The 576,716-nt window shown below is 36.5% G+C and overlaps 1 protein-coding gene, 1 non-coding gene and 2 pseudogenes across 2 annotated transcripts; 3 read left to right on the top strand and 1 right to left on the bottom strand.

Moving 5' to 3' along the window:
• Positions 1-242,685: 242,685 nt before the first annotated feature.
• NAV3 (neuron navigator 3) lies at positions 242,686-553,781 on the top strand. Its single transcript, XM_006179097.2, is given in 40 exon segments — positions 242,686-242,928; positions 327,194-327,311; positions 327,961-328,013; positions 345,092-345,164; positions 347,628-347,808; positions 369,548-369,616; positions 372,803-372,942; positions 383,861-384,884; positions 398,436-398,551; positions 412,687-412,795; positions 413,496-413,879; positions 421,602-421,721; positions 468,597-468,729; positions 469,364-469,634; positions 470,635-471,343; positions 473,587-473,860; positions 473,862-474,076; positions 477,823-477,864; positions 479,261-479,421; positions 484,713-484,901; positions 487,504-487,556; positions 493,240-493,263; positions 495,611-495,688; positions 504,797-504,880; positions 513,626-513,737; positions 519,382-519,503; positions 520,803-520,823; positions 521,512-521,684; positions 523,491-523,644; positions 524,849-525,023; positions 529,757-529,854; positions 532,602-532,697; positions 532,974-533,142; positions 534,296-534,531; positions 540,672-540,826; positions 541,893-541,964; positions 542,534-542,730; positions 543,652-543,770; positions 547,351-547,554; positions 551,100-553,781. Coding segments are annotated over 40 exon segments (7,086 nt in total). The 3' UTR covers positions 551,220-553,781.
• Positions 460,125-461,054, top strand: LOC106728950 (annotated as a pseudogene).
• Positions 465,311-465,891, top strand: LOC102512180 (annotated as a pseudogene).
• Positions 530,051-530,122, bottom strand: TRNAI-AAU. The gene has a single exon. It is a non-coding gene; the product is annotated as a tRNA-Ile (tRNA).
• Positions 553,782-576,716: the final 22,935 nt, after the last annotated feature.

Below are 576,716 nucleotides of genomic sequence, written 5' to 3'. Positions count from 1 at the left end.
ATTCTTCACTTTGTTAATGTGGTATCACATTGATTGATTTGGGAATTTTGTAAAACCTTTATATCAGTGGGCTAAATCCCACTTTAATTATGGCATACAAGTCTTTTAATGCATTGCTGGATTTGGTTTGCTAATATTTTGTTGAGGATTTTTCCATCTATGGTTCATCAGTGGTATTGCCGTATAATTTTCTTTTTTTGTGATACCTTTGGCCTATTTTGGTATCACAGTGATGCTGGGCTCATAGAATGAATTCAGAAGCATTACTCCTTCTGCAAGTTTTTGGTATAGTTTCAGAATGATAGGCATTAACTCTGGATTTAGTCTTGAAAAACATATTTGATGTAGTATTTAGTATAAGCCACAAAATGTTTCTAGTCCAACTAGCTATTTTCTGCAAAATTTATTTTCAGTGACATCCAATATAAAAATAAAAGAGGCTGGTATAGTCTTGTCTTTGTATTTGCTTTATCTAGAAATTAGATTATTGATAGATCACAATGTGCCGTCCTTTTCCTATTTCACTACATGATATAAAGAGAAATGTTGCTATTCCATGATTCAGTACATAACTGTTCCAAAAATTTGTATATTTTCAGCTAAAAAATGGATCTTGTAAAATTTCTGATTACTTAAATACATTACTAATTGGCATTTATACACTCAAGATTTATTGAATATCCAAAGGAATTGAAAACAGGATCTCAAAGAGATATTTGCACATCCATGTTCATTGCAGCATTATTTAAGGTAACCAAAAGGTGGAAGGAATCTAAATGTCCATCTGTGGATGAACTGATAAATAAAATGTGGTATTTGCATGTAATGGAATATTATTCAGCCTTAAAAAGGGAGGAAGTTCTTTCATATGCTAAACCATGAATGAATCTGGAGGACTAAATTAAATAAGTCAGTCACAGAAGGACAAATAATGTATGATTCTACCTAGACAAGATATCCAAAGCAGTCAAACTCATAGAAATACAAAGTAGGTGGTTACCAGACACTTAGGGAAAGGGAGAAATGGGAGGTTGTTCAATGGGTGTAGAGTTTCAGCTTTGCAAGATGAAAAAGTTCTAGATATCTGTTGCACAATAATATGTTAACAATCCTGTACTATACACTTAAAAAAGATTAAGATGATAAATATGTTATTTTTTATCACAATAAAAGAAGTTCTCAAAATAATACATATGGGGCACACTGAAATGGTGTGACATGATATTTAGACTTTGTCTTTTTTCTAAAAGGGGTATGTTAAAGGGGGGTGGGTATAGGTCAAGTGGTAGAGTGCATGTTTGGCATGTGTGAGGTCCTAGGTTCAATTCCTTGTACCTCCCCCTTAAATAAATAAATAAACCTAATTACCTCCCCCCAAATAAATAAACTTAAAAAAATAGAAGGGGTATGCTAGGGAAATTTTCTCTATAAACTGGGATAGAATTAGATATTTTACAGGTAAACAGTAAAAATGATACCTGAATCAAATCTTTGTTATGAAAATTTTAGGAGTGCAAATTTTGAGCTGGAAAAATTTTACATCATAGAATAGTGTCCAAAAAGTAAAAGTAGCTATGCAGTTTATTTCTCTAGGAATATTTTCTGTTACCAATATCTGATCAGTAAAGAGTGTCCTTATTTTTAAAATAATAGATATGGATAGACATGAAAAAGTCCGCACGGATTCTGTTTTGGATAACACACCACCTAGCTTGGGAGACAGATGCCTAAATAAATAATGGTGATTACAGTCAGTGCACAGAGAACTTAGGTAGAGATGTGGGGCTGGAGCCCAGAGGATGGAGCCACTGAATGCCAAATGCAGACAAAGGAAGAACTGGGTAAACAATGAGCAGTCACTTCCGTGGTGGGGAAAGAGAAATGCCTGTAGGCCGGAGAAAGAGCAGCAGTAAAGCCCTGGAGCTGTGAAAAAAGAGCATGCCTTGAGGGTGATGAGTTGCTGAAATGAGAACATTTGGAGCAGGATTATAATGCTCTCCAATGGGAATTTTTATGTGGTTCATACAATGTGTTGAGGAGCTGTGTTAACAGTGATTGTAATAGCCATTATTTACTGAGGGCTAATCGTGGACAATGAATTGTTTGTTATTTGCATGTATATTTTTATTCCTCTTTGGTAGACAAGGAAACTTAAGAGGTTAAATAACTTAACCAAAGTCATATAGCACATGACCTGCACAGCTGGATTTGGAACTACACAGACTCAGATTCCAAAGCTTCTGCTCATAATGTAGTATTTCACTGCCTTCTGTGACAGTTTTTAAAGATGGGAGATGCAGATCGATGTGAGATGTGTTTAAGGATGATATTCCAGAAACAGTGTGAAGGAAGCCTCTCACGAGGTAGGTTGCCACAATAGGGCAGGTGGAAAATCACGAGTCTAAATGCAAAGCATTGGTAGGAATTTGTTGAATCTGATATTGAAGGATCTTCCTCTTTGCCTGTAATTTCTCTCCCTGTTCCTGGAACCCATCCCCACTCCCCACGGAGTCAAAATGTCTATCATCAAAAAGAACACAAATAACAAATTCTGGCAAGGAAGTGGAGAAAAGGGAATCTTCATGCAATGTTGGTGGGAATGTGAACTGGGGAGCCACTGTGGAAAACAATGTGGAGGTTCCTCAAAAAACTAAAAATGGAACCCAGCAATTCCACTCCAGGGTATATATCTGCAAAAAGAAAAAAGAAAGCACTAATTTGGAAAGATACATGCACACCAGTGTTCATAGCAGCATTATTTATAATTGTCAAGATATGAAAGTAACCTGTTTCCATCAACAGATGGATGGATAAAGAACATGTGGTGTGTGTATATAACACACACACACACACACACACACACACACACACACACACAATGGAATACTACTCAGCCATAAAAAGGGATGAAATTTTGACATTTGCAACAACATGGATGGACTTGGAGGATATTATTTCCCAAGTCAGAGAAAGACAGTGTATGATACCACTTAAATGTGGAATCTAAAAAAGAAAACAAACTAGTGGATATAACAAAAAAGAAGCAGATTCATGGATATAGGGAACAAACTAGTGGTTACCTGTGGGGAGAGGGAAGGGGGGAGGGGCAACATAGGGGTAGGGGATTAAGAGGTACAAACTATTATGTATAAAATAAACTACCAGGATGTATTGTACAAATGGGGAATACAGCCAGTATTTTATAATAACTATAAATGGAATATGAATTTTAAAAATTGTAAATCACTATATTGTACACCTGTTACTTATATAATATTGTACAGCAACTATTCTTCAATTTAAAAAGTACAAGAAGCTTGCTTTTTTTTTAAGCAGAAAGCTCACCTGCCATTGTAATGTGCGTGTATAAACACTAAAAAGCATGAGACCTCTGGATCAGAGAACAGACTATTTACTCACTAAGCATCTTTGCAGCACGAATTCCCCATGCTCCACTTCCCCATGGGACAGTGCAGTATGGACTAAACACATCTGTGCATGCAGGGACTGCACCAAAGGAGAAAAAGCCCCAGATTATGAAACTCAGAGCTTCTATAAGGCAGCAAGCATGTTTTCCCCTCTTCCATCATGGAGACATAAATCCTGTCTGGGGAGGGGAAGAAAGGGTTCCGAGATTTTTATTACCCTAAAAATGTAAGCAAATGCTTCTGAGGGAGATAAGCTCTTAAATCTCTCTGGAAAAATTTACCCTTTCTAACTTCCAAAGTATGGTTACCATTCAATCATCTTTTAACTCAGGTTGCCAGTAATTTTTTACTCAGAACGTCCTGACCATGCAGAAATGTGAAAATACTCATGAAACATATTCTCCCAATAGTGGTATGAATAAACTATTGAAATTGGATGGACTTTCTACAGCTTTTATAAGATACTAGAATCAGTCCATCACAAGCTCAGAGTGTCTACTACACCAATTGGAGTGGACAGTTGTTGAGGTCAAGTTACATATAAAATTCAATTTGAAAGGTGTTTCTTAAACAAATGTCTGAATTACTCAAGTGATAGTCCTGTTACTGTATATTCTTACTTTAAGTGCCAATAAATTATGTTTGAAGAGAATCCTGTTTCTTCTGTGCTTTGAAAGTTTCTGAAGAAAAACTGAATAATGGTCAACAGAAGGACCAAGGAACCTGCTTTAATTCAGAAACCCAGGCACTATCACAGTTTTATGAATACAGAGACATTCTCATGAATAAATTCCATAGAGTAAAAAATTGCATGGGGTGTGAAATTTAAAAATAGTTTATTTTGGCTAATAATGCATATCATAGGCTTTTCTCTAGAACATACCATGGAACTCAATTTTGTTTTTCTCAAAAAAATATGTAGGTGAATTCTCTTCTTGTGTCTCATAGGGATTGTCTAAGCGGGTACCAAAAAGAAGTTCAGTAGAGTTCAATCGTAGTGTTAAATCAAAAAGCACATTGAATCTGCTGAGTCTGACATTTTGAGAGTATTAAAAAAAAGTGGTTATGACTTTCTAGTATAAATACAGTGAGCGTTTGTTTCCAACTCTTTTCTTCTGTTTTGTTTGCTTGTTTGTTTTTTGTATGTTGGTCAAGGGATAGCTAGGAGGGAGAATGGGAAATAAGGATGGAACTTCCAAGGATCTTCAAATGCTGGGTTTGACAGCAAGTAACTTTTCCCACATGTTACATACAAAATGAAACTGTTAGGGTTTTTGGTTTTCTTTTCATGCTTCTCTGTCCTTCTCTCATTGCCAGAGATGACATTAGCCTTGATTATATTACGTAACCTGCTGAAAAGGAGGCGAGTATGAATACCGCAAATCAGGAACCGCAGCTTAGTTGAAGACCAGTCCTCAGTGTGTAGGTCTTGCTTTTTAATTGTATGAAAGAAATGATGATAGCCGTAAAAAAAGTCGTGTTAAAATAAAAAGTTCCACTGATATGCCACTCTCAATTTGCTTTTCTGTGTCACCTTATACTTCAGACACACAGCAGAATTTCAGTACATATTAAGGACTTATTGCATCTTTTCTATAAGCATGATATTATGTTTGTTTATTTAAGAAGACGTGAAAAGCACAAAACAGAGTTAGGTATGGTGAGTCTTCCTATTTTGCGTTTAGTGCCAGAGTAACCCTAGTCTGATGTCCATCCTGATAGTGACAAGGAAAAATAGTGACAAGGGTAAAGTGCTCTCTTGTCATAGCTGTTAGGCAAAATGAGAGTGCCAGTTTCACATTTTCAAGTTGATAACCTCGTAACCGTAATTTCACAAGGCGCTTTTGTAAGCTTGATTGTTGCTTCATCAGAATTACTCTGTTTATCATTTCTTTAAAATGTCAATTGCTTTTGCATGTGTGTTCATACATCCTTAGTAATCTTTTTAAGAGACATGATTTTGCTGCAGAAGTCAAAAGCTCCTAGGACTGTTAAAAGTGCTTAGACATCTCAGTATGGATCCGGTCAAATCTCAAATTTTCTTGTATACCTGGGGATGCTGTTTTAAAATGGAGGTTCTTACCCATCTCTGAAGAGTCTGGTTTAGTAAGTCTGACAGGAGGCCTACTAAGTTTGTGTTTTTAAAGTGTGTCCCAGGTAATTCTGATACATGCAGTTTATTGGACCACACTGAGAAAATAGCAACTTAGAGTTCGTCCAGTTCAAAGATTTGTTTAACAGGTGAGGACACTGTGGACCAGGGAGACTAAGTGACTATCAGAAAGGCTACAGGTAAAACAACAACAACAACAACAACAAACAACTACACACAGTGTTAATAAGCAATTTTACTGCCTCCTCTAGGAGGAAATCCAGTGGTGAAGTGGGTTTCAGGTCAGTTCAATTAGGACTCAGTTCTGACTGTTCTTGGTTCCTGAGCTCACTTCTCCTGAGACATGTCACTGTGCTCACTTCTCACGCGAAAACTCGATGCTCACAGTGGCCTTTGGAACTGCATGTTCCTCGTCCATATTCAGCAGTCACTTCCTATGACTCTCTTAACCTGCCCTGAAGCTTCCCAGCTCAGCTGGCCAGAATTGGGTCACAGGTCCATCTCTAAAATAATCACTGACAGAGGAAATAGAATCGCCGTGATTGACGTGGACTAATTCTTTCTTATCCTTGGAGCTGAAGTCAAGTTTATGATCTGCCTTGACTATCACTCAATGGGCAAAGGTGGAATAAATGTGGTGGAAATTGAAATCCTATGATGCCTTGATGAAGAAAATGAGGAATTATCTTGAATTTAAGTTTTGATTGAAATTATGCAAATAGTTACCACTCTTCTATAAACCCTTTCTGTTACCATTTTTCTTATTTATTCCAAACATTATGCTTAGTAATCTTATTTTAGGATAACACTGGGTGAACTCCAAACTTTAAAGTGTTTTTAATATGTAAGAAAGCACCAGAGAGCAAGTTTTTATATTATTAACGAAAGTTCTATTAGGAAATTTAACTAATGTGTCACATTTATGTCACATCAGCTTGCTATTTCCAATAAGTCTTATTATTAACTATATACTGCTGTGTTAGAGACCATGTCAGTGCTAAGAGTATAGTACTGAGCCTGGACAGGTAAGTCTCTGTGTCCATGGAGTGTAATTTCACCTATGGATTCAGACATGTATGCAGGTGAGTACCATATTGTCTTGGTTCAAGGTGCCGTAATAAATATTATAGACAAGGTAGCTTAAATAGCTGATTGTTCTGGAGGCTGGAAGTCTGTAATCAGGTTGCCAGCATGATCAGGTTCTTGGTGAAAATCCTCTTCCTCGCTATGTCCTCACATGCACTGCCTTTCCTTGGTGCATGGAGATGGTGGGGAGAGAAAGGCAGGTAGAAATCTCTAGGCTTTTCATCTGTTTATAAGGGCATTAATTCCATAGTGGGGACTCTACCTTCATGACCTCATCTAAACCTCATATCTGCCAAAGGCCCCACCTCCTAATACCAACCACATTGGAAGTCAGGGCTTCAAAATAAGAATTTGGGGGCTGGGGACACAAACATTCAGTCCATACCAAGTGTAGTGGGGTAAGCGCTGTGGCAGGAAGAGGCACCAGGTACCACAGGGGCTGGATTAGGAGGGACCTCTAACCAGGGTTGAGAGGGTTGCATCAGGCACCTGGAGGAAGTCATATTTAAACTTGATCTTTGAGAAGAAATTAGGTTAAACAGGTAGGAAAGAAAGATTCCAGAAAAGGCAAGGAATGGCATGGTTTGGTTGCGGGAACCTGGCATTTATCACTTCAGTGTTTGGAGCAGAGGGGGCTAGGGCTAGGTGGGGTGCAGAGTAGCCAGTGATGTGGGTGGAGAGATACCTGGTGCCAGGTTCTTAAGGGCCTCTGTAAGTTACACTACAGAGCAGGAATCTCATCTTGGAGCAAATAGGGAGCCAGTGAATGCCATTTACAAAAGGAACTGCAGTTATGGAATCTGTTATTTCAAGGGGTGTCTTCTCTGTGGGAGTAGTGGATTTCAGAAGGGTAAGGTAAACAGTTTGGGAAGTTCTTAGTGATCCAAGTGAGAAATGGAGACTGAAGGTCAGGTTGAGGCAGCAGAGGAAGTTAAGAGGTTGACTCAGTGGGGTCTTGTGTTTAAGTGAATGCAGTCATTTAAGAAGAAGGGGACTTGAAGGATTACTACGTCGGTGTCTGACCTTGAAAACTGTCCAGCTGGTGGTGCCAGTTACTGTGATGGCCATAAACTGAGTGATGCTTATACACCCTTTGCAACCCAACAGTCTCTCTAGGACATGAAACTAAACATGCTTGAGCCTAGCAAAATGCTATATACGATGTGATCAACTCTTTTGTTCTTAAGTTTCACATTTTAAGTTTTATGTCAATACTACTAATATACTTAACTATAAACATACATTTGTGCACATCTTTTCAACTTTTCCTTGAAGCCCTCTTGATTTTTGCCATTAAAATTTTTTAAACTTTTTAATTTGTCACTTATACATATATTAACCATAGAGCTACATGAGTTTTGAATTATGTAAAGGCTTTACTTATATTTTCATGTCTCTTTGTTTTTGACTCATCCTCATTATCTTTATTATTAAGTGCTTGGAAGTTCCTTAGCTTCTATTCCTTCTGTATCTTATTAAGGTATCTTTTTTTGACCAATTAAAATGTCTGTAACATAAAATGTAAATATGGATGCTGGAAAGGATAAACATTATGTAAAGCTCAAATGCATACTCCAGACCAGAAGGTTAGATGTGGGGGAAATTATTCTTATTCTCATCATTAATATGTAAAGAATCTACCACGAAATTACTACATTTGTAATTTTTGTTATGTGTCAGCTGTACGCAGAGCCCCAATAAGTGAGATTATTTGTTAATAAGAGTTTTTGCACAGTATTTATTTTCTCATTACTGCAACAGGTAGAGCTTTCTGAAATATAGTCAAGTCTGTATCAATAAATCCAAACCAGTCAGACTCGTCCCATCCAAGTGTTTCTTACTTACTGATGGTGATCTTAAAATTCCTAGGCAGCTGCAAGAAGATGTTATTGTAGCATCAAGAAAACAATATGAAGAAAATGAAATGTGTGATAATTTCTTCAGTTCTCTTAGTTGAGCTTGAATGTTGACAGAACTGACAGTCTTACATACAACAAGCTGTTACATGCAAACCATGCCTGATTTAGTCAAACACTCAGAATCTTTTTATATTCTCTTAAGTTTTGCAATCTTTTTTCCTTAAACGATTTCTTTTTTGTTCATGTTATTATAAAGTACCTGGGATTGCACTGTAGTTTATGGTCTTTAAAGATTTTGACAAAATAGGTAAGAGGAAAAAAATTAAAATCTTGCTTTCCTACAACTCGTATGAATATTTTCATTTTTAGGCAAACTTGTGTTATAGATACAGGTTGACTCAGTGTTTAAAATTTTGAGTTCCAAGGTCATACTTGGTATCCTTTTTATTTATTTCTTATCTTTTGTAATGTATTATTTCAGAGCAGGTGACTGTGGCCTGATTTTTCTCTCTCTTTCTTTCCATATATCTTTATTGGAATGATTCTTTAGTCCACCTCAGCCCTATTATTCTATTTTTATTAATTTTGGCTTGTATGTGCTGAGTCTTTTCAACTGATCATGCAGGTCATTATTTAGCTCTAATGTTTCAGTATTATGTTGCATTATTTTATTTGTTCTATTTGTCTCAGTCTCTTCATCCAGCAAATACCTGCCATTCATGTGCTGAAAATCAGTTTCTTTTTTTATTATTAACTCTGTTGTAGTCAACTTTTGTATTTTTTTCTTTACATTTTTTGGAAAGGACTGTCAAATTTCACCAATAATTTGTGATTTGATTTTTACATTGTTCATTACTTAATGTTCTTTTGAATTCTACCATGGCCTTATAAATGACCTATCATTCTTTGTACAACCCCTAGAATATTGTTTTATTAAGTTAGCATTTGTACTAAGCAGGATGGAACAGTCTATGCTACAGGAATAAGTAACCAACCCTGAAATCTCTAGCTCAGTGAAAGAGGTGTGTTTCTCCTCATGCTGCGTATTCAAATTAAGGTGATGGTCTGCTCTGATCCACACGGTCACTCAACCTGCTGGAGCCTCACAGTTATTTCCCAGCACCATCTGGGATATGCCACATTTTCAGTCTCAGCACTGTGATTTAATTTTTCTGTCTTCTTGGCCAGAAGCAGTCACTTAGCTCATCAAACTATATGTACCTGGGAGAAGAGGAGACCCAGATATGAGTGAGCACTAGAAATCTCTACCAAACAGTTGATGAAACCAGTGGTTATTTTTTAAAAAATGTTTTGAGGATATAAAGCTGATACTATCTAATCTTTACCTGTGTTTTTGGTGGTAAAACTTTTTTCAGGTGTGTGATTTTTCTTTTCCTTTGGTTTGGCAGAATCTAGAATTCACAGCACCAGAATATCATGTCTTTAGTTGTAGTTAATGTGTTTTAATATATTAAAACAAAATGTTTATTATATTAAACATTCACATGTATCTTAAATTGTCTTCCCAGGTTGAATTCTAGCCTGCTGCCACTGTATACCACTTATAGGGTATTTCGTCTATGTGCTCATTTGAATTGAATCTTTGTATATTAAATTCTCGTGTCTTTGAAGCAGCTGGTAGGGAAAAAGCATTACTTTTCTCCTGAAATTACTATTCATATGTATTTAACCTTCAAGTGCATTTTAGAGTCATTTTATCACTCTAAATTAAGATTTTTGAAAAAAGTATGTAAAGTGGTTTCACCTCAGCAATATTATGCCTGATAGGTAGAAAGTCTCCAAATCGTTTTTTTGTGTAGTCAGATTCTTGGGTTCTTATCTCCACTGTGCCGCTTAATAGCTATGTGACCTTGGAAAAATACTAGGCTCTGTGTCTCAATGTCCTCATCTGCTAAACTGGGAATAATAATATCATCTACCTTTTAGGGTTGTTATGAAGATGATCTGAGTTAGTATTTGTAAAAATATTTGTTAAGTTTTGTATTTGTGGTTTTTAAAAATATAAGTGAAGTAAATTAAAAACATAGTGCTGGAATATAATAGAAATGTGTGAGGTTTTTAAGAATGCTATCTAAAGGAAATGTAGTTGTTTACATAGGAGGAAAAAGCATGTGTGAGTGAAGGGAGCTCATTCTTTTGGGCGTTAGTTTTTGGAAATGAACTGTTGATGTACCTGATGTAATGTATAAGGTCATCTGAGATTAAAACATTTTTTAAAAAATGTATTTTATTTTTTGGGGGGAGGAAGTAATTAGGCTTTTTTTTTTCATTCATTTACAGATGTACTGGGGATTGAACCCAGGACCTCGTGCATGCTAAGCACACACTCTACCACTGACCTATATACCCTCCCCCTTGAAAACATTTGATATTCCTTAAAAAAAAAAAAAAAAAAAAAACAGTAAAATTCCTGTCAAGGGGCCCATACATTTTTGGGTAAAGACCCTCAAAGTATTGTCTTCATAGTAAAGTTCATCTCTAAAAGTCTGCATCTTTAGCAAAAATAAACTTCGAGGTTGTGATTTTTTTTTAACCAAAGATGGTAGATTATTTTAAAAATATTAATGTATGCAGGCACTCAGATATTTTATATTAGAAATGGTCATGATCTTTCGATATAGGTTTTTTTTAAATTGGATTTTATATTTGAAGAATTATGACATTTGCAAAGGAATGGCATGATTGACTAATGTCCACTACAAATTAATATTAAAATATGGAGCTGTATGAACTGAAATATGAGTAAATATTTACATGGCCAACTGGAACATTGTATGAATCATCTTATTTAAAAGTGCCATGAATCCCTTGCCTTCCCCCCAAATAGCAGGAAGCATAGGAGATGAGCTATTGCAGTACTAGCACAGAGCAATATACCTGTTTTATTACAGAATTAGGGAACAATCCTCTGAGATTCTTATTTGAGGTAGAAAGGAGTGAATTTTTATTGATTTGTTATTTCATTTAAGACATCATTTTGCCCTCTTTCTCCCTTGTAGTATGTATGTTCAGTAAGTAATACATTCTCTCTTCTCCACGTTGCCACCTAAGAATTTGTTTGGCTCACAATAAGCCAGGTGTTTCTATACCGTTCTGTCCTGGCTTTGCTGTTTTGCGTAACAGCTGTAAGGACTGGTCTTCCTAATTGTTTTACGTGAGTGATGTGGATATCGAAGGTGGTCTGGGGTCACTAGCTCAATGCCCCCTTATCTAATTGCCATTTTGTGAACGGGCTTCTCATTTTGTCCCTGGTTGATTGTGATGTTCGCAGCTGACCCCTGACTGTCATTATGTGCCCGGTAACTGATCAGTCGAATCCACCTCATGATCAGCAGCTGGGCCTGTGAGGTTGACAACAACCAGATGTAAAACCAACATTGCAAGTAAGATGCTCATTTCATGGTCTGATTCAGCAGGGAGCTTGGCTGGGACACAGGCTGTGTTTTCATAATTAGGAAAACAAATGACATGACAGGTCTTTCCACAGAGGGTTGTTTGTATGTTTTATCAATAGTTTTTGGTTTTAATTAGAAATACTAGAGATGTATCACTTTTAGATTGTTTTAGCAGGCCTAAAAAAGAAGGCAAAGGGTACAATTTAAAAATGATAGGATTTCTGTGAGTATTTAATTGAGCTCAGGATTAAACTAGAAAACATCTTTGGTTATTTCCTGAAGTTCATTCTTCTGTGAAACTGCTGTGCTGTTCAGTAGATCTGTCTAGAGAGGAATGAATTTCAATGGGAAGTGTCACACCTTCCCCCCGTCAGGTCTTAGAGTCCCCCCACTTCAAGCCTTTCTTCAGATAAGGAGCGTGGATTACGGAGAAGGGTATGTGGTTTGCATTACTTTGACTGCATCAAGCTAGAAGTTCAATTTTTGCCATCAGCTAACAACATTTTGGAGAGAGTATGTTAATTTTCATTCTTCATATCCAACTTGGTCCTCCCCTGTCACTCTTAAAAGAAGAACTCTGTGTACTATATTCTGTACTTGACCCCAACATATCTTGGCCCAGGCTGGAAGAATTGGACTGAGTACAGTGAGTGCATGTCTCTTCAAAGATGCATTTGTAATGAAGGCTCTCTCTGGGAGCCTTGCTTAATACAAATCACCTTTTATTTTCCAACAGATAGTCCATGTTGGGTTCAGGTAGTAGATTTCGATGAAAGTTCATTTTACATCTAATTTCAGATCTCACACTTATATTGTATCCTTCCTATATTGTGATAATAATAAAATTTGATGTAGCACGTGTGGAGCCATTCTGGGCGCTGAGCTCTGGTGGCAAGACACAGAGAAAAGATGCAAGCCAACTGTCTGCAAAAGCATCAGTGAGTCGTGTTGTAGATTTTGGAGCAAACAGAGGTGTATATTTTTAAGAAAGTCAGTAACCAAAGTTTGTTCACAGTTTAGGACAGGAACATAAAATATTTTAAGTACTAGCAAAATATTTTAAAGTTCAACCTGGGTTTAAAAAAACTCTGTATTTTAAAGTTTAGATTTATTATGAATTACACTCTCAAGTAAGTTGCGGGCTTGGTTTTGTGGATAGAACTATTAAATGATATCCCTGCACAAAAATAATTTGTGATTCATGATTTTTTCATTAACTCTATTTTAAAAGCTTGTGCTTGGTTGACAATAACTAAGGCTTAAGTGATTCTTAGTTTTAGTATTTTTATAGTCTATCATATTTTATATTGACTTTTGCTATAATTCCATGTTTTTCCAGTGTCAGAAGATGTCTCAGCATTTGGTAAAAATTTTAAAATTTCCTCCAAATATCATTTAATAGTGTGTGTTTTGTCTACTTGTATTTTAATTTTCCAACTTAAACCCTGTAAGAAATTAGTAAAACTATTATATGCTTTGACTTTTCAGTTGATATATAGTAAGTTTCTGTTGAAAATTTCCACTGATTCCTAGACCCATGTAAAAGTAGCAATAATTTTTTTGAAAAATCTTGTCAAACCAAAGTAAGGCAGTCTTTTAGCTAGCTCTTAGGAGGTCAACAGACCTAGGACTACTCTCAACATTAAGTTGGTAACTTGCTTAAAGTAAATATTTGATTGAATTACTCTTTGGAGATAAAGAATTCCTGTTATTTCAAAGGGATTGATTTAAAAAATTTTTTTAATAACTGAAGTAAAGTAGCTGTACAGTATTATATGTTACAGGTATGCAATATAGTGATTCACATTTTTAAGTTTATATTCCATTTATAGTTTTATAAAATATTGGCTATATTCCCTGTATTGTACAATATATCCTTGTAGTTTGTAGCTCTTAATATCCTCCCCCTATTTTGCCCCTTTCTCCTTCCCTCCTCCCCATGAGTAACCACTAGTTTGTTCTCCATATCTGTGAGTCTGCTTCTTTTTTGTTACATTCACTAGTATGTTACATTTTATAGATTCCACATATAAGTGGTATCATACCATTTTTGTCTTTCTCTGACTACTTCACTTAGCATAATACCCTCCAAGTCCATGAATGTTGCTGCAAGTGGCAACTTTTTGTTCTTTTTTATGGCTGAATAGTATCCCATTTTGTGTGTGTGTGTACCACATCTTTATTCATTCATCTGTTGATGGACACTTAGGTGTCTTCCGTATCTTGGCTATTGTAATTAATGCTACTATGAACACTGGGGTGTGTGTATCTTTTCAAATTAGTGTTTTCATTTTTCTCAGATATATACCCAGGAGTGGAATTGCTGGATCATTATGGTAGTTCTATTTTTAATTTTTTGAGGAATTGCCATACTGTTTTTCACAGGGGCTGTACCTATTTACATTCCCACCAACAGTGTAGGTGGGTTTCAGAGGAATAGTAAAATTCTAAATCATCTTTTTAGGATTCTGTTTTTGATTTCCATGAGTTTGATTTCTCAGACCCAGTTTCCTTTTATTATTCTTCCTTTCTGAATTTGATTTTTCTTTAACAAGGGGAAAAACATTCCTTTCTAGATTTAAGGTTAATCGGCTAACCAGAACGATAAAGGTCTAAACTGCTCTATTCCCCCCATGTGGCAGGAGAACTCTCGTTTTCCAATATTTGGATCAATAAAGCATTTCTTTTATAGAAATAGATAGAGAAAACTTTCGCTTTCAGAGAAAATTGGGCGCTCTCAGTTACTGAGGAATTAGCTTGGAGTCACTTCTTTTTAATTTTCTCAGACCAGGTACTGGGAGAAGGTCTTTTCTGAAATGTGGAAGGTATACCACATGTTTCTTAAAATTGCTTTGGGTTTCTTTGGAAAGGTAGGGATTTGTGGAACATTTGAGTTAATTCCCTCTTCTGGCTATGACTGCAGAAGTGCAGGTTTATTTAGTTGTTAACCTGTCACCTTAACACATCTTCTGTTTCTCTTTAAATTTATTTTTCTAGACCTCAAAGTTACAAAGAGCCCTGAAGTGAGAGCTGTCATCCCACCCCTTCTCTGTCCTCTCTTCTGTCTCATCACCCCTCCTTCCCTCCTTGGTCTATTTTCCCTACTTCCTTTTCTTTTCCTTCCCATCTTCTTTCTCCTCCCTCCATCCCCCCTGCCTTTACCCACCCCCTCTCTACCTCCTCCCACCTCCCTTGCCTCTTTTTATCCCCTCTGTCTTAGAATGCATGATTCCAAAACAACAGTGACTAAGTCAACATGGAAATTATAGATCTTTAAACGTCAAGGCCCCTTAAGTTGCTGGGAAGAGTTGAAAATCGAATGATGAAACTATAAATATTGAACATGAGACTGCCAAGAGTCTATCTCACTTGTTTGAATGTAGCAATTCTCTTCTGGGGTCATAATTTGAATGTGTGTTCTCAGGAAAGAGCTTCAGTGGAAGGATAACTGGGGCAAATATGTGGCAACTTAAGAACCTAGAAAATGAGACAAACTGCTTCCCTTGATGAGGGATGTCAGAGCTTCACAGCCATATTTAGGCTCGATCATTTGCTGAGTGCTTCCAGGACACAGCCAGCCAGTATGGTCCAAGGATGATCTAGCTAGTGAGACAGAGTATCAGGAATCTAAGCTAAGTCATGGCAACAGATTTGTCTAAGCAACACAGGGAGTGGGGGTAGAGTAGACTCAAATCCTGAATAGGCCAGTCACAGGGATGCTCTTAGAGAGATGTCCCATGGAGTAAGGCTGGGTGTTAGTTACAGTCCAAAGTTGTTGTGACAAGTAATTCTCCCCACTCCTCATAATGTAGCTTAAATAAGAAAAGTTTTTGGTGTGTGTGTGTGTGTATTCACATGGGTGTTTTATTCTTATATGGCACGCCAAGGGTAGACCAGGGCTAGAGTGTCACTTCTCACACAGCCAGCCAGGAACTTAGGCTCATTCAGTCTTATTGTTGTGTTCTCAATACACAACTTTCGAGTCATGGTCCGAGATGGCTGCTGTAGCTCTCGCCATTATGTTTATACTTCGGGTAATGGGAAGAAGAAGGATCAGATGAGCATATATCTGTTTTTTCTAAGAGCAGTTGCATACATCGGTTCTGTCTAGCTTCCACTGGCCACAAATTTGTCATGTGGTCACACCTAGATGCAAGGGAAGCTGGGAAGTATCTCTAGCTAGGCAGTTGTTTACTTATTTAATTTGAAAACACATTCATGAAAAACCAGTGGTCTTTTCCAGAGGTGTTATGTACCCTCATCACCCACTGCCTTGTATGAGCCCAGGCTTCTGGTTGTGATACTCACTGGGCCAGAGGAATTGTTTATCACCTGCTGTAATTGGCAGAGGGGAAGGACCATATTCCTGAGAGTGACTGGTTATCATCTTAAAAAGTTGACATGGGGCTATATGAGGAATAACAGCAAGAACAGTCACCCCACTAGGTTGTGAGTTTCTTAAGAGTAGATGCTGAGTAGTATTCATCTTTATATTCCCAAAGTTTAACATGACTCTTAGCCTATGTTTTATCACTAATAGATAAATACTAAATGAACAGGTGAATACGTATTCATTAAGAGGATAAGAAGGAAGGGATACCATGTGAGGAAAAGGTGATAAGGGGTTAAACTATTTAAATCCTTGTGTTTTTTTAAAAACATTATTTTATGTTTTCATTTTCTGATTTTTTAGGAGACATTCTCTTAATATTTGAAATTGGCGTTCCAAGACACATACTTTCTCTCTGAAAGCTGTGTGAGACTAAAATATATACCGAGTTACGGAAAGTACACCATTTTCTATCCAAATATAAATGTAACCTAACTGTACATCTCAACATAGCCTACATTTCAGTCCTGACATTAATAACTTTGAAATCATTCCTCCGATAACAGAGGTATTCTGCTGTTTTATTTTAATACCAAATGTAAAGTTGACTATTGGACATTCAAAGTAAATTTTAGAATTTGCCAAGCTTTCACCATGCAGATAAAATTCTTAAATTATATTACATTAATTCATTTTTGTTTAGTCATATCTCCTAGTAGTAATTCAGTAAATAGTATTATGTTAAAAAATTTGTGTAGTATAGATAACTAATTGCCCTTTGTGATATCCAGGCATCTTTCCATCCTCAAATATATGTTAAAACATGTTGAAATAAATAAATATATGTATATTATATATATGTACCATATTGTAATTCTGTATTACAATATACATTAATTATATATTATATATACTATAAAATTATTTTATATATACATATAATTCAAATTCCATGTGTGCATGTGTGTGTATTTACATAAATGTAGACACTGTGATTGAGATGTTATACTAGATGAAATGTTTCCAGTTAGGGAAATACAAACTAAATTGCTTTACTGAGAAATATATCTTTTGCACCTTTAAATGTAAAGGATTTATTTAGTTTATTCTGTTTGGTATGCAAATAAATATTCTGATACGCAAATATTCTGGTGTTATGTGCTAAAAAGCACATAAATGGGGAAGGTAATTAGTAGAGAAAGTTTAAACATACTCAATTTGCTATAATTACAGAGCAGGAAAATATTCCGTACTGAATTTGGTACAAATTCTGTGCATTTTTGCAGATAAGGTATTTATGGCATACCTTTCATAGTGTCTTTTTTTCCCTAACCTGAGTAGCAATTGTCTGTAGCTGACTCATTTAAATAATATATTTGGAGCTTTTTGAGTATACCGGACACTACCTGAGGTGTGCATTATACTGCTTTCCTATACATTACCTACTGTTTAATCCTCTGGATATGAAGGGTGATGCTAGTCCCTCTTTTTACTGATGAGCACACTGAGTCTAATGTCAGAAGAGAGTGGGATGCAAACCTAGTTCTCATCAGAGTCTCTTGCTTATTGCCGTTCTTTCTCCGTCCTTTTATTCTGACACTTACCAATTTTTACCTTGTATTTATCTATATTTTAACTTATTTACTCAGTTGTGAGCTCCTTGTACGCATGAACTGAGTTATAGAAAACAAAAAATTTGTTTCTCACATGTCACCTATTAAAGCAAGTAGCATTTTTATACCCAGAACAGTAAAAGATGCTCATTTTGACTTGGAAAATCTATCAAGGTTTAGATTATTTTTTAATTTTGTTTGGATTTGGATCCTAGGTTGCATAGGTTGCATAGTGTGTGTGAGGGATCTGGGGAAACCTCCTTGAAATTTTTGCTATACTTTCATCTTAAATATTCCTGCAAGTCTTAAATTGTTTAATGATGACTTCCAAACAAAATAGAAAATACAGAATGAAACTATTAAAGATCAAGCAGTAGGTAAAATGGATACTTTTTCATTTTCCTTTTAACATAAACAGACTGTTTTAAGTTATCACTTCAATAATTTGGTCAGTAGAAACACATTTATGTAAAAAATGTGTTACCATAGTCACACTGAAAGAAAACATGGATGGTTTCCTCTTTCACCTTCATGTGAGGAAAGGCTTATCTACTTATGATTCAAAATCTAAAGGCAATAAAAGACAAAAAAAGTCGATAATTTTTATCATGAATGCACACGCACACAGAGTTCGTGGGATAAAACACCATAAGCAAAGCAAAGACAACTGATAAACTGGCAGTAAATATTTGAAACATATGCCACAAACAGAGGGCTTAGTATATCCTTAACATATAAAGAATTCTGAAAGGCTGAGAAACAAAAGACCAGAACTCCGAAAGAAAAATGGAAAAATGATGTGGACTAACAAATTCAGACTTGCAAGAAAAGATGAAAAATGGTACTTGAGCATCAGAAAAAAAAAACCCTCACATTCACTCATAATTAGATACATGCCAATAAAAATAATACTGAGATGCTACTTTTCAACTATCAGGTTAGTGAATGTTAAGTATAATGACACATCTCATTGATGAGACTATGAAGAAATGAATGCTCTCAAACATTTGTAGCAGGAATGGAAGCTGGGACAATCCTTCTGAATGGGAATTTGACAATACTTAGCGGTATTATGTATGCTGCTACCTTTTGACCAGCATCTGAACTTTTAGGATTTTCCCCTGTAACTACACCTTCAACACTATGAAAACACCTCTAGAAGGTTATTCACTGTAACTCCAATTAGAATTGCAGATTACTGGAAACAATACAAATGCCCTCATGGACAAGAATGCTCGAATTAGCTATGGTATATTCATTGAGTGGAATCCTATGCGATAGTTAAAAAAAAAGTTTTAAAAAAGCAAAGTATAACAGACTATCCGTATTATGCTTCCCTTTATGTCGGAAATAGGAAATAAAAGAAAATATGATGTCTGCTGCTCATTTGTCCAAAAGAAATATAGGAAAGATAAGCCAGAAACTATTGAGCTTGTTATCAACAGGGGGTGAACAAGAAAAGCATTGAAATGAGAGTGATAGTTTTCTTAATAAAGATTTTATATATCTTTGAATCTTATAAATACGGTAATCTCTCACATGTATCCCCAGTAAACAATTTAAATCAACCAGAATATGGGGAGAACCCAAAGTGGAATTTAGAGAGTAAGGTATAAACATAACTCTGTTATAGTGAATGACAATCACACTAAAAAGATTTAACTAAATTTGGAAAACAGTATTTGACTCTGTACTGTAAGGTTAGAGACAAAAAAGAACATTCTACAAATATTATACTATAGTTAATAAATACATTTCTCAGGGGTCTGGGTTAGCATTTCTAAACTCCTTTTTGTGTGTGTTAGAACTGAACAAGTAAGTAAATATGTTATGGATAATGAAAGCCAGATTTCTCACTGTCAGAGAAAGAAGTTATAAATAGAAATGGGATAAGAGAAGGCTAGAATGTATGAACTAACAGTTTTGGTTAGAATCAGAGCTATTACCAATTGTATGCTAACAAATTGGATAACCTAGATAAAGTGGACAAATATGTAGAAACTCACCAAGACTAACTCACAAAGAAATGGCAAATCTGAGTAGACCTCTAACTAGAAAAGGGATTTGCTAAGTGATCAAAAACTCTAAAATTCCTAGAGGAAAACATAGGCAGAACAGTCTTTGACATAAATTGTAGCAGTATATATTTTTAATCTGTCTCCTAGAGTAAAGGAAATGAAAGCAAAAACAATCAAATGTGAGCTAATTAAACTTACAAGTTTTTGCACAGCAAAGGAAACCATAAACAAAATGAATAGGCAGCCTGTGGAATGGGAGGAAATATTTACAAATGAAGAGACTGACAATGGATTAATTTCCAAAATATACAAACAGCTCATATGGTTTAATATCAAAAAATGACCCAATCAAAAATGGCAGAAGACCTAAATAGTCATTTCTCCAAAGAAGATATATCAGTGGCCAATAAGCACATCAGAAGAAGCTCAACATCACTAATCATTAGGGAAATGGAGATAAAATCACAACGAGATACCACTTCACACCCATTATGGTGGCTACTATTAAAAAAAAAAACAGAAAACAGCAAAAGTCAGCAAGAATGTGGAAAAATTGGAACTTTGTGCACTTTTGGTGGGAATATAAAATGGTACAGCTGCTGTGGAAAACATTATGATGTTCCTAAAAAAATTTTAAATGGAATTACCATATGATCCTGCAGTTTTGCTTTTGGCTATATAACCAAAATATTTGAAAGTAAGGTCTCAATGAGGTATCTGTACACTCATGTTCATAGCAGCATTATTCACCATTGCTAAACCATGGAAGCAGCCCAAGTGTCCATTGACAGATGAATGGATAAACAAAATGTGGCATGTATATACAATGGAATATTATTCAGCCTTTAAAAGGAAGGAAATTCTGTGATATGCTACGACATGAATGAACCTTGAGGACATGCTGTGTGAAGTAAACCAGTCATGAAAAGGCAAATGCCATACAATTCCACTTATATAAGGTACTTACAGTAATCAAAGTCATAAAGACAGAAGGTATAATGGTGGTTGTCAGGGTTGGGGGCAGGGAATATGGGGAAGTTATTGTTTAACAGGGATAGTTTCAGTTTTATAAGATGAAAATAGTTATGAAGATGGATGGTTATGGTGGTTGCCCACAGCAAGGTCAATGTATTCATTTCACTGAACGGTACACTTAAAAGTAGTTTGGATGGTAAATTTTATGTTATTTATATTTTAATCATGATAAAAGTGTTTGGAGGGCATTGAAAGGGTTTAAGTGCCCACCTGAAGGAGCTCCTAGTGGTCAAATCAAGAAAAAAACTGAACAAGAAAATAAATAATGAGAGTAATGAATTATAACTCATAGAATAAAACAAACATCCACACTGATATAAACAACTGAACACATAAATTGTGGAGAAGAGACAGCTTTTCCTTATGAAATAATTCCGCTAATCCTTTTCTTAAGCCCTCCAAGACCATTTTTAGAGAGATCCATGTACTTTTAGTGACATTTTGAAATATTTGTATAAAAGAGAGGGTCAACTTGTTCCATGGGAGTTATATCTTCTGCGTTATCTGATTAATCTACCATTAAAGAAACGAAATATCCAAGGAATGTTGGCATGGAAACGTAAATGTTTAAGAGTAGGAGGTGAGTCTTTGGGAACATAAGATGGGGGAAGAAAGAATAAAGAACAAAAGAGCATTAGCTGGAGTGAAACAGCTCAGAACTTTACAGGAAGCAAGAGTCTTGAGGGAGATGTGTGGCTGAGAGATTGACATAGGAACATTTGGATTTGCAGTTACAGACATGCCCTCTCCTTGGGTAGCCACAAACAAACCATTTCGAGTTCGAGAATCGTGGAGTTTTAGACGTCCTTTAGATTTCTTATTTTACAGAGGAAGAACCTGAAGGTCAGATGGAACCAACAGACTTAAATCATAACTGTTTGCTGCTGTGATGTTGTTCATTATTGTATAGTGATTTGTTATTTAAAATGGGTTTCCTAGTGAGATAAGGGATGGGAAGATGCTTTGAAAATTACACTATGCAAAAGTGATTGATTCATTTCAAAAATCAATTATTCTACTCTATTTATGAGGTAGATATTATTACTACTTCCTTTCACTTATCCAGCAAATACTCCCTGAAGACCCACTGTGCCAGGAAGGAGAGTAAAATGGTGAAAGGCACACTTTTAACTCCGAATCAAGCTGCCTGTTGCCACTGTTTACTCCCTATGTGATTTTTGGTAGGTTGCTTCACCTTTGTACGCCTCACTTTCCTCGTCTGTAAAGTGGAGAGAATGAAAGCCCCCAATTCACAGATGTTTGGTGAGGAGGTAGAGATGGTCCTCAGTGCCTAGCATGGCTTATGGACGATGCTGTATGTATAAGCTATTATATCTGTAGTCCCTTTGAAAGAAGAGCAGCAGGCTGAATAACACACCAGCCATTTCAACAATACAGACTCTTCTACAGGATTATCATTAAAGCAGAATTTACGTCAGATAGAATTCATGTCCCTTTATTTGGGCTCACTGTATGTTTTTAGGTCCTAGAAGAACACTGACTAGTCCTTATAAGCATACAAGGAATTATCTTCATTGAGATACTAAAAAGTTTTCCTGTACTATTGATGAACAAGTTGAATAAGAAATTGCCTCTATGAAAGGACAGCAAAAGAAAATATATGTAGTACCTTAAACTAAATTGGCTTTTTTTTTGTTAAACTAAACTGTAGTCTACCTTGTGAACTAATGTCGCTGAATTCATTTTTGTAAATAGAATGCATATTCATATTTTAAACAGAAGTAGACAGATATTTCTATAGTGTATTCTGGTTGCAATGTAAGCCAATGAGATATGCTGTCCACTGGAACCAGTATCTTCCTCTAGAGACTAGCGCCAAGGTCACCTGCTTTCGGTTGTTCCCTGTTTTCTTTGTTTGGATTTTTAAAATTGTATATAAAAGTATATACAATATACTACTGACAGTTCTCTGAAGGGCCTCTCCTCTCCCCGTACGTTTACAGATCTTATTACACAAAGGAATGACCTCCACTGAGTGCTAGTCTGTCTTTGTTATCTCTTCAAAATATATCGCTAATCCCTCTAGTAGAAAGTTCCACAGTTTTATGTGCTGGTCAGACTTTTCTCTACTTCACGTAGAGTTTATGATATTTAAGAGAGAGAATTTGCTGCTTTATTTATGTTATACTAGTGTCCAAAGGTTGGATAAATAGAAAGTACAGTGTAGACCATTGGGCTATATAGTGGTAACAAATCATGACTTAGGATGATCTGAAATGAAAGAGGGCTGAGAATGTCTCTTAACAAGGGGAATGTTCTTCTACTCAAAATACCTGTAGGTTGCAATCCACTGATCAAAATAGTGAAGGGCCTTGGCTAAGAAAGTGGCAGAAATTAGAAGGCAGTGTACAAAATCTTCGAGTATTAAAGTTGTAGCGATTCTTAGAGATTGTGTATTTCACCCTTCTATTTTGAAGATCAGGAAGTTGAGTTGAAACCATGATCAGTTGCACATAAAAGTTTCTAAAACTTCTAATTCCAAACTCATGAAGTCCAAATTGTTTCCTTTAATATAGCATGCCACCTTCTTTCTTTTTGGTACTGTGTATTTATTCAGTAATGTTGCCTACCCCATTTCTCCCCAAATTCAGTATCTTAGAAGAGCAAGTATTTTTCTTGTTAATAGGTCAGCTGTGCCTCATGTGGGCTTGACTGAGTTGTGGGTTGGACTTAGGTTTTCTCTATGTATTTCCTCTTTCTTCCTGGGCGAGTAGCACCTGAGGCATACTCTTTTCATGGAGGACCATAGGAAGGCACCAGGACAAACCGATTTAAAACCTCTGCTTGCATTAATCCACTCTCATTTTATTAAACAAAACAAATCACATGGACAAATCCCAAGTCACTGGGGCAGGAGAGATGAGAGAATATTTACTGGAAATAATCCAGCCGATTGTGTTCTCTATCAGATGGCCAAGGTTTCTGTGTCATTTAGGCTAAAGGCTCAGTTGCTGTGACAAAAAGATGCTGTGTTTCAAACCAAATTGAAGTTTATTTTTCACTCTCATCACAGTTTAGAGGGAGGTCAGTGTTCCAGGGTGGATGAGGGGTTCTGCCCCAAGGACCCACGTTCCTTCAATCTCATGGCTCTGACATTCCATAGGGTGGTGTCCTTGTCACTTGGTTGAAGCTATCTGACCAGCACAACATTACATTCCAGCCCATGGGAATTGGGGGAAGAGAGAGAGAACTGCCACACAAGCAGTGTGAAATTTTTTGAAAGTGGCGTGTGTCATTTCTGCTTGCATTTCGTTGGCCATAGCATCGTGAAAAGGCAAGACCTTGACATCAGGTAAACTGGTTGATGTGCACTCTCATTTTAAGGTTCTGTATATGGCTAAAACCTGAGGATAAACAGAGTAGATAATGGGTGACAATTAGCAGTCTCTGCTCGCAGGGCAGTTTGAACTAATTATATATATTATGGGGCAATGAGCATGGATAGAAAAGATGAAAAATGTTCCCTTCCCTTTGGGAGGAGCTATGGAGATGATAATCTTTCCACAGCATGGAAACAAGAATGATTTTTAAAACTTTTCTTAGCTCACCAATTTTCAGTATAATATAACTTTTGTGATTACCTCGGTAAAGTAATTTTCCATTTGCTATTGTAACAAGAAACAGCCGTGTGTTTCCAGTCTCCCTTATGGGAGCCCATATTTTCTAAATAACCAAATCCATGTACAGACTAGATGTAAGAAGCTGATCAAGTAAAAAGTTTGATTAAAATGACCGAGTAAGGCCTTGCATGTTTGTAAGCACATGTCCTAATTTTATCCACATAATGTGTGCTACAGCATCTGGGTTGTGACCTGAATTATTGGAAATAGTGTATGTGTATGTTTTATCCCTCTCTTCAGAGCTTAGAAACTCCATTTCAGAACTATTACTGAAGATCGAATTGATGTCAGCCAGGAAACTGTAATTTCCTGTCACTTGGTCTTGAATTACTGCTTTGAGTTTTCAGGCAATAAACAAATTTAACTAAGGGATGCAAGCTTTTTTACTTATCATTAGTACCTAAGAATATGAATGTTTTATAATGTTCCATCTCCATTATAGATATGGTTATTGGCTCAGAATCATATTCAACCCTCCTTGCAGCATTTTATCTTGAACTAATCAAGTCCAAACTTCCTGCTGAAAACCCATGTATGTTCATTTAAATGTGGGCTGCAGAGCCAATTTATCTGATAAAGCAAATAACGTACCGTTTCCAGCCTACGAAAGGAAGCAGAGCAGCCACGTTGCAAGCGTCATGTTCTCCCTGCTGTTCTTCTCTTGCGTATCACCAGTGGGAAAGATGGAATTTTACAAGAATGTAGTTTGTGAAGCATGATGCAAGGCAGTGTTTTTTCTTTTTTAAAGTATTTTTCCTTTATATGTGGTATATACAAGAGAAACATTTGTTTTATCTTACAAAATTGGGTTGTAGTTTTCCAAAAACCTGCAAAATTTGTGTTACGTTCTTGTTGACTTTCTGGTTGCCAGGTTCTCTATGACACCATGGAAAAGGATAAATTTACGTGTCGGGGTATTTATAGGGCAGCCAGTAGCACCAAGGCTCTGTTTGATTATGCTCCACCTTGTCTGGCTGTACACAAAGATTTCCTAGGGTTAACTTGGTGGAGCCCAACTCCTTGGCTGAGTCGATGAGCTGGGAGTTCAGCTTGTGGTGGGGGTGGGGGTTGCAGGGCAAAGCCTCAAGCATCTTTTCTCTTCCTGGTCCTAGAACAATCGCTAATCCTTAGGAGGCTCTGAGGGGTGGGGAGTAATTAAAGAAAGAATTAAAGAAGTAATTAAAGGCCCCAAGGAAAAGACCATCTTCTCCTGGTGAGGGTCTTGAATTCACCCTCTAGTTAAGTCAGGCATGTTCCAGGGCTGCTTGGTATAGTGACTGTGTCTGTCAATGAGTGACATAGGGACAATTTTTCCTTGTGCTGGATTGTATCCACTGTATTGCAAGACATTTATCATGTCCCCTCCCTCCTAGTGAATTTCAGCAGTACTCTTCAGTTAATGGGACCATCAAAAAAGAGCCCTCTTCTCTTGGCACATTGTCAAGAGCCACTCATGGAGAGATTCTAGCCCTTGTTAAAGCCCCGGAGTTAGTTTGTATGGTTGACTTATCTATTATAAGTACTTTTACATTGTTACTTCTCACTTTTGCTGTTTTTTTTTTAACATTTCTTATTCTTATTGTGAACTATTTGAAGTGTTATGAAAAACACAGTGCATACGCATACAGAGTACACAGAATAACACCTCGATGTACTCAACATCTACCTCTGCCACGTTTTAACATTTTGCTTTAGGAATTTTTTTAAATACATGGAATACAGCATCATTATTAAAGCTTCCTTTGCAATCCTCCCCAATCTCATTTCTGTGTCCTCACCCCAGAAAAAAACACTACTATCTTGATTTCAGATTTATCATTTCTTACATTTTTTTTTTTTGCTTTTACCATGTCTCTGTGTATTTCTAAATGGTATTTGGCATTTCTTTACATGTTTTTAAACTTCTTATAAATGATGTTACACTCAATTCTTACGCAGCTTCCTTACTTGAAGCATGGTTATGTCATCAAGGTTTGTCTGTGTGGATATGTGGGGCTTTAGATCATTCATTTTAAATGCTATAAACCGTGTAATGCAAATATATGTTCCACTTTACTTACCTAAATTTCTGATACTTGGATATTTGGAATATTTCTAATTTTTTTTTCTGTCAGTGCCAAGGATGCCATAATAAACATTCTCATGCATGTCTTTTAGTGTATGCATTTCTCTGTAAAAATTCAAATGATGTACCTGAGGATCTGCTGACTTTTAACTAGACTAGGTTTTGTCAAATTACTCACTATGGCACTTGCACTATTCAAGCACTGTAGTTACATACTTGCCGGCCATTCATGAAAGTTTCAATATTATCACATCTTTTCCAACAGTTGCTAACATTAAACATTTCTTTTGAAAAATTTCATTATTTCATATGTTGATTGGGCCATTCGTGGTTCCTCTTGTGGACATTGCCTATTTATGTAATTTGCTCCTTTTTTTCTACTGGGTCTTTTGTCTCCTTTGTGGCTTTTGGGTAAGAATTCTGATTTTAGTACACACACACACGTATACTGTAAATAGATATTCCCAGTCTCTAGCTTTTCTATGTCATGTGCTCGCTTTTTGTTGTACAAATGGTGGTAGACAGTTTTACTAATCTCTTTTATTAGAGTTAGCTTTTTTTTATGTATTGTGTAAAATATCTTTTTCTATTAGTCTTATTTTTTCCATATGGATAACCAGTTGTCCCAGAATCAGTTTTTAAAATTGTCATTTCTTTCCTCATTGGATTGCATATTAATATTCTTTATGTGGGTGTTTCTGTTTTTATTTCTGAGGTATATATTTCTCTTCCAAAATTTATTTGCCTTTCCCTTTGTCCAATACCTCTGTGTCTTAAATATCCTTGTTTTATGAAAATCTTGATGTTTATGAAAGCATGCATTTTTCAAAATTGTCTTGGCTAGACTTATTCCTTTCTTCTTACATATGAATTTAATAATCATCCTTTTAATTTATATAAAAGTTATAAGTTGAAATTTTGTTTGGAACTGAATTGAACTTACAGAATACCTAGAATACAACTACATCTTTGTGATATTGAATCCTCCTACCCATGGACATATCTCTCCATTTATGTATATAATTTAATGTCTTTCAATGTAAAATAAGATGTTCCAACATGAAGGTCTGAATATTTTTTTTTTCTAGTTTTACTTCTAGGGACATTATATTCTATGTATCTCTTACTAATGGAATTGGTTTTAAAATTATATTTTCTTTCACTGTTTTTATTGTTGCTGATATAAAGATGTGTATTTTGCTGGTGTCTTATAAATGATAGCTATGTCTGTTTCTTCTAAATAATTTTAAATGCATTTTCTCAACTCTATATAATCAATAATATTATATGCAAATAATTTTTCTACCTTTTCTATCCATATTATTTTTTTTTGTCTTACCATGGTGATGTGTCTATGGTATAAGGGTTTATTGAATTGGTAGTGGACATCTTTATCTTATTCCTATTAAAAGACTTACTATTTCATACATGATTTTAGACCTTATATTTTTCTTTATAAATAATGCTTAGTAATGATTTACATGTTTTTAAACTTTATATAAATGGTATCATATTCTCTGTGTTCTGTTCGCCATTTGTATGATATTCTCTGGTGTAAGCTATTTGGCTTCTTTCTATTCCTATTTCTATTACTTAAATTTTTCTTCTTGTATTTAAACAGTAAATGAATATTGATGTTTATCAAAAAATTCTTGAAACATTTTCCCAACAGTCACATTATTCCAGTAGTTTTCTAATATTTACTGATTTAGATGCATAGAGATTATAGGTGAACCTTGAACAACATGGGTTTGAACTGCATGCCTCCACTTACATGTGGATTTTTTACACTATTTTGCACACTACAGTACTATACCATCAAAGGTCGATTACATCTGTGGATGCAGAACCAGAGATATGGAGGGCTGACTATGAAGTTACACTTGGACATAGAAGGGTTGGCACCCTCTGTTAACCTCTGCTTTGTTCAAAGATCAACTGTATTTAACAATTCATTATCAGAAATCAAAGCATGAACAATGGCCATATCGCCTCTGAATAATGGTTAAAATTCCAATAGAAATTTCCAGTCATTTTTTTTTTAATGGTTTCTGGGTCTGGTTTTATTATTCAGTCAATAGTACGGACACAGGAACTGTTGATTCTTTTGCATTCTCTTTGACTTGAATAGAGGTCATAGATCCTGGGAAAAATATGTGAAATAAAGTGAACTTATTTATTTTCTTCATTTGTGAACACAAAGGGTGTAGAAAGCCTGAATTAGGATATGGAGTTCCAGATGATTAAAAATCCCAGTATTGAATTGGGCTTTATTTTGGTCAAGTACATAAACTGGGATACATAAGCATAGACACCCTCATTCCTTCACAAAGAGCAAAAAAAAAAAAAAAGGAATGAACTACTACTACTTACTTACAACTAGATGAATCCTCCAGATTTAATGTTGGGGGAAAAAAAAGCAAATTGGGTACACACTGTATGATTCCACTTAAAATGAGGTTTTAAAAACAGAAAACAAATCTATGGTGATGAAACAATAGTGGTTATCTTTAGGATTGTTAAGAAGGAGGGAGAATTAGAGAGTTATGGAGTTTTGGAAGTGTTTTCTATCTTGATGTGGGTGGAGTTAACTGAGTGAATCATAGGCTATATACTTCAGATTTTTGTCTTTTGTTGTATAGGTACGATGCCTTAATTGAGAATGGCTAAAATAATGGCTATAAATATGTTTTTGATAGAGACAATTTTGGTACAACCTTTTTAGGTTTATAGGAAATTACAGTTGACCCTTGAACAGCAAAGGTTTGAGCTGTGCAGGTCCATATATACGTGGATTGTTTCTGACTGCTAGGTACAGCAGCATTACATGATCGTGGTTAGTTGAATCTATGGCTGCAGAGGACTGACTGCAAAGTGGATTTTCAATTGTAAGGGGGGAGTACTCCTAAAACCCCAATTGTTCAGGGTCAGCTGTGTTGGTTGGAGCACATATACACTAATATATGTACATATTCATACATATGTTTCCTTCAGAATCATAAGAATCAATGAATGGCTACTAGCCTCCAGGATTCTGTCATACCTTGGGGGTTCTGAGAAAGTATATAAGGGCTGACAATCCGGTGGGGGACGAGTAACTAGGTATGTATGATAGTGTGGGGGAAGTATATAAATGCTAGTAGAACACTGGGGAAAAGGGGGCGAACTTGTCTGGAGTAGGGTTTTGGGTATAAAGAAAGTGAAGCCTTGTGAGAGGAAATGGATTCGAGAAGACATTTTAAGGATACGTAGAAGTTTGCCAAGCGGATGTGTGACACTTCTGAATATGTTAACGCTGAAATTGTAGAATGACACATTGTACTAAGGAACTCTGCTTTTTTGATATAACTATAAAAGAATAAACTTGAAAGTGGTAATATATGAACTTGGAAAGTTAAAAAGGGATCATGACAGGGTAGAGTGTTGAATGACATGCTAAGGAATTTTGATTTTGATTTTCTTTTTTGGCTTTAGGGGTTAGGGAACCATTGAAGAATTTTAATTATCATGATCACTTTTGTATTTTTCGAGATAATTTTGGTAGTAGGACCTAAAACATTTGGGTTCTTCCCTGGCATGTTGCTTTTGGTGCTTTTCTCAATTTAGGTAACTTATGTGAATGATCTCCTCTTTAGACTGATGATTCCTTAATCTGTATCTCTATTCCAAACTTCTCTCCTTTTCCTTCAAACTTCTGAGTAGAATTGTTTCTCTGTCTCTGGATGGAAATGAGTTATTTCACATTTTTGTTCACTTTTAGATATGAGTTGTATGGTCACCTTAGATCACAAAACACATTTCAATTTAAAATTTAGAATATTTTTTCAGTGTATTTATAAATGCCTTATTATTCAAAAATTCTTCCTTTTCACCCAAACCAAGACTGGGTACCAGTGCACCTCCTTACCACACTTCAGCCGGTTGGGAAGGACCTTCTTTTTTTCACCTCTTCCCAACTCACTAGGGTCTTTGTGGGGGAGGCAGGGAAGAGAGGAGAGGTATGGAGGTAGGGTATTTCTGATTGGCTGATACTGGCTTCATGGCTTCATTCTCTGGAGGCCTCGGGGATGTCAAAGCTAACTCTACCATGGTTATTTGCCTGAGACGTTTGAAGATTTCACCTCCCTGATCTGTAATGTCCTCTCCTTAAGCTGGACATTTCAGATCTCTCCCCATCTTCTCTTCCCAGCAGTATCTACAGCTTCCTCCTGAAGGCATCCCCTTATGCTGGCAAATTACTCTTTTGAGCAGGGTCCCTTTTTAAAATGAATTCAGGCAAACATTCCTACCGCAAATTCCTACCTTATTCTAGGATGTGTACATCTTTGATCTCCAGAGAAGCCTGCAATTTAGTTCTCAGATGCATTACTCTCCTCTGCTGCCACGAGCCACTTTACCTCACCCAGGGCTGGTTTCTGTGTTCTCTCAATTGCAGGGAACATACAAATGTAGAGAAGCTCTCAGAGTGGTTCCCTTAAGATCCCTGTGAGAACGCTAGATTAGGAAGTAGCACATACCCCAATCACTGAAAACTCCTTTCAAAATCTCACTTTCTTGATCACTTTTATCCTGCATCTAAGAGGGACTTCTAGATGAGTTTGAACAATATGGAAACCTTCTTTTAAGCTATAGAAAAATGAAATTACTTATACTTATGTATAAAGTGAATGAATTTCACTCCCAAACCCAACCCTGATTTATATTAAGTAACAGTGGCAGGGGATTAAGGACATACTGGCAGTTTCTTCCATGTGAGAGAACAGCCTGTAAGAATCATTTCAATATACATAAATCTATTCTGCTTTTGGCCAGCAGTTTAGCTTTATTATAAATGGCTTTTATTCCACAAAAGTAAGCATAAGTTATGGTAAACTCTTTATGCATTTACAATCAAGTCATATGCAAATTAATTTTGTATGCATACTGTTCAATTAATTCTGTCCATATGAAACTGCCTTTATCAATGGTGTAAACTCATTGGCATTTTTAAGGTTTTGTTGTTGGGCAAAGTTGAAAAGAATATGCTGATGCTTCTTGATTTTCATTGGATATGACTCCCCACTGGACTGTAAACTCTGTAAAGACAAGAGCTAGATTTGAAATTTGACTGTTTTGGGCCTGCACCACCTTGAATACCTGTTAGGTGCTCAGAGCTATGTGTTTTTTAAATGTCTTTTAGCACTGTATTGGAAGGTAATAAGTAAGGTGGATGAATCTGAATAATTGAGAGAAGTAATGATACTTTGGAAATACTGTTTTATACTGATGTAAGTACATGTATAAGCATTATGGTTGATAGATTACAATAACACATTCTCTAGAAAGTGGGAGATGTTTGAAGTTAGGAGATGGACACATTTTCTGACATTCATTAGACCATGTCTTGGTAAGCTTGACATTGTTCTCAGGCAAAACTCTATCCCCTAATCCAGTAGTTGGTCCATAATCTTAAAAAAAAAAAAGAAGAATGCCTACGAATAACAAGTTTCATCAGTCTTACTTGGATGTATTTTTTTGTTGTTTGTTGGAGAAACCATTCATGGGAATGCTAAAGACGTAGATGTATCTGTATTTTTTTCTTAGCTAAATTTTTTTTATTATAAAGCATATTAGACATCAAGAAAACTGTACAGCATGTAAATTTATAGTTCAATGAATTGTTAAAAAGTCAAAAAGTGGAATAATGATACAGCATTCCAAACTCCAGACGAAACCCCTTCCTTCCCCTCACCAAAGGTAACTACTATCCTGACTTCTAATAACCAGAGTTGAGTTTTACAAGATTTTAAACTTTATGTAAACAAAATCATATGGTATATATTCTTTTGGTTTGAACTTTTAAAAATTCTTAATATTTTTTAGGTTCATCCATGTTGACATGTGTATCTATAGTTCACTTTAATGGATAGTTATCTCTCATATAAGTATACCACAGGTTATTTCTCTATACAAATGTGTTGTTTCCAGTTTTTTTTGGGGGGGGGCATTCTGAAGGAACTTTCTTGTACCTGTTTCTTCATGTCCATATGCATATTTTTTTTAAGAGTACATGTCTAAGAGTATTATTTCTGGGTCATATAGTATGTGTCTCTTCAAATGTAGTAGGAAATAACCAATTTTTCTTTGCAAAATACTTGTACCCATATATACTTTGGCCAGCAGTTCTTGCTCTTCCATGTCTTTGCCAACAGTTAGTATTGTCAGTTTTTGTTTTTGACCCACTTAGGTAGATGAAAGGTTATCTCATCTTGGTTTACATTAGCATTTTTCTGATTACTAATGAGGTTGTTCACTTTTTATGTAATTGGCCATTGGTACATCCTCTTTTTTTTCTCAGTTTTTTGTTTGTTTTTTCATATATAAACTTTTTTTAAATTGAGTTATAGTCATTTTACAATGTTGTGTCAAATTCCATTATAGAGCACAAATTTTCAGTTATACAGTGAACATACATACATTCATTGTCACATTCTCTTTCGCTGTGAGCCACCCCAAGATCCTGTATATATTTCCCTGTGCTACACAGTACAATCTCGTTTATCTAGTCTACATTTTGAAATTCCAGTCCCTTCCCACCCACCGTCCCCCTCGTCCCCCTGGCAACCACAAGTTTGTATTCTATGTCTACGAGTCTCTTTCTGTTTTGTATTTTTGTTTTTTGTTATTTTTTTAGATTCCGCATATGAGCGATCTCACACGGTATTTTTCTTTCTCTTTCTGGCTTACTTCACTTAGAATGACATTCTCCAGTAACATCCATGTTGCTGCAAATGGCATTACGTTGTCGGTTTTTATGGCTGAATAGTATTCCATTGTATAAATATACCATCTCTTCTTTATCCAGTCATCTGTTGATGGACATTTAGGCTGTTTCCATGTCTTGGCTATTGTAAATAGTGCTGCCATGAACATTGGGGTGCAGGTGTCATTTTGAAGTAGGGTCCCTTCTGGATATATGCCCAGGAGCGGGGTTCCTGGGTCATATGGTAAGTCTATTCCTAGTCTTTTGAGGAATCTCCATACTGTTTTCCACAGCGGCTGCACCAAACTGCATTCCCATCAGCAGTGTAGGAGGGTTCCCTTTTCTCCACAGCCTCTCCAGCATTTGTCATTTGTGGACTTTTGAATCATGGCCATTCTGACTGGTGTGAGGTGATACCTTATCATAGCTTTGCTTTGCATTTCTCTGATAATTAGTGATATTGAGCATTTTTTCATGTGCCTATTGATCATTTGTATGTCTTCCTTGGAGAATTGCTTGGTTAGGTCTTCTGCCCATTTTTGGATTGGGTTGTTTTTTTTTTTTCTTATTAAATCGTGTGAGCTGCTTATATATTCTGGAGATCAAGCCTTTGTCAGTTTCATTTGCAAAAATTTTTTCCCATTCCATAGGTTGTCTTCTTGTTTTACTTCTGGTTTCCTTTGCTGTGCAGAAGCTTGTAAGTTTCATTAGGTCCCATTTGTTTATTCTTGCTTTTATTTCTATTGCTCGAGTAGACTGTTCTAGGAGAAAATTTTTGAGATGTATGTCAGATAATGTTTTGCCTATATTTTCCTCTAGGAGGTTTACTGTATCTTGTCTTATGTTTAAGTCTTTGATCCATTTTGAGTTGATTTTTGTGTATGGTGTAAGGGAGTGTTCAAGCTTCACTGATTAACAGTGCTGCTGTCCAGTTTTCCCAACACCATTTGCTGAAGAGACTGTCTTTATTCCATTGTATATTCTTGCCTCCTTGGTCGAAGATTAGTTGACCAAAAGTTTGTGGGTTCATTTCTGAGCTCTCTATTCTGTTCCATTGGTCCATATGTCTGTTTTTGTACCAATACCATGCTGTCTTGATTACTGTAGCTCTATAGTATTGTCTGAAGTCTGGGAGAGTTATTCCTCCAGCCTCTTTCTTTTTCTTCAGTAATGCTTTGGTAATTCTAGGTCTTTTGTGGTTACATATAAATTTTACTATGATTTTTTTCTAGTTCTGTGAAATATGTCCTGGGTTATTTGATAGGGATTGCATTAAATCTGTAGATTGCCTTGGGCAGTATGACCATTTTAACAATATTGATTCTTCCAATCCAGGAGCATGGGATATCTTTCCATTTTTTTAAGTCTTCTTTAATTTCCTTCATCAGTGTTTTATAGTTTTCTGTGTATAAGTCTTTCACTTCCTTGGTTAGATTTACTCCTAGGTATTTTATTACTTTGGGTGCTATTTTAAAGGGGATTGTTTCTTTACTTTCTTTTTCTGTTGATTCATCATTAATGTAAAGAAATGCAACTGATTTTTGAACGTTAATCTTGTAAACTGCTACCTTGCTGAATTCTTCAATTATTTCTAGTAGTTTTTTTGTGGACCTTTTAGGGTTTTCTGTATATAGTATCATGTCATCTGCATATAGTGACACTTTTACCTCTTCTTTTCCAATTTGGATCCCTTTGATTTCTCCCTCTTGCCTGATCACTGTGGCTAGGACTTCCAAGACTATGTTGAATAGGAGTGGTGATAGTGGGCATCCTTGTCTTGTCCCAGATTTTAGTGGGAAGCTTTTGAGTTTTTCACTGTTGAGTGCTATGCTGGCTGTAGGTTTCTCATATATAGCTTTTATTATGTTGAGATATGTTCCCTCTATACCACTTTGGTGAGAGTTTTTATCATAAATGGGTGTTGAATTTTATCAAAAGCTTTTTCTGCGTCTATTGAGATGATCATGTGTTTTTTGTCCTTTCTCTTATTGATTGCTTCCCTCTCCCACTCTTAATGATTTAGATGTCTTCTTTTACAATTTCGTGTTAATTTTATTTGTAAGTCATGAGTTATCACCTTTCCAGTTATGAGTTTCTCATTTCTGTAGCATCCTGCTGCTTTTCTATTTAGAGTAGACCTTTCAGTATTTCTTTTAGCATGGGTTTAGTGTTGCTAAACTCTTGTAGTTTTTTCTTGTCTGTGAAATTTTTATGTCTCCTTCTATCCTAAAGGATATCCTTCCTGGATAAAGTATCCTAGGCTGCATATTTTTTTCATTCAGGACTTTGAATATATCTTGCCACTCCCTTCTGGCCTGTAGTGTTTGTGTAGAGAAATCAGCTGAGAGCCTTATGGGGGTTCCCTTGTAACTTACTCTTTGCTTTTCTCTTGCTGCTGTTGGGATCATTTCTTTATCCTTGACTCTGGCCTTCTTGATTGTGATATGTCTTGGTTTGGGTTCTTCCTGTTTGGGACCCTCTGAACTTCCTGTACTTGGATATCTGATTCCTTCTTTAAGTTTGGGAAGTTTTCAGTCATGATTTCTTCCAATACCTTTTCAATCCCCTTTGATCTTTCTTCCCCTTCTGGGACCCCTATTATGTGAAGATCGTCATACTTTATATTATCCCATAGGTCCCTTGTTGCTTTCACTTGTTTTTATTTGTTTATCTTGCAGTTGTTCTGATTGGGTGCTTTCTGTTGTCCTGTCTTCTAGGTCACTAATTCGTTCCTCTGCATTATCTAGTCTGCTTTGCACAGCCTTTAGACCCGTTCTTATCTCAGCCATTGAGTTTACCAGTTCTACTTGGCTCTTCTTTATAGCTTCGATTTCATTTTTGACATATTTTATATCCCTAACACTATCTCTTTAAGTTCCTTCAATACTTTGATCACTCCTTTTTTGAAATCTTGATTTAGTAGGCTATCGATGTCTATTTCATTGATCGTGCTTTCAGGGGATTTCTCTTGATCTTTTAATTGGGAAGTGGTTCCTCTGTGTCTTCATATTGCTCATATCTCTCTGGCACTGTGGCTTAAGGAGTATCAGTTATCTATTGTGGTCCTTAAGGAGTTTATTTATCTATCTAAAGCCTATGTAGGAATAAAACTTAAAAAAAAAAAAGAGAGAAAATTTTAAAAGAAAGGAGTAAAAAGGTTTGAAAACAGTGTATAATCCATAATAGAAGAGCAAGTTGAAGCAGAATAGCAATTGAATTGAGACGTCTTTTAAAAAACCTTAAAAAAAGGAGAAAAGATCAGAAAACAGTATTTGAGACCTGTGTATAATCAATAACAGGAGATCAAAACCAAGAGAAATAAAAATGAAATGAGATGGATTTTTAAAAATAGTAAAAATAAAAATATTTTAAAAGAAAAATTTTAAAGGGATTAAAACTGGAGATATATACAACTGTTTAAAAAGTAAATTTTTAAAAGGTAATAGAAAGTAGAACAGATTTTAACAAAAGATGAATTTTAAAAGAAGGGAGAAAAAAGGTTTGAAAACAGTGTATAATCAATAATAGAAGAGCAAGTTGAAGCAGAGTAGCAATCGCCTTGAGACATCTTATAAAAACCTTAATAAAAAGGAGGAAAAATCAAAAAACAATATTTGAAACCTGTGAATAATCAATAATAGATCAAAACCAAAATAATTAAAAATGAAAGGTGGATTTTTAAAAATAATAATAAGACTTTAAAAGAAACATTTAAAAGGGATTAAAACTGTAAACATATACAACTGTTTAAAAAGTAAAGATTAAAAAGATAATAGAAAATAAAACATATAGAAAAAGATGTGTTCTCTTGGAGACTGTGCGCTCTTAATGGTTTTATTGAGAGGGCGTTCTGTCTTTGCCCTGTTCCGCAAACTCAGCTTGCTGTTTCCAGAGGCCCTCTGTTGGTGCCCTCATCTGTGCTGCTCTCAGTGCCTGTCAGCAAGAAGGTCGCACTTCCTCCCAACACTGGGTCAGGTGCTGCTCTCCTTCGTGGTGGGCAAGCAGGTCACGCCCCCTGCCGAAGCTGCAGTGAGATGCTGTGCTGGGGGGAGGCAGGCGGGTGGATCGTGCCCCCTCCCAGCACTGTGGTCAGGTGCTGCATTTCTGTCAGGAAGTGGGGTGGCTGCCCTCCCTCTCCCGGCGCCGGTCGCTCCACTGTTCTGTGCGGCTGCCCGCTCTGCCTCAGGTTGGCGCTCCGTAGGCGGGCTTGGGGAAGACCGCGGAACTGCTCCATCCCTACTCCGTTCCAAAACTCAGCTCCTTGTTTGTCTTGGTGGCGCGAGTTCTCTGAGGTGCCAGGGCAGAAAGATCCTGCCTGGGGCTGTTAACAAGTCTCAGTCCTGCCTAGGAGTTTGCGGAGCCCCCTGCTGCGGATTCACGTCTCGGCTCCGCCCCCGCCCAGGCGTTGCGCACAGAAGGAGACCGAGGCTGTGGCTGTACCCTGCCTCTCTTCTCGCGAGAAGTGCCAGTAATGGCGCCGCGGGTCTGAGGAGACAAAGGCTATGGTGCCCCTCCCCCCAGGGCACACCGGCCGTGTTGCCTTGCTTTTTTCGCAATTTATGGGGAACCGAGGTTGTTCTGCTTCGTATCCCCTCCCAGCCACAGCACGCAGCACCCTGCAGTCCCCTGGGGCTGCCTCAGTGCAGCGGGCCCCGGTCCTCCACGCAGCTCAGGCGGCCTGTCCCGGCCCCAGCTGCCGGCTCACGTCACGAGCTGGGTGTCACGGGGACCTTTTGTGCCCATTTTAACTTAGTTCTGTCGGTCAAGGGGTGCTCCAGGCAGATCTGAGCCTCAGAGTCTCCCCCTCCGTCCTGCTGGCCTCTCCGTTGGAGAGGGGAAAGTTCAGCAAAAAAGCGCCAGTCCTCCTTTGCCACTCCCTCCTCACGGACCAGTCCCACACTGTTTTGCATTTTCTTCTTCTTTTTTTTTTTTTTTCCTTTTCTCCTACCAGACTTTTGGCGTCTTTGTCTTTCGAAGAGGGCGATGTTCTGTCGGAGTTCCTCAGGTGCTCTGGTTTGCTGAGTGGGTCCATAGATGTGAGTTCTGGTGTATTTGTGGGAAAGGGTGAGCTATGAGCGTCCTTCTACTCCGCCATCTTGCTTCTCCCCTCTCAGTTTTATTTTAAAATAATTTTAGATTCACAGGAAGCGGCGTAAAAAAGTATAGGGAGGTCCTGCCTACCTTGATCTGGTTTCCTCCAGTGGGAACGTCTTGCCTAACTGTAGTACAATGTCAAAACCTGGAAGTTGGCATCGGTACAATCCACAGAGTTTTATTCATGTTTTACTAGTTTTGTATACACTCATTTGTGTGCGTGTGTGTATTGTTCTGTGCAGTTTTATCACACGTATGGGTTCGTAAAACCACTTCTGCAATCTAGATTCAACATTGTTCTCTTACTGAAAGACTTCCTTGTACTTTGCCTTTTAGGCACCCTTGCCTTCTCTCCAGATCCCTAACCTGTAGCAGCCACGAATCTGCTCTCCATTTCTATTATTATTTTTGGAGCACCTATTCAAATATTTTTTACTTTTCTTGATTTTTGGATGTTTTTACGTGTGATTTTATGTATAGCAAGTACATCTTCCTACTCTATGTATTGTATTTATATTTTCTGATTGGTATAATCTGATGAATAAAAGTTTTTGATTTTAATGTAATCTTAGTTAATCAGTTTTTATTTATGTGTAGTGATTTTAGTCTCTTATTTAAGAAATCTTTCCCTTCCCCTAGACCATGACAGTATTCTCCAAGAAGCCTTATTGTTTTGTCTAAAAATCCATCTGGAATTGATTATTGGTGTGAAGTCTAGATCGTGTTATTTTTTTTCCATATGAATATCCAATTGACCCAGAACTCTTTATTGAGAAGATTGTTTCCCCATGGCTTTGCAGTCCCACCCTTGTAACCAATTAAGTGACCATATGTGTTGAGTCCTTCTCTGGGCTTTTGTGTTCCATTGGTTGACTTGTTTTCTCTTGTGTCATTTACATACCATTTCATTTACTTTTGGTTGATAATATGCCTTAACATCTGGTAAACCAAATACTCGCAACTTGTTCTTCAGGAGTGTCTTGACTTTTCTTGGTCTTTGCATTTTCATATATATTTTGGGAGCATCTTCTCAAGTTATAAAAAAAGAAAACTTGGGGATCTTGATTAGTAATGCACTGAATCTGTTAGGCTTGGATTGGCATTTCTACAGGACTGCATCTTAGTTTATTAATATGGCAATAGCCCACTATTCGTTTAGATCTTTATTTTTTGATATTTTTATTGCTTTGTCATAAAGTTTTTACCATCTGAGATTCATTCCAAGATATTTGATATTTTTAGTGACGCTGTAAAACGTATCTATTTAAAGTTCCATTCTTTGAGTATTTGTTGCTGTTATAAAAAACTTAAAGGAATGTTATATTTGACATGTTTTCTTGTCTCACTGCATGGGTAGGACTTTAAATACAATATTGAATAGAAGTCATGTTTGCAGGTATTTATGTACTGTTCCTGAACAAGTGGAAAGTCTTTAACTTTTCACTCATCAGTATGATGTTTGCTGTAGATATTTTGTGAATACATTTTTATCAGATAAAGGAAGATTGTGAAAGTCCCTTTTTAGTCTTCATTTGCCAAGAGTTTGTGTGTGTGTGTGTGTGCGCTTATAAATCAGTGTTCAGTTTGCCAAATTATATTTCTGCACCAATAGAGAGTCAATCATTTTTCTTTCTGATTTGTTAATGTGTTGTAGTATACTGATTGATTTTCAAATCTTAAACCAGTCTTTTATTCCTAGGATAATACCAACCTGGAATTGATGTTTCTTTTTATACACTCTGAGTTCAGTTTGCTAAAGTTCCTTTAAGATTTTCACTTCTACATCCATCAGTGAGATTGGCTGGTGATTTTCTTGATTTTTAGGAAGTGTCCTGGGTTTACTTTATAAACTCTTGTATCTTCCTCATGTCTAGTGCTTCTCTTGTGGAATTTGCTTTCTTAGGTAATGGTGTCATCATCCATATGCTCATGCACCCTTAAACCACACATCCACACTCATGTGCAATCAATTACCAATTCCATCAGCTCCACCTTTTAAATACCATATCACCCAGGTTCATCACGTTTTCCAACCTGGCAGCTCCTACGCTAGTTCAGAATGAATGCAGTTGTCTCTTTGATTGCTCTTGGGATCCCTGTGAGATTTCACTGCCGCAAGTTCGGTTCTCTTCCATTTTCCATATTACAATTAAGATGCACTTTTAAAATCACAAATTCTTTAATGTTACATTCCTTCTTAAAAAAATTAGTAACTTCTCACTGAATTGCTTTGAACTTTGATTGGCTATGTTTGTTTTCATGTCCAAGCCTTTGCCCATACAGTTTCCTTTGCTGGTAACATTCACATAATACTCAAACTATGTACAGAGTCTACAGTAAAAATATGTATGGGGCAGAGCAGTGGGGCTGTGGAAGGAGCAGGGGTTGGCAAAAGAATGACTAGGCGGGAAAAGGTTCAGGAGCTGATTTTTCAAACCTTATCTGTCTACTTCATCATTTAGTTTATGCTCAGCCTGGCATGTGTTGTGGGACCTGGAGGTGAATTCCTAAAGGGAGCGTGCCAGGCTTAGCCCTTGTGTTCCTTTCTGGATAGTTTATGGGTTATGTCAGAAGTAAAACCAGGGTGATGAGGAATTGTTGAAGGCACAAGGGGTGGTTAACCTTGCTAGGGTGATACTTGAAGAACTGTCACATAAAACGGGAAATTAAAAAGGATTTTGTGTACATTGATGCCTACGAGGATATAAATAATTACAGATGTACAGAAACATTCAGGAATGAAGACTTCATCTCCAAATTAGGAAGAGCTATCTAAAGACTGGAACTGCCTCAATATGGAAAGAGCTGCCTCCTGAGACACGGTTTCCTCTTGTTTGATGTATTATGTATTTACAATTATGTAAAGGGAATTTATATATTAGAGCAGAGGTTCCAAGACTCAGGCCACATCCCAGGCTAATTAAGCCATGGTCTCTGGGGATAAGAGACAAGAATTAGTAGTTTTTGAAGCTTCCCTGGTGATTCCAAAATGCAGACAAGTCTGGGAAGCGTCTTGCATCAGAGGGAGGTTTCAACTCTTTAGTACTTTATCTGCATCAGGAGTAGTTAGAAAAGATGGAAAAACAACAACAAAAACCAAAACAAATTTCGAAGCACTACCCTGTGGCTTCCGAATTAGCAGGGTTGGGTGGACCCCAGGAATCTATATGATTAAGATTATTCCCAGGTGATTCAATTTTCCAGCTGGGTTTAGAAACCACTGGATTATAAGGAGAGTGCCTTGTGTATTCATACTCCACAAGGCACTTGATAAACTCATTTATGGTGTCCTTGTGGACAGAGTATGGGATATGAATTGAAACAACTATTTCTGGGACAAAGAATGGGTTTTGGACTCAAAGGTATCTGAATTCAAATTCTAGTCATGTTATGTTTATTTACTAGACTTACAGAAATTTACTTACTCTCTCAATCTCTTCATGTTAAATTGGAGTAATAATAACCATCTTGTAGATTCATCTTGAAGTTTAAATAAAATTATGTATGCAAAGTGTCACTCTAGCCTAGTATTGAGTTATCTTGGGGTCTTTTCCAAATTCTGTAGCTCTCTGAGTGCTGAGATTAATTTGTGGAACCATGGAGCAGAAAGACATTTGGTGAGTGGGTGTGTATTTTAGCTTCAACGTGTTGTGAATCCCTGGTTTTAATATTCTTTTTGGGTTCAGGTATTATAATTGGTATTTTAAGGCAATAGGGATAAAGAATAATGCTTTTCACTTGCTATTACTTTTATGTGAATTGTAATCCATGCCTACAATTTTTTTCCTAATTGGACATTTCAGATAAGAATTTTTCATTATTTGTACTATACATAGTGGGAGAGAATTAATTGTGTGCTTATTTTTTTTAATCACAGGTTTACAGGAACTGTGTCATTATTTATTAAAATGGAAAAGTGTGAAGAAGAAAAAAGATAGCAGTTGGAGTTAACATTCCTGGATGAATACTTTGCTGTGGTGAAGTCAGCCTTGAAAAACGATATGCTGATTTGGAAAGTCCTGGGAGTAAATTACAGAATTAATTTTTTCCATTCAATCAATGGATTTTTTAATCATTCCTTGGAGTTGATGAAGTTTAGAGATGGTGTGTGATGGGGAATGTGGCATGCCAGTGTTTTCCTAGTGATTGCATCTTGGATTAGTTTGCTGCCTTTTTGAAGAGATTCCGTTTTGAAGGGGAAGAGCCTCATGTGATGGATTTATCTTCAGAGATGAACAGACATGGGAAAAGTCCAGTGAGCCACAAGCTAGAAGATCAGAAGAAGGTAAGACACATACATTTCCTTTTGCTTGGTTATTTTTGTTTATGCTTACATATTATTTTGTAAGTTGAAAATGAATGTGCTTTGAGAGATAAAATAGCACGCTATGCCACGGGAAGTAAGTCCTGCCCCATAGCCAAGTGTTGCTATGTATGGGCCTGGATTCATGATCAACTGGTTTTGTTTCTAAAGTCGTCTGGATTCATCCATCTGGTGAGTTGGTAAAGGTTTACACTTTGTTCTCTCACTGTTGACTTGAGTCTAATGATATGCTGATTTGACCTCATGTGAGCAGCTTTCTGAGTTTCAGGGTGAGGTGTGAGTCCTGGGGCACCTCTGGAGTAATGGAGCACGTTAGAGCTCTCCTAAAAGAGAACCCTTGCCTTGCTGCCATTAGACGGCATAGATGGCGTTTGAAATTCTCTGATTTCATGTCCTTGGGGCACTTTAGCATCTTGTGTTTTCTAGCTAGCCTGCAAAGTGAGTTGTGAGGCTGCTGTGAGCTGTGGTGTGATCCTTCATGTGTGATGTTGAAAGAACTAATAGCAAATATCAAGAAAGGACTGTGCTAATATTTTTTTTTTTAAATGGGTTTAGAGAGCTTCTGAGTAGGAGGCTGGGAATTGAATAGTGAGGGTTGCATTCATTTTACTACTTTTTTAGAAACCCTTACCTGCTAAACTGTTGCACCGTTGTGAGAAGCATCTGGAGAGCACTTATCAGAAGGGTCAGGGATAGGCCCGGGAGAGAACACCTACTCAGTGAAATATATTATCTTTTGTGGGGCTTTCACTGAATCCATTAGTACAGGAGAGGTGTGTGGGGACCGAGGGCAAAGGCACAAAAGCAAGGAATAATGAGATAATACAAAGAAGATTTTTAGTTAGACCTGGATCTAAGGGACATAATTAACGTTTGTTTATACATCTGTCTCAGAAATTTGTTTGATCATCACTTTGTACCCCCAGAAGACAACTAGCTCTTTCACAGTTTGGGAAGTAAGACATTTAGAAGAGGCCATAAAGAGTCAATAGCTTATTAATTTGTTCTGACATTATGACCAGTGCCACTGGAAGAGAGGGCTCCAGTGAGCCCTTTGCATCAATCCGGGCAGAAATGGATGGATCCTTTACGCCCAAGTTTGGCTCATTCATTAAGTTCACCTGCAGTATAAGTAAATCTCAGCCCACATGAAGTACTAAAAAATCCAAGATGTCTGTATTCATTGTGGATATAAATGTCTGCAACAAGTAAGTGTGTTACCAAGAATGCTGTTGGTGTTTCAGATAGCCAGCATTTTTTTTCCCTTCCTGCTGGCACTAAGGATGTTAATCGAAAAGAGAGGGCAAAATAAGTTTCCAACGCAAGCATGCTCTTCAATTTCTTAACTGCTGAGAAGCCATTTAATCCTTTTTCTCTGTCCACATTTTAAAAATGTCCTTCACACTGATGCTGATTTACCTAGTGTGTTGGGTTAGTGAGAGCAGAAGTGGGTAAGGTAAGCAATTAATACTCCAGAGTTCTCATTTTTAATAGAAATCCTGTTTATCTGGTGGGAAGAAAAAGCCTCTTTGCAGGTGTTATCCTTTCATTTCCTGACTAAGAGAGATTTTCTGCAAACACAGAAGGGATTACACGCTGAGGAATGGAATGAATTTTACGAGTCATTTTGAAAATGTCTTGAATGGGACTTGAAACCATGGTCTATCACGATGCTCTGTTGCCCAGGCCACTTCACAGAGGACTGTTTGGCCCATAAAGAATAGTAATAGAGTTTAGACAAACTATGGAGATTCACGATTCTCTGGAAAAAATAAAGAAAATCAGCTTGGTGTGGAACAAGAGAATCCCCATTTTTATTGTAGCCTTACCTTCTAGTTGGTAGGGAGATGAGGGAGGGAGGAACATTTTCAATGAGTTGTATCAAGGTGGAAAATTGGGTTCTAATGATTTCCTGGCCACCCAATTGGAGTAGGCGTTTGCAACAAAGAAGCCAGACGTTGATGGATTGGTTGAGGTTGATCAATACTTAAGCTTGAGATTTGCCAAGTGTCAGTTGGAACACCTAATCTCAGTGACAGTTTTGTGAGTTGGTATCAAGGAGAAAAATGAAATGTAGCATCATAAATCTTTGTAGACTGAGCTCTGGGCATAAGCCTGCCGCCTTGGAGTTGCCAATGGAGATTATAAGATTATTCATAGAATTACTTAAAGTGTTTGTAGCCCTTCATGATGAATTAATTTAACAGGCTGAGTGTTTTGCATCAGTAAAATAAAATGCATGAATTCTAACTCATGACTTAGTCCAGAGGTCTTTTTTTTTTTTTTTTTTTTTTGGTGTTGCTGAAAAATAAGTTCTTCTCACAGTGTTTGACATGTGGTAGACTTTCAAAGCAAAATGCATTGAACTGGTTTGAGTATAGGCTATTTTCAACACTGCATAACTGATTTCTTTTTCATTCTATAAGTAGCTCACCAACTTTTGTTCTTGATTTAAAATACATGGATTTATATTTATGCTCTGCTTCTAAGTAAAAATCTTTAGGACATTGAACATGTGGGTTTGTGAATATATATTATATTGCAAGGAGAAGGTAAAAGTCAGAGAAGAGATCACATATGGAGTGTTTACACCAGGCACAGGCTTGGTCCTTCCTGATTTATTAAGAAAATATCTTCTTACAAAGATAAAAACTGTTTTTTTACCTCCTTAAGATATTTGGCCCCATAAAAATATGGATCAGTCCCTCAAGAATCTATGTACTAAAAATACATACACTATTATTCAAAATTAAAGAGTTCAAAAGTGTGTGTGAATTCTTGGGCTTCTTTTAAATAATGCCTCATCACCTTACTAAACCTACACAGAAGAAAGAAAACATGCTTGAAAGTTAAAAATGTATCATCTTCACAAGTCCTATGTTGAAGCACTCTTCGTTATGGGTAAACCAGAAATGTGGATCTTATAGGAGTTGAGAATATTTCTAAGGATTTCAAGTCACCTTGGTTTAGTGTAGGGCTAGGTGGAATTCAGTTGCCTTTTTTGATTCCTGAGATTTCTATCAGTGGAACTTTCAGTTTGTATTGGCCCATAATCCTGTTCTTGGCATTGAGCTACTGGAATGTTCCAGATGAGAAAATTATGATGGCTTCTCAAAGCTCCTGAACGTCCATAATGAGGTGTTTATTTTTGAAAACTTGACCTTTTGACCCTTGTTTGCTCACTGATGCCAGTGAAGTTGGTTTATTGCTTTCCATGTGTTGAACTGCTGTGTGGGATTATTTCTGCAAAACCGCCTGGAACTGTGAAAGCCCTATCGGTACAACTGTCACTTCTGTATAATTAATTGTGACCTTGAACTGAAAAGCACAGCTTGGTGGATTTTACTGTCAGTCTAATTGTTGCAGTCTGCCATTCAGACAGCCCTGGGACACTGCTTTATTGCTCCATGCATATTTTGTGTATTAATCCAAAACATCAGTCTTAGTCAGCAGTTTACTAGGTACTAATGAAAAGGGTAGCAGGATACACGTTTTGAAATTATGGCAGTGAAGTGCAATAAACATACAGTGACCTGTTGGAATTATTTTGTTTCTCTATTCTCTAAAGCAGAAAGGTATGTGTGTGGAAATATTTACTTTTATAGAAATGTCCAAGATTGATGCCACCCTAGTTTTTTTACTTCCTCAAATCATGTCTTTTACATGTGAGCATTATCTTCACACTGCCCTGCAAAAAACTCGTGATGAATTCTAACACACCATGTCTTTCTGAGAGATGACGATTATTTCAGAAGTTATGTACCCTGAGTGTAGTGAATGTGACTGTTTGAGATGTGGATAATCATGGGAAATGAGAAAAATGATTGTACTTATTAATAGAAAAGGGAATGCTGATGGAGCAAGCATATTATTTTAAGGGCAGCCCCTGTGATATTGTGGACTTACAGTCAAGTTTAATTGGGGAGTTAGAGAAAGCATTATCTGCAAGTGACAGTGAGTGCTTCATCACTATCTGTCCACATGGACTAGTTGTGCTCTTTTTTTTTTTTTCTTCTTTTTTTCAGTTGACATCAAACAGAAGTGTGATGTAGGTGAATATCTGCATGTGACTGTGTTAGGCAACTCTAATAATTTTACTGATAATCTTACCCACTTATGGTTGCCACTGCTTTATAGAGTAAAAATACTTTATCAATTTAAAGTTAGCCTAATTTTAACTTGTTTTTAGTGCGCTGATTCTTTTAATTTAGAGTGCATTTGTTGCATTTTTCTTGTAGTGATGGTAAAATAGCGTCGTCTAAGAGTCAGGATGTGTATTGGGGTTATTCTCGCAGGGGTTGAGGACTACTTGAAATTGGTTATGTTGGAAGCTGATTAAAGATCTGTCTTCTTAAGATAACATATGAAGATAAGTCACTAAAGAAGAGAGGCTTAGGATAGATCCAGCCCTTTCATTCTTTGATAGTCTTGAAGGTTGGACTCATTACATGGTGCTTTTATGTTTATAAATCTGCCTGACTTCTTTTGTTGTTGTTGTTAGCGTGTACAATATCTGTAAAAGGGACCATGAAGGAGGATGAGGTTTCTGAAGCAAAACCACATCATTTATTAGTCACACAATTCCGAAAATTGACTGTTCATATGAATGGAGTGAGGGCTTCTACAAAACTGACTAGTCATCCTGTTACTACTAATTATCCAGACTTCTAGTTTTTGAGATGGAGTTGACCCTTAAATAATGTGGATTTGAACTGTGTGGGTCTGCTTATATTTAGATTTTTTTCAGTGAGTACTCACTACAGTACTACATGATCCACTTTTCTATACATCTATAATTAGATTTTTATGCATATATTTATATCTTGTGTATCTAAATACATAACTTTTTAAAACAAACATTATAATATTTTGTGACCTGTTCTGAATGGCCAATCATAGTATTCTTAGTTTCTCTTTAAGGTTATGTTTATAAAGGGGCTGGGACTTTTCTCCATTTGACCACATGAACATCTGAATACAGCCTCACCATTGTCAAACAATAGTTCCACCGTGTCCCACTGGTTGTGTTGAGGTTCCAGATGAGTATAAACATGAGGACTGAGCTTCCAGAAAGCTTGCCTGGAGGTAGCCAAGTGGGTAATAATCTGTGAATGTGTGAAAACATACCATTAAAGAGAGCTGAGTATCAAAATCAGGCAAATAGGCTTATTTCTCATTTCCAAAGGCCACAGATTTGAGACTGATCTCAAAATCGGAATACAAGTTGGCACTAGACTGGAATGGGGGGGCAACAACAAATGTGTAAGCAGAGAAGAGTCAGGGGAGTTGGGAGTGGGCTGAGATGCTCGTTTGTTTCCATGGACAGCAAGCTACCAGCTTGTGAGCAGAGGCATCTGATTTAGTAGTGCTACGACGGGGTGGACAGAAATTCTTGTGTTTTCCTTCCATAGAAACTGACCTAATGTTTCCAAGATTGATGATATTCAGTGGAGATGCAATGCCTAGACTAAGAGTTATATGAAACAAAGCAGAGTTAATGATACACTATGAAAGCAGTGGACATAAGAAATTCTGTCCATTTTCTATGCAAATTGAGAACATTTGAGAAACAAGCAGGAAATCATCAACATTTTTGCTCTTCAAAGTATGTTCTGAGGAACAGCAGCAGCGTTCTCTGTTGTGCACATATAAGGAATGCAGAGTCTCAGACCCCAGGCAAAAACTCCCGAATATGCATCTTTAACAAGACCCCCTGGCGATGCTAATGCTTAGCCTATTTGAGAAGCAGTGCCCAAGGGACCGTGCCTGGGAGGTCCTCAGTGGGATTAAGCTCTCAGTTACCTACTCCTGTGATAAGACGCCCTTCATTTTCTATCTTCTGGCTCTTATCTCCCTTCCTGACTTCTTTCCTAGTATTTCCTGGACTCAACAGCCAAATTGACTACTTGCTTTTGAATCATTATTTCTGGTCTGCTCTGGGGAAACCTAAACTAAAGACATTCGGTATCGAGAGTGCTGGGTTGGTGTTTGACTCTATGTTAGTACAGCTGCTTGGAATTTAAAACTTTCAAGAATTCTTCTATGCTTTTTATTCATTCCTATTTTATTCTCGGATATCCAAAGTGCATACCCTAGAAAGAGGATAACATCAACGTTTGTACCATATGGTTGATCCTGACTTATAAACACTCAGTTAACAGGTGAGCCATTCCCAGGACACTGCTGCCAGCTCCCACCATCACACCATTGTCGATGGCCTCTGCAGCTGAAATTGTCCCAAGCAGTTGCTGAAGTAGTTGCCAGCCCCTTTTTCCAGCTCCTGCCTTTTCCCTCATTCACTAAAAAGCAAACAAAAGACAATTATGGGTCATTCATTGAATCTGGTGTTTGGGATTTGGGGTGAGTTTTTATGTGAAATCCTCCCATTCACTCCTCTTTACCTCTGAGTTTCCCTGCTGAGGAAGAGAAATATATCCAAAACAATGGATAAATGAGAACAAGGGAGTAGCATTATAAAAGAGTGTGTGTGTGTGTATACATATCTATGTATATCTCATATATATGATTCTGAACTACCCTAAAGTAGATCTTCTCTGAGAAGCTGTGGTTCCTTAGGTCCAGAAGCCAAACCTGGGTTTTCTAGTTTCTCAAACCTGAGATCATTTCTCCACTGAGCAGACCTGAAAATATTAACCAAGTTAGTTGTGTGGATGATGATGGATGGAGAAAACTTTCCCAAAGAGGAGGAGCCGTTTACGTGAGCTCACCACAAATGAGCAATACAATGGGAAAAAGTGGTGAGATTCATAACCCTACCTTGTGCAGAAGAAACACTGCCCAGTAATTAAACATGGCCTGCTCTTTCACTCAGGACTTGCCCAGAGAGCTAGCAGTGTCTTTGGGAAGATCTGTAGGGAGTGTAGGGAATGGGAGCAAAGGATCTAGAGTGACTACCTGAGTTTGAGTCTTGGCTTTGGCACATTGTCAAATTACCCAACTTCTGTCTTTGCCTCATTTTCCCATTTGTGTTATTTCATCAAACGGGAGTAGTGAAAATAATCATGTACAAAGAGTTTGGAACAGAACCTCACTTGTAGGAAATACTCAGTTGGTGGCTCTTGGGGGTGAATAAGAAGTTGGACATGGTCTCTCCTCTGTGGGCAGAGGCTGGAAGGTAAGCTGAAGGGCAAAAGTGTTACTCCCTTCTCAACATTTGATTTCCTATGAGAACCTGGAAATACTGATGCTGAATGACTTCTGCGTTAGCTCCAATCACAGCAGCCCATTTGAGACTTCTGTCTCCCATCTGCATTTAGGCGCGCACACGCGCGCGCGCACACACACACACACACACACACACACACACACACACACACACACACGACTTGGTGTTAGCAGTTCCTCTGAGGCCACTGCTCAGTTTGCCAGTTTTCTGGAGGGAGTGAGAGGCTAATTGGTGCTCAGAATATTCATCTTAAAATATGGGTACAAGGTCAGCCACATGTGACTAGAGCTTAACCCTGGAGCTGGTTAGAAGAAGTCTGTGAGTTCAAGCTTTTTTTTCCATAAGATGACAAATTTGATAAACCAAAACACTTGCCGGCCTTGGCATGTTGACAAGTACAAGTTATCCTTAATTCATGGTAATTATAAATAAAAATTTACCTTCTAAATTCTAAACATTAGTGTGGGTTTGTTTCTGTTTTCAAAGGGAGAGACATAAGACAAATCCTTAATACATCAACTGATGCTTTATCATCTCCAAAGTGAGATAGAGAATGTAAAATTATGTATTGCAAACATATGTGATAAAGCAAACCAGAAGTATGTTAATTGTAGAGTCTAGTGGTAGGTATATAGATGTTCACTGTAAAATTATTTCAACTTTTGTGAATGTTTGAAAATATGTGTAAAACAGCATGGAGGGAGATACGTTAATGAGATGCGGTGCTTGCTTCTAGCATATTTACAGTCTAGTAGTATATTTATAATTTTTCTGCCTTATTTCCCCAAGCTTGATCCTCCTGCTCAGTGTAACTTGGGGATCAAGAGAGCTTAGAGGATTTTACAGGAGTTAAGGGAGACTGCTGTTACTCGATTTTTGAGCTGCACTAGGTAGTTTTTTCAATTGGCCTGGGATCCTAAGCGGCTTCTGTTACATGATATATATGGGCAGTACACTCACAATTTTCACCAACTGACTTGAAAATCAATTTTAGGACTCTGTCCCATATGTATTGGTTTTTCCTTGACTTAAAAATAAATTTTGTATAGTCGATCATTTGTATGTTTCATAGAACAGCACAATTATTGTGCTCCAATTTGAATCTGGAGATGTCAATGCCAAGCAATAATGCAATAAAAATATATACCTTTTAATCACTTTTGGAATCATTCTCTGTAATCACTTTTTCATATTTTGTAGAATAAACTCCTTTATAAATGCTTCTCAACACATATTACACTGGGCATTGTAATTGGTTAGGATATATTAAAATGTGCAATATTATATTGCTGGTTTAGGAGCTATTTCTTGCGAGCATTTTTGCATCGTGGTAAAATAGTTCATCGTGCCCAACAGATGCACTTTTGGCTAAGAATTTTCTACAGTCTACTCAGAAGGCCCTACACCTTGCTTGCTGTCTTCCAGTTGACTAACCAGGTTTAGAAAAGTCATCAAGTTCAGAGACAGAGATGGAGGTTAGTATTCAGGTTAGCAATGCTACTCTTAGTTGTTATATATTGTATCTTAGTGTAATCTTTTGTTTGAAGGTAGAAATTACCAATTTACAAATTGTACACAAATTTAAATGATACAGTATTTTGGCCGAATTCAATGTGTATTTGTGTATTTATGGAGTGCCTACTAGTGCTTGTGGGTAGGTAACAGTAAGTGTTACTACACTTACATTAGTAACTGTGTTACTAATGAGTTTATCCGTGTACATTCATCACCACCTCTTTGTATTAATAAAGTAGGTTAGGCTCCTAACTGAATATTTTCTGAATATAATTGAATTAAATATTCCTAATATTTAAGTAGCAAACTGTAGTTTATAAAGCACATTTCCTTGCATTTCTGTCTACTCTTGCAACTCTGTGGAGCTGTAGGTCACATACTCTTCATGTCTGTTCTCAGGAAAGACTGGCCCAAAGTCAAAGAACTTACCAGGTTGCATTTTTTTATTTTACTTAGTGGTCTATGATTTAATTTTAAATTTTCATCTACCTATATTTAGCATCTTTTCTATGTGCATGGAAATTATATCTCAAGTAATTTCACTTCTTTCTTAAGAACATCCAATTTATTAATGTTTTGTTAAAAGTCTGCTGGAAGGATATAAATCTTCAGAGGCCTTTCTAGTTTTCTATTCAACTTTTATGCTCCATGAGTCCAGGTATGGTATACTTTCTTTGAGCAAAAAGACTTCAAAAAGGTATGAAAAATGAGAGTCCAGATTTGGAAAACTGCAGTTTTTTTGTTGGCATTCAACCTGGTTTGGTCACATTAGCCTTGTCACATTTGGGGACTTAGATTCAAGGTTTTTTGTCTGATGAAAGGTGACGGATTTCATTAAATCACATCAGGAAGCTTCGTTTAATTGTTGGAAAATATGTTGTAAAGAACACAGGTCACGTTTAAATTTGATGGGCTACACAGAGAAAAATCACCAGTCCACACAGGTAGGGCCACACTCCATCTCAGCTTCCCAATCTTGCCAGCCTCATCCACTACCAAATAACCAGAAAAGCTTGGCTCCCGGGTCTCCTGGCTGTGCCAGCGACACATGTGAGTACATGCAGGTATGTGAGCTGCCTTGCTCTCCTGGAGTGAGGCAGGATGTTCTGTTGGACCACATTCACATTCAGAATTTGTTCATCCTGGCAGAAATGAATGAGAAGTAGGGCCCATCCCAGAGGTAAGACTGCTAGCCATTTCAAGGCATCTCCATATCATTTTTGAGGGAATATTAAAAAAAAAAATTAACTGTATCTGTGCCCATCTTTGGACTACCTTACTGTATGTTTGATTTGTGAGATGCAGAATGAAGATGAGAATAGTATTCTGTTTAAATGACCCTTCTGATTTTCTACTTTGATAATAGTTTTCAATAGTGCTGTGGTGACAAGCATTACATTTTCCTAATGTCCGTGTTTTCGCGCATGCTCATAGCTGTAGGGTACTTGTCAAAATGTGCATGTGCAGTTCTCAGGCAAGGCTGCCTCTTCTTAGGAGGGTGACCGAAACCACATTAGTTTTCTTGCTTGCTTTTCATGTTTTGCTGCTGGTAGTTAATTTTCTACTTTATATTTTTCATTAAAATTGCATGTTCTCCTCTGAATTCTTACCAGCTGTTTGATTAAGCAACATTGTTGGGTATAGTGTAGAAGTCTGACCTTATTCTGTCTCAGTTAAGAAGGGCTTCTCTCTTGTAACAGTTGCTGGTATGGGCAGATCGTAATGTTTGCAGATAACAGATGAACAACACCTTGTATATACATGTATTTTCTCATTAACACTGGGGAAAGATTTAGGGTTAAACTTTAAAAACAACATGAATTTTGTAATTAATGTCTTAGTCTGCTTTGCTATGTAAAATATTTTTATATAATTATGAACTGATGCAGTGATTTCCACATTGCTTTCAGAGAAAAGTACACAGTAATGTTAAAAAAAGAAAAATAAAGTGCCTTAACTTTTCCGGAGCACTTGCCATTTATGAAATGTCTTCCATAGTCATTATCAGATACTAAATCAGTGGTCTAGCCTATGTGACACTAAGAGTATTCATGAGCGTAACAGTGATTTTTTTAATGCACAGTGCTTCCAGTCTTGTCTTCCTAAAACCCTTCAGTGACTTTTCAGTGCATTCAGAGTACAATGTGAACTCTCCTTAACATGGCCCATGGGGCCCTGTTTGATCTTAATCCCCATTCCTCCTCCAATCTTGTCTCCAAGCCGCAGAGTTCAGTGTTCCTCCTTTTCAAGTCACGTACATATACTTACTTCCCAAGTATCAGCTGACACCGGGGATGCTGCATCAGACTTGTTCCCAGGGTCTCTCCTCTTTGGGCATTTACCCTTAGATACCAGACACCATCTTTTCCCCCTACTGTCCAACACAATGTGCTTGATTATACTCTCTTGACCTGGATAGTGTGCTTCTAGTAAAATTTCCTTGGACACTAGACAGAGTCCATTTCAGTGACTTGAAGATAATTTCCCACAACTCTCTTGCTGGGGAAGAGAGAACACAAACATGAAAAAAAAAAAATCTCAGATGAGCCATACTACTATATAAAATACATGATGTCAGTAGGTTTGTTGATGACCTTACCGCTGAAATATTATGCATGTCTATTCTCCAAAACTTGCTGTGATGTTATTTTGTAATTTACACTGACCACCAGATCCTTATACATGAATTCTATTCTTTAAAGTCTTATAATTTTGATTGGCCAAAAGTATTAAGATTCTTTCCTGAAGAAAGACTTTATTGTTGGTGCTTAGGAGAGCACTTTCCCAAGTAAGAAAATGTAATCAGCCCTTTATATGCTTGTTTTATGTGGCTAGATTCTTTCCAATATTCAGAAAGACTAGGGGTCCATTAGCACACACTGCTGTTTTATTTTTTTCTCAGAGATAATGGGCCTTTCATACTCTTGTTTACAAACATAATTAAAAATAGGCTTTTGTAGAGGGGAACTTAATTTTAATAGAATGCTATTAACTGAAGTGTTATTTAGTTTCTTCTGAAAGTCTTAGAGAGCACCTAATAAAAAATTTAGGATTATTTCCAAGAGAAAATAAAACTAGAACAACTATTGCAAAATAGAAACCAACCCGAGCTTACAAAAGATTTGAATGCTCTATATGTGCTTACTGATACAATATCTACCAGCCACTGTAGCTATTACCGCTTAAATTAATTAAAATTAAATAAAGAATTCCATTCCTCAGTTGCACTGGCCGTACTTCAAGTGCTCAGTCATCACATGTGGCTGGTGGCTGCCATATTGGACAGCACGCATACACAGCATTTTCATTGAGGCAGGAAGTTCTGTTGACCTTTGCTGCTGAAATGTCCTGGTTAAAATGCACTAGAGAATGGGATGTTAGGGTAATCAGAGTCATAGTTAGAGCAATGAAAGTCAGAGGGAAAAAAGCAATTATAGAAGATATTTTGTCATCTTTCTAGTGCACAAAATTGCAATGGGAGGCCATCATTGTTCCATGATGAAGAAGACAATAACTTCTTCTCCTGCCATAAATTTAATGAATTAAGTGTTTGAAAAGGTCTTAAAGGTCAGTTCGACCAATTACCAAATTAATATTTGAACTATTTATATTGCATATTTTTGCATATATGGAAAAACCCAAAACTCCCTACCTTCAGAAGCAATATACATTGAGCAATGAGTGAGATCATCAGTTTCGCATTACATATAAAGAAAACATTGAATTATCATAAATTATTATCCATAATAAATTTGATAATAAATTTTCACTATCACACCAACAGGAAGACTTTACAAAAATGCTTTCCATGATCTCACAGGGAGTTGAACACTGTTTCGAATCTCAGAACATTATAAGGTCAGACAACAATTAGTATCAGGGCAAAAGTACTAAGGTCAAAAAGAACTTTAAAATAGTTACTAAAATACATGCATATTTTCCCATCAAGTTAGCAAATGATTTGAAGTCATAATTATATCCATTTATATTGTAGTTCAACTCATCTGTTACTGATGGTCTTCTTGCCAAATGATAAGATCCACAGAGCCGCATGTTTCCTGAGCTCCTCTTAGACAAAAATTTTACTAAAGCTAGAACAAGTAAAATGTTTGCCAATCAGTAAAGGCATCACTATTTAAATCTCTGTTCCAGGCAGTATTGGTCTAAAATATGTATTATGGAAACCCATTTTCAGTCAGGTAGCATCAGACCACTCGAGGTACAAAGTGTAAAACCAAAAGGGTACCAGAAAAGCATGGTGAAGCCATTATGTTCTCTGAAAATGAAAGAGTAGCGTGGAGTTTAAATAATAATACAAGGTACATGAATACTTAATATGCCAGGAATGTTAAGTCTTAGTAGATGAAGAATGTGTTCCACGTAATAGTTACAGAGTTTTAAAGCCAAAAAAGAAAAAGAAATCTTAGAGATTGCATAGTTCAGGTTGAATATGAGAAATCTGAGGCCCAGAATGACTGTGTAACTTTCTCAAGGTTATAGTGTCAGAGCTCTGATCAAAGACATATATACACACACACACACTAATAGTTTCAATACCTTCAGGTAGATTTTTTTTAAATTACACTTGCTCAATATATTTAACAGCTTATAATTTGCACATCTTTTTTAAACCTGCATTTAGATAAACCAGTCATTCCAGATGTAATACATGCAGAGAAACTTTCTTAATGTTTTGAGCCAGTATATGTTTACTGTTACATGTGACCAGTGATAGGATTGGAACCACCCACTAGAGTAGTTGAATTGAGCTTCCTTTGGTGTCTCCTTGGCAATTTCAGACGTTGATATTCACATTCCAACTTATCTTGTAGTGGGAGCGTATAGCTCAGTGGTAGAGCACATGCCTAGCATGCAAGAGGTCCTGGGTTCAATCCCCAGTACCTCCATTAAAAAATTAATAAATAAATAAATAAACCTAATTGCGTCCCTGCTCAAACCCACCCCCCCAAACAAACAAACAAAAAATACCCAACTTGTCTTGTAGCTCTTCACAGTGACCTTTGCTTATAACTACAAGGGCTCAGCACTTGAAGTCCTGGGTCTCCCTGTATGCCCAGTGCCTAACATCAGGCTTAGTACAGACTCCCTGTGCTGTTTGTTGAGTAAATGAATTAGTGATCCTAACCTGCTGTCCAATAAAGATCTTATTTTGGTTAAGTATTACAAAGAAAGCTATTCACATGAAAAATATAAGGCTGAATTATGACAATAAGTTTTTTTCCTCTTTTTCCTGAAAGCAAAATTACGATTTTAACACAATATTGTTTTTTGTTTGATGAGAAAAACAAAATTAGGTAATTTGATTTTCTGTTTTGAATTGTAAATCCCTTTTGAAATGGAGTTTTAGCTAGCTATGTGAGTCCTGAGCAGCAGAAGATGAAAGCAGTGGGTTGTAAGTTAGGACTGGGCACAGGAAACTAAAACCTTGGGAATGACTGGTAGGAACAAACTGAAGAGATTCTCGGATGGGTGATACATTAAAGCTTTAAGTAAAGGCAGCTTCACATTCCAGAACCTAAGCTTCTGTAGGTGATATAGGAGCATCAAAGCTCATCAAAGCCAAACCAGCCTGGATTAACTGAAGCTGGAAATAAAGGATCAGAATCCTAAGACAAAGATGGTTTTAGGAAAGAAACCTTTTCTCATTTTTCCCCTATAGGAAGATCTTGGTAGTGTTAAACAGTAGGAAAACACAGGCCATGGGAAGAGGCAGACAATTTAAGAGACAGTTCAAATTCTGGCTCCCTTACTTAATAGCTCTGTAAATTGGTTCAGTAACTTAACCACACTGAGCTGCAACTTTCCTCATGTGTACAATGGGTTTGTAATGTTAGTTCCCTAACATAAGGAAAATGTGGATGCTTTTTTAAAATTGCATTTATCATCTCTATTTGGTAGATGACAATAGTAAAATGAAGGGTTCCAACAGATATATTGGACATTAGTAAAAAGGAAATTGCAAAAGTACACTTAAAAAAGGCCAAATTTATAAATATTTGTTCATGCTTAGATCTACGGACTATGTGTGTACACATATACATGGTATGTATCCAAATGTGAATATGTGAAAATCACAGCTACATTTATATTCAGATATCCTCATATATATTATATATACAGTAAAAATCAGCCTACTGATTTAAGATGTGAAAGTATTAGCTTGTATTTGGGCCATAGTTGGAAAGAAAATTAAGCCATTATTTTATAATAACTTTAAATGGTGTGTAATCTATAAAACTGTTGAGTCACTATGTTGTACACCTGGAACTAATATAATATTGTAAATCAACTAGACTTCAATAAAAATAAACTGGAAAAAAAAGAAAATTAAAATTACACTGTTCTTGGAAATTGTTTCCCGATGTTCTCATGGAGAGAATTTCTTCGCGTTTCTGGACTCTTGTGATACTTAGTGGAGTGGCGTGTAGGGTGGTGAGGGATTGCTGCTACTAAAGTCCTGTGTTTATGGAAGAGGATAATTGTCCAAGGGGCCCTGAGAAGGACCACAATACCCTTGTTCCTGACAATGATGTCAGTGGACTCTGGAAAGTATAGTTTTAATCCATATTTGATCTCTTTGAGTTTTACCATCGAAAGTATAGAGTCTCTTGCTGAAGCCTTATTTTTCACATAGAAACTATATGAATAGCCACGACATGGAACATCTTAAATTAACTTTGAATTTAGTTGTCTACCACATATATTCTACAAACTTTGGATGTTAAGAGCATGAACTCTGGAGTTGGACAGGTTGGTTGTGAACACCAGTTCTCCTCTATCCTAGCTGAATCACCTTGATCATCAAATAGCTTAATCTTTGTGTTTGAGTTTCTGTATCTGTAAAATGGGGTGGATAATAGTCTTTCCTCACAGGGTTGTTGAGAAGGAAGACAACTCATGTAAACTTGGAACAGAGTAAGCAGGTGGCGTGGGTTAGGTTTAGTGGTTACTGTAATTCCTGAGTGATACAAGACCAAGAGTCTGCAGGGAAGGAAAAGCTGTCTAGGTCTAGAGTCATCATTCCATAGGGTAAATAACAACTCCGAGAAGAGGTGGGATACCTGTATCTGCATTTGGCATGTTAGGTCAGACGATGGCACCTGGAGGATGGGAAGGTCTATGCTTCATCAGTGATGGGTTCAGCTTCTAACCTGCCTCTTCTTCAGGGCCTCCCTCCATGAATAAGTTAAGAAGATTCAGTAGCTGATGCCCCAGCAGGAGGAATGAAGTTAAGACCAGACACTTGCAGTTTTAATTATTCATAGCAATGTGCTCATTCCTGGAGATTGGTCATCAAGACTTTACCTATAGAAACTTCTGTGGAATTTGTGAATAGACATAGAATTTTATAGTGATGAGCAGAGAAGTTTGCAGAGTCCTCCAGATCTGGGTGTGAGTGCCAGAATGACGCTCTCTTTAATGTGGTCAAAGCCCTCTTAGCTTCAGTTTGTCTGAAAGATGGGAGGCACAGCAGTGCCCACCTCATTAGGTGGAGTGATAATAAGGACGATAAGCTATAGTGCATAGAGCTCACTGTGAAGGAACGGCTCATGGAAAAGAGGAAGAGGAGGAACTAATACAAACGGGCAGTGGGAACCTACCCAACTGGTTCTTCTGAATGCTTCTCATGTTCACTTAACTGGAAAATTGGGGGAGAAAGCAGAAAGTATCTGATATAAATACTGTTCTCCTCATGTATAGTAGTTATTTTTTTCTTAAATTCACTGCTTATTAAAGTCACAGTTTTCTTAAACTCCCAATTGTTTTAAATATCCCTCTTAAATACATTCAAAGATATTTGTCTGTTTAATTTGCTTTTGTGGACAATAGGATACAAATCGGGAGCCAAATTTTTTTTGTAGGGTTTTAGAGTTATACAGCATGGGGGGAGTGCATGTGATGTTCCTTATGTAGTTACTTTGTACAAATTTTGAAGTTGGAGGTATTTCTGGAAAATTTATAAAATATGCAGTCAATAAAGTCAACTCTACACAGATGGGAGAAACTGAGGAAACTGATGCTACTAATTTCTTGAATCAGCCAGTGGTGATAAATTGAGTGGTTGGGAAACCTTATGCATAACAGTTTGATCAGCCATATTCAGATGTGTTATTTGATTTCAAAAGCACTTAAACATAAAGCAGATTATTTGAGATGTGCATATCTAAAAATGAGTGCAATCCTATATATATCCTACCTATGTATTTATATAAATTTGGATTTAGGTATGTGTATTATATGTGTATGTGTACATGTTTATATATATCCAAATGCATCAAAGTGTCAAAGCACAATATCATATTTACTTTATTATTGATTGATAAGGAAGTCTACCCAATTTTTAGGAAAATATAAAGAATATTATGGATTTCTGAGATGGTTTGTGAATTGTAAAATACGCTTTTCTGTTGAAGCTCGGCTTCTGAAATGGGATTCATTGGTAGGTTGCTGCATCTTTGTTAGAAACTGGAAATTCTAGGCTTCTTAATGAGCAGACACTGCAGGTGGTTTGCACAATGTCTGGCTCCAAAACTAGATTTGGATCCTGCCTAGCTCATGGGCTTTCCTCCCAGGTTTCCTGATCAGAAAATTGAAGGCCAGCTGCTGCCTGTCATTAGGAGGCTTATTGAAAGTCAACATGGGGTTAGAAGCTGGCTGGGGCTGATGGGGCACTGTCCACACTCTGCCTCAAGGGTCACCTAGAGAGGGCCTAGGTGAATTTTGCTAAGGCTGCTTAGGACTTGCTGCATAATGGGCCCCTGGGAGGTCATAGATCAGTTTCAGGATGCTCTGTTGTTGTAGATGTGTGTCACGTGTCGTAGGTCATTCTTTGGTCTCCTGTGAACATTGTTATGGTTGAATAAAGAGATATCCTTTGTGTTAATCTGAACCATTAGTTGCCGAAACTCCCTGCCCTTTCCCTTTGGGACAGAAGTCCCGTCATGCCCACCCGATCCTTTTTGTAAGGCAGTAGAGCCTCAAGGGGGGATTTATTTTCTGACCTTCCTTAATGAAGATAATCAGATTATGCCTTGCAGCCTAACAGTTGTTCCTGGTCTTTGGTCTCATATCTTGGTTGGTGCTGCAGCATATGTTGTACTTGTTCACATTGGCTAACTTGCAAAATTCTTCTAAATTCTCCTAAATATCTGGGCTGAATGATCGCCTAGGGCAGCCAATTACCCAGGTTGCCCATATCCTGAGTATTCTGAACTTCTCCAGCCAGTATCAAACCATTTCCCACAGTGTCAGATTTGTGTTTAGCGAAGCCTATTGAATGAAAAGAAAATGCGGATATTTGAATGGAAAGGCCGGAGGCCTTAGGAAATACCAGAAAAATTCTACAAATATCCTTTCTCAGTGGCCTGGACAATTGGGATCTAATTCTTCTTGAGCAGCAGATGGAGGTGGGAGAAACTGAGCTTCTAAATGGCACAAGTCTCGGAGTTACAGGCTTGGTGCTGCGGCACGCTCACAGCCCTGCCTTCCTGTCGCCTGCAGCGAGGACGGAAGCCAGCTTTCAGAGAAAAGGCAAACCCAGATCACCCTTGGATGCCTAGAAATGATAACAGTTTACAAAGTAATGGATCTGTTGAGAAGGAATGCCAGTGTCACACCAACACTATTAACACTCACTCTACGGAGCGTGTTTGTGGTGCGCATGTGCGTGCGCATGTATATTTTTACCCCTTAGGTTTTAAACGATGTAAAGCTTATTATATCTTATGCTAACATATTTGACTTCTCTATTGTTCTCAATCTCTCGCCCCACTTCTCTTCCTCTTTTTCTTTCTTTCTTCCCCTCTCTCTCTCCCTGTTTCTTTCCTAGACAGCCGAAATATTATCGATTTTGTGTGTGTGTGTGTGTGTGATTTCTTGGGGGAAGGGGACATTTGGGGTAGAAGGAAGAGAAATTAGATGTTTATAGCTTGTTAAGTTGTCAAATATGTTAGGCACTTTTCTCAATAGTTCACCTTGTCCCTAATGTCACGTGATTCTTCTGCCTTTGCAATCTGGAGTGTATGAAACTACATATACACTGGCACAGCTTCTGTCACAAAAGATTTGGTCACTAATTGTTGAACCAATTTCACATGATTTATTTCTCTTCTCGTTTTCAGCCAGCAGATCTACTTAATGCTGGTGACTAACACAGTCCTCAAAGGAAAGCCTTACTAAGACCCTATGCTGTTGGAACAACAAAAAAGATGCTAATAAATTTTATGTCTTTTAGCAGCAAATTTACGGGTGTTATCTCACGCATTTACAATTACAGATACTTTATTTAATCATTCCTGTTGCCCACGGGGAAGGAGGGGGATGAGGAAGTAGCTGGTCTGTTGTACTGAAAATATTGTCATGCAGAAGAGAGTCTGTGAACGTCTTCTATAATCGTCTATCTGTGCTAAGAAAAAAGAAGAAAGAGCTTAGCCCTTCTTCCAGTGTTTAAAATAAATGTACCCAATTATTTTAACCAGTTTCCACTGACTTGTCAAAAATCCTTGTGTATCGTAATGGTCTGCTGGTGGCAAGACTGGCCAGAAATACTGTACAGTAATTGATTTTGTTAGTTGAACATCTGGCAGAACAGCCTGGATATTTACTTGGAAAGAATGTTCCCCAGTCAGAGGAAGTTTGCTGCTGGGTTTTAGGGCACTAAAGTGCCAGACCAGGCTGCTCTGGTCATAAAACACGTAGATGGCAACAGGCAAGTGAGTCAATAAAAGAAAAGGAAGAAGAAATGGGACACTTTTCACACATGGACTGAAGGTTAGAAGGCTTGTTTCCAGGACCTCCTTACTGAAGTTCAAAATGAAAACCAAGCGATAAGCAATAGGATAATTGTTTTGACTTCATATCATTTGTAATCATCTATTCTTTTTCTTAAATGCAGTTTTTCTTTAATAAGTGCCAAGTAAGGAAAACCCAATTTATGAGAATAGAAAGAATTCATTAACAATCTAATGCTTGCAAAATCCATCTGTGGTATAAGATCCTACTGATTGGAACGCAGTCCTGATTAGGGTAAATACAGTCATTTGGCTCGTTTCTTACCTAACGTGTCTGGCATGTGTATTATATGTTTGGGTGGTTTAACTGTCTTTCTCATAAATGTGCAATTTAAACAACAGTGAAAAGTTCTCAGGGTGGTCTCTCAGCCTGATTTCTCTAAGTGGACTGTTAAAGACTGTGCTTGAGAGTGTAAAATGTTGCTATGAATATTTTTGTGGTTTATCTAATTCTAAGAATCTTGTGGTAGCGTATTATTTTCTTGTGGGACGTTAACAAAAAAGTTTTCCAAGGAAATGATCAATTGTACTAAGCATGAATTGTAGGATATGTTGGCATGACTTCCTTATTTGTACTCCTCAAATTGCGGCAGTTCATTTATTGTACCTGCTCAGACGGACTTCGCAATAGACTGAGATTGCCTTGTGGGTAAGACTATGTCCTCCCAATTTTATTTTCTATTCTGTTACAGACATCTAGTAGCTATTAAGTGAAGACTTATTGAACAGATCCCTCCATAATTTATATTTATTTTCAGCACATTCTTATCATGTCAAAAAAAAAAGATGTTTCTGAAAGAAATAAACCAACCTATACAAATGCGAAGGAACTTTGCTGTGCTATGTATATGGTAACTTGAATATTTGTCGTATTCACATAGTTCTAATTGGCTTTCTGACGTCTACATTTGTCTGGCAGATGAATAATGAGGAAAATAATGCACTGAATTTTAAAGTTGTCTCTAGTAGGAGGAAACCTACCTTAAGAACACTGGAGATTTACTGCGTTTATAATTTTATTTAACTGTCTGGTTCATTCTGGCCATCTCTGAGCAACATGTCATTTTAGTCACGTAACTGGTGACTAAAAGCCTGGGCTCTGGAGCCAGGGAAATCTGAGTCCCAATCCCAGCTCTACCCCTTTCCTGCACATTTGACCCTGGACAAGAGTCTTGATCTCTCTCTAAATCTCTTTGTGTTCATGGAGGGTAATATAGAATTCATAGGATTGGAAAGTTTTTACAAGTGTACATATAAAGCATGACCAGAACGCAAAAATTGTAGTTTTTGATTACTTTAGTATATCAAATCAACAAGTTTTATTTGTATAGACCCTGGATTTGATCAGAGTTCAGCCTTTTATCAGATCCATATTAATGTTTATTGATTGATCCATTGGAGCATAAATATTTTACTCTTTAAATACCAGTAAAATTAAAAAAAAAATAAATGTAATACTACCAGGGCATATGATTTACAGTTGAGATTTCCTAGCTGTCAAGTGAAATTCCACAAATTTTTTTTTCTCAGGTTTGTGTCTAATAATCACATGTTCAGCCTGTTCCATAGATTATAGATAGCGTAAGTCAGAATGTTTTAGCATATCTTTGTACTTTTCAATTAAAGATTTTTTTCATCTCTTTCTTGAAACCGTCATTTCCAGATACTGCATTAGGTGCTGAGAATAGAGGATATAAATGACACTTTCTTGGCTTTCAAGACACTCAGAGACTAAGAGAGGAAAACATTTTAGTAGATTAGTTAGTGAAACAAGAGAAGCTTGTATAATGTACAGAGGTTAACACAGAGGAAGTAGTGATTCACTATTGAAGGGGTTGACTTAGGTAGCTTTTTGGGGGGTTGTGTTTGAAGGTGCGGAGGCCTGCACTAAGCTGGTTTGTTTGAGCATCCATGTGCAGTTTGACTTTGCCAGAGAGGGGAGTTGATAGGTGGGATGGAGAGAGGTGAAATGAAGTGGTTGATAAAAGTGATACCCTGAAGGGTCTTAGAGTCAAGGCATGGCTACCTCTCTGTGCATCCACTGATTCCATTCTCTGCCAATACAGGAGCATGGAATCATGACCATTTTCTTCATTTCAAAGAACAATATGCTGATAGAGATCTGTGTACATCATTATTCTAAAATTGGTCAACATTGGCCAGCTCAAGACACATGATGACATCTACCATGTAGTGTGGAACCCTGAGGAATTCTTACAAAGGTGACAGTTGTTAGAGTTAAATGATATTTAGGGTCCAAAATGACAACTTCTTTCTTCAGCCTGCTCTCTTTTTGCTGAAATAAGTTTGACACCACTGGTAAGATAGGTCATTACTCACTTCTCTCTATTACCATGTCACATTGTACTGGTCTCTATTCGGTACTGGTCATATGATATGAAATGACTTGTTTCTATGCCTGTCTCATTCCCTAAGCCATGAAGTCTTAATATCCCCAGTGTACAGAGCAGGTACTCAAATTGTCAAACTCTTTATCTTCTTGGCTTAGTAATTTTCAGGGACATTAAGAAAATATCACTTTTTTTTATCAGTTGAATAAGATTTTGACTAGCATAGTGATAATTATGTAATTAAATTTTAGAGGATCTTGAGTTACTTAATTGTATTTTCAAAGAGGGATTTTAATAGACTTTTACGTGAAATTCATGGAACAAATATTGGATGTTGGGCATTGTCCTCGTTGCTGGGGATAGAAACATGAAAATACATGCTTTTTTGTCTCAAATAGCTTTCAGTTTCTGCCCTCTCATACATGTAAACAGTTGAAGTACAATAAGAAAACGGAGGTTTGTACAAATACAATAAGACAAAGCGGCACCCAAGTCAACTTGAGATGATAAGAAAACTTTGATGGTGTTATGGAACATTTGACCTGGTAGCAAGATAGTAGTTGTCAGGTGAGTATGCAGGAGATGAATTAGGAGGTTTATGGTGGAATTAGTCTTGGAAAGGAGAGTGGAAACCTTCTTACATCTCTGACAGGGTAAAAGAAGGAAAAAGGGAAAAGATGGGAACAAGACAGGTACAAATGGAATAAGTTTATGAAAGTCTCTGAGCACTGAAGAAATGCATGCCTGGTAACTACTTGCATTTCAACTATATACAAATCTATGCCACCTTCCTATAAATAGCTTAAATTAAAAAAAATTATATAACTGTATAGAGTCATTGTAGAAAGTTAGACCATTCTTTTCAGAATGGTATCTTTGAATATATGTATCTATACATTTTCAGCATATTTATGATTTTATTACACCTGCTATTTTGTCATTGGAAATTTTCATCTCATAATAAGTGGCCACTTAAAAAACACATAAGAATTATTCTACAACATCATTTTAAATGGTTTTTTTTTTAATGAATGTATCCCAATCAAGTAACCATTTCATTATTATTGGGAGTTTGTTTCCATTTGTATTTGCGAGGCATCACACCATTGAAATTCTTAACTAAAAATTAGCTAAATATTTCAACATATCTTTTATTTTTAGAATAAATTTGTAGAAGTAGAATTGTCAGATAACAGTTATGCATATATCAGAAAATTTTGCAATAGTGCCTAATTGTCCTACAGAAATCTTAGAAGAATTTTAAGAATGACTTTATTTATTTATTTATTTACTTATGAACAGCTTGATTGAGGTACCTGATATATTTAAAACTGCACATATTTAATATATACAATTTCATGAGTTTGGATGTATGCATACTCCCATGAAACTATCACCACAGTCAAGGTAATAAACATACCTCCACATATTCCTTAAACACTTTTTTTTTTCTATACGTGTATTAAGGACATTTCATACAGGATCTGCCCTTTTAACAGATTTTTTAATTGCACAATCCAGTGTTATTATCTGTAGGCACTATCTTGTAAGCAGATCTCTAGAACTCATTCATCTTGTACAACTGAAATTTTGTACCCATTGAACAATAAATCCCTCCCCTGGTCCCCTGGCAATCATTATTCTACTTTCTGCTTCTATGACTTTAATTATTTTAGATGCCTCATCTAAGTGAAATTAAGTAGTATTTGTTCTTCTGTGAATGGCTAGTTTCATTTAGCATTGTGTCCTCAGGTTTCATCTATGTCGTTGCAGATGGGAGGATTTCTTTTTTTTTTTTAGAGCTGAACACTGTCCTAGACCATATTTTCTTTATCCACTCATCATCCACCAATGGGCTGTTTTCGTATCTTGGCTCTTGTGAATGATGCTATGGTGAACGTGGAGTAGAGATATCTCTTCCAGATCCTGCTTTCTTTTTTTTTTTTTTTTTTTTTTTTTTGACTATACACCCAGAAGAACTCTATATCCTAGAGTGGAACATTTGTAATGTAATTTATCTGGTGTTCTTACCAGGAATGTGACTTATAAGGGTGATGCTAAGTCTGTTTATTAAAGTATGATTTGCATACCATAAATTTCTCACTAGTCAAAGATAAAATAAAATTCTGTAGAAAGCCATTTCAAGATAGAATATTTAATATTTTTGGTAGTAGTGATAAATATTTATTCAAGTATTTTTAAACACTTTTTTTTATCATCCTTTATCATCATCCTCTTGACAATTATAATTTGCATAGTCCCAGAATTTTCCTGAGATTTTCTTACTTCTTTAAACATATTCGTGTTATTAAAAGAAGACTCAAAAATCAGATTTCCTTCCGAATAAAATGCTGTGATTTACATTTGAGAGATTGTGAATTTTTAGTCTGGTTAGTTTCCAGTTTATAAGACGCTGAGTACAAACAAACCCAAGAAATATAGAGCAGGAAGGCACATTAACAGTTATCCGGTTTTTAGTCCCATCCTCTCACACTATGAAGAGGAAGTCAATTTGCAGAAATATTTTGCCATTAGGCCAGTATAGCAGCTTTTTAATTATTAAAGAGGACTGTCAGATCTTTGAAAAACTACACAACATCACAGATTTTCTTCTCCTTTGTAGCCGCACTTGGTGTCAGAATATATTTAGAAACATTGATGCTTAAGCAAATGTGTAATAGTTGTGGTCAAAGTAATGCAGCATTAAGTGTAAGTTCACCCTAGGGAATGCAAAACTAGTATTTTGATGTGTGTGCTTAAATATTTAGTATCTAGGCTGGCTCTAGGCAGAATTGGTAAAGCATACCTTTGCCGGTCACATCTTCTTTCAGCTTTTTTTCTGTATAGGATTACTGATATACTGGGTCTACAGATCTAGCACTGACCACTGAGCACATCTTAACTCTTTCTCTTACTAAAATTTCCAACACAGGTCCTGCCCTCCTGACTATCAGTTCTCTCCAACCCTCATTTCACCTTCAAGTCTTTCCCAAGCTTCATCTCCAACCTCTGATGTAGGAATTGGATAGGACATGGGGTGTGGATGGTTGGGACTACAGGGGAAAGCCACAGTGTAGGAATGGTCTACATATCTGAGCTCAGACCAGAGGCGAGAACTTAGCAGAAACACAGCTGGCAAGTGCATTATTTCAGAAGGAGATGAATACACATCGTAAATCAGGGAATGAGTACGTGAATTGGGCACTAAAGGAGAAGCATCCACTGGCTGGTAGAGCTGGAGAGAAAAGTACAGAAATTTGGTCAGAGAGGCAAGTCAGGTTCATCCCAGGACAAGTGACAATGGATGATCATTAGATAGGAAAAGAGGTCTAGTTCAGGACCAATCCAGCAGACACTGGGCTCTGGCTTCCAGTATCTTTAGAGGTATCTTTTTAAGCTGAGCTTTAAAGTGTCAGGCTTCTGCCAGACATCCTGTAAGCTTTGAAACTTAATTATTTATGTAACAGCTACTTTTAGAATGGCATTCCTTCCAAATAATAATGAGAAGAGATAACAAATAATTAATCATCCTTACTGTTCACTCACACCTCCCAGGGCCCTCCTTAGCCTTCCTTGTAACATTTTCTTTTTGAAATTTTAAGAACAGCTAGCTGTCATCTAGTGATTAGTGTGGGAGTTCCTGTTTTAAGTGCTGTATATGTAAACTCATTACCTATTCAGTTCATTTACATTTTATTACATATTTACAACTCGTTACATATCCAAACTTACGTGATCCTCACAAATACCATGTGGTACAGGAAGATAAGGAAACTGAAGCACAGAGGGTAAGTGACATGCCCAGGGTCATAGGACTGGTGAGTGGCAGGGTTAGGATTTGAAACCAGGCATTGGGGCTTCAAAGCTCACATACTTTACAATTCCTTAGCTACTGTCTCAACTAATGCTTTATTTTCCTTTTGTAACCAAAAAAAGAGATTTGATGGAGAGAGTCCACGCTGAATATAAGGGAGGGCTATCACCATTGCATATTTTCATACTGGTAGGATGCTTCCTTACATTCATTAAATCAGCCTTTGTAGATGTGCTTAAACTTTTGAAGGATTTATGCAGTTATTCTACAGACATTTACTAGTGTTCAATACCTGCCAGGGTGATAGAGATACAAAGATCAATAAACTGATTTCTAGCCTTCAGAAATCTAGAGTGAGTCAGACATGCAAACAGGTAAATTAAAATATGATTTATGACTGCTGTTACAGAAGTATGAGCAGCCTCATATAATAAAGAGAACACAGGTAACAGCAATAATCGCTAAGGGAAGACTTCTGAGCGTCCTCATGGATGATACAACATTTATCCTGGGACTTAAGAGTTAAGCAGGTGGTTTCACGACCAGGAAGAGGAAAGGGGTTATGTCAATCAAAGAGACTTCGTGAGCACAGGCGTAGTGTCATAAGAAGGCTGAGATAGTTTTGGAAATAATGGGGACTTCTGTGTGACAGGAGCATGTGTTGCACAGGGAGGGATGGTAGGAAGTGAGAAGGAGAAAGGTTTAAAAAAAAATCTGTGTATACCAAGCTAAGAAATTTGGATTGTATTTGGTAGATACTGGGAAACCTTTAGAAGATCTGATGCTGAAGACTGATACCAAATGACTTATCTGATAAGAAGATTATGCTTTAGGCAGTTGGAGAACAGACCATAGTGTGAGAAGCATCAAATATGAGATTTAGAGAATTCTAAGCCAAAGGCTTTGGCAGCTCGGGCTCAAGCAGTGTCTGTGCACTTGGAGAAGAGGGATTGAAATTGAGGGTTTTTAAAAACTTTTTTTAAGATTCATTTTTTAATTAAAGTATGAGTGATGTACAACATTATATGTTACAGGCATACCATGTAGTGATTCACAATTTTTAAAGTTTATCCTCCATTTGTAATTATTATCAGATATTGGCTGTATTCCCTGTGTTGTACAATATATCCTGGTAGTTTATTTTATGCATGATGTTAATAAAATAGAGGGGGAGATGGACAGAGAGATGGGGAAGAATGACATTAGAATTCTCTTTCAAGGTTGTAGACCCCATTTCACTGCTCCTGTAGCAGCAGTCTACAGCACCCTTGCATAGATTACCATGCCCTTCAAAGAGGCTCCACTCTGCAGCCTCTTATCTATCAGAAAAATACTTCCAAATTCCCTGAGTCCAGTCACAGTGACCTTCAAATATGTCCTCAGCCAACTGCTCATTTTATTTGTGTGAAGCAAAGACCAGTGCAACAGGGGACCCTTAAGAAATTTTGAAGGACTTAGCCTTCAGTTCAGAGAACTGAATAATGCAATACCTCTCAATTCCTTACAATGATTCAGCATTTATGTCTTTTCTTATTATCATTAAGGAGATGTGGGAAATAATGCTGTGGGCATCCTGGACCTTCTGATGCTGAACATGTTGGCTTTTAAGGCTGATTGACTTTAGAATTGACTTACAGGTGATGGCCCTTAGGTTCATCTGTAAGCACACCAATCCATGCTCATCAGTATGTGGAAACCAAGAAAGAAGTGAGTATTTAGAAGTAGCAAGTGCTGAAGAGCAGTCAGATAAGGGGAGAGCTAAAACTGGGCAAGGGGCATGACATTAATGAACTCCAGTGATTTCAGTAAAAGGCGTTTTACTACACTGCTATTTAGTAGAAGTTGGAGGATCAGAAGTTGCAGAGTAATGCACATTGAGCTGTGGATCAACAAAAATTGAGCAAATGAAGACAGAAAATGTAGACTGCTTGGAAAGACTTTTTGCTGATGAGCAGAAGCTGGATGGATGATTATGATGAAGGATAGAACCTTGAGCACAAATCTCTAAAGAGTTACATTCTTCCTTCCTCCCTCCTTCCTCCTTATTTCCTCCTTTCCTTTCTCTCTTCAATGTGGACGTTTTAAATGTGTTTATAGGCTGAAAGGAAGAAGCCAGAGCAAAGGGAGTTGCTTAAAATACAGGCGAGAGATGTCTGGTGTATGGAGGAAGTCTTTCATAAGAAAGGTAGGGGCAAAAGGCATAAGAAAATAGTCTATATTGGGTAAGTTTAGAGATGCCATTTGAGGAGACAAGTTGGGTAAGTTCCTGTTTGATATTTTCTCTATGAATCAGGAAGCTGGTTTATCAACTGAGGATGATGGGTGTGGTTGGAGTGCAGGACCTAGGAAGAGTGAAAGGCTGCAAAGGAAACATGAAAAGGAACTGATTATGGACAAATGTGATGAGGGCAGAGCAGTGCCAAGGGCCCAGATGGAGTCAGAAACTATCAATCATGTATCAGTTAGCACAGACAATTTTCAGCAACACTTCTAATTGTAGGCATTCCGGGCAGAGTGGATACCTCTTTATCTTGGGCGGAAGGGTGGGAGGAGCAGACGGACAAGAGAGAAAATGAATCAAGAATGCTGGAGAATTTGAAGGTTCCAGATGGGTTAGGAAAGTTAAGTGCAGTTTGGAATGAAAATGTAAAAGTAATGAGGAAAGGATTAGCTTTCTCAGAAAGATGAACACTTAAAACCATACACAATGATATCTTAGTAAAACTATGAACAGAGGTGTTGATCAAAAAATTCCGGAAGAGTGCCTGGCACAGAGTAGCCATAAATAAATACTCTTTAAAAGATAATTTAGAACCATGCCTTTATTTATAAGTAGCTTCCAGAGGTGGGGGAGAGTTTTGGGGAAAAACAGCTCTCTCACATGAAATTGGGATGCAAATTCAGCATTGGATTGTGTTCCTTTTTTCTCTGATGATGTTTCTGTTTGAGGGTCTGCTAGGCTTTTTAACTTGTGCTGGTATAGTTCTTAGTTCATTTCTGTTTCTTTTGCACTTATTTAGATAGGTTTAAACTCTGTTTATAAGTACAAACTTTGTATATAGCTGGTAAAATTCCAGCTATCTTGGGGATGTTTAGGTAGCTTATCAAGAGGGTTTATTCACTTTTTCTCACAAAACTGTATATAGTTGGTAAAATTCAAGCTATCTTGGGGATGTTCAGGTAGCTTATTAAGAGGGTTTATTCACTTTTTCTAACAAAACTGGCCTCTTGTGTAAACACTGCACTATGTACAGAAATAAACTGTATTCCTTTAAACTCTAAGTCTTAACTCTTTCAGATAGCACACTTAAAAAAAACAAAACAAATGAATTACTGTGAAATGGCTGTTTGCTTTAGGAGTTGACCTCATGTTGCCATTCTTTATTCAATATCTGCTGAGAGCCTAGGATTTAAATTAAACTATAGGTTAAATTATGAAAGATGGACTGAGGACTCTAGTTAGGGGACAAGAGAGAAGGGGCTTTATCATCACTAACAATGAATAAATTTCAAAGGTAGTTCAGTTTTCTATCCTGTAGAAATGTCTCTTAACTACAGCAATTCTCAATAATACGATTATGAGATAAATTAGAATCATGCCTAGCAAAATGCCTGACAGTCATTGATTCGGTGGTCAAGTCATTTAAGCTCTCGTAGTCTCCATTTCCTCATCTCTAAAATGGGAATAATCATTCCAAACAAGGTAATTATGAAAATAAAATTGATAGCACTTACCCAATGATAATTACCTTGAAATTTTAGTTCTCTTGTCCACTTTTTCTGTTAGGCTAGAAGATTCAGTTAATCAGTTATTGACTCTCTTTTTGTTCCTTTCTCAGTGACAAAAAGCCAGAGAAACAAAGCTCCAAACCACCATCTGGTTTTATTTGTACAAACCCAAGTAAGAAGAGTAGGGGATCAGTTCTTTATTTCAGCACAATAATTGTTTGGGGCCTTCTCTAACATGCTTATTTTGTCCTCTAAGAGTGAAGATATAATTTTTTTCTAGAGACAGGTGTGTGAAATAACCATAATTCCTGCATCTGTGATTATAGGAACAGGGTACACCCTAGAAGAATGGCAGGAGCCAGCATTTGTCTTGACTACTTCATACTCTTCAACTTGCTTTCATTTCTTGATTTCCAAGTGATTCCCCAGGGAGCATTTCGCTCCTACAGGAATATATTTCAACATCCAACTACAATTTTACCACCACCGCTGTTTTAAATTGCAGTTAGTCTTTGCCTCACTGAATTTGTTGACTTTGAGGTCCCCAGAGATTTCTTCTGAAAAACCCCTCAGGTAAGACAAGTTACCAGGTAGTGGCCTAAGAGTTAATTTTTTGCCTTTTATTCACTGGAATCAATGGAATGTCTTTATCATGCTACATATAAACGACAATTTGTTTCCGGAATGAGTTGGTGATTTCAGAGGGTTCAGTGCTGGGTGAGAGAGTTAGTATTTGGCATTTAAACCTCAGGCATTTCATATTGAACACAAAAGAACTAGTCACGCTGTTAACTACTGGGTGGTTGATTATATATAAAATAATAATGTGGTTCAGTCTTTTTACTGTGAACTTTTTAAACTTGTTTTTATTAAACCGGTGCTGGATTAGGTCCCCTCTCCTGATATCCCATTATCCTTTGTTTACCTTTCTGAATTTATTATCACACTATATTGATTTAGTCTTTTTTTTTTTTAATTTTCTGCTAGAATGTGAGAAAATTCAGGGAAGAATTTATGTCTCGTTCATTGCTGCAGTCCTAGACCCTAGCACATAGCATGTGCTCAGTATATATTTACTGAATTCATGAGTCATGTGTATTTAGTTGCAGGTTAAGAGAAAACCTGCTAAAAATGCGTTGAACAATTAAGGTATTAAACTTAATAATTTTGGCCTAATTTGATCAAGATTCACACCACCACTTCTCTGCAGTTTGTTTAGCTCTTTACATCCCAAGGTCAAAACTTGACCCTTATGCCTGCTTCCCTCAGACTGCAACAGGTACCCTCACAGATTTAGGGCAGGAGACAGGGTCTGTGACCCAGACTACTGGAAACAGTCCTGAAATTCCCTCCAGTTGAATTCTTTTAGGTTGCATGTCATCCTTAAACCCATACCTGTGGTCAAGCATAGAACAGATGGATTGGCTTTGCTGGGATTGTATGTTTTGCCTCTAAAAAATGATTGGAATCAGGAGACAAATGAATGCAATGTAATTATTAAAAATGTGCACTACAGCTAATGAATGGAATTCCAGATCTCTTGTGCATTTTAATAAAGTGTAGTGAAATGAGACAGCATTAAAATTTTTAAAAGATCTGAAATCTTTGTCTTTAATGGTTCAAAAGCAGTTGCACTTGTTTACACAAGTAGCTTAAAAATCTGTTCATAATGATTCTAGCTGCACACAATTAACTAAAACCCAAGGCTTAGCCTAGCAAAAGTTATACTGTACAATGATTTTCATGATGCAATTTAGGAAAAATCTACCAGCTCCAGTCCCCACCAACTTATCCTCTTAAATATATGAGGAATTTTAGCCTTCAACAAAGGATGCATTTTTCTTTTGATAATAGGAAAATGATTGAATAACTGGGTGAGGGAAAACAAACAAGGAAAGCTGAAAATGGAGGGAAACAAATTTAACAGACACAATTTCGCCTAGAGATATCCCAGATATTTATGACTTCTTAAAAACTTGATTTCGTGTGAGCATTTACATTTTGCAAGAAGGTATATAAATGAATGACGTGTCTGAGGTTGGGGGAGGGACAGTAGCCAGGAAGCCAAATCCAGTATTGTGGGAGTGGTGCTGTGTATAAAACTTAAATCGTCTTCTTGTAGAATGTTTATCAAGTGTTCAGCTCCATGGCAGTACCCCTTTCTTCTGTGTCAGTCCTGTGCAAATCCTATTGTCTGGTTCATTCTTCACTTGCTCCCATACTGCCTTGCAATATCTTGCAATGTAACTTTTCATTTGCATGCATTGTCTTCCTAAATGGAATGTAAACATTCTGAGAGCAAGAGCTTTGTCTTGTCCTCCTCTGAAATTAAACCCTGTATTTTGTAGAGTGGTATAGTAAATAATTAGTGCTGACTACATGCCTGTGGGAATTGAATCAAATGTTCTCTTTTATGGTGATTTGTGTTGAGGTGATTAGACCACAATGATGTGCAAAGTGTTTGCCTAACATTTTTTTTTTCCACTGAGAAACTTAGATTAAAACTTAAATATTGACATGCAAAGAAAAAGATCCAATAAGAAAGACTGTGGAAAGAGTTTCAAAGGGAATGGAACCATTTGAAATTATTTTCATTGCTTTTCTAATGCCAGGTTTCTAATGACTCTCAAACAGATAGATAATAAAGGAAGAAATGTTATGGGTGTGTCACTGCATTTATATTACTTCCATAAAATTAATAAAAATGTCAAGATATGGACATAATGTTATTCAGACATTCTTCTGAAATAGATGCAGGGAAATGAGGAGAGATGGTACAATACCATTATTGTTTCCATATTTGTTGTTGTAAATAGTGGAGTCCTTGTCTTTGGTGAACTGTCAGCCTAAAATGTTCTGCCAAACCTTCTAAAGCAAGTCTTTATTAGAATTAATCACAAGTGTCAGCTGAGCCAGCATTATCCTTTCCATGTAATTTAAACAGACTGTTATATCCTATGTGCAAAACATTTGCTTTGTTTTAGATGTGGAGTTGGACCATAACACAGTGCTAGTAAGAGAAAAAGAATCTTTTGTCCTTGCTGAGGCTCACGATGCTAAGAAGCTGAGGTCATACCCTTTTGTATGTAGTAAAGATATTTGCTAGGTCTCTGCCTCGATTTGTCCAGGCTGGTAGCAGCATTTCCCCAGTCACATTCCAGAGTGAACTGGGAATTCTTGAATTCATTTTCCTCCTCTCATCATTTGTCGAGTCCCAGCAATCCTGTCTTTGAAAATTCTGGCTATAGCCTTTTCTAGCCTGTTGCATGATATAAGAGCAATGCCCACGGACTGGGAGACAGAAAGTCTGGCTTTAGTTTTTGTCTTCCTCCTGCCATGTATATGACCTTCTTCAAGTCACCTAACATTTCTTGGTCTCAATTCTTCTACCCTTAAGTTCCTCCCAGCTCACATTCTGTGGTTCCTCATTGAACATCTGCCTGTCCTTTTGTCACATCTGGAAGGTAGTAATAACCTTTCATGTGGTGCCTCTGCCTGAATCTCTGTTTCCTAAATCAGGGCTCCTGACCCCTGGCATTCCATTTTTCTGAAACATTGCTTTATTGGTTTACAAAACCTGCGATAGTAGTATTTATTTTGTGATAATTTATTGAGTTGTACACGTAATGATGGTGAACATTTCTATAAATGGGTGTTATATTTCAACAAAGAAGATTAAAAAAACCCAACACTTAATGGCTCTCCTACCCCAGGTCTGGCTTATCAAACTTGAATTTGGCCCCCAACAACCTGACCTCAAGTTGGTTCCACTAACCTTGCTACAGAGCAATATAATCTGGAGAATTTTCTCTGGAGATCGAGAAACTTCAATGTGGAGCTGAAATTTTTTTTTTTCATTCCAAATGATTCTCATGCTGCTAATCCATCGTTAAACATTTGGAAAACATTATATTTGACTCACTATGCCTTTATTTATGACAGGGGTTCTCAAGTTTCAGTCCATATCAGAATCACCTGGAGTGATGATTAAAATTTAGGTCCAACACCAGGGTTTCTGATTCAGTCAGTTAAGGGTGGGGCCTGAGAACTTGCATTTTTAACCACTTCCCACCTGGTGCTGATGCTGCCGGTGGGGGACCACACTTTGGGAAGCTCTGGTTTATGCTCCGACCTTGCTCCGACTTTGCTCTGGCACGCCACTTCCCTACACCATCTTCACCTGCCAGCATGTTAACCATCATTCTGCTGCTGCTTTCCTGGAGCAATCCTCGAGGTCCCCGTTGGAAGGGATCTTTTCCCTCCGTATTCTGTCCAGCACTTCTCTTCTGCTTCTGTTATCCCTATTACCTACTTCAGTTGGAATGAGATCGTAAGTTCCTTGAAACTTTATATCATTGTTGTACAGCATCCTGTCCTCACACCTGTGGTTCAGTGATTTGTACAACAGAGCGAAATTCAGTGTACATTTTTCGATGAAAGGCAACCCCTTGAAAATTTCTTCTCCCAGTTATTTTTTCCTACTTTTTGCTCATGATTTTACATTTCCCCCTCTAATGTGTGTGTGTGTGTGTGTGTGTGTGTGTGTGTGTGTGTGTGTGTGTGTTTAACCTCACAAGGCATTCTTCAAGATTTCTCTTTGAAATGTAAAAAGACTCCACTGAAAACTATTTTCAGGTAGATAAACTTTGCCATTGACTTACTGGTTTCTAAGGTATGCCAGTTCTTGCCTATATATATGTTTTTTAAAGTTCTTCCCTTAGTCACTGTCATTTAACCTCAAGTACCATCGCTCAGAATACATTTTGTCTGAGATTATGTTTCTGCTATGATCCTGTTAAACTATACTTTTTATTTGATCTCCACATCCTCCTTTGTCAGATGTCTTGGTAGATATTTCTATTTGGTATTGTATGGAATTTTGTTCAGTTTTTTTTTTTCTAATGGACAAATAAATAGAAAGTAGCCATCACTGACATATTTAACCCAGAGCCAGAATTTTAGTGTTGGAAATATGCCAGTTTGTGGACTCCATTACATTTCGTATTTATAGAGAAATAGACTGAAGCCAGGTACTATCAAAGAGTTGTGCTGGTCACAGATGGACCTGGTGATGGATTTCTGTATCTCAGTAGTTGAGATCTCATCCTAAAACTCTGTCTGGAATCAGCTGGACTCCATTTACCGAGACTCAGAAGACAATTTCAAAGAACATCTTACATGTGCTTAGAACTGCAGGGCTTCCTGCCTCGACAGCACTTAAAGAGTCAGGTTCTCCTGAAAAGCCTGAGAATGGGAACCAAGTCTCTTTGGACTCAGAAGTAAGGCCCCTCTTTTTGCCTTTTTATTTGGAAAGCCGGGTATTTTAAGAGACTAACTATATTTGACCAAAGAAGTGTGTGATCTGTGTACTTTTAGAAATGAAATGGATAAGAAACTAGAGTAAGAGAAGTAAAAACTCAACCTTAGAGAATGCAGGAAGTTTACTTTTCAGGTAATTTTGAAAAGTCCTATTTAAAAAAAATTCCTGAACTCTGCTTAATAGTAGTAGTACTGATGTTTACTAATTTTGAGTACTTTAATAATACTGTTTCATTTTAAATGCTAGTGTGAGAAGAGTTTAGTCTTGTACCTAATAACTCACATCAGTGGCTGAAAATACAAGTGTTAACCAGGACACCCTGCAGGGCAACGCTTCCCAATGAAATCTCCCTCCTGATAAAGCAATTTTGTTTTCTAATTTTCCATTTATTTTAATGTTCCATTTTGTTTATCTTTTCCTCCCGTCAAAAAGCTTTTTCCTTGAGTTGGAGAAAATTAGTTGCAGTGCGTAGATTTTTATGCCTCTACTTTTTGAGAAAAAAAGAATTATAATTTCAATTGAGTTTGATGAGACCAGGCAAGAGAATAAAATGCTAAATACAAATACTAGCTATTTAATATTCTCCTATAAAATATGATTTTCTTACTTTGAAACTGAATTTTGCTTTAATTTTATTTATTTTTGGGGAGAGGAGGTAATTAGATTTCAGGACCTCCTGCATGCTAAGCATGCAGTCCAACACTTGAGCTATACCCTCCCCCTTATTTTGAAAGAAATATGTGCCCATAGTAGAAAATTCAAAAGCATAAAATACATATAAAATGGAAATTCTTTAGGAAATTTTCTGTCAGTCACCAGTTCTAGTCCCCAGAGGCAATCATCATTAACAGGTTTCTGTGTATCCTTTCTATTTATATAACACACACACACAACAGAAAGTGAATCGTGCTCTGTGTATTTTACAAAGCCTTATTTTTTTTCCTGAAGTATTTTTAAAAAGCATACTTAAGAATGATGAGCAGAACAGATATAGGAAGAAGAGAAGAAATGAATAATTGAGGATAGCTTATCAAGTATACTTTTTAAAAAAAAAAGTAAAACAGATTAACAATCCTCTATTCCTCAGGAGAAAAGGAAGCCAAGGAGGCGACGAGCTTCTCTTTTGTTTAAATTGTTGATTCAGGAAGCTGGTATTCATTTACTCAAAGATGTTTGCTGCCACTCACTGCTCTTTTAATTCTGTACCTGCTGTTAATGAACCAAGGAGATAAATGGTTCCAGAAACATCCTATCAGATGCTTATTGCTGTGACTGTATAGTCATTGTACATTTCTAGTTTTGATGCTTAAATGAACTGTTAGCAAAAATAATTTTCAGATTATTTGCCGGAAACGTCTAGACCCCATGTGCTCATAGTGCCATAGTAAATAGTCTGAACAGACTTTTAGAAGTGTAATTGCTGGAGAAATTACTTCATATTATAATATGACTTTAAATATGTGAATTTGGTGAAAATACAGCCATTATTTGACCTTGGTGGTGGAAGAATCACTCCTCAGTCATTGATGTGAAAGGTGCCTCCAAGTGATGATCTGCACTTGTGGAAAAGATGCAACTCTTGAGTTTCTGTAGAGTGAAGCTTAGAGTATGTATCTGATCCACTGTTGGATAAATCAGTAATTTCTGTAATCATGTCTTTCTGGCAGAGGTAGTCATGTGAAGGCAAATGGTGTGTTTTCACACATGGGACCTTGTCAACTTGCCCTTGGTCTTTGTGGTCTCCTGTCTTCAGAATTAACATTTCCTTACCCACCCTGCAGGTGGGAGGCAGCAGGAGAGACCCCATGCCCCTTGGTGGCACCAGTGTTGCTTTTACAGTGTAATTTGGCTTGATGAGGGCATTCATTTATCTAAACCTATCACGACTTCTTGTAGATTCACAAGGCACTCCAATGGATTTTAGAGCAAGGAGATACATTTCCTCTAATGTTGCTTTATTATTTTATAGAATAACAGTTTTCCAGAAATGTTTTTGATGATCTATAATCTATCTTTTCATTTTTAAAATGCCCCCCCCAACCCTGGTCATTTGAAAGAGGCCTCTTTTAGTGGCAATTATCTATCTCTCATTGAGTTCTGGATTCATCTTGCCTTGGAAGCAGAATAAACTAGATTTTATTTATTGGTTTATTGGCCCGTTATTTGCACACCTTGCACAGAATTCTAAATAGTGCAGTGAATGGATTTTATGCACATATGAGTCCTCTACTATTTTAATTTGTTCTTTGTTTAAAAAAGAACCCAACAACTTTCCTTATCTTTACCAGTGCCTAAGGAAGCTGACCATATCGGTGCATAGTTTGGGAGCCTCTGGGAACACTGCAGTAAAGAGAGAAGCCTGGAGAGTAACGTTAGCAACCTTGAGCCTCAGGGAGGGGTACACAGCCTTTTTACAGGAAAAGTGTGCCTCCCAGACTCAGGCATCCTCTCTCCTGGAAGAGTGCTGGCTCAGCTCTCACTGTATTCTCTTTTGCCTGTATTTGGTGTTCACTGTGTAGAGAGAAGCAGAGGGAAGTTCTTAGTATTCAAGACAGCCTGTGTCCTTCCAGGACTTGTGCCCGTGACTTAGAAAAGGGCCTTGTTCTCAGTGTTTGTGGGGAGGCCGGAGATAGTATGTGGACAGTAAATGGCCTTTTCACAACATAAACCCCCACACACTGTCATTTATTTCCGTGTTTCATAGGAGAGTGTACTGAAGTTTGGTCACTTCTCTGTGGGGTTGTGTTTTTGTCCATTGGGAAATGCAGGGTCCTTTGTAGTGGATTTGATACAAATGAAGGTGAACCAGGGAGGGGGCCTGGTCTTCGTCCTGCTAGGCTTCCGCCATATAACACCAAGTGTGTGATCATGACAAGGGTGGGCTTTGGCCTTGGATCAGGCACCGGTGGGTCTGGGCTTTGCTACTTCATTGGACCTGTGACCCCAGCAAAGCTCCTTGGCCTTTCTAAAACTCGATTCCTTCTTCTGTGAAACATGGTAGGGTGTTGAGATGCTTCAGATTCCTAGCCCATGGCTTGAACCAAGTAGGTGTATTCAGCAAATAGCGCTCCTTCCAACCAACCTTTGCTTTTGATGTTCTAGTGATCTCTGAGGACAGTGTTAATCTTTCCAGAAGTCTTTATTTTCCAAATCATTGTTATCTCTTGCCCTTTGAAAATATGTTTATTTTTATTGCTACTTAGGATATAAAACATTATGGAATTTGGAGGCTGGTGGAGATTCCCTAAATATTAACCAGTGCATTACAGTTTAGGAGGGAAGATATATTCAAGGCTAGCATGGTCTACAGCACTAGGCATATTTTAGGTTGGGCAAGTCTTTGTTGTGGCTCTAACCACCTGGTGGATTACTTTGCAGCATCCTTTGTGGCTTCTGTCTACTAGATGTCAGTATCACTACCCTCTTGCCCAGTTGTGATGACCAAAAGTGTATCCAGCCATTGCCAAGTGTTCCTTGAGGGACAAAATGACCCCTTAGTTGATAACCACCAATCTCTAGGGAAAGGAAGTCTGTGCATGGATGCCTCTTACACACAAAGCCTTTATAAGGCAAGTGTCATCCTTTATTGTGGCCTTGGGAATCCTGTATCTTCCAGAAACCTTTTGTCCTCAGTCTGACTCTATTAGTGAGAAGAAACTTTTAATTAATATTTAAAGTATCTATCACTGTTACACCTCAAATCATTTATTTTTTTAATGGAATTGAGAATCTATGTGGACCAGGCACTGTCCTATGTTATAGAGTAATTTAAAATACATAAGATGAGGCAGTATTTACTTATAAGTTAAGAGTGTGAATTCTAGAGTCAGAGTGCCTGAGTTCAAAGACCAACTGGTTCCAGCATTTCTGGCCATGCGATCTTCAAAAGTTGAGTATGTCAATTTCTTCTTATGTAAAATGGTAGTAATGGTACTGTTGCTTTCACACATTTTTTGATAACAGTAAACCAAATCATAAACATAGAGCAGTTAACACAGTGCTTGGTGCATAATATGTGTCAAACGAATGTTAGTTGTGGTAGATGTTATCACCGTCTGCATCAGGAGCATTACCTTTAAGGGTGCTATGCTTATTCAGGAGAGCAGCCTCTAATCTTGAATGGAGGGGTGGCAGCAACATCGAAAAGCTTTGTTAAAAAAAAATAAAATAAAAAAGAGCCCTGAGCTGAGCCCTGTAGGACTAATTCACCCAAAAGATAGTGAGGGGAAGAAGCAGGGGGAAGGGCATCTCAGCACAAGTATTACCTTCCCTTTTATGTATAATCTGTGTTATGGAAACAAAATAGTATTGTTTAAATACTTTAAAATGTAATATTTATTTTTCAACCTGTATTTCTCAGGCCCACAACTCATTATACTTAATAAAAGTTCATTTTGCTATTAGAAAAGTTTCATGAATTAGTCTTTATACCATTTTCATGAAATACTGATTTTAATGGAAACCTTATTTTTCCTTGAAAGCTACATGATGAGAACTATAGGACAGTGTTGTCTAATTTTAGAATTCCTTCTGATCACAGGCTAAGGAAAGCCTGGCTATTTCCAACTTCCTTTTGCTTGTTTACAAATAATGTCAAAACATAAGTTATTTAGTGGAGTTTTTTCTGTCTTCCACTTCCATGTTAGCTACCTTATTTATGTAAGAATCGGGATCTATTTATCCTTGGGCAATTCTTGGTGAATGCTCAGCTGCCTTGGTGATTCGAGTATAATATTGAAAACAAACCAATCCCCTTCTTAGTGTATGTATACATGTAAGATAGTGATATCTCCAACATACAGGTAGGTTTCTGTGACCCATAGAATAACTAGTGGGGGAGATAGGACAATTTTACAGGTGAGAAAAATGGTCTCAAAAGTATTGTTGCTTGTACTATATACACAATTATGTATTAAAGTGAACACTATGTAGTCATATACCTTTTCAGAGACCTCTTATTAGCTGTGAAGGTAGAATGATGTTTTGCAGAAAAGCTTTGTGTCTCTTCTTCATTTCTTTTATATTTCATAATCCTTGGTTAGTGCCGGTGGACTTAAATGACTGATTATTTTAACTTGCCACTAGTTTTGTAAATATTTTTATTATTCAGTGTGAATATAGTAGAATGCATTTTAGCATTTACATGATTCTGAATAATTACTTATTGGGCCCATTCTTCTGAGCTTTCTGAGGACATCTTCTGTGACTTTATCTTGACACAAGTTCCTCTTACTGAATTCACACCTATTGGAAGCTCTTTGGACAGCTGACTACTGAATTTACTGGGGTAGATCAGACTGTTAAATTTTGACCATCTTACAAGATACATGATTGTGGTAGCCAGCTTTCACATGTTCCCCAATGATCCCCACTCCCTTGGTTTCATGCCCTTGAGTTCCATCCCACATGGAGTAGGGCTGACTTGTGCATCCGGTAGGATATTTCTGTCAAGACGAGACTGACATCCAAGCCTAGGTCCTAAAGCTCATTGCGACTTCTGTCTTGCTCTTTTGAATCATGTGTCCTGGGGGTAAGCCAACTGTCCTCTTTTGAAGATGCCGTTTTACAGGGCAGCTCTATGGAGAGGAACACGTGGTAGGGAACTGAGGACTGTCTAGACCATGTGAGTAAGCCATCTAGGAAGTAAATCTTCCACCACAGTCGAGCCTTCAGATAACTGCAGCCCCTGGCCAGCATCTTGACTGCAGCATTATGAGAGATGTGGACTGGAACCAGCCAACTAAACTACTACCAGAGTCATGGCCCACAGAGACTACAGAATAATAAATGTTTATTGTTTTAAGCCACAATGTTTGGGGATATTTTATACTGAGCAATAGTTAACTAAAATATTATGTATTTGAAATGATTTTGAACTTCATAGTCAGGTAGTGTTAAAACAGAAATGCAATATTAAGTGCTCTATGTATTGTTTTGTCTATTCAAAATGGAATATGCCTTTATTTGCTCGGTATTATAATTAAACAATGATTCTTTTAATTGATTTGACTAGTTGTTAATTAGTATTTTAATTTAAAATAAAGGAAATAAATGGAAAACATAAAACTGAAGTGTTAGGCAGTTATAAACTATTGAATTAAATTCATTTCTAAATTGTTACAATGTGTTTTTAACATATTTATATGATATCTCACAATGTTAACAGAATAGCTTGAAGAGATTCCCCCTTAATAAAAAGATGGTTGTAATCCTTGAATATTACTTTTATCTTAGTATTTTACAAAATTTATTCATTGATTTTGTAATGCCTCAGAGAAATAAAGACAGAAGGAAGGAGAAAAGAGGAAAGATAAGGCAGTTAAATATTATTAGCCCTCATCTACAAATCAAGAGTTGAAAGCCGCATAAAGTCTAAATTGATTGTCGGTATCCTGCCAGAGGATTCCTTCTAGTATTGAAGGAGCTTGTGTTCCCTGTGGTTGCATTGTCAGGATAAGCTCTGTATTGTGTATCCAAAAAGTGTAGCTTTGACATCTGAGGGCATAAAGGTTGATTCAGGAGATTTGCTCACAAAAAGAGAATCTTGTTGTAATAATCATTGAAAATATGTTTTAGTGAGCCAGGTTAGTAGTGTATTGAATGCTTTTAGCACAATGCGCTGACTTCATAAAATAATTTTATTTTACTCCACTGTCTTTTGAAAAAGCGGTTTATTATGTTGGCATAACATAATGATCACTGCCAACCATGATTCTTCATGCTTCCTCAGAAAATAAAGCTGTCTCCTTATCCCTAGTTAAGTTTATGAATACTGTCAAAAGCCACAAAGCTTCCTGAAATATTTAAAAAAGAATGTGTATTCATCAATAATACTTTTTAGATTCCATAAGCTTTTGCTGATTAAGACCATAAACCACATTAGACAGATTCAGGAATTAGACTCTAAGTCTTTTCTTCTGGTTCTTTGTTCTGACCAGAGCAATTACCTTTCATTATTTCCTCTTACTCTGACAGTTTTCTGTATTGGTAAAGTAAATACAAGGTTTGTATTAAAAAATGTAGCTGTGAATCAGCATACTTTCTTGTCTTGAGCTTTGATGGCAGGTGTGCTTGGCCATCTAAGCAGGCATTTTATGGTCGCTGCAGATGGTGTGTCCTGTCAGCTGGACTCACACATGATGTATGATATTAATTGTTCCTGGACCCTTGAAGGAATGAATGCTTTTGCTATCATGGGGAACATGTGGGAAAGAAAAATGAGTAAGTAGAATTAGCCTCATCTTTCTCATCTTTATGTTGGGCCTTTTCGGAGATTCTAGGTGTTGAAAACTTCTTATCACATGCTACTTCATATAAAGTAGTTGCTCAATAAATGTCATTTTTGCTTCTCGTGATGATGTTGGCAGGTATTGCTGAGTCAAAAATGCAGATACCCCAGTGGAATCCAACATGGAATGCAAAGATTTACTTGTGCATGTGCTCAATTTTTCATATACTACTTCTGACTTTGAACATCCATTTGTGAAAAAGAGACCAAAATAGCTGGCTGCTGAAAAGAGTCCAAAAGGAAAATATTTTGACATTTATGTGAAAGGACTGAATGAACTGTTACAAATTTAGAACTTAGGGAAACCAAGAGTCATAACATATCTGAATCAATAAAAGAATTGAGTAACGTAGGTGACATGGTAAAAGTTTGAAACAGGCATCGATGTGGCAGCAGAGTGATCGAGAAGCTGGGGAAACTGAAGGTGTGAGACAAGTGGCTCAGATTTTTCTTGCTTCTGATAAACTGTTCTTGAAGAAGGATTGGGCTTTTGATGTGTTCGAGTTCATTCTGAAACTCAGTCTTTCTGGGAGATGTATCGGAAGTGATGAGCAAACAATCATGTTTATCATTTACAAGCTTATCATTTATAAAATCATTTCCTCTAAATTTTCTGGATCAGTCACTCTGAAATCCCAGGGGATGGTTAGTTAAGAAGCCTTCCTACAACCGTGGGGCCCTGTTTTGTTGCCGGGACTACAGACCCTGATGTGCGTGAGCAATGCCTTCCCCAGCAAAGCACCCAACAACCCATCAGATATGAGAAATGAACCACTGTAGCCTCTGGATAAAGTCATTGGTTTATTTAAAATCTAAGGTAATACAGCCGTCACTGAAGTCTCCCTTTCAACCACAAAGCTCCACTGCATACTAATTTTGAGCTCAGGAACTCTCATCAAATAAGATTCCCCCCCTCCCCTAAATGACAACCATGTAATTTGCATTTCACTGCCTATCATTATATCATTTTGTATCTTAGAACCTGAGAAATAGTATTTGGGCAGATCCAGTAGATAGGCTTCTATGATGGTGGGGAATGGTGGACACATTCAAATGTAAGGTTCTTGTTCTTTGGCAAGAACGTCTTGGCACTCTCATCTTTCTAGCATAGCACTTGCCCTGGTCATTATTATTACTTAATTATACAAATAAGGAAAATGCGTAGAGGAGCCAGGAGACTGAGTGTCGAGTTTCACGTATTCAGTGTTTTTCCACCACCAGTGATCATGGTCCATTGTGCTCTGCGTGATGCTTATCCTGATTAATTTTTCATTGAAGTTGGAGGAGAAATGATTAGGCAAGCACCAAGAGAACATGATGCATGGGCTAGTTGTACTTGTTCCAGAATACTTAGTAAGGCAATAAAGCCCTCGTGTTTTAGTTCCTGGCTTCAACACATTGTGTTACATCAATCACGTTAATTTTGTTCCATTTACTGAATGAATTTTGATGTGAAGAATTGATGGAACATAAAGTTGGATGAAATATGTATGTGTGTGTATATATGCATGTGTATCTATAATTTATATAGTTTAAAATTTTTATTTGGAGTCTGAAACAGTGCTGAGATTGAGATGCAGACATAGCAGTTCTTTTGTTACCTAGGTAGTTGTGAAAGTGCATATCCGTATGTGCCTGGAGAATGTGATGTACACACAGTGATTTTCCGTCAGTAATATCTCTAGTACAGTTTTATGCTAGACTATGTCATAATAGAAAGTAATGGATACCAAACTATATTGACAGAAGTGTGTCTTGGCAAATATCAGGGCAGGAAAAGGAATGATTCTTCCAAGTGTCTGCTTTAGATGTCTTGGTACAGGAAGGCTTTGAGGCCAGAACACATTTAGCATGAATACATCTTTTTTCAAATTAAAATATTGTATTTTTCTATTACTGAAAATGGATTGCTTCTTTTATTAAAACAATAAATTAAAATGAAATTAAAGATAACCAAGGCCTGTTTTCACCCAGTGTCTCTTAGGCACCAGAAAGCCATGCGGGCATCTTGATAAGAGACATGCTTCAGGAGGTTAATCTGAGGATAATATTCTAACAATCTGACAGATTCTAAGCAGAGAATTAAGTCAGACTGGGAGGACAATATTACAGGAGAGCTAGTGTGAACCTCAAGGGCATATAGACTATCACAAGTTCTTAACTGAGGATGTGGAAATGTTTGGAGACATTTTTAGTTGTTACACTTTCTGGGGAATGCTCCGATGTTGAGTGGGTGGGAATCTGGAAAGTGAAACATCCTGTGTCATGAGAGATCTGCACAACAGAGAGTTTCTCATCCTGCCTGCAGACACAGCCCTTGAGTGAATGGGGTAGTGCAGTCAAGTGGGAGTTTGGGGGGACATTAACTAAGAGACACTATAATTAGGGATAAGAAACTTCCAGGGAGTCTGTTCTGCAGAGCATAATTAAGGTCCAGCATGTTCTTTCAGATAGAGGCATCTTTACATACTTGTTCTTGTCTTAAGAGTACTCAAATGCCAGGATTTTCCTTGAGTTTTCTCTTGAAAGAGTATCAGGAAGATAATTCTTACCAATAAAGACAAACATTACAACCTTTAAATTATTGGAAACATTCTACAGGGGAAAATTATAAATAAAAATATCTGTTAAAAACTCAGGGCATGAGCTTATGAATTAATCTCCTTAAAGAAAATAAGATGAAGAACTAGATTTGTTTGCTACTGTGCTACTGAAATGATTATAAGAAGAATGTTTGTATCTACATTCATCCAGTCTTTCAGCTAGCGTTTTTTTTTTTTTACCCCCAGCATTTTTTGTGTGCCAGGCACTGCTCTATAAATTGAGCATACAGCAATGTCTTGAGGGAACTTATATGATAACAGGGAAGATAGACGAGATAATGCCAGGTAGTGCAGGAAGCTCAAGGAAGATGGGGTGAGTGCGCAGACAATGACAAAGGGTTATTTTTAATGGGCTTCCCCAAAAAAAGACTGTCAGGAAGAGGTGACCTCTTGAGTAGAAACTGAATAAAGGGCAGATGTCAGCATGTGAATATGTGCAGGAAAGAAATTGAGCAGAGAGATCATCAAAAGCTCTGAGAATAATTGCTTATGTGGAGGACCAGTGGGGAGATCAGAGAGCAAGAGGTACACTGTAGAAATGAGGATGGAGGGGCAGCCCAGTGCCCAGACGGTGGGAACTGTTAGCCCATCCAACACCTATTATATGGAGTCACCCCGACCACCACTGTTAGATTCTGAGTGTGAAAGAGGCAGAGTGTAGGCTGGGAGAGAAAGAGATGAATCAAGGATGGCTCCGAGGTCTACAAATTACTCCGAATTTATGGGATATTCATTTGTGGAACTAACATGTAACTGAAAAGTTAAAGTCAACATTGTCTGTCAGATTTAACCGCTTGAAGCCCTTTCAGATATTGCCGTTTAATTGAACGTTGTCATCCCTAATTTTCAGGGATATTTTAGCGGCTTGTTCTAGACTGGAGATTTTCCCAACCTTTGACTTTGGTTTTCCATAGTTTTGTAAATTGTCACTGTATAGAATGAGGCTTTAAAAATACATGGTTGAGAAACACTTTGTGGAGGAATGAAGTATAAATAGAGAAGTTGTTAGGAGTGTGAATTTTAAAAGTACACTGCCTGGGTTTAAATGGTGACATCACCACTAAGGAGCTTTGCAGCCTTAAGGAAATTAGTTACTCTCTTTTTCTGCATCTGTAAATTAGAAGTAATAATATTGCCTACTTTAGAGGATTGTTGTGACAATTTAGTGATTTACTACATATAAAATGCTCTGAGCAATGCTTGGCACATAGTAAGTTCTTAGTAAGTGTTAATGATTTTTATCACCTATTAGTACCGTTGCTAACATGAACAGATATGTAATGATTTGAATTTAAAAAGAAACAGTTTCAGAAACAAAAGGCCTGGATAATCCATAAACTGAACAAGCCAAAATGAATAATTGAAAACGAGTTCTGTATAAAATTAATGAAAGAAACAAAATTCAATAGATAAATTCACATCTAAAATGGTTAAAATTATATCAGATTATTCTTGTCTTAAATTTGTAACCCAAGAGAAGAAACACAAATATCAACAAGAAACACATTTTTTCCAATTGTTATTTATATCATTATTAGGTGTGTATTACTGTGTTATAAATTTGCTGCGGTTTTTTCTATTTGCAAAATGAGGAATCCAAAATCTAAGTATATTTTCTGCATTTTCCAGAATTTTAAATTTCTTAATTGTATCTTCAGGTACATATAGGGTACTAAATTGAATGTATACAGTAAGTCAGTCTTATTTGCTCATATATTGAAAGTAATTTTATCATATGGAAAAAGTTCTTAAGAATGCCTAAAGCAGAGTTTTATAAGATATTAATATCTATACTACTTAATAACAATTTTAGTATAAAAATAATAAAGTTGTAAAATCTAAGGGCTGACTTATTTCCAAGCCCATAAATACTGTCTTTCTTTAGAGGCTACTGATAGGATTCCAAATGGCTTGGGCATAAGTATTCAGTAAGTATTCGCAGCTTGATTAATGTGTAATTATGAAATTTATTGGCTACATAAAGTGAAACAGAAATTCTGAGACTGCTCTATGAATTACACAAGCAGAGCAGAAAATAATGTGGTTTTTTAAAGTGTAATTGTGATAAGTGGCCTTTAGTTTGACATTTTGAAGCTGACCTGACAACATCAGGGTCATCTATAAATGTTATCCGTTACCCGTTGCTTAATGTGCACTGTCATTGGAGCTTGGGCGTGTCACTTGCAAAGCTGCAGGTAAGTGTGGTTCCTTTCTGTTTCCCTTTATCTTCTGCTTGGACTGTTGCAGTATCATTCACTCTAATTTTTCCCTGAAATAAAGTCCAAAACATTCAATGTTCTCTGCAGTGTAGTACCAACCCACCTTTCCAAGTGTGATGGTATTTATGTATTAATCTCCTGTTAGACTATTTTGATATACTTTATTGCTTAAATATATGACATATTAACTTCTGTACATTAAGAACTCTCCTCTCTGTTTAAAATGACATTCTGCTTGTTACTCTGCTTTTTGGGCATAATGGGATTGCCTAGCATGCTGAAAGTAGGAACAAAGCAGGCCTGGAAGAAGATGGGACACCTATACAGGGAATGACTCCTTGCCAGGTTGTCGTGTCTCACAATTTCCGTTATCGCATAACCGAGGCCTTTTTTAAGGGAGGCTGCATTGGGGCCGACTCATGGCAACGATGGTTACAGAAGTCGTTGTTGGAGGAGGTCCCATAGGTTTAGCACCAGGGGTGATGGAAGCTGAGTGAGAGAAATACAACAGTCAGAGTTGAACACTGGACTCCAGGACTCAACTGACCAGGGTCAGAGTGGAGAGGGAAGCGCCTCCAGGTGCTCTTACAAATGCTCTGAGAAGTAGGGGTATGAAGGGCAGGCCCTCCCATTGCAGATTCCTCCCCCTCATAGTGAAGGAGGTTCCTCATTCGTTCAGCACCGTCTTACTTGTGGAGTTCAAGGGCTGGGCTGTGCCTGCCCAGGGTTGAGCGAGTTATTCCTTCAGGCAGCTGCGATCATCTCAGTGGCCCAGGATTTTCACCATCCTTCAGGGTACCCACTGAAAATGGTTTCCTTCAGTTCCCTAGGCTAAATTTCGTCTGCTTATCTTCTGTGTTCCAAATTGCATGGTTTTTTTTTTTTTTTTTTTTTTGGAAGTCTTTTCTGGAACCTAATAGAGTTGGCTTTGTAACAGAATAAAATTGTGTACCTGTAGACGAGGCCTTCACTGCTTCCTAGTACCTGGCCCATAGTAAGCATCCAGAAAGTGCCTGTCTGAGTGTTTTGAGTGTGTGAGTATTTTAATGAAGTGAAGGAAGAACCGGATTTTCTTTTTCTTGGCAGCATTTTCCTATTGTCTTAACTTCTTATCTTTAAGGTCTTAGGCTTCAATAAGCCCCCCATTCTTGTTAAGATACATAGGAGAAAGGTAAGTCTTTTATTGCTTTATTTCAATAAAATTGGCAGATTCACACCTGAGGACTTAATCATCTATGTTTAGGCCTCGCGCACCCTCTGCACGCTGGGTGAACAACTTGCTGCTCATTAAACAGATTGTACATTAAAAGCTATAGCGTACGAAAGCAGAGATATCATACATTTGGTGATAATTAGTCGTGTTCATTTGCTCACTAAGTACTAGGGCATACCACACTGTTTCCATAGCAACTTCTGTTCTGTTCAATTGACTGCTAATGTGAATATATGAATAAGTTTTCTGTGTTTAAGAGAAAAGCCCCCAAACAATGAGGTGATTTGAGTTTACAGTTTTGGATGTCAGCATGTTGGTTTTACCTTATTTACTACTTTACTTTTGGAAGCACGTTTTTGTTGTTTTTAGGTACTGGCCACAACAACAACAAGAATACAGAGTGAATGAATTTTAATGAATTTCTAAATGGCCTACTGAACTAGATTCTCCCTGTCCCCAGCTACTCCCTGGTTGTAAGTTATGCAAATGTACAAGCTGCCTTAACTCTTTCAGGACGCTAGGGTGCTATTTGGCAAGTAGCTACTCCAGGGAACTAATCCATCATGGGGGGAAAAAGGAAGAAACAAAGGCCGTTTCATAGCAATTAAATCAGTGGTGCTTTAATTTATAAAATGTCCCTGGAAAGCAGGATTGGCATGACGTCAATTTTTCTGAAGAGAAAAGCTTTAATATTTTTAGCTGAGTCTCAGACACTGCGGCCAACAGCATGCTATCGAGGAGACGGCAATGACATTGGAGTTAGAGATCCAAGTTTGAATTCTGGAGCCACCATATGCTAAGGCTGAGACTAGAAATCTCAGCTTCCCCCCATTGTGAGGATGACAATAATAACGTTGTCACTGAGTTGGTTCTTACTCTTCATCACCCTCTCACCCGATCATGTCAGGGCACAACAATTATGAGTTAAGACTGATCAGTTTCCCTCTTTTATTACTGGAACCTTATTAAATTGTTAGCGTTGACCATTTTTGACCATAAAGGAAGTAATTTCCATGTGGTTCAGCATAATACAAGAGAGAGAGACACTTAGGCCCAGAGAGCTCAAGTAAAGTGTGTAATGTCGCATGGCCAGTCATGGTACACCAGGGCCTAGTCCCTTCTCCTGAAGGACTAACATGTGCTGCTTGGCTAGATAACCTGTGTAGCCTGACACATTGAAGGCACCCAGAAATCATCCAAACCGTCTCCACTTCCAAACTGTGGGCTGGGTAGCGGGCGGACTATAGACGGGAGCAGAATTATGATCTGCCTGGTCTTGCCTGCATGATTTGGAGCTCGTTGGAAGGACTGAGATTGGGTGGGGAGTCAAGAAAATTGTTTTATATCCTGCTCACGCCACTAAGAGACACACCTGGGGAGCTTACTCATATTTTTCCTCTATTACTCTAACTAAAATGAGAAGGGTGGTATTTATGCCTTTTTTTCAAAGAGGCTGTGATCTTTTAATGTTCTTTGTAAAAAAGCTAATACATATACTCTCCATACATTTATATGTACTATCCAATGCTTATGATTACCTCTATTTTCTTTACTTGCTATTTCAAAGAAGAAAATTCTAAAGTCCATCCCTTATACTACCGGGAATGAAGAGCCTTTTAAAAGCAATATGCCAGGTTGGGGATTTTCTTTTTTTTTTTCTTTTATATAAATATCTGTATTCTGTATATACACATATAGATTTTAAAAGGCACATTATATATTGATTTTTGAATAAATTACGTATAAATGTTTTTGGATAATTGTATATTGAGTATATCTTATGAAATATACACAACATATCCTATAATTTTAAATCCGTACTAATGTTTAGCATTGCACCCAGTAAGCACTCAGAAATGTTAGCTGTCATTGTAGCTGGTCTCCTCTTACCTTTCATATAATGACACTAATGTGAATGAAGTTACTTTTGTAGATATTTCCAGTTTTCCCTTAGAGGTTCATATTTGGAAAGAAGTTAAAAGATGCTTCTATCAGAGTAAACTTAGTTATTAAGTGAATTTTATTAATTTTTAAAGATAACGTGCTAGGCAGCATATTAAACGTTTTACATTTATTATTTCATTGTATTCTCACTGTAACCCTAGGAGTTAGGTCCCACTGTTACATTCTTTTAGTATCTTAAGTGTATATCGTACTTGTAACACTCATATATCTGTAACTATTTCGTTATATAACATAAGCAGAATGAAGGGTTCTAAAGATTAGTCATGATTGCAGCCATTAGGCACTGAAAAACTTTTTTTCTTAATACTTATTGTTAAAGTCAGTGTATACCTAATACAAATAACATTTCTTTTGCTAAAGCTGATCTACAGTTGTTGCATATCATGTGTTGTTCATGATGAAGAGATTAAAATGATAATTAAATAGGTGTTTTTTATTCAAAACTTCATAATTCTGATGAGTTCATAAAAATGTTTATCAAAGAAAACTAGGTACTGTTCTTGACACCGTGCCAGAAAAAAGTCTGAAATATTCAAAGCAGTTTCTAAATATTAAATAATTCACTTAAAATTTTTAAAGGAGAAACTAAACCAATTTACATCCCCAAATAACATTTTATGTTAGTATTGAGGTTGGAAATAGTAAATAATTGTTAGCATTGAACTATTATTTTTAAAGTGCTAGATCATTCTTGTAAATATGAAGTTTAAAGTTAAATCTTTTACTTATACATCATTATTTTAATGAAGGAGTTTGCAAGATAATTATTTGCACTGACATTTATTTTTTGGGTAAGGATATGCTTAGGCAAGGTAAAATATGCTCCTGTTATTCTATTTGGAAAACAATATTATTAGAATACTAATTGGAATTTCATCAAATACATTTATTTATTTTGGAAGCTTTAACATTTTCATGATAAATTTTCCCATCCCAGAATATAAAATGAGTTTTTAATTGTTCAGATATTATTTTATGTCCTTTAAAAATGTTTTTCTATTTTTTTTCACTTAATCCTAGGTCTTTTGTTAAATTCATTTCTAGATATTTAATAGATTTTTTGTTAATTTAAATGGAATACTTCCTGCTTCTATTTCTATCTTCTTTATGTGTACTTTAATTTTGTTTCCGGCCATCTTGGCAAATCTTCTTGTTAATTCAGGTTGTTTTACAAGAATCCCTTGAGGTTTTGAGAGAATTAAAATGAGATATGCTATTATAAAGCTTAAATGATGCCTGATAGAGAGCAAGTCCTCAGTAAACAGTGGCTGTTTTCATACCTGAGGTTCCACTTTCAGGCTGCATGGTCTTTATCTATAGAACATCCTTTTCAGCATTGGACAGCATGCACTGCTATTTTGATGGCTTGATATAGATTCACTTTACTTTTGAATAACATTTATTGGGTTTCTGCCATTGCATGCTACTTGCTTTTACATAGGTGATTTTTATAATTTTGTGAAGCAGATGAGCAATAATTTCTTTGTTCTAAAGGCGGTCACACCATAAATGTACTACAAGGGATCAACTTGCAAGGTCATCTTGACTTGGGACTGCAACTAATGTAATTAACATGGTGATGAAGCATGCAGAAAAGAGATGCTCTTTTCCTTGCAACATCTTCAGCTTTAATAGATGGCAGTTTTTGAATCCTTAGGTACAAAAATATATATGTTTTAACACGTAAACTATGAAACTCATAGTGTGAAACTCTGAAGTAGGTGTCACTTTTATTTTCCATTTTGGAATTGCCTTACATTATTCTGTTTATATTACTGATGAGAATTGCATTATCCATTTTTATGCATTTTTAGATGTTAGCAGTAATTTAAAAAATCCATTACCTGTATGACTGATAACATCTACTAAGACAATACACATCTCAAAGGAAAACAAGGAGAAAGTAAATCATTCACGTCTGAAGATTTATAAATGATGATCATCGTGTCATAACCCTACCAAAGATTATTTTAAGGACAGTTTTGCCTTCTAAATGAGAGGATGAGAAATGTAATTTCAGTTGGGAAAATAGATGTAGATCAAATTTTCTTCTGAAATGTTTATATGACAGTTTTGTGTCAATAGCAATAGTTGATTAAGAAATGAAATAAGGGGGCTGTTTTTAAATGCCCTGAGCCTTCGTAACGTGACTTTACTTGTGACCTCCTGGTAAGTTGGGACTGATTAATTTCTCTAACTTACTGAAAAGGCACGTAAAAACTAACTAAAGAACATTTGGCTACAAAAACTAATAGTACCAGTTAACATTTAGTGAACACTTACCCTGTTTGGGGTTCAGAGATTAAGCCCTATCCTTGAATTACCTCATTTAATCTTCTCAACAAAAATACCCTGAAGTAGGAGCAATTATTATTCCTGTTTTGAAGATGAGGACATCAAAGCTCTGAAAATTAAATGAACTTCCCAAGGTTACAGAATTAATAAAAGGCTGATACAATACTCAAATCTTAGTTTAATTTTAAAGTCATCTTCTTATTCTCTATATCTGTTCTACTTTATTATATCAGAAAGTGACATATTTTTTCTTTAAAAATATTTACCTAGCTTATAAACATCAAGTGATGCATGCATAATGGATTTAATATGTAAAATAAATCAATGCCATAAATATTTGACTTTAGGTGATTACTAATGCTCGTGACAAAAAAAATTGACCATAGAATTTATAGTATTTAAAACACCACCGAGATGTAAAATTTATTTATGTCACTTGGAATTGTAAGGATTAAGTATTCATTAGAATTGTAGGGGGGAAATATCTTCATGATCAGGAAAATAGCAGCATTTTTCCAGTTTTTTATCTTCAAAGCTAGAGTTGAAGCCATTTCTGATGTTGACAAAAACATTGTTTTTCAAAGATGTACATATTTTAAAAGTAATTTTATCCTACAGATGCATAGTAACTGCTATGTTCTAGAGGTTATCCTAAGCATTTTACAAATATGAGCTTATTTAATCCTCATATTGACATGAGCGAGGCCAGTAAGATGGGCACTGTTATTATTTTCATCTTACAGAAAAGAAAAAGAGGCATAAAAACTTGCTCATGTTTGCACAGCTAGTCAATAGGGCCATCGGATTTAAATCTAGGCTGTCTCATTCCAGAATCTATGCCCTATGCTACCTTGCTACCAAACGACTTCAGTAGTTAGATCAGCGTTTTAAATGTATTGCATACATTTAGAAATTTTACAATGTCCTGTGTTCTATTAAGTAGCTGATCTATGCCAGATATAATTGCAAAGAATATAATTAATTTTTTAAATTGTGCTGTGATAGGGCAGAGTCATGCTTTTAAGTAGTATTACCTTATTTCCTTATTGACTACTGTCATAGACATTTTTAAAAATTAATTGACATTTTATTTAACAAGTCAAAGGTTCTCAACAGACACTATTTCATGCATCATACAGTCACCTTTGTGTTGTATTCTACTGGCATTTGTCATCTGCTTTGTGTGCTGGAGCATAGAACATAATGTTCCTTGTCTACAGGGATTTCTTGAGCAATTGATCATTCACTGAAAAACATAGCATAGCTAAGTCTTAGGAGAGATATTAATGTCTGGCCCCAATTAAATATATTAATTAAAAAAACAGGATCTTTGAATGATGTTTATGAACTGCCAAACTTCACTTTATAAGGCAGTCTCATCCTGAGTACAATGAGGAATTGTTTCTGCTGCTTTGTTTGAAAACAAAGGATAAAATCTTGGAATTTCCCTTAATGCATCTTACCAGCCCCAAGAAAAGATGACTGTTTGCTCCTCTACGTTAGGATTACTCTCTTTAAAGACCAGGAATCCACTTAGTGTACTTCTCGTCAGCTTGCTACGACCTCACATTGCTTCTGTACTCCGTACCTTTTCTTGGCTGCCACACCCAGTGTAGGCATCTGCTTTCTCTGAGAAGTCACGGCCCCATGTGTGTAGTGGGTGTGCACGGTCCTTCACAGGAATCTACAGGCCATTCGACATGAGCTGCAAGTCTCTTGTTTGCTAAGGACCTTCTCGATATTCTAAAAATACTGATTGGAGAGTAGAGCAACTTAAGAGAGAATTCTTACACTATTTTTTGAATCTGTGACATTTTTTATACACTAATAGTTTGGCCATCATACTTGAATAGATTAAACCTCTCCAAACAACAATAAAACCAGTACTATTTCTAGTGTCATCACTGGACTGAGATCCCCAGTGTTTAGGTCATAGGTATCCTCTGAACTTGTTTATTCTTAACCTTGTTACTCTATCAGAGTAGAACCGTTTATTTTCTTGAATCTGCTCTCTAATGTAATCATGTGACAGTGTTGAAATATAACTTTAGGAAGGATGAATATTTATTTGGACCCGTGCTTTTTTAAGCTCAAATATATTCCACATCATTTGTTCAATGTTCTATGTAGACATTGGGGTAACAGTATCTCTATTCAGCAAAAGTATTTCACACTGAAGAATAAGTGATGATGGGCACATGACTTACTAGTTTAGAACCACTGAGGTAGATGCAGGGAAAATACCCACTGAGATAAAGTTTAGGGTTGCTAGACCCTCTCCACTTGGATCTGGATTTACAAACAAGTTTTTATGTATGCTCATCTGATATGTCGAAAGGACTATCTGAGAGGCCTTCATTCATTAATTTAGTCAGTCAGCAATCTAGTCTAGATGCCAGGCACTTGTCTAGGTATAAATGACTCAGGAATGAACAAGACAGACCCGATCTATACTCTCGGATGATTTATAATCTATAGAGGAACACCGAAGCACAAACGAGGAGTCAATTATTCCTGTATTCAACACACTTTATTTTTATCTGTAGCACTCTTTATGATCCAGCACATTACAGATTTACCACTTTGTTGTCTGCTTCCACCAACTGGGATGTAAATCCACAAGGGCAAGGATTTGTCTACTTTGTTCTTTCCTGCAACTCTATTGCTACAACAGTGGTTGGTTGGCTCAGGGTATGACATCAGTGTTGAAGCCGAAAAGTTAAGTGTCACATATTTCCCATTCATCTGTGACGTATGAGGGTGCTGAGTGCCTGGTGCGGAAAGACAAATGGGAACCACAGGGGCCAGGAATGCCTACGTGTGAACAGGTAGCCCACTGAGAGGTGGCTCCATGCCACAGTGGACAGAGAAATCAGTTACCAGGAGAAGCACAGAGTAGGAGTAACAAATTCAGACTTCAGAGATGAGGCACAGCTTCCTAAAGGAAGTGATGTCTGAGTGCTCCAAGCAGTCGTCAACCTTAAAACTCAAGACTCTAGAATCTTAGGGTTAATTACCCCCATACCTGCACCCCCCCCCCACATATAGACTGAGTTGTCCATGCAGAAATGTAGCATGTTCACTGTTGCTCAGAGGCATAGAGGAGGCAGAGATGAAAGTCTGACTGGAGGCCTAAAAATGACTTGACAAGGAGGAACATTTGACCTGAGCTTTCCAAAGGGGCACACTGGTTGTGGAAAAGAGTTGAAGAATAACCCCCTTGGCTGAAGGAATGGCCCAGGCAAAGGCCCTGGTAGAGAATCTTCCTGACCATCATTTCACTTCTTAGATCCAGATCTTAAGAGATTAAGGCTCATTGATGATTCTTGTCTCATGCACCCTCCACCTTGTTGAAATATGCTGCTGTTTGTTTCCTCTGACTAAGTTTTATGCTGTTAAAATGTACCAGGGAAGTAGAAGATTGTAATTGCCAAGTGCCCTGTACAAAAAAAATGATGAATTTGGAAAGCTAATCACAGATACACAGAGCAGAGAGAAAGACACTCGTTTGGCAACACACAGGAAGAAGCGATTCCTCAGTGGGGGATGAGTAATCATGTTGCAGAAAAGACTGGAAAAGAGCAAAACTTTCTGTAAAATACTCCTGATAAAGAAAATATGAATTGCAAAACTATTTTGGAGAACAATTTGGTAAAACCTAGTAATCCTCAAGTGACCCAGTAATTCCACTCCTATTAAGTTGAACCATTTGAAATTGCTGATACTTAGTTGGTTTTGACCTACAAAAATGGCAGTTTCAGATAGTCTTTTTATATATATATACATATATATATATATGTATATGTATATATATTTATATTATATTTATATATATATGTTTATCAATCTTAGAGAAATTTGTCCATGTGTGCAAGAAATGCAAATGAAGTTAGCAACAATTGGAAATAATCTGATGCCATCAAAAAGAGAATGAATAAATTATTGCACATTCATACAGTGAAGAGTTAAAAAGCTAAGCATTTAACCTCTTTACAATTAAAAAAAATAACTAGGAGGTGACATTTCTTGGTAAAGAGAGAACAGCTCCCCTGTGCATTAGAAAGGCTCTGCATGTCTTAGCTGGTACACTAAATTACATTTTACTCTGTTTCAGCAGCAGCTGAAATCACAGTAAGTTCAAGTCATTCGTCTTCCGAAACAGCTCTGGGCTGCAACCAAACTATAGACTTGCAACACGGCTTTCTTTGCAGAAACTGAAAAAGCATTTATGTTTTCAACTCAGAAATTTGAAAAAGTTTGGGACTTGAGAGGTTTTCCCTCCATTTTACCTTCCTTGCCTCTTTCTAGAAACGCGTGAAGAGGCACGTGATCAGAATCAAGTCACTGCTTGTTTAGTGCAGCTTCTTTTTGACATCAAGTCAAGTGATTTATTAACATTTCACAGCCAGGACAGTTGTTATACCGTGCCAAGCCTCTCTAAGGGATGCAATGAAGTCATATAGATGCATCACTTTTTCTAGTGATATTACTACTGTATTGTGTTTTACTACTGCAGAAAAATAAAGCCTTCCAGTCAGGAAATTGCTTGATTTAAAAGCACAGCTCTACCATTTCTATACCATATAGAAGAAAAATGTGGTTTTCTGTACCTTAATTTACAGTGTGCATCTCAACTTCTCCTAAAACAGATGGGGAAATGCAATAATATTACATTTGGGGCCCTCAAGACCAGGGAGAAACTGGGCAGTGGTTCAAAAATAATGACATAACAAAGAGAAGAAAACAGATCCTGATTTTTCCCTGATGTTGGACCCTCTGTCATTGCCCAAATAGAGGTTTTGGCCTATTTGAAAGATCATGCCTATTTGGAAAGGCATACAAAGCATAATTGAGTATTACAGCTTTGTCCGGTAAAAGTAAGTCCTGGTTTCAAAGGAATTTCTTTGGAGGAGTATAAAAGCCAAGAAGCTGCTGGAATTTATTATCAAATGAGGTCTGATCCTGAATTACACTGTAATTCAGCCGTAGTTGGAAACCTGAGCTTTATTATCTGTTCAGTAACACATACACATGCACACGCACACACCCAGACACCCTTAATTTTACTTAATTAATTGGGCTCTTGGTTGGAGACTTTGTCATGTAGGGTGTTTTAAGTCAAAAACATCAAAGGTGGCGAACAGAGCAGACAAGCAATTTAATAGCAGTATTTATATCTCACAAATTACAGAGTCTTAGAATATATTACTGGCTTGTTATAAAATGGTGATAGTTGGATCAGGGCCAAACTGATTATTCAAGTATTTCTGCTGCTTGATGATGGGCTTGGCACGCAGTGGAAGAGCTGTCCTCTGAATGCTGTTGTTCGTCCAGCTGTGGAGAAATTATGAAGAAATCTACAACCAGCAAGTCCCCTAATACATGTCACAAACACTTTGGTGACTGTCTGCTCTCATAATTATCTCCGTTTTGCCTCATGCGTGAGGGGCAGACCTGACAAAGCCTGCTAAAGTTTCGTTCAGTACTACTTTCCACAAACGTTACTGAACTTTCTACTTTTGCTAGCAAAATTTATGGGTTAGGGTCCCAGGGCCTTAGGTCCAGATCCATCAGGCTCAGATTATCCCTACTATCTGAGCTTCCTCAGTGCTTTTCTTCCTCAGTGTCTTAAGTAAGTTTCGGAATATATATTGAATTAGACCTCATCCAAGCCAGTAGCTCTGCAGAGGGCCTCTGCCACATAGATGAACCTAGACTGGAAATGAGAAATTCATTCATTCATTCAACATTTATTGCGCACCTCTTACATGGGGGGCATTCTACTAGGCACTGAGGATAATTTAGTGAATAAAACATATGTTGTCATTGACCTTAAATTGTTCAAAGTATGATGGTATTTGTGTATTTCAAGTTCTGTATTTAGTATAAGTGACAAGAGACAGAGATCATTTTAATGTAACCCTGGATAGTAATACACTATATGCTGTATTATTTTTTGTTCTGTTGGTACTTACTTCAAGTTTTAATTTATCTTCTTTAATTTAAAGGCATAAATTAGCACATCATGTTTGCACAAATTATGCAACTGAGTGCTTGGAATATCTTTGATTCGCAAAGTACAATTCAACATATAAACTAGGAAGACTAAGTCAGAGATAATAAGAAATTTTCTATTTGAATTTTAAAATAAGAGTGAAATTTATATGCACTGTAACTATACATCATTGTGACCTTTATATTGTAATCTTATTTAAAAATGACTGTGTTGTAATAGATGAAAGTTCAGCAGTCTTCTGTAATGTGACTAATGCAGAATCATTTTGCCAGTATCACTAGCTCTCTGCTATATTTTGTATGACTGAAGATTTTTACATCTGCCTTTCAAAATGAATGATGTAATAGTTCTTTTCAAAGTGACAGTCTACACTTTTGTTTCCTCTTGCAGTCGTTTTATTTTCTCTTCCAAGATCAGTTTGATTTCCTCTTTCATTTCAGTTTGGGTTCCTTCATGAATCCTTTAGCCAGAATGTGCTGAAACAAAGATCTTTCTGTTCAAATACAGTGAGATATGTTGTTTAATTTCAGGGTTACAGCCCTGGTGTCCCTCCACTGTCTCTCGTTGTGTTAGAAATTTGTCTTCTCCAGGTTTGGCCCCTGTCAAACCTCCTGTCTCTTCTTCCCTGCTTATTTTTATTTTGTAAGTGCCTCCTGAGTGCCAGGCTCTGTGCTGACTTCAAGGGATGCGATGATGAAGCGGTTAATCACATCCCCCTTCAAGCTGAGAATTAAAAATGTTCCTTAAACAAGTAATCACATACAGTAATTTAATTTCTTGTATTTAATCTCTTGAAAGGAGGAGTCTGAGGTATTTTGAGAGGTGTAATTGGGGAACTTGGCTTACCCTAGGCTGTGGAGGAGGGGGTGCGTCAAGAAAATCTTCCCTGAAGATCACCGATTAAGCTGAACCTTGCGCGTTTCCTAGTTGGAGAGAACAACAAAGAACTTGATAAGAAGCTCTAGTTGCCACTTCTCTGCTGTCATGGGGTGTTTCACTCGACGCTGAGTTTGAAGGAGGTACATCTGGAAGCCTTGTTACTAGGTACTCTGAATTAATCTTATGCGTAATTTGAAGAGAGAAGATTTAAGTGCAAAAATCTGATGGAGAGAAGAGCATTTTACCATTAATTATGAACCATTATAATATCTCTGTATGTTCCTGATTTGAATTATTTAGTGTGGCTTAGTACCTTAATTTAAAAATTATATAAATTATAATTAACTTTTAGAAGGATGTTTTGTTTCATGTGGTTCATAAGTCTGAAAATTTTCTTGGAGCCTGATGTCAGTTGTAGGTGACCATTAGTTAAAGTTAATGACTTAAATGTCCCACTTATGGTATCATTTAAAAGCAGACTAATAAAGAAATTGTATGTGCCTTGTAATACCTATCATTAAGTCAGTGAGAAGATCAAGAATCAAAATAAAAGTACTGCTAATGATAGAAACAGTTTCCCGATTTTCCACCTGGTTTTCGAGTGAGTTGATCCAACTGAGTGAGTACTGAGGATCAAAAATCCTATTTCTCATCAATTGTTAGCAGCTATTTCAAATCTAGAGGAAATTCATCCAGATACCTCCGATTGTTATTAAAACTAACTACTGGGCCTTTAGAACTCAACAAAGTACAAATATGTTGCACATTGCTGAAACAGTTTAATGAAGAATGCCAGAGATGACACACTCCCTTTGAGTCCAATTAATTGTAAAACTTTTCCACTTTTCAACCCAGCTGCTTGCCTTACCTATTGCAAAACAGAACTTCATCAAGTCCTTAGAAAATTTCGGTCATTAATACTGAAGGATATTCCCCACCATGTTTATATGGACTTAAAAAATATATATTGAAGTAAAATTTCCACTGCTTTTTCTCTGTGAGCCCTTAATTTTTTCAGACTTAGACTGACTGATGGGTTTTCTCCACTTTGCTGGTGACTTGGTTTGTTACTACCAAAATCTTTCCCATGATGTTTTTTCTTTTTAAGTAGTTCTTGCTGCTTGTAGGAATGATGATTGAAATAGATTATTTAACAGCAACAGGGATTTTAAAATACTTCGCAAAAAACAACTCTGAAATTGGTTCCATCATTAGGGCAGACTCTTCCTTTGCCCTTAATGTCCTGAATCCCCATCTACACGTGGTGCATAAGGACATATGATGAGGTGACAACTGCATCAGATGGCCAGTGGTCCTTTCATATTTTAAGGCTCCAGGGGCTAGAATCAGAATTTTAGCTGAGCTAGTGTTTCTTGTTCTTTAGACTACTTCAGTTACATACAAGAGAGTAAAATGTGGCCGTTTCCACAAACACTGGAATTTACTAAAAGTATGTGTGGCAGCTCATGTAGAAAAAGGAACAACTGAAGATCCAGACTTTGAAAAAGAAAGGGTCAGAGGTGCTTTGGGCTGTGTGTAGCAGCAACTCGTGTCCTAGGTTTGGGAATCTAATTTGACGGGGGCACTGGTTAGCTTGAACTTGGCCCGTTCTTCATCTGTAGCTAGCGACAGGCAGGTACAGGTGCAGACAGAGTAGCTTTCAAAGGAGTAGTCGTGGGGGTGCGATGACCAGAAGACAGTGGAATGATAAAGGGAAACAAAAACGGTAGCTTTCTGTTCTGCTTTTGGGATTTAAGTTCTCTCTAGTGTCCTTGTCTGTAAAATGAGGTTACTACTGCTACCTCTCTCTTAGGTTGGGACAGTAGTGAAGCTAGAAGCACTTAGAACAGTGTTTGGCAGATAGTAAGTACTAGCTGAATACAAAATCGAACTATTTGTATGTATCCATATATGAATATATGTTATACATAAATGCATTAAAGCTCTGTGTGTGTGTGTGTGTGTGTGTGTTTATTTTTATTTTCATGTTTGCAAACACACGTATGTATCTATGTGGGAAGGGTACTGGGAAAAATTCTGGATTTCTGAGTCAAGAGAAAGTATACAAATACCTCTGAAGTGATAAATAACAGACAGTCATCTTATTTTATGGTAATTATATGTATAAAATTAATGCATCAGAAATTACTTTTAGTGGGTGGAGCAAAGTCTAATTGGAGCTGTTTCATTTAGCTACCACTGTGGGTTTAAAGATATGGTTTGTTAAACAGGATAGAAAAATTTTAGCAAGTAGGTGTCAGCCCCATTTTTCCATTTGAATGGAATTTGTTCTATCTCAGAATTTGAGTCAAGTATTGTGGTGTCATAAATTAAATTATTGGAGCTGGAAATTTGGGGGAAGTCAGAAAGATTCACTTCTGTGAATCAATTCTGTGCGTTTTCCTGTGTGTGTGTTTATACTATAGATTTTCTACATGAATTACCCAAAGACATTCCTTTTTTTTCTAACTGAAGTATAGTCAGTTTACAATGTTATGTCAATTTCTAGTGTAGAGCATAATAGTTCAACCATACATATACATACATATATTCATTTTCATATTCTTTTTTATTATAGGTTACTATAAGATATATTCCATTTATTTTTCACAGTTGATTTATAATTTATACACTGTAAAGTTCACCATTGTAAGTTTACAGTTCGATACATTCAAGGAAATATGTACAATTATGTAACCACTGCCTCAGTCCAGTTTTAGAGCCTGTCTGTCTTCACCAAAAGTTCCTCTATGACCCCTTGCAGTCAGTCTTCCTCTCCATTCCTGACCAACTGTTATCCAACATGGGGTTACCATTTTACCTTACCACCCGCAATTATTGAGAGTTCTAGTTTTCCGTTTCTTTAACAAACTTGGATTTTTTTTCAGACTTTTTGGTTTTAGCCATTCTAGTGTAAGGAGTGGCCTATTGTGATTTTAATTTGCATTTCATATGATTAATGATGTTGAGAATGCATTTATGTACCTACTACCTGTCTAATTCAGATCTTTTTTCACTTTTGATTCAGTTGTTTATTGCCTATTTAGAGTTATTTATATGTTGTAGGTATAATACCTGTATTAGATATGTGAGTTGCAAATATTTTCTCTTGGTCTGTAGCTTATCTTTTCACTTAATGGTGTTTTTCGAAAAGAAAGGTTTTTAATTTTGCTGAAGTTAAATTTAACAGTTTGCTTCTTTGATGAATCATGCCTTTGGAATAACATATAAGAAATTTTTGCCTAACCCCAAAGTCAGAGGTTTTCTCCCCTTTTCCCTATTTTCTTCTTCTATTTCTTCTAGATGGTTTTTAGTTTTAATTTGTACATTCAGGTATATTTTTCATTTTGAATTTATTCTTGTAAATGGTGTGAGGCTAGATCTTTCGTTTTTCATATAACTATCCAGTCATTCCATTGTCATTTACTGAAAAGGCTTTCCTTTTCCTCTCAAGTTTCATTGACACATTTGTGGAAAATCAGTTGATATAACTGGAGAGTATGTTTCTGGACTTTCTATTCTGTTTCATTTGTATTTATGTCAGTCTATATGGAAACAGCATACTGTCTTGATTACTGTAGCATTATATTAAGTTTTAAAGTTGAGGAGTGTACATCCTTCAACTCTGACTTTCTTTTTTAAAATTGTTTTAACTGTTTTAGGTTTTTTGCCTTTCTATATATAAAATTTAGGATTAGCTTGTTAGTTTCTGCAATAATGATGGTTGGTATTTTGATTAAGGTACTCTTAAATTTGTAGCTCAGCTTGGAGAATTGCCTTCTTAATTGTATTGAGTCTTCTAATTCATGAACATGGCATATCTCACCTTTTTTAAGGCCTTTTATAATTTTTCTCAGCAATGTTTATAATTTTTTGTTTATAAGTATTGTGCTTATGTTAAATTTATTCCTAAATATTTTATTCTTTTGATGCTACTATGAAAAACTTATTTTCTTAATTACATTTCAGGTATTTTGTTCTTATCATGTCAAACACTATCTTGTATCCTATAATCTTGCTACATTTATTTGTTTTAGTAGTTTTTCATAGATTCCTTAGGACTTCTAAAAGACATCTCACTCTGAATGTCTCTCAGAAATAGTCTACATGCTACTTGAGAGTAGATGCCCATACATAGCACATACTGAATACTTAATACATGTTTATTGAATGATGAAATGGAGTTTTGCATATATTTCTCCAAAGTATTATGCTTTTTCTAACTATAATTAATAGGTACTTTAAATTTATAAAAATTAAACTTCACACATAGGTTTGATGATTATATATTTACATTTCATTATGATTACATTGCAAGTGTTTCATTCTTTAGTCTCCATTCCTGGGCTATACAGACAACATGAAAACAAAATACAAGTTGGCAATAAAATAGATTTGTTTTATCCAAAGGGATTTTGGTGAAAAGATTCACCTTTTTGTTCTTTTCTAAAAGGATGAGCATTTTAATTGAATATGTCAATACTACATTTGTTAAGAATGCCTTCCTTACAATCAGGTTTTTATTTCATGAAAGAAAATTGCTTATGCCTTATGTTTATTGCATAATTTTCAATTTACAGCAACAATGCATTTATTTAATTTGTACTTAACGGTTATAAATTATACTCTTTAAGAAAACATTGTATACAAATCTTTTTTTTGTCAGTTAAGTTTTATTTTTTTCAACAATCTGAGTCATTTTAAACATCTCGCATTTTACTAGGAAAAGCTTTTTCCCTTAAATAATTTTTGAGTTAAAATTTTTAATTGCATAAAACACAAACACCTGTTTTCCCCACAGTATTAATTGATTTAATACTAAACATACATCATCATGACTACTGTGTGAGTTGTATCAACTCATACCTCACTTTTCAAGCCAAAACAGGTTGATGGAGTTTTCAGTTTGTCAGTTCTGAAACTGCATCAGTTTGGAAATTAAGGACGCAAGGAAAAAAAGTAAACAAACACAAACAAAATGTTGCTACATACAAAGTTAACTTTTTCAAATACGAGTAAGGATTTGAAACAACATTTCTTTCAAGTGTGTGGGGGTGAGCCTACACCAGGTGTGCATGGGTGTACATCTGTAACTGCGCTCCATTGCGTGTATGTTTCAATGTTACACCTAAAGTATAATCAGCATTACACAAGAGCTTTGGTCAAACTGGTATCCCTTCATTTAACCACCACTTCCCAAACTCCTCCTCTCTCCTCATCACCTGTCTTACATCTTTGTGACCATTACCCCCAGAGGCAGAGTAAGCAAGGGGTAAGAGCCAGGACTCGACTATATTAACTAGGTTCACATTTCTGGCTCAGTCACTTACTAGCTGTGCAATCATGGGCAATTGATTTATGTTCTCTGAAGCCGTGTTTCCAATCTGCAATATGGAGACAACAGTAGTATCTACCTTCTTGGGTGTTATGAAAATAGATATGAATTTATCCCTTTAACCCTATGAATATGTGTGTGGAGGTATGTGTGTGTGTGTGTGTTGAAGGTGCTATATCTGTTATCTATCTATCTATATATGCATGCATAAACATAGACACAAATATTTGTGCCCTACGTGTCTGTGTGTGTGTGTGTATATATATATATATATATGTAGATACATATTGTTTTGAATAACAGTGACTGGTATGTAATAAGTGATCAGTATGTTTTAGCTATCATTATTAAATTTGGTTAAAATGCCTTGGTGCGATACTTGTCAAAGCTGATATTATATAAACCATTTTTTGGTATTAACCTTTCAGCTTGGTACAAAGTTTGATGAGCATCATGGGAAACAAAATCAACCAAATTGACAAACTGCAAAATGATTCAGGTTTTGGCGTGTACCAGTGGTAAAGTACGTAAATTCAATAGCTAATAACGTGGTGAATATTTAGATTTTGGATCCAAATTATTTTAGCAATATGAGAACTGCACGATCTTTTAAATACTCATGGTCATCCTCCTTAACATATATCAGAATGATTTTCTGTCCTTCACTAAATAATTTTGATATTCAATGAAGAATTAATTTCTATTTAACACACTCGGTTTTTTTTTCCTGGAAGGGTTAGCTAAATATTCAATAGATCTTTATCCTGTGCTTCCTCCCAATGCTTGAGAATATTTTAAAATACTTTTTCTTTTTGACACTTTTAATGTACACTTGTAATTATATTAAAAGTAATAGGTAATTTGACAGTCTCATTATTAATGACAAATATGATCTAATGAAAATATTTTAATAGCACTGCTAAATTCATAGATGATAATGTTCTCACTTGCAGTACTATTATAATTCCTAAGCCATAAATTTTGTTGAACTTCGAAAGTAAAGTACTTATTACTCAATAAATCTTTATTCCAACTTCTTTATCGGTTAAGAGGTCATATCTGAACTGCCTCTCCATTTATTTATGTTTATTTAGGTTTAAAAAAAGAAGAAAACCAAAAGCACACTAGAATCTTATTAATCTGTGTAGATTCTTCTCTGATAACATGTTATCTTTGTACACTAAAAATAAATATTGAGTGACAGTTACTGTAAACAGGTTTGCTGTGCTCTACAGTGCATAAGAGTTGTGATTTATGTCGTCACTTTTGGAACAGGGGTACTTGACCTTTTGTGGTTGGTTTATGGACCCTTTTGAGAATCTATAAAGGAATCTGTGAAACTCTGGACATTTTAGTCTGAAAAAAGCATGTAGGCACTTAGGCAAATAGAATTTTGTTTATGATTCCTTTAGGTCATTTGACCTGTTTAAGATAAATCAAGGACATATCCGTAGTATAGTTCTTACTACTTTAGGAAACCCGGCTCTGATATTTCTGTGTAAATCAAAGACACTTACCAGCAATCCACAATTTCTTGTATAATATCACAGAAATGTTATTGCCTTTTCTACATTTTTAGTTCTAGGGACCAAATCATTCTAGGCCTTGTGGCATTATTTCATATTATAGTTTCTCTGTAAGAATTAAAAACAATTTTTACAGTTACTCTGAGAAAAAATAAAAGGGCAGTCTCTCTTAATCATGTTATTTCTTATCATGACTATATTCTTTCCTGTCGGGAAGTTTTGAGGAAGTCTCCATTATTAGTCAAATATCCTAGTATCTTGGGAAGATAAAAACTGTGTAGATCTCATGTATCTTTAAAATATTTTTTATTCTGAATTTCAGTTATAAAAATAAATATTGACTATTACACTTGCTGCATGCCAGGCTTTTTATATTTGGCACATTATTGACATCATTCCATTCATCCTCATAAAAACCCTGTAAGGTGTCGTTGTTCAGGCTGCTGTAACAAAAACATCATAGACTAGGTGGCTTAAACAATGACAATTTATTTCTCAAAGTTCTGGAGGCTGGGCAGTCCAAGATCAAGGTGCTGGCAGATTCTGTATTTGGTGAAGACAGCCTTCCTGGTTCATTAGCAATCATCTTGCTGTGTCCTGACTCGGAAGAAAGTACAGGAGAGCCCCCTGAGCTCTCTTTGATTAGGGCACTAATCTTTCATGAGGGCTCCACCCTCATGACCTAACCACCTTTCAAAAGTTTTACCTCCTAATACCATCCCATTGGGGGTTAGATTTCAACATAGGCAGGGGGTTGGGGTGGAGGGACACAAACATTAAATTTATAACAGATATATGTGATTATTCCTATTTTACAGTTGAAGTAACTGAGGCTAAGAGAGTTGAAGTAATTTTCCCAGGATTACTCAATCAGTAATGATTCAGTTACTTAGAGGACAGATGGGAATGCCTGCTAGTTTGACTTTTCAGCCTTTAATTGTAACCAGTCCACTACAAGCTAAAATAGTTTGCCTGGAATTAACAAAGAAATATTACTTGGAAAGTTTCTCAAATTAGAAATCCTTTTCTATTTCTATATACATCATATGACATCTCAAAATCTTTACACGTTTCATTTTAATTGATTTATTCAATAGTTACCTAGTGCATACCATTAACTATCCTTACTTGACAGATGAGAAAATTTGAGGAGCCTGTGCAATTATGATTTTAATTAGTTTATTGTGCATTAATCGTAACTTACTTGTACAATTTTTTCCCCTAATCTCTGATTTTGTTTTTTGTTTTTTTTTTTTTTTTTACAAAATTCCATATTAAACTCTTTCAGGTATAGTCATGTATATACTCAGACCCCAGTGGTTCCAATTAATTACTAATCAGAGCCTTCTCTGTTGAGTCTTTCAAACTGTTCATAAACAATTTCAAAGTGCTAGAAGAACAGTGGTCCTTGGTTTCTGATATCAGTAACTATTCCTGTTAAACCAAATGCCTTGTACATAGCAGACAAGGAACAAATGCTTGTAGAATGAATGAGCAAATGAGTGGACTTACAATGACCAGACTGAAAAAAAATGTTAGATTACTTAAACTACTGTGTCCTTTCATTTAATTTAATCTGATGTGTGTTAAAGAAGAAACCAAACTCCTGAATATTGTCTAGAAGGGAAAAAAAATACTCCATAAGAAAATGATACTTTTAATTTAATGTGTTCTGAGAATGAATTCAAAGATTGTAGGGCAGTTGGCTTGTGCTAATTATGTCTAAATGTTCTACTAAAGGTATTAAATTGAATTATGAATTAAATCCTCTTATTTAAAGATATGTATTGTGCTTCTTTGAAGTTTATTCTACCTGGATTAAGTATTTTTATTTGATTTAGAATTTTACTTTGATATATCAGATAGGATGATAAACTTGGTCTGAAAGAAATTCTTGTAAGTTTGATTTGATTTTTTATACTTCTATTGAACGTTTTCCATATGTTATTTATCATGATGGGTAATAGTGGGTTTCTTTTGGAAGTAGATTTGTTTTCTGGGTGTTTCATATTTAACGAAGCCAAATATTTTAAATAAAAGTATCCTCTAAATGAAGAGTTTATTAAGCACAAATTATATGAACTAAAATGAGGTTTATGAATATTGGGTACTGAATTACTGAAAAATAATAACTTAAAATTAATTTTCAGAGTGCAAAATGGGTTGTTGTTGTTTTTTGTTTAGATTTATCAGTGCCATGTCCAAATCCTAAAAATAAATTCCCAATCATGGAGAGTATGAAGGGGGAATGCAAGGAATTTTATGTGAAAGGAGCTACTAGTTTTGGTTATTTGTGGAAATGGGTTTAAAAATTTTCCGACTATCTTGAATGGTAATAAGAAAAAAAGACAAAAGCTAAAGGCTTCCAAATAAAATGGGCTTGCCCTTTATTCTTCTATTCTTTTACTTTTGGAAAAATTGCTATATATTTGAACATCAGTGATTTTTTTCTAGAAATTAGTAGTTACTATTTGTGTTTGCTCATATTTGGTAGTAATCCAGTATAGTTTGACATATAAATTCACTTTTTTTCAATTTTCTCATCTAATCATTAAATCAGATATTTTAAGTTATGAGGATGTCAATTTTTAAATACATTTTTTGTTGAATGGTATTTCTTTCATTTTTATTAAACTCCATTGACAGTGAATTTTGGTTCAACGTTTATACATATTTGAATTTAAAATTTAGTTTTTTATAATCAAATTGCATTGTAAATCCTTCATAGTGTGCTGTATGAATGATTAAACAGAGCTTAATTGCTATAGTAGTAATTTCTTATGGTTCATTGAAAGGGGTGTAATTAGTACATACTAGCCGTAACTCTTCAGAAGGTTTTCCTTTAATATTAGACCCAAAGCATAACTTATGTTTTTAAGTTCCTATGTCTGCTTTCAAGCACGAAATCGTCCGTGAGCCAGTGAAGGTATCTTAGTGAATATGAAAGGTGCACTAATTTGTTGAACACCCATCCAAGTAACCTGATTCATGTGTCATCAAATTTATTTGAAAGTAAACATCCCTGCATTTTTGTATGGTGCGTGATTTCAGGCTTTCCTAAGGTTTATCTACTTAAAAGGGAAATTACTGAGGAGGTAGTTGAAGATCCTTTTCTCACAGGAAGAATTTTCAACAGGAAAGATTTCATTTCTTAAGCTGTGGAATACAGAGATTTATAAGGAGGTTCTTTTCCATACATATTTTGCCTAATAATATATTATGATCAGTGCCTAATGTTTAGGTTGTATCAAAAGAACAGGATTTTGGTTTGCCTTTAGAGTGTGAATACAGGTTTTTATTAAAAATACTTACAACTCCCTATATTCTCATTACTTAATTCTAACTTCCAAATTAATATCCCAAGTCATGAGATGAATCATTATTTCCAAAGAGACCTTAAAATACTATTAAGAATTTCATAAAATGTGGTGTCATTTAGTTGTCTCAAAGAACCATAAATTCTCTGTTTCTGCATAAATGTAAAATTGGCAAACCAATTTATGAGCTCTTCCTCATGCAGCACTGGCTTTGAGCCATTTTTAGCTCTTGTGATTTGGGTCACGTTAACTAAAAATGAGTTCATGATTGTTATGGCCTGAATATATCCCCCCAAATTCATATGTTGAAACTTGACCCCTAAGGTGATAGTATTGAGCATGGGGCCTTTGGGAGGTGATTAGGTCATGAGGGTCAAGTCCTCATGAATGGGATTAGTAATCTTGTAAAAGAAGACCCTGGAAAAATAGTTTGCCCCTTCCATCAAGTGAGGATACAAGGAGAAGTCTGCAACCTGAAAGAGAGTCCTTGCCTGGCCATCGGGTGCACTGAGCTCAGACTTCAGCTTGCGAGAACTATGAGAAATACATTTCTGTTGTTTATAAACCACCCAGTCAGTGGTATTTTGTTATTGCAGCCCAGACTGAGTAACACAGTGATGTTCAGTGGGCCACTTGCACAGGCATAGCTCATAACACCGACATTTCTTACCCCTAAATTCCACATTCTGAATCCTACACAAGTGTTCTTTGAAAGATATAGCTAAGGGTAAACTACCAAATGCAGATATTCTCACAGTATACTCAAATTTGGAATGCAGGGTGTTTTTAAAATTCTGCATCCATTGATACCCATGCATTCATTCAGCTAATACTGAGCATCCACTATATGTCCCTGGCAGTGTGCTTGTTAGTGAGGATATATTGGTGAACAAGTCAAACCCGGCCTCTGTCTTCATAGAGTTTAAACTTTAGAGGGGAAGACAAATGAATATCAAGTAATTAAACATTCATTTCAATTTTAATAAAGTGCTTCATGAGAAGAACAGGTGTCATGAGCATATTTAACAGCAGGACCCGAATTTGATGGGCAGTCAAAGAAAGCATTCCTGAGAGAAATAGATCTTTAGATTGGGACCAGACGGGCAGAGAATAGGATAAATGCATTTCAGGCAAAGAGGTATGCAAGTCTTATTTACGCATATTAAATTACTCCTGCTACAAGCCAGATGTGAAGAAAAAATGTAATATTTACATATTTCAGCATTATTTTGGCTTTCTTTGTTGTTATTTGATTGTGATCAGTCCGAATTCAGCCAGAGTAACAGAAATAATAGGAGATATGTATTAAGAGAGGCGGGGAGGGTATAGCTCAGTGGTAGAGCACATGCTTAGCATGCATGAGGTCCTGAGTTCAATTCCCAGTCCCTCTTCTAAAAATAAATAAATAAATAAATAGACCTAATTATCTCCTGCCATCCAAGGGAAAAAAATTTATTGTTAGTGTAACTGGCTAACACAGTTGTGGGGACAAGCTAGGCGAGTCCATAGACACATCCACAGAGCAGGCTGGAACTCTTGGGAGGAGCTGAAGCTGCTGTCCAAGGGCTGAATTTCCTTCTTCTCTGCTTTCAAGACCTATCAACTGAAAGGCCCACCCAGAATATCTAGGAAAGTCCCCCTGACTTAAAGTTTGTTGATTATGGATTTTAATCATATCCAAAAATACCTTCACAGCAACACCTAGGTTAGTGTTTGAATAATTGGGAACTCTAGCCTAGCCAAGTTGACACATAAAACTGACCGTCATATCGGTACCATTAAAATGTGTCCCATTTGCACATTTAAACAGTGTCTGTTGTTAAACCTCAGCCTCTCATTTAGATAAAAAGGTGCTCCTCAAAGCACCTCCCTCTTAACCTGCTTCCCTTTCTACGATGGCATCCAGCTGTCTGAGGGTGAGCGTTCTGGAAAGGTTGTGCCTATTAAGACCTGAGATCACAGGAGGGGTGGAGAGGCCCCTCTCACACTGGTCCTTGTGTGTATCTGTATACTAGCTGATTTTCACTCCCAAAGCCTCCAGGTTTCTGTCCTTGGATCTCCCTGGTTGAAGAATACTCTGCTGTTCTGTACTTTGGTCCTCAACAATCTGAGTGGCTAGTCATGTAGACCTCTAGACTCTCTTTTGTCCTCCATTTAGCTCCTAGCCTAGGAGTTTCCGCAGCTCCTCACTCACCAAGACGGTTCAGTGGTAAACCCACTGGTTCTAACACATCATCAACTTGACGTGGGAAGCAACTTCCGACTGCTAGCTTTAAGGTTATCCTCTGCCTGACAGGACTCTGCCACCTTGTTATCTTGGCTCCCTTACTCAATAAAGGGGAGTCTACAAGGTGGCATTCGCCCATGACCTCTTTCAGGCAGAGGATGCGCTGTCTTCGGTGTTCCCCCTACAGAGCCAACAAGCATGTCTTGCGTTGTTTTTTTTTTTTTTTTCTTCCCATAATCCCCCAGGATTAGAAAGGAATGGTCTTTCTTTCCTTTTGTCAGACCTCCTCTGGTGGGCTTGCAAACCTGACCCTTTAATGTCTTTTGAGTATACATATCGATCACGTTGTCCTTCACGATACACACGAGGCAGGAGAAAGGATTATTTTCCCTTCTGCTGGTAAACTGTTTATTAGGGAAAGTTAGGGGCTTGAGGGTGGGATGAGGGTGGTGTGTATTGGGGGTGGGGAAGTAAGGAGTGCATTCTTTAAACTTCACTTAAAGCCCCAGAATTTAAATGTCAACTCTGGATAGAAATGATAATTAGATTTTAAAATAGCTTCTTTACAGTCATAAAAACTCCCAAACCAGCACAAATGGAACATGAAATGTTTCTCCCAGTGGTGCGGATGGATTCCTAATGAGCCATTTATCTTTTCTTAACCCATCCCCGTGTTTAACCAGAGGCATTTTTAGCGCGAGTTATTGAAGAGAGGGGTTCAGTTTGAGGCCAAGAAGTCAGTTTATTTATTCAACAAATCTTTATTGAGTGTATCTAGGCACAGCCTGTAAGACGAATTCTGAGTCTTAGTTTATAAACGGCTAATTAGCTGTTACAAAGGCTTATTCTTTAAAGAATATAATTTAAATTGGTTTTTAAAAAAAATAGAATTTCACACTTTTTGTGATCTGATGGAGCAGAGGCAGGACTGACTCTTGGGATGCTTAGAAGAGCCCACACTTGGTTTAATGCTCTACTGTGGCCATCTTAAAATTTTTAATAATTTTTTAACAAGGGTCCCATGTTTTCATTTTGGGCTGGGCTCAGGAAATTGCGTAGCCAGATAGGGGCTGGGGGATTTGCCTCCTAATCCTGATTCCACTCATTAGCTCTCTCTCAAGTCCCTTAATTACTCTAAACCTCACTGCCTCATCTGTAAAATGGGAATATTTCAGTGCCTACATAGGATTGCTGATGAGATAAATGAGATGTGTGAATGGAGTAATTAGTGCATCACTCAGCAATCAGCAAGCGTGCCAGGAAGTTTGGCAGTTGCTGCTACTGTTACTAGTACATAAATGGATGTGTTTTGGAGCCAAACTGTTTCTTAGGGCTGAACAACCTGCCTAACGTAGCAAGTACATTTCACTGTTCTACAATAAAAATGATACAAAATAATGTTTTAAAATTTTAAGGTATTACCCTAACACTGCCAACACTTATTTTCTAGTCACTGGTTAGTTTTCTTACAGTAAGTAGATAGATAGTTGTTGTTTGTTGCTTCTCACAAATTTAAATTAAATGTGGGATATTTTGTTTCTTCTAACTTTAAGATTGCTAAATAGTATGATTTTCTAAAGGGGGAAGTAGCAGGCTCTGATATTATGCCTTATTGGCATCGATTTACTGCTAAGAATCTGACAATTTAGCTTCTGTTTTAAGGAACTGACATTTGAGATAGATTTATAAATAAATTAAGCACATACAAACTCCAATAAATAGAAAAGGATGGAGCTGGTAGACACATGGAAGTGGGAGATTAGAAGGAAGCCGATAGATGTCATACAGTAATGTATTCTAAAAATGTATAATTAGCCTTATTTGGGAAAGGATTGGAATCAAAATGCCTCAAGCCATTCAGCATACCAGAGGAATGGATAAATGAACTTTCCTCATAACTGAAGTTTAAACACAAACTTACCATGTGTGCTTTAACGTGTCTTCATAGAAATCATTGTTTCTATGGAAATCTTTAGTATTGCAGGCATCTGATTCAGAAAATAGAATGTACTAAGTAAGCATTGTGTTTCTTTCTTTAATAACTCAAGGTCATGACTATGAGTATCATGCCTTTACTGTTTTCTCTTTGGGGACATAGGAATCCCTCCCTTCTTTCGAGTGCTAGCTGGTATTCACTTGTTTCATTGGTTGGCACAGCTTCTGTTTTCTTACAACCCTTTCATTGATGTGGGTGGGTCTGTTTTTGTGGCTCCCCCTCTTAGGATTTTTTAAATAATTTGATTCTAGTCAGTCTCTTTATATGGTTAGAATTAAGAGATTTGTGAAAATGCAGGAGCAGTACCCCAGCCATCTTAGGCCAGATGGTACCCTAGGAAGTAGGGAAAGCTAGTCCCAGAGAGATCAGAAGTAAACAGAAGGACAGAGAGGAAGGGGAGAGGAGATGAGGAGAGTGTGCCCAGATTCCTGAAGGCTTTCTGGCTTCTGTTTCTAGAATTTCTTGAGGTCCTGCTTCCTTTGAGATTCCTTAAGTATCTCATTATCTTTTAAGTAATTCCAAAACTTATTAAAAAAAATGGTTTGGATTTGCATTCTTTTACTTGTGAACAAAGGCATATTAAATATGATTGTGTCTATATTAGACTTCTGAGCAGTTACTATTCAATGTTAACTCATTTGAATTTGTAGTTCCCTAGCTCTGGCTCTTTTTTTTTGTTTTTAACCCCCTTTCAGGACTTTGTATTTAGCTCTTTTAAATTGCAGTATTACTGAGATGGTTGGTGCATTTGAACATGACAGTAGTCTAAGTAAGAGATGGTGAAGGCCTCTGCTTGTGTGAGGGCACCCCTGGAGAGTCTGGGGAAACGATGAAGGATAGGATGGTATTAGGAGGAGGCTTGATAGCTATTGGTGTTGAATGGATATGATGAGATGAATGAGAGGTTGAGTCTTTGGGAGAACTTACCAATGAATGGGTAGAAATTGATGCCATTCTCTAAGACAGAACACATACAAGGTGAATAGGACGTTGAGTTCCTTTTGGGTCCTGTTGAGTTTGTTTCACTTGTAGGAGGGAAGTGTATGAGTCTGGGGCTCAGGAGAGAGACCCAAAGGACAGTTTAAAAAAAAATCTAAGAGTTATCCATTTTAAATGATTGTTCACTCCAGGATGGTGAAGGAGACTACTCAGCAAAAGGGTACAGTGTGAGAAGAGAAAGCTAGAGATTGAACCCTGAGGAAAGCCAACCAGTGGAGGAAGTGGAGGAACTGTTGGGAAAATAAGAGAAGCAGCAGCCTGAGAGGTGTGGAGGAAGCAGGAAAAGACAGGGTCAGAAAAGACAAGGAAGAGATGTCTTTTAGAAGGAAAGAATGGTCAATGGTGTCAAATGACATTGGAAAGTCCAGTAGGATAAGGAGTGGTGTATACACCTATAAGCTTCAATAACCAGAGGCAGTTGCTGACTTGAGGTACCATAGTGTCTGTGGATTGATGGGAAGAAGGTCAGAGTCAAGTGGATGGAGAAGAAACAGGCAGTGTAGAGGCGGTGCGAGCATCAGGTATCTGCCTGCACATGAGTGCCATTTGCAGTAAAGAAGAGGTAAGAAATAACAGTGTAACATGTTAAGTGACTAACTTCTTTTCCTCAGTAGGTTTCTGATACAAGGTGTTCTGTTCAGTTGGGTATTTTCTCCTTTTCTTGGTGGTATAGTTTCAAACAGTAAGATTCACAGATCTTACATGTAGTTTAATGAGTTTTGATAAATGTATGTACCCATGTAACCAAAACCCCCATCAGGATACATAGCATTGCTATCTTTCCAGTTTATCTCATTCTCTCCCAAGGCAGTACTTCCTCTGATTTCTTGCTTCATAGAACGATTTTGTTCGTTCTGGAACATTGCAACAATGGGTTATATAGTAGGTATGTTTTTATGTCTGAGTTCTCCTAAGCATAAAGTTTTTGAGATTCGTCCATTTACCCTGCATCAGAAGTTTATTCCTTATTGTCGCTGAATAGTGTCCCATTGTATGACTCTGTTATGTTACAGTTGTCTGATCCTTCTCCTGTTGATGGATATCTGAATTGTTTACAGTTTTAAGAATAAGATCACCATGAATATTTGTGAATAATATTTGCGGAGACATGTTTGTATTTATTTTGGGTAAATACATAGGACTGGAGTGAATGGATCATAAGGTAGTTATGTGTATAATTTTATAAGAACCTGCCTCATGATTTTCCACAGATGTTGAGGAACTTTCTACTTTGACCAGTAATATTGCTCTCTCCCACATTAAATGCTATTGCTTTTTAACTTTAGCCCTTCTAATGAATGTGAAGTGATATCTTGTGATTTTTATTTGCGCTTCTCTGAGGCACATGTTTTCATGTGTTTGCTGGTATTCCAATATATTCTTTTCTGAAGTGTCAAGTCCTTTGCCCTTTTTTAACTGACTTGTTAGATCATCATCACCATTATTTATTTGTAGGTAATATTTAGATAATCTGGGCACAAGTGTCTGATTTATGCACCGTGAATATTTTCTCATTTTGTGGTTTGCCTTCTCATTTTCTTAATGGTGTCTTTCGAGGTGCAGAAGTTTTAAGTTTGAAATCATATTTATTATAATTTATTTTATGGTTATTCTTTTTTGTTGTTCTGTTTAAAAAAATCTTTCTAATTGATCACAAAGATAATTTCCTATGTTTTTTTCAGTGAACTGTATAGTATGGCTTTTACATTTAGGTTTGTAATCCAGACCCAATTAACTAAATTAATTTTCACATGTGGCTAGAAGTATGAATCAAGGTTCAGTTTTTTTTTATACAGATAAATATTTAATCTAGCAAATTATGTTGGAAAGACTTTTTTTTTCCCTACCGAATTCCATTAAAACCTTTATCAAAAGTCATTTCGGTCATTTATGGATTCTCTACTCTGTTCCATTGATCTTTTTGTCTCTATGCCAGTACCAGACTGTTATTATTTTAGCATTAGAGTTAAGTCTTAGAATCAGACGATGTTAATCCTCTAATTTCATTATTCCTTTTCAAGATTCTGAAGCTGGAATTCTTAATTAGAATTACTTTGTACTTATGTAGAGCCTACTATTCTTCCTCTGCTCTAAGTGAAAAATGATTATGAATGGGTTATTGAAGAATTCCAGTATGTAAACGTGCGTACATCTTTTCGCTGTGCTTCCTAGAAGCAATGTGTGTTGTGACACGCCATGAAATTCGTAGTCTGAGCAATTCTTTAGTGCAGTGAAACAGGTTTCCTGACAAGTGTGCCATCTGCTGGTAGATTTGTCTAACTGCATTGTCAGATGTTGAACTCTTAACTTCCTGTCTTTGTTCATTCAGTATCTTCAGTGACAGATTCTCTAGCCTAGTTGTTAATATACACCCCCTACTCCGCCACCACACACACACACACACACACACACACACACACACACACACACACACACCCGTTGTTTCTATATCCATTTGTACATTGCCATCCTATCCACTTTTATCCTTCCTATCCAACTGCCACGTGTAACATCTTTTCACTTCCCAAGAGCCTTTTGGGATGGCTCTGAAGAGTCAGCTCTCCACTCTGAGGAAGTCTCAAAGGACTCTTAAAAATGGCTTTTGTCAGGTCATTGCCAGTCTGTTTCAAACCTCATTAAAGATAATCAGTTTCAGTGTTTTTTAAACTGCTTGCTATAGTCTTTCAGCCTACTAGCGAGCAGGACCCATGAACACACTTTAAAAGTTGTTTGTACATAATGTATACATATTATACATAACAGTTTATAAATAGAAGAATTCAGACATGTTGAATATATTTTGCTTCCCTGCACTCTTGTCATTTAGAATGCTTAAGAAACTTGAGAAGACTTTGACAGTGTTTACTGTAGGCATAGAGCCATTGCTTGCTCGTAGTGTCTTTTTAGCATTGCCAACTAAACATAATGTCTAGTTTTTAAAGTCAATAAATAATCGGAGAGAGATTAATTTATCTAAGTGTGGAATTCCTCTTCCTCCTCTTTGAGTCCTGATACATGAGTATCTGAAATCTACCATAGTGATTAGGCTTAGCCATAGTGATTGCCAAGGTTTTTGTTTGTTGGTTTTGGTTTTGGTTTTTTTGCATTAAAATCAGGGACTTTGTTCTAAAGTTGGTTGTGTAGTTTGGCTCTTTTTTAAAAAGTGTGTTTTATACCTTTTATATATGTGTAATATTTGAATTACCAGACTTTAATTTGTAAGGCTATTTTAAGCCTCAAAAATCAGTGAGGAGTCCACACATAACATCCACGAGTGCAGAGTACTTTCCATGTAGTATTTCATTGTATTATTATCCCCGCTTATAGATGATAACAGTGTGCTTAGATGGCTGAAAAACTTATGGCAGATCATAAGCATGTGGTAGAGGGAAGCCAGTATTTGAACCAGATCCATCTGACTTCATAACAAGCTCTTAATCCACATTACTGCCTATTTCTCTATTTCTGATGTTTACTCCCTTAGAACAGCTGTCCATAAATGCTCTAAAGGAGTTTTCAAATCTCAGTTCTTTTCTAATTAAGATTTATCTTGTAATATACAAACATAGGGTTGTAAGAGAGTTTTAAAAAAGAAGATACAAATTTAATAGTGTGTGCATGTCTAAAACACAATATTGCCTCTTAGTGGGGTCTTTTTTCCATAACAGCCCGTGCATCTTCATTATCCCATCAGCCATGGTGCCTCTTGTATTGACTGAATCCATAATTTCCTGCAAGTATTAACATATGCACACTTCAGTCTGTTTACAAAATGTTCTTTTTACTTTTGTCCAGTTTTATTGAGATGTAGTTGACACGTAACATTGCATAAGTTTCACGTATACAATATAATGATTTGATCTATAGGTGTACAAAATTTGATTTTTCTTATTGACATTTTTTTGGGTCTTATCTCTGGTTAGCCCAGTTCTCTAATTTTATACCTCCAGGCTGGAAGGACATGAGCAGTTGATGAGCAGTATTCTGTCTCTCTGTCTCTCCCTTTCTCTCTCTCTCTCTTTTTTTTCCTATGACAGATAATCAGTTACAAAAACAGAAAGAAGTGGCCTGGTGCATTTTATTATCTTAGGTTCTGCTATTTGATTTTTATGAGGGATGTTCTTCATTATTTGGATACACTAGGTGTTCACATATGAGAATGGATGTGTGTTTGTGTGTGTGTGGACTTAGAAAAGAAAGCTCTGTAGAGCCCACAGTTTATCCACAAGTCCTTAAGGGAACATTTTATCCTTCCACTTCTGGGTCCATCCCAAACTCATTTCCGAGAACTTAAAATCTAAAAACACCTCACATGTCTGAATCTGTCGACAAGCCAGAGTTGGGAAATAGACCCAGGAAATGCCTAGAGATAATGAAAGAGATTTAATTAATCAAGCTTATGTCTGCCAGAGTTTTAAGTGGACTATTTAGTTGCCCAGAATAGCCAAGTATGAGCAAATAAAAACACAGCATATGGAAGCATCCTAGCATAGTGAAAAGGAATAATCACAAGAAAAAAATGGGTTCTTAGACTCTCCCACTGAACAGTAGTATGAAATTAGGTAGGTTAGTAAGTTCTCGTATTAAAGACATAATAGTGTCTTGATTATAAGCTACCTAAGGGTCAGGACAGAGTCTTGTATATCACCTCATTGCATAATAACAACTTTAAAAAAATCAGTATGTCATATAGGGTTTTCAACCTTTTGACTGAGTATCCCCTCAAAGTGATTTTTATAAAAATGTACTTTAATCCACATCTTACTTTTTCATTGTATCTACATAAGGATAAGATTTTTGGCAAATCATAAATATTGATTTAACATAATACTGTCATATAACACTTCAAACTGTATGCACTGAAATATAAATATTATAGAAAGTTGAAACCCACTGATGTCCATTTAAACAGTCTATGTACAAGCTCAATTTTAACAGGTGGAAAATTTAAGTGGTTACATTTTCTTCTCAAAATTTTCTTTCCAGTTCGCTCTCCCACATAATTACTACTGGTCCACAAAGTTGAAAGCTATATTAATATGTTTAAAATTACCATTGCTAAAAATTTATATGAAGCACATGTCAGGTTAAGAGATGGTATGAATGGTGTTTGAGTTAGAAGGATTCAGGCTCTTCCTCTTGAAGACCACTCCTGACCCCTTGGATTAGGTTAGACCCGCTCACTGTATGTGCTCAGTGTATCTGGTGCTACTTCTTTCTTAATACTGTGATTACTTTTTCATTGTCTGCTTTCCTCAGTAGACTGTGGGTACCATGAGGATAAGGACCTTGTTACCTTGTTCACTGTTTCACTGTTAAGGACTAAGTCTAATGACAGGAAAATAGTAGATACACAATGACTGTTTGTTCAGTTGAATTTTACTGAGGAATCAGTAAGTGAAGGAGACAGAGGAAGAGCAGACAGGAACATGAGTGAAGTATTATTAAAAACCAGCAGTCACATTATGCACAGTTATTACAAGAACTGGTTTATTGTAATTGCATGATTTTAGAGAATGAAGTTTCAGTAGAAGGACATTAATGGAAGTTAGACTGTAGAGAATATTAAAGACTGATGGGTCACGAAGAAGGAGAGGCAGTAAAAGAAAAGAAAAATTCAGTGAAATTGGGATGTGTGGGCATGGGGCAAGGAAGGTTATGGCTGACTTCTGCGATCACTGTGCTACATAATCAATAAGGAGTCAACGAGAGGATTTCTATGAAGTTGGAAGATGCTAACTGAAATTGGAAAATCTGAATTATCTGTGGGCCAAATTTACATAGCTCCATGCCTTTCTCTGAAAGTGCTCAGCTGAAATCAGAATAACAGGAGGTGTATCATGGGAGTGATTTGAGGCAGGAATAACAGAAGGGTTAAGGAGGTGGTGGAGTTGAGAACATCATTACAGACCTTACCACTAGGAATATGGAAGATCTCAACACACTGAGCAGACTATTTCCAAGTATTAACGAGTCTAAAAAAGATAACATTTCCTGCTGAAACTGCTGCTTCTTTTCCAAGTAAAATATGTTCTTCTCATGTCTTGAACATCTGCTGCCAGGAAAAAAAAAATCTCAGCTCAACATTAGATACCAGTGTTCAGGCTAAAGCAACGCTAACATCGCTGAATGAATCAGGATGAGCTCATCCAAGATTTCATTTTGGAACATATCTAGTCTTCTACCAACGGCTGGAGTGTGATGAAAATTTTAAACTAAAAATATCAACCTCTTTTGATGCCATACACTGTCTGGTCTGAGATGTGTAACCAATTCATGAGAGCGCACATTTCTCTAGGCAGTGGCTTTTACGTTGGATGTTTCAGAAAGGTGGGTTAAGATGCCTGTGAACTCAAAACTTTTCAGGGACTAACTAGCAGATGGTGGTTACCTTAGCAACTGTAGCAATGTACTATACTTAGATGTTTTTCTCTGAGAGCTGATTGTAGAAATACTTTCCTGGTGTTTAGATGTAGTAATAAGCAAAAATGAATAGGAACTTAAATGGAGGTAAGGATTTATCATAAAGGTAACATTTCTGAATGACCATTGCTAAAGGAGACCTTCAATTTTAGCTGTTTTTATTTAAGGTAGTAATTAAAACGGGGGGGGGGGAGTCAACATTTTAAGTAATGCATCTGTTTTGTATTACTGGACTTTTATGATGCATTTGAGTATTTTGATATTTTTCAGAAATCACAGTAGGACTAATTAGCACCAAGTCAGCTATTAGATTTTGGAGGGCTAAATATTTGTTGTAGTCTCCATCTCCAGGAGTGATGATCATGTAAAAAATTAATGTGATCATAGTTTTTTTTTTTTTTCCCCATTTGCCATTCTGAAATGAAACTGAATAATCGCCAACCCTGAGCTGTTTTTTCCCTCTCAGATAAGCAGTCATCAGACTTCAAGGTATGTTAACATTCAGCCTTTCAAGCTCTTCAGGGGCTATCTGTATCAGAATAATTTATGGTGCTTGATAAAATATAGATTTTCAGATCCCTTTCTCAAGCATTCAGAATCAATAGAGCTGAATATTTTTTTACTTTCACAAGTTATTCTGATGCAGATGGTTCCCAGACAACACTTGAGAAACAAACTGTCTCAGCTTGATGCCCTGGGGAAGCCTTGGGTCACTTTGACAAATGAGAGACTCTGAAGGAGGCAGATAAATTTAGTGCTGATTGTATGAGGCTTGGAACATAAAAGCCCTGCTAAAAATCCGTTCTTTAGAAAGGATAATGTTCAGTTGCCGTTTCTAACAAGGTAATTAAAATCCAATAAATCCTTTAAAATGTTTTCTACTTTGTAAACATCATTCTAATATAAATACATTTTAAATTCCTAAAACTTACACTTTTTATTTCTTCCTATAGTCAGACGCATTTTAGTCTCATCTCTGCTGTATGTGGGGCAATATGGTAGAATAGAAAGAGTTTGGGTTATGCAGCCAGGCAGCTATGAACTCTGTTCTCAACCCTGTCGTGTAGCAGAAGGATATTAAGCAAGTTATTTACCTTTATAGGGCCTCAGTTTTCTCCTTTGTTAAAGTGGTGGCTATCTTAATTACATCCCTGGATGGTTGTGAATAATAAATAATAAAATGTATGTGTGGTGTCTAGAATAATAGTCACTCAAAAATTGCCCCCTTTTCCTCCCTCATATGAAAAGAAGCACTCATTCAGTGTTAACAACTTTATGAATTTGTTTCAGTAGTTCCGATTGCTAAAATTAAAACCAAAGTCTTAAACTGAGACAGGAGGGAAGGGGGCGGGGCACAACCATTAAAAGAGTGACACAGCATTTGAGGACAGGACACACTGGTTAGAACCAAGATGGCAGAAGATTCGACTTCCAGTAGACCTTGAGCCTCATGGCACGCCCACAGGCACCATGACAGTTCCTAGGCTGACCATACAAGACCAAAAAAGTGGGCAGGGGCCCAATTACTGGAAATCCCTGCCCCTTCCCCAAGATAGTTGAAATAATCCTCATATTCATTAGCACATGAAATTACCAAGCCCATAAACTAACATCCTTGCACCTGATGGTCACTCTCTCTTGCCTTCTGAGAAGTCTGCACTCTGTCTATGAAGTGTGTGTCTCTCTAAATAAACTTACCTTCACTTTACTATATTTTGCTCTTCAATTCTTACCTGTGGGAGACAAGAACCTATTCTCCAGTAGCAAAACCACACCTACATATTAGCAATAATGTTGTCTTCTAAATGTGGTTTCTTTCATACTTTTTCCAATTATATCCATTATTTTCCTTATGTTAATCTTTCATTTCTGAGCCAAGCTAAGTAACATTTTATATTAGTAATGGGATTATTAAAAAATAAAGATTCTAGTTGAAATAACATCAGAAAAATAGTATTGAATCACAATTGTATTACAGACAGGAAATGAACACAATTTCAGGAAGGCTAAGGTAGAATAAATACATTACTCTTTGTTTTCCTAGCACCTGCCGCAGTACTTGGTACATGGTTGGAGTGAGTAGTCAGTCAAGCCTTGGTAAATGCAAAATGAAATCAGATTAAATGGAAACCTCAATTTAACAGAATAGAAACTTGGCTATTGTCATGCACGTGCTAAAAGGAAGCAAGTAGTATTATCCTGATAAGATTTATGCGAGTGAACATCTTTTCTATCATGTCTTTTTAAAAATCAGGAACATTTAGAGTAACACAAATACAAAATTATAAATTTTGAAGTGAAAATAAAACAGTAGCAGAGAAGGCTAAGAGATTAGAAATCATGAGACGAGGCAGCAGGTGGCAAGTTGTTCAGAAGGGATTTGACCATTCTAGAGCAAGTTCTTTTAGAGCCATTAACAACTCAATTATTGTCATGAATTATGGCTTTAGAATTCAATTAGTGTGTGACATTCCCTGGTAAATGCCATCCTTTATATCTGCTCGGCTTCTTTGAACCTGAACCTTTAATAGTGGCAACTCAGGTGGTAGGATGTGGCGTCACCTCTGTAGAAAGTTGTATAGCGTGATTTCCTGCGAGAAGGTACCCACAGAACATGTAAGATGGAATATTTAGGGCACAATTATGAAACTAAAAGTGATTTTCAAAAAAAAAGTTCATCTCATTTTTTAAATTAAAAATCTTGTGATGTCTATGTTTTGTTTACTTTAATTTGTTTTTAATTTGTTAATACAGCTCTATGTGAATGACCAAGTATTAATGATAATGACTTTTTATGACAAATGTAATTTTTCCTTCTTTGCATTTCTTTTTTTTTCTTTTTTTAAATTGAAGTGTAGTTGATTTACAATGTTGTGTTAGTTTCTGGTGTACAGCATAGTGATTCAGTTATGCATATATATATTATATATATAATATATATTATATATATAGTGTGTTCATATTCTTTTTCATTATAGGTGATTACAAGCTATTTAGTTCCCTGTGCTATACAGTGGGACCTTTTTGCTTATCTATTCTGTATATAGTAGTTTGTATCTTCTAATCCCAAAATTCTAATTTATACCCCTCTCTTTACCCTTTGGTGACCATAAATTTGTTTTCTATGTCTGTGGGTCTGTATCCGTTTTGTAAATAAGTTCATTTGTTTCATTTTTTAGATTTCACATGTAAGGAATAACATATGGTATTTGTCTTTGTCTGACTTACTTCACTCAGTATGATAATCTCTGGGTCCATCCACGTTGCTGCAAATGACATTATTTCATTCTTTTTTATGCTGAGTAGCAGTATTCCATTGTATGTATATATCACAACTTTATCCAGTCAGTGGTCAGTGGACATTTAGGATTTTCACATAATATACCTTTTTTAAGGTGTATCTTACTACTGCTGTTTTCATTTTTGAGTGATTGCTTTATACTAGATACAGTGCTGTGAGGTTTGTTATTATATAACCATTTATGTATGAAATCATTGAGGCTTAGAAAGTAACTTCCCCCATGTCTTACAGCTAGTAAATGGAGGATCTGGGATTCGAACTCAGATCTGTCAGAATTCAAATCATGTAAGGTCTTACCCACATCACTTTCCTATGTCAAATTTTAATACACACACACACACACACACACACACACATATATTTAATATACTCATAAAGCTTGTTAAACTCTAAGCCCATTTAAATATAGGGACTGTACCTTTACACTGTGGTATCACCTTTAGCAGTGATGACAAGTGCTTATTCATGGATGCCAAATGTCCCTCTGTATTTGTCTAAAGCTCCCTCCAGTGATTCTAGTACACAGCTTAGTTGAGAAGTTCTATGACTAAGACTGGGTCTCAAATAAACACCAGAATATATTAATGAAAGACAAGCATAGGAGTGTTGGGAGTTCTAAGTATGAAATATATCTGTTTATGCAAAATGAGTATTATTTTATATAGGGTACAATGGTTATATTTTATAGTTACATGAGAAATCCATAAAGAAATACTTTACATTTTTGGCTTTACAAGTGTAAAAACTCATTTTATAAATATTGTTATTTTGAATGAGAAATAGACTAAGACTGAAACAACCTGGGTCAAAGGCACTGCTCTACCATTGAGACAGCTCCAAGGCATTAAGTAAAGCATTGCCTCTCTAAGCCTTACTGTGCCAAATTTGTAATAAGGATGGTATTACCAAGCCTTGTGAGATTGTGGTCAGGATCACATGAACTTGTCAAAGCACTTTATTGAGCACAGTGTACTGTATACTTTGAATCTGGCACCATGAACTACTCATGGTGGGGCCAAAAGCTCCTTCCCATCCCCATCCAGCACTGTCATTAGTGACAGTTCTGAGCCACAGTCAGTGCTTAGAACAAAGAAGCATATTTAGCTATTTATATAAAGGTCTAGTGATTATCTTTCATTAGTCATTCAACCATTCATTTTTTAGTGCCATTGTGTACAAGAGAGATAATGTACAAAAACATGTAATTCTTTAAAAGACAAGTGCCCTTACAGAGTGTATAGTCTATCGAGAGAGACAGATGCTAATCAAAGAATCACAGAAATTATAGCTATGATAAGGCTGCAAAGGAAAAGCACAGAATTTTAAGAATGTCATAAAAAAGGACAACTGACCTACTCTGGGAGGTCAGTGAAAGCATCTCTGAGCAAGTTATGTCTGAGTTAAAATCTGAAGGATGGAAGTTAACCAAGCAGATATGGTAGGGGGACATGGTGACTTTCTGGTTAGGGGGGCAGCATGTACGAAGGCCCTCCAAATGACAAAGAAAACCACAGGGTCCAGATTGCAGAGAAGAATGGAGAGAGTAAGGAGAGGTTGTTAGGAGCGAAGCCATGCAGAATCCTGGGGTGTGACTTCTGATCCCTAACGCCCACGAGCAAGTACCACTACAAAATTGTCTCAACCTTGGAGCCCAGATAATAGGCTATGAGAAAAGCTTGTCATTCTTTCCATCAACAAACCTCTGTACCTTGTAGTTCAGTCTGTAATGTAGAAATCATTTGGACCCACATCATTATCTGGCACCAGTTGAATGACTGCTTTGTGCAGATGCCATTCCTGCTAACCATGGAACCACTCATAGCTGGAGGTTCCTTTGTTGACACCTTGTTATTTATTACGGCTTCTAGTTACTTACTGGAGATGCTGGGAACTCTTATTAGAGTTAGCCCTTCATACTGTTTTGGTGTAATTATGGAGTTGAACAAATTATTTCACCCATTCGTCTGCCTTGGGGCAACACGTGTTACCATCTTTCATAACTGATTAGCCTTGAAAACATCGGGTTCATAGAATTCTTCTCCTGGTAGCTGTGCTCACAAAAATTATCCACTTTATGTCTTGCTCTGGACTTTCATTCTTCTCCCAAAAAGGCATCGTGCCCTATGACTTTCTGGACCACAGAAGCTAGTTTGTTTTATTTCTCTGGGGGTCCTTTTTAATGTCCTTCAAATGAAAGAGCATCTGTCTCTGCTTACAATCTTTAATCCCAGCTGACACAGTGATCTAATAGGATATATGAGAAATACGTAGGCTACTGTGTCTCTTATCAGCAGAATAATTGGGACACCACGCAGGTCCCTGGGGTTTTGCTACAGCATTGCAACCCCCCACTCTATCCTTATTATCAAGCTTTATAGTGCCTCTGATCTCTATTTTTATACAGCCCAGTTTTCTCTTACATCATCCTAGTATCTGCAGTAGAATTTTGTGATTGAATGTCGTCAGTGCCACTATTTTCTACCCCAGGGATGGTTTAAAAAAAGGGTCGCTCCTTCCTTTGAAGCTATAATCTGTCATGCACCCAAACCTTCACAACCCGTTTCAGTGTCTAGACCAAGTGCTTACAGATGAGTCAACTACCAGACTACCTTTAACATGAATGGTCTCTCCTTGAGCTATCCCTGGTTTGCATAGCCCTCTTAGATATATAACATTTTTAGAAGAAAACACTGGTTGGATGCTTGTTAAAATGATGAGGAAGACTTTATTCAGGAGTATTGTGATAGGTGTCAGGATTGCCACAATAAGGGGGAGAGATAGGGCTCAACTCTGAGTACAGAAAGGATAAGGGGGGAGTTACAGCCAGAGTACAGGAGGAGGGGGTCCGTGGATAGGGAAGACCAAGAGCAGGTATCAAGGGTAGGGGCAGGGATTCTTGCTAAAGTCAGGCCAGGGTGTCGGATATCAAGGGTCGGGGGTCTCACTGAACTGACTTAGTAGGATTCTTGCTACGACTGAACTAGGCAGACTGAAGACAGAGCCCAAGGACAAGTCTGAGCCAGAAAGAGGGCTCAGATGAGCCTGTCTAAAGTTTCATCAGAGAGTCTTTGTCAGTGTCTAATACTTTGATCCTTTTCCTGTTCCTGATCCTCCATTTCCCAGATGATGGCTCTCTGAACTACATGTGCTATATAGTTAAAGTTAGGGACTTTGGAATTAAGAAAGACCAAGGATCAAAATACATACCCACCACTTATTATGCCCTCGCAGACTGGTTACTCTAAACCAGATACAGCATTAAACTCAATTAAAAAATGTTAAAAAAAATATGTAGCGAAATTAAGTTATATAGTGTATTCAGTGAAAGAGCCATTTAAAGGTAAAATGCAGTAAAACACTTAGCCCATTGACTGGCACCCAGTAAGCACATAATAAATATAATCTTTTATTAACCTTCTAGATCATCATAGAGGTTCTCCCTCTGCTTCAATGTAAGCTTTTTAAAGACAGTTTTGTCCACCTTGATGCCAATGTATCTCCTAAATTTAAAACAATAAATAGCTGTTAAATGAATGATTATAAAACTCACATTTCATCCATATATAAATTAAAGCAAAGAAAACCTACGGACACTACTTTCTAAAAAGATTTGCTACCACATCATCTGGGCCTGTAGCCTAAAAAAGACATCTTTTGCTCATATTCCACCATTACTGGTATTGCTTTGAATTAAAGTGATCCTTGTTGGGTTTTAGGAAATAAGCTGCAATGGTAGAGAGAGTCATTTGGTGAGGAACTAAAGGAAGCCTCTGGTCTATAGCCAGCAAGAAACGAGGCCCTCAGTCTAACAACCTGCAAGGTACAAAACTTTTCCAACAACCATGTGAGTTTGGAAGCAGATTTCTCTCTGGTTGAGCCTTCAGATAAGACCTCAGCCCTGGCCAGCACCTTCACTGCAGCCTTGGATAGACTCTAAAGCAGAGGCCCCCGTTAATTAATTATGCCTGGTCTCCTGACACACAGGGATTGTGAAATAATAAGCAGGTGTTATTTTGAGCCACTAAGCTTGTGGTAGCTTGTCAAACAGCAATAGATGGTTAATACATCAGGCACACCCTTGGCAAAATTGGAAGATTAAATAAGTAGGACAAAGTTGTCTGTACTAACATGCTCTCCCACGTCTTCCCCTTGGACTGCCTCTCCCTCAGGCACCACTGTCCATGGCTGGTGTACTCCCTGTAGTATGCCTGATCCCTGCAGTGAAATCTGTTCTGGGTGGCTAGCCTTTCATAGCTGTGTCCTGGGTTTGGGACTGGAGGTGGAAAGTAGGGGGGTGTTCATGGACCTGAGAATGAGAACCACTGAGGGGAGTTTTCACATGATTCCATGTCTACTCTTGGGCATAAGACATGATAGCATCTAGCAAGAAGTTCAATATTTAATGGAGTCAGTGAGGGCTTGAGAGCCATCTGTGCTTTCTGAATTTTCTGTAGAATTGTGGCCAACACAGAAAGACCCTTCACTGGGTGCTTTCTGATTTTGGAAACTTTCTCTGGCTTCCTAACAAGTGACACTGGCTCTTTCCTAAGGAGGAACTTCTGGCAAGTCACAGCCTTTTCCCTGAAGATATTTTTTAAGTTGCTAAATGTACCTAAAGTAGCTTTTCTCTGTTATGGCTGAGTAAGAATCTTCTGGTTCTCTAGGCTCTACATTGATATGATGCTCTCATCATTCTTTTCTGTGACATGTAGCAAGGCTTTGAGTTCCTTGAGTGCAGGGACCATTCCTCTATTTTCCTGTTATCCCTGGTGACTGTTCTTGTGCCTGAGACATGATTGGTGCAAATACATTTGCTGAATGAGTAAATAACTACATGGAGCGATGTATGCATGGGCTTCCTACACTCATCTGTTCACCTGTTTATAATCTAATACTGCTTGAACACAAACATACTGGAAGCGACTGTGCTTTATCACTAACCCATGTACAGTCGGTAATTATTTCCAACTACTACCAGTTCAAAAGCAGCATAGATTTAGCTCATTAGTTTCATCTTTGGTGATGGGATGGGAAACCTCTCGCTGGTATTCCCCCTCTGGCAGCTGAGCTCTTCATCTTATTAAAGAGCTGCATTTCTCTGCTTCTGACCCAGTTTCCCTCACCCAGAGGAGTTAGCACATCTTGGTATCCTGTGTGACTCTCCAGGTCTGGAGGAGCCTGGATTGTGTGATTAACTCCCACAACCCTTTTACCTTCCAGTCATCTCTCTCCAGGCTTCCTTGAGCCCATTACTCTCCCAGCCCTCTCTGTGTGTCTAGATGCACCATTACTGTATCATCATCCACCTTTCCTTCCTTCTCCCTTCATCTGCCCTCAGGCTTGTCTTGGGGCATCTCCCAACAGTGATGAGCAGGCTGAAGTGGCTTCAACTAGCTGACCAAGTATAGTAGCTAAGTTCAAGGACATTGAAGTCAGACTGTCCTAGATATAAATCCCGATTCCTTATGAGTTATCACCCTGACCAGTATATAAATCCTGATTCCTCATGAGTCATGCTTAATCTCTCTTGCTCAATCTTTTCGTCTGTAAAATGGAGATGCTAATTCATTTTTTTGTTTGTTGTTTGGCGACAAGTTCCATTTTTCACATGAAGCTGGCAGACATCCTTTCAATTTCATATTCTCATTTTTTCAGAATTGTGTACACCGTGGATTTGCATTTCACTCTGACTCATTCCCTCAGTCACTCACACATTAAGTACAATTTAATGTTTCCCACATAGGACAGCTCCTATGACAAACACCATGGATAAAAGGAGCAATAGGATGTTAATTCTGCTCTCAGAGTACTTACAGACTAGAAAGAAAGGAATAAAATTATTTACAGTGCCATAGTTAAAAACAAAATATGTGCCAAGAATTTGAGAAGAAAGAAATGAGTACAATTAACTAGGAATTAAGGGCTTTCCAAAAGAGGTGAGAGTTGAAATGAACCTGGAAAGATGAGCAAGAATTTACAAGTTAAATAGCAGTGGTGATGAGAGTCCAGTTAGAACAGAATTTGCTCTAAGTTGCTAATTTTTCTAGCTTCTTGAGTTAGAAGCTTAAGTGAGAAAACGTTTTTTATAAGCATTTGAACATATAAATTTCCTTCTATTGTTATTTGAGCTACATGTCACAAATTTTTCTGTTACATATTTATTTTAATTTTTAATTGAAGTATAATTGCTATGCAATATTATGTTACAAATTTACAATATAGTGATTCATAATTTCTAAAGGTTATACTCTATTTATAACTATTAAATATTTATTTTAAATTATATAGTTATTATAAAATATTTGCTATATTCTCCATGTTGTACAATATATCCTTGCAACTTATTTTATACATAGTAGTTAGTATTAATCCCCTACCTCTATACTGTCCCTCTCCCTCCCCTCTCCCCACTGGTAACCTCTAGTTTGTTCTCTGTATCTGTGAGTCTGCTCTTTTTTTTTTGTTTTGTTATATTCACTGATTTGTTGTACTTTTTTAGATTCCACATGTAAGTGATTTATCGTATTTGTCTTTGTGTGACTTATTTTACTTAGCATAATATCCTCCAAGTCCATCCATGTTGCTGCAAATGGCAAAATTCTGCTCTTTTTTATGGCTGAGTAGTATTCCATTGTATACCTATCTATCTACCATATTTTCTTTTATCCATTTTCTGTTGATGGGCACTTAGGTTGCTTCCATATCTTGGCAATTGTCAATAAGCTACTATGAACATTGGGGTGCATGTATCTTTTTGAATTAGTGTTTTTGATTTTTTGGGATATATACCCAAGAGTGGAACTGCTGGGTCATATAATATTAGCTTTTTGAGAAACCTCCATACTGTTTTCCACAGTGGCTGCACCAATTTACATTCCCACCAACAGTGTACGAGGGTTCCCTTTTCACCACATCCTCATCAACCATTGCTATTTGTGGTCTTTTAGAGGACAGCCATTCTGAGAGGTGTGAGGTGATATCTCATCGTGGTTTTGATTTACATTTCCCTGATGATTAGTGATATTAAGCATCTTTTTATGTGCCTATTGGCCATCTGCATTTCCTCTTTGTTTATTCTTACATTTTGATTTTTCTAGTTCTATCAGTTACTAAAAGATGGGTATCAACGTCTGACTCCTATTGTGAATCTATTAATCTCTCTTTATTTTTCAGTTATTGCTTTAGGAATTTTGAAGTTTTGTCATTAGGTGCATACACATTTAGGATTTTTCTGTCTCTTCAATGAATTGACCCATTAGTACAAAATATCTTTCTTTAACTCCAGTGATACTTCCTGTCTCAATGATTACTTAGTCTAACATCAGACAGTTATATCTGCTTTCTGTTTGCATAGTATATGCATACTATTTGCATAGTATAGTTTTTTCCTTTGTTTTTGTTTGTTTGTTTGTTTGTTTTTTACATTCTACTTCTGTGTTTTTACGTTTAAAATGTATCTTTTGTAGAGGATATATAGTTATTCTTGCCTTTTCATTTTGGTTGAAAATGTCTGCCTTTTAATGAAGTATTTAGTATATTTAAACTTACTGTATTTTTTCTGATGCCTAGAAATAAGTTTACTATCTGTATTAGTTTTCTATTTGTCACATGTATTTCCCCCCTCTGTTCTTTGCATGTTTTCATTCAGGTTAATGAAATTTTGTGTTTATTTACTGTTGTAATTTGTTTACTGGCTTATAGCTTTTTGATTTTTTTTTCTAGTAGTTGCTCTAGGGATTGCAACATTCATCCTTAACTGTCTCAGTCTACTTATAGTTAATACTATATCACTTCACATAAATGTAAGAACCATATAAAAGTATACTTTACTAATTCCTTTGTACTATTGTTGTCATATATTTTAGTTCTATAAACATTAAAAATTCTAACATAAATATTATTACTTTTGCTTTAACATAAACAAATGCCTTTTAAAGAAATTAACAGGTGGAAAATAAATAGTATTTTTTAGTTACCTACATATCAGAAATTCCTATTTATCTTTATTCCTATTGATATCACTTCCCTTCAGCCTGAAGAGCTTTCTTTAAAAATTTTTGTAATGGGATGTTCTACTAATGACCAGTTGTCTCCAGTTTTATTTATCTGAAAAATGTTTCTATTTTTCCCTTTCTAAAATAATAAAAAACAATTTTGTTTTACAGATTTATTAATACATACATCAGAGTCATTCTTTAGACTGTAGTTTGATAAGTTTTGATCAATGTATGAGATCCTATATCCACCACAGCAGTCTACATACTCCTTGTAACCCAGAACCTTCCTCATCCCTACAGAGTTTTCTCGTACATCTTTGATCCCTTTCGCTCTTTCTAGCCGCTGGCAGCAGCTGAATTTTTCTTATTCCACAGTTATATAAATGGAATCATATAGTATATAAGATTGTGTCTCCCTTCACTCAACATATTTTTGCAATCCATCCATGTATTGCATATATCAGTAGTTTATTTACTCTTATTGTGGATGAATATTCCACTTTATGGATTTACCACAATTCATTTACCCATTCAACAGTTATAGGTAGGTGAGTCATTTCTGGTTCTTAACTCTTCTGAATAAAGCTACCATGAATATTTGCATAAAAATTGCTTTGTAGGCATACGTTTATTTTTATCTTGGTAAAGATCTAGGAGTCATATGGCATGGTATGATTAACTTCATAAGAAGCCACCAAATTTTTTGCAAAATATCTGTAACATTTTCCGTGTACACAAACAAATTATGAGGGTTCAAGTTCCTGAGCAAACGAGTCTGTCTTGCTTGATTTCAGCCATATGTGTCCACCTTGGTCCAGGGAGAGTAGAATTTCTTTTTTGACAATTCAACAGAGTTATAATCAGTGAGAAGGCAGTAATTTTCCAAATGAAATGAGATCCTGATGATAGAAGAATAATTGCTGATCAGGTGAAAGCAGTTTTATTTCCTGCAGTGTGAATCACTTAAAAATGTTGCAGAGGTAGAAAGACAGTTGGACCACAGGGTTTGATTTTGATTCTACTGCTGGCCTTGCAAGTACTCATCTGCATGACCTTCTACACCACATTTGACTTCTTTATGTGACATGTCTCTCATTTGTAATACTTGAGGAATGGAATGGATGATCTTAGTGAGATCCCTGACATTTTTAGCTTTATCTGAGCTGTGGAAGATCAATTAAACATCTATTGAATGAACACATTTAAAAGAGCATTCATCTGAGGCCCTTTTCTATTCTATTTTCATTCATCTTGTTCACTGTCACTTTTAAATTGGGTAAAGAACATTCTTCTCTGTTAGTGTTAATAATATTTAAAGCTATTAAAAAGCTTTAGGATTAGAAACAGACTTTTCTGTGTGTGTGTGTGTGTGTGTGTGTGTGTGTGTGTGTGTCTGTATGTGTAGCACTTAAAAATAATTGGCAAGCGATTCATATGGATTGGATTAGTAGCAGTAGTGCCAAATCTGGAGTTGATGAGATATTGTTAACACAGTTCACACTTTGAAGCACAAACAAAAGCTACCATGTCCCAAATACTTACTATTCAGTCAGGCAGCCCTGATTCCTCTTTGCTTGGTTTCCAAGATAGTATTGGGTATACAAATTCTGGAAATTCCATAATAATCCAGCAATTGTTGCCCTCAAATCCTTTGACAATTTTATGCAATTTCATAAAAACTGCCTTTTAGTAAAACATACCAGCTTTTTTTTCCTGGGGAAATATTCCTGCTAATAAGTGTGTGGATTTTCCAATAATGGTTAATTGCTGAGGGTAATAATAGTAAAGAGCCAATTCTCTGTATTTGCTGAAGTGGCATGAACTGGGCTCCACGTTAACCATCTGGACATTAGTAAACTAGCCTGGCTAAAAGCTGTATTACAAAAAAAAATCTAAGTGAACTAAAGAAATTGTATAAGAAATTTTTATTTTCCACATTTCAAAGATTCATTCATCTGTCTGTTCTCTATGACCGGTCCTAGCAGATCAAAGACCCTCAGTATTTCTAGTAACTTCCCATTCATATATGAGTTTCTGGAATAGTGTTACTGCTTTCTAGGATATTTGAATTTTAAATCTGCTTTATATTTGTGAAATGAAAGATTTTACGATACGATTTTAGAAACTTAACAGCACATAGTAAGTCATTTTCAAGGTGCAAGAGACAGTGAAAAGCAGAGTGAAGGAAACTTATTGTTGCCCTGATGTTACACTAACCCTATTTCTGTGTTAGCTTAAAGGAGATTGTACCTTTGTCATATTTGCATGTGTATTAATCAGGACCCTTTCTCTCATGATAGTGAAATAAATGACAGAAACTAGCTCATACCTGGTTTGAAATTAAAAGGGAATTTATTGGCTAACGAAACTTGGAAACCTTAAAATCATGAAATGGCTTTAGACCCAGTCCCCCAAAATATATTTTAAAATATCATGTCTATTTCTTAGCATTGCTTTCCTCTGTATGTTACCATTCTTGGACACAGTTTATTGAGGGAGAAAAAAGGAGATGCATATGATTATTGGCAACTCCAACCAAATGGGATACATTAGTTAGCATCAGCCTAAACTTGTCACCCCTAAATTGAGGGACGGATTTGGCCCCTCTGAAATTATAGGTACTGTTTTGAATGCTGATAACAAACAGTCCCAAGTTCATGCCATCAAGGAGCTTGGTGTCCTGGCCCTTGATTGAAGGTGTAAAGCAATCAGTTATTAATAGTGGAACATTTTTTATAGCTGGATTACAGTTGATATTTTTTTCAGAATCTTATATGAGCTTTCAGATATTTTACAATTTCCATCTTATTTCTGATTTTAAGTTGTATATTTTCACAATCATTTTATTTTCTTCAATTGGAATAAGTCTTTGATGTGTTTGTCCATTTTGATTGTGTTTTCCCCATCAAAGCTATTAGAGTAGAGGGTGTTCCTACAGTCCCTGATTATCTATAATTGAGAAAATATAATTCTTTTATAAAGACGGAAAGTTATTATTGAACAACCTCTAGCTTTTATGATTCATACTTCAAAGCAAAGAAGATTACCCTTTTGTGTAACTAAGAGATACGATTTAATAAAAAGTTAATGAAATTTCAGGTAGACTTATCACTGTGCAAACTACTCCAGAAAGCCCAGTTAATCATTTTGGGGAACTAAAATAACATTCGCGAATCTCCATTATGAATGGTGAAAAAATAGTATTATAACTTTAATGAGTAAATTAAACTTCTTAGAAGTGCATACTGTATTTCTCAACAGTTGTTGAAAGACTTTGAGATTGTTTTCTCATTTTCATATAAAAAGACTTTCTTCAAATTAGGGACCAACTCAACCTGTTCATCTGTAACCTCCATCCATTACTGAGACTTCTCTGAAACTCTGCTTTTAATGTGCTACTTGAATACCTGCCAAGGGGTGAGTTACCATGATTACCTTCACTGGCCCTGATCACTCTTCCCACACTGGAAGTCAAAAGATAAAACAGACTTAGGATGAGAACTTCTGGGGTAAAAAAAGTGTGCTTTTCTGCATTCTCATAGTATGCAAGTCTGTGCGTGTTCTGTCTGCTTTCTACTATTTACTAAATCCCTACTTGCTTTTCAAGGGACCAGCTTGAATTCTACCTTTTTTCTTTTACTACCGACTAGTTTTAACTTTCTCTTTTTCTATGTTTCAAAACATTTTTATTTATAATGACTGGGTGCCCTACCATGTGTCTGCTCTGGAAGGTATTATGTTTTATAAACATCCAGTGCCTTTAAGAGACAGGCAGTGGAATGGAAAGGGAACAGTTTGAGTATAAATAAAGTATCTTAGGGGCTACAAAGATACTTGCTAGGTAGAGCAAGGGATCATATCCAACATGGTGTCTTCAAGTATAAAAAGCCCTTTATCTATGAAACTTCTGCTTAATCACAATAAATGGTGAGTTAGATAAATCCCCACTTGATAATTTAAAAACTGAGGTATTGAGAAGTTCAGGAACATGTCCATTGTCATAGTCTGGCAAAGGGCCTTTGAATATAGGCAAGTACTTCCCACTGCATTTGTTTCCTTCTTGTTAAATTGCAACCTTTTCATTATTGATTTTGTATTTTCAGCAATTAGCATTGTGCCTGGCATGCAGTAAACACTCAATAAATGTTTGTTTAGTTAAAAGGCATATGTTTTCCTTCCGTATATATTTTCAAGCAATCTTTTAATTTGTTTCTGTTCAATTTGCTAATGTTAAAGACTGAACCAATCCCCAAAGACCTAGTTATATGACCTGAACCTGGAAGAGCATGGAATCTTGAGCTCTTCTAATATGGTTCTAATACGAGCATCAGCAGAGACAAATCTCAACTACAATTTTTAAGAGGAATTACTTTTCATAGTAGTATACATCTTAGCTTCATTTTGAAAGTCAGTAGTTATTTAATGGATCCTAACAAAAAAAATCAGTCGATGATTATTCTTATTAGGATGTACACTTTTTTCTTATAAATATCCTAATATATTTCATATATGTCAAGTCATTAAAAGATTTAGCTCTCTCCAGAACACTTAAAATCACTTCAGAAACAAAATGCTTTTGCACAGACTCTCTCAATTATGAAGCAAAAATAATAAATCTGAACATCGATTTATTTTGTGAATCTAAAACTTGGGAGTTTTCCTGGACTTGATTCTGCGCAACTGTTTCCTGTTTGGAGCTCTTGTCAAGTAATTGACATTTTGGATGCCCTGTAGCTTCCCAAGACTCATGGATGAAAAGCAGAAGTGGAAAAAACTGAGTTCAGCTTTGAATCTGCTGATGTTCTTTGTGGTGTTGAAACTTACTTGTCCTCTTTGTACTGGTTTTTACATCTGGGAAATGGACATTAATGTGATATATCTTGCTTTTCCCCATAGGTACCAGTAGAAATTAACTTACAAGTGCTTAGAAGTATATTACATAACCATAGTGTAATTAGTAAATTAATGGAGATGGTATTCTGTAACTTTTCAGGAACAATGTCCTGGAAGAGTATCTCTAACATGCACATAGACAAGAAACTGCATTCTTTGTTCCTACTCTCCTGAATCTTAATAGAATTCCACTAGCATATTAGAAAGATAGCACTTCACATTACTTGTATTTCTAGAAACAGTTTGAGTGTTTTCGTTGTTCTAGCTCTTGGCAGTGGGTTAAGTGAACTAATCTAATATGCTTGGCAAAATTTCTTTGCGTCAGATTTTCTTTTCTTTTTCTTTCTTTCTTTTTTCTTTTTTTTTTTTTTTGGCAGCTACCTTTAACCATAGTTTTTACAAAATTATTTCTAAGAATGTTTAAGTTAGTTAGTCAATTTTTGTTGGTCAGAACTTTTGTATCATGATATTTCTTAATTCCATGTCAAACTAATGACCTTATAAAGCATCAAACTGAATAAAAACCCTCTTCAAATACCATGTCACTTTGCACTTCTCAGAGAAGTGACTAGACATGGTACATTTTGGAATTAATTGCTGACTGAACTGACTTGGTACACAACAAAATTTTTTGAATGCTTTGCATGTTGTGACACATCAAACCCACTTAGAACCTCTCAGTCATCTACAGATCTTCTGTGACTTTTCATTAAAATTACTAGCGGAAGCTTCAGAGTCTCATGTGTCTTCACTCTTGTTAACGTGGTCTAACCCCATGCTTCTGGATTGAAGTAGAAGGAGATACATCTATATATCTATATAGATATAGATAGATAGAGATATAAATGTAGATTTTTTTTCCCAATGGCCTCTGCCCTGCCTTTTGCTGCCTGTGAATCATTAGTTTCATGGGAAATTCCCAGTCTTTCTTTGTTACCAGTGTTGTGATTTTCTTTTCTGTTCTATAGAGGGATCAGTGAAAGCTAGAAGAATATTGTGCTAATTTTGTTTCCTCATCTCTTTTCTTTTAAAATCTGAGAGAAGGGGCAAGAACTTGGAACTGATCTTCAAATTATAGCTTACAAACCGGAGGAAATTACCAATAGGACCTGATCTTTTTCTGGCTGTGGCATGGAGTGTCATGTTAAGTGTAGCTGAAGGGCAGGCATTCCTGGTGTCTTCTCCATCTTATTTCTTCAGCTGCCAGAAGGAGGTTAGCCAGGGTGTCGGTGGGACAGGGGATCTCTGAGGAAGGGAGGTGTCCACAGACTGGAAGCTTGTAGCAGGAATCCTCATTGCTGTGAATAGAATGATAATTTTTTATCATCATCCCCTGGGAGCCAAAACACAGCTTCCTTCCAAAACGCTGTCCTTCCAAGCCCGAGATGCCTGTCTGTTGCTTCTGTTCTTCCCTCCCAGGGGTCCAGTGCTGTCCTTTAAGTCCCCGAACATGTCTTCTCACAAAAGGAGGAAATTGCAGAGTAAAAGCTGTATTTGCTTGCAGTAAATCAGATGTAGTTACTTGGCTACACTCAGAGGCAGGAATGCAACGTTTAACAGCCTGCTTGGGGATGCTACTGTCATTCCCTTTTTATTAGTTCTAGGCTCTCATCTTGAACAGTAGTCCTGAACTAAGCTCTTTTTCCAGCTCTAGGTTTTGGGCAGACATGCCTTCATTTCCAGTCTCAGGTATCCTCTTGGGGCTTGCGATAAAAGCTGCTATCCCAGTAGCCACTAAGTGGCCACTAAATCAGCTCTCAGGAAATTTTCTGATTAGTTTACTGCTACTCAGCCCTTACGCCAACAAATAGAGCCGAGGTTCTCTCCCCTTCAGCTTGATCTTCCTGTTTTTTTATTCATTGCCTCCTGTATTTGGCTTTATCCTTCTCATGGTGGGCTCTTTTTAGAGCTATTTCCAATGAACTCATTCTGCCTTCTCTCTCTGTGTCTTTTTTTTTATTTTTCAAAACCCACAACTCCATTAAAACGCTTTTAGTTCTTTTGAACTAAAGCTGTCTGCATCTATCCTTCAACCCCCGGGTCCTTTAAATCACCTGTAACTTGAGCATGTTAAAAGAAAACATTGGTTTTAGCTGTCTTGTATCATTTTCTATTATTGCATTTTTTCACGTCTAACTTCGGTACACCCCTTAAGCCACAGTCTCCTTTTCAGGGAGATTAGAGATACATTTTTTTGTGTGCAAATAAGCAACAGAGACTAAGGTGAATTCAAGAGAAAAATAATACTGGACCAATGAAAGATACCGCAGTTTAAGTAGAAGGATATCAGTCTATGTTTATGATACAATGTTTTCCCCTTGTGAATTTATTCTGCTTGTAAGAATGCTCATTGTTTCCAGAAAGCCCAGTTTAAATGTACACAAGCTCCCCCTAAAATGAAATTTATTGAAAACTCTATCTTTACATCAAAGCTTTGGAAACAGGAAGGTGACAGTTTGATAATTTCAAGGCCAACAAATGGTGGGGTCCAAAAAAGGGTTCCCAATGAAAGGCCACTTCTAATAAGAATTGAGATTTTAATAAGATAAATATTAATCTGACATCCCAGCCATAATATGTTTACAGTGACCCAAAGGTGCTTTACAACTTTAGTTTTGCCTATTGGATTCTTAACTGATGGTTGTAGTAAGTCTCCAACTACAGACATTTCGAATGGGGCTTATTTTAACACATATAAAATGCTGAACATTCACATCTGTCCAGGATAGTATCCATTGCCTCAGAATTCTGTGGATTAGAGTTTGCATAGAAATAAAACAAACTCATACTGCAAATAGTCGTATTGATAAACAGGCAAGCAAGGTGATAGAAATCACTTAACACAATTACATATGGTTAAATTTCATAAATCATGTTCCAGAGGTAATAGCTCGTTTTGTTTGTTTGTTTTTGTTTTTATATTTTTTTAACAAAGTGTGCATATGACCCAGTCCTGTGTGACTGTTTCTGTGATGGTTTTTCCAGAGCTCATGGCCACTTGTGGCTGTGGCCCCGGGTTCCTTTAGTTTCAGATGTCTGTCCTACCACCCTCTGGTGTCAGGTCACCATGGGAGCTAGGTGAGGACCAGTGCTCCTCCACTGAGGCAGCACTAAGACCAAGAAACGGCCTTTTCAGTTAATTACAGTTGACTTAAGCACCATCCTGTGTTCTGTATGCTCCCACATGCGTTTAGCTGAAAGAAAACAACAAGCAACTGTGTTAAAGAGCAAGGCTGATGTGTGTATGCATTGGTTTCTGATTTTTTAAGCATTTGTTTTTCTATCCAATTATAAAAATAATGTATCTTCCCTGACAACAAGATGATGTGTTCAGAAATGATCTGTGCTGTATACCTGTATCTATCTATTCCTTTAGGGATACACTTTTAAACTTTGGTTTACAATGTGTATTCAGTTTTAGATACTGTTTTAATTTAACAGAGTGAACGGTTTTTGCATTGTGAAATATTTCCCAAAGTGTGGTATTAATAATATATCCATTCTTAAGTATACATTTAGTATACATTAAGTCAGTGAACCCAGGAGTAGAAATGGTGTTGAATAACATATGTAGAATATATGAAGATCATGAAATGCTGAGTGGAAACGCCCCTGCTTACTCTGTTTTATACTCTTTATCATGTTTTAAAGTTTCCTTTTATGATCTTCCTTAGATCTTTTCTGCATGACCTTTTGATGACTTTATTTCCCCCATTGCATCCTTACTTTTTATCTCTCTCCAATCTAAGATTAATCATGGAAATGTCTAAGCCAGAAATGGAAATAAAACAAATGTATATAATATCTTGTGGTGGCTAAGGGCATAGGCTTTACAGTCAGAAGATCTGGATCTGAATTGTAGCTCTAATATTTACCAGTTCAGTGGATGTTGTGGGCTAAGAAATTAATCATTTGGATTCATTTTCATCATTTCTATAATGGGGATGATAATATTTCCCAGCAAAATTAAATGCCCAATAAACAGTACTTGCTATTATTATTACTATTATTATTATGTATTTTTATAATGTAACATTTTTTACACTGAGGAAATACTTCATCTTTTTCTGCATGGTTAAAAAAAATCCTACAATTTTATGGAGATAAGAAAGATATATTTTCTCAGTTTTCTTTTGGGAATATAGTTTATTATATGTATCATGCATGGCTTGTGACTGGCTTTTGGAGAAATTCCAAAGAAATTGATGTTCCAGACTGCTTCTCAAAATCTTGCTGAGAGATTGAGGATATAAGGCACAGAGATGTTAAATCTCTATAACTCAGAAGTTTGAGAAATGAAGCAATGAAGAAGTATCAAAAATAATACCGCATGAATGAGTAGAAAAGAAAATCCAATGCAACTCAACCCTCTACTCAGATTTACCCTAGGAAATTCAGCAGTTGAGGCTATTATTTTGCTTTTGGTTTCTTTGTTTGTTTGTTTTCCAATTTGGTAGCTACTTGCTTAACTGTAATGAGCCTTGTGCACAATCTCTGATGAATAGACCTAGTTCCTGATCTTCTTTACCTTATTCAGCTTTGTGTCATACAGCCTGTCAGATCTTTTTAGAATTGAAGGCCTTGCCCCACCTGTCAGGAGATTCCATTCTTATTTTATTTCTCCTTCTTATTCACATCTGTATTTCAATGAGACCGCCACCTTAGAACATCGGTTTCTTTAGGGACTTCTGTAATAGGACCTAGTAAAAGATGTCGGCCCATTAGGCATTAAAAATTTTAAATATATTAGATTCAATAGCATTTATCTATAGTTTTGTTTATAATAAATCTTTTAAACATCTATGAATTCAATTTTTTATTTTGGATTTAAAAATTTTGCTTTAAAATCTCATTATGTGCCATCTGGAAGGAAATTTGCAAAGACATTCTTTTTTTTTTTTTAAACATTTTTTATTGATTTATAATCATTTTACAATGTTGTGTCAAATTCCAGTGTTTAGCACAATTTTTCAGTTATTCATGGACATATACACACTCATTGTCACATTTTTTTCTCTGTGAGTTATCATAACATTTTGTGTATATTTCCCTGTGCTATACAGTGTAGTCTATTCTACAATTTTGAAATCCCGGTCTATCCCTTCCCACCCTCCACCCCCCTGGTAACCACAAGTCTGTATTCTCTGTCTGTGAGTCTATTTCTGTCCTTTATTTACGCTTTGTTTTTGTTTGTTTGTTTGTTTGTTTGTTTTGTTTTTTAGATTCCACATATGAGCGACCTCATATAGTATTTTTCTTTCTCTTTCTGGCTTACTTCACTTAGAATGACATTCTCCAGGAGCATCCATGTTGCTTCAAATGGCATTATGTTGTCGGTTTTTATGGCTGAGTAGTATTCCATTGTATAAATATACCACATCTTCTTTATCCAGTCACCTGTTGATGGACATTTAGGCTGTTTCCATGTTTTGGCTATGGGAAATAGTGCTGCTATGAACATTGGGGTGCAGGTGTCATCCTGAAGTAGATTTCCTTCTGGATACAAGCCCAGGAGTGGGATTCCTGGGTCATATGGTAAGTCTATTCCTAGTCTTTTGAGGAATCTCCACACTGTTTTCCATAGTGGCTGCACCAAACTGCATTCCCACCAGCAGTGTAGGAGGGTTCCCCTTTCTCCACAGCCTCTCCAGCATTTGTCATTTGTGCATTTTTGAATGACGGCCATTCTGACTGGTGTGAGGTGATAACCTCATTGTAGTTTTGATTTGCATTTCTCTGATAATTAGTGATATTGAGCATTTTTTCATGTGCTTTTTGATCATTTGTATGTCTTCCTTGGAGAATTGCTTGTTTAGGTCTTCTGCCCATTTTTGGATTGGGTTGTTTATTTTTTTCTTATTGAGTCGTATGAGCTGCTTATATATTCTGGAGATCAAGCCTTTGTCGGTTTCACTTGCAAAAATTTTCTCCCATTCCGTAGGTTTTCTTCTGTTTTATTTCTGGTTTCCTTTGCTGTGCAGAAGCTTGTAAGTTTCATTAGGTCCCATTTGTTTATTCTTGCTTTTATTTCTTCTAGGAGAAAATTTTTTAAACGTATCTCAGATAATGTTTTGCCTATGTTTTCCTCTAGGAGGTTTATTGTATCTTGTCTTATGTTTAAGTCTTTAATCCATTTTGAGTTGATTTTTGTATATGGTGTAAAGGAGTGTTCTAGCTTCACTGTTTTACATGCTGCTGTCCAGTTTTCCCAACACCATTTGCTGAAGAGACTGTCTTTATTCCAATGTATATTCTTGCCTCCTTTGTCAAAGATGAGTTGACCAAAAGTTTGTGGGTTCATTTCTGGGCTCTCTATTCTGTTCCATTGGTCTATATGTCTGTTTTGGTACCAATACCATGTTGTCTTGATGACTGTAGCTCTATAGTATTGTCTGAAGTCTGGGAGAGTTATTCCTCCAGCCTCTTTCTTTCTCTTCAGTAACGCTTTGGCAATTCTAGGTCTTTGATGGTTCCATATGAATTTTATTATGATTTTTTTCTAGTTCTGTGAAATATGTCCTGGGTAATTGGATAGGGATTGCATTAAATCTGTAGATTGCCTTGGGCAGTGTGACCATTTTAACAATATTGATTCTTCCAATCCAAGAGCATGGAATATCTTTCCATTTTTTAAAGTCTTCTTTAATTTCCTTCATCAATGGTTTATAGTTTTCTGTGTATAATTCTTTCACCTCCTTGGTTAGATTTATTCCCAGATATTTTATTACTTTGGGTGCTATTTTAAAGGGGATTGTTTCTTTACTTTCTTCTTCTGTTGATTTATCATTAGTGTAAAGAAATGCAACTGATTTTTGAACGTTAATTTTGTAACCTGCTACCTTGCTGAATTCTTCACTCAGCTCTAGTAGCTTTTGTGTGGACCTTTTAGGGTTTTCTATATATAGTAACATGTCATCTGCATATAGTGACACTTTTACCTCTTCTTTTCCAATTTGGATCCCTTTTATTTCTTTCTCTTGCCTGACTGCTGTGGCTAGGACTTCCAGGACTATGTTGAATAGGAGTGGTGATAGTGGGCATCCTTGTCTTGTCCCAGATTTTAGTGGGAAGCTTTTGAGTTTTTCACCGTCGAGTACTATGCTGGCTGTAGGTTTGTCATATATAGCTTTTATTATGTTGAGATATGTTCCCTCTATACCCACTTTGGTGAGAGTTTTTATCATAAATGGGTGTTGAATTTTATCAAATGCTTTTTCTGCATCGATTGAGGTGATCATGTGGTTTTTGTCCTTTCTCTTGTTGATGTGATGTATTACACTGATTTATTTGCGTATGTTGAACCAGCCTTGTGTCCCTGGGATGAACCCCACTTGGTCATGATGTATAATCTTTTTCATGTGTTGTTGGATTCTATTTGCTAAAATTTTGGTGAGGATTTTGGCGTCTATGTTCATCAGTGATATTGGCCTATAATTCTCTTTTTTTGTAGTGTCTTTGCCTGGTTTTGGTATCAGGGTGATGGTGGCTTCATAGAATGAGTTTGGGAGTATTCCCTCCTTTTCAATCGTCTGGAAGAGTTTGAGAAGGACTGGTATGAGTTCTTCTTTGTATGTTTGGTAGAATTCCCCGGTGAAGCCTTCCGGTCCTGGACTTTTATTTGTAGGGAGGTTTTTAATTGCTATTTCTATTTCCTTTCTAGTGATCGGATTGTTCAAGCGTTCAGATTCTTCTTGATTCAGTTTTGGTGGACAGTATGTTTCCAGAAATTTGTCCATCTCCTCTAGGTTATCCAGTTTGGTTCCGTATTGTTTTTCATAATATTCTCGTATGATATTCTGTATTTCTATTTTGTTTGTTGTAATTTCTCCATTTTCCTTTCTTATTTTGCTAATTTGTGCTCTCTCTTTTTTCTTCTTTGTGAGTTTGGCCAGAGGTTTGTCGATTTTATTTACTTTTTCAAAAAACCAGCTTTTGGTTTGGTTGATTTTTTCTATGGTCTTGTTAATCTCTATTGTATTTAATTCCTCTCTGATCTTTATTATTCCCTTCCTTCTGCTGCTTTTTGGGGCTTTTTTGTTCTTCTTTTTCTAATTCATTCAGGTGGTGGGTTAAATTGTTTCTTTGAGATTGTTCTTCTTTTTTGAGGAAGGCCTGTATCGCTATAAACTTCCCTCTTAGCACTGCCTTTGCTGTGTCCCATAGGTTTTGAGTGGTTGTGCTTTCATTATCATTTGTCTCAAGGTATTTTTTAATTTCAGCTTTGATTTCCTCATTGATCCATTGTGTTTTCAATAACATACTGTTTAATCTCCATGCTTTCCTTTTTTTCTCCTTTGTTTCTCTGTTGTTGATTTCCAGTTTCAAGGCATTGTGGTCAGTAAAGATGCTTGAGATAATTTCTATCTTCTTAAAATTGTTGAGGTTTCTTTTGTGCCCAAGTACATGATCGATCCTGGAAAATGTTCCATGTGCACTTGAAAAGAATGTATATCCTATTTTTGGGGGGTGTAATGCTCTGAAAATATCCACCAAATCTAGTTTTTCTATTGTAGTATTTAATTTCTCTGTTGCCTTGTTTATTTTCTGTCTGGAAGATCTGTCTAGTGATGTTAATGCAGTGTTAAAATCTCCAACTATGATTGTATTCCCATCAATATCCCCCTTTATCTCTGTTAGTAATTCTTGTATGTACTTAGGTGCTCCTATATTGGGTGCATATATATTAACGAGTGTAATATCCTCATCTTGTATCACTCCTTTAATCATTATAAAATGTCCTTCTTTATCTTTCTTTATGGCCTTTGTTTTAAAGTCTATTTTGTCTGAAATCAGTACTGCAACACCTGCTTTTTTGGCTTTTCCATTTGCATGGAATATCCTTTTCCATCCTTTCACTCTCAATCTATATGTGTCCTTCTCCCTAAAGTGGGTCTCTTGTATGCAGCATATTGAAGGCTCTTGCTTTATTATCCAGTCTGCCACTCTGTGTCTTTTGACTGGAGCATTTAGTCCTTTAACATTTACAGTAATTAATGATAGATGTGTGTTTATTGCCATTTTGAACTTATCTTTGCAGTTAAATTGGTATATCCTCTTTGTTCCTTTCTTCTTCCTTTTGTGGTTTGGTAATTTTCCTTTGTATTATCATGGATTTTATTTAATTTTTGTGACTCCTTTGTAAATTTCTGGCTTGTGGTTACCCTTTTTTGTAAATCTATCAACCCATTACTATAACTGTTTTTATTAAACTGATAGTAACATGATCTCAAACCCATCCTACTGTTAAAAAAATTTAAAAAAGAAAGAAAAAAATATTCTATATTTCCCTGCCTCCCTCTCCCACTCTCAGTGATTTGTATGTCTTCTTTTATAATTTCATGTTTACTTTATTTGTAATTCATGAGTTATCACCTTTCCAGTTGTGTGTTTCTCATTTCTGTAGCATCCTGCTGCTTTTCTATTTAGAATAGCCCTTTCAATATTTCTTTTAGCATGGGTTTAGTGTTGCTAAACTCCTGCAGCTTTTTTTTGTCTGTGAAACTCTTTATTTCTCCTTCTATCCTCAAGGATAGCCTTGCTGGATAAAGGATCCTAGGCTGCATCTTTTTTTCATTCAGGGCTTTGAATATATCTTGCCACTCCCTTCTGGCCTGTAGTGTTTGTGTAGAGAAATCAGCTGAGAGCCTTATGGGGGGGTTCCCTTGTAACTTACTCTTTGCTTTTCTCTTGCTGCCTTTAGAATCATTTCTTTATCCTTGACTCTGGCCATCTTGATTATGATATGTCTTGGTGTGGGTCTATTTGGGTTCTTCCTGTTTGGGACCCTCTGAGCTTCCTGTACTTGGATATCTGATTCCTTCTTTAAGTTTGGGAAGTTTTCAGTCATGATTTCTTCAAAAGCCTTTTCAATCCCCTTTGATCTTTCTTCTCCTTCTGGGACCCCTATTATGCGAAGATTGGGACGCTTTATATGATCCCATAGGTCCCTTATGCTATTTTCATTATTTTTTATTTGCTTCTCTTGTAGTTCTTCTGAATGGGTGCTTTCTATTGCCTTGTCTTCTAGATCACTAATTCGTTCCTCTGCATTATCTAGTCGGCTTTGCACAGCTATTAGATCATTCCTCATGTCTGTCAATGAGTTTACCCATTCTACTTGGCTCTTCTTTATAGCTTCAATTTCATTTTTGACATATTTTATATCTCTAAACACTATCTCTTTTAATTCCTTCAGCAATTCGATCACTCCTTTTTTGAAATCTTGATCTAGTAGGCTATCGATGTCTATTTCGTTGATCTTTCTTTCAGGGGATTTCTCTTGTTCTTTTAATTGGGAAAGGTTTTTCTGCTTCTTCATCTTGCTCATACCTCTTTGGCACTGTGGTTTATGGAGTATCAGTTGTTTATTTTGGTCCTTAAGGATTTTATCTATCTGATGGCTATTTAGGAATAGAACTTAGGAAAAAAAGAAAAAAAAATAAGAGAAAGAATTTTAAAAGAACGGAGAAAGAGGGTTTGAAAACAGTGTATAATGAATAATAGAAGAGTGAGTTGAAGCAGAGTATTAATCGGGTTGAGACGTCCTTTTAAAACCTTTACAAAAAAATGGGGGAGGGGAGATGAATAGATGTATTTGAAACCTGTGTCTAATCAATAGCAGGACATCAAAACCCAAGAGAAATAGAAATGAATTAAGAAGTAAAGATTAAGAGAGTAATAGAAAATAGAACAGGTAAAAACAGATTTAAAAAAAGGGGGGGGGGTTGTCGGTGTTCTCCTGGAGTCTGTGTGCTTTTAATGTGAAGTCTTTCTGTCTTCGTCCTGTTTTGGAAGCTCAGCTTGCTGTTTTCAGAGGCCCTCCGTTGGCGCCCTCTTCTGTGCTGCTCCCAGCACCTGTCGGCAAGCAGATCGCGCCTCCTCCTAACACTGGGTCAGGTGCAGCTCTCTGCTGTGGGCGGGCGGGTCGCTGCCCCTCCGGATGCCGCAGTCGGATGTTGCAGACTGGCCAGGTAGGAGGAGGGCGGGTCGTGCTCCCTCCCAGCACCTCGATCAGGGGCTGTGTTCCTGCCCGAAAGGCGGGGTGGGGGGGGGGGCGCTCTCCCTCTACCTGCACCGCCGGTAGTTCCGCTCTCTGTGCGGCTGCGCGCTCCGCCCTGGTCGGTGCTCCGCAGGTGGGCTCGGGGAAGACTGAGGGACAGCCCTGTCCCTGCTCCCAGCCAAAACCCAGCTCCTTGTTTGTCTTTGTGGAGCAAGTCTCTGAGGGACCAGGATGGAAGGATCCTATCTGCCCCGGGCTGCAGGCCAGTCTCAGTCTGGCCTTTGAGGCTGCTAAGTCCTTCGGTGCGGATGCAGGTTTCGCCCCCGCCCCCGCCTGAGTGCTCAGCGAGGAGGATATGGCGGCTGTGCCTGAGCCCCGCCTCTCTTCCCCCGAAAACTTTCCGCGGGTTTTCAGAGATGGGGGTGTGCACCCTTCCCCCGAGAGCACATCAACCTTGCTGTTTTATGGAGGGCCCAGGTTGTTCTGCCCTGTGCACCCACAGCCACGGCGCGCAGCCCCTTGCGTTCCCCCGGGGCTGCCTCCGTGCAGCCACTTCCATCCTCCGCCCGGCTTGTGCAGCCTGGCCCTGCCCGCCGCTGCCTGCCCGCGGTCTCAGGCTGGGTGTCCGGGGGACGCTCTGTGCCGGTTTAACTTAGTTCTGTTAGTCAAGGGCTGCTCTGTATAGATCCGAGCCTCGGAGGCTCCCCCTCCGTCCCGCTGGCCTCTCAGTTGGAGAGGGGAGACCCAGCCAGCGAGCGCCCGTCCTCCTTTGCCACTCCCTCCCCGCCGGACCTGTCCCGTGCTGCTTTGCCTTTTGTTCTTTCTTTTTTCCTTTTCTCCTACCAGATTTTTGGCATCTTTATCATTTGAGGAGGGCGATGTTCTGTCGGAGTTCCACAGGTGCTCTGGTTGGCTGAGTGGGTCTGTAGATGTGGGTCTTGGTGTATTTGTGGGAGAGGGTGACCTGCAAGCGTCCTTCTACTCCGCCATCTTCTCCCGAAGCTCGCAAAGACATTCTTTTGTAAATATCCCTTACAATTTGGGAATCTTTACCATTTTAAATAGACTGCAGAAAGTAAGTTTCTATAAATGTTATTAAATGTTCTACTTGCCATGAAGAGTTAAATATATATACTTATATTTATGTATATGTAATATACAGGTTTTTCAGAAATTTGCAAGTTATCATTACTTAAAAATATGATTTTTTCATAATTTGTTTAATCCACAAGAATTTAATTTAGATTAATATTAGAATATTAGGTGCCATTTAAGTATAGATAAATGGCAGGTCACACTTGATAGTGATTTGGCTTTCCCCTTGAAATTATAGCAGCAAGAACTATAAGACATTAGTTGTAATCCTGTCTGTCAATAGAATTCTTTTGGTAATCTAGCAATTGTGATATTAAATTCATAGGACAAAGGGGGATATTTCATAAGTATGATTTGACAATTAAGTTTGTATAAATTATAACTTTTTGAGGTATGATTGACATATAACATTGTATTAATTTCAGATGTACAACTTAATGGTTCAATATGTGTATATATTGTGAACTGGTCACCACAGTAAATCTAGTTGAATTTTTTGTGATGAGAACTTTTAAGATTTACTCTTAGCAGCTTTCAAATGTGCAATACCGTACTATTAACTAATCCCCATGCTGAAAATGTTTCTTCTTTATCATACCACTGAAAATGACCTTTTCAGTGAGCTAACATGCATTAAAATATAGTTGGTATATAGTGGAATCAAATCTTAAGTAAAAAAAAGTACATATTTCCATATTAAAGTAAACTTTGAAACTTTGGTTATATGTCCATTTTGTATTATATTTACGTCTATTTTTATTGCTTTTCGAATATGAAAGCCCAATGTTTTTAAAAATGTCCAAAACAACAAATATTTTTGGATATATAAATACACAGTTGTGTGTATATGTGTGTATATAGATTATTAAAATATCGTTTTCAAACTTGTGGCTGATAAAAAATAATTTTTACCCCAAAGAATTAGGGTTATTAAATTACTATGATAGAGATGTTATCAGTGAAATGAACTCTGCCATTACTGAGGACACTAGTGTTAGATATATTAAACCACTGGTAAGTTTCGAAGTAGTCTTCTTTTCCATGTGTTTTGTTACTATATACGGAGTGTCTCATTAACTAAGTAGGCACATATGGGCTGAGTAGTAAACCTTTGCTGACTCAGCCATTTTTTACTTCTTGTATATTTTTTTCTACATAGTGTGCCATTTTGCTGAATGATGAAAAACTTAGAGTAGTCTTCAATCACTGTTGTAGTATGCCATTTATTTACTTCATGAGAGCATGAGATCTTTATAAAATTGTACCTTAGGTACGTTTATAGGTACTACTTCATAGCTACAGTGCAAATTTCAGAGCTGAGTCAAGATTTAGAGGCAAAAAGAAAATCATCATACTTTACAAGAATAATATATTTACAAGTTATACAGTACAATGTACAAAACCTATAACTATAGCTTTGAACCTTTTAGAATTTGTCAAGTTCTTAAAATTTAGTCTCATTTTTCAAGTTTCTTTCTAATCTGTATAAAGTTTGAGGTCATCAATATTTTCTAAAATAAGAATTTAAGTTAAATATTATAATACTTGTTTTTATAAAATTTTTGCAATTCAAGGAATCTAACTGCATTTCTCAAAAGGAAATAATGAGAGTGGGCATTCTTGCCTTTTTCTTGATCTTAGAGGAAAATCTCTCAGCTCTTCACCATTGAGTATATTAGCTGTGGGCTTTCTTTTCTTTACACATTTGTGAAGTTGCATTTGTCCAATTTAGCATGCACTCATTGGTTTACAGGAATAGCGGAAATTATGACCTTTAGTTTTCCTCCACATTTTTCAGTCATGGCAGAAATTTATAAGCACCTTATCTAAGCAGCTGAAATCATTTCTCATATATAAGTTCAAGGTCATATAATAACAAATCAAGTTACCAATGAATAATTTGAAATTCTCAGTTTTTCTCTTGGACTACAATCGTGGCTAGAATCCTAGACTAGAGTTGTACGTATCTAATTTCAATCTAAACTATACTTTTTATTCCCTCTACTTAACATTTCTATGCCTCAATTTTCTTATCTTGAAAAAAGGGATATACAATTTTCACCACACCAGCTTTTGATGAATATTAAATGAGATATGCACAAAGCAAACTCCATCTGGGAAGCAAATTAGACATCTTACACTGACAGCAGCAATCCTGCAGAATAAAGCTTTTAGGAAGCTGCCTGCGATGTTTATTATAAGAGAACACTGTAGTAGAAAGAATAAAGCAACTATGTTTTGCAGCTTGCTGAAAGTGAAACATATGTACATGAGCGTGTTCATATGTGTGCATGTAGGGAATTATTGGACATCTCCGGTTTTCATGCTTTTTTTTTTTTAATGTAGTTAAAACACGACACCAAATCTACTCTCTTAAATTTTTAAGTGTGCAGTACAGTATTAACTATATGCATATTGTTGTACAGTAGACCTCTGGAACTTGCTCATCTTGAATGAAACTCCACACCCATTGAACAGCAACTCCCTATTTCCCTCCCCACTGCCTTTGTCTATCACCATCCTATTTTCTGCTTCTATGAATTTGGCTACATTAGATACCTCGTGTAAGGGGAGTCACACATTTGTCCTTCTGTGACTGGTTTATTTCATTTTTTTGCATATTATTCTCAAGGTTCATACATGGTGTGGCATATGACAAGATCTTCTTCCTTTTTAAAGCTGAGTAATACTCCATTATTTGTATACATAACGTTGTCTTTATCATTTCATCCATCAATGAACATTTAGATTGTTTCTACCTTTTGCTTTTGTGAATAATACTGTAATGAACATGGGATTGCAAATATGTCTTTGAGAGCTGTTTTCAGTTTTCTTTAAAAATAAATACACAGAAGTGGGATTTCTGGGTCATATGGTAGTTCTATTTTTAATTGTTTAAAAAACTCCATGTTGATTTCCACACTGGTTGTACCATTTTGTATTACCACAAACAGTGTACAAAGATTCCCATTCTCCATATCCTCATGAACATTAGTTATTTTCTGTCCCTCCGTCCACCTCAATGGCCATCCTAACATATAAAGTGATACCACATTGTGATTTAGATTTGTATTTTCCTGATGAGTAGTGATGTTGAACATTTTTTCATACACATGTTGGCCATTTGTATGTCTTCTTTGGAACAATAGCTCCTCAAGTTCTTTGCCCATTTTTTAATGGTTTTTTTGTTTTTTGTTTTTTGCTATTGAGTTGTAGGTATTCCTTACATATTTTGGATATTAAAGCCCCTAGCAGATATATGATTTATAAATATTTTCTCTCACCCAATATATTTTTTAATATACTATGTTAATTGTTTGCTGTGCAGAAGCTTTTCAGTTTAACATAGCCCCACTTGTCTATTTTTGTTTTAGTTGCGTGTGCTTTTTGTATCTAGCCAATACACCATTGTAATGTTACATTCAGACTAATTTATAAAGCTTTTCTTTTATATTTTCTTCTATGAGTTTTATAGCCTTACACTTAAGTCATGAATTTATTTTGAGTTGATTTTTGAATATGGTATAAAAATAAGGGTCCACTTTGATTCTCTTGCATATGAATATCTGGTTTTCCCATCACCATTTGTTGAAGAGACTCCTTTCCTCACAAGGGTGTATTCTTGGCTCCCTAGTCAAAGGTCATTTGACCAAATATACATGGGTATATTTCTGGGCTTTCTATTCTGTTACATTGGTTTATATGCCAGTATTACACTCTATTGATTACTGTAGCTTTGTAGTAAGTTTTAATGTCAGAAAGTGTGTTGCCTCCAGTTTTGTTCTTCTGTTTCAAGAATATTTTAACTACTCAGGGTCCTGGGTGCTTCCATATTAATTTCAGATTTTTTTCATATTTCTGCAAAAAAAAATGCCATTGGGATTTTGATAGGGATTGCTTTGACTCTGTAGATCACTTTGAGTATATGGAATTTTTAAGAATAGCAAGTCTTCTAATACATGAACTTGAAATGTCTTTCCATTTATTTGTGCCATCATTAATTTCTTTCATCAGTGTTTTGTATTTCAAAGTGTATATTATTTTGCCTCCCTGGTTAAGTTTATTTACAAGTATTTTATTCTTCTCTGTAACCTTTTCCTAAGCATTTTATTATTTTTGGTGCTACTGAAATGAGATGTTTTAAAAAATTTTATTCTCAGAATATTTGTTGTCAGGACACAAATGTGCAACTGATTACTGTATGTTGACTGTCATACATCTTACTGAATTTGTTTTTTAACTATAAAAGTTTATGTGTGTATGTGGAATCTTTATGGTTTTTGACATTTAAGATTATGTCATTTGCAAACAGGTAATTTGACTTCTTTGTTTCCAATTTGGATGCCGTTTACTTCTTTTTCTTGTCTAATTGCTCTGCCTGGGACTTCCAGTACTGTGTTGAATAGAAGTGGTGAGAGTGGGCATTCTTGCCTTTTCTTGATCTTAGAGGAAAATCTCTCAGCTCTTCACCATTGAGTATATTAGCTGTGGGCTTTCATATATGGCCTTTATAATGTTGAAGCAATTTCTTTTTAGTCCTAGTTTGTTGAGTGTTTTTATCATGAAAAGGTGTAGAATTTTGTCAAGCAGTTTCTCCTGCATCTATTGAGATGATCATGCAATTTTTATCATTTGTCTGTTAATATAGTATATTGCATAGATTGATTTTCATACATTGACCTATCTTTGCCTCCCAGGGATAACTCCCACTTCATCATGGTTTTAATGTGCTGTTGAATTTGGTTTGCTAGTATTTTTTTTTGAGGATTTTTGCATGTATATTTATCAAGAATATTGGCCTGTAGTAGTTGTTGTTTATCTTGTAGTGTCTTTGTTTTGCTTTGATATCAGTGTGATTCTGTCCTCATAAAATTAACTTGGAAGTGTTCCTTGCTCTTTAATTTTTTTGGAAGAGTTTGAGAAGAATAGATATTAATTATTTTTTAAATGTTTGGTAAAATTGACCAGTGAAGCCCTTTGGTCCTGGTTTTTTCTTTGATAAGAGGTTTTTAATTACTGACTTAATCTTCTTACTAGTTATAGGTCTGTTCAGTTTCCATTTATTTTAGATTATTCAATTTTTTTTGCAGATAATTGTTCATAGTATTTTTATAATATTTTTATATTTTTTTGGCATTGGTTATAATATCTCCTTGGTCATTTATGATTTTATTTAATTGTGTACTCCCTTTTTGTCCAGTTAGTCAAAGTAAAGATTTGTTAATTTTATTGAACTTTTCAGAAAATCAACTTCTAGTTTTGTTGGTTTTCTATTCTATGGTTTGTTTATTTTATTTTCTAATATTATTTTCTTTCTTCTGCTAACTTTGGGCTAAGCATATTCTTCTTTTTCTAGGTCCTTTAGGTATAAAATTAGGTTTTTTCTTGAGATCTCTCTTCTTAAATATAGGCATTTATCACTCTATACTATCCAATTTGTGAGGTTTTTTTGCTGCATCCCTTATGTTTTGATATTTGTGTTTTCATTTTGTTTTCCTATATTTCAAGATATTTTCTAACTTTTGATTTCTTTTTTGATCCATTTGCTTTTCAAGAATGCACTGTTTAATTTCTACAAATCTGTTAATTTTCCAGTTTTCCTTTTGTAATTGATTTCTCATTTCATTCCATTGTAATAAGAAAAGATTTAATCTTAAATCTGTAAGACTTATTTTGTGACCTAGCATGTGATCTATCCTGAAGAATGTTTCATATGTGCTTGAGAAAAATTCATATTCTGCTGCTGTTGGATGGAATATTCTATATATGCCTGTGAGATTCATTTGTTTGTATAGTGTTGTTCAGGTTCTCCATTTCCTTCTTGATCTTCTGTTGGATGTTCTATTAATTATTCAAAGTGGGGTATTGTAATATTCTATTATTATTGTGTGCCTGTCTATTTCTCCCTTCAGTCTCTCTCTGTTTACTTCATATATATGGGTGCTTTGATGTTGGGTTCATATGCATTTGTTATTGTTAAATCTTCCTTATGAATTGACTCCTGTTATTTTATAATGTTCTTCTTTGTTTTGTGACATTTTTTACAATTTAAAGTCTATTATGCCTTACAGAAGTTGGATACCCCTGCTCTCTTTTGGTTACCATTTGCATAGATTATGTTTTTTCAATCCTTTCACTTTTAGCCTATGTGTGTCTAAATCTAAGGTGGGTCTCTTGTAGACAGCAAATAATTGGATTTTTAAAATCCATTTAGTCATTCTATCTCTTTTGGTTGGGAAGTTACATTTAAAGTAATTAATGATAGGTATGGCTTTCCTATTGACGTGATATACTTTGATTCTATTCTCTTTTTCTCTGTGTATTTCCTAGAAATGTTTTCTCTGTGGTTTCCATGGGGCTTACATAAAACATCTTGTAGTCACAGCAATCTTTTTTTAAACTTATGACAATTTAACTTCAATCACATACAAAAGACTCTGTTCTTTTACTTCTCATTCCACCTATACTGTATGTTATTGATGTCACAAATTATGTCTTTATATATTGTATATCCATTAACATTATTTTACTATTATCGTTATTTCTCATATTTTTGTCTTTTAACTTCTATATCACAATTTAAAGTGATTTATGCACCGCTGTTACAGTATTGCAGTATTCTGTATTTGTGTTTGCTCAGCAGTGTGGTCTGAGTTTGATTTAGAGATAAATTTGTGGTTTGTTTGTTTGTTTTTGTTTTAGGTAATAGGACCATTTGGTAACTATGGTCCACGTGCAGATCCAATGGATCCTCTGTAAGCTGGGGAAAAAGGAGACAAGTCATTTAACATCTCAAAAACTCTAATCTCCCATTTTCAGAATTAGGATAATAGTCAAATATTCATCATTATCTTTGTGAGTGCATTGTAAGGGTGTTAAACATGAAGCTGATCTTATTTATTGTGTGTAATGACTATAGGATATATTCTGAATATGTGGATTTTTTTTCTCAGCCTAATTCATATAGTTGGCTCACTTTGATGGTGTCTACTTTGCCCTGTGTTAGCATAGTGAAGAAATTTGAGTCAACTGCAAATTCTGAGGAACTAAATTTTTGTTGTAATTCCTTTTTATATTTACCTTAATTCCCTCATATATCTGAATGTAACCACATGCATTTCAGATATGTTAACTCTTATAATTCAATAACTTAGGTAGACATTTTACACTTAAATTAGTGCTAATTGTATGTAAGAAACATGGGTATAAAAACACGAAACATTGAATGGAATGTAAAGAGAGTGGCTTTAGTTATTTATCTTTTTCAAATCAGTAATTCTTATTATCATATATATTGAAATTAAGATATTACATTAAAGATCTGAAATACTGAAACTCATATCACCCTATGAGCAGCCATTTCACGAAAGTGTGCTATAGAAATGTAGCAATTTACACAGCACATTTTCTCAAGGAATGCAAATCAGTTCGTAATTATTATCTGATTTGTGGGAGGTAAAATCGCAAAATCTATTAATTAAAGGAAAAGAAGCTATTCTATTCTGACTCAGGATAGCCAACCCTAATCAGGTCTGGAAACCACTGCACTGCTCAGGTTTTCTATGGGCAAGAAATTCAAGAATAGCACACTTAGAAGAATTGATTTTATACAGTGCCAACAATTGCCATAAACCATGTGTTCTGTGTATTTGAATGGAACTGAAACCCAACTCAATTTTCTGCTGGACAAATGTTTGCATTGCAAAAAGCAATGCTGGAGCCCACAAACAACCCTTTCAACATGATGCACATTTTTGTTTATTCTCTTGTTTCATTGTAAGAGTGGAATTTCTGTATAAAATGAAAGACCTGAAAATGATTTCAGTCGTGTTTGGTAGTATTTTTCTACACTGTGTACTGGGCTGTGACTGACATACTTCATTTGATAGGAATTATAAACACCCTTTGTTCAAGAAAAAAGGGGATTGAAGACTTCCTGTAACTAATATACTTGTGCTCTTTGAAGCAAAGTACATGCTGTGTATTTATATGTTAGAGCACCAGGTAGTATTAAAAAATGTTGATATGGTATGTGAGAGCTTTCAGCTTTTCAATGTGTAAACCTTTGCTTCTACAAAGCATTATGCTGGTAATGCTGTTTAGCAATAACTTTTGATTACTAGAGGGCCATGCGACTTTTTTTTGATGGACAGTATTCATATTACACATAAATTGCAGTAATGGAAAAAAATGTAAAATATTCTGCTATAGTCTGGGAGAAATTTTGTTAAATAATGTTATTACATGGGTCGTTGAGTTCTTTAGAGTCTTTTGAGGAGTGTCCAAGCTGTTTCCATGCTTTGTTTATATGGGGAAATGGTTTAAATAAAATAATGATCTGAACTATTCTTGAATTAAGCCAAATATTTATCTTATGGTATTATTGATATAAATTTTGTCATGTTCCTTGGAAATCATGCAGTGTTTACGGTGATAGCAATTTTCCAGCCAAAGCCTTACTCATGAAGTTCAGCTCTCTGACTTCACAAATGATTGCTTTTTCCCCTTCTTTGCCGTATGTTCTTGGCACAAGCACCAGTGAGGCTTGGTCCAGATGAAAGTGTACGGAGTTTCTTTTTCTTTATGATTCTACATAGGGATATGGCTGTAGCTTTTGTGTGACAAGCTTCAGTGATTTTAAATAATTTTTCTGCCTTCCAGAATCTTAATATTTTTCTAGTTTGTGATAAACTCTGTAAAATACATAAACCATTTCATAGTTATTGCTTCTCATTCTTCAACAAGTATTTGATTGCATGTCTACAGTGTGTCACACACTGAGTAGGCGACTAGGATGCAGAAGAGACAATGGTGCAGTCTCTGCCATCGTGGGAGATTGTGTGATACACCAAAACATCTCTCAATCCCCTTTCCTTTATCAAACCTGCCTCTTATAGAAGTGCTTATCAATAAAGTAAACTGAGGAGTAGATCACTGTATGCATTCACCTTTCACTTTTGCAGAATCGCACCACTTAATCGTTACACTTCATGCTATTTAAAAGCATTGAAAATGTTTGGCTGCAGAGGATAGTGTTGTGATTATGGGCTTATGATGAGATGTTCCTTAAGGAGGCAGGCAGCCTGCGTAGGCCACGTGGAGTCATTGAGCAGGTATTTCGCAAGTCACACCATGTGTCCAGCACTCTGCTGGCTGGCTGTTGGGAGGTCAATGATATACAAAATAGAGATCATCTCTGTCCACTTAATGTAAGTAAATTCCAAAATTAAATTATGACAGATGCTGTGAAGGGTTTGAATCTTCTGGCTCACACATCTTCTCCCTGCAGGAAATCCAGGTGCAGAGCCATATTATAATTCCTTGGATGCTTAATGGTCATAGAAATAGAGAATTAATGGGAGGGTTCTGATCCCTAGCCAGCTGATGCCCTTTCTGTGTCTTCATACAAATGTAAAGGCTTGTCTTCTTCGTGATCCTGACATTTGGTACATTTGTGTCTATTACGACAGTTTTCATGATATTCTAATTGTCTTATTTCTTGTTTCTGCAGCTCAGACAGTGAATGTTTTCGATATAGTGGTGAACCTTTTTCATGTTAAATTCCAATGTTTGGTTCTTGATAAATACATGATTTTAAGTAATGAATATATTTATCCATTCACTTATTCTTTGAATGTGAAAGTACTTTTAATCTTTGTCTCTTAAGTGTTTCTATTCATTATTTTAAAGTATGCCAAATAAATTATTACTTTTTCATATCCATTAAATGTGGATAATAACACACACACATATGTATCATTAGCTTTTTGTATCACCAAATATGATTACACATATAACATATTTTAGCGTTATTTCAGCTATTCATGTAAGATCTCAAGAAATGTTAGATATTACTGACACGAAATAATACCACATTGTGAATCTAATAAGAAAATATAAGGCATGTTTCTGTTAAAGTTGCTTCTTTTGTGTATAATGCAGACTGAGATCACATACGTGGGTACTTGTGTATTTATCTACAGTCCTGTTTTTGATTCTACCTTATCCAATTTTGTTTTTGAGAACAGAAATTCAAAATGCCTTGAAATTAACTCAAAGTTCTAGAAGGAAACTTAAAAATTTTTTTTCTGATACGGTCATATTATGTATGTATACCCTTAACTATAGAAAAAATTACAAATACTTTTAAACTGCTTTGGTGAGGACAGGAATCAAAATATTAAGCCATACCCCAAGCATTAAATGATGTTTGCAGTAAATTCTTCTGTCTATGCTGTAGGATTCAGCCATACACAATATTTGCCACCAGGAGGTGCTAGAGTGAAATGAACCAACTCTATGGCTGCTTTGAACTAGTTTTTGTCCATTTGCTCTTAGTGGTCTTTTCTCTGTGAATAATTTCCTCTGTTCAGTGACAGGTTTTCATATGGTTTCAATATTCTATCTACAAAGTTTCAGGGATTTGGCCATGTGGCAAAACAAAAGCAGATTTTTAATCTGTTTATACACCAAGAAATATCTAGAAAGGGCTTTAGGAAAAAAATGCATGATTTGAGAACATAACATTCATGTGATTGAAGATAAATATTCTATGCTTCTGCTTTAAAAAAATCATCTCTTAAATCAATTTGATAAAGAAATCTTATGTTACATTATAATTTAAATTTCAGATCTTTCAAAGGTCAATTTACGCTCTCTTCAAAGTGTGATAGAACTGAGAATAATACTGTTGAATGCATAATTCTGGAGTACATTTTCTAGCCTTATAAGTAAATTTGTTAACCTTAAAGGCTTTACTGTCCTCCAAGTTTCCTAAATATGAAATAGTATCAGGTGTCCATATGCATTTTATTCAGATGCTCTGTTTCAGCATAAGAAGATCACCTAAGAGATGCTGACAGTAACAAAAAATTCCATTGAGGAGTTCCCTTTTCTTCCCCATTCAGGAACTACAGCATGCTTCTCAGAGTCCAAAATCCAGTGTTTGTTTTTATTACTACTATAAAAGCATAGAAAGAGAATAAAATAGTAAAAGGATAATAATATTATCCTGGGAACTATTTCTGTCTTTCAGTGCTAAAAGTCATCAAGCTATATAGATATTTTCTTAAGTCCTTTCATAATATTAAATATTAGTGTAACTAATGAAAATTTATTCATCATTTTAGCAAGCAAAATTATGAAATTTCTCTGGATATTTGCTGCCTACGTGTTTCACTTAACGTGTTTAGAAAACGATAATTACATTTGTGAGCAAGATAGTTTCTCTAGATTTTTTTGTTTTATAAATTTCATGTGTTCAGTAGAACTATGGCAGTCTTAAGCACAGTGCTGCAAACTATGCTGGTGAAATAGAACTAAAAGCAGAGACAGGAGAAGTTGCAGAGAGCTTGCCTACAAAAACATACAGAATTTGAAAAGAAAACAGAAACATGTACACTTGTTTATCTTCATATATCCTGTTGTATTAGTTTCCTATTGCTGCTTTAACAGACTATCACAAACTGATGGCTTAAAATCCCCAAATATTTTATTTTACAGTTCTGGAGGTAAGAAGTCCAAAATGGGTCTCACTGGGATAAAATTAAGAATGGGGGGCTGCATTCCTTCTGGGGGCTCTAGAGAACATTTTCCTTGCCTTTTTTAGCTTCTAGAGATTGTCCACATTCCTTGGCTTATGTTTTCCTTCTGTCTTCAAACCCAGCAATGGCTGATTGAGTCTCTCCCATCCTCCTGGCTCTGATTCTGATTCTTCTGCTTCATCTTCTATATTTAAAGGACCCTTATGATTACATTTGGTTTAAGCAAATAATCCAGAATAATCTCATTTTAATAATCATTATTTTAATGTCAACTGATTAGCAATCTTAATTACTCCTTCCCATGCAATATAACATATTCAAAGGTTCCAAAGTGTGGACATCTTGGGGGGGGGGGCCTTTTTTTCTTTCTCTCTCTTTTTTTTTTTTTTTTTTTGCCTACCACATCTGCCTTCTGTGCATTTTTATGAAATTGAAATACTATGTGACTAATTTGTTTTTAGCATTTGTTCACATCAGCAGTTTTTAGTATATATCTTTTCACAGCCACACAATACTACATTGATTGAATTTATTGTCCTTACCTAATGTTCCCATCTCACTTATTCAAAAAGTATTTATATCATTCCAATTATGTTAGAGATACTCTGCAAAGAAATTGGGGTTTTAGTCATAAATAAGGCAAACGCTCTGCCTTTGGGGAACTTACGGGCAAATGGAAAAGAAAGTAAAGAAGTAATAGAAGAATTAATTAATTAGTTAAAATTCTGACCCAGGCATGAAAATCAAGGATAGAGTGCCATGAAAAATGGAAAGAACGGTTCCTCTGATAAAGTGACATTTAAGCTGAGATTAAAAGGATGCATGGATTTGTACACTTTAGGAACTGGGGAGGAGTGTGGGTGGAAAAAGAGAAGCATGAGTCAAGACTACAAGTCAGGAGCTGTTGGCATGTTGGAGGAATCTGAAGAAGTCAGAGAAATCTCCTCCTTGGTGAGCAGGCGAATGGCTTAAGATAAAGCTGGAGAAGTGAGCAGTCTAGATCCTGCAGGATGTCATCTGCCAGGGTAAGAATATTGGACTTCGTGATAAAGATGAAGAAAAGCTATTGAAAACTTTTAATTGAAGGAGAAATACAATAAGGTTGCATTCAAAACGATCCCTCTGGCTGTAGTGCTCATCATGAAGGAAAGGAACAGAAGTGGGACTGGGGAAGGGCAGCTGTGTCGAGAATCATCCACCAGCTGTTGATAAAGTGAATAATGAGGGTGGCAGGAACCACTGGAAGGTTGATTTCACTTACAGGAACAAGTATTGGCCAAAAATAGCCGTTGTAGTAGAAAGATTGAGTTCAGCCTTGGATATATTGACGTTTGAGAGGCTTTGAGTCATAAATGTGGAGGTTCAAGTGAGAAGCTGAATAATATGTTCAGGGTCTGAGGGTTCAGTCTGGGCTGGAGCTACATCTGTGCGAGTCTTTAGTCTGTATAGGAGCAATAGTAGGCATGGGACTGAAGTCAAGAGGGGGATAAAAGGAGACCATTTTCTATTTCAGTTCTTAAGAGGAGCATGGCATAAATCTTGGACAATTTTTTGTATCATTTAGAAGTAACATGACTAAGGTGAGGTATAAACATTTTAATATTAAAATGAAACTTTTATGACAGATAGGCAGACAAAACTAGGGAAGCACATTCCAGGAAGAGAGAATAGCATGAGCAAGAACCAGGAGGCATGGAGATACTGATCAGCACAGTTTGGAAGCGTTGGTATGAGGAACAGGCTAAGAATAGTGTTGAGATATTAATCAGGGACCAGGTTGTAATAGGCTCTCTTTGTCACGGTAAGAAAATTTGATTTGCTTATACATGTATAACAGTTAGTACTTAACTGTAGAGCTAAATCTATTCTAAGAATTTTACCCATATTAAATCAACAAGTCTATGGAGTTATTACTCATTTTATATTTTAGATGACTAAGGCACTGAGAAGGCAGTTAGACAGCTAGGGGGCTGTTGCGCCGGAACTCAAGTCCAGACAGTCTGTATTACATAGTGGACAATGCTATTGCCCAGTGTTCTTCTAATTATTTTAATCATTTCTGGGAACCTACTCCCCATTCATTCCGTCACCCATCTCCATTCCCACTGGCTATCAGAGTAGGCAAGAAACCCAAGCTGGCCTCACCCATATCTTTCTTTAGGATTAAACATTGGAAATAAGAGTGCCAGTCCCTGCTCCTCTGGTAGCCAAGCCGGTAGAATGTGTGCCCCAGATTGCAGGGGCTGTGATTCCAGCCTTATGGGCACAGTCAGTGTGGTTCGTAAACCTAACACACTGAGAAAAACAGAGAAGCAACCTAACGAGTCTTTTGGAGGTGTTCTAATACAGGATTCATTTTAGTCCTCTGGGAGCTAGCATACCTTTCCAGCAGTTTGGTCATATGAACCAAAAAATGCCTAAGGGTGTTTGAGTTGGTTACTATGGCTTATGATCAAAAGTGTTTTCTTGCTTTTCAACAGGCAAGGGCAGGGTGGATTTGTGTTTAGGAAAGCTCTCACTTGTAACAGTATAGAAAGTACAAAACGAGATAGAAAGAGTATAGTTGGACTCTTTCTGTAACAAAGATAAACATTAGTTTAAAAAAAAGTGGACTAAAGCATTAACACTGATGATAGAGGGGAGATATTTATATAAAATATATTAATTTAGTCAGATCTATTGAATTTTTTATTAGATGGGGAAGGATGAGGGAGAGGAGAAAATATCCAAGTCTCCAGCTTGATAGTTGGATAGTGGTATCGTTTAAGGCAGTAATAGCTTGAGGGTAGAGGAAACAGTGAGTCCAGCTTTGTAACTGATGCCCAGAGAACACTTCTGTATGCTGCTGTGAAGAGAGACCTTGGCTTCATATACAGAGGTTTGGCAGTCATGAGTGTGTTGGTCTTGGAATGTAGAATATCATTATTGATCCTTCGCTAAAACAGTTTTGGGGGCCAGAAAGGGACAGAAACCTGACTTCATAATTGGATAGGGAAGGGAAGTCCTCTTCTTAAGCATGGAAGATTGAGTTCATGTGTTTATTTTTTCTTCCTCTCAAATCTCACCAAAAAGTTAGCAAAGAATAAAAACCTACCAGGAAAGGAGATAGGGGAGGACATGAGTAAGCTCAATGGTGTGTCGTAGAGCAAAGTGCAAAGGAAACACTGTCACCAGAGTACAGAATGCTGAAGAGGGAAGAGGCCATGAGAGATGGAGTTTTCCCTTTGGACCCTGGAGTGGCTCAGGCATCGGAGGTGACAAGAATCACTGAAGAGGGGAATGGATGATAGCTGAAATTCTGAATGAGCTATTTTAATTTCCTAGATTGCCTCCACACCCAAGTGACAATTCCTACTCAATCCTGAGATAAGGCCTGAGGTTCACTCCCTCTGGAATAGAACCAGATACAGTAGTGTGTCTGATACGATAGTTTCTGACACAATGGAGGGCCTGGAAACAAGATCATTAATTGGCGATGTGGATACTAAGGAGAGAAACCATGAAATCCTTCCTGTTACAGGATGCCACATCCAAACTTTAACTCCCTAGGGAGGAGAGTGCTAGATTTCTTCTTCAAGAAAGGGGAGTGGGGAGTAGAAGGGATTTCTAGATAGTGACACGTGAAGCTTTGCTGAAACATACAAACGCTACCTACTCACTCTACTATGAGACCCATGAACTGATAAACTCTAACCATTCACACAAGCCTTCTAATCTACTTTATATGCCTCACTTTAACGTATAGACTGCCAAGGATTCCAGGACATTTGATAAGTTCCTTTAATGCAAGACAAAAAACATGGGAAAAAAGCTCAGGAAAATAGCTCAAAAGAAATGAAAACATTTACAGCATACGTAGCAAAAGAAAACATAAAGAGCAATAATTGATAAGCTCAGAGGAAGTAGAAGATGCATGAAAGAACAATAGGAGTGGTTTTTTTTTTAAGATTTAGTGAACAAAGAAGATTTTTAGAAATGAAAAAGTATGATTCCTAGAAATTAAAAAAAAATAATAAATGAGGAAGATACTCAGTATCTGCAAAAAAAAAAAAAAAAAGACATAGGGGAAGCATAATAAGGAAAGAAAAGATAAGGAAAGTGAGCCAAGAAGTCTAGAGTCCTAATGAATATGTTCAGTCAGTTTTTATTGAGTGCTGTTATGTGTCGTCTGTTGTTCTAGATGCTGGGGGTATTGCAGTGAATAAAATAAAATCCTATGATGGTGAATTCCAATAAGACACAATTGAGAAAATACAAATGAAAAAAATTAGGAATGAAAGAGTACAAAACTAATCTGACTTGAATTATTGAGGTTCCAGATTGAAAATGCCCATTGAATTAGATGGTATAGTGATTTTTTTTTTTTAAAGAAAAGAAAGGCGCATCATGAGGACATTTTGAACAGTCAGGAGAAAGAGAAAATTTTTAAGCTTTTTAGAAGGAAGGTAATCTTCAACAGTGAAGATTATTCTGGAAAGGAGTGCTAGAAGCTAGGGAAAAAATGGAGCAATTCCTGCAGTACTTGGAAGGGAAATGATTACCAACCTAGAATTTGATATTCAGCTAATGTCAGAATAATATGAGGATTACAAATAAAAGAAAAATATTTGAGAAAATATATGGCATTGAAATTTTACCACTCACATCACTTATGATCCTTGAAATCAAGGGAATAAATCAAGAATGAATGAAGGTAACATGAGGTTCAGGAATGTGGGGATCTAACCCAGAAGAATGGTGAAGGTAATTACCAGAAAAATGAAATTGAAGGCAGGGGTAACACCTATATGCCAGACCTGCAGTGCAACCAGTGCTGACTGGTAGAGTATAAGGGAGGGTTCCAGGGGAAGGTCTCTCAGAGGAAAGAAAAAGTTAAGATGATGGATGGATTAACCTACATGCTCTTCCATAGAGATTTATAGAAGAATTTTGTGGCAGGAACATAGAAAACTCTGTAGATTTTTAAAAAATGCAGTTAATTCGAAGAAAAACAAAAAGTTGTATAAAGTAAATGATTTTATGATGTGAAACATAGCCAGCAATACACAAATTTACTTAGTTATTGTGATATAAACACTGAATATTGATTTCTATACAAATTGTGATTAGAGAAGGCTCATTAAGGACTAAGCTCATAGGACAGAGAATATTCTTTGTCTTGTATGTAGGAATTCAGTAAATTGTTAAACTTTGAAATAATAGGCAACAGCACAGATATTTTGTGTACATCTGAGATACATTCAAGAAGAATTAAATAAAAGTTAAAATAATTGCCTTTCAAAGAATTGAACTCCATATTGATCTAGAGGACTGCTGCTCTTATTAAAATCTTTCCAGTATTATTTAACTTTTTAAAAAAGTTTGCATGTAACATTTTGAATATAAAGTTATATTTGTATTATATTAATTAAAAATTAAAGGGGGAATGTTTGAGGAAGAGACTGCAAACATAGCACAACTGTAGCTAGAATTAAGCTAAGAGGGGCAGAAGAAAGAGAAGTGAGGAGCTATTGCTGCATTTAGCATTGAGGCAAAGGATGGTTGTAGCATGGGAGAGGTTTGAGTCGGTTTATAGACTACAGAGAATGAAATAGAGAGGAAGGTTTGAAAATAAGGTTAAAAAAAAAAAAAAGAACTTATGAATTAAATCATCCAAAATAGTAAAGTTTGTATTGGGACCACTAAGAAGGATTGGGGTCACTGCAAGTTTATATTCTTCTCTCCCACCAGGGATTTCTAGTGCCTTCTTATCCCCTCCCCTAATTTAATAACCTATTTTGCAGCCCACGTGCAGGGGACATGAAGTAGAGCTGTATTCGTTGGATGAGAATTTCCAGAAAAAATTACGGCGTTGAAATGGAATGAAGAACAGTTGAGGAGGGATTTAGGAAGGGAGTTGGGTATTAACTGAACTGGAGAATTTGCCTGAGAGAGAGAACTTTGTCTACAGAGAGGGATTTGATGAGAGGCTCTTCTCATTGTTTCTGAAGGTGCCTCCACAGTGAGTGGTCCCATGCTACAGAACCTCAACATCGCGTCTAAGTCACTTGATTATTTTTGTGAAGTACTCCTCAAACTAGATAGAATTCAGTCCTTCCTGTAGATACTCACTACACGTATATTTGGTGATTACTGGTGACACACTGAGAGATTATTGCTGCCCTATTTTTATTGCTTCCTATGGATTGTCTCACCTAATCTTCACCACAACTCAACAAGGTAAAGTTGTTTTCACCTCATTTTTACAAAAAAAGAAATAGGAGGAACACAGAGTTTAATTGACAAATGGTCACCAAGCTAGCGACTGGGGGAGCTGATACTTAAATCTAAGGAGCCTGACTCCTGGTCCAGGTGGTTCATCATTATCCTATGTCAGCTATAACTGCCTTGTAGACAGAGGGATAGCAAGTGCACAGGGTGTTGAGGTTGAAAGAACAGAGTGCATTTGGGGAATTGGGAGTAATTTAGCAGAGCTGGAGCATATGACGTGTAATGAACATATAAAGGGGGCATGTGAGGAACTGGTGGAGAGAGTCCATAGACATCAGCAAAACTAGTTCAGGAAGTCTTGTCATATTGAAGACCTTTGGGCTTTAGCCTGATAGCTAAAAAAGGAACCACTGAAATATTTTAAGTAAGACAATAATGTGATTGGATTTGTCTTAGAGAGAGCCCTCTGACATTACAGAAGAAGATTGTTGGCAATGTCTGCAGAGGGCATGGAGCCATGAGAACATTTAAGAGACTGACATTGATTGAGGCAAAAAGTGCCAGTAGGCACAGAGAAGAGGGGACAGATAGGAAAGGCATTAAGGAAGTACATTAAATCAGACTTAGTGAAAGATTGGAAGAGGTGATGAAGGGTATGATTCCTTCCTTTTTGCCTTGGGTGATGAGGTAGATGAAGTACCATACATCTGTAGAAGAAAGCCGGAAAGAAGAGCATTGGGGAGATAAGGAATATATGTGTTCAGTTTGAGATACAGCAACTCTGGGTTACCTGGGAAGCTTCCAGATGGAAATATGCAGTGGTTGGTTGCTTTAAAGTGTATGTGTGTGAGTGATGCAGGGGAAGGGAGGTAGGGAAGGGAAAAAGAATATGAATGAATGAATGAATGAATATGTGTGGCTTGTATATTTCAGTCTGTGTTTCACCTGTATAAATCACCTGCACATATTGGACATGGTTGTAACCATCCCAGGGACATATAGCAAAGTTCCAAATCTTCAGCTGGGATCATTTGACAAATATAAACCAAATGGTAAAGAAGAATATGGTTATAATTTTGGGGGAAAAGTCACATTTAAATGGTAGCTAGAAACCAAGACCACAGAGGAGATTGAAGAGGAGCCAAGTTTTGAGGGAAACCAACAAATAATGGTTTCATGAAAGTTGGAGAGTAGTGAGTAGAATTTCAGGGAGTGATCAAATTTTACTAAAAGGCCACTGAACCTTTTGGCACTTAGCAGACCATTGTTGACTTGGTTTAGACTAAATTCTGTGAAGCAGTTGGGTTAAGAGCTTGTTTTCAGTTTATAAAGAAAAGAGAGGTGAGGAAGTACATCCCATTTGTGCAGACTAGGATTTTCTAAATCTAGGAGTTAAGGTGAGGGAAAAATAGCATCAAGAGAGTTTTTTGGTTTTGTTTTGTTTTGTTTTAAGGTAAGAGAGACTCAAGGGAAAGAATCATAAAAGGGAGATGAATTTGAAAATTCTGAGCAAAGAAGGAATTGTGGAGGAACATTTTAATGGGAAGAGATCGCATCCAGAGTACAGAAGGGGGCCATTTGACTTGGATAATGGTCCAGATATCTTTGTTCACTAATGCTGTAAAGATGAAAGATAGAACTTGGTGGAGAAAATTGAGCAGCCTGTCAATTTGATAGACTCTACTTTTTTACATTCTATCCTATCTTCCACAAAGCAGTCATTTTTCCTTTGTCTGAATTCCTATTGTTACTTGTCTTTTTCATTTGCATGCTTAAATTGCTTCTGAGACTCAATTCCAATGTGTGTGTAGGGATTCCCTTTAACTCTAACAAACAATTCTCAGACATCAGCAGGGTGTCCATGAATTCAGTTCAATTCTGACACTATTTACCCAGAGATAACCTCAGATTCCACAGATTTAAGGATTCAGTCCTACAAGACTACACCCTCTCTTCAGACACCACCTGCCAGCCCAGTTTGTTATCTGTACTTCTGAGCAACTGGCTAGAAATCAGAGGTTTCCACAACCTCCTTCTTGGGTTTAATTCACTTGCTAGAGCAGCTCATAGAGCTCAGAGAAACATTTCATTTAGTGGATCACCACTTCAGTACAAAAGGATGTAACTCAGGAGCAGCCAGATGAAAGAGAGGCAAAGGGTGAGGTATGGGAAAAGGGCAAAGCACTTCCGTGCCTTCTCTAAGTGTTCCACTCTCACCCATCTCTGCAGTGTTCACCAACCCAGGAGCTCTCTGAGCTTCATCCTTCTGGCTTTTATGGAGGCTTCATTATACAGGCATGGTTGATTAAATCATTGGCCATTGGTGACTAACCCAACCTCCAGCTTCTCTCCTCTCTCCAGAGGTCAGGAGGTGGGACTGAAAGCTCCAACAGTCTAAGCACATGGTTGGCTCCATTGGCAGCCAGCCTCATCCTTAGGTGATTTCCAAAAGTCACCGCATCAGCATATCACTCTTCACACCTGGATGATTGCAAGGGTTTTGGGAGCTGTAAGCCAGGAACTGCGGGCAAAGACCAAAGAAACCAAATGACCAAATATATATTTCTTATAAATCACAATATCACAATTCATTTTTATCTTGGACTCACGGACCATGTCCATTTTTCCTCCTCCTTCCTCAGATTCCATGTGTCTGCTAGCCACATGATAGTCTTTAAGGAAAATCTTGCTGATAGCTTGGTATATAAATGAGAAATAACCTGGTATAAAATGAAACTGGGCTTTGAATCATTGGCTGATGACCTTTATAGAAGTCAGAGTCACAGCAACTAAATTTGAGGTTTTTGATTTGCGTATTTGGATATCATTTTGCAGTCTGAGCAGATTGATCTACAACCTGGCCTCAAAGATCTGCATGCAGTAAATTGTAAGATGTGCCTCTTTTTTTTTTTTTTTTTTTTTTTTTAACCTCCCAAAGTGGAAGGGATGAGTCAGCCTATCTGGGATTTTAAACAGTCAGTTCCAGGGACACTGCACAACCCAAAGCCATGTCTCCAGCAAATTACTATTAAAAATATTCTCTACTAGGCAGTACCGCCTAATGTGTCAACCTTGACTGGTTCCTTTAAGTAAAAGAAAACATTAGGAGGCAAAAACAACAGAACTACTACTGAAGGCCTTCTTAAGGTTACTTCCTTCATTTACCTTTGAAAATCTAGTGTCCCCCACCCCTCCCGTAGCCTTGATGTTTTACAAGAACTAGTCAGATATAACTCATTTTACCAAGGACAAGACAAAGTTGAATCAATTTTCTCTCTGAAAAAGCTAATAATATGTAAATTGATATACAAATGTCAGTGAGTACACTGTGTATGTGCCCTTGAATGATATTATAAACTGTCTTCTGCACAGATACCAAGGACATGATATTATTCACACCATTTCAAAGATTTAGGCACCACAGGTCAATGAAGATATTTTAAAGACCAAAAATGAGAAATTACACAGATGTTGACAGAGTCTTTTAGTGTCTTAGAAGATACATATTGAAAATGAGTATACTGAACACTGTTTATAATAGTTTAATAAGAGAGTGCTAGAAGATGATATTTACCTTTGAATATAAACACTTAATTTAATTATTCTTAAATAGGATTTGCATTTCAATACAAGTGAATATGTGCAGAAATATTAACAGTAAGTGAATGAACATGAAGGAAAGTGCAAGTAGCTGTTCACAGTAGGAGCTTGTAAGCGGTTAGCTGAATTTGAATGATGTTAAAGATAAGAGGGAAAACTTGTTAAGCCCCTCCTGTAAACAGAAGATGCACCCTGGCAGGAGCCCATTCTTTTTCTTAGCTTGATTAAGGACTTTCTTACTATTTATGGTGATTATTTTTCTTCTTTAAATTTCCCAATATTCCTTTAATTTTTTGTACTGTTAGACATTCTTAGACATCATTTTATCTTTATACTCAGAAGAAACATATATTTTAATTTTGAAAAGACACATTATTTACTTTTATGAGATTTTACTTTAAAATGTGATGAGATACCTGTCACTTGAATCTACTGTTATAACTCCCCACACAGCCTTTCATAAAATGAAGTGCCAGGTGCAATAAATGAGCGTCTATACCACTACATAAGCTTAAAAATAAAACAAAACCTTTAAAAAGAGATATCAAAATCACAGTAGAACATGTTTTAGCACCATCATTCATAGGTTTAATTGGTATGCCTGCATTCTTCTGATGTCTTCACTTCCCATCTGCTATCCCAAAACAGATTCACTGGGAGAGATGACAAGAAAGGCATGAATACTGGAATCTGTGGTTCATTGGGGGCCACCAGTGTCACACTGTTGTAAAGAAACTGAATTTAAGATATATTCTTCTGGCTTTCAGGGGGCTTTGTCGGTCACTACAAGAATTTTGGGTTTTGCCCAAGAGGATGAGTGAACCCATTTCATAGATTTAGATAAATGAGTAAAACTTTCAGGTAGGCCACATGGGCATCACTGTGGAGGACAGATTTAGGAAGAACAAGACTAGTATTAATGAGGCCAGTTCAAAAGTAGTGCAGTAGTATTGAGATAAGAAGTGATTTGAACATAAAATAATGCTACTTTTATTTATTTATTTTTCCTAAAGTTTCCTTTGGCCTCCTTTTAACCCTGGCAGAGGGTGAAGAAATAAAGATATGGGGGGAAGGAGAAATTGAGTATGATTCTGTGTGTCACCATTCACTCCAGTGAGAGAGGTAGAAGAAACTTCTTTCTAAATGATCTGTTGACCTTGATGTTTCTTTGGATATACAGGTAGAAATATGTACTGGTCACATGGTATGTGGATTTAGAACAGAGATCTAGACTGGAGAAGAAATTTAGGAGTTAGGAGCCTACAGATGGTTTTTGAAGCCTTAGGAGAGATTGAGCTCCCCCAAGGAATGCATGGAACAGTCTTTCTTAAAGAGGGAAATACATGAGAATCCACCAGGGGTCGTTTGCAAATTCTTTATTCTAATACTCTGCCCTGCCTCCCAACAACACCGGGGTAGAGAAGGAAGCATGTGTACTTTGACAAAACTCCCAGGTACTTCTTTTATATGCTGTCCTCTCCCAGGGTATGTGGGCATTGATACTGCTTTAAAAGCTCTCCAGGAGATTCTGATGTACACCCAGGAATAAGAACCACTAAAGGAAAGTGGAAAGGTAAGAGGGGTACGCATTCCATCCAGGGGAAACAAAAGCCAGATGAACAAAACCAGACCTGACAATGTGACACCTATGGGTAATACCTGTAAGGTCAGCTACAGGTGACAGAGACAACAGTAGCATTTTAGCTACTGTCACAAATTTAATGATAACTTTATGTAGATGGTCTCTGTGACGGCTCATAGCTATTAATAGGATTCTTCACCTGCTAGTATACCCTTTGTCATTATAAGAATTCAGCAGCCACTGTTTTTTTAGAGGTACAAGTGTTTCTAGTTTTTCACATCGATTTGGTCACTGAATCTGATCATATTCTAGAGACTTTCAAACATGCTTTCCTGTGTTTTTCTGGTTCCCTTTATGGTAACAGTAAATTTCACTAGCTTTTTTCTTGCTAGCTCCTCTCTTTTCTTCCCTGGACATCCCACCCCATGCTTCTTACTTTGAGCATCCTTTAAGAATGTTTCCTGGTTCCAACTCACTCTTCTTCCTCAGGTTCTTGGATGTTAACTTTAGCCTCTTTCTGTTTGTTCCTTAAAGAGTATCTTAAGATATGCAGTCTGGTCCATCTCTAATTGGATTCTGATGGCAAATCAGATTTAAATGTGAAATACGGAATGTTTTCTCCGTCTTTTAAAATCTCTCCTAACATCCGTCTACTTTGTCATCTCTCTTTACTGCTTTACCTTTTCAGTTGATGAGTTAGTAGAGAGAAAATGCCATGTATTACTGCTTCTCCTTCAACCCGTCTGCACTTCAGTTCCTGATCTGTAAAATGGGGACAAGTGCCGTCTTCCTCATGGGGCAGTTAGGAGGCTTAGAGAAGGTATTAGAAGTAAAACATCGAGTGTAGTGGTGGCCACGTAGCGAGTACTCAGTAATTATTTGTTATCATTACTTCCTAATGACACCTCCCTTTTCCCTAAAACTTTATAAACTTTGCTAAATAAATTAAGCAAAGTATAATGAATGGAAGCTTGGCCCAGAAGTAAGCAAGTGCACACACACACAAGCACACGTACTTATATCTTGATTTGGGTGGTGACTACACAGGCTTCTACATTTGCTGAAGTTTACCGCGCTCTGTACTTTAGATTTATGCATTTCCTAGGTGTAAGTCATACCTCAATAAATAGCTTGGGGGAGAAAGGTGTTATTAGAAGCAGAGTAGCAGAGCAGTTAAGATTGTGGGTTCTGGAACTGTATTTAGGTTTAAATCCTCACTCCAGCACTAACCAACTGTGTGATGATAGGCAAGTGGTTGGCCTCTGTATTTCCGTTTCCTCATTAGTTAGATCTGGATAAAAGTACCTATCTCATAGGGTTGTTATGACTAGGACTAAAGGAAGTCATCTAAATAAGTGTGTGGCACATCTTAAATAGCGTATAAATGTTAGCTATTGCTTTTAAATTTATTTTCTTAAAATAATGGCATTACATATTTCTTTTATTTGTACATCCCATATCTTTACTTAGTATCTTTTTTTCATGCAGAGAATAAAGTTTTATACTATTCTGTTACCTCTGTATATGTCTAGCATTTAGCATGATGTTACATGTAACATTTAGGGAAAAATCAACATTCATTGTCTGACTGAACATTGACCAAGGAGGTCATACCAGACCAAAATAAAATAGTTCTTATTAGAAAAACTGATTAAATTGGGTGTTCCTAACTAGTAGTGAAAATTGTATCTGACTGATTTAAACCAAATCCACCCAAAGCATAATTGTTCCTTTAGCAGCAAGTTTTAAAATGATATGAAAATAAGCTTATGAGAAGTAAACAGATTTTATTTTAACCTCAACTATTCTACTCAACCTTTCAGATCCCAGAAAATTATAGTAATAATAAACTGGAATAATGTCAGATGTTGGAAAATTCAAATCCACATGAGTAATTGTCTCTTATAAGTAGAGAGTGGCTATGGTTCTGGAGCTTTAAACATTTAAATCTAATAGACAAATGTCCTAGTGTTTTATAATGATTCACACATTGACCTTTTCCATTATGCATTTGAATTGTTTAAATCAAATTTTAATATGAAGTGCAAAATCTGTTTAACAGTCATTTGTAAGAATTAGAAGAATGTCATCAATGCCTTAAAAGAAAATTACAAAGTTTAAATTTTTTCAATTAATTTTATGCTAACTATTATTAATTATTTCACATTGTCTATTCTTTTAGTTATACAGTGAAGACAAAAAAAAGATGCCACTTGATTCTCAGTTCTTGGATTGGGAACTGATAATTACCATTTATTACATACCAATTATTTTTCAATTCCTAAACTTGGTAGATTTTACAGGTTTTATTAAAACTGTTGCAATGTAATTACTATTCCTATGTAGACATAAGAAAACTAACAATATAGTGCTCAATTTAAAGCTTAAACAAGCTTCATTGAATGTGTGGACATTTTCCTCTTTAAGGAAATATTTAAGGTGATACTTCTAATATGTAGAAAACTGGTACACAGAATGCTTAAAAAACTGTGAAAATAAACATCTAGAAAGTGATAGGATGATATGTAACAGAGAAAAGGTCATTACAGAAGTTAAAAAACATAGATTATTGGTTAGAGGAAACCTGATTTTGCACACACACACACAAATCCTTGGGAAAATTTGTGATGTATATGGGGGGAGGAGGGAGTTATTCTTTTACAAATTAATTTTGAAATAGTATGTTCAGTAGTTCAGTTTGGGGAAAAAAAACAGAATCAGACTGAGAATAGACTTATCATAAATTAATCAAGGTGTATTTCCAGTTAAAGAGAGTATTTCACCATGGTACTGTATTGTTAAATCCCATTCTGTGGTTAAGATCACATCTGGAGTACTGAATCCATCTCTTGGGGGCCATTTTTTAAAAGGATAAGTGGAAGGGTAAGAGGTCTTTCATGGTTTCCAATGTGGATGAGCTGCTGTGATTACCCTGGAAAGGAGAAGGCTTGTTGGTAGGCTCCAAGAAGGCAGAAGAAGAAGAAATGGGTGAATAATACTAATCCTGGGAGATGAATTATGGCTCCTGGAAGAGAAGCATCATTTCCTATCAAGACCATGCACTTGTGGTCTGAAGTGGTATGCAAAGAAGTGAATTCCCAAATACTGCGACTACTTCAGCAGAACCTGAGTGATCCCATGCCAGGGATGTGATGTTTGAGGATTCCTACTTGGGAGAAAAGTAGGCGGACTCCTGAGCAACCTTCTGGCCATTAGCCTTTCAGATCAGAAGTTTGCCAGGTAGATTTGTCTGTTATCAGATTAAGAGAGTCCAATATAAAAAATAATAATAATTTACTGGGAAAGTATTTCTTGAAATGTCATTTCCCACTGGGTATAAATAGTGGAACTAATATTTGTTGATTTTAGAAATAAGAGCACAATTTAATTGGCAAAGGTGGTAAGAGAGAAAAAAAACTATGAGAATTAAAAGGAGAAATAGAAAAAAAACCAAAATCCTTATGAAGTATGATACACTTAGCACTTTTTAAAAAAATTTGTCCACATGAATTAGCCATTACTTTTCATTATTTTATATAAACATGATAATCTGAGGTTTGGGACTTACGTTGTTGCTACAAGCTATTTTTACATTATATATGTGCATTCTATAAATATGGACTTTTAATTTTTGTGTTGCTTTTGGGATCTTCTTTTTACCATATGTACTATAATTAGACAACTTTATTTGACTCTTTTTTTCTCCCTGCTAGTACTCTATGCCCCGACTTCCTTATTCAGGATCTCTTAAAATTTATTACTCAGTCATTTAGAGTATGTGTTCAAATAGTTTGTAACCTTCATATGCAGCTTCACCAAGTTTTCTTTCATAATTACCATTCATTCTTCAATAAATATTGAGACTCTTTTTGCTTATTTTTGTGGTTTCCTCACTCAGTATACCTAAAAATCTTTTATTAGGGATATGTTCTGCTAGCTCTATAAAAATTTTCTTCTGCCATATTTTAGCTCTTTGCTTTTTTTTTCTTTCTACGTACAAGTTTTTCAAGTTTGACCTCGATGTTATTATATAAGCTATGTTGTAGTTTTAACTGTTGAATCAGTTGTGCCCTTAATTCAGCTGGTACAATTTTCATGTATATGAAGCCCATTCTAATTGAATGAATTTATCTTAGCATACTGCTTTTGCTGGTGGCAATGTATATGCTATGCCATAGTTATAAAATGAAGCATATACCTCTCACATGATGCAGCAATTACAGAAACTTGGGACTGAGTTTTGAGTTGATACAAGGGGCTGTAGGATTAAGGGCGAAATTTCATGTATCATGGAAGAGCTTCTCTGTTTAGTAAGTGGGGCAATATATGGGACACTGCTTGTTTGTCCTCAGTCTAATTTCAGGAAGATTGTAGAATGTGGAACTTCCTAAGATTCCAGATAGCCTCTTTGCCATACTTTACATTCTAGTGTGATTTTTTTTCAGTGTTTTTAATGGTGTATTAATAAAAAAAAAAATTGGGAGAAGGTGTGTGAGGAAACCAACATAGTAATATTTTAAAATTTTAAATATTTTACATAAAATGAAAAATCATACTGGGCTTTTTGAGGAGGATATGAACTTAAAAGAGTGCAGTGGTTTTAAAATAGGTCTTGGAAATATTTTTTTATACTACATAGCTTCATCTTTCTGTATAAGATTTGCATTTCAAGAGATGGAACTAATTATATCTCTGTGTCTCATTTTGGACTGTGAGGTGTTAAATAAGTGTGGTAAGGAATTCTCTATTTTATTTCTTTTAATTAACAATCTAGGACTAAGGTGTTGTCTTTTGTTTAAAAATCAGTGTTGCAGTAATTTTTGCTGATTTAAATGTCATTAGACTTTGTCAAATGAGTTAATGACTAAAACTAAAGTTTGTTGGTGGTATTCCATCATTCACTCTGCATGAAACTGAGGCTATCCCTTGTCTTCTTATTATCCCAGTAGGAGTTTGGACCATTTAGTCAGGCAGCAATCATTGGTTCTTCTGAAAGGTGGAAGTGTTTGACTCAGTTAGATGAGTCAGAGGAAAAAAGACAATGATAAAGGGGCAAAAAGCAATTGACAGAACAAATTGCCTGTGAGAAGACTGGAGATAAGTCCAGGGGCCTTGGAAAGTGAAGCTGAGTGAACAGATGCAGGTAGAAGCCAGCCAGCCACATCATCAGGTGGGAAGGAAGGAGAAATCAAGATGTCATCTCCAGGGTCTATAATCTTCTCTGTAAATTTAGAAGCAGGGTCATCTGCTAAGTAAATACTCCTTGAATGAGTTGAGAGGATTAAGAGGAGAAAAAAAAACTGAGAAGTTTGGATAAGAGTGGTAAAGTCTGGGGTCAAGTGTGGAGGAGAATGCAATCATGAGTCCTTTAGGATGGAATCAAAGGCTTGCTGGGCCACAGTGAGGTCTTGGTGTGGCTCCATGTGTATTCTGAGTCAATCAGGATGGCTTTGTAACCTTTCTGCTGGTCACTGACAGCAGAGGACAAAGGAAAGTAAAATTCCAAAGTAAAGGGGACAGCAGTGAACTCTCAAGTGGATGGGAGACCACGGAATTATATGGGAAGATGGAACGGGGGCAAGAAGGCCTGATTCTGAAAATTTAGACTAGAAATCCATGCAGACCCACAAGATTAGCTAAATACTTAAGGTCAGACTATAGGAACATATTCTTGGAACCATGAGTAAAGAGTGGTAAGCTGTTGCCCAATTGGCAGGCTGATAATAACAGTAGCAAAATAGCAGTCGAAAGAAAATTGGTCACGCTCGTACAGCTTCCACCACTGTTCTGTTAGTGGAGGGCTACTTTCTGTTGTATATTTTGCCTGTAAATAGGGGCTTGAAAACATTTCCTTACAGGGCTGGATAGTATATATTTTGGCTTTGAGGACCATATTCTCTATCACAACTCCTCAAGTCTACCATAATAGCAAGAAAGCAGTCTCAGACCATCTGAAAATGCACTTACGTGAAAACTACGAGTGGTTGTCCAGAAACACTAGTGTGAAATTACCATTGAAAGTCAACAAACAGAAGAATCAGTAAAAATAATGTTGCATTTCTTGTAGAAATAAACTTCCTCGCCTACTGTATGTCAAAGAGCTTTTTTCAGTCTGCCTACATCTATTTATGTCTGCGTGTGTGCATGTGTGTGTATTACACATACATATATGTGTGTAGGTCTGTAAGTTATATACCTAATACTGTTTTGGTCCCTGCGGGAAATATATAGAAATTAAATAATCTATTTTCTAAAAAATGCCAGTCTACTTGGAGGAGAGAATGGGGAAATGGAAACTGGGGGAATGGGAATAATGATAAAATACCCTTTAGTTGGACAATGAATTACTGCAAAAAAGGTGACTGAATGGCTTTGAGTGCAGAATGCCTGTACACCAAGCAGAAAGATTTCTCTGCCTTTGGACTTGAGATTCAAAACAGTAGCCAGCTGGGAACTCTTCTCTCACATATAGCATTTCGGCTACTCTAGTGCTTTGGAAAGATGAAATAATGACTCATTTTTCCAGGATTATTATTTCTGCTGCTTAGTTCTGCTAAATGTCATATCGTCTGAATAGTTATTCGAAGTCGGAAAAATATAAAAATTAAATGGACACTCCAGACTTAATCATATTTTGACTGATACGATAATGGTCCCCAAAATATTTGATACCTTAATGATTTGCTGTGTATGATATAGACTCCTTTATCTTCTTTTAAAATATTTTTTGAATTGTAAAATAAATTCATGTGGTGATAGATCCTTAAGTCTTTTGATTCTATTTTGGGAAGTTGTACCTAAGAAAAAGAAAGACCAGAGGATAAATTCTATGTAGTGTTTGCCAGATTAAAATGATCTCTTTAAATTTTTAAATCGTATTTTCAAAGTAATTGAAAAGTGGCATGTAAAAAAAAAGACAGTATTATAAATTTTTTCCCATTTTGATATCATAGAACAGTATGTTGAAAGGCCCCAGCGCTATTACTTCCTAGTGGTGATTTTACAATAAAACACAGTCGGTGATTCTAGATGGAAAATGACAGCATGAGGTGTTCATTATCATGGTGGTGTCTCTGTAAAGCGGCCTGAGCAGTTTGGTTGCCACAGTCCCTGCACTCCTTCTATTTGTGATTGGCTTTGCTCATTGTCAGATTCAAGATTTTTGTTGTTCTGGTTGACCCCCACATTTCGTATATCACGCTTTCAAGATGGTGGGTAAGAGTCAAGTTGGCCTTTAAAGTTGAGATGAATGTGATATTAAACCTGTGCTAGAAATCTTCCCACACTGTTGGCAATAAACTCTTGATAACACAAAGTGAAGTGGGATTCTCCCAGCATAGTCTTACCCAGAACTTCTGAAAAAGAGATGCTTTCATTTAATGATGACAGATGAAGGAAAGCTTGGTATGAACTACAATTCTGAAGAGAGCTATTCTAACCAGACTGTGCTGATGGGCATCAGATGAACAGAGAAGGAAATATAATTGTAAACAGGAAAGGGACTTTTCATTTTAACAATTCTGTTACGTTGAGGGATACCTGAGGATCTGACTCTGAAGGGTTCATCCCTGAGACTGGTTTTAACATTTAAAACCATTTTTAAATATTAAAACTGAGATGAAGTCATAAAAGATATGTAATCAACCTTTGCAGATGATAGAAATATGGGAGGGAACATTAATATGGTAGATGAGAACAGCATACAAAGTTAATAGCTTCAGTTGATGGACTGCATCAAATTATAGCATTAAATTTGAATATAAATATTTATTTTAAGACTCAATTTGAACAGTTTTAAAATAGTGGATACACAGCTTGAGAGCAAATAATGCTTTTTAAAAAGGTTAAGCTGGGTATTTTTATATGACTCAAAGGTTAACATGAGCCAGGAGTATGAGGCAGCTGCTAAAAATAAAGACCTTAGGCATGACAGAAATGTAGTAAAGATCAAAAGAAGTCCTAGATACATTGCACACTGCGATGTGTAGGCTGTATCCTGCATCCAGAGCACTGTGCTGAGCTCTCTGAGCCATGTTTTAAGAGAGTACTTGATACATCAGTGTGTCCAAATGAGGCTGGAGGTTGACCAGTTTTCTTCACATGTTAGAATTGCCAGTGGAACAGATGCTAGAATTATTTTCTTTCAAGTAACAGCTTCAAGAAGCGGACTTGATTCTCCTGGGAAGTTGTGGGCAGCTGCTGCCAGAAAGATATAATAAAGGGGATTCTTTGGCTTGGTAGAGATTAAGTGGAATAACTTCTGTTTTCCTTTTAAAAGTCAAAGATGCCATGATTATTTTAATATAAATGATAAATTTGGGAAAGCGAAAAGAAAGACAGCCTTGGGTAAGAACCGAGATGGGATGTAACTGGGCTCTCACTCCTGATTAGCTTCTGGACCTATTAAAGCATGTTGTTTGGACCTCGGGTCTCCATTTAAGACTGAAGTGGACTTAAATGATTGTGTTACAGTGACTCGGGATAGAAAAGCATATCACAAGGTATACTGTTAGTATTAGAAAGGGAAGGTCAGAAATAGTTTCATGTGGATTTTATCCCGAATCAGGCAATGCAATAAAGTACAATAAAAAGGCAGAACACAAAACTCACAAGAAAGGATAGTCTCTCCCCTTTGAAGGTTTTCATGAACTAACAGGATTACAGTTTTTTACACTATAGTTCACTCAGAATTGAAAATAAAATTGCCTTTGGCTACATGACTGCCCTTATAATTGGCTTAGTGATTCCTACACTCTCATGACTAATAGTAAGAATTTTCTTTTTCTCCTTTTCCTTTATTTTAGGGGAGTTCTGTTCTTCAAGTTTCACAAAGATGTGGTAGATCGTAGTTTGAACAAATTGATCCTCTCATTTCTTCAGCATCTGTTAAGCATATGAGTTTAGTTTGGTGTGGGTCAGGGCAAAGGAAATATAAGGATTTCGGATAACAAAAGAGACAAAAAAGGATGACTAATGTGTTAGACCCTTAAAAGCCTCTCTGCTTCAAAAGCCTTCTCTAGTCTTGTATAGAGCTATCATTGAAATAACTTCTTTTTCTCCCTCAAATTCAGTATCTACCCCTACCCACACACACACAAATATATACATACTTTTATAATCTAGAAGTGTTATAGGAATCTGAGAATAAATTTTGTATTATTAAATGACACATTGTTCAATTCAAGGTTTTTTCCTTTCACAACCGAGTTTATAGTCAGTTGTTCTATGACATTAACACATTGCAGTTATTCTTAGTTTGTTATTAAAGAAAATATTGGGATATTAGACATCTTCAGGAAATTAAAAAAAAAAAACATATTACCAGATGGGTTGAACATTTATCCTTTCCAAGAATATAAAATTGGTGACTCATTTTTATCTTTGGTTTTCCACTGTAAAGAATGGGTGTCAGCTTCCTATGTAATTTCGATTTGTTTATCCAGCAGTTTTGTTTGTCCATGCAGTTTTCTGTGTGCCAATTGTGGTCAATTTTTGGTTTCCATAAAAGGTATGAGTTTTCTTTGAGGCTATCTTTCTTGCCAGTGCCAAACCCACAACTGATGCACCATTACTTCGACTTTTGTTCTTAATTTAAACTTGGCACAAATCCTGTCTTTGGTGTAAAACATGAAACAAACTCCATTTTGACCTGGAATCTAGGGAGGAAGCTATTTGCTTGACATTCTCTAAAGGGAAATATAGACAGGATGTTTGTGTTGTTCTTAAGGGGACAGAACTGCTACCTGAATGTGCCAGTACCCACAAGTTCAGGGTTGGCCCTGCTATTAAGGAAAATATCTAGCCAAGTCCATTTTTCTCAATTTATAGGTAGAAGCAGATAGAGACCCATCAAAATGCCTCAGTTTCATGGAATGCAAAGCAATCTATTAAAAAAGCCCAATGGCTTTCACTGCTGCAGTCCTCCAGGACAGACTCAGTATTGTACAGGATTTGGACCCAGACTGTCTGAGTTTGAATCCTGACTCTACCACTTATATGCCCAGGCAAGTTATTTAACCTCCCTGCATCTTTGTTTTTCTCAACTGTAAAATGAGATATCAAAAGTTTCAACCTCATAGAGCTCTTAGAAAGATTACGGAAAGTGACTTTGAACAGTGATTGACACAGAAAATCCTCCTCCTCCTCCTCCTTATCTCTCAAAATTGAATACGCAAGTTACATTCCTTCTTAGCAAGACTGTGGAATTTAGGGTTTTTAAAGAGTTAGTGTTGGGCTTTCTGGCCTCATTATCACCCGGCTCTCACTCACTTAGTCAGTGACATAGTCTTATACATCTTACATAGCAAACCTAGTGGTAACCCCGTCACCTGAAGGTGCTAATACACCTCTAAAATGTGCACCATTCAATCATACTTCATGAATAATTTAGGTCTTGTCAGCTCAGTTCATCCAAATTTTGAAATTTTTTCAAACTATCTTCTGTAAGAGCTATCTGAGGCTAGAAATGGAAACCACATAGAAATAGTTGGAAAAAAAAATTTCGACCAACCTTTACCTGTCAGATCAACCCATTTATTCATATTTATTGAGTGTCTAGAACCTACCCGGTGGAGAAAACCATCATTTCTCATGAACTCCCTGCCTTGTACATTGTAGGCACCTCATAAAATTTTTTTCAGTTGAAGTTTATTACCAAGCTTTTCACAGTCAAGATTTCGTTTCAAATAGTCTCTAAATCTCTTCTTTTCAAAGTAGATACCCAGTCAGAAGTAGAGAAGTAGCAAGAGCTGAGCTTCGCAGTAGCCAAAAGCCAACTTCATCCTGAGTCTAATGACAGCTTCTTGGATGCTGCTCATGTATGTTTCTCTTCTCTCTCTTTTTAAAGACAATCTCTAGGTTTGGATCCACTGCTGAGTTTTCAGTTTTTACTGATTAGGTCATATTGAGAATGATGCTAGCATTAAAAATGAAGTGTTGTACTCTTTTATCCTTTGCCACAGATTAATAGGAAAGCGGGGGGCGGGTATCCATTACTATTGTCCTACAACACCAAGCTTGTTGCTTTTTAAGAAATGGCATGTACGTTATATAAAAAATTCTTGTCTAAAGAGAGATTATTTTACAGATGAAGATAATTAGTGCTTATTGAGGTAATAATGTCTCCAACTATATTCAAAGAAGAATTGAATGACAGATGTTTTGTCATTCTGTGCGTAGTTCACTAAGAGATCCAAGTTTTTTCGCACTAGTCGGACTGCCACTTTTCGTGCTACTAAATTTCACACAATGAATTGTGATTTTGAGTCCTGACACATGGGGAAAAATTAGGCTACTCCACTTGAGTTTGCTTCAGGAACAGTCATTTTAGGTTTATCTCTGAAATTACACATATTTCTGAATGAGCGTCTCCAAAGGCATCTCATCATTTGCTGTCACCCTCCCTTTCTGTCCATTTTATCCATTCAGAGCTCCTATTCTGACCATTTGCTCTCAGGTCCTTCACTCCCCTCAGGCTGATCTTGACATAGGATTGGGGATACCAAAGCTTCCTGTCACATAGAACCAGTGTCAGAGGGACTAAGAGAATTGTCTGTTGGCTTAATTCCCCATTTATGCTCACATGGGAAAGGGCAGAAGGGGTAACAATATGTGTGGGAGTTCTTTAACAGCTATGCTTCAGGGTAAGCTATGGCTATTACCATTTCCCTGTATTTGATCATCCTGGTGACCTTCTCCTTTGCCTGGTCTTTCTCTTCCGTGATTTCAATTCATGGCGTGCACTTATAGCTGTTTCTGTCCAGCTCAAGACTTTGAGCTTAATTGAGTATCTAATTCTTACTGACTAAAACTTGGACAGCTGCAGAAAGCAAGCTTCTTAATCATAATTTTGTGTTTCTTCCTGCTCCTAAAACAGGCAGGAAGTCAGGCCTGTTAACTAGTATTAGTGAGACTTTGTGAAAATCCCAGGAAAACCTTAATGTTCCTTTTGGCTGTGCTTCCAGTGAATTAGCTGTTTGTGTGAAACTTTGCCTGAATTGCTCATGAGACCAATGATACTATGAGGTTTTTTTTCCCTCTGCCTTGGAAAAAAGTGTTGCCAGAGTCACGTTTCTTATAATAACTGTTATTTTGCTCCTGATTTTGCACTAACCCCAAAGACATAATCACAGTAGTGACTGGTGAAACAAGAAAACAAACTTCTAATTGTTGGCGTGAGTAGAAAATATTTTATCAAAAGATTTAAATATGATATCCTAAATGGGTTTTTCTTGTTGCTGTTCACCAATAGCCAAGAAAATTTCCTTCCTGAATTAAAAAACAAAAACCTAATAGTTTAATTTTCTCTCATTTTTCAGTTAGCTGTGACAGTAAGTCTGCAGGTAAACCTTTTCATACAGATGTGTACCTTACCATCTTGATATTTCTAAATCTCTTTGTTTTTCCCCTGAAATCTGTTTTACTTAGAGTCTTTTTTTCCAAAGAGCCTATTTCTGAAATTGTTGCTGATCTCTTATATCAATTAATAATTTTCGATTTATGTTTTCCCTGTAAGGTTCTTCTAAGATAAAAAGAAACACGTGACTTTAATTTAATAGAGGCAACATATATTTTGACCTCTTTGCCCAGCCATATCTCCCAGGTACCAACTATGTGCCAGGCATGGGAGGATGCAAAGCCCTCTGCTTATACCTGGTGGGAGTTACAGTTCTCCTTTTTGAGAAACTATTGGATCATAACATTAATAGGTTAGAACCATATGTCACATTAGAAATCATTTTAAGAAATATTTAAAGATAAAAATTACTTTACAGAGCTTAGTACACTATAGGAAAGCACAGGAAAAAGCCTTAAGTAGTAACTTAGAATGGGCTTGTAAAGAGAAATATCAACTTTGGAAAACCAGCACTGTTACTTAACAGGCACAAATTACACTTAACCTTCTTGCAGTCTCATTTTGTTTTCTCTAAAAAAACAGAGGTAATAAAAGTATCATCTTCACAGAGGTGTGTGAGGACTGTGTGATACAATATGCATAACGACTGCCACCAACTAGGTTCTTAATGCACTGAGCCTTTTATTTTTATTACCAATGTTATTAAAAACAAGAGCTTACGGAAATTAAATAGCGTTATAAAAATTTGAAAATTATAGGATGGAATACTCTTTCAGAATGTTGGCTCCAATGGCTTTTGAAGTTTATGCATGTCAGGCTTATTTAACTGTCAGCTTTATTTTTAAAATTTCAATTCCCTCTCTCATCTCCAGGAAACATGTATTTTTATTTTTCCATACAGTATGTTGTCCTACTTATTATTCTGGACATGGGAATAAAGGAGTGCTTGGAAATGTCTCGATTATCTTGGCCATTCTCTTGTTACATTCCGTGATGTCATTAAAACCAGCTCCTTCAGGAGCCGTGTAGTTTATGTCTAGAGTGTCATATAAAAAAGAAACATCCGTAACTCTCTGTTTTATAGCTAGAGATTATATAAAGATTCCTGGTTGAGTTTCTTTGGAGACTGACTATTTCAGTAAGGCTTTAAAATTGATATTCTGAATTCTTCTTCCTATTATTTTTGCATTACTCTTACTTTCTTAGTTAAAAGTAAGAAGGTCCTAATAAGCAAAATGTAGAGTATACTTTGGAAGTCTTTGAGATATACAGTGTCCACAGATTTGACCCATCTACATTTAGTGGGTAGATGTTAGCTACACTGTTTATTTAACTGTTCCCTGCCTTTTAAGAAAAAAATTATATTTAATAGATTCATCTCATTCCTGAAAAGATTCTTCTTATTCATTCAACTTGCTAGAAATCCCTAACTTCACTCTTAACTTAAGATTTTAGTTGCTATTTCCGTAAGATGAAAACCTCCTTATTTTCAACTTCCTCAACACACCCTTTACATCTTTTAGGTGGCTTCTGCTGGTTTATACTGCATTAGCAAAATCCTCCATGAAGTTAAAGCTTTGTTCTTTGCTCATGTTAAATACTGTCTGAGAATCCCCTTTCATGCCCTTGTCACTGTGGTAGTCAGGCTGACGAGCATCCCACGCCAAGGTGGTGGCAGAGAGGAAAACAGAGATTGTGAGATTACATGCTGGCTCTCGCAGCTTCCGCTCACAGGAGGCCCACATCCTATGTTTTGGTTGCCATGGACATAGAGAATGCACTGGCTCTGTACTAGACCTAGTAGGAAGAGACCTGGCCTATCGATAGATCACCCTAAGGTAGCTCCTAAAAACAATACAAATAAGAAAAACAACTTACCATTAAAAAAAAAAAAAGCTGATCAGAAAGTGTATCATTATAGTGCCTAAATTCACTTGTTCAACTTTCCTTTCTTTCACTATGCTGGTCTCTGCTAGATTGTTACATGTTAAGAGAATGATATATATTGGCACTCTTAATAATTCCATTTGGATTCAAATTCACTTCAAAATGAAATATACAGTTTTTTTAAAATGAAGAAATGAAGTGCTTGAGAATATCTTAGGCCTCTGATGATGATGATGATGATGATGATGATGATGTTTTGTGCAGAATACATACACTTTCACCTGCAAAATGGTGGAATTATATGAAGGTAGGGATGGAACTGGATGATTCAGAGGAGAGAAGAGTGAAGGAAATAGACTACAGAAACGGCACTGCATGGTTTCCCGTGTTACTGTAGTAGAAGCACTCAGTCATTGCACAAAGCCACGTGGCTTAGTCAGCTTAAAAGAATAATAGAAGATTTTAGGTTTTAAAAATTTGGTCTCAGTGGGATTTTTTTCCAGATTGACAGCTGATGTGTATATGAATATTTTTAACTCATAAATCTCTATCAGCTTCATAGTTTTATTTTGAGAAACCCTAAACGATGCCTTGTGGAAACCTGGAGTTACATGGAAAACTACTTTGAAACCACTTTGGGAATTCCACTGTCTTTCACCAAACAAGAGATCTAAGACCATTATAATTCAGCAACACATTAAAATCATCTGTTTCAATCTGTTACACGGCCCAACTATCAGCTCCCAACATTCCTGACATATAATCAGCGTTGCTTGAACTCTCATCATGGAAAATGTTGAAAAGGTGACCCCTCCATGTATGAACCGGGATAATTGCTACCAAGTTCTTTTTGGTCAACGGAACTCTCCCTGCTTAAAATTCCACCAATCTCTTCATATTCTTTATTGTTAAATGCACAATTTTTGGCTAATTGGTTATTTCCCACTGTGAGCGCAACTGTTACTACTTTCGGTGCCACAAATCTTCAGAACCTATTTGTATTGGAACAATATGCATCCTGTCTCTGCAGTTCCATGACTCCACTTATTTCACATTGGTTAGATTATTCGTGACTCTGCATCACCCATGGTTCTTCCCATGAATACTGGCCTCTGGTGGCTCCCTCAGAGGTTGTGCACAGTAATAACCATGAATGGACATCTTAGAATATGGACGGAAATGTGAATTGTAATTTGTTTTCTGGTTATATTAAATTTACTATTCAGAATTTAGAATGTGAACAGAGAATAACACACCCATCTTCCAACTGCATCTTTTCATGAACTCCTTAGGCCAAAATCACTGCATTTCTAGAATGTGATCATTTTGAATGTGCCCCTGCCTTCTATACAAGGCCCCCCATAAGGAGGGGGTGAGGGACCCTTGGAGAGACAGAGAAAAGTTGCCTCTTCATATAAAGAATATCTGTTCCTTGGAAACACAGCTTAGGATGGGCCTGGGAAACACATCAATAGGAAGTAAGAGAGGATATTGATCAGAAGGCCCTGTTAGCATTAGGGAAAAATCTTGAAAGGCTTTTCTTTGGAAAGATAGGTATGGCCTCTACCAAAGGACTCCCTGACAGTTAGCCTGGAACCTGCAAATGGGGAGAGGTGACAGCCCTGGGTGCAGTGGGCAATGAGCCCACAGGATAAAGAAAGGATAAAGCTGCTCCCCCTGCTCCCCTAAGTGCTGTAAACCAGTAGCATCACCATGGTTGGAACATAGGCAGACTGAGGCCTGAGCCCATGAAGCTCAAGCCCTAAGGCTAGTGGTAGACCATTGGCGGCCCAGACCCAGTTTTAGTTATGCAAGAGGAGTAAGTTCTAGAAATCTGCTGTGTAACATAGCGCCTATAGTTGATAATAATGTATTGCACACTTAAAAATTGATCAAGTAGATGGATTTTATATTAAATGTTCTTACCACACACATACATCCATACACACAGAGAAGGGAAGGAAACTTTTGGAAGTGAAAGATACATCTGTTAGCTTGTGGTAATGGTTCCCTGTCTAAGCACATGTCTAAACTCATCAGACTGTGTACATTAGGTATGTGCAGTTTCTTGTATACCAGTAATACCTCAATAAAGCTATTTTAAAAAGAAAAAAAAATTCAAGGAAGGCACTTTAAGTGTGGGAGTCCCTGAGGACTGGGGCCCAGGACAGGGGCCTCACTTGCCTGGTTGTTAAAAGTGGCATTACCCATAATAGCTGTTACATTATGTAAAAAGTTTTCTTCTCATTTCTGTCATCTTTTCTTGTCCTTCTCAATTTCTTCAACTATTCCCACAGTGGATGAATGCTTTCTGAAGTATAACAACATTTTATATGCTGTTCTTTTCTGAGTGGGACCATCTGTGCTGGGCAGTGTCTTTCCTAATTAAGTTGTACACACTGTCATCTGCATTGTTTATATGTTTGTTTGGCATTTATATAGTAAGTAATAGAATCTGTTCAAAATCAATAAAATCAGCCCAGTTGTCACTCATCAAATGCAAATATTACCACATAGGCAATCATAGTTATTTTGGTACACATTTTGGTACAGAGGACCCTGGCCATTTTGTAACTGAGACCAGTCATTGGTTATTTTGAAAAGAAGATAAAAATGAACTGCTTTATATATTTGGGGATTTCAAGACAAATTTAATCTTAAAGTGTTTTAAGATCACTTTAATCGAGTTCCAAAATAGAATGTAACCTCATTTAAGTTGATATTTTGTTGATTTGGACCTGAAATACATTTTTCATCATTACTTCATGGGATTTTAAAAATATAGACTTGTATTAAATTGGTGTTTTACATTGTTTTAATTTTATTTTTCATACTGTTTTTAAATCCAGTCAAATATTTCATTCTTGTTGACTGTCAAGAAGGAAGAAATTTTCTTCTACCCTTCCTAGGTTCTTCTGGCTGGTCCGAGAATTAAATTGACCTGAGACATATGGGTAGGAGAACATCAGACAAAAGTTTAATAACTTGTATACATTGGAGAGACTCAGGAAAATTAACTCGCCAAAACAGCCAAAGCTGTCACCTTAAATGGCATCTTCAGCTAAAGCCAAAGGAGAATGTTGGAGGTTGTGGTTTGGGACCTTAAAGGAGAATAAGGCAATTCACGTGGAGACCAATGAGCAAACGCTTGGTAAACAAATGTTAGCTGGTCCGTGTAGAGATAATGGAACACAGAGAAATTTTAACAAACAGACTTTGCTAGACGCCTCCCTGTCTACCATACCTATTTCATGCTATGATTATCTGTGGTGACAGTTTCTTTCCTGGAATACTTCCTCTATCTACATTCTTTTAGGCAGCCAGGGGGAAGGTCAGAAGTTCCTTCCTGATTTTTTTGGGCCTTGATTGTTATAAAGCTGGAAATAATCCACATGCCAAAGGACATGTTTTGGGGTGGTAAATCTTGCTTTCCCACACGGCAGTATTGCATTTTATTCTGCTTTAACTATTTCACCCTCTTACAGGAGGTCTCTACCTCTGAATTAGCTAACCGAATTCTCATTTATAAATGGAGTGAATAGGTACATACATTTCCGCCTATTTATGTCAGTGTATCAGTGACACTTATGAAAGCAAGACTGGGTCATTGTTTTGGAAGCTATCCCAGTTCATGTAACATATACCTTATCTAGAAAGTATCTGTGTACCCATTAGCAAGCCGGTCCTCCCCATGCCCTCTTGTAAAATCTCTTAATGGTGTGTCGTCAATTATGCTAGGTTAGGAAAACTGCTTTAAAGTTTTCTTGAACATAAAACATTATGAAGGCTATTAAATTTTAAAAAATGGTATTTGGAAAGTGGAAATCCCCAGAAATCCTAATCTTTTAAACTTGCTTCTTTATGCACATCTTGTTGGAAGAGCACAGCATTTTCATACCCTGAGCTGAAAGAAGACTTCTGACAACAGTCTTGCTGCCAGACCTGAATTCCTCAGACTCCAAGGTTCTCTGACCTTTCTGAGACCCTCAGCCACAAATCCCTTTTCCAGCCACCTCGGCCTCCTCGCTGGGTTCTAGTGCCTCTCTAAATGTCAATGTCACCTGCTGAACCCATGACTCCAAATTTGCTCTCTGATCAGACTATCAAAAACTAATTGTGGAAAAGTCTGCTGAATTCTCGGTATCATGCCAGTTATTTAGGCTATGAAGATAAATGAGCTGTTTCAAGGAGCTGCCTTTGAAGAGTACATTCTGCTGGAGTAGAAGTGCAATTACAGAAGAAGGTAATAGATGCTGCAGAGGAATATGAAAATACAGAAGCAACAGCAGCTGACTGTGTTTTTGGCATTCAGTTAAGATGATTTTTAAGCTAAGTTACCAGTAAGCCAAAGAAGAAAAGGGCCGTGAGAAGTAAAAGAAGTAGCATGAACAAAGGCATTTGGTTCTGAAAGAACATAGGATATTGGAAAAACGGTATGGCTGGAGCCTAGCGTTCACATGGGAGATGGTAGGAGCTGAGGCTGGAAAGGTAGAGAGGGTGCAGTGGAAGAAAAGGAAATTCAAGATAGGCATACAGACTGAGAGTTGAAAAAAGGCCAACAATGAAACCTGAGGAAACTGGCTAGATAGGGAGAGGATACCAAGACTGAAGCATGAGAGAAGGGGAAGAACCAAGAGAAAATCGTAACAGAAATAAGAAGAGAAAAATGTAATGAAGGAGGAAAGAATCAGCAGTGAACTTTGAAGGAGGGACATGAAGCCAGATGAGAATGTGAAATGATTACTGAATGTTGAGCAAGATCTATGTCAGCTGATGGGTTGGGAAAGAAAAACTGTCACAGACTGAGAAATTTAACGGATGTGAGAAAGAAGAGATGTTGAATGGTCAAATTTCTTGAAGGAGTAAAGTACAAGGAAATGGCAACTGAGGTCTTATCCAGACAGGCCATTTTTTCCCCTCCCAGATAGAAAAACTTAGATCACAGTTATCGCACAAGGAAGAAGATCTAGAAGGAAAGGAAGACGGTGAAGATACAGGAAGTAAAAGAGATTATAATTACTTTTAAAGGAGGTGTGGAAAATCTGTCAGTTCCTTTAGACATCAACACCACCTTTTTCTCTTTCTTCATTTCCTTTCCAGATGAAACTTAACTCCCCCTTTGGCACAACTGTAATCCACCAGCAAAGCTATTCTTTTTATCTCAGTCTCAGAACCTGGCTCAACACTTTACTTAGTGGCCGGCCCTTTCATTCCCCAGTCATCATGGCCTCATACATATTCATCAAATTGCTGTCTAATATGGATAATGGCCAAGAGAATGTTTTTAACATTCAAAGAGGATGGTTTTAGTATGTTAAAAAAAAAAAACACTGATAGCTGAAGAAAGAAAGAAATAGGATAGCCACATGACCTCAGGACAAGTCATTTAAACTCTCTAAGCTTCATTCTCCTCCTCCTTTTTAAAAAATACATTTTTAGAGCAGTTTCAGATTTACAATAAAATTGAGAGAGGTATAGAGATTGCCCATATACCCTCTGTCCCCACACATTCATAATCTCACTCGTTTTATCAACATCACTCACCAGAATGGTACATTTTTTACCAAGGATGAACCTATGTTGACAATCACTCAAAGTCCATAGTTTACCTAAGGGTTGACTCTTGTTGTACCTTCAGTGGATTTAGAAAAATGTATAATAACATAGCCATCATTGTATTATACAGAGTATTTTCATCTCCCCTCCCTTCAACCCTCTGAAACCACTGATCTTTTATTGTCTTTCTAGTTCTACTCCTTATAGAATGTCATATAGTTGGAATTATATAATATATAGGCTTCTCAGGTGGGCTTCTTTCACTTATTAATATGTGGTTAAGTTTCCTTTATGTCTTGACAGATCATTTTTTTTTAAATGCTGAATAATAGCCCATTGTCTGGATGTACCAGAATTTATTTATCCATTCATCTACTGAAGTACATCTTGATTGCTTCCAACTTTTGGCAGTTATGAATAAAGCTGATGCAAAAATTTCACATGCAGGTTTTTGTGCAGACATCAGTTTTCAACTCCTTTGGGTAAATATCAAGGAGAGTTATTGGTGATTGGATGGGGGTGTATGTTTCATTTTGTAAAATACTACCAAACTGCCTTCCATAGTGACTGTACTATTTTGTATTTCCATCAGTTTTGCATGACAGTTTCTGCGGCTCCATATCATCCCCAACATTTGGTGGTGTTAGCGCTTCAGATTTTGGCCATTCTAATAGGTATATAGTAGTATCTAGTTGTTTTCATTTGCATTTTCCTGATGACATATGATGTGGAGCATCTTTTCATATGCTTATTTGCTATCCATGTATTTTCTTTGGTGAGGTACTGTTAAGGCCCTTGGCCCATTCTTTTTCTTATGGCCTTTGTTTTAAAATCTGTTTTATCTTATATGAGCATTGCTACCCCTGCTTTCTTGTTACTTCCATTTGCATTAAATATCTTTTCCATCCTCTCACTTTCAGTTGGTATGTGCCTTTACCCTGAAGTGAGCTTCTTGTAGGCAGTATATTGTAGGTTCTTGTTTTTTAATCCTATCTGCCATTCTGTGTCTTTTGATTTCTTTTTTTTTTTTTTTTAACTGGGTAGTTTGCTTTCTTGTTGTTGAGTTTTAAGAGTTCTTTGTATGTTTTGGATAGAAGTCCTTTATCAGATACATCTTTTACAATATTTTCCCTTAGTCTGTGGCTTATCTTCTTCCCAGAGCAGTTTTTAATTTTAAAGAAGTCCATCTTATCAATGATTTTTTTTTATATCTGTGTATTTGTTGTATCTAAAAATGTATCACCATACTGAAGATCATCTACATTTTTTCCTATATTATCTTCCAAGAGTTTTATAGTTTTGTATTTCACATTTATGACGGTGATTCATTTTGAGTTTATTTTTGTGAAGGGTGTAGTCTCTCTTCTCCTATGTTTAAAGATGACAATTTTATAGATTATATTCAAGATGTAGTCCAGCTAAAAATTCAAGGATACTGAAATTAAGCAAGTAAAAATTTTATTAAAAGGGGTGAAATGACTAGTAGGAAATGTGGTAGAAAGTCAGAGGATCAGAGGAGTAGTTTCCAATCTTGGCTTCTTGTATGGTAGTTTTGTATCTTTACCTAAGTTACTTGAACTAAGTCTTAATTTTGACCTCTTCATTGTGGGTAGGTGCAATTTCTACAAGTCTGTTGTGAGAACCACTTGAGATGATCTGGTTAAAGTAGCCAGCACAAATGTGGCAGATGACAGATGCCTAATGAATATTGGTGATTCTCTTCTTCCTGAAGTTAATTTTGCTTATTGGTAATACCTTTACCTAATACTAATAGGAAAATTTACTATGAAAATTTACTATAAACAAGAAAGTGTTTTAAGTCTTCTATATGAGTTAATGTATCTAATTCTCTTTAAAAATACCTTTGAGGTCAGTATTATTTCATTGCCATCTTACAGTTGAGGAAACAGGAATAGAGAGGTTAAATAATCTGCATGGGGTCACTGATATAGTAAAGAACTTAGGCTAAGTTGAAATCCAGCAGGTCAGCTTCAGAACCTCTGTTTTAAGCTACTGCATATAGTTGCTGCGTATTTATGAAATAATTCTTAGTCAAATATGTGTTTGATATAAATCACATTTGATATAAAGTACCACTATATATAGCTTCCAAGGTTTCAAATATAATTTCTAGTATAACTTCAGACGTATGTAAAATGCCCAGTTTGTCAGTAATAACTAACAGAAGAGCACTGATCCCAGAGCAGCCATGCCATCTGTCAGAAGCATTTTCTGACAGTGCAGCAGTTAGTGTATTTGAAAAGAGAAATGTTGATCTGTTTTGTATGGTTAGCCGGATAACTACTTTGACATCTGAAACTTTTTCTGTACATTTCCTTGCCCTGAAAGAGTAAATAGTACATCCATCAAAGAAAAGTCACAGGAATGTTTGAAGAGACAATTCTGATCATGGGTTAATTAAACAAAAATTATTGTAGTTTTATAAATTAGTCAAGTAAAACTTGAATCATTATAATAATTTAGTAATAATCTCAACTAAAATGGTTTACTTTTATTATTAAATTAATGCTTTTGATGCCAATATTTTGTCATCACAGAAAGTCAGATGTCTCAACAAGAAAGTGATTTTCAAAATGACTTTACAATCATTACTATTAGACCTTAACTGAGCATACCCTGTATTGATTTTTTTTCCAATTAACCTGGCAGTGAAAATTATTAATTAGTTCCTATTTTGAGATAGTACCTTATCATTACTATGTGTAATGAAATGAATGCTTGATCAGTAACTAGGATATTTGGGTTAATTTTTTTTTAAATAGAGTTAAGGAAATAAATAAGAAGGAGCAATTATCTTTTTAAAGAAGATAATGGGTTTGAATTTGGATATGTTGCATTGAGAGGCCATCAAGCACATGAAAACAAGAAACAAGAGAGTTGTTCATGGTAGAGTTCTCAATTTTATTTTATCTTTTTTTTTTTTTTTTTTTTTTTTGACATTGGAGGTATTAAGAGCCTGGAGGTGTGGGGCTTCTTCTAGTTTATGAGAAAGAATAATGGCACTGAGGAAAATATAAATAGGACTGAAGAAATCAGAAATGAGAATGCTAAAATGACTGTAGGAGGAGAGCAGATTGTCAATTTGCAATCTCAGAGATGGAGCACTTCTAAATAAAGAGAAGTCAGAGTTAGAGACCTCCCAGAGGTCCCTGCTGAAGTGGCCCTGGACTTGGATGTCACTGGGATTGAGCATGTCAAGGAAATGGGCCAATCAACAAGTTGATCTCCCAAGTAACCAGGAAAGTGTCATTTTGTCATTTTGGCTGAATGACTTTAGAGCTCTTGAGAGATCTGGCAAGTTGAATTTGACCTGGAGGCGGCTTATCTCAACAGTTGCCAAGAGCTTCAGGTCTGAGTGGTTCATGATAGCCTGACAGTCACACCTACACCATGGCTTCTGGAGCCTGCCCACTCTTCCTTGATTTTACATGATGTCTAAGACTTTACCATTTGGACTTAGATTAGCCTTGCATGTGATCAAGTATGAAAAGTTAATACCATGTATTCAAAATTGGTACCTACTAATAATACCCAATATTTATCATTCTTTTGTGATGTACCACTGTGCTAAAGGTTTTGCATGATAATCTCCTTTAAAACCTTACATCAAGCCTGAATTTGATAACATTATTAGTTCTATATATAGATAAGAATGTGGGGGCTTAGAAAGGTTGTGTAACTTGCTCTAGGTGACAGTGGTAACAGGGTCCAAACCAGTATTTAAACTCAAGTCTGCCTGATCTCTAAGGTATACTGATTCTGTGAAGGCTTTTCAAAATCTTTGTATGTTTTGTACTTTAAGCAACAGATGACAAAACACAAAGATGATTTCAAAAGAAAAGTAAGGAGAGATTACTTTAATTTTGAAATCTTTTGCTAATTAGGAAAAGGCAATGAGTTATCACCAAACTAAGTATTTTTATTCATAAATCTTTGACTTTGACTTTACTTGTCATTCCTTTTATGAATGTATGCCCTTCCATAAAGGAACTCTCAGAATCGAATCCTTGCTAAGGCTAATGATAAATAATGTTAAAACTGACCTTGACATCACTGAGCAAAATTAGTAAGGAGATGCTAGTCATTTTCATATCGAAAGCTGAACTGAGTTTTTGGTTTGCTCTCCTTTAATCTTAAGTTTCAATTCTTCTTGGTTGGAGAGGTTCTATTTCAATGGGTAAACTCACAGTCACATGAGAAGCTGTTTTAAAAGGAAAATCCTTGATGGTTCAAGCAGTTGGAATCTGTGTTGAATTCTTACTGAGGTTTAGGATGACTGCTGATGGCCAAAATGTGCTTGTGGGACACACATGTTACATGATAGCAACCAGACCTGACTTAATGAACTAAACAGATTGCTGGTCTTTCCTACCAGCTGTTCCAGTCTTCTTTAATTGTTTGCATTATGACTCTTCATGGACAACAGATAAATCTGGACATTTCAATAGCATATATATTATGGGAAGAAATTGTAATGATGCAAAAATAGGCTGTTTTCTAAGATTTAATCATCCTAGATGGCAGAAACAGATGAGTTCTATTGACGACAAAGCCATCCAATGACATGGCTGTGACCTCATTAAGAGATAGGTATCTGGTTAGCATGCACTTCAGTAATAAATAAGCAGAGATTGTTTTCCCCCAAAGTGTTGACCATTTACTATATCATCTTATCAGAACCCCCTTTGCCAGAACCATCATGTTTTTGTTGTTTCCCCTAGTGATGATCCTCAGAGATAAGAATGTATTGAAATTATTGTAGAGAGAAGCATAAAGGCTGTAATTGTTACCACCAAGATTTCAAAAGAGAAGCAATATAAACAATAACATCTTCCACTGGAAAATTCTATTTGATGTCTCTATTAGTTGATTTTAGTTTTTGCAAAGTCTTTTATATGTTTTAAAGAAAACAGACTACAAATCATTCTGTTTAATAATTCATAGATATGTATTGAATACTTACTAAGTGCTAGGAACATTTACACTTGTTGGAGATATATAGACCCTGTCTTGATGAAGTGGAAAGATAATTATTGTCCTAATGGAGTTTAAATCTACTGTGGGAGCCAGAGAATAAGATGCATAAGTAAGATACTTCATACAAAATACATAATGTTAGATGATGGTAAGAGCTGTGGAGAAATATAAGGCAGGAAAGGCAAATAGAGAATGCTGTTGGGGAGTATATGGGGAGGTGCAATTTTAATAGAATAATTATCAAATACTAACTCAAGTATGTATTTTGACAACTTTATATTCTGTTTTTGCCAGCGTACATAATATATAACTTTGACATTCATCTTTTTAATTATGTAATTACACTACGTGCTATTTTCAAATTTATATCAACCAACCCCTGCTGTTATGTTAATGAACAAAAAAGCAGTAGGAGTTGGCAAATTCACAAGCAGCTTTTCTATCTCAAGAGCTGGTAAGCATTAGATATGATTATTCTACAATCAAGCGCTATTATACCTTTTCTTATGTTGCCGAAAACTTAAGTTTTTGTTGTACTTACCTTGCCAGTTAAGCTCACGATCAGAAATTGGTCATGGGTTAAAAATGCTTGAGTTCACACATTTTTGCATCAATGTTACTGAATTAATGTGAATGGAATAATTTTCCTGGGAATTATATAGCAATTTCTAGTTATTATTTTCTTCCTCGGGTCTGCTTAGTTGCCTACACAGTTATAGAGACTAGAAGGAGTAAACATGCCATCTTCCACTCTGATGCTCAGATGGTTCTAATCTCACAAATTGGGAAAGGTCTAACAGGAAGTGCCTACAGTTATCCAGTCATTGCCCATGAAGAGGTGGGGTGGGCTTCATTAGCCTTCCTAAGTTGATGCTGGTCATACTGTTTTCCTGTATTATCACTGCTCATTCAGCAACCTATATTAGCTGTATTCAAGGCACTTCTCAGAGCATATTATTTTGATGTCACTGCTCCAGATGCTTATCCAAAGCTGGAATGAGAGTGTTTATGGAGGATTCCTTGAAGGAGGTGCAGAGCATTCACCCCTCTAGACTGGTGATTACAAACTTAAAGGACTAGGGAAGTCAAGGAAGTAACAAAATTGAAAAAAAGACAAATATGTGACCTGTGGCATCCTGGAGGTTACATTCCAATCTAAGAGACAGTTATTCCTCAGTCTGCAAAACACTTCTGCAGGTTGGTGTCTGCAAGCAGATGACCGCTTTGAAACCATACATTGAAATTGACTCAAATCTTCCTCTGATTACAATAGGCTGGTAACTGATACCTCAAACCACATTGTTCTCATCTCTGTTAAAGTACAATTTTCTGAATATTAATGTATTGTGAATCCAACAGTCTACATTGAGGAAGTTAAAAATTAAAGACCTATGAAACATGTAGTTCTGTTCACTGTATTTATATATCACAGAGTATTCCTCGGAAAGACACTTGGGGGGAAATTTCTGTCTGGTCTTAGTACCAGGATTAGTTGTGCTTCCACTGTGAACAAATGACTGATTTTATCTTATGAATAAAATAAGTAAATTTGCACCACACTACACCAGGAGCTGGTGGCTTTAAACATGGATATTATGCTTAAAAAATCTCTCTCTCTGTTTGTCAATTTAAACTGTCTCTTGCAAAAGTTAATTTAAATTTATAACCAAGCTCTAGTGGATCTCAACCTGCAAGATATACCTGTCTATCAACTTCACTTCTGACTTTATCTTATCTAATTCTCATTTCCCTCTGATCTATTTCTTCATCAATTTATTAAAAATTTATTTCTTGTTTCATTTCATGTATAACTATATAGAACACCTTAGAACTTTGGCAACAGGTAAGATTAAAAATAAATGAATAAGCAACTTCCAAAATCTATGCTAGTTGACATTTTTCTTATCACAGTAGCACTGCATCCTAGTATATTACGAGGTCAGTCATAGATGCGAATATTTTTGTTACCAAACATAAGTAATAATAGCAAAATATTTACATTTTTGCATGTTTTGATTATTACTTGATGGTCCTTATAAAGAGATCTTAAATAAGACCATTGTTCACTTTCTTAAGTTTGATAAAAGAGGTAAATTTACATCTAATGCTGGGTAGCATGTCAACGGAAGTTTGTCCTTGTGTGTATACATGACTGCTGCCAACCCATGTGGTACCTTTTCATGGTGTAAAAAAGGACATTCTGTCCCCTTAGAGGATACAACCCAATATTTTTGTCCTCAGAGTGTGGCAAGGATTGTAGTTCCCATCTCTCTCAGGCCAGAAATTACTGCGGAAGGCATAATCTACTCGACCATTCACAGACACCTTACTAGTGTGTTAACATGTGAATTTCATCTGCCATGTGTGTCTGACCAAGGAAAACTAGATTGAGAGCAGATGGGGCAAATTCCAGGCTGGTGACATTTTATAAACATGTAAACAAAAACAAGCAGTTTTAATCTCACAGAAAAGGAAAATATGATAATAGGATAGACATGTCATATAACAAATTATTAATTTTTTTTTTTGCTATGTGTTGAACTCTTCCTGCATTTAATAGCTAAATACTTTTTGGTAAGTTATGGACTTCTTGACAATTTGATGAAACCTATGGTCCCTCTCTAGAAAAATACACAAAGGCATAAACATATACATTTTTTATTGAATTTCTGCAGGTTATCAGATGGTAGGAAGCAAACTCCAGTTATTGATTGTGGGGGGCTCGTTCCATCAGTCAGTCATTTGTTCAGTAGAAGGGTGGTGATAACCTCCATAAGAGGGTCCTCTACCTGTATGACCCTGTCAGAATCATCGATCTCTCAGCCCATTAAAGCCATGCTCTGGGATTGAACCACTGATAAATACGGCTTCTGAGTGAATCTAAACAGGAGCAGAAAGTTTACACTATTGAAACAGGAATCCATCCAGTTCAGCAGTTCAAATTCTAGTTAGCATTCTGGTGGTTAAGCATATGTTTAATAAGAAGGCAAGAATTACAACAATGTAAATTGACTATACTTCAATTTTAAAAAGGGAAAAAAGAAAGCAAGGATTAAGTTAATCATTAGTGAAATATTACAGTCATTTAAAAGAATGTTTGAAAACAGGTAATAATCACCTAGGAAAAAATTCTTAATTATACTAAGTTAATAAAGTAGATTACCTAAGAGTTTAATCAGTATGATTGTAACATTTATTTCTTTAAAAAAAACTATGTGCTTAAAAATAAAAACTAGAAGAAACTATACCAAGAATATTAGTGATCCTCTTTGATAAAATTATAAATCATTGTTTTTTGTTATACAGTTTTATTTTCCATGTTATTATAATGAACATGTATTATTTTATAGTAAAAATACAGTATCTTTTAAGAGGTAAAAACAGTTTATCTTTAAATTATAAAAAGTAGTTTGCTGGAGAAAGGAAATTGTATATACTAGTAAAACATAAAATTGTTGTCTTTAGGCAAAAAGAGTTCTCAATCCTCACTAATAAATGTGTATGTAATTATATAATATCAATTATTCTCTTTGAAACAAAGAGACAGAATCAATTTGTTTCGTGATTGTTGAGACTGGATTTCTCAAATGACTAAATTAAGTTGTGATATATAATGTATGTATTGGAATTTATAACTTTTCAAATTATTAATAAACACACGTAATTAATAGGCTCTGAAAAATATAAATTAAAAAGAAAGTCTCTTAGGTAGAAGCCTTTGCCACTTTGTATATGTGAGAATAAATTATTGGAGTCCATACTTAAATTTTGTTTTGTAATGACACTTCAATGGCAGTTGGTCACATTACTTATTTCCACTATAAGTGTTAGTTTTAGATAAATCTTATGAAACCACTGAGATTTGTGGTTTCCGGTTGAAATTTTGCCACAACACTGAAAAATCTCACCCAGAGAGTATGAATTAAATTTTGGCTTCTACCCATGAGTTGGGTGAAACCAACAGTAAAATAATATCTCACGGGGTATAAAACCAACCATTCCAGTAAGATCGGCATACAGGCATGCCTTGTGCTTTGCTTTAGTGCTCTTCACAGATACTGTCTTTTGTTTTGGGTTTTTTTGTTGTTGTTTTCATTTTTTTTTTTTTTTACAGATTGTAGGTTTCTGGCAACCCTGTGTTGAGCAAATCTACTGGTTCCATTTTTCCAACACCATTTGCTCATCTCATATCTCTATGTCACATTTTGGTCAGTCTCACAATATTTCAAACTTTCATTATTATTGTGTTTGTTATGTTGCTCTGTGATCAGTGATCTTTGATGTTACTATTGCAAAAAGACTATGATTGACTGAAGGCTCCAGTGATGGTTAGCATTTTTAGCAATAAAATCATTTTGATTAAGATATATACATTTTATTTTAGACATAATGCTATTGCACACCGAAGAGACCACAGTATAGTATGAACATGACTTTCATATACACTGGGAAACCAAAAAAAAATTTACGTGATTCTCTTTATTGCGATATTTGCTTCATCTTTATTGGAGTGGTCTGGAACTGAACCCGCAATACTCCAAGGCACCTGTATCTTGAAGTTGAGTTCTATATAACTTGAATATACTTAGATCATCCAGGACTGCTGAAGAAGAGGATTTTCAACTATCTTAAACTACTCTTTGGTAAAAACTAGTATGTACAGTAGGACCACCGTGTTGTACAACTCCATGAAGTTCATTGGGAATAAATTATGAATGATACCTCCTGGAACAGCGCAAACACTGGGTGGAGTTAAACAGACAAGGAAGACGTTACTATTCATGGCTATTGCAATAGGGGTTAAGACTGTTGGAATAAATTTCAAGATTATACAGTAGAAGAAAGTGTTTTAATTCTGCTGAACCAAAAGGCAGTAGAATTTCTTTTTAAGTGCTAAGATGAGCTGGTGGAAAAGTCTGGAAGACATTTATGGGAATTTGGTCAATGTGTTTGCGATGTGGCAGGTTATCTAATTTAGACTCCTACCCTCCCTGAGAGACTGGAGATTTGAGGCTCAGTCTTTTTTAATTATTAAATTTCAAAGGTATGGTTCCTGCGTCCTTGAGAAGGATTTCCTATGTAGTAGAATGAGCCAGAGGCTGGGGAAAGATTTATATCTCAAAGGGGCAGAGAACGAATTTACAATTACAATTTTTAAAAGTAAATTCTCTAAGAAAAGAGAAGACACAGGGCAAAAGTCAGGAAGGAACTGGCCTAAAGTTTAGTGACACTGGGGGCATCTTCAAGGCCATCTTGGTTACATTCATTTTCTTGGGGGCCGCAAGGAGGTAGAAAATTCTAACCATAAGAAGTAGGTTTTATCTGCAAATCCCGAACTCCTAATTTATCCCTCCCTCACCTTTCCCCATTGGCAACCATGAGTTTGTTTTCTATGTTTGTGAGTTTGTTTCTGTTTTGTAAATAAGTTATTTCTGTCATTTTTTAAAGATTCCACAAATAAGTGATATCATATGATATGTGTCTTTCTCTGTGTTACTTCACTTAGCACCATCATCTCTAGGTCTATCCATGTTGCTGCAAATGGCATTATTTCATTCTTTTTTATAGCCGAGAAGTGTTCCATTGTGTGTGTATATACATATGTAATATACATGTATATCTATATACATATTACATATATATATATCACAACTTCTTTATCCAGTCATCTGTCGATGGACATTTAGGTTGTTTCCATGTCTTGGCTATTGTAAATAGTGCTGCTATGAATATTATAAATTGACTATACATCAGTTAAAAAAAATGGGTTTTATCTTTGGCTCTGGATTAGATATATTTTATGGATGTCATTTCTTTGAGTTTTCAATACTGTGTAACAATTACCATACACTTAGTGCCTTAAAACAACACACAGTTATTTATCTCAGTTTATATGGGTCAGAGGTCTGCTTCAGCTCTGTTCCAATCAGTGTGTTGACCACGACTGTGTTTTCTTCTAGAAGCTTAACTATGGAAGCATCTGCATCCTCCACTTGCATGATTCTTGGCAATATTCAATTGTCTGTGGCTACAAGATTCATGGCATTTTGCTTCTTCAAAGTGAAGAAGGGGAGAGAGAGACGGGCAGGTTGGCTAGCAAGGAAAGTTTTGCATGATATAATGTAATCCTCGGAGTGACATCTCATTACCTTTGCTGTAGAAGCAAGTCACATTTTCCATGCACACTTAATAGAAGGCTTTTACATAAAGATGTAAATGCTAGGAGGCTTCCCTAATCATTTTGTGCCACATCTTTCATTTGCAAAATGAAAGCAATTCACTAATAGTAGTTTCTTTAGATCCATAGGAGTCTAAAGGTTGCTTCTAGAGAAGTTTGGTGATGAAGATGGTGTCATGTTATAGAGCTCTGGTTGTCTATGCCTTCCTTTAACCTAAGCAACATGTTGAGATTCCTCATGAAATTTGTGCTTTTTGTTTCTTCTCTTATTTCTTTCCTTTTTTTTTTTTTTTGATGAAATTCTTCTGTTTCCTTAAAAATACAGTTTAAAAAAATGCACTGCACCAGATAATAATTAAGATCAGTTTAGCTGGAAAAGCTGATTCAAATAAATTTTAAAATGGAAACTTGCTTCATGAATTAAAGCTTACCAAGTTACATGTTGCTATCATTCTAGAATATTTATTACTTAGTTGAGCTCTCTGCATGTGACAGCATATTTTAATTTTTCCTAGTTTTTATTTGTAAAGTTATCTTTTCCATCTTAGTGTGAAAATGGAGCAGATGCTGATGCAATGTCCCAGGCAGTGTTCACGGGCTCTCTGGAGGTGAGATGGAGGTGGGAGGAGCATGGGAAGAAGCACTTCCTTAGCAATTGTTTTTCTCATTATGTTGTTAAGCAGCCCATCACAAGTTGGAACATACTTTTTATATTCATTTATACCATTGATTCTATCTATGATTGTTTTTCAATTTATAATATTAAGGGTGCCATTTTAAAAGATGGTGTATTAACTCCAGTTTTGTTGTTAGATTCCAGCTGCTGCTTAATGTTTTACTTATTAGGACTGTTGGAACCAGCCATCTCCTTTGTACTTGTAAAGTGTAAGCACATGACCTTCCCAGGCCTGGTAGGAGAACCTCCTCAGATGGAGATTGCAATTGTGAAAGAAAAGGAGAAAGTGCACATTTGGTGGCCTCTGACTGCCAGCATCTGGCAACCACATTCCCTCCCCTCCAGAGGTGCTGGGAATATGATCGGGCAGAATCACACTTAGGTATATCTAACAGTTAAACCTACCACAGAAGAGTGTGGTGTACAGAGGGTGTGTAGAGAAGAGAAGACCGCAGTGTGAGCCTCCAAGGAACTCAACATCTAGTTGGACTGTAGAGAGTATATAAAGTAGAGAGTAAATAAAGAGTTACAAGAATTAAAGTAAGGGGCTACTTCTTAAAGTGAGGGAGTTGGGTAGGCTTCATGGAAAAGGGTGCATTTGATCTGAGTTGTAGGAAATCAATAGGATTGAAAATGGAGTTTATAAGGGTAAGAATGTTTTACATTAGAGGAAACTGCGTTAATTAAAGGATGGCTATCTATGGCAAAGACATATGGCTTATTTGTGGGTGCATGCATTTTAGTTTGTCTGGAGTTCAGATTCCATGTGGCTGAGAAGAAAGCATAAGGGCAGAGGGAGAGAGGACTCCTCTGGAAAGGCAAACTGGAGGCAAATCATGGAGGGCTCAATTGCCAGATTAAGGGTTGTTGCTTTTTTTCATGAGCCTATGTGTTGGGGGCAGATTGGAGTTACAGTATAGTGATTCAAACCATGGACTGTGGGATCAGAGTGACTTGGGTTTCCATCCTGACTCTGCCATGAACAAGCTACATGAACTTGTATAGTACATAATGCCTTTAACCTTCAGTTTTCTCATCAGTAAATGAAGAACAGTAATGCCAATTTATTTGAGTCATTCTGAGGATCAAAAAGAATTATGTACCTAAAGTGTTTAAGCTAGTACCTGCCACTCAGTAACAGCACTCTGAGCAGTAGCTATGATCGTGCTAAAGAGACAGATGGCAGTACCATTAACTTCGTCACAAGTACTCTCTTCCATTGAGGATGGAGATACAACATTTCCTCCCTCCCAGAGAAGTAGAAACTGTCCTTGATGGATCTAGCTTATTGACAAATGAATTAAAACACTGGCCTGAGCAGGGAGTCCAGTGATCTCATGGAGAGAAACATAAACCAAAGCCATTTAGAAGAATGTGCAACAGAATTCTCAATGTAGAGAGAAAGAATCTAGAGAAAAGGCAACCGAAAGCAAAGAAGAAACTAAAGGAAATGGAAAGCCTGTAGAAGTGAGCCCAGAATGAATTTGTTGAGGTGACAAGGCTAGGAGAGATTTTTTTAGGAGTCTACAGCTATGAGTTCTCCAGAGAATCTATCAGAGGACTTCAGCAGTCTGGACAGAAGGGAATGATGGCTCTTTATCCCTTCTTTTAACCTTTGCAAGTTAGACAAATACATAAAGAAGTAGGAAGCAGGGGAAGGGAACTAATGAGGGTAAAGAGTCAAAGAAGATAAGCTTCTGGAAGACAAATCCCAGTACTGATAACACATTGATGTTTTGGACGTAGGTTCAAGGGAAAGGTAGAAACTGAGCTGATCCTTGATGGGTTAATGGAGAAACAAGCAAGAAGACAATCCAGGTAACAGGATGAGAATGTTTATGAATAGAAGCACAAAGCCTGTGACAATTCCCCTTGTTTGTAAGCATGGTGATATTCCGGGAGTGGGAGTGCTGGGTACGTATGGGCTGCTTCCTCCATCACCTCACTGATGAAAGGAACGTAGAAAGGGAAGACTTTTCCTTCCTTTCTCTCTAGTTCTTTGGCAGGTCTAATAATTAAATTGACTCAAGACAGATTAATAGGAGAAAAAAACCCCGCAAATTTAAATTTGAATGTACAGGAGCTCATAGAAATATGAGACTCAAAGAAGTGACCACAATGGTAACTTGTTTATCTTTTAGACAAAGAAACGATAAATTTGTGAAGAATTGACAAAACAAAGAAGTTTGGGCTTAGGGTAGTAAATTGGTGTAGAAGTAACACGGTTTGTTGATACAGCCTTCTTGGCTTTAAATTCTCTATCTCTGATGATAAGGTTGCCTCTCTCTACCTTCTGGTACAGAAAGGGTATCTTTCACATGGGAGATTCATTTCCTGCTTTCAGGGAGACAGAGGAGGATCAGAGTGTTCTTTTGTACTGGCTGTTTCTTAAGTAACTTGAATTCAAAATCATCAATATGCCAAGGTGACATTTTGGGGGCAGCCTACCATGACCCCCATCAGGAATAATGGTGGGTTTCTATAGTAGCTTCAAGATGCCTTTTATCAGGGAGCAATTTGCTAAGTACATACTTTGGAAACCCAAGAGACCTGTGGTCATCCCTCCTTCCAAATCCCTTAGTAACAGAGTTTGTGTATACTGAGATGAGGAGATGTTTGTCATGTTAAACCTTAAACATGTTAAGGCTTAGCAGGAGCTGAATGATCTTTTTTGATGAGTGTAGATTTATAAGAATTTTGGCTTGGGGCTTGGGATCAAATTCTCTCACCTAAACTGTGGGAGCCCATGAAATCTTTCCAATAAAAATCATTGCAAGTTGAGATTTTTGCCAAATAGTGCCTCTTAAAAGAATCCCTACTTTAGTCATTTCTCAAAAATAATTGAAAATGTCTATTTTGCTATGCTCCTAACTGCTGTGTGGTACTACTCACTTCTTTTTAAGAAGTATGATAGAGAATAAGATCCTCCTGATTATAGTGAAATAAGAGAACACTGGTTATTATTTTATTTGGTCTTTTTTCCTGAGTTGAAGCTTTATATTTTTGGATTGTTCATCATATACCTCTTTGCCTGTTATCATTTCCAAATGGTGACTATTATACATGTATTTTAATATTCTTCATATGTCATTTTAATGTTGTTCATATGTTAAAACCCAAATGACTTTTTTTTTTTGTCTTTGTAACACTGGGCTAATTTAAAGAGAATGTTTTTGAAACATCATTCTATTTTTTTGTACAGTGGGCCAAATAAAATATTTTTGTTCATTTGGGCAGTATGTCAACAGTTCAAATAATAAGTATAATTTCTTGTAACATTTTGAAACAGTTCAGATGGAGCCAGCATAGAAGGTGGAACCCTGGAAAAAGGTCCTATTAAAGCTGATGTTGAGAGTCAGGGTTCCAGATGGAAGGACCACGTAGAAGAAATCCCTGAGTCTTTAACTCTTCCCTTTTTCCTAACCCCACATCAGCAGCTTTATCACTTCTGACTGCTCAGGGTCTCTCTTCCCCAATCCTACCATCAGTGGAATTGAGGTCACAGAATGTCACATTGTTCTTCTGAAGGATGTCTTGGTCTTCCATCTCTCAGTGCGCATTGCCCTCACTTCCGCCATGCCATTTCTCTGCTTGAATTCCTTCTATTGTTCCCCATTGTTTAGAAATATCCCAGATGAAGAGCTTTGATGTTTAAGAGCTACTTATTATCTGAAGTTGCTTGAAGAGCACTCCCTGTGTCCTCTCATCTGCTTGGACAGTGGCATCCTGAGGTTGAAGGGCCAATGGACGCCAGTGACAATGTAGAGAAACAGTTCTTGTTTGGGTGTCTCACATGTCCCACCTGTTCTTTAAGACCAGCAGCAATTGCTCAGATGCCCAGAGGGGAGCTTAGGTCCAAACACTGATGGACTAACATATTTATGTATTTAAGGTGTTGTTTCCTTTATGATGTGTTTGTTGTCTAATGGATATGAATTCATAAGTCTTCACCTAGTAGTGATTCCTTGAACTTTAGCTAAGCAGTTTTTAAAAATAATCTTCTTTGTTATTTAGCAAGTTTTTGGTAACTGTTAATTTTGTGTAAATGTGACTTACTAAGATTGTTTGGTAGATCATCATAAAGTTAATATGGAATGTGCAGTTTGATAGTTCTACAGATATATACATTTTTAAATTATTCACGGATTTATCTTGTTAATGATTAGATCTAGATTTAAATGGCAACATGTTTGAAAATATTTTCAGTATTATTAAAGTGTTTTATTAGCCCTGTTATTTTGAGACCAAAAAAAAAAAAAAAAAAGAAAGAAAGAAAGAAAGGCAATTGAGCCAGAGAAAGAGAGAGAGAGAGAGAGAGAATTGAGACACATTATATTATAGCGTTCAAGATTCTGGAGCTAGATTACTCATGTCCCAGTACTGAATTCACAAATAACTAGCTCTGTGACCATGGGTAAGACATTTAACATCACCATGCCTTTGTGTTTTCACCTATAAAAATATGGATAACCCTCACGGGATTGTAGTATCATTAGACCTGTATAATGTCTTTATTGTGGACTTTATGGGAGTGTTATCACATGTATATATGCAACTTTCCTACTGTTATTAGAGTTATCCAGAATGATGTTGAGATGTTGCTAGTAAAATTAGAAATCCTGGATGTTAGAAAGAAATGCAACAGGTAAAAATGTGCTCTGTTCAACTGTCAGTCTGTGGTAGTTTTTACCTTAAAGTCAGTGCTGATTGTGGTGAGCAGGGGCCACAACATAGCACACTGGGAAGAACGATCCTGTGATGGGTGCTGTGTGTGATCTTGGCCAGGTTTCTTAACCCCTCTATACCTCTGCTGCCTCATCTATAAAAATGCTACCTTGAGTTGCATGATCTCTAACATGGCTTTCAGCTCTAAAAGTCAACAAATCTTTTGATATACTTTGACTTAATGAGTTTTACACATGGAATATTCTTGAAAGCAGTTAGTTAGAGTTTGTTTTTTTTAAACAAAGAGTTTTTCAGGTGTTTCCTCTTCCTCCTCCTCCTTCCCACCCCCCTTTTCCTTCTCCTTCCTTCTATTATGTAGAATTTGTAGAGATTCCAGGCCTGACTATTGCATTCAGGATGGTTAAATAATAGGATTTCCATTTCTAAGACACAGTAATTGAGATTCCATGAGATTAAATTCTTGCAGTAGATTCAAACCATAACAAAATGAAGACAAAACAAAACTTGATTTTGCCTCCTAACCGAACTCATTATCTTGTCTATTTCCTAGCTCCCCAGACTCAATCCTGCCCTTTCTTTCCCTCACCTTCCACCCCTTTCTAGTCCACCTTCCCAACCAGAGTACTGGAAGCCATGGTAGAAGTGTCCCTCTTACCTCCTTCCCCATCCCCAGTAATCCAGGAGCAGAGTCGTGACTATTCTACTTACTTAACACACATATAGTTCATCCTCTCCTTTCCGTTTCCTTTGTCACTGCCTCACTTCAGGCTCTACCCATCTCTTGCTTGGACTATTCCAGCTAACCTATTTTCCTCACTCTGATCTCAAATCCTTCCAATAAATTTTCCACTTCTCTGCCAGAGTGGGATTTCATGGAATAAACATCTGATTATCATATCGCTCCCCAATGAAGTTTTCCAATTTCTCACCAGCTCTTCTTCAGCTGCCTCATGCCTGCATCATCACTTGGTTTATTAGTCATTAGTCCCTCTTTTCCCTGACCTTGTACCCTTTAGCTATTTTTGAACTACTTTATTTTCCTTAGTACTTTTTTTTTCTGGTACCCACTGCCTAGCTTTCTCCTCCTGTTCTCACTGTCTAGAATACCTTTCTTTTCATCTGCCCTGTGTCTTCCAAGTGACCCATTAACCTTTCAAGTTTCAGCAGGTCTGTTTTGCAGATTCTCCCTCTCAGAAACTTCTGTTACTTACTTACTACCACATAAGCTCACTCCACCAGTTACAAGCCTCTCTCTGGGCCCCTGCTGTCATTTGTAATATGAATCACCATAAAGGAAATGATAGCAGATTTTCTCACACTCCAGCTGAGATGCACAGGAGACACATGCTTTCTTAAACAGAGCTGGTGCCTTTCATAAAGGTCCACGTCTTCTGACTCACCAGAAAAAATAGATGACATATATAAAATGGTTCTTTAGGTGATGCTTTGCATCTCCAGGAGAACACATTCAGTCTTGGGTTCAGGCATCTGCCCCATTTTATGCTTCTGTCCTAGACTGGTCTGGATATAAAGTGTTGAGGTATAAATGACTTGCATAATCTGTGGGTAAAGAGATGAGGTTCTTGGCTTCTGAAGCTTCTGTTTGCTCTGGCCCCTGGCTTGATTACCCTTGTGCACCTGGTTGCTGGTCTTTGCAGCTGGGAACAGCTCCTAGTGTAATTTGCAGTCTGACTTTGGGGAGGGCCCACCTTTGTCCTCCAGTTGATAAGGTTTTGCTGGTTTTAGGGGCTTGCTGGCCTTTGAGGCTTTGCAACATCCTATGCAGAGTTTGAGATCCTGCTCATTTATCTCAGCACATGGGATTCACCACTGAGTGACCGAGTGACTCAGGTCAGTATCTAAAGATGTAAGAATATTCAGGAGTGAAAACTCAAGCCTTTATGCCTGACCGCTCCACTCAGGCAACCTCTGCTAACTGAAGTTTGCCTTACCTTTCTGCTGTCCTCCACTGAGCTCATGGTAAAGGCATTCCTCTCTGCCACTCCCTTCTCCCCATATACCTGTTCAGTTACTTCCTCTAAAGGAGGAGGAAAAGGAAAGGAGAGAAAAAGTCAAGAACCTTGACCTCAATTTGGTGTTTTCTTAGTTCCTATAGGATAATAAGAAGGCTTTCCTTTCATTTTGTCATTCCTTCCTTCTGACTCATCCTTATGGCTTGACCCTAATGATCAAATAGGGTATTTTCCTTGCATTATGGAACAGCTTCTCTGATGAAATTAAACAGGTTAGCTCTTAGAAACTTACTATGAGTGCTTTAAACATACTGTCTCATTTAGTCCTCATAACTCCTGTACAACATAGGTGCTGTTATTATTCCTGTGTTCATCAGAGGAGCTGAGGCTGACAAAGGGTAATGGGTATCCGTGGCTTCCCACACCATGTGGCAGAGACTCACATCTCTATGTGCTGCTCTCCAAGCCACCTAAGCACGAAGCATTTTATATTTTTTCATCAACGTCATCTAACATTAGTATCATTCTCACTTTGTATGCTACTGCCAGACTTATTTTCTTCCAATTCCTCCAAATTGTCTTTTTTTTTTTTTTTTTTTTTTTTTTTTTAATCTCTGAACCATCTGCTTTTCCCTCTGTTTGGAATTCTTTATCCTTCTACGTGCAGCAGATATAAAGCTCAGCTCACAAATGCAGGTAACAAGCAATGAAACCGTCTCTGTTTCATAATTCATTTTAATTGTTACGTTAACCAACCTCCTGTCAGGCTGGCAAAACACTAATCTTCAGCCTTTTTTAGGGCCCCTCTCATACACCCACCAACCATGGTACTTAAATATCATGTAGGATGAGGCATAGGATATGGGTCGTGGTGGCCATGAGAATACATCTATCAGACCACAAGCTAGAGGGAGCATCACTGAACCAAAGCCTCTGCTGCCCTACCCTGAGCCCATCACCACATTGACACAAACTTCCCTGGGGGGCTGCTCCCAGCCAGTTACTAAGCACAGCAGGGATATTAAGGCAGGCCTGTTCTTGGAAGACCTGGGATTCCTTTGATGGGCAGCTTTGGTTCAAGGTCTTACAACCTTGCTTAACTGTCTCTTGATTGCCTAGCGGCCTAAGGCACTTTCACTCCTAGTGGTCCTTCCCTCTCCTTTATTGGGATCAGCCTGGTGTTACAGTCTGAAGGTTATCACAACCTTTTAAGCTTCACTCCATATTTTCTTTCATCATTGTTTCCCTTAGTAAAATCTTAGCACATTTATTCCTGTCTTGGCATCTATTTCTAAAAACGCCGGACTGGTATAAAAGGGAGTTTAGACATCAAATTATCACTCCCCACCAGTTACTAGAAAGAGGCATGTCTCTCAGTGGACATAATTACTGTGGCCCTTCAAATCTGCTGGCTCTTGGCTAGTTCTTTCCCTAATTCCAGTGCAAGAGTCTTTGGAAAGGCTACCTATGGTCCCATATGTTTAGTTACCCTTGGAAGATAAAACCTTTCTTGGGCCTTGCTAATGCCAAGCTGCCCCCACCCACACACCAGATAAGGCTGCCCTCCATGAACTTATATTATACTGAGAAAACCCAGACAGTAACGGAATGAAATGAATGAATAAGTAAAATAATTAAAGCTAATAGTTAATCTTATGAAGGAAAAACCAACAATAGAGGAATTCTAAAAAGAATTAGGTAATTTTATATTGAAATCAGGAAGTTTTCATTGAGAAGGTAGTATTTTGTCTAAAATTTAAAAGAGAAATGATAACACCTTAAACACAAGATACAAGAAATAGTTAAGGTAGCTAAGTTGTAGAATTGTGGCTTTCAACTTATTATAGAAGAAAAACACTGAACTTAAGGTCAGGAGTCTGATCATAATCAAGTCTTCTTTTCAAACTATCAGTAATATCTTGGGCAATTAAGTGAACTCCTTAGGGACTCCATTTTCTTATTGTTATTTAAACTAGGTGGTTTTTAAGATCACTTCACCTCCAATAGTCCCCAAGCTGAAATCAGTTTACCACTGAGCCATTGGTCAAGAAGACTGATCTTGCCAGCATCTAAAACCATGTCATTTTAACGTGAACCTTTATACTTTCCAGTGCACAATGCAGCAAGCTCAGATATATTTGGATTTGAGTACTGGCTTACTTTCATCTAAGACGTGTGACCTTGGAACGCATTTTCAATTTCTTTTACTATAAAATGAAAATAATAGTCATTTTTCATACTGTGTGTAGAATGGAGATGATGCATGTACAGCACTCAGCACAAATGGACTAGATGTGAAATAAACAGTATCTCTTAGTTGGTTTTTATTTCATTTACAAAATATTTATGGAATATATACGTTATTGTCCTCATTTTACAAGTAAGAAGAATGAAGCCCAGAGAGCTCAGCTTGCCTGGGTAGCAAGTATCAGACTAGTAAAAGTACTAATCAAAGTGTTAGGATTTTGATTTGTTTTTTTCTATAATCTATTGTTTATGTGTGGTCTTCAATAAAAGCACGTTTGTGGGTTCTCAATATATAGATGTATGTGCATGTGAAACTGATTTAAAAATTATGATCTGACTATATTTCATTATATACTTGGGGTATGTTTTTAATTCTCTTTATTGTTACAATCTACTACAAATACAACTTTTGAGCCTCATTTGCTTTATTGAATTATTAATTTATGCTAAATGCTTTGATTAGCTTTCCTGTTCATGAAGTAAACTGGGTAAACCATTGAACACGATTTTAAAGACCTTAGTCAATAGGATCCTTTATTAAGAATTATTGTCTAATTGTAACTTTTATGTCAGAATGTGACTGAACCAAGGTTTATTTGCTATGGCTGGTGATAAATACTAAGAAGATTTATTGCTCCCCTGGTGGTGATGATGCTCCTGATGGTGACAGCATCTAACATTAAATGAGCTCTTAATGTACATCACACACAGTGTTAAATTCTTTACATTCACTCTCCTATTTTATTCTTATCTTAGACTATTATTTTTTTTATTTTTTTAAGTCAAACAAGAAAGTAAAATACTAAAAGGCTAATAAACTTCCCATGGTTATATACTAGCAAGTGCTAGAGATAATAGTTTACATCTGTTGGTCTCGTGTCAGAACACAGACTTCTCGTTATTATACTCAGTGTCACAAAGTTTATTTGTGTATACCTGTTTCTGTATATATAATGTATGTTTTAGAATATTAAATGAATATAGATAATTATGTTTTTCATTACCTGTACTTAGTATTTTCATGCAATTGTATTACATGATTCTTCCAGAATCTCAACAGTAGTCTCAGTGAATGCTCAGAATCAAAAATGAATGACATGAGAAGATTAATGTGCTAACAGGCATCATTCTGACTATCACATCCACTTGCTTTCTGAGAGATATTAACAGTTAAAACATGTCAAACTATGGGTGAATAATAGTTTAATAATAGCGGACTTGTACTTTCATGAAACCTTAATAGTATTGTCACAAAATGGCTTTTGAGGCTTTGAACTTGGCAGCCACTGTGAGGATTCAATTTGGCCAGTTACGCAGAGGTACAGGCCAGAAGGGAAGAGGGTAAGCAGGAAGGGACTGCCTGTATTTATGGGTGGGCTTTAGAAATGAAACTGTTCCCAAAGCAGAAATGGAACATGGAACTCAACTCCCATAGCTAATAAACTGAGGTATTCAAAGCTGCAAATCACACCAACTTCGGTCTGGCTGTTGTTGTAGGAAAGTGCTTGATACCATGGCATAAAGTAAATGGGTCCTAGTGAGTATACAATGGTCTGATGTTCTTGGGGCTCATATTTTTGTTGAGGGAATATAAAACTTTGATGGTTACCAAATATTGATAAAATAACTAGAGCATTTGGCCCCCAAAAGTTATTGGTCTGAGATTAGCCTTAGTTTTCTAATATTTATTAACAAAGAAAATAGGCATTTTTCTTACTGTTTTTAAGTACAATATTGGCTACTATAGACTATAAAGAATTTATAATTTTATTTTAAAGTGATTAGGTAACTTTACTTTTTAAATGAGAAGTAATAGCATTTGTCTGGCATTTGTTGAAGTGGCCTACATATCTGAGTTTATACCAGAATGAGTGGTGAAGAATTAATTGGGGAACGATTTATAAGATCTGCTTTTTAGTGGACACAGATTTGTGAGATAAAACACATAATAGAAAACTCCTCATTTATTTCTGTGCTTTTTAGGGAAGGTAGAAACTAGCATTCATTAACCTTTTCTTTCTTTTTAAATTTTTCTTGTTCATCCAGAAAACTTCTCACACTTTTTAGAACATTACCATTATCTGCAGTAGATTCTGTGATTTTATTAATGAGGCAGTTAGGGGAAAACATGACCATAATCTTTTCTCACCAGAAATTGTATGTTTCTTCAATCGCCTACCTAAGCATTAGAATCTGAAAAAATATATATATTGTTGAATTCAGATTCTAATCCATCCATTCTGATCCTGGTACAATATATTTTTTTAAAATATATTTTTGTTGAAGTATAGTTAGTTTACAGTTTAAAATGTTGTGTCAATTTCTGGTGTACAGCGTAATACTTCAGTCATATAGGAACATACATATATTCATTTTCATATTCTTTTTAACCATAAGTTACTTCAAGATATTGAATATAGTTCCCTGTGCTATACAGTATGAACTGATTTATCTATTTTATATATATTAGTATCTGCAAATCTTGAACTCCCAATTTATCCTTTCCCACCCCCTTCCCTCTGGTAACCATAAGTTTGTTTTCTATGTCTGTGAGTCTGTTTGTTTTGTAAATAAGTTTGTCTCTTTTTTTAGATTCCACATATAAGTGGTATCACACGGTATTTTTCTTTCTCTTTCTGGCCTACTTCACTTAGGATGACAATCTCTAGGTCCATCCATGTTGCTGGCAAATAGCATTTTATTATTTTTATGGCTGAGTAGTATTCCATTGTATAAATATACCACAACTTCTTTATCCAGTCATCTGTCGTTGGACATTTAGGTTGTTTCCATGTCTTGGCTATTGTGAATAGTGCTGCTATGAACATTGGGGTGCATATATCTTTTTAAATTAAGGTTCTCTATGGTATATGCCTAGGAGTGGGATTGCTGGATCATATTTTCAGTTTTTTGAGGACTCTCCATACTCTTTTCCATAATGGACCCTGGTAGAATATTTAACCTTACAGAGTCTTAGTTCCCACAACCAAAAACTGATATGATACCCTAACTCAAAGTTTGGTGCTCAGGACTCAATGAACTTAATATATGACAGCAACTTGGCCGAGTTTCTGTCACATAGACATTACTCAGTAATTGTTCGTTCCTTCCCCCACTTTCATAATTACATAGCGTGCTGTGTGAGAGTGTGTGTGTGTGTGTGTGTGTGTGTACGTAATACTGTATATGTAATTTATATCATTACATAACATACATTAAACATACTGTCTTTGTGAACAAAAACTGAACTTTAACTGGAAGTGGTTTTAGACATTTAATAGATTTTAAAATTAATTATCTATGAATTTTAATTTCCTATCCTATTTAAAAACTTCACATCCTCCTGATTTATTTGTATCTCTCTCATACAAACATACATCCAAACGGAGAGGGGGATATTTGTTTTTCCCATGATTTCAAAATTTTTATTTTGACACTGTATACATGCAGTACTGATTCTCAGAGCATTAGAATGCATTAATATGTTTTTTTTTCATTTTCTTTCTTTGATGAATAAAAATAGAACTTGAGATACTTTATTTCACTAAGACTGTAAAAAAAAAAATAGTGTGCTCCATCCAATTTGGACAACTCTATATAAAACTTAAATTTTTCTCTCTTGAGTTTCAATGTTACTAATACAACAACCTGACAGGCCTAGTGTGACTTGCTCCTGAAGACTTCAGTTCATTGCCTAGAAGAACTAAGAGCTTCCCCTGATGTCCTAACTTGTTCATTCCTTGGCCCCTGGGGGGTAAAACTCCCTGAGCACATCAGAGATGTTCATCTTCACTTTTTCATGATTTCTAAGTGAAAAGGTTCTTATCTTAGCTTCCCTTTCAGTTAGTAAACAACTGAGACACACCGTGTCTTGCATCACTCTACCCTTTATAGCACTTTTGCTCACAGTTGCTGCTGACTAAATATTTGATACATGCATGAATGGTCATTTAGTCTCTCAGGGGCCCCTTGTTGAACATCCTTGAACGGTATATATAAATATAAAAGTGAACTAAATCACTGTTTAAAAGAATCCATCTCTTAAAAGATGGCTTTAGCCTTAAAGTGTTTGCATAAATATAAGAATATGAGAGATGACTTTTGCCCAGATGATTCTTGCTTTGGTATATATTTTGATGCTTGGTGTATATTTTATGAATAGCACCTTTTTCTGCTATATCCTTCCCCAAGTTAGCCTTGATGTTCAGGGGTTAGTGGACAGAAACCAGCTAAAAATACACTAACAACTTTCTATAGAAAATACAATGAGTCTCCCCTAATAATGGACTGTAGAAAACCAAACCTAAGAGATTTGAGAAGTTAGGTGTGTCATGAGTTTCACCTTAGATACAGCTGTGTGGTTTACATTTACAGCTCAATCAAGCTTATCTCTGATTTTAGGAAGGAAAGATGGAGAAAGGGAAAACGGATTTGCTATTATCGCCAGGTATTCAAAAGGAAAACAGAACTTTTTCTGACAGATTCAAATAATTGTTTTCTATAAATGGAAACTAGAGTAATGTGAATGAGTTTCATGTAAACTACATTAATGAAGCCCAAAACAACATTAAACATTAAAAATTACATCCTTTTTGTGTACCTAGTACTTTGAATACTCCTTCAGATAATTTTAAAGGGAACATTTATTATATGGCATCTTATGTTTGGTGATATTTTAATAACAATGCCACATCATCTAGCTTTCTTCCTTGCTGTATTATTTACATTTTAGCCAGTGAACTGAGGAATAAGTTACTCTCTTTTGCGTTTTTTTAGTTATGCAAAAAAAATTTGGAATAAAAAATACTTTGCTGATGTGAGTTGTTTATTCTTTATATTTGAACTCTGTCCTTGAAATTGGTTTAAATTGCTAATTTCCATTTCATAGCAAAACCACGGTTGTATGGCTTTTTCCACGGTGAATTACAAATCATTTTGGCTTTAATGTTTGGCAGATATGTACTTGGTGTGTGTATCAGATCTGCCTTTGGTTGAGTTCCTGGTTGCTCCAGTACAGCAAAAATTGGATTGCCAAATATTTTTATTGGCTTGTCACCTTTACTGTTGTAAAAATACTAAATCAAGTATCTATTAAAACCAGATTCTCAAATGCCTGGGTATTTGAACTTTCTGCTCAGGATTGATCCAGGTTTTGCCTTCTTTTTCAATTTTATTTCAAATTCTGTTGGGCAGTTTTCTGAACTTTTTGGTCATTTTACACATTTTTTGTATAAGATCCAACGTATGTTTTTATATCAATCAGTAACCTTTTATTACTTAATGAATAATTGATTGGTTTAAAGAGATACTGCGTGATTCCATTTATAAACTGATAACTGTTTTAGAATCAGAAAATACTTTAAAATTTAGGGTAATCTTACAGTCTGGTAAGGCTAAACAGGGTTTTCTTTCCAGGATTAAGTACTTTGGGGGTAATTAATTAAAATAGAAGCAAGGCATTTCAGGTATTATGTCAGCAAATACATTTTTGCAAAATGTTTTAATTCTTTTTGCTCATTAACAAATATTTCTGCCAAGCCATTATGAATAAAGGTCAGCCAGTACTCAAATAAGTTTTTTAAATTGCCACTCACAAAGTTTTATGTTAAATCAACTTTATTAAGTTTTCTTATTTAAATTAAAAGTACTTGCTTATTTTCAAACATGTAATGATAAAAATAAAACAGCTTTATGTCAGATTTCCCTGGTAGGACTACCAATAATAAATATCCAAGGCAGTTAGATCTATTAAAGGGAAAAATTTAACCTTTTTAATTAAAAAGCTTTCTATCAAAAATGGCATGTAAACATTCTTAAATTTTTAAAACATAAGAATAAAAGTGTTAACTAGTCTTGCAGTTATTAGTTATTAGGTAGTAGTGCAAACTTTTCTCCACCCAACTCTTCACCATCATTCAGCCATTCTTCCATTCTTTCAGTATCACTTAAGAGCAGGTTAATTTGCATGGTATCTGGCCTTCTTTTCTAGTGTTTAAAAACTCATGGCTCCATTACTTTATAATATAATCGGAAAAACTAATTATAATCATTAATAATTAAGAGGGTGTATGATAAAACATGTATTAAGAGAATGCTATCCTGATGGCCATCCTCCCCAGGTCTCAGTCAAATTATTTCCTTGTATGTTCTCAAGGAATGTTTCTTTTTATCAAAGCACTTTTATTGATTTGATGCAAGGCCTTCTTTGATTGAATTATATAATTGTATGATTCTTGCCATTTGTTTTGATAAGGAGCTTCTCTAGCCTGTAACACAGTGCCCTACACATAGTGGGTGCTTAGTAAATAATTGTTGACCGAATGACTAAATATAAAATACAGCATAAACACTCAAAGAATGTGAAAGTTAACTTGGGATTGGAATTAACAAGGAACGTCTTACAAAGTAAATGACATTTGAATTGACTCTAAAAGAAGAGCAGGACATGGACTGGTGGGATGAAGGAAGAGAGGCATTCACTGGGAGTGCTATAAAATTAACGGTATTGTAGGAAACAATTCAGTGGCGTTTAGTACATTCACAATATTGTGCAACCACCAACTCAGTCTAGTTCCCCAAAACTTTCATCACCTCCAAAGGAAACCCTCTGCTTGTTAAGCAGCTGCTCCTCATTTCATCCCTTAGCCCCTGGCAACACTAGTTTGCATTCTGTCTCTATGCATTTACCTATTCTGGATAGTTCATAGAAATTGGAGTTATGTGATCTATAATCTTTGTATCTGGCTTCTTTCACTTAGCACCTAGTTTTCAAGGTTCATTCACATTGTAGCATGTATCTGTACTGCATTCCTGTTTAAGGCTGCTGTATCTTTCGTTGTGTGTATAAAGCACAATTTGTTTATCCATTCATCCACTGATGGGCCTTTGGTCTGTTTCCACCCTTTGCCCATTGTGAATAGTGCTGCTGTGAACATGAATGCACATCTAATTTTTTAGTATTTGGTTGTTTTTTTTAATGCTTTGAATATTATTTCGTTTTATTTGTTTTATATTTATTGAAGTATAATTGACTTTTAATTTCAGGAGGACAACATAGTGCTTCAGTATTTTCATTCATTACAAAATGATCACCCTAAGTTTTCTTACCATCTGTCACCATACAAAATTTCTATAATGTTATTGACTATATTCCCTTTGCTGTACATTACATCTCCTGGAGATTTATACCTCTTAATCTCCCTCAACTATTATTCTCTTCCTCCCCGCCGTCTCCCTGCTGGCAACTACACGTTTCTTCTCTGAATCTATGACTCTGTTTCTGTTTTGTTATCTTTGCTCATTAGTTTTGTTTACTAGATTCCACATATGAATGAAATCATACAGTATTTGTCTTTCTCTGCCTGACTTATTTCACTTAGAACAATACACTCCAGGTCCATCCATGTTGTTACGAATAGCCATATTTCATTCTTTTTCATGTCTTAATAATATTTCATTGTACACTACATCTTCTTTATCCATTCACCTGTTGATGGACACTTAGGTGCTTCCATATCTTGGCTTTTGTACATAGTGCTGCAATGAAAATAGGAGTGCATATATCTTTTCTAATTAGTGTTCCTGTTTTCTTCAGATAAATACCCAGAAGAGGAATTGCTGGGTCATATAGTGGTTCTGTTTTTTTGGTTTTTTGGTTTTTTTAGGAATATCCATACTGTTTTCCACAGTGGTTGTACCAATTTATATTCCCACCAACAGTGCACAAGAATGCCCTTCTTTCCACATCCTCACCAACACTTGTTATACATAGAATTTTTGATAATCACCATTCTGACAGGTGTGAGATGTTATCTCACTGTAGGTTTGATTTGAATTTCCTTGATGATTAGTGATGTTTTGCATCTTTTCATGTGCCTGTTAGCCATTTGTATGTCTTCTTTGGAAAATGTCTATTTAGGTCCTTTACCCATTTTGAATTGGATTATTTTTCTGATATTGAGTTCTTTGTATATTTTGGATATTAATCCTTTATCAGACATATCATCTCTTATTCTTATATTGCAAATATCTTCTCTTTTTCAGCAGGTTGCTGTTTCATTTTATTGATGGTTTCCTTTCCTGTTGCAAATGCTTTTCAGTTTGATGTCTTCCCATTTGTTAATTTTTTCTTTTCATGTCCTTGCCTGAGGAGACAGATCCAAAAAATGCTGCTAAAATGGATGTCAAAGAGCCTACTGCTTATATTTTCTTCTAGGAGTCTTATGGTTTCAGATCTTACATTTGTCTTTATGCCATTTTGAGTTAATTTTTTCATATGGTGTAAGGTCTAGCTAAATTCTGTTGCATGTAGTTGTCCGGTTTTCCCAACACCATTTATTGAAGAGACTGTCTTTCTTCCTCATTGTATATTCTTACCTCTTTTGTCATAGATTAATTGCCTGTGGGCATGTGGGTTTATTTCTAGTCTCTCTATACTGTTCTATTGACCTATGTGCCTGTTTATGTTCCAGTACCATGCTGTTTAGATTACTATTACTTTGTAGTCTAATTTGAAATTGAGCATGATACCTCCAGTTTTATCCTTCTTTCTCAAGATTGCTTTGGCTATTTGGAGTCTTTTGTGTTTCTGTACAAATTTTAGAATTATTTGTTTTTAAATCTTTAGGGAGTAAAATTTCTGGAACATGTTTTTGTGACATTTTGCTGATTTGGGGGCAAATTATGACCAGGTATTTATTTGATATCCCCAAAGAGATCATTTTTTAATATTATGACTGTATTCAATTCATTAATTTTTGCATTAATGGAAAACTTCCATTGTTTTCCAAAACTTTTTATGATTGTTTTATTCACAAACATATCATATTAAAATTATTTTCCACTGTATTAATTTGAAATAGAAGTTTACTTCTTGCTTTGTTTCAACCCTTAAGCCTTTTATCTTCTTATTACTCAAATTAATAACCTTTTAAGGTGATTCTTGACTTTGGAGATGCTGATTAATTCTGAGCCCTGATTCAATCATCACATTTTCTTTACCCTCAACCTTGACATTTCTTCATAATATTCTGCAAATTGGTAAACATAAGCATAGAAAAGTTTATTCCACTCTCCTAGGATTTCTTTATTCAACACATACAGTGAGACATGTATTTTCCTTTGTTTTCTTGTACTGCCCTAGCCTGAAGTAACAGCCCCATATCCTGTTGCTAAACTCCATACCATTCAGATGGCTTAATTGTAACAAACACTTTAGTTCTATTCCTTTAACTTATGTTGTACTCTTCTTGGACTGGAGAGAACCTGGATATCCTACTCTGATGGAAATTCAACCAATCAGTTAAACAAAGATAAGTAACTTAAATAATGAAATGCTGCTTAATAAATGATTTTTTTTAATCCCACCCAGACTTCCATGATCATTTCAGAGATCAGAGATTTAGTCCCAATGAAATATTGAGGAATCTTTTTTTTTAGCATTTTTTATTGAGTTATAGTTTTTTTTTTTTTAATGAAATAAAAATCACATTTGATCATTGAACAAAGCTCAGGGATTGACATAGACATTCTTCCTAAGTAAAAAGTCACTGAACTCTTATGAGCACTGGGATTCTGTCAGCTATTAGTGCCTGGGCAGAGTTTAAATCCAAGCAACAACCCAGTCTGCAGTGGACTCCTTTTGTTCATATACCCGACATTCATTAGTCATTCTTTTCCTGACAGCACACTCGTTTTACTTTGGGGAACCAGCCATTGCAATTGGATACTGTCTTCATCAGACAATATATCAAGGTACTCTACTTTTCTTGGCCAAGTGGTAGGGATGTGACTCAAGTTTCGTAAATCAATCCCCGCCCACCCCAGGAATATGATCCTTGAGCAAAGTAATGAGTCTGGAATTGATCTTAGGAGGCCCTGAAGAAAGTGCCCATCAGTTCCTGCCACTCAGATTACCAGACCTGATTAATGTAGTTTTTTGGTTTTTTTTTTTTTTTTCTATTTGCATCTCCTTTGCATTCACCTTCCAATGCTTATATTCATACATGGAGAGGCTATCCAAAATTCTAAAGCGATCCTACAGAAAATAGCCTGGGAGAAAGACAAACCCATCAAAATGAAAAGGGCTTCGGGAAAATAAATGTGTATCTAAGAGATGGTTCATAAGGAATTATGAAGAATAGGACTGTTCAGCAACCACAGGGCTGGTACCAGATTGGTTCACATGACTAATAGCAAGCACTCAAAAAATTAGAGCCTGGCATTAATCCAGAATATTTCAGTGAAGAGTGGAAAATTCTAAAACTTCAATGTCTTCGTTTCTCCAGCCTTTTTTTTTTCTTTTTCCTAGCATCTAGTGTAAATACATTCAAGTTATTCTCAAAAGTAAATCCTCTTTCTTGCTCTTCTGTTTATTGCATGCTGCAAGACAGTGGTCCACAGACCAAGATGTCCAGATCAGCAGCATTTAGGAACGCATTGGAAAAGCAAATCCTCAGGCCCCACCCCAGATTTATCATTTCAGTGTCTCTGGGGGTAGGGCCCAGCCATCTGGGTTTAGCAAGCCCTCCAGGTGGTTCAGTAGCCCACTCCCATTAAACGACCGCTGACCTAATATCATGCCAGAGGTTGGTGGACACTCACAAGTCCAATATCCTGGAGGAAGTAATGTATCAATGCCCAAGGAGACTCATCACTCTTCATAGGTCGAGGGAAAGCTGACTTTGGGAGAACACCCCAACATCTCCTAATGTTTCCTGCCCTCTGATAAACTTCTCAGAAATCATCTGGGAAGATATGGTCTCCAAATCAGACATTCTGCTTTCTCTGCCATGGCCTGGCACTGAACTCTACTTCCACCAAACTCTATACCATGCAAATTGTAAGAGAAATAAATAAAGCAACACCAAAGCAGTGGAGATCTTTATTTGAAATGTTACACCAGGAAAACAACAACAGGGAGAGAAGGTTGAATTCAAAGGGAAGGAGTAGATGAGAGCCAATGAAAACAACTGATGTGTGGTAAGCAGAGGCAGTTGGAGAAAGAGGGAAAACACTGGATCTGGGGAAAGGATTAAAGAATTAGAGAGAAGCCATTTGTGAACTGAGGGCGTGAGTCCTCAACAGCACAGGCCTGCTTTCCTCCTTAATTAGACTGGAACTGCCCATTAATGGAACTTGCCTACAATTAAAAACCAACATCAACACAGTAAACTACTAGGTGTGGAAGATTTAACACAAGTTAAGGCTGTTTTTAAGCTTGTTCATGGTCTGAAAACGTTGGTTAGAGTGCTGCTGCTGCTGGTGCTGTTACTCAGTGAAGTTGGAAACTTCAAGATCTTCTTAAGTGTGAATCCCCATTTTGGAGAAGGGAAGAGTTTTATATTTTTTATTTTTTAATTTTTCCAAAGAGTTGAGACGTGTGCAGCAAGATGTACTGACTTTGCTATCATTTAAGTTGGCACTATTGATGGAGGTGATCCTTGAAACCTGTCAGGGGTGGGAACTGACATGAACATCAGAGTATGGCAGTGGAATTGACAAGATGGTGAGTGCAGATGGTGGAAGTGGGGACACACATTTCTTGAATTTTAGTTCTGGCCCTCTTCACTACCGGTCAGATGTTCTTTGTTATTTCAAAGTAAAATTTTAGGCTGAATAAATAAATAATGGAAAAAGCAATTTACAGACAGTCATCTTAGTCATAAGTTACTGTTTAGTTCAGTGCAGTTTTTTATTTAGGGCATAACAGTTACTTATATTGTATATATTGAGGCAAATGAGGATCTGCCTTGATCGGGAGGATACTAGAGTGGGCAGGGATGCAATTACTTTAAAAATCCAAGCGGTGAAACTTGAATATCTTGTTCTGTGAAGATGCTGCTATGTTATTATGCTACTATTTTCTCATTACTAGAATTACAGCATGTGTATTTTCAGGAGTACATAGTAAATATTGACCTTTCATTTTAAATATTTGGGTAGGCTAAGGGTCTCTACTATGAGAAGACAGGTTAAATATAATGCATTAAAAAAATCCTGATATACACCCCCATGGATGGCTTCTTAAATTATTATGTATATCATCTCCAGTAAGTCGCAGCTTTCAAAATTACATCATAGTCTCATATAATTATCACTTTATATTAGAACATCTTAGTTCTAATATAAAGTGTGGTTATGGCTTCCTGAGATGTCATAATTTATCAAATCTTTTTTCCCCTATATCTCATCTCCACATCCTTCCTCGACTGTACACTGTAATTTTTGGATTGCCAAGTATGATCTATCAAAACTAGAACTTGGGTGTGGGACTTAGCAATTTTTAGATATTCCAATAAAATAATAATGTGATGTCTAAGGAAAACTGGATAATTTTCTATTGATATTTTATGGTCTTTTAGAACATCTTAATATATAGTATCCACCAGGGAAGGTGAGGAATTGAAATATATTATGTGTGAAGTTAGCCTTATAATATCGAATGATTTTAGAGGACAGGGAATAAGAGCAGTAATATTGAGGAAATATAAGGTAGAATTTCAAAGGCAGGAAACAACTTATTGAGAGAATAAATAAGAATGAATTTATAGAGATTTGTGGATAATTACAAGTTGTGTTAAGGGGGAAATGATCATGGTATTCATTGGAAGGGGTTAAGAATGAAGGCTATTAAAAATACGAGAATCAAAAAGTCTGGAAAACTAGAATGTTACTTTATGATGTTTTGTACTGTAACTTCCATATATCATCTAATTTATTCATCTGTATTTTCAGACTTGTTGACCACCCTCTAATATGATCAATATGCAAATAGGTGTTTTAGCTCAGAGAAAAGGGTGCATTTTACAAAGAGAAGGAACTTGTCAGTCTTCTGAAATGAATACGATGGAAAACCACTGTTTTTGCTCTCTGGGTAGAACTGGTACTGGGTCAGTATTTTCAGATTGGCTCCAAGATAATGGTATTTCTTTTCCTTTGCTCCCTTTCCTATGAGTTTATCATTCAGTACTATCTAGAAGTTCTTTATCCAATGCAAGCACAAATGGCTAGACAGATGGAAGGTGAAGCCACCAGGTAGACTCTGGAAGCACCATTACCTGCTCGCCTCTAGAATGGTGTCCCACTGTGGACCCACTATCCCTTTGTGCACAGTAGGCTTTGAATTTTACTCACAAACACAATATCTTGTTCCATTCAGGTTTATGTTGACTTAATTTTATTATTTGCCATTTCTCTCTTCCTTCCCTATGGCAGAATTGGAGAAAAAAATTTTATATCAGTAGGCAACCATGTTAAAAGTTATTTGAGATAAATAATGTGGATTTAGGTCTTTATGTTTCGGTTCAATTCTAAACATCTTTCACTGTTTTTCTTTGAACATATAAAGCTATAATTACAGAGAGAATAGTAAAGTACCGTCTATACGTTAACAGGTGTATAAATTCTTGCTGATTGACAAACTGAATTTTGCGACTTTGCACAGCTGGTGTTTACATGCTGCTATCAAACTGGTTGCTCCTGTTGATTTCTGACAAAGTAGAAAGTCTCTTTTCCAACTTCTTATACTTTTTCCATCTTCTTAGTGGCTATTTATTGACCCTTAGTCCCAATTTACTACATACACTTTGGTGATGAGTTTTTGGAAGGATGCTTGTAGGGGCTTAGATGCTGAGGAAGAAAATATCCCAATAAAATGTAAATGGGAGAGAGAAAGTGTGCAACCAAACTACAGTTTATCTAAGTGGGGCTCACTATTTTAAGATTGCCTGGAATTTCTGTACCCTCTTTAAAATTCACTAGTAATTTTACAATTTTACTGAATATTCTGTAAAGGAATAATAAATCCTGCTTTTCTGCCAGTGATGCTTTGTTTCAGTCAAATCCTCTGGAGAAAAGCTCAAGAGGAAAAGCTGCTCTGTTAGTTTAAATTTTAAAAAAAATCTTTTCTGTTTTCTTTTTTCTTTTTCTTTTTTTCTTCCTTTAGCATCGTTTCCTTCATGGCATTGCTTGTTGATTAAAGTGCTTTGCAAATTCTTCCAGTGATTCTTTAAGACCACACTCTACTTTTTTTTGGTGCAGAGGCAAATGTTAACCTCTTCTGAGCATTCCCTCCTTTTCCGCTCTTCCCATTGCCAGATGTGCAATTAGATGGCCATTTCACCTTTATTATAGTTTTTGTGGCATGTTATGGTCATTATTTTTCTTGTTTAGGTACACTGGTGAGGTTATGGTCTCCATATGCTTGTTTTGTGAGATAGATCTTAAAACAGCTGAGGGATGCAAGCTGGTGAGGGGGTTGAAATCCCCACTGGTCTCTCATTTATATCCTTTTAACTCTCAAAGGTAAATTCAGCTGGGTAAGTGTGTTTCTAAGCATCTTTCAGCAATCAGGCAGTATTTTTATATAGTTTTTCAACACCATGAAGGAAGAAGCCTACATTTCTAGAACCTGATCTTTTCACTTAATAGCTTTGGGCTACTGAGATAGCACTTGCTTAGATAAGATACAATATGCAGATAAATTAGAGGGTCAGGTGTGGTGAAATAAATATGCCTAGAAACTAGGTTTCTTGTGTTTAGGGAAGGGGAGATGTAAGGATTTCTTACTGATGAATATAAACAAAAACTACTTCAAAGAACATGGGAGTTACATCTAAATTAGCATAAGCCATACAATTGAATTCAATTGATTTTTCCTAATGCTATTCTTAGAGAAATTCCAAATATCTTGTTTCATGAGAATCTGGGATATGTACAGTATAAAATGCAAATAGGCCATTATTGCTGAAAAAATTACAGAAATAAAACCTCTAGAATGCACATGCTTTCAGACATGGCTTTCAAAACTGTCCTATTCTAATGAATAATTTTAGTGTTTAATAGAAACAGGAAAATTGGCTTTATGAAAGAAAAATCTATCCCATCCAATTAGAATTATGAAACTTTCCACTTACATTTGTTTAAAGTGTTTTGTCTTGTTTTGTTTTGTTTGCCTGTTTTTTGTCAGAAAGTGTGGAAAGTTGGCCGTGTTGTCCCCAAGACTGAGAGTATGTGAACACTAACACACTTTGTTTTCAATGACCTCATCTAGAAGTTACTGCTTATGTTAGTAAAGTCTGTAGTAAATCAGTAGATTTGCAAAAATTAGCATCTGATGGTCTCCATCCGAAAGTGCTTAGAGGAGAAGAGACAACATACTACCTTTCATCTTTAACGCTTCCTATTTCATCCTGCCTGCATTTGCGAGGAGAAAGTTTTTTTCTTTTAATTCCAGAAATATATGTGAGAGATTTTGTTTTACTTATGATAAAGAATATGAAAATGAATGTATTTATTATAAGCCAACTTTAAGTAATGAAAAGTAGGCTTATTTTAAAAGTTAGCAAATTATTCATTTCCCTAGGTCTGTATTCCAAGTTCACATGTAGAATGCATCATGCCAGTTGTTGAGTTTAGTTAGCCCATCTGATTTTCAGCAAATAATAGTGCTTTATTCTGTTTTATTTTGGCTGTGCAAATTTTCTCCATATTCTTAAAAATCCATTGAAGGTATTTGCAGTAACTCAGGAGATACCTGTCAGTGATAGTGGAACTGATTGATTTCAAAGTTTCTTGGTGCTGTTATAGAACTTGGCAAAGAGAAGACTTATGGCACCAAGAGATGTTTCTGTGAACTTTTATGAGACCAGTGGGAACCTTACAAATATTTTTGGTGGTTCCCTCTCACCTCACCCTCATTTTCCTTTTCGTCTGAACTGAATATTAACATAGCTATGGTATAAAAATACTACTCATCCTGAAAGTACAAGAATTGACTAATTATAAGGATTTTAAGCTGAGGTTACTAAGAGTCAAACTTCCTCCTCTAGTAAGTGAAAATCTAGTTGAAAATAACCAGCTACTTAATAGCATGTTTTCAGTAATTTTTATTCTCATTTCTTCTAAATTTATATAATATTGGTAATTATTAAAAATACAGCTATTGAATACTAAAAAATAGGCTGAAGTTTTAGATACCAAACTTGGTTACCTTTTTTTTTTTCCTATGTTCATCCTTGCCTGCCTCCTAAAGCTTATAAAGCATTGTGTTGGGGGAAATAAAAACAAAATGTTTTTGTGAAAGTATTTAGCAAGAGGACTTGGGTATAGGGAATAAAATAAAGAAAATGAAACAAAACATCTTATCCTCAGCCTAAATTTTCAACTTTGTTAAAGATTAGAAGCTCCTCGTATATATCTTATGTTGATAATGATAAAAAAATTTTCTTAAATTAAATAATTTTTAATTAAAAGTCATCTTTACAGAATCTGTTGTAATTTGTCAACATTATGCTTTTCTATTCAGCCATTTTCATAACCCAAGTGATTAAAACAGGAAAGAGGAAGATATTTTAGGGTAACGTGTGTCATTCATAAAACCAATAACCAAAGAATTTGTAAGAAAGAGTTAGGCAACAGTTTCTATTGTCAGAAATCAGTCTTCCATTGTGAAATTTCAAGAAAAGGAACTCTTTAGACTCAGATAATATGGAAGCAGAGGGAATGTATATTTGGATATCTCACTTTAGTAAGAAAACTGATTGGCAAAGAAAACGAATGTTGAGGTCAGGATGAATATCAGTAAAAGGAAATACATCAAGAAAACTATTCTCGTGAAAGGCTGATAAAAAGAAAAAAGAAACTTTGAAGTGTTCCCTTAGACTTTTTTTAAAGAATGTATTTGAAGCTTACATCTTTTATGGTGTATTTTCTATGTTTCTGAATCCAGTGGATTAGATGTCCCTGATACAGAAACATGGTTTTCCAGTTATTGGTCTTACTTTATTTCTGGGCTGTTGTGGACAGGGTCATTGCATACAGCTGGGAAGACCATGCACAGTGACGATCCAGATGCGAAAGGCATTGCAGCTACAGGTGGTGGCCCTGCATCATTACTTTTGTTCAGTGGAATAAACAGATGCTCCTAATGTATTTGTAATTTTATGTTGCTGACCAAGCAGTTGGGAAAAAAAGTACTCAGGATAGTAGGAGAATAATCCTTAGACCTCATGTTTTCATCTTCACACTTCCTAATTCCACATTTCTTATTTTCATGTCTTCAGGTAGTATGAATAATAGGCAATCTTGTTGAATCCCCCAGTACTCCTCCTTCTGTCTCTCTGTCCCCCTCCCTCTCTTTCTCTCATCTCCTTCTCCCTCTCTTTGTCTCTATTTCTCTCTCTCTCAACCTCTCTCTCACCCTCTCTCTCTCTCTGTCTCTCTCTCTCTCTCTCACACACACACACACACACACACACACACACACAGCTGTTTATGAAATATCCCCAGAGTTTCTAGTAAAATGTTGCATGGTCTGATAAGGACCACCTTTGGGAAGCTATTGATTTGGATGGGTTTTCTAGGTGGTCTCCTAGAATGGTTATGAAAGTTAGTTATATCTGAAATTCCCTTTGCTAAAGCTAAGAGACATTTCTGATCACAGGCAGCAATTAACTTACGTTTCAGGTTAAAATATAAAAGTAAAGTTAGAAAGAGAACTTTAAAGAGATTTCTTCTGAATTCCTGAAAGAATCCTGGTGCACCCTCAATATATCTGAAATAAAGCAGGGGATAGTTAACATTTTTATTCTGAAAGAGTAAAAGTAGTGGTTATATTTCAAGCCCTAGGATGCTTGGGATATGAGAATGTATAATATCCCAAGTGGCATTCCTGCAAATTATTGACAACTAGAAAGTACAACCTTTGCAAAGAACATTTTTATTGATACCTTTTAAACAGGTTTTGCTGTGACATCTCTCCTTATTTTACCGAATTCTCATTTATATATAGTATTCAAAAATAGCTGAAAATAATGAAAGTGGCGAGAAGATGATAGTTTTTTAAAAAGATACCTTTAAAAAATAGTGTTTTTATATATTGTTATGCTTAAAATTACTTGACTGCATTTCCCAGGACCTAACTGTCAGGACTTGGTTAAGGGCCCTTTCTTTACCTTCATAACACAGTATATTTGTGTACTTACATGCTGACAGGAATAGTCCTTTCAAATGTAACTATTTTGAAAGTTATTTATGTCCTTTTTGAGTATTTCTTTAATTTGTAAGGTCTACTGTCTTGTTGGAGCACTCAAATTTATGTGACAAGACTATCAAAGTGATTTTGTCTTAATAAAATAGCTGTCCTTTCTCCAGATGTGTCTATTTTTGACTTTGGAGGGTGATTCTGAAAGGAAGAGTATCAACATGCAATGCCATTTCAAAGCCTACTACATTTGATTTTCATTTTACTTTATGGTTAAAAGGCCTTCTGAACTTGGTGAATTTTATTTGCTCGATCAACTATATCAGTAGTATATTGTCAGGAAGCCTGTAAGATGCTAAATGTATGCCATAGAGCTGGTATAAAGAGTTTTCACGTCTCCTGAGTTGTTCTTCATTTGTAATGGATATCGTTTGCATTTCCAAATGTCCATTAGCTTTTTTTATTATTGACTCTTTTGTACTCATCACCTGCTTTTATATTTCAGCCAGCTGGCTTCCTTTCTTTTTCCCTGCTTAGTACCACAATAAAGGCATACCTTGGCTTATTGCCCCCTCAAATATACTATATGGCTAATAGTTCTCTCTGCATCGGATTTTTCCCAGATACCTGAAAAAAAAAAAAAAGATGCCATTGGGGATTCTGAAAAAAGACATTCTAAAACAGACCTCAGTGTTTTAAGTATTTCAAACCAAGTTTGGAGAATAGTTTTAACTCCATGCTCTTTGTATGCTATATTTTTATTATTTATTTATTTATTTATTTTATTATTATTTATTTATTATTATTTCCTCATTAGATCTGGAAGACAGTCTAACCCATCAGTCAGGAAAAAATTTTGCAAGATGTCAGTACACATTATTTCTTCTCTAAGGTTTAAGGGAAGTTCTCTCACTAAATGAAGGTGACTAATACACCAATGACATTCTTGAGGTCTGTTGTGAAAAACTAATACCCAACCCAGTTTTCAGGACGGAATGGAGAAAAAAATATAAGAATCTGTCTATTTATTTATGCTTCTAACCATTAGCAAGGATCTGCTTTATTCTCTTGTATTAAACAGTTAGAAACTGGACAAAAGTATATAAAACAACATTATTTAGCCATTGGACAAAAGACAGCACAGGTCTGTGATACCTGAAAAAAGATCATTAAAAACCAGTCCTATTATTGTGCTAGCTTATTTCTTAGAGGCAGTATCCAGATCCCAGAGTAGGGATGGAGAACCCAAGTAGAGTCCAGCAGTTGTTCTGAGTTGTAGAGACTGAAATCAAACTTCAGAAAAACCTATAGGTCTAAAATTTTTCAGAGTACCAGCAAGGAAGGGGCCATAGAAAGAGACAAAGACAAATTAATGAGAGAGAATGAGAGAGTGAGAATGAACACTGGAAACTTACAGAGATGTTTTCTCCAGTGTTTGGTAGAGGACTACACTGTATGTGTATGAGAGGAAACAAACAAAGACCAAGGAAAGAAGCACCCAGAAAGGAGAATGATAAACAATTCCTAGAACTCACCGAAGTCTGGAGACACTTAGTATTTCCCCCAGCTAGAGTGGAGATGCCACTTGATGCATGACGCATTTGTTAGAGTTCAAAAAAGTGTACTTTTTTTAGGAGTGGTGTTAAATTTGCCCTAGACAGCAAGAGGCTCTGTACCTTTTTAATAATAGTTTGTAAGAAACTCTCAGAAATAACTTAATCACATGCCATTACAAAGTCATGCAATACATGAAATCCATCAGACAACAATGTATAATTCAGCATGTCTCCTACCCAGTAAAAAATTACCAGGCATGTAAAAAGCAGTGTAACATTATTCATATCCAGGAGAAAAAAATATCCATTAATAAAAACATACCCCCAAATGACAGAGATGATGAAATTAGTGTGTTTTACACTAGTTAAATTGTTTAATAAAAGTATTGAACAACCATTATAAATATCCATAAACTCAAGAAGGTAGGAGCAAACATAAATACGATGAGAAGAGAAATGGTAGATACAAAAGACAATGAAACTTCTGGAGATGAAAAGTACATTATCTGAAATAAAATCTGAGAGATTAACAACAGATTATGTATTGTAGAAGTAAAGATTGGTGAAGCTTGAAAGCATAGCAGTAAAAGTTAGTTGATTGCAAAATGAAGAACAGAGAGTTAAACAGACCTGAAAAAGAAACTGAACATTAGTAACCTGTGGTACAAAAGCAAATGGTCCAACACATGTGTAGTTGGAGTCCCGGAAGGAAAGGAGGAGGCCACAAATATTTTTAGAAATAATTGTCCAAAATTTTCCTAATTTGACAAAACTATAAAGAAGGCCATTGAACGCAAAACAGAAAAAAACACAACAAAAGTCAATTGCTACAAATGAGTAAAATGAGAAAACTGTGACAAAAGCTGGGTAAAACAGCCACAGTATGCAAAGAGAAACAAAGGTTAGAATTACAACAGACTTATCCTTAGAAATTATGCACGTGAAAAACAATAGAGTGATATCTTTACTGAAGAAGAAAAATTGTTAACTCAGAATTCTCTACTCAGAAAAAAATTTCTTTTAAAAATTGAGGTGAAGTAAACTTTTCTTCAGCCAAACAAAAGCTGAGACAGTTCATCACCAGCCAATCTGCAATAAAATAAATGTTACAAGAGGTTATTCAGGGAGAAAGAAAATGATTCCAGATGGAAATTTGCATCTATACAAATGAATGAAGACCACCAGAAATAGAAATTATGTGGATAAATATAAAATGCATTTTTATTCATTTTTGTTTTTCTTTAAAAGATAACTGACAGTTTAGAACAAAATAATAATATGCTATTTTAATATGTTGAAGAAAATATATGAAAATAATGGCACAAAAATATGAGAACATGAAAATAAAATATTGTGAGACCTGTGTATTATATATAAAGTGGTTTAATATTATTTGAAGCTATTCTGTAATAAGTTAGTGGTTTAAGTAGTAAAATATCTATTAAAAGTGTTAAAGCATAGAACTATATGTAATTAAATCAATAGCAGAAATAAAAGGGAATCATTAAAAAATGGAACTGATCCAAACAAGGCAGGAAAAGGGAAAAAGGATAAAGAACAAATGGAAAACTAATGGTAAGATGGTAGACTTAACCAATCACATCAATAATTACTTTCATATGAAATGGCATAAATATTCCAATTAAAAGGCACAGATTGTCAGAGAGAATAAAAACAAAATTAAATATGCATCACCCACTGAAAATCCACTTTAGCTGTAAAGACACAAAGAATGGAAAAGTTATACCAAACACTAATTAAAAGAAACGCCAATTTCTTTATATTTGTTATATTGTTAAAGTAGACTTTAGAATAAGAAATATTAACAAATATAAAGAAAGCATTTTTATTATGGATGTTAGAGAAGCCGACTTATCAAGAAGAAATAATAATACTAAATGTGTTTGAAGCCGCTGATAAAGCTTTAAATATATAAAGCAGAAACTGGCAATACCGTTAAAAGACAATGGTAAGATAAGTGAATGGTGTCAAGGACTGTGAGGGGTCTGAGGTTTTACTCTGTTTGCAAGCTAGTAAGTTGACCTGGCATATAATCGTAATATATGGGTGCTGGCAGAAGACATTTGATTCCTCTGTTAAAGACCAGATTCAGTTTATTACTTACAGCAACAGCAGTAGCCAGAATATCATATGTTCTTGTGCAAGTTTCTCTAGCCTCAATTTCTACAGGACAATGTGGCAAGGACCAGGTGATGTCTGCATATGCAGTGGATTGTGTTACCAGAGAGGAATTTTGAGCCTGAGGAACACAAATCTCTTATAACTAGTTGCAAGCAAACTTGCATCACTTTTTTTCCTCAAGGGAGACTGATCTTTATTAAAATGTACAGTAGATAAACCTACTCTTTGCTTCAGAAGGGAACACTGTTTCTATCTTCCAAGGCTATTTAGTTCCATCATCTAAGGCTTATTACTATTCAGACTCCCAGAAAAGATAGTCAGGCATAAAATATGCCCATAAAATAGCAGAAATGTGAGAAATATAGGGAGAATTTTCTCCCAACAAAAGGCAGTCTGCACGCTAGGTGAGAATGTTTTCAAAAATATATCTGAGAAAGAACTTGTATCCAAAATATAAAGAGCTATTAAAACTCAATAATAAACAAATAAAAATATTGGCAAACATTATGAACAGACCTGTCAACAATGATATATGGATGACATGGCATGTAAACACATGAAAAGAAACACCACATCAGTAAGTTATTAGAAAAATTCAAATTAAAACTGCAGTGATAGACCACTGCACCTCACTAAAATGGATAAAGTTAAGGCCTGACAGTGTGAAGTATTGAAGAGTATGTGGAGCAACTGAAACTCTCATACGTTGCTGATGGTATGTTTTGGAAATGGTATGTTTAGGAAAAAATTTTGAAGTTTCTTATACAACTGAACATATCCTTTTCAAATGACCCACTAATCCCCTCCTAGGTATTTATCCATGAGAAAATAAAATAATATCAACGCAGACCATATGCACATTTTTATAGAGCTTTATTCATATATCCTGAAACTGGAAACAGTTCAAATGTCCTTCAACTGGTGAATGCATAAACAGATTGTATCATATCCATACAATGAACTATATCTCAGCCATACAAAAGAAAGAACTATTGATACACATAACATGGATAAATTTCAGACGTATCATGTGATGTGAAAACAAGTCAGACCAATATACTGCGTGATTTCACTTAAATATGTACTAGAAAAGACGAAACTAGTGTCAGAAAGCACTTCATGGGTGGCCTGAGTTGGGAGTAGGACACTGACTGCACAGGGGCATGAGAGGAGCTTTTAGGGTGAAGGAAAGGGTCTGCATTTTGATTATGATGCTGGTGACATTAAACTATTTCATTAGAATTGTTGACTTTTATGCTGTGTAAATTTTGCTTCAATTTAGCCATTAAATATAAGATCTTAGCAAACTTCAGAGCTGACTACCAACTGTATTTTGTCCTTTTGCAAGCATATTTATAGTGCTGATAGCTGGTTATCTTTTCCACTCTCTTACAAATAAATGATAGTTAGCAGATTGTCATTTCTTGAGGTTTTATTATTTATTTTTAAAATCACTGTTACTAAAATCTAGCCTGATTGGAATTCTCTTACTGCCCTTCAACTTAAATTTAGCTTTAGAAGGCAGTGTGTTTTAGGAGCCATTGCTGCTTTTCCTGTTAGATTTGATGGGGGAAAAAAAGACTATTAATTTATTTTTAGGGTTTTCCCAAGTTCAGTTCTGTTAACTCTTATGATCTGGCCAAACTCTTCAATTATGCCTCTTGACCTTACTTCAGTAATTCTCAAGGTCACTATATTTCTTATACCATTAATAGCTAACATTTATTGAGCACTTATACGGCAGACTCAGTTTTAATGATTTCATACGTTTATTTTGTTTAGTTTTCACAGCTACTTCTTTGAAAGAAAGTACAATTTTTTGTCCAGCTTCATAAAAGATGAAACCGAGGCACAGCAAGTGCCAAATTCATACAGCTAGTAAGTAGGGTAGCAAAGATTCGACCACAGGTAGTCGAGCTTTTTAGAGTCCATTCCAATTGTCAAGCTACAAATCAAGTAAAACATAGATCTTAAATTGTAGTGTATAGGAGAATCAATCCATTTATTTAAATTTAGTTATCAAACTTCTCCCTCTGCCTCACGGCTCTTATTTTGTAGGCTGGGGGTGAATTCAGGAATCTATAGTTTTGTTAGCACTCCAGGTGGTTATTTGTTGAACCCAGTTTGAGAAACCTCATTTTCTATGACTTTATGCTAATTACTTCTCAGGGCCTTTATCTCCTATTCAAGATGCTGTACTTTTGGGATGAAATGGATGACGGTAAATCCTCTGCAATAAGTTAACTTGTTTTTATTGCTCTTGGTGATAGGTGTTATTTCATAGACTATCAACAGTGACAGTTACGTTCAATCCTGTGTTCAGCCCTAATGAAGTGATATTGTCTAATAAGCAAAAAGCATTTCAAAGTGAAAAGGTGCCTTATTCCATGTGAACACTTTTTTCATTTTGGTTGTATCAGGAATTACAGTGTGCTCTTGTCCATCATATATTTTTGAAATACCAATTAGCTTATTTACAATTGGTAAATAGAATTATATTGCTATAATGTAGCAGTTATGTAGCTTTATGTGATATAAGTGAGGCCAAGGGAGACAGAATAATCAGAGTAGAAATATAACCTTGGGTAAGAAAAGAAACCCTCAACTTTGATACCATATAATCAACAGGTGCCCTTTTGGCTCAGTTTTAAGAAAATTTAAAAAATAAATCTCTCTATCCAGGGCTTCCTTACCAAAGGAGCATAGCCTTTGTCTTATGTGACTTTTTCCCTCTTTTGTTTTTTTTTTCACTGAAGTATAGTTTATTTACAATGCTATGTTAATTTCAGGTATATGGCAAAGTGATTCAGAGATATATATATAGATAGATATATAGATAGATATATAGTATATTCTTTTTGAATGCATTTCCATTATAAGATTATAGGTTATTACAGGAAATTGAATATAGTTCCCTATGCTATACAGTTGTTTCTTGTTGGTCATCTATTTTATTTATAGTAGTGTATATAAGTTAATCCCCTATATGACTTAAATATTTGCAGATTGCACTGCCCCCTGTGCCCATTTCAGTGGCAAACCATTTGGCTCAGACTTTGCCTTCCAACTAGATTTTTTCCACTAATTCTAATTAAAGTATTGCCAGCACTTCTATTCAATTTTTTTGTTTTGTTTTTTGTTTTTGTTTTTAACTCTGAGCTGAGCTGCTTGCTTGGGTGGTCCAAATTATCCTCCAAAGTACCACTATTATTTTTGCTAGTGATCTGCTCCCAAAGTTGCATATGTTTTGAATGGTCTTCCCAGAACCTAGTTTCCCCACAAGTCCTATTATTTTAGGTATGCTATTTTGTTTGCAGTGTGAGGCTTACAAGATGTGTGTATCTTCTCAAATTATAATTCAAATTATAATTGGAACTCTATTTTAGTTCCTTGAACATCTCCTGCTTTGCAATATCTTATAGTCTCTGGAAGAGAAAGTGTGATAAATGATTTGTAAACTATAAAGTAACATACTTCTCAGAGTGATCATTTCATTTCTTTATCCCCACTAGTGTTTTATTTGTGGCTTATTGTCCCATTCTGTAAAGCCCACTTGGGTTACTTTTTTTAAAAAGTTTGTAAGGTTTCTAACTTGTATTTGAATTTCTTCTATACTTCTATCAAAAGAGCAAATACATTTGACTTCAATTATTGTCTCTTTTATCTGTAAATTACCCCTTCTTACCTAAAAGTACATAATAATTTTAGAGCTGGAAATGACAGACAAAAAATAATTCCTTTACTATAGAGAGAGATTTTCTACAATAATAATTATGATTCTTATAATTACCACCATTTCTTGAATGCATATTAAATGTCCATTCATTTTTCTAGGAACTTTACTTGCAATATTACTGATTCTTAAAATATTTTATAAATATAATGTATATAATTTATTTTTTAAAAAGAAGAGTAAATCTATTGGTGTCTTACAGAATTCTTCCACATAAAGGATATAAAATCAAAAACATTCCTGTTATTAGGTAGATATTTGCTTTTGAAATCTCAACTATGATATTTACTTAATGGTGGAAAAATTTCTCTGTTATCAAAGTACAACTGCTTTAAAGAGAATAATGCTGTCCCATGTTTTCCTAAAAACTTACCCCTTGCTTTTGTTATACATCCTGACTTGCTTTTACCAGAAATGAGACATGATCTGATTATCATAAAATAATTGTACAAATAGAAGCATTGTTGTTCATGGTCATTGAGTATACCATTGAACGCTTTTCAGAAGCTTAGGATTTTAAGTTGGATTTAATGAGCTTGAATAATAATGTTATTTTCAATTGCTTCTAAGATAATTTTTTAAATTACTCTTTAAATGATGCAGGACTTTCCACTTTCTAACTGTATGACTTTGGTCAAACCACTCAGATGAATCTGAGTTATCCTTTCTTTAAAGTGGAAAAAAGAATTATGCCTATTTTTGAGCCATTCCATTGATTAAGTGTGACAACGCATAAAGCGCTTGCCCCATAACTGCCGTCTAGTACACGTCACGTATGTATTAGGTATAAATACTTTTATTATCACCATTATTAAATTTAAAAACAATTACTATGTATCTGGTGCCCTGCTTTCTGTATTTACGATATTTTTGTAACCTAGGCAGGCGTAATCTGCTGAATCATTTAGCAGCTTTAGCTGCTACTGCATGAATTTAACCTGATTTCATGGGATGAAACAGAATGCACACCATGGTTTATGGCTGTCAGTAGTGAAAAATAGCTGGAAATCAGACAAACAGCTTCATTGCTGAGATTGTTTCCGGGCTAAAAGTTCTTCCAGCAGCTGTTTGTTTTGGCCATTAAACGTGTCCTTTTTTTTTTTTTTTTTTTTCTTTTTCTTTTCTTTTTTAAAGCTGGGAGAAATACAATTTTCTTTAAAAAGAGAATGTAGGCTGGTTATTTCTGAAGTCAGGAAGAACGCCTGTCCTTCCTCTATTGTGGGCTTTTTGGCTGCTTTGACACTTGAACTGAAGGTCTTTGCTTTTGTTCTCCTCTTTTTCACTCGCAATGCTGAGACTCAGATTGCTGTAGTGAGGGGTAAAAAAAAAAGTAAAACTAGGAGCTCTTTAATCCTAGAAAAAGAGCTTTGTAGCAGTTACCTTCAAGAAAAGCTTACTTCCCAGAGGAGTATTTAATATTACATGGTCACTGACTGACTGAAGAGAGAGAGAGAGAGAATGGATATATAAGAGAATGAGAATATGAAAATTCAAGCCAGCAAGAAAGAAAGATACTTAGCTAAAGATGAAGGGGAATTTTGCCTCTTCTTGAAAGTTATATTATTAGCCTTTTTTTTTTTTTTAAATCATGATGACTGCTAGTTTTGTTTAAAGTATTTGTTCTGGAAATACTAAAGTTGGAGTCTACCAGACTGAGGTTAGAAGCATTTTCTTTGGCAGCAAGAAGACACTTTTATAGAAGCCATGCCTGTACTTGGGGTTGCCTCAAAACTGAGGCAGCCAGCTGTTGGGTCAAAGCCTGTTCATACTGCTCTTCCGATACCAAATCTTGGCACTACTGGGTCACAGCACTGTTCTTCAGGACCTTTGGAACTTACTGAAACAGAGAGCTCAATGCTTTCTTGTCAGCTCACATTACACTCAACCTGTGAATTTGAAGAGAAGAAACTCCTCCAAGGAAAAACGAAGGAGACAGAAGACAGCAAGGTTAGTGGCTATGGGTTACCTATAGACTTACAAAGCTAAAATGCAAATTGCACTTCAGGTGAACTATAAAGCATGTTGTGAAATGGGGAGCAGTAGGGGAATACTGGTGTAAGACAGTAAGTAGTTTATATAGCTGAAAAGCTGAATATTTAGCCTATCTAGAATTGTATTTATAGTTTATAGTTGTTGTAAAAGTTGTGAACCAAATTCTTTGAATATGCATATGGTATCAGTACTGCTTACTGATAAAGTGCCTCGTTAAATCCTAGATCTCTCTCGTAATCATAATCATAACCAATCACAAATGTGAGAAAAGGGGGGCTATTTGCATATATATTATAATGTAAAAAAAGATTTATTTGTAAAGACTTCTGCAGACATCATCACTTTTCTCTAAATGCCATTTGCATTTTAAACACTTTCTGATTGAATGTGTGAATCCTAGACGGCTTAATTCATTGCATTATGAAGGAAAATGAAATGTTATTTTCCTTGATACTGCACATTTGTCTGGGTTTTCACTTGTAAATTGAAACCCTACTGTTTAACTTATTACTGACATCTTTTTCAGTCACTTAATTTATGACATTCGTGAGCAGTAGCTCATAGATCTTGGTTTTTAAGCCATACTACACTCGTTTTCTCCAGATGCTGTAGGGTAGCATGGCCCTTCCATTGGGGAGCTTCTTGGAGATTCATTTGTACCTTGATAAATATCACTTTTTAATGCAGTGTTAACAGTGATGTCAAGCATTACAGAGTCACCATTCTCTCGCCTCTGGCTTCTTAAGGAATGGTTTGATTTTACTTTCTCATTCCAATGTAATTTAAATTAATATAAGAAAAAAACCTTCACATGGAAATTAACTCTACAAGTTAAAGAGAAAGTCACCCTTTTTTGTCTGAAATGTCCACTCCATCTGTCCTCACCTGTTCAAATCCTCTCAGGTGCTGCCCAAGGCAGCTTTCTCCAGAAAGCCTTTGCTCGTTACCCTTTGCTCTTTCCCTTCTTTTCTCTCCTGTGGTTCTTCACCTGTGCTAATACTTATGGCACCTTAATTTCTACTGTATGTTAATCACCTGAATAATTTCTTTCTTCCCCACTAAATTGAAAATATATACAAGCTAGGGCCTTATTCTGTGCTCCAACACCCAGTGCTTTATGCATAATAATTAAATAGTAATTAAATGGATTAATGTATGAATGAATGAATCAGTGAATGAACAAAAAATTATACTGAGAAAGATTTAGTTAAGTTCAAGAGTCTCTTTGGATCATTCAATCTGCAAAACGTCAGGTCTGGAATGAATGAATTCTAAATGACTTATAGTTCTAAAATTATATTATTCCTTTTGTGTTTTAGGAAAGCATTGTCTATGCAAGAAATGTCAGTTAAAAGAAAATAAGTAATTTTAGGCTTAGAGTTCTCAGCATAATTCAGCATAAAAGTAAGGAATTATAAATTATCAACAAAAGACTAAAGTTATTTAACTTTATGCAATTAACTACAAGCGAATGTCACAGCACTCTGTTCTAATATTCTGTGTACCCACAATGACTTGTCTGGATTCGATGGAAGAAGAGAAACCATTTTTCTCTCCTGACCATGGCTAGCATCTCTGCAGGTTTAGTCAAACCTCCACTTTGATAAATGGCCTTGGCCTAAGACTTGACCACTGTAAGGACTGTTTTCAATAGAATTTTGGTTGATCTCTTTGGTTAGCCAACATATCAATCATACATCTGATATTCCACTAAGACTCTGTGGTAAGCAATGTTGTATTTATAAGGATGTTTTTACCATGCCACTTATCAGATTAAAAGCTTTTTCAAACAAATGTAAAGAGTGTCTGGTCAGCATTTCAGAATATTCTTAAATGTTAGGAAAGGATATTTAATGATTTTTATAAACTTTTGAAAAAACAGAACTCAAGAAAATAGCAAAAATGATCAGGGTAGTTGTGTAAGAGATAATGAGATTTGGCTGCAAATGGTAAAAAAAAAAAAAAAAAAGTCAACGTAACAATAGTATAAGATAGGAGTTTATTTCTTTTTCATGTAAAGGATATCTGGAAGTAATCCATCCATGACTGGTAGGGTGACTTCATGAAATTGTCAGGGAATGAGGCTCTCTTTTTTGCCTACCATCATCAGTTTGGTATCCAGCTCTAGGCCTTGAGTGGATAATTGAGTTCCACTTAATTAAAAGGGCACATCCTGTTTCATTAAAGATTTTTCCTCATCCAGTTGTCCTGTTTATAGTTCCAAGGCTTTATCTAGTTGCAGTAGAGACTGGAAAATGTAGTTTCTTCTAGGCAGCCATGTGCCCAACTAAAAATTATGGGTTCTATTTCTAAGGAAAAGAGACCATGGAGAGTACCCACAATAGACGACTGTCATTAAGAAACATTTATGTGGAGTACTGTGCTGGTCCTTGCACCAAACAGCCTCCCAGTCTGGTTAGAGAGAACAAACCTGTATATGACAGTGTCAGGAATGTATCTTCCGCCAGGCACTCCCTTCTCGTACGCTTGTTTTTGATTAGTGCACATGGCATCATTCCAGACATCTCATCTTGAATTCCTAGTCTCATTTCTGGTGACATAGCTTGCTATCTCACATTCCATAGTTTGCTGGAAATTGGAGATTTTTGCTTCTGTATTACTGCTTGGATTTCTCCCCTTATGCACATCCTCATGCTTTGGCCCTTGTTAAGTTTTCTGTCAATTATTGTAATAAATCCAAATCGGTCTCTTCTCCTCTGGTTCTCCACCACATTCACTCAGCATGTTCACCATCCTGCTTATGGGGATAAAAAAAAAAAAAGTTAGTTACTTCTCAAGTCTTAACAGTTTTTTCATTCAGGCATTTCAGTCTCCTAGTTGTTGTCACCTCTTCCATGATAGGCCTATCCAGCTACTGTGTGTCTCCTTCTTGGGTGTCCCAACTTTTTCAGACTATTTCATCTCACTGCTCTTTTTTTTTTATAGACATATAGTTGCTATACAATATTATATAAGTTACAGATGTACAGTATAGTGAGTCACAATTTTAAAGGTTATACTTCATTTATAGTTATGATAAAATATTGTCTCCATTCCTCATGCTGTACAATAGATCCTTGTAGCCCATTTTATACCTAATGCTTTGTACCTCGTACACCCCCACTCCTATGTTGCCCCTCCTATTTCCCCCTCCCCTTTTCTTACTGGTAAACACCAATTTGTTCTCTGTAACTGTGAGTCTGCTTTTTTGTTATATACACTAGCTTGTTGTATATTTTTAGATTCTACGTATAAGTGTTGTCATATAGTATTTGTCTTTCTCCGTCTGGCTTATTTCACTTAGCATAATCCCCTCCAACTCCATCCCTGTTGCCGCAAATAGCAACATTTTGTTCTTTTTAATGGCTTAGTAGTATTCCTGTGTGTGTGTGTGTGTGTGTGTGTGTGTGTGTGTGTACACATATATATACCACGCCTTCTTTATCATTTGTATGTTTATAAACACTTAGGTCACTTTCATATCTTGGCTATTGTAAATAATACTGCTGTGAACATTGAGGTGCATGAATCTCTTTGAATTAGTGTTTTTGGCTTTTTGGGGGTATATACCCAGGAGTGGAATTGCTGGGTCATATGGTAGTTCTATTTTTAGTTTATTGAGAAACCTTCATACTGTTCTCCACAAGGGCTGCACCATTTTACATCCCCAGCAACGGTGTGCGAGGGTTCCCTTTTCTCCGTATCCTCACTGTTTGGTTTTTTTTGTTCTTTTTGATGATGGCCTTTCTGACAGGTATGAGGTGATATCTCATTGTGGTCTTAACAGATAAATAACTTGAGTTACAGATGCCACGTCAGATACATTTTTAAATTCCGCCATGACATCTCAAGGACTTACATTTTCTCTAGCTATCTTTCATTCTGATTTCTTACTTTCCTTGAATTTTCTAGCGTCTCTCTTCATACAGATTTATTTTTCCATTTTTCCTGGGTTTTCACCCAAGTGAGAAAAAGAGTCACTTTGCTCTGGAAACTTTACTTAAGAATCTGCAGATTAAGATTTAGAGTATTTTACCTTGTCACAGTTCAGCAAGTAACATACGGTTGAGCATTAGACATCCCAGTTCATGAAAGTTCCTTGGCCATACCTACCACTGACAACTGGCTTTCACTTTTTAATCCCCAGCCTCCTTTCAACTTAATCTGCCATCTAGCTTTTACCTCTGTTCTCATTTCTAACTTCTTTCCAGACTTGAGCTTGCTCAACTCTTTCTTCTTAGATTATCTGTGCAAACCCAAGATCCTTTTTATATTGCTATAGAAAACAGTTAATTTTTTGAGCATCTATCTTATCCTTTATAAGAAATTTCTCATGTTATTCTTACAATGTGTCAAAGAAGGCATTGTTATCCACATTAATAGAGAAGTAAACTGAGGCTTGGATAAAGTGGGAGACACTTATAAGATCAGACGGTTAACTAATAGTAAAGAAATCCAGAACTTGAAACTAGGTTTGTCTCTACAAAGCCTATTTTGGTCTTTTACATACTCTCTTCATGATATACTTGCAGCATTTTTTCTAGTTACACCCTTTCCTCCAAATTTTACCTACTTTTATAGACTTACTTTGAAAGTCAAAGAAAGGAATAACTAAATTGTTAAAAGGAAGGAAAGTTTACATCCAGTTGGGGAAATATAAAGAAAATTCTTGAAAGAATAGTGGCATTTGTGTACATGGTAGAATGGATGTCTGTTTGATGTTCTTACCCTACTAGTTGTAAGGACAATCAAGATAGAGCTTATTTCTTACTATTTTGTTCATAAGTGTTAACACTAATGCTTTGAAAACAGAAGAACTCAAAAGCATTAAATGAAATTTTTAAAAAAAACAAAACAAGTTGTGATATAGACAAGCAAATATGTTGTGGGTAATATTGCTAATGAGGACAATTATTTTGTAGGATTTTAGGTTTGAGAAAAATCCTATCTGGTTGAAACATTCAAAAAAAAAAAACTTTATCAAGTAGTTGGAATTTAATGGGCAGATAGGACTCAGATATAGAGAGGAAAAAGCATTCTTTTGAGTGGAAAGCTTCATAGAAGAATACCCAGTGAGAAACCATCAAAGTTTGAACAGACTATTCATGAAAATGAACAGTTTGGGGTCAGATTATAGGTGTAGGCAGACTTCGTGAGGAAGGCTGTAATGTAAAAATGAGACAAAATTACACTGTCAATGACATTTAAGAGAAATCCTAGCAGAAAGGGACTAGTATTAACTAATGTTTATGGAGGCTTGCTATATGCCATGTGCTGGATCAAGCCCTTCATAGAGTATCCCATTCAGTCCTCACAATAGCCTTATGATCTAGACATTGTTATTATCCCCATTTTACAGATGAAGAAACTGAGGCTGAGGGTAAATTACTTGCCAGTAGCTTAGTGTGGTAGAATATGGATTTAAACTAAGACTGTGTGACATTACCCTTAGCCAATACACAACACTGCATCAGTGAAGAGTTCTGCTGCTGCCAGGGGGAGAGATGAAGGGCTATTGGTTGACTTGACTTCTATACATATATTGGTAAGGTTTGTTTTAAGTATTTAATAGTATTGCTAGTGAGTTGCAAATAAATGATAAGTGCACCCAAATGCCTAGCATGATCAGGGGAAGACAATTAAGTTGATCCATGCTCTCTACCGAACTGTTTGAATAACAGAAATAAAGAAAAGAAACCCTATGACAGAAATATATAGCAGCAGATGTCAGTGAAGTAGATGGCTGGCGCTGGCCTCCAGCTGTTTCCTTCATGGAGAAGATGCCTGATTGCTGAGGACTGTTGACACTCCTGTGGGCTTGCTCGCATGGTAGCACTTCCAGAGCTGGCCAGGCCCACAGCTGCAGAGGTCAGCCCTCAGGTCTCTGGATGATTCTGCCTGCTCTCCCTGTTTCTGCTGTGCTTGCACATTTACTTATTTGCATTTAAAGAAACATGATTTCTTTTTCTCATCCATGCTCCCAAGTGTCATAGTTAAGCTGTTAGTGGCTGTTTTAATTGTTTTTGCCTTCGTGGTGGCACTGGTGTGAAGAATGTTGTAATAATCCTTGAATTTTAATGGTTTCTCTGTTGGCGGAAGACTCAGGTTGTCAGTATCATACATTTATTTTCCTTAAGTAACGATTTGTAGAAATGTGCAATCTGGTACTATCATCTATTATTTTAGTGTGTGCTTTACAGAGTCTTCAAAGAGTTATATTTAATGCTTTCAACTGTGAAATTACCAAAGATTCGGGTAGAAATTCTATTTGATTAAATGTTGACAATCTCATACAACTTTTAAACTGTTCTTCTGCTAGTGTCAGTATTAAGTGTGTATTTGATGCCAATTGGCTAAACATATTCTTCTTAGTTTCTTCCTTTCCAGTATTATAGAAAATTTTTCTTCCCTATAATAAAAAGGAAGGCACCAAATATATATTTTTATGGAAATATAAAATCAATAGGTACATCATTAATTTTTGAACAATTAATTGTTTCATGGTTGGTATTTATGTTATCACATCTCTAACAATTACTCTGTCAATCTTGAACCTAAAATATTAGGTGGTATAATTAAAAGAACATTCAATTGGGAGCTCGAAGAGCTAAACTTCTGCTAGATTTTGAAAAGATCAGTCAGTTAAACTCTCTGAACTTCAATCTCTATATCTGTTTTTAAAAAAAAATGAAAGAGGAATGAAAACAGTCACTCTTGATAAAATTTTTCTAAGGCTGATCTTTTCATTATTTATTCCCTTTCTTTTTCCTGATTTTGTCCTATCTGTTACCACCTTTCTCATATTTTTTTCAATCTCTTCCTCTCCGTTGGATCCTTTGGACCAAGACTTTTCAACCTTGTCACATTTTGGACCTGATAATGCTGTGTTGTGGAGGAGCAGTCTTACTATTGCAGAATATTCAGCGTCATCCCTGCCATTATCTACTACATGCCGGTAGCATTCTCCAGTTGTGACGACCAAAAATGTCTCCACATGTTGTGAAGTGTATCTATGAGGAAGGCAAAATCACACTCAGTTGAGAAACACTGCTTTAGGATCAGCTTCCAAAAATGCTCAGATCTTTACTGTTTTTAATAATAATAATTTCCTTCCACTTGCTTCAGATGATCACACCATCTTTCTAACTTTGCAGATACCATTTCTCTAGAGAGTGGCTTGTGTCCATTGCCACTATTGCAAGCTTTACACTTGCTTTGCTTTTCTTGATTTCTGACTTCTGTTTTCCTGGAGGTTTACCAGTGACTTTTAAAAAGATCTCTCTTCTCGGTTAACACTTACCTCCTGTTTCCATCCTGTTTGCAGGATTTGACATTTGCTGACCCCAGTTCTCATTTTGGAATGCTCCAATATTTACTAACAAAGTGACCCTGGAAGTCATTTAATACTTAAGCCTCAGCCTCCTTATCTATAAAATGAAGAGAGTAATATAAACTAACCATATAAAATTGTTGTGAAGAATAAATGAGATATTGCCTATAAACTCTTTGTCAACAGTGTGCCTAGTACACAGTGGGTGGTCAACTTATTACCTGTTATAACACTATAAAAATATCTAATAGTTTAATTCAAAAATCAGTAATACTAAGAATTGGTAGTGGATCAAAGGAGACACTGATTAATTTTCCATATATGGGTAAAGTAACATTTCAACCATGTTTTCAAGGATGAATTTGTTTAGTCAGGTAAATATGGAAGAAAGAACATCTTAGATAGAATAGCATTTACCAAAATAGGAAACGCTGTGCTGTGTTTGGAAAACTACAAATTAATTCACCAATCCTAGAAAGTAGGATGAAAAATAAGAGAGGTGAATTTGAGGTGAGGCAACAGGAAGATGGCATTAAATGCCCAGTAAGGAGTTTGGACTTATTCTGTAGAGGATGGGGGAAGGATGCAAAAGTGACTTGAGTAAGTCTATTTCTTTTAAAGCTGGGGATGGAATGAAATATGGAAAGATCCAGTAAAAGGAGAGTTCAAAAATACAGGTGAAAATGAGAATGTAATGAAGCAAACTTTTGTCTAAGACACCAAGCTCAAGAGCAATGAAAGAGGGACAAATCTAGTCAAGAAGCTGTAGATGTTTGGATTAACTTATTAATTATCAGCAAATCACTAAATTCTACGTCTTGAGGGATAAGCACATTTTTTCTTTAAACAAACACTTGCAGTTTATTTGGAAAAGATAATCTGTGAACTTGGTACTAAGTGGCAATGAAAACTAATGATAGTCACTAATGCTTTTTGAGTACCTACCGCATGTTGGATGCTATGCCCAATTTATTGTTATTCCCATTAAAGATATGTAGAAATGAGCTCAGAGAGGTGCTAGGGTAGGGTGGGAATTCCACCCTTGGTCTCTTTGACTCTGAAGTCCTGTCCTTTCTTCTCAGTCTCCCTCTCTGTCTCTCTCTCACACAACAATTTACAAACCACAGTCAAAATCATTGCTACTCTTTCCTCTTTTTGTGGGTTCTGAGTCACATAGTGAGAAAACAAAACTGAATTCTTGCAGGAGTGCTGAATGAATCTCTGACAAATTTCCTTTGAAATCTCCTTTCTCTCCAGCCTTTATTTACCGTTGCTCCATTTTTTGCTATAAGAAGTGCTTTTCTTTGGATTCCTAGTCACCAGAGCCAGTAGAGAAATTCAATATCTGTGGGAGAGATCATTAATTGGACACATGGTACAATTTCTTTACTGTTCCCAGAAAATGGAATGATTTGTTAAAAAGTGTTGCAATTCTGCCTGGAGATAAAGTCACCAGATCAGAGGGCAGTGGCAAAAATTTACCTAATTTCCCCAATAAAGTAATGATAAAATCTCCATCAAAGAGAAAACGCAAAGAAACAAAACAACAGGCCATCTCTTGTTGCTGTATTTTGATGTTGTAAAGGACTCTTTTGTAAAACTGAAAACCTGAGGTGGCGGGTTCACTATCTCCCATTGCGACATGTGTTAGAGTAAATTTTGTAAATGATCAAAATGGCATTGTGTTAGTTTTGGTAATGCTGACTTCTCTAACAGCTAACCTTAAGTCTCAGCAGCTTAACACAAGAGTTTGTTTTTTGTAATTTTGTCTATTCCAGATAATCAGGGGTTGACAAACTATGGTCCATAGGTCAAATCTGGGTTGGCACCCAATTTTATTAAGTAAAATTTTACTGGAACATAGCCGTGATGTAATGTTGGGTTTTTGTTGTTGTTGTCTGTGGCTGTTTTTGTGCTATAACAGCAGAGTAGAGTAATTATAACAGACTGTGTGGCCTGAAATATTTACTGTCTGGTCCTTTATAGAAAGTTTTCTGACACTGGGTTATGGTGATTCAGGAAATCAGATTTATTTTTAGCTTGTGGTTTCATCACCCACCTCTAGCTAACCATCAGTGAAGGAGAAAATGGAGGATTGCATGAGAGACTTGTACCATTTCCACTCAGTTCTCTTGGTCAGAACTCAGTCGTATGGTGATACCTAATCTCTTGAAAGGCTAGGAAGTATAATCCAGCTGTGTGCCCAGAAATGGTTTGGTGAACTATTAGCCAGAATTTAGTTTGCCAGTGACTACTTACTTAGTCAGATGTTCAACATTTAGCAAAAAATTATCATATTGAAAATATTCTAAGGTGCCCAGAAGTGTCTTTCAGATTGTCAAAAAGTTGTCTTAAATTCTAAGGACTTGTCTTTAAGAGCAAAACGTTGAATGAGTGGAGGATCATAATCATATTCAAATTACTAAATGAACAGAAAGAAAATATCTTGTAGTTAAGTCTGCTTTTAAAAAACAGACCAGGCCCACCTACACATACGTATCATTAAAAAAAGCTCGCTGTGGTCTCAGGACGCCTCGGGATACTTCCCACTTTATGATTTTGCTAACCACCTTCAATTTCTCCTGTTCCAACCTGCCGATCCAAACTTACATCCTAAAAGCACCACTCTCCTGGGCCTGTGCCCTTGTTTCTATTTGCTTCAGTGCTCAGCTAGTAATGTTCTTCTCTTGCTGGACCTGGAAACTTTCCATCAAGCTGGGAGCCAGAAAGGCCAAGAGAGTGTCAGATCTGAATTCTCCAAGTGAAGTTTAAACTATCGGGCTGGAGTTGGGCGTCACAGCAGGAAGGAGGCATTTGCTGGCTTCTCAATGTCACGTGGGTGGCAGCATGGTTATGTGAAGGAGCATCTGCTCCCTTGGCCTGGAGACACCACGTAGCTTCTGTCGGCACGTTGCAAATTGGTTCCAAAGGGAACCTAGTGAGAAGGTATGAATGGGTCATTGGCAAACCCACCACTCGTATTGAGGGAAGCAACTCATAGTACAGTCCTTTCAGACCTCGGTAAGCAAATACAAAGAATGGTGCAAAAAACAACCTCTTTTTGAATGCTTGGTAAATTTCTAGTGACTTAATTGGTCTTTAGATTTTGTTGTGCAACTGGGATTGTCATCAAGTTTCTACTTCTCTTTGACGGTGTTTACTGTTTAGCTTTAACATGGATCAATTTCGACTGCTCACGTTTTAGACTCTAAAAAATACGCAAATAATACACATTTCTCTTTATTGCCCCCGAATGCTTACATTTTTAATCTTGCCATGCCTTTTTTTTTTTTTTTTTGACTTTTTGCTGAATTTCTATGGAGCGATATTTTTGCCAGAACCTTTTATGTTATTATTTTGACCCATATATTTCTTGGATTCTGTTTTACATTTCCTTTCCCCTCAAACCATCTGCTTTTTATAGCTGTTTCTTCCTTCCTTTGGCTGGCTTTTTGATATCCACACTTGTGTGTTGCCTTCTTCCACTGAGCACAAACTTTATCATCTCCAACAATGTGTTCTCTCTGCTCTTTTCCTCTGACTCAGGCCAGATCTAATGTATTCTAAAAGGTTGCCATGTCACAAGTGTAAATCCCTTCAGTTTCCACTTCTGTGTCTACATCATGGATCATAGGTGACTTTTCTTATCTTTATCAATCAGTCTGCCATCAATTATTTATTGTATACTTACCATCTACAAGGCGATGTGTGTGTATGTGTGTGTGTGTGCACGCACATGTATGTGTATGAAAGCTCACTTTAACATGATAGGCTTTATGGGAAATACACTTGCAACACCTGGGACTATTTTTAGGAATTTATTGTTTTTGGCAACATTAAGTTCCTGTTTAATATACCTAGAAATATCAGAAACAATTATAATTCAGATTTTTAAATATCATAACTTTTATTATGCATTTGGGATATGTTTTATTTCAAACAAGTTTTTTTCTTTTGTATCTTTTGTTCTTTTTTTAATTAATGTTTTGGAGGGAGGTAATTAGGTTTATTTATTCATTCATTTGTTTTTAATGGCGGTACTGGGTATTAAACCCAGAACCTCTTGCATGCTAAGCATGTACTCTGTCACTGAGCTATACCCTCCCCCTTCAAACAGGTTTATTCTTTCCAGTTGTGACCATTGAAAATGTCCCCAGACATTGCCTGTCCCCTGATGGAGGAGAAATTGCCCTCAGTTTAGAACCACTGATTTAAATTATTTTTCATTTGAAAAAAGGATTTAGTAGAACTTAAAAAAATGTGCAACATATAAGATTTCAAAGCACGTGCAAATAAAATAGGATTATAAGAAGAAAAGAACAATAGAATAAGATAAAGCTAGAAGAAAGGCTGCTGTATGAAGTTTGTGCTGTGATGTCTTGCATAGTTGCTAGAAGTCATCTAGACATTGGGATCTGAACTTTGGAGCTGCGAATACATAAGGGTTAAGCGAGTGATGTTGTACTTAGTGCCCAAAGCATGAGCTGTTATTTCCTTATGAAGTTTACATCTTTATCTGCTTCTAGATGTGCAAGAAATATTTCCTGGGGGCATACAGAAACATTGCTATGTAATTTAAATAACAATTTTGTTGATAACATTCTTATTACAGATTTTACTTACTGTTTTCTCCCCTTACCCCTACCTTCTATAAGGAAACATTAAAATTTTTAAAGAAATTATGAAGTCTGCATAGGGTAACCAGCTGTAGTGATTTTCCCAAAACTGTCCTCACTCTAGCACTGAAATTCTTATTTTGGGAATCTCTCAGTCCAGGGGCACCCTGGGGTACTGGGTCACCCTAATTCTGAACCAGATTTTCTTATTTTTCTCTTTAATTTTATTTCACTTTTGTCAAATTATTCTTATCTTATAGTAGTTGAAAATATATTTTAAACTTATCCATTTTAAAGTACAACCTCATTTCATTAAGGATTCGTTGTCAGATATGGGTAGCTCTCTAGTTCGATTTAACAGAACATGTCCTTTCTTGAATGACACTTATCCTAATTAGAAGTAGTTTTTCTGTGGAAGTGCTAGTTATTCAAAGAAGAATGATTCCTTTTTTCAAGGTTCAAATATTTACATCTGCTCCTTCCTTAGCCATACCATTGTAACTAGCGTTGGCAATAATGAATGTCCTGTTCTTTCCTTTTGTGCAAAAGACTCATAGGTGTCAATAAAACAAGCATACTTAGTTCCCTGAGTTCATCAGGTAGTTTCCAACATCAGTCCTACAGATCCTGAGTTGAATTTAGAGATATCTTGAGATTGGTTTGTTTTCTCTACACCGTCAAAAACTACACACAAAAACAAGACTTTCCTTTTGCTTCAGCAGCTTGCTTCTCCATAAGACAGACAGGATGTGGTCTGGGAGAAAGTCCACACTTTAACAATAGACCATTGACAAAATGTTTGGGAAGTACAAAGAGGGAGAGAGCATCTGTCTTCACCCCGAATTATCAGAGGCATTTGTGTGTGTGTGTGAGAATCTTAGGTTTCAGAAAAATGTTTTTTAAGGTCACGCATTCTCCCTCTCTGTTTTTATTGGATAAGGAAAGTTGCCTTCAAGATAACAGCACATTTTCAATTCAGGCGAGGATTTGCATCACCCTTTGTCTGGTTATCCCAGGCAGAAAATGAATTCCCTCGGGCACTAAACACATTTTGTTTAGCTATTCGGTATGGTCTGTGTGAAGCAAGCTGAGAGAATTAAAAGAATGAGAAGATAAAAATCCAGCTGAAAGATAACACTGCAGAGGTTTCAACAGGAAAGAAGTCCTTGTAGGCAGAGAGTGGCCCAGATGCTGACATTATCTGCAACTCATTCTGCATGAAATATGAGAAAAGATGCTACTGGAATTATGGGTATGACCACACTGGTATATCCCTTTCTCTTCCGCAGCCTTCATCGAATAAATAGTAATTACATTTTAATTACATTTAATATTTTAAGGAGTTGCAAGAACGTCTTTGACATCTCATCCCTGTGTTCATTCAGCTGCATTTGTAGCTCATTTCAGCTTCCAGAGGAAAGTTCTTCAATATACTACCCAATCACAATGTTGGCTTGGATGAACGTATCCAGTTGGTGCAGCTGCCATTAAATTGAAAGGAGAGATAGAGTGAGTTCCAACGTCTGCCTTGTCTTTTGCTTTCTTCCTTTCAAATGCAGTTGTGTAAAACTTTTGTTCAAATGTCTAACCACCTGGATCCTCTCATGGACGTGTCGCTGACTCTCTAGAGGACTTGGCAGTGGGCACTTCCTGTTGTGCAGCAGGCTTTCATTTACAGGACATCTGTAATACCACCACATGAATAGTCATAAGAGCAAAAAGAGCCTTCTAATAAACGTGGTAAAACTTCAGAGCACATTCTAGAGACAGGGGAAAGTGCCCCAAAGCAGATGTGATTTAAGATGAGTAAGACATAAGTCAAGGTGCCGGTCTTTTACTCTCTACCAGAAAACAACACTTGGATTTCCTGGCAATGCAATTATGTAATGACTGTGGTTTCTTTCTGTAAACTGTGTCTCAGACAAGGAGGAAGAAGGCACCAAGTGGATTGTGTAACTTTATAAATAGAAACAGCCATGTTAAAATAACAGGACAGCTCTGAGTTAAGCCAGTGGATTTTGCTACTAGCTGCAAAGCTAGGTTACTGAATGAATATAAGATCCATTCTGTGGAATAATTTCTCAGGTTTGCCTAAACATGCTTAATGGGAAAAAAATCAGTGAGAAGTTCTTACCCTCCTTCCATTGTACTCCAAGTGTTTTAGTCAAAGTAAATCAAAACCTTTCTCTGCTGCAAATAGTCAAGTTGGAAACATACAGGAACTTTGTCCTCTACTACAAAAAAATAAATCATGAGCTCAGACCATTTTCAATACCACCATAATTTACTAAACACTTGGAACAGTTTATCCTGGGAGTGGCATAAAGCATCAAGAGATGCCTACCTTTTTATCTGTCGAGCAAAATGTAGGCTGTGTTTGCCATGTGTTCTGGGGCACTCAAGGATTTAAATTTCACTGCCGTCCTTTATTTTAGAGGGCAGAACCCAGGTAAACGGAGATAAATTTCCTTAAGAAAGACTGAAACCATCAGTCTTCTCAGCGTGATTCCATTCAATTCGATACATATTCCAAAAAAGAGGTTGTGCTGGGTTTGCCAGTTCACTGAGGTTTATAGATCATAAGTTTTGAATCTCTCAGGAATGATTGTATAATAGCAGTGTTTTCTTTGATTTTTGTGGCTATAAAAGTGATACTAGTCCTTCCTAGACACTGTTGACAAATTAATCTTCCCTAACACAGCTGGGAATCTTGGCATTCGTTCAAAGTTCTCCTTAATCTGATTGAAATGAAGCTTTTCATTTAAACTCTTACTTTAAGGAGGGACATATTTGATTCATGTTTGTATCCCCTGAGATCCTTCACACAATGTCTTGTGTGCAATAAGAATTTAAACATATTTGTTGAATTTTAAAAATTAATAATGATTTTTGTAAATTTTTTTGACCCATGATTTGCCTCATGGTGCCTTTGTTTCAAAAAGAGCTATCCTAGAACTTATTCATGATTGCTTGAGTATCAATATTGGTTCCACTACTTTGGTATATTTCTGCCATTTCAGTGATTCAAGGTCAAAATCTCCATAATTTTTACTTGAATATAGTGTACTAGTCCATCTTGAATGAATGGTTTCATATGTCTCTAAATCTGTCTCATCAAATGTAGAGTATGAATAGTGGAAGGGATAGTGGAGGGTCTTCTAATACAAGTACCTCTTTTTTGGACATTAGTAAAATTAAGACCCAGCAAATGGAAATGGACCATCTTAAGGCCAGATCATCTTAAAAAATGAATATACAAGTCATGACCTGAGTGTTCCATTTTTTGTTAACTATTATTTAGGTTACTCTAAGAAACTTGCTTGGGAAATGAATATGACTTTATCATCAAATCCAATACTCATTGTTTCATAGAAAGCCAGCCATAGCTTTGTGCTGGAGAATCAGTAAGGAGATGGAATATCCTCCAGGCATGGTTTAACTCCTAAAATAACCTTGGCATTCTTTGATTTCCTCATCAGCTAGAACATAATTGGTGAGGTCACTCTATTCAGTAACCATGGCCATGCTCTATCACCAGGGTAGGTTTATGGGTGTTAATACAGTTTTCCTTGTCTAGGGTGATATATGATCTGGACCATCCTGTAAGTAATCACAGGTCCATTGTAGTGTAGTAAATTCAACCAAGTGCATTGTAATATATACGTTTGACGTAAAGGGCTTTAAGATACACGACTTGTCTGGTGGATAAGATAATATAATTCAGTATTTTCTGTAACATACCTCTTCTTGCTCTCAAATCTCCATTTCTGCTGATGTTGGTAGAAAAGGAGATTGGTAAGGATGGGAGAAACCTAAATTAGACTCCTCCTTATTTGTTCATTTAGGAAAGCCTCCATTAGAATAAATATTTAGTAATTTGAGGGTCAGACTTTTTGTCAGTGCTGTTTTCCTTCCTCCATGAGGTTTCTCTCCTCTTTTCTCATTTACAGAATGCCATCATTTGCTAGATGGACACAGTGTGTTTAGGGAAGTTTGGTGTGTATTCAAGGTACCAGCAGATGGAGTGAGAATGACTCTCTTGGTTGCTTGCAACCATTGGAATCCTTGCTGTTCTGTGCGGCAATAGCCCCATACAGCTTGGTCCCTGGGCATGCAATGCCACTTTCTGCTAAGATTTGGGCATTAGGTCCTATGTGGACACCAGCCGCTGGTAACCATTGCCTCACTTCTGCATCTGCCTCAACCTAATACCAGCTCTCTTTGGGCACACTAGTCCTCTCTGCCCTTTTGCATACCCCCAGTGGGATAGACAGAAACTCTGGATTCACATACATCAGGAATGCTATCTCTAGCCCTATCTGCCTAACCCTGTCCAGCTGCCATTTCCCCTCTACTGGGGCTGTCAATATTGGCAAGGGGCACTCTGCATTTTAGCCCTCCCAGCCACCACATGGGAAGTGGATCACAAGTCCTCTAGCTGTCACCATGATCTTCAGCCTGTCTGGGAATTTTTCTTATCCAACTGTCCATCCTAGGACTACCCCCCAAGCTACGAGATTCTATCTCGAATCCTAATCCTAGTGGTGTCTTTCTTTAGACATACCCCTTCTGAATCTCCTTGCTTCTTTCCTGCTGTTTGAACTTTTTAAAATTCTCACCATCACGTTTAGCCTCTCTGAAAATATCTCCCGTATCCTGTGCATTATGTTTTATACCACAACTCTGTGTTCTGGTTCTCAAGGGCTTTCATTTTGGTAGGTGAAAGGAGGTTTTTGCAATCTGGATAATACTTCCTCATTCAATGAATCCTAACTTTCGAGGCTGTTTTGTCATTTACAGTGTTAGTTTCAGGTGTACAGCAAAGCGATTCAGTTAACATATACATACATATAGATACTTTTTTCTTTTCAGATTCTTTTTCATAAAAGTATGCTATTTTAATATCTCAAAAATATACCCCCTCCTACATAAATACAATGAATATATATTATGATTTGGTGAAATTCACACCATACCATTTTTTTTTCTAGAATGTTGAAAACATATTCTAATTCTGGACTCAATGTCTATTATATACTTCATAAAAGACTACTAATAGTAGTTATTAATGAAAAACACTATTTGAGATATAAAATCAAATATATGTAATATATCAGCTACTCTTCAATATACACACATACACGTATATATTCATTTGCTAAAACATGCAGAATTACTCACTGTATAAAATAGAGATAATCTTATTTCTATTTTAAAAAATTAATGTCAACTTTATTTTACATGAAGTAAGACAGTGAAATTCTCACTTTAATGTCAGGCTCCTTCTACGTTAGCATGTTTGTTAGTTTGACAGGATCCTTCTAATGACCAGGCGTTAGGGTCTCACAAGATCTACCTGTTTTCTTATACTAAGGTAAAAGGGCCTCTCTGGAACTTCTGTTTCCTGATTCTAGTTCATTAATGTATCCTTTTATTCACTTATTTATTCAGCAGGCATCATATGAGTCCTGTCACATCCCAGACTTGATTAGGTTTCAGGGACACGGAGATGAATAAAAGCCCTGAGGATCTCAGAGCTGGCTTTGGGAAGCCAGCATACTAAAAGGCATGAGAGCTCATAGTCTTGTGAGGTGGAAGAAAAATTAAAATATTTCACCTTCTCGTCCTCCCTTCTGAGCAGAGGCCTTCAACTATTCCACATGTCATATGGGTTCTGGACTCTTTAACGCCCTGGCTCTTTTTCTTTAGATATGGCCTAATTAGTTACTGACATCTTTACATTGAAAAATTAACAGAAAGCAGTAGTTCATGATGTATTACCAGCAAACAGACTGGGTTTCATTAGTTCCTACAACTGGAAGGCAGCCCGTTTCTGCTGTTTCAGCCTAAACCAGCTTTATCGTCCTTTCGGCAGTGCTCATATTATTTGCAAATACTAAACGACTAGTCTTGAATTTGAATAAATCTGAATAAATCCCATAGATCTTATTCTTGTGATTATTTTTGACTCAAGTGTCCTCTGACATTTTCAGTTAATTTATGGATACACAACAAAATTGCTTGTCATTATAAACTGTTTTCCAAGAATATATCATCATGTAGGGCCATATTTGTTTTATATAAAGGTAAGTGAAAAGATTAAGATATAAAGTTTTTATGATGGTTGTAACCCAATTATGTGTCTGTGTGTCTCTATATGTGTGTTTGGATAATAACATGTAGTTTTAAACCCAGCTGTGCTAATTTCCAATTTTCTCACCAGTCATGTTAGTTATTCCTGCTATCTTTTCTTAATCTTTAAATTGAAAGGAATGCCACCAGAATCTTTTAAGTCTAGGAATCTATTACTTACAAATACTGATAAGTACATCCTTTGGGGTGTTCTCTAAAAATATTCAGTAGGTAATAGTATGTTAATCATCATTCTTTAATTGTATTTATCTAAATTTTTGTGAAATTATCCAACTGTTCTATTGTATAGCCTGAATTTCAGGGGTTTTTTTTTTGTTTGTTTGTTTGTTTTTTGCTAGAAGTAGTAAAATCATTATCAAAAATCTGCTAAAATTAAAATATCTACGTCTTTGTTATTCCCTTGATTTCCAACTTAGTAACTCTGTCACAAAATGAAAGAAGGTTATTTGATAGAATCTATTCTTAGTGAATCTATGCTATCCCTAAGGGGCATTACATTGTTTTTCACATTTCTCATAAGGTCTATGCCTAATGACTTCCTGATATACTATAAAAATTCTACATGGCGTTTAGCTCCTCTCATTACAAAGTGGGGTGTGGGACTCTGTTTACCCCCGTTTCGAATCTGGGCTGGCCTTGAAATTTACTTCTAGCAGTAGGATGTAGTTAAAGAGACACTGTAAGAAAGCTGAGTCTAGTAGTTTTCCCACTTGCTGCTCTTGATAACCCTAGGTGAGTAAGCCTGGGCTAGCCCAGTGGATACTGAATAGCACATGACCCAGGTCCCCAGCCAACAGCTCACTAATGCCAAACGCATGAATGAGTCATCAAGTACCAGCTCACTGCAGATACTGCATCAAGTACCGAAGGAACTGCTCAGCTGGGTTCAGCCCAAATTGTCAGCCTACAGTATCACGAGTTAAAAAATGGTTGTTGAGTCAATTCACTAAATTTTGGGCAATGTATTTTATAGCACATGTGAAGTGATACTGATGTGCACTGGATCATCATCATAATATCATAAAGTTTATTTCCATGTAAGTTTTATTATTAACATTTCTTTTTCCTATACTTTTTGGAATATTAATATTTTCACATTAATGTAATTTTCCAGAAATTTATTTTATCCTGCACATATGACATGGATTACAAAGGGATGCTTTGTAATTCTTTTTAGCAGTGGATATACATTAGGATGTTTTAGGTCCCTCCTGTTCTCTGTTAGGGAAAAATAGGGCTTGCAGATCTTGCAGTTCTATTCACTAGAGCATTATTTGTTCTTGTTACTGGTAGCTTTTAAGTCTGAGTATAAATACTAGTTTATGAAATGATAATGACAGGGTGAGATTAAGAGAAAATATTGATAAATTGCTCAGAAGTTATGAAAGCTGGCTGTTGGCATTTTCTGAGCCCTAAGGGCAATGTTGTCACACAGAAGGCCCACCCAAAATTTGTTTTATTCTCAAGTATAAAGATACACATTGGAAATCTAGATTTATTTCAATTAAGACTGAATTGGTTTAACTCAATCTCTTAATTAAGGTTTTTAGGTCCAAAATAATTGAAAAATATTCTCTTGGAAAATTTTATAGTGGAAAGAATATCACAGAGTTTTGAATTGATATAATAAAAAAAACATAAAATCTTTACTATTATTTTATAATTTGGAGGAATATATAACAGTAAAATATTAAGTTGAAAAGAAGAAAAATAGAGTTAATTATCTGCTCTCTTTTCTAAATAACATTAAATATTTGAACATCAGGGAGTGGCTTTGTAAAAAATCTTCCCCAGACATTATGGAATTATGCACTTTAAAATTTGAATAGTTTGAGTTGAAAATAAGAAATGATAGTTCCTGAAAATAAGATTGTACAGATCTTAAAGTGGATTTACATTTTTATACTTACTTTGGACAATGAAGGATAAGAATGATTGAATTCTGATTCTTTAGAGTTCAATTAGCATTATCAGATATTTAAAACTATTTTCTGGCTTTGCACTGAATACATCTTTAACTTTTATTTTAAACAAATGCATCCATTTTCATAATCTGAAAAATGAGATACTAATTAAGGGAAATTCAAACCTACATGTTTCTGATAAATTTGGGGAGGAATTCAAGCATGGAGGTTGGAACCAGACAGTTTTACATACAAATTCCAGCTCTGCCACTTACAAAGAGAGTATCCTTGAATATATCATTTAACCTCTCTGTGTTCCATATTTTTCATTTTTTGTTTTTTTTTTTCTAAAATGGAGATTGGAATATGACCTTCCTGGAATTTTTGTAAGGGTTAGATATCTTTTTACAGTGCCTGGAATAAATTAAGCCTTTAATAAATAAGAACTATTATTATATACTCTAAGATTTTGTTTCAGTTTTCTTTGACCATATGATAATTGTGCAAATTTATTTTTCAGTAGTGATGGTTGCATGGAATAGGAAATTTGCAACAAAAATTTTTCAAAAATATATTATAAGTCTCATTAATTCAGCAACTAAAATCAAAATATAATCAATTCTATTATCTTCAAATATTCAGCAATTCTTGTAATGATGGATTTTAAATGAAATAATTTTGATTTCTAATGGTTCCTTTTGTCTGAATTTTAAACCATTATCTTTAATTTTATATGACATTTCTTGGATTTTTTGAAGGATAAGAAAAAACAAAACAAAACAAGGTTTTGGAAAAAGTCTGTCTTGAATAATCTTTTCCTTAAAGTAGCTAATCATATTTAAGTGTTCTTGCAAAGAATGTAATTAAATACTTAGGTATAAAACCATGTCTTAAAACTGGGGATAATACAAATGTGTATTATGAAGATGTACTATTTAGATGGAAAATGATCCCAACCATGAAGTCTTATATTTACAATGCCATGGAGTTGGTTATGTTTTTATGACACAAAGTAGATGTTTTGTTATTGCTGTTTTGTTTGCTTATTTTTTAATTTTTATTTTTTAGTATCTTTGTAATGACAGAGACTACATGGGTGAACAAATTCACATTAGGTACCAAATGTTATCTATGCATTTTGCCAAGAAGAAAAATACATTTTGCATTTGAGACAAAATACAATCCATATTTATTTCATGGGTTTAGGAATTTCAAGGGGTCACTTCTATAGGAGAGTTCCAAGGGAGTTAGGAATCTGGCCTGTGAGTTTTACTTTTGGCAGTGGCTTCTGAAATAAAACACAATAGGTTATAATTTTTCAAAAAGTTATCCATCATTCACATTGTAAAGCACATGGCAATGTTTTAAGCTCTGGAGTATGGCTTGAAAAATTCACTATTCATGGGAGGTGGAAAACATGAAAAGAAAATGAAAATGGGAGGCAGGGGGTTTAGGGGGGATTGGGTTCCATGTGGAAGAATTTGACTCAAAATACATATGTTCCAGGAAATGTTTTGGGAGGACTGTGTTGTTAATTAAGATTTCCATAGGTTCAGCCATACCTCAGGTTCTCAGAAACATCATGTGCACGGCCACCATGTGCAAGTTAATATCTGAGACGCCAGCTGTTTACATACACAATTGATTTACCAGGAGAATTGGTGAGAAAGCAGCTCTGTTGAAGACAGATTGGGAACTCACAGCCATATTTTATTACCACTATCTCATTGTGGTTTTTCACACTGTGGGAATTCTGCTTCCAGAACTGGGGGAGCCTCTTTACTTTCATTTCAGTCTGACCACTTTTCTTCAGGGAAAGCAAAAGCTCACAAATCAAAAGTTTGCTCACGTTGAACCCCAGGAAAATATTTAAGAGGAAAACCCTGCTACATAAGCCTGCTTATCCATGTAACAATAGCCGCTCTACCCAAACCCAAACCAATCCAAACGAAATCTTACAAAATCTCATTAAGTGTACAACTGCATGTGCTGTGCTTAGCAGAGGAGTTGGCCTGGATAATTCTGTTATGGTTTCCTGCTGAGAGAGATGCAGACTTCTTTACCCCAATCTAGGATCATCAACCTTTGTGTTGATTGAGCAGCGTTACAAGTTGGCGGGTATTTCTTCTAGTGTTTTTTCGTAACAACTATAGAAAGTGTAGCTCTTTACTCTAGTTTTAGATGAGTAAGTGTGCACCTTTCACAATACAATGGTTTCAGTCACCCCATCCAAGAATGAGAAGTAGAAATCTTCACAACTGGTTGAGAACTCTCTTAAGTCTTTTAGAGAGGAGGATCAAATTTCAGTTTAGCTGATTTTTTTTTTAATTCATAACACTCTTACCATATCTTATTATACACATAACCTTTCCTTGGAATACAGTTATGTTCCCAAGTTGCAACACTAGAAATTACATTGTTAAGACCCTGGAAACTGTTATTGCAAATATGTCTCAGAAACAATTTACTACATAACTCCAGTCTTCAAATCATTCAGTTTTGTCTAAGAGAAATATGTAGTTCCTTGAGATATGTCTTTTGGCCCCCAGGGCAAAGGTTTATGACAGAGTTAGTAATTTTTCAGACTTAAGGAAAATCAGATGGGGCTCTCTTAGAAGAACATTTTTGGGTAATCACAAAGACGAAATTGATAACCTCTTTTGCTGTATCTCTCTGATATTCAAGAAAATATATTAAATGGTAACTTCGCCCTGAATTTGAACTCTGACATGCCTCATCATTCTTGTATTTCCCTTTTCCTTCTCTTGCTCACACTGTTGCCTTTTTCTTTATTTTTATACTTAATTCTATTTCATCATAAGTCGAATCAACTTCTACTAACAAGTGAAGCACATTGAAAATATTTCCCTGTTTATTAAAAAGAATGTGGTTGATCTACATGTACTGATAATGAATTAGACTCAAGATACGTTAAGTGGAAAAGGTAGAGTGCAGAACATGGTGAGTAGGATGCTTCCATTTTTGTAATCAAATATACAAAATACATGTATATATTCATGTGTATTTTTATGAGCATATCAGCTCTGGAAGAATACATAAGAAAATAGTAATAATGATTGCCTCCAGGGAGGGAAGGGAAACTGAGAAGCTTGGAGCTCAAGGGTAGTAATGATCTTACTTTAGTTATGTATAACAATATAATATACACATAATTCTACACATATATACATACAATACATATGTACAAGTAAGTATATATGCACTTATGTATATAAAATTATACATATAAACATACAGACGCACATAGATATACACTTTGTATTTAAACTTCTATTATGCACATTATTTAAAATCAAAGAATATTAAAATGTTGCTGAGATATAAAAAAATAATTGCTAAATCCTTTTCATCCCTGAATTAGAAATAGCCATTTCCAAAATAGTACTACATGACAGCAGACAATCATGAGTATTCAAAACAAAACAGCAACCAAAAAAACACTTATGTTTATTTTTCAGGTTGCTAGACAATATTTCTCTTTTGGTAATATTTTCTGGGTATTGGGCATGCATTGTGATTATTCGATAAAGCATTGTTACTTTGGGTTTGGAATAATTGGCATCATTTTATCTGAATAAAATACAGCACTCCCAAGTCTGTATTTGACATTTAAATGGAATGAAGTTAGTTTTTACTGTCAAAATATGAGGTGCAGATGTGAGTGCCTAAAGTCATGTTTAAAATTGTAAATAGAGCTCCATAGGGGTTTCAAATTGAATGGGAGGGGATGCTGGCAGTGTCTCATACAATATGAATGGCAATGAACTTAGCATTTCAGTAATTCTGTCATGTTGCTTTAATTGGCCTGTAAAAGGGAAATAAAGGGCTTGGGGATCAAAACTTTTCTTTAAAGAATGGATAGATGTGATCATTTTGGTCTGAGTGATTTGGCTATATGGTACAATATTTATTTGATGTATGTTTGTGAAGAAATGACGAAGTCGCATTTGAAAGCAGAGCATTGGTCAATCCCACTCATTCTTTTCCTGATCACAGAGACATTTGTTTCTAGGCATTGATGTGCTATAACCATGGTTGTCTCTTATGTAGTAGAAATAAAATTAGCAAGTGATTGCAAAATCATATAGCCCTGTGGTATTTACAGGGTCATGATTGATTAAAATATTTCTTGGCTTAAAAAATAGAAACTCAAATTTTATTTCTTTTTTTTTTCTGTCATTTTGTGTGGATGATTATATGCATTCATCTGCATGAAACTTTTTTACTTAACTAAGACTAACAATAAGTTTTGTGACTTTTTGTCCAGTTTTGTTATCATATAGTATTGGTCATGATTAGAGGGGACAATATTTAATGGGTTCAAGTCATAGCATTTACATTCTGGTCAAATGCTAAGAAATCTGGAGTGATGGTCTAATGAAACCAGCTTGTATGTCCTCTTAAGAGCTCATTAAGAAATGCTTCAACATTGCAAGTGGACTTCATATTGTATCCTGATAAAAAGCAGATAGTTAAATAACAAATGAAATATGATCCCCTGAACCCCCCGGATATTTACAACCTGCTACATAAGCAATAGGATGCTGTCGACTGAAATAAATGCACAACCTAAAAGTTGAGAGTTATGTTTTATTTGGTAGACATTTTTGAGGACTCGAACCCCTTCGAGCCCGGGGTTACAGCCTCTCAGATCGCTCTGAGGGACTGCTCCGAAGAGGTAGCGGAGGAGCTAGGATACATAGGAGCTTTACAACAAAGACCAGGTAGTTGGAACAGTAAAGATTATTTGTTAACTAAAGAAAACCAGGCATCTCAAGTTAAACAATTTAATGCTTTTCTATGTATGGGAGGAAGCAAACATTTGGGCTCACTGAATTCATTCCTTTGACAAGCACCTAGCTATCTAGGGCCAGTATCCTGTCCTTTCTTATTCTGAGTCCCCTCAGAGTGCACCACTGTGAGTGGCTGCAGAGGCTGGGCTGCAGGCTTGTCTTCACTGGGGGGGTGGGGGGCAGCCGCTGATGACTTGATGGCTTCAGCATTCTTTGTTCACTGATATGGTTTGCAGTATTTTTGTTCACAATGCCTAAGATGGATTTTCTAGTACCTCTGGCCAGATATCATGGAAGACAGTTTGGCTTTAAACTGTTGAGATTGGGGAGGGGTTAAATTATGGGGGAAAAAAAATTCAGAAATCTTAGAAGAGACAATAAAACTTCTGAAATCTTAAATAATTTTCCTTAAGTATGTTTGTTGGTCTATATTCTATGACATATTATGTTTAAATTCCATTATTCTACAAATGAAGTTTATTATTTTGAGCCATTAGAAAAATAGTCACTCCTTTCCAAGGCTAATATCAATGTGAATAAACATTATGTAGGATTTCAGTCATTTTTTATTAATTGATACAAATTGTTGGTCAAAGAGTAATTTAAAATATACAGTCAAAGGTCAAGAAGGAATTCCATACACAAAAAAGGTACATTTCTGCTGTCTCATTTCTGAAATGTTTTCCAATTTTTCCAGTGGATAATGTTCTGATGATTGTTGTTTTAAATAATAGGCAAATACAGCTCTTCTGAGGTTTCTCCAGATGTGGGATACACATTAAAATGAATTGTTTCTATTCATGGGTCTATGGAGGAGGACTGAATAAAGTAACAGTCTATTAATTTTCTTTTTTGTATCATTAAAATAATGTTTTTTAAATGCTTTCAAGTTAAGTGTATAGAAAAGAGCAGTTCATCAGTTGTCCCCAAAGAGCCTTCTGAACAAAGGAAAATTTGATGTGACATTTTAATTACCTAAAGTTTAATGATAAAGATAATGAGGTTTCTTGCCTTCCTTGAATCAGTTCTGCTTGTCAGCAAGATGAATTTGTTTCCAGTTTTGTAATGCCAAAGGGTTTTGGGGGGAGGTGAACAGAAAGTTGGCGAATCAACGGAAAGTGATGCTGAATTCGCTCTGGCCAGCCTGGGGAATCTGTTGAATAATTTGAGTGTTTACTTTGGCTTGATTTTCTGTTTTGAGATGGAACCAAACAAGAAAATGTATTAAATTCATAATCTTTCCTGTAATCCTTCCTAGCAAGGTCCAATGAGGGTACCAAGCAAATGATAACAAAAAAAAATTATTTTAAAAAGACAGCATCATTATTCTCCTTTTGTTTGAATCCATCAAATAAATGAAAGCCCACAGGGAAAGTATGGTTTCATTGGTGGCGATATGTGACCTTTTTAAAAAACATTATTTTGAGTAAATGATGCCTTATCTAATGTTTCCATATGAATCAGGCAGGACTTTCTTGGATGAAGCAGCTATTTATTTTAGGAATTGAATGGGGACAGGATGAAGGAGGATACTGTCACACTCAATTTCGAAGGTCATGAAACCTTCACCTTCCTTTTTCTCTCATCTTAAAAAGAGAAAGAAAGAAAAAAAAACAGGGCTAAAGTATTCCATTTCTTTATTTCTATCATATTAAACACTGCATGTTACCATTCTGAGCTCCCTTTCTTCTTGGTTAATGAAAACTCTGTGCCAGTGACTTGATGAACTGTATGCATATTCTTAAGGAACTGACATCTTGAAAATCTTTGTTAAATCATTTGCAGCTGCTCATACCAAATAGGACAGGTTTCTATTTAAAATGGAAGGGCTGGAGTGCCAACTGTCCAAATACTGGGGGAAAGAAGTGCAGAGTGTAAACAAATAACAATTCTGCTAAAGAAGGTAGATCAGAATACACACTTGTTTGACAAAGTTAACTTTCAGTTTATTTATCTAAGGATTGTTAAACTGAATCATCTATATTTAAAGTCATGAAGCTCAGTTCTCTTTAGCAGATGTCAGGAGAGATGTTGGGAAGACAGTATGACTTCCGGTTAAATTTTTACAAACCACCTAGCTATTTTTTTTTTCATCACTTCATATTCCCTTATTTATAGTCACTATTTGGTAGACAACTTTTTGAAGTCTTTATAATTAAGTATTTTAACTATTTTTTTCTCAAATAAGTAATAGCATAAGTTACTCTACTGATTGTTTTAGCAAGATACTTTAAAAATCTATTGGTTTGGATCATGACATGTCTAAGTCTTCAGTTTTCTTTTTGCCATGTTTGCATTCCCCACTGTCACAAGTGTGTAAGGGATTTATTTAGTTAGCAATGTTCCTATAGTCTTAAATTATCTTTTTTGGATGAAAAAGTTAGAATGGACTACATAGGGAAATTTCTCTAACCGGAGAGTCATGTTTTAAGGCTACAATGAGTATATGACAGATCTTTGAAAGTAGGGAAATTTAGAGCTAAGACTAAAATGATTACTTAAAGTTTTCTCACAATTCAATGTGTTTCTGTTCGTTTGTTTATAGTAATTGGGCTATTAAATCAGAGGACACGGACAGGAAACAAAAATCATAAGGGAGTCATTCAGGGCAATCAAGTGACTAGTAAAAGATCCCCAAATTCTCAAACATATATATTTCAGTGTATCTGTAACTGTAAAAATATGCCTCTTATGGCAGATATTGTAATATAAATGGGGGTAGGACTGATGCACATTTTTGGTACATCTTAGAAAATACCTAAATACATAGATTCATTTAAATGCTGTGATTAGAGCTTGTCTCACTTGATTTTCACTTTCATCCTGCTGTAGCTTGTTCATGCACCCCTTGTTTATATCTTCTTTTTCTTTCTTTTTTCAGTCTTTTACTGGGTTCCACCAAATTATGCTTTCCCTGTCCTTATCTGTCCCTCACCTTCTCAGAAGTAGGGCTCAATGGTTTGCAGATGTATTGTAAGTGTAATAGTGAAATTTGTTTAAGCATACCTCGTTACAACATGGCTTTTTTTTCATAGCGAGTAATTCTTATTTTAACTACCTTTAAAAGTATCACATGTACACTGATACATGTTCACTGCAAGAATTTTCCTGGTGCAACAGAGGGGAGGAACTTGCTCACAAATGTCAGTCTACATAGTGAGCATTTATAAAGCTTTGATGCAGAACTGTATTCCAGTGGAGTCTCTGCTCACCTGTTAAGCACCCCTTTCCTATCTAAAATTCCCTCTGTCCATCCACCATGTGTCATGTTACCATTTTTTTATTTCTTTCTTGGTATGTACTTCAATCTGTAATTCTTTTATTCATTGTTTTTTGTTTTGTTTTGTTTCATTTTGTTATGTTTTAGAATTATGGACCATGAGGGAAGAGGCCTTACCTGCCTTATTCTTTTTCACCCTGGGCCCCTCTGTGTCTTGAGTAGTGTCTTACACAAAGTTGGTGCTCAGTACGTATCCATTCAAATGATAAGTGAAAGAATGAATGAGTGAGCTAACCCCAGGAAGAACCCTACAGAGGTTCAGTGTTTACTGTTCTCCAGGACCAGCCTGCTGGCATCAGACACATTTTATGATTTATTCTGATTTATTGTGGGCATTACGTGCATCATTATAAAATCTATGAGAAAGGCACTTATATTATCCTAATGAGGTGACTTTAGATGAAATGTGAATAGTTGGTAAGGAAACGTGAGATGTGTTTATTTACATTAGCTTCTTTTTTAAAACTAGATGTTTGAACTAAAACATATTTACAGTTAAAAACTCTTTTGTATTTCATTTAGATGACTCTGTAGGTTTTCATCCTATTTTTATTTAATATTGATTCAGTTTGAAATGGGAGGAAAAACTGGTCTGTGAATTGTTTCTACTGAACAAGAAAGAATAGATTCTCCCCTCTAGTCTCATAATGTCCATAAGGACACTGAATATTTCTTTTTTTTTTTCCAACAAACATAATAGAACTTGTTTTTGTTTTCTAATTTTCTTATTATTACAAGCACATTTTCCAAGGGAGATTTTGAGGCTCTTTGGAACTATGATTATCTTTGCAATATAAGAAAAAATATTCATTAGTGTTTGACCCTTTATAATGTATTTAGTAACTGCTGTTGATAGTAGTAATTAAAAAAATTAGTTCTGTTTAAATGTTCTATGTATTATAATTTAAGGAAATGATGTTAAGAGTAGTATTGAGGGATTTTTATAAGTTTTAAGATAATGTATTTAATAACAAACAAACAATGAATGAACAAAGCTTTTACTGTATATCTTTCTCCAATGTGAAACAGATAATTGCTTCTCTTATCCTATATGCATATTTTTATCATTCTAATCTGTTTGCTTAGTAACTACTGTGAAACAAACTTTGTCACTTCTTCCTTTTCCCTAAGCTTTGAGATCCCTTAGTTTGAGCCTGGTAGGTAATCAGTATATACTTTTTTTTTAATGCATGAAAAAATATTTTTTTTTCATGCATGAAAATAATGCTATTAATGTTGTTCCCATTGACCTCAGATAATGGGGGTTTGTCTGACTGCCACCAAAACAATGTGATAGCATTTTTCCATTATTTGTTTACTAAATACATTTTAAGAAGAGTAATTCATAAAGTTCTAAGCATATGGTTTGAAACCAGATTTTAACTTTAAAAAAGTAAAAATCCAAATGCAGGAGAAAAAAATGACTCTTGAGCACAGTTATATTCATGCTGAATGGTCAACTTGGATAAATATGAATAGTCTAGAGGAATTATGTGGATGTTAGAATATAATTTTCCTATATGCTGTTGGAGAATTGAGGTTGTATACATAAGGTTTAAGTTTAATTAGAATGGTTTTGAGGGTTTATACAGTGTTACTGGATGCAAGAAGGGAGGGCTTTTTTTCCTATTTTTCCTTTTTTGCTGAAGTATATATGACATGCCATGTTATACTTCACATGAACAACGTAGGATTTTGACATTTGTATACATTGTGAAATGATCACCACAATAAGTTTGGTTACCATTTGTCACCATACAAAGTTAATACAATATTACTGACGGTATTCCCCGTCCTTTACATTACATCCTCACGAGTTACTTATTTTAGAAGTGAAAGTTTGTAGAAATAGGACTTTGTAAAAATAATTTGGTGCACTAGGAACAAGTCAGCTCAAGTGACTGCTTGCTCATGCAGATTCCCAGGCTCCCTGGGCTGTGCCGCCCTAGAGGTACTTCGCTTTGGTTCAGAGAAGCCAGAGAGTCCAGCAGCCACAGGAGGCCGAACCAGACATTTTCTTCAGTCCCACATCAAGACCAATAACTCAGATTTTGTGCAGTTTAATTATAATCATAGGAGAATTTTGAGAAGGGACTTCAGACAGATTTACTCTGTTGGTTAGTTATTAGAAGTGTACCATTTGATTAAGATTTAAAATCTCAGAAGTTTGAGGCACAGGAGGTATACATCTGCTCTGAAGTCTCCTTGAAAAACTCAGTAAGCAATTTGAATAGCTCATTTAGTAGTTTTAAGAGGAAAGAAATCCAGGTTGGGAGGGTATAGCTCAAGTGGTAGAGCACATGTTCAGCATGCACAAGGTCCTGGGTTCAATCCCCAGTTACTCCTCTAAAACTAAATAAATAAATTAACCTAATTAACCCCCCCATCAAATAAATAAATAAATAAAAGAAGAAGGTTTAAAAAAAATTAAAAGAAAGAAAATAAAAAGAAAGAAATCCTGATAATATCCAGTCAGAGCATTGGTCTACAGCTAAATTCTCCCATCAAATAACAAGAAACATACATCTCCAAAGAAGATAAATTCTTAGAAATCTCTCATCTAAACTTAGCCTCCTCTTCAGTGTAACCAAATAAAATTATGAAAGATATATTGTTCTTTAGAAAATGCAAATAACTTGGTGAGGATTAAACTAGTAACATGACAGTCAAGCAATAAATTTAGCAGTTTAAAAGGAAGCATGTATTTAGACATGATAAATGCAAATATTCAAGGTGGAGGTGATAAAGCCCAAGATACATAATTACTATTACTCTTTTTTCTTCTTGACCAGTATATACCTTATGATGTTGATTTTCTGTAATCTTTCTCTCTATAAGAATATTTGGCATTTCTGAGCTGAAATGCATATACAGGGCTTAAGTACATTTAAAACATATATAAGAATTGTTATTAAAATATAGGCTAGCATATCAAATTCTAAGAGTTATTGTTTAAAGTAAGTGAAATTAAAATTTAGCTCAGCCTAATAGTTACAGGAAGATGAGTGTTGAATGACCCTTAAAAAATAAAGAATAGATGGGTATGAAGAAAGGACTGGAATGCATGATGTGCTTTCAAACAGAATCAGAGATATAGAATGTTCTAGACAGTGGGGATAAAATGTGAACGTTTTCAAGTATGGCAGGCAGGCTGTCCCTAGAGCTGTGACCCTGAACCCTTGAGCAGACCCAACGGTGTAATAAAAACTAGACGGCTTAAATAATTTGTTCAAGTAATCCTAGTATAGTAAAAAAAATATCCTTTCCAGGTAATAAAGCCAAAGGTGCTGTGTGACCCCACCCCTCAGGCCCCAAACAGTATGCAAAGAGTTCTGGACCACCCGGACCTGGTCGATTGCAGGGTGCCGAGGCCACCCAAGTATGGATGTGTCATGTCTAGGTAAGGCACTGAGGGAGACTAGACAGTGGAGTCTGCTCACCCCAGATGCTGCCCCTTATCTCAGGCTCTGCATTGGGGATTTTCTTGTTCTATTGTAAACCAGTATTTGTCATTTTCTTCCAGTCTTCAAACTTGGTAGTTGGCTCTAACTCATAGTTATTAGGAAGAATGTGGAAGAATAGATAGCACATTGGGATCACTGGATTACTGTGTGGAGAAAAACAGAGCCAAGGGAGATGGTCTGTGACTAAAAATAGGTACTCCTAAATAATCTCAGCTCTTGCATGCAGTCTGGTGAATTTACATAATTGTATGGGAGCCTTAAACATCACTGTCTGAAAGCTACCCTTACAGAGCTGTACACTGCATTTAAAATGATTATTTAAGAAGAGTAAGATTGCCCTGCTCGACAGCCGGGAATGCAAGTTTTCATTAATCTGGTGGAAATGAGGTCAAGTGGAAAGAGTCTGGATTTTGGGCAGGGCTGATTCAGTTCTAAGGTTTGCCCCTTATCAGCCTTGTGACCTTGGACAAATTGCCTAACCATTCTAAGCCTCAATTTCCCAGGTGTAATAGGATTCCATTAAATAATGATAGAAAGTTCTTGACAGATAGTAAGTAAATCCCCTATTTGGGGAAATAAATGTCAAATAAAAACAACTTTGTGTTGAAAAATATGGTAGTGATCATGTTTTTTTGTGAAACTGATTATCAAATGCAGTGACATATTGTACCCATGATCATTTATTGAGTAAATGAAAATGTGTCTTAATTGATGTGGTCCTGATCATGTCAGCCATTTTGGACATGGCGTGCCCCTGCCTCCTCAGGAATTCTGGAAGTGCTGGTTCTGTTTGGAGCTTTCTTCTCTTGCTGGTAACCTGGTTAATTCTTACTCAATGTTCAGATTTAAGCTCAAACTTTACTTCCTCAGGGCCAATTTCCTTGACCACCTGCCTCCAGCATCCAACTGAGATTAGTTTCCTTTGCTTTCTGCTCTCTTTTGATATTATTCCTTTCATTCAAAGCCCTTATCTCAAATTTTAATAATACATTTGTTAGTTTATTTGTTAAATATATATTTTCCCACTAGGCCACAAGCTTTATGGGGACCAAACCTGTGATTTTTTTTTTTTTTTTTTTTTGCCATCAGTATATTTCTGGGCATATACTATTTGATGGATGAATGAATGAATGAATGTGTGATGTGCATTCAATTCTGTTTTGCATATATTTGTATTGACTAGGATATAAGTGAATACCTGTATTGTCTTTTGTTGTTACTTTAATCAAGTTTTATGTCTATGACAATTTACCAAGAAACTATCAAAATTTGTTATTGCAAAATCATATATAGAAATATAATGTATAAACTTTTTTAATAATCATCACATCTCTAAATTCAGACAAGAATATCGAGGGACCAGATGACTATATCTTAGGTGATCAGTAAGTCAGAATAAAGACTAGAAAATTGGAACATTTTCTTTTTATTAGTGAGACATTTAAGAATGAAAATCAGGGAGAAATATTGGATCTGAAAATGAAATTGTGTCAAGTCGATGAGTCAGTCATGGTGCTTCTGTTACAAATGCTGGAGAACATGTGGATGGGGAACCTGGCATATACTGGGAAAGGACAGGAAGTAAGCAGAGTAAGGAAAAATAACCAGTGTTTCAGAAGAAGTGGGTAGAGGAAGGGAGACCGTGGATGCCTGGCAAGAAGAATTTCATCCACGAGGATCTTAAAAATCAAACTGAGAACCGGAGAGGGTGTAAACTGAATTCTGAAAAGCACCAGTTATTTTTCATGAAATTCAAGGGTATTTATCACCCTCAGCTTAAAAGCAAGGTGAAAGGCCACGTGAATGAACATTGCTTCCTTTTTGCCATTTTCACCATTGCTTCACCGAGGATGCTGCTCTACCCGTAGGGTTTCCTATAAGCAGGGGTTAAGAAATATGCATATGGGCATGTACTTGCACACACAGCCACACACACGTGAGAAGGATGAACTAATCCAGCACAGGAAAGTAACTGGCCCGTGACAGAGTGTATTTATGTTAGTTTTTGCTCTTGAATCTAATTATTTACAAAGATATTGAAAATTGTATATGCTCAATTTACTCGTTAGTAGCTTATAGTCAATTTAAACACGTGAAACACATTTTAATACAGATCTAAGTGGATAGAATCTTAGACAAGAGATAACTTCTATAAATCAGCATATAAGTAGAGAATAAACTTTATTGAAAATTGCCTTTGAGATTTTCCTGAATTCAAGAATAGCACACCTGATACTTTTGTGTACTATGCTAGATTGCAATTCATTGGTTAAGTCTTTTTTTTTCCTTGAGCATGGGTGTAAATGGCCATTTCTTTAATTGAACATAATATAAGGTAAACTTATGTTTAAGACCAGCTAATATGAAAAATTAAAAGTAAATGACATACATGATGCTAAGTAAAGTGGTCTCTGTGTTAACTTTACGTATACTGTCATTTCATTCTAAGTGCTAAATTTCTGAAAAATAGCAGCATTCTAAGAATGAGGGTAACAGTTAGTGGAGATGCGTACATTAGAGCTGAGGGTGCACCCTGAAATGTTGGTCTTTGAGGAAAGGCCACAGTCTTGGGAAAGAGACCTCAGACTCAGGAAAGCTCTGGTTGGAGATTCTAGGACCCGAGTCCTAGGACAGGACCACTCGTTAATGTCAATCCTGGGGAACCAAGAAAGTGTACAGTAGAGGCACAACTACTGATGAAAGTCGATTGAAGCATTTCGTTTGTTTCAGGCTGAGGTCTTGGCCACTGCATCTTAAATCATGCTTGCCAAATATTACTCTTTTCATAATCTTTTTACCTCTAAATATGTGATTATGGCTCTGACTTTTACCAGTGTGGAGCTGTTTATTATACCATTTTTCTTTTTCTTTTGTGTTGAGTAAATATATGCTCATTTCAGAGAATTTGAAAAATATAGATAAAATTTTTAAAAACCTCTAACCCCATTTCTCAGATATTACTTTTTAAATATAGTAATTACCTTTAGTTTTAATATATATGAAAATATGCATGTTGTACATAACTTATCCTTTTGAACTAATGTGTCTTATATATTTCCCCATAGTCATACAAAGGAATTTGATTTTTAATGACTGAAAGTAACCCTTCCACAGGTCTGTTAAAATTTATCCCAATACATACTTAGTATTTAATGTTTTTGTTGTGTAATTTTTGTTTGCAGATTTTTATAATGTCATAGCAAAGAACCATGACTTTTTTCTCAGTTTAGAGTAAATATTCAGAAGAGCAAATGGTGTTAACATTTTAAAATATATATATTATATTGTATCTTAGCATGTCATATTCTATTATGTGAAATTTCTAAATATTTTATCAATTTGTTCTTTCAATAGCAGTGTTTTTATATTTCTCTATAAATTAGCTGATAGCATTATTTTTAATCTTTGCAAGTGGGTTGGGTAGATTTTAAAAACACCGATGTTTATTTGCAGTGTATTAATTACTAGTGAAAGCTTGCACATGTGTACGTTATAAAGTTTGCAATCTCTCAGAATGGGCTTATATACTATAATTACCATTTAGGAGTTCCATTGGCATGAGTTACAAAAGCCCGTGATTCTTTAGATTTTTGATCTCTAAAAATGAGGTTCATAATACCTACTTCACTATGTAATAATAGTGAATAAATGCATTAAGCATCCAGGGGCACCTGTCTTTTTTTTTTTAATATTTTTTATTGATTTATAATCATTTTACAATGTTGTGTCAAATTCCAGTGTTCAGCACAATTTTTCAGTCATTCATGGACATATACACACTCATTGTCACATTTTTTTCTCTCTGAGTTATCATAACATTTTGTGTATATTTCCCTGTGCTATACCTGTCTTGATAAACAATTACTTCATTCTCCTTACTCTCTATAAATCTGGTTACTCTGTTTGACATTAACAGCTTCCATGATAAATGTACAAAAATACACATTAGAAGAAATTAACCAGAGTTGCACAAGAAATGTATATTTCATTATAGGAAGAATATATTTATTTAAACTTTATAAATAACTAGCTATTTGGCAAGAAAACTTAAGACTTTACGTTGTCAAAGTCTTTAGCCGCCACCAATAGAGGTGAAAGGGAGGTCTTGGTCATTTGTTTGTTGGTTTTTATAGAGAAGAAACATTTTAAAAGTGTATTTTCTCCAGAAATATGTTTTGGGAAAAGTCCCTTTTTCCTCAAACTGCCAACAGACTATAAACATTTAAACTGCTATTTTTTGAACACTCCATACACGATTGCTCAAAACGTTTGTGGTCACTGTTACTTTTAGCTATTTACATGGCTCATGTCTGTATTTCATATAACCTTCTGCTCAAATGACACTTCTTCGAAAGATCTTCTCTGACTATACTTCTCAAGAAAACACCTTGTCACTCCTTATCTTGCTATCCTTCTTGTTCTGCTTGATAAGTGACAGCACTTATTAATACATAATAATGATCAATTAAGTTTCCAACTGGAATGTTAGTTCTGTGAGCTAACACTCTTGTGTTCTCAGTTTCTAAAACATCCTCTAGTACCTAGGCACAATAAATTTTAATTCAGTGAATTTATCAATGAATGAATAAATTGAATCTAGTAATAATGAGAAAAAGAGTTCTCGTTTGTGGGATTTGATTAAATCGACAGTATTTTGACTATATCCTCGCTCATATGAATGATGTATTTATTGACTACAAGTATTTAGGCTGTGTGTAAATTACATGGTAGGTGATACATTGCAAACACATTATTAATGAGCAGTCTGTAAGATTCTTTGTCTCCATTTGTGTGTTCCTCTATCAGTAGGCCATAGTCGTTTCCTCCTTGCCTTTGTATCTTTTGAGAAAAATATCACATATTGGAGAAGCACTTAGCATTTCAGGTTCTTTATCTTTTTCCAAGGCATAGGGTAGAGTGAGAAATGATAACTGTGAGTGTTATTATTGATATTTCCATCAAAATTCTAAAATAAATCATGTAGATATGGAAATAAATGTGGAAATGCAATTGGTCTGTTTCCATCACTATTTTCTGGCCACAGTCTAAGAAACTGACATAGCCAGGAGTAGCCCAAGCAGACATTCTGACTAAAAGTATTATGGTATCCTGAATGAGATCCTGGAATAGGGGGTAAAAAGGCACTAATTAAAAACTAAGGGAATAAGAATGAAATATGGATTTTAGTTAATAATAATGTATTGACACTAATTCATTGAATGTGACAAATACACCATAGTGATGTAAGATGTTAATGATAGAGGAAATTCGGTGCTGGCTATATGGGAAGTCTCTGTACTATCTTCTCAGTTTTCTATGCCTAAAACTGTTCTAAAAAACTGTCTATTAAAAAGAAAACGGTAATGTGGTCTGATTAAGAGGTCTCTGGTGGGTGGAGCTTAGATATTCTGGTTATATTTGTTTTACTTGAATTGTATAGTGGTTTTTAGAGAATAACTAGATGCTTTTAGCACGGTGCCCTGAAGCAGCTCCAAGTCTTGAGAAAGAGTAGCTCTGAGTATTTCTGCAATCTCAGAATCGCCATCAATTTAGTAAAACTTTAGAAGGAGGAAATAAATGTTTATAGTGCCAAATTATTATGGGATGTACCCCATTTTCAAAAAATTAAGTTATGAAAAAGCAAGTCTTACCATAAGTATGATAAGAAGGATGATGATGCTGGATGGATGGAGTATTTCTGGAATCTCATCTTTTTTGTTGGAAAAGTCTGTATTTGTGGATATAACATCTACCATGGCGAGTATATCATGTCAAATGTGTCATTTGCGATAAGGAAAAGGAGTCTAACCAATTAATTATCTCATCATTGTTCCTGAAAATATGAGCTTATCCTTATTATATAGGGTAGGGGAAAATAATTAAAATATTAAACTTTTTCTAAGAGTTAGTGTTTTATTATAGTGATGTGTCATTAGGTTCCTCAATTTATGTCAGAGTCACGGAGTTTGAAAGGCCCTTATATTTCAGCGGCCTCATTATACAAATGATCAGTCTGAAGTCTGCAAAGACGACATAGTTTGCCAAAGCTTTCACCACTATTTATGTTTTTTTGGTAGCTATATATATGTATGTGCCTCTTTATTTCAGAAAAAAGCAGTGCACAGCAATACCTTGTGCAGAGCAAGTGCTCAATAAACGCATGCATGTTTGTTGTATGATAAACATCTGCATAGAAATCAAAGTACTGGTGGTCATAAAAGAAAGTGCCTTTTCTTCTTCCAGGTTGTATCTGCCCCAGAGGAGTATTTCTGTGAATCAAAATTTTTAAGAGTATGCTTGGATCTTCAGTTGAAAGTGATTTCTAATATTCATTCTAAATTTCTCTCTCTATGCTCATCTCTTTCCCTTAGTTTCTCACTTGAGTAGTTAATAATCTATTAACAAGCACTTAAATAAGTTGGAGTGGTCACATTCCTAAAAGAACATCACTGAATTAATTAACTTGCTTGCAATTTGAGTCATTCTCTAACTGTCCTGTTGCTTAAGGCTGATTTTAATCCACAGGGAGACATAGCTTGAGCTCCATGATCTTTCTTACCTTCTTGACAGTGGGAGCAACTAAACCTTTCCATTGAAGATTATTTCTTTTTAAACAGATAATACAATTCTTTCTGGCAATTCCTCCTCCTGGTTGAAAGTGACATCATGTATCTATTTACCTGAGCCAGATATCTATTCTTAATTTCTGGTATCAAATCAGTCACCAGATCCTGCTTATTTCATGTCTTAAATATTTCTTTAATCCCTCCCTCCCCCATCTATCTCTTTTATCACTGTCCTGGTATCAATCATTGTGATCGCTCATCTGCAATCTGTAAAGTCACCTTGTCTGATGGTCCCAGTCCAGTTTTACTGCCTCCCAAACAATCTTTCAACTGATGCCTGAGAAATGTCAGTTTGATCATACTGTTTCCATGTGAATGCTCCCTATTGCCACGGGGCGCAGTTCCATCTGCCCAGCACGGTGTACATAAAAGCCATAATCCAGTCCCTGCTTTCATTTACAGCCTCATTTCTCTGCTCTAGTAACACTGAATGGCTTTTGCTTACACAACCTGCTGTTCAGTGGTTCAGGGTTTTTGTGTGTGTTTGTTTGTTTGTTTGTTTGTTTTAATTCCCTGGTTCCTTTGAACATCTGTATCCTCCCCACTATCATTTTAATGCATGTGCCTCCTAGACTTAGTGTATTATATTGATTTATATTCTGCTTCTTTTAGTCGAACACAGACCAAAAGTCCCTCAAGTATAGTACTATGCTTTATTCATATTTTTAATGTATATAATTTGTTTCCATTTGACAATATCGCAAATTGGCCTTGGATGCCATTTAAGCATTTTGTCACCCCTGGACAACTGGTTGCTGAAGTCTTCATGCTCAAAGACATGGTTATATCCCACACTTTTTCTGATGTTCTTGTTATTAACTATTGTAGCTTGCTGAATAAAAGTTGCTTAATTTGATACATTCTTAATGTCATTTCCTTCATCATTCTAAAATTAGAGGTACTTTAATTCTTTTTTTCTTCTTAAATAAATACCTAAAACAGTGTCTACCACATAGCCAACTCTCCATAAGTAATTACTAGGCTGGAATGAGCTATATAATTGTGGTCCTAGTCTAGTGTTGCCTTTTGACATGATTTATAACTCTACCGCTTGACTTCAGTCACCATAGTCAATTTAAAATGTCTTTGTATGAAATTTTTCAATTGTTTTCATTTAGTATGGTGTGGATTACAAGCTTTTTGAGAAAGGAGGATTCTTTTCTAGTCTGAGTTTTGACAACAGTTTTCCATGCTAATTAGATAAACAATTATTTTAGGTTCCAGTTACAATGTTAGATGCTAAGAATACAATTTTGACCTTGCCTTAAAGATAGTCTCATTCTCAAGAAACAGATGCATCCCTCACAGTGATGTCCCATCATAAGTGCATTTAATTTAGAAAATTTTATTCATAGGAGCTGGTAAGAGAGGGAGAAAATGGGAGTAGATATTGAGAGAAAATAATTTGAATGCTATGGAAAATTCAGCCCATCATTCCATTTAGTTCTACCCTTGGGTGCTCATGAGATAGAAGAGTTGAATTTCTTCTTGGTTTCAATTTCCATACAACGGTATAGACTTGTATGCTTAAAACTATACATCTTCTACTTGAGGGGAAACTGAAGTATTTTTCAAGGGAAAATTTGAGTGTGAGTAATGTGTGACTTACAGGTAACTTTAGAACCAGTATCCAGGGAAAGACTGTACCTTGTTTAGGGATATAGTCAAGTTTTATCAAAATTTGTATTGATTTGTGTGATTATGAAATGCTGGTTTTCTCCACTAGATTATAAGTCTGATGATAACAGAGATCATATCTACTTTGCTCACTCATATATCATTTGCATTTAGCAAAATGCCCAAAACTTAATAGCAGCTTAATGAATATTTATTGGAAGGACTAGAGGAGTTACTACATATTAATGTGATTTTCTCCTTTGATAGAATTATTTAGATATTTGCAATGCCTTTGAGATCTTTAATTCTGAATTCATTTTTCTGTAAATGTAAATTATCCTTTTTTGGAGTATTATATTAATCAATATGTATTATTTAATTTAATTTTAAAATGAACAATAAACTTTAAGAGAAATAAAACAGCTCATTTCATCTTAGAAAAATGATGAAGTTTAAAAGGAACATCCTTTTGGGTCGTATGATGGTTAATTTTATGTGTCACCTTGATTATGTCACAGGTGCCCAGACATTTGGTCAAACATGACTCTGAGTGTGACTGTGAGGGTGTTTATGGGTGAGATGGCATCTGGACTGGTAGACGGAGTAAAGATACCCTCCTAATGTAGATGTGCCTCATCCACTCAATTGAAGACCTGAAAAGAACAAGAAGGCTGAGTCCTTGAGCTGGGACATCAGTATTTTCCTGCCCTTGGTCTGGAACTTACCTCTTTGGTCCTCCTGGTTCTCAGGCCTTTGGATTCCAACTGGAATTATACAACCCATTCTCCTGGATCTCCAGCTTGCCAAATGCACACCTTGGGACTTCCCAGTCCCAGGTATACATCGTGCGTGTGTGTGTGTGTGTTCTGTCTCCCTGAGGAACCCTGACTAATACAGGTGGATTTATCTAGGATTAAATTTTAAATGCTGGACAATTCATGGTAAACACAACTATTTTAACTAACCGTAATTATTTCAACGATAACACAGCAAATATTCTTTTGCTCTGTGACAATGTTATACTGAACTCAGAAAATCATGTTATATTGAACTTAAAGAGCCTTTTCATTAATTTTAATTACCCTTAGTTACAGTTCAGGATTAATGACTGTCGAATTGTTGAAACACCGTGGTAATTAGAGATGTACGTGAACCCAGAACTTTGGGTTCTTCTTAATCTCATTTCTAAGTACGATTTGTATCTTTAGGGTGGAAGAAAATTCTAGTCCTCACATGAGCATAAGAAAATATGTCCAATAGTTACAGCATTCATCTGCATTTGGTAACTTCGGGATATACAAAGAACTTCTATTATAAATTTGGACTCTGTGAGTCTATGCAGTAGTTACCACTCTTGTCCTGTGTCTGTCTGAAGCTTGGTTAGTTACTCAAAACTAAAACCAAACCCATACGAATACGAGAAAAACCTAAGAATTAGAACATAATCTTTGAATTTTATCTTACGTTAGTCTCATAAGTCTTCACTTTACAGATTCTAATTCTAAACAAATTATAATTCATATTTAATCAAATTTGAGCTCTTGGTTAAATTTTTTTGATGAATGACTTTGCTGAGAACTTTGCTATTTGCAGCCTATTTTTTTTCAGCTTTTGCCTGGATTTTATTTATTTTTTTTAACTTTTTTTATTGATTTATAATCATTTTACAATGTTGTGTCAAATTCCAGTGTAGAGCACAATTTTTCAGTTATACATGAAAATGTGTATATTCATTGTTACATTTTTTTTCTCTGTGAGCTACCATAAGATCTTGTATATATTTCCCTGTGCTATACAGTATAATCTTGTTTATCTATTCTATAATTTTGAAATCCCAGACTCACAGACATAGAATATAAACTTGTGGTTTGCAGCCTATTTTGATTTCTTTAACTTTAAAGAAATTAGGAAGTAAAGAAATACAATAATTTTTATCCCCTAGCTCATATCTACTTCATATTTGGTCATCCATGGTTGAAATTAGCAAAGCATGTCTATATTTTACCTTTACTTTTTAATTTTGAGAACATCTTTTATGCTTTGATATTTATACAAAACCTCAGAGGGTAAATAGCGTGCTCTATGTTGACTTAGAGAAATATCCTTAAATCTCAATATAACAACTGTAAGATTATATATAGTATAAAGTATGCAGATGACTTTTTGCACCAAGTAGGTATTCCACAATGTGACTGTGTCCCTAAGTGTCTTAAACAGCTATCTGTAAACTCTGTAGGAAAGCTTCAAGTTCTTCTGAAAGTGACTTCAAGTCACATCAACATCTGAAATGCCTATAATGTTTCAGACTCTAGTTCAAAGGGAGGGAGTCGTGCCCAATATTCTAATATAATAAATGATTTAATAATTTAGACCCAAGATAGTTCTCCGAAGCAGCCTGTGGTTAGTGAAATATTTTCCGTTCTTTCTTCTCTTAAGCAAGATTATCCTATTTTATAAGTAAGTCTGCCTGTTAATTTAATGCTCATGATGAAATGTTAGAACTTTTCCTTGGTATTTCTGCTACAAAAATTGGGAAGTGAAACAAACTGAAATAACAAAATAACTGAAATCAAATATATTTTCCTAGTAATTTAGGTATGGTATTCTTTATCTATGCTGTGATTCAGTATAAATGTATTACCAAAGATTATATTGATACCAACTTAGTAAATGTTGTGTGGTGAGAATTTTTTTTCATATTATGTTGAACTTAAAATATTCTGTAAAGTGCTTTTGTTTCTCATCTCCGTTGATGTTCTTAAGAGACAGATATATATATGTCATCTGTTTGGGGTAATGGCAGTCGTGTTTCTCTTACTCTCAAGTCTAGATACAGGCATACTTTGGAGACACCGAAGGTTTGGGTTCAGAACACTGAAATAAAGCAAATATTGCAACGATGCAAGTCATAACGTTTTTGGTTTCCTAGTACGTATGAAAGTTATGTTTACACTATACTGTAGTCTGTTAAGTGTGCAGTAGCATTATGTCTAAAAAAAAAAACTACCTGCTTCAATTAAAAATATTTTATTGCAAAAAAATGCTAGCCATTATCTAAGACTTCAGTGAGTCATAATCTTTTTGCAGTAGGAACATCAGAGATCATTGATCAGCGATCACCGATTACAGATACAGTAATAATGAAAAAGTTTGAAATATTGTGAGAATTACCAAAATGTGACACAGAGACGTGAAGTGAGCAAACACTATTGTGAAAATATCACTGATAGACTTGCTTAACACAGGTTTGCCACAAACTTTCTTATCATCAAAAACTTAGTATCTGCAAAGCACAATAAAGCAAAACAGAATAAAATTTTTTTTCCCAAAACTCTTTAACAAATTTCCAGTCCTATTATTTGTGGCTTATTACATTTCTGAAACTGGTAACAACCTAAGTTCAGTGACTTACTATGATGTGCTGTGTCATGTAAATCACAGCTAGCAACTTAACAAATGCTTGTTAATTGAAACAATTTGAGTTGCAAGACTTATGCACAACTCCAAAAGCCAGCAGCCATAGAAATGGCACTGGACCCCTGCTTTTCGGTCTAATATGCTTCTGTTAACACTGTGCTGCCTTCCAGAGACAAGCCATTCATCCTAAGTGCACTGGTCCTGTGTCCATTTATTTTCCTTCACGGGAATGGTGTCATTGATTCCATCAGTTTCTCCCCTTTGCTGCTCTGTGACTAACAGCCTTGCAGGTATAATTCCTCATCTACTAGTCTAGCAGAAGCCTTTGTGGAGGCTAGTCATCCACTCTGTCACTTTTATGAGTTTAAAGGAATTGACCTACACAAAAATTTCTCAAATGCATCTGACCATGGAACACTTTTATAATTATAATTTTTGTTATATTGTGATATTAACAAGATACTCAATAATAGGGAGGAATAATTCAAACTAACATTAGAGTAGAAGGCAAAAATACTCTTATAAATTAGTTACTTAATAAATTATGAAAACATGACATATTTAATGTGCAGTCAAGATAATAAAGTTGTAAGCCCATGTCATAGCGTATAATCACTGAGGAGAAGCGTTTAATACAAAGGTGTGTTGAAGAATTCTACCTATATCTTCTTGCTGATGGAAAATTATTTCTTTATGATGCTCATCAAAGCTTCCCCTTGAAGTTCATAGAGGAGGCAAGCTGTAGAATCCAACTCTCTGGATTTACTTTCAACTTCACCATTTATTACCTGCATGATTTTGAGAAAATTATTGAAATCTGATAAGTCCCATTTTCTTTATCAGAAAATGAGAATAATAGTGAGAAAATAGTGAAACAGAAAATAGAAAAATAGTGAGGTATGAAGTGCTTAATACAGTACCTGGTAAAAAGTAATGAATATGCGTTAGCTCTTAATAAAGGAAAAGGAGAGACAGGTAATGATTATTTGGTAGGTAACTAACTTTGATATTAGTTAAGTAAGGGGAAAGTATAAGTGATGAGGAGTTTCTTGATAATCATCCAGCGCCATTGATAGACAACTATTAATATCTCAATGGATGTTAGTTTCCTGAAGAACAGGGCTTAGCATGCACTCTGCCACTGAGCTATACCCACCCACCACCCTCAGAAAAGGTCTATAAATATAAAATCAGAATCAGAGGCTAACATAAAGGAACTAAGGAAGGAAATTTGATATGTTTAAGAACCTCAGGAATGAGCTAAATAACTAACTACCCCTTGCCTCATGCTATACATCTTCTGGTGTCAACGTTTATGGAGGTTCCCTTCTACCAGATTAAACATTTCCTTAGGAGTTTACTGTTCCATCAGACTTTCTCTGCTGCTAAATATGACGCTTTTCCTCAAGCATTAAATTCAACAGTAATTGTTTTTAAAAAAGAAAAAAAAAGAAACGATGCAGTTGAAGTCCATAATGCAGTATATTTATATTAGAGTTGAACTGCTCTGAGTACTTCTATGGACATAGTCGTATAAGTATGTTTATTAAAAGTGAATTGATAAAATTAATCTGTTAATGTAAGAAACATCAGATTAGCAATCTGAGAAAAAATGGAGGCGAGGGGATTGAAAACTTGGAATTGTGTAGGCATGTTTAATCTAACTTTCAGAGGTTAAGATTTGGTCCAAGACAAAATTAGAGGTTCAGGGTCATAGAGTTAGTTGGCAAGAATGATACCTTGTTCCAATAAAGCTTTGCAATCAAACCTTTCAATCAGAATTTTCCAGTGGTATTTAAAGCAGAGTGAGTTTGTCAAAGCTGGAGAAGTATCTTCAGGATGCTCTAAGAACTTCCTTTACATTGTTGATAGTGAAATGAAAACTCTGTGATTATAATATCGCTCTCCTAGTTGCTGTCTTGTTACACTAATGTGTTCTAAAAAGTACACAGACAGCTGCCTATTTTCTGCAGAAACTCCAGGGATGTCATAGGACAGCTTGTTTTTGCCCATCTGTGCAGCTGGCTTTCTCTAACTCCCTGACACTTACCTGTTTCCTCTTTCAAATGTGTGATTTGCTCTCCTAGATCTCAGAACTTGAGCTCCCCTCCCCACTCCCGACTTCCAGAAACTATAGCAGCTTGACTTTGGTTTGTTGACTTTGGAACTTTGCCCAGCACTTTCCTAGATGTTTTTTCCAGTTGACTAACTCCACAGTGCTGTCACCGCCCTCCCAGCATGACAATTATGAACATAACCTAGAAAGGTTTCTATCTCTAAAATAAGATTCAAAACAGTTTATAAGCCAAGATAAAAGTTAGGGGAAATATACCTCTGTTATAGATCTCTGAATCTTGCTCTAAGTGATACTTCATGTTAATATAAAAAAAAAACCTCAGTAATTTGGGTTTGAAAAACAATAAGCTACTGATAGTGAAGCAGGCTTGCTTATGAGGAAAAAAAAATAACCAATTCTTGGGATTTCATTATTTTAACCAACCCCACCAGGTGCAGCTAGCAGACCCAGAGAGGACTAGCTAGTATCCAGCATAGGAATTATACGATGAAAGAAATGCGTTTGGGGACCAGACAAGAAGGGTAAATGTGTGAAAAGGGCTGATTATATGAACAACAGGTAATGGTGAGGAGAATGGGTTAACTGAAAAGTACAGCTTCCATATGAAAGAGACAGCTCTCCCTCACTATCGAAATGCATGAATTGGGGCCTCGTGCAGCCAGATCGTCCCATTTCTCAAAAGAAGCCAGAAATCTGAAACAGTCTGAGTTTTAAAAACTAGCTAAAATCTTTTTTAAAACACTGTGCTTGTCTAACAAAGCATCTTTGGAGGGCCTGATCCAGTCGACTACCTCTGCTCTCAAGATATTTCTCAAGTATTTCAATTTTTTTTTGACACAAAATGCCTTACCTTACAGGAGTCACTTATTAAAATATTAGCAAATTAGGGCACATTTGAAAGAGATATGAGATGATGGGGTCTGACAGAAGAGAGATAAGGAAAGGACAGCATTGTTTCTTGAAAGATATGTATTTTCTCAGCTTCCTCCAATGGTGGCCTTGCGGGGCTAGGACCCTGGTGATGGGGTACAATGAAGGGACCAGGGATGTCAAATGAGAACAGAGTAATAGGACGAAAAAGTGGAAAGTCAACAGAGACTTGCTAGTTTGTCTGGGACTGACCTGATTTTAAGAACATATTTTAAAAAGAAGGTGTGTGTGTGTGTGTGTGTGTGGTGTGTGTGTGTGTACATGTATTTTGTGGGAAGGAGGAAAGAAAAGAATAGTAGACTGTGGATGATACAATGTTCAAAACTTGCCGGTCAATTATTTCATGATAAACAGTAAAGGGAACACTTTATGAATCTTGGACAGGCTAGTGAATAAAAAACTTAGGTTTTACTCTCCAAATACAAGGTAAGTATTTTGATTAGAACCTGCCTATCTATTATTTGGCTCTGACTCTTATGTTGTTAATGTTCTCAGTAGTTCTATTCTCCGTACAGAATTTGGCTCCTGAGCTTTGTATAAAATATAGAAGTTTAATATTTTCTTAAATATATAAAAGTGTCTCCTTTAAGTAGGCATCATGATTCTGTTTCAAATCTGCCTTCCTTTCATGTTACTCCACCCTATACCAATATATATATATATATACACACACACATTTTAAAAAGTTCTGTCTGGAAACATTTACACAAATGTTCCTTTTTAAACAAAATACACAGATCTGATAGGAGGAGTCATGTTTCCCACTCCTTTGCAAAGAGCTCATATAAAAGTATAAATTATGATTTATAACCACTGTGAGTGGGATTTGATTTGATTCTGAACTTTCGTGGCCATTTGGTTTGTCTTTTGATCTCTATTTCCAGTTGAAAAAAAATTTCTTTAATGCTATTTTTAGGACGATGGAAATCTGTCATAAAACTGAGCAAGTGGTGCTAATGTTAGAAAATTAATGAAGGAAGTGACATATAGTCTTAAGGTTGCACTTTTAATTTTAATTTTATCATCATTTCTGATATCAGTAACCGAGATCTTTTTCAGAATTACTACAGCCCCATCCATTCTCTAATTTGCCAGGCCACAAAATTCATCTAAAAGATTGACTGTGAACCTCTGGATTCACTGTAGGTAGATATAAGTGTAGTTCATGGATCTGCTGCACTTTAAACATTAATGTAACAAAACAGTACTGCTAAAGGATTCCAAAAGAACGCTCTTGACTCCGAGTCTCTGTTTTCTATTAGAAATTCATTTCATTGTACTGTTTGCCAGGCTCTCTCAGATACTGGAAATAGATAGATGAATACGACCCACCTATTACAAAGTCAAAAATGTAAAGAGGATTGGCAGATAATACACATGACTGATATGGGAAAAGTACACAGTGTAATACAACTTGGTTTAAATTTGTTTTCTCAGTTTTGACAAACAGAGGTATGGAAACTCATTTCTCTATCAGCAAAATCAACATAACAATTGCATGATGAATAGGAAGGAGTCTCTGCCTCTGTTGGGGATTTACTTGGTGGTGAAGAGGACTGCTGGGGATTGGAAAGGACATGCCTCCTCTAAAGGGGTAACTTTCCCTCCGCTCCAGTGTTAATTGATATTTGACAGGTATAAGATGCCAACTGTCTTAGAATTTTAACAGGAACAGAAAACCCAATCTTTATGTGAAATCTTCTACTTTTTAATTGTAGATTTTAAATTGTGTGGTCCAAAATAAAGCAAAGCTTTATGTAGATCATGGCCTGCTGGAGGCCAGTGAACAGCCACAGGAGACCCATGTCAAACAGGTTCTCAAGTTGCTTCCACACCAGTACCTCACTGGTTAAAGTGTGGACCAGTGGTAAAAGGATCACCTGTGTCTCTTGTGAGTTTGTTAAAAATGTCAACTCTTGGGCTCTGCCCTAGATCTCCTGAAATATAATCTGCATCTCAACAAGTCCCACGTGATTAATAGGCTCATAACTATTTGACAAGCTCTGGTCTAGGAAGATATCCAAAAGAAAAAATTGATTTTTCTCTAGAAGTCGTGATTTTGAATTCTTGTCCCTTCCCTTTGTCTTCTTCTTGTGCTTCTCCTATACCCACTGGCCACTTTTATTGATTCTTGGTCTCCACTATCTGTGAATATGAGTCTTCTGAAACATTACAGGGTATTTCAGTAAACGACTAATGCATACTATCACCGCACCTCATCCTTTAACTTAATAGGAGGTTTAAGTATTTACTGGTGTTTTCCATGTCATCCAGGAGCTCTGACCTCATTCTTTATCACCCTTTCTTGCCATTTTGCCTCATCTCTACTCTCTCAAATTTATTTTACTCAAAATCTAAGTGGTCTTTCCTTAGCTAGACCTTAGTTACATCTCTGTTGACTTCAAGTTCCCATTACTTTGTTGCAGCAATTGAATTGCAAGCTTGTAGGCTGTCCTGGGCTTAGTACTGATCTGCCTGCTGTGGTTCCTTCTTCTGCTTTCTTTCAGCATGAGCTGTACCAATAGTCTCCATCAGCCAATTCTAAGCTCCTATTTTGTCCTGTTCTTCTTTTATATTGTCATTCGGGGGTGTACTGGGGCTGGTTGACAGGTGTGTGCAGGTGTATGTATGTATAATATGTCTCTGTTCTTTGGTATTTATGTTGTTCAAAGCATTGTGGGAATTGTGCAGTTCTAATGAGGTCTCAAGAGAGAACACCCATGTACATATTTTCTTATGGATTCTACACTCATTGAGCTCAACTTCCAGTCTCACAAACCTTTGTTTTTTTATAGCTGTGTCTCCAAGTCATCCACGTCTCAGCTGACCTAATACTGAAACAGCTCATCAATAATTTGTATTATAAGTACCTATTTTTTATTTGGCATTCCATTGCTTTTGAAATTTATGTTGCATTTATTTCTTATAACTACCATTACAGATTAGGTATCTTTGTATTTCCATTTCACAGAAGAGAATATGATGATTATGGAAATTAGCTAAGCAGACTAAGACCATACACACTTGAACAAACACTGCATTTCTGGCCGTTGGTGCTTTTTTGGAATCATGTCATATCACATATTCTCTGGCAAGCATGATAAAGGAATGTCCTTATAATCCATTTGCATTTCATTTCATCTCTCACAAACTAGTCAGACTGAATGAATATGTTTCCGTCCTGTTAAATACATAGCTAAATATAACAAAGTGTAAAGTCATCAGAACTTGCTGACAAATCATATATAGACTATAAATGGATGAGGGAAGTCAAAGACACCGCTGAGAGTTTAGAACGACCAGTTGGAAGGATAAAATTGCTGGGAAATGAGATGGGGAAGAATGCAGGAGGAGCCAGTTTGGGTGAGATAGGTATCAAAACAGTCAATTTTTGAAATGTTAAGTTTGAGATGTATACTAGGATTCTTCAGAGAAATAGAATATTATATATATGTATATATTTTACATATAATATAAGTAGAGATTTATTATTTATTCTAAGGTATTTGCTGACAATATTCTGGAGGCTGAAAAACTCCACTATCTGCTATCTAAAGCTGGAGATCCAGGAAATCTAGTAGTGTAGTCAAGGGCCTGAGAATCAGAGAGCTGACAGTGTAGATTCCAGTCCAGGTCTGAAGGCCTGAGAACCAGGAGTGCTAAGGGCAGGAGAAGATCGAGCAATCAGGCAGGGAACCAGTTCAACCTTCCTCTGCCTTTTCATTCCATTCAGGCCCTCCATGGCTTGGATGTTGACCACTCACATTGGGGAGGGCCAGTAGTTGACTCCGTTCATCAATTCAAATGCTAATCTCTTTGAAACACCTTCACACTCACACTCAGAAATAATGTTTTACTAGAAATCTGGGGATCTTGTGGCCATGTTAGGTTGACACAAAATTAACCATTACAAGATGCTGTTTGGATATCCAAGGAGAGATAGTGGGTTGGAAGTTGAATTTATGTTTCTGGAATAGGGGAAGAGATGATAACTGTAGTTAATAACTTTGGAGTTAATAATATACAGGTAGTATCTAAAGTCATGAATCTTGATGAAATCTCCAAAGAAAAGAGTGTAAATTGAGAAGAGAAGAGGTTTGACTACTGACACTGGTGGAACATCAATGTTTTAGGGTCAGGGACACGCAGAAAAAAAAAATGTGGAGATCAAGCAGGAGCAGTCAGGGAGGCAGGAGGAAAACCTAGAGGATGTGGTGTCCTGGAAGCCACATGATGAAGGGGTTCAGGGAGGAGAGAATGATCAACTCCATCAAATGCCACTGGTATGTCATGTGTATAAGAACAACAACAACAAAAAAAATGGCCTGTGAGTTTAACATCCAGAAGTCATTATTGAACTTGACAAAGACAGTGTACAGGGAGGTTGGAAGATGGGGTCATAAAATGCAATGGACAGAGTTTTATAAGGATGAGATTCTTGGGGAGCAGCATAATCTGTCCAGGGCCTCTTGAGGAGACATACAAACTGATTATTCCTGAAGACATCATGTGAGTTTTGGAGCAGTGAAGAGTATAGTCTAAAATTTAAATGATATCTGGATCATACAATGAAGCATATTTTACATGTTTGAATTTTTAAAGTTTGTCTTTTTTTCCAAATAAACTGTTGATTCACTAGCTACAAAATACTCGTAAGTCAACTTCTGTTTCTTATGTCTCTTTTCCTTCTGTCTGTTCTAACATTTCCTCTGCTATGTACAAATTGCCCTCCGTTTCTTTGGCTGTCTTCTTGAAATCTTAACACTTTTCTTTCCTTCACCTCCAAACCTGTTAAATAGACTTCTCAAGAGAAGGAATGGATTTATTGTTCTAGAATTTCTTGTACATTGGAATCACATTTAATTCTTCCCGGAAGGTTGGTCCTGGTGTATGCCTCTTCGCTTCTTTATGGAGGGAGAACTTCGCCATTTTATTGCTTTATTTATTTGATCTTGTTTAATATGCTGTCCTTAACTCTTACGGCATAGTCATCTTGAGGGCAAGAGAAGGCACAGATTCTGAACATGAAGGAAATTTTTCACAGGTTATGTCAGCAATTATAAAGTCCACCTCCGTTGAATGTGGAAAATGAAGCTCACCTAGAAATTGCTCACTCTGCATCACCCCCCAGATCTGGATTATTTTTGCCGTAGTTCTTCTTTCTCTGGTTCTCTGAATTAACCATCAGTTATTGTTTCAGATATAGCCCTCTTCTCTGCTTCATCTTCAGACTGAGTTGTTGCCATCTTTTCTACCAGTCTCAGCTGAGCTACCCTAGCTCCTTAGAGAGGAAGCCTCTCTTCTTTCATTTCTGTTTGGGGTCTCTGGGCTTGTTTGAAGATGTGGCTCTGAAATTATCCAGTAATGTCTTTCTGAGTGGGACATAGAAGTGCCCTCTGGGTTTAGCGATCATTGTCCACTGTATGAGTATACATAGCATGCTTATGGAAGAAGAGATGTAGTAAATGATTTCCTCATAATTGTCTTTACTTGTATTTCTCTCTCTGAAACAAGTTGACTTCTATTCTTATTTTTTTTTATTTCTGGAGTTACATTTTAGTTTTTATATGTTGTTTTTAAAAACTATCTCCAGACACTTTAGATATATTATTGATGGTGGAATTTCTTTGAATTATCTCCCCTATTTAATCATCTCTAATTAAGATGCTGCTATACCTGAAATTGGTTTCTAGATTGATCTCACTCACTGTGTGAATTGGTCAGTCCCACTAAACCAGAAGTGTGACTGGCTGACCAACTATTTGATTGAACGAATCACTGTGTTGTTTTTATGTGTGTAGACAGCCCCTATGGAACTGGGCCTATGAAAAATGAGCTAAAGATCATCCCAAAAGGTAGGTGGTCATGAAAAACCAAGCCAACAGGGAATAGAAAGGCAGTTATTAAATTTACTTTAGAACTACTGCCAGATTCTCTGAATTCTGTCCTTATTTTGGGCTTAGGACCAAAAGTTGTTTTCATGACTATTTCCTTATACTTCTGTCTACTCTAATTTTCCTTCTGCACTTTATCTGCACAAGTGTTGGTGTTTGTTTTCCTGCTGTGCTGGTCATGCCATATGGTTGCGTTAATTTGAGCAGGTACTTTATTTTTAAAAAGATACTAGAAAGATCTGAAATGTGTATGTATAAAAGGTGCTAATGCATAAATCAAGGAATAAGTTATTCTCACACTTACTGCTCAGTGATAGCAAAGTCAATATGCTATCCCCCGATCTCTAAGTGCTTTTGAGTATAGTTGAAATTATTTCATTAAAACCTCACCTTTTGGCATAATGAAATATTTTCTATCTCTTCAGGGATTTGGTGATTTTTTTAAACACCACCTGGAAACTCAATATTCAGATTCAGAATGGCTTGATATATTATAAGCTGTAAAAATTACTTTGGGGGAAAAAAACCCAAATGTATCTACTTGTATTTTTTACTGGTTTTATGCAAATGGGAAACATGGTTTTCTTTGCCTTGGATTTCTTTACATCTTCAGTGAATCATTTTGTCTGAAAGGAATTCTCTTCAGATTTTAGATTATTACCTTAAATACTGTACTTGTATGAAGGAAAGTATCATGTAGCTTCTAAAGTAGCAAGACCTTCAAAATGCATAAATCAAATGATGGGATGGCAAAAACCAAGAGAACCTTGAGTGATTTGTCCAAGGAGATGGAAGTTTGGTGCCATAACTGCTTTCATTTTTTCCCCTTATTCACATTTACTTTCAAATACATTAAATTTATATTTTCAGTTTACATTTATCTTTTCAGTTTTCAATTATATATTTACATTCCACTGGACTTTGTCTCCGAATTTAATGTATTTCTTATTTGTGGAAAGTTTTTGAATTAACCATTATGTAACTCAGAATCTAGAAGTAATATATTGGTCTCTTACAACAATAGTAATTATTTTTTGTTTAATAAAAGCTATATTAACTGTGGCTGACCAGATGCATAAAAATACTAGCACAAAACTTATCATAGTGATTAAATTCTGTCTGTTGATCATGATGGAAACTTTTGGTGTTGAACATTGGAGTAATCGGCTCATAGGTACCTAGAGCTTCCTTCACTTCTCTGAGTACTCTTCCCACCGTCTCCTGAGTAGGCACCGTACTTTGGGACCTTACCCCTTCTAGTCCCTTCTGATTAGATAAAGGGTAGATTTTTCATCTAAGCAATGCCAGTTCTGTTTCTTCTCCCTGGAAATAGTGAACCATGAGTGTAGTCAGTTTTAGACACTGGATTTATTAGTTTAAAAACATCAGACCTGCTTTTGCCATGGACCTGCAGAGTAGAGAAAGCCAGTTTACCCTCCTGAGAGAAGAATGAAGGAGCAAAAAAGCAGGCATGTAAGACACAAAGAGGGGAGGAGGAGTGGGGAGGGGAGGGGAATCCTCCAAATTAGGCATTCTGTTTTAGGATCCCTTTTATAGTTTGTCTCTACACATGACAATCAACTGTCGTGTCCGTGCTAGAGTCTCATGATGTAAGAGAAGAGGGTGGCTGAAAATCAAATTGCAAAGGATCCAGAAAGCTGGACTTCAGATTGGAATTCAGATTTTAGATTTTGGGGTGGATGGGTCACAGTCACGATAACTGATTAGAGAGCAGAGGAGGGGGAGGAGTGGAGAAGCTGGGCTCAGTAGACATGAAAATCCTCCCTGAGAAGATGGGATTTGAAACATGTACCGTGAAGGGAAAAAGGACCTTCAAGTCAGAAGGAACAGAATGCATAAAAGCCTGAGTTCAAGACATGAGAATTCATATAAGGAACATGTCATTATTCCCAGTCTGAGTCTCTGAGAATGGCAGTCATTTACGTAGAAACCCTTTCCTCCTTGTCCTTCTACAGGGTGAGCTTTGGTTGGTGTGGTTTCTAGTGGCCACCAGGTGAGAGCTGTTGGGAGCCCTTTCAGGTGTCAAGATCTAAGTCAATCCCATCTCTTCTATGAAACTTTTCCCATGCACGGCAGACCTCTCCTGGTTTTTCTTTTGTGGTATATAGTGATACAAATCACTTCTTAGGTCTACTGTATACTTTAATGTGATACTCAGTTCTTTTTTATTCATTTGTTATATAAGCCCTCTCAAGAATTCTATATAATTCGTGAATTTTTCAGTTAAGAAATCTCAGACTCAAGCACCATCTCCTAAGACTGTAAGCACCTAAGAGATAGCTAATAATATCCAATATATTGGACATGCACATGATACTAGGCAAGTGAATAATCCCAATAAACATTAACTGACTGCAATATTTCTTATCTCAATAACATTACATGCATGTCACAAACTTGTAAGTAGGTGTGGATGTATGTAAACTCTTCTTTCACCATGTGAGTTGCTAAATGAAGTTAGTGGCCTGTGTATTAAACACAATGATTGCTACATATTTTCTTCCATCTTATTCTGGAAAGCTAAAAATAAAGCACTCCACATAGAAATTATAGAATGATGGTTAGCAGTGGTTTTTAGCTTGTTTTCTTATGTTCTGTTCTTTTTTAAAACATAATGAAGTCTTGTACGTAAGTAACAATCACAAATTGTATATTTATTTGTCAGCAGGATAGTCTAAATAACTTGTACTCAGAATTGCTTATTTCCACATACACTACTAATTACATATTGAAAAATATACATAAATATTAAAATCTCCATATTGTAAATATAATATAAAACCAACAACATATGCTTCTAGAAAGTATTGGAGCTGACATACTGTTTATGACTTCATATGGGCTAAGTATATTATGCTTCACTGAAAAGTTTGGAAGTCTTTTATTTATTTGTTTATTTTAGAACTGTAAAACTGTTTCCAAATGGGCATCACTTACCAAAATGTGCATAAATGTGCTTGTTAAAAGAAAAAGAAACAATGATGCAAATATTTTTGAAAGGGAGAAAATGCAATTTAAAAAGAATATATCCTTGTTAATCTCTAGCTTCTGGTGTGTAAACTGTTTTTGATGATCATATCAATTTCATTTTATAGTAATGTTTGGATTTTTCACTATTTTTTCTGAAAATAATATTCATCATAAAAATGCATGCTTTGCTTTGATAAGTGGCTTACATACAGTTAAAAGACCTTGATTAATAGATGGATTTTTCCACTGCTTTACTATTTACAATATTTCAGAGAAGCATTCAGTGTACCGTTCTCAGAGATTTTTTTCTTCTTTGCATAATTTATAGATCAGATTCCTCCTTCTGTATAATAACAGCACTTTATTCGTGCCTATGAAAATAGATTGAATCGTTTGTATTTAAAGAATTTGTAAGTCAAAACAAACCATACATAGTTAAGGGAGAAGAACATAGAGGTGGAAATGAGCAGACTGGATCCAAATCATGACCCTTCCATTTAATGTTTGACGCTGCTCAGGCTACTTAATTTCTCTCAGCCTCAGTCTTCTTATCAGTGAAATGGGGCTAATAATATCTGCCTTATAGTTTTGTTGTGAGGATTAAACTAGATATTCGATATAAAGCCCTTAATATGGGTCCTAGCATGTAGCCAGTGCTCAAAAATGTGGCTGCCTTTATTCTCAGAATTATATTTGTAGGTATAGAATTTATATATGTGTGTGTGTGTGTGTGTGTGTATATATGTATGTATATATTTAATTTTAGGGTTTTTTTTTTTTTTTGCAGGGGGAGAGGGAATTGGGTTTATTTATTTATTTTGATGAAAGTACTGGGGATTGAATCCAGAACCCTGAGCATGCTAAGCATGCACGCTACCACTGCACTATACCCTCCGCCCTGCCATATATATATATATAAATACATATATATATATGTAATTTTTAAATTTATTTTATTTTTTGTAGGTACAGGGTTTTACAACTCTCTGATCATTAAAAATGGCATAAACTTTAAAACAGGAAATAAAAATCAGTAAATGCATCTGAACATACATAATTGAGATTTTTTTTTTAGGGACATTTTTCTTTCTTGATCTTGCTAAAACGTTGGTGCAACTTAGAGAGGCCTGTTTCCAGCCAGATAATGCCTCCATTCCACCCTGAACAAGGCTGAGTCACAGAGAAGAGCCAGGAACACAAGAGATTCCAACTCAAAATTCTGTAAAAAGAGAAGAAAATGCTTTGAAGAGCTTGTGGCACTATGGGATAGTGCTTGTTGTCACGGAAGGAAAGGCAGACCAGCTTGTTCGTCCTTGTTTAAGTAGAACCAGTTCTTTATTGGAAGATAAACAAGTAGAAAGTATGTTTGCCTTTTAAAATTAGCTACTGGCCTGAAGTTCAGTCACCTTTTGACTGGATTGCCCATCATCTAATATGACTCAGTCGAAATAGAGAATTTATTTTATGGTTTTCTTATATAAATAATTTTTCATGAATGCTCTGTGTATTGTGGAACAATCTCTTGAATCTTTATAGCTATCAGACTCTATTGAAAGGATTGAATTAGCATCAGTCTCCAGTTACAAGGTACATTTTTTTAAAAAAATGTTTCACCATTGGCTTTAAACACAAAATTGAATGTCTAAAAATGTGTTTAGTTTACATTTGCCCTGATGGCATGGATACATTTAGAAACTATGATACATCACTATATTTAAGCTATCATTTAAATGCTTTCAGTATTGTCATTTTTGAGACATATTTACTATGTTCCTACTATTTTTTTTTCCAGAATAGCACTATTTGACTATTAAAGCACTTAAACTATACCCCATAGGGAGTTCGATTAAAGACAGTATCTTATGTTTAAGAGAATTGGAGTATTCATAAATTTAATATATTGCTAATAAGGTATCATAATCTAAAATATCTCTCTTGCCTTTATCTTTAAGTATTTTGCTGTGAACTTCAGCAGCTTTCTAGGATCTGGTTACAACAAGCATGAAGTCCTTGTATCTGAGAAACTATAGTTCCATCAAGTCACTCTGCACCTGAAATTGATGACAAAGAAAACCCGGGGCACCCCAAACAGGTGACATCAGGGGAAGAATAGAGCTAAAAGCCTCCAACAGGCTGTGCCCTCCTACCTGTATTTAGGAGGTGCCCCCTAGAGCTCATCAGTAGGCTGTGAGATGCCCCCCAAAAAAAGCCATTTTTCTTGAAAGCTGAGATTTAAAAATGTGGGAACAGTAGGGTAAACCATGAAGGGCCAGGGAGAGAGGAGAGGGAGAGCACGAGCTGGCTAGATACTGAGGTAGTACGGATGCTAATCAGTGGAGATAACAAAAGAGCAGAGGAAAAACTCCCAGAACTCCCATATCTGGGATAGAATTGAATAGCCACCTTTTATACTTCTATCAGCCTAGAGCACAGTGCCTAGCAGATAGTACCAGCATCATAAGGAGATTCCGAAAGTATGGAAGAATGAATAAATGCATGCATGAATGAGGACCCCTAGGGCAGCACTGTGTCATTTCAACCCAACACCAGCTGTGGAGTAATTAAGTACCAGTGTGTGGGGAGAGAGCAAAGAGCATCCTGATGAGAAAACTGATCAAGTGCCTCAAGAATTCATGGTGAAAGAAAACTAGAAACAGGGGGTTTATACTAACCTTTGGAAGTTCTAGAATCTCCTTAAGGAATCTGACATTTTCATAAAATGTATCCAACTTGTTACTAGTGAGAGACTGAAACTTTGCCACCGAAAAATATATGTCTGTTGATTCATCATGCCAGAATTGTTTTAAGATTTTCATTCAATCTTATTTCTTTGTTTCTGTTAAAATATTAACTAATAAGAACAGAGTAAATGATATTTTGGTTTATTACCAATTTAGATTCAAAGAATCAAATCCCATCCAGGACTTTTTCTGAAACATCCTAGCAAATGATGATCTATCCTCTCTCTATATATAAAACCTCTCAATCTGGCAATGCTTCTCTAATTAAATTTAACTCAAAAAATATCTACAGATTGATGAAGTGAATATATACTTATAAGAGCTGGCCAAAAATCAGTTCTCCAGAACTGAGAAATATATTTGAAGCTAAGATTATTTATAACACCCTATGTGACTTTAACATTCCATTAAAAATGTATTGATTTTAAAGTAAAATGAATGTTTTTAGTCACTTATCGTTAGATAAAGTTGATTTCCATGGATGATGGACCATGTTAATCAGAAAGATTCTTACACCACCAGTCACACATTTTGTATCTGCAGGATGTTCATACCCCAGTTTTAGAGACACGGGCAGTTCCATGTTTAAAATGAGACTCTACCTCTTACGTGCTGTGTTTGTCCAAAAAAGTAAATTAACCTGAGCAAGCTTGCTTTTCATCAGTTAGAAGGGAATAATGCCTAGTTGACTGAGTTTATGGCAGCTAGTGTAAATTGCCTGGAATGAAGTACTACTGGGATTTGACTTGTGTCTCCCAAAAATGTCTGTTGAAGTCCTAGCCTACTATACCTGCCAAAGTGACCGTATTTGGAAATGGGGGGTCTTTGCTGATATAATCAAGTTAAGATGAGATCATACTGATTTAAGATGGGCCCTAATCCAGTGTCTGGTGTCCTTATGAGAAGAGGGAAATTTGGACAGACAAAAGGGAAAATGCCACATGATCATAGAGACAGAGAACAGAGTGATGGGTCTGTAAGCCAAGGAAAGTCTAGTAACCCTATTACAATGATATGGTGTTAATTTGAATTGATTTGTTCCTAGTAAACAATCTGATTGCTAGAAATATCTTTTAGTGTGTAAATGCTTATAAATCATCTGTTCACTAATTCACATTAGAATTTTTCTGTAAATCAGCACTAAGCTAGTGAGCCACCAATGCATATTTTCCCCAATTTTGAAAATTGGATCAATCTCTATTTCTTAAACATGCATTTTCAAGAACTTTGGGAAATAGCAACGTGTACTTGAAAACTTTAGTGTATTTAAAGTGGCTAGATAATTTTTTTTTTTTTTACTGTATTTTCTTCTGTCTTCAGTTATTTTGGTGACTTTCGGTATTTTCCATTTCTAGGTTACCAGTTACATTTGAATTACTCTTTTGCTTAATGTTATTTCAAAATCCATTTATAATATGTAAAAAAAAATGTGCCTAGTGAAAGAAAACCTTAAAATAGCATAATTGGCCCCAGTATATGGTGTACATGGTTAGATGTCATATGCACACATATATTTTTTACTTTATATATTATGTACACAGCAATTCTTATACTCAGAGGAGAGTCAGCAACACTAAAGGAAGAAATAGAAGGAAAGTCCAAATGCATATCCACTCAAGTCACTAGTGGTGATTGGGGTACAGGTAGAAAACTCTAAACAATTCCTGTAACATGTGCTCCATTCAATAAACCACTAGAAAATGTGTTTTAATAATAAAAGGAAGATTATGATGATGATCATAGGTAACACTTATCTAGTATTTAACCATGTTCTAGGTGTTATTCTAAGAGTTTTATATGTACAGTATTAACTTTAATTAATTTTTTTTGTTAGTTATATTTTTCTAGTTAGGATACAACTTAGGTTGTAGTATATTGGAATATTAGACTCTGAATTCTGGGAATATGTCTGTGAATGAGGCTTTAAGAGAAGAAAAACAAAATAGGATTTGAGTGTTTTTAATCCTCTCTCACTTGGGTTCTATCTTTAAATATGAGCAATTAAAATGTTTACACAATTATTTTATTGGGCTTCAGACATTTTTATAGATGATTTTTAAAGGGTGTGTTCTTAGTTACATGCCTCTTCTTTCTGTCAATTGTACATATTCTTTTTCAGTCTGATGTGGATCTTGAATTTCTCCCCTGGCTTCTTTTAGCACCGTGCCTAGAATAGAATACAGATTGATTGAATGCTGACTTTTTTTGCTTTGTGAGTCTTAATCATCTGCATTGCAGAAGCCCCTCTTCACCTCTGAGCCATGACATTTTAAGGAAGCCAAGTCGAGGTTTTACGATGTTCTGCTTTTAATTGAATGAAAATTTCAGCAGATGTTTAGTCAGTTAATGCGTCCCATAATTTTTACATTTTGTATCTATGCCAACTTTTTAAACTGTTTCAGGAGAGAATCCTCTAACAATCTCTTCTGCAGATGAGTACTTACTGGTCTTACTGGCATGTGAAGAAAGCATGCCTTTGATTTACTATTAGAAGCCTCAATCGTTTATTCACTCATCGAGCAGATGATCGATTAATCAGGTGAGAAGGTGTGAGATGTTTTTGGAGGTGCTGGAAGATTTCTGCTGCTTGTACTTCAGCTGGCCTCTGAGTTGAGCAGTTACTGTGATAGCTTAGTGAGGGGTGCTCTCTAGTGTTTTGCTGCAGATGTTTCCATGTCATGAAACTGCAAGATAAATGATTTTGCTTTTATCTAAAAATCATGCTTGAAGGCTAACTTCTGCTTGGGGGATTCCATTAAAATAAATTATGATCACAGGCATGGATTAAATTCCCTCAAAGGGTTAGCTGGTGCCCTGTGGGATAACTGTGTATCTTGCTTTTATTTCCCTTGCAGGAATATGGAGTGACATGGTCTTGGGTCTTGCCTAGTCTGTTGTGGACTGAGATGAATGTTGAATAGTTTGTAAAAAGCAATTTTCAGATATCTGGTCTCATTCAGAAAACAGATGCTTAAAACTCAAAACAATAAACTTAAACCTGTTACCAGGTTAAGAAACGAGTAGATGCTTTGTCTTTGTTTCAGGATCTGATGTTTTCCATTTTATGCCAAATGCATATGTTGCGGCATTCATGTTATTTTACAGTATAAGTCATTTAAATGGCTTTTAAAAATCCAAGCCAAATGCAGCTCATTAATTTCTGAAGATCATTTAGTTGAGTTATGCAGTGTATGTTTAAGAGATACGTTGCATCTTTTTGATTCCAGCTGTCAGATTCTCAAAAACACCATAACAAAATCTAAATGTCTTTCCTCATGCCTTACAATCCTCCTCTCTTCCTGAGCGCTGAAAAAATTTCTCCACCCTGGATTTACTTCCCGACCAGCTGCAAATTTTCTTTGACTTTGCCTCCTCCCAGAGTCACATGGCTTAATTTCAATGTGTAGTTTTTTTTTTTTAATTTTAAATACAATAGTGGACGCTACACAGAATTTCACATTTCATGCTTTATGCAGAAGAATGCATCAGTAGGTGGTCAATTGTGTGTATACTAAATTAAACCTAACATTTATATAATGGTTAGAAATTCTTCCTGGCATTGCATAGAGCTGTGGAGTTTGTTTAGGGCTTCTCTGAAATTTCCACTTGTATGGCCCTCTGGAGATTTGTCAAATAAATAACAGATGTAGAGATTATCAGTTACTGCTGAATGTTTGACAAAAACAGACATGCAAGCCAGGGATTTCCCACTGGGTCTCTTCATGTTAAAAGAAAGTAAAGATCTTCCAGCCAGAATCAAGTAACTCAACTAGATAGTGTTTTTTTTTACATCTGTTTAGGTAATATTTGCCATTTTACATCTGCAAAATTTTATCAAGACCAAAAGTGTTGAATTTCCTATGCTCTTTGAAGGTAATCACTTTATCTCTGAGAAATAGTTAACTTGGTTCCAATATTATCTTCTCCAGTAAATTGGTAAAATATTTGCTCTGTGTATTCTGTAGCCTCATGCATTCCTCATTCATTCATTTTATCCCATCAATATTTATTGAGTACTTTCTATGGGCTAGACCGGATCCAAGCCACTGGAGATATAACAATGAACAAGACAGTGCTGAATGACGTGAAACTTATGTTCTAATGAGGGCATGGAGGTAACTGGGAGACAAACATATAGGGTATCAAGTGATGCTAAGTTCTTAAAGAAAATTAAGCAATATATGGAGTTAAGCAGTGACAGAATTGCAATGTGGGGAGAGTCTTTTATCAATGAATTTAAGGAAGGTCTCTCTGAGATGGTGATTTGAGCAGAGACATGAATGAAATGTTTAAGTGAACAAACATCATCATGTGAATGATTTGTTGATAGAAGAGCATTATGAGCAAAAGGATCAGTGAATACGATGCCCCCAAGCTGGACTGGACTTACATGATACGTAAATTGCACCAGTTATTTGTTTGAATGCTGAAACTAAGGGGCTATTTATTATTTGAAAATCTTTGGAAAATATGTATGACTGGTCCAATATCTCATTCATTGAAGAGGAAAGAAAAAATCCAGAAAACTGTTTTGAAGGGAAAGACTAAGGCTCCTTTCTGGTTGCACCTTGTGGGAGTCCATTTCCTTCAACTAAAAGGTACCAGAGCAAAGAAAAAGGAGTGATGAATCCTACCAGGAGAGGGACAGAAGGTATTAAGATTGTATTGGAAACAGAGTAAATGCTCTTAGGCATCAGTTTGAAATAGGAGGAAGGCAGGTTATCCATAGATTTTAGTGAACATTTCAACAAAAGTCTAAAGTACAAAATTTACCCAGTATCTTTTTTCTGTTGTACGAAATATATTTTAATCTGTGAACACTTTTCGAAGGTAGGTTGGCATTTTATGCAGTGAGTGTCTCCTGTTCTGTGCTCTCATTTCTTGTCGCTTGTAGCTCCCATCACTTCAGTCTAGCTTCTAGAATTTGGCAGTACCACACGCTTTTTCCCTCTTGCTATAGAGGTGATCGTGGCTTCCTGTTCTTGTTAAAATCTGGATTAAACATTCTCTATTTGTCTTCATGGCTGCCTTATCATTTCAGTCGATGGCCACAAATGAAATTCTTCTTATGTAAATTACCTAGAGTGAGTTCTGTTTTTCTGACTGGACCCTCACTCATCCAATGACTTTTTGTATCCAAAGGCTGTGACTAAATGGATCCCTTTAATCGATGGTGTCTACTCTTAAAGATGGAAAACATAGAATGGAATTTAGAAACACTTTCATTCACCTGCACTTGGTCAGCAGCACTGTTTTCTAGCAGGAAGATCAACAAACTATATATAAAGTTTAGATTGACTTAATCAAAATCCAGCATTAGCACTTGAACATACACGTAAAGAATAATATTCTGACCTTTGATGTGGAATGGTCAGTTGTGATATTTTCCTCTTCTTTCTGGATCCTAGAGATTCCCCCTTGCTGCAATTATTAGAGCTCTTCTGAAATGAGATATGTCAAACACCACTTTGTGACCCTTCCTTGGACAAGTTTTCGTACAAAGCTGTTTTCTTTGGGGGACTCTATTATCTCACCCTTGACATCTGCATTCTGTTAGCCTGTGAGCCATAAATAGAAATTATTTGACTGAGTTTGGTTACAGTCTGTCTATATTGTGGGGATCTTTTATGTCAGCTAGTCTAGAGCTGTTAGCTATTGATTCTGTTAGCACATTCACACCTATTTTGAATTATTGGAAAATGTATCAGGTAGCTTTTGCTTTAAAACCAACCCCAAACTCCAGGTCTTAAGACAACAAGCATTTATTTAGTTCACAACTTTGTGGATCAACAGTGTGGCTTGGGCTCATCAAGACAGTTTAACTGTGTTCCATGGGTCACTCATGTTTGTGGTCAGCTAAGTGACTGTTCCTGAGGGTTGGATGGCTCTTGTCAAGCTGGCCCATGATGGCCTTATCTGATACAACTGGGATGACTGGGACTTCTCTCCATATAGTCTTTCCTCATCCAGCAGAATGGTCTAGGCTTGCTCACATGGCAGCTCAGAGTTCCAAGAGCAGCAAGCAGGCAAGGTCCATTGTATAAGTGCTTTTCCAGGCTCTAATTGTGTCATGTTTGCTAGAGTAATGTTGGGCAAAACCAGTCAAATGCCCAGCTCCAATTCAAAGTGAGAGAGTCTCAAGAGAGAGAGAGAGATTATATCATTATGGGAAGAGAGGATAACTTTATTACACTCTACCACAAAAAATATATACAACTGACCAGGTGATTCATTCAAGGAAGGGGAAAGAATGAACCCAAGAGCTGGTCTGGTGGGATCATGAGGGAAACAGTATTTTCAAAGACAAGACAGAGGAAGAATTGGTATCCTTAGTGAATGAGTTCAGGAGAGAAACTTAGGTTTGGAATGGGTTTGCATATGCCAGAAAGAGAATAAACAGAACAGATATTTGTTGTCTGTGGGCAAAAAGAAATGGATGCATGAAGAGCAGGCCCTTAATCATGGATTAAGGTGAGCTGAGGGTTAAAGTGCAGTCAAAGATGCCTTTGCTCTGCTAAATCTTGGCCAGGTGTCCACATGAATTGAAACATGGGTCACACCAAATGAAGTAAATAGATGTGAATCAGGGTATTTAAAACTTCCTCATCAGAGACCTATATGAATGTTGTTAATTTAGACTTCAAATATTGACGCAGAGGTGGAGGGGGAGACTTCAAATATGGGAGTATTGACTTGAGCTGTTGGGGTCCAGCTTATCTTCTGAATATACTCAGGCAGCACTATTGCAACTTTGCATAATTTGAACTGGGAAGAGCACGGAATACATCATGTCTCAGTAAGCCATTGCCTTGTGCCTTACTTTTTAACCCTGTTTTGCCAAAATACATAATTTATAAAAATTTCTGAATCTGTAATTTAGCTTACTTCTTAAAGTGAAAGATGTTACCTAGCGACCACTGAAGGGCATCTTTATATCTTTCAAGGTAGAATTCATATTAATTTGTCAAACATCTATTTTTTTTTGAGGATAGATGTGTTTTCATTGAGGCAATCTTCATGCACACTGTTCTCAGAGACAATTATACACACTTTGCTTTATAGTCGATCAGATCAGCAGAATTCTGTTTCTCAAAGGGCCACTGTTTATTCAACTTATGACAATGTAATGGAGCCTTGTCACCTGGTGACCTTTTGCATTGTCAGGGCTGTGTGATTGGAGATTGAAGGGACTGATGATTTCCACAGAGGACAGCACAATCATTTATATTTCAGTTTTGGAAATGGCACTATAAATAGGGCAAGTTTCAAACTTACCACTATTTTAAGCATTATTTATCGAAAGCATTTAAAATACAGCATAGTGTTAAAGTTTCAGCCTTTATTAGGCTTCTGAAGAGCCCAGTCTAAGCCACTTACTTCCTGTGTGAATTTCGGCAAATTGCTTAATACCTCTAAACCTTAGTTTCCTCATCTGTAAATAACAGTAATAACACTTCGTTTAATGTGTTGTTTTGAAAATTGTGTTAACTGTACCTTTGTAGAGCATAGTTTGGCACCTAGCACATGGTAAGACCTACATGTATTTTATTATTATCATTACTATTACTCAGCATATGTAAATAGCACCCTGAAACTCATAATTCAGATTTGAATAAAGAATACTATGTTCCATATTGTACTCAATTTTCTCAGTTCCTTTATCCAATTCAAGCTATTTTCTTTTGCTTAAAAAAAAATGGAGTTTGTTTTGAGAATGGTCTCATATTGGACATGAAGAAAATGGAAAAGATAAGTTTAAAAAAACACGATAAAAATCCAAAAAAGTGTCAAATGAATTAAGTCCCAAGTGACCTTTTTACTTAGAAATTTCATAGAACGAAGAAATACTTCATAGCATCTTTCTCGAAACACAGTTAATTTGGTAATGTGGAAAGTCAAAATAAAGTTTTAGAGAAATATATATTGTGAAAATTAGCACTATCTGGGAGACAGGTACAAATATTTGGACTTCCTTTTATGTACCAATACTCAAACACCTTCTCACTGAGGTAGTCAAATATTTGCCATTTCTTTCTCCTTGATTTGCAAACATAAGTCCAGATATTAACAGCAATGTTTGTCATAAAAAGTTGTATTAAAGTATTACACATGAGATGCTCCTTGTGTTGAGAAAAAGAAGATTATCAAAGAATAAGGTGACGTTGATGATTGATTTACCTGGTGAATGTGGAAAGTGTTCGACCTTCAAAGGTCATCGTTCACATTCGGTTGGGTTATCTACTCAAATCCTTGTCCAAAAAGGAATGAAGTCCGTAGGTTTTTCTGAGTAGAGAATTCTGTTAGAAAAGAGAGCTTCTTATTATCCCATCAAGAGAACATGAAAGGGATACCCATTCCCAAAGCTCAACTCCTAATAGAGAAGCTGAAAATTAAGGGTAGATATACGTGAAATACTCAACAGACTTTTTGACAAAGGCTTAACCTAATAGTTAGACAAGTTTGAGAAAAGATGTGAATTATTATTTTTTTTAATGTAAATCTAGGAACTAAGGACATGTATCCTTTTACAATATGGACCTGGACCTGTAATGAAAGAGAATATGAAAAAGAATATGTATATATTTATATCTGTAACTACATCACTCTGCTGTATGCCAGAAACTAATACAACATTGTAAATCAACTACACTTCAATAAAAATAATGGGGAAAAATATGGAATTCTATAATTGTTCTTTTTTATTGAAATTTTAATTTGAAATTTTTGAAATGTAAATGTTCTACTAAGTCCATGCCAACTGAAAACAGATGAAGTTCCAGAGATGAAAATCAAATTTCACTTTTATTATTGATAGAACTGTTGAAGAACTGTAGTTATGTGGCAATAATATACTTTATAATCCTGCACTCCAGAATTAGCCATATGTGCTAAGTCATAGACACTCACAGTCTGGAATAATCAACAAATTGTGATCATTATTAATTCAAATATATTAGAGCCAAAAAAAAAAAAAGAAAGAAAGAAAGAAAACAATCCTGTTAATAGCTGCAGCTTGGGACTGACTTGGGCAAGAGTGTTTAACAGTAAGTTCTTTCTCATAGCTAAATCCTTTTACTGTTTAGTTAACATGAGCCTTCTAATGTGAAAAGATGAAAATTTACTGGGAAACATAGGGTTTAAGTGGCATTGTTAAGGAAAGCAGCTATTTTATGGGTATATAAAGACAGTACCAGGACAAACATCTCAAAAAAATTTTAATGGTACTTTTTTCGTTTGTTTCTACCAACAGAAAGATGGTATGGTGTCAGTGAAAATGTATGGGTATAGGAGAGAGAGAGGAGCAATTTCAGAGCTGGCTTGTTATTTGCTATTTATTGACTTTGGGCAAGTTGGGAAACTGGTCTGATCCTGTAAAATAAATACCGTGGTCCCTCGATATCTGCAAGCAATTGGTTCCAGGACCCTCTGCAAACACTGAGTCCCTTATTTAAAGGGTGTTGCATAGTTGACCCTCCACAGCCCTGGGTTCTGCATCCACAAATCCCGAGGGTAAATTGTATAAGGATGCTTGTTTCATAGGATCCTTTGGAAGGTAAATGAAATAATGTCTGTAAAGTACCCAGCACGTGGGAGTCAATGCTGTATTGGTACAAATGTCCTTCCTGACTTAGTGGGAACTGTGGCAATTAGACCAAAGCTCACTCTGAATCTTTGTGTCAGTGAGCTTTGAGTACAAGAGCTTCCAAATTTGCTTTAAGAATGATGCTGCCTCTGTCAGCCCTGAAAATAGTCCTTAATTTAGCCATCAGTTCCAATTACCTCCTCTCCCTGAAGATGCCCGAACAGATACCCTGGGATAGTTTCCTGCCTCTGTTTTAAAAATCTCTGAGCTGTGAATCAGAGTGGTTTCTGTTGTTGTAGCTGTTGTTTTAAAGTTTTCTGCCCTTTTGGAGGCTAGTGCTTTGCATTTGATCTCCTAATTGCTTTTCTGGTCACCGGGCTCTTGGAAACATCCTGGCTCTTGTCTGATCCTTTGATTTTCAGTTCTTCTCTTGCCTCGACTCCTCTCCTTCTGTGAAAATCCCTCACCAGTTTCTTACTTTCTGGACCTGGATGGGCCATCCTCAAGCACTTTGCCCTTTCAGACCACGTGCCAACTGTGGCCCCAACCTTTGTCTAGAATTGGCTTCACTCTTGCCCTGTTGACATGTGTCTCTCAAACTATCTGTGGTCCCAAATTCCTCTTGTTACCTGTGATTCTCTCTGCGTCAGTGATAAGTAATAATGAGATTTCATATTACTGCTTTGAATTTAAAGTCTCACTGTGTCTTCTTTTTTCTAGAAAATAAAAACAAATGCTCTTAAAGTGTTCTTACTATTTCTTTCTATACTACCTGTGAGGTAATGCTTTGAAATCAATTTTAATGATATAAGAAATATAATATTACAGAATTTTGTTAAATATAGAGAAATGCAGATTTGCTTCTAGTATTTTTTATATTCACATTTATATTCTTATATTCTGCATTTTTGCATTGTACTGTTTAATTTTGATATAAAGCATCATAATTTCTTTTCCTCATGGCTACTTAATTTTTCATAGGGTAAAATTTTGTGATAATAATTTGCCTATTAGGCATTTATTTTAATTCTTATTTTTAAATACTATAATTAATATTATAAATGATATTTTCTTGACATATAAATGCCCATTAAAAAGAGAATAAAGAAATGTCATAGGGGTGTACGGCAAGCCTAAAGCCAATCTGAGAAATATAAAAAAAAAATGTATATCACTCCAGAATTTCACCAACTAAATTATGATAGCGAAGAATTCTGAATTTTAAAAACCAATGCTTGTGCTTTTACATAACTTATAAGCCATCAAATTTAATTTCACATGTACACACAAATGTTGGAACTAAAATATAAGAGAGGCAGTGATGGGTTTAGAAGTTGATTGTCTTCCAAAATCTTTAAAATATATTTTACTGAAATCTGGAATCACCATTGCCATAGAAACACTGTTATAAATGATGGTTAGTTTTCCTGAACAGTGCACCTAAACTCATATTACCCATCCTGTAGATCTATAAAGTAGTGCTATAATTTTAACACCTACTCTACTCAACTCAAAAGAGTATTGTGGGGAATAAATGAGATGACCCATTTGTAAAATGTAAAGCAAATTTAGGATATTGCATATATTCAGTAGTTAGTCCTGTTTTTATCTTTTTTTTTTTAACCCAAAATATTATATTTCAAGCCCAAGTTCTCAGGATCACAACTGTGGAAATTTAACCAACCTATGCCCATCCTCCCACCCGAAAACCAGTAGCAACAAGTTAAATGGAACTGCTGGGAATCCACATTCAGAGCTTCAGAAGGAAGGTAGAGGCATACATAGTGATAAAGAGCCCTTAATAAGTGTTTAGAAGCTAAACATTAAATGAATGAATGAAAAGATTACCAGGTATGAGGACAAAGTCCTTGGGATGGACTGTGGCTACAGGGCGATGGTCTCTGGAAGTGAAGTTAGGAGTATCTCCTCTTCCCCTCTGTTGGAGTCATCATCAAATTCTTGGACACAGGGGAGTCGTTCTGTGAAGAGTCTTCGGCTGCAAGGAGAATGCCTCTGTAATTTAAATGAACACCAGGCTGTAACAAACACCTGGATTTCAGTGGCTTAGCACAGTAGCTGTTGATTTCTCACTCCCACAATCCAAGAGGTTCCCTGCTTGTTGAATGTGGAGTTGTGATGCTCTGTTTTGGTCACTCAAGAACTTGTACTAATGAAACCTCTGCCATTTTCATTCTGGGGCTTCTGTGTTCCTAGATATGTTCTGCTCTGAGGGTAAAAAGGATGGAGAATGGCGTACGGGATATTTTTATGGGCCAGGCTTGGAAGAGATGACTATCACCTTAGTTGACATTTTGTTCATGAGAACTAGTCCCCATTTCCCTACCTAAATGCAAGGAGAGGAGAGATGGAAATGAAGTCCCTTGTGAGAAGCTGCTTGCTAGATGGTATTCTATGCTATGGGAGGTGGAACACCGATTTCGGTGAAGAGTAGCTAAAATGTAACATGTTCTTTGACAAGGGGTGGGATTGGGGACACTTCTAGTCATTGAAGCAGCCAGAACGGCATCCTTGGTCGGGTCAGCTCTTCATAAAAATGATCCATTGTCTGTAGGGTGGGTATAGCTCAGTGGTGGAACGCATGCTTAGCACAAGATCCTGGGTTCAATCCCCAATACCTCCATTAAAAAAATTATCCATTGTCAAAATATAGCTGATATATGACCTTCCTAGGAATAGACTAAGTCATACATCAGATACAAACAGAGAAGAAATTCAAGATAAGGGCATTTTGTGGAAATAAATTAGTTTCTGGGTCTCATTAACGCAATTAAAAAATAAAAATGTAGTTGATCTTAATATGCATGTGTAATACGTCTTTGAAATTACTGTATTTTAGGAGGGAATATGTTTTTAAATGTAATTCATGAGTAACATGTTTCATTGATTATGCTAATGATGCCTTATTTTGTATATTTTGCTTTTGCAAATGTTTTCTGTTACAGTTAATCCTCACAGTAATCCTCTGAGATAGGCAGGGTAGATAAAGATATGATCCCTGCATTAAAAAGGAGGAAACTCGAGATCCAGTAGTAAGTGGTGGGACTGGGAAAGGAGCCCAGAATTTCTGACTCCAGGCGCCACTTCTGAAACTCTTCAAAAATATGACTTTTCTTTTCTCAGAGGCGTAGGAGAACAGCATCAACTGAGATCAACCTCCCTGCCTAGTGAGAAACTATTCCTGAGTGTTCCACATTGGGTGAATGTTTTAGACCGTGTTTCACGTACGTCTTGAGGAACAATTTAAATCCCTGAAATAAGCTTAAAAGGAAAAAAGACTGTCAAATTCGATTTAGAGGCTTGAACGGGAAATATTGGCCAAATTAGAAACTTTGATTTTGTATTTGCTACCTTACATTTGTGTATAAATACAGTATGAAAACATACAGTGAGCAGTCTGCCTTTTCGGTTTCTTTTTTTTCCTACTTTTATTTTTATTTTCCATTTTACTTAATTTAGTGTGATCACTTGTAAGGAATATATATCGAATCCTTAGCAATCTGGCTGTTGGGGTACAATTAAAAACTGAAAGGATTTGGGGGTGAAATTGGGAGATTTTCAAGGTGACGGTTAATGTGATGACTTCAAAAATCTTGATGCTTTCTCAGGGGTCAGGAGACCACTGATGTGGTTGTCCCATTGTGTGAGCAGGCTTACTCTGCAGGGTGACAAAGCAGCACTTCAGCTGCTGATGGCTGACAGTCTTGGAGTGGTGTGGCTCTAGCCCCTACCCGTGGCAACGTGGAGCTATAGCACATCACTGGTGAGAAACTACCTGCAGGAAGCCGATATAACTGTGTCTGATTGGAATGTAAATTGAATACATCAAAGTGTCCTTAACAAACAGCAGACTAGATGACAGATCTCACCATATGTCATGTATATACACATATATATGTGTTTTATTATAATTTATGATGGTTTCAAAAATTTCAAATATATATGGAAGTAGGCTATGCCCCAATGGAAATCAACAAAATCGTCCAAATAATGTGTTTGCTTAGAATCTGTGTAACAACAATAACCGAAAACAGATGGCAAGAAAACAAATATTTTGTAAAGTCTCTTTTTGTCCCCAGACATATCATTCCTGCAGCCTAGCGGACGGCTGGATGGGTGTATCAGTATCCCAGGGGTGATGCATTTTTATTTCCATTACTTTCCACTGCAGTTTTTTAGCCCAGCAGGAAATGTGCTCTCTTAGCTTCCAAGTTCAATGTTTTTAGTCTAAGTAAATGTAAACCACTTCTTGTTTACCTCTTTCTAAATAATGATTTTTTTTATTTTGAAAAAACTTGGAAATAGATGCCTACATTTATCACTAAAAATTTAAAGCATTTAGCATAGGAATGAATGGTTTGCCAAGAGTACTTACAGTCAGTATTTCTGGGCTCATTGTGAGGTTTTTTTTGTTTGTTTTTGTTTTTGGTAGCAAGAGAAGTTTAGGAGGACAGGGAAAATACTATATAAGCAATGGGCTTTTTATAACTTTTCACTTACATTGAAATGGGATTCTCTTTATATTTAAACACAGTTTAAAGTATTAGAAATAGAACTATTTTTATGTGTGAACAGTGGTCTCAAATATTAGCATACATCAAAGTCACCTGGAGGGTTTGTTAAAACTCAGATTACTGGCCCCACCTTCAGAATATCTAGTCAGTGAATCTAGGGTGAGGACCGATATTTTGCATTTCTAGCAAGTTCCTAGATGACCTTGGTGATGTTGGTCCAGGGACCATACTTTGAGAGCTACTGGTTGATGCTAAATGTTCCTGTCAGTCAATTCTGCTAATTTTTGGCATGTGAGTGGAAATACCTAGGTCAGAAGCCTAGAAACACTGAACTGCTAAGACTAATAGAAGTTTATTCTTTCCTAACTTTGTGTTTCATTGCTGTTATTTTCTTACGCATATTTTTCTGCAATATTATTTAGCCTTTGAAGGATAGTTGCTAATATTTACCTTGAATTCAACTTGCAGTGTTTACATCAATTATCAGACTGAGATAAAAAGAAGGTAAAAGAATTTCAAGTATCGTGCTTCCCACCCCCCCCCCGAAAAGTATGAAAACCAAAAGCTCTCTTAACGGTTTTTCTAAAATACTCTTTGGTAACGGTTTAATATGCAGAGTTTAGCTCATGCTGTCACCTGGGTTTGAGAATTTCGCAAGCTGTTAGGATGGATTCCCCATAGAGCATTCTATGCACGCCAGATGTTGTAGCAGTCGAATAAAGGAGCTTTTCCCCCATATTTTGAGATGTGTGTCAGATGCAGTGGAAATAACTGTAGGAGGCTGGAATTAAGGGAGCTCGTGAATGAAATATTTCCTTTTGTGTGGGCTAAAAGGACAGATTCTGAGCCAGAATATCTGGGTGCTTTGGCACCCTTACTTTTGAGACCCAGGGAAAATACTTCACCTTTCTGTTTCAAGATCCTCGTGTCTAAAATGGAATAATAGTACTTTCCTCTTAGGGAGCTTTGAGGGTTGACTGAGTTAAACCATTTAACACTGAAAACAGTGCCTTACTCTCAACAATATTATTCATAGATATTACATCTTGGAGAAAGAATACTATGTAGCCTTTTTTTTTGTGCTTCTGTAGGTGGCGGTGGACATGCAACTGAAGTGAAAAAATGTAAATTAGTACCAGAATTGCACTGTATAATTGTAATATCCAACTCCTTTTTCCAAAAATTTACAAAATGTAGTATTCTCTGTAGAATTCATTCTGAAATATTCACTGCTGGGTCCATATTGGCTGATTTAATTTGATCATGCATGCCTCTGTGGTATTAGAACTTCATTGTTTTCTCTATAAAAAAAAACTCAAGTGAAAAAAAAAAATCAGGACATACTATAGCCATCACAGTAAACTCTATCTCTTCTTGTCACCTTACATTTAGGTCTATTTCTGTCCCTCTTAAAATGTCCTATTTCCAGTATGAAAATACAGGCTTACCTCATTTTATTTTGCTTTATTGGCGCTTCCCAGATACTATGATTTGCTTGTTTGTTTTTGTTTGTGGGGTTTTGTTTGTTTGTTTATTTTTACAAATTGAAGGTTTATGGCAACCCTGCATCAAACTTTCCCAATAGCACTTGCTTACTTGGTATCTCTGTATCACATTTTGGTAATTCTTACAGTATTTAAGCCTTTTTCAGGATTATTACATTTGCTATGGTGATCTATGATCAGCGATTTTTGATGTTCCTATTGCAAAAAGATTACAACTCACTGAAGGCTCAGATGATGGTTAGCATTTTTTAGCAATAAAGTATTTTTTAATATATTTTTATTGAAGTATAGTCAGTTTACAATGTGTCAATTTCTGGTATGCTTCAGTCATATAGGAACATACATGTATTCGTTTTCATATTCTTTTTCACCATAAATTACTACAAGATATTGAATATAATTCCTTGTGCTAAACCGTATATATCAAGATTTGCAGATACTAACATACATAAAATAGATAAACAACAACTTTATCCTGTATAGCACAAGTATTTTTTGATTCAGGTATGTACATTGTTTATTCAGACATAATGCTATCACACACTTAATGGACTACAGCATAGTGTAGCTTTTACGTGCACTGCAAAACTAAAAAAATGCACAGTGACTTGCTTTATTGAGATACTTGCTTTATTGAGGTGGTCTGGAACTGAACCCACAGTATCTCTGAGGTATGGCTGTAGAGAGATATCATTACATTCCAAGTTAACAATTTGCAGATAAAAGTATAAACAGATAAATGCAGTTGTAAATGAAAATATCAGTAGAATTTCAGTTTCAGTAAACTTTGAAACTTAAGTTAAGGGATGCATTCGACAGCTATATACCAAAAGTGTCAGTGGGGTGGGTAGGATTGTGTACAATGTCGATTATTTGTTTTATGTGTCGAAATAAGTACAGCAGCCAGCCTAGGTGTATTCTTTTTTCAGATTGTAAATAACTCTCAAAGAACTTGAAAAATTAAATGCAGTAATAATGGAGAAAGACATATTTGCATGTATATGAAGTTTAATCATGTTTACTTAAGACTGTGAATCCCTTCACATGGAATATATTATTAGTAATATATGTGCCCTGGACCAGAATTTTAATATAATAATAATCATTAAGGAGTTTTCTTCTTTGTATCCAAAAATTAAATCTTCTCAAAATTAAGAAATATTTATATTTCCTTAAATCCTAAAAATGACATTTTTAGAGTTCTTTTGTATGAACTTCTCAAGGCTACCACATCGCACAAGTCTGGTTTGTATCATGTACGTGGATTGTGCATAGATGGCCCAAAGTCCATAAGCCAGGAAATTTTGGATGTCTACTAAGTAGGAGATGCCCATATTATAACTTCCTTGAAGTTTCATTTTGTTCCTGCCTTTGACTCTGTTTGATTCTGATTTTTTATCTGCCTGTCTGGTGTCTGTATTCTATTTTAGCGGATTTCATCAGATGTACGTTGACCTTCATCTCTGTATGTATCCAGTGGGAGACACTGAAAAGCAATGTTCACACATACACACATTTCTTAGTGTCCTCTGGGCGTCATTATAGGTCGTCCACTGACCAGCTGGTTGATTCACTGGGTACGCTGAATGTGGATGTCTGTTGGTCTTAGGGGATCATTGTTGTCACAGGAGGACTTTCCAGTTCTGGCTGATATAAGGAAGGGGGGAGATTGAATCTTGCATTTCTGAAGGAGGAAGAGCCTAAAAGGGGAAGACAGTTGCTGGAGTCTCAACATCAGAATGTAGGATTTCATTTCATCCCTTGCTGTTATCAGCCCTATGCCTCCACCCTCCTGTCTGACTGGTAATTCTAAGTCTGGACTTTCCCTGGCCTCTATTTCCTGGCTCTTGATGGTTTGAGGGGGAGGCAAGTAGTCGCATAGTTCTTATGTCTGGTTCACCCCACCTTCCATTCTGTCTGTTGCCCACACTTCCTGAGCTGTTCTGGGGTTCTGTGGGACCATCTGTTTGCATCGCTCTGATGCCTCCCTCTGCAGGCTCCTGTGGGCTTGATGGTTTTTAACTCCTCTTGGCTAACTCATGTATCACTTTTTCATCTACTTTCAATATTCGTATATTGTGGTCATGGGAGATACAACTTGAGTTTTGGTTTTACTTTCGTGCTGTTTTGAAGGCGAATTTCTAGAAAATACAGGGTGAAAAATTATTTTACCACCAGAAAATGGAAGTCTTACATCTTAAGTGTTAGCCTCTCAAGTAGTCTCCCTTTACTCAGTTTTACTTTGTTTGAAACTATTCTTCATACTGCGTCAGAGCTAGAGTTTAGAAATATAGCCGTAGCTGTCATTTTTATGTCCCCTACATAAAAATAAGCTAACTTTCACCTAAAAATATTGATACAGCCCTATTAATTTTCTATAGGACCCCTACTTTATTGCTACCCTCTTCTCTCTAGTTTTTTCATGTGCATCTCCTACCGTGTTCTAACCGAACGGAATTATTCAATATTCAGTGAATTCAAAATTCAGAATATGAAATATACACCTGCCCCTTTGTAAATTTCATTATCCCTGTACCTTATACATGGAATATGCTTTCCCCTGAGTTAGTTGGCTTCATAAGGAAACTTTTATTATAAAGTCAAGTAGGAGTTACTATGTGATTTTTAGTTTGGAAGATAAATTGGTTGATCAGATTTGCATTTTAAAGCAATCTCTATCTATAGTGTATAGAATAGTTTAATGTTTAACCTGCCTAACTTAAAGACGGTTTCTAGGACTTTTAAAGCAATTTGGATGAGAGATGATGAAAGGCGGAACCAGAATGACTACAGTGTAATGGAGAAGAAGGATCAGGAGGTGTTAAGGAGACTGGGTCAGATTGGGTATAAGAAATGAAGCAAAAGCAGAAGGAAATTATCAGAGTTTATTTCATTTTGCTTTAGAATTTGCCCTCCTCTATAGACCACCTAGTGATTTTTATGGGGTTGTTGACTCATTAATATTGACTTTTAATCAACCTTCAACTTGAAATTCTTTTTTAGCTTCATAAATAGTATTTTCCTTGAAGTAAAAACTGGGAAATAAACTAGCTGAGTTGAATCATTTCCTTGGTGAATCTATTACATATTTTGTGGTGGTATTGATATTACCAAGAGCTTTTAATGGGTTCATTTTATAATAGTACCTTGTAGCCCTCAGTATTGAGATTTCTGGAAAAGTGTGCAGGAGTCATGAGATTGAACTCCATGATCTTTTGGTCACATCAGTTCTATGATAGCAACAGAAGACCCAGCCTGTGATCAAATTTCAAGCTGACTAAAATTAGCATGATTCTTATCTTAATTCCACACTGTAATTTTTCTAATCTCCTTTGTCCAACATTGCCTACCATTCTTGGATTTTTGAGTCATAAAGTGGGATGTACAAAATTACAGCTTTTTTGAATGGCCATCATTAAAAAGTCCATAAACAATAAATGCTGCAGAGGGTGTGGAGAAAGGGGACCCCTCCTACACTGCTGGTGGGAATGTAGTTTGGTGCACCTGTTATGGATAACAGTATGGAGGTTCCTCAAAAAACTAAAAACAGACTTACCATATGATCCAGCAATCCCACTCCTGGGCATATATCCAGAGAGAACTTTAATTTGAAAAGATATATGCACCCCAACTTCGTAGCAGCACTATTTCCAGTAGCCAAGACATGGATGCAACCTAAATGTCCATCAACAGATGACTGGATAATGAAGTTGTGGTATATTTATACAATGGAATACTACTTAGCCATAAAAACAATAAAATAATGCCATTTGCAGCAATGTGGATGGACCTGGATAATGTCATTCTAAGTGAAGTAAGCCAGAAAGAGAAAGAAAAATACCATATGATATTACTATATGTGGAATCTAAAAAAAAAAAGACAAATTTATTTATAAAACAGAAACAGACTCATAGGCATAGAAAACAAACTTATTGTTACCAGGGAAGGAAGGTGGTAGGAAAGGATCACTTGGGAGTTTGAAATTTGCATATACTATAACTACTATATATAAAATAGATAAACAGCAAGTTTATACTATATAGCACAGGGAACTGTATTCAATATCTTGTAGTAACCTATAATGAAAAAAAAAGAATATGAAAGCAAATGAAGTACAATTGATTTACAAAAAAAATAAAACATATATGTGCCATGAAAAAATAATATAATATATATGTATATAAAATTTATTTCTCCCTATTCAGAGTATTCAGTCACTTATGGTTTAAAGCTCAGTCTTTGAGGAAAAGGCTCAGTCAATTCCAGATTCTTCTCCTTCCCTTGTGCATCTTTTCTCTCAGAATTGATAGTCTGGGGAGCAGTTGGCAAGCATAGTTACTGTTACCAATGGCACCATGACGCCACATCTTATTCATGGCTGTCATTGCCCACCAACACTGCTGTCTGAAGAGCGGTGAAATTGATGATGCCTGCCAGACTGGAGTTATTATAACCTGTCCTCACATCTTCCTTGCTTTTTGTACTTTCCCATATGTGGTCTGTACATTCTTCCTGTCCTGATTTCAAGTACTATCTTGGATCAAAGGCTTTTTCTTAGATAATTCCATATGGTTTTCAGGAATTGGAAAAAACAAAACAAAACAAGGATGCTATTCCTTTTGATAGGCCCTTGCTGATTTTTAAAATGTAGAAGCTCCGTTATTTCCATTGAAACTCTTAGTTTTCAAAACGGTTTCTGTCTGGTATGGATTAGAAAAGCCTATTTGACTCCTCAAAGACAATAATGTGAATAGACCAGGGAGCATAACACCTTCAAGTTTCATTCATATCATTGCAAATAGTAGGATTTCCTCATTTTCTACGACTGAATAATAGTCTATTATGTGTATGTATATCTTAATAGTATGTTTATATATGTACCACAACTTCTTTTTTCTTTCATCCATCAATGGACACTTAGAGTGGGGAGGGTATAGCTTAGTAGTGGAGCGTGTGCTTAGTACGCATGAGGTCCTGGGTTCAATCCCCAGTACCTCCATTAAAACAAACAAACAAACAAACAAATAAATAAACCTAAGTACCTCCCACCAAAAAAAAGCCAACCAACAAACAAAAATGGATCTTAGGTTTTCTCAATGTCTTAATTAGTTTAAATAATGCTGGTATGAACACAAAGGTGCAAATATCTTTTTGAGTTAGTATTTCCATTTCCTTTGGATATATTTCCAGAAGTGGAACTGCTGGATCATATGGTAGTTCTAATTTTACCTTTTGAGGGTCATCCATACTGTTTTTGCTCATGGTCGTACCAATTTATAACCCCACTAATAGTGCACGAGGGTTCTCTTTTCTTCATATGCATGCCATTGTTTATTATCTCTTGTCTTTTTGATGATAGCCATTCTAATGGGTGTGAGATGATATCACATTGTGGTTTCAATTTGCACTTCCCTGATTAGTAATGTTGAGCATCATTTTATATACAGGTTGGCTTTTTGTATATCTTCTTTGGAGAAATGTCTATTCAGGACCCTTGCCTATTTTTTTCAATTGGGTTATTTGTATTTTTGCTGTTGAATTGCATGATATCTTTATATATTTTGGATATTAATCCCTTATTAGATATATGACTTGCAAATATTTTTCCCATTCCATTGTTTGTGTTTTTACTTTGTTGATGGTTTGTTTTTCTGTACAGAAGCTTTTTCATTTGATGTAGTCCCATTTATTTATTTTTTATTTTGTTTCTTGTGGTTTAGGTGTCATACCCCAAATTCATTACCAAGACCCATGCCAAGGAACTTCATTCCTATGTTTATTTCTAGGAGCTTCATGGTTGTAGATCTTAATCCATTCTGAGTTAATTTTTTTATGTGGCAAATATATCCAGTGTGGTCCAGTTTCATTCTTCTACATGTGAATATCCAGTTATCTCAGCACCAGTTATCGAGGAGACTCTCTTCTTCATTGAGTGCTCTTAGCTCCCTTGTGAAATATTTGTTGTCCATGTCTGCATGGATTTGTTTCTGAGCCTTCAATTCTGTTCCATTGGTCTTTTTGTCTGTTTTTATGCCAGTGCCATATTGTTTTAATGACCAGAGCTTTACAGTATAGCTTGAAATCAGGAATTTTGCCTTCCATGTGACCCTATTATTTTATAATTAAAATTAGCACTGTAAAAGACATAGTGGAGGAACAGATGACTAAGTTAAGAGATCATTATAAATCCCAGCAGTTTTCCTCAGTTAGATTGACTACATTTGGCTAGATAGCTAATATTTAAGGATTTGACAATGATACTGTTGTAAAACGTTAAGAAACTTACTCTAATGTAAATATATTTCATATTAAAACAGTGAGCTAGTAATACTATTTAACATTTAACAAATATTTAGTAAGTGAAAGGCCATGTTCCAAAAGTATAAATCCATTCAATCCTCACAATAATCCCATTAGTCAATAATACTATTATTGCCATTATCTCATTTTACAGATGAGAAAAATCTGACACTGAGAGGAAATAAATGTTCAGTCAGTATTCACATGGATAGTAAGTGGCAGAACAGAAATTCCAACCATATAGAATGTTCCTCGAAGAATTCCTGCTATTGCATAATAGGCCCCAAGATCCATGCTAATAAATGTGAAATATAAAATATGCCATGGTGCCTTCAATTTCTATTATTTTAATTGCTGTAAATGAACTATTATGCATACAAGTGTGCTAGGATTTCTAAGTAGCACTTTGGTAAATGTAATCTCATTAATTCTTCTGAATTAAGTGAAATATAATTATTATCTGAGATGACATTTATGTTCACAATATTGCAGTTAAAACAGTTAAAGAAAACTGGCTCCAGATGTTTGAAGGTAATTGATTATTTAAAGCTTTGGTCAGAACCTTGATGACTCAAATACTCAATGACCCTGGTATAGAAGATACCAAATACTGATTTATGATTAATATGATATCATTCCCAATTATATCAATGTCTTCATTAAAAAACCCTATAATTAATTCATACCATAATCCTACAAAATGCATTACCATATATTTTTTAGCTCATTCAGCTGAGGCTAAGAGGTTGAATTCTGTGATTATTTTTTGTAGAAATGAATCAAGGGCAACTTTGGAGTTCAGATCCAAAATTTAGACATGACTTTACCATTCTGTTGTGTTGATTTGAACAACAGACTCTAATGACAATTGACAAGATTGTATCTTCCCTCATCAGATTATTACACTAAATTCATTGATGTTTTAAATATATTTATATACCATGTGTCCTCTGCTTGAAGACTGTTTCATTAAAATGCTCTTCATATTTCCACTTTTTAATTTATTTTTTAATTTCTTAAAAGAAAAATAAAGCTTATATATAATATTAAAATATGTAGAAGTTGCTCTGTAATTATTTTATACATCCTCATCTGGATTATAACCTCCTTTGGAAGGCACTGATTTACTTGAATTGGGTATCTTTTACACATGTCTCTTCAAAAGAATGAGTAAAATAAAGTACATAGACTTAATTTTTAAATTCACTCATTTAGTCTGAATAGATTTTACTGATTGCAGCTGGGTCGCAGCCATTGTCTGAGCAAAGTTCCACATGTTAGAGACACTGGACAAGTCAAAGCACATAGGCGTGGGATTCCTCTAGAAGAAATCCTGGACCAAGTAGGAAACTGTTTCATGAGCTCAGTCAGAGGCTTTCCCAACAAGGTCTTGCAGCCAACCAGCTGGCTTCCCATCTGTTTTCTCACCTAAGTCCCAGGAGGGATTTGGATAGAGGCGAAGGCATGGTTGACATGCATTTGGAGAATGAAAATATTATTGTTTTTATTTTTAATACATTCCATTCTGTGTATATTTAAATAAGTAATTTTTTTCTATAATTGAACACCTTCATAAAAAGAAAAAAAATGGAGTTTGGTGGAGGTGGTGTCACGATGGAGGCAGTGCAGGCCTGGATGAGAACATCGCAGCCTTGAAATTGGATACATTCCTCTGAGTTTGAACATATCTGTGGCCCCAGTGATTTAGAAGGCAGGAGGAGTCAGAGATGTGAGTAGTGTTAGAAGTAAGAAGTAGAGTTTCTTGGGTCCTCTCCTGCCAGTTCTCTCAAATTTTTTAACCGTTGTAAAATGGTAATATCAACAAATATTTGCTGGAAGCCATCTTAGCAAATAACACTAGATGCCATAACAGTGATAATAATAGCAGGCAGTTCTTCAGAGCCAGTTCTGAGACAAGCACTTTGCAAGTGTCATCTTCTCTGGTCCTGACAAGTCCTATAATGTGTAAGTATTATTATTATCCATATTTTGCAGATGAGAATCTGAGGTTTATAAAGGATAAGTTACTTGCTCAAGGTCCCAGTGTTGGTAAGTGGTTTGCTGGGCCTCCAGGCCAGGGCTACTTGACTCCAGAACACATGTTCTTCATCTTTGTGGATCGTTTAATGTCGATTACCTGGTCATGCTAACTCTCTGCCTAGCGGTAGGCACCAATCAAGCCTGGCTCACCCTGAAGTTTCTACCAGAAAGCCAAAAATTAATGCTGTCATTTGATTGATGTATAGATGAAGGGAAAGTGCTCATTTGTTAAGATTCTAGATAGTATAAATCTGTATAAAATAAATGTTTACAATAATACAAGCAGAAAAAAATATTAATTGAGGAAAGTGATCACCAAATAAAAGAATGTCTGTCTAGAAATCACGTGTTTGTATTCTAATTCAGGAGACGGTTGTGCGGGTGGTTCTTCTCACATTTTAATATCTTTAGCATCAAGATCATAAACATGGAGAAAAAAGATGTTTTGTTGCCATCATATATGTTTTCCTTATGCAACAGAATGTTTCCATTTATGTCTTTCAGGACGCTTAATCCCACTACATATGTATTAAGATGCCACTTGTATTTTCTATGGTAAAGGAACACTCTCTTTTTCTTCTTTGTTGTATTTTGCAATGTATCTAGGATTCATTAAAAACACACACACACACACACACACACACACACAACTTAGCAGCCCCATTTAGGTTCTGGTCCTGTAAAAAATACTAGAATATGAATGTGCAAAGATAAGCATATAAGATGCCTCTTATAACTTTGGATGCAATAGAAACATATTTAAACAAATTAAATATCCTTCAACAGGGAGATTGGTATTAGGTACAACATAACATCAAAAATAGTGAGATAAGTGTATGTGAAACAGTTTTAGAAGTGTTATTAAAACATTGCCACATAAAAAGTTGAAAAATTCAGAGTGATATATAAAATTTGACTAGATTTGGTTAAACATTCTATCGTGTGTGTGTGTGTGTGTGTGTGTAATATGGTGTCATGTGGTGAAGTGTGTAGGCATAGAAAAAAAAATCTAGAACTATATACCAAAATATTCAAAAGTGGATCGGGTTGCAAGTTACCGGGAAACTTTCACTTCTCAGTTTCGACACTTCTGTTTTGTTTTATTTTTACAAAAGCATGTGTATTGGTTTCGTTAGAATTTTTTAAAAAGAATCTTCTTTTCTTTTTTCTTTTCTTTCTTCCTTCCTTCCTTCTTTTCTTTTTTCTTCTCTTTTCTTTTCTTTTCTTTCTTTTCTTTTTTCTTTTCTTTTTTACAATTTTCTCAGCACTCAGTGCTCATGACTATAAGGCACACCTTACCTTTGCAGTAACTTGTCCTAATTTCAGGCATCCTGCCTTAGTTATGTAATGAACAACTGTGCCCCTGATTCCTTTGCTCTTCTGCCTTTTTGTATCTTACGCCCTCTGTGGTGTCTTCAGATTCTTTATGTTGCCAGTTCTAATTCCAGGGTTTCTATAACAAATTTTTGTGTGTATATGTCTCAGTTAATTTTCTTCCTCTATTCTCATTTCCAATTTTGCATTCTTCTATCACATCACGTATTATAGTCTGCCTTGTAATCAACGTACTAATATGTCCTATTCATGATGTTGAAGTCTTAACTTGTTTATTTCCTTACAGTTAGATTACACTGGTAAGGGCTGATAACATTTGGAAAACTAGTAACATTTTACTTTTGTGAAATTTTTTAACAGCTCTAGTTTTTTCTTGTATCATAATCTGTTGTTGAAGAGATACTTCTACTCTGTGTCACATTGCCAACCTTGTGGCTCATAACCCACTCTTCATTTCTGTATTATAATTTCTGTGTAACAACTGCATTTGCTTCCTCTATTCTCTTATATAAACACATTTCAGGAGGCTGAAATGAGATGACAGTCCAAATAAAGCATCTTAGGCATTTGCAATGATTTCATAAAATGATGCCAAAATATTATCACATACATTATCTCACATGACAAATTTAATAAAGTCTTCTCTGAGAATCATGAATTTGTATAGTAAACATTCCTGTGTAAATCAGTCCAGGTGGCTTCCTTTTACAAGGACAGGCAGTATTATGTACAGTATGATAGAACCAAGGGAAAGAGAGTAAAAAGGCAACCTGATTTGCAAACAGGAGCTTCCTCAGTAGTCATCCAGGAAGGGAGTTTTGCTGTGTCACAAGTGACTAGTCCCTGGTTTTAAAAGAGGGTGAGTCATCCCCCTTTGAAACAAGAGATAAGTGGAGGGGAAAGAGCTGTTTAAAAATTATTTTACAACTATTTCCTTTGGAGCTATGACTTCTTAAACTGGAATGTGATCCAGAATAACATCCCTTTGAATCCAACATTTGTCTTAAGCATTTTGATTGTTTCTTGCTTCCCTCGTCCCATCTCACTTCTTCCCTTCCTCTTTTCAACAGATTTACACGGACTGGGCTAACCACTACCTAGCAAAATCAGGCCACAAGCGGCTGATCAAGGATTTGCAACAAGACATTGCAGATGGAGTACTGCTAGCCGAAATCATCCAGATCATTGGTAAGACCTGCACTCTGAGAGAAATTGTGGAAGTCTCTGCCCCCACTCCCCCCACCCCTGACTTTGGTAAAAATACATTGTAAGCTGAATGCCTATGAACTCACTCCACGTGTCTCTGAGACGTGTGCAGCTCTTTCTGTGATTTAATTAAAATGTTTATGTGAGGACGTTGGAAAAAGGCAGTTTGGCCATACTTTTAAATGGCTAGAACTGTATCTTTACATACAGTGAAATGTCAGAAATGAACGCTTCATTAAACCATATGTCTCCCATGTGTTCATTTCGTTAGCTGGAGCAACTTAGGCACTCTGAGATTCCTTGAAACTGTATCCTGATCCAGCGGGGACAATTGTGAAAGGTTTCATGTCAGCAGTCATTTGGCACAGGCTAAAGAATTAGCAGCAACTTCCTTCTCACTCACTTTTTTTTTCCCCTTTTGCCTGATTTGTGCATATGGAATTGGCGGCTGCTAACAAGTGTGTCCTCTTGTACACGGCTTGTGAGACAGAGTGAATGTAGCAGCAGCAGCATTTTGCTTGGTGGTTTTTTTTTTTTTTTTCTTAGTCTCCTTTTGTGTGTGTGTGTTTCACTTCATTGCTTAAGCATGTTGTTCTTTTTTTCTCTCTTCTGTTTTATTTCTTGGCTTTAGCAAATGAAAAAGTTGAAGATATCAATGGATGTCCTAGGAGTCAATCTCAGATGGTAAGAATCATGTTTATTCTAAATATAATGCTTATCTTTACTTCCAGATTTAACTGCATTTATAAATGAACTAGAAATTTATTTTGCATATCCTCTTGCTTGTTTGAGAAACCATTTGATCATATTCTATCATATATATTTCTTTGGGTGAAATTTATGAAGAAGTGGTAGAAACAATAGAGTTAAATATGTGTAGCATTGAAATAACCTATCTCGGGGTGTTTTTGACATTTTTTTTCCTGATATCTGAATAGTTTCACTTCACACTGTTTTTGATGGCAGTGAATCCAAAATTGGCAATAATTTCAATTTTAAGTGGAGCCTTTTTGTCTGAACAACTAGTTTGAGGAACAGAACTTGCCATGTGCATTTAAAAAAATACATAAATAGTGTTTTCTTTGTTCATAACAAAGTCCAGTGTAAACACACAGACTCTTCAACACTTTTGGAAGTAGCTGCACAGGCAGGCTGCTGAAAGTTTGCTGAGCAGGGACTGATTAGGGGATGTGATTCATAGCCTTTTCCAGAAACTCATCTATCCAGAGGCCTGTCTCACCCCCAGCCCTCTCTTATCTTAACCAACTGGTAAACCTTAAAGTTTTATAAGAAAATAATAGATTGATAGATTGCTGAGATAAAAAAAACTCACCCCTTCTTAATTAAATAGCCACAACTTAATTTTATAGGACAACCTGAAACCAAAATGCCTTAACTGAAGTTATGTCAGCAGATATAATCAGGAATGATAGCCAAAATCCACAAGATGGGGTTTCCTCCTAAGCTCTTTTTAGTACAGAATAGGCATTTTAAATAAAAATAATGAGTTCTTAATTGTCAGACACTGGAAGAATGAAAAAAAAAATGTACTTTTTTGACCTGCTGGCCTGCTTTATTTAGTGTCAGAAAACTGAAATCCAAAATAGTAAAAGGAATTTATTTTTAAAGAATGATTAACTAGCATGTCTGGGGAATGTGTGTGTGTGTGTGTGTGTGTGTGTGTGTGTGTGTGTGTGTTAAGCACTCTAAGGACCTATTACAATGTCATGAACTCTGTGCCACTGTTGTGAGAAAATCACCATAAAGAAAGATTCTCTGTAAAACACTTCAGTTTTAAGGAAACTTCCTGATCTAATTACTCTGGGCACAAAGATGACTCTATAAAAATTATTTATAGTTGTTCCCTGAAGTTTTACTGAAAGCAATTATGATACCTTCAGACTCTGCTACAATAAAAGCTGCATGATGTAGGGGAAGACTTGTAACTTCTCTTGAGCCTCAACTTTCTCATCTGTAAAATGAACCCTAATTAATGTATGATAATGTCATATAATTAAGGACATTCTTTACTTTCTAAACTGATATGGAAATGCAGAATAGTATTGCTTACAAACTTTTAAAAGAGCACATTCATGAATTAATACCTATTAAAGGATTTTTAGGGCTTCATATTTAAAAAGCTCTATAATCCCTGAATAGTACAGAGTATGTTTCTCAAACCCAACACTATCAGTTTTGCTTTCATTATTTCAACCATAAAGAGAGGTTGGATGCTAAAACTCTAACCTTCTCTGCTGTCATCCCAGTTTGAGTCTGCTTATAGGGAATCCAGTAAATAGCCCAGCTAATACTTTATGACAGAAAATAAATAAATAAACCTCCAAAGCTCATAACTCTGGATAGAGATGAAGTCCTTACATATTTATCTGAAACATCTGTACCAGAGATTCTGAAAATATTCTTAGGAGTATCAGACTGTTTATTTTTAATTACTCCCTACCTATCAGCCTCCAAATGTCTTGTAACATCTAGTATACATGTTATGTTGATATTTCTGCTTCTGATTAAAAAAAAAAAAACAAACAGAAAAACCAAAACCTGAGAAATGCAAATGTTATGGAAACAGTGGTTTTTCTAGCTAAAATGTATTCATCAGAATTACATTGAATTTTGAGTAAGAATGACTTGGAGCCTCATTTTTTTGATGTGGTTGAATTCTTAACCTGAAATTGGCATGCCTTCAGCATGTTGCTTCAGAAGAATACATATGACACAAATGTAACTTTTTTTGGTTGAATTATTTTTGCCTCTGTTCTTAAGAATTGTCAGTGGCACTATGTTATTAATGAATAAAAATTGCAGATTTTAACTGAGACAAGAAAGTAAAGAGAATTATGATACTATGACTAGGCTTATAAATTTCATGTATCTGTTCCAAACAGGATGTTGCCTGTTTCTTTCTTGTGTAACAACCAAGCAGTGCTGCATTAGTAATAATGAGAACTATCTTTACTCATAGAACTACTTGGCCAATTCTTTTTTATATTTGATCTTTCATGGCCTTTGGTTGCTGTTTGTGTTTAATTACAAAAGGGAAGGTAAAACTAGGTCTGTTACTGTTTCTGGTTACAAATTGTCTTTTTTTTAATTATTTCAAACTTGATAACTTTTATTGGGTTGTTTTAAGCCTTTAAGAATAGAAATTTTCTTGTGTTATGAATCTACAGTACATTGATGAGTAATGGTAGTTCGTATCTAGGCAGTATTAACTGAGCACATCAGATACCAGGCATGGGGACACTTGAGGATCAGAGGAACAAATATTTAAAATAAGTCATAGCAACAGTGTTACATACGTAAGAACAAAAGTACTGTGAAGAAAGTGAGCTTGGTGTGTTGCAGAAACAGAAGACCACTGTGGTTTGAGCACAGTGAGAGGTGATGGAAGGGGACGATGGAAGCCTGATCACGTTGGACCAAAGAAAGGAGTCTGTATGCTACTCTACTCTAAGTTGATTAAGGAGTCTTTGGAAGACTTTTAGAACTGGGCTGTGTTATGATCTGATGTCAAGGTTAAAAAAGACCACTCTAGGTGCTTTCTGGGGATTGTAGAACACTTAAGTGTTGGTCTTCAGTTGGATGTGGGAGATGAAAAATATAGGGAGCAAGAAATGGCCCCCAACTTTCTGGCCTCAATGAGTAAAGAGTTACCACTAAACAAGGTGATTATTATAGAGGGAGAAAACAGCTTAAAAGGTGAAGGGGGAAGATGATAAATTCATATTTTGACAAGTAGAGTTTGATGTATCCATTGGATGGACCATCAGGTAGGAGGTGGTTGGAGGCAGTGAGGCATGTGTTTCTGAAGGTCAGAGTGTACCTAGTACATGGAAAATGATCGGAACCACAGACAAGGATGGGATGTCCCTGGAGGTCTGTGTAGAGTCAGAAAGGAAGAAAGCTGTGGTTCTCGCATGTACATGATGAGCAGACATGTAGGAATCAGAAGAGGGAAGGAGTGGTGAGAGAATGAGCCCATCGCTGGGAAGGTCGATTGGCAGATGTGGATTGTTAATCCTTGGAGTAGTTATGGTAGCATAAGCTGTAGCATTTACTTGGACTAACCCAGTGGGACTGGGCAACGTAAGACAAACAGATTGTGGCAGATGCTTTCAGATACCCAGAGTCAGAGTATCGGAAAGAAAAAAAGTTAGTTCTAGTAATTAGACGGGCACGGGTGGCCTTTATGTAAACATCTTCTGTAGAGTGATCGTGTGTGCAAGAGTAACTGAGAGGTGCAGGTATCCATGGAGTCTTGAGTAATCTTCTGAGGACTTTCCTGTTGAAGGAAGAATAAAAAATATATAGTTTGAAAGGAAGGCTGGGTGAGGGAAGTTCTTGCGGGGAGGGGGAGGGAAGTAGGCAGAGAAGGAGGAAGCAGTGGGGAGAGGGGAGGATGCAGACATGTGACAATGCCAAATCCTCAAAGAAGTGGCAGAGGAGGAAATTTGAAGTCTGTGTGGAAGATTTAATGTTGGAAAAGAATACTTTCTCCTTTGTCACATATCATCAAGGGATACGATTGCGTGAAGAGGTGGCTATATGAAAGTGGATTGCATAGAAATTGAAGGGATTCAAATCAATACGATAATGACTTCAGAATATTAGATAATACCAATGTGCTCTTTTCCATGTCATTCTCTATTAGTTACCTTATATTATAAAGAAAAAATTTGATTTTACAGCAGATAAAGAAAATTCAACAAAAATTCTTTCAAATAACATTGACTTAATTATATATATATAAGAAAAATTAGGAGCTTGTCTTTTCAGCAATTTATTAGCATGATTATTGAGAGATTTTGAGACATACTTATTCTCAGTGTCAATTGCTATCTATTGCTATCTTTCCTTAATAAGCTTGAGACTAAACTCATCCCAAAAGGCCAGAACTAAGTTTGTAGGAGCTTATTCAGCACTATATTTAACCTCATCCAAAGATGAAGTTACTAATATGGATGGCACCTGTTAAGTCATTTCTAGGTGGGTGGTATCAGGATTCAAAATATATGCTGCATGCCACAACTTTGGTGAGATTATATGAGGAAATAAATTAGTAAACTATAAATACCAAGAATGCCCAGAATGCCCAGCAGATTAAAAATAGCAGGAAAAAAAATGCTCAACATGTATTTGAAATGCAGAGGCACAAGTGCAAGGTTCTTAGACAAAAATGTAAGACATGTAACAGAAAAGTTGTTTTGAAAAGAAATCTTTATTTTAAAATAGACCGTTAGAGCACTTGGCTGGTTAGCTCTGTTGGTTGGAGTGTGATGTTAGTAAAATAGACCATTATACTTAATAATCTTCACAAATGCATTGAGAGATTAGGAAATTTGATTATGTGAAAGAGTTGCAAACCAAGAATTAGATGACGGAGCATAGCTGAGGATCTGGCAGATGGGATCCACAGCCTGTCCTTCTGCTTTGCTGGCTCCTCCCTTTAACTCATTCTAGTGGCTTCATTGTTTTTCAGCCACGACCTTCTACCTTATTTTCCAACACATCATACTGGTTAAATTTTGCTGATATGAGAATTTTTGGAACAATTGTGTCTCTTACCGTTTTTTATTCCTAGAAGATGAAAAATTAGGTGTTAATCTCCCCTTAATTCTCTGATTCTATGTCCTAAAAGTTTGTGGCTTCCAGAATCATTACTGTTGTGGAATTCCCAGGCATCTTTATTCCTTTTCTATAGTTTACAGTTATCTGGACAGTGAAACTATCCTTGATAGAAAAAGTATCTCGTGCTTTTATCAGCATGCTGCCCTTTAAAGTTTTAATTCTTTCAGCCACTGCTTATTATTGCTGCTCTTTTAAGGGATCTATTTAGGTAAGATAAGAAGATGAGGTTTCTAACCAAATAGGGAAGAGATCAAATATTGGAATGCTGTAAAGGTTTAATAGAATCTTATAAATGGCACACTGCAGGATTCTAGCCCCATGACTCAGAGGAGGGGAACATTGCTAAGTTAGTCCATTCACATGATCCCCTGCCATTTTGAAGCTGTTCATCTTCTGGAATGTCTAGAAAAAGATAGCTTAATGAAGACAAATGCTTTCCTACAAATATAGCTCTGATCTCTAAAGAAATACAAGAAATACTAACTGAAAAATCTCCACTTTGTAAATTCCTTAATGATTTCATTATTTGTATGTAGGCTCAATCTTTGGAGGAATGAGCATAAATTACAAGTATTAGGGAATTTATTAGAGTATCACCCTGATGATCTTTAAAACTGAGTTTGTCTCTAGGAGTTGCTCTGTATATACTAGTAATTTAAAGTTCAAATGAAGTCATTGAAATAACACGGGGGCTCTGTGAGCAAGTGTGTCATGTTGAAAAGACAGTGGTCACTGAAATTCTAACTAGATGACCCAGGAGAAAGAATTCATTAAACACCCAGTCTTCACTCGTTTCTGCAGTGAGGAAATTAGACTGATGAACTCTGAAGTCCGTTGGAACTCTGACTTCCTAGAATGGTTTAACAAAGCTTCAAAGACCATGGTTTCTGTTCAATATTTCATCTTACAGATATACTTGGGTTTTCAATATGTATAGCTTTTAAAAACTACATCCATAGTAAGGTGAGAAAGATCATCCCTAAATACACTGCCTAATTTACAAAGAAAAGCAACAGCAGCAAGGATGTTAAATTTTTTTGGAAATTATCTGCCCTGCCATTCAGAAATTAAGTAAATGCCAAAATACAAGAGTGCTTTTCTGCATTAACATTATATTATGGAATAAATAGTGTAAATGTTCTTCTTGTGAGTATCAGTATTTAAACTGGCTTGTGCCATTAGGAGGACACATAGAAATTGAGATAAAGTAACTAATTTTGGATTGGATTCCAGGTTCCATATACATTTTTTTTTAGCAGACAGGAAATAAGATATTTTTGTTTTTGTGAGTAATTAGTAAGCTTTATATATATGTATACATATATATAGAGAGAGAGAGAGACAGAGGCCATTGAAAATGTATGCACTGTATCTACTATATATTTAAATGTCAACCATTTTCTGAAACATTTAGTATGTTCTTTATTCTTGTGTTTTTGACTTAAAATGCTATAAATTGTTTCTCACTGATATCATGCCTAGTAAACACAAAGTACAATCATATCTAGTGTTAGAAAACATATTTTATAGCAGTCTCTTAATAATTTTAGTGTTTGTTACCTTCAGTAGTCAATTTTTATTGAAGTATAGTAAGTTTACAATGTCGTGTCAATTTCTGGTGTACAGCACAATTTTCTTGTCATACACGAATACACGTATATTCGTTTTCATATTCTTTTTCACCGTGAGCTACTACAAGATCTTGAATGTATTTCCCTGTGCTATACAATATAAATTTGTTTATCTATTCTTCTTAAAAACATCTTTAATCCTCACATAATAGATTACTTGGGAACTGCTTTCCTTCCCATTTCACAGATAAGGAAACGGAGGCTTCAAAAGAGTAAAATTTTTCTTGGTTTATTTCTCACAGTGTGTAAATTGCATAACTAGGATGCAGACTCAGATTTATTTGACTGCAAAACTTGTAATTAGTATACTATAGTGCTGCATTAATGAACTGACTCCTTGTACTTCACCCCAGACCAACTAAACACAAAAACAAACTGAAGAGCTAAGCATCATTACTATCCCTTACCTCTTCTTATTCCACAATACTGGCTAACTTGCGATAGGAAAGGAGAACACAGGATACAGCATGCAGGGACATGAGGTACCTAGTTAAACTGCATCTTTCACCTCCCCTCCCCACAGACCTAACAAATCAAAGCTCAGATGGCACGGCCTGAAAATCTTCATGCTGCGGATCTCAGCTCACGCTTAGACTTGCTAACGTTTTGCTATCTACTGCTCTGCTAAGTCAATAATTGTATCAGTTTCCTGTGGCTGCTGTAACAAATCATCACAAATGTGGTGGCTTAACACAGTAGAACTTTAATCTCTCACTGTCTCGGATGCCAGAAATCTGAAATCAGTATCACTGGGCCAAAATCAAGGTTCCAGCAGTCCTGCGCGCCCTCTAGAGGTTTTGGGGGAATCCATTCCTTGCCTGTATCAATCTGTATGTTCATCTTCCCAGATATAAAGGTGCATTGAATATTTGTGAGGTAATTTGGAACTGTTTGCATCTTGTGAACTTAGACTATGTATGGAGCAAACAGATTTCGCAGACTCTCTTTGGCCTTCCCTTCACTGTTCACTAAAAAATTTCATTCTTACATTTACCCAAATATATATGGAGCATCGATCCTGTGCCAGGCCTGTGCCCCAGCCACCTGTCAATCATGTAGAGAAAGAGCTTGAGTCAGAAGCTGGAAGTGGCTCAGTCGTGAGAATGTCTAAGTTATAGTGCTGGGAAACATAGTATGGCAGAAAGAGCAAGTTCTTTGGAGACTGACAGGACTGAATTTGAATTCTGGCTCTGCTATTTATTAATTGTGTAAGCTTACAAAAAGGATATTATGCCTAAGCCTCTATTTCATGGTCATAATAATATCTAATTTATCAGAGTTTATGGCAAAGATGAAAAGGATTTTGCATTTGGAGTAAATAACTTAAATGCTCCAAACTCTGTGTCAGCTCCCTTCCTGTGCTGGTTTGTTAAGTGGTGGAGGAAGAAGTAGCTTCCAAACCGTTTTCCCCGCTTCTGTTCTTGACATGGAGTATAGGGTTTCTGAGAGTTCAGCTTGTTTACCTAGTATGTTATGAAGTGAATATTTTGCAAATAACGTCTTAAGGTTAAATACACTAAAACAGACGTCTTGCCAATGAGAGTATGTTGCAGATTAGTGTGGGTAGAAATTGTTGTGTGAAACTTTTGTTACTTTCTACCAATAAACCTATGTGTATACTATGTGGTCATATAAAATATATGTCTTCAATGTAATATTGATAATTTCTTTTGCTTAAAACACGCCATTTGCTCCCCGAGCTTTAAGATCAAGCCCAGGCCCTTAGCGAGGGGGTGAGGATGTTCCTCATCTCTGTTTATCTCTGTGGACTGGGCTTCTGCTGCTAGATTCTCCAGAGCACAAGATTCTTGTTCCTGGAATCCCTTCTGCCTAACTTCTATCCCTACATAGTTTCTTGAAATCTACTGAAGGCCACCAGTCTTTAGAGTGGCCCATTTTCATAAAGAAGTTGTAGAGAAAGTTCTAAGTGAGGTTCAGCTCTTAATATTCCCAGCTATTCTGAATTCCTTGCGGGTCCTTCAACCTAAGATGTTTCTCAACTATGACCAGTTCACATATTGCTCCTTCCTTGGGTTCTCTTCACCCCATGTCCTGTTAGGTGGTTAACCCTTTCTAACCTTTCTGGGACTAGCTTCCCTTGAAGCAGGGAAATGTGGGAGTTGATGATGTGGGCTCTGGTTTGGACGTACTTTCTCTGTATAACCTTGAGCATCTCAATTTAATTCTCTGATCCACACTTTTATCATTGTAAAAATGCTATAGTTATGGCAACTCCAGGAGACGATGTCTTTGTAACCAGGTTAGGTACAAGTCTTAGGTACTAATAACTTTCTCCTTTTCTGGCCTCTTCGTGAATAGATTATTCTACATGCTGCTCTAGGAGTCTGTGTTTCTGATTGTAACATTCATTGCATTACATTGGAATCCTCTCTCCTTTGAAAGTATATGTTTTTTAAGGGCTTGGACATGTCTCATTGAATAAATAATTATTATATGAATGAACAAAAGCAAACATCTTAAGAATTTTAACCAGTGCAAAAGGACTATTGCATTTTACTTTAATTCTCCAAATTTATATTAAAAAGATTTACATTAAAATATTTGGCTAAAATCTATATGATAATTTGAATTTTATGATAGGATGGGAGTTTGCTCAAACTGAGCCATCTTATCTATTTTGGGGGGTTCAAATCACATTTAATTAATTTATATAATTCACTAGCAGTACATGTAAGTTTATCATGAAAAAATAGAAAGAATAATTAATTTAAAATAGCACAAGTCCCCAAAGAATTTATCATCTAGCAATAATGAAAGTTACATTTGGTTTTTATTCATCTATGTATTCTCTGTGTGTGATTCATAAGAGTGGTACCTTCAGACATGCCCTCACCGGGAGGCATTGTGTCTATAGAGAGAGGCTCATCTTTGAAGTATTATGCCTGCTCCCTGGTTTACAGTTATTGAACTTTTTACACTGCAGTGGTTTTAGAATCCAAGGGGGCTTTTCAGTTCCAGGCCAAATCCAGCTCTGCAGACATCACTGCAGAAAGAAAAGGTGGGCATGGTCTACTCTCAAGCATCCTTAGGAGCAGTTTTACTCTTGGTTGCTCTGATGGGCATGCCTGCTATTCCTCCTGAAGCTTGTCTAACCTTCTCAAAACCAGACTCATCCTTTGAGGCCAAATGACACTTCTGTGAAACTTTCCCTGGTTCGGTAGTAAAGATCGATAAATCCATTCTCTTCACGGCCACACAGTGTTCTTTATAGAATATTTTTGGAACAAAAATTTTTTTTTTTTTTGTCTCTTCAGCTATTTTACAGGCTCACAAAGCTCACAAAGGCGAAGACCTTATAATTCATGCTTCTGTCCTTTAACCGTCCCACAGAGCTCTTTGCCCACAGTAAACAGTCAATAGTTGATTGAATGTATTTATCACTTGTTGTTAAATGTTGGTACCCTGGTTAAAATTTAATCTCAGACTATAAGATTGATATTAATCATACCCAGAATGTAATTTCCATTAAAGATCCATAAGTGACAGTGAAAGAAACCTATGAATAGGCAAGGTATAATTTTGTTAATATTGAGAAATATGCCTCCAGTTACATTTTCCAAAACAGATTACATCAGTTTTGTAGTTAAAAAAAAAAATACTAAAAGGCTGCATGAAACACGCAGCTTAAAGTTTATGAGTTCAGTAAAGAACCGTGCTAATTAAAAACACTACTTTTTTGGAATAGTTTATTCAACACTGGAATGAATAAGTTCATGTATTTCTAATACACACTCTATGCTGTATAACACATATTGACCCTCAGGTTTAAAAAAAATTGAAGACACACATGCACTGATACTGTCGCGAGTTTTTGTAAGTGAAGATAATGAAAACGCTTCTTTTCCTCATTTGAAACCCAGTTTGTGACTTAGCAATTACCCATGCTCATATTTAGCAAGTTCATAAAGGTTAAGATAGGAATTAAATACAGTGTAATGTATGTACAATTATGAAATTAAACAAAGAAATTTATGTCTCGAAAAATGGCTCCCATTTTTCATGGGAGTAGTGGAAAATATTAGAAGTAAATCAGTGCTCTCTAGGAAATATGAGAATAGTGGCTGTATCTTGAAATTTTCTATCTGTAACGCTGAGCACAAGAGGCATAAAGTAAGTTTAATAAATGAATGAATTCATGTGGTTTGATTTATAGAACCTAAAAAAACTACATGGTAGGGCTTCAAGTTACTAATATTAATTATATAAATAGAAACTACTCATGTCTAAAACTATGAATCAACTTCTGTTAAATTTATTCAGTGTCTTCATTAAAGAAAACACACAGGTTTTATGCAATGCGAATAATTCTCAGAAAAGTTGTTGTAATACCAAAAGCAAAAGAGGCAATGATGCCATTTTACTAATGTTACAGACTGTGACAGTAATCAAAGTTCCTCTTTTGTTTCTTGAGTTTATTAGAGTTTACTCCTATGTGCAGTTCATTGTACTGTGTACATGCTCTGTTTCACCGGGTCCTCTATGTAATGACATTTATTGTGTGCTTCTCATTATTTATTTTGAAAGGGTCAGACAAGATGATCTCTTCGGGCCCCACAGATCTGGAAATTCTTTTAAATTCTTTCTATCAATCCTAAAATACAGTAGCAACGCATCATTTCCCTCTGCACGTAAATTTCAGTGTTTATGTCTGCATGTTTACTTAGCAGTTCAGCATTGGACTAACTGACATTTTTTGTTTCCCACAGGTTTGCCTTTTATCAGCCTATTTTAATTTTCCATTCTCATCCTCATCTTCTCTCTCTCTCTCTTGCTCTCTCTCTCGCTCTCTTTCTCTCTCTCTCTCAGTATGAAATATTTTCTTCCTTGTCCTCATAAAAGCAAAAGACCAGAAACTGAATTTGGGGCCAAACGCTGATAGAGCTTGCACCTGTTGATCTGTGTCATTTTATTAATTCTTCAGCCTAGTCAACAAGAATGCATTAAGGATCTTCTTTGTGCCAGACACTGTATAAAGTGCTGGGAATGGGAGGATACATGGGAGCCGTGGGATGCCAGGTCCTCCGGGTGGAGACGAGTGTGATGAGCTTTAGAGAGACACTTAGGATGCTGTCAATTCTAAATTGCCTTGCCAGAGACACTGGATTTGAGTATTTATAGTATTATGAATTATTGTTTGGTCATTTCTTCTGTTTTATTTGAATGACTGAGGCATAAAAGCTTGATATTTATCCTTGTGTAGTCAATTCACTTCCTCAGCTATTGTTTATAGCGTATGTCTCTTCTAGACACCAGAGAGAGAGAGCATTGGACAAAGTAGAAAAGAATCCTCAGGGAGCTTACTTTTTGCTAGTCAGATATATGCATGTCTGTGGATTGCCTTACATACGTATGTTGTATATGTATATTTCTTTATAAATATGAGTAAGCATATATATGTATATATGTATGTGTGTGTGTATATATATAGAGAGAGAGTATGCACCCACGTGCCAGCAAACATGAGAATGAGGGAGTAGGATCAAGCCTTTTAAGAACTGATGTACTTAATCCTAAATCTGAGCCACTTCTTAGTTCTAGTCTTGCTTTCCAGCTGCTTTTGCTAGAGCTCGCCTCCCCCTTGGCATTAATACACTTTCTTCAGGTTGTTGCCTGTGCTCCACACGCTCCTGATTTTCCTTAAACGTCACTGGTTGCTTTTCCTTGGTTTCCTCTGTTGGTTTTGACTCATCTTTCCAATGGTCGTCTCCTTGGGATCCATGTTTGTCCCTCTTTTATAGCTACACACCCTTGGTGATTTAATTTAGCCCCATGGCTTTAATTCTATCTGTATGAGGATGACCCTCAAATTTGATCTCTGTCCCCAGAACTCTCAATTGAACTTCAGGATTGTGTGTCCGAATGCCTGGTCATCCTTTTGGATGTCTAACAGACCAGACAGTATGTCCAAAAATTAACTCCCTGCATCAGTCTGTTACTTTTTCATCTTAAGGCATGGAGATTGCGTCCACCTAGTTGCTGAGGCCAAAGACCTTGGCTTCATCCTTCATCCCTCTCTTTCTCTTATATGCCGCATCTTCCCATGAGATTCCTTCCACATAGATCAAGAATCTGATGACTTCTCATCACCTTACTCCCACCGTCACTGTCTGAAACATCATCATCTTTCAGTTTAATTACTAGCAACAACCACCTAACAGGTTTCCATACTTCTATCCTTGTGTGGCTGGAGTCTCTTCTCAACAAAACAAGGGGCCAATCCTTTAATTTTTATTTTCAACTTAAGCAAAACTTACATAGAAAGGTATAAATATTCTAATAGAGATTGAGGCAAAACACACATAGAAAGTGTGTCAAGTCCTCCAGTCTGAAGTATATAGCTGATTGATTTTAAATGTGTATATACCTGTGTACATACTACTCAGATCAAAATAAAGGACGCTTCCAGAATGTCTGTTCCCGCTCCAACCCACCAAAGTTTATCATTGTTCTAACTTCTGTTTTCATTGTTTAGTATTGATGATCTTGAATTTAATATAAACTGAGCATCATGTAGTATATACTCTCTTGCTGGCTTCTTTTGCTCATCTTCACGTGAGAATTTCTCTGAGGTCAGTTGCTTAATCTGTAAAGATGAGGATAGATTGAGATTAGGGGCTGAAATTTGAAAACACACTGATGTCTAACCCCTACTCACAGAATTTCTGATTCTTATTATCTGGGGTCAGGTTCAGGGAAGTAGTGTATTTTAAAAGACCCCAAAGAGATCTACCATGTAGCCTCTGGATCAGTTGATTCTCTCTTTCTCCCTCTCTCTCTTTTTTAATGCCTGTACTAATTTCTTCCAACAATACAAGGACCAGTTGGCCACCAGTCCTTCATTCCTCCAAGTATTCCATCCTTCCTCAAGTATACACTGAACATCTGTCAGATATCAGACATCATCCTATGTTGCTGGAATTACATGGGTCAGCAAAGTTCCTGTCTCCCAGAGGCTTCACATGTCACTAAATCCATATCTTCATCAAATTTTTAAATATAGTTGAATAAATAAATAAATAAATAAATAAATAATAAATAAATAAATAAATAAATAAAAACTATGAAAGCTCAACAGACTTCTCTACATCCCTATATACCTGTAAACCAAATAGAAGGAGTGAGGAGAGAAAGATCAAGAAAGGATTGACTTTGTCAAATAACCTAGTAATTTTGAGATAGTGGTTTAATTTTGGTAAATAACTGGTTGCTTATAAAGGATTGACTCAAGTTTCAACTCATTTGCTTTTCTGTTCAAAATGATTTTATATCTAGGCAAATTAAAGGAGACAAAAGAGTTAAAATTCTTTTTCAGATCTTAGACACAGGCATACAGTTTATCAACATATCGTTAGGATTATCTGCAGTGATTATATAGCCAGAATATTGAATATTGCTCTTTTTTTATGCCAGTTAACTGATTTAGCTAAATCCTTGCAGAGACCTTGCTTGTGAAGATGATTTTCCACTTTTTTATTTGTCATTGAATATAATGCTCCCCTTACCCCAAAAAAGACAACAATAGACATGTCAATGTTCTGGTCTTCTTTAGGGCAGTGGTTTCCAAATTATGGATTTGTATCCATTAATGAATCCGGAAATTCACCTAGTGGATTTTAACCAATACTTAAATAGTGTAAATAATATTAATTAATTAATTAAAATAGAAGACAGTATTCTTAGAAATATATAGAAGGCATCACAGTGATTTCAGTTTAGTAAGTGTTGATCTGTGAAACTTTTGTTTCCGTTATATTTATGCGAGTGCACATTGAGTTGTTTATAAAATAGTTTATTAAGGAACATGAAATTATTCTAAATAAAAGTTGACCCAAAATATTAGGTGTTAAAGTACAATTTGAATTTTGACAGCTTATTTAGTATCTGATTCAAATAATATTGAGAAAAAATAAAACTCACTTCAACTAATTGGATCAATTTGATAGCAAAATCACTTTTATCTGTTTGTAATTACCAAAAATGTTTAGAAATTTTTAGTTCAAAGAACAATTGTGGTTTAACATGACAAAAATAGTAACTAAAACAGTATTTATAGGACTATTTATCTGGGAAATGTTTGGGGCCAATCTATTGTTTAAATCAGAAATTATGAGAAACATGTCTCAAATTTATTAAAATAATCATTGATCAAAATATATTATTTTATAGTTAGAAAGTCTCCCGAAATTATTTTAGAGTATGCCTCTGATGAGGAAGCTAATCATATAACTGGCATTTAACATTTCTCAATGCCATTTTTTTTTTATTTTAACTTTTCACTGTGTAAAAAGTATAAATAGTACCAGCAAGCATGATTGAGTTTACAGGTGACCAGAGTTAAGTAGAGGAAGGATATTATTTTCTTAAGTTATGTTTATTATGCTGTTACACTGTTGGAAAATTAGTTTTGACCAATAAACAAATACTGACAAGTAAATACATCTTAATGGATTATCCTTAAATTGTCATATTAAATTTTGTGTTCAAATACTTATCCTGGTTCTGCTACTTAACTGCCATAGTATAATGAGAAACTGAATTAACTATCTCAAATTGTTGGTGTAAGGGAATATTACAAAACATAATAAATATAAAAGGAATGTAAGCTATATTTTGAAGATTTTTTTAATTCTTTCCTCTACTTGGACCCTCAATTTCCCTTTCTAATTTATGGCGCCTGTTGAGAGAGAGTTGATTGTCTCTAATACCCAATCTAGGCAGCAGTTTATTTTTTGCTGGTTTAAATGGTAGCTAAAAAAGCTATCTTACAAACATAATTACAGATCCTTTTCAGTAACACCTTCTTGGTCTTCCAATGACCTCATCTGTTTATATATAATAAAAATAACTAAAATTTAGGTGAGAAAAGCCTGTTAACATTTTGCAGTAAATTTTATATGTTTGGGCCAGAAATCTTACTTTCTATAAAAGGGATATAATTGATGCAAAATTAGTAACTTCAGGATAATTATGGCAAACGTTTACAAATATTCAGTTCAATTTGTCTTAATATTAGGTCACAATAATTACTTGGCATCTTTTAATTATTTTTAATCAACCTGAAAAAGTTTTTTTAAAGAACCAGTTGGATGGACACAGTGGTATATCCTATTGGTTACATTTCTTCTTTTCTTTCACTTTCCTTCCATATATAATCTTATTTCCTAGTATCAAAGTGAAATGTAAAGAAAGGACAGAAGGTGAAGTAGATTTCAGCACCATAGGTCTTCTTGGGTATTTAGATGTTGCTGGGCAGGATGAGAAGACCCACGTGGTCATATTGTCTTCAGAGTCATCAACTGTATCATGTTTTCGGATGAAAAATTTCAGTAAAACTTATTTTGAAATGAACCAGTATAATTTTTTTTTTCTCAAAGCAAATGTGTATACCATGGCTGCAATCATTTTTTAAGCAAAGAACATCTTATTGGACATTATTTAATTTTGCACAGAATTACATTTACAAAGGAACATAAATAGTTGTCCATTTTGTAAGGACAGATCCTGGAATCTATTTTTTTCTGTTTATTTTCTTTAAGAGACATTTCGACCTTACTGTGAAGCTCAGCTAGAGAGGACATTGGCAGAACTTTGTCTGTCCTGTGCGTAGCTTTTGATGAGAATTTAATAAGACAGAAAACAGTACCTTGCCAAGTATTAACTTTAAATCTGTTATTTACTTTAGAATTTCAAGATTTATGGAATACCAAAAAACCCAGGGAGATGACTCACAAAGAGCTGGAACTTTCTAGTTTCCTACAGTCTTTTAAAAAGTCTTAGATGTTTGACTTTGCTATATAATACCATGACTAATAGTGAGATCAACCCATGAATTAACATAAATTAGCCATTTGTTTTTTTTTTGCTTCTCACCCTAAATGACAGTGGCATCACCCTTTTAAATTACAAAGGCGATACCTATATTTAATAAGAAGATTCTTCAATTGTTGAAATGAAAATACAGTTTTTAAAATAAAGAATTTCTATGATTTAGGATGAAGAAAGTGCTTCATTTCTTTCATGTGTATCAACTCTTTGTCCATCTTGCTTATCTTCTGGCATACTTACCAAATATTACTAGCTGAATCTCAATTACCTACATCCTTACATTCTATGACTCACACAAGCTAGAATCTCCTCCTGTGTCGTTGCTTTAGTTGAGAGTTATTTGTGAAGCACAAAATCTAGTTTTATGTTAAGTAGGTGGGTTGCTAACTGTAAGAATGCCGTTCTTGATCAGGCCTTTATGAATTGTTTGTAAGAACCAAACTGGACAATGCAGTCTTTATATTCATTCTGCAATTAGCCAAAATAATTCTAGTTAAACTCTGGTTAAAGATCTCTAGTATGAAATGAATGTAAAGTATTCATTCTTTCTTTATCTTTCTCCCTGGCTTCATTCTAGCTCATTTATTTATTTAAAGATAATCTTCTAAGTTACTTTTTTCACTGCTTTTCATGTTGCAGATTGAAAATGTTGATGTCTGCCTTAGCTTTCTAGCAGCCAGAGGAGTAAATGTTCAAGGTCTATCTGCTGAAGGTAAGAAAAAGCGTTAATTGTCACAAATGGCACTTGTAAAAGACTTTTTATTAATGCCAGAAATGTAAAGTTGGAGTACATGGCTCTAAGATATAATAAAGGATATCAGTAAAGCTTTCAGAATAATAGAATCATAGATGTAGTGGTTATTATTGTATGCTTTAATTATGTAGATATGGTCCATATTTTGCCAAAATTTTTCTTTACATTACTGAATATATGTCAGTGGGGCAGATTAAAAAAAATATGTTATTAACAGTAGGAAGTATTTTTAGAGTCTTGAGTAGATGGATGGGGAGATGATGCTGGATAATACAGGAACATAAATACAGGAAAAATAGTGTAATTAATGCTCAAATATTATTTTATCAATAACAATTCTATGATACAGTCAAGTTGGTAGTCCTAGTCTAAGTATTTGGTCATTTTAAGTAAGTCATTATGAGTTCTTAAGTAATTAGCACTAACTTTATTAATAGCATTTTATGCAATGGCCTTAAAATCCTTAAAGGTTTAAATGATCATCACTAACGTTGAAATATAGCAAAGTGGAAAAGACAACCATATCTGTCATTCTTTTTTCTGAATCTCTTTTCCTTGCACATATATTTTTAGGAAAACTTTGGAAAATTTTCACGTAGTAGTATTCACAAAAAGAATTGCTAAAGTTATGAAATAACAAGTCCTTTGAGACCTGTATTAACAATAACTACTTTAATTAGAATATTAATTACATATATATATAAAATTCTATGAGATATTGTTAAACACTTCTGATGATTATGTTGGTTAATGTTTCTACTAAAATCAGTTTGTTCTGAAAAGCCTTTTTACCCACAGATAATAGAAATAGTAGACAATTCTAAGTCTTTAAACTTTTGCTGCCGTTGGAAAAAGAAGAATTAGGTGGCTTCCGAAATATTATGGACATACGCAAGAATTATGTACTTTTCTTAATTTTTTTCTACTAAAATTTCCTGTTATTTTAAATGTATTTTATCCTTTATATGTATATGCCATGATGCTTAATGTTAAATTACATATTTAAAGGCCAAAAAGCTTAATTCAAACCTAACTGATAGTTCTGTTACTTGGAATAAAATATAATAAAATCCTCCAGGATAATACTCTGCTTTCTAAGTGGCTAAAAGTAGGTGAGAAATGTTACTCTTTGTTTGTTTTATGTCTCTTTTTCTCTTATGATGTATTTTATTAACATAAACCTATTTTTATTTGTCTAGTAAAATATACAGTTGCTCAAAATGATTTTCTAAATTAATTAGACATACATAGTAATAAAACAATAAATTTAAAAAATTTAATAAGATCATTCAAGTATATAGGAGAAAATTAATGCTTTCTGACTGTAGCTTCATATTACTCAAGCCAACTCTTACATGTTATGGCAGCTGTGAGGAAGTTATAATAACTCAGCCTCATTTTATATGAATAATTCCAGTGTATAGTGTGTGTGACATTATAAACCATAAGAGGGCAGGACGTCTGAACAGTTTATTAATGTTTCTAAATTCCAAAAGGGAGACATAAAACCTTAACCTCACAGGAGGACGTATTTTATCGCCAACAGCAAGTTTTGTTTAAAATATGATGACAGTTTGTGTAGCCTTATTTCAAGCTGTACTTCCATCTCTTTTTCTGATGTAAAAATTATAACTTCAGGAAAAAAAGCTAGGCTCATGTTGTAGCCTACTTTGTGCACTGGACATTTTATTCAATATTAGAAAAACTTACAAGGGAGTTTATGTGTGAGAGCTAGGAATTCCACTGACATTTATTCAATTACGTTATCTACAGTTATAAGTAAGCTCATCTTTATTATTTGTTAATATGTAACATGAATTAAAAATAAAAGAGCTGGAGTATTCAAAATGGGTATCTATGATGTTGCCTGCTTTTGGGGTGATATATACATATATTTTTTCAAAATACATTGGTGTTTTAGAAGTCATTCTAACAGTTATAAATTCAGCTGCTATTTTGAGGTGCACCCATAGCTCCATCAGTATTTATAATGCACAGCAACCGGGATTGAAGTGGTTTCTTTCTCCAGCTCCCAGGCACCACTATGTTGGTGACAGCTGTGTGTATTTGTCAGGGAAGCAGAGTGCTAAATCAAACAATTAGCACAAGACAGAGAGCCCATCCATTTCCAGGAAGAAGCTAACTCTGGAAAAATTGTAGTTCAAGGTCAGCAAAGAGCATCACTTGAGTAAGCTTTGTTCTCTACCCCCTCCAGGCCTTCATACTCTCTCTGAAATTTCCAAGCTACTTAGAAATGTTAGCACAATTCAGAAAATCAGGCTTGCTTGAATCTGTGACCAAGAAAATCAAGTTGTATTTCTGTTTTTATAGATTTAGCCTAAGAGAATTGCTTCTAGAATTTTATTTGTTAAAAAAAATCATCTTATATGATACTGTTTTTATATTTTCCACTTGATACAGAAATAAGAAATGGAAACTTAAAAGCCATTCTAGGGCTGTTTTTCAGTTTGTCTCGCTACAAGCAGCAACAACACCATCAACAGCAGTATTACCAGTCCTTGGTGGAACTTCAGCAGGGCATCTCTCACGCCTCCCCTCAGGCAGAAGCCAGTCAGGCCAAAACCCAAGATATGCAGTCCAGGTAAGGAAGGGAAGCAGGGGAGGTGTTCAAAATTAATTTATTGAGATACAACCTGTTTTGAATAAATTGCTGTGAGTTTGGGAAACCTAATGATGTGGTTGTATCAGTGTGATGGGATTAGTCGATTGATGTTATAGACATTAAACCACTTTTCTTTTGCTTGAATGACCAACATTTATCACTTTTTGGGTGAAATATTTGTGTTTGTTTTCTGAAGGTGATTGTGGTTTGTATCAAAGTGTGCGGAATGTCTTTCCTGTAAGTAGTGTGGGACAGTCACCAATTATTCTTTAAAATGTGCCTGTTGAGTCCCAGTCTCCAGTTGTGTAGTTTTATTTTGTTGATGCATTTGATCAGTTAAATCATTAAATCTGTCAAAAATTTCAGATCTGTTAAACATAAGGGTTTGAGTGTTTGGGAACATACTGTTTTTGATGTGAGTGCATGTGTGTGTGTGTACGCATGTGTGTATGTGTGTGGGTACGTATATACACACGTTATGTCTGTCTGACTTGAGTCTATGGGTACACATAGACACAACGGGGTAGGGTGCTAACAAACCATAACAACTTCCTTTACTCTTCCATGACTGCTTTTTCCCAATTTGGAATTGTATCAGTCATGAATCAACCAGAGAAGCAGAACCAGTCTGAAATACTGTTAACAGATTTTTTGTAAAGAATTGGTTCACATGATCATGGAAACTGACTAGGCAAATCTGAAATCGTAAGGGCAGTCCAGCAGAAAGGACAAGCTGAGACTGTCAGCATGAGCTGAAACTGCTATAAACAGGTGGAATTTCTTCTCTCAAGGAGGCCACCGTCCTGCTCTTAAGACCATTCAAGAAGTGAATCAGGCCTACCATCCTAGTGATAAGCTAGGATCATGTCCCTTACTTAAAGTCAACTGCATGGACTTTAACCACATCCACCAAATACTTTGACAGGCACACCCACATTGGTGTTTGATGGAATGAGTGGAATTTAGTAAGCCCAGCCAAGCTGACACATCGAGAAATGATCACAGAATGAAATGAGTGGGTTTCATGCAAATTGCCCCTCTGTTTCTCATCAATGATTGGGATGTCAGATCAGCTCTATTGCATAAATAGCTAGGATTGTTTTTCTTCAGGAGGTAGAATGCCCAATAGGAAAACACTCTTTGTCATCTTCTAAAATATACACACCTATCAAACATTTGTAAATATTTAACTTTTTCCATCTCAGAAGCCAAGCCTAAAATCTAGTAATGCCGTTTACCTTGAGTTTGTTTTTGGTGATTAGTATTGACTCAAAAAGTTAAAACAGAATTCCAAAATACATTCATAAACCACTTCCCACTTCTTGTCAAATATTCAACAATTCAGAAATCCCCATCTCTTTCATCCGTCAGCCTCACATCATATTAAGCAACATTTCTGTCTCTGTACAGCCATGTAGACACTATTTCCTTTGGCAAATTTTACTCATTAGTGAATTATTAAATCAACAAGGAAAAATTATAGTTTTGCCAAAAAATATGGAATGTCTACAAATGCCATGGAGTGATAAGGGATATTTCTTATTACTCAGTAAAGCAGATGTGCTTCTGTGCTTTAAGCTTGTCTGACTTCTTGTGATGCCAAGTGAAATTGTGCAGGAATCTAAGTGAAAGACAGCATTCTCTATGGTGTAAGTTCTTTGGATTTCTGTGAGAATAGAGAAGCAGATAAAAAGGAAAGATCTTTTAAATTTTTTATTATTAATTTTGAGGGGGGGGATGGTTAGTAGAAAAAGATCTAGATTTTGAGAACTGCCAAAAATTATATTTCCTAGAGTTTGGTTTAAGCCATTTGAATGAGCAAGAAGCAGGAATAGTAGCTGGAAAAATACTGGAAATAAAGTGGTATTGTACAAAGGATGTTGACTCTGGAATTGAAATGAGATCTCATTTGTCATTGCTTTACTTCACTCTGTTTCTGTATCTACCATGTTGAATTTCTTGCCCATAATTTCTCAGTGGTTATGACCCTTTCGGGGAGATATTTTTCTATTCTTGTTGGATATGCATGGACATTATGAAATGGTATTATATTTTAAAATATTGAGCTATATTTAATAGGCATGGTCATTTTACACCATCTTGGGGAGAGCTATCTAATTTTTCTCAGTGAAGGGTTATGAAAAGCATTATTTTTACCAGTGTCCTTTAATTCTGAGACAGATTCTTTAAATATTTGTTTTGATAAATTGGATTTAATTATTTTTTGGATTGATAATTTAATAAGTGCAGAATACTTACTGTACTAAATGTAGTGCTTAGGACCCTGTTAAGTAGGAGCTCAAAGTCTTCATTTTTACAGAATTTATTATATGTTTTGGAGAATATTGTATTTCAGACAGTGATAGTTATTTCCGTGTGTATAGATTTGATATAGTTAAATAGTCTATGAATTATAATTTATGTGAACATAAATATAACAATATATCTAAACATTTTTCAAAAGCCCATATTGATAGTATAGATGGAAAAGGAATACATGTCTATACAATAGAACCAAGATAATTAAGATAGAAAAAAATCCCGATGACACATTTATCTTCATTTGCTTGAGGTGTGAGTCATAAATCATGATTTATGAAGTCTTTCTATTGATTACAAAGCTTTTCCCAAGTAAATAGCGTAAATGACCGGTTGCTCTATTATATTAGGTATTTAACCAGAAGATGTCCTTGTATTTCTCTCTGTAGACCTAAAAAAAAAAAAAAATCATAGTATGCATTGTTTCATGACAGGGCTTTGGTTTGTTCTCTTTGTTTATTTAAAATAAGTTCGCATACCTGCCTATATTTCCACAATATTTATTTTAGTCATTAAGAATTGCTATTTTGGTTTTCCTTTTTTGAGAATAACCCCAAATGTTTTCAATCAGTTTGAACACCTTTCATTCAGGCAGACATTTTGATCTAAAGGTTGACAAGTAAAATACACAGGAGAAAAAATTAAATGTGGAGCAAGAGAAATAGAGTATGGGTAACAAATTCTCCTGGCCTCCCAGCTCTTTCTCCAGTCTTGAGTGTGTGGTGTGTGTTTGTGGGTGTGTGGATGTGCGCACGTATATGTGAGCATGCCAGCCCCTGTGTGTCCTGTGTGCATGTGTGTGCATGTCTTGTGTGAATATTGAAGATCTAGTTGTTAAGAGCACACCTCTAGAATCAGACTAGCTGCCCTTAGATTCCATTTTCACCACTTCTTACCTGTGTGGTCTCAGGCAACTTACCTAACCTCTCTGTGCTTCGGGTTCTCATTTGCTAAAAGGGGATTAAAAACGGCACGGATCTCATATGATTGCTTTGAGGATTCAATGGATCAGTACGTACAGAACACTTTGAACATACTTGCACAGGTCATTCTTTTGCACAAAGACCTGCAATGGTGTCAAATAGTCTGGGCTTGCTCCCCATCTAAGGAAATGTGCTGTAGCTGATTCCTTTGCGTGGAGTGCTCTTGCTCTGACAACCCCTTGGCTAAACTTTCACCTCCTTCAAGTCAGCTGCTCCAGTGTAGCCTTCACACTGATGCTTTCCTTGACTACTCTTTCAACACTGCAGGCTGTCCGTCTCCACTCCCCACTATTGTTACTGAACTTTTCCTTCTTTTCTGTAGCTCCAATCAGTCTCTAACGTGCAATTTACTTATTTACTACATTCACTGTTTATTATTGTCACCCGCTCCAAATGGAAGCGCAGTGAGGACAGCAGTTTTGTTTTTGTTGTTTTTTTTTAACATTTTAATCCCTTTTTGAATTTCAAGGGATTAGCACAGAACCTTAAGGCATAGTAGGTTCTCAGTAATTATTTCTGAAATGAGTTAAGGTCAGAATGAGTGAATCTGCATTATAGCTTCTTCTCATTTTAAGTAGAAAGACTTTCTAACATTTGCAGTTCAATTGTAAGTCATTTAAAACGAAAATTGTATATATTTACAAAACTAGAATAGTAAAGATAAATATGTTCTTGATGTTTGGGTGGTCATGATATTGAACTAGAGTTAGTTTCAGAATGGTATGTCGTGGGACCATCAGACATTATCCAGGTGCATGGAACTATTATTAACTTCCATCCTAATGGATCCCTAACTAAAGCCCTGTTCAGTCTTTAATCTGTTTGTTAGAAATATTATGTTCCCTTTATTTTCTGGCTGTCATTCATTCATTCACTGCTATCAGTGTTACTACCGCTACACAGTACCACTCCTTCCCTAGCATGCAACTTCTGTACTGTGAGATAAGAAAACTAATTACCAAGGTCATTAGTATTTTGGCTCCACAGAAAGTAAGTAGGTAACGTGAGTGAAGTGCTTGGGCTATGAAATATCACTGATAGCTTAAAGTAATATATTTTTATAACTGCTTTCTTCTCTGTCATGTTTGTTTAGACAACCAAGTAAGTTATCTGATCTGGTATGAAGAAATGATGCCTCTAATTTGCAGCTAGTACAAAGTTTAAAAAATGTAATTACAGGCTGGTAAAAAATATGACCATGACTAATCTGACACAAACGTATTGTCTTTAAACTGTCCGAATCACTAATTTGTTTTGTTAATAAATAATATTAATATAATCATACTTATCAGTGTAAACTGATGTTAAAATACTGTTGAAAGACACGTGTTCTGAATTTATCCTGGGATGACGTGGTTGGTATAAGTTTAGTTGATGATATGTGAGGGCAGCCTTCTTCCTTGACTGCTGATCTCTTTTCTCATTTGACTTGAATAATCCACCTGTAGTCCTATGATTTTCAAACTCGGGAAACTTACTTCCACCAGTTAGTATGTCATAGGAGTTCAGGATATTTCTGCTGACCATACTCTTTCATATGTTGTGCTTTGACAGAGTTCTAGTTGACATGAAAGGTAACAGAAAGTTCCGTTTCACCAAAACCATACTCAGTGCCTGGCACATGAGTCCAGCGAACAATGAGCAGAGTTCATCTTATGAATGTCTAATTTCCCCGAGACAATCTAGAAAAACATTATAGTGAAAGAAAATTATAAAGGGAAAATTTATTTTTCTTATGTTCTGGTCTGATTATACATTAGGTGTTAGGTTAATAATACACATAAAAGATACTGTTTTTTATTTGCTAAAAGCTTAAAAAAGGGAGGTGATTTTCCCTAAAATATGGGCCTCTTAGCTTAATTGTTGTCTACATTATTAAATGATTTCTCTTCCTGTTATTAAATAGTTGGTGAATTGTACCAACCCCGAAAGAGTGATTATTTCACCACATGTACCAATATTTTATTTTTATATTATAGAGAATTAAATCAGGAAAAAAAAGAAAAATATGACTGTGAAAGAGTAGGTAACAAATTACATAGGTAGGTGAGTGTTGAAGACAGTGCTAATAAGTCTTTTTAACTAAAATAAGAGCTATTTTGGGAACTTGGGAAATTATGATCTCCGCAGAGGATCATTTACCCTCTGCTTTTCATTTTGTAGGAGAAAGTCAAGAATGTGTCTACTTGCTGTTTAGATGAACTTGCTCCTTCCTATAGGACTCATAAGTCAGACTGCAGAATCTCTGGGCACGTGTTCTTTGAGTGACTTGCCTATTCCCTTTGCAGCCCCTTCCCAAGGTTCCCGTGACCCCTGCCACACACATTGCTCTTGGAACCCCCTTCCCACAGAGGACACTTGCCTTCCTCTTTTCCAGGAAACATCATTTCCTTCTGGGAGATTTGTTCTGAAACTGGGACAGTTTACAGCTTTTCAGCCTGGAGTTATAAATCTTGAAAAGTATATAAGGAAGTTTAATTTAAGATGACAGGAAGACTCTGGTGATTTAAGCCCACATGAACCTGGCTTCAATTAGTTGCTTAACTCAGCTCTGTGTTGTGGCCTATAGTGTGGTCTTCAAAAAAGACAGTGAATCGATTAAACTTTAAAGGAAATGAAACAAAGGACATTTATGAATCTTCTTTTTCATAGCAGGATTTGTTTATTCCTAGAGAGAAATAATTGAAGGGAAAAAAATTATTCTTTACATGACTGATTTAGGAAACCAAGAGAGGGTGTAATATTGTATGTACACACACACACACACACACACACACACACACACTCACTCACTCACTCTCACACACTTTGCTTATGTTCTATGCTTTTATTCCACTCTTTTAAACATCCACTCATAGTTATGTTGTTAGAGATGAAGCAGCATCTATACAGTTTTGGTTATTTTAGTCAGGCAGACATGGGTTTCATTTCTGGGTACCAATGCCCAGTAGTGTGGCATTAGGCAAGTGATTTTGACCTGCTCAGGTACCAGTGTTCTTACCTCTAATATTGGAATATTGGAATGGTGGTAACTTTCTCAAAAGGGTGTTGAGAAGATCCCATGAAATAATTTATGTTTCAAATGCCTCCTTAGCACAATACTTAGCATAAAATAAACACTCAAACCAGCCACTTACATCTTCCTTCCTCCCACTTTAAGGTCATACCACATGTACAATAAAATGTATTGACCTACATCAGAAACCTCAAGTCACCTGCATCACTATTTCTTCCATGCTCAAGTCTCTCCATTGTGCTTCTAACTCTTATTAAATACATAAAAGTAATTCAAAGCAGTATCTTCATTATTTAAAAAGAACAGCCCAATGCTCAGACCTTCCCAAGCCTGGTCTAACTACACAGAAGTAACCCCATTAATGATTTTAGGTATTTTCTTTAATAGTTATTCCCATATAGCTTAATGAATTGCTACTACCACTAACTTTTTTTTTAATTCCTTTTTTTGAGGGGGAGGTATTAAGGTTTGTTTATTTATTTATTCATTTATATTTAGAGGAAGTACTGGGGATTGACCCCAGGACCTTGTGCATACTAAGCATGCACTCTACCACTTGACCTATACCCTCTCCACCACCACTAACTTTTATTCATTAATTTGGTCATTACCTTTTGGTTTATGCCCTCCCCCAGCCCCCATTAATATACTACACAGGTGTAATTAAGCACTTAGTTTGTCCCACGCACTCTTCTGAACATTGGAGATATAGCAGAGGGCAAAAGCGATGAAAGAATCCTTGGCCTTTTCAAGCTTACATTCTAGTGATAGACAAAACAGTTAAAAAATTAAATATAGACCAGTAGTTGGGCCAGCTGTTGGTAAAGAAGCATAAATCAGAAAATGGGAAATAAGATGTGTAGGAGCTATAGTTCTACAAACTTCAACAGGCCTTTGAGGAAGTTCTCACTGAGATGATTTTGTGCAAAGAGGTGATAGACCTAGCCGTGTGGTTATCCTGTAGTAGTTTCAGGTTACAGAATGACAGTGGTGAAGACCTTAAGTTAGGAGTCTGGTTTATTTCAAGGGAGGGAATTTCAAGGGTGAGATCAGAGGGAAGGAGGTAGAAAAAGAGTAGAAAATATTTCAGAGAAAGAGCAGGTGGACGCTAGTATGACTCTGTTACCATTGTAAGGGCTTTGGATTTTATTCCAGGAAAGACTGGAAACTACAAAATACCATAGGAGAAAAATAAACAGGTATAAAAATCAAAAGGTCTCTCTACCTTCTCTGTTGAGAATAGATGGTGGTGAGAAAAAGGTACAAGCAAGGAGTCATGTAGAAAAGCTTGGGCCACCATAGTGAAAGTGGAGAGAGGAGAATCAATTTCAAATATATTTTGAAGGCAGTGTCAGTAGAATTAGCTGACAGATTTGCAGTGGGATTGGAAAACAGACAGAAGACTTTTTTGGGAAGATGGTGTTTCCATCTACTGAAATGGAAACAAATGTGGGAAAGCAGGTTTGGTATGGAGAAGATCAGATACTCACTTATGACATTTCAATTTTGAAATGTCTACTAAGTGTATCTAAGTGGAGAAATTAAGGAGGCAAGTGGAAATGCAAGACTGCAGTTTAAGGGACAGGCGTAGACTATAGACAAAGATTCTGGTGATATAAGCATATAGAAATTATAAAAACTGTAAGACTATATATGATAGTATCATCAAAATCTGTGTATAGATGAAGAGAAGAGGGCTGAGTACTGGGGTCATGAGTCCACCAATATTTAGAGATCCAGGTGATATTAAGACCTGGTAGAGAAGATTAAAAAGAGACAGCCTGTGAAGTAGGAAGGAAACCAGAACCTGTTTTCTTAGAAGGCAAGTGAAGGAAGTGTTGCAATGAGTAGGGAGGGATCAGTAGTAATAATTCACGTGGAGTCCCGACTGTGTTTTTTATTCACATATTCATTCTTTCAACCCACACAACCACCCTGGGACCTATGTACTATTACTAACCCTACTTTTCAGGTAGAGAAACTGAAAATGGAAAGGCCAGTTAAATTGCATAAACTTTTATGGTGACTAATCTATAAGTTGAATTTAGGTGATCTGGCTACAGGGTTTGTGTTTCTAACCATTACCTACCTACCTGTAGGGCCTCAGCTGCATCAAATGTTGTGCATAAGCAGAATGAGTCCCGAGATACAGCCCATGGGTTCTGCCCTGGAGACTTCGATGAGAGCTTTTCCAGTAGAGTAGTTGCTGTGATACCTTGATTGGAATCTGTTCAATGGAAAACAGGAGGAAGGAATCAGAGATAGTAGACACAGATCAATAGTGAATACAGGTCTTTATAGGAGTGATACTAACATAGTTAAATCCCACTCATTTTAGTTCTTTCATTGGTTATCTTTGTAACTTTAAATAAATAATGAAATAACATCTCTAGTTCTTTTTCCATCAACTGTGGAATATCTTTCGGCATTCTCTTTTGTAAAACATGAACATTAGCCCTTCTGTTCAGTTCTCCCCCACCCACTAACAATTCCCAACCTCTGTCATTTGCACTTTGATTTTTTTTAAAGTAAAATTCATACAATTTACATTCTATTGTGTACACATGATTCTTCCATGTGTCTTAGTATAGATCGAGTCCAAAAGTTTTAAAAACCAGTGCAGTACTTATATAATGGCTATTATAAACATGGATCAAGACATGCTCTGATTCTTTCTTATATAAACCCTTCCTTGAATGCCTATTGAAAGTTGGTATTTGTTTGCATGTAAGCATAAGTGATAGATAACAGGCCAGACTATCATCTAAAAGACCACAAATAACAAATGTAAGTGAGGAAGTAGAGAAAGGGAGCCCTTGTATTGTCCACTGTTGGTGGGAATGTAAATTAGTGCCACCACTATGGAAAACATTGTGGAGGTTTCCCAAAAACTAAAAATAGCACTACTGTATGACCCAGCAATTCCACTCTTGGGTATATATCTGAAAAAAACAAGAATACTAATTCAAAATGATACATGCACCCCAGTGTTCATAGAAGCATTTTTAAAATAATTGCCACAATATGGAAACAACCTAAGTGTCCATCAACAGATGAGTGGATAAAGAAGATAAAATACTACTTACCCATAAAAAAGAATGAAATTTTGCCATTTGTAGCAACATGGATGGACTTGGAGGGCATTATGCTAAGTGAAATAAGTCAGGCAGAGAAAGGCAAATACTGTGTAATACCATTTATACATGGAATCTAAAAAATAAAACAAACTAGTGAATATAACAACAGCAACAAAAAAAGAAACAGACTCACAGATGTAGTGGACAAACTAGTGGTTACCAGTGGAGAGAGGAGAGAAGGAAGCAGAAAGATAAGGGTAGGGGAGTAAGAGGTCTGAGCTACCATGTATAAAATAAATAAGCTACAAGGATATGTTGTACAACACAGGGAGTGTAGTCAATATTTTATAATAACTATAAATGGAAAATAACCTTTAAAGATATGAATCACTATGTTGTACACCTGAAACTTATATAATATTCTATATAAACTACACTTCAATTGAAAAAAAAAAAAAGAGCCTGAGCTCATTTAATGCTGCTTTAGAGGAATATCAGTCCAGGTAAACTGAGGGACCCCTCTGCCAGAATCATTTCTCTGCAATTATTCAGTTATTATTGTTAAAATTGCTTCTTGTCTGTTTGGATGGCTAATTAATTGATTTGTTTATGACTGGCCATAGAGTGGTCATCAGTAGTAATTGACATGGAGATTTGATTAATTTCCCTCTTTTTGTATCCCCTTCATTTTATCTGCAGTTTCCTAATTCCCTTAGTCTTGTAGGTGGGATCCCCTCTTCCTGTGTATAGCAGTATGAGGCTTCCCTTGCTATGTGCAGAGCAATAGCTCCATATACTTCCAGTTTTCCAAAATCTGTTGAAGTTGCCTGTTCATTGATGGTCGCTTTTCTCTATCAGATTATCCTTTGATGTTGTGAATTTAAGCCTTAGTTATTCCTTTATCAACATGCTAATGGCATCACATTCATTGCAGAATCATTCTTCATTCTGATAACTTTATTTTTTCTTTAACAAAATAAGAATCAATTAACTGAGCTTAATTTCTCCAGACAGAAACTGACAACATTGTAATTATACTCTATCTTTGGAAGGGAGTTGTGAGAATATAATATTTATTTTGAAGTATTAGACTGATTCTTAGTTGACAGAATGTGAGACTCGTGCTCTCTGACATAAATGTCTAGGTAAAAGCAATGGTGAGCCAATGTTTCATAATTTGGTCTTTTAAGTACCAAATACGTGACTCATGTATCAGAGAGCAGTGACTCAGAGTAACTGATTCGTGATTTATTGCTGTAACATTTTACTTGAGGACATTTTGATACCTTGTTTATATATTTTATGAACATTGTCTCCGAAGCACTAGAAATTATTTGGTTCTATATTATTTTTAGTATTTATGGGGCACTCTCTTGTCAAACAGAGCGCTGATAATGTAAGCTTGATTATATCTGCAATTTGATACCATATGAAATTATTATATATTACTGTTTTCCACTAAAAACTCTTTCACAAAGATTCAAGTTGTTGACTTACAATAGAAAATGCAACTGTTATGAAAACCCTAATTATCATGTCAATATGACTTGAATATTTTCCTGTTGTCAGATCTGCATGGAAAACCAAATCAGCAGGAAATGACAGGGTGAGCATAGAACTGGATTTGGGGGACTTGCACGTTTTTGCAGCTGAGTTAGTCTTGATGGTTACATTTGCTTTGCAGTAAATTGAGAGTAACCCAATTATAAGGAACTGTCTAAAATAGACTTTCTCATTGATCTTCTAGACATTCATTTATATGATGATTGTGTAAGTATAGTAATGAAAGGTCATTTTCATGAACATGTGTATGAAGAAATAGCTTGTTAACATAGTCTGTGTTTTCTACAATACTTTTTACATCTTCAGAAGTATTAAATGACCCAGATTCTTCACTAATCAGGGTAGTCTTGTCCAAAGTGTGTTGAAATTTTCAGTTTAGAAAATAGTTTTGTCTACCAGTATTCTGGGTCCAATTTTTTTTAAGGTGGTTTCATTAAAACAAACTTCTGGAATGAAGCACTGGATGCATTGCAGTGTAATTTGAACCCAAAATGAAAGTCATAAATGGAAAAGCTCCACCACACAGCATAGTGTTTGACCTACATGTAAGTAAAAGCAGGGTGGAAGATCTAATTTACGGTAACACTGGGGGAGAAATACAAGCCTGGTTTCCTGAGTTCTCCTTTATCTTGAAGTCCTGCATTCCTAAGAGACTTTGATGCAGTAATATCTTACCCAGGCATCTCCCTCCTCAGTTACTGTTTTGAGAGCCCACAAAAGCAGACCATGGAGGTGGCCTCATTAACTGTCAGTTGAAATTTAAGATAAGACTGAGGTTACAATATATTTACATACCACATTTCACTAATGGGATAAGTTATCACAGTAACCTGTCTCACATGTAATCAGGGTGATATTTCAGCCACCCAGCTACTAAGAAGAAACACATGTGGGTGAAGACTGAGTTTCTGACTCATTTATGGATTTGGCAATAACTGTTTTTAGTGAAGTCTCTGCAAAATTGAAGGATAGGGACAAAATATTTTTCTCACATACCCTGATATAAGTATAGTTGTTACAAAATGTCTTAAATATTTTTGAAGGAATGTATATGATTTTGAAGTACACAAGATATTTTGCAGAAGTGGCTGGACACTCTTCTTTTTTAGAGCTAGTAGCTTGGCAGTTATCATTTTATAACATTGCCTAAGGATCCTACAGAAGGGAAACGATGTATACTAAAGGAAGAATTTGGTTTAGGGAATTTTTTTCTTTAAATCTTAGTTGTGAAGATATAATTTTATTTCTATCCTTAGCTATCATAGAATATATAAATAAATATATTTCCGTCTATCTCAGTCTTAAGAATGTTAGTCAATGTGCTTTACTGTCTTCAATGTTTGTTATTTAGTGCGAAAATCCTTAGTTAAGACTTCCTTCCAATGTATTTAATTATAATACATCTTGGGCAATTTATTCCTAGTTTTCTCTCAAGCCACTTTACTTTGAAAGGAGATAAGTCCTGCCTTCTTAACATGATACCATCTTATAAAAGTAAAATTGGGAGGTAAAAATTTTCCACTAAAACTTATGCCCGAGAAATTTCTTATCTCATATTCTGTAATTTGTTTCTTTGTATCCCTCCTTGGTTCCTTGGAAATAGTGTTTATGGAACAAATGTGATGTTATGATTAAGCATTTTTTTCTCTTTCTTTGGGAATTGGGAGAACTAAATGTCTGGCTGTTGAAGGATTATTTGTAGGGATCTCCACTCATATTTGTGTGATTCCAAGACTGGAGGGAGGAAACATGGTTGATTCTAAAACAATTTCTGCAAAATAATTGTAATATAGATGAGGAGCTATAAAACCTACGTAATATGAAAAATTGCTCTGAAAAACAGTTCATTCAATTATATCTATATTAAGTACAATCATTTAAAAAGTTACTGTTTCGTGCCTTATTTTTATGTTTTAATGAACCAGTCACTCTTCAGCTGGGCATAGTTGATGAACACCATACAACTTAATGAAAACCAGTATTGTTCTAATGATCTTTCATATATTACCTTGGAGCACAGTGTTCCTTTTCATTGATGATTTGAAAGATCAGATGTGACCTTTCAACAAAGAAAGATTCAGCCTCCACTATGTACGAAGAGTTATACTAGACGTGCAGCATAATATGATGATGCTTTAACCTTTCAAATTGTTCGTCACCTAATAGAAGACCTAGACATTTAAACAGGTGATTCAATAAAGGATGCTGACTCAGCTAGCAGAGTGCAAGAACCCATTCAAGTGAAACATGAAACGTGAAAATGCCATTTCACGTTCAGGAAGCTGCCACGATTTGGTCAAGGAGAAAGTGAAAGTAGAAGTGTGTTAGATTTCAGTTTAATAATTCACAGAAAATAAATAATGGAATGAAGTGCACTTTTTGCACACTTGCCTAATATTTTTGTGTTACTCCTTCCAAGCTTGAAGTCAGTTCAGTTTCCATTAAATATCTAATTATACTTCTCAGGAAGGGTTTTGTATTAGCAGACGTGGTTTTAAGGGTTATACTTCTCACAGTGAAATGGTCATCCCTTCATGTTTAAACCTAATTTGCCCAAATTAAATCTTTCTAGCACAATGCCAAAACATGTTGGTGGCCAATAGAAGCCTTTGTAATGGGTTTTTAATTGGTTGACTACATCAAGGGAATATATGCTTATTAGAATAACTGGAACCCAAAACTAAATCAAATTTCTCAATATCTATGTCTCTTTGCCACTTTAAAATCCTTAGGAGTGTGACGTCAATGTCTTATTTATTCATTTATTCAACATCCAAAAGTACTGTACATTTTAGAAGAGAACTGTTATAATAAGATCATTAAGTGATCTTTATCTCTACTGTGAAGGGGGATTACTCACCTGTGAGTAACCATCGTCCTAGTGTTTCCTGTTACTTCATTCACCTTGTGACTAGTGACATCACTTATAAGTAGAGTGTTGATTTTTTTTCTCCTTGTAAACTGTACCAGGGCTGTTACATCTCTTTTTTCTGCATCTCTACTCTTATGTAACCATCCTGTACAGCTCAAGCCAGAGGTCCAGGAGCCATCTTGGATTTTTCCCTTTAATTCCAATGTCCATAATTATAACTTCTCTCATTAATCATGTACTCTTATTTCCTGTGCCTCTGCCTCCATTCAGGCCCTCATCAGATCTTTCCTGAATTAGAGCAGTGAGTTCCTACATGGTCTCCTGGTTCCAGGCTTGCTAAATATCCCAACTTCCTTCATCCTCTAATTCCTCGTTTACATGTCTCAGGAAAAGGGTGTCATTAACCTGAGAATTTCCCATTTATTTTGCAATTTAAACCTCTTGATATTTTCCGCTGCCATCGGAACAAAGGTTCAGTCTCTTAGCAAGTCGCTGTGGCTTTCCAGGTTCTTACCTGGGCCAATAGTAGACGTTGAAAGAATATTTTCATTATCATAGGAATTAAACACCAGTTAAGACAATTGAAATATTAACTGTCTCGACTGAGATTTTTGCCTGATAGTAGCCAATGGAGATAAAGAATGATAGAAGTGTGAGGCTTGGATACTAAGTTTTGGTGATTTTTAACGATACACATGTCCTTTATATCCGGGTCCAACGTGATGTTTCAAGATGAAAGCTAAGGGACAAGATTATGCAATTTTTACTTCTGCATGGAGGTTCACTGCTAGGATAACTGCAGAAGAAGCAGAACCTTCTATAAGAATCCGACCCTGAACCACTTAAAATCTTCTTAACAATGCATTGAATGAGAGCATAAGGAAGAGATGCAAGCAAGTTTTTATTTTCATTCTAAGTCTTTTGATTAATAAGCGTTGCTGGAATCCTGGCCGAGGTTCTGAGGCTGCCACAGGGCTCAGCAGAAAAGTGTGTTTGCTTGATTAGTCAGTCATGTGTGCAATGAGCAGAGTGGCAACTTATAAATAATGTGCCGTCTTTGCCAGCTCTTCCTAAAATGTGGCTTAAACATTTAAAAGGTAATGTTTACTTTGAAGATTTTTGAGGAGAGCTGCTTGGTTACTAAAAGTATCTTACTATTTAAAATTTGTTTCACTGCCTATTTCAGATTTCTCCATAAAGTGACCTATTGAATGAAATTATTTCATATTCTCTGAGTGCTGAAGAGTATCTGTTCAAAGTAAACTTATTTGAGACTAGAAGAGACGATACTCTGAAGGCAATAAAAAGTTATTATAATGTTATTATAATATATAATTATAATGTATATTCACAAATCCAAAAGATAATGAATTAATCACAAAAGAAGCATTAGAATACTGCAAGTTGTAATTTGCAAGAAAATGATATGGTTTACAAGAACCCAGTACAGCTTATAGAATCCAACAGATGAAAGTTCAAGTTTCGGTACTGTTATTTATAAGATGTGTAACTTGTACAAATGATTGAATGTTTAAAGCCTTCAATTTCATATTTTTCAGTCAGCAATAGAGTATTACCTCTGCAGGCCCATTGTGAGGAATAAATGAGAAAATAAACATAAACTGTCTGTCACTTAATAAGGACACAATGAAGATGTGTCATTTTGTTCCCTCCTTTAGTATACTTCTGATGATTCCATTCTTCAAACAACTTCCCTTGGTTAAAAGATGGTAATTAACATACCCTTGTTATGTAAGTAATAGTACCCAGTAAATAGCAGACAGTTATTTTGTGTTGAACCCCGTGACAGGACCTGAGAATGCAAAAACCAATGTACTGTAATTCCTGTCCTGGCAAACAATGCGGTCTGTTGAGGAGAAAGGCATTTACCCTGATAAATTCCCATATGAACCTAATGCTTAGACAGGAATAAAGACCTGGGACAAAACTCACTCTGGAAGGCTTGGGGAATGCCTCAACAAGGAGGTGACATTTAAGCAGGATTTTGAAATAGAAGTAAGATTTCACAGTGCAGGGGGAAGAGAAGCAATGGTGTTTCAGATGAAGGAAACCATTAGAAAAGCTGTGGACCTATGGGAATAAAGGTCCCAGGCAACGGGCAGAGGTGTGGTGGCAGTGCAGAACATGGGGTGGAGGACGTGTGTAGGAAATGAAGCTGTAGAGAGTCTGAGACGACACCCAGAAGCCCTCTGTGTGCCAGATCACAGAGCTTGGACTTTATCCTGCAGACAATGGCGAGTCAACAGCCATTTCAAAGAAAGAGATTGATATCCATTCTTTCTGGGGAAAGTTCATTCTGTTGACCGGGAGAAGAGTGATGAGATTTGACTGAAAGTAAAAATGGACTGATAACAAAGAGACTAGTGGAGAGGCATTGTTAGAGTCCTTCAGAGAAATGACACAGAAGTAAAAGAGGAGTGGGTCATCCTCAAGACAACTTTTTGTTTAAAGGGAAGAAAATGTTGGTGACACGATGTTTAAATAGCAAAGTCAAAGAGAGGGGATGATTTTTTTTAAACATTTTTTATTGTTATAGTCATTTTACAATGTTGTGTCAAGTTCCAGTGTAGAGCACAATTTTTCAGTTATACGTGCACATACATATTTTCATTGTCACACTTTTTTCACTGTGAGCTACCACAAGATCTTGTATATATTTCCCTGTGCTTTACAGTATAATCTTGTTTACCTATTCTACATATGTCTGTCAGTATGTACAAATTTTGAACTCCCAGTCTATCCCTTCCCACCCCTCTCCCCCTTGGCAACCACAAGTTTGTATTCTATGTCTGAGTCTGTTTCTGTTTTGTATTTATGTTGTGGTTTTTTCTTTGTTTTGTTTTGTTTTGTTAATTTCACATATGAGCAATCTCATATGGCATTTTTCTTTCTCTTTCTGGCTGCACTTGAAATGAGATTCTCCAGGGACATCCATGTTGCTGCAAATGGCATTATGTTGTCATTTTTATGGCTGAATAGTATTCCATTGTATAAATATACCACATCTTCTTTATCCAGTCATCTGTTGATGGACATTTAGGCTGTTTCCATGTCTTGGCTATTGTAAATAGTGCTGATATGAGCATTGGGGTGCAGGTGTCATTTTAAAGTGGGGTCCCTTCTGGATATATGCCCCGGAGCAGAATTCCTGAGTCTTATGGTAAATCTGTACCTAGTCTTTCGAGGAATCACCATACTGTTTTCCACAGTGGCTGCACCAAACTGCATTCCCACCAGCAGTGTTGGAGTGTTCCCTTTTCTCCACAGCCTCTCCAGCATTTACCATTTGTGGACTTTTGAATGATGGCCATTCTGACTGGTGTAGTTTTGATTTGCATTTCTCTGGTAATTAGTGATGCTGAGCATTTTTTCATGTGCCTATTGATAATTTGTATGTCTTCCTTGGAGAATTGCTTATTTAGGTCTTCTGCCCATTTTTGGATTGGGTTGTTTGTTTTTTTCTTATTAAGTCATATGAGCTGCTTATATATTCTGGAGATCAAGCCTTTGTCGGTTTCATCTTTTGCAAAAATTTTCTCCCATTCTGTAGGTTGTCATTTTGTTTTATTTATGGTTTCCTTTACTGTGCAGAAGCTTGTAAGTTTAATTAGGTCCCATTTCTTTATTCTTGCTTTTATTTCTATTGCTTGGATAGACTGCCCTAGGAGAACATTTTTGAGATGTACGTGAGATAATGTTTTGCCTTTATTTTCTTCTAGGAGGTTTATTGTATCTTGTGTTATGTTTAAGTCTTTGATCCATTTTGAGTTGATTTTTGTGTATGGTGTAAGGGAGTGTTCTAGCTTCATTGATTTACATTCTGTTGTCCAGCTTTCCCAACACCATTTGCTGAAGAGACTGTCTTTATTCCATTGTATATTCTTGCCTCCTTTGTCGAAGATTAGTTGACCAAAAGTTTGTGGGTTCATTTCTGGGCTCTCTATTCTGTTTCATCAGTCCATATGTCTGTTTTTGTACCAATACCATGCTGTCTTGATTACTTGTAGCTATATAGTATTGTCTGAAGTCTGGGAGAGTTATTGAGAGAGGGGATGATTGAAAGAAGAAGAATGAGTTAAGGCTTGAACATTTTGGGGATATCTGGGAGAAATGTAGCTGATTGATCTAGGAGACATCGAGATATTTACTAAAGATCCTCTGAGTTTAGAATCGAGATTGAAGTATAGAATGAAGATTTGATATAAAAAGAATAGAGGAATAGATTATCTGATGCCTAGGATTATGCTTTTGAAAATATCCATGGCCATGGTACAAAATGTAGGAGATAGGGATAGTGAGTGGACCTGTATCTGAGAAGGAGGAAGAGCAGTTCGAGAGAGAGCGTTGCATTGAGAAAGCTAAGTGAGGTGAGGATTTCTACAAGAAGGAGGGTGTCAACAGTATCTAAAGCAGCAGAAGGACAGAAAATGAGGCATAATTTGAAATGTATAGATTGCACTCTTTGACTTTGGAAAAATGTGTTTTTTCTTCCAAGATTAAACATTTGTGGATATTCTATAGAGCACAGCTTCTACAATTTTATTTTGCATAGGAATCCTGTTAAAATGCAGATTCTGATTCAGTAAATTTGGGATGAGACCTAAGATTCAGCATTTCTAACAAGGGCCAGGTGATGCCAATTTTATTGGTCTGTGGACAACACTTTGGGGCTTTGGTGGCTAATAAAAATAAGTCATCACAATTCAGGATCTGTTTATTTAGAGAAGCTTTCTTTCCTTATAATAAATGGATATTACAGTTCCACATGGGGATTTGCACTGAAGCTGAATTAGATAGTTCTGACAGTTTGGATCCTTCTGTGTATTGAACACCAGATGAGTTTCATCCTTTTTTTTTTTTTTTTTTTTTTTTTTTTACTGACTGTCTCTAATCTCCTCTTCCCTTTCATGTTAGGGGAAATAAAAAGCATTCCCTTGATACTTTATTTTATTAGATAGATGAGCAGATACTTCCTTTAGTAGAACCCACAGTGAGTCTCAAAATGTTTATTTTTTTTACTTTTGTTTCTGATACTTTTTGCCACCCATTAGCTTGAGGGAATTTCATATGACATTTCAGGAAAATAATACAAAATCTTCCAACCAGATGTCTGCAAATCCTTAGTTTATTGGTGTTCTCACTCCATTTATCTGCTCCCACCTGCCTCAGAGCTGTGTCTACATGTCCCTTGTGTCTATTTCACTAATAAGTTGCATTAGCTGAACCTACTTACCTGCTTTGTTAGAGTCTGTTTGTAAATCTGAAGCTAGGGAAATGGTATTACAAGCACTGTGTGAAAAAATGCATTTCTCCTACATGGGGAGCCAGAGTCAGGTGAAAAATTAAGAAAAATAAAGGAAGTGGGAGGCATTGTGGAAAGTGTTGGGCTTGAGGTAGTGTGATACATGTGAAAATTGAAGGAGAACACAGATGCGAATAAATTTGTAGACATTGAATCAGCATGGCAGGGTATTGATTGCACATCCACAATAATTAAAAGGAAGGAAAAGGGAAGAGTTGACTGTTGAGGTTTCAAGCCCCAAAGCCTAAAGAAAATGATGATCCTGTGAACAGAAATTAAAACATGAAAGAAAGGATCTGATTAGAACTCAGAGGGGATGAAAAAAGAAAAATGGTGCGTTTCATGAGGTAATTGATTTTGAAGGTCATGGAAATGGATAAGTCTTTTGTTCAGTTGATATTGATGACTGGGAGTATGATGCAGACATTAACTCTAGTTTCTAGTAGATTTTACTTGAAAATTTAGGTAAGAATCAAATGAAAGAATGCATACAAGTGTTTGAGGAAAGATGGCATATGAAAAAAACATGTCTTTAGGAGATGGGTAAGGGAAGAGGGTCTGGTGAAGAAAAGAGAAGATGGACAAGAATGATAGTGGGCAAATCAAGTGAGTTTGTTAGTGTTTGTTACAAACGATAGAGACTGAGGAAGGCAGAAGGAACAACATGACCAAATACAAAGATATTAGAATATGGTGAGAATTTTATAAAACTCTTGTGTGCTTCAAATAACAGTTTCACAATTAAGAGGATTGCAGGGCAGAAGCTGGGTTTCAAAGCATGAAAGTAGGAGGGTTTAGTACAAAAATATAGGCAAGAAGTAGAATATTTGCTCATTATCAATTAGAAAATCCATGTGGGCCACAAAACCAAATTGATTTTAACCAAGTTGATTAACCTCTGTAGATTTTATTTTTGTTTTTCCATTTCTATACTAGAAATTATGATACGTCTTTAAAATTGTGGAAGAAAACTCAGTGGGGTGGCTTCAGTCCCACATGTACACTGTTTGGCATCTCTTCTGCTGATATTTGTGTTCAATTTGAAGGGTACAGAGTAAAAGACTTAGTGGTGAACCTTTGCGTAGTTCTCTTATTCTTGGGCTGAAAAAGTAGACTGGGAAGTTCACAGATTTTTTTTCTACATTGGGTGATTTTAAATTTAAATTTTGAATTAGTATCTCATTTCTTTGAAACATTTTGGTTTTTATGTTTACAGTTGTTCTCTGATGTGATGGTTGCTGATGTAGTTTGGCCACCTGTGGCCAGTTGTCTCAGAGCCTCGTGCAGTTAGGAGACAATGCACTGTACACAAGTAAGAATATACCGCATATCCAGTGTGAAAAACAAGTGCTCTGCAAAGCTGTCTAGATATGAGAATTTATCCCTCTCTAGCCAGGACCTGTATTGCCCACCAGACTGACTCCATGGAGGAAGAGTTAACTTAGGAAACATGTCACCTTCTTAAGGAATCCTTCCCTTGATGAAATACCCTGTGCTGGGCAGCAAAACACCTGGGTCTGCCTCAGCAGGGCTCCCCATGTCCCTTCCACCCCGATCCCAACACCTCCGTGCTGTTCCTGTTTCCTTGGAGGCCTTGGAAACTGCGCGTGCACAGCAGCTGGGTTCACATAGCCTCACAATTCACCAGAAAAGTGATTCTCCACTCAGACGTCAATCCGTGGCCATCACAGGGCCCGTGAACATGTTCCAGGTCTGCTGGGTCAGCACACTAATGTCAGAACCATTAGGAAATTTAGAAACCAGTTTAAATTAAAACACAACTTCATTTTGTTTATAAATTACCCATTGCTCCTCACAACTTGGTTTAAATAATGCTTTTGGGTGTGTTTTTGACAAAGGTTTTGATTTTTAAAATCATCAAGAATTGTAATTCAAGATGCCCAGAAATTGTCATCACAAGTTGTGCATTTTGTTTTTGAAACATAACTCCATGTAATCTCAATTTTTGCATAGATCTTTCTCTCCAGAAATGTCATGTATTGATAACTTCCTTAAAACCTTCTGTCTAGGACTAGAGGTCAACCAGAAATTATTAGGTAAAAACCAAATATTTTAATAATTTGGTTTTCAAAATAATATTTAGATTAAAACAGTATATTAGAAGAGTCTATTAAAGAAAATACTGATTCTCATTTCATACCCTTCTTTTCATTTTAACCTTTTTGAGAAAGAGATCTTTCTATCATGTAAGTCAAACTAGCTTTCCTGATGTTTTCATTGTCATTTACAAAGGTTGGATTTTCTATAAGATGGAATACTACTACTTAAAATAATATTAATAACATCACACAGCCATTATTTTAAAGTCATGGATGACACACTTTATTACCAGTGGTACCCTGCCTTATCTCCTGGTATGTTCATAATCAAAGGTCATGGTGTATATGTTGCATTATCATAATTTTCTAATTAATTTATCCTTTATTCACGTTTATACATGTTCCAATTGCATTTCATTAACTCATAGTTTTCTTGTAAGTTTGTACTTTCTTTCCATGTTCAAAGAATCTCTTTAATTCAATTTCTCTGTTTCTCCTCATACAGTCTGGCAGCCAGATATGCAACTCAGTCTAATCACAGTGGAATTGCAACCAGTCAAAAAAAGCCTACTAGGTCAGTTAATATCTCTAATTTATTGCTTGTTAGTAATAATAAAGTAAATGCCCCGTGATATTTTGTCCTATCATTCTAAATTTTTTTTTTTCAAAAAATGACCTACTTCTGGATGACAAGTTTAGAGTACTGAATTCTTCCAAGCGAATTTCCAGACATCCTTCTCGAGGATGAATGTGTTGTGTTAGATCATTACATGGGTTTGGGTTCTTCTATTTTAGGCTCGTTATATATCATGCTGTGACTGGGCTGAAGTCTGGGTTCTAGGCTCAGAGAAAGTCAAGGGAAGAAGTTAAATTTGCAGACCCCGTTCTTTCCAGGTCACAAAATCCAGAAGTTATACAACAAGATTGTAATTGCTTTTTGAAATGAGCATGCATTAATGATTGCACATTTTGAAGCAGAATTGAAAAACATGGCAGATTTTTTGGGGGAAGTTAGCACCAGATCAGCCTAGACTGTTCTTGTATCTATAAGAGTTTAAATTGTTCCTTCTTTATGACATATGTATTTCAAATACAGCCTATTTTAATAAATGTCGATGCATTATGTACTGTTTGGAAAATACCGGTATATAAAAATGTGTGGACAGGGTTTGATTACTTTTAAATGTTAAGTTGCTGAAGGCATGATGGTACAGCTAAGTGAGGCCACAGCAAATGTGTTTTGCACCCCTGATTATTATGTGATTAAATGTGCCATCTCACTCACAGGGGAGGTATCTCAGCGGTGGTTTGCTAGTCAGTATTGTAATAGTGAGTCATACGATGCAGTGTTTGACCACAGGGACTGCTTACGATGCCTTGACTTGAAGAATGTGCCTTTTTTCCCTTTGCCTTGGTTTTCTATGTTCATTTCCATAGTAATTAAAATGATTCTGGAGAGGCAAATTAAAAAGGTATTTAATTAAAAAATCAGAAGAAATGATACAAATTAGGATGTGCAAAGAACAGTGACCTGCCATGTTCAGTAACAATTTTTTATTACTTCTAAGACTTATGAATGTAAAATATATTTTAAGTACTTTTTGATTTAATAGAACATCGCTCTTTTTTCATTCTTTCTTTCTTTTTTTTTGACTCTGTTCTCATTTCTCTTTTTATTACTTTGATGAATGATCTGGCACTCTGGCTGACTGTCAAATTAGGCTAATGAGAAGAGCAAATGGATTTTTTAATTTGCTTTAATTTGTTCTTCTGAGAACTAAATATCACTTGGCTTCATGGGTCACAGTAAACATTAAAATGCATTCTAATTGCTTTCTAGAAACAGGTCAAGTTTCATTGCAAGCAAGGCACATTTTGTGACAAAATTTGTTTATACATGTGAATTTGGAACGAAGTTTCTGAGTCTATAGCTGTGTCTGCAGGACTAGTTCTCAGGTTTATTTTGATTGGGACATTTTGCCAAATTAATTCATTGAGTTCTTTCTACACAGTGCAATCACTGGTACTCAAAATTCCTGGTGTCTGTGGTTATCGTGCTATACTTACAAACCCTGTAGACCCATTTGAGCAAAAGTTAAATGCTGGAGTCATTTGGAAAAGATTCTGATCTTGTGGATGACATAACCTCTAGCAAATTAGCTGAAGGAACTATTTACTAACCATATGTATTTAAACTCCAAAATACAGTCAACATTTTGAAACTATTAACTATTCCAAGATATCAACATTCCTGTTTTAAAGCTGGTATCTGTGTTTTCCCAATGTTCATTCCATTTTGCAATCTTTTTACTATTTTTAAAATGTCTATGGTACATAGTTAAGTCTTTGATTTCCTAGTAATCTATGGAGATGATATGTTAAGTAGTATTATAAAGGTGAGTTAAAATTTGAATATTGTAACAACTGATTGTGAAATTGTGGTATTGGGCAATATAACAATCTGTTATATTGGCTCCTTTATTTTAAAAATTTTGTAAAGGAGAACAGTAAAAAAAAAATCTATTGCTACATTTATAAGTTCTGGATTGTTTTTGTTTATTTTTCTTTTAAAATAGAAATTATTAGAGCAGTACACAGTGACAGTCACATGGTGGCAGCAAATACTAGCAAAGATGCTAGCAGCCCTTCATGTCATGTCTTTAAACGTGTCTTAGAATGCTAATCTTAGTTCTTAATTTCCAGTTTTTAATTTATGTGAACTGAGTTTATTATACATACAGAATATATGCTGATGACATGAAATAAAATATAGTAATTGCATATTTTAGGCACAATTCTTGAAATAATTGATACTCGACATTTTAATGTGGAAACTGTTTAAACAGTGAAATAAATGATCCAAACTGATGTATGATTATAGATCAAATAAAATAACTGGAGATCATTAATGTCCTCTAATTTTAAGGTAGTCTGCATATATTTTCCCATGTTCTGTCTTTCCTACCCAAAGGGCAGCTGAAGGTGCTCTCATTGTATATACCTTTTAAAGTGTCATTTGACTAATAGAGATTTTCTTCTGAGACCTGCACCCTTTCCTGTCATGTGACCTACGTGATCAGTTGGCCACACTTCATTAGGGATAACCAGCTAAAGTCTAGGTGCTTACTTTTGGCAAGAGGATGAAAGTTTTCACATGAGACAGGTCAGCTGAGTATGAGCAAACTCATGACCTTGGCCTCCACACCATGTTTTAGATTAACTGACTAGCTTAGATATTCCATAAGCGTTTGCTGTTTGCAATTTGCGCTATAACTTTGTTCTTCTTCGTATTAATGTGCAAGTTAGTTTAGAATACAGCTACTTAAGAAAACAACAATGTCCCCACACGTTGAGAAGAACACCTTAACAGCAACTGAAGGCAGCTGATTAATATCCTGAGAATATAGTAAAGTAGTTTTATTTCCTTTGCTTTTCATGTAATTGTTATAGTGCCTTTAAATCAGTTTTATTCATCAGGGCTGTGATAAGCATGAGTTTTTTGGAGATCAATTTATTTCTAATTACCCTGCATTATTAATATACTTTGGAGGCAAATTTTAATCTATGAAACAAGATTTGCTGAAGATTCTCAAGCCTTGTGTTTAGCCACTTGTCACTTAAACCACCATTTTCTGCTGAGTAGGTTTTAGAACATCATAAATTATGATTTTTCCCATTAACTCTTCCTTGCTCAGAGCCTCCCGTTCCCTATCTTTTCATAACATACAATAATGATGTAATTTTTCTTATACTATTTCAGGCTTCCAGGTCCCTCTAGGGTGCCAACTGCAGGCAGCAGCAGCAAGGTCCAGGGAGCCTCCAATTTAAATAGGAGAAGTCAGAGCTTTAACAGCATTGACAAAAACAAGCCTCCAAATTATGCAAATGGCAGTGAAAAAGGTAAGTGTTCGCCCATTACATCATTATGACACAAGCCTAGAGAATGGGTCTCGTAAATGACATGCTAAATCTAGTATTTAAGCAGTGTTACAGCACTGGGAATGGGAATGCTAGCAGTGAAATTTCTGATATTACCTACTGTCTCCTTCTGAATTCCTGCTTTCTTACAGGACCTTTCTTACCTAAAGAACATTTTCAGGAAATAAAGTCATTTATATTAAAATGGTTAATTCTATCTCCAAGTATAAAATCTGTTTCTCAAATAGAGTTCCTCCTGGATGTGTATAAATAGCATTTTCACTTGTCTTCTGATGTTTTTATGAACGCTTATCCTGAAATTATAAATCCATACTTAATTTTGTTGAATCCATAGTTTTAGTTAACATCAGTCCCATAAATGTTTTAGGCAGTTAACGGTTGGAGTGTCAAAAATTAAGACATAATTATGAAGGATGTTTAATCTTTGAAAAGCAGCAGGATAGATAAGTATAATGACCTGAGTTTCTCCTATAAGAGACAAATTATTTATGTTTGTTTTATTTTCTTGAAAGCGTGTGTGATAGACGTATCAAATCACAACAGAAAGAAAGGACAGTTAGTGGAAGTCTGTTAAAGCTGTATTCACTCTATGATACGCAGTTCTCTGTAATGTGCACAGTGTGTATTTAAAGAGGTGCTGACTTGAGACATCCCTGTGGAGTCTGCCTACAAGTGGGAGGTGGTGCTGTTTACATCGAAACCATGAGAAAATCAAGAACCTATCTTGTTGAGAGCAGTGTGACTGAGTGAGGGGCTCTGGCATTCTGACAGATTATGATGGAGTGTTTTCAAATCATTAAAACTTCTCTTCATAGTATTTAACTCTCCATGAAACAAGACATGAAATTCAAAAGTGACAAATAGACTTAGTTGAACAGCTGGCAAATTTGGTTCCACTGATTCAACCAGGTAGAAACTTCTTTGCTCCTATTAGGTCATTTCAGATTGTTTCATAGAAATGATCTGATGAGACTTCTCTTACTCAGACATGAATTGACAGGGGTGATTTATGAATTAGACACTTTTATGGAAATGCCCTACTCATTAAAACAAAACTGGACAGGCTGCAAATCCCTGGTCAGCAAAGCAGTGTATCTTGATTCCTGTAATAGCTCCAGTTCTTGAGTTGAATGAGAAAAGAAGAAAATAGTATATATTTGGAAGTTAGGATTTTGGCTTTAAAATAAAGTATAAAACCTTTGATTTGAGAAACTAAGAAACATCACTGAAGACTTATACTTCTGAAGCGAGGTAGGGGACTACAGTTTCTCATCGGAAGAACATCTCCCTTATTTTGTAACTTTCCTAGAAAGCATCTTACAAGGCCTGTATGTGCCGTGAAATTCTAAGGGCAACTAGGTGTGTTTAGACAGAGATTTGCCGAGTGGACTGCTCAGGGTTCCAATTTGGCTACGTGATACTACAGTTATACAATATTTTTGCAAGAAATGAATAATAACATTAGGAAAGAGACCTAGAAGTGCTCTGGATGCCCTAACACTTTGATATCATAATGTGTTTTTCTGCCACATCAGATGCTTTTCTACATATCTGGTGTGTAGAAGAAAAAAATCCAAAGGTAACCAAGTATTCATATTTTTCCACAGCCATTCAGCCTCTTTTAGGTCTGTCTAGGATGCAGTGCAAAATTAGAAAGTAGCAATCTTTACAGTAACCACAAGGTGGAGACAGATGACAAGCATTATGAGGCTTTTGACGGTAATAAGCATAGCTCCTTAGGTGCCTGTAGACAGCAAAAGACAAGAGCTTTCATGGTGAATTAGCCATTACTTTTAATTCCAACTATGTAAAATTCCAAAACATTTAAAGTGTATGATCTCCCATTCACAAATATTTCTGATACATCAAGTGTAGGCATTAAATGCCTGTAAACTGCCGATACTAATTAAAGCATGGATCACATTATAGGATATAATACAGCCAGCCATCTGGAGTTTGTTTTACATGCTATATGGCATTTTCTGTTAACATGGAATTAGAGCTTCATGTCAGTAATCCAGTATCACTGCTTCTAAGTTAATCGTTGTGTCATGCTAGCTTCTATTTCCAAAATATTAAATTACAAGAGCAAACAAAATAAAAATTAATGTTACATATGAAACAATTTATAATTTAGCCTTTTGGCTCTTCCAGTGGTACTTTTTTTTTTTGGATGAGCATGTTTTGTTTGACCTTTTTGACATGGAAATTTGTACTGGTAACATAAAATATGAAAATATAAGATTCCATCTGCTGACAGGTCGATCTCTGTGACAAACTAGTTTGTACATATATCCTGGGAGTGACCAAGTAAGGTGAAAATTAAACAAGAATTTTCAAAGATTGCAGTAGTATAATGACATAATTCAGAAGGTATTAACTTGAGTATTCTAATTGCCATTCCTTTTTAGTTAATAGAAATTATAATATTTAAATTTAATAAATTATTCTTACTTGAAAAATTAACCAGACTGTCTGTAAATGTGCTCCCTGAATGCTTCTAAGTGAAAATGTACTTCCCACTTTTTTTATAACAAGTCTCAGATGATGAGTTATGACTCAATTGAGGAATCTTGAGAATTTGTAATAGACACTAAATGTTTATTCACACTGAAAATAATTTCACTTCTTTCTTAAAAAACATACTGTTGAAAGCCCAGTAGCATTTCGCATGTATGGGGTTGTAAAAAGAGCTTATTTGCAAATTGTGTGACTTACCTAATGAAAGGAAATCAATAGAGAATCACAAATTGCACTTCAAATGCGTCTAATACCATTTTTTTTAATAATGCCATTCAAAAAATAGTTTGCTCATCTCACCGAATGAATTAAAATGTCAGTGAACATGGCCACAGATTAATTATCACTTGCAGAGAAGGCTGAAATAGAAATGTTAAAATGGAAAGTAATACCATCCTGCCAGTCTGTCGGAAAGCGGGAACAAATTTCTCAGAACAAATGGTGAAATGAAGATACCATTGTTTGCAGGGAAGCATTTCTTGTGCGAGTCTGAGTTTCTTCTCTCGGTGACCTGCCACTCAGAAACTGACTATGAAAAATATGCTCTGACACCAGCATTTGTCAACTGGCCCATGCAGCCTAGGTGATTACTCTAGACAGGGATACGCTTTAAAGAAAAACCAAATATCTGTTCACTGGAAATCAAGGATCTTTTAAAAAAAAAAAATACCCTGGTTCATTTGAACATACATTTTACATGCCTGAAGCAAATTAAATTAAGAAATAATTCTTGTTTTATAAAACGTAGGTGATAAATGTGAAAAAGGCTGAACAGTTTAGTATTACTAGGGTTGTAAATATCTCTAGCTTTATTTGGAATTCAGTTTCTGAATTATGATCTGTAAACAGTAATTCCTTGACAGAGTTTGTTGTGAAAGGGATGTTTTTCCGTGTTGCTAAGAAACATGCCACAGTACCAGCGGGCCTGCTACCGTCTTCTTAATTGTTTCTCCCATGTGGTTCTTACCTTGTACCTGTTCATCTAAAGAAGAGGAGATTCCTCTTCTGTCCTCCTGGATTCTAACGAAGTATCTTCCAGTGTGGAAGCACTTTCTTTCATTTACACTCAACATAGATTCAGTAGGATTGATACGGAGAATTTGGCAACATTGAAGTTGAACTTTTTAAAACTGTAGGTTTTACGTGAATGCAGTATTAGTCATGGAATTTGACCGTTAAAACATAGTTATGCAGTTCTCACACACTTTTTTTTTAATCACCCTGAAATTACTATAAGATCAAAGAACTGAACTGTCTTACTTTCTTTTCAAGGCGATGCACGTATGTTTTATTTATTATATTCCTTTTCTCAGGTTTTAATTATGTGTTCCACCATGACTTTTTGCTTTATTTCCTTAATATTTACACAAATATACAATATAATGTTAACATGATAATTTCAGGTTAATCTTAGGAATTTTCATGAGGCAAAATAATTAGGTACATAAATCAAGGGATCTGAATAAACAAACTTGGGCATGTATGTTGTTTATGTATGTGTGCATGCCCGCACACTGAGGTGTATGCATATTATACATGCCTGTACATGCATTACATACTTTAAAAAAAAAACTGGCTGGTAAATTGAAGCCTCCCTGCATTTTGCAATACTCCACAAAGCTGCACTTTCCCATTACAAATGGTACAGTATGTGCGTGTGCAGGATGGACAGTGCCTCTAGGGTCCCTGTGATGCTATCCCATGTTTTTGCTGAGTCATCATAAAATGGATGATTGAGCTATTTTGCAAGCCATCGTTTATGGAAGACAGTGTGCTGAGGTGACAAGGGGCCAGTGGGTAGCAAGACATCTTTAAATTTGAATGCTACTTTTTTTTAACTTTCAAAATATTCAACGTATTTCGGTATATCATTGCACAATGAGAGTCTAAGTTAATTATTCACCACACTCACTGCCACGGTCACGTTGATTCATCAGTCCCTTCCTTCCATAATGATCTGTGATGCTGAAGCTGTCCCATATTTAGCAGGGACCATGTATGTCGCTGAGCACAGTGTCTGCTATGCAGTGACTACTTTGGAAAGAGTGATGCTGGTGTCATCTTGGTTGTTGTTGTTACTTTGTGTATTTTCTGTTGCTTCATGAGTGAAAGCTGGTTTGCTCTAAGCAGCACATAACTCAGTGAAGGAGAGAGAACTGACTGAGGTGTCCCTTGCTCCTCTCACAGACTGGTATCACTGCTGGCCACATGGCCCTAAGCTCTTGAAGCCATCATCTTTCTCTAAACTTCCCATATGCCTGTTGTGACTGCCGCATTTACCTCCATGTATTAATTTTAGAACTAGATTGGCATCTTTCCCAGGTCATCCAAGTTATCTTTTTTTTTTTTTTTTGGAAAATGAGATAACTAAAACTTAAGTCTGCAAAATGTAGATGTTTTCTAATCAGGAATTAAAATCTATTCTTACATCACCTCAGAAGCATGGTGCCAAGTAGGATGCCGAAGGAGAGAGTATACAGTGTACTGAATACTGAGTGTCTTGTGTGATATTATCCCCATTTATATTCTGCTCATTGAGGAAGATGGAAACCCACATTTCAGGGTGTTACCCAGTTACCTTCACCATTGTGTCAAACATGTGGCTTTGTGGAGAGCCATACCAGCAGCAAACGTTTGGAAAGGAGATTCAAAAGCCACCAAATGTTGGAGTCACATAAGCCAGGGTTCCACTTTGAGTCTGTCTTCTCTAAGTTTTACTATATGTATGATTTGAAGCAAGTTACTTTCTCTTTCTTCAAGTTTCTCATTTATAGCAAGAAAAGTCATACATATGTTGCAAATTATTACGGGTTTAAATCAAATGCATGTGTGAAGACTTGCCATGTGATACCATGTATCAAAGTACTTGGGAAAAGCAAGCAGATGACAAGTCATCTTACTTGGTTGTAGCGGAGTTGGTGGTGGTGGATGTGGGTGGGAGAAGAAGGGGAGGGAAGGGAGAGGAGGTGGAGGAACCATTCTTTTTGGAGGCCAGAGATTAGAATCAGCCACAGGCAGAGAGAAGCCCTGCAAATGCAGGACACAGATTTATTGCAGGGATACCTGTTCTCTGCCACATACCCGGGTAACCATTCGTTCATAGTCGGAAGCTGAGTTAACAACACTCAGAAATGTATCTGTGAGACCAGGCTGCTCACTATTGAATATACACGTGGCGGAGAGACAGAGACTAGACTTTGCGGCAGCATCCACTCTGCAGGAGCTGCGGACGCTGCCATTCGAGCTGCTTTTGTACAGCCTTTCTTATGAGGGGTCCAGAGAGACGCTCATTATTCCGATGCTTCCCGGGTGCAGGGTGACCTATGATGTGTGCTCTTAATGAAACCTGAAGCACCTCCTGGCTGCTGTATGGAGATGAGCTCGGGACCGACTTCGAGTTGAGCTCAGAGAAGTGTCTTTTATGTGTGTACTCCTCCAAGATAGATTTCGCAGCTGTTGCTGTGACCATGACTGTGGGTTGGAGATGGGTGTTACAATTTGGAATCCCTTGTGTCTCATTTTTGGGTGTCGTGATGTTGAAATCCCTCTGTACTTGAACTCCTCCAGCAGTCTGTCTAGCTAATGTCTGCTCACTTACAAAGCATCCTGACTGGTCCTTTTTACCCTCTCTTCTCATCTTCACCAAAGCTCACAGGCAGAAAAGGGTAGGAGTCCCCGGACTTCTTTTGTTTAATTATAGTTGATTTACAAAATGCTGTGTTAGTTTCTGGTGTACAGCATAGTGATTAAGTTATACATATATATTCTTTTTCATATTCTTCTTCATTATAGGTTATTATAAGTTATTGAACAGAGTTTCCTGTGCTATACAGCATGACCTTGTTGTTTGTCTATTTTGTATATAGTGTTGTGTATCTGCTAATTGATCCCTCCCCACTCCCTTCCCCCTTTGGTAACCGTAAGTTTGTTTTGTATGTCTGTGAGTCTGTTTCTGTTTTGTTAATGAGTTCATTTCTGTCATCTTTTAGATTCCACATATAAGTAATATCATATGACACTTGTCTTTCTCTGTCTGATTTAACTCAGTTAGTATGATCATCTCTAGGTCCATCCTGACTTCTTAACCTAGTTACAGAAACAAAGAAGACACGCACTAAATATGTGGTTATAAAGGACACTAGGTAAACCTGATGGGCTCCTTTTGATTTTACGGATCCTTCACCACCAATTGCCAAGCATTCAGGGGGACTATTAATTCTGCACAGCTATGGAATATGTAGTGAGTTTAGCCAATATGGATGCTGTCATAAGAAAGAACTCATTAAAGCTGAGAATGTCAGCAATTGCTGTGATTTCCAAGTCTGTTCAAATTTTAACTCAAAACATGGTCTGTGACCTGCAGCATCAGGCATCCTATGGGAGCTTGTTAGAAATGCAAAATCTCCTCACCCCGCACCCCCCGCAGATCTGCTGAATATGTGCATTCAGTAGGATCCTCAGTGACTTAAAGGCACATTAAAATTTAAGCCCACTTTTGTTAAACACTTAAAATGTCAGACATTCTAAGAGGATTATAGAGCTCGGGCTCGAGCATCACACCCCATGGGGTCAGATCCCAGCTCCACCACACACTCCTCACTAGCTGTGCACCACTGAATGAGTTGTTTAAGCTCTCAAAGCTTCGGTTTCCACAAGGGTGAAGTAGAAATAGGAGCCCTTCCCCAAGAAAGGGAGACAAAGTAACTGAGTATGAAACTGTCAAAAACAAATAAACAAAAAAACAAAAACAGAAAAGAAATAAGAGCCCTTCCCTCCTCATCAGGTTGTTGGGAACACTAATGTGAAATAATATAAGGAACTTTCAATAATGTGCCAGTCAGCATTTTTATATTTGTAACAATTATTAATATTCTTTTCATTATAGAATAAGAAATATCACAAATAACTTTTGAGATCAATGTAAGAAAGGGAAGATAAATTCAATAGGATGCCATCATGTTCCTCTTAACAATAACACAACAAACTATACTTTGATTTTGGGCAGATACGATGTTTCTTTCCAACTCCATCTCCCACTATATGTATGTACGTATTTTTAAAATGTAAATGGAGTACATTTTTACATAGTTTCCTACAAAAAATATATATCCCTACTGCCTTGAATGCCTGCATATCTCCCTTAGCTCATGTGCCTTGATCTTATTTAATATTGTACAGCCCTTTGTGTACTTCTGATCTCTACCATTTTCTTTCCCACCTCCTACTCGTTTAATGTTTAATATATGCCATTCATCTTTTATGAGTCTTGTTTCTTCCCTTTGACGAGACTGGAGAGTCTTGCACAGAATAGCCACTCAGTAAATATTAACAGATGTGCTAGATACAAGTTCTAGAGATTGTAGGAACTGAATAATATTGATTAATATTTCTGTAAATAGTAGAAAAATAGAGCTATATATGTTGGAGAGAAATCAGCAAAATGATGAAGTCACTGTGTGAAATGCATGGACATGTCTACAAGTCACAGAACTTGAGAAAATGCATTTTGTTTGGAGTTATTCTTAGTTTCCAGTTGAATCTAGGTAATTGAGAAATAAAGTTCACTTCATCAAGTTCTGTTAAAGGCATTCGTTTGATATGCACTATTTTCTATGTTTCTCTGTTTGTTGAATAATATTATAATTGATAAGCCATTGTACTTACCCTTATATATTTGAAAAATAGTATAGTGGTTGACAGAGTTAACTTAGAAACCGAGCTAAGTTCACTCCTCAGTTCTGTCACTTACAGATTGTGTTCACTTTGGCGAAGTTATTTAAGCTCTTTGTGCTTCAGTTTCTTCATGAGCAAAATGAGGGAAATACAATTTTCATGCAGTTGTTGGAAGGATTGAGCTAATGTATGCAAATAGTTCAGTGCTCATCACATGGTAGGTACTGTGTGCACAGTATAAAACTACGCATAATACAGGCATGGTCTTTGCTTTTATGGAATGTACGTGCAGTGCAGTGCAGTGCAGTGGGGAAAATGGGCGATTACAGTGGACTTACAATGGCTATAATAGAAGACATAATTAGCTATCAAAGAGTGTAGCAGAGTCACCTCATCCAAAGTTGGTGCTTGGAAGAGGGTCAGAGGTGAGGACAATGTTTTTGTGTTTGTTTTTTCCCAGAGGAAGTGAGGTCAAAGTGAGACCTGACTAATTAGTAAGAGTTATTCTGAAGAAGTGTTTGTTAGGCATTTCTATGTATAGGTAATCAACCTGCTGTATCTGCTACTGAGAATGATTCAAATCATGGTAAAATGTTCACAGGCTCTGAAAGGGATCTGTATGTGAAATAAATTTGGAATTACCTATACTTAAAACAGATAGAAGTAGAAGACTGAGATTCATTCACTGAGAGTGAACGTATTTGAGACAGTGGACGTTTTGGCTCTTGTTGGACTTGTCTGGAATTAGTCAAATTAGTTTTTCAAAACACCTTAGTGCTTGTGTATAAACCAAATGGAGTCCTACAAATATTCTAGAAATGGATGCAACTGCACACTTCACATGAATACTAGAAAAGATCAGTGTATCATATGCTTTAAAATTTAAATATATCATGTAAGAATTTTGACTTATCAGTAAACTACTATATTTTAATCCAGAGTGTATATGTACAGTCTTAACACTAATTTTCACCAGTTAAAATAAGGAATCATAGAAAGGTAGTGAGACTGAGAAGTCAATGTTGGTGTACCAACTTGTTTAAGAAAGCTTAATATATATATATATATATAAAAAAAGAAAGCTTAATATAAAATACATTTGTCTATACTGTTATTGATAATATAAACTTCAAAATTCTATTGCATTATATTAGGCACACTTAAAAACAAAACTCACACAAATGTTTAACAATTCGACCTCTTTTCCTATCTCTAATTCTTTATTAACTTTTTTTGTCTGTAAATTTCTTCTTCTGAAAAATGGGTAAGACAGTTACTCTATACCAATTGGCTTAATTTCATATTGTTTATCATGCATTTTGATACCTTTGAAGAAAACATTTAAAAGTAAAAGCATTGTAGTTTTATATTTATGAAAAATAGAATTGTATAGGGTATATTTCCTGAATATTATGAAAGGATTTTTTTAATAAAATATTTCCTTTGGACATTTCATCAAAAATAGCTTTGCATTTATTTGTCAATACCTAGTATGTTAGCAGGAGCAATGTTGCCTCTTTTACGTAAATATTTAATTTAATCATTTATCACTCCATTTCTCAAAAAAAAGGATGAAAGAGGAAGGTATTTACGGTAGATGAAACTTAAGGTAAATAATATGACTGGAATTATAGTTCCCGAATGTTAACATTTATACTGAGACCTTTCCACTCCAAACTCAGTTATTTTTTTATTCCATACACTGTTATAAAATCTCTTTTTGTTTTAGTTTTTCATGCTTAAACATAAGACTTGTAATCAGGCATTAATCAGTGCTAAAACAGTTGTATAAAAATTCATATCATAGTGAGATTTCTGAGTGGAACGTAGGTAAACACTAGTGCGTTGTAAGTACTTATATGACAATAGTCCTAATTTTCTTATAGCCTCCAAAAAGTAACTTGATTTTTTATTAGAATTTAAAGTCTGTTGGGCTACCATTGTAGGCTGCAGGTGTGCTAGTTAAGAGCACAGCCTCTCAAATCAGTTCAAGTCCATGCTGAGTGACTTTGGACAGCTTATGTAAGTTCTTTTGCTTCTGTTTTATAAAATTATTTGTATAATTGGGATGATAATATTAATATATACCTTATAGGATTGTTATAAAAATCATATATATTACTATATATATGTATTTCTTAATAGATTTTTGATCCATATAACCATACCTTTGAATACTTATTTTATACAAGTAAAAATAAACATTATTAACAAAAAGCTAAATCATGATTCAAAAGCAGATTTAATCAGATAACAATAAGTCGGGCTCCTTGTAAGTTACAGCAATTTCTTAATATTGGTTTTATAAGGCCACGTGGAATATCTGTTTACTGCTGTGAGCTCCAGTAGTAGTTGGAAAAAATACAGAGAACTGTGTTGGTGAGGGATAGTGTTTTATTCATCTTTAGGCATCTGCCACCAGCAAAATTAATTTGGGTAAGACTAATTTTAGAATGGGGAAAAAAGTGTTGTTTTTTTCCCTAAAAATCAATGCCTCTCAGGCATGGAATGTCTGATATATGGTACACAGCCGCATCACAGAAATGATCGATGCCACATAGCATATCAGCTTCCAGTTCAGAGGAGAGTCTTCTCTGGGCCTGTAGTTAGGTACACTCAGTTGTGTGATGTAAGTGATCAAAAACTAATCAGCCTTCAAACAATGTTTGTTTTTAACCACAACCAGATTCCTCCAAAGGACCTCAGCCATCTTCAGGTGTAAATGGTAGCATGCAGCCCCCCGGCGCGGCTGGGCAGCCCCCTGCCTCCGCCATCCCTTCTCCCAGCACCAGCAAGCCCTGGCGCAGCAAGTCCATGAACGCCAAGCACAGCGCCACCTCCACCATGCTGGCCGTGAAGCAGGCGAGCCCGGCCACCTCCCCCACACCGTCTGCAGACAGACTGAAGCCCGCTGCCTCAGAAGGGGTCAAAACAGCTCCCTCGGGACAGAAATCCATGCTTGAGAAATTCAAGCTGGTCAACGCCCGGACTGCTTTACGCCCCCCACAGTCTCCCAGTTCAGGACTCAGTGATGGTGGGAAGGAGGACGATGCCTTTTCTGAATCTGGTGAGATGGAAGGTTTTAACAGTGGTCTGAACAGCGGTGGCTCAACAAATAGCAGCCCCAAAGTGTCACCTAAATTAACCCCTCCAAAAGCTGGAAGCAAAAATCTCAGCAATAAAAAGTCTTTGCTACAGCCAAAGGAAAAAGAGGAAAAGGGCAGGGACAAAACTAAAGTGTGCACTGAAAAACCAGTCAAGGACGAGAGAGATCAGGTGATGGAGCCGGCTCCAAAAAAGGCCTCTAAAATTGCAAGCTTAATCCCAAAGGGCAGCAAGACGACGGCAGCCAAGAAGGAAAGCTTAATCCCATCCTCCAGTGGGATTCCGAAACCTGGCTCCAAGGTGCCCACGGCGAAGCAGACCATTTCCCCTGGCAGCGCAGCAAGCAAAGAGTCGGAAAAATTCAGGACTACCAAGGGAAGCCCTTCCCTGTCTTCACCTAAGCCCATCACCACTGAGAAAGCAAGCACATCCAATTGCCCTGCTCCTCTGGAAGGAAGGGAGGCCAGCCATGCTTCCCTGGCTGGTTCCTGTGCCGCGCCCGGGGCGCAAGGCAGTGCGCAGGGCGGAAATGGTGCTGTCCAACTCCCTCAACAGCAGCAGCACAGCCACCCCAACACCGCCACGGTGGCTCCCTTCATTTATAGGTAAGGCGGCCCCTGCACTTCCACAGCTGTACACACTGACTCTCAGGGAAGTTGCCGAGTCCTGTTTCACATGGGCATTTTGGAACAGAATTTCATTCTGAAGATAGAGATTTAGAATTGGGTTTTTTCAAGAGAAAGCCTCCTGTATCCTCCAACCTGCTAGTCCCCTCCCCCGCTTCCCCTCCCCCGCTTCCTTTCTCCCTTTCCTCCTCTCCTCCCCTCCTCCCCTTCCTTCCCCTCCCTTCCCCTCCCCTCCACCTAAGAACTAGAATCTGCCTTTGAAAGTTAACCTATTTATTGTCAAAGGCAAAATAGAACCCAGATGCCATGACTTTCTCCTGTGTCTATTACTCTCACTGCTACTACTGTCATGGTTATTGTTAGTCTTTTAAAATAATTCTCATTTTTATAGAGTTTAGAGATATTTTTGTTTTCACTCATGGGAGAAAGTGTACCATAATAGTAAAGAGGAAGAGCTCTGGAACCAGGCAGGTGTAGACTTAATGCCCATCTCTGCCATTTACTATCTATATGACTTTAGAGAAAGAACTTAATTATCTCTTAGTCTCATTATTTTCAGCTGTCAAATAGGAATAGTAGGATCAACCTTGCAGAGTTGGGAAGAATAACAGACATGATGCATATAAGATGCATACTCTATATTCTGGGATTTTGTGCATGTCTTTTAAATGTTATTTATAAGGCATTGCTTTCTCAACATCAAATTTATATTAATTTCCCATAGCATCATATGTTTCTAGGTGAAAATAATAATCTATATAATGATTATATTTATACCTTGTTAACTTTGTTTTTGCACATATTTATTTATATTTTACTTTTCACATATTAAAATATATACCATATGCTGTATTTTTAAATATATATTCTACTAGACAGTTACAAAGAGAACATTTTGCTTGTTGTTCTGGGGCAAGTGTTAATCAATCAGAAACGAATCAGTGTTGCTGTGTCTTCATTTTTATTCACTGTCCTTTCAGTGAGGAGATGGTTAGGGAGGAGGAATGTCTGCACTTTGGGCAAGTGTACGGTTTGACAACAGGAAAAATAGGATGTAGGACCTGCTGCAGTTAGGAAAAGGTCAAGTGTACGTGGTCTAAAAATTTATTAAATGTATGGTTTTTTAAGTAAAGAAAATCATTACAATGATTTATTTTCCCTCAATGAAAAAACCTAAGTGCTTTGTTTAAGTCCTTTTTTCTGGGGCTTTATATACTCATGCAAACAAATGTATAATTATTGTATTTCAGGTCTTGGGCTCCCTCATTTAAGTCTGCTATTCTGACTTAGTAGCAATAATTCATTTAAAGCCTTTGTATTTGGATCACATGGGAGTCTGCAGATATGTCTAACTCCAGAGACCCTCTCTGACAGAGGAGAAATTAAGATGTCAAAATCATAATCCACGTTTCAAAAGTATAAGAACAAATTATAAAGTTTAAAATATGTCATGTGCAGCATACTTGTGGATCTCAGATATATTCTGTAAAAAAAAATCAGTCATGTTGAATCACCACAGATGAATTTCACAGGAAAGTATAAATCTAAGCAGAAAGAATATATCCACTAGTTTACAAGTTTCTTTCTATAAGGAGCAACAAGCTTTTCTGTTTGTTTGTAATAATCTATCCAGTGGATACAGACTTAGTGATTTTCATTTGAAAGTGAGACCTTTGCTATTTAAAAGAGGAAACAGCACAGCTTAGAGGTTAAAATGTGGATCACTGTGTGACCTTGCCAAATTCCCCAGCCTCTTTGAGTTTCCATTTACCCTCTTTAAAATGAAAATTATATAAGTGATGTAACATAGCCAAGCAGCTAGGATTACTGGCCGCAGAGGCCGTTTGCTCTGCCATTGGTCAGAAACAGCACCTTGTGCTGTCAAGACAATGGCCCCAAGAGCCAGGTTACCTGGGTTAGAATCTCGATGATGCCGTTTATTAGTCATGTGACTTTGTATGTCTTTGAAGACTCTGAGCTTCCATTTTGTAATCTGTAAAATGGGGGTGCATATGACAGAAGCTTTCTCATAAGGCTATTTTGAAGATTAAGTGAATTCATATTTATTTAGGGCTTAGAACAGTACCTGAGACATAGTCATATCCTTCCCCTCATAGCCTTCCCCAAACTTCAGTTTCTAATTCTGTAAAGTGAGATAGAATAGCTACCTATTCAGTTGTTTTAAAGTTTAAATAAGGCAATCTTGTGAAAAGACTTTAATACAGAGCCAGATTCAGAGTAAATTGCTTATAAATGTCAGTAATTGTTTGTATTATTATCAGTAATATAAAGTATTTGAAAACAAGCAAAGCCATCTAATAAGAAGATTTCACATCATCATCTGCACATGAGGCAAAGGTTGCTTGAGGTATTTTATAAATTCAGAATAATTTTATAAATGATAATATATATCCTCTCAAGGTAGAGTAGTCAATATTCAAGCTTTTTAGCTGTCAGTGAAAGATCTGTCATAGAGTCATGTCATTTGGCTTATGTGACCCCCAGTAGCCTTTCAACTCTGACCGCTTCAACATCATTTAAGAATTTTTCTTGCAAAATCCCTGACAGAGTTTTCTGGAGCTGCTAACCACTTGCTAAGATAATAGTAATAATTTACTATTTTATAATGGTATTTGTTGAGTACTTTAGTGCACATCTTTGTGTTGCAAGATTTAAGTTTAAATTCTCGCCATAAACCCATGAGAAAGGGATGTTACCCCATTTTGCAGAAATGAAGAAGCAGCGATTTCAAGTCAGAATCATGATAATCTCTTAAAGTCACGAGGCTTGTAGGAGTTAGCCTTGGAACTCATATATACCTGAGTCTGTAGTATGTCCTCCTTTGCTTGTCAGTTCGAATTTCTGTATGTATAGAAGTAAGAGGTATTGTTACCAGGAAAACTCTGGCTGGGAAACTGTCAGTAGCAAATTTACAGATATCTCAATCTGAACTCATTTATAATGGAAATGCTTAACTGCTTTTAAGTAGTATAAATTTAAAAGACATATATATGCATGTATAGGTATAAACACATACGTTTGATATTTAAAGATAATTAGCCCCTCCATAATGGGAAGATGGATGACTGACAGTGATATTTTCCCCCTCTTCTTTACCCACTTCTGAGTGATGCTGGTGATTAATTATTCCTTCTGGGACCTTAATATATGTTTCATAATACTCTTTCTTGCAAATTGAATGTTCAGAGCCCTATAAATATAATGCTGAGTTCTGGAAGTTAATGAAATTCCTATTAGTCCTATTTCCTGTACAGTGCAAGGATATTCTCTGTAGAGTTTTTGTAACTCATTTATCACTGCCATGTGGTAAAAGGAATTTTGCATTTGGCGTATCTTTATCCATTTAACAAGTAGATAAAACTAAAATAAAAGGTGAAAACTCTAAGAAGATTTTGATGCAGTATAAGAAGTTCCCAACAATTAGACCTATCTGAATTCAATAGTCTGCCTTTGTAAGCATTCAGGTGACTACCAGAGATTTTTAAGAAGTGATGCAGTAACCAGTTGCCATAGTTCAAGTAAAGGGAAATCACCCAATTGTTTTCCTTTATGTACTTATCACTCATTCTGCAAATACTTTGTAATAAGAGTTACAAAGATTTTAAAAACTTCTCTGCTCTCTGGGAGCTTAGTTGATTGGTGATAGTGATAATAATTTACTCAAAAACTTTTGAAAATTATTGCTATTATGGAAGCGTGTGCAACAAATAATGTAGATGGGCTATTCCTGAGTCTTCCCGGAGGGCGGAGTCATCATAGAAGAGATGAGTCTTAAGGATGAGTTCGACTTTGTCAGGTGGGAGGAAGAATGTTATGGTATCATCCAAAATTGACATTCTATAATTTTACAATCCAAGCATGATGGAAAAAAATAGCAAGTGAATTATGAAGTGCTGTGCAAAAATGCTAGTAACTAAAACTGCTACAGAGACTAGAGGTTAGAATGCATGATTACTTAGGAAGAAAATTTGGGAAGAATCCATACTCTGTTCTTCTCTTTCAATCACTCCCTTCCAACCCATCTTATTTTCAGCTTGTTCTATTGGCTCTTCCTCCAAAACATACCCTCAGTTGGGCATTTCTTTCCATTTCCACCCTCCTTCCCCTGGTCCAAGACATGTCACCACCGATTTTCACCCAGTTTCTAGTAAGTCTTCCAGGATCCACTTTTGGCCCTTTGCAATAGCTTTCACACAGCAGAGACTCTAATCTAAAATTGTATATTGTATGTCATTTCAATTCATGAGACATGTATTTGATTAGACTTAAAAATAAAACTGAAGTACCTTGCCAAGCCCTACAGAGTCCCACATAATCTGGCCATCTATCTAGCTCCTAAGCTACACTCGTACCATTCTTCCCCTAGTGCAATGATCCCTGCCTTCATTCTATTTCTCAGCAGACTAACTTGTCCTGCATTTGGGACTTTGTCGTAAATGATCTCTCTGCCTGTAACTGGCACTCCTCCAGATCAGAGCAGGATCCTTCTCATCACATCTCTGCTTGCGTGCTGCTGCTTCACACCAGCTATCTCCAACCACCTAGTCCAAAGGAACACTCACTCCTAGTGCCTCTTGCCAGAATTATACCCCATTGTCATCTTGTATTTTATTCATAGAGTTGAGCACCATCCACTGTTTTTTGTTTCCTGATTAACAAGTGTGATTTCAGCCACCTCCAACTGTAGCATAAACTCTCTTTCTTATTAAGTAGCATAACTGCCCAGGACAGAGTCTACCCACAGTAGGCACCAAATAAAATTTATTGTGTGAAACACCATTATCGTGGGTTAGACTCACCTGCTATAGGAGAATAGAAAAGGTGCCAAAATGTACAACAGAATCAGAAAAATTCTGAAGTCTTTTAGTTCCTATAAATGGTAGGGTTTCACTGAACTATAAACAGTTTTACAATGTTTACAGAATCAAACTGTATCTTCTCTCCAGGACATTCATTCACTTATTTTTTTTTTCTTCTTTCAACTACCTGCTAAATACCTTTACTGCACAAAGCATCAGGGTTAGAGTGAAATATCACACATCACATGTGTTATTTTCCTTCCACTGTCCACAGTGTAATGGGCAAGAGACTGACTGAAACATAAGTACAGAATGAAACAGGAAACGTGAATCCCACCGGCAGTGAACCAGATTTGGTGCACTCAGACTTCAAGAAATGGAAAATTACTGCTAGCTGTTGGAATCAGAGAAAGTGGCACTTAAGCTGTGTTCTGAGAGAGAAGTGGGATTTGGGCATGCAGAGATGAGAGGGACGGGAAAGGAAATGGGATACTAAAGGAACCACATTAACAAGGTAAACACTAGCTATGTAGGGTAGTTGGCAAATAGATCAGTTTTCCTGGAAAATGAAGACTGATTGGAGCCTGATTGTAGTAGAAATTGTTGAATGTCAAAAAATTGGACTTCGTGTGTGTGTGCGCACACACTCTAGCACTTGAATACGTGTGTGTGCAGTGCAGTCTGGAAAATGACTGTCTTCGTTGTGCAAATGGATTGTTAGTGGGAGAGGTCGGGGTAGGATAATAACCGTATTCAATGACTAGATGAAGGAGAAATTTACTGACTTTCAGAGTTAACTTTGTTAAGACTTGAATTAGAGGTCCTGATAATAGGAAGACAAGAAAGAGGAAGAAGAGGGGCATAGTTAAGAAGAAAAAGTCTACTTGTCATTGTTCCTCTTATTCCTTGGTGTCTACCCTTAATGCTGTATTCTTTGGTTTTCCTTGCCTGGCGTTCAAAAAGTGTTAAGTTAGCTCCTTTGGACCTTCAAAGCTGCCTCCCCTCTTCCCATGTGTCATTTTTTCTTCCATTGCTTTTATGCTTATTATTTTACAGCTATACTCCTTATACTTGCAAAGATACGTGAAGTAAAGGAGTAACGTAATTAATGGAGGAGGAAAGAAAGACCTGCACATTTTCTTTAAACCTCAGTCTTTTTAAAAGCCTCCTGTAAATTTCAAAATAGCTATTAACCAAATTCATAACTTGCCATTTTGAGGTCTCTATGCTCTTTGTTATTTTCTGACCATTTGTAGTAAATGCCAAAAAAACAAAAAAAAAAACCAGTGCATTGGGTACAAAGCAAACATCTAAAACAAAGAGAGCAGAATCAGGGATGTGGGCATTTCACAAAAGGGGAAAAAAAGAAAGAAAAAACCCAATCTTTAGATAAGGGAAAACATTGTTAAACAGAGAAGAAAATCATCATGCTTCTTACGCCCGTTAATTAAATATAAGTGGACACCCTCTATAGACACTTGATTTGTAAAATTAGGTCAAGAAAGTCTGAATTTAGAGGCTTCCCTTCATTTGTTATAATATGATGTGTCTTATACAACAGTATCAAGGGTTCTCAGGAAAGATTTTTGCGGTGACAAGTTTTTGTGAGATCTCAGATTTGCCTAGAAAGTGACAGAAAATGGATACTTAAATATACTATGTTCTGAAAGGCAAAGGATGCAGAACAATAGTTTTGAAAACGCTTACTCACGCTGTTTTAAGTTTGGTTTATTTGTTGAACCAGCAGATTGAGTAGGAGGAGCTGTGAGTTTACGAAGATTGAAATGTAGAGCATATAACCATCATGCAGATAAAGCTTTCCTAAGCCCTGCAGCTATTCCTACAGATTGCACTGCAATTGGGGTTTTATGTAAACTGGGGATAACTGATCATCAGCACAAACTAAAGCTTATTGAATGCTTGCCTTGCAAGCTTGTCTTTGGCTAAGTTTGATATATACATCTGTGCGACGAGTAGGAGTTTAACCTCCGTCACACAGCAGTGTTTTTCAGATGGAATACGGAGCTCCTGCTGGAGAAGGATCTGTTGTGTAGAATACTGCTATGACTTGGCAATCTCTCCACAGAGAAGCTTGATAAAGTACCCCTTATAAATTTAGCTTCCTAGGTTCAGTGCCAACCTTGCCCAACCAAACCACTACTGTTTCTCTTTTCTATATTCTATCTCCTCTTGGGAAAAAACGCAAAACTTACAGAAAATTTGCAAGAATCACACCAAGAACTCCCATATACATTTCACTCACAGCACCCAGAGACCTAGTCAAGTTTCATGAATTGTCCCAGAGATACCACTTTTTTTTTCTCCAATTCAGGATGAACGTTGTACCCAGTTGTCATGCCTTCCTAATATCCCTCCATCTGGAACTGGTCTGTAGTCTTCCCTTGACTTCCATGGCATTGATGTGTTGAAGGCAGGTATTTCATAGAATGTTTCTTAATTTGGATTTGTCTGATATTTTCTCATGGTTAGAGCCGTATTACGTATTTTTGGTCTAGAATGTCACAGAAATGATGCTGTGTTTTTCTGTTGCATTCGTATCAGGTATCAGTGATATTGATACTTCCCATTTCGGTGCTATTGAATTTGATCCCTTGACTGGGATGATGTTTGCCACAATTCTCTCAAGTTACTTTGCCCCATTTATATTTCACAAGTATTTTTTATGGGAAGATCCTTTAAGACTCTGTAAAAATTCTATTTCTTGATCTACTTTCATCCATAAGTTTTAGCATCCACTGAGTTTCTTGACTAAATTCATAATTTACTCCAATGGATATCAAGTGATTCCTAATTACATCATTTCTTCTGCATTTTTGTCTTGCCATTTAACTTTAAGAAAAAGGTATCCCTTCTTATTTTTCTCTCCACCTCCGTTTCTCTCTCCCCTTTCTCTTAAAATTGTGTGGACTAATGGATTCCTATTCCTGTCAATGGATTATAATTTATCAATATGACTATTTATTTCGATGTCTAAATGTTTCCAGATTTGGCTACTGCAGTCCCCTTTAAGCTGCCTACTGCTGCATTATTCTTTGAGAACTTTGTTTCTTTTTGGCTCAGGGTGATCTAGGGATCATCTTGTACTCTTACTTACTGCCTTGGCTTCAGCTTTTATCTAAGGTGGCCTGGTTTCTTTTGTGAAGAGTAATATGTAGAAACCAGATCTCATTGCTCCTAGGATTCCTAAATGATGACATATATGTAGGTGTACACACACACACAGATATCTCAGTATCAATGAGATGTCTATGATTGATTGATAGGTAGATAGATAGATAGATAGATAGAGGAAAAAGATAAAAAGGATTAGGTAGATAGAGATATGGATATACATATAACCACAACCATGAATTCACAACACCTCCATTTCCAAATCAACACAAACATTATTCTTGCTTTGTCCCTTCCATACTTGCACCTTCTTTTGTCAACTGAGAAACCTGACTCCCATTATCCTCAACATATTTTTTATTTGCTCAACTCCTCCCCACACACACACACACATACGAATCTAACATGTCTCCCACCCCCCTGGGCTACTCTTTACTCTGACCAATTCCTGGCCTTGACCCTGGCTGTCACCTTTCTGCCTTCCTTCCCACCAAGAAGGAGAGAGCTTGTTTTGGAAAGATACTTGTTCCTCTTTCTTTTATTTGGGGTTTATAAAGCAGGAACTCCAAAACCATTAGTTAGTGTTGCTGACTCAAAGCAGTTCTATTTGTGCCCACATTTGTGACTAGCATATCCATTTTAAAATGAATTCACATGTGGATATATTTTTAATATAAATCAACATGCAGCGCCATATTTATGAAATTGGAAATCTGAAGATCAATAGTATTTAGATTTATTGCTTATTTCCTTTAAATGGCATGTGTAATAGCTTCTTTTTCTTAAGAGTAAAAATTTAAGCCAGGGAAGAGTAAGATTAAGGTTAGACCATTGGGTTTTTCTCACATTCAAATACTATTATCAACTTAGTGACTAAGCTGTCTGTCAACTAAGGAGATGTCACATGCATTGAGATACTCAGTGTCCAGGGACATTTGGATGGAGTTGAACTGTAGGGTAGTGGTTAATAGAACACTGTTTAAAAACTGCCAGCTTAGGTATGTGTTAAGTCTTTCTCAGCTTGTTACCCATAGTTCTGGAGTCTGCAAAGTCCAAGATCAAAGCACCAGAAGATTTGGTGTCTAGTGAGAGCCTCCTAGCTGGTTCCTGGAAGACCATCTTCTCACTCTGTCCTCTCACGGCAGAAGGGTGGAGGGAGCTCTCTGAGGTCTCTTTTGGAATGACCCTAATTCCATGCATGAGGAGTCCATTGTCATGACCTAATCACCTCCCAAAGGCTCCACCTCCTACTGCCATCACCCTGGGGGTTAGGTTTCAACACATGAACTTGGGAGGAAACAGACGTTCAGTCCGTGGCAACAAGATCATTGTGAAGTTTGAATCATATGCCCTAGTTAAAACACAAGGCATAGTACTTAGCACAGAGTACATGCATAGGAACAGGAAATAGCTTTTATTGAAATCTAGACCTTTAACGTCTAGGATTCTTAGTGGCAGACATCAGCACTGAATGTCTGGCTTATTAGAACTCTACGTAAATTAAATGGTGTTTTTGCAATGCCCTATGTTACAGTTTCAGCAAGTGCTTGAGACATGTTGCTCCTGTTGTAAATGCACAGTAAGATAGTCTGTGCAGGATTGTGTCTTCTAAATATTTTGGAGGAACGTCATGATACCCATTTTTCCCTTTCCCCGTTAATATGAAGGGAACGGGCCATCACTGTATGTGGGAACAGTGAATGATGCCACCACAGCATGGACCTTTTGATTAGAGAACGCTGTTCATTCTGACGTCTTCTGAAATTGTTTTATGAATCAACCTCGAAACCTTTTATTTTACTGGGATGAAGCTTGCACAGAAATAAAGGACATGGTGAGAGTCTTCAGAGATTTAACTGAACTTCTTTGATCATGTGTATAAAAGCTAAATCTTTCCCAGTTAGTTTTGATTGCTCCTCTAGAGACTGGAGTTAAAATCTGATTCCCCTTTAACAGAAAGGGAGGTGGAAATCCTGGAGAAATGGATGGCTTGTAATATAGAGAGAGCAGGGGATCTGGACCCGTTTACATATGACTACAAACCAAAGATGATTTCTAAGGTCTTTTTATAATTATTTAAAGTTTAACTTCTCCATGTTCCTTCCCTTGATCAAACTGTTTCCCTGTTATTGTTAATGTGGGTAACTCACAGGGGATACTGTGGAACATGCACCAAAGAACTTGAAAATACGGTGTAAATAAGATGTCTCTTGTGACTTAGACTAAGAAAAAAAAAAAAGAGCAAATCATTGAAGAAGCTTCGCATTACCCACTTTTGAACCTGAAAGACCAACTATTCAAATCTAGCTTTGTTGTACTTTACTTTCAAAGAAAGTGCTTGAAAATACACTCTGGGCACATTAACTAGTCTTACACTTTCTTGAATATGGTCCTGCTTATGACGTGACCTACATATGTCTTGTTTTATACCAATCACAGTTGGTAGGATGTTTATGGAATGCTTCAGGTAGAGTCTCCGACCTCCATCCCTAACAACAGCCCATTTCCAGGACGTAGGTTAAAATGGGATTTATTTGTAGGTGATTTTCTGACTGCATTTAAAGTGTGTTCTAAAATCAAGAACTACGGGCTCAGAGGTAAAGCTCTAATTCTAAAAAAAGTTATTTTTTGTATTGAAAACAAAAAAAAAGCAAATCAGCCAGAAATGTGCAACTGCCACCTTAACAAATGAAATGAAACAAAGACTTCTAAGAGAGGTTTGAATACTTTTTATCAAAGAGTGAAGACTTAGCCAGTGGACTTGAGTGCCAGGGCTCGTGCACTGAGGAAGACAGACATACGCTGAGGAATACTTCTTAAAATCTATGTATTTGGAGCAAAGACAAAACTACTCCCAGCACACATTCTGAGTATTCTTTTGCCCCATAGAGATTGTCCTAGAGGGAGACACTCTGTATCTAAATGCCTTTCCAGACCTTTAGTAATCATAACACTTGAGCTCACAATTATTTTGCAAGGAACGTATTTTTCTTTGCTTTTACACAGAAGCAAATTTAGGTTCAGAGAAACTAAGCACCTTAGCCGGGTCATGTGAGCTAATAACTGTTTAGTGAGAGAGCTGAGTTTTACAGCCAGACCCAGTGAATGCACCATTATACCATACTTCCTTCCGTATGCTTTCTCTGCCAGTGACACTATTTTATGATCACTACTGACAGGATTTATTCATTCAACTATCAAATATTTGCTGAGTGCAGCATGCATGCTAGACACGGGGTTAGGCGCTGGGGTGAAATGGTGGGCTTAAACATGGGGGATAGACTCTAGTTTGAGAGGTAAACATTCATCAAATAATGACACAAATTTCACACTACAAGGGTGGGAAGTGCTGTCAAGATAAGTACAGGGAGAGATAAGTATTTGTAACTTGGGACTTCAGCTGAAAATTAGGGTTGGTTCTTTAAGAAAGAGTCACTTGAGCTGAGACTTAAAGGGAAAGATTTAATTGGATGATGTGGAAAGGAAAATGTTCAAGGGCAAAGGCCCTGTTGAGGCAGGGAGCTGTAGGAAGTGCGTAAGACTCTTGGGACCACAGGAGAGAGGAATAAGGAGAGTCCTGTGCAAGAACGTACTGGAGAGGCACAGAGGTCAGAACACGCAAAGCCTCCAAGCCCCCCTTAAAGTTTCACCCGGGGGCACCATGAGTGAGGATCAGGGTTGTGGAGAAAAATGTCACAAATTCAGTTCTGTACATGATGGGTTTAATTATCTCTGTGATAACCAGGAAATAATACCAATTAGGCAGTTATGATTCACATGTGGAATTCGAGAACAGTTCTGGGTTAGAGTTTGAATTTGGAATTCATGTGCGGACAGGTTATCATTAATACAGTGGGTGTATTTGAGATCATCTAGAGAGACCATACAGACTGAAGAAGTTTAGGATGTTGCTTTGAGGAGCCCCCAACTGTTGCCCTCTCTATCACCTTTTTAATGCCGAGAATCACAACATTGAATGATTGGGTAAAAAAGAACAAAGAGGAAAAAAGAACAAAGAGGGGGAAAGTAGCATCCAGAGAGAATGGGAAACGAACTGGAGAATTTTTATTGTAGAACCCAAGGTAGGAGAGTTTCATAAAGAGGGGAGTGGTCTGCTGTCCTAAATGCTACCAAGATATCAAGGAAGGCAAAGACGGAAAATGTCTGTTGATTTTCACAACATTGAAGACTTCACTGGCCTTAATGTTATATCTTGTCATTTGAACAGCATATTATCTTTCTTAATTTTTCCATGCCTCTTACATTCAGTTTCAAGTTATAGTAAATTAGGAATGTCTGCCAGAAATCACCAGAGGTCAAGACACAACTTTGTATGAATTCTTACAAAGCTCTATCTTTCTTTATTGTATCAATTCCTATACACAGGCAGACAGACAAACAGACAGCATATAGTTTTCCATGATTTATTAAAATCCTCATGAGCTTTTCAGAGTTTTTAGATCTGTCAGATACATAAAAAATATTTCTGGCTTCAATGATTAGACTTTATTTTCTCTCAAACAAAAGCAGAATTTAGAGTAAAAGTAATATATTAATTAAAATTGATTTTTAAAATATGTCAAATTTTTCTTTCACATTTCAGACATTCTCTTTAGATTTTTTTTAAGTAAGAGATTTTTAATGATTGCTTGCCACAGTCCAAACCCAGTACTAGAAGTGGGATTCCAAGGCAAATGAAATAACTGTAAGAACAAAGTCCGGCATACAAGGCTGTATGGTCTTGCCTCCTTCATTCTCTTGTAGTTCATGCTGTGGACTTTTTAAAAATATGGTGGTTTTGACCAATGTAGATTTTGAAGCTGCATAAGGAAAGATAATGCCTCATAAAACATTCGCCTGTGCATAAAAGGAAGAAGCAATGCATGAAGATTGGAATATCAAAACATATGCAGTCCCTCTGCAGAGTGCTTTTTATTTGATTGGACCTACTCTTTACATGTTAACCACACACACAAATACATACCCATGTATATATATATATATATATATATACACACACACACACACAATTATAAACATAAAAGAGGGTTGTAAGAATGAGAATCTGGTTTTGATTGACTTTAATTTTCCTGAGATCAAGACATTAATAGCCCATAGCAAATTCAATATTTATTTCAACTTCTACTTTGTATTTTAGGATATATTCAATAGAATTTTCATGGAAAAATAATTTTAGAGGTGTTTTAAGGGCTTTTATTAGTTATTCCTCACAAGAACACAATTTAGACAGACTTTCTCTAAGACAGCCAAAAAAAAAAAAAAGAAAGAATATTTTTAAGTCTTTTGCCCCCTCCCAAAAAAAGTCAAATATTGATAATTATAAGATTTTAAACTTAGAAAAGTCTGAGAAAGCTGATTTAATGTCTCACTGCAACTTGGGTTGTATATAAAAAATAAGGAAATTCTCCTGTAGATTGACAGCTTTGAATGTCCCAGTCATAAAGTAATGCTTACTTACCTTGATAGAAAACTTCTGTTGATTTCATATTATGCTAGAGAACTTTGATGAGTCACTGGTGACAGCAATTGGTATTTCTGTCTTCTTGGTTAATTTCAGAGCACATTCAGAAAATGAAGGTACCTCTTTACCATCTGCCGACTCCTGTACCAGCCCCACTAAGATGGATTTATCATATAGTAAGACAGCTAAGCAGTGCCTAGAGGAGATATCTGGTAAGTGACCTGATGGATGGGTAGGTCAAACTCACAATCTTTGTAATCTCTCCAAAAGTCTTTTTATTAAATCATATTTGTGCTATGCTGTTTTTCCTTAGGCATAAATGGCCTGTGTGCATTTCATGCTTCAGAGACGCTTAGATATGTGGCTACTCTGCTTAGGACGATCTCTTTGTTGCTCTGTAAAGAATTCTATGAAGAAGGGTAGTGCTCTCAGAGGCTGAGATTTTAAGTCATTGTTGCCCTCAGTCAAGTTGAATACAATCAGGGAAAACCTGGAGAGTCTTCTCTTGTTGATAAGGAACTCCTTGAACATATTTGGAGATTTAAAAAATATTAATGATCAGGTGGCAATGTAACATTCCCGTGGCCAATCCAACCCTGCTCTGTCTTCAATTCTGGATGACTTTGAATATTTCTACATGGTGGTTCCAAATGGGGAAAGTCTAATTATGGAAATATTTTATTATATACAAATCATGTAAGAAAAATGACATATACGTACTCCAGATACAATTTTTCAGATTTGTAAGTGTATTAAACAGGATTCTCAGCTGTAGTCCATTGTTTTTCCTAGGACCCAGATAAACATAGGCACATATGGAAGGCCTTTGGTGTCATTTGATTATATATGGGTCCATAAGACCTAAAGAAGGCTCTTAGCACAATATACTGCTCCTAAGGGGAAAGAGAGTTCAAGAACATTATCTGTTTCCAAATATAAGAATGCATAGAAGTAGAGGTTTGTCTGTTATTCCAGTAAATCTCTGGCTCAGCCCTTGTATATTCCTAAGGGAAAAAAAAAACTAAAAGAACTACTTAATATTTAAAAATGACTGTAGTCCTCCAAGGACCCGAAGTGTTGTTCTGACGTTCATAAGAGTAACCATACTGCAAATTTGGAGGTTAAGAAACTTTGTCATTTCCACAGACTTGAAACACTTTGGCAAGTGTTAGCAACTGCTGTAATATCTGCCAGTTGATACTGATAACAGTGACAACACAGCATCCCACGGGCCTTTGGGGATTAACATCAGTGGCATCATTAGGTATCAGAGTTTTCATGTGATTACAGGGGGCCGGTGCAAGGAAGGGGGAGAAATGGTAATGCCAAGGCATAGCTATGGGGATGGTATTTGTAGGTTTTTCAAACTCTTGGTAGGAGTGTTGGTTTTCCATAGCGCCAAATAGTCCCACAGTCAGAATGACGATATATATCTGTATTGTGATTAGATATTATTTAAACATAGTGTGGCATGAAGATGTATGTTTCATACGTTTCTTTACTCATGAATGTCTCCAATTAGCTTTTACCTGTGAAATACCAGATCTCAAATCTGTAGGAGAAAATACATTTAGTAAGCTTTGAAATCTAATTTTTATGTGACTTTCACAAAGAAACCTTGTTTTCTGAATTAATGTATCACTTATTGATTGAATACCCATGTTTGATTTTTTTCCCCAGTTCCTTTTTCTTCCCACCATTTGATCATTTTTTCATACTGCCAGTTACAGATTTACATTTATGTAACTCAAAACATTATGTTGTACACGTTACACTTATACAGTGCTATATGACAATTACATCTCAATAAAACTGGAAATTTCCTTTAAAATTTCCATTTAATGTTCTGATTTTTAATAGAATATTTGGAAGTGAAATATAAAATAGACCTTAAAATAATATAATAGTTTGATGGGTTTATTAGAAGGTATAATATTATTTTGTAGCAATAATTGTTGGTATAGAGCCATAGATTTGTCTATGATTTAGATAGGAATATAGTCAGAGGAAGAAACTAGCAAATAAATGCTGAAATGAGGCTTATCTGATTGTGTCATTCCCAATATCCCTTGTTTATCATTAGCCAATAGTGGGATATTGAAAATTTCTCCCAATGCAAACTTGAGATTTCATGGAAGAAAGATATTGTATCTGATAGGGAAGGTACAAATTGAGTACTGTACTTGGAGAAATCTAGATGAGCGTATTCTGGTAGACCAGTGATGAGAGGATGGCTGTCATTGGGAAGCAGGACAATGACAAGAACATAGGTCATACACCCTGGCCTTTCTTCTAATGATCTTGTCTTCTAATCCCTCTCTTGGTCACGTCCTAGACGTGGCCATCATCAGAATCTGCAAAGTCTCTGTAACCTCATGCACCCCATTCTTGCTGCTAACAACCTCCTGTCTTTTCAGTGTCTGTGCTTTGCTCTGACTCCACCCCTAGTTGTACCAGGATTTCCAGTTCATTGATCTCACCACCTTTTGCTTACCATCACCAAACTCTGCACATCTTTTCTTCCCTCCTTAGTCAGCTGAATTCCTGTAGGGACTGAATGTGATTTCACTCTTGCATACACCATTTACTCCCTCGGCCCTCTCTCACTTCAAAGTACTCTTTGGATGAAATCACAGAGCTAGTTAATTTCAAGTCTCCACCTAGTCCCTACCAGCAATGAAAGATTCTGGTGAAAAACACATCACGTGTGTTAGAAGCTCTATATCTAAAACATCATTGCCTTCGCAGTTGGCAGACCTTGGTGTCCTGGTAGAGTTTTGCCTGACCAGCATCCATTGCCCCATCTGCTAATAGCAGCACCTTGATTTGGCTTTTAAGGAACCATAGCCCCATTGACCTCTGCTCATGTGGTTCATGTGAAATTGACCCGAGCAGATCCAATCAGAACAATCCATTCAGTTGACCACAGTGATTCTTTCAGGAGCGGACATGTGACGCAATTCAGCTCAATCAGAACCAGTGAGAATCAGTCTCACAGCTTTTCTAACATTATTAGGGAAGAGATAACTCTATTTTCCCACAAGACCTGAAGCTAATCAAAAGACAGCTTGGAGCTGCTGGCAGTTATCTTCACCCTCAAGTGAACCAAACAGAGAAAACGGAGGCCAAAGCAGGAGAGAACTAGCTCAAGACCAACGTAGGAAATGTCTGAGCCCCTGAACAAGCCATGTCAGGAACTCTCTCTCCCTCCTCCTTTGCACTGTCCTGTTATGTTACCCAGGGAAAATCCCTTTTTGTGCCTCACCGAGTATGAAAAGCATCCCTATTGTGTGACCAGCGAGATGCATGACACATAAAGATTTGTGATGCTGTTAAGGAGCGGACTCGAGTGGTTCACACTGAAAAGCAGCTTTGTTCGAGGGATTCACTAAGTTAGTAGGAAGCTTAGCTCTTTGCCTTTTATCTACGTGGTAGCTCATTTGAACTTATAGAAACAATGTCTCTGTGATTAAATGGTGGCAGAAGTCAAAAATGTAGTTAATTGTGGTGCGTCCAGAAATTAACACAACATTGTAAACTGACTGTATCTCAATAAAAAAAAAAAATTGTGTTGTGAAGATCGGTGTCAGAAAGGAGTGGCACTCAGTAAAATGTCAAGCTGGAGAAGACTCGGGACTCTTACAATTGGAAGACCCTAAATCCCTCCAAAGCCTTTACGTGTATCTCTCAGGTTTCCCGCTGTTTATTATGCTTTTAGGGAGGAAGCTAGTGATATTTACCCAGTCTGATGATGGTGATTCTATTAATTATTACAGTCATGTATTTTATAATTTGTGACAAAGAGTGAGTGAGCCTCTTGCTTCCAGCCTGTCCTTTAAGATTCATGCCATGACCTCAATATTACAAGTCTGGCTGAATTGATGGTTCAGTTTTTTTTACTGCTTTGGCTTGGGTTTTATTCTCTCATTCATTGACAAAAAGAATTTGGCCTCAGAGACCATCCCTTTCATCAAGTGCCAAGAGATCCTGCCAAATGTAAAGTGAGCTTGATTTTTTCATTCCACAGGAATCATTCAGAAAGTTTTTATTTTTTTTCTAATACGTAGGTTCACACTTGCCCCTTGTTTTGCATAAGGCCATCTGCCGACATGGATAACCTTTGTTTAATCCATCTTTTAATCCTCATCTAGAATTTGCATTTAATATAGAATGGTGATAGATGCCAGACTGAATCAGAATCAGCAAAGCCAGTGTGTCATTCTTAAATAAAAATAATTAAATAATTGGATGAATTCAACAAATCCTTTTAGAAGTGAGAATTTAGATTAAAGGGGGAAAATGAATGGTTACATGTTTTGTTCTGTTTTGTTTTTCTGACTTCCCAAACTTTGTATTGAATAATGGGAAATATCTGGCGTTTAAGACTTTTGTAAATGATCACTTAATTTGCCTTTTTCTTGGATGTTTACAAAGATTAAGGTGATCAAGCTCAGGTCATTTAAATCAGTTTAGATCTTTTTTCTTAAATAGCTACTTTATAATTGTGTTTACTAGGGAGCTCAAAAACACTTCTTTTCAGAACATTACAGTGGCTATACTTTATGTGAAGTCTTGGCTAAATTAGAGTGACTCGCATTTTTAGCCTTGACTGGGTGTATTCGTCGCTTACGTGCTGAGACGTCCTCCTCCCCCTTGTGTAACATACATTTAAACGGATGAATACAAGTAAGTACAAATACACCCATGTGTGAATGTACAGGCAAAGCCAGCAGAGATAACTGCCTCTAGAGAAGCAGTAATTGGATTCCCCTCTGTTGTTCAAGGTAAACTTAAGGACTGACGTAGCTCCCGGGGGAAAAACGACTACAGCTACAAGTTGACAACTGTATCTTTAAACCAAGAAGCAAACAAAAATGCCCTTTTGATGTTTTTCTCTGTTTAGGGCTATAGCTTCAAAATAAGCAGCCCCTCATTAATGTCTCCTTTGGACTTAGTTCACCCCTTTCTAAATTCACCTCTAACGGAGGAGTATGTTTTTTGCCCCCTTGAATCAGGATGGACCGTGTGATTGGATTTGACCAATGATATGTGAATGGAAAAATGACATGAGCTATTCTTGAGCAGAAACTTGGGTTTCTCCTACCTTTTTCCCTCTGTTGAGTTACCAGCATATCCTGGACTGAAGGATTTGCTCTTCTAGCCTGGGTCTTAGTATAAAGGGTACCTGGATCAGAGCTGCAGCCAACATAGGATGGACATTGATGTGAGCAAAAGTGAATCTTTGTTTCTGTAAGCCACTGGAATTTCTAAATAATTTTGTAAATATAATACAATTTAGTCTAAGCCAGAATTTCTCAACCTTGGCTCTATTGACATGTATTAATTCTGCATAATTGTTTGCTGGGGTTGGGGGGGCTGTCCTCTCATTGTAGGATGTACAGCAGCATCGTTGACCCCTACCTTTGTCAGAAGCACCACACCCTCATTTGCGATGACTTAAATGTCTCTCACTAGTGCTGAATGTCCCTATGGGGGACCAGTTGAAAACCACTAGTCTCAGCCTAGAAGTTCTCAAAGTGGAGGTTCTAGAGCTAGCAGTATCTACCTTACCTGGGAATGTGTTAGAAATGCAAAGCCTCACACCCCTTTCAGACCAACTGCATGAGTAGGGATGGGGTGGGGCCCAGCGAGCTATGTTGTAATAAGCCCTCTGAGAGGTTCTGAACACTGAAGTTCGAGAACCTCTGGTCTCAGCTGAGCTGATTGGTACACAGGTCCCCTTGTATAAAGAAAGCATCATTATTGCTTTCACTTAGAGATGCTCAAGGTTAGCTCCTTTAATGCCTAAAGCACAAGAATTACCTTTTTTTTGAACCTGTAAGACTTTATGCTACATGTGTACTTTAGTGTAATACATGTCAAGCAAATCAAAGTTTTATAACCTCAACAATTTCACTGTAGTCTCGTAATCTGGTGATTCACTGGATCACGATAACTCCAAAGGAAGGAAAAAAATGTTTTTCTTAGGAATCCAAAATGGAGTGGCATTTTAGTCTTTTAAAAAGCACTGTATAAGATAATGTTTTTGGAAGGTTAATTGTCAGTTTCTGTGGTTCAGCCTTTGTACCCTCATTTTGTTTAAGCACATTTTATAGAAACTATTTTTGAAGAGTGAAGAATTGAAAATCAGTATTCATAATTCACATTTGTTTAACTGCAAAAAATATTTCATCACAAATAATTATTCTTTCCATCGAATTCTCTTTTATGTAGCTGTGTAAAATGGATCCCCCTTGAACCTGGGCATAAGGAATAATTAACTTGGCAAAGTAGGTTATCATATGTAAAGGTATAAGCCTTGCACATGAAAATGCTAATTTATACAGTTAGGAGGTTTGGCATTTCCCCTAGTTCAGGTTAGCAATATGAGGTGAAAAAGCAGAATTAATTTGCTCATATTAGCTCAGAAAATGCTAGGGAATTATCTCAATTTGAATGACACAATTAAATTTTTTGATCTATTACTCCACTTCCACCTTTTAGTAAGGAGTGTTTATGGGCAGAAAACCAGAAATTTTTCCCTGTTACTCTTTTCATCACCTCTCAGTGGTGTACATGGTTTCTACTGTACTTGATAAGTGTTTTAAAAGTTTTCCTAAAATCAGAATTTCAGGGTGGTGATTACAACCAGTACAAGATAAATACAAGACATTCATCTTCCTGGCTTTCTGCTTTTCATCAAAATATTAAAAAAAATTAAAAGCTGATGATACAGCAATAGGTTTACGGACTGGACCAGGACAAATGCTCAGTGTCAGAAAGCATAATGTACAGTTGATGGTTTTTGTCACATCCTGATCTACACACTTGGCCATCCGCTTTTAACTATGTGCCTTGAGAGAAAATATTCCTTCTCAAAAGAGAAAACAAAAACACCTTCAAGGTTTTTGTTGTTGTTTTACAGGAAGAAATGTTTTGATTTTTATTGTCACATTAGGATTGTACTCATATCTTCAGAATAAAAAGCCCTTGAATTTGTTCTTCAAAGAGGGAGGTGGAGTCTTTCCCTTTAAAGCATTATCTGTCAGCCGGTGGAGAGTGTCATGCTCCGTGTTTTAGGTCCTTTACACTCTTGAATTTGATTTGTGCTTTTGCAGCACAAATCCCAACATTCAGAAGACAGATCTGCCTGCTTCAGCTGCCTGCAGCGATAGAGAATTAGTCTGTCATTCTCAGTGTCGTGGAGTGTGTGTTTAGTATGTGAGAGAGTGAGTGTGTGTGTGTGTGTGTGTGTGTCTGTCCGTATCCGACGCAGGGTGGCCGAGAGTGATTTAAACGTGCATAGGGTTAACAGTGTAGCATCTCATTCAGGCTTGGCTTTGAAACCTGTGGCATTCGAGGCTGGACAGCCGCTTCCGTGCCTCTGTTTTAATTTAGCAGGATGTTTGCTGCCATGGCAGCCAGCAGCCTTCACTGCAGCAGCGAGGAAGAGCCATAGATCTGGGGATGCAGGTGGAATGCTAAAACGCGATAGGCTCGTACAGGGCTGGTTTTGGTGCTTAATCTCTGTTCTTACGGGGCTTGGATGCGGAGGCTATACACGCTGCACTGTCAGTTCCTCTAGAGTAAAGGGCTGCAGACTTAGATCATTGATGGGCTCGTAAGAGGCAGGGAAAAAAAAGAAAAGAAAAGCAAGAGACATCGCTGGTGCTTCACTACCTCACATTTGGGAATATAGAAGCAGTAGAGGGAAATGTGGACCCATAGCCCTGCTGAGACATGTGATTGGATGAAGACTGGAAAACGTAGTTGGTTTCCCGTGCTACTTTTCCTCTGGAGCGGTGTCTTTGGTGAACTCTTCTCTGCTTCCGATATATACAAGCAAAATGTTTGTAAGTACTGCTGAGGAGGGGAGCAGCAGGGCAAGCTGAATTGTGGGCGACTCCTGGTCGTGCTGTTGCTCTAGAATCTGTGTGAATGTTTGAGCCTTGCCTGAGCTTTTATTGAAGTGCGTGTGTCAATTACAACCCAAAGGGCCAGTTGTGCAGTTGCAAAAAGGCAATATGAGTTCCAGTTGAAAAAGGAGAAAAGCCAGGAAGAAGAGCCATGCAGCGGCCGGCCGAACTCTCTGTGTTCCGGAGCAAAGAAGGAAGGCGACCGGGAGCTTGCCTTCAGAAGCAAAAGTCGCTGACCAGTCTTTCCCTCAGCAGTGAGGGGGAGAGACGACCTACTGTGCGCATTTCCAACTGGTTTGGAAATGCCGCCAAGGCCAGCCAGAGGGAGTCCAGCTATGCAGAGAGGCGCTCCCTGTCCAGGTTTGTGTCACGGTCCGTGCAGTCCCTGTACCACACCAGCGGCCCCGGGGCCTGGAGCCTTCTGCCTGCCAGCCACTCAGGCAGCGAGGGCTTAGAGGAGTGGACTTGCAGAAAAGGCTTGGAAGGGGAGAGTGACGAAGATAGCCGATCCGAGGACGAAAATGGGTCCTCCAGGCCGGGCAGCATCAGCAGGAGCTGGGCGGAGGAGGAGGGAGAGAGCTGCCTGCGGGAAGGCACTGCTCACCTGGACGAGGATGTGATCCTGACGATGCTGGGCGACCTGGAACAGGCGCTTTACGCTGACTTGATAGGTAAGTCGGGGCTGCTTCTCGGAGGAGGATGGAGTTTTAAGAAGCTGCCCCCTTTGCATGAACCAAATTTCGTCTGTTCTTCTGACTCATATTTTTAAAACTATCGTTATGCAAAACAATTTAAGATTCCTTGTCTCCTGAAATTCTTTTCTTCGTCAAACTGAACCATGAGAACCGCTGTAAAGTAGAAAGTTTTTTTCTCTATGTAGAAAGTCACTAGCAGCAACCCGCCCTGGGAGTTACTGGCCTGCAGTCTAGTGCGCTCCAGACATCCGGAAATAATGGGTAACCTTTTAAAAGTCCAAGTGTGTTTTTCACTTCATCATTAACGGGGCCTAATTTATTGGACTTCCCTCAAGGTGACCTCAGCACAGATTTGGAATGAAGGATGGACACATTGTTTTGTAGAGCCGAGTTTCTTCTGCTGCCTCAGTGCTGTCTGAGTAGATGGCGTGGCTGGTATGTCAGTGACGAGCACCATGCTTTCTCGTTACTCTTCCAGAAATGCAGAGGCCTCTTCTCAGGGCTTGACTCACTATTATTTTTTTTTTTTAGTATTTGGCAAAAAATACTTCTGAGTGTGTATGTGTTACAACTGTTTCTGTTACTGTGGAGATGAGTGTGAGCTGTTGTGGTACTTTACACACTAGGCCTTTTTGACGCCATGATTCTTGGCGGTAACTTCTGGCATACTCTGTGATGGACCAGGCATGACCATGTCTGAAGTAACCCTTCGGTTTTGCTATTTGCCTAAATAGCTAAACCGTAGACATTTTAACAGTTAAGTCTCAATTCAGTGCTCTGCTGAAGCATATTTGTATCAAATGGTGCCTTTTCCCAAAACTCATAAGCATTTAAACCATTGACCACATCCTATTTTATGTCAAGGTGCTATTTCCACAAAGGACTTCACATAGGGCTCCTTAAATTCGAAAGAATTAAACCGGACCAGTGATCTCTTTGTTTCTGATTCATACAACTGATGCCAAATAGCAGGTTTGTTTTTATTCTCTCTGTAGACCCTCCTGTTACAAGGTGCTTTAGGAGATTTTCTGGAATCTTAGTGAACCAGCTTTAGAAGATGAAAGCTTAGAGAGCGAGAGCAGAGGAGAATCTTGCTCAATTTTTCACGTCAGTTTGGCTTTAAAAGAGTAATGTTTGCACAGTTGTGGGAAGAGCTGGTTTCTGAATCTGAATACACCAAGTGCTCAGACGCTGAAGATTTACTTCTTCACCATTGTGTGATTTCTGTGATGAACTGCTTCTCGTAAAAAGCCTGCATGCAGTACAAAGGCAAGCGAGAGAGTCTTAATCCTTAAGAATCTTTTTTTCCCTCTTGCTCCTCTGGAACAGTAGAATCAAATAATAGTCATCTTTGCCTTGAAAAGGGTAGCATTTATCTTGTTCTAAGTACCTCTTATGTAAGTATTTTCAAAGATAGGACCAGAGTGAAGTCCCCTGACAGCATGTGTTAGTCGCTCTGCTAAATTATAGCATGCTGTGGGCGGGTGTATATATGACACATACCTTTTTGTGCATAAATAACTTGAAGCATTACTGTCAGAGGGTAATCTCTCAATAGGTGTCTGTGTAGTCCATGGTTTTTAAACTGAGCATCTGCTTGTTGTACTTATGGGATTATTCTCTTTAAGGCTTCCCCCCACACACACACATATGCCAGTATTCAAAAATGCAAGTGAGAAAGTAAGAGAAAGAGATTATTTAAATGGCTCTGATATGAATAATCATATCAGGATAATGAAGCCTTGCAACGCAGTTCCCTAAATAAAGATGCATGTTAAGTTGGTAAATATGGTCACTACATCCAAGCCCACAGCGCACGGGAATTTCAGGATTTCTGCCACGTGCTTGACCAGATTCTGCTTCTGACTCAAAATGGCCTCTTCCAAGTTAGTTTTTAGGCAGGGTTTCTTAAGTTTCACTCTTTAATCTTGGACATCCTAATAAATCAGGCTGACTAGGGTCTGTGCTATCACAACATAGAAGAATATTTAAAAGGTAGCTGTAAAGCTATTAGCCATATTTTGCTGTCCCCCCCCCTCCAAACTGTCTGGTTTAACCAGATGAGTGGAAAATTTTTCTACCCAGCTCACTCACAAAGTTAGGGTGACTTCGCCAAATAAATCAGATAGCCGTAGTCTAAAAAATAACACTTGTAGTGTAGCTGGTGTAGAGGACACAATTCTCTGTGAATCAGGTTCATTCAGATATAATTTGATTTCCTCTTAAAAGATGACAGGGCTGACAGTGTTAATTACGCTGTGTGTAATTAATGCCTAAAACGTAAGAGCAGGACCACACAGATTAAATGGTCTGTCTGTCTGCCACTAAGTGAAAAACGCAGAAGCGCCAAATTGAGCCTGTTCCTCTGAGCCCTGCTCATAGAGAAGACCTTACAAGCAAAAAGAAAGCAGTTTGCACCACTGGTAAAAACTCACAGTGAATTGCAGAAGGTGCCATTCTGGAAAAATGTGTGTAAGCCTTTATTTATTAATTTTTTTTTTCTGACACCTAAGAGGCTTCCTTCAGGAATAATAGCTGGCTTTGAGATGACAAAAGTGAAAGGGGATACAACATTTTTGCGACTACATAAATTTCTCATGTGCATTTTTCTACTAACTTTCATTTGCTCCTAAATATTTAATGTTATTTGTGCTCTCCCATTTGACCTTTTCAGTTGCGATCCCCTCCCCACCCCCAATTCTCTAGACATCATCTGGATACAAATTTACAGGATACTTCAGGCTTGTGCCATTCTTAGGGGGTTTGTGAGTGCATTTGACTTTATCTTGCCTGTTGTGGGTCATTGAGAACATTTCCTGCAGTAAGTTTTGATCTGGTTATTATCTTTCACGACACGAATGAAGCAACAATTATGTTTTGCTCCGTTAAGTGCTGGGAGGGAAAAGTCCATTTGTCTGATTGTCCTGAGTGGTGCCGTATCATGAGTGGATGTCCTGAGGAGAAAAACCAAAGGAGGGATGGGGTGGTGGTTCTGAGTCAAGAGGGAAGCTGTATAAACAAACAGTGGCTTCAGTTGGAATGATCCAAGGATCTAAGATGCCTGTTGGATAGGAAGAAGGAACTGTAAAGGGAGATAAAGAAGATGTGAAAAAAACCTTAGTGAAATGGGATGGCTGAAAATACAATGTTCTTAAAGTTATGTAAAAAAAAGACATTGAATGTAATTCAAACATCGGTGTTACTAATATTTTGCAGTTGGAAAGCGATTGAGATACAGCTTGATTGTAATGTGAAAGTTCTCCCAGGGGGAAGGGGCTCAGGGACAGGGGACATGTGATGGTGTATTTTAGGAACTTCTGTAAGGTCAACAGCTTGCATTCCTTCTTAACCTCCAATAAAATTCATCTCAACACTTTCTCCTTTGAGATTTTTCATCTCCTATCATTACTTAGGATCTTTGGCTTCTCTGTGGTATGAAATCTCAGATACACCACTGAATATTAGCTTTAGTGCTTCTCCAGTTTTGTCTCATCCTCACTGTTTCTTTGGCCCACTTTGAGTAAAATCCCTTCTTCACCTCTGCCTTTCCTTTGACTGTAATGATATTTCTTTTTCCTACTCTTTAAGAATTTCCTTACAGAATCTCCCTTTTTCTTCAAGGCTCTACCAGATTATTTAGAGGTAAGAGGTCAACGTCTTTCTAGCCATTTCTCAAATATTCTGTTATATTTATAAGGATGGAAGACTTTCCATAGAAAAAAATGATTAGAGTCTTAAGGGTTATTAACAATTCTGAGTTTTAAAATAAGGTTAATCTGTGAGGTTAAAGATTGTATGACTTGAATTAGGGTAGGGAAAGTCTACAGCATGTGGCTTTTTTAATTCTTAAAAATATATTTACTGAGGGAGGTTTTTTCGATGCTTTGTAAATTTGAAATAATAATGCAGTTATTAAGCAAATGTCAATCATTCAAATAAGTTGTAAATTAAAAGGAAGAGATTTGCTGACTGACAGCAGAGTAGCAACCATCCAGGATGAAGAATGAGGAACACTGTAGTCATGCTTGGCTGCAGAAGGAATTAGCAGTTATCTTTTTGAGAGGCTGTAGGGGGAGGGTGTAACTCAGTGGTAGAGCACGTGCTTAGTGTGAATGAGGTCCTGGGTTCAATCCCCAGTACCTCCATTAAAAAATAGATAGACAGACAGACAGACAGATAGACAGATAAATCTAATTACCCCCACTCCCCAAAAAGAGAAGCTAAAATTAAATGTCTGCCATGGTAAAGTGGTATAAAGTTGTTCAACTGGTTTCAGAGCCATTGGAATCACTGGGTGGAAGTTAAATGGTGGCAAATGATTGCTCACCCTCAGAAATGTTTTTGTAATTGGACCTAATTAGTCTAATATTGGAAAGAGTCATCTCTTACTGGAGAGGAGGAAGCCTTTTCGATCTTGGAGCCTTTAGGCAGAGACACATGGCCACCTCCCTAGTCAGACCAAGATTTCTTTCCTCACTGGCTGAGAGGTGAGGCAAGACAGTCTCTGAAATCCCTACCAACTCTAGGATTCTATTACAAATGTTAAACGGGTGTGTTTTTGTGTGTGTGTTTTAAAAATGTGGCATGAATATTGTGGAAGAAAAGTGAACAGGTTGAATATCTACCTGTGCTCTTAAAACAGATTGTAGACATGCACCTTGACTTGTCTGTGTGACAGTTTTCATACTGGAATTTAATATATGCTACTTTGACCTTCACTCTTCCTTCTTTTTTCGTTTTCCTTCCACCCCTTTTCCCTTCCTTCCCTTCCCTTCTCTTCCCTTTCTCTTCCTCCTTTTCCATCTCCTATCTTCTCTCCCCTTCATCAGTTTATTTCCCTTCCTTCCTTTTCTTCCTTCTTTCTTTTTATTAAAATTTCTCATCACTGGACATCATCCTGAACCCAAGTTGAACAGAATTAAGACTATGTTTCCTTTCCTCCCTTTCTAGGTGCTTCTTATTACCCGGATTCGCCAGCTTCAATGCCCACTGGCCTGGGAATTTTTACATAGCCATAGACAAATGATTTAATGGCATCTGTGCCCCCAAATGATAGATAGAGATTGTGTAAGGCCAATGTTCGTCACCCTGGCAGAGCTATTTATTTCATGCGTAGATTCATTCCTGGTTTAGATGCCTAGGACCACACTGGAACTCTAGTGTCACATGTGCATGTTTTGATTCCCTGTAGAAAGTGGAGAAATAATTAAAAATAAATCCATCCAGTGACCTGAATATTGGGTCATGAGTTCAATAAAACAAAAGACTATAAAAGATATTACGTCTATAAGAAAAACTTTCTCTATCTTATTCCCCAGAGTCCAAATATATACTTGCTACATAAGTCAAGTTTATCTCAGTTACTGTGAGTACACTTTGAAGCAGATAATTATGGAAATAATTAGGATCCAATTAATTTCAGATTTTTAAATTACGCTCAGAAACATGGAGCACTGTATAGCCTATTTCCAAATGACTCTCATTTCTCAATGACATAGACCTACAAAGTATTATTGCACTCTCATCACTTCAGATTATTACTTGTAACATTACACTATTCACATTTTATTTGTGGGAAAAAATATTATAATTTTCAGATGATAATAATCATTTGGAATTTCCTGCCTATGATTTTACTTTTAAGAAAAGGAACTTGCATTACTTACATATGTATATAATTATCCTCAGGATAGTAAATGACGTGAATAGCAATGTATTATTATGTTATTTTTCTAGGTGAAGACCCTGAAACAAGAAGAATGAGAACAGTTAAAAACATAGCAGATTTGAGGCAGAATTTGGAAGAGACTATGTCTAGTCTTCGTGGGACCCAGATAAGCCACAGGTCTTCCTCATTTCTGCATAACTTTGGGACAAAAAAGGAAAAAAATTATAATTAAGCACTTAACTTCTTATAATGAGAAATAAGACATTTTTGTTTTCTCTTACTATTTTCTCACTTAAATTTTACATGACAATCAACCAGTGACTTCTCAGCACATACCTAGTGATTTTTTTTCTCCCATTCATCTCTTCTTCAATATGATTTCCCATCCAGTCTGAATTAGCTGCTGCAACCACACCATCACAGCTGAGTGGATTTTTCTGCCTGCCTTATATAACAGTAGCAGAAGTTGTAGTTAAAATGCATCTGAGGAGGGCTGGTAGAGAGTCTTTCAAACCTAAGTTTAGTTAACTTCCAAAATAATACTCAGAAGTCTACAAAGGGTTAAATTAAGTGTTGGTTGAGAACATGGAGCAGGATTTTGTTTTATCTAAAATGTAATGATGCCCTTTCTTTTAAAGCAAAAAAAGAAAATAAAAACAAATCAAAACAAAACAAAACTAAATGATGAATGAATGTCCCTTCCTGCATTTTGATATCTGAAGAGATGTTTAGAATCTCAAAATGAATGTATAATTTGACTTTCATGAAAATGGGCATACTTCTAAGAAGTAACTCTCAAGTGTAGGCTTTCCTGCCTTCATGCATTCATGGCCCCACGTAAACCAGAGTATAGTGATTTCTCTATTTTATTTGACAGCACCCTTGAGACAACATTTGACAGCACCGTGACGACAGAAGTGAATGGAAGGACCATACCCAACTTGACAGGTCGACCCACTCCCATGACCTGGAGGTTGGGCCAGGCGTGTCCTCGACTTCAGGCTGGAGATGCTCCCTCCCTGGGTGCTGGCTACCCCCGCAGCGGTACCAGTCGCTTCATTCACACAGACCCCTCGAGGTTCATGTATACCACGCCTCTCCGTCGAGCTGCTGTCTCTCGGCTGGGAAACATGTCACAGATGGACATGACTGAGAAAGCAAGCAGTGACCTGGACGTGTCTTCTGAAGTTGATGTTGGTGGATATATGAGTGATGGAGATATCCTTGGGAAAAGTCTCAGGACTGATGACATCAACAGTGGGTAAGTGGCCCTGAGCCCTGGTCTCTAACAGAATTGTGTAAACAGAGGTGTCTACAAGGATGCATTAGCTGTAAGAAGGGAATTTGGCTTCATTAATAAAGTTATAAAAAATGTGAGAAACCTGAAGTTATTTGGGGGTATTTTAGCCCTCTCTTCTGCTCATTCATGAGAAGTATACAAAATTTCTGTAAAATCTCTTCATTATAATCCATTAAATTTTCCTATTGTTAGTTTAGAGAAACACATGGGCCCTGTGTTTTTCAGAGTGATTTTCACATGCTTCTTCAGTAACAGATTTTGTAGTGAAGGACGTGGGAAGGAGACAGGAGGAGTTCTGCTGAGCTGCTTGATTTTTTTTTTTTTTTTTTGACTTGTCAAAGCTGCCTGTAACTGCTTTGAGGAACACATATTTTCTGGCATTCTTCAATTATGCACCTCCAATCTAACTTGAGGGAAAATCTTTTTAGATTTGAGAGTTTCAATCTATTTATTCTCTTTCGGTGGTATTTAAATTTTTTTTTGTTATCCCCTGTTTGTCTTCAGCTTCCTATTACATTCCAAAAATGTTGTGATTATAAAACTGTTAATCGTGTTTTGGCATTTGGGAATATTTAGTTCAGTCTCAGGATGAGCCCCAATGGAGGAAATAGGATATTCTGTTAAAACCACTTCTCTTAATCACTGTAATTGCCCTTTTGAAAACTTATTACCTACTTCACTCTTGTTAAGTACTTTAAGGACATTAATCCTTTAACCCCAACCCCCCCCACCAACCCTTATGAGGTGAGTATTTTTATACCCGTTTTACAGATGAGGAAACTGATCCCAAATGGCCCCAATCGTAATAAGCTGAAGGAAAGGCTAGACTTACATTACATTAGATGGGTCTGACTTTAAATCCCAGGCTCTGTAATGCAGGAAAAAGCTTCCCAATGAACTTTATCTATACTTTTCATGTGAGTCTGGGTTTGACCTGTTCTTTGCATCTGAGAGGATCAGTGTCAGAAATCATTCTTCTGTACAAGTAACCCTTCCTGACCTCTTTCTTCAAAAGCTTGTCTGAATGATGACAAGGCCTTAAAAAGTACAAAGGAGGTTTTGATCAGACTTACAGCTCTGCTTTGATGTCCTTATTCTCACCCGGTGGCCACCTTCTCTCAGTTTCTAAAGATCTAGCATTAGGGAGACAGGTGATCATTAATTTGGGTAGGAAGTAGTTGAGTTCCCCCTGGAGTCAGAGTGTCTAAATTAAGTCTCTGTCTCTCATTTGCTATCTGCGGACCCCTGGGAGCTTAAGTTACCCACATTCCTTTCTGTAATAAAGACAAAATTGCAGAATCTTCATGAAATTGTTAGGGGTGAAGGAAGTAACCCACAAACTTGTACTTAGCACAAAGCCTGTCACAATGTAAGTGCTCAGTAAATGTATCATCCCCATCATAATGACATTTAATATCATTGGTAATTATTAACCTAATGATTAATAACTTAACAATCATAGTGTATGATCTCATATAGGAGATAGTAGAAATTGCGGGAGGCATGAGGAATTCTGGCAAAAGAATAGAGAAGAGGGATCGTGAGCTGAATCATGTATGAATATACGTGTGTATTCAGAAATATTTGGTGAGTTCCAACCATGGGTCAAACAACATTCTAGGCACTGTGTTCAGTGGTGAACAATATAGACACATTGCCTGCCCACTTATCACTCATGTGTTAGTGTTTTTATATTTTTCTAGGTGCTCATTTATTCAACAAATGAATAGTAATATATGTACATATGTATGTAAGTGTGTGTATGTACATTCTTAGATAAGTATTTTTTAAAAGACAATTTAAAAAAAACTGAGTGCTGCTAATGATAATATATTTGACCATCATACCTGTACTCAGGAACATTTTGTATTTTCCAGGACTCTAGCTGTATTAATGAACACTCACTTCTGTAACAGAAAATCTCGGTATCTTAACACCAAGAAGTTAATTCCTCCTTCACATAAAACCCTCCTTGGTGTTTCTGACCCTCATTTGGGCACTGTGTATCATACAGTCTTTCAGAGACTAAGCTGGATGGTAGATAGATAACTGCTATTATCCAGCCAGATTTCTGATGTCACCCTGGGCATTGATTTCAACAGGCAGATGACAAAAGAGAGAAAGAACCGTGGTGTTAAGAGTATTTCATATGCTTCAGGGCTGGAAGTGGTCCTTGTGACTTCTATCTGCCTTTCCATAGCCAGGACAGCTGTGTGGCCACATCTAACTGTCAGCACGGCCAGGAACCACGGTTCAGCTGTGTGCCCAGGAGGAAGAGGAAATTGATTTGATGCGAGCTAGCTGGTCTCTGCTGAACTCACTAATGAGAAATTTTTTAAATATTGTCATGTCCTTTGTTTTTCCTACTTGTTTCCTGCCTCAGAATTCAGATTTCTGTTCTCCATTTTTGTTCCCTGTTGGTCTTTCAAAGGAGGCCTTGGATAGTCCCACAAACGAGTCTGTAAACAAACGTTGGTGGTCTGCATGTTTTCTTTTGACCAACAAAGTTATTAATATTCAATATCAAAAGAAGAAGAAGAAAAGGCATAAGTAAGAACTGCACAAACCCTGTATGAGAACTTCCTCCGGTGATGTTTACCTGCTTGGCCTTCTACATTTTGTCTTTCCCACGGTAGAGTACAGAACACTGAAATTTAAAGAATGACTCAGCATTCTCTTCCCTGGAGGGAGAGTGACCAGATGTGGTCGGTGGACAGTATCACTGGTCTCAGCCCAGGGGTTACTGGGGGTGTGAGGAGGACACCCAGGATGTGCTCTACCTCTTCCTTGCTCATCAGTGAACATGGTATATATACTGTCAGTACCAGGAGGATGCAACCCGATGTCTCAGCATAGAATTAAAAGTTGGGAAGACATCCTGGGGACATTTTAATTTGATGTTTTCTTTAAGTAAGAAAAAAAAAAAAAGGACATACAAATGTCCGTGCTACGATTCATGAAAAAACTGAGTGACAAAGTTCACCGTCTGTTCCCAATGTTTTCAAGTATGTTTTAGTGATTAAAGGGACAAAAGGCTCAAAAGACACAACGAATGAAGAGGTTTAATTTAGGATTTTTTTTTTTCTCATGTAACCTCAAGGAATGTCATGAAGTAAATGAGAGTGCAGTTTCATTTTTTTGTTTCATGTACTTCAGGTAGAACTCAGAGAATTAGTTAATCAGCATTCTGAGAATTTGAAATTTCTCGAAGCGTGCAAATGCTTATCTCTTTCTTCTCGTCTTAAAACTTGCTTTAAACACTTGGGGATGTGAATCTGCCAGTAATTAGGAATTACTCAGAGGAAGGCCTCTTACTTATAATGAATCTCTTTGAAAAAGTCCCCATGTATGAAGCAAAAATGGAGCACCCTGGGAAACTGGGGAGGAAAGTTACATATTTTAATTGGGTGGAAATTGAAGTTATCTGCAAGTGTCATAGTGATAAATAGTTGGGCCAAGAATATAACCTAAAATTCTGCTTTGTCACTTGGCCCAAACACAGGGAATGTCTAGGGAATGACACTTTTAAAAAGGGAGGTGGATACTTTCATCCCGCTTCTCCCCTGACACTCCATCCGTTCCCCTTCAGTAACCTTTGTGATGACTAAAGCATGCGTGGTCTTCATTGGGAAGGGCAGGGCTACCTGAGTTTACATGCTAAACGCCAGACTCCCAATCATAATGCTACTTGTCATTTCATATTCAAGATATGAGAGTTATTTTTAGGGAATGTAGACATTGTAATGGAAGAATAGCCAGTGACACTAGCCAAAACTTCTATAAAGCACTTACCGTGTGCTAGGCCGTGTTCTATCCATTTTATATATATGAACTCATCTGTATGTCACCATACCTGTAAAAGGTGAGTGTATCGTTACTATCTTCATTTTACAGATGAAACAACTGAGGCATAGATAGGTTAAGTAACTTCAGGTAGAACTCAGAAATTTGTTAATTGGTATTCTGGGAATTCCAAATTTCTTGGTGTTTGCAATGCTGGAGTTGAACTTGAGAACAGTCTGGCTCCAGTCTGCACTCGTAATCATCTTGACATGCCACCCCTGTGAAGTTGTCTATATGACTAGTTTGTATGCATTTCTCTCCTAGGAGTTGATCTTTTATAAACAAACGTAACAGGACTTCACAGCAATCACTCATTATTAGGATAGTTGTTGTAGCTAGCATCTCTGATCTCAGGGATAATCCTTAATATTATCTGTGCTCATCTACAGGAAGATGCTGAATTAGAATTCCTTTGAGGTTAAAAAAAAAAAAACACTTTAGGTGCCCTGTGTGTTCATGTCATAAAAATAGCTAATTGTTACATACAGTGGCTGAAAGGAGGTATATTGAATGTAAAAAGAGAATTCGAGGGAGATATGGTAGAAGCAGAGGTTTTTGAATCTTTCCAAATCCCCACAAAAGCAGACAAAGCAACTAGATAATAAAGCCATAGAACGTGATCATTGTTTACACAAGAAAGATGATGGCAAGGTATCATCTCAAACCATAAATATAAGGAATTAGCGACAGTCAGGAGCCAAAGGACCCTCATTGCCTCAGTGTCTGTGCACAGAAGAAGAAACAGAGGGTAGTTTTTGGGCCACTGATAACAGTGAGAACAGAAGAACCCTAAGTAGCCAAGAGAAACTGACTAGGAAACACCCAGGGCAGATGTGAATATAGCAGCTAAGCTGGGAGGGTTTGGACCACTTGACCAGCCAGGGAGAGTGAGGGCTGAAGGTCGCATCTGACAGGAATGGAGCAGTCTAGTTCCCGTGACTTCATTAGACTGTCCAGCCACAGCTCCCTTCCAGGGCAGAGCCCCACACTGGGGGAGAACTTCCAGGAGTAGAAGCAGAATTGAACAGGATGTAGCGAAACGCAAAAATAGGAAAGGTCCAGATAAAACTGGGAGATGGGAACAGACTCCCAAAATCTCAAAAAGCTGCTCACTGCATTTTAAAACACTACACAAAAATAACAGAAACAGTTACTGTGTGACGTTAGGAAGGAATCTGGATCAAGTTTCTTTTTATTCAGAAGAATTCATGTCACATAAAAATAAGCAAGAGAAAGATGTCAGGATAAAACCCTATGTAAGCCACACACATATGCAACACACATAACTCAGAAAGGGTTAGTATCAATGAGGAAAGAAAAAGCCAACAAAAAAAGCAAAGAACCCAATAGAAAAATGAGCAAAAGGCATAAATAGCCATTTCACACATAAATGGCCCATAACAAAATAAAAATATAATCAACATGCTTGGTAATAAGGAACTTGTAAATTAAAAACAGCATGAGAATCCCTATCCACAGAGTTTTATAGGAGGTTATTTTGAAACCTTTTTGAAAACTCTTTGGCATTCACTAGTAAGGTTTGAAGATGTGCATGTATCTCTTATGACCCAATGATTCCCTTCCTATATATAGATCTTAGATAAGCCCTTGCCTGTGAGCACAAGGAAGTGCATGTATACAAATGTTCAGGGCAGAGTTGTTTGTAACAGCAAACAAACAAAACAGAAAACAGCTCAAATGTCCCTAACAGTCAGATGGATTAATAGACTGGAGAGCGTTTGACAAACAAAGCTGTACAACTCTAACATGAATATACATCAAGATAGATGATTGGCAAAAATGTAGTTTTAATTGAAGGAAATAAGTCACAAAAGAATATATATAATTTGGTTCAGTTTATATACAGTTCAAAATCATGAGGTGCTAAACAATGTGTTTTGAAGAATACGTGCCCATATGGTAAAATCACAAAGAAAAGCAAAAGAATGCTTAACACAAAATCTAGGTGGTTGTTAAGATCATGGTTTCTGAACAATAAGAACATTTATTTATTTATTTATCTATTTATTTATTTATTTATTTATTTACTTACTTACTTACTTATTTATTTTTGGCTGGGGGAGGTAATAAGGTTTATTTACTTTTAGAGGAGGTACTGATGATTGAACCCAGGACCTTGTGCATGCTAAGCATGCGCTCTACTGCTTGAGCTAACAGATAAACAACAAGTTCATACTATACAGCACAGGAAACTATATTCAGTATCTTGTAGTAACTCATGGTGAAAAAGAATATGAAAATGAATATATATGTTCATGTGTGACTGAAGCATTATGCTGCACACCAGAAACTGACACAATGTTGTAAACTGGCTAAACTTCAATAGAAAAATATATTACAAAGAAAAGAAAGATCATGGTTTCTGGAGCCGACTTTCTAGATTTATTCTCAATTCTGCTATGACTGGTTGAGTGACCTTGTGAGAGTCCTTAACCTTTTCTTGAAATTTTCAGGTAATGTCAAATAGGTTTAAACAGGTATTAATTGAACCAAAAAGAGTTAGCGGTGTCTAATTCCTGTTTACAGACACTTGTCACATTTGAATGTTGGTAGGACATTTTCATAATAAAACCATGAGTTTATTATCTGAAAAGTTACATAGCGTCATCACATGGATAAAGCAAATTCCTCATTTACATTTTTCTTGAAAGTTCTTCCTTCTTTTTTTCTGAAGGTTTTAAAAACTTAACATGAATTTCATAGTTCCTCTAGAAAAATTCTGCTGTAGTCTGGGAGCTATAAATGGTAGGAGATCATTTTGAAAGAATAATGTAAAATTTTATTAAAAAATTCCTGATAATGTTATACCTACACTTCTAAACCATTAGCTAAGATGAGTTTAAGAAGTAATAGTCATAGAGAAGATTAGTACAAAAAGTTGCAAAGGAAACTCGCAACAAACAAACAAAAATTAAAATCTCTCCAATGATGAAAGTCTTAGGATAACTTTAGCCATGTTCAAATTCTATAAGCTATAAGATGATCACATTAAAAAAAACCCAATAGTCTCACAAAACATTTCTAAATCTTCCTCCCTTATACTGCTACTCCTCTTCCTTCTGTGTAGAAAAACTTTGCATAGTTATGGCATATTTTCTTCACATCTCTGTTTTCCAGATTACTATTTCCAGGCCATACTGCTCCACCTTGCTCTAGAATGAAATATTAAACTGCTTCCTGTGCGTGGATATGTGGATTTCCCGTAGACACCACAAATACAGCATAGATTGTATTTGTCTTCCCCACTAAAGCTCATGTTCCTTTTTGATGTGCTAAGACAGTTTCACACTCTCCAGCAAATCAACAACCTAGATCTAATGTGACGATAATGATGTATGACATGTAAATTATTTAGAACCGTTCCTGGCAACATCTTAAGCATTTAATACATCTTAGTTATTATTTTACAATAGTGGTCAGTTTTGTACATTTTACTTATCGAATAAATTAATCGAATTTTAACATGACTCCTGTGACCTTCAATGCTTCAAAAATGGTATTTACAAAATGAAATGATCTTGCTCCAGTGTTGCTAGGAGTTACATTATCTATAAGCCTGTTCAAAATATCATTAACAAAAGGGGGAAAGGGATGGCTTTATAATAGGCTATCTACTTATTGCCGTAAGGAAGAATAATTTCCTAATAAACTTGAAAAGCTGTTCTGATACTTCCTGGTGAGTAGAATGTTTATATAGAAAAAAGCTATAAAAGAGCCTATTTGCATAATTAATAAAAATTATAAACACAGTGTATTAAGTTAAATTATACAAATGAGGTCATTTACTTTTCTGTTGATTAATTAGGCATTTATTTTCAGGTACATGACAGATGGAGGGCTGAACCTGTATACTAGAAGTCTGAACCGAATACCAGACACAGCCACTTCCAGGGATGTCATCCAGAGAGGAGTTCATGATGTGACAGTGGATGCAGACAGGTAATGCCATCAGTATATTTGATGGTGGGGGGCAGTGAATAAAGCAGCTTTTTAAATGAAATGGTTGGAGTTTTGCAGTATAAACCAAAAGGCTTTTTATTTTGGTATAATAATTACTTTGGAACATTTTAAAAACTAAGGTGGTTTTGCTTACAAAACTTTTGGCTCTGCATAATGCTGGAAAAAAATTGCTTTGCTGGTGAGAATACTTAACAAATTTTGGGTTACATGGTGACAAATATTAATATCTGTAAATGCCAAATTATAAACCTAGACTTAAGTTCCTTACTTGAAAAGAACCCCGGCTGATAAATACCTTTCAATACAGATGCCCTCAGATCTGCCTGGGTGCTAATGATGGAAAGATTAGAACAATTCTAATCATCAGGTAAAATAAGCTTGATGCTTTTTTTTGAGGGGTTTTTTGAAAGCACACAGCTCTTGCTGCAGGCTAATCTCTTTTAGACTTCAAATTGCTTAAAGGTTTGTGTGTATGTGTGTGTGTGTGTGTGTTTCATATACTAGTTATTATTTTGCTGGGAATTGTTTTGCCAGTTGTATCAGAATCACTGCTATTTGAGAATACCTGTCTTTGTGAAATAATGTTGTAAGACATATTTCTGACTTGATTTTGCCCCACTTCACTCAGATTTTTTTTTTACTTTCGTGAGCAGAATGGGATTGCATATTCCTAGAACGACTACTACGTATCAATACCTAGAGTAGTTCTTTAATTCAGCAGTTATGAAGCGGACAAATGGTTCAGACCTAGTGTATCCATATTCTGAAATAAGTGTGTACGATTCATTGCGCATTTTATACAGCCAACTCCAAAGGCTAGATGGTGAATTCTATTGTTAGTCTTCAGTTTCTCCTCACTCAAATGATGCTGATGTTTGGTTGGCCAACAGAACAGTTTTGGCTCTCATCCTGTGTGTATGCTAGCCTTCTAGACTGTGTAAAAGATGTGTGTGAAGCATGTGGTTCTAAAAGGCTTAAGGAAAATGTTGCCCACTCCCAACCCCCACCTGAACTCCTCTTACAGCATTTTCCCTCTGATTCTCGCTGCCTTCAAACACCATGGACGTCTTGCTGCTTTCGAATTGATGCTTCCTCTGCCTATAACGCCCTTTTCTACATTTCTTGTATTATTGCCTCCATCACATTTCTGTCTCATCTTAGTGTTCCCTTAGAGAAGCATTTACAGAGTAGCTAAGATGCGTTTCATTTCCAGTCATTTTTTCCCGTTACTTTCTATTATTTTCTTCAATGTACACATCACTTCTAAAATATACCGTACTCATTTGTTTACATGTTTATTTTGCACCTCCCCCATTACAGTGTAAACTCAGGAATGCAAAATTATTGTCATAGTTATTATACGCTGAGCTTTTAATAAATACTTGTGGAGTGAGTGAACCAAGGAATGAATATATCCATCTAGGCTAGCAACAGTCCAGTTGGGTAAAGAGGCAAATAAGACTGCAAAAACAGCCAAGATACTGCAAGGATATGATGTAAGAGAGGGAATGAGTTATGTGGGAAAATACAAAGCAGTGATTGGAGGGAAAGAAATCCAAAGTGTGGCCCACATTTTGAAACTTGTGACCTACACATTGTTGGCTGACAGTGGAAAACATTAGAAGTGAAAAAAACTCTCTTGGTCTTTGGACAATGAGATTTATGATGGCAGAATCTAGAAATCAATACAAAGGTGACTTATTTTGGAGACATGTGGGATAATTAGCTCTCCTTGCTCCCTTAAGGCTCCAGACTGGGGCCTGGCTGAGGAACCCCAGACCAACAGAAAGACCCAGGTATCTGTCTAATAAATTGGGACCTGCAAAAGGCATAGTTCTTAAAGTGTGGCCCCGGGATCAGAAGCATCAGCATCACTTGGGACCTTGTTAGAAACGCAGATTATCATTTCCATCCAGGACTTACTGAATCTGGGGCCCAGTGATCTGAGCTTTAACCAGATGACTCAGATAAACACTAAAACTAGTGAACCACATCTGAAAATGAACAAATAGATGCCAGGCCTATGAAAATATAAACAGTTGATATAAACTTTTAAACATTAAAAAAAAAAAAACTGGCATTTCGCAGTTCCAACTTCATTAGCTGTGCTTTGTCAAGGGAAAGAGAATATAAAAATAACAATGGCACTAATAATCTGTAAATTAGATCAAACAATGATGTGTTGCACCTGAAATAAATTGTCTCCGATTTTGAGAATTATGTAGAAGGTTTTTGAAAGCATGATGTAATTTAAGGAATACAAAAAAACATTTTGGTCATTTTTACATGTTAAAAAGCAATACAGTTGTAGTGAAAATTCCCACTATGGGAGTCTTAGGTGTTCCTCTTTTATTCTAGACAAATCCGAAGCGATTTAAAAATCTTATATTCAGGAAGTGACTCAGGACGTTTATTGTTTTAAATACATAATCTTAAATAGTAAAGTTGTGACAGTCCTTCTGTTCATTTGTACAGGGTGTTGTTCATAAAATTTTCTTCATTCTGATCTCCATTCCAAATAGGGTAGACAAGCATGGCTCAAAGTACTGAGCCAAAATAAAGCCTGCTTCACTGTATTTAATTCAGTTCTACTTAAGCATTTTCATCACTGATTCTCCCACTTTTTTCTCTATGATAATAATTTGTTCCTGTAATATTTTAAGCAATGCTCATTTAGCCTACTGCCCTCATTTAGTGGATATAATCATGCAAGGAGTTGGGTCTTCTACCTTCTGTATTTCTAGTTTCCCAGCTACCTTAGTCAAGGGTTTTTTTAAATAATATGAAACATATTAGTGATTGGTTCATTTTAGTAAATTGATAAATAATAAGGCTTGCAATAGTTCACTGATAAGAAAGCGTAAATGCCAAAACAGATCAGTAATGTTTTATTAATTTTTCGTATTTCTTAGATCTTCTTTCTAAAAGGTGTATCAGTGAAAATACACTGATGTAATGACAGAGTACCCAGCTGGCTAGCATGGCAAAGGATTTGAGCTGTTTGTGTTGCTATAGTGAAGGTTACAGGTTTTCCTTTGATCAACTTCTGAAGAAAATATGATGGGTGATGGGGAACAGCTGAATTTGTCTTCTCAGAAGCTTGACATGACCCCAAAGAAAAGAAGGGGGCCTCCAACAGCCAGATTTGTTATGTTTTAAGTATTTTATTACTCAAAGATCTTGCAGTTTCTTTACTTTCTATATCAATCCAACACCAACCCCATTTCCTTATTAACCTGACTAAGAAAAGATTACAGAATGGATTTATCCTTGTAGACATGTTGGAGACTTTCTGGGAACTCCACAAATAAATTCATAACAGACAGTTAAAAGGTGCAGGCTTTATCCATTTGACTCTGGTTATAGTGAGGCCAATCCTAATTCATATACACTTATACCATTTTGTTGAGCTGTTTTTAAAAGGTCATTTTGGAGAGAGGGTGGAAAATAATTGTTGTTTTGACTTTCATTAATTCCTCTTACTGTCCTTACATTGGCTTTTGTACTAACATTAACAAGTATTAGTTAATAAATAAATAGTTACTCCTAAGTGCCTGACATCCTAATAGCACCTTGGGTAAAAGTAAAATAAAATAATACAAGTGAAAGGCCCTGAATTTAATGGTCAGAGAAAATACTGTGAACAACATATAAAGTGATAATAAAATTGACCAATTCATAATGGATGTGTATACAAAGTACCTTAGAAGCACCAATGGAGAATAAATATTTCAACTTGAGAGTCTAAGAAAAGGCTTCCAAAAGCAGTATGATTTAAGTCGGGCCATTGAAAAAAAGAAAGAAAAAAAGACTTTTTGACATATAGTCTGGGAGGAATCAGAAGGAATACAGGGGAACATGGAGACGTAAGAGAGTTTAGTTTAAGGAGCTGTTAAAGGAATCTAGAGGCTGACAGGAGTTAAAGCAATGAAAACAGATTCATAAGGAACTATTGCAATTGGGGAAAAGAGACCTCGGTACCAAACTGAGCTCAGTTCTGAATACAACAAGAACAAGTGAGGGTTTATGGCCAATATGCAGAATGAAGGGGGTGAGCAAAAGGGAAATTACTAAAAGTAGATATGAGAGTTGGGGGATTCTTGCTAAACCCACTCAACAGGATTCTTGTTAAAGTGTTGGCCTGACATGATCGAGTACTGAGGATGGAGGATGAGAAATTTGACCCTATATGGAAGGTAATCTGCTATGAAGGGTGGAGGCTTCTTTCAGAACTGACCTAGCAGGATTTTTAATAAAAGTGGGCGGTGTTGGCCCAGCAGGGGGCCAAGATCAAGGCCAAGTGGCGAAGCAACCTCAGAGCACCCCAGCTAAAGTTTTGTCAAGGAGAGAGTCTTTGTCAGAGCCATGAATAATGCGATCTTGCTCATGCACTGGGGATGTGGGCAAGGGTGGACAGGAGACAGTGGATCTGAATGGGCCCTCTTGAGTGTTTGGGCCTGTAGGTAATAAGGAGCTGTCTGACGTATTTTAATTAGTTTTTTTTTTAATTTCAAAGCAAGAACACATTTAATCATATTTTAAAAAGAACTCTCGAACAGCAAATATTGAAGAGAAAGACACCAACGCAGGTAGATGGCATAGGAAGTGACTGTCAAAGTCCAGGTGAAGGCAGATGAGCACAGAACTGAAGGACAGAAGTAGGACATCATTTCGAGAGGAACCTGGGTTTGGTCCATGTGTCGTACTCTGCTCAGCCTGTCATAACACAGAAGCACAGACTGGGTGGCTTGAACAGCAGACATTTGTTTTTCTCACAGTTCTGGAGGCTACCAATCCAGGATTAGCATGCTGGAAAATTCATTTTCTTATGAAGGCCTTTTCTTGGTTTGCCAACAGCCACCCTCTCACTGTGTCCTCATGTGGCCTTTTCTCTGTGCTCTCTTGCTGTGAAAGAGAGAGATATTTAGTGTCCGTTCCTCCTCTTATAAGGACACCAGTTGTATTGGAATAGCCCCCACCCCTATTATGACCTCATGTAACCTTAATTTCCTCCATAAAAGTTCTGTCTCCAATATATACACATTGGAAGGTCAGAGCTTCAACATATGAATTTGGTGGTGGTCAGGGAGTGGGGAGGGAATGGACCCAATTCAGTCCATAAAACTGTCTAACACCTAGGTGGTTTCATCCTTTGAGATATAGGGTCAGTCGTTCTCTAAGTGCTGGATTAAAGTGGAAAGTATGTGTAGTATGTGCATCGTAAGCTCAAATCCTATAGAGATCAGGAACATCACATGAAATGAGTGCAGCAGAAGGGACATGGATGCCATTCCAAAGCTGACATCTACCCTCAGCTCTAGAGGAAATGTGGAAAGGATGGCTGAGGATTGCCAAACCATTGGATTTGTTAAGTGTAGTCAAGAATCTAGACTTTTTGGAGAACTCTCCCAATTTTTAAATATTGGCAACTGTCTTTGGAGATCGATGAGATTAATAGATAATTAAAGGTATACACTTTCCTCAGTGTCAGATATTCTGGGAAATCAGAGAGAAGCAAGAAACAATGAACAGACTTACAGATGGTTGTGTAGACTCCCTAGGTCCACTGAAGTTTCCCAAAGAGATGTGCTGGTGGTGGTACCCGCTGGACAGAATGAGGATGCCTCCCTTCATGAGATGCCTGCCCAGCAGGTGCAAGGAATGGTGGCAAAACTATTTTAGCACATTTTAAAGTCTTTTTTTTATAAAAAGTAAGCCAAATCTAAGGTCTGTATCCCAGCCATAGCGTCACTCACTGGATGCTGTGAGTCTTATTATGGCAGTAACTGTAATTAATTTTGTTTAAAAAGCTCTGTGGATTAACACTGTGTGGGCTACAAGCCCATTTGGATCTGTGATGTAGAGTAAGAAGACAAATCTTGAGAATGAACCCTTGACTTTTCAAAAGGAATAAAGGAAGAGTAGCCATTGAAGAGACAAAGAAACCAGCTCTAACACAAAGATGAGACCAAAGAGGGGTCACTGATATTTGTGAAGTGGAGAGAATAGGGAATAGACACCAGTGTCAAAGTCCGTGGAGAAATGAAGTTAAGTGAAGATGATTCTTGTCAAAAAATAGAATGAAATTTAACATTGGAGAGGTGTCCTGGGTGATTAAGCGAGGTACAAGTCATAGCCTGAGTTGCTAATGTAGAATGGTCCCGAAGTCAGAATTCGGTTCTGTAGATGATTTATCCAGGTGGCCGTTAACTCATTATGATGACAGAACGAGTCTCAAAAGAGAGAAAGACAAAGCTCCAGGTACCAAAGGCTTTATTGAATGTGGACAAAATTCCACAAGCTGTAGTAACAAAGAAACTTTTTCTAGGTCTATTCTGGTTTGTCCATTACATTGTTATCTAAATTTTATTCTTAAATATAGTGATTGTTCATGTCAAATATAAAGGAATCAATTTAATGATATTTTTACTGATTTTTGCATGTTTAATCATGACTTTTTTTTAAATATAAAAGCATAATATATCATATAAATTTTTAATTTTGTATTGTATTAAATGACAGATGGATTTCATTTGTGGCGCTGTAATCTAGATACTAAAATCCCAGCTGATGAAAGAGTTTACAAATAGGCGTTAAGGATTGTCATGATATTACATGCCTCTCAGAGTATCAATCATTAAAACTTAGTATATTGAGGGAAATCTCAGTCCAAACAGGTAGTCATGCCAAATCCCTTACTGGGAGGGAAAATCTTTTTTTCCACCCTGTTAGGTTTAGTGGTTGGGGGCCTGCAAATTACACTGACCAAAAAACATATTATCAAGAGAAAAGACAATTTTTTGTTCACATATGTATGCAGGAGATCACAGAAAGATGTCACTCAAGATGATGTTTAGAATTTGAGACATCTTAACAGGGAAAAGGGGACAGGGAGAAGGATATTTATATGGGAAAACAAATGACTTTTAAGAAAGATAAATGGGACCTTAGAAGAAGAGATGGGAGATATGATAGTTCTGTGACAATGTCTATTGAGGCAATTTCTTCTTCAGTGCCTAAATATTCACATTTGTTTCTGGTGATAGGAATCAATCATCTCGTTGTGAAACTCCCAGGGAAGAGATTTATGACAGTTGCATTCTCTTGGGAGACACTTTTAAAGTTAGACAAGAGGAGTTTAGAAAGGAAGATGAAAAGCTCTCCTCAGTGGCGTATTTTAGATCCCTTCACCCTAAATCTACAGTTTTCATCAATGTGCAGAAAATTGCACTGTCTCTACGTAAGGGCTGATGGAAAATTCTCAAAAAATCAGGTGAAGAGTCATTTCTAAGGGTGGAAGGCCTTTGGTATTTCCATGACATCTCCAAACAAGAGAAGCTAAGGCAACAGAGCTTTCTTCTAAGCTACCAAGCAAATATCTCCAGAGATGGGATTCATGATGCTTGTCACTAGTCTGTGTACACTCTAATAATTCCTTCTATTCTTTGTTGATTTATTCCAGCATAATCACAGAATCAGTATATTTCCATATCGTAAGTATTTCCTTCATTAGCTTACTGGCTTTCCATAGTAATTAAAAGCAAACACAAAAAAAAGATTAATAGGCTGAGATGAAAATAGATAAAGTAAATATAGTTATTTCTTTTATAATTAAATGGCCTGCCATTTTTGCCCTCCTCTAAATAGAGAGAGACCAATGCAGAACGTTGGAGGAGTAGAGAAGATTTTCTTTGCCCCCTCAGCTTTCCTCTGGTACCTTGTTCCTCTTTGCAGGCTTATGAACTGGTCCTAAATTTCTGTCCTGGGTCCTGATTCTCAGCATGACCTGAACTCATTGTGAATAGTCTTATAAACTTCCAATACTTTTACATAATACCCTCATAGGACTAATTCACACTGTACACATATATTGAGAACCTACTCCCTGCCAAGTACTGTGCTCAATTTGGGGGGAACCTGTACTCAAAGGTTTTAAATTAGAAGGGCTTTAAAGTAGGGACTATTAAAGTCCAAAAAACCATCGAAATTCAAAAGCTTCTTGGACAATACAACTAGCCCAAGTTGTAGGTATTTTTTGATTTGGATACCTTTTAATTTCTTTCAAAACATACCTACAGGTGGCTCTAAGATTTACCATCTTTTATAAGACTGCCCCTGGCATTAAACTTGATCAAAGCTAAATTTTACCATTCTAGAGTTAATCTCCCCATGGGAGTGGTGGCCCCCAGCACTCTAATGTATGCAGTAGTTTTACATTATCTCCTTCCAAAACAATTTCTAATGAATCTTATGAACATGGTGATGATGATGTTGAGGACAAGGAGTCATGATTGTTATAGTAAAAACAGCCATAGTTCTGTCAGCATTGAGAATCTTGTATGTGTAGCCAACATACCATCCTACTTAAATACACTATTGTATTTTACGTTTACAACTACCCTATGAAGTGGGCTTTATTACTGCCGTTTTATAAGTGAGGCAAACAGTCATTGGATCAAGTAACTTGCCTATAAACACTATTCAAATAAATGGTAATGGCTGGATTTGAATCCAGTGTCTGTGCTCTTACTATTATTCATAAAATTATTAAATTAGATGAAGGTGTTTATCATGCCTGGATAAAATTTTCTGATTTTTAACATTATTTTAGTTGCCTCTTTTGGTCTAAACGTACCCATAAAATATAAACATCTTTTTTTTATTGAACTTCGTAAATGTCAGTGAGTTCCTTCAGTAGGTAATCATATTCTATTTCTACTGCAGATTGTCAATAAATGTAAAAACACAATTGACAGAACAATATTTTCACATGCATTGGAGCTTCTAAAAGGCTGGCCAGTTTGTTAATATCAGTAAAGCAATTTAGCAGTGTTTTGCTCTTTTATACGTATAAATCCATCATAATCTTGAAACTTAATGGCTGTTGAAATATCTATAACAGGCTCAAGGAAATAAGAGAAAAAAATGTAAAGGGGAGAAATATGTTCAGCTAATACACAGAAAAATACTAAAAGAGCACTTGTATGAAGGGAAAAGCGATGGGGACCTTTTACATTACAGGATTTTTTTTTCCCTACAAAGAGCAATAAAATAGAGGAGATTTTACCAATGAATTTAAACTGTTTAATTTGATTTAGAAAGTTGCATCTATATGTGAAACACTTGTTTTTTTTTCCCTTCAAGAACTATGGATGAATTCTTTTTTTAATAGACTACCTAATGGGGTGAGACATTCAACTTGGGATCATTAAACTGAGCTTCTGGTTGGCAACTGATCAATTCCGCACTTCCTCATTCCAGCTGTATGGAGTCGGGGGCGTGGGCTTATTTATTAGGTCATATGTGCTCCATTTATAATCTTTTCTCTTGCTTGACTTAATTTGTGTTTGAAATGGTTAAAGTTATTTGCAGGGAGTTGGAATTATTTTTAAGTGTTTACAGAGCTGCCATGTGTTTTTTTAGATAAGTTGGCAAATAAAAGTGTTTTCATTACAAATGAGTGCTTATTTTCTGAATTAAATAGTTATTTTGTTATTATAAAGCTTTTTCTGAGATTATTGAGGAAAGTTCACAGAATAAATAAAAGTATAAAGAAGAATCTAAAAATAATTCATAATCCTCCCTTTCCCAAAACAACCAGGAACACTGCTTTGATGTGTTCCTCCTAGGGTTGCTAACCCACTCTGCACGGTTTGGGTTATACCATCTATACAGTAAATTATCCTGCTTTCTTCACCTGCTTCCATAATAAGCACCACCCTTGAGTATTAAATATTTTTTAATATGACTTTTGATGATTGGATGCTATTCTATCATATGGCGTAGATTGTATCTAAGGAGTTTGTGTAATCAACCATTACATTTTTAAGACATTTGTCAAATTTCTCATTTTTTGGGCAGATTCATTAGCCACATCTTATCTGACCTGATTGCATGTCTAAATCAGCGTGCTTTTTTCTTAAAAGATAGAATTTTGAATTTACCAGAAGAGGATGTCTCACATATGTGCATGTGCATGTTTCTCTCTCTCTCTCTCTCTCTCTCTCTCTCTCTCTCTCTCTCTCTCTCTCTCTGTGTGTGTGTGTGTGTGTGTGTGTGTGTGTGTGTGTGTGTGTACTGCATATATACATTGGGAATTTAATTTTATTTCTCCAAGTAAATCTCATTCCTTAAGATTAAGTTTTATAATTTACTCTTATTTTAGACTTTTATAATTCCAGGTACATATTGAGGGTTCTGTAAACTGTTAGGATTCATGAGTTTGTTACAATTTTAAAACAGTTTGTCAGCCAGGTTTTCTTAGAAAATAGACGGTATTCAGTATTGACTGAAACTGTGCTTCTTCAAACATAATAAAACTTTCAGAGAGGCTTTATTTGTTGTAGAACCAAACCCTATCTTCTGTTTTTCTACCAGTGTATTCTACTCTGATCCCAGATAGTTTATACAAACCATCCCCACTTGACAACTCAAACATTTACTAGATAAAAACAAAAATAATTATAATAGTAGTTTCTTTATGGAGTGTCTTACTGGTGCCAGACATAACTCATTTTTTTTTCAACTTGGGAGTTGTTAATAGACTTCTTTCAGACACTGATAGAACAAGAAGACCCCCACACACAAAAAAATCAATAAAGATATAAAGATTTGAATCACACAATAAGTTGACCTAATGAACATAAATAGAACACCAGAACCAAAAAGAGCAGAATTCATTCTTTTCAAGTACACACTGGCTAGTTATAAAAAGGTTGTATGTTGGGCCATGAAGTAAGTCCCAAAAAATGGGAAAGAACTGAAATCCTGTAATACTAGTACGTCCTTTGACCACAGTGCTATTAAGCTAGAAACCGTTCACCAAAAGATAATTGGACAATCACTGTGTGTTTGAAAATTAGAAAAAGCACTTCCTGATGAAATTTGGGCAAAAGAAGAAATCACAATGGAAATTAGAAAATACGTTGGACTGAATGATAAGAACATATTAGAAACTGTAGGATGTGTCCAAAAATCATGCTTACAGGGAAATTTATAGCCTTAAATACATGTATTTATGAAACAAACAAGAAAGGCTAAAAATCAATGAGCTAAGCATCCAAGAAGTTAGGAATTGTCCAGTTCAAGAAGTTAGGAAAAGAAAAGCAAATTAAACCCAAAGAAATAAGAAAATACACAAAGAAGCAGAAACCAATGAAATAATTTTTAATACCTTACATGTATTAACTAATTTAATCCTCATAACAATCTTCTGTATTTGGTACTGTAATTACCACCTTTTTGCAAATAAGGCATCCACAGCACAAAGAGATGAATAATTTGCTTCATTTCACACCATTAGTAAACGTCAGAGTTGGATTTATTAATTTATTTGTTCAATTGGCTACTGGCTAGAATAGGTTGATCCTAGGAAAAACCAGTAGAAATGCTGCTCAGATTCCAATTAACTACTCTCTTTTTAGAATATGTTGGTGCAGTTGATTTTTAATATTTCAGACATCATACCAGTTTCATTGCTACTGAAACTTTCAAAACTATATTAGTGAAAAGAAATTTTAAAACACATAAAGCCGCTAATGTCAGAGCACAGTCGGCCTTCCAAATCCACGAGTTCCCCATCTGAGGCCATTTTATGTTAGGGACTAGAGCATCCATGAATTTTATTTGTAGCGGAGGCTCCTAGAACCAGTTCCTCTGCAGATACTGACAGCTGACTTTACAGAAGGCAACAACAGCAAGAAAGCTGTGAAAATGGCTAGACGGAGGGAGGGTGGTGACTGATTTAGCAGCCCGGGAAAGCACGGGAGCCCACCGACGGTGAAGTCAAGCAATGCAGTTCACACCACAGGAGCTTCCAAAGGCTTGGGGATTTTAGGATTAGTTACCTTGGGACTTAGGGGTGAATATGAAGCCAAACTAGATGGAATTGTTGGATCAACAGGTTTTTAAGAAGCAGTCAGATCCCCAGATCTCCAACTCAACCGTGAATAACTGGGTGGCCCCCCTTTTCTATCTTAGCAAAATACTGGAGATTATTCTCTGCAGAGGGAAAAGGAGACTGTATCTGTGTGGGACATGGAGTACAGCTGAGGATTGACCACTGGGTAATTAAATGAAGTTTGCATAATAAACATGGAAATTCTCAGCTTTTTCCCTTATTTAGAGCCTATAACCCTGGCTACCACGTGTGAGTCCATCTAATCAGGACTGCCATTTACCTATGACTTTCCCCAAATATCTGCCATGTGCCTACTGATTACAAGTCCTTAAATCAATATAGGCAGTTTACATTTGGAAAAAATATATATAATATTGTGAGCTAGAGTTTAATGTAATTGGTTATTAAAAAAGGGTTTTGGAGTTTAGATTCCTGGTTTCTGATCCCAGCTAAACAATGGCTGTTTGTGTGACTTTGGAAAGCTATGTAACTCTCTTGCCTCATTTTCATACTTACAAGAATGAATGCGCAATTAGTAATGACTAGTTACACGATTAGGCTTCTCTTGATTGTAAATGACAGAGAGTCACATTAAAGCTGGATTAAGAAAAAAAGCATACATCGTTCCCATAACTGAGAGGTCCGTAGGTAGCTCTGAATTCAGATGTGGCTGCCTGCAACAGGATCTGGTTTGCCTTATCTCTGGGCTTGGCTGTGGTGTTTTGCAGGCATAGGCTAGATTCTCCTCTCGTCACTGCAACTCACTCTAAATCCTACATAATTCAAGGTTCAAGTTCAGTGCAGGAGAAGCAAACTTCTGCGAAGTTCCTAGGAGTTACTAAGATTGGACAGGTTATCGTATGCACATTTTTTAACCAATCACTACAGCCAAGGAAGCATTTTAACTAAGTTCTTACTTATATCTCAACATGCTTAATCTATACAATTACCATCGTACCTTTTTTTTTTTTTTAAATTCCTTCTCTACTTCTATTCTAAGCCTGGGCATCCTAGCATCTGGCTGACAGCTTTACCTTATATCTAGCCTTGCCTGACCTCACAGTTTATACTTTGAGAACTACTGAACTATTTTTTGTCTCCCCCTTCACACACGTATCCATACATATACATGCTAAAATCAGCTGCTCCGTGTCTTTGTTTAGGCCTAGAATTCCACACTCAACCCTTTATCTTCCTTTATAATTCTTATTTGTTCCCTGGGAGTCACTTCATATGGTGTTTCCTTTGTGAACTTCCTTTCTTCTCTGTGCGCTAGGTGTACTTCAATCTGATAATTCACCATATTATTTTGAAGACTCTCTTTATGTGTCTGACTCTCCCAGAAACTTATGACATATCCAAAGATAAGGACCGTGCCCTCTGCATCCCCATACCCCCAGTTTCAAATGCAGTTCTTGTCAATATCCGTCTATTGTCCTGAAACCTCATTTCATCACGTGCATCCTTTATTATATAAGACTCTCCACGTGGTTTCAGAAGTATTTTTTCCATGTTTTATCTAACTTTATATTCTCAGCATCTAGCACAAAGCCTGATACACTGTTGGTACTCAATTAATGTTTATTTAACTGAATGAGTGAGTGAATGAATGAATTGCTTTATTTTGTGGAGAGCTTGTTTTTATCTACAGGTAACAAAAGAATCATGTAGATAAGGATGTTAACGCTGCAGGCATTATGGAAGAGTTTATTATAGTTTATTATGTGTGACTGTCTTTCAAAACCATTATCATCCAGAATATCACTATTTGCTTCTTTTTTTAAAATTAAGATATAATTGACTTTAACATTGTGTAAGTTTAAGATGTAAAATATGTTGATTTGATTCTAGCTGGTGATTGTTTAAAAATACTTTGGCCAAGACTTACAAACCGAAAGTTTATTTATTTATCGAAGTATAGTTGCTGTGCAATGTTATATAAGTTCCAGGTGTACAATAGTATATTCCATTTATAGTTACTGTAAAATATTGGCTATATTTTCCATGTTGTAGATTATATTATTTTATACCTAATTGTACCTCTTGCTTAAATAGCGAAGTATATTATTAGGCTATCCAATGGCAATTTTCTTCAAAAATTCTGTTTTAAATATGTCTTGGTTACATCTAAAAAGCACAGAACTCAACTCTGAGTTTAGAAAATTCATGGGGTAAAACTATAGATTTCTAAACTTTGGTGTATGTATAATTTCTGTTAATATTTCTGGGCCAGAAATTGACACAGCGTTGTAAATTGACTATAACTCAATTAAAAAGTATGTTTCCGGTAAAAAAAAAAAAAAAAAACCCTGTATATGTATAGACCTTTTGACATTTCTTAAGTTTTTTCACATTCTTCGTTTTTTGGTTTACTTCTTGATACTAATTCTGTGAAATTGGCAAAGTTGTCAAAAAGCCTTATTCTACAGATAGATAAAAACAGGAAAGCTCCATAAAATTAACTGAGCTTCCAATAATGAAATAGCAAAGTTGGACCTGAAATCAGCCTGATTCTTATCTACGCCAAGGATCAGCAAACTTTTTCCAGAAAGGGTCAGACAGTAAATAGTGTTGGCCTTGCAGGGTAAGAGGCAAAGTCAAGAAGTTGTGTCTGTGCTTAGATACTGAGAGGGAAATAACAGCCACACATTTTTTCCACTGTGTCAAACTATAATAAACGTTCTTAGCTCATGGGGTCCACAACTTGCGTTTGGTCCACGGTCATAATTTGGTGACTCCTGTTCTGGGCCATTCTTGGGCCTGACATTTATTCTCTGTTTAAGGTTGACAGAGCTTGTTATAAACTGCCACAAACTGGGCACCTTAAACACTAGAAATGCGGGGTCCAGGTTCTGGAGGTTAGAAGGAGGAAATGCGGGCCTCTGCAGTTTTCACTCCTTCTGAGGCCCCTGGAGGAAGGACCTTCCTAGGCCTCTCTCCTGGCCTCGTAGATGGCTGTCTTCTCTTTATGTCTTCACATTGTCTTCTTCTGTGTGTGTGTGTGTGTGTGTGTGTGTGTGTGTATGTGTATGTGTGTATGTCCAAATGTCCCCTTTTTGTAAGGACACCGGTCATAATGGATTAGTGCACACCCTAATGACCTCCCTTTAACTTCATTCCTCTGTAAAGACCCTATTTCCAAACCGGGTCCCATGCTGAGTTGCTGGGGGCTTGACTGTGAACTTTGGCTGGGCAAGGGGGGTCGCATGCACTTCATCCCTAACATCCTCATTCTCTTTGTACTGCATCCCGCTCGATGGCTAATAGGAGGTAAAGTAACAAGTGTAAGAGTTGTATTTTACCCTTTCTGTCCTTCTAAATTTCAAGCCATGGCATCTCCCTCAGTAACCCTGCCGCGTGATAACAAAGAAAACTGAACCAAGAAAATGGAAAGATGACCCCGAAAGGCTTGCCACTTCAACTCTACAAATCACCCCGAAGAACACGTGGCATAGAATATTTAACCATTTGAGAACGTGGGCAGCAATATTTAGAAAAATCAAATTATAATGCGATTACTAATTTTGATTATATTTCTAACAAATATTCTGCTGGTTAGGATCCTTAACTCTGTGAGTCCCTAAAAATATCAAGAATAAGCCTCACACAAAGCACACCCTCCCGTGTCCAAGCAGCAGACGGAATTGTCTCTAAAATAAAACCGTCATGTGAAATCCCCAGCTGTGAGTGTGCCTGGGTGTTAGAAAGTGTTGTACCTTTTGTAGCTGAAGCTGTCACAGCAGGCAGAGCCGAGATGCCATTGAGTCATGCAGCCAGGCCACGGACGGGCTAGCACAGAAATTCTAAAGAGGTTTTTTTAAAAAAAAATTTAAGTGAAAAGACTGTATGAGGTTCTTATATATAAAAACTTAGATTTGTAGCTTCCTTACCTGAAACTATCTTTGGCAAAATGACTCCATAGTCATCAATTCTGAAAGAAGTCTGCTTTAAAACAGAACATGGTATTCCACCTCTTTGAAGTCTTATTAGACTTCATGGATCCATGCATCATTTTTGTGACTGGCGGCATTTTTATCTGCAAAAGGAGGCAGTATATTTTGTTATTTGTTGTTTGATATATGACATTTGATACCTGCCCCATCATCCCAAACCTACTTTAATAGGAGAGTTGTCATATTAGGCAGGGCCAGGCACAAGTCTCCTTCTTCCTTCTCATCACAGAAGCAAGTGCTAGTTTAAAAAAAAAAAAAAAACCCTCTTCTTTAAAAATAAGAAAACAAACATGAGGCTTCTTGAATTAGTAAGATATCCTGGTGTACTGATCACATCCCTAGAATGGAACCATCTTCAAAGAGAACTGGAGAAGTGATTAATCCTATCTGACAAGTGGGGTTTCCATCAGTCCATGCATGATGAATAATGGTTACTCTCTTCCCTATAAATGGCAGTAGAGAAATGGAAGGGGACTTACATCGTTCAACTGTATGGAAGAGCCCATGCCAAGAATTCTGTATTCATAATCAAAGTACTGTATTCTGCATTTTGCAAATGACAGACCTGAAGCATGGAGCAGGAACAACCCGTTGACCGTACCAAATGCGTTCTGTTTATATATTTTCTTCTTTTTAAAAAATTTACATGTGTATTTTATTAAAGTATAGTCAGTTTGTAATGCTGTGTCAATTTCTGGTGTACAGCACAATTCCCTAGTCATACATGAACAAACGTGTATTCGTTTTCATATTCTTTTTCATAAGTTACTACAAGATATTAAACATAGTTACCCTGTGCTATACAGTATAAACTTGCTGTTTGTCTATTTTATATATATTAGTTAGTATCTGCAGATCTGTTTATATTTTAATACCCCATGAACATGTTCTAGCCCTGACTCCGCCACACACAAACATTCTGTTGGCAGCAGAATCTCAAACTATATCCACATACCTAGGCTTTGTTGTCTGATATTTCAGACTAGAATAGGGATTGGATGTGGTTAAGCTTCTTCTAACTTAACAAGTGTCTCTTTCGTAGTAGCTACTCACGTGGTTGAGGTATAACAGGACAGAGAACAGGTCAAAAGTGGAAAAGGAGGCAGTCACACCCCCTTCACAAGCAAGCGGCAGGAGGAGGGCTGGCATCTTTTATTTTCCAAAGATCAATAAGAGCTCTTTTGTAAAATGGAGTTGTCTGGGTGATATATGGAGTTAGGCTCAAATTAACTTTTAAATGTTTTCTGTCTTGAAACATGCATTTAAAATACATTTTCACCTGCATAAATGTTCTCTTTGGATTAAAGGCTTAATCACCACACTTTGAAGAGATACTTTACTTCACCTTCTGATTCCATTGTTATCGTAATGACAGCAACTCATTAACCCAGTGGGTGTCAGTATTGATTATGACTTTCAGATTTTGCTTTTTTCTCATTCTGGTTAAATTTCTGTTTAAAATAGATCACAACTCTTGATCGGCTGCTGCCTTGGAGTTTTTCCAAGGCATTGGATTCATGGTAAGATAATAAGGTTCAAATGGCTATTGATGGTCACTAGGGACCCTGGGTTGTTTTTTTGCCTTCCCCTACTGTGATGCTCTGTTTTGCAGAATACAAATAGTAGGAGTGATCTTCAATGCAGAAATAATCATGAAAGTCAAGTGCATACTGCAGGTACAATCAGCTCTCTAATTAGCTCAAACTTGTTTGTCTAATGACTTTATTTAGCTGAGCACATGCACACAACAATAACAAAGAGGCTCATGCAAAATCCTGTCAACCATGGGCAATTTAGTCCTCGCAAATGCAGTCTGGTGCATTTCAGAGATTGCATCCACATGACAGGTGAGCAGGTAAAAAGAGGAAAAGCAATAAGGCAGGAAATAGAGAAGTCAGAATTGGATTGCTTTTCCTTAGGAGAAAAACCTATCAAGCTACAGAAGTCTTTGATATGTGTTTACATTCAGTTATTTACATTGTTTTAATGTCTCTAATATCTTATGAACTGTATAACATTATAATATGTTAAGAGAGAGTGAAGGTTGGTTTTTCAGACTCCCAGGAATGCTCTTTTCTTGAAAGAATCTCTGTTGGTCAGAGCCAGCAGACACTGTTACTTATGCCTTTTATGATTCTTCATGAGTAGGTGCAACTAATGAGCCTGTTAGTTCATCTGCACGAGGTTCATGCAGATGCACAGCTTCGGGCCCCAAGGTGGTGACTGCAAACCTTGACAGTGTGTGGATGGCAGCGGATGAGTAGGAGAAACGCTCTTTGTCCCTGATCACCTCTCCACTTATGTCGTCTGTCTATCTTGCTGGCAGTCTCTTGCTCACTGTCAACCTTCATTTACTCTCCTTGTCTCTTGCCTCTTTCTCTTTCAAAACCCTGACCTACACCTTTTTATCCACCTGGGAAATCTGATAGGGGCAGATCTAGAGGTGGGAGAGAGGCTTTTCTGATGCTGTTCTTCCTCTGTGGAAATAATGTTGCTCCCAGTCCCAAGAGAAGGGCCACCAGTTACCCTCCTCAGAGTCGGGCATCCCAAGTGCTCAGCCCTCCACGTTCACCAGTCCCTCTTCTTGATAACCTCTGCTGTGTATTTCTGCCTCTGACCTCCCCACAAAGATGACTTTTCATTTTAAAATGCTGAACTTTGTAATGACAAGAATGCTAATTTGTTGTTTCCCTGGGTGCTTTTTAATTTATCTCACTCCCTGGCATATGCACATTTTCATCTATCAACATCCGGGCTGTTGAATTGTTTTACCGTCATTATTTTGTCAAATTAATAACCAATTTTGAAAATATTTGTGCACAAGTTTTAAAGGGAAACATGTTCTCTCAGGTTAGTTAACTTTTTTCTGCTACATTTTAACTTGAGGGTGATAAGTTACACATTGAATACTTTAGACTTGCTCTGTGTGATTTCTGTTCATCTAGTATTAAATGAAAGCATTGTGCAATATAGTTCTTCTACCATTAACGTTTTAACAGAAGGCGGTTGATTTACAGACTGTACTGTTACATGCATCAGACTTTTGAAGATATACACTTAATAGGATAATTCAGTTTCTCCCTCATAGTTATACCCCCACAGCTGTATAGTTCTGTAAATCCTCCTTCTGCAAACTCCATTCTCCATACCTTCCCAGTACCTGAAACCCTTTCACGTTGCTTCTTAGAATTCAAAACCACTGTCAGCTAAATTGCCTCTGTCACTCATCTCTTCTTGAGTCACACCTTCACCTTTTTTTCACTGTAAGCCACCTCTCCCTCCAGCTTCTGATTTCCATGTAGTTCTTCCCCCAGGAACCTCCTACTACTGGAGCAGGATGTAGGTAACCACTCCCTCCTCCTTTCTATAAGTTTTGAAGCCCCTACCATCAATCTAGACCCCCTGCTGCCCCTTCTTGGTGTCTCATTCCAAACCTTAAGCCACTTTCCCCTAGTTATTCTAGATGTTAACTCATTTTTTGTCACTTTCTCTACCAATCATCATCCATTATCATGTCAGTGTCTGCATACAGTTTCCAAAAGCCTCACTTCTCAGGACCCTGACACCTTACCTCATAGGGATTTTGCCCTCCATTCTGTGTGAGCCATGTGTTCCCACTCTCACATCCTACAACTTGTTAGAAACATCTTCACCCTCTCCATTGGAACAAGCTTGAACATCATAGCAATCCCTCTGACTTCTCCACTTTACTCCTTTTATTATCCCAGCTCCAAGAATAATACAATTCTATGGGAATCTTCAGTTCCTTAATCCAAACTTGTCAGAATCCCATACCTACATTGTGCCCTCAGAGTCATCTTTGGGCAAGTTAGATTCCATGATCCCTTTTAAAAATCGCTTTATGGGCCACAGATATCCCTTCTACTCCACTGCCCTCTTCTCCCTTTGCTTATTTTACTAGCAAAACTTCCACCTTTAGTTGAACCCAACATTTCATCTGTTCTGCATCTGCCCAGCTGAATGTGGCAAGAAAATTTAAAAAGGCATGCAGACTAATTTCATAGCAAATGCATGACTAGTAATCTCAGCTGGACTCCCAACGTGCCCAGGAATCCTGCCTTTCCCTGGTTTACTCACTCTTCTGTTCACTTAACAAATAATTCACACCTATTCTTTCTCCTCATACTTCTAATCTTTCCTTCCCATTCTGACTCCCAGTCAGCATGCCTACCATTTCCCTGAGAAAACGGAAGCAATTCAAATACAATCCTTATCATCCTAGCTCCTTCCTTATTTACAGCTCACTTATATCATTTCCTATTACTCTGTAAGAACTGTCTCTGCTACTGAACAGAGCCAAACACTCCAGTTAGGTACTGGATTCCATCCCCTATCTTTGTTCAGACTTTTAGCTCCATTATTTCTATGCTGCCTGCATCTTCAGTATTTTTGTGTGTTTGTTTCCACTGGGTTATTCCTATCAGCACACAGACATGTTGACATAGCTCTCTCGCCATAAACACAGTAAGACAAAACCCTCTCCCCAAATTCCATTATTCCTTTGAGCCACTGCCCTCTTTCTCTGATCTTCTTTGCACCTTGAAAAATATTTTTCTTTTTTTTTTTTTTAATTCCCTTGCTATCTCATTATCTCTCTTCCTGTTGTCTCTTGACTCTGCTCTTCCAAATCTTTTCTTACTGAGGTAATGAATGACTTTCTTTTTAGGGTTAACAATGACTTTCATTGACATCAGATACATGTTGCTAAATACCAGTAGTCAATTCCCATATCTCTTCTGGCTTGAACTATCAACACTTTTTGATAAATTGATTAGTTAGTCTTCTGTGAGGCCTTTCCTCCCCCTGCCCCTTGGAGGATCCTTTATGATGTTTGAATAAGGGATTAAAGTTCACTCGACAAAGAGCATCTTGACAGACCAGAAGCTAGAGAAAAAGACAGGCATGACGGGATGGTAAAGATCAATGTAATTAGGATAGTGAGGGTGTGAAAATAGAGAAGAGGATAGAAGATACCTCACAAATGTAGAACTCATGGAAATTGCAGTGGATTTGATGTCAAGGTGAAAGTAAAACAAAAATGTGTATTTGCCATTACAAGAAATAATCTCCTAATACCAGTGGCTTACAATAACCAGTATTTATTCCCTGTGTACAAAACATACCACAGCTATGGCTTGACTACTATGGCTTGGCTTGGCTTGGCTTTTTTTTTTTTTTTTTTTTTTTTTTTCTCATTCCTAAACCCAGGCTGAAGGGGTAGCCCCTATTTGGGATACCTTTGCTTAAGAGAGAAAGGAAGAACAAGAAAGCCAGTAGAAACTTGTACTACTTAAAGGCTGTGGTACATGTCATATCTACTGAAATTCCATTGACCGAAGAACATACCATGGCCAAGGTCAAAGTCAGTGAGATAGACATGTATGAGCCACAAAAAGAGAAGGGAGATAAAATATCCATGAACAATAATACCATTTACTAGTGGGGTAATTCAAACTACTAGTTTCTGTCCTCCTAAGCGATTGTGGAAAGGATGAGTAGAAATAGAAGATCTAGTAGAAAGGATGGATTTGAGAAGGACAAAAATGAATTCAGTAAGAAACATATTTTGTGTGGGCTGAACATCCAGGAGCAGATGTCAGACAGGCAGTTTGAAATGGAAAACTGGCACTTAGGGAAAAGGTCAGGGCTGGAGATTTTGAACAGAGCCAAGAACAGATCATTTGGAAACACCTACATTTTGGCAAAAGGAAGTGAAGGATTTAACTCTAAGAAATAGAGTGGCTTGTTCCCAAGTGACAAAAATCCAAGCTCAAAGTAAAATGCATCCTGATAGAAGTGTGGATTGGTGATCTACAATTAACTGACCTAGACTCACTCAGCAAGTAGGTTCTGAGTTTTGTGAATTTATCACAGAGACAATATGGCATAGAAATTAGACACATAAACTCAGGAGTTCAAGATATGGGTTTACCACTCAAGCATTTTGTAACTCGTTCAGTTTGGGCAAATTAACTTCACTTCCCTAAACCTGTCCTCGGCAAAATGGTAACAATACCATTTACCTTCTAGGATTGTTGAGAAGCTTAAATGAGATTGTGCTTGCAAAATGATGAGATAGCTCCTGACTTATTTGAAATATTGAACTGGTAATAGTAATACTGCTAACAAAATTGCAAAGAGAAAACATTAACTTTAGCTTTATTTACCTTTGCTTTTCTTGAAGTCTTTTCCTGTAGCATTTTTTTTACGTACATGTGTTAAAATTTCTTTTGACAACAAGAATGCCTAGGATATGTCGTATTAGCCAATTCTATGAAAAAATGCAAGTGAGATTAAATTCAATTGTAAGACGCATGCAGCACTTTGAGTAATAACGTTTATTTTTAGGTTCTTTGCGCCCAAATGCTCACTTCTAGTTCCTTGCAAGACTATGGCTATGCCCTGTGCATATTTACTGCTACCAGTATTTTTATCACATTGAACCTATGAAAGGCTATTTGGACAGTGTTAGTACTTAAGCTCTTATGCTTAATTAGAAGTCATATGGTAATGAAAAAATTGGGAGGCATGGAACATTGCTGGAGGACTCTTCCATTTAGCTTGAAGAAATAAATGAAGCAACTCTTGAAAGTTGGCTAGAATTAAAAACTTGGAAAGGTGTATCTATTACTGTCAGCCCCCTTGTGGTCCAGATTCACCTTGCGTTTCATTCTGTACGGTCCCTTCTTTCTGTTGAGGTATGAATTCCACTGGGATCTATCTGTGGGTTGGGGTTATCGTGGTTTCATTGGCCATCTTTCATATTAGTGAAAATAATTAAATCCTCTTTAATGAAGAAGATCCCCTTTATGACATTCACACTTTTTCCTATTTTTGAATTAACTGCCTATGAAGTCTTAACAGTTGTCAGTGGAACAATATGTATTCTAGGGCCTGTAACCCAGATTGCTCTTTTATACTATCCTGTGGTTTTCCTGTGAAATGATTTTCAGTATTTATTTTTTCTAAGCGCTGCTGGCCATTTGTTCGACTGCAGGGCTAATTAAAACCCAGACTCCCATATGAGGCTTACAGATGTTACAGAATTAAAGGAAATTAGCTTCAGGTCTGGCAGTGATTTTCTAAAAATGGTTCTGTTGATCTCAGTGAAATCGAGGATTTCTTTGCTAAGCTGCCAAGATACATAAATCTTCTATGAGAGCTGATTTTGTAACAGACCTTGACATCTATGATCTAATTCTGGAAATCAAACTTTCAACTGAAAATCAACAGCCTCAGGGAGGATTGAAGTTTGTACTGGTATCCACATGTGTATTCTGTCTAGTATTGTGTAGATGAGTTTGGAAGTTTTTGTTATATTCAGAAGGAATCCAAAAGAATCTATACGTTATCAATGTAACCTCCCTGTCCCAAATTGCAATTCACAGCCAAGAAATGGGTATTTAGAAGATGGAGTTGTGACCTGGGTAGGATTTAAAGTGCAGTTTTATATTGTTTTACTTCTTTTTTTTAATTTAATGACAGCAGTGTTGGTGGGTGGTAAAGTAATCTAGCAATGGTCAAGTAGATTTATCATTAAGTATTAGGTCTCACTTTCTTGTCTGCTTCTAGAAAGAATAGTTTATAAAATGCAACCTCTAAACTGAATTGTTCTCTTTTAAATGTTTTCCCTATACATTATGCAAAGACTGTTTTAGAATTAAAATAGCCAGCTAATTATTCTTGTAGTCTTAGAGCGACTTTATATTTAATTAAGGATGTATTTGCCCTAGTTTTGCATATGAACTCCTAATAGAAGATCAATTTGAATATTCACTTGTAGATCAACATGATTAATATGAACTATTATTTTTTATTGAAGAAGCAATATGGCATCTTAGGAAGCTTTTGCTAAACAGAAAAAATTCCCACCTCTTGTCTAAACACAGTTGATGTTACCATTTTTCTTTTCCAGTCTTTTTTCGTATGCATATTTGTATCTACCTACTAGCTAACATGTAAGATTCATTTAGTTTTATATGCTGCTTACTCACTTAACATATAAGCTTCTTTTGTTGATACTTAGCAATGATCTTTATTTTTACAGCCATGCAATTCATGTTATATATAAAATACATTAAAATCAATCAGTGATTCTGAGATGCTTATGAAGAAAAATAAATCTATATATATATAGCATATTATAAACAAAATATGATGGGATAAAATATAAAATTCATTCAAACACTGTCTTTTCTCTCCAAAAATCTTTCCAGCAAAGAATAAAATACTATTATTATAGAATGTGTGAATGGATTATCACTACAAACAATATTATCTCAACTAGGCAAACAAAGAGGGGAGACCCAATGATCAAATTACCTTTGCAATTTTTATTTTAAAGTTCAGTGCTGTGTGTGAAATGCACTGTCAAGCAAAACTACAGGCGGTGCTCAGTGTCCTCTCTAGAAGAGAAAATCAAAAGTTCTTCATCCCATTTCTTTCTTTTTTTGTTCTCCTCTCAAAAGAGAAACTCAGGAAGCAATAAAATAAGCCCTCTTATCCAGAACTCTGCATAGATGCGACTGCCCTTGCAAACTCTGCAACTCTCTAGGTCTTGCTTCTCCTAGGCAGCAACTGCTTGCTTTTACAGGGGTCCCTGGAGGATTTGAAGGTGGGGTGGCTCCCCAGAATCTGAGCCCATGAGCTGGAAGATGGCTGTGTGTCCCAGATCACCACATGGCGGAATCCAAGACAGACACGCTATACTAGCAGAGATGGGCTCCAAGAAAACATTTATCTTATAACCCCCAAACAGCTTCTCTTATTGGCATTTGGATTAAGTGTTTTAGCTTTTGACCTTTCATAAGAAACTGTGTAGTTTATAATTAGGAACTGTGCTTTGATCTCTTAGAACTTGAGATTATGAATGCATTCTATTCCTCATACATTTTGAGATGAGCATGATAGATAGCATGTTTGTGTGTTGCACTCTCTTTGCAAATATGGCAGGTCTGGTCATTTAAATTTGTGATTTGGTCAACTAGCTTATTCTTCTTCCACTACCACTCTCTTCCCCCACCCCTCCCCCCAAAAACCCTTACAGAGTTCAACCTGTTTATAAGCTCAGATTTCTTCCCTCTGAGGTTTAATTCAGGCGGACAGATTAAGCTAATATAGGGGTAATATATTGGAAAGAGATAAATGCTAAACCATATGGGGAGGCCACAATTATTAGTAAAATATTCAGCTGAACATGTTAGCATAGCTGACAAACTCCAATTTTATTTAGCATATTAAAAGAACCAAGGCACTTGGCCTTGGTTAAACAGTCATACTGGCGTTGCTGATTTGTCAAAAAATAAGCTATAAATATCCAGAGTACTTAGCCTTTTCAAAGATATACTACATTTGGTTTTCCAAAAGTTTCCTTTCTCTAGTTTCCTTCACTTACTTTTAAGATGAAATAAGCTTCATCTCAGTTGTTTTATAAGCTTAGATAATGGTTTTTAGGTTTAGCATGGTGAATGGCTTTTGAAATTTTAATCCCCTTTGAATGCACAGTTAGTGATAGGCTCAAGAGTGCAAATTAGGACTCGAGTTATGAGGAGAGATACTCGTTTTATGGGAAGCTGGTTCCCTTCTCCTTCCTCGCTATATGTAGGTTGGTACATGTGGTCACCAGTATGTGTCCATCCTACTTGGCAAAACTTGCATAGCCATTTTATGAGTCTAACTCATTTAATAAAAAATAATTTCAGATCCCAAATGCTTCAGTGTATCTATCTAACCTTCACCTCCCATTCTTCTTTAGCTTTGGCCTTGATTTCCTGCCTGACCAGGATCTTCAGTCTCTCTGCGCCTCTGCTCTATCTTCAATATCTATTGAAAATTACCCATCTCTCAAACTCTGGTTTAAGTTCTCTACCTTCTGCTTTGCACTGCTTGACTTTTATGTGATTTTGTTTACTTATTTTATGAATTCAACTCTATCACCTTTTTGCAAAATCAGAATCATTATCTAGATGTTTCCTTCTCTTGGATCTCCATGGTCTCCATATCAAGCAGTGACTACTGTACTGTATACACAGGCCCCTCCAAAAAATATTTTGGAAGTTGAATTCAATTGCAAGTGTTCCTACATCCATATGTCTTTAGTTTCAGTACCGCAAATAAATGTGGATGGTATAATATTAAGCAATGGAAAATTCAAAGGTGTTAAGAAATTTATCCAAGATTCTAATTTAAGCTTATCTGAATTTTAACATTCTGCTACTAACGGCAACCACATTGCCTGAAGATGCCTGTTAGATCTCACTACAGGAACTGTGCCTTCAGTGATCTCTAACTGTTAGATTAATATAAAGTATATGATGAGTGAGCTTTCTGGAATATTTTCCAATGATCTTGACACTATTGACATTAAATAGAGCTTTGTTGTCAGTCTATTGTGAACTTCATTACATAGTAACCCTGGGCACTTCTTTTATAGTTCTTCTTAAAATTACCACTACATATGTTTTTAAATTTTGTCCAAAACAAAAACTGCTGTGGTTGATACCCCTGATCACTGTCTTTATGACATATCTTTAAAATGATAAAGAAGATTCTTTAATAATTGCTTTCACATTTCTAAAACTCATTGATTTCAGAGATGAAAGTTAAAAAGATGTGAAAATATCTCTTCATGGGATCCATCCTTTCACTTCCAAACTCTCACAATAAGAGTGAAAGATAAATGGTATCTTGGCAAGTGTCGGAGCTGGTTCTGTGTTTTGTGTGGAGGTGTGTGTGACTGTGAACATATCCAAAGAAATACTAATTTAGCTTTTTACTCAAGTGGCTATTATATTGTAAACTGACATAATATAATTGAAGTGTGCAGTTTACATTTTAAGATGCCTTTTGAAATACAGCAGATTACTAACCTAGCTAATTAAAGAGCGCCTTCCTGAGAAATGTGCTTGAAGTGTTACAGATCATAGAAATAATACCCAGTGATCCTTATTGATGTTTTGATATATAAAAGTTCATCTGAAGTTATAACCTTAATTTGTAAACAATGTTAGCTTCAGAAGAAGATTCCTATAGGTTCTTTGGAGATGCATTTTTGGCCCTTTCTTGTTAAAATGCATTTCTCTGATTAATTTTGATAGCTTTTAAATTGTTGAAAAGTAGTAATTCAGAGATGATCCTATGATAGTCCCCATCACTTAGCAGGTTCAACAGATGAAAAACTTAACTCAAAATGCTAAGTGAAAACAGTGTTTAATTTTAATTAGAGTCTTGCAAGTCATTCATCTGCTCATTGGCTGTATTTCTTATTATTCCTCCTTTTCTTCCTTTTTGAGTTTTCCTTTTAAAACCTGGACAAAATACAAAGAATCAGTATTTTGCTTAGTCCATTCTCAAAATACCACTTCCTTATTCTAAGTTAAAGAGCAGTCATAAGGTAAGAAAGAAAATGGTAATTTAATTTTCTTAATATTTTTCAGCCTGCAACATTCATTCATTATTATTCCAGCAAATATCCAAACCTAATATATACAAAACACTGGGGATATAATAAAGCAGGGCACAGATTCCAAATTGCCTGGGTTTTTGCCAAATTTCTTGAATTTGTCGAAAGTTCACATTCATCTTCAAGGCTATTTTAAGTAACATTGCAAATCGGTATCTGTGTAAATTGGAAGTCAGGGAGGCATGGAGAGGTCAATCCCATATGAAATAGTTGGCTTATACTGAGGGACTGTTATAGTGTATGAAATAATACATCTTTACACACGTGCTCATGCTTGGTATCGTAATATTTTTCTAATGCTAGAGAAAACTCATTTCACCCTTTGAAAGTATTTATTATTTTCCTAATTGTTTCATCCATTTTCACTTGGGCCTTAAACCATTCTAGGGAGAGCAGACATTTTGTTTCTTCCTGTTACATAGCACAGAGTAAGATATATATTTGGCTTTCATATACTGATTAAGTTTTAGCTGGTTAGTTGGTCAAATCCCCAGAGAAACTTGTCAAGTCATGTCTACTTCCCACAGTTAATTTCCATTTGGTCAAACCCCAGGGGCCTGGATTTTGCTCCTTTCATCTTTCTAGACTGAGTAAGCACCTAGAAAATCCTTGGAGGATGAATGAATAAATGAAAGTAGAAATTATTTCATAAACAATAAGTATGATTCATTGAATAGCATTTTCACGTTTCTGTGGCTAAATCTATGACTGCCTATTGTGGGAACAAACACATTCAGGGGTAGGTTTAACATAATGCATTCTTAGTTTTCTGTTGTTTGACTAAAAATAAGCTAAAATTCAGGTTCTCAGTTACAGATATTTACCCATCTATCTTTTCTATGCATCCTATCTGCTTATTGAGAACACAATCTAATTTTTTTTTATTATTTTATAACAGCAGTTAGTATGAAGCCTGGAATATAGAAGGTGTTCAGTAAACCAAGAATGGAATAAAAGAACAGAGGAGGCATTTTATGTTTTGATTAAGAAATTGGAAGTACTCTTAAATCTCATGGTATATGAAGGTGTGATGGAAGTAATACAATAAATCCAAATATAATGTTTAGAAATAAAACACCCACCACTATGGTATGAAGATTTGCAGAGCACTGTGAAAGCTGTACTGACTGGAGGCCGTAAGTTCTCTGTGTCAGTTTGGCAAAACACAGGGACTCTAGGGATTAACAAAACAAAATAAAAAGCAGCAGAGCACTGAGCAGGAAAATAGATAAGCTTCTTCTTTCCCAGTAAACATTATTTCCTACCCCAAATTATCTTTCCTTTGGAAAAGGAGATATATTTATTCCAGAGCATATTCAAAAGACTGTTGTTTCCTGAGACGAGTCTTAAAAATAGTAACAATTGTTTTATTTTATTTCTATCTATATTTTAAGGAGAAATTCTAAACCAATTTTAAATTCAATTGGAAGATCAGATGTTCATGCTATGTCCATTCATTTAAGAGTTTATCTAAAAACATTGTGAAGATAAATGTTGGTGAAGTCTTGAGCCAGGTGGGAATTTTCTTCTAATGCAGTGAGGCAGTCTGCTTGTCCTTTATCCCTGAAGCAGTCTGGAAAATATGAACTTCAAATGTATAACATTATGTCCAGGTTGTTAAGTAATGGGCTGTTTATTTTTCATTGAAGTGATTCAATGAATATAATGGTATAGCATTTCAATGAGAAGAAGGAAATTCCCCAAATCAAAAAACTGTATTTGAGAAAGTACCAACAATTAGTGAGACGATTGGAAATTACATATTTAAACTTTGAGGATGACATTAACCCTATCATATCACTGTGAACATCCTAAATCGTCTGATCCTTCAAGGTCATAATTATAACACTTTGTAAATATACAATTATAAATGTGTACTATTTTCATTATTGTTTTTAGAAATCCCCCAAGAATATGATGAAGAGTAAAGAAAAAGTATTTTTTTGTAATTACCAGATTATAAATCAGAAGCATGTAACACGTACAATGTCTTGCACATGAAATATATTTTACAAGTGTTTTTTTTTTCCTTTGGTGGGGGAAGGTAATTAGATTTATTTATTTATTTCTGGAGGAGGTACTGGGGACTGAACCCAGGACCTTATGCATGCTACGCATGCACTCTACCACTTGAGCTATACCCTCCCCTCCTTACAAGTGTTTCTTGATATGATACATACATAATTGTTGTGTTTCATACTGTGCATCTACTCTGTCAATACTTCAGTCCCAGAGAGCCTTGCAAGTTCAGGAGGCTCCAGAGGAAGATATTCTAGTTGCTGAAAGTGACTTCTATAAACTCCCTCGGTCGATTCAAACTCAAGTAATAAAGGAAGAGTATGGATAAAAGAAAATATGAATGCATATGTTTATAAACACAACTGAAGGATTCCTGATGTTCTTAATTCACTACTCCACTCAAAGAGCCCTGGCCCCAGGGCCGGCACAGATGGGAGAGTTCTGTTTGTGGTTCCCTTAGTCTTATTCCCACTTGACTTTTGTAGAGTGGGACAAGAAATGACTCTAGGAGATTTCTTTCATATATTTTGGCCCCTCAGTAAAACCTAGCTACTTCATATTGGGCTGAAGTGAAGAAATTGCGATGTGTCGTAATGAGGCTGAATGAGATCACCTAGGGAGTAAGTATGGTTTAAAAAAAAAAAAAAAAAAGATTAGTGGAAAGACTTGGCTTAGGAATGCCAAAATCTGCATCTTTTGCCTCATGTGCATTCTTCCTGGACTCAAACCAGTCTTTTATGTGTTAACATATGAAAAGGAAAAAAATTAACCAAGTTGCTGCATTTTATTTTTCAGAAGTATTGTCTAAAAGACAAAGAGAGACTGAGGGCTTGTAATTTTTTTAGCTTTCTGAGAATGAAGTCCCCCAATCTTGTTTAAATCTATTGATATTGTAACCTATGATATTTGTACATATTTACAGAATTTATTATACATGTAACCAGAAATCTGTCCATAACTACCTTCAAGGAGATCACATCCCAGTGGAAAACATAGGTAAATGAAATAAGCAATATGGGTTTGGTGACAGAAGTGTGATAATGAGGATTATAAGTATTTGAATTGGATACTCACAGAATATAGAGGAAGGTTATTTAAGAACCTTGAGTGAAAAGATTTTTGAGAAGGGGTATAGTTTAACAGAAGACATTCATTCATAACAGTCTGGGAAGAATATATGTATAGAGAAATACACTAAAGAATGCTTGAATTCATGACATTGAGAGGACACTTTAGAAAGTTCAAGGTAGCCCCACATGGCTGTATGTAGAGAAGCAGTGTGAAACGAGGCCAAACACAAAGATCAGACCTTGAAGAGTCTTTGAATCATGCTAAGTTCTTGGTAATTTATTCTGGCCTTTTGGAGGATGTGTTGGAAACCCAGTCAGAGGCAGAGATAATAATTAGGAGATAGCAGTACTAGTCTCCTGGGAAGTGATGAAATCTTTAATTAAGACAATGACCATGAGGGTGAAGAGATGTAAATGGAGAGAATATAGATCAGGTTGAGCTTGGTGACCAACTGGATATAGGTTGAGGTTATCAAGATGGAGAAATCCAGGTTTTTGTCTTGGGCGAGTGTTCCATGTCAGTATTCAGGATGGTCATATATGATTACATAGGTTGTATGCTATCCAAGTACACACAGCTGAGTGACTGTGGAGCTAAACTCCAGACCACACTCTGCTTTCAAAGCCATGCTCCTTTGGAACTATAGAAAGATACTTGCTATGGAGGATTCTGACAGTCCTAGAAGTAACTCAGATGGAATATTGGAAATGCAGTAGATTTGGTTTAAACACTACTGAAAAAATTCATTTTCTGATCCTAACATTTTAACTCATATTGCCCTGAGAAGAGTATTCCATATATCTATCTTATTGCTGTAGCTCAGACAAGACAGTATTAAATCCACTATGTAGAAAAGAGAAATACAATTCTCAAGATCAGTCTCATGAATCGGCACCACAGAGGACACACCCCAACCACTTATCTGACTTCCTCCAAGCTCATAGACTAAAATCTAGTTCTCCTATCTTGAGAGGAGCCAGGAGTAACATCATAACCTGCATCCCAGACTGCCTGGAAAGGACTTGCTTTTCTCCACATCTTTACATCATTCTGTCAGTCAGACCTTTCTAGTTGCCCTCACCACATCCTGGGAAATTGACTTCTGCTCAAGTGATATAAATGCTCTCTATTTGAGATGAAAGACTGACCTGTTTGCTAAAAATTTTTTTTTTACGGAGTATCACATTTTTTCTCCTGTTTATGTTCTGAGCCTTTTGAACTCCTGTAAATCCACTAACTCCCAACTGTGCTGGGACTCAGTGACCTTGCTCTTGCTCCTGTTCTGCTCTGACTCCTTCTCTTTGAGTCTGCCCCAACTTCCCTTTGCCTGCCTGAGGTGAGAGATGGTCTGTTTACCAACCACTGTCTCATCTTTTAAGTGTCACCTTTTCTGAATCCTCCATTCCTGCTGGGTGGGACGAAAGATAAATCTGCTCGTATTTTATGATCCAGGGTTAGCAACGAGAATCTATGGACTGAAATCTTCATCCGAAAGGAAACAGACATCAAATAGAAGTTACTAAGCAGGGCTCAGAAACACAGAGACCAGGGTGTAGGAAGTGAGAGAGTAGGCTAGGAGCAGCTGGTAATGTTTCAGACCTGGACATGGTTTAAGAAAAGCATCAGCGATGAGTTGGTGCCTGGGAACTCTCAGGAGATGGAGACACCTGTCCAGGGTCCTGTTGTCGCCACAGCCTTGCTTTTAAGGTCCTTTTCCTGTCAAGGCAATTCCTGTCATTCTTGTACTTTTTGTTCTTCTATACCCATGCATTCGACACAAGGAGACAGCGGTTGGCTGTTAGTGATGGGAAATAAAAACGGCCATTTTGAAAGTGAGCCAGGCAGATCTGCTGCAAGTTTTCATTGTTACTGCTGCCATCTGTTGTCCTTCAGTGCTGGGATGTGAATTTCCTGGCAAACGTCTCTCTAATTCTGAACTATCTTTTACCCCTTCTTAAAGATACTCACTCACTGGAGTGGCTTTTAAAGGAATGTTCTTTTCCAAGGCAGCGTTCTGAACGTTTTCAGATGGAAGAATCAGGAGTGTTTTTATGTAACATATCTTATGTATCTCAGAGCAAAAATATTTCTTCATTGTTAATAGTATTTCTCTCTTAAAAATATTTTATTGAATTCTTATTACTTGAAGGTATGCTATTTCAAGCAAGATAATACAAAACAGATTTCTGTTTTCAACCTTGTTTGTGGCTAGGTCTGTAGCTAAATTGTTGGGTTTTATCTAAGTTCTTTTACTTCCACTACGTTTCTCTTTTCACTCAACCTTGGAATTATAGTAACTTGGAGGCTTCTGTTCTTATGAAAGAAATAGCTAATGCCAAAAGTATTTCAAGTGATAAAGGGGGTTTTTGAGAGGAGAGAGAATTTATCTGAGTAATAGTAGTTATTAGTAATATATTAGTAATAATAGTTGATTAAGTAAACTGCCTATAACTGAGTGTTCAGATATTGAAAATTAAGTGTGAATTTCCAAAAGTGAGAATTCCACATTTTCTACATTAGAGCAAAATTTACATCTCTACAATATCTTATTGATTTCTGTATTCTCAGTATCTGCCATAATGATACCATTCAATAAATGTTTCATGCACTAATCAGTGAATAAAGCTATGCATGGTAATAATTTTTAGAATAATAGCTAATTACTGTAATTTTGAGAAGTTTTTTTCAAAGGCTTGAATTTTATTTAAATATATTTTTTAAGTTGTAGTCTTTAGTCTTAAAAAAAAAAAAAAAAAAACCCTGAACCTCACTGTAATAGAACAGTTTTCAGTATCACTGCAATAAAAAGTAGGTTAGTGGAGCACATCTGATGATCATTTAAAAAATAGTGTATATTAAGACTTAAAGTGAACCATAATAATAAACAGAAAAGAATAGTTATCAATAAATGATCTCTATGAAATTCACTAGCTGTTTGTTAAGAAAAATAGTTTCTTACTTTATCATAACAGTGGAATATAAAAAGAAAGGAGGAAAAATCAAATTATATGTGCAAAATTTCCTGGGAGAAAATGTAGAAGAAAAGACCAAAGATTGATCTTTTTGAACCCTATACATTAAAAATGTAATTAGTAAAAGTGAAAACCAAGAAATAGATTGGGAAAATATATGAAACAATTTTAATATGTAAAAATCTAATACAAACAAGTTATTTAAACTCTATTAGAAAATTATGCAAAGGACATAGCTTATGGGTATAAACATAGCTAATAAACCTATAGAAAAAAATGTAATCTCACTTTCAATTTGATCAGTTTAATTAAAACTATAGTAAGCAAGTATTTCACATTTCAAAATGTTTGAATTACTGACGGAAGCCACATACCTGAAAGTATCCAAGGTTTTCTAAGATTGGTACTCAGATGACTGGCAGGAGTATAAAGGGATGTGTTCTTTAATTTTTATATTGTATCTGCTGTGTATCAAATGTTCATATCTTGTGAATCACAAATTCTCTTTATAGGCATTTATCCTAAGAAAATAATCGCAAATGTAACCTGAATATTTATGTGCAAACTATTCATTGCAGTATTATTTAAAACAATAAGAAAATCGTAAAGTATTTCATATATCCGAAAACAGAAATGGTAAAATATATAATAATTTATATATTATCATGTCAAAGAAATTTTAAGGATATTAAAAATCATTATAAAATAATACAAAATAAATGAATAAGGTACCAGCAGATATACAATATGGCATAATCAGCAAGGTCTCAACCAGGTAAATTTACATATATATGTGTAGTACCTCCAGAAAATGACTGGACAGAAATCACAAAATGTTACTGGTGACTACCTCTAGGGAGAATTACAGATGAATTACTTTGTCTCTTTTATATATTTCTGGACTTGCAAGTTTTCAACAATGAACACATGTTGGTTTTTTAATTAATATAAGATATAAAAGACACCAGATGGACCGTAATGAATCCAGAGTTAGCTTTCATATGAGTTATATGTTATATTCTCAGCTTATCGCTAATAGAAAACCTTTAAATAAACTTGTACATATATCAACCATATTACAGCATCTTGAAAATGGGCTTTGAAATAAACTAGCAAGACTATAATAAGCATCGTCCCAGTAATCTGTTTCAGCAAAATAAATTTCAATAAGATTATTTTATCTCTTGTGATCAGCCCATGTAACAATAGAAACAAAAGTAGATGTTTCTTATCTGCCTCAGATATCATTAAAACATAAAAATCTGCCTGACCGCATAAATTCATTTCAAGCTAACATCATTCATCACATTTAACCAAATCTACCTAGGGCTTTCTTTTATAAAGAACAAGAGATTTTTATCTTTTGTTTCTCTTACCCTGACTGATGCCACGACAGAATAACTAAATAGTCATTATTTGGTTTCTAGAGAAAAGAAAAAGGAATGAGAAGGTCAGTGCATAGAGGTTATTGATTGCTCTTAACCCAAAACCCACACACTATTAATGGCAGTCTCTATAAATATTTCACAGATAAATATATAGCATTCTATGTACACTAAAAATAATGACAATGGAAAGACTTTAAACCTTATGTTTACATGAAGTGCCAGTTTTGTCAAGAGTTATACACGTAAACTTTGATATAGTAATCTCATAGAAGTTTCTCATAATATAGAAAAATGGTGGTACTGCGTACAAACAGAACTTAGAATTAAAATTATGTTGTGTGTCCTGTTGATGAATTCTTTACTTTCCAAAATTTGTTCATGCCTCTATTGACAGTAGAAACTACACAAGAAATCTAGATTCTCTTTTTTTTCTCTTTTACCACATTCCAACTACAAGAAAAACTTCTGTATTCTATCCTGCCTACTCACTGAATTCTTCTGACACCAAATGTTTGGGGTTTTCCCCCCACACTAAACAATTCTTCAACACAGCTGAATGTCCTTTAATTCAGTTTAGCTCAATGCTGTCACTGTATACTTGGAGTCTGCATCAGATCTCATAAAATTAAGGACTCAGTCCCATTACACTGCCCCCCAGTTTAGGTGCTAATTGCAAATCCAGGCCTCCAGTTCCCATGACCCCCTTCACAGGTTCAGTAATTTGCTAGAATGGCTCACAAAACTCAGGGAAACATTTACTTTATTTGCTGGTTTATTATAAAGATATGACAAAGGATACAGCCAGTTAAGAGTTAACCTAGGGCAAGGTATAGAGAAGTGACTTGGAACATCCAAGCCCTCTCTTGGGGTGCCACCCTCCCAGCACCTCCATGTGTTTACCAGTCTGGAAGCTCTCTGAACCCCATAATCTGTGGTGGGGTTTTTTTTGTTTTTTTTTTTTTTTTTGAAGGCTTCATCACGTCGGCGTGATACAGTAACTCAATCTTCGGCCTCTCTCCCTCCCAGAGGATGGAGATGTGCTGGGGTAAATCAATAAATGATCTACTCTTACACAGTCGCATACTGAGGGCTTTATCTGTGATACATTCACTCACTACAGCACGTAAGTGTGCAAAGAGTTATAAATTGTGGTTAAAAAAAAAAAAAAGATGACTGGGCTGGGCTGTCCAGGAGCCAACCAAGTGTTGCCTTATCAGAACAAAAGATGCTCCTATCCCCCAGGAAATTCCAAGGGATTTGGGAGGTCTGTGTTAGGAACTGGAATCAAAGACCAAATATTAGAGCAAAAGGTGATCCTAGCATGCCCATCACTCAAGAAATTATAAGAGTTTTAGGAACTCAGTATCAGGAACTGGGGGCAGAGACCAAATATGTTTCTCATTATCTCACATCAACCAACAGCAAATCCTGTCATTTCTACGTCCATCTATATCTTGAAACTGCCTTCTTTTAATGTACTTGTAAGCCCCTCCTCAGACACTGAAGGATGTTGCAATAGCCTCTCCCCTGAGCTTCCCACATCTACTCTCTCTTGCCTCTGAAATAGTCATAACACTAAAATAGTACTTTTTTAAACGTGTGTCTGCTCGTGGTATGTGACTGCTTAAAACGATGTGATGCATTTATATTGTACTTTTCAGGAGCTCTAATTTCTTAACATTGTCTAGACGATCCTTAAAGGGCTGGCCCCGCCTACCCTCCCAGTCTCAGAACTGACACTTTCCCTGACCTGCTGCTGTGCTCATCCCACTGCCCCTTGACCTTTGTTCCTCCTAGGTCTTCACACTAGCTGTCTTCCCTTCCTGTATTCCTGTCTTCTCCACCCCTTTCACAGATGGCTTTCCTTTACCCTTCAGTTGTCTACTTAATGACTGTTAAGTCATTTGTGACTGTGTAAGAGTAGATCATTTATTGATTTACCCCAGCACATCTCCATCCTCCTCAAAGAGGCCATTCTTTATTCACTCAGACTTAGTAGGTCCTTCTCATTGGTCTTTCCCCTCATATAATCGCATTGATTTTTTTAACCACAATTCATAATTATGTGCATATGTGTTAGAATGAGTGGATGAATCACCAATTAAGGCTGGAGTTTGTGACTGTAGGACTAGATCATTATTAATTTATTCCACAAACATTTAAGAACCTGTCATGGGCCAGATGCTGACCTGAACACTGAAACTACAAGAAAGAAGGCACTCTGCTCTCAACCACAATCCTGTGGCTGAACCCCCTTTGTAAGCAGATAAACTACAAGACTATGGAAGCAAACTCGCAGTAAATGCAGATATGGAGGCGTTAACACCTCCTCGGAAATCATGGAAGGATTCATAGAGGAAATGACCTTTCAACTGGATTCTAAACCAATTACTCAAACTCCACTGTTGCACAGTTAACGAGCAGTGAAAGGACAAAACACCTTTGAAAGTAGAAGGGAAGTTTTTTTTTTTTTTCAACTACAGTCAAAGCCATATTCATTTTATAGATTGAAAGGACTATTTTTAACATAAAATCATTTTTTGTATATTGATGTTGCTATATACTTAGGTTTTTCCAATTCTAAAGCCTCTTTTAATGACTTATTCTTTTTTCCTCGGTAATAAAATATTTTTCCGGGGAAATGCTGAATAAATCGTTGTTGAAATGACTCCATTGCTTTCTGTCAATGACCCTGAAGTAATGTAGAATTTACACTTCAGTGGTTACAGTGCTCAAACTTGGCAGGTAGTGTATTGTGTTTGCTGATAAAAAAAAAAAATGTATGGCATAGGTCTAAGTGGTTTGTGCTCATTTAGTTTGGAGGAAAAGATCATTGACTTAACATATTGGTACCAAAGCCTAGACAGTTGATTCTCAGTATTTTTTTAAAATATTAATTGCAAAGGTGATTACATCTAAATAATATTTGTAAAGACACCTCTATCTCCTTATGTGTATTATTTAAATTGGCATAAACAATGGAAATGGAAAACAAAGCTACCCTGGAATGTGATAGGATTTTTTTAAAGTGGTGCATTAATTTTCTTAGGCAAATGTTATTTACTTTTCCCTTAGAAACAGAAAGCAGCACATCCGGAAGTTTCTACCTGTAGTCTTATGGACAGCTATGGAGGCTTCATTTTTCTTTTCATGAAATAATTATTTGCCTTAAGAAATATTTAGTAAAATTCTTAGAACTTGTACTTTATCATGTATTAATATGTTTGCCAAGTTTTAGGTTGGGAGAGAACAGATTATTTTTCTCACTATGACTCTCAGATTTTTAACGTTGGCCTCTGACTTACCAATGAAATGTTAGGAGTTTGTAGCTCCTTTCCTTCCAGTCTCTAGATTTTTTTTTCTGAGTCTGCTACTTCACTTATACCTTAAAAAAATCCCCTGTTACAATAGACACTTGTGGAGTAAATGGAAATCCCCACACTCGTCTAAGAATCAGCTGTGTCTAAATATATCCAGTGTATCATCCTCTGTATGTGTTCAAAGTCCATAGGTCTCAAGTACTGGAATGAACAGTTTAATTACACTATCTACATTATTTCCTAAGGGCAAGCTCAACTCCAGAATTTGCATTGAAATTATATTTTAAAAATGTTGAATTTGCTTAACATTTTTAAACTTTCTATCATCTTAAAGTTCTTGAAATTGGAACCAAGGATAGATGAGCTTTAATTTAGAATTCAGAATGGGGGTGTTGTGGGAAAGCATTTAGGACTTGACTCAAGACCTGTCCAAAAATTCTAAGTCATCTCTAGAGACATAAATGGGAGTGACATCCACAAATCTAAAGCAGTGTAAAATCATCTATTCACGGTTGGTGAGATAGAGTCCAACTAGGCGATTACTGTCAGCCTTAAGAACTGGGTGGAGCTTTTGGCTTTTGGCTTGGAGGAGGCCAAGGTACAGCTTTCTTTCGTCATCCCAAATCTGGGTTCATCCAACACCAGCCTCCTCCCCCATGCTGCCAAAATGCAACCCCAACAAGATCAAAGTCATATACTTGAGATGCATTCATTGGTGGGGAGGTCTGTGCCACTTCTGCCCTGGCCCCCAGGATTGGCCCTCTGAGTCTGTCTCCAAAAATAATTGGTGATAACATCACTAAGGCAATTAGTGATTGGAAGGGTCTGAGGATTGCAGTGAAACTGACCATTCAGAACAGACAGACCCTGATTGAGGTGGTACCTTCTGCCTCTGCCCTGATCATCAAAGCCCTCAAGGAACCACCAGAGACAGAAAGAAGCATAAAAACATTAAGCACAGTGGAAACATCACTTTTTGATGAGATTGTCGACCTTGCCCAACAGATTCAGCACCAATCTTTAGCTAGAGAACTCTCTTGAAACATTAAAGAGATCCTGGGGATTGCCCAGTCTGTGCGCAGCCATGTTGATGGCCACCACCTTCACAACATCATAGATGACATCGAGAGTGATGAGGTGGAATGCCCAGCTAGTTAAGAACTACAAAGGAAAATGATTTAACAAAGGGTTATTTGACAACCAGTAGGGAAAAAAAAGAATTGGGTGGATATTACAAGGATCATGGTGAATGAAAGAATGAAGTCAGCTGGGACCCTGGGGGAAGATGTGATGCTGTTTGAATACAATGACAGACGTCAGAAACTTGGTCCCTAGTGCTCAGCAGCACTGGCCTAAGAACACTCAGATACTGACAAACGTTAAATATCCATAGTTACGTTTTCTAAATAACAGCACAACATATAATCAAATAATTCAAAAAGATACATGAACATTATTTATATGGCTATTTCTTATTTTTACTTTTAATAAAACAAGCTAATTAAATAATATATTGTTAAAAGTTTAGGACTAAGAAGGTGTTTTTTATAGAAATCAGATAGTATCACCTGAGTAGACAGCATTTTTCATGATTGTGGTTGAAGTAGGGTTGGAACAGAGTACACCTAAAGTGAGCATGTTTGTTTCTTTCATGGAATATATAATGAATTTGAGATTGAGATTATTGTTGAATGCCTGAAGTGTAGGAATTAGTATTTATTGAAAGAAAATCTCTCTGTTTTATATATATATAAATATACACACATCAGTAGCACAGTTGACCTGGCAATGTAAACTGTCAAAGAGCCTGATTGAATACTTGCTATATGAAGTATGACTATGCCAAAAAATAGGAGTGACTTGATAAATTACCTACAAATGGGACTAGCATTTTCCTCTGGAATTAGTTTTAAATCTGTAAACTTATTTTAATAATTATTGGCTTAAAATTTCAGAATTCTTCAACAGAAAAGGCATAAAAAATTACTTAGAATATATAACACATTTGTTTTTAAGTAGGTCTGCTTCTAAGTGTAACCCCAGGTGTGAAGATGGGGGTCAGAGCCACAAATGCACTACCAGAGAAATAAAATAGATCTCTGGCCACACTGAGTTATTAAATATTAAAATATAAATAGTAAAGGCATGGCAAGACAATCCTTTTCTTCTTAGAATAATTAATAATCTAGTGTAAATCCAAATTGTACTTTCCAGTAGGTTCACTGGCTACATGTTTTTCCTTTTAACTTTACATACAATGATTTTTCCCCCCTACGGTTCTGAGTTTTGACATACGCCTCAAGTCATGTAATAGCCACCACAAATCTTCCAACAATCTTAGCCACTGGCAGTCACTGATCAATCCTACATATCTATAGTTTTGTCTTTTCTAAAATGCCACATAAATGGAATGTATGTGAATATACTTAACAGCTTTATTCATAGTATTTCAAAACTGGACACAATCCAATGTGTAAATGTGAGTTATGTGGATAAGATGCTCAGATTTGTACATTTTTAGCTGTCCTAGATTGTTGAGAAAAATTTAGCAGAGTAATAGATCTGTACCCTGGAGGCAATCAAGACTTGTTGTTTTATAAAAAGTATATATATAATCAAGAATTCTTAGTATATCTTAATGAAATCAAAAGTGAAAGGATGAAGAAAATACATTGAAGAGGTTGAGACATACTACTCAGAGCTCATTATGTGAGTAAATTAACATTTTTGTCAGTTTAAAAAAACTGTTTTCTATAAAGCTTTTTTAACCTAATTAACTGTGTCATAATAAACAAGATTAATTGCATCCTAGCTAGAGAGAATCTACAAAACCATAGATGAAAGTCAAAATCACAGAACCTTAGGATGAGGAAAATTATATTGTCACCAATCAAAATTATTCCTTTAAGATTGCTTAGCAAAGAAATATGTTGAACAAATTTTTCTCAAATTCTACATTGATTATTTTGTCCAATTTCATTTACCATTACTGCAAAGAACCAGTATTTTTAAAAGTAAAACTACTTCGATCATTTAGCAAATATCTACTAGTCATCTATTAAATAATAGACACCATGTTATATGCTAGAGTCTTAAAGATAAATGTAACTCAGTCTCTGACTTCAGGTAATTCAGATTCTGACCAAGAAGATAGAAAAACACCAAAATAATGGTTAAACAGATGACTCTATTATATGCTCTAATACAGTGATTAACATTTACTTCCTCTGATCACTCTGCAGTTTCCCTGTTGTGAAGAAATTCTTGAACTCTTCAAACAAGTGGTAGTAGCTCTGTCCTGCCATGCATTTAACATTCACCTATTCATCTTTTAACATTCATCATTCATCTATTACAACACCATTTCATGTTATAATAATTTGTTTAAAATTTTGCTCTTCATAGTAAATAGTCCTTCAAAGGAGAGGAGCTATAATTTATTCAGCATTTAATGAATAAGAGCAGATTCTTACTAATAGCTTTTATGGAAGGAGGTAAGGATTTTCATCATCAAGGAAATGAATTTTCCAGGATTAGAGACAACTTGACTAACAGTGGAACCAAGTGAGAGAAGAGAGGTAATAGCACTCATGTTTTGTGACAGATGGATAACCAGGTAATGGCAGTGATTGAAAGGGAGAAGAAATTTTAAAGAGAAATGATGGAATCTAGGCAGTGAATTTGAGAAGGCGGTGACAGGACATCCTTGAGAAAGTATTCAGTAGAAGGATCGAAATGCTGATCAATTAATCAGGGAAGAAGTCTGGATTAGAAATGCGAATTTGAGTGTCATGATCATGAAGGTGATATTGAAGTTGTGAAAGACAAGGAAATTTCCAAGAAAGGATATCTAAGGTAAGTTAAGATTAAGTTCTGAACATTGAGAAATTTGAAGGAATCTCAAAGAGGAAAAAACGTAAAGCGTTCTGAGGACCAGCAAAGTTTTTACAAAGAGACTGTAAAAGCTCATCATTAGTGTATTTCAAGATCAAAGGGGTGAGAAAATGGGAAGGAAGCAGAGTGCTGACCAAGCTTTAGGGCATCATTCCTGGGTTCAAATCGTAGCTGCATCATGGAAACTTGGGCACATCTTTCCACCTGCCTGAACCTCTTTACCTTTATAATGCCTGTCTTACCCATTTGTTGGAGGATTATATATAATATATTAAGTATTTGAAGTAATAATATATAGTAAGCACTCAATTCATGAATTTATTGACCTTAGTGAAGCATTTTCATTAAGGTATTAGGAGGAAGATCTTGGAATCCAGAGGAAGAAGACAGAAACAGGCTATATCTTTGGAATATGAATTAAACCACTGTTGTGTTAAGCAGAATTTCTAAGTAGCCATGAGAAATCACCTGAGGTTGAATAACCTGAACCTATGTGCATTCAGTCATTGTAATTATTAGATATTAATATAAACATATTATTAAATTAGTCATTCTAATTAGTTGACTTAGTCACCATTTTCCAAAATGATGATGGGGAAAACATGTTCAATTAACACAGAGTCAGGACAGATATGGAAGACCATTAGGGTGGCAAGTACTTAGACTAGTTAGACTGTCTGTCACTCTAGTGATCCTTTTGTTCCAGCATCTTTGACTCTTGCATCATTTGTAAAGAGCTCAGTGGAGTAAAACAACACAGAAAGCCCTGAAAAATAGATGATAGAGAGTAGCTATAAACCAGACACAGAGCTTAGGAATCAGTAGATTTTAGAGCCCTGGAAATACAGAAGGTTGTGGTCAAAAACGAGATTGCAGAATTTGCGGTCTTAGAGGAGATGGAAAACTGTAAGCATTATACAATGGTTCATGTAAGTGATGGAATTGCTTCCCACACGACCCTGTGAGACAGGGAAATGAGCAGAGCAAGTTTAAGTGGACAGTTTAGCTCTGCAGTCTCGAAAGGAGGCTCCAATGAAAGACTTTAATTTTATGAATCCATTGTTCTTTGCATTACAACAAGCTATATTTGGACGTCTGCTCTTCATGTCTGTGACATTATATTTGTTGCTTTGTTGTATTTTTATTTTTCTATTGAGAGATTAAAACTTTATATCTTATTTTGGATTCTTTCATTTATGTCATTTTAACCAAAGTCCTTGTGTTCATTTGAGACTTTAAATGCTTTTAAAGCATAAGCAATTTTTTTTTAATTCCCAGTAAGAGTTGTTGCATTTAACTTTTAGTTGTTAATGCTAGGATTTACATTGGTAAAAGCTACAACTAAAAATATTGTTTCTGTCCTCCTTGCCAGAGAAATAGTTACTTTAAAAATACTCATTAGAGATTTTAACTTTTTGTTAAGTTTTACTCTTTGAGTACTGAATATATTGTGCTAAACATTCCTTAAAAATTCATTTTATGTGAGTATGAAAGGATACTTCCATAATTGCTTTCCTCTGAATCTCAGTAAAACATTTGACCTCTATTCAACATTTATGTGTTGGTCATTACCATAAATAGTAGAAATCCGAAGAAAAATAACACACAGTTCTGTACTCAGAAAACTCACAGGCTAATGGTCCATTTAGACACCTTTTTTATAGATTTATAAAACTGTGTGCTAAATCCAGTCCTGTAAGTCTGTGCAGAGTATTGTGGCCATGCAGACGGGGAGCTTCCTAAGGCTTCCTGACAGCAGCGAGTAAAAGGGGCTTCCCAGAAGATGGGATGCTGGAACCACTTCGTAAGTGTGGGTTAGTTAAGGTGGCCAAAGGATAGCGTGATCAAGGGCAGAGAATGGATGCTCCTGCCGACGTGTTCTTCCAGTAGCAGAGTGGTGGATCATCCTGTGCCCGGCAAGATGGAACTTGAGGCCATGAGCAGATGCCCCAGCCCAGTGAACCCGGCAGTCTTTCCCCATTTGACTGTGATGCTGTTGGCCACTGGCATGTTCTTCACCACCTGGTTCTTCATATATGAGGTCTCCTCCACCAAGTACACTAGGGATACAAAGAGCTCATCTCGGCGGCCTCACTCTTCATGGGCTTTGGAGTCCTCTTTCTGCTCCTCTGGGTCAGCATTTATGTATGAGCTTCCAAGGGATCCAACCAGGCGGCTCCATTGAATCCCTGCTTTTGTAAATTATTATTATTATTATTATTATTAAATTATTATTACTACTACTGCTGCTGCTGGAAGTATCCCACCTGCTGCTCAGAATAAAGACAGACCAAAAAATAACAAAAGGCAGAGGTTGGAAACAATGTGATACTGAAGGGAACTGAATGTAGCTCTAAGTCAAAGTACAGAATGTGAGCCAGGGGCTGTAAAGAATTTAAGGTGAAGCGGTAGACAAAGGCCACCTAATAGAAAGCCCCGATGTCTTTTAAAGGAGCCTGACCTTTGCTTTAGGCTAGTAGTTGCCCAAGAGTGTATAGTTATAATTTTATAATTATATGCATGCCTTCCTGTGAGAGGATAATATATGTATTATATAACATATACAAACATGAAATTTAAAGGATCTATTAAAGAATTTTTTTTTAATTATGAACGTATTGATAGAGGTTCTTAGTTGCAAACTACAGAATCTACTTCGTCTCATTTAAGGAATGCAATTATATAAGAAGGCTCTCTGAATAACTGGGGTGATTGGAGAACCAGGCTCTATGAAGGCTCTTAGCCAGTCATGGCTCCAGGGTGTCACTGCCTCCTCTACTGGGCTTCTGTGACCCTTGGAACTAGAGACAGATATCTGTCTGCCAGTGCTGACAAGAAATTGAATGACTCTGCTACTGTGTTTGCCTGAGGGTTGTTTTTCTCATTTGTGATTCTCTGGGTGCACACGATAGGCCCTATGTTATATGCCATATCTGTCTACAAGGGAGTCTGGAAATGAGAGTTTTTTGCAGTCTATCATGGAAAGGTAAGACTCATAATGTGGGAAATTATCAAAATCAGATGTAGGGAAGTATTCAAAAGATTGGAACAATCACAAATGACAGATATTTGCTGCAGTGGTACAAAAACCCTTTTGCTTTCATTAAAATGTAATCACTATTGATAATATGATTTATAAATGTGTTTGGTAATCATGCTTTATGCTCTCAGTAGCTAATAGCTCAAGCAAGATACACACCCAGGGAGGGATCGTCATTAACAATATTTTCTATAAATTCAAATTTCAGATTTTCTTCTTGATAATTACTTCTCTACTTGGTTTGCTGTCTGATCTCTGTACCTCACTATTATTTTTAATTTACGATGTGACTCATGAAGGACATGTATCGGAGTCAGAAAAGTGTCAGTCCACCATCCTCTGTGCTCAGCTTGTGCTTCCATCACGGGTCATCTCGTCAGAGTGTGGATTATTTGCAGGAGGTTTTCTTAGTCCACTTGTCTGTTTTATGAGACTTCATTGTTTTCTGTATCTAGTATCTATATCCAGTGTGCATGAATTCAATTAATGGAGTGCAGGCAAGGCAGCAATACACCACAAGAGACTGAGAACCAGCCAGTAAGTAAGAGACTGGTGGTTCCCCCTTCCCTCTGTGGAGCGCCCATTCTCATTCAGGTCACCCCGTTCATTCTGTTACTTCTGAGTTACCTCACACACGGACTAGATGGGGGTACCCGTGTTAGCCTGCGTGTGAATATTAATATAACCTGTTTTATTAGTTCTCCTTTAGGTTAAGAACAGATATATTCAAAAATTTACATAGTTTTCTTATGCCCCCAGTGGATTGCTTTGTGTACCTCACAGGGCAGGTGCATTCCATTTTGGAAATCCACTACTTTGGTAAAGAGAAGTCTTTGAAGAGTAGTCTGCAAAAGAGTGGCATGGCCAGATGTGAATTTTTGATCATCGACTCACATTTAGCAGATGCAGTTGTATTGAGAAAGACTGCAGGCAGTAAGGCCAATAAGAGGATATTACATGTTGTCCAGGCCAGAAATTGTGGGGTGGGTGGCAGGAGGGGTGATATGATAGAATGAGCCTCAGTCTTCAAGATTCGGTGAATAATTGGAAGCAGTTACTCAGGTAGGAGAAAAGAATGAGGAATGGCTTTCTGTTTCCTAACTAAAGCACCATTTTGTTTTTGTTTTTGTTTTGTTTTAATTTTTAGCACAAAGGGTGAATTCTTACATGCTCTGTGACTCCTGGTTGCTTTCTCAGGAGAAAAAAAAATGTTATGGGTTATGTTATTCTTTCCTGATGCCAGGCAGTATTTGTAGTGATATTTTTATTCATTCTATAAACATCCCCCTGGATCTCCTCTAGACGCTGATTCTTTGCAAACTTTCAATAAGGTTATTCTCAGATTTGCACTCAGCTCTTAATAGTATGATTTTCCAAATAGGAACAGTGAATATTTTTCTTCAAAAGACTAAAAAAACAAGAATTCTGCATAATGACTGCACCTAACTACATTCCTGCCAACTGTGTAGGAGGGTTCCCTTTTCTCCACAGCCTCTCCAGCATTTATCATTCATGGACTTTTGAATGATGGCCATTCTGACTGGTGTAAGGTGATACCTCATTGTAGTTTTGATTTGCGTTTCTCTGATAATTAGCAACACTGAGCATTTTTTTCATGTGCCTTTGGCCATCTGTATGTCTTCATTGGAGACATGCTTGTTTAGGTCTTCTGCCCATTTTTGGATTACACTTCAATGAAAGAAGAAAAAAACAAGAATTCTCTCCCCAGTGCCTGGTACGTGTTAAGTGGAAATATGGGTGACTTGCATTGTGCATCCTGTGTTTAGTTCATCGCTGCTGTGTGTCTTGTCTTTAGCTGGGATGACAGCAGTTCGGTGAGCAGTGGTCTCAGTGACACCCTGGATAACATCAGCACCGATGACTTGAACACCACTTCCTCGGTCAGCTCTTACTCCAACATCACAGTCCCTTCCCGGAAGAACACTCAGGTGAGAATCACCTTCTTCCTCTTTCCAGTGCTTCTGCCAGATTTTTCCAAAAATTATGGTACATTGCACTGACATATAGCACAACCTCTGCATAAAATGAAGCAGCTTATGTATACATTTTTTTCAGTTGATTACAATCTAATCCAGAGTGTCTTGTGTTGCCATATGTTTGTTTATAATATTGATATATTTGTTTATAAATCTAAAACTGATTTTAATAGTCTAATTTTGGACTTTACTTGATTAATTTTATATTGATCTCTGAGATGCCTTGCTGGACCTCTTGAGAATGATGAATCGAGAATGGATATTACATAATTAAGTTTTATCTTGTCTTACTTCTCCTTGTTAGATTTGACATAGAAAATGCCTCCCTCTCTGGAGTGCTTAATTGGGATTTTCTGCACACATTTCTCCTGACATTTCTCTAATATGTGCAAGTGAGAATTATACAGCTAAAGTTAATGAAACTTAAATGAAGACAGAGATAAAAATAGAGGAGTCTCTGGAATTCTTTTGAAATATAAATCACTGCTCCTCTTTTTTTTTTTTTAACCAGTCATCTGAAAGTACATTCCAGTGCTTGATAGATTTTTCTACACAAAGTTTTTCTGTCACCTTTTTTTCTTCGTAGCTGAAGACCGATTCAGAAAAACGATCTGCAGCAGAGGAGCCCTGGGATAGTACAGAGGAACTGAAAAAAACCGAGGAGGACTTTGGTAGCCAGGGGGATGGGGGTGGCAAGTGGAAGGGCGTTTCCACCGGACTTCCTGAAGACCCCGAGAAGGCGGGGCAGAAAGCCTCCCTGTCTGTTTCACAGACAGGTTCCTGGAGGAGGGGCATGTCTGCCCAAGGAGGAACGCCATCTAGGCAGAAAGCTGGGACCAGTGCGCTCAAGACCCCTGGTAGGCTTGTCTCTGGCAGCTGTTATGCCAGATTATTTTCATTTATTGCTTCCATTCAATCTTTGTTGTCTTTATAGTAGCTTTTCTTAATTAAATCAGATTCTTCATACTGTTTAATATTTTCTGTCTAAATTTCATATGCTTTATCATGGAAGTCCACATAAACTTAGCATTCCAGGCATTCTCCACAGAGCACCATCCTAATTTGGTGAGGGTCTTTATTTTGCCAGAGTCATTTCTGGTGACATGGAAGTCCAATAAGCCTACTTATTCAAAAAATAATAATAATAAAATTGCTTTCATTCTGACTTTCTTATGAAAGTTTGGAATATTTATTTTAACTATGCACCTGCATTTCACTTCCAACTCTGAGAAGCAAGAGCAATCACATTCCAGGATTGGAATGCTGGAGATATGAAACATCTTTTTTTTTCACTTTCTTTTTTTTTTTTATTGAAGTATAGTCGGTTTACAATGTGTTAATTTCTAGTGTACAGCATAGTGATTCAGTTATACATATATACATTCCCTTTCATATTCTTTTTCATTATAGGCCATTACAAGATATTGAATATAGTTCTCTATGCTATACAGTAGGACCTTGTTGTTTATCTATTTTGTATATAGTAGTTAATATCTGCAAATCCTGAACTTCTAATTTATCCCTTCCCACCCCCTTTCCTTCTCTGGTAACCATAAGTTTGTTTTCTGTCTGTGAGTCTGTTTCTGTTTTGTAAATAAGTTCATTTGTGCCATTGTTTTTAGATTCCACATAGAAGTGATATCATACAGTATTAGTCCTTCTCTTCATTTAGTATGACAATCTCCAGGTCCATCCATGTTGCTGCAAATGGCATTATTTTATTCTTTTTATGGCTGAGTATTATTCCATTGTATATATGTACCACAACTTTTTAAACATCATGTCTGAATTAGACTTGATGAAAAAAGAGAGTGTTAATGCGCAGGCATATGAATTTGTGTATTTCTCCTTAATTAGGAAAAACCGATGATGCCAAAGCTTCTGAGAAAGGGAAAACTCCCCTGAAAGGATCGTCTCTACAGAGGTCTCCTTCGGATGCAGGAAAAAGCAGTGGGGATGAGGGGAAAAAGCCGCCCTCGGGCATTGGAAGATCAACGGCCACTGGCTCTTTCGGGTTTAAGAAACCAAGCGGGGTGGGGTCATCTCCGATGGTCACAAGCAGTGGAGCCGCCATAACGAGCGGTTCCGCGACGCTGGGTAAAATCCCCAAATCTGCCGCCATCGGTGGGAAGGCCGGTGCGGGGAGGAAAACCAGTTTGGATGGCTCCCAGAATCAGGATGACGTGGCGCTGCATGGTAGCTCCAAGACTTCCCTCCAGTACCGCAGCTTGCCCCGCCCTTCGAAATCCAGCCCCAGCGGCATCCCGGGCAGAGGTGGCCACAGATCCAGCACCAGCAGCATTGATTCCAACGTCAGCAGCAAGTCAGCCGGGGCCACCACCTCGAAACTCAGAGAACCCACCAAGATTGGGTCGGGGCGTTCCAGTCCTGTCACTGTCAACCAGACAGACAAGGAGAAGGAAAAAGTAGCAGTCTCAGATTCAGAGAGTGTTTCTCTGTCAGGTTCCCCCAAATCCAGCCCCACATCTGCTAGTGCCTGTGGGACCCAAGGGCTCCGGCAGCCAGGATCCAAGTATCCTGACATTGCCTCTCCGACATTTCGAAGGTAAGAATGCGTCAGATGATGCTGGGAAAATACAAAATGCTGTACCTCAGGGTATAGATGTATCCTATATACTATCCTATAAAAGATAAGTATATATCCTAAATATATATATATGGTACACACACACACATACACACACACACATACACACACACACACATACACACTATGATACATATATCTTAGAATCTTAGTTTCTGAGTACGAGTTTTAAGAAGCTGATGATATCAATAGCTTAATGAAAAAATACGGCTCATGGTGAGAAATGCTCAGACTTTGCAGTCTTGCTATCATTGCAGTATTAGCACCAGAAACAACATTCATGAGAGACTTGAAAGCAGATGGCAGTACCTAGGGGAAGTGATAAAATAAAGCAGTAGCTTGTAAAATTTCCATAGATTTTCATCTTTCCACAGTTAAAAATCAAATCAAACCAAATAAGTCTTCATGGCTGTTGGTATTCATTCTAGTGTTTATTATGTTGCTGGCTCTTAATGAGCTGATGATCGCGACGGTGGATGAAATTGTGTCCCTTGCACAGTACCAGGTCACAGTGGACAGATTTATACAGTATTGTGTCTTGACATGTTAATGAAAATCACGGCATGGTATGACTGACAGAACTTGAAAACATTTGGATGTTTGGTACAAGATTATAACTAAGGAATGGGCTAGGTTTTCTAATTCTTCGTCATGTTTCTTTGCTATGACTCTGACAAACCAAGCAGGGCTTGGTTTCTGCACAGAAATTGTCTTTGTTATTGAACGTGCAGAATTCTGCCGTGAGATAGCCCTGTTTTTAAATACTGATGTGTTTTAAGTGGCAGGAAAATACATACTGTTAAAACTTGGGACAAATAGTTAAATCTCTCTAGGTCTGTTTCCCCATCTATGAAATGATAGAGTATAATTTATAGTCTGTTACATGTTAAATATTTTTAATGTTTGCTTTTATTATGCTGACTAAATCAAGAGCCTTGATACCTGGGAAATAGAGGGTCTTGAAACATTTACTTTTACATTTCAAGCAATCTCAATACATGATTGTTTGAAAAACCTAGAGGTTTTATATTCCTCAGTAGAAATATTAATGCTGAAGAGCTGACTTTTTGAAATGTTGATTCTCACTGGAAAGAATAATCTTTGTTGTGAGAATAACTGTTTCTGTTGCTTAAGTAAAAGCCAATAGTGCCCTCCAGTGGCCCATTACCTATGAAACAATTTCTCATATTCGTCATAAAATATTTTGCTAGAGGAAATACAGATTTCATTGCAGCTTAATTAGTAATCATTATGCCATTACTTCATATCACTTTATTTCCACATTTACATAAATTCAATTATATCATCTGCTTCATTTGCAAAACTAAAATGTTTTCTGAACTAAACTCCAACATCTAACTTAGCACCAACTGTGTTTCAAATCACTCTTAAAAGTAAATATTTGAGGCGGGGAGGGTACACTCAGTGGTAGAGTGCATGGTTAGCATGCACTGAGGTCCTGGCTTCAATTCTCAGTACCTCCATTAAAAAAAATAACTAAATAAACCTAATTACCTCCCTCTACCCCCCCCCCCAAAAAAAGGAAAAGCAAATATGTATTTGACTAGCAGTGGCAACTGACATAAAACCCTTTGGTCTTTCTTGGGGAAAATACAGACAAACCAATATGTTGCCAACAACGTCCAATGTTGTTTCTAACCAACTAGTCTCTGACAACCACTCAGGTCACCAGCTACACAACATAACCTCCAAAACCTTGCCTTAAGCATTCCTTTGACATTTTGGAAAAACTGTTAAAATGAAAAAAAGAAAGAAAGAAAAATCATTTCAGTGTCATATACCGAATGCGTAGAAGTTGTTTCATTATAATGGTTCTCTAAATAGGTAACAACAAATGTGGTCAAACGATTTCATCTTTGCAAAAAAAGTCTCATGAACACTTAATTGTGCAAACCAGGGATTTCCACTTTTGAGCTCCGCTTCCTTTTGTTTGGCCTGTGTCCTCCCACCATCGGGGGGTACAGCCCAGTACCGACTGACTTACCCTTACGGTGACAGGAGAGATTTGGGGCACTGGATAAAGAAGTTCAAGTTTCTCAAGTTCATTAACACAGAGACAGGAAGCGCTCGGTGGCTGGGTCCACTGAAGCGCACCTGGCTCTGTGTACTGTAACCCGAAATATGAAATGTGGCTGTTAGTGTCTCGGAACAACTGAAGTTGTTATTTGTTTTTCTTTTAGGTTGTTTGGGGCCAAGGCAGGTGGCAAATCTGCCTCCGCACCTAGCACGGAGGGTGTGAAATCCTCCCCAGTAATGCCCAGTCCTAGTACCACATTAGCGCGGCAAGGCAGTCTGGAGTCGCCGTCGTCCGGCACGGGCAGCCTGGGCAGTGCTGGCGGGCTCAGTGGCAGCAGTAGCCCTCTCTTCAATAAGCCCTCAGACCTAACTACAGATGTCATAAGCTTAAGTCACTCGTTGGCTTCCAGCCCCGCGTCGGTTCACTCTTTCGCCTCAGGGTGGTCTCGTGTGGGCTGCCAACCTGAGCAGTTCCTCTGCTGGCAGCAAGGACACTCCGAGCTACCAGTCCATGACTAGCCTCCACACGAGCTCGGAGTCCATTGACCTCCCCCTCAGCCACCATGGCTCCCTGTCTGGACTGACCACAGGCACCCACGAGGTGCAGAGCCTGCTCGTGAGAACGGGTAGTGTGAGATCTACTCTCTCAGAAAGGTGAGCTTTCCCGGAGGCATCCGTGAAGCCCTCACCCCCTCTTCCCTGCACGGCGCCTCCCCTCCTCCCCTGTGACGTTCCCTTGATTTCAGTGGGAGTGCCACTTTGCAAAGGGACGTAGGATGGATGCGACTGGGCCCTTTGTATGGGCTTCCTACCGAGATTGCAGAAGGAAGTAACCTTTAAGGATAAGAAAATGGGATAATTAGTTTCTTAATGTGAATGCACATATATACACACTCAATAGGCAATTTGAATACAATTCAAAGCATGTATTTGTGTATTGAATGTTTTCTCGAGACATATCAGTGATTTGGCCTCAGCTCCAGGACAGCACATCTCCTCCAGATAATTTCAGCATTTTCAAGTCCAAATTAAAATGGTGCTCTGAGTGAAATGTTAAATTTTCTATATTAGCATTTCTGTGGAAAAATAGCAAAGGGGTCACTGGGAATCCTAGTTGAACTAGCAAACAGATCTGTTGTCAGATATGCAATCTTAGAGAAAATTACACCAGTGACACTTTAATAGGCCTTTGAAAAGACACCACTTTCTGAGATGTTTCCCATTCATTTAATGAATTACTATTTTCTTTTAAACTTAAAGTGAAGAACATAGTGAGGCATTCCTTACCTAGCCGACTTATCAGAAAGCATCAAAGATGGCTCCAGATTCTCTTCCCCCCAAAACTATTTCTCAGATATTTTGGTACTCTTCCCCTAAGAGCATGTCTTAAAACTGCCCCTTTTTCCCTGATGAACTTAATTGTTTTTGTTTCCTGCCACACCTAAAGCTTTCAGAAATGGTCTTGGCTATGTATCTTTATTGTGTTATTTGTAAAAGTACCATTGGTCACTGAAAGTGCCTGATACCTTTCCCAAACTTTTGTTCAGCCTATGACTGATACTGGCATGTCACCTCAGACTAAGCATGCTGCAAATAGGTTATGATCTGTTAACCAGAATCACCCTCCAAAATGCTAATGATTTTTTAATCATAAATGTAACTGCAGCAAGTTGACCATTTAGCCATCAACCTATTTCTTTGACATTCATACATTAAAAACAGAGAGAAATGGTCAGGTAACTATTTGTAAGCAAGTAACCCTCAAATAAAACTGGGTGATAAGACTGATGAGTTTTATAGCTATAATATAAATGCAATGTTAATAGTTTACTTTGATCTATATTTTAGCAAAAATCAGTATATATTTTCACTATAGAAACACACTGGAAAGTATACAGTTACCTATTCTCTTTAGGCAATTTTTTTTTAATTTTTATTTTTCAATCTTTGAAATAGACCAGTTTTACAAATGGGAGGGTTCTAGTATTGTAAGTAGCCAGATCAACAATTTTTCTAAAATAAACTTTAAATAAACTAATCTTGAATAAATGAATGCTTTAAACTTGATTCTTAGTAAAACATATTGATGAATATTAAACTGTGAAAAGCAAATTACCTCCAGAGGTATATTATATAAGATAGAACAGTAACTAGTTTCTTCCAATCAATTACTGGATTGAAATAATTTTTAATATAAGATGCTGCACTTTTTCCTTTCCTGGGAACAAAATTGCAAGCCAAAGCAATTTATTCTAATCCTTTAAAGTACCCCCGAGAACTTTATGATCTGTTGAAGAGAAAAATAGATTGTATCAAAGATCCTGGCTTTACTATAATTAAGTCCGCAGAATATTGGGAACACTACAAAGACCAGAGAGCCATACTTGAGGGAATCTGTGCTAAAGAGTAAATATTTAAGACAAAATAATTAGAAAGATGCAATAGAGATGTAGGCAGATTCATGACTTACCTGTTTATCTACAATTTCAGAATACTTTATTGATATTCAAGGTTCTAGTACTAGTAAATCAATAGTTTTTCATAAAAATTTTAATTATGGTTTAAATTTCCCCCCATTAAAATATCGTAAATAAACAAACAAATGAATTCTTTAACTGATATTCTCTCTAGCTACTCTAGATTATTGGTGGTGTTGGCTATCACTAGTTCTCATTTATTTTGTTTGTTTTGTTCTTTGTGACCAAATCGAACCTTAAAAGTAATTTTTTTGTTTTTCGGTTTTAAATTTAAAAGTAATTTATAGTTGTAGCCAACTTTACAAATTTCTGGCTTGTTTTTAAATATCAGATCTAGCTGCCCCACCTTTACAGTCCTGCACAGCATCTCCTGGCTTTAGGCAAACAGCATCTTCAGACTGTTGGTTAAAATTCCTTCTCCACACATTCCCACTGCCTTTTTGACTCCTGCAGGGATGTACATTTTTGACCTTTTAGGGATTTGACCTTTTAGGGTATCTGTATTATAAAATTATTAATATGCAGATTCAAACACATATTTCTACTTAAAGTTTTAACTTATATAGGTAAACAGTTTTTTCCTGATTTTTCTTTGATTAAATTCTCTGCCTCATACGAACATATAATGTTTATCCAATTAATAGCACAGCCAAAACAATGCCTATTTTCAATGTCCTCTGTAAGGTTAAATTTTAAAAAATTTTCACACGGGAACAATACCATCTTTAAAGTGGCCTATGACTTTATTAATGCTTCAGCATAATGTAGTTGATATTTAAAGGTCTCGTATTTATTCAGTATGATTCCTTTCTGTTTGCTGGTTTATCCACACTACTAAAAACAGTTCTATCATCAAGATACATACCAGAACTGGCCTCTACACAATATACCTTATGTGGACATTTCTGATACATAAAAGTTGTAGGGTGCTTTTGGATGCTTTCTGTTGAAGTGCTAAATAACGGAGCACGCATAGAAGAAAACATTTTAGCTTTGATTTTTGAGTGATTACATTTCAAGTCAGTATGTCTGCATTCATGTTATGTCATCCCCATTATGCATATCCTGTGTTTTTAATTTTGATTGTTTGAGGTTCTAATGGAAGAGAGCTATCATTCTGCAAATGCAAATTAATTGTGCTCTTTGGTGACCCACATGCCAGAGATTATGACAGAACTCCCTAGACTTGTTCCACTTAGTTATTGCCACCCTCTTCCTCTATTTTTAGAGGCCATTTCTCATTTTCTCCAGACACATTCTTTCATCCCTTTCTAGGACCAATGGAAACTTCTTTAAAATAGAGACTGAAAACTTACAGCCTTTTAAACATCTAATTTATAATTTCTAAAAGATGACGTAGTTTAATTTCATGAGAATATTTAAATAAATGGTACCAGAAGCAAGCTTATACTTCAAGCAGATATGTATTATCTTTATTCTCTTATAGGTAAATGGCAATACGTCTGCCTTTATTTTTATTAAAGATCACTTAAATACAAAAAATAAGTATTAACATTTTTTCCTTCTCTGTCCATTGGAACTTGTCACTAACTTAGGCAGAGAAGGTCTTCCTCATTTCCACCCCTGTGATTCTCCTGCCCATGCAGTCACAGCAGAGGTCTAGTGATTGGCACGGGGAAGGAAAGACTGCCAAAGCCCTGGGTGTATAGAATCTCGAGGAGAATTATGTTAACATGTAATTCAATCTATCTTCTGATAGTCCTGTCACTACATAATCATTGAATGTATGACAACAATGGACATCTGGTCTCTTTTGGTTGGCCTTTTCCAATGAGTTGAGCGTTAAATATGTGTTACCAAAAAAACCTTTTTTTGTGTAATTCAGAGAACTATTTATGTTGGATGTGTAATTTGGAAGTTCTGTTTACATTATGTCCTTAGGGATTTTCTTTGTTTTAACAGCATGCAGCTTGACAGAAATACACTACCCAAAAAGGGACTAAGGTATATATTTCTCTCAGCACCATTGCTGCCTTTCTCTGTTGTTACGTAAATTTTGTGTGCTGTCTCTTTACTTCTTTCTTTCTTTGTTTGCAAAGAAGCACCTGACATCGAGGATGAAATCTCTTTTAATCCTAATGTTTTCTCTGGCCTGAGGAGTTGGTGAGATAGCCCTCAGGTAGAGATTTTGATTGAGGCCAAAAGTCAAGAAATTAAATCTAATGTAAAAGCCATTATTCTGGGGGCAGCAACTTTTCATAGAATTTAGAACTCACTTCTGAAAATTAAAATAAAGTGAATTTTTCTAACGTTTACACATTGGAGGCATATGCTTATAAAACCTCAACCCACATAGTCTACATATGTGGCCTGTGAATGTTGAAACGTTGAAGGATGCTCTAATTTGAATCAAAGAATATTTTCATCATCAGAGGACAAATATGGTAACTGAGGTATGAATTTTTAAAGAATCCTTTTGGTAAAAACTCAAAAGAGTTTTGTTTTCTATTTTTCTGGAGTGCTGGTATCTTATCAGATCAATTTAGACATGAATTAGTCTAATATCACATCATAATCTCAAAATAACTATTCAGTTCATCATAAAAAAGGAAATGCAAACTGAATGCGTGGCCATCCTTTACTGTACACTTTTATCTGATTAGAAAATACGGAATGAACTACTAATAGAGATTTAACACCATATGAACACAATAAGTTGACTGCTCTTTAGTACCAAGAATTTACTTACTCTGGTAAAATTGAATGCTGGCCAAATAGGTCTTTCTCTGTTATCCTTCTTCTCTCCAGTTCCTTAGCAATAGCAAAGAGCTTGCAATTATTCCATTTTAAAATTTTGTTCCAGAAATTTCTTTTTTAATAAAGTAAGCCCATTTTTCTCTCCATTTTTTTTTAAATCCAGACATGGTGTCGAGTGTCATTTTAACCAAGTAAATGTTTTCACTTTCTTTTAAAAAAGATCTGTCAGTTTGTGTTCTGTTTCCTCTGTCTTGCTGTGGCCATCACTCCCGTTGCCTTGGCTTCCAGCCTACTCCTGTCCACCATATTGAGCCTGTGTCTTCACCCTCTTCACATCCTTCTAAACACTGCGCTTTTGAGCTCCTCTCAATTAACCTGGCTGTCTGCTCATTGCTCATGATTTTCAACTACATATCTCACAGAAGCATAATTTTCTTTTCAAAATCCTTTATTTTTTTTTTCCCTGTGAGATTCAAACAGATGGTGTCAAATCATCTGGAAGAACTAAGCAATTATAATTAGATTCAATCTGTCTGAGAATGTTGTTCAGTCTGAATAGTCAGCTCCTCTCTATTGTGTTCTTGTCCTGATACTACCTTGCCCTTGCAGATGTGCTTAAGCGTCTTAGCTTGGTGTTTTGCAGATACACCCCGTCATCTCGGCAGGCCAACCAAGAAGAGGGCAAAGAGTGGTTACGCTCGCATTCCACTGGAGGGCTGCAGGACACCGGCAGTCAGTCGCCCCTGGTCTCCCCTTCTGCCATGTCGTCTTCTGCAACAGGAAAATACCACTTTTCCAACTTGGGTAAAATATTCATCCATTTCATCTTGTTCCTTTCATCACCTGCTCTCCCAGGGCCCCTGACATCTCTCTATGAAAATCGTTCATTTGAAGAGGAGATAAAAGAAACCATAACAGTACCTTTTGTTTGTATGATGCTTACTATCCACTAAATAATTTCAAAACATGTTGCAGTTTACTGCTCATGACAACAAGATGACATAGGTAAGACCGTTATTATTTTATAGTCTGGGATCCAGAGACACAAAGAGATTATTTGACTTAAAAAAAAAAGGCTCTCTGATGCCAGAACACCTGACGCTAAACCTAGGGGTTTTCTCAGAGTCCTCTTAAAAACCAGGAAAACATCTCCTTATTTTCTGTTTAAATTTTTTTCATCTTTATAAGAAAGTGAATTACCTTTTCGTAGAAAAATAGAAATAATTAAGAAGAAGAAAAAGCACGTGATTCCATGGCTTCACAATTACTTCTTTTACTGTTTGAAAATTAAAACTCTCCTTAAGATGCATATGAGAAATCCTATTAAGGTAGTACCCTGTAAACATTTTTAGATAAATGCAGTGGAAAAAAAATGACTATTTCAGCCATCGGGTTACTTTGTGCTTAGCATAATTTGTATGAAATATAAAATCATTTGTAAAAATGTCATAGAAAACACAGGGAAGAGAGTGATGAAATAATGAAAGCCTAAACATGCCAGTTATCCTTTAATAGATCCAATGCTTTTAAAAATAGATTTCTTTTCTGCAAAGTCACATATAAAGTAGTCCCAATATTTATTCTCTTTTCACTTGAAAAAAATTTTTTGTAATCATGGATCAACAGATTGTCCAAATTCTTTACTAATTTGAACTTTTCAACTTTTTGCCCCGTTGGGACAGTCAGGGTATTTCTCTTCCATTGTAACTATTTCTGCTGTACAGAAGAGAGTTTTGGGCAATGAAAAAACAGTTATTTTGTTCATGTTCATATGTACTAGTGAAGATACATCAGGCACCAAGTTTTTGTTGCTAAACTTACACAGAGATAAGACTTCTTTGCCTCATAATGGTAAAGGATGCTGTAGCTTTTCCTTTGAGTTGCAGTTATAAAACACAGCAGGAAGCTAAAAAGTTTGACTTCACAAAATGAATTTAAAATGTTTTATAGAGTCATAGGGTTATAAAACAAAATCTAATTTTATACAACGTTAGAATCAAACCCATGTCATCTAGTTTGCTAAGTTAGCTGGCTATCTCATGTCACCTGTCAGTCTTTTGATTCATTGACATTAACTTGAATATTTGACTCTTTACCCCATTATTCCTCTATTGCTATTATTCTGATTCAATCTATCTAATCTATTTTTTTTTTGTGAAGAAAAAACTCACTGCTTACTATGTCTGATCATTTACCCTCAATGTTCTCATCTGTGGAATGGGTATATAATACCTAGATTACATAGTGAGGAATGACTCATCTAATGTGACCAAGACTCAGGAGAGCATGAGTCTTGTTAGCCTCTGCTATATCATCGTTTTTATTGGAATGAAATGTCTTACACTGTCAGGGACAACTGTGGCAGATTTCAAACTGTTCTTACTGCCTCTAATCTTACGTCTCTCAACATTTCATCCAGTGGGTCTTATGAAGAAAGTCCTTCCCATACGTATCAGCACACTCTCGTGTGCCTACCCACATTTTATAAGCATATGTGGATTCAAATCAGATGTTCTGAGATCTCAATGATGTATGATTTTACAAGAGAAAAAAATGACTAATGTGAAAAACATGAAAAATATTATTTAAGAGTTTGGGCTGTATTTCCAGATCACCTGAACTTATCCTTATTAGACAAGAAAGCTGACATTGTTAAAATGCTGCCGTACGTAAAAGTCACTTTATTATTAAACGTAAAAATACATCAAATGCAGCTGTCAGATGTAACTCGAATATGGGTAGCATCCTCCTACAGGTTCCTTTGGTCGTCACTTGTTTCTAATTTATCATTATTTTTTCTGAATGATCAGTAAGGTCAGTGATTATTACTAATGTTCAAGAGATGCAGTGTTCATGTTTTTTATCCTTACCTATTAAAATACATCCATACATAAGCTTTTTAGAAATATAACTGTAAAAATTATATATAACAAACATTAGAAATTTAAGATCACTACTATCATGTCATTATTAGTAGATTACTGTGAGCTACTGCCGAAGTTAACTGTGGTTTGTATCCAGTTTCTTACATGAAAGCTATCATAGAAACCATCTCTACCCAAGAAAGCACATCGACCTATAACTTATGTAAAAAAAATTAAGTTTTGGATAAAATTTCACTTACTATTGGTCACAGTCCTTTCGAGACGTCTCGGAACCTAGTGAGACTCACTGTCATGTTCTCATGAGTGATGACAGCTGCTCACACTCATTTTTCACCTTGCTCCAAGGGTTACCATGTAGAAGCATTACTATCAACCTGTCACTTTCAAATGCTGTGTATTTGATGAACCTTTTGTATACAGAGTGATGTTTAAGCACTGTTGTATGGGAAATTCATATGCTGTTACTCCCAAGTGTCCCTCCACCTTAAATGACTTTCTACTCCCCTCTCCAAATTCACCCTTCACACTGTTCAGAATTAAGCCCTCACTTCTATCTTCATGGATGCACAGAATCCCAGAGTTGGAACAGACCTGTATCTCGGTCATTCCTCTGTTATGTCAATTCTTCTGACAGCTCTAGCGTCTTCTCTAAACCTACCAATGAGAGAAACTGCCTAAATCTAGATATATATTACATTTTTTGAAGTTCTTTAAATGATCAAATAAAAACTTCCTGAATCTCCACCTAGTTCCTAGTTATATTCCCAAATTCCACAAAATAAGTTAAAATGAGATTCCACATGACGACTCTTCTTAAAACAATACCATGAACTCCCAAATATGTCTAGATATGGTAGCAAAATCAGGGAGTGACCTGGAGGTATTTAAAAACACACTTCTTATTTCTTTCAGTCCCTGTTCTCCTCAAAGCGCCACAGATAAACATATAATTTAATGAAAACCGTGGCTGTGGTATGCGATATAATTTAAGACAAAGTCAGTAGCCCTCTTTTCCCTAATAGATTGTCACACATCTCTCTCTCTTGTTAAGACATTTTTATGTATCTTCTGGCTTTGAATGGATCTTAGAGGCCATTGATTCTGCTATTGTTTCTTAATTCATGAAGAAATTGAAGGGTAGAGCTTGGGATATTTGCCTAAAGCAAATAGAAAGCAAAGCCACCACCAGGAGCCCTGTACTAATTTGTGTCCCATTATAGAAATTTTCTTTGTCATATTATGACAAAGTTTTGTCTTCTATTACATAACTTTTCTTGGTCTATTTTGCATTATTAACTTCACCTTTCAGTCATCTCCCCTAGAGGCCATTCTTGAAGCCAGAGATCTTGCTATATCTATCTTTCTATTCAACCACAATACCAAAAAAGCAAACCTGTCATAGATTTTAGCTAACTGATCATTCTTAAATAGTATGCGTATATTTCCAATGGAGAAACTATCAGAAGTGCTTATAAATGCAAACTGCTCCCTTTAAAATCCACCCTAATCCTCACTACTATTTCACTTTGAACGAGCTGAGTGCTATGTTTTAAAATTACAGAAAGACATTTTACTTGGATGTCTCTGCAATTATTTTAGTAAGAATTGTGCAAAGCCAAACAGTGAATGAATTGTCCTTCTAACCTCTAAATACATATATTAAAATGATGTGCTTGCAAATGTGTTAGACACTTCATTCGTTTGGCAAAAAGTCAGTTCATACTGCGGACCTGGAATGGTTGAATGACTTCAATCCAGGTACCGTAAGCGTAAATATTCAAGTCCAGAATGTCCTTCAGTGTATCCATGAGCCGTCCTCAGCCATCATGAACTGGTCACTGCCGGCTCAAGGAAGGTGCCTGAAAGATCTCTCTCTAACTCTTTCTCTCTTGCTCTCCCTTCTTTCCTTCTTTCTCTCCTGTTTTCCCTGCTTCCAGTGGATTGCAGACTTTGCAAATCCACAGTTTCTCTCTCTTTTTTTTTTATTATATGTCACAATATACACACATGGATACAATTCTTAGTCTTTTGTTTCTTTTCTTGCTCTTCCTTTACTCCAGTTTTTAACTACCTCTATCAGAGAGTTATTCTGTGCATTAATTCATTCATACCCGTGAAATAGCCAGCAGAGTGCCTGGCAATTAGGAGATACTCTCCTTAAGTTGTCTCATAGTATATATTCCTCCTATTTTACGTTGTTCTGAGATCCAGTAATTACATTAAGAAATGAAGTGCCTGTGTCAAAGAAAAAAAATACCATTATTTTGAAATGATGTCAGACTGATTCTAAGCCAAAGACATGAATTCCCCAAGGTTTTGAAAGAACCCACCAGTTATCTTCATATCTTAAGAGATTCCTGGCTGCGTCCTCATGTACCTGTACCAACTTGCTTTTCTTAAACATAGCACTTACGATAAATCTGTTTCTTTCATTTTCTGCTTTGCTTTTATTCCTAATTTTTAACCAGTATTGTGTTCCAATGGGATAGCACATTCAGTCAGCTGCATCTTTCTTTGAATTGATGATTATCAGTTGGCCTAAAAAGCTGAGTGTCATCAGAACTATTTGTAAATAGGCACTAGGTAAATAAATTCATATTTCAAATTACAGACTCAAGGTACCACTTTGGAAACACAGGTTTGTGACTCTTGACAGTCTCACCACAGCTTTCTGATCTTAGACACAGTAGAAAGTAGTTTTATGTGATTAACCTTATGATGAGTTACAGATACCATGTACACAACATTGTAGTTCATTTAAAGATAATTTTTATTTTTCTCTATTATAACCTAACTCTGATAATGATGGTAGTAACCATGAACTGACAAAAATTTAGAACTCAAAACGACTGAAAGTCATAGCCTGGAAGCTGCAGAAGTTTCTTCCTGGGAAATTTAGATTTCTTGTATTTCATGTCCCTTTCTCTTTTGCTTTTCCCTTTAAATTGATGTATTTTCCTGGAAATAAAGAAATGTGCAGACTCCAGGAAGACAAATCTTTTCTTCATAATGGCCAGAGGGAATACCATGTTATTTCTAGCAAAATCAGTAGAGGTGATTTGATGGTTTTGTTCACTGTTGCTTTAGAAATTGACATACTGGTTGCCGTGAAAGTGCTAGGGGGAAAATAAAGGGGAGGGACTCCGTGATAACTGCTATTGAAAATTTCAGAGCCCTGAACTAACGGGCTGTGTGTGCTTTGTTTTCCAGTGAGCCCAACCAGTCTGTCTCAGTTTAACCTTCCGGGGCCCAGCATGATGCGTTCCAACAGCATCCCAGCCCAGGATTCCTCCTTCGATCTCTATGACGACGCCCAGCTCTGTGGGAGTGCCACATCTCTGGAGGAGAGGCCACGGGCCATCAGCCATTCGGGCTCATTCAGGGACAGCATGGAAGAAGGTAGGTGTGGGGTGGGGGAGAATAAAGTTGCTTCTGTTAACTCAGACGTGAAAACTACCACATCATTCACACCACAGAGATTCCCTCGAGAGTAAATGAGTGAGTGAATAGAACTTGCATCTGGGGAGCCCTGAAGCTTGAAGAAGTTTTAGTCTGCATTACCTTTTGTTTCCTTCTGCATTTGGAAATACGCCCGACAGTATTTAAAGTAATACCTAGCTGTAGAATAGCTCAGAATAAATCCAGCGTTCTCATACAGAAATCTGCGTAACTTTACAGGTGTGCCAAATACCAGAGTGAATGTTTTGTTTGACACTTCAGTTAAGAAACCATGATACATAAACCAGGAAGAATTCTCTTATGAGACAACCACATGCTGCCGACTTTTATTCTCAGAAACCCTCTCTGGTCTTAGCTTTTATGATCATATCATTTTAGAATTCATATGGTGCTACTTTTTGATTTCCAAGTTACATTTCCTTATCCATTACGATAAAATTCTCACCTGGCCTAATAAATACTTTTGTGGTTGTAAAGGTCTATGTGAAAAGTCTGTAATAAAAACTCTTTGAAAAATTTTGGAGGCTTAATGGATTTTCAAATATATATAATTTTCTGAACAGTATAACTTCACATGTCGAATAGAAATATTTGAGAGATTTTTTGTCTTTGATTTAATGAATGATTTCCAAGTACCCACAAAGGAAAACTGTAGTACACATATTATAGAGCCTGTCAGCCAAGGATAAAATAAAAGTAAACATAGAAGTTTGAATAGATGAGAATAAAAATCAGATATGTGATAAACCGTTCTTTCCTAGTCCTTCATAAGTTTGTATAAAAGAAAGAACTCTAGATCTTGAAACATACCAGAGTTTAAACCTCTAGTCATCCGTTTATTTGTGATATGAACTTGAACAGGTTTCGTAACTGTATGAGCCCTGCTTTCTGTATCTGTAATTTCAAAGGTTGAAAAGAGTAGGTCTGTTCCTTTCTCTTCCCTCTTCCTACCTTCTTATTTAAAGTACCTTCTGACTAGAATTTAGGCAGCTGCGAAAGTTGACTCCTGGTCTTCAGGTCACCACTGTATATTTAACATGCTTGGCCCTAAATCCGTTGACTAGAGTTGCCACTGCCTTTTGGGATATTAACCAAACCACTGAATTCACTGTGACAGATGGTGAGAGCCTGCTGATTGCTGCAAGTGTAGGCAAGATATAACTCATCTGAAATGTAACGTTGTTGCTTTTCTGAAATGTTTCTAGCATTTTCTTCAAACAGGGTTCTTATAATACTGGAGAAATTATTTGTTCAGCATACTGATGGCTTTCTAGAGTGCCTCATTTGCAGAGATAATGCTTTTAATATGCTGGGAGATTCTTGCCTTCCATGTATTAAGATTAAATCATCTGAGCTGTTGAGAGCCAGCCTCCGTGGGCGAGATGGCTTTTTGATGTCTATGCATTGAATGCTGAACTATTGTGATGCTTAAATGATGGTCTAAAATCAAGGCATTACTGGGCAGAGAGATAGAAGGAACTTTATTGATGCCCTGCCAGGTGCTCATAGTGACAGGTTAGGAGCCTGAACCATAAACGTTAAGGTTATAGACCTATAAATAGTAAGTAGCAGAAAAAGACTGAAAATAGGATCTACTGATTCATCCACCACCTTCCTTCCGGTACACCACGCTGACACTCAGCGTTCACACCGGTGTTATTAGAGGTTAAAGAATGTGCTTTTTTTTTTTTTTAAGTACAACTAACATTTTCCACATCTCACAGAGAGATTTGCTCAAGCTAGGAAGCTGGGAGTCATACAAACCTCATTCCTCTTTTGACCCACATCCCTTTTAAAGAGGTTCTTCCTGATGGGTCTCAAATTCACCCCTTTGTTTTCATTGACGCTACATGACCCTCCCCAGCTTCCCGAGGCCTCTCCAGACCGGGTCATAAGCACTCCCTCCCCCATGTTCTCTTGTCGTGCCCAGTACATTGCTCTTGATGCCATTTATATGGTCCTTTTGTGATTATCTTTTTAGTTATGTACCTTTCTACTTCTTTTTGAGCTCCTAGGATTATGACGTTCAATTTTATACTCCCGGGATCTAGCAAGGGCCTGTCACACTGTGTGCACTCACATGATGTTTATTTAATGGATGAATAAGCAGAAATAACTGTATTACCCCTCAAAGAAAAGAGGAAGAACTGTTCTGGACCTTTGTTGTATAAAAATGAAATTAAATAAATCAATACTTGAAGTTTTTTAAAAGTTTAAACTCTCATGGCAACTTTAGGTGTCCCTGACTTTCTGATTATTTTGTGTGTGGGAGTTGACTCTGGTTTTCAGTATGCACAGAGCATGCTGCAAGGACTTGGACTTGTCAACTCTCTGTAACACAATGCAGGAGGTGTTTTAGGGGACAGGTGTGGGACCTTCCCATGTCTCAATATCTGAGTCTGTAAAAAGTGACAGTGGGCTTGTTCTCAGATGCATATATCTCGCTGTCATTTTATCTCCTTAGCCACCTGTTCTTCAGGCCTGGTGGTTCTGAGCAGACTTCATTATTTCAACTCTTGTTCTTTTTTTTGCCTTTCTTCAGTTCACGGCTCTTCATTATCACTGGTCTCCAGCACATCTTCTCTTTACTCTACGGTAAGTGTTGGCTGCTAAGAAAAACTGCTTTTGCCAAGCACGCACATGGTTAGATAGGTTGACATTAGCACAGCAGATGCACAGTGAGACGAGGGTGTGCTCCAAGCTACTGCAGCCCTGATAAGACGGGAGATGCTCTACCAGCCCTTCTATTGCTCATTCATATGTGCTTCCACTTGACTTGTATGTGCTCATTATAATCAGTGAGTGGATGGGGAACTGAACTTCATAAATTGATGGGGTATGACTCAGAATCCCTGAAATCATGTACTGTGCTCCACTGTAATCTTATAATGTTGACCACTTTTCTGTGTTGGCTTCTCTGAGCCATGACTGATGATTGTTGTATGCTGCTTTCTCCATTTTATTTTTTATTTTTTAAATTTTTTATTATTGAAGTATAGTCAATTTACAGTGTGTTAATTTCTGGTATATAACATAATGATTCAGTCATACATATGTTTGTGTATATGTGTGTGTGTGTGTGTGTGTGTGTGTGTGTGTGTGTATTCCTTTTCATATTCTTTTTCATTATAGGCCGTTACAAGATATTGAATGTAGCTCTCTGTGCTATACAGTAGGACCTTGTTGTTTATCTATTTTATATACAGTAGTTATTATCTATAAATCCTGAATTCCCAATTTATCCCTCCCTATCCCCTTTCCCCTCTGGTAAACATAAGTTTGTTTTCTATGTCTGTGAGTCTAAGTTTTGTAAATAAGTTCATTTGTGTCTTTTTTTTGTAGATTCCACATGTAAGTGATATCATGTGGTATTTTTCTTTCTCTTTCTGGCTGTATCAGCTTATTTTCCCATGTGTGAAGTTATATTTTGTTTTTACCAAAGTGACTTTTCTGTGCACTTATTATAATTTCATCTTTTTCCAAAAAAAAATCTATAGGAAGTTATGTTTTATAAGAGGGTTCCTTCATCCTAGGTAAGAGTGAAGAACATTTTAGTTTATGACTCTCACTGAGGCTTGAGTACTGTGAGTAATCCTTGACCCTGTATTGAAAAGTTCATGAAAAATTTAAAGCCTCAGTTATCACTGATTAATAAAGCATTAAGGGCAATCATTATTTTTTGGCTCATTTTCATTAAGTTAAAAATAAATCAGCCCTCTTTTTATATTTATTGCTTTAGACAATAAAAATGCCTTAGAGAGTTACTCAAGATCATACTGTCATTGGTAGAGGCAGTATTTTTCTTGTCATTTCTCCTTTTAATGATTAAGATTGCCATCCAAATCTATAAAATTACCAGTAAAGTCTATATATCACTGTTAGTATTTAAATAAATCTACTGTTTTAGGCAAATGGATAAAGACATGAGAAATGTAAAAATGTGCTGGGAAAACACACACACACACAAAAAAAAAAACTGTGTGGAGGCATAATATTCCTCCTGTTGGTCCAGGGCCACTGCTTGTGGGGAGATGTAGTCTGGCTTAAACCCCTGTCATTGAAGTCTCTATATAACATCAAAAGATGCAGCACTGTTATAATCATATTTTAAATATATACAGAAACAACATTCGGATAAAAAACTACCTTCATGAAGCCTGAGAAAAACTCAAGAAGAAAAAGAGCATGGGTTGAGGAAAAGCAGGTGGCTAATTAGTATATACCAGAGTCCAATAGACCTTTCTGTGATAATAAAAATATACCTGTACTATCGAATACAGTAACCACCAGCCACATGTGGTTGAGTATTTGTAGTGTGAATGGTATGAAAGAGGAACTAATTTTAATTAATTTAAATTTAAGTAGACACATGTGCCTAGTGGCTACTATATTGGATATTGCAGGGTTATAGGAAACAAAGTAAATTTTAAAAATTACTGGTTTATAGGAGCAGATGTCAAAATGATAAGGACAATTAGAAAGCCTCAGTGGTAAGTATTGTGTTGAGTACAATATGAGATGTGAACAGAGATTAAAATAAAGAGACTGTATACACATAGTTATAGGCCAACATTTATATAATGACACAGACCCTAATGTTAAGTGTAAAAGAATGAATTAGGTGATCAAAATACATGCAGAGGGGATATTATTAGGAAATTAGGAAATTTAAATAGTGATACTGGAAATGATGTGAATTACATGCTTGAACTGACAGCCTGTGGTGAGACAATTCAAATAAATGCATATTTGTAGGCATAATCAAGAGAAAAATCAAAGATGAGGAGTGATTCTCTCTCCAGTCCCCTGTTATCGTGCACTGATTCAAATGGCAATGAAAAGGTATCTGTGAAAGTGCTTTTTAAACCATGAAGTGAAAAATCAGTTTATCATTTTTTTCATTCCTCCTTAAGGACTCCAGATAAAGATTCACTTGATTTACGTCTTTGCCTGACTCTCTCAGTAATTATTGTGTGACATCAGGCTAGTTGGTGAATTTCTTTCAACTATACCTGTGACGTAAAGTTGGTGAACAGCTCAGACCTATCCTATCTGTCCCAAGGGATTTCTGCAATAATTAAAGAAGATCAGGGTCGTTATGTTCCGTAAATTACAGAACATTGTAAATTGTGTGGTTCTAGGGAGTACCATTTATATCATAGTCTTTGTGAATTTCCCCTTTGGAATTACGTGATGTACGCCTAACACAATTGTGCATGGTATTCCTTCATCAAAAAATTAAAGGGTTTAGGAAAAATAAGATTCTTTTTATAGAGGACTTTTAGACCCTATGTACCATCATTAGGCAAAATATTGCTCGTGCTAACCATGGGTATAAACAGTATTTAACACCATCATTTATGCAACTTATGGGATCGTAAGTTTTGATTAAAAATATTGAACTAACAAAGATGACTTGTTGCAAAGAACATTTACCTGCAACATTACCAATCTAGCAAAGCCACTTGAAAGGACCCTTTCAACTTTTGAAATCTCTACCAATTGTAACTTTTGAAATCTGTACCAAGTTATAATTTGGTAGAATTTTTTAAAGTGTCTTGTTATAAAGCTAAGTAAATCACCTTATAGGATTTTTGAGCAGAAAGATTGAGAAAAGTTACAAACTGGTTGGAAATCACAGACCCAATCTGACATGCCGCGATGTTACCTTTGGCAAATTTAGAGTTTGTAGGCCAACATTTATGTAATGATACAGACCCTAAATCCAAGCCAACACTGTGAAATCTGAAGTTTTACCTAAAAATTCAAATTTCCATGTTCCTTTTTAAAGTAATCAGAATGTCTAACAACAGGGAAGTGAGATTCCTGCAGGTTTCTAGTCACCTGGCATCACCTCTTTTAGGTGGTGTGTCATCTCAGGCCAGTATCCACCAATTCTTCTCTCCCTGACACTGAAGCCAGTTTGTTGTTAGTTATTATTGTTGTTGTTAGTTATTATTGTGCTGTTGCATTTCTTGTAGAAGAGAAATCCTCCTCGTTATTTTTATGAAAAGTGGGGAAATAAAATAAAGCCTAAGAAGGCTGTGTGATTTTTTTTTTAGGGCTCTTTCTATTTTTTATATGTCTACTCCTGTGAAACATATAAATTTTTGATCCTTGCAATAAATGTTTTCTGATTTGCTGTATATTAAAATTTTTATTGAACCAGTTTCATACGTGGTCTCCATTTTGTATTGGTTTAATAAGAACAAGGACCATGGTTAGTTCGCTGGGGATCCTTTTAGCATATTTCCTAACACATAGGTAACGCTAAAGTAAATTTTTTTAATTAGTGAGTTTGGGTGAATGAATGGCTGAGTAATAGCTTGCAGAATAAAGAATATCTAATATATTTTTATTTAGGCAAAGGGTTTTATATTGTTTACCATCCTTGAAGATATTGAGCCAACTTCAAAATCAACATTTAAAAATGGCAAGTAATCATATGCCATCATGACTGTCATCAATCCCATGCCTAACCCACTGAAAGAAGTAGACTGTTAACATTCTGGCTCATTGCTTCAACTTTATAGTAACATCTACCCAGTGTTGCTAACCTCAGGGTATGAAAGAAGGCAAAGGTTAAAGAAAAAGATAGTTCTGAAAAAATCAGCAAAAAGAACGTCATTCTACATAGTACATAGTATATATAGAATTAACATGTAATAGTTATGCATATGACTAGTGCCTGTAACTTATTCAGGGTTTTTAATGAAAAAATGTGATGAATGTCTTTCTTGACTATTTTTTTTAAATAGCATACATTGCTTTTTAAAAATACAGAAATTACTTATTGAATATCAATTTTATATCATCCCAGCAAGCCTACCAGCAGGATTTGGACAGAATAAACTGGCAGCAAATACGCAAAATTTTCGGGAAACCAAATACTCTTAGTTAATCTTGCCATATGTCTCAAGGCAAACGACCTCCAGCTTTCTTTTGATGTATGAAATCTGTATCTTAAAATTCCTTTGCTATGTCTGATTCAGAAAGTAAACTCTATATGAAACCTTGAAATTATTATAATTTTAAAATAGTAAATCTTCACTTACAAAAGGAAAGTTGAGATGTAAAACATTAAAGTTTTATGTTAGCATTTATTTTTAAGACATAGTTTTCTCATAAAGGCTATTGGGATTCTGCTAGTTGACCATGCTATTCTTTAACCACTGTTTTACTAACTATATATATTTTTTTAAGAATAGAAGAAATATAGGAAAGACAAATTCAGTTTAAAAGAGATGCTTATGCATAAAAAAATATCCTGAGAGTTATTTTACTTTGTTTTATGTTATGTTTCCTAGAGGATAAGAAGAGATAGGAAGTGGTTCATGTACTTCTGCATCAATTAATAAGGAAATGTCCCAAAAGGAGAGATAGGAGATTGTTTTTCAGCATTGGATCTGCTCAAGGCAATGAGCAGGCTTCTAATGTTCAGCAATATTATGCATTCTTCAGCTTTTTCCAGAATGAGGGAGCTTCCCAAATGTAATGGCACACATAACTCATTTTCTGGCATTTTGCAACCCAATGCAAAGAAGAAAACCAGAGCTAGGAGTTTTCTGCAACTGAAGCCAAAACATCCCTTGAGGTCCTACCACGGTCCTCATTTCCATAATCTGCATATCCTGTCAGCCACTATTGCCACCTGGGTGTTTTAGTGTTTTGCTGACTCACAGCCCAATAAACTTATTTAATAATCATTAGGAAAAGTAAACATAGAAACTAATAAGGGGATTTTCTGTGCTTATCAGTACAGTCCAATATTTTTCTCTAGTTTTATTTGGCATTCCTTGTGATCTTAAATCACAGAATAAAGTCTGACTCCTACGTCTTGGCTAAACATCTCTATAATTTTATGGAGTACATTCCTTAGGTCTACATGAAAAAAAATCCACTCTTTTATTGTTTTCTGCACTCACCTTGTTTTAGAGTATACTTTTATAATTATTTTGTTTTTGTTGTTTATGTTCTGGATCTGAGAGTCACTTTTAATTCTATACTTTGCTTGTAAGACATATTATATCTCCATAAATCAAATAACCTATATTTTTAAAATACATGGTTTGTATATAAAGAAATATTCATTAACCACTCTAAAGGTTTCTGTTTTTACTATTTTAATTTGATAATGTCATGTATTTTACTATATTCTTACTGTTAGACCAAAATAACATTTTAAATACACAATATAATTTTATTCATTTAAACTTGTGGAACGAATTGACACTTAATTGTTTATAGTTCAATTCTTTTTCCTTTTTTTATTTTACAGGCTGAAGAAAAGGCTCATTCAGAGGTAAAAACCTTGTAACATTTTTACATTTGACTATTTTATTTACATTTATGATGAAATGAGTGTCTTCTGCCACTAGAGGGCTCTATGATACAACAGCGTCACTCTCCAGCAGCTAGTTGATAAATGGTCTTGGGTACTCCCTCCTAAAAGAATATGGAAGGAAGGTTTTTAGAAGCAAACTCTCTTCTCGCGTTCTAGACTGGAATGGTACCTCCACAGCTAATAAATTGTCTTTAGTAGTGAACACTTCCAAATTTCTGATGAATGAATGACTGTGGTATATTTTGTTATAGTCTCTACCCCTCCACCCCCCAAACCCAAGAGACTAAGTGCATAGGATTAACAAAACTGTTGAATTTTAGGCACTAGACCTTCACAACACAAACTCCCAGCATCTCAGCCCATCTATTATGTGGTGCCAGGACTTTGCTGCTTCTAACCCCTTGATGTCTGGAGTGGTGTGTTGTTCTAATGATACACATTTCGCAAAGACACACTTCATCGCAATCACATACAAATTAGATTGCAACCTGGAGAGATCATTCTCTTCCTTTCCCTTTGTATAAATTTGTCCTGGCCAAGGAGAGCAGGAGGGCTATAATTAGGCCTTTAGTCAAGGTGTGCTAATGACTATTTGATTGGTTTTACACTGAGCAAAGAAAATGCATGCATTGGCAACAGCCTCTGCAAAGGAATTCTTCCCTTTGAAGTTTTATTCTATCAACCTTTTAAAGTAAAATGTGTATTGTGTTTAAAAATATATTGAAAAGGTATAGATCATATCAATTTTATCTGTATAATTGCTAGACTAAAGAGTGAATATGATTTTGAAAGACCTAAGCTGTTTCCATCCATGGACATGGAAAAACATCTAACGTTGGGTATAATACATGTAGCCACTGCAGTATAGCAATGCTACATCTATTTGCCGTATTAATAGTTACACAACCCCCTATCATTATTTGTGCCCCATAATGGGTCTCGGTTTTTTAAAAAACAATTTACGTTACTTGAAGATTTTCTGGATTATATTTTAATAGAAATGGGATCATGGAATAGAGACTATTAATCTGAGAAAGGCTCTTTGAATTTGCATTGGTTTAAGAATAAAATAGATATCCTGCTCTCTGGAAATATTCATGGTCATCTGCATTTGAATATAACCCAGATACTCTTTGGGGCTGGGTGAAATGAAAGCACACTTGTTGAAATTATAAACATACACCGTGTTGCTACTTCCAGCTTAAAGTTCACTTCTTTCTTAGAGTCTCTCAATATTGGCCACCATTTCTTCTCCACAAAAATCTAATGTGGAAAAAAAAAAATACAGTTAATGGATTATGTCAAGAATGCTCTTTCCAACTAAGACAGTATTTCAAAAGTCAAACTGCAACAATAGCAGACTTGTTTTTTACGAAATGAGAATCATCAAAGTAAAATGTCTGCATCTCAGTAACTTGTCTTATTAATCACTTAATATTTCATGGGAACATAAGACATGTATATTAAATTATAATAAAGTGCTTAAATTAAAATTTTAAATACACAATACGATATATTCTCACCTTTTTCTGGGTCACTTCGAGTGTGAACTTAACCAAAAAGGAAAAAAAATGGTATATTAATAGTATACTTATCTTGCTGGGGTGTGTAGTTATTTGCACAGTATTATTGATCCCCTCCCTTTTTTTTTTTAAATCTTTATGAAGCATTTCTGTCTGGAGCTCATAGTAACTCACTGAAAAAGGACAGTTTAATAAAGATTTGGGAAGGCTTCCTCTTCTCCAGCCAATAAAATTATTTTTTATAGAATCATTAAATTTTGGATTAAAGCCAGTTTTCAGTGACTGCAGGATACTCTTCAGCTTCTGAGAAGTTGCCAAATTAAAGAGAATAAAAATAAATACACAAAAACTGAGAGAAAAATAACATGGGGTACTTTATGCTACAAATACCCAGAAAAAATATGTATATGTATATTTAATTTTAAAAAAGAAAAGATCATACCACCTGAGTTTTATTACCACAAATTTCTAGAGATGCAAGGGGCAGAGAGAAAGTTAACCGGTTCTTGAGTCAGGCAGGGATGGCAGATTGAACAAGTGAGCATCCTTTAACTTGCAGATCTGAGTCTCAGTTTTGAACATAGACACTTACCCCTCTTCTTCCAAGTGACACGTAATTGTTACTGGGCGGCCATTATTCACATTCAATTTTTAGGAGTCAGTGCTGATACCACGGGAGTAGAATGAGCTAACTATAGTATTTGCTTTCTTGGATTGAATTGTTGGTTTTAAGTAAAAATCTCCTAGCATATTGAATGTTTTTTTTTTTTAATTACACTCAGCAAATCCATAAACTACGGAGAGAGCTTGTTGCATCACAAGAAAAAGTTGCTACCCTCACATCTCAACTTTCAGCAAATGTAAGTCACTTTTAATTTTTTTTTAATCTATTTAAACAGACGTTTATGTAGTTTGTGGGATAATTCTAGTAAAACACTTACAAACTTTAACTGTCCAAAATGATACAAACTTAAGTCACTCAATCACAGGACTTGATTCTTAAGGGTAAACCTTCTTGCTCCCTGGGTAATAAAGTGTAAACCCAAGTTGATGCGCCATCGCAATGTGGTTAATATGGCTTTTTATCTCTTGTAGAGTCGGAAATGTTAATAACAGCTTCAAGAGTTATTTCTTTTCTTATTTCTGACTTGTTTCACTCTCTATTTATAAGACAATCTTAAGCCACGAGACAATGAGGGGTTGGTAGTGATTAACTTTGGAAGGTGAAAAATTCATGTGCCCTGCCTCCTTCAGCACAATTTATTGGGCAATTAGTTAAGCATCCAATTAATTCTAAAAAATTGAATTAGTCTGAATTGGGGTATCTTAGTTATATGATAAATGAGCTATAGTTTTCTCCAAAACCTTGGCAGCCTTCTCCTAGCAATTCAAGCAGCTGACGATGGCCAAAATGATGATGGAGAACATCAATTATATTAACACTTATTGAAGATCTCTCAGTGAGCCAGGGAGTGCTGGGAGTCGATGCAGAAATAAAGGGGCGCAGGTGGCATTTTGTCTGGTCCTGAGGAACAGTCGTGGTAGGAGCAGAGTGACGGGTGAGGGAGCTCCCGCCACTTTGCCAGATGTCCTGCCATCCTCACTCGACGTCAATCAGCTCCCTTTGCCGGGTAGCTTTGGGCCGGTTCCCTGCCTCACCGCTCTCCACTCTCCATGATGTTTTTCTGTCTCCTCCACAATGCTTGGTGTAGCCAGACTGAGCAGGTGGGGCCCCCGGGCAAGAGATTTTAAGAATAAAAAGTATTGTGTACTCTAATTCCCGCAGTATATAAGTAAATTATTTCACTCACAATGGGTTCATCTTAGTGCTGTCTCTGAATTTTTTACCTCTTCAACTTCAGGAGAGTCAAATTCACTTTGGCTTGGGTATATTTTTTTTTAATAGAGGTTATAAGTGGATTCTCAAAATAATAGCACATTTTAGAGCATTGTTGAGGCAATACTGGAAGAGAACAGTATTATTTAACCTATATTTTGCATCTTAGAATAACACCTAAATACTTTGAGGCAACTGTAAATTTTATACTATAGGCTAGATGTATAGCAACATAAAACACTCCTAAGTTCCTGACTTTGTCCCCAGAGGATGTATTACAGTGTAAGAGCCAGACACACTGGATTGTGTTTACCTGAAATGAGGGAGGCTCAGTGACAGACCCTGTGCACTGGATTGTAAAGATACAAATGTCTTGGAACAATTACTCAGAGCTTTGTTTTTATTTTTGGAAACGTCTCTTGGACGGTTATATATATTCAGCTATTGGATTAACAAATGGCTGTTATACATAATGGAATTTGGGTGTTTACACAGTAATGTTTAATCTGTTTCCATACCATGGACGAGTACTACTCAGCAGTAAAAATAAAAAACTATTAGTACACAAAACTTGGATGGATTTTAAGTGCTTTAAGCAGACTGAAAAAAGGCCAGTTTCAAAAGGTTACATACTACAATAATTTCATTCATACAACATTCTAGAATGATGACTTTAGAGAAGTTAGCGGTTGCCAGAGGTTAGGGCTGGTGGACACCTCTCTCCCTGAGAGGTGGGTGTAGCTGTAAAAGGGTAGCAATAGGGAGAGCTTTGTGGTGATGAAAGGTGGTTATTTCCATGTCTGAATCTACATATAGGTACCGATATTGAATTCCCGATTTCATATTATACTATAATTATGTGAGACATAAATTGCGGCAAACTGGGTAAAGGGGTCCAAGGGTCCTCTCTGTTCCCTCTTTTAATTGGTGATTATTTCACTTATTTAACAATATCATTATAATTACTAGGGATGGAGTCTTGTATATGTATGTCCGTTTGTACTTAAAGGATAAAATCTCCTTTACACATTTAGAAATTTGAATTATGCATGAAGGTACAAACCATCTTGAACTCATACTCTTCAGCATTTATTTTAAAATGTCACCTTAGATTCAATGCACCATAATCAGTCATCAAAGGATTTACTTGAGGAAACACTTGTTTTTTCCTCAGTTCTGAGAAATACTGCATCTAAATTTCATTCAGAGTATGTTTTACTTCATTGTCCTGGAGTTAATATCTGTTGATGTATGTAATATATGCATATATTTTAGTACACAGTATAGAAATTAAATTAATCATAAAATTGAAAAAATTTTGTATAGAATTTCTTCAATATAAGTCAAATTTTTAAAAAAATCTTATACATTTCCTGTTCGGAAGTAGAGATAAGTCTTTTATTTATTTTTTTACTTAGACCTCAAGTAAACTTTATACTTTTTGATGAAATGGGATCACTACAATGCCCATTGTTGTACAGAAGTGTAATAGCCATGATTTATAAAAATGAATTACAATGTTTGGTTCTATATATTATTGTGTTATTATTTTTTATTTAGTGATCATTTTAAGATACAGATATTCATTTAAAATTTTTATTTGTATTTTTAATTGAATGAGAGAGCTTAAATTCTATAGTACTTTACAATTTTCAAAAATTTCACACTTTTTTTATAATCCCATAATAGGCACTTTTTTAATCACCTACCCCTATATTGCCCCTCCCCTTCTCCTCTCCCCTCCCCACTGGTAACCAATAATTTGTGTTCTGTATCTGTTAGTCTGCTTCTTTTTTGTTTTATTCACTAGTTTGTTTTAGATTTCACATATAAATGATATCACACTGTATTTGTCTTTCTCTGGCTTATTTCACTTAGCATAATGCCCTCCAAGTCCATCTATGTTGCTACAGCAAAATTTCATTTTTAATGGCTGAGTAGACTTCCACTGTATACATGCACATCTTCATTATCCATTCATCTGTTGATAAACACTTAGGTTGCTTCCATACCTTGGCAATTGTAAATAATGGATGCTATGAACATTGGGGTGCATGTATCTTTTCAAATTAGTGGGGTTTTTTTTCAGATATGTGCCCAGGAGTGGAATTGTGGGTCATGTGGTAGTTCTGTTTTTCATTTTCTGAGGAACCTCCGTTCTGTCTTCCACAGTGGCTGCACCAATTTACATCCCCACAGTGTACAAGGGTTCCCTTTTCTCCACATCCTCTCCAGCATTTGTTATGTGTGTTCTTTTTGATGATAGCATTTCTGACAGATGTGAGGTGATATCTCACCGTGGTTTTGATTTGCATTTCCCTGATGTTTAGAGATGATGAGCATCTTTTTATGTGCCTGTTGGCCATCTGCATTTCCTCTTTGGAAAAATATCTATTCAGTTCTTCTGCCTATTTTTTAATTGGGTTTTTTTTTTTGATGTTGAGCTGTAAGGCCTGATTATGTATGTTGAATATTAACCCCTTATCAGTCTTTTATTTATTCAGGGTCTTTGTCTTTCCATATAAATTTTAAAATTATTTGTTCTATTTCTGCAAAAAATTGTCAATGGTAATTTGATAGGGATTGCACTGAATCTGTAGACTGCCTTGAGTAACATGGTCGTTTTAACAACATTAATTCTTCCAACCCAAGAACATGGTATATCTTTCCATCTGTTTGTGTCTTCTTCAATTTCTTCCATCAGTGTCCTATAGTTTTCCAAGTACAAGTCTTTAACCTCCTTAGGTAGGTTTATTCCTAAGTATTTTATTCTTTTCAATGCAATGGTAAATGGGATCATTTCATTTTCTCTTTCTGATAGTTCATTTTTAGTGTATAGAAAAGCAACAGATTTCTGTGTCTCAATTTTGTATCCTGCAGCTTTACCAAATTCACGATGAGCTCTAATAGTTTTCTGGTGGCATCTTTAGGGTTTTCTATGTATACTATAATGTCATCTGCAAACATTGGCATTTTTACTTCTTCTTTTCCAATCTGGATTCCTTTTATTTCTTTTTATTCTCTCATTGCTATGGCTAGGACTTCCAAATCTATGTTGAATACAAGTAGCAAGAGTGGACATCCTTGTCTTATTCCTGATGTTACTGGAAATGCTTTTCACCATTGAGTATGATGTTAGCTATGGGTTTGTCATATATGGCCTTTATTATGTTCAGGTATGTTCCTTCTATGCCCACTTCCTGGAGCATTTTTATCATAAATGGATGTTAACTTTACCAAAAGCTTTTTCTACATCTATTGAGAAGATCATATGGTTTTTATTCTTTAATTTGTAAATGCGGTGTATTACATTGATTGATTTGCAGATATTGGAAAATCCTTGCATCCTTGGGATAAATCCCACTTGATCATGGTGTATATCTGATGCTTTTAATGTGTTGTTGGAGTTAGTTTGCTAGTATTTTGTTGAAGATTTTTACATCTATGTTCATGAGTGATATTGACCTATAGTTTTCTCTTTTTTTGTGGTATCTTTGTCTGATTTTTGTATCAGGGTGATGCTAGCCTCATAGAATGAGTTTGGAAATCTTCCTTCCTCTGCAGTTTTTGGAATAGTTTAAGGAGGATAGTATTAACTCTTTGAATGTTTGATAGAATTCACCTGTAAAGCCATCTGGTCCTGAACTTCTGTTTGTTGGGAGTTTTTAAATTACTGATCTAATTTCATTATTGGTAGTTGGTCTGTTCACATCTTCTGTTTCGTTCTGGTTCAGTCTTGTAAGATGATACATTTCTAAGAATTTGTCCATTTCTTCTAAGTTGTCTATTTTATTGGTATAGTTGTTCATAGCAGTCTCTTATAATCGTTTGTATTTCTGTCATGCTAGTTGTAACTTCTTTTTCATTTCTGACTTTATTGATTTGGTTTGGTTTTAGAGAAAATATTAACTGTTATTATTTTTATTTAGTAATCATATTAAGATCCAGCTATTCATTTTTACTCAGTATATTAATAATTCTATTAGGACTTAAATGGTTTTCCTCATTTGGGGGTTTTTTTTTAATTGATGTGTCTCGTGTTTGGACCTGTCATGATTATATTTATATGGAGCCCACACAATAATAATCTGCAATAATAATAATAATAATCTGTATTTTAATATTTAAATTTGAAACATCTGCTTCTCTACTAAAATGCTTTTTTCCCCTTTGTTAAAAGGGGCATTGGTAAGTCAGGAAGGTATTCAGTCAGCTCACCTTTCATCTGACTGGCAGAGCATAACCTCCATTCAGTAGAATGGGCACTGGGCCTTCCCTGCTGCTTATGAAGTTGTCTGAGCAGATCTGTGGAAAGCCCTGGGAAGCCTCTTTGTAGAGCTGTTTCCACTAGGATGTATGTAGAAAGGAGAAAGGGCATGTTGGCAAGGGCTATTGCCTGGACTTCTTCAAGTCTATACCCCACCGACAGGAAGAAAACAGGAGCCCCACCAGCCAAGGCAACAGTGGATGTACAGTCACATAAGACAGTCAGCCAGGTGCCCTCTGGCCTCTCGCCCACAGCTTCATGCAGCCAGACCAGGGGGATGCATTTGTTTGTGTCTTAATATATTTCCTTATGAGTCTCAGCCATCAGATAATCCAGAAATGGGCACTAAGGCTAGTTATTACTACCAGTTTTCAAATTTCAGAGACATCACTGAATGAATTTGTAATGAAACCAAAGTTTCTGGTTTTTTGTTATGTTTTGTTTTTTGTGGGTTTTGTTTTTGGCGGGGGTTTGGGGGGGTTGCCTTTAAGCACAGAAGTCTTTTAACAAAAAATCTCTCAAGTGTCATTTGCTTGGGATTGTGTCCTACTCCTTTGCTCTATTTAATATTTTTATATAATCTGGAAGTTTACTCTTGTTTTTCTGTATCTCCTTTAAGAAAAAAACAATTTTGCACATAATTAACAATGAAAACATTGAAGAGGCAATGGTATACAGTCAAAGAAATATGAAATCTTATTTATGATACTTTCAGAGTCATTTTCATTTCATCTGTTGATTTTCAAATGTAAAGTCATCTTTTTATCCATCTATCTAACTAGCTATATCCCCATCTAAATCTCTGTATCGAGGTTTTGTTATTTGATTGATGGACTGTCACTGACTTCTGAATGAACCAATGGAATGCAGGCATTTTTCATAATGATATTCCATCATATTGTTTATTTTCTTTACAATAATTTTCTTTGCATGTCCTTGCAGATTATGTTATGTTGATTCTAAAACTAAAGACATTATGTATTACAAATACGTTCCTTTAATTAGTATCCTGTCTTGTCTATTTCATTACCTTTGCAGACTTCACCCAGTACAAGGAGGGAATATTCATCAACCCGCTGATACAATTTCTGGCTTGAAAATTTTGCAACTGCTAAGAAAAAAGTCAGAACCAAGTTAAACTATGATTAACAATCCCTGTGAAAAACCCATGATTTTTTAAAAAGTCATCATTTTATAAGGTTTTTCAAACAAGATATATTTTCCTATAGTTTTACTTGGTTTTACATTCCATTTTCTCTCCAACGAAGTGATGGAGATTTTCACTGATAGAAATGCCTTCCTTTATTTGCTTCTTGTACTCCTTTTCCATTAGTCCAGTTGGTGAGAAATTTCATTGTTTCTTACCTTCAGAGTAACAAAGCTAGTATGATTAAACTAAGCCAAGGGGACATAGACTTAAAGCAGCATTTCACTAACATAACTTTCCATTGAGAACAATGTGACTCAAATTTAAATGTTCTCTTTTGTAATCAGTTACATGTTCTTGTGAATAATTAATAAAGAGCAATTTTCCAAAGATTGGAAACTGACATTATAATGGTGAATAGTTTGTATTTACTCAATAGCTACAACATTTTCTTCACAGTTCTGCTTTCTTTGTCATATTTTAACTCCTATTAAACTGATAAAATATGTACAGATGGTAAAATGAAGTAATTGCCTATAAGTTTATACCTTCAAGGACTCATTATCCAACAAATTAGCTTTATAGTTATTTGGGAGAATTAAAACTTTGCCACATTGTGTAGACTCTCATATTTTTTTTCAGTGAATATTAGCAAAGTTTTTCTATTTTAAAAGAAAACAAGCAATTTTAGCTTTGTAAAGTCATAGCAGGATTATGTTTAATAGTCTAAACTGGAATCAGTTACTAATGGGCAAATCGATTATAAATCACGTAGAGCAGTGCTTTACAGCAAAATCTAACCCCTGCTACACACCCCATGAGTGAATCTTAAAACACAGTGTTAAGCAAAAGGACACAAAAAATCATGCGATGTGATTCCACTTGGATAGTTTTAAAAATAGGCCAAGCTAAAACACAGTGTCTAGAAATGAAAGCTTAGGTGGCCCAACTATAAAGAGAAGCAAGAAAATAGCTACCCCCCCAGGTCACCGCAGTGGTTCTCTTCAGGGAAGGGAGAGGGAACAGTAGTGAGGAAGGGGCAGGGGAGGACTTCCAGGGTCTAGAAATGTCCTATTTCTTGACTTGGCAGGGGGAGTGCATGAATGTTCATGATGAGAAACCAGTGAGCTGTGCGTTTTCATTTCGTTCACTTTTAATAGTGGGAAGGTTAATATAAGACAGATTGGCACCTAACCTTATGCTCATTTCTGAAGGTACTAAGTCTGATGTAGTGACATTCCTTGTCACTGAAAACATTTTCAACTATATGATACTGTTCTTTTTTTTTTAGGAGTGTTATTTGTCCAATTAAATCTGCTAACAAACCTTTGAGAATAGTTCTCAAGATTGTTTGTATGTGAGTGTTTATGAGAGGGAAAAGGGGAAGGACAGAGGAGGGACTGGGGAAAGAATAGAGTTGTACTGATGGACTGATGATGAATAGCATTCTCCACAAAACGTCTTTCTCTGTATTGCAGCGTCAGGGGGAGAAAGGCATCCCGGGATCAGCTCAGAGCTAGGAACAAAGACGCCTTTGTATCATGATGCTAATGGAAGGGACTTGTACATTCTAGCTGTTGCCAATAATGGAATAAACTTCCAGTGCCCCAATTCTTAGGACTCCTGAGATCCATTTGATAATAGGTGCCTCAGCTTTTCAGCTCTGCTAGAGTCACAAAGCAATGAACGGCGAGTCCTCTTACTCCCTTCCTTCCCTCAAAAAATTCATCTTTTGCCAAGGATTGCCAGATTTCCCTCCCACACATAGTTTATTATAGATATAGGTTGTAGAATATTCTATACTCATATCCTTTTAAGTGTGCAGTAATATTAGATCACGTTGAGATTATACACCTGGAGTTCTATCTCAAGCCACGGTGCGAGATCGAAGCATTTTTTCATGCTTAATACTCTGCGGATCAAGCTGTTGCATAATGGTGTATCAATAGTAACTGGTCTGTTTTAGAGCTATAGTAAGATTGTCAAATACTTCTTAATCATAAGAGTTAGGGTGATGTACAGCAATATGTATAATTCTCTGAGATGTAAAATAAAACCCCAAAGCGACAAAGACATAAATAAGATATAAGTGAATATTATTTCTAGCTGGCCTACCAACACGTCCTTAGTTGAAGGGAATAGAGTAGAAATAAAAGCCTTTTTATTGAAAAGAGTTTGGAAAGTGAAGACAACTCTTTTCGTTCCAATTCTTTGCAAGTAGAAAGAGAGGAAAGATGCTGCTATAGCTGTCAGCAGATGTCTGACACTTGAAGGAGAGCTTCCTTTCCATAGGGGAGCTAACAATATCTTCAAAGGTCACCGTGTAGGTATCAAAATGAGGAACATTCATCCATTGAACTATTGTAGTGACCTTCTCTTGGGCTTTGAGTCAAAAAACTTGGCAACGCAGAACTTTGTCCAGTTTCTTGTGTGTCAAATCCTCCATGATGAGCAAGTTAGAAGGTGTTATTATTTGCAAAATACAGTTCCCTTCCAGAAGTGGAACTCACATTAAATGTCAAGAGACTGAAGCAGTGATCTTTTTTAAGGGAAAGTTTAAAAATAATAGATGAAAATGTGTGTCAAGTCATCATTGGAAACTAACCATGATGGTCATAGTACTGAAACAGTTAGAATTTTTTTCTGAAATGAAGGGTTTTCATCCATCCGCATAAGGTTCTGACACTTAAGACATGTTCCTTCCGTTTTGTTCACAGGCTCATCTCGTAGCAGCTTTTGAAAAGAGTTTAGGGAATATGACTGGCCGACTGCAAAGTCTGACCATGACAGCGGAACAGAAGGTATGTTCACGAGTTGCCACTGGGGCTTGCAGTAAGACAGCAGGCTGGATAGGATGTTTAAACAATGCTCAAGGATGTTTAAGGAGATGCAGCTCCTTAGAAATAATACTCAGGATCTACTCTACAGTAAACTGGAACAACGATGAGATAATACCTTTTCTTTTCAGATTTTAATTTAAAGACGTGATTTAGATTAACTCATGCTGGCACGCACACACACAAGTTCTTGCTAGGCAGTGTATTATTTTACTTCTGACTAGAACTATTAAAAGAAGACCAAATGTTACAAAAGAGAAGCAGTGGTACAGGAGAGGCATTAGCATATCCGAGGAAGAATTTGTTACGCAGTTGACAAGGGTTGCACTCTGATAAGATTTTTCACAAATCCATGGTCTGTAAGCCCATTTATAGACCGTGGCTGTGGTCCGAGGTACTCATGAAGAAGGCCTGGAACAGAGGCTGGGGATCTATGAAGTAAAGGGCCTTAGGTTACAGTGTCCATGGGACAAGGGACAGTCCAACCTGATGGATTTTTATGGAGTGGAGGAAGGAATACTTAAAAGAAAGAAACAGAGACTTTGGCTCACAAAGGCAGAAGTATCAAAAAGGTCTGCGCTGCCTAGAAAGAATCTGGACACTTTCCATATGATGACCAGCAGCTTACCTCCCTGCCATTAGTTTGGTGGCCCTAACCTGAGTTCTTGGATGAGTGTCAGAGACAGAGGAAGTCTCTAAAATGGGATGGAAATATTTGTAAGAAATGGCATATGTGCATAATAGGAGCAGATGTCCACAGTGTTCATCTAATTTTCAAAGAGATCCATAATCTAGGAAGTTTTTGATAATTGCAGAATCAGTATATATACCCTTAGGGAAGGCTTCAGTTTGGGCTTTAGTTCTGTGAAGTATGGCAGTGAAGTTAAAGAACCAGCCAGCTTTCCCGAGTTTTGTCAGCTTATCATTTTTTTACAGTTAAAAAAAGACAGAACAGTCCAATTAAACCAAAAGAGAAAATTGCATATCCCTCTAATTGCCTGTATAATTAGAAGACTGTATTCTGTGCGCCCTTATCTCTCATTCTCCTATTTCATAGCCCTCTCGGACCCATGTAAGCAAACACTGTCCTTCCCTGTCAAACCTGTTCTGAAAGGGGGGATAAACTCCTTTTGAGCACATACATTTTATCTTAATCTTTTGAGGGCATACAGTTTACCATTGCACTATGTAACATAAGAATTCAGCAAATAAGAACACAGGGCCTTTTTTAGGGCAGCCAATTCAAAAAGAATATAAATGTTGGAGTCTGATAGCCTTGAGTTTGAATCTCAGTGAGGTCTCTCAAGAGCTTTGGAATCTCCCTTCCTAACCCTCAGCTTTGTCATTTGAGAAGTGGGAGTTACAATAACAACCTTGTAGAATCATTATGATGAATAAGTGAGATACTATCCTATGTCACATGTAGTGGATAATCAACAAATATTGCCTTCTTTAAATTGCTCTCCTTTTGTCGCTTAAAAAATGTGACCTGAACCAAATTCATCATTGGCCACACGCTGCATATTACTGTAATCACAGGTAGCATTGAAGTCTCCATTTCTTTAAGATGTCAAAATTAATATGTATCGCCCCTCCCTATTTCCTTCAACTCTTTTATATTTGTAGGCAAAATTTCTCATGGAAATTGGAAATATACACTTGTTAATTTATAATACCTATGAGTAATCCCTGAATATGTTAAATACATCTCCTTAATAGAAAGAATTGTCTTATTATTTGCACATTATCCTTGAAGTAGTATGGCTGAGATTATAAAGTTTTTTCAGGTCTCATGATGTCTGCAATTGCCCTTTGCCATTTATTAGCTGAAAACACAATGATTGCTCTTTTGATTGAAAGCTATAAACACACACAACCATGTTTATTTTGTTTTATTAACATTGATTTTTATAACAATGACATTAGCATTATATTTTATTAACATTGTTTTAACATATTTTATTAACAATGTTTATTTTATCAGCTATTTAACAATGTGTGGTTTATTTTATTATCTGAGATTTATAACGTGCCTCTTTCCAAAGTGGTTTTGAGAATATTATATAGTTTATTGAGTTACATGGCACAATTCAATGACAGAGTCTAGTGAAAACCAAGCATCTAGAACAAGATGCTTGAGCCTGGGTAATTACTGCCTCAGAGCACTGAGCAGAATTCATGTCTAGGAAGTTGAGACACAAACAGAGATTGCTTAGTATATTTAGCTCTCATTTTCTGAACAGAAGAGCATAACTTAGATTGAAAAGACAAAGTTACGGGCACTGAATTCAAGGACAAATTTATTGTAAAGTTTCTTAAATTGAGGTCATGGAATGAAAAAAAAAAAAGACAAAACACTGTTCAAATAGACATTTCTCTAAAAGCTGAGGGCATAACATTTAATCATATTTCAGTAAAGTCATTTCTTCAGGGAGCTGAGATAAAAGGGCATATTGCTCTCTGGTGATCCAACAATCCTGGGAAGAAAGAACAGAGAATTTAGAGCAGAGATTTTGAAACTGTTCTGGAGTTCCAAGGTTCATTGCTCCATTTAGTCAGTCGCCAGAGTTATATTGACTGTCTTTTGTGAATAAGGTACTGTTGTAGCTCCTGAGAATTCAGCAGTGAAATACACACACACACACACACACACACAGAGTACACACATTGTACTTTATAACTAGTTATAATATAAAATAGAGTTTATATTCTAGTGGGTGACAGACTCTGGTAAAATTACAATTAAAACATGTAGGATTTCAGGTGAAGATAAGCGCCACTGAAGAACTTAAAGCTGAGAATGAGGATGTTAGGAAGCAAGTTAGGTCGCTAACACGTGAAGAACCAAAAGCGAAGGTGGTTACATGGGCTTGGTTACCGACTTGAGAAATAGATAAACTGAACTCGGACTCAAATCCAAGTCTCCTGCTTCAGTGTGTGATTTTTCAACAGTCCTATGGCATTAATAGCCTGAAAACTGTATCAAAGCTTTTGTATGATTTGTGGACCAAAATCACTCCCTTAAATAGCGTTCTAATTTTTTTTCTCATTTCTAGATGCCAGGTCATGCTGATTTTCTTGCTAAATGTATGAGCCAAAACACTGCTTTTATATACTTGTAGCCGGGTAAAAAAAAAAAAAAAGAAGAAGAAAAAACGCATATGAATAACTAAGGAGGCAGAAAGAACATTTGGGCTACAATTAGAAATATAACAGAACAGTATCCTGAGTGTTCTCACAGAGAATCACCGCATCTTCATACTTGTTTTAGAGAGGTGGCACAGAGGAGCCTCCCTGGGCTCTGGGAGGATGGAGGAGATTAATTCGGGGGAAATGGAGTTGTATGTGTTGTAGAGGAAGAAACACCATGAGCGTGAGCAGCAAGGCAGGAAATGATGGGAGACGATGGGGAAAAAGAAGGAATGTGGAGGGAAATGTGGAACTAAGGCTTGAAAGATGTCTAAAGAATCTGGTCTTTGGAAACAAGGAGCCATTCAAAGGTTTTTGATACTCGACTAGCATGATAAAAATTAGTTAATGAAGATCAATTTAGCAGTATTTCCCCATCGTTTAACAGCATTCCCAATACCTGCCAAAAGACCACATGTTATATAATTGTAAGTCTATAAGTAGGAGTAATTAAGATAATTGTCAGTAATGCTGCCTGGAGGGTGACATTATTCCCAGGTATTGCCCTCTGCCTAAGGCTCAACAGAATGTCTTAGTGTCATAGTTTGATCAAGAATTCTACCTGGATTTCACGTCCTTGTCCCTTTACTAGCTCTTCTCCACCAAGATTCTTGAAAAGAATTAAGACCTAATGTCCTGAAGCATCAATTCTATGTAAGGAAATAATTTCTTTTTTCACTGCATCTTGAGTGGTACTGGCTATGTACCATCTTTGTCAGAATTGAAAAAAAAATTGTCACTCAGATTATTGTTCAAGGTTTTATTTTCTTACAGATTGCCAGATGAGAAAGGCTGCAATAAAGGTCATCAAAATGGCAAGAATTCTAAAAATCTGTATCTTTATAAACGAAATTTTTATAGAACTACTGCCAAATCCTTGCAAAGTTATTAAAGCTGTCCTCACTGACTTTCAAATCAATTCCTCATAGTTGTCCTACTAAAGGCAATTAGAATGTATATGAAGGAATGCTAGGTTAGTCTTGTTAGAAGATCAGAGCAGAGAGTATCTTTTTTGTCTGAGTGGTGGAGCTCAGATATTGACCCTGATGCTTACTATAAAGTCAAGGGTTTGTTCATTCTTACCTCCGTGAAACTACTTTTTTGGATGCCTAGATGAATAGAAACTTAAACATTAAGACTGAGAAGTTTCAAAGCCAACACTCTGGAAATAGATCACGTAGAAGCTAAACATTTAGTTGAATTGGGTCTTTAAATTCACTCTTCCTGGTTCAGGTTAAAATATTTATCATCTAGAAGTGTTTTTAAAAATTGATCACTAGACTCAGAAAATGCATTCATCAGCCTTTTAGGGCATGAGATAATTTGAACCCGTTAAGTTACAGACTTAAGTTACTTATGCTCTGGGGATTTGATGAATTCAGTTTATTTGGTTAGAACTAGAGCTGGCCAGGTCCTTTCAGCAGAAAAACTTACAAGATTTTGAGATACATGCAAAGGGTTAGGAAGAAGGATGTGTTCAAGGAAACTACAGCTAGATAATGTAGATAATGAGAGAGTAACTGTGTCAATGTGGGGAAGCAAAAGACAGGTTCAGTGGAAACATTTTAAGAAACTTGCCTGGAAAATTAAGTTAGTTGATGAGATTTGGTGCCAAACTGTGGGATTCTCAACAAGACCTGTGTCCAGGAGAAACTGGAAAACAGGTCAGATGTAGATAGGAAATTAGGTTGGAAAAACACCAAGCAACGCTAGTATTAGGACACAATATTTGATCATTTTATTTTGAAGCATTTCAAGCCTGACCTTGATCACTTGTTTAGCCTCAGAGACTTGTACAAAAGAGTTAGAAGAGATCTTGACTCCATCCAGCTTCTTTTAGGCAAGACACTGTTACAGAACCCTGGACGTTTCCATGACCAGCCTGTGTTTGGGCATCATTACCTTGAAGGGCTCATTCTAGGCAAATGAAATTTTAGTTCATTTCCCAAGTTTTAAAGTATCATTTTTGAAAAATGAGAAATATCAACAAAATATTACCTGATCGACTTATTCCCAAGACCCTTTTCAGAATTATTCCAGCCTCAGTCTTCTCTTTGGTACCTAATGAGAATAGGAAACTGAAAACTACTGAATTAAAGGAATGGACTGCAAATTCTCGATGGCATGTACGTGTTTCAGATTCTTTCTGCAGGTGTCATACGGATTCTCAAAACTTAAGTATCTTAGGTCATCTTTAAAATAAAAAGGCTATGTGAAAATATTTCAGATTATCAAGCCATTTTATAATTGGCTGTCTCTGGAACTCACTTCTAACTGTTTTTCTGATTCACACTCTCCACTATGGCCAAAAAAAGGGGATCTGCAACTGTACTTGGAGGCAGCACTGCAATTTTCATGCATTATAGGCATCTTAGGAAATACATAGCTTAAAAAATAAAATAAATGTGAACAACCAACTATAATTATGAAGGGGGAAAAAGACTAGAAATAGACTATGAAAAAGTTCTATGGCTCGGTCAAGTTTTCATTTTAAAAGGCTTTATATTCATGTCTATACACTGTTGGAAAAGAGAGAAAGGAAAACCCACTTTGTTGCCATGCAAAGGAAATGATTCCACTGATTTAGCCATACTGAGACTTTGGGTTTATAACGCATAATAAAGTTATTGACAATTTTAGTATATAACACTCTAAGTGACCAGACCCCCCCTCTTGTTAAAATATGTAGTAGAATTGAAGTTTTACATTATTCTTGGAAGGGGAAAAACACTTGTTTATCATAGGCCAGAAGATTTGAACACAATCATCCCAACATTTACTGAAATCATAAATCAAGTGAAAAGATAAACTCTTCAACAACTGAATAAGGTGAATGTATTAGATGGTCTGGGAACACCAAGGAGGGACCTTTTCATTTTCCCTGAAAGGAAAACTCAGAGGTGTCACATGTATAGAGACATTTCACCATGGCCTTAAGGGTGAGGCAGGACATTCAAAGCCAAGGGGGACATCATATTAAAAGACAGAGAAAGACATGGTTCTAGTTTGAGTGATGGTGAGGGTAGATCTTATTAACTGAAGTAAGAAAAAAGGAAGAGAATTTTGCAGATATGAAGAGATAACTAGTTCAAGTTTAAACAGATCATCAACGGAAAGTTTAACTATCTTTTTAAAGACTGTAGAATGTTTTATAGATGCTTGCAAAAGATTAAGATATAAGATTTTATACTTATAAAAATCTCCTAAAGAAATACTAATATGAATTTGAGTAGACTGATTTGTCATAGATGTGATTTTTCCCACATTATATAATGAATGTATTTCTTACCTAGTTTTTCTTCCTTTGGGTTCACTGTGCCACACAGAGTAACAACCACCCTGGTAGTATCTGTTGTTTTTAAAATGATGCTTAATTTTAGAAAGTGATCACCTTCTGTTTCATGTTAAATACAATTTTGGGGAAAAAATCAATATTACCTGAACATTTCACTTCTAGTTTTTTAAAACAGTTTCTAGAAAAGATTTCTGCAAAAAAGAATAAAGTTTTGACATGACATAAGTCAGCTAACCCATAAAATTAAACTAAATTTTTACCCATTTGCGTGAGATTTTATTTTCATTTTTCCTCTTTAAACCTAAAACCAAATTTTTTAGCAGATTTTTCATCTATAGTACAAGAACTATTGATTTTAAATTCAAGGGTGAAAAATCAGACTTCAAACTTTGGCATTCATCCTAGTCTATATATTGTGAAATTACTACTTAAATTATATGATTCATTAAGTATGCACTATAGGTATCCTTTTGTGAGTAAATTTCTGGTAAAAGCAGAGTGAATTTCCAGTAAATATTTTATCACTAGGGAGATTTATTTTAAATAGAAAGTATATTAATTTTTGGTAAACTTACCTATTACTGGTTGAGCAAGGGATAGACTATAGCTAGAACTTGCAGAAACTGAGAAATTATGAGGAATTGTGCCAGAACTTTATGTCATAATATTGACAGTTTTCCAACACCATGTACTTTTTTTCCTTCATGATAAATAGATGCAAATGAAATTGCAGTCAAGCATTTGAAGATCAATGTATGAAAACAGGAGGTCACAGCTGATTTTCCATTATGAGATTCTTTGACTTATAAGCTGTCAAAAGTCTATAAGAGGGTTTTTTTTTTTTAATAGTTAACTGTCCTCTACCAGGAATATATCAGATACCCAACAAAAATAGATAAATGAGGTGCCGGGTACCTATTCCAAACTTGGATATCATTTCAATTAGCACCATCTCTCTGTTTTTTAGGAAAAAAAAAAAAAAGTGTCTAAGGTTAGAATAGTCATTGGACATTCCCATGTATGAAGTGGTTCCCTGCAGAGAGTTGTCATAACCCTGCCTTTTTTCCTATATTCTGGGAGACATGGCACAGGCATCAACTACTTACCATGGAATGAAGAACCCAAGCTTGGTTCTTCAGCTTTCTACCAAAGATGATGGAGAAAATGATGAGTGACAAGTTACACTACTGGGGAATTCTCCCCTAAGAGGCTGACAAGGATTCTAATTTTTAGGATTGCTATCACTGCCGAGAAGGACACTCCTTGTTTTTGATCTTGGAAATATTGCTTCTGCTGAAACAGCACTCCAGTTCCTTTCTGTTGTTGTTATTTTATCTCCCTCATAGTGAGTTCTCTACTTCTGGTAAAAATACTCACTTAAATTACTCTGGAAGATCAGATTTATACAAGAATTTTTCACTGAGACACATCTTAAAATTACCCTAAATTCAATAAGAAAATAGATGTTTTTATAAAAATTTGATTTGTGAACTTTCAAGAATAATTGAACTAGTCTTAAAGACTACATATTACATACATTTCTATTCACTTGAAAAAAATTCCTGTATTCTCTGACATGGTGAAACTGGGTCTTAATAAAGGGTATTTTACTGGAAAAAAGAAAAGTACTAGAATTTGAGATTGATGACCTTGATGTGCCAGCAGAATTTAATAATGTGACATTTAATAGGAGTGAGTTAGAAATGAGTTCCAGGTTGGTTTTATATTTGAATACAAAGAACCTATTCCCCAAGTGCAAAATAAATGAGATAAAATCTGAAATCACTCATCTGACAAAAACTCAGGGTTTCCAGTGAACAATAAATGCAATAGGATGTACCAGCACAGTGCTGGCATTTAACTGTGTAGTATAACCTCTAGATAGTATTCGTAAGTTTGGTATATAAAGTGAGCAGTGTGGTATCTTGCTTTAGGTTGTACTGGTCAGCCTTGGGTACTACCCTTTTAAAGGAATAAAGGCAATTCAGATCATGTTTATAACAGACTAACCAAGACATCTTTTTAAAATTCTCCATTACATTTAGCTTCTTACATTTACAAGTAAGAAGTTGTAAGATACAACTTAAAAGGTCAGCCACGCATCCAAATCTCCCAGGGATGTGAGCACTCCATAAAATCAAACTCATCTGGTGGTGAACTAGGAGTAAGAACATTGTGCTTTTCTCTCTAAGTATTAAAGCTTCTAAATTGTGTTTGTTTCACAGGAATCTGAACTGATAGAACTAAGAGAAACCATTGAAATGCTCAAGGCCCAGAACTCTGCTGCCCAGGCGGCCATTCAAGGGGCGCTGAACGGTCCAGACCACCCTCCCAAAGGTACATTTAGAAATATTGCCATTTCTCATCCAGTATTATGAACATCTGTTTTGTTTATTAATTAGAGCAAAGCTGCTTTTACTCAGTGGCACTGCCTTTTATGAGTACCGAGTAAGCTGGTGTTGATGCAGTCAGAATCCTAGAATTTAAGAACCATAGCTTTCAGTAGTAGCTTTCAGTATCAAATAATTTTTAAACTGATCTGAAGGAATTTGCTTCTGTGGTTGTACATGTTTCTCTGCAATTGATTTGGTGAAGGTGGGTATGGGGAGGTTGGTTAATACATTCATATCTGACTTCAAACAAAACAAACCCAGCAAGGAGTATGAAAATCTAGATCTAGATACAAAAATAAAATAATCTATATGGTGATGTGATGGGTATTGGGAGCAACTCGTCCTGGGTGGGGGCAGTAAAAAGACAGATTTCTTGCAGGGGACTTAAAAACAGGAAGACAGCGGACTAGAAGTTGGCGTGTTTTTTTTTGTTATGACTAGGCTTCAGTGATTCTAAACAATGATAAAATAATCTTCTCTGCCACCACCCACACCTTAGTTTGCCACTGCAGAAATACTCTGTGATAATGTCATGTCATTTTTCTCTTTACATTGGTTCTACTTATTCTTGCTCTAACTCTTTTTGGTAGCTCAACTCTTTACCTGCTGAAAAATGCTCTCCTAAATCTTGAATGCTCTACCTTCTCTCTTCTCATTTCCAGATGAATTTTGGGAAAGCTTTATGGACTCTTTCAGTGTCTTCAACAGCCAGTCACACTTCAGACCGATAGAGTGTGGTTCCTCTTCCCACCACGCCACCAAAACTGTTCTCTCCCGCATCAGTATTGACTTATAGGACCCTAAATACAGTTCACCATTTAAAACTCTTATTGTATGTGTCATGGAGATAGCATTTAATACTGATGTCCATTCCATCCGACTTGAAACTTTCACTTCTTTTCATGCTCATGACATCCACTTTCTTAGTTTCTCTTCTGCTCCTTTGAAATCTCTTTCAAAGTTCCTCTTGTAGGTTCAGTCATATGTATGCACTTGTTAAATGTTGATATTTCTTAGAACCTGGTCGTAAGCTCTCTTCCATTATGAGTTTATACATTGTGATTCTCTTCACCCTATCTAAAAATCTGTACTCTAGCTATAATTATTACTTATTTGTTGATAACTGTCAAATATATCTCCGCAGACCAGGCTCATCTCTTGAGTTAAAGATCTGTATATCCAGCTGCTGAAGAGAGACCTCCATCCGGTTATCTTTGGATGTCTGTTTGTCACCTGAAACTCAACATCTCCAAATTTGAACTCATCATCTTCCTTCTCAGACCTGCTCTGCCTTAGTAAATGGCATCACCATTCTTCCATATTGCCAGAAATCCTCTGCTCCTCACCCAATAAATCACCAAGTTCTGTTGATTCGACCCCTGAAATAGCTCTCGTTCCCTTTTCTCTGATCCTATCACTATCCCTCATCTCTCCCATGAACTGTGGCCACAGACTCATAAATAACATTCCTGCTCTTCATCTTTCACCTCTTTGTACCATTCTTCACACTAAGACCAGAGCAGGTGTCTAACAGCATATGTCTGACAGGTTTCCCCATTCCTTTAAATGAAATACTAACTCCTTAACATGACATAATCTCTCTTCTCCACCCTCATTCATTCAACAAGTATTTATCAATTAGCAATTACGTGCTAGACACTGTTTAGACCTTGTGTCTTGCTTTTTTTTTTTATCATGTTGTATATTTCAGCAACCCAGAATGTCTTCCAATTCTTTAGAGTCTTTATTCGCCCTGGAACTGTCTACCCTGTTTGTTCAGCATAAACACTTTTTAAGATCTTGCAAGAGTTAGCCTAAATATGCTTCCTTGACTCTTAAAACAAAGTGAGGTCCTCTTGTGATATGCTTCTGGAAATAACTATACTCCCCCATCAAAATTTGCATTATACTTTGGTGCCTTAATTTATTTAAAGGCCACCTTTCCTGGTTGATGGTAATTTGGTTTGTTTTTTAAATCCTAGTGGCCATTGCACATAAAAGGGCTTATTCAAATTTTATGGGAAAAAAATTTTTTAACTTGAATTTAAATTTTAGGAAAAAAATTACATAAAATGAGATATACTGAAATCGAAGGACAAACTAGTTCTCTAGGGGCTACTTCTGTTAAGAATTTAGCAACTTTCCATGTGGGGGAGTTAATTTATATGCAGCATGGAAAATTACCGCATATTTAAAGCTTATCTCAGAGCTATAATAAAGCAGCTTATGTTCTAAATCTTCATGTCGTAAATAGGTCCAGAAGGGATTTAAAAAGGCTTAATCCTTTCTTTACCCCAGTACAAGTCACTGAAGTAAAACTTTCTGGAAAGATTCCTTTTATCTCTGGCAACAGGTGGCTTAATACATCTACTGGGATTGAAAAATAGGAATTCCTGTGCCCGGAAATGTGGGAAGGGTGCCTCAAATGAACAAAATGGTAACACATAATATTCAAATTGGTCAAGAAAGATTTAAAAAATAATTTTACAAGATTTAAAACTAACAAAAACAAATAGTTTTAAAGGCTGGGGTATATATTGGATATTCAGATTGTGTTTCTGTAATAGTAAAACTCACTATTGCATTGAAGGAATAATAATAATATATTCAATAAGGACTTATTGATTATCTACCACATGTACAATTCCCTGACTACATCATGGTAAAGGAACTAGACATAGTCTTTGGCTCCATTAAACCTTTACTGTTAAGGGAGAGCAGAAATAAACAATTGTTGTGATTGGTGGTGTAGCTGAATCTGCATATCAGTGCAGTTATAAGTTCTAAAATGAGTAAGTGTAAGTGTCATAGAGGACAAAGGTACCAGGGAACCTATTCCAGTTGCATAGTCAAGAAAGGCCATTACAGATAGCAATGTATAAGGGGAGATCCAAGAAATAATTATCAAGCCATATTGCAAATATTGAGAGAAGAGCATTCCAGGAGGGTCTTGAAACAGAAAGGAGATTAGTGCCCTTATGGAACTGATACAAGGAAGATAATGACCAAAGGAAATAGGCAGAACCAGGTTGGAGAGAGAAGACCAGATTACTGAGGGGTTCTCGGGCCATATTTAAGAGTTGCAAAGTTTTCTATTCATAGTGAAATGGGAATCTATTGAAAGGTCTTAAGGAAGGAGGTGATGCTGAGATTTTTTTCTTTAAAAAGATTTCTCTAGCTACTTTTTGTAGAGTGGTTTGAAGGTGCATTGGACAGCTGTTCCTTCTTAGAGCAAGTAGGTGATGGTGGCAGCTTGAATTGGAGCAGTGGTGGTGCAGAGTGGGAAGTGGAAAATGAATAAATGAATATATATATATTGAATATAACTGAAATATAGATATATATTTAAATACGCTTCTCCATTCATTCAGATTGTTGATATTCATTTGGTCAACCATTCTTTCCTGAGCTCTGTGATGCTGCATGTACTTAACCAAATACTTACAAAAACTAGAAAAGAATTGTTAGAGAAAAGTAAAATGCATTCCCTTCATTCGATGATATGATTGAAATTATGCCCTTGCCAATCGTTATTGGAAAGCAGTCATAGTTTAACTGAATTAATACCCCCAAGAACTGCTCTTGACCTATGATGATGACTTCACCTATCTTTTTAAGATCTGGGATTAATTGAAGTCAAACATAAGTTACTAGTTCTGAGTATAGTGAAAAAAAAAAAAAAACTCTGGAATACTTTTAACACTTACTACATCTACTCTATTTGTAAAATTCAATTATTAAGGGAAAACTAGCAAATACTAATCTTGTTCAGAAAAGCTTATAGCCAACTGTAGCAGAAATTTAAAACACAAATAAATACCTACACGTATCCTTTTGTTACTTATTCGTATCATTTTCCTGTTAGTTGTTTAGGGGCACCATCCTCCTTACTATTGAATCAAAACAGCACACAAAAACACCTTGATTTAGATTTTGGCACTGGTAATGTTTCTGGCAGGCAAAAACAGTAAATGTTGTTTTGTCATCATTAAAAAAAATAATAATGCTTTTAGACTAAACTCTAGAGATTCTTAAAAACAGCTCTGGTTTTTTTCCCCTCATTAACATTCTTCAGCATGGTTATTCTTTTAACAGAAAAAAATAAAGGACTTATTGACACGTATGTATATGAGTTTAAGGATGGAGATATATGTGTGTATATTACACACCCATGCATAAACTTTTTTATTGTATGTTTTGAAAGCCACCAGTTAGTGTTCCATTGCCATCAGTCATTCTACAGTTAAATTAGTCAACTGGAAACCTTTGATTATATACCATTATTTTTATGGAAGCTTTTTGAAAGCTATATAGTAATTTCTGACATCTTATAAGTTCCACTGTGATCTTTTATTGGGCTAATCTACATTGATGCCAATTAAATATAGTAATAGAAATGGTCTAAAAGCATATTTGACCTTATAAATAATTTTATAAATTGTTAGTGTCTCCACTAACACTTAAGATCAGTTCACTGTAAGTAGAAATAATTTCAATTTTAATTTTAATAACTATAAATAAATCTTATAAGCTGATTATATGAAGTGAGTGAATATCTTCACAAAGTGATTTCTGTCAAATGGTATCCTGTTCAAAGCATCTGATTAACTAGAGAAGCAGTGCATGCTTTTTAGGAGTAGAGAAAGGCCGTATTACCTGGCAGTTAGCGCAATGGACAGGAGGATGTGTCTAAGTCTCAAGTTGGTTCCCCTGTTTCTCAGCTGTGTGACTGTGGGGAAATTATATTTAGTAATTACACTCATTTAAGTGTAATAAGAATAAAGTTAGAATTTAAGTGCTTTAAGAATAAAATTAGATACTCCCAGAGCAGAGTAAGCACATAGTAAATGCTAGCTTTGTTATTACCTGTTGTTATTATCGTTACTATTATTATTATTTCAAGTCATGGGCCAGGATTAGGGGCATGATGGAAGAATTGTACTGTCTTAAATATGATTTCTGTTTAATTCATAAATGCAGAATCTACCCAGAGTCTCTCTTGAGGCTCTTCGCCTCATTGGCTCTCTGACCTTGGTCAAGTTACTTCTTTGCATTTCAGTTGCCCCATCTGTGAGATGAGCTACTTAGATGACTTGCAAGGTTTGTTTTGGCTCTAACATGGTATGATTCTGTGAAATGGAAAGTTAATATATTTGGCTTCGGTGACTTTATTCAAAGGACAAATATTAAAAAGACACAATTAATTCCCATGCCATTATGAGTTTCCATTTACTCCCCAGAACACATCCTTTGGAATAAATCATTTTGGAAGCGCTGTTTGATTCAGGTATTCAGCAAAAATCACTAGCATAACATTTCATTTTGGAACAAAACTCAGAATTCATTAAAAGACCAGTGCTACAGACTTATTTGAGATTCCCATTGAATCTTAATACAGATAACCCGGTTAATTAAAGCAAATATGGTTGTACTTTATTAAGCTTATAAAACCAAAGCTGCATTGAAATGATCCATACAAAGTCGTGTTGACTTTTATTAGAGGACTTCCTCTCAGAAAGGCTAAAAGGCTTGTTTGTTCAGACTGAAAGTGTTTATGAGTAAATGTGCTGCTCTTTATCTGTTGCTAGATCTCCGCATCAGAAGACAGCATTCCTCTGAAAGTGTTTCTAGCATCAACAGTGCCACAAGCCATTCCAGCATTGGCAGTGGTAATGATGCTGACTCCAAGAAGAAGAAAAAGAAAAACTGGGTAAGCTGTTATCATTCATCTAATTTTGAAGCTTATTACTGCACAGTGAGTCAGGCTTTTTCCTTTTGGGCTTTAGAGATACACAGCTGTTTTCAGAAGGTCTGATTCAAGTGACTGACACCTCAAATGCTGCATTCATCACCAGGATTTGGGGAGCATGGAGCTGAAAAGCATGCCTTTTGGAGTTGAAACTAACTAAACTTGGGTTTGAACCCCTGCTCTAATGCTTACTATTTGGATATTAGGGAAACTACTTCACCTTTAAGGGAGCCTAAATTTTCTCATCTGTAAAAGTTGGATAATTAATACTGACTAAATTGATAGAGTCAATGTAAAGAAAACTAGAGTAACATTTGTAAATAAATGGCTCAGGACAGGGGTTAATTGTGGAGGTGGAGATGAAGAAGAAAAAGGTGGTGGTGGCAGTGATGATGGTGATGGTGGTGATGATAGTGATGGTGGTGGTGATGGTGATGGTGGGTGATGGTGGTGGTGATGATAGTGATGGTGGTGGTGGTGATAGTGATGGTGGTGGTGGTGATAGTGATGGTGGTGGTGGTAATAGTGATGGTGGTGGTGATGATAGTGATGGTGGTGATGATAGTGGTGATGGTGATGGTGGTGGTGATAGTGGTGGTGGTGATGGTGGTGGTGATGGTGGTGATGGTGGTGGTGATGATAGTGATGGTGGTGGTGGTGATGATAATAATGGTGGTGGTGGTGGTGGTGATAGTGATGGTGGTGGTGATGATAGTGATGGTGGTGGTGATGGTGGTGGTGATGGCGATAATGCTAATGGAGGAAGAGTAGAAAAAATGGAATTGGTAAAAGGGAAAGAAGAGACCTTGAAGGCCCCTCTACCCCTTGCATCATCAGGGCTTATCGTGTGAAATGTCACCATATAGGAAATCAACTATATATATAAGATATATATATTTACCAAAAGAATGTAGTAGAAATATAGAAATGTACTTTAACAGAACTATGCCTTAAGTTTGCTAGAAATATAATTTATGATGTTAAGTAGTTGCTGGAAAACTGAGGGGAAGATGCTATCACTACAGAATGTTTAAAAACAACGAAATAAAGGATTCCTTTTAATGCCATGAAAGAAAAGTACAACTCTTGAAGAAATCCAAAATATAACTAGCAGAGGATTTTACTGGAATGCCTTCTATAAATAATGAAAGAAATATCTTTTTTGTTTTAAAAAAATGTTTATGCAGGTAATATTTTAAAATACTGATCAGCCTTCATTCCCTTGATTTGTAATTCCACACTCTTTCATGTTTCTGCAAGGTGAACTCTAGAGGAAGTGAGGTGAATATAAACCGTGGACAATTTGGCATGCATCTCTAAAAATACCCACCCTTGGCATGAATGCTATTCATTTTGGCAGGGGGCTTTTATACCTTTTAAAAACAGATTACCTTGTATGTCTTTCCTTTGCGTCTTTTCATTTTAATCTCAAATTTTCAAGAGATGTAAAACTACTTTCCGAAGAGCTCTGTAGGGGATACCGATTCTGGTCTTGCATAGTCCGGGAACTGAAAATTTGAATAGAAAAAAATCACAATTAATGAAGTGTTCGGTGAATCTGATTTCATTTTGCTTTTTAAGTTTATCCTGTCAGCAGGCCATGACTTGATTGTAGCGCTAAAGTGGCCATTTAAAACCAATTGCCTTGAAGAGAGGGGCACTGGGAATGGAGATCCCTTCAAGGTACTTAGTTTTAAATGAGTGCTCTGACAGCCATGCCCTTGACCCTGCACTTTTGAAAAGCCTTCCATGTTTGCGCTGCGCTGGATTAATACAAGAATCAAACAAAAACACAAAACACGGTATCTTTTTTTTTTTTTTTTAGAGATACTGTGCTGCAGCTGTTAATCCTCTGCTTATACATACTGACCCCAGGCAGTGGCTAGGATGGCGCCTGCAAACTAACGGCCCAAAGCAAAATTCCCCATGTGCAAATAGACAGGAAAGGTAATTTCTGCTCTTCTTGCAGCTGAGAAGCTCATTCAAACAAGCCTTTGGGAAGAAAAAGTCCACCAAGCCTCCTTCCTCACACTCGGACATTGAGGAGCTGACGGACTCTTCCCTGCCGGCCTCCCCCAAGTTGCCCCACGGTGCCGGTGACTGTGGCTCAACCTCCATGAAGCCCTCACAGTCCGCCTCCGCGTAAGTCTCTCCCTCCGCAGGATGCCTAAGTGTTTGCTGAAAACAGCAAGCCCGGACCCGTGCTCTGAACAGACCCAGGTTGTCCCTTCACAGCTGCAGTGCCCTCTCTGTGCCAGCCATTTCCAGATCTTCCTTAGAATGGCAGACACAGCATTTGTTTCTCCTTCATTTTCCTTATATTAGAACTTGAGTGTTTCTTGATCTCAGGCTCAGCTCTTCTCAGTTATCCTCCCGTCTTTTCACTTGCATTGGTCCGTGCATCTGTCTAACTGTGCGTTAAATGCAGGTCACCCCTTGCCTGGCCACCAAAGAAACGGCAAAATGGCCCTGTGATCTACAAGCATAGATCCCGGTAAAATGGAGTGTGTTGCATGCAAATTGCCAAGACTCAGGTTCTAACCTAAGCACTGCTCCTCGCTTTTGCTTTTTCTAAAATCACTTGCATGCATTTCAACCATGAAAACCTCTTCTGTCCTCCTCTTTTGGAAGTAAAATTTGGTTTCCTCCAGACAAACTGCAAGCCATTTTTCTTTAATTGCGTTAGACAATCTAATATAACTTTTTTTTATTGTGTCCCACTAACTGATGTCACAAGAAAGGATAAAACATTTAGACTGTAGAAACATGTGCTCCAGTGATTATCTTTGTTCTTGGGTACTATTTATTTTTTTTAAATTTTGGAGGGGAGGTAATTAGGTTTATTTGTTTATGTATTTGTTTGTCTGTTTATGTATGTATGTATGTATGTATGTATTTTTAGAGGAGGTACAGGGGATTAAACCCAGGACCTCATGCATGTTAGGCATGCACTCTACCACTGAGCTATACCCTCCCCGCTCTGGGTACTATTTAAATCAGATTTCCTCACGTGCCCATGACAATGGCTAGCCTAGACCTGTCATAGGGCCAAGGCCCCTGGTAGGACGCTGTAAGACCCTTGTGCACCCCATATAACTTCCTGACTTATGCAAGGAGGAAGAACGTAGCACCATCAGCCTGTGACCAGCAACTCAATCCTTACATTTTCAATGGAAAAGATACTTGTTTATATAAAACAAATCCTTTTGACGTATTTCCTACAAAGCTGTCTACCAAACAGCAATAAAACAACCAAAAGGATGTAATGTGTATGACCTTCACACAGCCCCCAGCTAGCCGGCTTGTTTGGGTTGAAACCTGTGATTCAGCTTCATTAGCTAATCTCCTCAATCAACTGAGCCTCCTGGGAGGATTATGCAACCCTCATCCATTATTTAAATGTCCAAAACTAATCTCCCTGATTTATTTTCTGCAATGTGTGTATTGAGGTTTCATGGTAACCTGAAGACAGCATTGTGGCAAATCAGGTCATCCTTTGCAAAATTTGGCAAAACAAGAGATCAACATTTTAAGGACGTCATAACTTTGCTTTGAAGAAAGATTTCAGTTGTTGTAAATAGAGACTTATGTCCCCGGAAAACTGGTAGAATGAGATGGAGTAATACCATGACTCTTCAGCTTCCTGAATGTTAGCAACAGGGGAGTTTTGAGAATCACTTTATATACAGCAATGGTAGATTGTTTTTAAGCTTCAGAAAAGAGGAAGAAAAGATTCAAAGAAAGAGACAGCTACTCTTGGCAGTTTTGAACCTGTGAATGTATTACTGTTTGTAAAACTCCTTCTCCTTTTCTCTAGGTTTTGCCAGCAGCAAATAATTGCTGTATCTGCTGGCTAATATTGCAGTTCAGCTTTTTAAAGAAGCCTTGCATCTCCTAATCCTCTGGCTTCCCCCTAACCACTGAATTCGTGCTTATTTCTGTCTTCAGGATCTGTGAATGCACAGAGGCTGAGGCAGAGATAATTCTGCAGCTGAAGAGTGAGCTCAGAGAAAAGGAATTAAAATTAACGGATATTCGGCTGGAAGCCCTCAGCTCTGCTCATCATCTTGATCAGATCCGGGAAGCCATGAACCGGATGCAGGTCAGTCCAAAAGCATCTTCAGGGAACAAACAGGAGAGACTTAAAATGCCACTTATTTTCTTCTCTTAGACAACTCTTCCTTTTAAATCCTTTTTTTTTTTTTTTTTTTTTTTTTTTTTTGGAAATGTCCTCAGTTTATTCAGTCTTTGCAGCTCATCTCTCGAGACGGAATGGAGAATTTTGTCAAATCCAGGTTTTCCCAAACCTGGCCAGTTGCACTCAAGGACTGTTGAAAGACACTTGTACTAGTGATTGAACTCACTGAGAGCTAAGTTTTTAGAGAAACTTCCACAGCCCTCACTTCTTCACTTTTCCAGGGTTTACCTTTATGTTAACTTTTTTTCTATTCCTTTGAAATTTGACTCTAAAATACCTTTACCTATTTTGTATTGAAAAACAAATGCAACAAGGAAACTCCAGAAATAGAGCACGAGCTTTCTAAATATGAAAGTAAAAGTGATGGAGAATGCCATCTGTAAAAGTCAAGCTTTTGTGTTTCTTGGAAGCCTCTGAAGCCTAAATTCAGAACCAGTCTGCACTCAGACCAAGTTTTCATTTCTTACTGTGAACCAATAACCACTGGGTACCACAGGTGACTGAAACAGGAAAAGCTCATTGCTGACTAGATTCATCTACCACCATGTATATTCATCAAAAGGTTTTTGTTGTTTTTATGAGCTTAGTGCCCCATTTTGAAGGAACAGAAACCTTTTCAAACGTTAGCTGGGATGCTGAAGTAAGCATTTTCAATCACCTTCTTTATATTTCTTTTGTTCTGCTCTTGGCTTTCAACTCTCCTTAAATTCAGAGTATTACAAATGGCATTGTTTGCTAGGATGAGATTTTAACAGCACTTTTAAAATGAGAAGTGTTATGAACTCTTCAGTTGTTAGCCTTAATTCAAATGAGACCTCGTCCTGGAAAACTCCTCAAATATATGATAGAGTCAGAAAAATTATTAAAAAATTCTAACAGTGTGTCTATGTTTGTGAATACCTGAGTAAGTGGATGTGAGCGACAGAGAAAAGGATTACTTTTCCTTCTTTGGAAGAAAATCCTGTTTTCCTAATGTGTATTTGTTTATTGAACGTATCACCATGTGCTTTATTTAATGAACAAACTCATTAGCTCTGTCAAAAGAGTCGGTACCTTTCTCTCAGTCAGGCTGCCTTCATCTTTTTCATGTTCTCCATCTTCCCAACAGAACGAGATTGAAATCCTGAAGGCTGAAAATGACCGGCTGAAGGCGGAAACCGGAAACGCAGTGAAGCCTGCTCGGCCCCCGTCGGAGTCCTCGAGCAGCACCTCCTCCTCATCGTCCCGACAGTCGCTGGGGCTTTCTCTGAACAATCTGAACATCACGGAGTCTGTTACCTCAGGTGAATTTGTGCACATACCTGCCTGTGACTTAACAAGGGGGGAGATCTGGAATTTGGAGAGCCTGACCCACCGCAGCTCTCACCCGTGCCCTCTTCAAACCGTTAACGCCGTCATCCTCAGAAATAGTCCTGTTTTTCCCCTTATAAATTTACTCTGCAGCGTTATAATTTTAAAAGAACGTTGTGCATGCAAGAGGGGAATACTGAGAAATGTGATTTTCATATCATCCTTGTAAAAAGTTACCCGTGCTTGAAAAGCACTTCCGCCATGCTTACAAGTAGGATGAAGACATAATATGCTTAGCGATGATTGTTAGTACTCGTGAATAGAATACTTATAACCCCATGCAATTTTACAGTATTTTAAGTGCTCGAAGCCCATTTACAAGTGTATCAGGACCTCTTCCTAAATTCGACTAGATGATCGTGCATGATAGTTCCCGGAGAGAACATAATGCTACTCCATCACTCAGACTGCAGCTCTGTTAAATTTTTGACAAACAGAAAGAACACACTGGATTCTATTATTGTATTCAGCAGTGGTACTAATGATGGAACAGGGATACAATTTTATTCAATTGAAAAGAGAATCGCATGGCATAATGTTGTCTTAACAGCTGATGAACTGTTCAATAATAAAGCAGAACTGCTCCTATGGCATTGAATCATTGTATGTATATAAGACAGTTTAGGAACGATTTACAGGAGGATCTGTGGTCATTGCAAAGTACAGCCGCTAGATGGCGCTTGGAAACCACATATACATGTTCCCGGGCAATTTTTAGATTCCATTATGGAACAGAAATTTCACAGCTTGCCTTAAATTATTCTAAAATACAGAAAAAGAAGATGAAAATGAAGAAGAGAAACAGAGATACAACATGCTGATATTGATGCTATTTTTAACAAATAGTATCTCCTGCTTCTAAAGAGTCAGAATTTTTTAAAAATTCTATTTTATCTGCCCTTCATGATATAAAATGAATGGCCCAAATGTATACTTGCTTTCTTCTTATAAAAGGCAAGTAGGAATTTCCTGAAATTCATAAAAACAGTGTTTATACCATTTGGCAGGCATTTGGGGCAGGGAAATGAATTCTGAGAATAAACACCAAGGAAAACAAGTATTAGTAGCTAAGAAACAACAGAGATGTCATAATGAAATGAACTTATGAATCATTAGGTAAAATACAACTGAAAAAATGATAGTAACTTGAATGTGTAAATTGTCTATTGTCCACACTCTTCAAAAGATGGTAGAAAAAGACAGAACAAAAACTTTAAATGCAGAGAATCTGAGAGTCCAGAATAGCATCCTGTTGGTTGGCTTGTCTGTTGGTGATGAGCCTGAGAGGTAAAGTAGGAGCCACACCTAGTGGCAGTCAGTGTCTGCCTGTGTCCTGGGGCTTCACTTCTAAGGAAAGACAAAGGCTGTTATCTCACAGGACAGCTTAATGACGCTTGGAAACCAAATATACATGTTCTTGGCGATTTCAGATTCCGTTATAGAACTGAGAAACTTCACAGCTTGCCTTAAATTATGCTAAAATATAGATTTCACTGCCTGTTAACATGATTTTGTTTTAGCCTATGGAAATAAGATAAGGTTTGAATGAGGCAAATTTAGTACAGAAAGTAGTTTAGGAGAAACAACCATATAAAAATGAAACTAAAATTCATGTCTAGGAAAGACTAGAACTCATAAAGATAAATATAAAATCAAAGAAATTAAATTTACAATTTCTGTGTACATTGAACTAAACATACTGATGGCCATGACTCCAGAATTTGGGGCAGTTTGGTTGGGGGGAGGATTTTTTTTTTTTTGAAAATGTGCTTTTTAATTGTCCATTTCATCATTTATTTTTCAGTCCTATATTATTTTATTTCCTCAATTACTTTTCAATCATGGTACTTGTGTCTAAACTAAAAAACTTTTAATCACATGATGAGGATACTGTTTTCATTGCCTTCACTCTTGTTTAGTGGGCTCACAATTGGAAATCAAAGTGCCTTTATGCTGGAGCTGTTTAACAGAAAAACTTTCTAGAGTTCATGATTAATTTTTTAAAAAATGAAGTAGGCAAGAGAGAGGATAATTGACAAATGTCCAGTTCCTGACATGCAGGTACCATACCCCCAGTGAAGACAGAAGTTTGAAAAGCCTTCAGTTTTTTGTCCAAATTTCACTTTTAAGCATACCCGGAATGGCAGCTCTTTTTTATTCTTTTTTCAAAATGTTGACAGAGGACTGTAACTTATTTTCCATGAAAAAAAATCCACAGAGGACCCTTACCTCAAACTTGCTTATTTGGTTTACCTCGGAGTTGTTATTTCGGGTGACCATCCCATCAGTGTACTGGGATCAGGGGGAGACCCAGAGTGAGTCTGATGTGTTCCCCCTACTGTCAATAGAGCGAGTTAGAATAAACACCCAGAGAAAAGGAATAAAGTCAGAACAGCTGAACTTACTAAACGCTGAGGATAAAGTGCTTTAAGCCCATTGTCTAGCCCGCTCTCAATAACTCCATGGAGCAGATGCTGTTTGAGCCCCATTTTACAGATGGGGAAACCAAGACTTGGGAAAGCGACTATAATAATTTGCTCATGGGCATGCATCGAATAAGTGGCAGAGTTAATATTTGAACCCAGGCAGGTGTGGATGATTCCAATGCCTGGCCTTTTAACTACTATATTCATTTTGCTATATTCGCCTACGCAAGAATCCAGGACAGGCATTCACTCATTTTGGGGTAAATATTTACCCCACTGCTGTCAGAAGATATTTTATATTTTAAGCATAGTTCTTAAGAGTAAGCACGACATGAAATGAATAACATATTCTAAGGCAAACTTGAACAGATAAGTGGATCAGAAATCAAATTAAACTGCTGCTCTGGATACCAAGCTGTACAGATCTGGCCCTTACCCACCTCAGGATCATTTCACACCTCCCCAACTCCCCTGGGTCTCTGCGCTCCCAGTGCCAACTGTCTGTCTGTTCTTTGGGCACACTCACCTCTTTCATCAAAGCTTTTGCCTTTGTTCTTGTTGACTGACCTCTTCCTAGGTCTTCACTTGCTTAGCACTTCTCAGCCTCCTGGTCTTATCCCCAAACACCACCTCCTCAAGGAAGCCTTCCAGGATGGCCTGTCTACCTAGAGCAGGCTCCCTTCAGCTCCCCTGTTCACTGCCCTGTGCCCTTTATCTCTTGCACTTAAAACATTCTGAGAGTACCTTGTTGAGAGTGTATATTCCAAAGGGGCATGGAATTCATCTCCCTTCTCGCCATAGTATTTATTCCCAATGCCCAGCACAGTTCCAGATTTCTTTTATGCTTAATAAATTATTATTTAAAATAAATATTTTTAAATATTTATGAACATCTAAAAATAATTGAGCAAAGTACTAAAGTGGTAATTCGATCATGAACTACTAGATATTTAGATGTGAATGATAAGCCGCTCTAAACTTTTGAGAAAAAGAGCAAGAAGAGAATTTGACCCTTAAGGAAGAATTTTGAGTGGCACTGGCAAAAAGGTGAGAGACTGAGAGGATGCTCATCTAGCAAAATAAGTAAGTTCCAGTAAAGGAGATTGTCTTTGATGATTTAAAAATTTCTAGCAAAACTCTCCATATTCCTCAAACTCTAAGTGTGTTTTCTGATGGTTATGATGTTAAGATTTTTTTTTTTTACTTTTTCCTTTGTGAAACTGCATATTCTTTGTTATTAAAATAATGAAACTATTTCATTTTCTGAAGCCATTCGATTAAATTGTTGTTTCTATAATGGTACAGTCACAGTCCTTGTCTCTATAAGTGTACAATTTGAGCAGTTGAATCCTCTGTCACCAGGCACATGTGCTCTTAAACACGTAACTAAGCTTCCTTTGTCTGCAGAATATTATCTTCATATTAAACACGGCTCTAAATAGCTTTCTTGTCAAAGGAAAACATACATGTGGGATAGTTTGCCACAATAATTCTCCAAACTGTATATTAAGCTCATATAATGTATTTTGAAACTTAATCTTTAGCCACATTTAAAGGTTGGTGGTTTAAAGGTCAGCTAGCTTTATCATGTTTCCATAACTCTTAGCTCATTACTGGAAATACTGTTTTGGTTTTGAAACTATAAGCATAAAGGGGGCAGGAGAGTAGGACAATTAATATACTTCTGTAGGGAAGTAGAATGGTGTGGTTGAAAGTCAGTAACATTACCTAATAATTATAGATACAAGGCACACAGTGATATAGCTGCATATGTGCCAAATGCTTGAGAATGCTTTCAGTTGACAGTCAGTCTCAGCACCTTTGCATTCATAATTACATGGGTACCGAGCTTGGGAATTTTCGGTTGGATAGAAAAATCAGATTGCTTTTCAGTTTGTCAGTTATAACGGCAACTGAATATTGCTTTGGTATTACTCAGACCCGTGTGTAATAGAAAAACAAACCCCTGATTTCCTCATCTATAGGCAATGGCCCAAAACTTGGGTGACTGCTACTGAAAGCAGAAACACAGTCTTAGATAGAAACTTTCACCCAACCATAGTCATTCACCTTCTCGAAAGCTGAGATTTTTCCAACCAGTTAGATTGGAATTAACAGCAGGAAAGCTCAATATTCCCACCAAAAGATATAAAACTAGGAGGGAGAAAATGGTGACAGTCAGCAGCTCCAGGCTAACATGACTCTGTTGTGTGTGTGTGTTTTCTTTGAAAATTTGGTAGATATTCTGCTCGATGATGCCGGTGATGCAACGGGACATAAAGATGGTCGCAGTGTGAAAATTGTAGTTTCCATAAGCAAGGGCTACGGTCGAGCAAAGGTATTTCTCTGCTGTTACATTCTTTGTTACTAAAAGATGAGAATGACCATGAATCAAACACATTTAAATATGTATACTTGCCCTGGCCAATATGCTATCAGCAGCGTCTCAGTCTTTTTTTTTTCTCTTTAATTTTTTTGGGGGGGTAATTAGATTGATGGATGGATTGGATTGATTGATTGATTTTTATGTTTAACAGAGGTACTGGGAATTGAACCCAGGACCTCGTGCATATTAAGCATGCGCTCTACCACTGAGCTATACCCTCCTCCCATGGCATCAGCAGTGTTTTGTCTTGCATTGGCTTTAATATATTATAAAAGTATGAAAAGTTAGGGACTCAAGAAATGACATCATTGTCTACATAGATGTGTCTTTGTACATCATGTTCCTTCACTGAAAATGATATTGTTGATCAGCCACTCTCATTTCTAAAACTTAAAAAAAAACACATTGCTTGCTCTGACATAAACATCTTGTCTACCTTACTCCTTCAATGCCACTTAAAGAACACAGTTCATATTTATAATGTGTTAGTAACATGTCGCTGAAGCTGTCAGTACAGTCTTCGCACAAAGACAAGACCACAAGCTATGTGGGTGGTCTAGAGCTGGGAAAGATATATTTTCTTGAACTCAGTGTGACGAATTCCATTGATGCTACTTGTGTGTATCATTTTTAAGGAAATTCTTAGCTGATAAGGCAAGTATTCTAATTTTTCTGGAGTTAAATATCACCTTCAAATTGACAAGGGCATTCTGACTCCAGCCTCTTCTTAAAACTAAAAGATTTCAAGTTCAGATTGTAGTTGAGTAGACAAAAGTGAAAATTTCTAAGTATCCACGATTTGTCTTTATCAAAAAGAAAAACAGAAAATTACTTAGAATTTTGAAATAATTGAAGTATTTAAGTTTGAAAAATGAGAATTTTCACACTGAACAAATACTCCAAGAATTCTAGTGTCACAAACTTTCTGCTTGAGCTGCAAATCTGTGCCTGAATTTCTCAAGTGGGTCTTTATGCAAAGGACTATAATAGCCTTGGTGAAGCTTAAATTATCTCTAATTTAAAAGCAGCTACTTTAAAGCACTGTATGAGTGTCCATTTTGAGTCAGTTATAATAATACTGGAAAACAAGTTTTCTTTTTCAAAATAATTCTAAAAGGCAATATTTTTGAACATGAGAAAGTAGTTATCTTAGTTTTCTTGGGTTATGGTAAAAATATTATAGATTGGGTGACCTGAACGACAGAAATTTATTTTCTCACAGTCATGAAGTCCAAGATCAAGGTATTGGCTGATTTTGTTTCTGGTGAGGGCTCTGTCCTTGGGGTGCAGATGGCCGCCTCCTTACTATGTTCTCAAATGGTCTTTCCTCAGTGCATGTACTTGGGGGGAGGGAGAGAGATCTCCACCCTACGTCACCTACTTGGAAGGCCACTAGTCCCATGACGAGAGAGCCACTCTAATGGCCTAATCTAACTTGTTACCTCTTGCTGGCTGCATTTCCAAATACTATCCCATCGAGGGTTATGAATTTGGGGGAGACACAAATGTTGTCTATAACAGTAGTTAAAATCATAACAATGGTTTTGCTGTGAATTTCTCAACTTTTTTCTGTAAAAAATATTGGCTTCTAGTCAGGTTATATCTAAACAATGGTGATAATCATTTACCCTTATAGAGTTAAATGTTACAGATGAAGAAATTGAGGCTCTGAGTCGGCTAAGTGACTTAACCTAATGTCACATTTCTTAGTTACATGGTAGATGTTGTGTGTTGTAGAATCCATGTCTTCTAACACCTGGCTCATTTATTTTTCTGCCACCTCTTAAGGACAATGCAAGTTGGTTCCTTGAGCCAGAGTTGTGATACATCAACTATCTAGTTACATCTGCTGGTATCATGATCACTGTCTCATGTCACCATTCCAGTCAACATAAAAGAGGCTTCAGTTAGTCTATAAATCTTGAGTTGTTTATTTTTCTGTACCTTGTAGCAATTCCTCAAAATCTCATCCTACAAGAAAGATAAATTTGGGACCGTTATTAATATAAATAAAGGAATTCTTAATATTAATATAAGTAAAGGATTTCTTTGCTTGGCAAAGTAAGTCCAGTAGGATTCTTTGGCAAGTCCTTTTAAATATTAAATTTTCCTGGACATTCAAAATGGGACCTGTCTTGTAAATATGTGAATGCCATACTACCGTGGATAACTTGTTTTCCAAAGCTGGATTGGATTTTAGAGATAATCTAAAAAAAAAAAAAAAAAACAAAACCCTGAGATTTAGACTTAACAAAGATAAGATCACAACAATAGTGAGATGAAGTCTTAGGACTTATGGTGTAGTTGTATTCCATCTCTGTCACCGTTTCTCTCCTACCAAGCTGCTGCTTCTCCGGATGCACCCACTGCATTAAAAGGGCAGACCCTTCTCCCCTGGTCCTTTTCCCTTCTGCTGAACAGGTCATGCATGAATCCGTTTTCCTTGACCATACCACTTTTCTTCTTGTTTTTGTTGCTATTACTGTTACTTTGTTTCTTTGGTTGACTGGTTTGTTGGTTGATTGGGGTATTTTGTATTTTATATAACCCACTGTGTATATTTGTTATTATAAACCCCATAGGCTTCATACATATTTTAGTGTTAATTACCACTCTATTAATATGACTTAGTAGAAGATGTAGTAATAAGACAGGGCACACGGCTGGGTTTTATCTTGTTTTATTTTGTTCTCCTTTAGGACCAGAAGTCTCAGGCCTATTTGATAGGATCCATTGGTGTTAGTGGAAAAACCAAGTGGGATGTCTTAGACGGTGTGATTAGACGTCTCTTTAAGGTAAGCTGTGCAAAGTATCCTGATATGAGTTTTCAAATGTGTTTCGCTTTGGACACTTTCCTCAGCTTCAACGGCATTGATAAATCTGTTTTCCCGCTCCTCTATTCCGAACACTAAGGGAAGCTTTCTCTCCTATGCCGTTTGATATTCATAGTTCTGATTTTACCTGTTTCTAAAATTCTTGACTGCTAGCTTCACATCTCCATGAATTTTGTATTTGTCGTAGAGGAGCTGGAACTCTGTTTTGACTTTCCTTTTCTGTGTACACCATTTTAGGAATATGTGTTCCGAATTGATACATCCACTAGCCTTGGTCTCAGTTCTGACTGCATTGCCAGCTACTGTATAGGAGATTTAATCAGATCTCACAGCCTAGAAGTGCCTGAACTCCTGCCTTGTGGATACCTTGTTGGCGATAATAATATTATCACTGTGAATCTGAAAGGTAAAAGTAGAAAGAAAAGCACAACTGTGTTTTTTTTTTTTACCAATATTTCTTTTTTTTTCTTTTTTGCAGTTTTCCTTCCAATGTTCATATTTGAAAACTAATTAACCACTTTTCAATGTTGGTAGGAAATGAACCATCTTTATACTTAAAACACTAAAATCCTACTAAAAACACACAAATCCAAGTAAATGGAACTCTTTGAGTTTTGAGGTGTAATTTTGAAGATTCTCCAAGACTCACAAAAAAGAATGTGATTTAGCAAATTTCTAGGTTTTCTTCACTGTCATCTTTCATTTAGGGAAGATTCAGAAAGTTTATGGCATGTTCCTTGGTAACATATTCACCACTGTATCTTTAATTTTAAAATACGTATAACCAATAAATACCCACTGGGGAAGGAGAATGGAAGTTAAGCACCAGGGATGAGATTCTCTTTGCTTTGGATAATGTGCTTAATTCTAGGCAAGTGGAATATCTAAAGTATGCTTGTCTATGTAATTCCTTGTTCATGTATGTCAGAGTCAGAATACGTCTATATAAACTGCATATTAATAGACAGGTTGGTCAATATTTGATTTCATGATTCAGGTGATTGGGTTCATAAAAGGAGATACTGTTGCTTTCCTTCTTAATCCCTTGCCAAATATCACAATTCATATTCTTCAAAAGTTTAAGGGGCTGTGCAACTGGGATGTGTAATGAGAGAAAGAGAGAAATCAAGAGGAAGGAGAAAAGAGGAAGAAAAAGAGAAGACCATGACACACATTTATATGTTTCATTTTAATCTTTGCACTTATTCTTAACAAAACTGCCACCTTCAAAGGGAAGGAAGGTTGTGTTGATAGAATTCATAGTAATGCTTCCATTTCTCTCTGGAAACCTCAGTGAGAAACTTGAAGTAGACAGTGGAGGGAAACCCGAACAAAAGGGAAGGGCTGGCTTTCACTGGGACGTTCGCTCTGCTTCATTACTGATGTTTTGTGTCTTAAAATAGTAGCACATGTTTGTGGGCTAGAAATATCAAAGAAAGTGTTTTGCAAGGACTGCCTTCCTCCGGCTAACAAAGCCCTGTTGCCAGTTGACGCTACATTTTTTAATTCTAGTGTATGTAGGACATTAAGTCACGCTCTCCCCTTTGTTTCTCCCTCAGGGGTAGAAGACAACAGTTTGGACAGTTTTGTTTTTGATACGCTGATTCCTAAGCCAATTACCCAAAGGTACTTTAACTTGTTGATGGAGCATCACAGAATTATACTCTCGGGACCTAGTGGTACTGGAAAGACCTATTTAGCTAACAAACTTGCCGAATATGTAATAACCAAATCCGGAAGGAAAAAGATGGAGGATGCAATTGCCACTTTTAATGTGGACCACAAGTCTAGCAAGGTAAGTCACAGACTCCTCAGAGAACTACTGCTGCTGGTCAGTAAGGGTCTTAAGCAACTAGGCTTCAAGATTATAGAAGCCTTCCATATCGTCCGTGGAAACATCATCTCTTTGACTTAAATGGGAATCTGGTGAATTACGAAACCCTGTTTCATGAATTCGAACAAGAGTGCACACTGACATTTCAGTTATCAGGCACTTCACGAGCTTTGGGAATGGACAGAAGAAAATGACAATCTCTTTTGTCTGATCGCTCTTAGACATCCATTTAGGAAGGGTGAGAGCAGAAAGAGAGCCATGCAAATGCTTCTAGAAGCAAGAGGCCAGGATAGCTCTTGCTGGAGGAATCAGAGGTTTATACAAAGTCAGTACTCGATCTGGGTCAAAATAAAGAAGGAGGAATTAACTCGGGCATTGCAGCCATGGGGATTTGGGTATAATTAATATATTCTAGGCAGAAATTCTGAGAGCAGCAGTTTGTTTATGTTGTGTTTCTACCGGATTTCTGCTTAGGAACCTTGGGAAACTGAACAATATTCCATTTTACCTTTAGCAAAGGTCTAATGTACCATCATAATCATCCTGAACATTTTTAGCTCTTAAACAAGCATGAGGGGCTGTAAAACCAGCCAGTACTTCCGTAGATTCTGAGTGACATAAAGAATCCTAAAAAGGAGATAGTCAGTGCCTCACACATTCCTCACACTGGCCTATTTTTGCCAATAATTATTCATTACATTCTCAGTCAGTGCAACCTAAGGTCCTCTTAGGAAACTGCACTTCTTATAAGCAATACGTCCCATAGTCTAGGCGATACTGGGTCGTGTTATATGTCCAAAGATAACCTGGCTAGAGGATCCAGACTGGTCCAGCCTTCTGAAAACCTCAGGCCTGCACATTTTTAGAAAAGAAATATATCTCCTAAAAGCAACCCAGATCCACTGGATTCTTGAAATAAACAAGACAGTTTAGCGAACAAAAAAATTGTTAAAGGAGGAGTTTATTAAGTCCATCCAGTGACCAGTTATCAGACCTGGGGCCGACTGTTGCATTTCCTTGTGCTCTAGTTTTCCCAGCTGTAAAATGGGAAAAATAGTGGGGTTGTGGCAAAGACTAAATCAGTGTGTGTGTGTCTGTGTTGGGGGGTGGGGGGGACAGAGAGAGAGAAGCAGGGAGACGAGAGAACAGTATATAGTTGCAGGTACAGTGTAAGTGTTGCCTGCAGTTAGCAATTACAGCCCTTGACCCAGTGAGGGTTTCTTACACAAACACACACAGACCCATATAGACCACCTAACCCCATCACACACAGAGACCCTTGTTCAAGTGTCTTACCTGTATGTTTCAAGGAGAACAAATATGTATATGAAGCCCAATGGGATCTCCTGCTGTTAAATGAATACAGCTCGTGCATTCTGAACATTTCCCTGGAACTCAGCACTATTCAGATTGCGGTTGAATCCCCCATTCTCATTTCAACTGAGAGAGACATGGCCCCTGAGGCAGAATATTTAACTCTCTTCTCAGTAGAGGTAGAAAGAGCCCAATTGTTTGCTTCAGCCTACGGCCTGTTTAGTGCTGCCGGTGCATGCTGGGTCTCCTCATATCTTTATGTAAAAGTTTTTAACATGTTTTGTTTTATGTTCATCCAAAATGATAAAAGGATTGACATCTCTTCATTGCCCTTGGGGTTCTCTTTGGTTTTTTTCCTTAATGTTGATAGAACTCTTTAGAAGTGACTTCCTTTATGATAGGAAAAAAAAAAAGTGGTTGGAAAAATAGAAGAACAGATTTATCAGAGGCAACAAGCATTTTGATAAAGTTGGAGAATCGCTTAAAGTGAAGTTTTGAATCAAACAGATTGATTTGGACTTCATCAGGTGTAATTTGACATGCTAAAATTAAGTAGATTAACTTACATTAATTATAAAATTTGCCTCACCCCAAAATCCACTGTTATATATTATTTATTCTTGTTTCAGTGAAAATGCTTAGTGCTTGGAGATGTTATTAATCGATACTATATGTGTCCTTTAAAATTTGACCAAATATTTTCAGCACTCCTGTTTTCTGCTTTTTCTGAATAAAGTCACATGTGCCATTATTAGGTCTGTTTAATTTTTGTTACTACAGAGTAATGAAAAATAAGGCAGGCCAAGAGCGTTTGAACAAAACGAATAATGCTAGCAAACAGTAGTAGAAAGACGTCCATGGACAAATCACCTAACATTCATCACCAAGGAAGCGCAAAATACAACCAACAAATATTTATGGTTTCTTTATGTTTGTTGGATATGGATGAATGGTCAGTAATGCTGAATACTGAGTCGTGGCCAGAGAATTTGGCCAATTCTTGCCAAATTGTCAGAGAATCCACACTTTTTGGAGGGAGGGGTGGGTGTGGTGCATGAGAGCGGTGTAGAGCAAGAGGGATGAGAAGCTGCATTGTGGGAGGGATAGCAGCTAACCGTAGACTTACTAACGCAAAGTGTGAATGAAATAATAAATTCTTTCCCTGAGAACTGTAGCTGGGTAACTGTTGACGTTCTTTATGCTGTGCCGTAGATGGCTCTGAAGGAACCGAGCCACATAGCGCTCATCGATTCCAAAAAAAAATTGAACAATAAACCATCAAAGAGAAAAACATCTTTTCACATGTCTGGTGCCTTCTGCATTTTACGTTCTGAACCTCTTCCCACTCTTCAAGCCCTCTCTTGAGCTGCCAGCTGGAATATGTTGATTGAGAGCAAGACACATAAACAGTTACACTTTGTGACATTTGATATAGCGGGCCCAGAAGGCTCGAGATGGATTTAGCAAAGACGATGTGGCCAGCAGAAGCCACTTGGAATGTTAGGTGGGGAAAGATCAGAATACTGGACTTGGCAGATTCATTTTGAGGGTGTCTAGAGTCAAAACCAGAGAAAGCAGTGATCAACAGGTTTTATATAACTGCTGTGTTCTGTGTATATTTTCAAAGTGTGGGTTTCATCTCATTATCTGTGACCATCTGGTAGATATACCTGTTTTCTGCTGCCTGAGTAGATCCTGGACATGAAACTTTTAATGCTAATGAATCAATGTGTCAATCTAAGATTTTACCCCAGTTAGGCTAGAGTGGGGAGCAGGAAGTGATTTCAAAAGAGTTTGGGAAAAAAACTCAGGTTATGTGAGTAAATTCTTTGTGTATGCCTGTTTCTACTTGGGACTGGTCCATAGCTTTCATTAGATTCCCAAAGGGGTCTACTACCCTTCTCAAGATCAGAGAGAACCATAACAGAATCTAATGGCCCTGTTTTTCCAGAATCATCCAGTGATTTCTTTATTGCCAAATTCAGTGCCCTTTGTGGCCACTGCTTCCTCTCTCCCGCTTCCTTCCTCCCTCTCCCCTTCCTTTTACTTCTCCTCATTTTCCTCCTCTTCCTCCTCCTCCTCCTCTTCTTCATCTTCTTCCTTATCATCTTCTTCCTTATCATCTTCTTCCTTATCATCTTCTTCTCTCTTTCTTCTGATCTAGACATAGCAAATTACTATAATTAGTCTCCCCTTTCCGGAGATGGTTCTGATTTTCCTGATTACTATTCTGCTGCTTTCCTTCTCACCTTTCCTTCTCAGTCTCTTTCACTGACCACTCTTCCTTCACCTGCCAGTAACTGAAAATATCCCCCAGCATTCTGTTGTCTCTCAATTCTGTTCTCATCTGGATGACTCCCCCTCACCCTCTACCCCGTTCCAACTTGTACTGACTCCAGTTGGACACTGTTAGCCATGCCCACTCTCCCATATGGTAGACATTTGTATTAGCTTACAAATATGTTTCCCTTAGCATGCTAAATATACATGTTTAGAAATGCCAATTTCAACTCTGAAAATATTACCATCCATGCATCTCCTTCCATCCATCTCCACTACCACCACCCTCCTACCCAAATAAACATCCCACCACTTCAGCTACTGCAGTTGTGTACTAACTGCCCTATTTACAAATTCTGTTCAATTCTCTTCTCTCTCCCTACTTAATCCTTTCACTCCATGGAAATAGGGTGTCTTTTCATAATTAAAATCTCACCACTTTAATAAAATCCTGCAGTGTTCCCCCTTGCTTTCTGCACTAGGTCAAAAATCTACCCATGCTTCTGTTACCCCTCTTGAGTCCCACAGTGTCTCTTGGCTTCAGCAACTTTGTTATTCTCTTGACCGGTTTGTCTTCCTCCTCCACAGTGTACTTACCATACTTGGAAATCACGATTCTGACTGCATTACTCAGATCTCCCAGCCAGTGTTTCTTCACTGTCAGCAGGAAAAGTCCAGTAATCTTACAATCATTCAAGGCTGCAGACTTTCCTTTCCAACTTGCTTACCACTATTTACATCTACAAAGCATATATTACTAGTTCTTTCCTGCATGGGTATCATAGTTTTGTGTTTCTGTCTTTGGTTGTTCTTCCTCCATGTGGAAAGCTCTTCTTCTATGTTTAACCATTAAAATATTACCTAATCTTAAAAATAAAGGGTTCATAGGAAGCAATACTGCCACCAGAAAGTCATTCCCAGCAGCTACAGGTAATCTCTCCATGCTCTGAACAAAAATCTTTGGTGTGCACTCTTTTGAGGTAGTGCGTTACTTTTCACTGTGAACTGTGGTTATCCGTATGCACGCCTCACCTTCTGTTCTGGGCAATAAGCTTCTAGAATGCCTTTTGCATTTCTGATTAATCATCATATCCGTCATGTTTATGTTTCCTTTGATGAATAATTTTTTTTTTTTTACCTGCTGAAAACAACAACAGCAACATGTCAGTGGTCCACAGTTATTTATATAGTAAAATCCACATTCCTCTGCATGGATTCAGTCTTTTCTGATTTTTCTTTCATTGCAAGCACTGCCACCATGTACCATTTCTTTTGCAAAAGTAGAACACTGTTATTTCTCCAAACACATCAAACACTCGTATCTTCTAGCTTTTTTTTTTTCCCCTTTATTCTTCAGTCATACCGCCATCCCCATCCTCTGTTGTCCTCTGAGCCTTCAATCTCGGTTGGATGCTGTCTTTAGTTTTTCTGTAGTTTTTGTGCATTTCACTTATCCCACTGCATTGTGATTTACTTGTTGACCTGCCTTTCTGTTTATCAACTCTAAAGCCTGAAATAGAGGAGTAATCTCTAAATCCTTGGTGCCAGAGTACCTGGCACCTAGTAGGTGCTTGCTAAAGCTGTGTTGAGAGAAAAAAAAAATGGCATGCTTATCACTTGGGATTCTATTCGTTACTCAAGATCCATAATGAAATTGTTTTCTTAACCCTGAGCAAGATTTACAAATTGAAAATGTCATTGTAAATATGCAAATATTATGGAAATGCTCTTACTGATTAGGATAATTCTAAGAAACCTAATTATAGTCCTGGCCTACCCATCTGTGAGAGCAATCAGTGAACTGGTTACCATATTTAGATTAAAAGCTATTAGAGAGGAATAATACCTGTAAAGAACCAAGAAGCTTAATAAATGCTAAGTGCTAATGTCAAGTGACCCTGTGAAATATAAAAAAAATTGTCTTTGTTTAAAATTACAGCAGTTGCATGCGGATAATAAATAAATAACCAACCAACCACAGTTTTACTTAAGTCCCAGGTGTATATTTTCAGATGCACCTCATCAAAATGAATTAAAATATTTAAAGTATTAGTGGTAATTTGGGGGTGCCATTTAGTCTACACTTGAAATTATAAAGTTTTCTAAAATCCATTTTTGTCATTGTGAAGTCAAAAACAAAACTGAAGTCTCAGCGTTTGCGGTTTATCGTAAGAGCTCATATCCAGAAATCTTATTTTTTTGGCTTTTCTTCTGGGATGAAAACAACTGAGAAATATGTCCTTGTGTTTACAGTTTTATATTTGCTTCAGGTGTTCTGTACTGGCTTTTCTCCTTTAAAAAATATATATATATATTTATATATATGTATATATATATATATTTCTTTTTTTTTTTTGCTTTGTAAAATAAGGTTTTGTATCAATGGAATGATTTATGGGTTTTAATCAAAGAACCTGGATGGAACACAAAATGTGCTATTCCTATGAATTGCTTGCCATTGGTATAAATTTATCATTGATATATTTGTTTTTGTAATTTTTTTAAAGGAATTGCAACAGTACCTAGCTAACCTGGCCGAACAGTGCAGTGCTGATAATAACGGTGCAGAGCTTCCTGTTGTAATAATTCTTGATAATCTTCACCACGTGGGCTCTCTGAGTGATATCTTCAATGGTTTCCTCAACTGTAAATACAACAAATGGTATGCTTGTAAAATACTCTGAATGATGAAATATGAAAAAGTGGTGAGCTGTATTGCATTCTGGTGCCTTTATACCTTTTAAGACCTATAGCAAATGCCATTAATTTGAGAAACCTTCATTACTATTATACTATATTTCCAAAGAATCTCTGTGTTTTCATTTGAACAGCTATTTATTCATTCAACAACTATGTCCCCAGGCCCTTTTATGGAAACATTATTCACTGGATGATGTTAACTACTGCAGATATGCTGACTGTCTGGGAGACTAATTATCAGTAATGGAATGTTTGAATCAGGAAATTAAGAACTAGAAGGGGGCTGCAGAGCTCTGGTTTCATTCTTAGTTCATATTAAAGTTTAAATTCAACCTTCCTACAGAGATAAATTTAATGCATTCAGATATACCGCTCTCCATCAGTGAGTCTGATTTTTAACTCTTTACGTGACAGACAAGGTTAAAGTGGGGTATAAAAAAATCTGCAAACCCACTTAAGATTCACTGTAGTATGGCCTCTGAGAAAGGACATTTAAGAGCAGCAATGTAAAGATTAGTTTTAATGGTGTACGTATCCCATTTACTCTCTGGTGAAGACTTTTTAAGTGCTAAAAGTTAATCACCATAAAATAGATATTGAATCAAAATATTGAACTAAAAATTCTTTCATGTTATTAAGGACCTTTGAAATAATTATGAAATAATAAAAGAAAAATTAGTGAATTGGATTATAAGCATAGGAATCAGAAGATGTTAGAGTGGAGAGAGACCAGTATGATTATTCTGTCTAAACTTTCTATTTTATAGACAAATAAATGTGAATTTAGAGATGAAAAAATGATTAAAATGATTTGCCTAGGACGCCAGAGCTGAAAATGAACCCCAAATCTTAATAAATTTCGGTTCAGTGATCTTTGTCATTTTCCAACCTAACATCACAAAGTTACCCTTTTACAGCCAAATGTTAAAATGGAATAATCCATGTTTACCTAAATTGTTATCTGAGACCATTTTAATATAATAATCTCTTTTACCTTTAGTACATGTTTGCTTTCTGTGTTTTCGCAGTCCGTATATCATTGGGACGATGAATCAGGGAGTTTCTTCATCACCAAATTTAGAGCTGCATCACAATTTCAGGTAAAGATCAATTGAATATGTTTTTCTCTTTTTGAGTATTGTCCCTTTCTGTTTGCTTTTGGCCGGTGTTTTTCCATTTGTACATTGACAAATCCTGCCAGTGGTGACCTGGGGGTGTGAAAATAATTCTCACTTCCTCTGACAGTCTTTCTCAAGCAGACTGTTTTGTGATCCTCATCCTGTAATCAGAAGTGTTTCTTTAAAAAAAAGAAGAAAAAAGAAATGTCTTTCCTGCTCACTATGTCACCGGTTAAAGTGGAGCACTTTTCTTCTACGTGTGAGAAATGTGAAGAGAGTTCCTATTTCAGGAGTTGTGATTTTCCTACAGAAGAGGGCTCAGCGTGTACACACCCACTCACTGCTGATGCACACGAGCTTGTCTTTAGCTCAGAAAGAAAAGTTAGTTACATTACAGCTCTAGTGCTAATAGACTTTCTAACCCCTTTGATCATTAAAACCTAGCCACCAACTGAAATAGGAATGTTACTACTTTGTATTGGAAAGAGAATCACTGTGGATTTAAAGATTAATTTATATAAAGGTTTCTGGATTTTTTTTTCTTTCTGTAGGTGGGTACTATGTGCAAACCACACAGAACCAGTGAAGGGCTTTTTAGGCAGGTATCTCCGCAGGAAACTGATAGAGATGGAAATTGAAAGTAACGTACGCAATAATGACCTAGTCAAAATTATAGATTGGATACCCAAGACGTGGCATCATCTCAACAGTTTTTTGGAAACACACAGTTCTTCTGATGTTACCATTGGTGAGTTCCAAAATTGCAATATGCCATTCTCCAGGAACTAAGAGTACGTGGAAAAGATAGCCAGATTGGATGGCAGAAAATAACATGGGAAGCTAATGTTTTTCAAGTTTCCATTTTTCTCTCTTCTGAAAGTTTGCCTTCTTCTAAGCTTTGTGTCTCTAATTAGATTCATTTTGTCTGACTATTACCATTTACTAAGATTTTACTGACATTAAATAAGTTTAAGAGAGAAAAATATCTAAAAATCAAAAAACCATTTGAAATAAATTGTGTCTGTTTAGAGTAACCTTTTAATGCTAAAAGCAAATTTTAGCTGATGACTCATATCAAATATAGTTGTGAGAGAGGATTTTAGTTAGAGATAATGTGTTTTGTGTTTTGCATAAAGACAAAATTGTTTGAGTTATTTGTCTTGAGTTGGCATATAATTGTTTATTTTTGTTTTCCTTCTTAAATTGCACACACAAAAGAAGTCCCCTTCCCACTGCTTTGGATCATAAAGATGTCATACTCACTAAAAACACAGTGTAAAGTAGAAAGAAAAATTCTATATTTGGGATCAGAAGACCAAGGTGGAGGCTGACTCCTAAAAATAATGACATATTTTATGTTTGGCAGTTTGTTTCAGCTTAGTTTTGTCATTTGTAAAATGAGGCGGATTGACTGGATTATGACCTTTAAGGTTTCTTCTAATGCTGCAATGTTATGTTTTAGATTAAGATTTTAGTACATAAAGAAAGGAGAGTCCTGAAGACTGGGTCTTCAGTAAAACCCACTTTTATAATAATCAAGCTGGCCAGGACTACAATTTTCTAAGAATCCTGCAAGAAATAAATTAATTCCCCCCAAATGGTGTCTAAATGTAACAGACTGTTAAACATAACAGCTCTCAAAAATGTTGTGTCATCTGTGTCGTCTCAGGTCCTCGACTTTTCCTTCCGTGCCCCATGGATGTGGAAGGTTCTAGAGTATGGTTCATGGATCTCTGGAACTATTCTTTGGTACCTTATATTCTGGAGGCAGTGAGAGAAGGTCTTCAGGTATTGTACTCAATTTTCTTTACTGTTTAAGAAACTAAGTGGAAAAAAATTAGCCTTATTTTAAATGCAAAAAAAAAAAAACCATTCATTTCTCTGGGTATTTCTGTAGAAAACTAAAGGCATGAACTATATAATTATAGTGGTAAAAATTTAAAGAGCAAATAGTATGCAAATTTTTTTTTCCGTTCTGAGAATAAATATGTAGGAGAAAGAGAAAGCCAATTTTTGCAAGAACTACACATTGAAAGCCAAATTTATTGCCATAAATATTTACAGACTGTTCTTATTAGATACCCAGTTAATTGCCCAGAGGCATGTTTATATGGGCCTTGATCATTAATTCCCTTATCATATAATCTGCAGCAAGTAATTTTTGCTTATGGATTCCCTGCTTTACTCTATTTCATTGTGTGAAGCCCTTTAATGTCACTTGCAAGATCCATTATTATTTCTGAGAGTACTTGAAAATCTAAGGCATTTGACTTAAAAAAAAAAATCTCGAACAGGTGGGCTTAGCAGCATCCCTGCTGTTTCTCTCATTTACCTTAAATCATGAGGCCCTGCAGCCATCCCTTCTTTACTCTTAACTAAGAAGTCAAAATATATCACTAATAAAACTCTTTTCTTCAATAAAATATTCTATCCCTTTTCCATCATTCTTGATTTTTCACTTATATTGAAGTAGAAATTTCATGAAATTGTAGAATTGTGACCCTTAAGTCTGACTTTCAGATTTGCGTTGCATAATCACCCAGCTTGTAGAAAAATCCAGTCTTCTTTTCAAGAACTCAACCAAGGTTTAGGCAGTTTTGGCTCAGGCATCTCTAGTCCTGGTTATCACAACTGCTACTAGAATTAAGCCATACTTCATGCTTTTCACATTTTGTCATCTGAAACACTGTGTTAAGTCTTTATTTTACTGTCTAAAAAAGTTGGTTATCTATTTTCCTTCATTTCACTTCCTTTTGCCATCACGCTTTCCTCACCTAGTAGAATGGCATGGCAGTGATTCAGAACTATCACGATGGTTCTGCTGAACATGATGAATATTATGAGGATGTTCTGAACCCTCAGAGGTGATGATCCTAGAGAGTGATGTCACCTGGTCCTACTCCAGATTTAAATAATTCGATTTCATATTTTTAAGGGTATGAGCCAAACTAGCCCCAGAAAATGTCTTCAACAAAGTAAGAGACTATCCCAAAGATTTTTCTTTTTCAAGTATAGCATATCACATGCCAGGATTCCTTTAAAACTATTTTGCTGCCTCATTTGTGAGTTAGGTCTCTTGATTTCAATCATTTGTACCAAAAAAGAGTCAAAAATGACTAAAACTCCTTAGATTTTGTTTTTTGACATATAGGAGTTTTTTAATATTTAAATCAATATTATTTATAAAACACTTTGCTTAGAATTGTAATTCTATAAAGCTTCCATTTAGGCAAACGCATAATCACTAAAGTAATACCAGTATCCCATTGAAATATACTTCAAAAAACTTTTTTGAAGAAGGATAAAAATGTCTCAAGTTCTTTGCTGTGGTTCTGGATGTTTAGTAGTAGGTTAGTGTGAAAACTGAATCAACCATGATGTAGGGCATGGTTGGGGCTGGGGATGGGTAGCAGGGGCAGGGTGGTGGAGAGAGACTTAGCACTTGGAGAAATGAATGAAAACCCTTTGGTGAGTAGACAGTTCTCATTGCTACGGAAGGATCTGCTGCACTGGAAGTCCATTGGCAGATGACATTCTTCAGATGGTCCAGTATGTGACTTCTGGAAGAGCAGGAAGAAAAGGAATCACATATGTCATGAACCGTTTCATTGGATCTACTGGCAACAAAGAACCGTGAATTGGAGCAAGAGGTGGAAAAACAAAGCATGGTTGCAAAGATGAAGATACAAGTTGAGAGGAATAGAAAAATCTCTTTTCAAATGAAGGCTGATGCTTTGGTGGGGAACCATATGGGGAATACTCTTTGCCAGATGTTCTCGTTGGACAAAACACTGGTGATACAGTGGATTCTGATTTTCATTCTGATGATTCAGTCTTTCTTGGAATAACAATCAGTTCATGTCATTCTGAATGTTTAAATTTCTCTTCTTTCAGTTCTTTTTCTATGACATCTATTTTACTCTGAAATACAGAATTAAGCCTGTTTAGCTTTTTATTGGTCACTTCCAATTTTGGTATTCTTGGTGATTCTTCAAAAGGCTAGCATCAATTGATTCTTTTATATTCTTTTTCTAACATTTGCTTTCCAAGAGTTATACTTTCCTTCAACTATTTTATGTTGTATAGCAAGCTATGTTTTACATCCTCTATAAAGTAGGTTTTTAACTGAGAAAATTTCTGCTCCAAAACAAGAGAACTATAAATAGAATCTAATGATTGCTGCCTCTACCATCATCTCCTGAAGAAATGCACAGGTATCAGGACTTGAACTTTTTTTTTAAGGCAAGGTTGCCACAACCTCATACAACTTCTCCAGGAAAAACCTGGAAAAAAGACAATTTCAAGGCAGTCCATCAGCATTTTATGGCTTCACTCTCTACCATTTTGCTCTGAACCACAACAAGCCACATGGAACACCTCACAGTGGTGTTCCGTGCCATCCGGAATCAAGTATACACCTGGTACCCAGAACTTCCCTCAGTGGAATAGGACAATCCATTAAAGAACTAGTGTACCCATGTGGCAGCCCTTTTCTCTTAATTTTAACTTTCTTTCTATGCCCCTGTGGTCTTACACGTTTTTACAAAGTCCCATCAACCTCTGTTTTCTCAGTTTGCCCTTTCCAGTTTGGTTTTGGCTTTGTGTCCAGCTTAAAAATTCTTAAACATCTCTCAGATTCATCTTCTGCCCTCTGCTCCACTGCCAGTACCTTACCGAGGCTTTATCATCTTTTTCTTCTTGACTTTCTCCCTCCATCTGAGTTCCGACAAAGCTTTCATTTCCCATGATTTCCTTCTTTTACCAGTGACCTTACAAGTAAACATCTAAAAAGAGTTATAACAGGAAGCATTGAGATTATCAGAGGAAGTTAATCTGAGGAAAATGGTTAGCAGAGAAAGTATTCTTATTTCCAAGGAAAGTTTGAGTAGAAAGACGTAGACAGAGAAAAGAAGTCTCTTTTATTCATCATCTTTCCAAAGTGCACTTTCATAGAGAACTCTGTTTAGGGTCTAGCATGGCTCTTTTCAGTTCTCCAGTACTGGAACTTTCCTTTCTCAATGTTGAGCTTTCTTTTTCTTTTTTCACTTTTTTTCTTTCAGTTTGTAAAACTACTAACGAAAAATAAATGTGGGCAGTCATTTCTATGTATATTTAAAATAAACCTCCTTCATGCTCTCCCCTGAAAGCTGACCATCGAGCCCAGGTGTTCAGCTTTATTTTGTCTAGACTTCAAGTTTAAAGTGAACTATATACACAGATAAATGTTCAAAATCTGGAAAATTGTATAGGGACACCTCATTCCCCTGAAAGTCCCATGGGGACTCAAAGGAATCACTCAGTTAGCAGTCACCTTTTGTACTGAATAGAAGTGCATTTCGTCTTTGCTGAATGTGTGATCACTTTTTAGATGTATGGGAAACGTGCACCCTGGGAGGATCCCTCAAAGTGGGTGCTTGACACATACCCGTGGAGCTCGGCGTCTTTGCCTCAGGAGGGCCCAGCGTTACTTCAGCTGCGACCAGAAGATGTTGGGTATGAGGGCTGCGTATCCACGAAGGAAGCTACAACCTCAAAGCACATTCCACAAACAGACACAGAGGGGGATCCCCTGGTAAGAGGCTGAGGTTTGATTCTTTCTGTATAATCTCAGCTACAGTGTGTGGTCATTAGAATTTAGTCATCTGCATCAAAGACATAAGTTATTCTTGGTAATATTTGAGACTGTCCTGATTTTGGTACTCGTTTCAACATTTTTACCTTTGGCCTACTTTAATTGGGTGAAATTCTTAAAAGTGAAAGACCAAATTTGGATGCTTAAAAATAATCAAGAAACACTGAAACCAGGCTGAGCTCTGTAACCATAGTTTTTTCTTTTATTAGGCAGGGAATTGTGTATGCAAATAAATAAATTTTAAACATTGCATGACTCAACTTATAAGGTAGGTAAGAGAAAACTGAATTTTGTTTGAAAATGAAAAAAAAAGACCCAAAAGAATATATTCTAGTGTATATTTGAAAAACCAAAGAATATTTTACATATATCAACTAGTCTGACTAAATTTAGAATTAGTCTGTTGACAACAGTAGAGAAGAAACAGACATGGAAATCAAAGGGGTGTTACCCCCTGCCTTTCTCAGTTTGCAGTCCTGTGAGGCTTAATATAAGTCAGTAAAACTCCAAAGTATGAATACTCTGGAAGTATTAAGTGCATGGAGTTCTTAGTAAAATGACCTTTTTAAATGTATTTTTTTAATTTTTATTGATGACTTCCTATAGATCGGTATCCACTGTAATATGTTTTGTTAGCTTACCATTTCATGACTAAAGAGATTATTGGACAACCAATGCAGAAGGAAGACATGCTGAAATGAAGGTCATTGTGTTACTAAAAACAAACGAACAGAAAGGAGATGATGAAAATCGTTACCTATGATCATACCTGAGGACATAAACTGACTGGGTATTTTGTGTACCTGACATGTGTGCATCAGCCTCATTCCAGCTGATCATTCTTAACGTTTTGGGAGTTCCAGGTGAACCACCTGATAAAGTTTCATGACCTTTTCCCCAACAAAATGCTCACACCCAGAAAGTTTTGCATACTTTCTCAAAGAGTTCCATAAAGTCACCCAAGTATATACATTGACCTACTTAGGGTCCAGGGAGCTCTTATTTAAAACATTGGATCTACACTATAAACTCCTTATGGGCCTGGACTTAACGTTTTTCTAACAGCTGTCTGTCCCTTTAGCTCATGCATAGCTAGAAATCAACAGTGGCGGTAGAATTGGCTTGAATTCAGCGTAACTGTGAGTGTGTAGTAAATAATCCCTGAAAGAATGATTAAAATTGAATAGAATAAGTATAAGCCTTAGAATACAAATATGGGTTATTTCCTCTGAATTTTTTGTAATTTTCAGTTCTCCCTTTGCAGTTTTTAATACTATGGCTGATGAGGTGAGGTGTTTATAAGGTTTGTTTTCAGGGTTACTCTGTAGAGTATGGGACCTTCAGGAGATGTCCTAAATGTTCCCAGTTCCCACAGTCCTAGTCAGCTGCACCCGTTAAGCACTCTTTTCCCTGGCTCTGAATGCTCTTGTCTGCTAGTAAGGAAAAGAGATCCAGGATCTCCCCATTCTGAGTGAGAATTTGGGTTAAAAAAAAAAATCCCTGATTCCTAACCTGCTGCTCACCTCAGCATCTTAAGGAGCAAGGGGTTATGATATCTGTCATTTTTTGCGGGGGAGAGGGGGCGGTAATTAGGTTTATTTATTTTTATTTATTTATTCATTTTTTAACAAAGTCACTGGAGAATCTCCTCTGACTTGAATATACAAATAACCTATGAGAAGGCAGAGTAAGTTCTTTGTATATATTTATTATGAATCTGAGATTTTTAACTTATTCTAATGGAATATATTTACTTTGTGATACTATTTTCAAGAATTAAGACTTTAATAATATTACTGTTATACCATAAAACTTTGACAACAGTCAGGATTCGAGTGATTTCAGACATTTGTAACTGAGATAGAATCATAACCCTTGAAACTATTTCTTCTTTTAGTAAATCAGGAGGGCGCTCAAAACATAGTTCTCTTCTACAAATTATGTTCACCCAGATGCCTGAGGGTACAGCTAGCTACTAATAGGGAGGAATTGACAAAAGAAAGGTGGATGGGAATATGACTGTGCATGAACGTAGGGGTATGAGTGTGTGTGTGTGTGTAAGAGAGAGGGAGAGAAAAACACTATGTTGATGGAGACATTTGGCTTTTTGACTCACTGGTTTAAGAAGTTCTCACCAACAATTTTCATTTCATATCTCTATGTAGCTAATTTAATAAATTCAGGAAATTAGATTAAAAAATTGTATTGAAAAACATAGTCCTGAAAAATATTAAAATGGCTTTAAAATATGCTGTCACTCTAACCTCTTTGTCAGAAAGGCATCCGTGCTGAAATTGGTAATTACCAGTTTATCATTTATTTCACAAACATTTTTTGAGCACACATTACCCTAAGCACACAAACATGCAGAACCTAACATATGTCTAAAGAATCCCTTTTAGAGTTCTCCTTTCTATTGAGTCAGATTTCCTATATTTCTAATTCGGGGGAAAAAGAAGAAAACATTGATTACTTTATAAAAATAGACAACATGCATTAAACAGTATAAAGATTACTACAATTTCTAGAAACTTTGATAACTAAACAAGTCTATACCCTCACAAAGACATGTGCCAATTTTTCTGTGTTTGCTAAAACTGTCGAACCATTTATCCACTATGTGCTTTTCGCACCATCTTTCTTTTGACATCCCTACCGGTGAATCTGCAATCTATCAAAATCCAAGCAAGGTGGCCGCCTTTTGTCTTCTAATACATGGAAATGCTAGCTGTCTTTCTCCCCAGGTGCTTTCACGCATCCATCCCTTTTGCTAGAACAAACATTACCCTTGTCCTATAAGGCTGGGAAATGTGAGACAGCCGCTGCCGTTCCAGAAGGTGGTTTTTGTTTTCAGTGATGTATCAATCACATTTTAGCCAGAAATTCAACAACAGCAGAAATTTGACAGTGATTCTTCCCCTATCCCCCTTCAGACACTCATGGTTGGCTTCATTCCGTCACCTCCTCGGGAGGTCAGCTCCTAAGCAGCAGATGGTGTGCTGTGGGCAGCAGCTGGCTCCCTTCCACCCTCTCCCAGCCTGCTCCCCAGGGACCATGTGTGGGAGCCCTGGGTGTGCGTCTGCGTGGGGATGAACATTCACGACTTTCACTTGCCATTCAGGGCTTTCTGCCTGTCGCAGCCAAAAAGCTGGAAAGCTTGGCGCATTCTCCAGCCTCGAGCCCAGATGTCCAGCTGTGATACAGTCTCCTTTCCACTCTCCCTGCTGGAGCCGTATTCATTCACAACCTCAAATAAAAGACGTATCTAGCAGCCCTATTGTGTCCTTATGGTTCTGCTGTCAGAGTCATGTTTGGGAGAAATAGCGTAGGAGCCAGGGGCAACTCGTAAAAGTCGAAAATTGTTTTCCTGTTTCACTTGGATGGGATGAGACGGTGCCTCAGTGTGGCTCAGGGCCGTGTGTTTGCTGGAACTGGCTTCCTCAATGCCTCATCGCCTCCATCGATGTCTCTTTTTCTTTCTTCAGATGAATATGCTAATGAAACTCCAAGAAGCAGCCAATTACTCGGGCACACAGAGCTGCGACAGTGATAGTGCCAGCCACCCTGAAGATGTTTTGGATTCCTCTCTTGAATCTACCCTCTAGAGGGTGAAAAAGTTAGGGGAAATGACTATGCTTTAAAAAAAAAAAAAAAAGTTTAAAAAAGAAGGTATTTTCACTAAACCACTGCCAGTATGAAAGCACCCTGTCAAGGGCCCTGACCCAGAGTCATGGTCTCCAAGGAGGCAGCAGAACTAAGTCTGAACCGCCAAGATGCGAAATGGACACGGAAGCTTAACTTTCTTTTATTTCTAGGCATTTTTCTATCCGTGGAGTGATGTAAGGCTCCATTACTCAACTGGAAAGGACCCTCAGGACAGGGCACCTGATAGATTGCACACGGGATAGCCAAACTGGACTTTATGTTTTTCCTCTTTAAAAGTTTACAATGCAGACCTTTTTTATTTCGTTGTTGTTCGTTCCTTCCTTTTGTTTCCTCTGAGGGGCTGTTCTCCCCAAGCAGGGTCCATTCTTCTGATCCGTCCAACCTCCTTTGGGCCACACGGTGCTGGTCTCAGAGCTCCGGTAGTGTTTGTGTTGTGTGCTCACCCCCATTCCGCAAGGCAGAGGCCAGGCCTCCGGAAGCACAAAAGGCAAGGTGTGACCCCCAGGGAAACACTGCTGTGGCAATCTGGATAAGTGCCAATGTAATTCTCAACTGCCATGTTCACGGGATGTGCTCCAGCAACTTTTTAGTGTCTGAGTCACAGGTTTTATAAGGTTGTTTTTACCACCGTGGTCTTTTTAAACCACCTGCCCACTCCCTTAAAAAGAGTTTTATACCAATTATTAGTCAACACTGACAAAAGGCTTTTTTAGGGCTTTGTTTGTTTGAGCCTTTTCAGTGACAAGAAGGAACATTTCCTATGGTGCTGTCTCACTGCCTTAAAACAGATTTCTACAACAGTTGAACACTTGGTTTAAATCTTAAACCCTTGCTCATTTCCACGGTCTTTTCCTTTCCAACCCAGCAACGCCAGTTAACACAGTAGCCTTGTCTCTCTCTAATCTCGCTCGAATTCTTTTGTTTGTTTGTTTGTTTTTAAGAAATGGATAGGAGAAAGAGGAGTATTTTTTCCTTCGGGAATAGATTGCTTTACCCATCCTCCGAAATAGTCAAGTCACCCAGAAACCCTCTCTGACCATCACTTCAAAGCTAAGCCCTGTGGCGAAATTCCATCCAGATCCAGGTAAAAGAGTTTCAGAAGGTGGGAGATTTTTGCATTCTTATCCAGCAAAGCTGGAAGCATTTGGCACAGCATGAGCACAACTGTTTGGCTTTCCTCCCCTATTCTTTTTGTTGGTTTTTTTCTTTTTTTTCTTTTTTTAACTATGATGAGTTTTGAGCATGTTGTTTTGATGGCTGTTGTTTTACATGAGAAATTCAGCACTCGAGAACACTGAAGCGGTGAAGTCACTGTGGAGGAAGGCGCGTTGATACTGTAAAAGAAGGTTAGATTTGCACAGTCTACTGGGTAGGTATTGTAAATAATCTTTTTTAAAACTTGCACAAATCGAAACAAATACAACAACAACAACAAAAAGTGTATTTTATCCCGTTGGTGTTAAGAGGTGTTCCACTTGCCGAGATCGGTCCCTGTACGTTGCAAACAAATACAGAATGCCAACCCTCAACGCTGTTATCATCTGGTGTGTTTGTCCTGTATTTACAGTTGTTCTGACTATGCGGGAGCTATCAGTGCTAGGGTGAGCATGCTTCTAAACTGTCCATGAAGCCAGTACATTTTTAGAAAAGTGAAAAATGTCTACAAGTGCATCTGTCATGGCAGGCTTTAAAGAGAGTGCATGAAAACTGATGGGAGTGACTGGAGAAGTTACCAGCACACACAGAGGACAGGTTTTAAATCTCTCAACCCAAGGGCTAGGCCATGGTGTAGACTTGTCCTGTGCGTGTGGAAATGTGCTACTTTCAGGGCGCGTAATTGGTGCTACTCTCTGTGACCACCCGCGGGTCCGTTGCTGTGGAACAATAACAGCACAGGACACCTGTGCCAGTGGTCAGAGTGTCGCTCGGTCTCTAGGTCGTCCACGGTGCTACTGCCCTAAGGGAAATCCGGACTGAATTTATGCACACAGAATCGTCACCCTGACTTTGAAGCCTCAAACATGCATCAAACCTGTTGTGAAACATCGAACGATGTAGCTGGACGAGTGACTGGTTGCCCTTGTATCATACGTGATCTAAGAAAACTGCGAATCCCTCCCTGCCATTTTGAGAACCACAGTCCAAACATGAACATAAACAGAAGTTCCTGCAATACATCCCAGTAGGTCCACCTAGTTTACAACTTAAACTAGTTTGTGAAACATTTGTCTGTATACATTTTATATTTTGTACATTTTTGATGTAACATATCATGTAAATAGACAGAAACAGTGAAATAAATCATCTGGAAAGTTTTGTAGTCTTTGTAAAGCCCGGCGATAAGTACTTGGTGTCAATGGACTTAACTGGGTGATGTATTTTCTATTGGTCGGTTGTTCCTCTAGCTTGTAAACCAGCTTGCATATATTTTTTTGCAGATGTGCACCCTGTATCTGTCTAAATTATTACTTTGCCATTAAAGTGGAATTATTTATTGACAACAAGGTGTGGCGTCTACATATGGAGAAAGTTGAATAATTATGCACTAGAAGTATCAAGCTTTATAATACTGCTTGCACTATTCATATGCCATGAATAGGGATGTGTGGGGATTTTTATTTTACATTCCTCATAGAAAAAAACCTCATAGCTTTTAGCAGATAAATGAATTGAAGGCCCTAGGTATATGATTTAAAGTGAAAATGATTTATTCAGTGAATATTTTTAGAGAAAGCTGACTAGTCTACCAAAATGATAAAAAAGTCATCTTATTTTAAGAATAATAATAATTATTATAAGAATTAATATAAAATAAAATATTGATATTCACTTAGTTATAGCAACTCATCAAATGTTTCTTTGTTTTTATTCCATTAACTCTTTTTTGATCTTTTAGCGCTAAAGACACTTTTAAAACAAAATTTTTTTTTTTGGTGGAGGTTTATTTTTCATAGAGATTATAAATGGAAAAGGAGCCCCCTTTAAAATTAGGATTATTTTCAAAGCAACTTGGTCTCTAGCCCAGTAATTGGAATGTTTACTCGGGTGGTATCTGTAGGGCTTTAATTCTACAAACAGGAAAACTTTCTGCTTAGAACAGTTGTTGAGCAAAATAGAAGTATTAGTTAAAAATGGATCAATCATTCATAATGGATTAAAATTGATACATTTATTTGTTCCTTCATTCACAGTTTAGGAGATACGGGAAATTGCCACAATTCATCTTATACAGATAAACGCTGAATGAATACAAAACTTTAATGTAATTCTGACACGTTCAACACCAGGCTGCCTAAGTGTGAGTCCTAACACCGTCCTCCTTCTCTGTGTGACCTTGGCCAGTTTACTCACACTCTTTATGTCTGGTTTCCTCGCCTATAAAATGATGCGCATAATAATGTCCACTTCTCACAGGTTTCCGTGTTGTTCAAGGGTCAACAGTATTTAAATATTTTTGGCTTTTGTAAGAATGCATCTTTTTACTCCGTTTCTTCATTTATCACATGGGGACATTCATGATACCTACTTCGTAGGGGCTTTTGGGAGTATTGAGTTTAGATCTGGAAAGCCCTGAAAACAATGCCTGGGACTCAGGAAACTGAATAAATGTTAGCTGCTGTACTTACACTGTCGTTATAATAAATTAACAACATCAGTTGTATAACAAAGTCTCTCAGGATTCAATTTGTAAATGTGTTCGTGGTAATATTGGAGTCTTAATAAAATTATATCTTTTCATCCTAATCTGTAAAGTAGGATAATTATAGTATCTACTCGTAAGATGGCTTTGAAGATGGAATGTTTTAAAATACAGAAAGCACTCGGATGAGTCTGTCACACCTTCAGTGTCATAGAAGTGTTAGCTATTACTGTTGCTCAGCAGGTGTTTATTGTGTACCTGATGTGTCAGGCAACTTTCTTGGGGTTAAAGAGATTGAGACTCAGGCCACAAACTGAGGGGACTCAGTTTATACAATAGGATTTGTGCTTCCTATTTTGATGGATACCTGAGTTCTCTACTAAAGAGTGACCAGTGAGAAGTCCACAGAATAGTAGCTGCAGGATGTTCAGACACTGACAGAATCAACAATACCAGGGAATTTTGTTTGCATTTGGGGAAATTCAAATACCTTTATTTCAGACCTTTGGACTTTCATTAAAAAACGTTATTTTTATAAGAAATAAGTCACCTTAAAATGTCTAAGTGTATGTCTTGGATCAGTTGAGATGTTTAAAAAGACTCAGTAGTGTTTTGATTTTTCTCGAGCACCAGCTAATAGGTAAAATATTGCACCGCTGAATGCAGTGTTCCTCTTTAGTTCTGTGGGAATGATCTGGATAAGTAATCATTAGAGGATCTCTTCTCCACATGAAGTATTCATTATCTCTTAGTTACCCAGGAGTTTATCAGTAAGAAAACATATCTATAGAAATTAAACATAGCCCATCCTAAACTAGAATCTTATTAGAGGGAAATGAAAGTTCTCAAGTTGTTTTCCATAAAACTGTAAATATATATATATATATATATATTTACACACACCTTTTCTTTATTGCTGGAATTTTTTAAGTTTGCCTGAATATTCTAGAATAGTATGGCAGAGCTGAAGTTGGTGAACAACTGAGTAAACAATTTTTATGGTGATTACATATTAAAGTGAAAATATCTTCAGTATATTGGGTTATATGAACTATGGTATTAAAATTAATTCACCTGATTCTTTTCTCCTTTTTTAATGTGGATACTGGAAATTTTACAATTAAAATATCACTCATATTTGTGACTTGCTTGATATTTCTATTCCTATCAGGTAACACTGCTATAGAGGATTGATCTTTATAAAATGTAAATGTGATCACCTACCTCCCTCATCTCTTTTGCATTTTGTTTTTAGGAATAAGGTTCTAATGTCAAAGAACAATTCTTTGCTCAATCTGGATTTTGCTTATCCCTTGACTTCCTTTTTCACCCTACCCACTGCTCTCTCATCAGTAGCCTAGAACCTAGAAGTAATTGTTGGGACATTAACAACTTTCCAGACAATGTAGCTATGTGTATGAGTCCAGGTTTTATTACAGTCTTGATGTGTGGGAAAAAGCTGCAGTAGGCCAATTTAAAGGTTTCTCTCCTAGTAGAAACATTTATAGAAAACATAGATTAGACCCCCAAAATACTTATTTAATGATACCCACCTATGATCCAGCAATCCAACTCCTGGGCATATATGCAGAGAAAACTCTAATTCAAAGAAATACTGCACCCCAGTGTTCATAACAGCACTATTTACAAGCCAAGACATGGAAGCAACCCCAATGTCCATCGACAGATGACTGCATAAAGAAGTAGCCTATTTATACAATGAAATAATAGTCAGCCATAAAAAAGAATAAAATAATACCATTTACAGTAACATGGGTGGACCTGGAGATCATCATGCCATATACTAACTGCTGTATATAAAATAGATGAACAACAAGGCCCTATTGTATAGCACAAAGAGCTATATTCAACACATTGTAATGGCCTATAATTAATGTTAAAAGAACTATATATATATATGTAATAATATATGTAAATAATATTAAAAGAAATATATATATATATAAATGAATCACTATGCTGTGCACCAGAAATTAGCACAACATTGTAAATCAACTGTACTTCAATTTAAAAACATATATACCCAGTTTTTGGACTGTCAGGTGAGTGGATGGTTTCCCAAGTCAAATATCTGTCCCACAAGTAATTAAGCAATTATTGAAAATTACTAAATGTTTACCACAATTCTAATTTATTCAGAGAAAGAGATTATTAATCATATCAAGTAATAGTATTTTGTCCCAGACCAAGTTTAGAGCAATAGTTCTTTTACTGTAATTTACTTCGTTTTCCCCCAAGGCCCTTATACATTTTCACATGCCATTATCTTAGACAATCCTTTCTGATCCCCCAAACTAGGTCAAGAATGTGAGTTATTTGCTTTTCTAGATCTACATATGTATCTCGTGTCTCACTTATGTTCAATTTCAGGACCTCGAATAGAGTGCATTCTCAACAAGCATGTACTGAATAAAAACCTTTCTGAACATGGAGACAGCAACTGAACTTTAGCTTATGTTAAACAAGAGCCTTACATCTGAGAAGAACCACTTTTACAGGTGGAGCTCCCTGGGAAGCCAGGTGAATAATTAGAATGCTGTTTACTGACCAGAAAAGGAGAAGGACAACCTGAGAGTTCATGTCATCCAGCACAAAGTTCTGCCTCACTCTTGGGATTTATTTTCCCTTTAGATTTTCTACCAAGTTTTCTTTTTCTTTCTGCTTTTCAAGTGTTTTGAAGATAGCTTAGCAATATACAGAGCAATTTAAGTGTGTAGGGTTTTGCGGGGAACAGATCAAATATACCAAGCAGGTGGAAATGTAATGCTGGAGCCCAGAAGATAGGTGAGGGCTGAAAAGATCAAAATAGGAATCCTTAAAGTAGAAATGAGAAGTGAAGATGTGACTTTCACTCTGGGATGGTTCCCCACAAGAAAGATCTTGACCAAGTAGAGAAGAATAGAACTTGAGAGATGTGGCGGACATTTTATATTTTGTTTAACTTTTATTTTTCAACTGTCGTAATGTATTTATACCCATTTAATGTGACATTTATAAAGGAATATAACGTAAGGGAAAAGCCACTAAATTCAGAGTCAGAAAATCTGCATCGTAGTCATGTTTTGTGATTTTTTTTTCCAGGAAGAATCGACTAACCTATCATCTGTGTTCAGCTAGATTTTAGACCCTAAACATGCTGACAGATAATAAAATGCACCCAAGGTAAATAGAGTCATTCACAGTTTGTGTTAGCAATAATGTGTATTTATCAGTTCCCAGAGAATCATATTCCTGGGGAATAGCAGGAAGTCTAGAAGTCTAGCCATAGCCCAGCCAAGAGCATCTGAGTGCTTATGAGTATCTTTGGTAGTTGTATTGGGTCGGGTTTGGTCCTAACCTGGTGTTCTGAATAGCTAAGTGTAAGCTAGTTTTGAAGGTGGTGTTCAAGATGTAGATGTGAGACCACATTCCACATAGATACTTTGTGGTGGAATGATCATTTGCCTAGCATCGGTATCTCTTTGAGAGTCAGCCGCCCAGCTCCTAGGCAAGTGGCTTTCTTGGTAAAGTCCAGCCCTTTCACGGGTTACCATGGAATTTGGGACTGGGCAGGCTCTTAGCCAGTTGGTGAGCTAGAGATTCAGCCAATGACAGGGCAGTGCTGCCCAGAAACCTGGTACTGGTGGCACTTGGGAAGCCAACAGCAAGCACAATGAACAGCCAGAACCAGGCTCGTGGTAGTTGGAGATAAATTCTGCATAGAAGCTAGGAAAGAGTCTTTGCCGGTATCAGTGGTTTCTTAGTGGAGGGAAATTCATCTGAACGATGCTCACTTGTAAGGCTCCATACTCTTTAGACTATTAACAATATTCTGGTAGAAATAGAATTCAAGCCACATCCGTGATTTAAAATCTTCCAGTAGCCTTATTAATAAAAGTAAAAAGAAACAGGTGAAATTAATTATAATAATGCACACACTTTATTATCCCACCATATCAAAAACATTATCATTTCAACATATAATCTAGCTAAAATGCTTTTAAATAAGATTTTTAATACATTTTGCATTTTTTCTTTTTTCTTTTTTTCGCCAAGTCTCTGAAATCCTGCATGTACTGTATATTTACAGCACGTCTCAATTTGGACACTAAATTTTCATCAGAAGGACTGAAGCTGTACTTAGATTTCAAAAATTTCCAGGTAAAAAGATTGACGTAGATAAGCTGTTCCAAACAGCTTATAAATGATCAGTTTTAATATAAATATTATATAAATGATCAGTTTTAAAGGTAAATTTTAGGTAATTACCATTAAAGTTAAAAATTGAGCTGGCTTATCACTACAGCCTGCAAGAGCTGAATCACCACCACAGGTGCACAGGGGCTGCCAGTGAGTAAGACAACACAACCCTCGCCTCCCCTGGCAGCCAGCTAGCTCAGGTCCTCCCAGGTGCCAGCGCCAACACAGGGCTTTGAGTTGAAACTTTTCCAACTCACTCAGAGACCCACACTGGTGGTTTTTCCCCTCACTTCCAGGTGTTGGGTTACAGTCGTTCATTGTAACTATTTCAGTGACCCACTGAGTGAGAAACCATGGATTCCTTAATATAAATGTGTCTACTTTCTGTCTGGACAGTTCATTATATATGTAATTGTATGTATACCCGGGGATGGCCACACTAAGTGAAGTAAACCAGAAAGAGAAAGAAAAATACCACATGATATCACTTATATGTGGAATCTAAAAAAAAAAAAAATGAGACAAAAGGACTTATTTACAAAACAGAAACAGACTCACAGACATAGAAAACAAAATTGTGGTACTGGGGAGTGCGGGGGAGGGTGGGTTGAGGGATAAATTAGGAGTTTGGGTTTGCAGATACTAACTACTATATATAAAATAGATAAACAACAAGGTCCTACTTTATAGCACAAGGAACTATATTCAAAGCCTTATAATAGCCTATAATGAAAATGAATATGAAAAAGAATATATTTATATACATATATGTATAACTGAATCACTGTGCTGTATACCAGAAATTAACACAATATTGTAAACCAACTATACTTCAATTAAAAAAAAATAGAACATATATATCTTTATATCATTACATAAATCTCCATCTATGTCTATATATGTATATGTCTTCTTAGTCCCTGGACAAAAATTGTTTACTCATCCTACACTTGGATAAAAAAGGATCTCACCTCAAATTGTTCTTTTGTCTGACAAGAAAGAATTCTCTTCTCTAGATTGAAAGAAAAAAAAAAAGCATCAGCATCCAAAGACATTTTAAATAGCAGAATGACTCCCAGAGGAATGTCAGAACTTCACTGCAAACCTATCAATAATATTAACATATATAAATATAAAAAGAGAATGTTTTATGAGATTAGAGGTAGTAGAATAAGAGAAATATCTACAGATACATTAAAAATGGACATGCATACTAACTAAGAGATAGAAGCCACAGATTAAAGCAGTGCTTTTCCTGATCTGGTTAAGATACCCCTCAGGGCTCTCCACCCATCTTTCTTGCCCACATTCACTGTTCACCAAACATTCTAATTGCTAATGTGGCTTCCAACAAACCCCCAAACCTATAAAGGTATTTCTCAAATGTAATATATTTTGCTTTCTTTTTCTTACATATGAAAGTTCAGTGATTATTTCTTTTCAAGATCTGAAGCATCATATTTCCTTGACTACATTTTTTTTTATCTGCTATTAGAAATTTCGTTCATCTGAAGAAGCCACAGGGCTGACTATAGAGAACATGCTGTAAGAAGTCCCCTTGCGAATGTAACACGGTAATTAGCCTTTTTTAAAAAAAAAAATAGTGTGCCCTTTAGCTGTTTGCTTTATTCAGCATCAACCAAGAATTTTATTATTAACTAGCTTGAGAAGATGTCTATTATATGGTGCACACTCCAAAATTTGAAATTATTAATACCCCAAATACACATTAAGTCTTAAGTAAAATGAGTAAGTTATCCTATCAAATAAAATTATAATTGGTACTAATGTTATCTTAATTGCAAACTTGAAAATAAAATTTCTATATGCCATTAACATAGAATAATAGGGGAGGAAAGTTTTCAGGTGAGCCAGCTGGTGTGGCAACCGCAGCGGAGCAATTTCCGCAGGACACTGTGGATTTGCAGTATGTGCTGGAAATTTCCTTCTCACAGAATGAATTGCAGAAGATATGCAGGACCTCCAGAGAACTAGAAAATAGATCATGTGCAAACAGAGGAAAACATTTTACCAGCCAAGCAAATATTGATACTGCCAGAATCCAGTCTACAGTTACTGTGTGACTATCAATTTCAAAGAAAGGTCAAGTTGCAGATCCAGTCTCAACACTAATAAGGCAAAAATGGAATAGGAGTTTGAACATGTCATCGGGCAATACTGTAAACAATTTTAAACCATTACCATTTATTGGGAAATCAAGCCATGTAAATTTGAAGGAAAAAAAGAGATTTTGTGGCCAAACAATTCTAACTACCTACAAGGTAGCGTAACCAATTTTTAGAAGGTCTACAAAAATTTCTATTAAATAACTTTGTATTACTCTTCATATAGAACATGGGACCTAAAATGAAGAAAAACTAGAATCCCAGAGTCAACACTGCTATTCAATCAAAGGGAACAAGTTAGTTAAAACCATGCCTTATTTAATATGTATGGGACACTAATTGTTCCAAAAGAAACAGCAGTGGTACTGTGATAGTTATGTGTTAAGTAAGCTTTAACATTTCTAAAAAGAGATTAAGAATCAAATGTGGCCTCTAACAATAAGACTTTTATTCTATGCATTGAACATCCATTGAACATCTCAGGACAGCATCGAGTAAACAAATGGCTGACTTTAAGGACATAGTAAGTGCAAACGAAAGGATAACATTTCTCTGTTCCTCACATTGGCCTTAGGCCATAGGGAATAGAAATTTCACCTGGGAGTTGCTGCAGAGGGACACTTTCTCCATCTCCACCCACAAGGTAAGGACCTTGTACAAATAGCCTAGTATTCTGGAAGGGAGGGGTGGGGTGAGGCAGCTGAACCAGAGCCCAAATGAGTAGTGTTGACAAAAATCTCATGTAGAGATTATTAGCCACGGTTCCCTCAGGTGTTCTGCAGGGCCCTAGCCTGCTCTTAAAAGCCCTACCCCTTACTTGAACCTGCCCAAAGCAAGAGGTTTTATGTGAATGGTAACACGTGCAGCTGGTTCCATGTATCTGCCAAGGAGGGCAGGATGGTCTCAAACCTGCTGTGTGTGAAGATCCAGTTCACCAGCTTTTATGCAGTAAGCATCCCTGGGCAGGGTCTCTGCAAGCAGTGGGAGGAGTTTCTGAAAAGATGTGGAAGCCCCCCAGCTTCAGCTGCAACTGAAAGAGTACAACTGTCTTCTGTCTTCACACTGGTATTTATGTATGTGATAGTGATGGAGGGTAACTAGGAAGCCTTGACAGCATCTTTAATAGAACCCAGACATGTCCACTTCTAACTATAACAGAGAGATTAAGAAAGGAAGGGTAGGTAGTAAGGTACTTGAAGCCAGCTAGCTGTCATGTCTTGTCACCTTTGTTCTTAGCATTCAGTTCGTAACACAGAGCCTTGAACATAACAGGTGTTCTGTTAATGATGCTGATTAGATGGAATTTCTGAACTTACCTGTATTGACTATTTGCTCTTCAAGCTAGAGAACCTTTGGGAATGCACATTTTTGCCACCTAGTTTAAAGATACGTCCTCAATCAAGAATAAATGAAGCACATCTGTAGATACATTCAATAAATAGCTTTAAGAAAATAATCATCCCCAATTTTTTTTTCTAGGAAAAAGTGTTAGAGAAAATTTTCTTTTTCTGAATTTATCTCAATGACCTCAAATTAACACATGCAGAAAACACCCACAAAGCCACTAAACTGTCTCTGTTAATGATTTTATGCTTTCACTCATTATCCAAAATGTGGATAATTTTTATTTGCATTTCAAATCCAAAGATTATTTCTTTAAAGGATGCTTTTAAGCGATGACCAGAAGAAGCACAATATAGTTTGCTACATTAAAAGATGGAGAAACACTTCCACCTGAACTCACTCACCTCACCTTAGTTACAACAGAGGCTGAAATGTAACACCTCCTTGACTGATATGTACTAAGTGACCTACCAATGCTTTTTAAATAATTTTAATTGCTTACTGTATTAGTCTTTTATTGCTGGGTAACAAACAACCCCATAGTTAGTGACCTAAAGTCACATCCATTTACTATCTCATCCTCTGTAAGTCATAAGTCACACTGGGCTTAGCTGGATTCTCTGTTCAGGGTCTCACAGACCGAGATGAAAGTGTTGGCTCAGATGAGCTCTTCCTTGAAGGCCCTGGGGGAGGATTTGCATCTAAGCTCATTCAGATTGTTGGCAGAATTCAGTTCCTTGTGGTTGCGGGACTGAAGTCCCCATTTTCTCACTGGCTGTCAGCCTAAGATTCCTCTCAGCTCCTGCTGGCTTCCTGGTTCTTGGGCATGGCCTTCTATAGTTCCAAAGCCAGCAAAGGCCCGTGGTATCTATCCTCCTCCTGCTTTCCCCTTCCAATGCTCTGCCATTGGGTTAGTTCCGCCTAGATAATCAAGCTTTTTCCCCATAACGTGAAAGTCATGGAAGAAATATCTCATCCTGTTAAAAGATCCCATTCACATTCAAAGGAAATGGTATTTTACACAGAAGAAGGTCAGGGAGTCATTCTTAGAATTCTGCCTACTACACTTACCAACATGTAGACATCAGGGTATTTCATATAAATATCCAGAAATCTTGTTTCTCTTAAAATCAGAACTTCCAGTCAGTATGGGCCACATTCCACCATTACAATCGGCCAAACCTGACAAGTGACAGCCTCTTCCAGAAGAGCATTCACCAAACCCCATTAATGTACATCCACCGAGTTTCACTCTGTTTTCAACAACTGCATTACACAATAAACAACAATGTAACACAACCTTTCTGACAGTGTCCATATTCATATCCCTTCAAACGTAAATTTCTACAGGAAACTCATCTCAATGATATCTGCACTTTGAAGACAGTGAGATAATCTCAGACTGGCACTGACATTCCTGTGCCTCTCAAGACGGATCCTTGTAATAACATTTCAATAACCTTAGTAATTCTGAGCATGTACCGTCTTTTGGTCTGATAAGTGAGTAATAGTGCACAAATTAAATGCTACCACTGAGTTAGCCCATGCAAAAGACACAAATGTACTCTCAGTGGACAAATGTATTTTCGTGTAATCTTACCTAGCAGCAGAAAATGGAATCTGTCATAAAAAATAAATCATCCAAGAGTCAGACCATGTTCACACAGCTCGGCACTAAATTTCATTTTCCTTGTTCTTCAGCCGAGAGTCTAAATAAACACTTATAAGACAATCTGAAAAATCACATTGTTCATCAGAGTTGGATACTACAGCCTCAGAATGCAGATGTATGAAACCCTGGCAGTTGGGAGACCCGCTGCTTCTCCTGTGCTGGTTTCTCTGTGATCGCACCCTCATTGAGTTAGATTTCCCAGTTTTAGAAGGCACAAAAGTGCAGGGAGGAGGAGCTGAGCCTGCTCGATACTTGTTTTGGGGGATTATGGGAGGGGAGTCTGGAGCTGATAAGAGTTGAAGTAATGGAATTAGCTAGAGGCTGTTGTGGGCTAGACCCTACCTGTCAGGGTGAGACATTTAGAAATTACCATCATGGCCAGAGAATCTCATTTAGAGCAACAGAAGAGTATAGTAGAAGTCATAGCCTTTGGAGCCAGACTATGTGGGTTCATATCCTACCTCCACCACTTGTTAGCTATGTGATTTAGGGCAAATTAATTTCATCTTTTGTCTCAAAATCTTATTGTAAAATGGGGATAATAATGAAGATGTGTTAACATAGTCACAGCATTTAGAACAGTGCCTAATACATAGTAACAATCCAGAAAATGTTCGCCATCATTATCACTCTTAACAATCCATGTGGAGGCTAACATGGAGATAGAAGTAAATAATAAACCCCAAATAAAACTTGTTGGAAAATAACAAACACAATTTTTATCCTTTTAAATATGTATATTAGATTCCAGTGGGTTGCCAGGAAGAGGCACACTTGAGTTGCCTCACTCAGTTTATTAGACTTTGTTTGAAACCTCTCCTCCTCCTTTCTGCCTCAGGTCTAATGTTTATGCAAGGCTTGCTGCCTTATAGCTCTTCATCTTTTTGCTTCTGTTCTCTTTACTAACTCATTTTCTTGCTAAGTGTTTCACATTTAAATTTTTTAAAAAGGATGTGAGTGGTTTTCCCAATCATCTTAAGTGTAGATCTCTCAGCTATACCTAGGGTTGCAGAGAAAATACTTGTAAAGGTGTGTTTCCCCCACTGCATGCTTGCAAAGGTAGATTGGATAAATACGTTATTTTGCTGTCTCTTCTGCTTCTAAGGTCATTGGTGCTGTGAACCGAAAATACTGGAAACCATCTGGGTAAGCAAAGAATGCTAAAGCCATCAAGTCATCAGCGGCTGCCCCCACCCCACAGTGAAGACAAGCCTGCAGCCCAGCCTCTGCAGCCACTCACAGTGGTGCCCTCTGAGGGGACTCAGAATAAGAAAGGACAGGATACTGGCCCTAGATAGCTAGGTGCTTGTCAAAGGAATGAATTCAATGAGCCCAAATGTTTGCTTTCTCCCATACATAAAAAAGTGCTAAATTCTTTAACTCTTTAAATTCTTCAGTTAACACGTAAGCTTCTAATGTTCCAACTATCTGGTCTGTGCTGTAAAACTCCTATATATCTTGGCTCCTCCCCTACCTCTTTGGAGCAGTTTCTCAGAGCAATCTGAGAGGCTGTCACCCCAGCTCGAGTCCTCCCTCAGAAAAAAACGTAACTCTCAACTTTTAGGCTGCGCATTTATTTCAGTCGACAGTGCTTTGAGTGTAGTGATGGAGAGTCTGAGAGAGAAAAGACAGAAGGAACAACAGCTTTACTGCCAAGCTCTTCAACAATAGCAATGAGAAAAGAGTAGCTTATACACTCAGGGGCTGTTGACTCAAAGAAAGGCTCTTGTGAAAGCACGTGTTTTAGGTGGAATAGGAGAAGGAGAGAATATGGGGCGTGGAATAGCACAGAGGATGGAAGGAGTGTTGTCAGAATAATGAGAGGCTCGGGTATGTTATTCAAGGAAAGAAGACTAAGAATTTTAAGAAGAATTCTTGTCGGCTTTGTGGCTGTGTCCATGGACCCTCTTTTTTTTTCTCTAAGAGATTAGGCAAAGATCAAAAACATCGCTTGAACTGTGCTTCTTTGATTGTGAAATTTCCCTAGCCTGACCATGTTGGACAAGGGTTAAATAGGATTATACGAGGGACTGATAAAAAGTAGGTTGGGCATGGCCATGGCTCTGAGGCTCCATGGAAGGAAGCATTTTAATTGGATTTTCCAGTACAGCAATGGATCCTGGAATTCCAGACACCTTGCTCATTCTATTACCTTCTTTCCTGAGCATTATATAAATCTAATGACTTGAGAAAGAGGACTTCATTTCAAATTTTGAAATTATAATATAAAAATCGCATTTGGGAATTAACAACTACCTTTTTTAAACTCATACTCTTTGAAATCAACAAAAATTAAGCTAGATACTTGCTTTTGGTTTCTGAACATGCCCTCAAGGGATCATGTGTTCAAATGTGGAGTTGCTCCAGGCAGTAGAGAGCTATGATGAGAACATCTGGTCCAGACAAAGACTGAAACAAATTCAAATGCAGCCTTCCCCACTTATTAGCTCCATTGCTTTAGATAAATTGATATGTCAATAGTGGATTTAAATTATGTAAACAAAGTCTTGATATTCTTCCCTTCAAGAGTTGGAGCCTAATTCACCTCCTGTGGAGCTTCAGTTGAATGTACTGACTTGCTTCTAATAAGCAGATTAAAGAGAAAGTGAGTGTTTGGATCTAGGGAGTAGGTCATAAAAAGCACTCCAACCTCCTCTCTTGGATTGCATGCTCTAGAGAAACCCAGTGCCATGTGTGAGGACACCTCAAGCAGCCCTACAGGGAGGTCCGCTTAGTGTGGAGCCAAGGCGTTCTTCCCACAACCTGGTGAGTGAGCCATTTTAGAGTGAATCCTTCAGCTCCAGTCAAGCCTTCAGATGACTGCAGCCCCAGCCAACATCCTCACTATAGCTTTTAGAGACCCTTAACCAGAACAGCCCAGCTAAGCTGCTCCTAAATTCCCGACCCGTGGAAACTATGTGAACAATAACAACAACAAATGCTTACTGTTTCAAGCTACTAAATTGTGTGGGTAATTTTTGTTGTACAAAATGTTGTTTTGGTAACATTTGGGAAGTCAGCATTGAAAGGGTTTCTGAAATTAGTCAGTGTTGCCCTGGAGCAGTGGGGCTTAAACTGGAATCTGCAAAGACTTAGGAAAACATGGATACATTTTGTGATCTTTATTTGGATTTAAATATTTGTGATGTTTGGCATGACTTTTTTTTTTAAATACATTCTGGAACATTTGGACAAGTGCCTTAAAACCAAATATTGCTAATTGATTCTGTTCATGATTAAGACCTTAGATTTATGTTTATAATGGAGTTCCCACCAGGTAGTCTGACTCTAAATGTCCTGGGCTACTGATAAAAGAACAGAGTTAAAATCTTTGCATAAAGAATGGGTGCTTAAGATGTCCGTGATATCTACCCATGGTGTCAAACATGCTGACTGGAAGTTCAGCCATGGGAAAATTGGTTTATCAACAGAACACATGGAGCAGCCAGTGATTAAGGAAAACGGCATTGTCTACACGTGAAATGTATGCTCTTCATTGGACTATTACTGATTATATCATTTGGTTTATGTTTGTAATTACCTTTGATCTTGTAAACGGATAGTGGTTATACATGCAAATCTAGTGTTATCCTTATCCATCGTTGTCACATTGTAAAAAATTATCACCTTACTGAGACTCCATGATACTTTCTTCCTTTAAAAGTCTATATCCGTGACTCATATTTGAGGAACAAAAATCCTTACGATATTTCGTTCATCTCAATTTGTAATTTCTAATTTCTCTGCATCCAAGTGTAAATTCTTGAGCAAAAGATCCTAATTGGCTGAGCCTGAATCCTGTATCCACACTTGTCCAGTGAGCTATGGTTAGGACGGCAGGTTCACACCAGTTAAATATTGCTCTCAGGCTAACTTATATGAATTGGGGTACTTTATTAAAAGAAAAGCTGGGGAGATACCCCCAAGTTGCCATCCACAGTCCTCTTAACCATTAGAGATGAGGATCATACCTAGAACAGAAGTCAAGCTTTTCTTTCAGTTAACAGACTTACATTTTACCTGAGCCTACAAAGAAGAGAATGCTTAAGCCTCAATGACCTGGCTGGGAGGACCTTTTTCTGACCAGTAGCAAGCCTATGAGGGAGAGAGTTTTAAACGGGGAACCTCTCCTTGCACTTCACAGCATGTCCAGTAGGTGGCGCTGCCTCTGCTTTTGCTAATGCCTGTGAGTACAAGCACTTCTTTGATGGATTTCATTAGCTCTGTGTGACACCTAACTACTTTTAGAGAACAGGCTTCTAAAGAGAGAAAGGCTTTTGATGAATGCAGTAGAATTATATTAAGTAATTGGCATACCTTTTGTTATGTTGATTGTGTCCTGGTTTTTATTTGAACTGGATGAAAAATGAAAAGGACTGAATTTCTCCCTCAGCTATGCGCATGCAGTTCTTTCCAACAGCTCACAGAGCAAGGTCAGCCCTTGCTGGGTAAAACAGATTGTCCTTGGAGCATGTGGTTTTCTTCAGTGTCCTCTTTTCCTTTGCCATGGAGTGTCCTTGAGAAATGCCTCTCCCTGGTATTGATGGGGGCAACCAAGCTGCCTTTAGTAACTGCCGGTGTGAATTTCACTGCTCCTGCTCACTCTTTTCCTCCTCTCCTCCCTTGAATCTATTTGCAAAAGTCTTCTGTCTTCTCCTTCCACTCTGTCTTGTCACTTCTCCATGGTTCTGCATTCTTCATCCGAGCTTGGATTCTTTCTTCTTTTTTTAAATGGTGGTACAGGGGATTGGACCCAGGACCTTGTGCGTGCTAAGCACACACGCTCTACCACTGAGCTGTACCATCCTTCTATGCCTCTTTCTTAATTACCCTTCAACCCACAGCTATTTCCCCCTTAGCCTTCTGAGAAGTATCTACAAGTTTTTCCTCCCAAAAATTGTGTTGCAGTTAGCTTTGTTATTAAGTGCTACTGACTTCCCATTGGTGGTGTCCATTTACATGGTAATGTTATCTTTGTGATATGTTTGTTCAAAGAGGAAATAGGGCCTGCCTTCATAAGTCTGAAAGAAGGAAGGTCCCATTGTTCTCACAAAATTGTTTCCTGAAACTCAGAATGAGTTAGATCTCCTTGAAATACATCATATTTCCTGTTGGAACAATTTTATGACTGGGAAAGTCCCATGTGTGATAATGGACACTGAGTTATGTAAAACACACTTGGATCACAACTAAGTTCCTACCAATTCTATAAGAGAGCAAATACACCTGATTCTTTGGGGACCCCAGTAAGAAATGAAGTGAGGTGAACTCTTACTATGCTTTATATAGTATTAGCTCTCTCATTTCAGTTTTTTAAAATAATATGAGATTCTGTATGTGTGTCTTGACACTCAGAACTAGAATAGAAACAGTGGATTAAGTTAAGGTACTTAGTATAATGCCTTCTACTACCATAATAATTCAAAATAGTAAAGTGGAAACTGCCCTAAATGAGCATAACTGAATCATATTTGTTTCTAGTGCAAAGATGTCTCATATTCCTTATAACATTGTCAACAACCAAACACACACCGAGTAAAAAAAAAACAAACAGAAAGATGATTTATTTTAAGGGTTTCAACCTACAAGCTGAGAAATTCAAGGCTACAGGAGCAGTGAGTTCCAAGCTGCTCATAGACCAAGGAGTTTTCATGGGTAAATGAGGAAGTTATTTGGCTTTTTCAGCTGATTGGTTGCCTCATGGTCGCCTTCCTTGTTGGATCCAGGTAACTGAGTCAGGGGAATAAGAAAGCCCAGAGATGATGTAAACAGACTTGGCATTTGGGGATGGGCTGGCATCCTCTGCTGATTTCTGAGAAGTGCCATAATTTCCTGCAAGTTAGGTAAAGTTTCATTTTCTTTAATGCTTCTTTGTCTGCCAACTCCCTTTTGTCCCAGATATAAGTGACTTCGTTTTAGTTTGGTTCAACAATGTTAACAAATAAAATTCTACCCATGTGTAGAATTGGGTCATTGGGTATGAAGGACCTATTGAAATTTCCTATTGTTAAACAGCAGAATTCAACTGAGTAAATTCTAAGGATCTCGTTGGCTTTATTCAGTGATTCATGAATCAGGCAGCATGCAGGCTAGCAGATAGAAAGGAGCTCCAAGGAATCATACAAAATGAAAGACTTTTATAGGCAGAAGGGAGCAGTAACAAGGAAGTTACACTAGATAAAAAAATCATATTAGTTATTGCAAGGTCGCATTTCTTAAGGGGATAGTTGGTATCTACCAGGTAGATTGCCTAACTAGTACTGGTTAGGTGATGCCTGATAGACTAGTTCAAGATTTCATTTCTGAGAAAGCTGAAACTGTCATTAAGTCTCAGCTGAGGGCCATGGGCTTGGCATAAGCAACTCCATTTTGGGCCTCTTGTCTCATTTTTAACAATATGCTTGCTAAAATAAACATCGATTAAAATGACCAGTATTTTTTAAAACGTTTAAGAATACAGAAGGTTTATTTTAAAGGACCATATCTTTTGATTGTTGGTTTCTTTTTAGTAGAGTATCCAAAGGAGTTTGTACAAATAATTTCCCCACAGTCAGTGTTCAGAGTCCTTTAATTGACTTTTTAGAGACATTTACATCTGTGGCCATGCTTTTCAAAATATCTCAAAGACTGGATATATCAGTAAAGTATTTTAATAGTTAATGTGAGTTCTTAAAATGCATTTTGGCAATGAATATAATTTTACATTTTTTAGTTAAATTAACAATCAATTTACTAGGGTTCTAAATTCAAAATTCATGTTTTCCTTGGGTCTTTAAGCAAATTTTCACCAATTTTATTATGTCATTTATAAATCTAATAAATTTTATTTGAGAAAGAACAGTCACCTTTACTCTTTTTATTCTTTAATTAATATTTGATCAGCTCAAGTCTAATGATTTGAACTCTCTTAATCAATTCCTTGAGCAACTTAATTAAATCCCCTTAAATATTTTAAATAGAATTTATAATTTTAATATCTTCAATTTTTAAGCACTAACCTGACAAACTCCTGGTGTTTGAAGTTGCCAAAATTGATTCAACTGCTCCTTGCCTGAATTTGAAACCTATATATTTATTTTTAATTGATTAATTTTACACTTACAGAGTGCTCACTGCCTCTCAGGCTGCTCTGCCAAGTTGGTCACGTAGTCAAGCAGACCTTTTATTCCCATGGTTACCAGGTAAGCAATTCACTCCTCTTTCCCTGGAGGGGAGGAGAGGGGACAGGGGAGTTTCCTCCCGGGGCATCCGCAGATGGGAAGATGAAACCAAGAGAAAGATGTTCCCTTACTCACCCAGCCAACACACACACTCTCAAAACCTCCATTTTTGTATTCCTCTTGGTCTTTGGTTTAACCATTAAAACCATGCTCAAACGGGGCTCTGACTGTCTCCATCAGTGGAGGACATCAGTGACCTGTCCAAGAAAAATTGTACCTGATAGAGTTATAGATGAAAGGAAGACTTTATCCAGGACTGTTACAATAGGAGTCAAGACGGTCACAATGAAGGAGAGGGAATGAATTAAGTTTCACTGAAATAGAAGGTGAGAGAGTTCTAAGGACTAGGGTGAGCTAGGAGGAAAGTACTGGAGGACATTTGGTGGGGTTGGTCAATGTGGTTAAGCCAGCTGCAGTTGCTAACTGGTGCTTATCATGAAGCTAGACTCCTGTCCTCCCTCAGAGCCTGGGAGATCAAGGCTCCATCTTCTTTCCAAGTCATTTCAGAGAGATGACTCTTCCTATGTCTCTGAAAAAGACATTTCTGGGTGTAGAAGATTTACCTCTCAACGTGTCAGAAAAAGGATAAAGTAAATGCTCTAAGAAGAGGGATGTCAGGTGCCTGGAGTTAGGAAGAAACCTGTCAAAAGTCTAGATAAGCTGAGGGGCCAGGCCTCAGGTGGGTGGTGTCAGTTTTCACCCAGAAGTCTCAGAAATGATTGAAAACAGTAGCCCAGTACATCAAACCTGAGTCACTCTGTACTCAAGGAGAAAGAACGAGGACAAGGCAGCCATTTTCTTGTCCAGGCTAATATTTAGCGGTGCCTGAGAGCTGTCTGTGTAATACACTACCTTCTATCTAGTCTAGTCTCTTCTTTAATGTAAAGTTATAATTACATCCTCTGCTTCTTCCTTCCGTCTCTCAAAGGCTACTTCTTCCTTTTCTAGGAGATACTTCAAGAAGGTAATGAGAACGGAAACATATATTGACACTTGTTATTCTGATGTATTTTAGTGGGTATTGTAAAGGGTGGAATTTTGTTTCTTGATTGTAATGTAGTATAATAAGTTAACTTCCCAGGTACTATGTTTTGAAAAAGAGGAGAAAATTCACATTAAGAAACATTAATACCTGGAGAGTTTAATCTTTTTGGAAAAAAATTTCTTCAGCAGTCTTCTTCATGTTATGCTGAGCTTTTGTACCAATCTGCAATTTAGTTTTTCAGTTCTTAGAAGGCAGCTAAACCTTCTGAGGGCAAACTTACTAGTTTTGCTTTAAAAAAAACAGTGAGCCTCATGCAGAAGGTGCGAAGAGGTTGACTATATAAATAGGGGAGGAAATTAAATTTTCAAATTTTGATGGATTCTGGGATCCATGTTTTTTTGGGTGATAAGTTGATAAGCTACTTTATCTGAAGAAAAACTGAATTTAATACAGTAGCAAGTGTCAGTATGCTAACTGAAAAAAAGTTAGGAAGTGTTAGAAAGCCAATTCATTTTGCAAGTGCACTGATAAAAGAAGGTCCTGCAAGGGGATTTATGTAAATGTAATGAATTAAAGCATTTATCTCACAAACTTGATCAACAGCAGTAGACACTTTAGGAGGTGAAAATAATTAGTTCCTCAGCTCCCATGTGAACCCACATCATTATTACAATTATATTTGTTTATTACTTCAAAAATGACTTTTTACTTCAGTGCAACATAGACTTAGAAACCTTGAATCACATCACTTCTTTCCTAACAATTTTTGTTTGTATTTAACATAGGAGTGAATTCCCATCATTCACAGTGTGATTGGCCTTTTCTCTCTCCCCTTAAGAAAACACAGTACCGCTGAGTTACCGTGTTGTAGGCGAGATCATTATAGAAACCACCCCTCCTCTCCCGAGCTCCTCTCCAATACAGTATCTGAACTTCACTTTGTGGTTTTATCTATCTTTTTTTTTTTTTTTTTTTTAGAGTGAACGTAAGACCTTTCCACTCTCCTTCTTAAAATCTTCCAATGCCTCACCATTATCCAGTGTATTTCCATAAGGCAGCTTATAACTTCTGTTAATTAATCCAAAATCATCCTACACGAATTGCCCCCGTTCTAAACTTTGCATTTCAGTCAGATGAACTCCTATGTGCCCTTAATACATTAACAATATGTTATATAATATATAATATACGTTAATATATAATATGTAATAAATTAATAATATATGTTTATATATATAGTAATATGTTGTCTATGCATCCTGTTGGTACAGCACTTCTCCAGAGAATCCTGACTCACACAGCTCCAAAGGACTTGGCCATGTGAGGTTGGAATGATGATGCTACCGTTGATGAAATGGCAAAGGTGGGCAGTTATCGGGAGCTCCGTGTGGCGTGCTCAGTTTGAGATGTCTGTTTGACATCCTAGCAGAGACGTCAAGTGCGAGGTTGCTTGCATGCTGGTGGATATCTGTACTGACCAGCAACCCACTTCCACGCCTCCCTATTTTCCCAACACCCAGTTTTTTTCACTTCCAATCAGCTTTAACCCATCTGCCCCAGCAGGCACATCTCTCCCTGCTAAAGGGAGGTCAAAGCTCTGTTGGAAACTTGTGGGGGTAAGACTAACAGCACTAAGCAGACAAGCTGTTTGTGATTTGCTCATATCGATTGTTCTGAATATTTACTAGGCAGAGAGGAAACTCTTACAAAGATCCTGAGGATTAGAGCTCATAGCAAAAGCCATCTAAGATTATCTATGGATTTATCTGTACTCTTTTTTTTTTGGAGGGGGGAACATCTGTGTTCATTTAAGGCACCAAAGCAGCAAGAGGGCTCCTGTGGAGGGGGGGACAAGGAGGCTGCAGCTGGATTTGGGGATAGGGTTAAAGGGCACATACAGGGACACAATACATGTTTAGAGAAGAGGGGGCAAAAATAGCCAAATAATTGAGGAACTTGAATTTTACAGATTTCTACTCCCCTCACCATTTTTAATGGTCTCCTTAAGTATACAGACCTGTGTAGCAAATCTCCTGTCGTTATATTTGCTTCTTCTCACTTGTTTGGTTACTTACTTGTTCGCTGCTTACTGGGGAGTTCATGCAACGGGAAATGTAGATGCTTTGTGCCGTGAGATATTACAATGAAAAATTGAATGTGAACTTCCTTGTCCGTGACCCCTACCCCAGTCAGTCAGGAGCACGCGCATTGCCTGGAGAACTGGACTGTTGTGGCAGGAGTGCAAAGAGAAAGGGACAAGCTTCAGTTTCTGACTTCCACATTGGCTGTCTGCATCAGAAATAACAGTCAGCCCCAGAAGACTGCTGAGTCCTGTTAGTCTCCTGTGCCAGGAAGCAGAGAGGGAGGCGAGCCAAGGCTTGCAGGCCGCTGGTGCCGCTTGAGCAAGCTCATTGTGGTCCGGGTGCTGAGGACCCTCGTCAGCAGTTACCGTCAATGCCAGGTGAGTTTTCCATCAAAAACTACTGCCTGAACCTTGTTCAGGCGATGCCCACCTGGGCTTGGGGACTTGGCTGACGTCTGATTGAACGGCTTCACAAAGACCACCCCCCCCACCTTTTCTTCACCTCCCTCGTTTCGTTTTTCAGTTACCTAGAGTTTCTGTAAGTCAAATGCTCAAAAACAGAATGCAATGGGCAATGAAACCCAAAGAGTTACCCATGCAGAGAGAAAGTCCGTGGCTCAGGGGTGACTGGGGAGACTGGGCAGTGGTGAAACTCTCAGCTGTGGTATTGGAGGGCATTTTAATACTGTTAGGTGAAAGCGGATGTTCTGGAGAGACTGGCTTTTCAAACTAGGTTTGAGAACCTAACACAGAAATTTTGAGGGTGTGTATGTGTGATTTGGATAGGAGCAAAGAGAAGAGTTGAAAAAGAATTATAACCCTGTCATGAGGTTGTTCCAGTCGCTGGTGTAAGTTCCAGTTCAAGTCCAAAGGCCAGGAGAGCCAATGTCCTATCAAGCAGTGAGGTCAGAGCAGTGCATTTCCACTCAGTGTTTTTGTTCTGCTCAGGTCTTCAACTGATGGGAGGAGGGCCACCCGCATTCGGAAGGGCAACCCGCTTTACTCCGTCTACTGACTCACATGATGGTCTCATTAAAAAACACGCTCACAGACACACCCAGAGTAACATATGAACAAACATCTGAGCACCTCGAGGGTTTTTTCATTTGTTTTTTGGGTTTTTTTTTTTTTTTGAAAATTTAAAATTATGCACTGGTATACAGTTGTGGATACTGTGGGAATGGAAAGGACAGACCAAAATCTTCCCAGTATTAAGAAATTCTAAAAACCTTACTCAGCTTTATGTAAAGTGTAAAGGCATGGTAGGTTTAAAAGGGCTTTGAAAATCTTTTACTTACTAGAATTATATATCTTTCAAATCAGATGCAAAATATACCAAGGATTTTGGTTGTTTGGGTTGTTAAAAGTTTGTTTACATTAAAATATATAAAATTGAATGTTAGTAAAAGTCTTTTTTAAAAATGGACAGGTAAAAATCAAATTGGTACCCATGCACATCTTCTTAATTTAATCTCCATATAAAGACAAGGTCATAACTCTAACATGATACAACTATCCTAGGTACTGCAATCTGCTTTCCTCAGACTACTGATTTAAATGTTAACCTCATTCAAAACACCCTCACCGACTCATCCAGAGATATATTTAACCAAATATCTGGGAGTCAATGACCTTGGCAATAGACACATAAAATTAACCATCACTGGGATATAATAAACCCTCTGGGTATAGTGAACCAAGATGGGGGTTGGGAACCAGAAGGGAAGGTACTCAAAACTAAAAGTTTCTACCTTTCCTTTTTTAAGCATTTTCTCAGTGTTCATGAAAGAGAGATTAGCTCAAGATAGAGAGGATTAGGATAAATCCTTTTGGGGGAAAAGCAAAGAGGTAAAATATATTCTTCTATCTCTCTTTTTTTTTAATTATGAGAAATAAGTACATAATTTCCATAACGAAGAGCCCAGGCCCTATAAGCTTTTGTTTGAAATAACAAGGGAGGAAAAAAAAATGTATCACTTTAAGGGCTGGCACAGAACCCCTTCTAGGGAGAGAAGCGTCATATTTGGTCATAAATATAAGGCTGAGGCCCTTTGGGCGTGAGCAGATGGTTTGTGATAAAACAGAGGGCTAGCTAAACTCTTCTGCAGCAGAAATTATCCGAACCTTGGGTGGGAAATATGGTTGAGTGAGCTTGGTTTGAGGAGA

This window comes from Camelus ferus, chromosome 12 (assembly GCF_009834535.1).
Source record: "Camelus ferus isolate YT-003-E chromosome 12, BCGSAC_Cfer_1.0, whole genome shotgun sequence".
Lineage (NCBI taxonomy): Eukaryota > Metazoa > Chordata > Mammalia > Artiodactyla > Camelidae > Camelus > Camelus ferus.
This window is presented reverse-complemented; position numbering and strand designations above follow the sequence as displayed.